Source organism: Panthera onca, chromosome D1 (genome assembly GCF_046562875.1).
Source record: "Panthera onca isolate mPanOnc1 chromosome D1, mPanOnc1 haplotype 2, whole genome shotgun sequence".
Taxonomy (NCBI): domain Eukaryota; kingdom Metazoa; phylum Chordata; class Mammalia; order Carnivora; family Felidae; genus Panthera; species Panthera onca.
The window spans coordinates 60,622,119-61,072,722 of NC_138348.1; the positions used below are offsets into that span (position 1 = coordinate 60,622,119).

General features: G+C 38.6%; 5 protein-coding genes and 2 long non-coding RNA genes across 21 annotated transcripts; 3 read left to right on the forward strand and 4 right to left on the reverse strand.

The window, feature by feature from the left end:
• Positions 1-42,889: 42,889 nt before the first annotated feature.
• On the forward strand, positions 42,890-64,798 carry LOC144612917 (uncharacterized). Its single transcript, XR_013550111.2, has 3 exons — positions 42,890-42,971; positions 64,301-64,485; positions 64,614-64,798. It is a non-coding gene; the product is annotated as an uncharacterized LOC144612917 (long non-coding RNA).
• LOC144612916 (uncharacterized) lies at positions 42,966-81,469 on the reverse strand. 12 transcript variants are annotated; one of them, XR_013550108.2, is made up of 6 exons: positions 81,380-81,469; positions 76,370-78,115; positions 53,963-54,025; positions 46,140-46,231; positions 45,049-45,240; positions 42,966-44,088 (listed from the first exon to the last, which is right to left on the reverse strand). It is a non-coding gene; the product is annotated as an uncharacterized LOC144612916 (long non-coding RNA). The 12 variants fall into 12 exon arrangements; XR_013550109.2 differs by having other exon boundaries at positions 76,370-78,112; positions 81,380-81,467; XR_013550105.2 differs by having other exon boundaries at positions 76,370-78,112; positions 81,284-81,455.
• Positions 81,470-81,632: 163 nt separating this feature from the next.
• AQP11 (aquaporin 11) lies at positions 81,633-96,159 on the forward strand. The gene is made up of 3 exons (XM_060605532.3): positions 81,633-82,559; positions 89,707-89,823; positions 95,819-96,159. Exons 1-3 carry the CDS (start codon positions 81,938-81,940, stop codon positions 95,896-95,898), a joined length of 819 nt encoding a protein of 272 aa, XP_060461515.1. The 5' UTR covers positions 81,633-81,937; the 3' UTR covers positions 95,899-96,159.
• An 11,583-nt stretch (positions 96,160-107,742) lies between these two features.
• Positions 107,743-127,211, reverse strand: CLNS1A (chloride nucleotide-sensitive channel 1A). The gene is made up of 7 exons (XM_078433073.2): positions 126,975-127,211; positions 121,256-121,392; positions 118,060-118,164; positions 117,305-117,412; positions 116,021-116,194; positions 111,000-111,089; positions 107,743-108,484 (listed from the first exon to the last, which is right to left on the reverse strand). The coding sequence occupies exons 1-6, from the start codon at positions 127,097-127,099 to the stop codon at positions 111,022-111,024; spliced, it is 717 nt and encodes a 238-aa protein (XP_078289199.1). The 5' UTR covers positions 127,100-127,211; the 3' UTR covers positions 107,743-108,484; positions 111,000-111,021.
• A 13,603-nt stretch (positions 127,212-140,814) lies between these two features.
• On the reverse strand, positions 140,815-296,134 carry RSF1 (remodeling and spacing factor 1). 4 transcript variants are annotated; one of them, XM_060605526.2, is made up of 16 exons: positions 295,718-296,134; positions 253,068-253,159; positions 208,839-208,931; positions 208,193-208,398; positions 196,519-196,673; positions 172,907-174,663; positions 170,964-171,170; positions 166,318-166,422; positions 164,997-165,076; positions 159,966-160,020; positions 158,536-158,645; positions 152,074-152,141; positions 150,658-150,865; positions 148,940-149,160; positions 146,152-146,340; positions 140,815-143,357 (listed from the first exon to the last, which is right to left on the reverse strand). In XM_060605526.2, the coding sequence occupies exons 1-16, from the start codon at positions 295,902-295,904 to the stop codon at positions 142,795-142,797; spliced, it is 4,296 nt and encodes a 1,431-aa protein (XP_060461509.1). In that variant the 5' UTR covers positions 295,905-296,134; the 3' UTR covers positions 140,815-142,794. The 4 variants fall into 4 exon arrangements, with proteins under 4 accessions (XP_060461509.1, XP_060461508.1, XP_060461511.1 ...); XM_060605525.2 differs by having other exon boundaries at positions 172,898-174,663; positions 295,718-296,132; XM_060605528.3 differs by lacking the exon at positions 295,718-296,134 and adding an exon at positions 275,723-276,326 and having other exon boundaries at positions 172,898-174,663.
• A 190-nt stretch (positions 296,135-296,324) lies between these two features.
• AAMDC (adipogenesis associated Mth938 domain containing) lies at positions 296,325-326,662 on the forward strand. Its single transcript, XM_060605531.2, has 4 exons — positions 296,325-296,452; positions 303,668-303,817; positions 324,386-324,481; positions 326,485-326,662. Exons 2-4 carry the CDS (start codon positions 303,686-303,688, stop codon positions 326,623-326,625), a joined length of 369 nt encoding a protein of 122 aa, XP_060461514.1. The 5' UTR covers positions 296,325-296,452; positions 303,668-303,685; the 3' UTR covers positions 326,626-326,662.
• Positions 326,663-332,662: 6,000 nt separating this feature from the next.
• Positions 332,663-449,418, reverse strand: INTS4 (integrator complex subunit 4). Its single transcript, XM_060605529.2, has 23 exons — positions 449,313-449,418; positions 444,403-444,597; positions 427,048-427,165; positions 420,945-421,051; positions 398,421-398,606; positions 397,533-397,583; positions 394,004-394,092; positions 392,922-393,042; positions 386,943-387,014; positions 385,060-385,234; positions 377,384-377,589; positions 370,472-370,614; positions 367,528-367,643; positions 364,922-365,055; positions 363,693-363,850; positions 354,211-354,304; positions 351,439-351,519; positions 348,748-348,878; positions 343,181-343,240; positions 341,232-341,391; positions 340,884-341,027; positions 336,767-336,887; positions 332,663-333,078 (listed from the first exon to the last, which is right to left on the reverse strand). The coding sequence occupies exons 1-23, from the start codon at positions 449,364-449,366 to the stop codon at positions 332,900-332,902; spliced, it is 2,895 nt and encodes a 964-aa protein (XP_060461512.1). The 5' UTR covers positions 449,367-449,418; the 3' UTR covers positions 332,663-332,899.
• Positions 449,419-450,604: the final 1,186 nt, after the last annotated feature.

A 450,604-nucleotide genomic window follows, 5' to 3' on the forward strand; every position in this document is an offset into this window, starting at 1 on the left:
TCGAAAAAGACAACTGACCCCCTGATCTTGTGGTCCTCCTCTCTCTTCAAGTTAAAAAGCACCGCTGCATCTGCTAGCTCATTGCCAAGAACTGAATTTGAAAACGATCCCATCTCCTGTTACCTCAAAGCCATTTTATTATACTGTTTGTTTTCTTTGTGGGGAGAGGCGCGGGGCAGGGAGACCCCGAAATGATAATGGAGGTTTGAACTATTGTGAACTGAAAGAGAGAATGGGTTTCCTTTCCCATTTTTCTTCTACGGCAGAGGCTACGTTCAACCGGAACCTTTCTCCTGAGCTCAGATTTTATACTTCCAAATACCTCCTGGATAGCATCACTTGCATACCCTACTGTACGTCAAATTCTGTATGCCAGAACTGAAACAACGTTGGCGACTAAGGGTCTGGAATCAGAGTGCCTTGTTTCAATTCCCAGCTGTACTGTTAGCTATAGGACCTTAACATTTCTAAGCCACAGATTTCTCCGTAATAAATAGTGCTTGTGTATCCTTAACTCCATCTCTCTATGCCTGTTTTACCATAATAATAGTAACTACAACTTAGCTTATATTAAGCCCTTTGGAATATTGGCCATTCCTATTACAACTTTTCCCCAAACTTAACTACTCAGGTTACTTCCTGGTCTTAACATCACCCAGGACATAGCCCCCATTTTTATCCCCTCAACACTCTTACCAAGCTGGTCGCCAACTTTAGGAGACTGTTTGGAGTCTCCTACATATTTCTCAAGTCCTTGCCCTTCTATTCACTACCATCACCTGGACAACTGGAGCAGTTTCAGTCCCTCCAAATCCAGTCATTCTTGCTGGTGATCAGAGAAGCCTTTTAAAACCACAAACCTGATGATGCCTTACCCTGTTTAAACACTCTGAACGGCTTTCGTTGCTTTCAGGATGAAATCCAAACCCATTAACTTGGCACTGTGCAACCTAGGTGCCTATAGCAGCCTTTCTAGCTTCATCTCACATGGAATATCTTTTGTTGCAGCCACACTGAAATGGTGCTTAACGTTCTTTGAATACACATTTTTTCATGTCTCGGAGCCCTTCAATCTTTATCTCACTGGCCAACGGCTATCCATTCTACAAAGCCCAGCTCAAATATCATGTTCATTTGTTCATTCAACTAATATTTCTTCAGTTTCCCTGAGCCTTCACGATGCTGTAATCTTACATTACTTTCATGCCTCTTGTGGCATGTACCACAGTCTAGTAACTGTATTTGTGTACCTAACTTCCTGAGCTCCTTGAAAGCAAGTCCTACTCCTATCTATACTATCCTTATTCCCAGATTCTAGAACAGTGCCTGACACACAGTCAGAATAAATATGTTATAAAAATGTATTTAACAAATGCTCACACAGTGCTTCACTGTGTGCCACTGTTCTAAGCACTCCTTTAAACCTCCAATAACCCTTTGAGACAGACTACTGTCATCCCCCCATTTTGTTGATGAGAAAACTGAGGTGTAGAGGAGTTACTCTAAGCCAAGATCATAATCTAGCAAATTAATTTTAATCTAAACTATTTTTGCTTGGTCTCTGTGGTGGGCAGAATAATGGCTTACATTCTAATGTTCACATTCTAATCCCGAGAACCTATAAATATATTACCCCCCATGACAAAAGGGACTTTGCAGATGTGGTTAAGGATCTTGAGATGAGGAGGTTATTCTGGATTATCCAGGCAGATTCAGTGTAATGACAAGGATCCTTGAAAATGGAAAGTGGGGGATGGGGCACCTGGGTGGCTCAGTCAGTTAAGCGTCCGACTTCGGCTCAGGTCATGATCTCACAGTTTGTGAGTTCAAGCCCCGCATCAGGCTCTGTGCTGATAGCTCAGAGCCTGGAGCCTGCTTTGGATTGTGTGTCTCCCTCTCTCTCTTCTCCTCCCCCACTCACATTCTGTCTCTCTCTCTCTCTCTCTCTCTCTCTCAAAAATAAATAAACATTTTTAAAATTTTTTAAAAAGGGGGGGAGTGGAAAAGAGGTAGATTCAACTACAGAAGAGGCCAGATGTGAGATGTGATTCAATGTGCAAAACACTCTACCCACCCTTTGAATACAGAAAAGAGCTACCAACTAAAAAATAAAAACTCCAAAAGCTGGAAAAGGGAAGAAAAAAGATCCTTCCTTCCAGAAAGGAACAGAGCCCTGCTGACACCTTGATTTTAGTCCAGTGATACCCATTTCAGACTTCTGAACCACAGAACTGTGAAATAATGAATGTGTGTTGTTTTAAACCACTACATTTGTGATAGCTTGTTACAGCAGCACCAAGAAACTAATGCAATGTCAAATCAAGGGTGACTGCTCTCTGCTAACAATTGGAAGGGGCTACTTGCTAGAGGTACAAAATTCTTAGTTGCATCCACACAAATGCCTCCATCCCAGGCTTCATGGTCCCACTCCCTACCTATAGGACCCCTGACTTCAGCATAAGAGAACATTCGAGGGATCGCTGCCACCCTAACTGTTTTATTGTGAGGCTCATTTTCAGCATAGTCTGCTCTCCAGTTGCAGGAGAGGAGGGTTCTTTAAAAATCTTCCGTGGAGATCTTTTAGAGTTCATACCATGTCCTGAATTGATAGGTGGATGACCTGACCCTGATATTCCCTTTCTTCAAGGCTTTTATTTTAATAAAAAATTTTTTGAGTAAACTCTGTGCCCAATGTGGGGCTTGAACTCACAACCCCAAGATCAAGAGCCACAGGCTCTACCAACTGTGCCAGCCAGGTGCCCCTTTCTTTTTCTTCTTTTTTTAATTTTCATTTTTTTTAAGTTATGTATTTATTTTGAGAGAGAGTGTGAGTACATAAGCAGAGGAGGGGCAGAGAGAGAGGGAGAGAGAGAATCCCAAGCAGGCTCCACACTGACAGATGTGGGGCTTGAACTCACGAACCAAACTGTGAGACCTTGACCTGAGCTGAAATCTAGAGTCAGACACTTAACCAACTGAGCTGAGCCACCCAGGCGGCCCCAGGTGCCCCTTTCTTAAAGGCTTTTAAGATCGTAAAATCCAGGCAACTCCTTGAAATTAGAATTAGCATTACCCCATACCATTCAAGCACTAGAGCATGCATTCTCAATCAGGGGCAATATTTCCCCCAAAGAAATGAAAATTTGTTCTTCTTTTTTAAGTTTTTATTTAAATTCCAGTTAGTTAACATACAGTGTAATATTAGTTTCAGGTGTACAATTCAGCAATTCAATGTGAAAATTTGTTTTTAGGTGGGAAAAAAGCATCTTAGTATAACAATGGTTTGTAGCCTCCAAAGATCAACCCTATTTGACAAAATCTTATTCCTTAGTATTTAATTTCTCTGGCTAGGGATACTTTATTTTTATTGAGATGTAATTGACATATAAGATTGTTTTAGGTGTACAACATAATGATCTGATACATGCATATATTATGAAGAATTACCACCATAGAGTTAACATCCATTACCACATATAGTTACAAATTTTTTTCTTGTGATAAGAACTTTTAAAATCTACTTTCTTAACAACTTTCAAATATGCAAAACAGTATTGTCAACGATATTCACCATGCTATACATTACATCCCCAAGACTTTTCTTGTAACAAGAAGTTTGTACCTTTTAACTGTTTTTATCCCTTTTGCACACCCCCTACCCAGGATGCTTTTAATTTTTCTCCTTAGGAGGGCAATTTCTTTCTTTGAGGTTGAGAATCCCTATACTGGAAGTACTGCATGATCTAATGTACTTCTTCCATTTGTACTTCCAGTCTACCACAGGTGAAGGACTCGGTCGTGAAAGCGTAGCATATCAGGGGTTATCACCAACAACTGAGTCCTTGTTGCCATCTGATCAACGAGTAATTCAGTTTCATCATTCCATCCTGTGGGTGTTCACTTTGGGGTCAGTCTTGGTCCCAACTACCTAAGTTTCAGTTTCCAAAAAAACAGAGCGTGAAATAAATACTTGGGTGCAGGTAGTTTACTTGGGAGGTGACCCTAGGAAACAGGAATGAGATTAGGAAAAGGGAAAGCCAATGTAGAGTGTGTCCGTAAGGGTCTCATTTCTGCCTGAACCTCAGAGAAGCATACAGAATGCCTCCCAGAATAAACCACCTGAAAGACAAGAACTTTTTGTCCTACTGACTTCCATGTCTCATTGGGTGAGGGTTGTCCCCAGGGCTGTTGACTCCCCTGGGTTCTGTGGCTTTGCTTGGAGATCCAGCAAGCAACTACAGATACTGGAGAAGGTCCTGAGGCAGAATACGGAACGCTTGAGGCGAGAAGCTGGCAGCAGGAGGAAAGTTGGAATTGTCTACCACAATTGTGGCTGAAATCAGAGGGAGGCTAAGGAAATGTGACAACAAGCACCAGAGATGTCTGCTGACAAATTAAGCAGGTTTTATTTATAGGTTCGCATTATCAAACCCACTGTAGTAGATAATGCCAAACCTATTTTCCAAAATAATTCAACCAATGTACACTTTCACCAGCAGTGTATGAGTGTTCCAATTAGCCCACATCCCCACCAATACCCGATGTTATCAGTCTTTATTATTTTAACCATTCAAGTAGGTATGTAGTGATATTGCATTATTATTTTAATTTGCATTCCTTTGATTACTAATGAGGGTAAAAACATGTTCATGAGTTTGTTGGTCATTTGGATATCCTCTTTTGTGAGGTACCAGTTCAGATCTTTTGCTCAATTTTCATATTTTTTTTAAAGTTTACTTGTTTTTTTTAGTAATTTCTACATCCACCATGGGGCTTGAACTCACAATCCCAAGATCAAGAGTCGCACACTTTCCATTCAACTCTTCACAGACATTTCAAGTTTGGGGCTATCATGAACAAAGCTACCGGGATCATTCATGTACAAATCTTTGTGTGGATATAGGTTTTCCTTTCTCTCGGGTGTGAAATGGATGAGTTGCAGGGTAAACTTATGTTTAACTCTATAAGAATTGCTAAACTGTTTTCTAAAGTAGTTGTGTCATTCAGTGTCCTTTTGACATGCCCCCATCATTCTCTGAGCACTTCCCTGCTTTTTGGCTCAAGATGTTCTAGACTTTTCTTATACTTTCTTTGACCCAACCCTCAAACCATAGGGTTTCCCGAAGAGTTCTGGTTCTTTTCACTGAAAACTTGTATGTAGAAGGCAAGATCTTAGTATTAGATGAGCTCATTACTATGGAGTGTCACTGTTCCTTGGTGCCCTCAGGGTATATAAGGCTCCAAGCAGACTCATTCTCTCTCTCCTTCTGGTCTGTAAAAAGCATATCACCATAAGTCCTACAGCTACAAGGAAATGAATTCTGCCAACAACTGAGAGAGCTCAGAAGCCTCTGATAATAAGGGAACCCACCAGCACAGTGATTGTAGACTTGGGAGATGCTGGGTAAAGGATCTAAGTCATTCCCAGACTCCTAGCCCACCGAACATGAGATAATAAATACGTATTTTTTTAAGCAACTAACTTTGTGGTAATTTGTGACTGAGCAATAGAAAACAAATAGAGGTCGGGTGGGAGAGAAGGCTCCATGAGTTAGAGGCACTAGTGACAGTTTGGAAAGGCAGAAGTGAGACAGAGACCATCTTCCTGTTGCTTTGACTGTTGCTGCTGGGAACAACAGTTATAGAGACTGGGTTTTTCTGTAGCCATATCTCAGCGGCCAGCCACTAACATTGTGGGAGTCTAGAGGTAGTTGTCATGACAGCAGCAGCAGCATCCTGATCCCTCAGTTGCAACTGTGTTGCGTATTCTTGAACATCAATAGCTCCTTTGGTGGGTTTCTGATCCCCCACCTCCCTAATTGTGCCAGAGCTGGTAGCTCCACTGGCAAGTCAGTTTGGCAGGGTTATTTGGGTCGTTATTCCAACCTACAACTCAATTCTCCTATATTTGCAACAACCTTGTGAGTACCTCATGTCTCTTTAAATCTTTTTGTACTTAAGAGCATCTAGAGTTAATTTCTGTTTCCTTCACCTAAAGCTTAACAGACATACCCGCCTTTGCTTGAGCTAGTTTAAAAGGCTTCCTCTTTCTTGTGGCCAAGTGATCCTAGTCTAAGATAACAATGGGGACCTTAAGACTTGACTGTTACAACAAGGGGTGGGAACTGAGAAGTTCAATAAGGCAGAATTAGGGCTAATTCATTCAACCAACATATTTCACTCATCCTTTGCTCTGTGTCAGGCCCTAGAAATAGAGATGGATCGTGAACACCCCTGCCCTCAAAGAGTTCAAAAGCTAGTTGGGAAGACAAATACATCTTTAAGGAAATCACAGCACAACATTTTATGACCTATAAAAGGAATTAATTAAATGTAGTGGGAACCCAGAGAAAGACGGCCTTCCAGGGGTGAGACTGCCGAGACTGCCTGGGATTCTCTCTCTCCCTTTCTCTCTGCCTCACCCCTTCTCTCTCTCTCTCTCTCAAAATAAATAAATTTTAAAAAAGGAGATGACATTGTAGCTAGATATTACAGGGTTATTGAGCTTAAAAAGAAGGAAGAGAAAAAGGACCCACTTCCCACAAGCCTTGTTGGACCCAGAATGAGTCAGTCACTTTGAACACATCATTCCATTTAACCCTCACAACATCCCCATAGATAGGTATTATTATCTCCTTTTTACAAATAAGGAAGCTGGGCCTCAGTGAGGTTAATACTTTGACAATGTCAAACAATTGGATATAATAGGAAACAAGCTCATAGAATCCACTCTAGACAGTGTAAGCATAAAAACATACATTTGAGGGTATAAATTGCTTGAGAAATCATCGGGAGTGCTGAAAGTAAAGACTCCGGACTGGGTTTTCAGAAGTGATTCCCCAAGGCCTATCGGTGGGAACACCAGGGGAGCGGTGCCCTTACCACAATAGGAAAGCCTCTCTTAAGGCTGCTGGCTCCTGCCATCTGCACCACAGTTCATACCAGCATAGACGGTCACCTTGTGCCCTGCCCCTCTCCCCACTTAACTCAGTTTCAAACTCAGGTCCTGCAAGGGTACATCTAGTTTGTGGACACTGCCTGGAAACAAGTCTGGAAAAAGTGATTTATGTTTCCACCTTCTTGTACAGGAAGACATACCAGAAGGCAGTTGGACTGGATGTTGAGTGAGCCAATTCATCATTTCTGCCACATTCAGTTTGATGGGCTTAGGAATATTCACTCATCAAACACTAAAATGATTGATAATGCCTACCATGTGTATAAGTGGACACTCTATACACTGTTGATATAAGGTACTTTGGCAGCATCTAATAATACTAAAAGCATGTATTCACTATCACCCACTTTTAGGAATCTATCCTACCAAGAAAAAAAAAATAGACAAATACATGAAGTTCAAGTTTGTGTATTGCAGCATTATAGCTACATAAAACTGGAAACAACTAAATATCCATCAATATTTGACTAACTAAATGAGTAAATGATACATTTACACAGCAGAATACTATGCAGGCATTAAAGGGAATTAAATGGATCTCTATGCATTGGCCTGAAAAAGATGTTCTTTCTATGTTGCTGAGTGCAAAGCAGATGAACAAAAACAGAAACAGCAGCAAAAAAAAAAAAAGTCCAAAAAAACCTGAGGTGTAACCACTATAGTTTGTATATGTTTTTTAAAGTGGAGGTAAAAATATATCAATGTAAGTATAGGAAAAGTTGTTAATAGTGTTTACTCTCAGGGATTGGAAGGGTAAAGGTAAAGGTTTTTTGGTAAAGGTAAAAAGGTAAACTTTTTATGGTTTAATTCATATATATTTTTTCTAGTGTTTATTTTTGAAAGAGAGACAGAGACAAAGTGCGAGCGGGAGAGGGGGACACAGAATCTGAAGCAGGCTCCAGGCTCTCAGCTGTCAGCACAGAGCCTGACATAGGGCTCGAACTCATGAACTGTGAGATCATGACCTGAGCCAAAGTTGGACGCTTAACCAACTGAGCCACCCAGGTGCCCCTATTTTATATAATTTTTTAAAGCCAGGTGTTATGGTAAGATTTGCTTTTCTTGGTTGTAATTTTCAGTATTTTCAGTATATACAATGCATATGTGTGTGTCTTAAACTATTTTAAAGGATAACTATATAGTGTGTCTTTTAAGCTATTTTAAAGGGTAACCTGATGTTTATTTTTAAACCAGAAATAAAGACAAAAACTGAACTGGGTGGTTTGAACCCAGAACTAGCTTGAACCCAGAACTAGAACTTGCTCCAGTGAGGAAGGTAGAGGGTTCGTGCTTAGATCCAAACGTGCAGGATCAGCATGCAGGGACTCTGCCCTGCTGGGTGGAAGAGAAAACCATGGGGTGGGATACCTTTGGGAACTGTGTGAACATCTGCAAGTCCAGGGAGGGGAAGGTGTGCCTAGGCTCTTATCTCTACGTATAGATGAGTCTGCCAAGCGGGCCTCCTGTGGGCCAGGCATGGTGATAGGCACCAGAATTATGAAGGTAAATAATATAATCATTGTTCTCAAAATGTTTACTGTCCAAAGAACAATAATATCAATGAGGATTCATATCTGAAATCATCACGTTTCTATAGATCTGTATAGCCCTTAACAATTTTCAAAACACTTCTCTTCTTCCTATTTGGTCTCTCAACGGCTCTATGAGGGAGCCAGGGCAAAAGTCATGTCCTTATTTTATAGATGAGGAAACTGAGGTCCAGAGGGAAAGAGACTCACTCAAGGTGCGTATACCAACTGCATTTTACCAGCTGTTTTCACAATCATTAATTCATTCATGAGGGGCACAGCTGGGCCTAGGAGAGGAGACTGAGGGGAGTAGTGCTGGGCTCAGGTCCTGTGTGTGGTGCATTCTATCCTATGATGCATTCCATTCAGCTGCTTGATCCAAGAATTCCATCCAACTCAGCGACGTGTAGGGGCCAGTTCTGTTCTATTCCAAAGGGCAAGGCTGTTCAGTACATCAGTATGAGGAGAACAAAAGGATCTCTACCTTGCTGTGTCTTCTGACTCTTAGACCTACTGTCTTGTGTTATTTTGCATTTCTGGATTCTGTACTCGTGTTCACATTGTTGCATGCAAATGTTTTGTTTTGTTTTTCACTAGAATATTAATCTCCATAATGGCAAGAATGCATAAATCTTAGGTGCCTTCTAAGAGTGTATCTCTCTTGGTTTTTTTAACTGCTACCTTCAATAAGAAATACAACTTACATATTAATAGAAACCAGTTTCATGCAACAATACATATCCTTAGCCTGTGAAACGTACCCTGATATTTTCCATTATATTCTATATAACTTCACTTTTTACTAGTTTTCTAAATGCAGTGTGTATCCTGGATTGGATCCTGGAGCAGAAAAAGCACATAAGTGGAAAAACAGGTGAAATCTAAATAAAATCTATAGTTTAGTTAATAATATTGTACCGATGTTAATGTCTTAGTTTTGACTCATGTATAATGGCTATGTAAGATGTTAACATTAGGGGAAGCTTGAATGAAGAATATGCAGGAACTTTCTGAAGTATCTTTGCAACTTATCTATAAATCTGAAGTTATTCAACATAAAACGTTTATCAAAAACAAACAAACAAACAAACAAACAAACAAACAAACAAACCGGGGTGCCTGGGTGGCTCAGTTGGTTAAGCCTCCAACTTCAGCTCAGGTCATAATCTCATGGTCGAGCTCTGTGCTGACAGCTCAGAGCCTGGAGCCTGCTTCAGATTCTGTGTCTCCCTCTCTCTCTGCTTCTCTCCAGCTTGCGTTCTCTCACTCTCTCTCAAAAATAAATAAACATGGGGAAAAAATTTTAATAAAATAAAATAAAAAATAAAAGAAACCAAATGCAGGGGGAAGGGTGTGGCAAAGTGGATGAAGGGGTCAAAAGACAGAAACTTCTAGTTACAATAAGTCGGGGGGGTGTAATGTGCAGCGTAAGGAATATATAGTTAATAAATACTATATTGAATATTTGAAAGTTGTTAAGAGAGTAAATCTTAAAAGTCCTCGTCCCATGAAAAAAGAAATTTTTGTAACTATGTATGGGATGGGTGTTAACTAGACTTATTATGGTGACCATTGTACAATATATACAAACATTGAATCATTATGTTGCACACCTGAAACTAATAATGTTATAGGTCAATTATACCTCGACAAAAAAATAAAAAAATAAACCTACATAAACATGGAGAAAAAAGGCCCCAAATTTTCTAGCCTTAACCACTTAAACTGATTTCAAGGGGCGCCTGGGTGGCTCAGTCAGTTGAGCGTCTGACTCTTGATTTTGGCTCAGGTCATGATCCCAGGGTCATGGGATTGAGCCCCATAACTGGCTCCATACTGAGTAAGGAGACTGCTTGGGATTCTCTCTCCCTCTTCCTTTGCCCCTCTGCCTTGCTTTCTCTCTATCTCTAAAATAAAATAAAAATAAAATAAAATAGGGGCGCCTGGGTGGCTCAGTCGGTTCAGCTCAGGTCACGATCTCGCGGTCTGTGAGTTTGAGCCCCACTTCGGGCTCTGGGCTGATGGCTCAGAACCTGGAGCCTGCTTCCAATTCTGTCTCCCTCTCTCTCTGCCCCTCCCCTGTTCATGCTCTGTCTCTTTCTGTCTCAAAAATAAATAAAACGTTAAAAAAAAATTAAAAATAAAATAAAACTGATTTCATGACCTGCTAATGGTTTGCAATTTATACTTTGAGTGTTGTAGTTGTTCACTGTCTTTTGGACTAATGCTGGTAAGAATAGTGGGGCGGGGAGGGCGCCTGGGTGGTTCAGTAGGTTAAATGTCCTACTCTTGATTTTGGCTCAGGTCATGACCTCCCAATTCATGAGATTGAGCCCCACATTGGACTTTGCGCTATGCGGATCCTGATTGAGATTTTCTCTCTTTGTCTCTCTCTGTCCCTCCCCACCCCACGTACACACCCCGTCCCTCTCTCTCTCTCTCAAAATGACTAAACACTAAAAAAAAAAAAAGTGGTAGGGATCCATGAAAGCCCATTATCACTCCCTCTCTGACTCCTATCTCTCCCACAGGGCCACAGCTGACCTCTCTTCCTGCCTTGGCCTTCTCTGCCTTGTCTTACTCTCATTTTTATCTGTATGGCCTATCTTTGAAGGGATCTCCTTGCCTGAATCATCTGTGGACCTTCAAAGAGACGCATGATACATATTTGGTAAATAAATGTCTGAAGGAATAGCTGTGTTTTAACACCCTTGCTTCTGAATTTTTGTGCCTCTTTAAATTGTAGGAAATATGTGTTTATATATAGAAATCTAATATAAAGTCTTTTCTGAAAACCTATGTGAAATAAAGTTTCCCAAACCTGGCAGAAAGTCTTTCTTGATAAAAACCTTCATTACCATCTTGGGGACTTTCAGTCACAAAGGAAGAACAGCTTCTATGAAAAGGGTTTAAAATTTTTATAATTTTTATTATTTTATTTCCTGAGTGACACCCATTCATTACTTTAAAAAAAAACATAGTAAAAATGGAGGAAAATAAAAAATGACATTCTAAAGGTCACCTATAATCCCACCATAGGTAACTATTGTTAACATTGTAACATCTAACCTCTTTTATATCTATACACATGTAAATAAACACAAATGCTTTTTAAATAAATGGTCATATCATTCATAGAATTTTAGTGGTGTCTTCCCTCAGGCTGTTCCCTCATCCTGGTACGCATTTCCTCCTTATTGTTCTTCATTTCAATATTTCCTGCTCAACTGTTTAGATCCAGCACAGGATCCCACCTCTTGGAAACCTTTTCTGCCCTCGTGGCCTTAGTCCACCCTAGATGGATAAGACACCACCTTTTAGTTTTTCCAATGAAACTTTGGCTATCTCTTTATTACACTTTGTATCTTAATTGGCTTTTTACATGTCTTCCTGTCCCAATCATCAGGGATCTCCTTGATGGCAGGGATCATGCCCAGAGCAAGTTTTGTTGAACAGTTGCAAGAATGGATGGAGGAATGGACAGCCGAATGAATGATGCAGGGAAAAAGATAGAATCTCATGACTTTACATCTGCTGTGGACAGCATCCTTCGCCTTTTGGCCTTGCAGCCTCAGCCTCAACTAGGTTGCCATGGAAGAGTCACTGGTCAAGGGCATATGGATGATGCCATTCGCCCATGGCACAACAACTCAAATGTCTGTCACCTCCACAAGGAAATTCCCCAAATCCCATGGATGTTTGTGCATAGTCCAGGAGGAGCAGACCTGCTCAGCCATTCTGAAAACCCAGATTTCAAACTCAGTTCTGTGACAAACTTACTAAGCATAGCCTTGGATAACCTACTTTCCTACTGCAGGTCTCAGTTTTCTCATTGTACAAGAGGATTCCATAGGCAATTTCTAATTCTCCTTTCAGCACTCACCTTTGATGGCCTCATGATTTACTCACTATTCATCTCACTCAAAGAAGTGGCAAGACAATGGCAGTGAACAGTGCCCACAATTCCTAAACTGTTCTCATGACCACTACCTCATTGAGTGCCCTTGGTCAAATCTCTATACTTCCCAGGACCTCAGTGTTCTCATCGGAGTGTGAAAATTGGCCCAGCTCTTCCACACTATGAATTTATGCCCACAGGGCACCCTTCAGAAACTGCCTAATCCAAAGAGAGTATTCCATTTAAAGATGAGCAGTTAGAGCCTCTGAGAATATAATAAGATTGCATTAGCTGATGTTCCCTGTGTTCTCAGAGCCCACCATCTTACACTGAAATAAATGTTTTAGCTTCTACCAAAATCACTCTGATTTGGGACACAGCAGTTCCCAAATCACTGGAAAGGTTACTGTCACATCACACTAATTTGCAGAGCTGCCAAAAAATGAGGAAAGAGCAAACATCAACGCTGCAACTACTGCTAAATTCTCAGATGCTTGAGAACTTTTCACCTTTATTCATAAAACAACACAATTTAGAGTTCTCTGAAGGCTGTAACTCACTGTCAATATTACTATAAAATCAAGCTTGAGGTTACTTTTCCATTAGAAAAACACCACAGTTATTACACTGATTATAAGGGATATTATTGGCTACCAATATGAAATTTCAGTAATGAGCAAGAATTTGGGAAAACATTTTTTTTCATATAGCAAAGGATGGATATATACATATAAAGAACAGGAAAAAGTCAAGGAAAGACACTAAAATATTCACAGTGCATGAAAATATGTTGAATGTCATTGGCCATTATAGAAAACAAATTAAAGCCATGATGGAATACCATTATATACTTTTTAGAATGTAAAATACTAAAAACACTGGCCAAACCAAGTGTTGACAAGAGTTTCAAAGAAATACAGTGGCACAAAACAGACACTCAGATCAATGGAACAGAATAGAGAACCCAGAAATGGACCCACAAACGTATGGCCAACTCATCTTTGACAAAGCAGGAAAAAATATCCAATGGAATAAAGACAGTCTCTTCACCAAGTGGTGCTGGGAAAACTGGACAGCAACATGCAGAAAAATGAACCTGGACCACTTTCTTACACCATACACAAAAATAAACTCAAAATGATGAAAGACCTAAGTGTAAGATAGGAAGCCATCAAAATCCTTGAGGAGAAAGCTGGCAAAAACCTTTTTGACCTCGGCCGCAGCAACTTCTTACTCAACATGTCTCCAAAGGCAAGGGAAACAAAAGCAAAAATGAACTATTGGGACCTCATCAAAATAAAAATCTTCTGCACAGCAAAGGAAACAATCAGCAAAACTAAAGGCAACCAACAGAATGGGAGAAGATATTTGCAAATGACATATCAGATAAAGAGTTAGTATCCAAAATCTACAAAGCACTTATCAAACTCAACACCCAAAAAACAAAGAATCCAGTGAAGAAATGGGCAAATGACATGAATAGACACTTCTCCAAAGAAAATATCCAGATGGCCAACATGAAAAGATGCTCCACATCACTCATCATCAGGGAAATAAAAATCAAAACCACAATGAGATACCACCCCACACCTGTCAGAATGGCTAATATTAACAACTCAGGCAACAACAGATGTTGGCAAGGATGCGGAGAAAGAGGATCTCTTTTGCACTGCTGGTGGGAATGCAAACTGGTGCAGCCACTCTGGAACACAATATGGAGGTTCCCCAAAAAACTAAAAATAGAACTACCCTACCACCCAGCAATTGCACTACTAGGTATTTATCCAAGGGATACAGATATGCTGTTTCAAAAGGGCACTTGCACCCCAATGTTTATAGCAGCACTATCAACAATGGCCAAAGTATGGAAAGAGCCCAAATGTCCATCGATGGATGAACGGATAAAGAAGATGTGATATATATATGTATATATATATCATATACACACATATATACATATATGTATACATGTATACATGTATACATATGTTATATACATGTATACATGTATATATACATGTATACATGTATATATACATGTATACATGTGTGTATATATGTTATATACATGTATATGTGTGTATATATACACACACATGTATACGTGTATGTGTATATATATACATATACACACATGTATACATGTATATATCTATACATATACATGTATACATGTGTGTATATATACACACACACACAACGGAGTATTACTCGGCTATCAAAAAGAATGAAATCTTGCTGTTTGCAACTACATGGATCGAACTAGAGGGTATTATGCTAAGCGAAATTAGTCAGAGAAAGACAATTATCATATGACTTCACTTCTAAGAGGACTTTAAGACACAGAATAGATGAACACAAGGGAAAGGAAGCAAAAATAATATACAAAGTGGGAGGGGGCAAAACATAAGAGACTCTTAAATATGGAGAACAAACAGAGGGTTACTAGAAGGGTTGTGGGAGGGGGTATGAGCTAAATGGTAAGGGGCATTAAGGAATCTACTCCTGAAATCATTGTTGTACTATATGCTAACTTGGATGTAAATTTAAAAAATAAAATAAAATAAAATAAATGAAAAATAAATAAATTAAAGTTTTTTAATGTATACAAACAACTGTATTTTAAGCAGACTGTAAGTGCTATACAAGATATAAATATGAATGAAATAGTTTAAAAATGAATAAACATTAAAAAGTTTTTTAATTTTTAAATAAAAAAAAGTTTCTAAGAAATTGAACTCTCAAACACTAACACATGGTAATGTAAAATGTACACTAGACTGGAAAACAGTTTTTTAAAAAATAGTTTGTAGGTGTCTTTAAAAGTTAAATATATACTTGTCATATGAGCTAATCATTCCAACCTTAGATAGTTACTGGGGAGAAAGCATATGAAAGCATATATGCATAGCAAGTCTTGTGCATGAATATTCATAGCAGCTTTACTTGAAATAGCCAAACACTGGAGGTAAATTTTGGTGGCGAAGGGTATCTTGGTTGGGGCAATGACTCCACAGGTGTGGATGTATGTCAAAATTTATCAAATTGCACAGATATTCATCAATAAGTGAATGGATGGACAAATTGAGGTGTATCCAATCAATGGAATACTACCCAGCAATAAAAATGAATGAACAATTGATGAGTGTTGAGTGAATGAACAATTGATGAGCACAATTATGCTGAGTGAAAGAAGACAGGTAAAAAAGAATATATAGTATATGATCCCATTGATAGAAAATTCTAGAAAATGAGAACTAATCTACAGTGACAGAAAGGTGGTTGCCTGAGATGGGAGAAAGAGTGGGAGGGGGCAACTACAAAGGGCATGGAAAACTGGGGTGATGGATATATTTATGATCCTGATTGTTATAATGGCTTCACAGATATGTATAGATAGATAGATAGATAGATAGATACATATAGATATATAGATATGCCAATACTTACCAAATTGTACATTTTAAATAAGTTTATTTCAAATAATGAACTACTAATAAAATTATAAACTAGTAAATACAATGATTAATATAATATAAACATATATTATATTCATTATATGTTTATATTGCAGAAATATCAATAATAAAGGGGACTATCCAACAGGAAGATCTTACAACTGTAAACATTTATGCTCCTAACATGGAGCACCCAAATATATAAAACAATTAATAACAAACATAAAGGAACTCACTGATAAAAATACAATAATAGTAGGGGACTTTAACACCCCACATATATCAAGAAACAAATCATCTAAGCAGAAAATCAATAAGGAAACAAGGGCTTTGAATGACACACTGACACAGAAGAACTTAACAGACATATTCAGAACATTTCATCCTAAAGCAGCAGAATACACATTCTTCTCCTGTGCATATGGGACATTCTTCAGAATAGATCACATACTGGGTCACAAATCAGCCCTCAATAAGTATAAAAAGACTGAGATCATACCATGTGTATTTTCTGATCACAACACTATGAAACTTGAAGTCAACCACAAGAAAAAATTTAAAAAGAATACAAATACGTGGAGGTTAAACAACATGCTTAAGGGGTCAACAAGAAAATCAAAGCAGAAATTTAAAAATACACAGAAACAAATGAAAACGAAAACACAGTGGTCCAAACCTTTGGGATGCAGCAAAAGCTGTCATAAGAGGGAAGTATATAGCAATACAGGTCTACCTCTAGAAACAAGAAACATCTCAAATAAATAACCTAACTTTACACCTAAAAGTGCTAGAACACGAGCAACAAAAGAAAAGCATCAAGCCAGCAGAAGAAGGGAAATAATAAAGTTTAGAGCAGAAATAAATGATATAGGGACCAAAAAAAAAATTGAACAGATCAACGAATCTAGGAGCTGGTTCTTTGAAAAAATTAAAATTGATAACCCCCCTAGCCAGACTTACCAAAAAGAAAAGAGAAATGACTGAAATGAATAAAATCATAAATGAGAGAGGAGAAATAACCAACATCACAGAAATACAAATAATTACAAAAGAATATTATGAAAAATTATATGCCACTAAATTGGGCAACCTGGAAGAAATGGAATAATTCCTAGAAACATATAAACTACCAAAGCTGAAACAGAAAAAAATAGAAAAGTTGAACAGACTGGTAACCAGCAAAGATATTAAATCAGTAATCAAAAATCTCCCAACAACTGAAAGACCAGGGCCAGATGGCTTCACAGGAGAATTCTACCAAACATTTAAAAAAGAGTTAATATCCATTCCTCTAAAAATATTTCAAAAAACAGAAATGGAAGGAAAACTTCCAAATTCATTCTATAAGGCCAGCATTAACTTGATACCGAAACCAGACAAAGACTCTACAAAAAAAGAGAACTACAAGCTATTATCCCTGATGAACATGGACACAAAAATTCTCAATAAAATACTAGCAAATTGAATCCAATAGTACATTAAAAGAATTACCACAGTCAATTGGAGTTTATTTTGGGGCTGTAAGTGTGGTTCAATATTCACAAATCAATCAGTGTGATATACCACATTAATAAAAGAAAAAATAAGAACCATATCATCCTTTTTTAAAAATGTTTATTTATTTACTTTGAGAGAGAGAGAGTGAACAAGCAGGGGAGATGAAGAGAGGAGAAAGAAAGAATCCCAAGAAGTCTCCAATCTGTCAGTGCAGAGCCTGATGTGGCATTCGAACCCACAAACCATGAGATCATGACCTGAACCAAAATCAAGAGTCGGATGCTTAACCAGCTGAGCCACCCAGGTACCCCCTATATGATCTTTTCAATAGACACAGAAAAAGCATTTGACAAAGTACAACATCCATTCATGATAAAAACCCTCAACAAAGTAGGTTTAGATGGAACATACCTCAACATAATAAAGGCCATTTATGAAAAAACACACAGCTAACATCATCCTCAATGGGGAAAAACTAAGAGCTTTTCCTCCATGGTCGGGAAAAAGACAGGGATGTCCAGTTTCATCGCTGTTATTCAACATGGTACTGGAAGTCCTAGCCTCAGCAATCAGACAACAAAAAGAAACAAAAGGCATCCAAATCAGCAAGGAAGAAGTCAAACTTTCACTATTTGCAGATGACCAAAAAAACTGCTAGAACTGATGCACGAATTCAGTAAAGTAGCAGGATACAAAATCAACGTACAGAAATCTGTTCATTTCTATACATCAGTAATGAAGAAGCAGAAAGAGAAATCAAGGAATCAATCCTATTTACAATCATGCCAAAAACCATAAGATATCTAGAAATAAACCAAAGAAGTTAAAGACCTGTATTCTGAAAACTATAAAACACTGATAAAAGAAATTAAAGACAACACAAAGAGATGGAAAAACATGCCATGCTCATGGATTGGAATCACAAATATTGTTAAAATGTCTATATTACCCAAAGCAATCTACACATTTAACACAATCCCTATCAAAATACCAACAGCATTTCTCACAGAGCTAGAACAAACAATCTTAAAATTTTTATGGAGCAGCTACAAAAGACCCCAAAGAGCCAAGGCAATCTTTTTTTTTTTTTTTTTACTTATTTAAATTCAAGTTAGTTAAAAAGGAAACCAAAGCTGGAGGCATCAGAGTTCCAGACTTTAAGTTATATTACAAAGCTGCAGTGATCAAGACAGTATGGTACTGGCACAAAAACAGGCACATAGATCAATGGAATAATATAGAAAACTCAGAAATGAACCTATAACTATATGGGCAACTAATCTTTGACAAAGCAGGAAAGAATATTCAATGGAAAAAAAAAAACAGTCTCTTCAACAAATGATGCTGGCAAAAGTGGACAGCAACATGCAAAAGAATTAATCTGGACCACTTTTTTACACCAAACACAAAAATAAATTCAAAATGGATGAAAGATCTAAATGTGAGACAGGAAGCCATCAAAATCCTGGAGAAGAACACAGGCAGCAACCTTTTTGACATCAGCCATAGAAACTTCTTACTAGGCTCCTGAGGCAAGGGAAACAAAAGCAAAAATAAACTATTGGGACTTCATCAAAATAAAAAGCCTCTGCACAGCGAAGGAAATAATCAACAAAGCTAAAAGGCAACTTATGGAATGGGAGAAGATATTTGCAAATGATCTATCTGATAAAGGGTTAGTATCTAAAATATATAAAGAACTTATAAAACTCAACACCCAAAAATGCGATAATCCAATTAAAATGGGCAGAAGGCATGAATAGACATTTCTCCAAAGAAGACATACAGATGGATAACAGATACATGAAAAGATGTTCAAATCACTCATCATCAGGGAAATACAAATCAAAACTACAATGAGATATTACCTCACACCTGTCAGAAGAGCTAAAATGAACAACACAGGTAATGACAGATATGGGTGAGGATGCAGAGAAAGGGGAACCCTCTTATACTGTTGGTGGGAATGCAAACTGGTGCAGCCACTCTGGAAAACTGTGGAGGTTCCTCAAAAAGTTAAAAATAGAACTACCTTATGACCCAGAAATTGTACTACTAGGTATTTACCCAAAGGAAACAAAAATACTGATTTGAAGGGGTATATACACTCCAATGTTTATAACAGCATTATCAACAATAGCCAAACTATGGAGAGAGCCCAAATGTCCATTGACTAATGAATGGATAAAGAAGATGTGATATATATGTATGTATATGTATAATGTACATATGTATATGTAAATGGAATATTGCTCAGCCATCAAAAAGAGTGAAATCTGGAGCACCTGGGTGGCTCAGCAGGTTAAGCGTCTGGCTCTTGGTTTTGGCTCAGGTCATGATCTCACAGTTGGAGGCCCACCTCAGGGTCAGCACTGCCAGTGCAGAACCTGCTTGGAATTCTCTCTCTCTTCCTCTCTCCCTGCCCCTCACCTGTGCTCTCTCTCAAAATAAGTAAATTAATTTAAAAGAAAGTTTCTAAAAAAAAAAAAAAAAAAAAAAGAATGAAATCTTGCCATTTGCAATGACATGGATGGAGCTAGAAAGTATTATACTAAGCGAAATAAGTCAGAGAAAGACAAATATCATAATGATTTCACTCATATGTGGGATTTAAGAAACAAAACAAATGAACATAGGGGTAAAAAAGAGGCAAACCAAGAAACAGATCCTTAACTATAGAGAACAAACTGATGATTACCAGAGGGGAGGTTGGCAGGGCATGGGGATTAAGGAGGGCATTTGTGATGAGCACCAGGTGTTGTATGTAAGTGATGAGTCACTGAATTCTACACCTGAAAGTAATTTTGCACTGTATGTTAACTAGCTGTAATTTAAATAAAAGCTTGGGGAAAAATAAATAAATAAATTTATTTCAAATAATAAACTATTAATAAAATTATAAACTGTTAAATATAATAATACAACATATATAACTATATTAATTATTGTATATTCATTTGTGGAAATATCCATGTCAATAACTATATAAATAACATATAATGATAAATGTAATAAAATATTAACTAAGTTTATTTTATTATTAACCCTGATTTAAAAGCAAAAAAGACAAAAGAAATAACTCAACAATTTTCATTGCTAATTAGTGGGGAAAACACAATAGTGTGCCTTATATATTTTTGTGGAGGGGCCACTCTATAGGGCAACTGGTCCTGGGTCCATACGGCTTCCTAAAACACTGAGTCGACGTGTGCCACCAACACGCACACACTCACACACACACACACACACACACACACACACACACAGCACTGGACTTCCTGGCATTTTTGGCTTCTACAGAAAGAATAGACACATCCTAGTAAATCTTGCCCCCCTTGACTTTCTCTTGCACTCACCTGGCAAACCCACCATTCTGCATCAGCCGACACATCCATCCTCTACTTCAACACCTGGCTCTGGGAGTGACTGGAAGGACTTTGAACACCTATGTGTAAGATAGCAAGCTCTTCCACGAGTGAGTGAAAGAAGTTTGCTCACCTGGAAAACCTGGTTGTAATCAGTTCATAAAGGTGAAAACCTTTGAACACAGGTTACTATAATAAAAGTGAACATATGTAATTCACATTCAGCTGGGGACCCTCCTCCTCTGAAGGACTGAGATAAAATTGGCTTGGACTCCTCTTGTCTCCAATTCCGTATCCTGTGGAAATCTGAAGCCATCCTCAAGATTTCAGTTCTTTTCCGGAGATGTTCTGTTACCATAGCCACCTGGCCTCTGGGATACTGACTCCACATCTCTTCCTATGTTCTATGGTGTATGGATTCGACTCAAACCTATTCTGTTTCAGTCCCAACTGTTCTAACATCATGTGGTACACTGCAACTCGATTCAAACACTAAGCGCCCAGACTCATTGGCGGATCCCACAGGTTTAAGAACACCATCCCCACCAAGACTGCCCCCATTTCAGACCCCTATAGCAAATGTGGTCCCAGGCCACCTATACTTCTGACCAACTGGCTACAAATCCAGAGAGTTCTCACAAAGCCCCTCAGGCTCTATAATTCACTATAATGACTCACAGAACTGAGGATAGCACTATACTTGCATTTATAGTTTTATTATAAGAGATACAAATCAGATGAGCCAAATAAAGAGACACACAGGGTGAGGTCTAGGAGGGTCCTGAACACACAGCTTCTGCATCCTTTCCCCATGGAATGAGAGCACCTCATACTCCCAACAATGTGTTCACCAACCAGGAACTCTGCTGAGCTTTTTTGTGTCTAGAGTTTTATTGGAATTTCACTGTTTAGGCATGATTGATTAAATCAGGGCCATGGGGTTGAACTCAGTCTTCAACCCCTCTCCCCTCCCTGGAGGCTGGGCTGGCTAAAGTCCCAGTCCTCTAATTAGAGGTTGGTCTTTCTGGTGACCAGTCTCCATCCTGAAGTTATCTAGGGTCCCCCCATGAATGTCTTCAGTAGCATAAACTCAGGAGTGATCTATGGGACTCATGAGTAATAAAGACACTTTTATCACTCAGGAAATTCCAAAAGTTTTAGAAGCTTCATGCCAGGAACCTGGAAATTACTTTTCAGAACTTCCAAACGACTTGTGCAGGGAGGACCCCACCCTATTCCAGTGATTCAAACAAGTGGCCAAGCCCAAATAATCGGTACATTCCATCTCCCTGGCCAGACTGCTATTCAGGGACAGGCTTATGGGAATTCTTGGTTAGTGAAAGACTCTTGCCTCTCAGGATCACTGAACTGGTAGAAATAAAGGTCAGCCTAGCAATGCTAGTGCCCATCTTTGCCACCATATGTGAAGAGCCCCCTTGAGAATGAATCCCAACGAAAGAAAAGAAAATCAAGAGATGGAGAAAGAACTCACATATAAATGATAAAGTTTGAGTCCCTGAATCCAACCATCTGTAATTAGATACCTGGGTTTTTTCCCTCATGCTAGATAGAGTTAAGTTTCTGTCATTTGCAATTGCAAGAGTGCTTGTTTCTTCCTCCTTCTTTTTACAAAGAATAAACCAGATTCCTCTCTTTGCTTCATGAAAAGCAGCTTCCCCTCTCTGAGGTGGGCATCTGCTAACATCTGTGCCTGCTGGGCATTTCAGAATGTTTCCACAAAGACAGTTTCCTCCATATGAGACATATTGGTGCCATTAAGATAAACTTTTTTTCACTTTGTCACAAAAATATTATGTAATCAAGACTGTATGTATATACAGTTTCTTATTTACCTTTTAGAAATTTTCATCAACAGATATTTATTTAAAAACTGTACTCAGGGGCGCCTGGCTGGCTCAGTCAGTTAAGCGTCCGACTGGCTCAAGTCATGATCTCACGGTTTGTGGGTTCAAGCGCTGCATTGGGATCTATGCTGACAGCTCAGAGCCTGGAGCCTGCTTCGGATTCTGTGTCTCCCTCTCCCTCTGCCCTCACACTCTGTCTCTCTCTCAAAAATAAATAAGCATTAAAAAATAAATTTTAAAATAAATATTAAAAAAGGACTTGATATTTTAAGCAGTTTTAGTTTCACAGCAAGATTGAGGAAAAGATACAGAGATTTCCCATACACGTAGATTTAAAATTAAACCCTGCCCCCTTACACATAGATTTAAAATTAAACCTCTATTGTAGAACATTTAGCTTGTCTCCAAATTTTATGAATAATGACAGAACATAATGCCATCTAAATCTCTCATCATTTCCTTAGGATAGATTCTCAGAAGTAGAATTTCCGGAAGAACTTCATATTTTACCCCCAAAAAATGCAGAAAAGAATTTACCAGTCACTGCTGTCGTAGCTCCCTTCCAACCCCACATAGCCTGAAGAGATCTGGCCTAAAGTGCCTTCAGACTGCAGAAGAATCACACTCCTGGGGAGCTTCCTGTTCCCTCTGAGTGCCTTGCCTCAGCTGTCCTCAGGGGCTGCTGACTGACCAACAGCTGCCCCCTTCACCATGCGGCAGGCAGCCTGTCAACCCGAGAGACCTCTGGAGACCTAGTGCACATATCTGTTTGCAGGGAATGTTTGAAAAGAATGGCATTCAAGGCAAGCCTGAAAGAGAAATGCCAACACAGGAAAGTCAGGGCTGTGACCCAATTTTCATTTCATTTTTCATTTCTTCAGAAGTATGTGCGATTTATAACCAACAAAAATTGTAATATATTGGGAAAAACAACAAAAAGAGTTTCTCAAATTTGGTGTGGGGCTGGAGATAATCTTCTGGTTCCTGGAAAAGCAGCTGTAGCTATCTGGTTTGGCAATGCTTCCCACAAATCACTGGCTGACTCAGAAAAATACACACGCACATTAGTCATCCAAAGAACAGGCTGATTCCCTCAGGGGCCACCACAAAGGGCAGCTAATGACTGTCTTCAGACCTGGAAGAAGGTTCTATACTGTGATGTGTGTAACTAAGGGGTGGGTCTAAAACCAGTGAATGTGAGCCTCCAAAACACAGATTCTTGACTCCTTGCCAGAGCTCTCTAGCTGTCAGAGTCATTCAAAGATAAAAGCAGCCACCCAGGCGGTGGTGACCTCTCCATCCCATGGAGTGTTCAAGCACACACTACAAACCAGCTGTCCTGGGTGGGGTGGCAGGGATCCAAGTGCAAAGCAGGACAGTGGTTCTCAAACTTTTTGGTCCTTTATACTCTTAAAAATAACTGATCCCAAAGAACATTGTTTATATGGGTTCTGTCTACCAATATGTACTATACTAGAAATTAAAACTGAGGAATTTTAAAATACTTATGAGTTTATTTCAAAATAATGTTTGTTCATTATCCTAAAGAGCATATTTTTAAAAAAAATAACCATATTTCCTCAAACAAAAACATTTAGTGAAAAGAAGAGCATTGCTTATGTTTTTATTATCTCTTTACTATCTGGAGTAATGGAACACAAATGCATAACAGCTTCTACATTTAATCTGTTGCAATATGTTCTTTGGGCTGAAGAATAATGAAGAAAATCCATCCACCCATATGTAGTTGAGAAAGAGAGGAATATTTTAATTGCTTTTTTCAGGTAAGTGCATATTTTTCTTTGCTACTACACCAAAACTTGACTAGTGGGAGGTTTTTTTTGTAAGTCTATTTATTTTGAGAGAGTGTGCAGGAGGGTCAGAGAGGTGGGGGAGAGAGAGAGAATCCCAAGCAGGCTCCATGCTGTCAGCACAGAGCCTGATGTGGGGCTCGGTCTCACGAACCATGAGATCACAACCTGAGCTAAAATCAAGAGGCAGACACTTAACCGACTGAGCCACCCAGGCGCCCCAACTAGAGGGAGTTTCTTAAAGACTGGTTGCAGTGTGGAATCTGAAGCCACATCAATGAAATTTTCCTACTCCCTGCACTCCTGTGAAGACCAGAATAGAGGCAAGTAGCACCTTGATGCTATTTTTATGGAACTAGTCTTGACCTCACAGACATATCCGCCATGGGCTCCCAGACCACACTTGAGAATTGCTGGAGTAGGGGCTTGAAGTAGGAGACTGTGAGCCGTTCATTCATTTCACATACATGCACCGAGCACCTACCGTGTTGAGCACCTGGGGTATAACTGTGATGGAGACACAGACCCTACGCCCAAAGAGGTCACCATTTAATAATAAGAGAAAACACTTACTGAGTACTTACCATTATCCAGGTTCTGCATCAAGTATTCTACATGCAACTTAGTGAAGGGAAATTACCTATTTCTACAGATGTAGAAACTGAAGCTTAGAGAAGTTACATACCTTACACCGGGTCACAGAGCCTGGTGAAGCCAGGATTTCGAGCCAAGATTAGAACAGGTAGGCTAAATTGTTTCTTTGCACATTACAAAAAAAAACGTTTTTATCATAAAAGATACGCAACACAGAATTTACCATTTTAACCATTTCTAATTGTACAATTCAGTGGTAGTAAGTATATTCATGATATTGTGCAAACATCACTGCTCTCCACCTCCAGAACCTTTTCATCATCCCAAACAGAAACTCTGTACCCATTCTCCCTGTTCCTCCGCTCCTGCAACCTGTGTTCTACTTTGTGTCAGTATGAATTTGTCTATTCTAGGTACTTCATAGAAGTGGAATCACAATATTTGTCCTTTTGTGTCTGACTTATTTTACTTAGCATAATGTTTTCAAGGTTCATCTGTGATTTAGCATATATCTGTCCTTCCTTTTAAAGGCTGGATAATATTCCATTGTGTGCATAGACCACATTTTGCTTATCCATTCATCTGTTGATGGATGCTTCTCAGTACATTTTAAATAAACAATTATAGGGGAGCCTGGGTGGCTCAGTCAGTTAAGCATCTAACTTCGGCTCAGGTCATGATCTCATAGTTCATGGGTTTGAGCCCCGCATTGGGCTCTGTGCTGAAAGTTCAGAGCCTGGAGCCTGCTTCAGATTCTGTGTCTCCCTCTCTCTGCATCTCCCTGGCTTGAGCTCTGTCTCTCTCAAAAATAAATAAACATTTAAAAAATTAAATAAACAATTACAATGTGCTGTGATAGAAGTGCACACAGGTTCTAAGAGGGAAACACAGAGGAGGAGGAACCAATCTAACTGAGGGTGGGGCAGCCAGGGACTGGTATCTGCACAAAGCCATGAAGGATTGGTGGGAGATGGACAGGAAAAGAGATAGGAAGGGAAGAACTCCTATACCAAGTCCTGGAGGTGTGGGAGAGATATAACCCACAGGACTGAGGCAGGTTTGTGTGAAGAGGGGAAAGGGGTGAGGCTAGAGATATAACAGCAATGACATTACAAAGCATTTAAGACACATGGGTGCTGCTCTCAACAATAGCCAAATTATGGAAAGAGCCTAAATGTCCATCAACTGATGAATGGATAAAGAAATTGTGGTTTATATACACAATGGAGTACTACATGGCAATGAGAAAGAACGAAATACGGCCCTTTGTAGCAACGTGGATGGAACTGGAGAGTGTGATGCTAAGTGAAATAAGCCATACAGAGAAAGACAGATACCATATGGTTTCACTCTTATGTGGATCCTGAGAAACTTAACAGAAACCCATGGAGGAGGGGAAGGAAAAAAAAAAAAAGAGGTTAGAGTGGGAGAGAGCCAAAACATAAGAGACTCTTAAAAACTGAGAACAAACTGAGGGTTGACGGGGGGTGGGAGGGAGGGGAGGGTGGGGGATGGGTATGGAGGAGGGCACCTTTTGGGATGAGCACTGGGTGTTGTATGGAAACCAATTTGACAATAAATTTCATATATTGATAAAAAAAATAAAATAAAATATTTTCCAAAATAAGAAAATGAAAAAAAAAAAAGACACATGGGTGCTGTGCAGAGCCTCTTAGCTGTTTTAACTTATTTAAACATTACAGCGACGCTGTTAGAAAATGAGCACTTCTTAAATCTATACTGAGGGTCAGGCACTATTCTTACTGCTTTGTGTGTAATAACCAATTTAATCCCCACAGCAACTGTGAGATTGGTACTATTGTCTTTCCCATTTTAAAGATGGGAAGTAAGGCATGGAGAAGCTAAAAAATTTTGCCCAATGTCATGCTAGTAAGCTGGAATTTCGACTCAGGTTTTAGCAGCTATGCCCATCACCTGACATCACCTGACAGCTGAGGACATGAGGACATGGTAAGGAATTTAGACTTTCACCTGTCAGGGCCACCAGGCAGGTTTAGGCAGAAAGCAACTGGGTTCTGATTTGCATTTTATAATCATTCTAGCTGCTGTCTGAAAAATAAGCAGGAAAAAGACTGGAGACAGAGAGACCTGTAGGAAGTCAGACAAGAAAGGATGAGAATAGGGCAGGACAGTCAAATTACAGACAAGTGGGAGGTTTTGAGAGACATTCGGGACACAGTATAGTCAGCCAAGGGTGATTTATGAGAGAGGGGTCAGGGATTTCCTGCCAGGTTCCTGAGAAGTTGACAGTGCAATCACGGAGGTGGGGGATACATGACAGTCTCAGGTACATCCAGGGAGAGATATCTAGGGCATGTAAGCTCCATGAAGGCAAAGGTCTTTGTCTATTTCATTCACTGATGTGGCCCTGTGCCAAGAACAGTACCTGGCTTGGGTGGCTCAGTCGGTTAAGCAGCCGACTTCGGCTCAGGTCATGATCTCTCGGTCAGTGAGTTGGAGCCCCGAGTGGGGCTCTGTGCTGACAGCTCAGAGCCTGGAGCCTGTTTCAGATTCTGTGTCTCCCTCTCTCTGACCCTCCCCTGTTCATGCTCTGTCTCTCCCTGTCTCAAAAATAAATAAAACGTTAAAAAAATTTTTTTTTTAAAAGAACGGTACCTGGCGTAAAACACCAGTATATAGTTGTGGAGTAAAGAGGTGTGGGTCCAGGGGAGAAGAGAGCTGTGGCCTGGAGGTCAGGAAATCATGATGGGAGCAGGAGCTACAGAGATAGTCAAGGAAACTTTGCTGCTCTGTGTTCCTCAAGCTTGATGTGTAATGAGAGCAACCAACATTTGAAAGGTGCTTTCCAGTTTATAAAATATACTTTCTCAAATTCTTCTTTTCCTTTTTAATCTCATTTTTAAATGTTTATTTATTTATTTTGAGAGAGAAAGAGCAGGGAGGGGCAGAGAGAGGAACACAGAGAATTCCAAGCAGGCTCCACACTGTCAGCCCAGAGCCCGACACAGGGCTTGATCCCACAAACCCTGATATCATGATCTGAGCCACCGCTTAACTGACTGAGTCACCCAGGCACCCTCCCTTTTAATTTCAATCCAATTTACCTTTTACTAAATTTTTGTTGATGTGAGAAGTCCTTTATTATAAGGTGTGATCATCATAAGTGTATTTCCCGACGAATTGTTGCATCGGTATGCATTTGTGTATCCCCCACCTGGATCACGAGAGAGAAACACTCCACCACTCCAACATGTCCTTCACTTGCCTTCTCACCACTCCCCTCCCCACCAGAGACAAGCATTCTGGTTTCTATGACCTTCCATCAGTGCACGCACTTGTATCAGTTCATATATTTCATATAAATGGAATAATACAGTCTGTATTATTTTGTGTCTGGCTTCTTTCACTCAATGTAATATCTGTGAGATTCATCCATGATGTTTTGAATTTCAGTGTTCTACATGTTTCCAAAAACATAATTATCCTGGAGGATAATAATTTCTATCTCTAAAGGCCGCTATGGAAATTAAACATGATTGTGCCTGATGGCCACCCTACAGAATGAATGTTTATTGATTACCTGGCTCTGGTTCAACACCAAAACAATTTAATCCTCACGGAAGAATCATTATTCCTCTTTCAACAATTTGGTGATATTTCGGAGGGGAGTAAGGAATGAAAACTGGTAAACCAGTTTTCTGGGGGGAACATTTCCTGGTTTGTAGCCTTTGCCAATTTTTGTGGTGTAATACTCCCACTGTGGCTAATATCAAGGTGCCAATGGTTTAACAACTGGACTACAAAATGTCTGGAAATTTTACAATCAGCTCTCTAACACTGCCATGACGGAAGGATGATTCACAGACACTGAAGCCCAGACCAGCTAAGAGTCTTGTTCAAGTTCCCATCCCTGGAAAGTGGGGATTGAAGACCAGCCTTTTTTGATAACTCTGATTCTTTATGCTTTTCCTCCCTCTGTAAGAGATTTTTTAAAAGTGAGCTGGCATTGGAGCACTTGGGTGGTTCAGTCAGTTAAGTGTCCGACTTTGGCTCAGGTCATGATCTCGCAGTCTGTGAGTTTGAGTCCTGCATCAGGCTCCATGCTGACAGCTCAGAGCCTGGAGCCTGCCTAGGATTCTGTGTCTCTTTCTCTCTCTGCCCCACCCACTATTTGTTCTCTCTCTCTCTCTCTCTCTCAAAAATAAACATTAAAAAAATGAGCTAGTATCTACTGATGGGCCTCAAACTGACCCCAGAGCTCATATTTTATAAGCTTTCATTTTCATTAGTAATCCACTAAGTGAATTATCCAATACTAAAATGTGATATTCAGAGACTAAAATTGGGCTATTACCAGACTTTATTAAACACTCTAAATTTAGTATTCCACTAAGAAGTCTTGCTGCCAGGCCAATCTTTGAACCCCGATTAGCCTTCTATTGCTCATCCCTCACCCAGATGGCTGGAATGTTCTTAACTTGGGTAATAGATTCTCTGTTTTCCTTATAGTGTTGTCTTGAGTTTGTTGTGATTCTCTTTCTTTTCTTTTGATTTTAGATAGAGAGTGTGTGCATGAAGGAGAGAGAGGAGCAGAGGGAGGGAGAGAGAGAGAGAGAGAGAGAGAGAGAGAGAGAGAGAGAGAGAGAGAATCTCAAGCAGGCTCCACGTGGAGCCTGCCATGAGGCTTGATCCCATGACCCTGGGATCATGACCTGAGCCAAAACCAAGAGTCGTACACCCAATCAACTGAGCCACCCAGGCACCCTTGTTGGGATTTTCAATGGCTAGTATTCTTCTTCTTTAAAGTTACTGTTATTTAGGGGCACCATAGGTGGCTCAGTCAGTTGAGCATCTGAGCCTTGATCTCAGTTCAGGCCTTGATCTCAGGGTCATGAGTTCAAGCTCTGCATTGGGCTCTGTGCTGGGCATGAAGCCTACTTAAAAAATAAAATAAAATAAAAAATAAAATTACTGTTATTTAGCTTTCCCTTTTTTGTTTAAGGTTAAGTGTTGTAGAACATGTAGTGACACGTATTTGCACCAGCAGCATTTTTGTTCTAACATTATCTAATAACTAGACTTTAAGACATGTATGTATTATGATTCAGTTGTGACTCATCCATACCCTTGTTGCTGAAGCTGCTGTAAACATCATCTCTCTAGATGTTGTGTTTGCACTCATGCTTCTGTGGTGTGTGTGGATGCCTCTTAAGTGGTGCTGTTTGAACAATTTGCAACACAGTCTCAATATAAATGCAATTAACTCACTGAATTATTGTTAACTTTACAAGGCATTGTTTATAATACAAAATTATATGAAAGTACGTGTTCTCCCATATGGAAATAATACCCTGTAAATCCAAGCATGCATACACCTGTGTTCTTATATGTGGTAACAGGTGAGAACAAAAGAAATAGAGAAGTTTATTGAGGTTTAGGAGCAAGTTCCACACACCATATCAGGAGGTAATAGTATAAAGCTGAAGGCACAGGTTTGGAATCAAAATGATTTGAATACACCTTCACCCTAGCTCTGTGACATTATACAAAATACTGCTATCTCAGTTTCCTTTTGTCTAAATGAAGCAAATGCCAGCTACTAACGCAAAGATATTTTAAATACCAAATGTATGAAAACAGACACATAGACCAATGGAACAAGATCAAGAGCCCAGGAATAAAAAAACCCCATGCATTGGAACATCTGGGGGGCGCAATCGATCAAGTGTCCAACTCTTGATCTCAGCTCAGGTCATGATCTCACAGTTCATGAAACTGAGCCCCAAGTTGGGCTCTGCGATGACAGCATGAAGCCTACTTGGGATTCTCTCCCTCCCTCTCTCTCTGTCCCTCCCCAACTCATGGGTTCACTCTCTCTCTCTCTCTCTCTCTCTCAAAATAAATAAATAAACATTAAGAAAAAAAAACCCGGGGCACCTGGGTGGTTCAGTAAGTTGAGTGTCTGACTTTGGCTCAGGTCATGATCTCGTGATTCGTGAGTTTGAGCCCCACGTCAGGCTCATTGCTGTCAGCCTGTCAGTGCAGAGCCTACTTCGGATCCTCTATCCCCTTCTCTCTCTGCCCCTCCCCTACTGATGCTCTCTCTCAAAAAATAAGTAAAATGTTAAAAAAAACTCAGGCATATATGATCAACTAATATTTGACAAGAGAGGCAAGAATACTCAATGGGGAAAGGAAGGTCTTTTCAATAAATGGTATTGGGAAAACTGGATATTCACATGTAAAATAATGAAATTGGACCCCTATCTTTATCTTTTTTAATGTTTATTTTGAGAGAGAGAGAGAGACAGCATGTGGGTGCACAAGCGGGAGAGGGGCAGAGAGAGAGGGAGAGAGAATCCCAAGTAAGCTCCACACTGTCAGCTCAGAGCCTGATGCAGGACTTGATCTCATGAACTACGAGATCATGACCTGAGCATAAATCAAGAGTCAGACACTCAACCAGCTGAGACACGCAGGTGCCCCTGGGCCCCTATCTTTATACCACTCATGAAAATCAACTCAAAATGGACTTGAAGACTCAAGACCAGAAACCATAAAACTTCTAGAGGTAAACATGTGGAGAAAGCTCCTTGGATTGGCCTTGGCCACAGTTTCTTGAATATGATACCAAAAGCACAAGTAACACAAGCAAAAACAAAGTGGGGTTACATCAAACTAAAAAGTTTCTGCAGCAAAAGAAATGATCAACAAAATGAAAAAGTGACCTATGGAATGGGAGAAAATATTTGCAAACCATATGTCAGATAAGGGGTTAATATCCAAACTATATAAAGAACTCAAGTATCTCAAATAGCAATAATCCATTTAAAAATGAGCAGAGGACCTGAACAGAAATTTTCCCAAAGAAGACACACAGATGGCCAACAGACACATGAAAAGATGCTCAACATCACTCATCATCAGGGAAACGCAAATCAAAACCACTATGAGATATCATCTCACACCTGTTAAATTGGTCTATTATCAAAAAGACAAAAGATAAAGTGTCATCAAAGATGTGGAGAAAAGGGAACCCTTGTGCACTGTTTAAGGGAATGTAAATTTTTATAGCAACTGTGGAAAATACAATGGAAGTTCTCAAAATATTAAAAATGGATTACCATATGATCCATCAAGCCTACTTTTGGTGATATATCTGAAGGAAATGAAATCACTATCTTAAAGAGGTATCTTCACCTTAATGTTCATTGCAGCATTATTCACAACTGCCAAGATATAGAAACAATTTGTCTGTTAATAGATGAATGGATAAAGAAAATGTGAGATATATATGTATATATATATGTGTGTGTATATGTATACATATATATATATGTATACATATATAACTATATATTATATATATATACATATATACATATACATATATATGTGTATATATATATATATATAAATCCTGCCATTTGCAACATGGATGGACCTTCAGGGTATTATGCTAAGTGAAATAAACCAGTCAGAAAGAAAGACTGCATGATTTCACTTATGTGTGGAATCTAACAAAAGCCGAACTCATAGAAACAGAGAGTAGAATGATTGACAGGGGCTTAGGGTGGGGTAAATGGGGAGATATTGGCCTGGCTTTGTGGGAGCAGCATCCTTCCAGCAACTTCACGTTATCGGAAAGACTTCCTGTGGCCCACCGTTTTCAGGTTGGAAGTGGTGGAATGAATCTGCCGGTGCGCTCCCCCCGCCGCCGCCGCCGGGGACTCGGTCTCTAAGGGCTCCTGGAGACGGTCAAAGGGTAAAAAAATATTTTTTAATTAAATAAGGTAATGACATGCCTGGAACAAAGTAAATGGTACGTATTATTATTTCTTCCTCTGTGGTCTTCTATCAAGTAAAATCGTGGACTTCCCTTTCCTATTGCTTCCCTGAGATTTCACCAGATACACAAATATTGTTTGGCAGATTAGCTATACAATCTGTCATGCAACCAAGATTTACCTTTTCTAGACAAATATCATATGATTTCACTCATATGAGGATTTTAAGATACAAAACGGATGAACATAAGGGAAGGGAAACAAAAATAATATAAAAACAGGGAGGGGGACAAAACATAAGAGACTTAAATTTGGTGAACAAACAGAGGGTTGCTGGAGGGGTTGTGGGAGGGGGCATGGGCTAAATCGGTAAGGGGAATTAAGGAATCTATTGAAATCATTGTTGCACTATATGCTAACTAACGTGGATGTAAATTAAAAAATAATTTTTTACATTTATTTATTTTTGATAGACAGAGAGAGACAGAGCACAAGTGGGGGAGGGGCAGAGAGAAGGAGACACAGAATCCAAAGTAGGCTTCAGGCTCTGAGCTGTCAGCACAGAGCCCGATGCGGGGCTGGAACCCACAAACCGCGAGATCATGACCTGAACCGAAGTCGGACGCTTAACCGACTGAGCCACCCAGGCGCCCCCAAAATAAATTATTTTTTAAAAAAGATTTACCTTTTCTAGAAAATCTGAGTAGAACTCATTCTATTTTAATAACTGGATACTCTTGTGGACTCAATTATTTCCTTATCCCAAATCCAGAACGTAAGGGTCCTTCCTACTCTTTTTTAGTAGGTAGATGAACTGTATGCTAGAAATAGTTGGCACAGTGTTAACTCTCCAAATAAGCATATTTTAAGAGAAAGTCTTAGCTTCAGGAAAGAAAAAAAGATGAGTGGTATTGGATACAATAAATTATGTTTACTAGCAAAGGAGTAACGTGGTTGAGCGCCATAGAGGCTGTGTAATATAGTGATTAAGAGTGCAGGTCATGGGGAGTATAGTGGTGGTTACCAGGAGTTGGGAGGTGGGGGGAAGATATTGCTCAAAGGGCACAAGCTCCCTGTGATTAGATTAACAAGTTTGGGTTCTAACGTATGGCTTGTGATTATAGCTAATAATACTGTATCATACACTTGAATGTTAGTAAGAGAGTAGATCTCAAATGTTCTCACTCCCAAAAAAATGGTAATTATGTGGCTGGATGCAGGAAGGTGGTAGTAATACTATAGCGATAATCATTTGCAATTTATAAATGTAGCAAATCTACATGTTATAGAACTTAAACTTACACAATGTTATGTGTCAATTATATCTCAATAAAACTGGGGGAAATTAAGGGGAAAAAAAAAGAGTGAAGGTCATGGAGCAAAGCGACCTGGATTGGAGTCTAGATCCGTAAAGCCTAGCCTTCTCCCTACCTCAGTTTTACCACCTAGAAAACGGTGATAGTAGTACCTAATAATACCTAAAACAGTTGACATGAAGACTAAATAATTGAACACATGTAAAACCCATTGAAGTGCCCAGGATATAATAAGCACCTAGTGAATGTTAGTTATTACCATGCGTCAGGTCTGTTCTTGGCACTGGGTCACAGGGGTTGCTTCTACATTTTAGCCAAAATGACTAATACTTCTGTGAACATGGTTGTACAGACATCTTTTCAAGACCTTGATTTCAGTTCTTTGGGGCATATACCCAGAAGTGGAATTCTGGATCATATGGCAATTCTGTTTTTACTTTTTTGAATAATCTCCGACTGGCAGTGCACAAGGATTCCAACACTACTTACCTTTTAACGTATTTAAAAGATTATAGTACAAAGAACTAATTTCAAAAGGTAGTGAGGAGGGGCGAGGTGAAATGGGTGAAAAGGACCCAAAAGTACAAACTTCTGGTTATAAAATAAGTAAGTTGTGGGACTTACTGTACAGCATGGTGACTATAGTTAATAATACTGAATTGCAGATTTAGAAGTTGCTTAGAGTAGGTCTTAAAAGTCATCACAAGAGGGGCACCTGGGTGGCTCAGTCGGTTAAGTGTCTGACTTTGGCTCAGGTCATGATCTCACGGTCCGTGAGTTCAAGCCCTGCGTTGGGCTCTGTGCTGACAGCTCAGAGCCTGGAGCCTACTCCAGATTCTGTGTCTCCCTCTCTCTCTGACCCTCCCCCATTCATGCTCTGTCTCTCTCTGTCTCAAAAATAAATAAACGTTAAAAAAAATTTTTTAAAAAAAAGTCATCACAAGAAAAAAGTGTTTTTTTGTAACTATGGAAGGTGACATATGTTAATTAGACTTATTTTGGTGATCATTCCACCACATATACGTATGTCAAATCATTATGTTGTACACCTGAAACTAATAAAATACTATATGTTAACCGAACCCCAACAACAACAAAAAAGGTAGCAAAGGATAAATAGCAGGTATTATTAGTTTTGTGAAGATTGTTCGGAGGTAGATCGGGCTTAGATACACATTTTCAACTTTGGAGTCATTAGCATATAGACAGTGTTCAAAAACATGAGATTGGATAATCTCCCCCCCACCCCAGACACCAGGAAGATAATGTTAATGACGTGCTAACCATATGAGGCACTACTCTAAGTGATTTACAAGTATTATATCATGCAATCCTTACAACAGCTCCATGACATAATTATGATCTTGACCCCCATATTACAGTAACTTACCTGAGGTCCTGAAGTTACTAGTTGCTGGCGCTGTGCTTGGAACCAGAGCAATCTGACTCTAGTGCCTGCATTTTGATTTCCTGTGACGCTCATGAAGCTGAAGCTTCCTGGAGTTTCACTTGCACGGGCCCTTCTTAGACGGGGAGAGCTGCAGCAATGTGGTTGCTTTGTCATGTGTTTTTGAAATCTTGCAAAGGCAAAATCATTTCACCACAAGCAATTAAGACCACTCTTTCTTTCCACTGCAGCTATGCCTTGTGCAATGTGGTGGTGGTTGGCCACAGGCATTTTGGGGGATGCTGCTAAAGATAAGCTAATTTAGGGATAACTTTAGTTTTGGTCTAGCTGGATATATTTATGTGGTTCATAATCACTTTCACATATAGGTATTAGTAGCCATTCCGGTATAGGAATAGCTTCCAAGAATATTCTTACTGCCCACTCTACCAACAGTACCAGAATTATGACAGATAGCACAGAGACAGCAGTGTCCAACGGTTTTCAATGTGGACCCATCCTGTGGTGTCCAGCACACGAATGTGGGCAGTGGAGGAGAAACAATAATGGATCCTGAAGTTAGTCTGTGGACAATTCTTCCAATTATCTGATGTGTAAGATTATAAGAGGGAGGATATGGTTCTCATTGGCAGTGAATCAAACTAGAAATTCTCTCTTGTCAAGAGCATACTCAATATATACTTATTTTTTCTTTTTTGATGGAAGTCACATAAAATAGAATTTATTAAAATTTTTGTTTGCAGGACACATTACCACAAATGGCAAATGAGTCTGTGATGTCTTCTGCCCCCAGATACGTGTCATTGTTCCACACCAATTCTGTACCAACTGGGTGTCCAACACTTCAGTTCAATTCTGACACTAAGTTCCAGAGTTAGCGCTGATCCCACAGCCTCGCAGGATTGCTCCCACTTCAGATGCCAGCCACAAAGTGGGTACCCAGGCTACTCACACTTCTGCCCAACAAATTACAAATTCAGGGGTTCCCACAATGCCCTTCTTGGGTGATAATTCACTACAATGACTCACAGAATTTGGGAAAGTGCTATATTTACTATCACATAAAAGGTAAGCAGGCAGATGAGGAGGTACATAGTCAGAGGACTAGATGGGGCCAGAGTACAGGAGTCTCTGTCCCCAGGGAGTCAAGGTTTGCCCCCCTCTTGGCACATGGATGTGTTCACCAACTCAGTTCTCTGAATCTTGTAGTTCAAGAGCTTTAAATTTTTTTTTAATGTTTATTTTATTTGTGAGAGAGAGAGACACACACAGAGCATGAGTGGGGGAGGGGCAGAGAGAAAGGAAGATACAGAATCTGAAGCAGGCTCCAAGTTCTGAGCTGTCAGCACAGAGCCTGACATGGGGCTCAAACCCACGAACCATGAGATCATGACCTGAGCCGAAGTGGGACACTCAACCAACTGAGCCATCCAGGTGCCCCAAGAGCTTTTATAACCCATTCTTCAGTCCCCTTCATTTTCCCAGAAGTCAGAGGGTGGGGAGGAATGTTCCCACTCTCTACTCTTCCATTTGGTCTTTTTGGCAACCAGCTCTCACTCTGAAGCCATTATGGGGCCCCATTCTGAGTCATCACATTAGCATAAACCAAGTGTGGTTGAAAGGGGCTCCTAAAGAACAACAAAAGGCATTCCTATCACTTAGGAAATTCTGACAGTTTTAGGAGCTTTGTGCTGGGAACTAGGAACAAAGACCCAACATATACTGTAACACAGTCTGTAGGAAGTTGCATACACATCCAAATCAGGACTCGAATTTTCACTTATTTTACTGAAACCTTCAGAAACATATTTCCAGATTTCAGTTAAAAATTATATATTAGATGGAGTGCCTGGGTGGCTCAGTTGGTTAAACGTCCGACTCTTGGTTTCATCTCAGGTCATGATCTCGTGGTTTATGGGTTCGAGTCCCACACAGGGCTCTGTGCTGACAAGCAGAACCTGCTTAGGATTCTCTCTCTCTCTCTCTCTCTCTGTCTCTCTCTCTCTCTCTCTTTGTCTCTGTCTCTCTCTCTCTCTTTCTGCCCCCCCCCACTTGCTCTGTCTCTCTTTCTCAAAAATAAATAAAATTTTAAAAATTAGATATCAGAATATCTAAATAGATAAATTAGATAAAATTAGAGTTTTATCAACTTTTTGAATAAACTTTTTCCACTTTGTTTGCATTCAGGTTTGTCTTCTGAGTTTTTGAAAATATATTTTAGAATCCTGAAATGTTTTTGTATCTGTACTGCAAGATTTGAATTTGTAATGGGTAGACCCTCACTACCTTTTCACGCTTTAAAGAAAACTCCACATTGGTATATACTTTTAAACTATCCAGCCACAAAACAACACAAAAAAGAAACAGCTGGTATAATTAAAAACATTTCATTAATATCTTCATAGAAGACAGAGCATCTACAAAATAAAAACAGGATGTTATGAAAAAGGTAAAAAATCTTGGGACTTAAAAATATAATTGCCAAAAATTTAATAAAAGTGTTATAAGATGGTAAAAGAAACCTTCCATAAAATAGGGGGAAATGCCTACATAAAATGTGAGGCAAAAATAGAAAGCCTACCATTTGACTAACAGGAGTTCCAGCAAGAGAACAGAAAAGGCAAGGATAAAATTGACAGAGAACTAATAGAATAGAAATACTTGGAGCTAAAGGACCAGGGTTCTCAGTTTGGAAAGTTCACAAAAGCCCAGCATGATGAGGGACTCGTCTACAGGCTGACAGATTGTCATGAAAGAGTAGCACCACAAGGATAAAGAGAGGAAAACAGGTCACCCGCAAAGGATGCCATCTGACTGACAAAATGTGTCATGAGAAATACTGGACGCCAGAAGACTGTTTGACAATTTCCCCCAAATTTGGAGGGAATCTGACTTTACAACTGTACAATTTAAATAGAAGAGAGAGGGGAGCCTGTGTGGCTCAGTCAGCTAAGCATCTGACTTCAGCTCAGGTCATGATCTCATCACTCATGAGGTGTGAGTCTGAGCCCTGCATTGGGCTCTCTGCTGTCAGTGCACAGCCTGCTTCACTTCCAATCTCCCTCTCTCTCTGCCCCTCCCCAGCTCACGTTTTCTCTCTGTCTCTAAAATAAATAAAAACATCAAAAATTTAAAAAATGAATAAATAGAAAAGAGAAAATCACTGGGAATAGTAGCATATCCATGTATCCATCGCTCAAATGTGGTAACATTTTTTCATTCTTGCTTCAGAAAATAAGTACAAAGTAGAGCACCCCAGACCCCAAGGCCACTATTCTCACATATGGTGTGTATCTTCTAGTGTATGTTTTCACACTTTTACTACCTGTACATGTAGCTATACACAATAAATAGTGTGAGCCATATGTTTGATGGTATCTGAATTGCAATCTGATAGTATACATACATCCTTCTGCAGTTCATTTGCCACCTTCTCGGTTCTATCCACAGGCCATGGAGCTCACTGCCAGGGGCACATGCAGGTTTTGTGGGGCCTGAGAAAAAGAGTATTGCTTTGGCAACACACACATGAAAAAAAAGGATATTAAACTGTGAATACAAAATTATAGCTGACGGTACATTTTTATTCAGAGTAAGAAAAGAAATTATAGCACAGCACAACTTTTAGAAGGCTCACAGCCAGAGAAAAGCAAAGCTTGTTATTAATTCACCACATGACGCACCTCTATATGCTTTTTTCTCACTATAACTTTTAGCTGCTTACTTTTTGATAGCCCTCTTCATAGGATAACGATTTTGTAATATCATTTGCAAAGGAGAGCATAGAAAGATAATTCAGTCCCTTGTGGTTGAATCAAAATTCTTTTTGCAGTTGATAGTTTAGGAAACTTCCTTGTTGCTTCACAGATCATTTTAGGTGATGTCATAGAAACTACTAGGACTGTTGTCACCTTTAGGAAAGCCTTCATTTTGTACTCTGAGTTTTTGCTTTTTCATAACAACCTGCTCTTATTTTGTGGATGCACCATCTTTTATGAGCATACTAATTAGACAATTCTTTTCTTTTCTTTAGTTTATTTACTTATTTTGAGAGAGAGAGAGAGAGAGAGAGAGAGAGAGGACACTGAAGAGGGGCAGAGAGAGAGTCAAGCAGCTTTTGTGCTGTCAGCACAGAGTCCAACATGGCCTTCACCCCACAAACCCTGAGATCATGACCTGAGCTGAAATCAGGAGTCGGACACACAAGCCACTGAGCCACCCAGGCACCCCCAGATGATTCTATTAATGTTATTGATTTTTGAGAGAGAGACAGAGACAGAGTTCAAGCAGGGGAAGGGCAGAGAGAGAGGGAGACACAGAATCCAAAGCAGGTGCCAGGCTCTGAGCTGTCAGCATAGAGCTTGACACAGGGCTCGAACTCACAAACCATGAGATCATGACCTGAGCCGAAGTCAGATACCTACCAACTGAGCCAGCCAGGCGCCCCAGATGGTTCTTTTAAATGCATTTCCTTAGTTTTTTGTTTGTTTGTTCCCCCTGAGTTATCTTGACTTCCTCTAGTGTTACTACTTGTTTCTGTTAGTTTATCTTGTCTTTATTGTTTTCCTTAAATGTCCACTCATATTTGATGGTGTACACATGCTTGAGTATGGGACAAGAGGGGAGCCGCCTGTAACTCCCACTGGGGAAGGCAGAGAGCTGTGCTTTATACAACAAGCACGTAGATAACCAGGCACTCTGGAAATCCTAAAGACCAGACACAGAGGACAGTCCTAATTTATTTGGTATCTTTAGAATAAACCACCAACGTTCTCACAAGGCTTGGGGGAGGATCCTGGCAGCCAGATCCTCTGCACACAGGGATGGGAGGGGAGGGTTGAGTAAGGTTTCAACTCTGTAGCTCTCTTCTATCATGAGGGTAGTGGTGGCAAAAATATTGAGAACATTGGCATAAACAATTCCATGATTATTTTGGTTTTTACGGTTTTCCTGGTTACCCTTCGGAGCGGTCTCTTTTGCCATCTTCCTTTCAGCATGTGAAGGTAAATCTCAGCAAGATCTGGACCTCTGGAATTTTGCTGGAGGGCTGGTCAAGGCCCTTTCTCTTCCATAGCCTCACAGCTCAGAAAACACTTCTCAATGCTCATCTTAAGAATGTGAGCGAGGCGCAAAGATGTGATGAATACCAATGCCACATTTTTAATTTTTGAAAACTGGGTCAGTCACAGATCTGAATAGCACTGAAACACAGCTGCCTTCTTTTTTTTTTTCTGACAACAACATCTAATTTTAAACTGCAAGAACAACTAAATCAGAAGTGTGTGTTTGATTATAATATGAGCAGGTGGATCTTGCATTAACTGTATGGTTCCAGTTCAGAGTGGAGGTAGGCTCCAGTTTGATTCAAAAACACAGAGCTCTACAGAGCGCCTAGGTGGCTCAGTCGGTTGAGCATCTTATTCTCGATTTCGGCTCAGGTCATGATCTTACAGTTCTGGGAGATCGAGCCCCCCATTGGGGGGCTGCTGACAACGCAGAGCCTGTTTGGTGGGATTCTCTCTCTCCCTCTCTCTCTCTGCACCCCCCCCCCCCGCTCATGTTCTCTCTGTCTCTCTCAAAATAAATAAACTTAAAAAAGAAAAGAAAAGAAAAAAGAAACACAGAGCCTTAAATCAATAGAGTTTATAATTTACAATATGCTTAACATAGTGGGGTGTTCCCCAGCCATCCCAACATGGAGGCAAGGCCAAACTGGTTCAGTTCAGTATCACTTTGACAAGGAGACAAGGGGTTTCCCTTCAGGACACCATAACCTCTCCAGGAGGCCACATCCCTTCACCCCACATTCTGGGACTTACAAGAGTCATGTTGCCAACATGGTAAGGGTCGGATGGGGAAAGAAATCTTGCCAAGGCCTCCAGGGCAAAAGTGCTCATTCCAAACCAGGTGCTCAGGACCAGCCCAGTTCTGCAGGCTGTGATGCCCCGCTGCACTCAGCGGCATGAGGAACAGCTGGCCACGGAAGTAGCTCCCACTTTATGGTTCCACCTCCCTCCAGTTCTCCCCAACCACCTCCTCCTTTCAGATTTCTCCACATCTTCCTCTTCTGTGGTCCATGGTGAGGGCCACCCCCACTCCCTTCTCCTCCGACTTCAGCCTGTGGTCACGTACGTGGTCTCTGTGAGCAGGAAAGCCTGCAAAGTTGCAAACCAAACTTTATGCCTGGAGCAGTATTTCTAGCCTTTGAAGGTGGTGACTCACATCTACCATACAAACCGGGAGTGGGGATGGGAGCTACCATGAGGGATGAAATTAACAGGTTTGATGATCTTAGTGGTACTGGTAGGGCATGGTGAGGGATTTTTTTTTTTAATATTTCCTGCCTGAATCAACTTTTTGAATCAACTGGCCCAACTATACTTCAAAAAGAAGGTCTCCTGCTATGCTATTAGTAGCCACATTTCATCAGGTACCTATGAGTATCCGTGCTGCCTCAGATGCATTTCATTAGTTCTATTCCTTTCATTGTTTCTTGCAAGGCCCTTGCATCTGCAAGCTGCTATAAACAGAGAAATGGAGGCTCCCAGAAGCTGATTACCTCACTCAAGAGAAACCCACAACTTAAATAATGGAATAATAATTTGATTATTAGTCATTTCTACTGGAAAACTGGAAAGAGACCAAGTGCAAAGTCAGACCCATGGGCTGCTCAGACTATTGTGACAGTGGCACAAAGAAACCACTGAAGAAGGTCTGCTTGAAGTCACTCAGCTCACAGTTTAGATGTGCGCCCACTACATTCCTACCTACTTAAATTCACCTATTAGGAAACTAACATGAATTACGTATGGACTATCTGCCAAGCACTGTACCGAACACTTGACGCTTCATCTCAGTCTGCTTGTTTACCCTCTTATGAAATAAGAATTATTATTCCCACTTTTCTGATGAGAAAATTGATACTCAGAGCCATTGTATAACTGTTCTGGGGTCAAATAGCCAGTAGAGCCATGATTTGAACTCAGCGAGAAAAGATTCCAGAGTCTTCTCCATGTGGTTTCCATGAATCACAACCTATTTCCCTTAAAGCCATTCTGATGGCCCTTTAAGCATCAGGACAAATCATTTTGTGAGGAAGTATAAGAAAGTCATATCTGGAAAGGCTCTGTGGTGATGCCCTTCAGGCCTTCAGGATGCATTATTCAAATGCTAACTGAGAACTTGGATGACATAATGGTGTCGGTGTCTAAAAACATCTAGAAAAGTCTTCATTTATATTTGTGAAAATCTGCTTCAGCTCACTACAGGGCAATTGAAGCCAAAAGCAGGCAGACAGTCATGTGCTCATCTGCAGCTTCTTGCGGAAGGGGCTGTCTCGTTCATCTGCTCTGTAGCCCCTAGCATGGGACCAAGCACATCACAATGATTACCATTTGTTGAGTAACTTTACAAGCATCATCTCACTTAATCTCCATGGCAGACCTGCAAGGTAGATAATCTTATCTCCATTTCAGTGATGCAGACTCCCAAGACTCAGAGAGAGTAAGTAACTTGCCATTATGAGTAGCCAAACTGGTAAAACTCAGGCTACCAGAGAAGGCTTCTTAGAAGAGGTCATCTTGGAGGACAGTGAGAAAGGGCAGGACCTCAAATGACAGAATACAAAGAAGTTTTTTAGAGAATTTTCATTTTGGAGTGAAACTTAAATGCCATATGAGGTTTCAGAATCAAGGGTTTTGGTAGAGGGGTGGCATGTGGGTGAAAGGAAGCAATGGACATGGTGAGAGGAAGAATAAAGTGAGGAGGTAAAGGCCTACAACATTTCTTCAGTCATCAAAGGGTTAAATGGTCAATTCACTATCCTAGTGTGGCATGGGGAGAGAGCTGTTAAAAGTGACCTGGTGACTGAGACAATAACTATATAAAGACTTTGCAATGACTTGACTTCAGTTGCCAAGTTTATTTTGACCTATACTATTGGGTTTATGTACCCCCAAAATCATTGAACCCCTAATCACCAATGTGATGATATTTAGAGATGGAGGCTTTGGGAAGGAATTAGGTTGTCAGGGTGGGGCCCTCACGATAAGATGAGCGTCTTTCTTTTTTTTTTTAATTAAAAAAAATTTTTTTTTTAAATTTACGTTCAAATTAGTTAGCATATAGTGCAACAATGATTTCAGGAGTAGATTCCTTAGTGCCCCTTACCCATTTAGCCCATCCCCCCTCCCACAACCCCTCCAGTAACCCTCAGTTTGTTCTCCATATTTATGGGTCTCTTCTGTTTTGTCCCCTCCCTGTTTTTATATTATTTTTGTTTCCCTTCCCTTACGTTCATCTGTTTTGTCTCTTAAAGTCCTCATATGAGTGAAGTCATATGATATTTGTCTTTCTCTGACTAATTTCACTTAGCATAATACCCTCCAGTTCCATCCATGTAGTTGCAAAAGGCAAGATTTCATTCTTTTTGATTGGCGAGTAATACCACATCTTCTTTAAGATGAGCGTCTTTATAAGAAGAGACAAGAGAGGGCTTGCTTCCTCTCCCTCCTCACCATGTGAAGCTACAAGAAGACGACCATGTGCAGATCAGGAACAGGGTCTTCACTATGAGCAAAGTCAGCCAGCACCTTGGTCTTGGACTTCTCAGTCTCCTGAACTGTGAAAAATAAATTTCTGTTGTTTAAACAAAAAAAAAAAGAAGAAGAAGAAGAAGAAGAGGTCATCCTGGAGGATGCATTCGGAGGAGGAAAAGGTGAGAAAGACCTTCTAATCAGCTGTGACAGGCACAGTCATGGAGACAGGAAAGAGCGTGGTCTTGCTCATACCTAATTCAATAGCGCTTTTGGAGGGAACACCTTTCTCATGTCTTCCCAAAACATTCAACGTAGTTTTCATAGAAATAATATTTCAACTTTCTACACTTCTATTTCACAGCTTTACACTTTATTTAATTAAATGATACCATATGTGCCTAGAAGAAATGGGTTTGTTAGCAACCATCACTGCCTCCTGATAAACATCTATAACTCCATTGGCATTTCTTTCTTTTCCTCGTGCCACATTTTTCTCACTTGTAAATGGTGTTGTTGTAAGGACTTAATTAGTTGATCTACCTAAAGTGCTTAGTAAGCACCCATAAACTTTTGCATGCAGGAGTTCCCACGTGCCTTAGCTGATAAATTTTCTGGAAGTTAATCCCGAGTTAGTTCCATGAAGGTGCATCAGAGCCTCTTCTATATTGGGGGTGGTTTTACTAGACAAAAGTGCCTACTGTGGATCACAGAAAATCTCCCACCAAAATACCGCCTCCAATGCCTGGTCTTCTAATGAAATAGGCACTTGGTCTTCAGGGCACCTGACACATACCTTATCCAAGAGCCTTATTCACATGTTTGGCCTGAAGGCAGGAAGCAGAACAAAAGCAAGTTTCTCCTCCTTCAACATTTGAATGGCTGCCACAATAATAAATAAATAACATCCTTTTTATTTTCCCAAAGGAACACTTACACAGAGCTTCTTAATCTCTCCCCCACTGAGCAGATATATTCTCAGGAGTCAGGTTGCAAGGTATATACGCAAATTATAAGAGTACTGTTGGGAGCAAAATATGACCTACTCTCTGATGTTAGAGGATTCCCAGTGTAGATTCTCTTTCCCAGTCACTGGCAGCGAGTCATAAGCATCTGAGATAAGAAGAGACAAGATAGGGCTTGCTTCCTCTCTCTCCTCACCATGTGAAGCTACAAGAAGATGACCACGTGCAGACCGGGAACAGCGTCCTCTGGTGGAAAAGCTGGAAGGTAAGGTCCTTGAGGGAAATGTGACAGAAAGAGCAAAGGCTTTGTAAGTGAACATGAGCGGACCAAATTCACCCTTTGCCATTTCGCTGGGTGATCTCTGCAAGTCACTTAACCTCTCTGAGCCTCAGTTCCCTGAGGCTCCTAATCTTTGCTGCATTAAATCTTTCAAAAGCCTTCATGTGTTAAGGCAGAAATGCACCTGGGTACATAGGAAGCACTTACTGAATGGTAGCCATTATTATTGATTTTTCTCCAGGATAATTCCAACATTGATCCTTAGGGATAATAAAGCTCTAGAATGTGGTGGTTAAAAGCCAGGCTACCCTGGTTTAAATCCCAGATCTTCAGCTCCTGAACTGGGTAAATGTGGGCAATTTCCTTTAACCTCTCTGTGCCTCACTTTCCCTGTGTCAAAAACGAAAAAAGTAACAGAACCTATCTCAAAGGGTTGTTGTAAGAATTTAATGTTAGTATATGCAAAATGTTTAAAATAGTGCTTGGAACTATTAAGTACTATGTCATCTATTATATAACTACTGTATCGTAACTGTCTCTTTAACTGTGAACACCTGGAAACAAAGGTTGTCTTTCCTTTCTGTATATCCAGGGTGTCAAAAAGACTGCAACAGCTTAATAAATGTTAATGGAATGAATGAAGCATCTCACATGCCATGCTAATCAAGACTTTCTTTCCTTGGAAATGACATTAGCACAATCCAAACTAAGGGGAAGGAGGAGGCAATTTATTGTTGTTCTTATTTACTTATTTCTCTATGTATCTATCTATTTTTTTAAGATTATATTTTTAAGTAATCTCTATACCCAACATAAGGCTTGAACTTACAACCCTAAGATCAAGAGTCACACACTTTACCCACTAAGACAGCCAGGCACCCCTGTTGCTCACATTTAAATTCTCCAGGACTGAATCTTGCTTCGGGCACAGTTAAAACCAAATGTAGAAGGGAAGCAGCAGCTCCTTCCCAAACGTACATTTCTCTAAAGGAAAGAATTTTCTGTTAGAAGGAGGATGGGAAAAAGATGCTGGGCAGGCAAAAATGCTAGATGCCCTGACACAGGCCAAAAGACAACATGTTGTCAACTTCATCATTCCTGGACCATCCCAGACAATTAGAATCTGTCCAGTTTTAATAGATGTTTTAGAAAAAGTACCATAATCTTTCTAAGTGCCGTAATTATTCCACATTTCAGCTTCCTCGCGTGAGGCTGTTCTTCACATCTAATCTAATCCAAATTCCTTGAGTTTCTATTCAAGATATTTTTCTTCTTGTTTGTTCCACTGTAGAAATTAAAAAGCAGCGAGGCAAATGCTTTACAATTCAGTCTGAAGACGTTTCAAGTAGGAAGACTTCATCCATATGGTGCTGCCTGGAGTAGTGTGGCAAGAAGCCGAGTCCAGTGGGCAAGAGGGCTGATCAATTGATGATATCCACCTGCCCCACATTCTGGAATGCAGAGTGGTCATACACTTGGCTGTGGTTGCATCCCCAACTTTGTAATCCTTCCTCTAAAAAAAATGTTTCTTCTTCCCTCACCCAGCACCCTTACTCAAACAGGATGGTCACAGAGGAAGTGTCAGGAGAGGTGGGGTGAGGGGCAATCCGTACAGAATCAACATGCTTGTTAAATTCTTCCCAGTTCCATTTAAATCTTGAGATGTACTTATGGAACCCAAAATTATTCCCCAGTGAATTAGCAAAGATATCAAGTGTGATTAGCATTTTTTGGATGCAAAAGAACATTGCACACTGCTCTGTACTCTACTTGGATGTGCTGAGATGCCACCTCAGGTGTTAGGAAAAAGGAGACGTGAGAAAGAATTGTTAAACCCACCAACAGCCCGTCCTCCTGCCAAGGTCACATCATTCAAGGCATGATCGCTGACATCACAGGTGCTTGTGACTCCCCCTTCACTCTGATAGTGACCGCAAGTCAATCTCTTTTGCCATAACTTTTTCCATGTATGTGCTCCATTGGTATACAAAGATCAGGCTGAATTGATTTCTATTTTGCCTGTCTCCATTATCTTTTCACTATGGAAAATTTCAAAAAAAAAAAAAAATTAAAAAGAATAGTATATACCCATTACTCAGATTCAGCAGTAATTAGGATTTGACAACACTTTCTTTGTCTATCCTTCTCCTTTTTCTGCAGAAGCATTTTATTTGTTTGTTTTTTTATTTATTTAAATTAGGCCCTATGGGGGCCTGGATGGTTCCATTGGTTGAGCGACTGACTCTGGTCATGATCTGTTTTGTGGGTTCAAACCCTGTGTCATGCTCTGCACACTGACCTCGCGGAGCTGCTTGGGATTCTCTTTCTTCCTCTCTCTCTCTGCTCCTCCCCCACACACCTTCTCTCTGTCTCTCTCAAAATAAATTAAAAACAAATTTTTTTAAATAAAGTAGGCTCCATGCACAATGTGTGGCTTGAAGTCTCAGCCCTGAGAGCAAGGGTTGCATGCTCTTCCAACTGAGCCAGCCAGGTTCCCCACTGTGGAACCATTTTTAAAGCAAATCCTAGGGGCGCCTGTGTGGCTCAGTCGGTTAAGCGTCCAACTTTGGCTCAGATCATGATCTCGGGTTCATGAGTTTGAGCCCCACATCGGGCTCTGTGCTGACAGCTCAGAGCCTGGAGCCTGCTTTGCAGATTCTGTGTCTCCCTCTCTCTCTGCCCCCTCCCACTTATTCTCTCTCTCGCTCTCTCAAAACTAAATAAAACATTAAAAAAAAATTTAAAGCAAGTCCCAGACCTCATGTAATTTTGTCTATCGATGTTTCACTTTGCATCTCTAAAATATACGAATATTTTCTTATATAACCATGATGTCAGTAACACACCTAACAAAAGTAACAATTCCTTGATATCATCTAATTCTTAGACCATTTTCACAGTTCTCTGATACTGAAGAAATATCTTCGTTATTGTTGGTTTTTTTAGACTCAGGATCCAGATGAGGTCCACACATTGCATTTGATGGTTATGTTCGAGTGTCTTAAAATTTAGAATAGTCTCTCTCCACTTTGCCCCACCATTTTTTTCTTCATGCCATTGACTTGATGTTCAGTTGTTTTATGGAATCTCATATTCTGGTGGCACCTCAGTGGCTCGGTCAGCTAAGTATCTGGCTTTGGCTCAGGTCATTATCTCACAGTTCGTGGGTTTGAGCCCTGCATCAGGCCCTGTGCTGGCAGCCTGGAGACTGGAGCCTGTTTTGGCTTCTGTGTCTCCCTCTCTCTCTGCCCCTCCCAGCTCATGCTCTGTCTCTCTCTAAAAAAAAAAAAAAAAAAAAAAAGAACATCTCATATTTTGAGTTTATCCATTCATGTCCTCGCAGCAGCACTTAAATCTGAGCCTCTACCTCCTTTATTTCACGTAAGCGGAGGTTAGTTCTAAAAGCCCTATTGGATTCACGTTCTTTTTTTTTTCCATAAGGGACATCTCAAGAAGTGCATGTTATCTGGCTGTCCTACTCTTGCTAAAGATTGATCAGCAGATTCAGGTGATGTCAGCCAGATCTCTCCATTGTAAAGTTCTCCATAAGCTTTTCATCCAATGCTTTCATCCATTATTGATCTTTGCCTTAATCAGTTATATCATTAGGATTGCAAAGTGATGGTCTTTCTAATTCCATCATTCCTTCTGCACTTATTGGCTGGGAATTGTCTGTAAAGAAGAACTCTTCCTCATCGATAGCCCTCAGAGAGCTATTTGGTCACCCTGGGATGTAGATTTAATTGGAAAGGCAGCATAATGCTTACTCTTGTCCCTTAAGTTGCCATTTTTCAAAGTAAGAATTGTGACCTAGTTTGTTAATTTGTCTGTTTTGGCGCTCTTCCTCCCCCACGAACTCAGTAGGCTTTTATATATTCTATGTATTCCCATAAAATTCAACCACTACTTTTTTAGATTCTTAAATTATCCCATTTTTGGTCAATTGGGGCCCCTTCTTGTGGGCTCTTGAGTTCTTTCCATATAACCCACCAATCTTTGATAACTTCACAGGTTTTGGCTCAGCAAGGTGTTCCTGCCTCATCTTGTACATGTACTGTCCCAGACTTGGAATCAGCCATCCAAGAAGTCCCGGGTCCTTTAAATGGGAAAGGTTATTTAGGGACCACAATCTGGACACCACAGGTTGTTCATTGTCCATGGGTTTTTAATCCTTCTAGGCCCTTCTGAAAAGCACAGAAATAGGATATATTTTTGAAAAAAATAAAAACCATATTTCTAATATCAAATTTTTAATATTTCTACTGTTATTTCTAATTATTCCTAATATTACATTTCTAATTCAAATTTAACATTAATATTTACATTAATGCTTTGATTTTACATTTTACTTCTCTTACACTGTAAATCTTGGTTCCTAATAACATTAACATAATTATTTATTGCTATATACTATACTATATAAAAATAGTTTCAAAATGCTAACACAAAGACTACTACTAGCAATGTAACTATAGAATGAAGCATTAGATTTTTTTACCCTTAAAATATATTCCACAATGTACATACAACAAATATACTATATTGTAGTATCACTTGAAATCATTTCAAATAATTGTCTTCTCTATGCAGCTACATCATTAACTTGATAAACAGGTACACTGTTTCAGTTTGTCTTAAAATCATATGAGTTCATTTTCAATTTAATGTTTTGAATGTGTAAAACACATCTATATGATTCTAATGTAAGAAATACATAATGTATTTGCAGAATCTTTCCAATCTTTTGGAAACAAAAGTTTCCAATCTTTTGTTATTACAAATAATGCCTCCATGAATAACCTTGCATGTCATTTCATGTTTAACCCAGTCCATATTTTAATCAGTAAATGTAAGACCACTCTATCTCAGAGAAACCACCCCATCATACCCAGCCTAAGTCATTCATCCTGGTGGACATCTGTCCTGGTCTTTGGGTACCAAGCACCTTTTGAATACCCTTCTGATGTTAGCAGGATTTTCCCTTTTGAGTTCCACCAAGTGAGAAGACAGAATCTTCCTTCCCTCTCCTGCTCTTTTGCAGCAAGAACACAGGAATGTGACTTGCGCTCCTCCAGTCAGATGCACTTGTGTGGGATTCTGGTGGGGAAGGGGGCTTGGAGGGGGAAAAGATGAATAATGCATTCCTCTTGCTGGCGAGGGTGGCAGCAGAGCCATGTGGTTGGGGGGACAGGACGGTCTGTAAGGTTGAGTTCCTGATGCAGAAGAAGCTAGATGCCTTTGGCAGCAGTGGTGACAGTCAAACTGAGCTCTTGGCAGCAGGTAGTTGCTGAGTGGTGATGGGGCAACATCCTTAGTTTTCTCATTAGGCCAGTTGAGCTGCATGGTTTTGGGTGATTTTCTTCGAAGATTGTTTCCTCCAGTCTTTGCAACAATTTTACGAGCGGCCCAATGTTCTTTGAACAGACTCCTTTTCTGCTTAATCTGTCAGCATCCGCTTCCTTCCTTGTAGCCAGGAAATACTTTATGCAGCAGATGCTGGGAGTCAGGCTAGGTACGTTTTAGGTACCACAGGGGCCTGATCATCCTCTGACTTCAACCGTGCTTGTGAGTTCTGGGAGAAGGGACTATGGCATAATGAAAAGAACTGGGTCATTAGGGGCCCTGCAGCTCTTCTGCAGGAAACTCCTTTGAAAATCATCAGTCATAAGAAGTAAAGGGTGTTTTCCTGATTGCTGGAGGGAAGGAACAGGTGGTAGAGATGAGGTCAGCAGAGGCCCAGCATAGCTCCTGGGGTCCATAGGGCAGCAGGATGGTGAGACCAACAGATAGAACAAAGGGACTAAATGTAAGAATCCCACCCTCAACCCTAAGGCTTCTCAAGTGAATAATTGGGGCAGGGGATCCTGAGGGGGGATGGAAAAACATAACTTTCAGATAATCTGGAAGATGGGATCTAGAGAATCAGGATTTGGGGTAATCTTGTAAGTGGACCCATTTGGACCCAATCACATGGTTTAAGGCTACAAACTTGATATCTCTCATAGAGGGCAACTATCCCCTCAGCTCATCATTTGTCCTTCCATTTTGTGTTTGTTGGCCAAAAAATTCTAATTTAGCATATATTTAATTCTATTGATATTTTTCTTTTTAAAGTGTTTGTTTATTTTTTTATTTAGAGAAAGAGAGCAAGCAAGCAGGGGAGGAGCAGAGAGAGAATCCCAAGCAGACCCCACACTGTCAGCACAGAGCATGACGTGGGGCTTGATCTTATAAACCACAAGATCATGACCAAGAGTTGGAAGTTTAACCAACTAAGCCACCCAGTCACCCCACTATTGATATTTTTCTTTGTGATATCCTCCACTGTTTTTCTGTTTAGATAACATTTTCCCTTTCTAAAAATATGTTCAACATTATATTTTCTAGAATTCACTTGTGTATATGGCATGATCAGTATGCACTTGGCACTTGAATAAAGCTGGCAGGCTAGAAACAACCAGGCAACATTAGATATACTTTGCGAATTCAAAGAATATTTTGCAATAATGGGATACAATTCTTTATCTCAAAAATTGTCAGGGGTTAAAAAAAAAAGAATGACGGGAGCAGGAAGGAAAATGGCACCCTTAAAGTGTTGTTTCCAACTTAGCCTAAGGTTAAATAAACAGCTAGCAAGGTGAAGGAAGGAAGGAAGGAAGGAAGGAAGGAAGGAAGAGGGGAATCTGTTGATTGAAAGAGGCTTAGGAAACACCACTCCATACAAACGTGGACCTTGTGCAGATCATGATTCCATAAGCCAATTTAAATAAAAGAGAGACAATTGGAATTTGAATACTGTATATTTGATGACAATAAAGAATAATTATTTTGTTAGTTGTAATAATTGTGGATATGTTTCTAAAGAAGTTCTTATCTTTTAGAGACACGTAGGAAAAGATATGATGTCTGGGATTTACTTCAAAATAATGCAGTGGTCAGGGAGAGATAAGGATATAAATGAGATGAGATGGGCTGCTATGAGTTGTTAATTGTTGATGTTGGGTGATGGGAACATGAGGGTGTATTATATTATCCTTTCTACTTTCCTATACATTAATATTTGAATTTTCCCATGGTAAAAATTTTAGAAAGAGATAAAAAATATATATATAGTGGCAATGACGTGGCAGTAAGGAATTGTTAAATATTCCCAGATAGGTGGCGAAGCTTCAGTGTCTCAGGGTGGCATATTTGGGGCAGATCATGGCCTCATCTAAGCCAGCTGCCCCTTGCCAGCATGAGTGGAATTTTCACAACAGCAAATCTTTGCTGAGAGCCTTCTGTGTGTCAAATCCAATGAGAGAGAAAGGTTCTTCCACTGTGATACAGAAAGAGATGTGCAATGTACCAGTTACAGAAATAGTATAATGAAATCATTGCTCACACAAAAAGTCCCTAAAGGTTCATCTAAAATAGACATATATCATTTTTTAAAATGCTGTTTAAAAATAAAGCTTTAAAAATACACTTTTCTTAAGAAAAGAATAAAACACAACCAGACCATGTCATAATGCTATTTAAAATGATCCATGAATTTTCTTTTTTTCTTTAAGTTTTTTAAAAAACATTTATTTATTTTTGAGAGAGAGAGAGAGAGACAGACCACAAGTGGGGGAGAGGCAGAAAAAGAGAGAGACACAGAATCTGAAGCAGGCTCCAAGCTTTGAGCTGTCAGCACAGAGCCCAATGTGGGGCTTGAATCCACGGACCACGAGATCTTGACCTGAGCCAAAGTTGGACACATAACTGACTGAGCCACCCAGGCACCCCCCCACGAATTTTCTAATTGTCATCGGAACAAAACTCCTTAGCCAGGCCTACCTCACATCCAGACCCTGCCTCTTTCCCCAAGCCCTATCTCCTGCCCGTCATCCCTACACACTTTAAATTCCAGCCACAGGAAAGGACTTGCAGTTCCCAGAACTCTTGCCTCTCAGAGTTCACGTTCCCCTGGAGGAGTTTCAGTCATTCATTAAACAGCATTCATTGACCTCCTCAGCTGTCCTGGACCTTGTGGCCCACTCTGTCTCATCACTACTCATCACCTGGACTGTCTTTTCCCCTCATCAGTTTGTTCTTCCAGTATCATCTGACTTGTCACCTCTGAGAAACCATCTTTGAACCACTCTTCCGTACTCTTTGTATATGGGGAGCAGCAGGGAAAAATGCACACATGTCTTATTTTTCCCACTGTATTCTGAGGGCAGAGATAAAATCCTGCTTAGGCACAATGTGTGGCCTAAGGCTTTAGTCATATTAGAAGATCAATGAATGTGGGGCGCCTGGGTGGCTCAGTCAATTAAGCATCTGACTCTTGAGTTCAGCTCAGGTCGTGATCTCACGGTTGTGAGATTGAGCCTCATATTAGGCTCTGCACTGAGTGTGGAGTCAGGTTGGGATTCTCTCTCTCCATCTCTCTCTCTCTCTGCCTTTCTCCCACTTGCATACACACTTGCTCTCTCTGTCTCAAAAAATAAATAAAAGTAAACACTAAAAAAAAAATCAACAAACACTTGTTCAACAAATGAGTAAATGAATGAATGAATGAAGCTTCCCCCACTAGCATGTAAACCCTCAAGGGCAAGAATTTTTGTTGTTTTCTTCTGTTTTATCCTTAGCACCTAGGACGGTATACCTGGGACATTAAATATTTACTGAAATAATTAAAGGTAACTGTCAAAGAAAAATCAAGGAGATATCTATGTTAAAACTCACTTGCAAACTGGTTATTTGTTGTGGTCGCCTGTCTATGGATCGGCAGAAGACTTTGATCCAGGGCTAAAAAAGAAATCAAAGAGAAAAAATGTTTTAAAGGTCAAATACAAATCCATGTTTTATTGAATTAATAACCTAGATTTAAAAACTATCCCCAGGTCCAAAAGAGACTAAGACATTTACTTATTTGTTTTTACATGTATTATTTTAGAAATCACTATACTAAATGTTGATTTTACTTCACCTAAAAAAAAAAAGTTAAGATTTTTGGAACTTTAGATTTTCACTTGACATGGGGTCATTTTCTATGTGCCCATATTGCCTGTGGATCTAGAGAAATATATGCAGCAAAGGGGCAGCACATGATTTCCTACACCAGGAACAGCCAGAACCCAAGGAAATCATGAATGACATCACTCTTATTGATCTAATTTCTAAAAGACAATGGAATAATTTCTCCTCGCCCAAACCTTACTGCAGCGGTTTGGACCAGCAATTCCATAGCGGGGTGGTGGGAGGGCTGCACGGACAAAGGACAATTGTTGACCTCCCCACAGCAGCAGGATGGTTTACAAAGTGGTCTTTCTTGGGAGTTCTGCCTGGGACTATTGTACACCACATGACAGGTGCTCTTACATAAGTAAGACCAAATTGAATTCCATTTGGATTTCTTCTCTTCTCAAAACCATCTTTCTCTAGAATTGTCCTAAGTCACTAGAACAACGGAAGGGAAAAGTGTGATCTTGAACTTCCCAGGGAACTGAGGCAGGATTTACTTCCTCTTTCTTTACTCATCCACCTTTTCACAGCTGCCATCCGCTGGGACCTCTTTTGAGAGGAGCTTTTATTCCCTGCTTTCTTTCAGGATCCTGCCTCACATAATCTTCACTGGCTTTTCACAAAGAAAACTAGGACTCCCATTTATTTTATCCAATCCACCGCTACATTCAGCCTTGAAAACAGCATGCAGCACATTATCCTCTAACGGGAACAAATAGCAGAATGGAGCCCGGCTATTTTCCATGAGGCTGATTTTTGCTAATCCAACACATTTATCCTCTGAAACATTTTCAGTGCCTGTTGAGAAATAAGTGGTACCAGTAAGGGCAGTATCTCCCAGCATGCAACTTAAAAATGTATAGACAATAGGTCTTAATATGAAAGTAAGTCAATAAGTTGTGGAGGGGCAGTAGAACCATTTTGGGTACTATGAAGATAGATATACTACACGTGCCCTTGACCTAACAATTCTGCTGTAGGATTCTAGTTCACAGGAATGCTCACACCTGGGAGCAAATGCATATGAACGGCATTACTTACGGAATCACATGTACAGAGCCACATGAACTGACAAAAAGACACGCTGAATATTGCAATGTGGAAAAAGTAAATTGCAGAACAATATGTAATACATGATTTCATTTTTGTTTAAAAATAACCCACACCATATGTATAGGGATGAATGTACTTTTATATATTTACAGATATAAAGAAAAAGTCTGGAGAGAAACCAGCAACAAACTGTCAATGGTAGTTCCTTCCTCTGGAGAGTGAAATTGGGGGGATTTCACTTTTCACTTCATCAACTTTGGAATTATTTAAATTTATGTTTCAGAAAACAAGAAAGGAAATAAATAGCTGGATTAATACAAGGTAGTTAACACTTACAGAGTGTTTATTCTGAGCTGGGCGAGTGCTAGACACTTTATATATCATCTTACTTGCTCCTCCAACTTTCTGAAGTAGGTAATATTATCCCCCTTTACAGATGAGCAAGCAAATTCTGAGAAGTGAATAATTTGCTCAAGGTGACAGGGCTAGTAAGTAGCAGAGCTAGGATTTGAACCCAGGGTTTTTTTACTTCAAGGTCCAAGACATTCCCTTTGGTCCAACAATGCCATTTAGTATGACATAGTCCTGACTCAGTAGATGGGCTTATTAACAGTGCCACATGGATGCTGAATGTTAAGTTTATTCTTTAATACACAAAAGGGGGAAGGATAGTATAATGAATCCATGTGCTCATTATCATCCAGAAGCAACAATTATTAATATTCTGTGTCATTGTTTCATCTACCCCCAACATATATTTTTTAGGAATCTTTTTAATGCCAATTCAAGACATCATATCATCTCACCATAAATACTTCAATCTCTAAAAATAAGAAAGTTTTTAAAAACATGATGATGTGATAAATATCATTATCACACATAAAGTTAACAATCATTCCTTAATATTATCAATAGCCAGGGCATCTGAGTGGCTTAGTCAGTTGAGCGTCCGACTTCAGCTCAAGTGATGACCTCACGGTTCTGGGGCTGAAGCCCCACATTGGGCTTGTTATTGCCAGTGCAGAGCCTGCTTTGGATCCTCTGTCCCTCTCTTTCTCTCTCCCTGCCCTTCCCCTGCTCATGCTATCTCAAAAATAAACAACAAAAAATTATTTTATAAAATACTATCAATATCCAATCAATGTAAATTTTCCCAGATTGTCTCAAAAATATCTTCTTGTTGGTTATTCAAATTTATATCAGTTGAATCTTTATCTCCTTGAATCTATGGTTTCCCTCTTCTCTTGCTTACTATGACTCATTTATTGAAGAAATGGAGTCCTTTGTCTTGTAGAATTTCCCACCTTCTTGATTTGATTTCTTAGATCTTTATGGTGTCGTTTAACAGGCTTCTCTATCCTTTATATTTCTCACAAACTGGTGATTCAAGACATTAAATCAGTTTCTATCCTTTGGGCAAGATTTTTTCTAAAGTGGTGATGTATACTTCCTACTGCATTTATTAGGAGGCAGTTAGTGTCTGGCTGTCCCACTTTCAATAATGCTAAGGTTGAACAGGGGTTCAGCGGTGTCAGCCTGACACATACATTATGAAATTCCACATCAACCTTCCACCTAATAAAATTAGCACCCATTGATGGTTTTTGCCTAGACCCATTATTTCATTAGGGGTTTAGAGTCACTTAAAATCCTGTAAGACTTAGGTATTTTTTAACAAAAATCCTAAGATAGCAATACTATGTTTTAGTTTTGGAGAAAGGTATCAAAAAAAATCTTTTCTCTACTACCCATCATGAGTTTTTCTTGTTTTTGTATTTTGTGAAAGTAATTAAGTTTCTACTGTATTTTATTTTAGCTTTTTTGAATAATTAAGTTTTATTTTCCTGAGACCACCGGTATTCTGCAAGCGTCTAAGCCCCATCTGGGACCATTTTGCTATTTATATTGACATTTTATTTGGAATTTTGATCTATGCTTCAATTCCTAAATAATTCATAAAAAGTAAGAAGAAAACGAAAAGATCTCCCATTCTTCTGTGACAAATGTCACAGTAAGCCAGTTAAACATCTCTAGATCATTTTCAATTTCATGCCTAGGGTCACTTTCAATGACTAAGTCTGTTCTTATTCATTTCACATTTATCATAGCTTCTGTCCTGTGCCAGGTTCTGAGGCTAAAGAGAGGAAAGTCTCAGGCCCTGTCCTTCAAGGGTTCACAGTCCCCTACACCGATGAAATTGGGAAATGGCCCATGGGGCCCCGGGATGGCTCAGTTGGTTAAGCATCTGACTCTTGATTTTGGCTCAGGTCATGATCTCACGGTTTGTGAGTTCAAGCCTGGAGTCAGGCTCTGTGCTGACAGTGTGGAGCCTGCTTGGGATTCTTTCTTTTTCTCCCCCTCTCTCTGTCCCTCCCTCTCCCCCGCAAAATAAATAAATAAACTTAAAAAAAACTGGGCAATGTCCCAAAGGTTCTTGGGTTACAGGGAGGAGGCACTCCCTGACTATGGAATCAGGGAAATCTTCTCAAAGGAGATGTTGAGTTTTGAAGGATGAGTGGAAAGTAACTAGGGGAAGGGCATTCCAGGAAAAGAAAACCCATACAAAGGCATGGAGGCAGGAAAGAATAGGTTCCTTCAGAGAAGTGCACACAGTTTTGCATGGCTAGAGAGTAAGGTTGATGGGGAAGGGTGGCTGTGGTGGAGCAGGGGCAGGGCCAGGGCAGGAAGAGCCTTGTCTGCCATGTTAAAGAGTTAGGATGTCCCTGAAGGATTTTAAGCAGAAGAGTGACAGAGTCTGATTCATGTTGTATATTTTTGCCTCTATAGATGTTTTTTCTTTTTTCTCTATTTAAGTCAAATTCACGTCACATAAAATTAATCTTTTTAAAGTGAACAACTCAGTGGCATTTGGCACATTCACAGTGTCATACAACCACTACTTCTGTTAGATCTAAAACTCTTTCATCACCCAACAGGAAACCCATAGCCATTAAGCAGGCACTCCCCATTGCCCCCTCTCCCCAGCCCTGGCTACCACCAATCAGCTCTCTACCTCAGTACATTTTTATTTCTAAAAATTACACAAGTAATATGGATTCATTACAGAAGAATCAGAATACAGATGACTAAAAGAGGAAAATAAATATTGCTGATAATCTCAGCACCATTTTGTAGGCTGTGTATCCTTCTCAGCAGTTTTTGCGTGTGTGAGTGTGTGTGAATTTTCCCACCCCGATCTTCCATGTACTTTACAGGGTCCTCTAACCTTCTGGAGTCTCCCCTCCCCAACTTTTGAGATGTAAAAGAATTCTGCTCAAACCCCTATCCTATGAATGACATGGAACTCAACTCCCTTCCAATATCTCTGAGAATTCTGGGGAGGTTACAGATCGAGGTGGGGGTTTGCTCTCTTTGACAACCTCTAGCACTGATTTTCTGCCTGATCTTTGCCTCTTATTTCACCTCTTGGGCACATTGTCCATTCTACACTTCTCCAATCCCTTCTTTCCTCCAAATATGGCCTAAACAAGGTGGTATATTAGCAAATATTTTTAAAAGATTTGGGGGCAAACAGAGGATAGCTTGTATTGAAGCACAACTTGGAGAACAACTTGAAACTGAGTTTCAGAGAGGAGTTCTGAGTCCCTTAGTCATTCTTATCATAGGCCATCCCTCCATGTGGTACTATGACAGGACAAGCTGCCAGCTTCCCTCCCTTCCTATCTTTTTCAATCTCCTCTAGATGTAGACTCGAAAGCACTCATTTCCAATTCCCTTTCCCTTTTGCACAAGGGAATTCAAGGCTCTTTTTGCTTTGCTCCAAACTGCAAAGAGCTCCTAAGCTATTCTGCTAAGTCAAAACAGTCCCTCCCTATCAGAACTCTAGTGCCAGGTTGTCCAGCTAATACTTTCTCCCTACTGGCTGCATTTCCATTATCACTTTCTTATCTTAAATATCTTTCCTTAGGTTTTTTTTTTTTGTTGTTGTTCCTATTCTTCTATATTGTTTGAAATGGCTGCATACATTCCTTATTTTTGGACACTTAAGTTGTTTCCAATGCTTTATTATTATAGACAGTGCCCTGTTATATATTAAAGATTATTAAGGGCATATATATCCTTATTATATACATGGATATGTACCCTTAATTATTTCTTTGTTATACATTCCTAGTAGTAGCATTGCCTTATGGATTTTACATATCCTCTACAAGGACTGTATGAGTTGATGAACCCAGTAATGTTTGAAAGTGCTTGAATCTATTAACCCTTGTTAATAGTGCATATATTTATCCTTATTTTTTTGTGTGTGGTTTTAATTTTCATTTCTTTGACTAATAGTAGAGTTGAACTTTTTTAGTTTATTAGCCATTTGAGGTTTATTTTTCTTGTGTAAAATACCTTTTGTGGTCAATTATACAGTTTCATTTTTCACTTATTGATTTGGAGGTTCTTTGAATGTTAAGGATATGAACCTTTGGTTAAGGATATTTCCTATATGGCACAAAAACAGGCACTCAGATCAATGGAACAGAATAGAGAACCCAGAAATGAACCCACAAACGTATGGCCAACTAATCTTTGACAAAGCAGGAAAGAATATCCAATGGAATAAAGACAGTCTCTTCAGCAAGTGGTGCTGGGAAAACTGGACAGCAACATGCAGAAAAATGAACCTGGACCACTTTCTTACACCATACACAAAAATAAACTTAAAATGGATGAAAGACCTAAATGTAAGACAAGAAGCCATCAAAATCCTAGAGGAGAAAGCAGGAAAAACCTTTTGACCTTGGCCGCAGCAACTCTTACTCAACTTGTCTCCAAAGGCAAGGGAAACAAAAGCAAAAATGAACTATTGGGACCTCGTCAAAATAAAAACTTTGGCACAGCAAAGGAAACAATCAGCAAAACTAAAAGGAAACCGATGGAATGGGAAAAGATATTTGCAAACGACATATCTGATAAAGGGTTAGTATCCAAAATCTATAAAGCACTTATCAAACTCAACACCCAAAAAACAAAGAATCCAGTGAAGAAATGGGCAAATGACATGAATAGACACTTCTCCAAAGAAAACATCCAGATGGCCAACCGACACATGAAAAAATGCTCCACATCACCCATCATCAGGGAAATACATATCAAAACCACAATGAGATACCACCTTACACCTGTCAGAATGGCTAATGTTAACAACTCAGGCAACAACAGATGTTGGCAAGGATGCGGAGAGAGATGATCACTTTTGCACAGCTGGTGGGAATGCAAACTGGTGCGACCACTCAGGAAAACAGTATGGAGGTTCCTCAAAAAACTAAAAATAGAACTACCCTACCACCCAGCAATTGCACTACTAGGCATCCAAGGGATACAGATATGCTGTTTCGAAAGGGCACATGCACCCCAATGTTTATAGCACCACTATCAACAATAGCCAAAGTATGGAAAGAGCCCAAATGTCCATCGATGGATGAATGGATAAAGAAGATGTGGTATATGTGTGTATATACATATATATATATATATGCACAATGGAGTATTACTCTGCAATCAAGAAGAATGAAATCTTGCCATTTGCAACTATGTGGATGGAACTAGAGGGTATTATGGTAAGTGAAATTAGTCAGTTGGAGAAAGACAAATATCATATGACTTCACTCCTATGAGGAATTTAAGATACAAAACAGAGGAACATAAGGGAAGTGAAACAAAAATAATATAAAAAACAGGGAGGGAGACAAAAACATAAGAGACTCTTAAATATGAAGAACAAACAGAGGGTTACTAGAGGGGTTGTGGGGGGGGGGGTGGGCTAAATGGTAAGGGGCATTAAGGAATCTACTCCTGAAATCATTGTTGCACTATATGCTAACTAACTTGGATGTAAATTTTTTTAAAAATAAGGATATTTCCTATACCATCTGTCTTTTAATTTAGTTTATGGTGAATTTTGCTGTAAAAGACTCACATTTTTATACAACCACATCTATCATCCTTTATGAGCTCTGCTTTTAGTCTCATGTTTAGAAAGTCATTCCTTACTCTGAAGTTTTGTTGACATTCACCTGTACTTTCTCCTTCTTAAATTACAATTTTTAATCCTTCTGGAATTTTTCTTCATGTACTGTGAATTTGGATTTGTTTTCATAATGATACAGTTATCTTAACATCCCCCACCGATAGGAGGAGGCACAGGCTTTTTAATGTACTAAATCCTTACATGTATTTAGATGCATTTCTGAAGTGTGCTTTTTAGCTAGTGATGTTTTAATTATTGTATCTGGCTGGTTCACCTTAATATCTGGTAGGAAAAGACTTTTTTGGCATTATTTTCCTAAAGATGGGCTTGACTTTCTTACTTTTTCCCTTTTTCTTCTCTCTCTTTTGTTTTGGTTCAAAACATTTACTTTGTATCTTAAACAGGACATTCTAAAGTCTGCATCATGACTGGAGAGTTACCCCCGAGGTTTACAGCCACTGTGTCCCTCTCAAAGCATGATCCTGGGAGCTGGGGAGTCATGCAAACACAAGCTAGGACCCCCAGGGGAGGAAGGGTGCAGACCAGGGGAGGACTTCAATCCTTTCTTAAGGAAAAGGCAGTAGAGCATTCTGACTCACTGAAAACTAGTGCAAACATTTTTCAAAATAAATTTTTAAATAGATTTCTTTCACATTAAAAAGAAAGTTATTTTTGGGGCACCTGTGTGGCTCAGTCGGTTAAGCGGCTGACTTCAGCTCAGGTCATGATCTCGCGGTCTGTGGGTTCGAGCCCCGAGTAGGGCTCTGTGCTGACAGCTCAGAGCCTGGAGCCTGTTTCGGATTCTGTGTCTCCCTCTCTCTGACTCTCCCCTGTTCATGCTCTGTCTCTCCCTGTCTCAAAAATAAATAAAACTTTAAAAAATAAATAAATAAATAAATAAATAAAAAGTTATTTTTATTGGGATTTTGTTAATAATAGGCTTAGCCTGAAGAAAATTAATATCTTTACAATATTAAATCTTCCAACACAGTATAATGTCTCTCCTTTTATTCAAATCTCCTTTTAGATTCATGGTAAAGTTTTATAGATATGCATATTTATAATTAAGTTTATTACTAGGTGCTTTGATTTTTTTATTACCATGATATATGGGTTCTTCATTCCATTGTTTTTCTTAACTAATTATTGCTGATATATGTATTAGTTTTTAAATATTTCTGTCATAATTGCCGAATTTTCTTGCAAGCTGGTGCAGGTACTCTGGAAAACAGTATGGAGGTTCCCCCAAAAATTAAAAATAGAACTACCCTACAACCTAGCACAATTGCACTACTAGGCATTTATCCACGGGATACAGGTGTGCTGTTTCAAAGGGACACATACACCCCCATGTTTATAGCAGCACTATCAACAATAGCCAAAGTATGGAAAGAGCCCAAATGTCCATGTCCATCGATGGATAAATGGATAAAGAAGATGTGGTGTATATATATATATATATATATATATATATATATATATATACACACACACACACACACACACACACACACACATACACACACACACACACACACACACACACACACACACACAATGGGTTATTACTCGGCAATCAAAAAGAATGAAATCTTGCCATTTGCAACTATGTGGATGGAACTGGAGGGTATTATGCTAAGTGAAATTAGTCAGTCAGAGAAAGACAAAAATCACATGACTTCACTCCTATGAGGATTTTAAGAGACAAAACAGATGAACATAAGGGAAGGGAAACAAAAATAATATAAAAACGGTGGGGGGGGGGGACAAAACAGAAGAGACTCATAAATGTGGAGAACAAACTGAGGGTTACTGGAGGGGTTGTGGGAGGGGGGATGGGCTAATAGGGTAAGGGGCATTAAGGAATCTACTCCTGAAATCATTGTTGCACTATATGCTAACTAATTTGGATGTAAATTTTTAAAAATAAAAAATTAAACTAAAAAATAATAATAATTGCCAAATTTTCTGAACTCTCTTGTTCATTTTAACAGTTTTTCAAGGAACCATACAATCTTCAAATAATGATAATTTTGTCTGTTACTATCAAGTATTTATACCTCCCTCACCTCTTTTTCTCATTATTGCATCGATTGACACTTCAGAATAATCTTAAATAATGGTAATGACAGTCAAATTATTACCTTTAATGGAAATGCTTGTAATGTTTTATTATTAGGTATAATATGCTGTTGGTTTGAGAGCAATATTCCTTAACATATTAACATGTTAATTAAGATTTTCTTAAACCAAAAATTTATGTTGATTTTTATCAAACTTTTTAGCATTGTGTTAAGATGATCATATGATTTTTCTCCTTGAAATCATTGATCAATACATAATCTATTTTACATTGATTTCATAAATTATATAAACAGGTAACTTTTACCACTGAACTTTTCTTATATCCATGGATTAAGCCCTGTTTGGTCATGGTGATTTGCCTTTTAAAATTATAACTGCAGGTTTAGTTTGGAAAATGGATTGAAAAGAGACAAGGTCAAAGGCCGAGAGGATATTTAGGAAGCAATTACAGTTCTCAAATAAAACAACAGTAGTGAAAACAGAGAAGAGGTCTGGTTCTGAGAGGTGTTTAAAAAAAAGATCAATATTAGCTCCTTGGGTATGAAATCTGAAGTGAAGAAAGGAATTTAGGAGAACTGCTAGGTTCTTGGCTTGGTGACATTTATCAAGACAGGGCTACAGGAAGAAAAGCGGGTTTGGTAGGAGTTGGAGGAGAGGATAAAGGATGAACTCCTGACATCCTCAGGTCCTGAGTGGAACACCCACGTATTGACAGGTAAGTCATCATATACATGGATCTGGAGCAGAAAGATCTGGGCTATAAATATCAACTTGGTGATTACTAGTGTGTAGAAAACAGTTAATTGTAGTGTGAGAACACAAGAAGACTGAAAACGAAACCACAAACAATGACTCATTTTAAGAGATGGAAGAAGGAAGAAGTGGGCTATGTATGCCACACAACTTTACTCCCCTCGTCTGCTTCCTTCTTCCCAAAGGCACCTCTCACCTGCTGGGCTGCTGCTGCCTCTGCTGGGTTCCCTGGAGTCAGAATAGAAGCCCCAGAACTGCATGACCTGCACAACCTCTCATCTGCACTGGTTTCTCCTCACTCTCAGACAAGATGAAATGTCATACCACAGAGCATGAAATCTTGCTTCTGTAGCTGGTGTCAATGGACCAGGTAATGCACCATAGAAGTTGCATAAAAGTACAAGAGAGTTAGCTTCTTGTAGGGAAATCTTGACAAATCTATCATTAGAGATGGAAGTGAGGTAGACAGATCATTTTTCTCATTTTCCCCTTCTGCAGACTACATCAAGGTTGGGATCTCTCCCTATGGCCATGGCAGAGAAGCTCTGTGGCTCAAGGAATCTACTGAAGTCACCTGCTGTTTCTTATCATGGCTTGTTGAAAGTAGTGTCATCATGGTAACACATCACACTGAACTGTTTGACTTTCTCCTTTATTTTTACTCTCCTGAGCTTATACGTACCCCTCCCACACATAAACACAAGAATCAGCACTTTAATCTTGACCCCAGGCTTTATAATCTAGAGAAACTGCACTAAGATACAGATGCTAAATTGGTAAATTGAATAGGAGAAAGTCTATTTAAGTCAACTCTTCATTTGGACTTGGATCCTTAAAACATGTGTTCTATTTTTCTGAGAATTCAACATGATGTAATGAGAAAGGGAATAAAAAGGAGGCATGAATAACAATTAGATATGAGAAAGGGAAAACAGGACCAGGTAGAAAACTGTCAAATTAGAAGATGAAAATGATATTAAACATTAATATTACAGCAGCTGTTGAGCTCACATATTTCCCCAGGTTAGGTTATCAAAAGAACATAGCAATATGGTTTTATTTATTAGGTCACTATCAAAAGTACTGGCAACATCCAGCAAAAAACTATCATCCATAAGATGTCTATTTCCTTTGCTATAACAGAAAGTCTACAACAGCCTTTACCCCAATTCAACCCAACAAATATCTATTGGCCCCTGTCATGAGGAGGACAATGTGCTGAGCTTTATGGAAATAGAGCAGTTGCTGGGGGCGGGGGGCTTCTCAGATTAATAAGACTCGGATGTACCCTGAAAATGATATAGTCTCAGAGGCATAAATATAATGAAGTACACAGGTCATTATTATCCAAGGTCATATCAAATTTAAAAAATACAAATTTTATTTGTACCAAGAAAAGGTACAAATAAAATTCTAAGAAGATCAAAGGAGGGAGAGATTATATTAATGGAAAATAATCAGGAAATACTTCACTGAGAGGGGCTATACATTTGTTAGATATAATTTTATTTTTTAATTTTTTAAATATTTATTTTTGAGAGAGAGAGAGACAGAGCACGAGTGGGGGAAGGGCAGAGAGAGAGGGAGATACAGAACCCGAAGCAGACTCCAGGCTCTGAGATGTCAGCACAGAAGAACCCAATGCAAGGCTTGAACCCACAGACCACAAGATTATGACCTGAGCCAAAGTTGGATGCTTAACCAACTGAGTCACCCAGGCGCCCCTGTTAGGCATAATTTTAATAGTTGGCCATGGGGAAAGATAGGCAGACTAGAGGAGTAAAAAACCAAAGGCAAAGAGCCAGGAAATAATAGTATAATTGTAAAATGATAGACTTTGACAGTTTTGAAGGATATATCCAAAAACTTTGAGAATCCCCAAAGAGTCATATACCACTATATTATACATTTTCACCCACAAAATTCATACATAATACTGAGTACATAACTACAAAGCCATTACGTAATGTGAGAGATGGACCATCAGCGAGGTTACATACCAACTAAATAATTCGTTTCTTCGTGTCCATATCCAAGTGCACAGGATGCAATTTGGATCTCAGCAAAATGATATATGACTTCCTTTTACTCAAGGAAGATCAACCTTGAATGCTAAATCCATAAATATCAACAGCCTACTGAAGTTCCATCTGGCTGAAGTGTTTAGCATGAATCAATCCAGAAAGAATTCTGCTTGTTTTAAGATAAAAGGAAACATTAAGGGAACCCGGGTGGCTCAGTCAGTTGACCGTCTGACTTGGGCTCTGGTCCTGATTTCGCGGTTCATGACTTCAAGCCCCACATTGGGCTCGATGTTATTAGTGCAAAACCCTCTTTGGATCCTCTGTCCCCCTCTCTCTCTGCCCTTTCCCCACCTGTACTCTCTCTCTCTCAAGAATAAATAAATATTTTTTAAAAAGATAAAAGAAAAAAATAAAAATATAAAAAAAGATAAAAGGAAACATTTTATCATTTGTTTGCAATTTCTTAATATTTCTTCTATTTTGATGAAGCTCTTTGCATGAACATATCCAACATTTTGTCTTCTTCTCCTCTGTCTAAACTCCTACTTAAAACCAAGAGAAAATTCGTCTTCAGATCTAGAAGCATAACTAGAGAGACCCATCCCCTCGACAGGCCTCATAGACATCTGGTGACTGTCAAATGGTCAAAGTAGCTCCCCTTTCCAAGTAGAAACCTTAGAGATCATCAGGACCCTGCAGTATAGGCTGGAAAAAACTCTAACTTTGATCACATTTATGTCTCTCTCCTGATGGCTCTGACGACCTTTAAACTGAAGAAAAGGGGATTGCAGGAAGATACAATTAAGATTGCATGCATGCACTCACACACAAACCAAAACCCAGCAACCAAATGGTGGTCTTCATTACTTGGCTTGCTGCCAGAGATAGCAGGCACTGAAAGAATAAGAAGCAGTTACCAAGAAGTACCTGTTCCACAAAGCAAAGCCTTGAAGAGTTAACTGACTCATGAAAGCCTAAATAGGTTTTCAGAAGCTACCGCTGAGGGCTTCAGTCAGCAGGGGAATGGATCAGGACACTAAGGACTTGAGAAGAAACATACACCAATTAAACTCATGACCATTCTCCTGTGATACCAATATTGCAAACCTGATTTTGACCAAAACCCTCTAAGACCAAAAAGAAAATGTCCTGCTGACTACAAAAATATTTCCCTGTCCTCTTTTCTTTTTTTTTTTCTTTTTTACCCCTTGTCTTCTTGAGGTCATAATACATTAAATGGATACAACAAAAAAAGTGAAAGTCATGGTTAAGCAGATTGCTTAAATAATGAATTAAAGAGAGAGAGAATATATCTTGTTAGTAATCCCTGAACTTCATTTCTAAAGGCCTTAAAATTGGTGTGCCTGGGTGGCTCAGGTCATGATCTCACGGTTTGTGAATTTGAGCCTCACGTAGGGCTCTGTGCTGATAGCTCAGAGTCTGGAGCCTCTTCAATTCTGCGTCTCCCTCTCTCTCTGCCCCTCCCCTGCTCATGTTCTGTCTGTCTGTCTCTCTCTCTCTCTCTCTCTCTCTCAAAAATAAACATTAAAAACATTTTTTAAAGGCCTTAAAAATAGACTGAAATTTGATAAACTATTAGACAGCTATTAAATGGGACCGTTAGGAAAACTACATAGAAACATGGGTAAATGATTCTAAGTAAGGTTGAGTGAAGAAAAAAAAAAAAAAAAAAAAAAAAAAAAAAAAAAAATATATATATATATATATATATATATATATATAACATCTGGAGTTATAATAGCCTACATTTATTAAGGACTTACAATTGAAATATACACACACACACACACACACACACATGGGTATGAATTAGAATGGAAGTAGTTGTATTAGGATATGAGATTTGGGGTAATCTTTTTTTATTTTCTTAAAAATTTTCTTTCATATGATCACAATGATTTATCCATTAAAAGAAGTATAATCAAAGAACTAATTCTAGAGGGAAACTGATGAATGCCCAAATTACTGCTATTGATTTCCATATACTTTGTCATGTGTCCAAGTTTATAATGGAAAAGTATTGACAGGAAATTTGACTTCTATAGAAAACAATAACAAAGCAGTCACTTTGTAAACTTAATTTAAAAAATACAGCAGAGAGAATGAGGGGTTTAGGTTTGAAAGCTTGAAAAGAAAATTTAATTTAATTTAAAACAGTGTTCAGGGGCGCCTGGCTGGCTCAGTCCCTAGAGCATGAGACTCTTGATCTCAGGGTCATGATTTCACACCCTGAGTTGGGCATTACTTTAAAAATAGAATGATAAAATAAAAGTGTTCATTTCAGACACATGGCCCGAAGCGACCGTGATGTTGCTTCAACTGTCCTAAGGATTCCCGTGTGAGGCCCACAGTGTGGTGGTTTTGTAGTTAGAGAGCTCAGTATTCAAACTCCAGCCCACCACTTACTAGCTGTAGTTCCTTGGTCAAGTTACTTAAGCTTTCTAAGCCTTAGCTTCCTCCTGTTTAAAATGGAAATGTAGATAACCCACCTCAAAAGATGGTGGGAGGTCTCTAATAATATAGAGCATTGTAAAGCAAGCAGTTTACGCCATGGTAGGTAGTTCATATTCAGTAAATGCTAATTCCCTTATCTCTCCATTCCCTTTTCAAAAATCCACCATATAAAAGTGGATTTACTTGTGACTGAGTTAATCATCAGATTTTTAATTATACCATTTGCCACTTATTAATTGCCTACTAGGATACTAAATACCCAACACATAGTAAGCTCCCAGTAAAGATATGTTTAATGGATGGATGGATGGATGGGTGGGTGGGTGGATGGATGGATGTGTGGCTGGCTGGTTGGCTGCCTTAATCTTTGTCTTCAGATGCCTAGAAGAGACACTGGATTTGTTCTATATATTTCTCAGGAATACAGCTGGGACCAGAAAGTACAGCGATAATCTCTATTTTTTTGAGGAGAAAGAATGGGTTTGACTAAGCAAAGACCAGGCTATTGGAGAAGAGCCCTTGGGAAGAACAGAGTAAAAAGGGGGCTTTTCTTTCCTTCCAGGTCTTTGGACTTTGCTAGAAAGAGTCACTCTCTCCATCTCTGGGTCTAGCAGAGATGATAGCAACCTGGTTGAGAATAACAACCTGCCAGAGGTGTGTTGCTCTCTTGCCTCCTTCCGTATGCTCTGAGGGTGGATAATGCTTAGCCCAGAGCAGCAAGGCTCCCACTGGTGCCAGCAACATCCTAGAGTAATCAATCTTTGTGGAAGGCCTGACTCAGCTGTAACAGGCCTTCCACATGCCTGGGTCCAGGTGCAGTGCATGGGCTGTTGCCACTTAATTTCCTTGGACAGTAGGTGGAAGTTACAAGGAAGCAGAGTTTCACATAAAACCAAGAACAGCATGCCAGTAAAGCTGTCCAAACATGGAAGAGGCTGACTTATTATACTGACCCCTGGGCTGAGAGGAATGTTGCTTCCATGTTGTTATGTTGCAGAGGGAATTCTAGCTTTAGCTTCATGGTTACAATGAGGAAAAACTCCTAGCCTGAAGATTTTGGTTTCATTGGACTCTCACACTCTTAAAACTAGGCTTTCTACTGACACCTAGAGGCTTACTTGTAAATGTTGCTATAAATCCAAACCTGAGGAAAATTCCATTCTTTCTCAGTTCAAATTTTCAACTCTACTTGGGCCTATAGGTGTTCCCCTTCTGCAGATACTCCCAGTGGAAGAGTCTCAAAAAGGACTAGATACTATTATGATCTTGCAGTCACTGTATCCCGACACAGCTACAGGACCAGGACAGAAACACAGTTGGAGGAAAGTCCCTCTCCTTCTCAGCCTCTTGGAGAAGGAAACAGATCATATACATGACACAAGAAATTACCATGTGAGATAGACCCTTCCAAGTAGCTAATGTGGGTGATTAGTGCCATGAAAGCTGGATAAATATAAAGATCCCTGTGGTATGGGGTGGAAGGGCTTTTGTAGATGGAGTGAAACTAGAGCTGGTTCTTGGGGAAGAAATAACCCAGGAAGGTAAGGGGTTGGGGGAACAGTGGCAGTGAGTGTAGTGAAAGAGATTTGAAGTCCAGTGGACCTGAATCAAATCCTGGCTTTTTTTCACTAGCTGTGACTTTCAGCTAGTTTCTTCAAGTCTTTGAACATCAGCCTTGTCCTCTTTTTTTTTTTTTTAATTTTTTTTAACGTTTATTTATTTTTGAGACAGAGAGAGACAGAGCATGAATGGGGGAGGGTCACAGAGAGAGAGGGAGACACAGAATCTGAAACAGGCTCCAGGCTCTGAGCTGTCAGCACAGAGTCCGATGTGGGGCTTGAACTCATGAACTGTGAGATCATGACCTGAGCCAAAGTCGGACGCTTAACCGACTGAGCCACCCAGGTGCCCCCAGCCTCGTCCTCTTCCAATGAGGACACTCATGCCTTCCTTGAAAGCTTGCTGTATGGATTACACATAACACATAGAATTTGGTTTGTTCAGTGTCTGGCACACAATAAGCACTCCAGTGGCGGCTTGTATTGCTGTGGATTTTGACACGGGGTGGACCCGATGTGTTCAGGGAATATGACATGAGACAATTTGGGGCAGTGTTTGTGTGGAAGCACAGGAAGTGACTCTGAAGCAGTGTTATGTGCTCAAGAGGACCCTGGTTTGAGTTCTTGATCTCATATCAACAGGCAAGTCATTTCCTTTCTCAGGGCCTCTTTCCCATCTTTACAGTGAGGCTATTGCTCTAGCGAAGTATTTCTTTACCTTGGCTGCATATTGGAATCATCCAGAGAGTTTTTAAAACTTCTAATGACCATGCTGCACCCCAGACCAACTAAATCAGAATTTCTGGTGCTGGACCTCCAGACAGCAGATATATATATATTTTTAAACTTTATTGAGATATAATTATTTACATATTTAATGCTGACAATTTGATGAGTTTGGCCATATACGTACAACCATGACATTATCACCACCATCAAGGTAATGAACACATCCATCACCTTCAAAAGTTAGTGTCCCATTTTTGTGTGTGGCAAAAACACTTAACATGAGATCTACCCTCTTAACATTTTTAAATGTGCAATACTATGCTATTAACTATGCACTATGTTGTACAACAGATCAGTAGAGTTATTCAGTTAGCGTAACTGAAACCTTACACCACTTAACGACTCCCCATTTCCCTCTCCCCTAGCCCCTGGCAACCACCACTCTATTCTTTGCCTCCAAACATTTGACTAGTTTAGATACTAGATACTTATAAAAGGGGAAATCATACAGTATTTGTCCTTCTGAGACTGGTTTATTTCACTTATAATGTCCTCCAAGTTCATCCATGTTGTCACAAATAGTAGGATTTCCTTCTTTTTTAAGGCTGAATAATATTCCATTGTATGTATATACCACATTTTCTTTATCCATTCATCTGCTGATGGACATTTGGCTATTGTGAATAATGTTGCAATGAACGTGGGAGTGCAAATATCTTTTTGAGAATCTTGATTTCAATTATTTTGGATATATACCAAAAGTGGAATTTGTGGGTCATACGGTAGTTCTATTTTTATTTTTTGAGGAATCTCCATACTATTTTCCACAGAGGCTGAATCATTTTACATTCCCACCAACAATGTACAGGACTTCCGATTTTTCATTTAGCTTTATCAATACTTACCTTTCATCTGTTTGTTTTTGTAATAGACATCCTAACAGGTGTGAGGTAGTACCTTATTGTGGTTTTGATTTGCATTTCCCTTATGATTAGTGATGTTGAGCACTTCTTTATGTACCTGGTGGCCATTTGTATTTATTCTTTGGAGAAATGTCTTTTCAAGTCCTTTGCCCACTTTTTAATTGGGCTACTTGTTTTTTGTTTGTTTGTTTGTTTGTTTGTTTGTTGCTATCAGGTTTAAGAGTTCCTTGTGTATTTTGGATGTTAACCCCCTATTAGATAAATGGTTTGCAAATATTTTCTCCTGTTCTGTACTTTGCCTTTCACCTTTGATTGTTTCCTTTTCTGTGCACAAGCTTTTTAATTTGTTATGATCTCACTCATTTATGTTTGCTTTTGAAGCTTATGTTTTTGGTGTCATATCCAAGAAATCATTGCCAAGACCAGCGTCAAGAAGCTCTTCCCCTATGTTTTCTTCTAGGAGTTTCACTGTTTCAGGTCCTATATCTAAGTCTTTAATCCATTTTGAGTTGATTGTTGTGTATGGTACAAGGTAAGGATCCAATTTCATTCTTTTGAATGTGGATATGCAGTTTTCCAATAACATTTGTTGAAGAGACTGTCCTTTCCACATTGTATAATCTCAGCACCCTTACTAGAGATCAGTTGGTAGTATATCCATGGGTTTACTTCTGGCTCTCTATTCTGTTCCACTGGTCTATTTGTCTGTCTCTATGTCAATACCATATTATTTTAATTACTGTAGCTTCTAAATATATTTTGAAATCAGGAAATGTGATGCCTCTAATTTACAGACAGATTTTTTAAAGTTCCCCAGATGATTCCAATATGCACACAAGGTCAAGAACCATTAGACAGTTGTCAAAAACCAACCTCTGTGCTCTGGAGCTGAAATATGAAACACAGAGTTTGGGTATAAAAAAGGAAGATAGTTTATTTCTTTGTCAGGCAAATGAGGCTGCAGGAGGCTAATGCCTTCGAGACTGTAAGCTTGACTGCGGTAAAAGGCTGAGGGGTTTAATAGGAAAATACAGGATCTGGGTGGAATCTGGTACATGCTATCAGCCGTGCCATCATGTCTTCGAGATGGTCGCATGACTAGCACTGGCACCCACCATCCCAGTCTCTTTACTGAGTATACACTGAGGTCAGCAAGATGTCAATATCGACACCACATTCCTGGAACAAAGGATTCTACAGAAAAACAAGTGAAGGGAAGGGGGAGGCTTCAAGAAAGAGGGAGACAAAAATTTGTTGTTTTAAGTCAAGCCTTGCTGAAACACTAGTGTGTTCATTTTAATTTCCATCCATCTTTACGTTTCTATGATGGTTTCAAAACTACATAATTGTGTGGGGGGGGTGCCTCGGTGGCTCAGTCAGCTGAGTGTCTAACTTTTCATTTCAGCTCAGGTCATGATCTCAGAGTCATGGGATCAAGCTCAGCGTGGAGCCTGCTTAAGATTCTCTTTATCTCTCCCTGCCCCACTTTCCCACTCGCACTTTCTAAAATTTTAAAAAACACTACATAGTTTTTAAGGTGTCTTATACTTCTAACACTAGAAAGATAGAGAAAAACAATAAATAATTATTATATAAATAATTAATATATAATGGCTACTATACGTTAAGTGCTAAGTGTCAAACACTCACCAAGAGCTTTTTATGTGCTATTTGAAATTCACAATAAATCTAAGGAGCAAAAATTTTACAAATGAAGAAATAAGTTTAGAAAGATATTTTTTAAATGTTTATTTTGAGAGAGAGAGAGCACAAGCTGGGGAGGGGCAGAGAGAGACAGGGAGAGAATCCCAAGCAGACTCTACACTGTCAGCACAGAGCCCCATGTGGGGCTTGAACCCACAATCTGTGAGATCATGACCTGAGCCAAAACCAAGGGTTGGCTGCTTAACTGACGGAGCCACCCAGGCACCCCTAGAAAGATTTTTGTTTTCCCAATACCATGCAGCTAAGAGTCAAAGCTAGAATTTTAACACATATTTCTCTGATGTCCCAGGTGGAAATCTGATGGACTACATTCTACCATTTCCCATAACTCCCACACAACATTGGAAATCATTTCTGCTTACCTGGAGGCAAATGTCAAGATCCTAATGCCTATGAATGGATGTATTTCTGTGAACTTAGGAGGTTTTACACTATTTCTTGACAAGTATTTCTGCGCAAGACAGGTATAGCAAGATAGTATACTCTGAGCACAGACTATAACTGATACATTACTTTTTATTCAATATTTTTTAAATATGAAATTTATTGTCAAATTGGTTTCCAGACAACACCTAGTGCTCATCCCAAAAGGTGCCCTCCTCAATACCCATCACCCACCCTCCCCTCCTCCCACCCCCCCCCCCCATCAACCCTCAGTTTGTTCTCAGTTTTTAAGAGTCTCTTATGCTTTGGCTCCCTACCTCTCTAACCTCTTTTTTTTTTTCTTCCCCTCCCCCATGGACTTCTGTTAAGTTTCTCAAGATCCACATAAGAGTGAAAACATATGGTATCTGTCTTTCTCTGTATCACTTATTTCAGTTAGCATGACACTCTCCAGTTCCATCCACATTGCTACAAAAAGCCACATTTCATTCTTTCTCATTGCCACGTAGTATTCCATTGTGTATATAAACCACAATTTCTTTATCCATTCATCAGTTGATGGACATTTAGGCTCTTTCCATAATTTGGCTATTGTTGAAAGTGCTGCTATAAACATTGGGGTAAAAGTGCCCCTATGCATCAGCACTCCTGTATCCCTTGGGTAAATTCCTAGCAGTGCTATTTCTGGGTCATAGGGTAGATCTATTTTTAATTTTTTGAGGTACCTCTACACTGTTTTCCAGAGCGGCTGCACCAGTTTGCATTCCCACCAAAATTGGCAAAGATAAAGTTAAGCTTTCACTTTTTGCAGATGACATGACATTATACATGGAAAACCCGATAGACTCCACCAAAAGTCTCCTAGAACTGATACATGAATTCAGTAAAGTTGCAGGATACAAAATCAATGTACAAAAATCAGTTGCATTCTTATACACTAATAATGAAGCAAGAGAAAGACAAATAAAGAAACTGATCCCATTCACAATGCACCAAGAAGCATAAAATACCTAGGAATAAACCTAACCAACGATGTAAAAGATCTGTATGCTGAAATCTATAGAAAGCTTATGAAGGAAATTGAAGATACAAAGAAATGGAAAAACATTCCGTGCTCATGGGTTGGAAGAATAAATATTGTTAAAATGTCAATACTACCCAAAGCTATCTACACATTCACTGCAATCCCAATCAAAATTGCACCAGCATTCTCCTCGAAGCTAGAACAAGCAATCCTAAAATTTTTATTCAATATTTTTATTGAAACAGTTATCCATGGAACCTGAGTGGTCCCCAAACCAATGAGTAAGATGCTGCCATCTTGTGGCATTATTTTGTAAGGCCAGGTGTGTAATCCAACAGTGAGGAGAGCCCAATAAGCAAAATTATAACCATACCTAATACTTTGCACTTTTGTTGTCTTCCTAATTGTAACATAATTTTGTTTCTCCAAATATATTATTAGGAATGAATCAATACAACAACATAAGAAAATAGGTAATAACTGAAGACAAAATAATAAAGTTGCCTCTCCTACTCTTTACTAGTAGTGTATCGCCTTGTCAATTTACTTAATTTTTCTGGGTCTGAAATTTTCTTATCTATAAGATGGGGACAATAACACCCATCTCATAGTATTGCTTTAAAGCCAAATTAAAATATATATGTCAAGATCCTGGAAAATTGTGGACATTTGACATGTATTGATTCCTTACTCCCTTCCCTTCTTTCCTGATCCTTTTCCTTTTCTCTATTTCTGAGCTCTTCCCACTGAAGATATCCTAGCCTTCTGTTTTCTGACCACTTCCCTAAGTATTTTCCCCATTGTTCTTTCAGTTTCCGGGCTCCACCCTATTCCCACCCCCTCGAACACACACACAGAGGGGGTGTCCACATTTAACACACATGGACCCTCACCTTGGTAAGGTAAAGCTCAGTAAGCCTCTCTCCATTATCCAATATGGCTAACCACTCCACTTCAGCATTTGTGCTGTTGTGGGTATTGCAATGCAAAACACCTGCTGGGTTTCACTGAGCAGTTTTCCCATTGCTAATAGCGTTCATTCTGTGATCCCATCAGAGTCTGGTCCCCTCAGGTTCTATCTCTTACCCCTGACCCTTTCACCTCAACCCTGGGACACCTGACACATATACATCTCCCTCTCTGGCCCCATTTCCCACCATTCTCTCACCTTACTCACTCTGCTTTGCCCACTGGCCTCCTCCCTTTTGCTGCTCCCTTTGCCCTAACGGCTATCCTAGAAAATCACATGGTTTGCTCCCCTAATTCTACAATTTTCTTCTCAAATATCACTTTATCAGAGAAGTCTTCCTTGATAGTCTGTACAACTATATAAAATAACACAAACACACAAAGTCCCAGTAACTGTCCATCCCCCTTATCCTGCTTAGTTTTGATTTGTAGCACCTCTTACCACTCATCATGTTGCTATAAAGGTGAAGGAGCTGGTAGCTTCTTAAAGTGTTCTTGTATGGGAGGGCAAGGTTCACTTGGTGGGGCATTGGTTCCTCCATAGGGGATTGTTCCAGGAAGCATTAATTATGTATGTTGGCTGGAGATAACACATGTTAAAATAAATCTGTGGAAACGTATTTTTCATTCTTGCTGCTCTTACTCCTCAGCACTTTGTCTCTCTTCCCCTTCATATATTTTAGGATTCCTGCTTCTTCTGGTTTCATCTGATTTTAGTGTTTTTCATTTATGGTAGGAATCCTAAACCCAGAGTGCATGGAAAGGCTTCAAAAGGACACATGAATAACTTGAAATTACTGGCAAGATTTTGAGGGTATGTTTGTTTTCTAGGGCAAAGGTCTATGACATTGATCAAATGCAAGGAGTCTATGATTTCCCCCACCTAAAAGATGAAAAACCATAACTGTAGAGATGACAGCTGAATATTCCCCTATCTTAATATGCATAATACTTAAACATTGTTTAATACTGTCTTTCTCAATAGCTTAAGCACCAAGAATAAAGAGATAGTATTTATTATTACAGTGCCTAGTGTACTGGCTGGCACCTAACTAATGCTCAATAAATACTTGTTGAATGAATGAAGACTCCATGGTGATAAAAAGCCTATTAGTCATTCTGTCCATAACCTTCATTGAACAAGTCTTGTTCTGGGGCTAGGGTGTCTCTTGACAGATCCAGTTAGATTTTGTTCTGCATCTAGAGATGAGAAGAGTTATCCTACTAAAAAATGCAAATCTCACTTTTAACATAAAAGAGCCAGTCATAGTACACACTGTAAGAAAGGTTGAGTAAAGATGAAATAGCCAGTTGAGCATCAGAAATGGAACAGTAAAAAGGAAGTTAGGTGGAGTGAAATACAGAAAGAGGTAGCTCCGTAACTAGAACTCAAAGAGTTGATAAACCTGGCAAGAAATCAGATTTGTCCAGTTAAATTCTAAAACAAAAATTTAGGCATACATTCAAAATCACCAGTCCCATCATTAACGACAAAAGGAAGTTGAAAAACAAGTCGGTTGAGGTTTATATTTCTAATAGATGAGGTGTAATGAAAGGGACTTCTGGCATCTGTGTACTTAGTTTTAACTTTTATATTAAAAAAAAATACACTTTGACTCAGGTAGTTAAATTGCATTTGGGGAGTGTGGGGGTGTGTGTGTGCATATTTTATAAATTTTTATATTTAACAGATTTTAAAGAGCTTCACAGATACCTTAGCAATAAGTCCTCTTAGTTTGTAGACCTGTTTTTCAGGCAACAGCGTCCTTCACAGTAAATAAGGGACTGCAACAACAGTTGCGAAAGAGTAATTGGTTGCCTCTGCTTCCATTCATTCTGCAGGAAAGCCAAACTTCCTTATTTTCTCCCAAATGGTTTTGTGAAGTCCCAAGTGCCCCTCCAGAACAGTTGTCTTCACTGCCATTTTCTTCCTGACTGCCCCAGCTCTGGCTCTCTGTAGAAACCCCTCTTATTCTGTTGAGGCTTCAAGGGCAGATAGGCCTCTGATAGCTGCCCAAAGAACTCAGCAGTTGCTGGTGCCCACACAGGACTGCCCCAAGGCAACTGAGATCTTGTGCTGAAGCTTTTCTTCCTAAATAGTTGTGGTAATTTTCACCATGTCTTGTCATTGCCAGAATCACCGGGGCCAACTCAGGCTCTGTTGAAACCACCTGGTGTTCCAATTCTACTAAAAAAAAAAAAAATTTTAACAGCAACTCCGATGCTATGTGATATTTTATTTTTAGCAAACTAATTTTAGTTATAGATTAAAAAACAAAAATAGTTGTAGATTTACAGAAAAGTTGCGACCGCAGAAAGTTATATGCCCCACACAGTTTTCCCTATTATTTTGTTTTTTTTGTTTGTGCTTTTGTTTTTTAAGTTGATTTATTTTGAGAGAGAGAGAGAGAGAGAGAGAGGAAGGGAAGGGCAGAGAGAAAGGGAGAGACAGAGAATACTTAGCAGGCTCCACACTGTCACTGTCAGTGCAAAGCCTGATGCGGGCTGGGCTCAATCTTACAAACCGTGATATCATGACCTGAGCTGAGATCAAGAGTCCAATGCTTAATTGACTGAGCCACCCAGGCACTCCACAGTTTTCCCTATTATTAACATCTTACATTACTATGGAACATGTCATACTTAATGAACCAATATTAATATGTTACTATTAACTAAAGTCCCAATGTTATTCAGATTTCCTTAGTTTTTATCTAACGTCCTTTAGCTGTCCAAAGAGCCCATCCATGAAACTACATTTGTTTGTTTATTTAAATTTTCTTTAAAATTTTTTTAAGTAGGCTCCACGCCCAATGTAGGGCTTGAACTCACAACCCTGAGATCAAGAGTCAGATGCTCTACCAACTAAGCCAGTCAGGCACCTTTATTTATTATTTTTTTTGCGTGCATTTAATCTCTACCCCCAACTTGGGGCTCAAACTCACAACCCCAAGATCAAGAGTCGCATGCTCCTCCAACTGAGTCAGCCAGGCATCCCAAGACAATACATTACATTTAGTCATCATATCTCCTTAGGCTCCTCTTGGCTGTGACAGTTTCTCAGACTTCTCTTTTTATGACTTCAGCAATTTGAGGGACACTGGTAGGGGCATTTTGTAGAATAGCCCTCAGCTGGGATTTCTCTAATGTTTTTCTCATGATTATATTGGGGTTATGTGTTTTGGAAAGGAAAACCATTCTCATTACGGGCCATTCTCATTACGTCCTATCAAGGGTACATACTGTCAACATGACATCACTGTTGATGTTAACCTTGATCCTTTAGCTGAGATAGTGTTTGTCAAGTTTCTCCACTGCAAAGTTTCTCTTTCTCATCTTCCCCCCACCACACCTTTCCATAGTATATTCTCTTTGAAAGTAAGTCAATATGCATAGCCCACACTTAACAAGCAAAGAGCTATGCTTAGACTCCTTATTCAATTATTTATGTATATAAGTATAACTTCATGGATATTCAGTTTATACTTTGAGTTATAATCCAATACTAATTTATATTCTCAATCCGTGTAAGTCATTCTTTTTCACAAAGATACTGGTCTTGGGAATTGGAATTTTAAGATCTGGGTTTGCAAGATGCACCTCTGTCACCCATATCAACAGACGATTTTGCTGAAGGAATTAGGGTAATTTGAGATTTTTGTTTCTGAATATAGAGATTGATTTATGTGATGTGAAATACTCAATTACAAGTCATTGGTTTTCTTCTGCTCTCGTTCTAATTGAAATGATGCCCCAAATCTTTTTAAAAGACAATATATAATATTAAAATTTCTAATCAAAGTTCAAAAGACTAAGTTTTCTACATGGCTCTTGCTAATGACAGTGAATTATCAGCAGAGCAGTAAACAAAATATATTCACATTCTCAAGTGACTTTCAGTAAAGGGGAGCAATGAAAGGGTTACACTCACAGGACTGATTTAAAAGCTACCCCTTTGGACAGCAGCGACTAGTTTTAATTTACTCTAAATTCTTCATCAGGCACCAATGCAGGAAAAAGGAAAGGTGCAAGTGTTTCTTTTCATTGTTTTTTTAATGCTTATCTTTGAGAGCGGGAGTGGGGGAGGGGCAGAGAGAGGGGGGCTGAGAGGATCCCAAGCGGGCTCTGCGCTGACAGCAGCAAGGCCCATGGAGGGCTCAAACCCACACACCGTGAGATCATGACCTGAGCCGAAGTCGTCGCTCAACCGACTGCACTACCCAGGCATCCCCAGTACTTATTTTTTAATGCAGAGAATGTCTCTCGGCATTCCCCCCCCCCCCCCAATTCGGAGTTGTAAAGAGAACTTTCATTAGTTATAAAAGTACAAGTTGAGGGGCGCCCGGGTGGCTCAGCCGGTTGAGCTTCCGGCTCTTGATTCTGGCTCGGGTCACGATCTCAGGGTCCTGGATCAGGCCCCTCAACAGTCTATGCCCCGAAATGTGGAGCCTGCTTAGGCGTCTCTTGCTCGCTCGCACTCTCTCCCTCCACCCCTCTCCCCTGCTGGTGTTTGCGCTCTCGCTCGCTCGCGCTCTCTCTCCCTCAAACGAAAAAACAGGACAAGTTGAGAAAGGGGAGGAAAGCTGAAGAGAATCATCAAGAACACCTGCCAAGTGCCCTCTTATCACTGGAAGCTCAGGCTAATTATTCCTCTCATTTTGTTCCTCTCTCCTAAGAATGTGGACTCTTTTCTTGGTCAAGAGAGCCCGGTGGCGGCAAGACGGAGGTGGGACAGGGCTGAGGCATTTGAGCCTGCCTCCCACCCGCCTCTCCCCTCCGCAAACTCTGACACCTGTGGCATTAGCTCAAAACCAGACTAGGTGCGAGGTCGGAGGAATCCCTGACCTTCTCCAACAGCTTACTCACAATGGGCCGCCCCAGATAGGTGAGCTGTTGAGAGTGAGCCGCGGCGGCAAGAGCCCTGGACTCTGGCATTACCAGACTTTAAGCTAGCACTTACTGAACACTTTTCTGTGTGCTCGGCTCTCTTTGCTAGTGTTTTCATGTTACTTTGTTATTTGAGAGAGAGGGGAGAGAGAGAGAGAGCAGGGGAGAGGGGCAGAGGGAGAGAAAGAATCCTATGCAGGCTTGGGGCTTGATCACAAAACGCGGGGATCATGACCTGAGCCAAAATCAAGAGTCCAGTGCTCAACCCACTGAGCCACCCAGGCGCCCCTTCATGCTTTTCCAAACAAATTGAGGAGGTGGGTCCTATGACCCACAACCCTGCGAGGGAGCTGAGGAAAACTAAAGCTCAAGGAAACCCAGTTACGTGCCCATGTTCACACAGGTCAAACCCCGTTCCCTCGAATCCAAAGTCTACTCCCGCTAACCACCCCTGGCCTCTGCGCCCCACCTCCGTCACCTCCCGTCTTCTCAGTCGCTTCATTAATAAAAACGAGGTGGTTGGCCGAGATGATCTCTAGGAGTCATTCCAGTAGGGCGGTTTTACCGGTTTAGGAACGAGGAAGGAAAACCAAGGTCTTCCCTTCAAACCAAGTGTCAAATCGCAGCGAACGCGCGCGTTTCCATTCCGTGCGGGTCGAAAGCGCCCTCAGCCCCAGCCTGGGGTCCTGGGGTCCCCGGTGCGGCTGCTCGCAAGGGCTCACGGGCCCCCGCGCGCATGCGCAACGGTCCCGGCGCGCGGCGTCCCTTCGCACCCTGCCGGACTCGCGCCCGCTTCCAGTCCCTAAAGGAGGCCGAGGGGGCGTGGGCGCTTCCGACCCCCGCAGACCGTTGGCCCTTCAGCTAGTGCCCTAGCAGAGCTTCCCTTGCCGCCCCTCCTCTCCCCTCCTCCCCGGCTCTGGTCCCAACACCCTAGCTCCGAGTCGGGGAGGGGGGGAGGACTCCTCCAGCGCGACGCCCGGGGGCCTCCTTCTGGCCTAGAAGTCGGCCCGCCCCAGGGGCGTGAGGAGGGGGCGGGGCTGAGGACTTGGGGACTTCGGACTCCCGCCCCTAAACTGCCTTTGCCAGAGCCAAGCGGGCAGCCTAGTCTGGCCGGGAGCGAGCCATGACCGCGCTGCGGGGCCTCTGGCCCGAGGTGCAGGACAACTGCACCTCGCTGGGGCTTATGCTGTTGCTGGTATTGTTCATGGGGCTGGCCCGCGTGGTCACCCGGCAGCAGCTGCACAGGTTCACGATGATCCACACCTTCGTCTTGGAGTTTCTGGCCACCTTCCAGCTCTGCTGCTGCACCCATGAGCTGCAACTGCTGAGCGAGCAGGAACCCGCGCACCCCACCTGGCCGCTGACGCTAGTGTACTTCTTCTCGTTGGTGCATGGCCTGACCCTGGTGGGCACCTCTAGCAACCCGTGTGGCGTGATGATGCAGATGTTGCTGGGGGGAATGTCCTCCGAGACGGGTGCCATTAGGCTGTCGGCTCAGCTGATTGGTGCCCTGTGCAGCAGGTACTGCGTAAGCGTCCTGTGGAGCCTGGGGCTGAGCAAGTATCACCTCGACGAGAGGAGCTTCGCTTGCAGGAATCCCATTCAAGTGGACTTGCCCAAAGCGATCATCACGGAGGCCATCTGCTCCTTTATTTTCCACAGCGCTTTGCTGCACTTCCAGGAGGTCCGAACCAAGCTTCGTATCCACCTGCTGGCAGCAATCATCACCTTTTTGGTCTACACAGGTTTGTTATTCCCACAAAACACATGGCATGTCCGGAGCCTCTATGACCTGAGGCTCTAAGTTCATTACCAAGGTACATTTGAAAGCCCTACACATTTGCGATGTCAATATTGGTATCTCCATTATTCTGACCATTTTGCAGCGTGTTCTTTACCAGTAGTGCAGACATCTAGATCCTCCATTCAGGAGCCATTACTGTGCTGAAACTGAGATCTTGTGAGATATTGCCAAGGGTTCAAATATCCTACAAAGGGATTGTTTTAATGGTAGAGAAGAAAGATAACTTATCAGCTACCTCTTCCCTCATGCCAACCTGACACTCTGACTGAAAAATGATCGTGAGTTTAAAAAGCTCCTTCCAATTTAAAGCACAGGCTACATGACTGGTTAGTAGTCAGAGGGAGGAGTAGAAGTTCTGTAGTTTTTAGTTCTTTTTATTTTTTTTAATTTTAATTTAATTTATTTAGTTCTTTTTCTACAGAATTAAAGTCATTTCTTATTTCCTTAACAAATCATCTTGAGTTATAGAAGAACTTTTAAGTGGCCTATAAAGATGTGTTTTGAAATTAAAACTTGCTTGAAATTAAAGATGCTTTTTAAAAACAAATAACTTGAGAAATCTGTTGATTTCTTGCAACCGATTTGTCTACTTTGACAGATGTCAGATGCAGTGGGTAACCTGGATATCCTATATGGGACAATAAAATCCAAAAAACAAAATTTTAATGATGAAATGTGTCATTTTAAATGATTACAACAAAGTAGCTTCATTGAGACTATATAAAATGTTTTGGAGACAGGACTCTGATAAAAGGAAATTAGTGGTAAGAGTCTATCTTCTACCCATTGGAACTATGAATAGAAGCAAACCTAAGGATAAGGTCTCCTAAACATTTGCTTGGCTTCCCAGGATAAAAATGAAAGACTTTTCAATCCAGCTTCCCTCCTTTAGATCTAGTACTATACTTTGTGTAGACACAGATGGAAATAAAAGGTATAGAAGAGAGGGAAGCATATATGTATATTTGAGGGGTTGGTGAATAGCTGCTTATTAAAGTTTTAGGTTTTGGCTAAAGAACAAGCATGCCACATGGAGGAAGAGAATCATCTCTTGCAAAAAGTTATGTCACTGTTTAGCTCTGTACTTATATAATTAATGGTGTATCCTGAAGTTTTCCAGATAATCCCAACATAAAACTAGAGTTGAGAACCACTGCTCTCATCCAGACTTGTGCTGGCCAATTTGGAAGCCACTAACCACGTGTTTATTTAGATTTAAATTAACTAAAATTAAATATTCAGTTCCTCAACTACAGTAACCACATTTCAAGTGGTCAGTGGCTAGTGGGTTAAGTATTGAGAGCACAGGAGACTGTTTGCAGGGGTAGAACCTAATAGACAACTATGAATTACTACTGTTACAGAAATTGATCTATTGTTATCTTTCTTTTCTGCCAATATAAGGGAGATAAGAATATTCATCAGGCAATATACCAAGAATACAGGAAATATATATGAGTTATCTTAGTTAATCCTTAGAAAAACTCACTGATGGATATATTATTCCCATTTTAAGTAAAGTGAGGCTCACAAAAGTGAAATGTCTTATCCAAGGTCACACAGCTAGAATGTGCTGGAATCATGGTACTGACATTAAAGGTTATACTCATTTCATTATCAGCATTCCTACACTGCATTCCTCAAAAGTAACAAAAACATGTACATACAATTGAACATTCTTCAGCCATAAAAAGGTATTAAGTTCTGATAAATACTGTGACATGAATCAACCCTGAAAACATTATGCTAAGTTGAATAAGCCAGACACAAAAGGACAAATGTTGCAGGACTGCACTTATAAAGAAATCCAGAATAGGCAAATTCTGGATAGCCAGAGAGTATAGCCAGAAAGTATAATAGAGGTCACTAGGGACTAGGGGACAGAGAGGAATAGGGACTTTCTTTAATGGGTACCGATTTCCTATTTGGGGTGATGGAAACGTTGTGGAAATAGTGGTGATTGTTGAACATTGTGAATGTAATTATTGCCACTGGATATACACTTAAAATGGTTAAAATGGTATGTTTTATGCCATACATATTTCACCATAATTAAAACAATTTAAGTTACAAAAAGATTCTGTTGGCAAATAAGTTTGGCAAACACTGGATTAAACAGATTTTCTAATATTAAGACTTTAAAGAGCCTTTACTGCTCTGTATACACTGCTGTATATTGTGGAACTACAAAAGGAGAATATGGAAGTTTTTCAAACTTATGGAATCATTTTGTCTAGGAGTATGTAGCAGAAGAGAATACACTTTGGGTGTTGCTATACTAAGCCATTTCACTCTCCATTATTTTCTATGTATATGACATAACTTTAGACCAAAGTTGTTCCAGATGGAATGAACTGTCTTGGGACTGGTTGAGTTTCTGTTTTATCAGGCAGAAGTGAGGCTTTTGTAAGAAGGATTTAAGAAAGGATAGGGAAGGAAAGCCAGGGGAAGGGTCAGCTAAGTCAGGTCTCATTACAAGCTTGATATGTCTTTTAACTTCTAAGATACTATTGGTACTGATTTGACATAGTTGCATGCTGGGATGTTTCTTTAATCACTTGTACTTTGAGAGCACTGAGAAGTCACCAGTACAGGTCGCATCAAGGTAACTGGTTTTGTATTTTAAGATTACAGAACATAACAGTCCAGCAACATGGCCCAGGCTCCTCCAACAGCCAGTGACCATGTGTCTGGTTCTCTGTTTATTGATTTAGCACCCTCGACTTTTGATGTGCACATGGAGGCCATTGATGTTATTACCACTTAACATGTATTCATTGTCTTCCCAAATAAAGTAAAACAAAAATGCTATGTGATTTATTAACATATTAGAGCTATAAAACTATTAATGTAAATTTCAAGTAAATCTTCCTTAATTTAGATTTTGGGAGAATTTAGTTCAATGAACAGGATAAGACAGAGGTGCATTCACTGTGTAATTACAGTTGACCCTTAAGCAATGCAGGGGTGAGGGGCACTGACCCCCTACACAGTAAAAAATCCATGTATGACTTTGATTCTCCCCAAAATTAATAGCCTACTGTTGACTGGAAGCCTTAACCATTAACAGTTGATTAACATGTATTTTGTATGTTATATGTACTATATACTATACTGTTATAATAAAGTAAGCTAGAGAAAAACATTAAGAATATCATGAGGAAAATATGTTTACATTACTGTACTGTATTTGTCAAAAAAATCTGCATATTAGTGGACCCATGCATTTCAAACCCATATTGTCCCAGGGTCAACTGTAATTAGACATTGAAAAAAAATCTGGTATTTTACATGTCTAAGTTGTCTTTATTACTGCACCTTTTCATTTCCTTTGTAGAATTTTTAATTATATACTTGTTTCCAGAGCTCTTCCCCCACCAGACAGAAAGCTTTATGAATACAGAAACTAAAATTGTTTTATTCATTACAACATATAACCAGGTCTTAACATTGTGTCACCTGTTACAAATATATAGCATTTTTGGAATGAGTGAATGAATGAATTAGCAAATACTCTATTCACATTAAAAAATAATGCTTAAGAAATAATATATATCTGGTATTTTATATTTTACACCTAAGGGCTTTAAAATTGGCCTAATACATTGTTTGAATAATTTGTAGTATTTTTAATTCATCTCATTACTACATTCAGGAGTTTTTGGTATCCTTCTAAATGATGAAGAATATAGGTAAGGTTATTTGTCAAAGGAGAAGGGAACTAAGTCCTTTACATGTGTTTGCTTTCAATACAATAACCATATGAAATAAGTGCTAAATTACAAATGAAAAACTGCTTCAAACAAAGGTCCAAAACATTTATTAATATAGTGGCTAAGGGCACAGGTTTGGAGTTGTACTATGCCCTTAGAAGAGATGCTTAATTTAGGCCTGCTTCCTCATCTTTTAAATGGAGAATAATAGCATCTATCTCTTGGGACCATTATGAGGAATATAAATAATGTGTTTTAAGTTCTTAGCATAGTACCTGGCACAAATATTCTGGTCACTGGAAAGGGCTAGCCTCCACTGTAAATTAGTTCATTGACATTCTGGCTTATACATGAGTCTTGTGATTGTAATTAGTGTCATCCTGTCATAGAGAATTTGATTCCCTTTAGGAGTATTGAGAAACATTAGTATCTAGAATTGCCAGATTTGTAACTTGGACTTTGACACAGTCTTTAACTGTGGTAATTTCACCAAGTTCGTGCTGTCCTGTAAGACTCTGGGCAATCAGCCAGCTCTATCTTCCCACTGATACCTCTTCTTCAATATATATTTATTATGACTTCTCCCCTTCAGATGTCAATAAATAGTAACATTTTTCAAAGCCATTTTGTTAGTCCTGTGCCTGATGAATTCACATTTAATTATACAATGCATGAATGTGTTTGTTCTTTTTGTAAAACATTGAAACACTACCGATGAGACTAAAAGTGCCTTTTGACTGCCACCATCCATGCCTGTCCCCTCTCCCTCCTTGCTTGCTCTTCCCACAAGGATAGTCCTCTGCACATGCATGTGTGTATGTCTTTCCAAACTCTTTATGTGATTTATTATACATACAGTTAAGACCCTATATAAACTATTGTTTTATGTATGTTCATGTTAATGTAAAAGGTATGATGCCTTTTTGCAGTTTACTTTTTTTGGTGGTGGTCGTTTAGTGATATCTTGGAGATCTACCAGTGTTAAGTAGTAAAGAGATTTCTCTCATTATTTCAAAATACTGAATTCCAAAGTATGAAGCTTGCTTATTTAGCTACCTTCTTATGAATGGACACTCAGGTTTCCCCCAGTTCTTTGCTACTATAAACAACGTTGTGTATGTCTACTTGTAAACAAGTATCAGTAGTTCTCTACAACAGCAGTTTTCAGCAGGAAAACTCCCCAGGCAACACTCAGCAATGTCTGGACACATTTTTAAATGTTACAATGGTGGGGGAGATGGATGTGCTGGCATCTAGTGGGTAAAGACCAAGGATGCTGCTGAACATCCCACAATGCATACGACAGCCCCATGCAAAAAGAGGTATATAGTCTAAAATGTCAAAGCCAAAGCCACATGTTTTGGGCTTTTGTTGACACAGAACCTACTCCTGATAAAGAATTTCTGTATCAGTTAACTATTGCTTAAAATCATAATTTATTGTTTTTCATGATTCTGTGGATGAGATGGAAATTCCTCTGAGATCTTATAGCTGGGCAGCTGGCAGTGCTAGAAGAGCCCAGGTAGCCTCACTCGTGTCCAGCAGTCGGTGGCAACTGTCAGCTAAGGTGCCTCAGTTATACTCCATGTGGATTCTTATCCTCCAGCCGCCTAGACCAGCTTACTTACATGGTCAGGGCACTGTTCCAAGAGAGCAAAAAGTGGAAGCTGATGGATTTACTGAGACCTGTAATTCACTCAGCATCACTCGTCATGTTCAGAATTAGCACAGCATCACTTCTGCTGCATTCTGTTTGTCAATGAAAGTTGAAAGCCAGTCCATATTCAAGAGAGGGGAATAGACTTTACCTCTTGGTAGGAGGAGCAGCTTCACCACGTCACATTCAATAGAATTAGACATGTGAGGATTAGAAGATAAGGAGAGTGAAGTAGTTTGAATTTTAGGATGGCAGAAGACTGATAGATCGTGTTCTTGGACTTAATGGAAATAACAAAGACCTAATGGGAACACCAAAGTGAGCTAATTATGAGGGTGGTGGTTTTCTATTTTACTGATCCATGTCTTAAAAAAAAAAACCACAGGTCACTAATATTATAATAGCTTATATTACATGGTATTGTAAAGACCTGTGTAAGTCAGTATCTTTTTACCCATAATGTCTAGTATATAGGAACTCAATTTTTTTATTGAACTGAATTGACAATCCTGTTGGTGCTTGGCAGTTGCAGGTCTAACATTCCAGGATTGACTATTCAAGAATGATTCTGAAGGTCCATGACATGGTATCATTTAGAATTGCTGAGACGTGAATATGAGTCATGCTGTGAGGCTGGTGTGCTAGGAAAAACTCTTAGCCACGGAGTGAACTTAGTTCACTGGTCAATGTGTTCATCTTGACATGGCTTGTTTTCAGCCTTATCAAGTATGAAATCTCATTAGTGAAATCTTATGAAAGGGTCACTTAGTTTCTAATTTTACTGCATTTTATAAAGGCAACATACTCTAGTGGCACATGGCAGGGTAAAATTTGTGAAGATCTTGGGATCTGTCTCTGTGGCTGAGTCAGAGGCAGATGTGTGTGCCCAAGCTTCCACACGGAAGAAGCAACAGAAATGTCATTGTCTCAGGAATATTCTTAGAGTGTGTTCTGAAAAGCTGAGCCACACGTCTGGTACCACCAGACAGGAAGTCCAGCCTCCTCTGCTTTTTCTCACTTGCTTGTGAGGCCAGCCAGAAGTACAAACTCCTAGGCCCCATGTCAGAGAACCTGGGTGTAGAGCTGTACCATGAATCCTGAAAAGCAATCAACAGTTAGAATTTGTGCTTATCTTTCCCAGCTGTACACGACCACTCTTTTTATTTAAAAAAATTTAGTAACCACTTTATTCACATGCCATTCACAGTCCCTTCTTCAGGGTTCTCTCTGTTGACAAGTAAAAACAGAGTCAGTGATAACGCTTTGGTCCATTTTACTTTTGTTTTAAACACAAAGATATACTTAAGTCCAAGAGGATTCTGGGGCATTGTATCCATTTTAAATGTATTTTCATTTTATTTTCATTATTATTCATTCATTTAAATTGGTGAATGTTAAGATGGGCAGCCAAGTCTCCCATTTCATAAACTTGTAGGAACAATAATAGAGTAGATTAACTTTCAATGTGCATTCTGTAATACATAGGAAAAGCACTGGATTAAAACTCTTATGTCCTTTTTTAATACCTGGCATATTATCATCTATAATCTATTTTTATACTCTATAATATGCACGGTGGTTCTGCAAAGGAAGATTATAGCATAAGAATACTTAAACACCTAAAACAAAGTAGTTGTATCTAGTAACCCCTTTATTTCTAGTTACATGAAAATGTAAAATATATGGTTTGGTATCATTCTGCTTAAAATGTATTACAGGAGGAAGTCTAACAGGAGCTGTATTTAATCCAGCTTTGGCACTTTCACTACATTTGAAGTGTTTTGATGAAGCATTCCTTCGATTTTTTATAGTATATTGGCTCGCTCCTTCTTTAGGTAAGCATATTTTTATTAATATGATTAAAAGATTAGGGTATCTTAAAATACGATAGGAAGTATCACTGTAACATGTCAATTACCAAAGCCAGAGTATGTACAAAAAGAAAATGAAAAAGGTAGTTAACATACCTGAAATAACGCTTTATGTGTACAGTATCCTTTAGAACTTTTTATCTTCAAAGAAACAAAATTACGTAGTTAAGGGTAGTCCGTTCCATGCATGATACCACCTTAAGAAACCCTCAGATATATGGGCCAAAAAGTGAGGAGTCATTCCTTCCATTAAGAAAATAATTTTTCTGAGGCGCCTGGGTGGCTCCGTCGGTTGGGCATCCGACTTCAGCTCAGGTCATGATCTCGCCATTCGTGAGTTCCAGCCCCACATTGGACTCTGTGCTGACAGCTCAGACCCTGGAGCCTGCTTCAGATTCTGTGTCTCCCTCTCTCTCTGCCCCTCCCCCGCTCACACTCTGTCTCTGTCTCTCTCAAAAATAAATAAAACGTTAAAAAAAATTTTTTTTTTTTTTTTAAATAATTTTTCAAGAGTGCCTGGCTGGTTCAGTCTGTAAAGCATGCGAGTCTTGATCTTGGGATTGTGAGTTCGAGCCCCACACTGGATATAGAGATTACTTAAAAAAAAAAAAAAAAAAAAAAAAAAAAAATGCCTTTCTTTCGTGCTAAAGGAATTTTTTTTTTCCAAATTTGACTCATTTTGCAGAAGAGCATCTCATGAAACAATGGATACCTGTAATAAATATAGTTTTAAAATTATCCACAAATTGTATTCCTGTTATTACTCTCTGGATCAGTTATATAAAACAGATATATAAAAACAGATATGTAAGATATATAAAAAACAGATATATAAAACAGGTGTATAAGTTATCAGCATTTCTTGATTTTGTTTCATCATCTCTCTTACGCCTGATTATAAATTGTAACTATAAATGAATGTGAGGATGCCTGGTCTTTATTATTTCATCCTTCTTTTTGTCCACAGCAGTTTTTGTTTCTTACTGCTCATTTCTGTCAAAAAAAAAAAAAAAAAAAAAAGAAAGAAAGAAAGAAAGAAAGAAAGAAAGAAAGAAAGAAAGTTGGGTACATCTAGATGGGAACATTGGCATAATAGGTTTGACTAGCCATCACACCTGACTCCTCCTGTTCACCTTCCATGCTTTTATTTCACAGTTAGTACCTGTTATGCTCAGTCATGATATTTGTGGACCTAAACAACCTAAACATGAAAAATGCCAGAGAAAATCTGTATTTTAAAGTGCTAACAATGGCAGCTGTTGTTCAGTTCTGCAGATTGCTCGTGTTTTCCAGTAACTTCTTTAAAATTTTCTCTACTCTTGATTTCAAAAAATTAAAAAGGTCATTGATGTTCATGAAGCTATAAAGGTCACTAATTGGATAAGTCTACTAATAGTTTTTGTTTGGAAATATTCTCTTAAAATGTCATATTTACAATCCACATGTATTATTAATGTTATATATTTGTTATTGTGCTCTAACTCTATGTTAACAGTAGGCCTATGACTAAAGAATTATTTCATCCATTACTTGAAAGAATACTAAAAAGTAGTGCTTTCCAAAAAATTTTTAAAAGGAACAAAAATAAAAATAAATAAAAGGAAAAAAAAAATCAGAAGTAATGACATTTTCTGTAAAATGGCCGTGACTTTGTTCCCTCCCTCCTTCCTTCCCTCCTTCCCTTCCTTTCTCCCTCTCTCCCTCTCTCTCTCTTTCTTTTTTTAAGCAATCTCTATGCCCAACATGGGGCTTGAACTCACAACCTCAAGATTGAGAGTCACACCCCACTAAGTCAGCCAGGCACCCAATGTTTTTTTCTTTAATCAATGTTTTCCAGCCTAAATCACTTAATAACTTCTTCCTGGAAGAATATACTAGAAAAAAATCTCATGATAGACAAAAAGGAACAGTCACTTTGGACGCTTTAGAAAGTGTACAGACCAGAGAGTAATAGAGTGGGGAAAGACTACATTCTGTTCATGTTAGCATAGTCCAAACAGCAAGGTAACATTACTTATAGCCATTACCAAAACATTTCATGGAACCACTTATCCCTCCAAATATCCAAACGCCCAAAGAAAAAACACTTTTATTCATTTCTTTCTTCCTATTCAAGGAATCTTTCAAAAATGGCATTGGGGGGCACCTGGGTGACTCAGTCATTTAAGCTTCTGACTCTTGATTTCGGCTCACGTCATGATCTTAGTTCATGGATTCAAGCCCCACATGGGGCTCTGCACTGACAGCGCGGAGCCTGCTTGGGATTTTCGCTCCCTCTCCCTCTGCCTCTCCCTGGCTCTCTCTCTCTCTCTCTCAAAATAAATAAATAAACTTAAAAAAGATCTTATAGGGGCGCCTGGGTGGCTCAGTCGGTTAAATGTCCGACTTCGGCTCAGGTCACGATCTCGCGGTCCGTGAGTTCGAGCCCCGCGTCAGGCTCTGGGCTGATGGCTCGGAGCCTGGAGCCTGTTTCCGATTCTGTGTCTCCCTCTCTCTCTGCCCCTCCCCCGTTCATGCTCTGTCTCTCTCTGTCTCAAAAATAAAAAAAAAACGTTGAAAAAAAAAAACGTTAAAAAAATTAAAAAAGATCTTATAAAAAGAAATTGGGATTAAACTTTTTAGCAATTCTCTCTAGCTAGCCCTAATTGGCTTGTTGAAAATATTCAAAGATTCTTTGTTGGCCTATGGATCTCCTAGCTTTTTTCTAAATAGACTTAACTGAAATTTGTTACAGCTTTTTGTTTGAAGAGGTATGTTCCTATGCTTCTTTAAGAAGTTTAGGAATGAAGAGCAATACAAGAATCCTTCAATAGATGTGGATAAGAGATATATGTGAATAAATTTCAGTTTTTAGAATATTGAATTCCAGCTCGCTGTTAAATTCTGTCATTCATTGGGGCGCCTGGGTGGCTCAGTCGGTTAAGCAGCTGACTTCGGCTCAGGTCATGATCTCACGGTCAGTGAGTTCAAGCCCCGCATTGGGCTCTGTGCTGACAGCTCAGAGCCTGGAGCCTGTTTCAGATTCTGTGTCTCCCTCTCTCTGACCCTCCCCCGTTCATGCTCTGTCTCTCTCTGTCTCAAAAATAAATAAATGTTAAAAAAAAATTTTTTTTTAAATAAATAAATTCTGTCATTCATTGAAGTTACATTCCGTTGCAAACAATGGCACCAAATAAAATAAGGTCACAAACTATAAGAAGGATGGGAAAAATAAGAAATTGTCATTTTATGAGAGGCCTTCAAACAGCTAAGAGATGAGGCATCAAGACAAACAAAACTCTGTTAAAGCCACATTAGGCAATGCCATTGAGTGAGACGGAAGAGAGTCATCCCAAGATAGCTTTCCATTCTTGACCAAGCAGGGAGCAAACTATTCTTGGAAGCCATACTCTTTGTTTTTCTTCACAGCAGAGGTACTTATAATTCCTCTAATGGCTCCTGCCATCTTCCCAAAATTAATTTAAAATATTAGAAATGTTTGGGGTGCCTGGGTGGCTTAGTTGGTTAAGCATCCAACTTTGGCTCAGGTCATGATCTCGTGGTTCATGGGTTCAAGCCCTGCATCAAGCCCTGCATGGGGCTCCCTGCTGTCAGCATGGAACCTGCTTCCATCCTCGGTCTCCCTCTCTTTCTGCCCCTCCCCTGCTTGCTTGCATGTTCTCTTTCTCAAAATAAATATTAAAAAAAAAAAAAAAAAAAAAATATATATATATATATATATATTATAAATGTGACAATAATAATGCATATAGAATTCTCTAGTTTACACATTCCATAAAATGAAAATTAGCAAATTCTATTTGCTATGAAAATGAAATTACATTTTGGAAAAAGGTTTAAATATAACAATCTAGCTTTGATTTCATAAAGAAAATGTCAAATTTTGTGGGTCAATTAACATATGGATTGTTTTTTTTTTTTTCCATTTAAAGCCTTTGGTCGCAAAACAGACTCATTTTTCAACAGCATATTAAGCTTATCCATATGCTAGTTAAACCTAAGGTTTCCTGTTTTGATCAAACAGGACTAAAATAATATCAATGTGCATGTGACAGAACTCATTCTTAATCTGAGTTTAAGCTAATTCAGAGCTTTAAGCCTAAATGTGTTAAGATAAAAACATTAATTATTGCAGACTTCCCTTTCAAGACAGTGATGTGAGCCCTGTGACTATCTCCTCCAGCCCTATTCCCTATGGAAAATCAACCAATAGCCACCTGCTAGATTTGCCTGGTGTGACCTCAAAAATAAAGATTTACTAATGCATGACTTTTTAAAACATATTTTAAATTGTAAATTTTTTTTTAACGTTTATTTATTTTTGAGACAGAGACAGAGCATGAATGGGGGAGGGGCAGAGAGAGAGGGAGACACAGAATGGGAAGCAGGCTCCAGGCTCTGAGCCATCAGCCCAGAGCCCAACATGGGGCTCGAACTCACGGGCCATGAGACCGTGACCTGAGCTGAAGTCGGACGCTTAACCGACTGAGCCACCCAGGCGCCCCTTAAAACATATTTTATTTTTAAGGTGTAAAATTTCAGCACTTAAATTTTCTGTTTTGTGCTTGTTAGAGCTCTACTAGCTATTAATGTTGTGACTGATGAAAAAAGAAGGAGAAAGTCATGTTTGAGCATTCTAAATGAAAACTGAGCACTGTCAGTTGCTCTGTTCTCCCAGTACATGTCTGGGGCATGGAGGGGACACAGTGTTGCCATTTTATTTTTATTTTTTATTTATTTATTTATTTATTTATTTTTAATTTTTTTAATGTTTATTTTTGAGACAGAGAGAGACAGAACATGAATGGGAGAGGGTCAGAGAGAGAGGGAGACACAGAATCTGAAGCAGGCTCCAGGCTCTGAGCTGTCAGCACAGAGCCCGACGCGGGGCTCGAACTCACGGACTGTGAGATCATGACCTGAGCCGAAGTCAGACGCCCAACCGACTGAGCCACCCAGGCGCCCCTATTTATTTATTTTTTAATGTTTATTTATTTTTGAGACAGAGAGAGACAGAGCATGAATGGGGGAGGGGCAGAGAGAGAGGGAGACACAGAATCGGAAGCAGGCTCCAGGCTCTGAGCCATCAGCCCAGAGCCTGATGTGGGGCTCAAACTCACGAACCGTGAGATCATGACCTGAGCTGAAGTCGGACGCTCAACCGACTGAGCCACCCAGGCGCCCCCAGTGTTGCCATTTTAGAGAAGAGCAAATGGAGACTCAAGTCCAGAGTTTCTAACTCAGGAGGTCAGTAATAGAGCGAGAACTAGAACTCCAGATCTTTCTATTTATCCTTTTATTCTCCCTACCCCACCATCCCCCCCCCCCCCCCCGCAAAAGAGAGAGAAAGCAGGGGAGGGGCAGAGGGAGAGAGAGAATCTTGAGCAGGCTCCACGCTGAGCCTGACACAGGGCTCGATCCCACGATCCTGGGATCATGGCCTGAGCCAAAATGAAGAGTTGGATGCTCAATGGACTGTGCCACCCAGGCACTCCTATTTACCCTTTCAATTCATTGTTAAGATCCTTCTAGTTTTACCGAGTACACACTGTTTTTAAGGATTCATGGTTGAAGAAAATAATGTGAGAATGTTAGATTAAAAAATATCTACTGGTTTTGGGTGATGGGGATTAAGGAGGGTACTTGTTCAGATGAGTACTGGGTGTTATATGTAAGTAATAAATCACTAAATTCTGTTCCTGAAAAACATTATTACACTATATGTTAACTAACTTGGGTTTAAATAAAATTTTTTTAACAAGTATTCTTGAACACACACACACACACACAAATAAAAAAATAAAAAAAAATATCTAAATGTTTCATGTCGAATTGATGCAGCTAACTCTTTTAAACATAGTTTTCCAAATCTCTATGTATATAATCTTAAATTATAGCCACTGAGTGATTATGAACTTCCTTATAGATTGTTTTTATTTTACTCTATTTTGTCTTTCAGGTATATTGTTGATGATTTTGATGTTCAACTTTTTCCTTCCATGGCTGTATAACAACCATACAGTTAATAAAAACGAATAACTATTCCAAAAGACTCAGACTAAGTTACAGGACAGTCAAGCTGGAGGTGATAAAGATTTTATCACCTCATATTCAACATCCTGGCTGCACTGGACTCATCAATGTTTAGCTTCCTCTGAGGAAGCTGCCTTGTAGTTTTCATCACTGGAACTGAAAGAAAAAATTACTGTGAAAAGGAGATATCCTGTGTTTCTCAGTTAAGACTTGTTCTTTTGAGTGTGTATTAAATGCTGCTAGAAAAGGCATTACATGAAATATAAATCTCAAGTGATAATTATTAATTTTGATGGGAAAAAAAAAGCAGAGGGGGAGAAGGGAAGGGAAGTGATGGTAGGACCACAGAAAGAGTGTGTACCAAGTATCATCTGAATGAACAGGATTTTTAACCAATGTATGACCAGTCATGCTTACAGACCCGGAAAGGGTACTTTTCAGCCACTACCTCACACAGTGATACTATCAGCAGTGTCACCTATCAACAGGAAAGTTGCTTGGGGAAGTAGATTATATATCCACTCACACTCAAGGGGTTTCCTAAATTTTAAATATATTCTAATCTAAAATATTTTCTCTAAACAGACAATCTCACTAGCTTTAGGCAGGTTGTTATTCTTGAAGAGAATAAACAAAGCACTCACAAAAGGCAGGAATTAAGCTTTTCACATTCTCATTTGATCCTAACAGCTACCTTATGTAGTAGGTAGGGCATGTATTTTTAATCTCCACTTTACAGATAAGGAAACTAAGTCCAGAGGGGTTTGCTGTCCTGACTGAGGTCAAAAAGACTTCTATTTCAATACAAAAAATTTTCTCAGTCATCATTATGACTTAAAGAAAAATTGAAGATTTTGAAGCAACGTTAAAGATTTTATAATCTTTAAAACCTTATTATAATCTTTCAAATCTTTAAAATTTATTTAGGAATTAATTAGTTTTTGTTTTGTTAGGTTTAAACAGCCTGTAAGTTTTCTTCCATTAGCTTTCTTTTATTGTATGAGGTCTCCTTTTCCTTAAAAGTTCAGGCCATAAATAAGGGTAAGTGCATTTCTCTTCATAGGAAATTCCATTATCAGGGTTAGAATTGAAAGTAAAAAAATATGGGGTGAGATCAGATCTGTTTAAGTAATAATTAAGCAACTGATAAATTGCCAGGTAATGTAAGTGCTGTTTCGTGATCAGCTTGTAGATAGTCACTCTCTTTACGCCTGCAGACAGGACTGAACGGCTCAGGCTACCTGGCAAGGCAGCGAGTTTGAGGATCATGGACTTTGACTCATGAACTTAAAAATACCATAGTCGTTTCTCTTTTAAAAAGCAGAATTCATGAAACTGTTACAGTGGCTAACCACAGTTTTATTTGGTCTGCACAGTATTTTAAAATAAATAAAAAGCTAGTATTTTAGTCTTGTTCACGTGAAACTCCAGTTCTGGCTTCTTGAAAAACCCAAAAGATCTGGCAATACTAGGCCTGAGTCCTATCATGGCAACACAAAATAAAGGTTGTTCCCTTTAAAATGATCCCTCTGCCACTCCCTATGTCTTCCAAACATGAAACTGTGTTTCAGTTACTGTTTCGTGAGTAGTATTAATTTGTGAAAACACCCAGCCCTCTAAACTCGTCAGAATTTGGGTCTGAGACTGTGGCCTCTCAAATAGCAGTTTCCTCTACACCACCTCTGACACTGGGTCTGGAGGTGGAAGACTCCTCTCTCCTCATTGCTGCTTCCCATCTGTTTTCCTCTGCTCCCTCATTAAAATCCTGTCATCGGGCCGTGCCATTTGCCACCTGGGTACTTCTTCATGCAGTCATCTGCCCCAGAATGCCCTCAACATCCTCCCCCTTCCCCGCCCCCTGGCCATGCCGTTCCTTTAAGGGCCTAGTTCCTGTCTCACTCTCGCCCTCTACCGCCATTCCAGTTCTAGCTCTTGGGGATTTCAATACCCACAAAGATGACCGTTCCAGTGTCCTGGCCTCTCAGTTCATTGGTTGGACTTGAAAAGCTTTTCAATGATTTTTTTCCTTCTGTTTTGCCTCAGCTACAACTTTGTTCATAAACTTCAGCTTGTCTTTACCAGTAACTCACTCTTGTAGGATCTCAAACCTCTAACCCCTCCTAGCTTACTCACTCTGGCACCTCATTTGCAGTGATCCTTTGACCTCCATGGAGAACCCGTCTCCACTAACAACAACACCTTTCCACATCTCTCACCCCTCTCACGTATAACCCTTCTCCTAAAACAGCTTAAATTACACACTTGCAGAGAATCTTAACTCCCTTGTTCTTTTGTCTCATTATATTCACATGGCTTAACCACAATTTGATTAAACCCAGCTGTCTGCTTATTCCTTGCCTGCACCTGAACATGAACTAGAAAAAAAGAAAAAAAAAAAAGATACAGCAGTAGGACAATTCTTTCAGAGGTTTGCCGTAAAGAGAAGAAAATGTGGGCGGTAGTGGAAGGGGGAAATTAGGTCAAGAAAGAATCTTTTTTTAAGATGGGAAAGATCTTGGCATGTGTATATTCTGAGGGGAATGATGCAGCAGAGAGAAAGTATTTGATGATGTAGGAGAGGAAGGGGAGATTTCCCAGGTCCATAGTTCTTAATAGGTTAGTGAAGACAGAATCAAGTGCACAACTCTGTGGTTGGTCTCAGCTAGAAGCAAAGCTAGATCATGTACAGTAGCAGGAGAAAAGGTAAGCACATGCGGGCACAAGAAGAGTTAGATAGGCAGATGTGCCCTGAAGCACTCTAATCAGGGCTTCAGCTCCACCATGCTTGCCAAGCCCATCAGTGACTTCCATGCTGATAAAGCAAGTTCTTGTCCTTATTACCTACCGGCAGCATTTGATAAAACTGATTGTATCCTCCTGAAAATACTTCATTTCCAGAGAATCACTGCCTTCTCAATTTCTTCTGTTATTTCCTCCTCTCCCCAAACTAAATGATAGTTTCCCAGGAGTTAGTCCTCTGAGCTCTTTTCTATTTATAGTTATTCTCTTGGTAATTTCATCCAGTCTTGAGGCTTTTTTAATAAATGATTTAAAAAAAATTTTTAAGTTTATTTATCTTAGAGAGCACATAGGCAGGGAAGGGCCAGAGTGAGAGGAGGAGAGAAAGAATCCCAAGCAGACTCCATGTTGTCAGTGAGGAGCCTGACGCAGGTCTCAAACTCACGAACCATGAGATCATGACCTGAGCCAAAATCAAGGGTTGGATGCTTAACCAACGGGGCCATCCAGGCACCCCCCAGTATTGTAGCTTTATAGCAACTATATCCTAATGAATGCCAAATTTCTATCTTCAGCTTGTACAACTTTCCCGACTCCAGACTCCTATCCATCCATATATTTGGTATCTCTACTTAGTTGTCTGATAATTCAAGTTGATACATGCAGCTTTAGCTAATTCAAACTGCACGGAGCAACTGGGTGACTCAGCCTGTGCTGTTAGCACAGAACCTGCTTGGGATTCTCTCTCCCTCTCTGTCTACCCTGCTTGTGCTCTGTTTCTATCAAAATAAATAAATAAACATTTTAAAAAACCAAACTGCATAGCATATCCATTCTTTTATTTTTATGTTTATTTATTTTGAGAGAGAGAGTACACACACACACAAGTGGAGGAGGGGCAGTGAGAAAGGGAGAGAGAGAATCCCAAGCAGGCTCCGCACTGTCAGCACAGAGCCCTATGTGGGGCTCGAACTCACAAACTGTGAGATCATGACCTGAGCCGAGATCAAGAGTCAGACACTTAATCAACTGAGCCACCCAGGCGCCCCTCCATTCTATTTTTAAAAACTTTTTTTTTAAGGGGTGCCTGGGTGGCTCAGTCAGTTGAGCGTCCGACTTTGGCTCAGGTCACTATCTCACAGCTTGTGAGTTCGAGCCCCGCATTGGGCTCTGTGCTGACAGCTCAGAGCCTGGAGCCTGCTTCTGCTTCTGTCTCCCTCTCTCTCTGCCCCTAACCCACTCACATTGTCTCTCTCTCAAAAATAAACAAACATTAAAAAAAATAAAATAAAATAAAATAAAAACAATTTTTAAGTTTATTTTGAGAGAGACAGAGTGCAAGTGGGGTAAGGACAGAGAGAGAAGGGGAGAGAGAATCCCAACAGGCTCCACACCATCAGCACATAGCCTGAAGTGGGGCTCAAATTCATGAATCTGAGCCAAAATCAAGAATCGGACTCAACCGGCTGGGCCACCCAGACATCCCTAAAGCAATGCTTCTTGTACATGTCCCTCTACATGTTTCTCTAGGGTATGTAGGCTTTCCTACTTTGCATTATGGCCTACTAGCACAGTTTAGTACAAGCCTTCATTTACTTACTTTTGTCCAGATTACTCCAATAACTTCCTGTTGTTTTTTTTAAACATTTTAATTTTTTAAAGAAATGTCTACACTCAACGTGAGACTCAAACCTAAACTCTGAGATAAAGAGTTGCACACTCTACTGACTAAGCCAGCCAGGTGCCCCAATAACTTCCTATTTCTAATGCTTGAGTGATCCTATTAATCAAATCATGCCACCGCTTCCTATTTTAGACCTAAAGACATGTCTTCCTCTAATTAACTCACAAAATTACAGGTAACTTGGGGTGCAAAATATTAATGTTTTAGGAAAAATTACATATGAAGTAAGTTTGACTACTGACATCACTGCCCTATTTAGCAATTTTCTGTGAACTAGTTATTTAAAACTACACTGTAGCAAAGCTGTACTAAATGAATGCTAGAGCTAGAACAACTATATACCATCCTACATAATGAATCATTTTCCTTGTAAAAGCATACAGGATTCCACAACTTCTGACTTTTAAAAGACATAGTAAACAAAATGAAAAGACATCACAGACTAGGAGATTAATATCTAGAATATATAAAGAACAGATCAGTAAGAAAAAAAAACTTAAAAATTGGGCAAAAAATATGAAAAGTCCAATGTACACAATAGGAAGGTGTTCAGTCTCACTAGTAATCAGGAACTTGGAAACTACAATCACGATGAAACCTTACTTTCAAATTCGTGAGATTGGCAGAAAATTAAGTCTGGATATATTAAAAGCTGGTGAGGATATAATCAATAAATGTTATTCCCTAACATGGCAGTGTAAATTGCCCCAACTGTTCTGGAGAACAGGTTAGCAACATCTAGCAAAGTTAAGAACTGTTTTTAATGAAATTTCCATTTCTGGGATTAGTAGAAATCAATGTTTGTGGGTCTGGTGGGAAATGTATTATTGTAGGCATAACGGGAAGTCGGAAAGGTACCGCAATAGAGAAATGCACACGTGTGCATGAGGCATGCACGAGGATTTCTGCTGCAGCACTATTTTCATAATGAGTAACTGGAACCTTAAATGCCCATCAAGAAAATGGATGAACTGTACTATAGAGCTGCCTGTATCAACTCGGATAACATTTTTATGTGCTAAGTAGGAAAAGCAGCACAAGGATTCAAATAATGAACGTTTAAAAACATGCAACCCAATACCACAGTGTTTAGATGCTACATACATGTGGAGCAAAAATGCAAACACATACATAGTTATGACAAATGCCAAATTTGGAACAGTGGTTACTTCTGAAGGGGAGGAAGGGAGATCAGGGGAATACAGAAATCTTCAACTGTGCTTGTATAATTTTATTTCTTAGCTGCATGTGAATATTTGGTATGTTACATTAACCTTTTACTATACCAAACATACTTCAGAACACAGGTTATTTATAAAATAGGTAGTGATAACCAACTTTTCCTTTACCTGCTTTAACTGCAGAGTTGTTCATTTACACAATGAATGATAATCATAAATTTTTAATTCTTTGAAACTTTTATTTTTTTTAATTTTTTTTTTTAGCATTTATTTATTTTTGAGACAGAGCGAGACAGAGCATGAACAGTGGAGGGTCAGAGAGAGGGAGACACAGAATCTGAAACAGGCTCCAGGCTCCGAGCTGTCAGCACAGAGCCAGACACGGGGCTCAAACTCACGGACCGCGAGATCATGACCTGGGCCGAAGTCGGCTGCTCAACCGACTGAGCCACCCAGGCGCCCCTCTTTGAAACTTTAAACTGATTTATATATAGCCAGCTTGCTATTCCTCAGGTAAACAAAAAAAAAAAAAAAAAAAAAAAAAAAAAAAGATGACCATGGGGGATGTGTTAGTTTTCTAGTATGACCATAACAAAGTTCCACAAACTGAATGGCTTAGAACAGAAATTTTTGTCTCACAGTTTTGGAAGCCAGAAGTCCAAGATTAATGTGTCACTAGGGCCATGCTCCCTCTAAATGCACTAGGGAAGGATCTGTTCCAGGCCTCTCCCCTAGTTTCTGGTAGCCTAAGGTGCTCCTTGGCTTGTAGATGCATCACTATAATCCTCTATCTTCACATGGCCTCCCCCTGCCCATGTCTGTCTGTGTCCAAATTCCCCCTTCTGATAAGGATGCCAGCTATATAAGATTAGGGCCCATCCTAATGATTTCACTTTAACTCCACTTACCTGTGTAAAGACTTAACTCCAAATAAGGTCACATTCTAACATACTGGGTGGGGGTTAGGACTCCAACATGTTTTTGGGGACACGCAATTCCACCTAGAAATGGTTAAAGACCTGAGTCCCCCTCCTATCCCGGCCCCCCACTTCTCTTTCAGGGATATTTTAGGTACACCTAAGTACACTATATCTCCACTGAAACCTCCAGCCCTTTTTCTTTTATAGAAGTATCTTCATTTTTTTCATTTAATGTATCTTTGAGTTTATTTAGTATTGGTATATAAAGATCTACCTAATTCTTTTTGAGGAGTACAGTTTTCCATTATACAGATGTACTGTAAGTAATTGACCCAGGCCTAATTATGGACAATGAGGTTGTCCTTGGTCTTTTGCTTTCACAAATAAAGTTGCAATGGGGGCGCCTGGGTGGCTCAGTTGATTAAGCACCCAACCGTTGGTTTTGGCTCAGGTCATGATGTCACGGTTTCATGAGTTCAAGCCCCACATTGGGCTCTGTGCTGACAGGGCGGAGCCTGCTTAGGACTCTCTCTCTCTCTCCCTGCCCCTCCCCACTCCTGCTATTCTCTTTCAAAATAAACTTTAAAAAATTAAAAAAATAAGTAGAGTTGCAATTATTATCTTTACGTATATGACTTTTCCTAATGTGCAAATTTATAGAATAAATTCCTTTAAATGGAGTTTCTGAGTCAAACAATATTTCCATTTTTAATTTTGACAAATAGTGTGACCATCAGTTTTTATAAAAAATCTTTTATTATGTACAGTCTCAATTTATTTTTGTTTTTTGTTTTGAAGATTTACAGTTGCAGCAGACAGCTATAAGTTTCTTGCAAGCCAGCATCTGAGTATCCTTTCTATTTGGGGTAATCCACCACTGTGAGTACCTGCGTTAAAGGAAGTGCCCTCCCACTGCAGAAGCTGAAGGGGCCAGATACTCCTGTTTTCTGTCCCTGGCAACACACAGTCCCTGCCAATCAGGACTCTGTGGTGACTCAAAAGGCACGGGATCAATTAAAAAATCAGTCTAAAAGCAACAGAAGAATCATAGCGTCTTACATAGGCCACTCCTAGTTGCTAATCTTTTTATGAGCCTGGTTTATTTCCATTTTCCTGTCCATCTTGTGAGCTACCAGATAGTGTTCCAAAAGACTTTTTTCTGCTTAAATTAGCCAGAATTGGATCTTACAACTAGAATTAATGCTAATAATTTTTAGTCGCACTTTTATGAACATAAATTGCTACACTATCCTACTTGCACTATATACCATGAAGGCTTGATCTGCTGTATTTTTGGGTAAACCTGTATTTGCTTTTCTTCATAATTCTGTCAGCTATTTACTGCTGCTACTGATATGCCTGATGCAACCACCCCTTTTTTCCTTTTCTATCCTGTTGCATGACTAGAAACTAGATGCTCAAGTACATTGGACCTGTTTGTAGAGCAGGGATAGAGACTTGCACTGAAGGCCAAGAGGTCCTACAAGGAAAATGAATACATTTCATCACATCTATTTTAATTGCTCAGAGGATGTTTCAATTTCAGACTTCTCGGATATATCCTAAGAGGTGAGTTAACACTGCATCTGCTATTTCTTCTTTCTGTTATGAAAAGAATGAATTACTACTATTGTGTAATACTTAACATTTTCTGAGCCATTTTCTAGGTACTTTTGTTCTAAGTATATTAGTGATTCATATAATCTTCAAAATAATAATTTTAAAAAGTCTTAAAAATTAGCCTCCATACACTTGCATTTAGCTTTCTTATCCCTGGTTATATATCTCTATTTTTATCTTCTTTTTTTAAGATTTTATTTTCAAGTAATCTCTACACCCAACGTGCAGCTCCAACTCACAACCCTGAGGACGAGAGTCACATGCTCTACCTACTGAGCTAGGCAGGTGCCCCTATTTTATCTTCCTAGAATTATATTATTAACAAAAATTCTGACTAGGTTCACTGATCTCCCAAAAGTTTTGGGACTGACTTCTCATCTGCAATTATGACATTCCCCCCCACCATTACATATTGGTTTTACTTATGTATATATGAGCAGAGTGAGATCTAGTGAAAATGTTTCAGTTTCAGTTTCAGCTCCTTTGTCAAGGAATAGTAATAATTCTATTGGAATCCTCATAAGAGATCCGCTTAGAATTACTATGTATTAGCCAAAGAGGATGGGTGCCAGATATAGATTCATCCATTCTAGAAACACTTTTAAAACAGGAGATGCATGAGAATTAGCTATATATATAGTAATAAGGATACTATCTAAAACCATGCAGATAAATAAAAATTCTATCTAAAAAATCTAGTGTCTCTCTGAACAATGAGTAATTGTTCTTTTTTTTATTTTATTTTAATATTTTTATGACAGAGAGTGTGAGTGGGGGAGAGGCAGAGAGAGAAGGAGACAGAATCCAAAGCAGGCTCCAGGCTTTGAGCTGTCAATACAGAGCCCGACCTGAGGCTCGAATCCACAAACTGCAGGATCACAACCTGAGCCGAAATCGGACACTTAACCGACTGAGCCACCCAGATGCCCGAATTGTTCTTCTTAAAGTATACCCTGTCTTCTTCTAAAAGTAAAGGGCTATATAACCATGATCATCTGTGCATAATCTCTCATCTTCACCAATACTGACAGAGATCCTAACAAGACCTCAAAATACATAATGTACAAAGATTAATAAGCTTATTTGGGGGTGCCTGGGTGGTTTAGTCAGTTGAGAATCTGACTTTGGCTCAGGTCATGATCTCATGGTTCATGAGTTCAAGCCCTGCATCAGGCTGTCTGCTGTCAGCACAGAGCCTGCTTCAGATCCTCTCTCCCCCTCTCTCTCTGCCCGTCCCCTGCTCACTCACATGCTCACTCTCAAAAATAAACTTTAAAAACATAAATAAATAAGCTTATATGAAAAGTATCAATATCTGACAAACTGATCTGTGGGAGGAGAAAACCCACTGGGATCATTTTAATGAATACATTTTTAATTTTTTTTTTAAAGATTTTTAAAAATTAATCTCTACACCCAGCACGGGTTCAAACTTACAACCCCAAGATCAAGAGTTACATACTACTAACTGAGTCAGCCAGGCACCCCTATGAATACATTTTTTAAACGACAAAATATAGAACAGATGACTATAAACACTAGCTTTAATGGATATTTTGGATGATTCACATTACAGGGGAAAATGTCCATGGCTTTTCTTTAAATTTCCTCTACATCAAGAAATAGGAAGCAAACAATCCCAGTAACACTGAAATTAAGTTCAAACAGAATCAAGAAATGTTGGCTTACTGATCATTATGAATTTCATTTTTAAGAAGTCTGACCTGATCTTTTTTTTTTTCACCTTCTATTTTCTCAAAGCTATGGGAGCAACTGAATAATATTATAGAATGTTATTACAGCTGAATCTTTGAAAGTCACTTAATCTAATCCCCTCATTTTACAGATGAGGAAATAGGTCCAGAGAGGTTTAAATACCTTGTCTGCCAAGCCAGAACTAGATGCTTGGTCTTCTACATCTTAGATGACTGCATTATGCTGACCACAGCAATGCCTATAGGAAACAGTGCACCGAATCTCCTTGACATTCTGACATATTTATTATCAGAGCACTTTATTGCTTCACTGAAAGTCATGAGTATAAGTTTGTAAGTATGACTTCAAAAAAGGACTCAAATAGAATTTCTAAGATTAGACCATGAGAATACCCTGTTTACTGAAGAAGACATAAATGTCTAGGATAGAATTATGAGTGCTGCTGAGATTGCCAGCAGAGAAATCTGGGAACTTCCTGTGCTGTCCACTGAAATTTAACATTTAAAATCCTGCAGTGAAGAGAGAACTTGCTTCCTTTCAACTGCTGGCAGATGGGAAGGTTCTATAGTGTTATGGAGCACAGGCTTCAAAAACAGTTCACATGGCACCTGGGCGGCTCAGTCAGATAAGCATCCAACTCCTGATTTTGGATGAGGTCATGATCTCATGGTCATGGGATCAAGCCCCACACTGGGCTCTGCACTAAGCATAGAGCCTGCTTAAGATTTTCCCTCTCTCTCTCCTTCTCCTTCTGCCCCTCTCCTCCACTCATGCTCTCTCTCTCTAAAATTAAACAAAAAAATCACAGCTCACTATCTATGACTTTACCTATTTTACCTCTCTGTAGCTTCCTCATCTCTAAAGTGGCATAACTGGGTGGCTCAGTCGGTTGAGCATCCGACTTCAGCTCAGGTCATGATCTCACGGTCCCTGAGTTCAAGCTGCGCGGTGGGCTCTGTGCTGACAGTTCAGAGCCTGGAGCTTGCTTTGGATTCTGTGTCTCCCTCTCTCTCTGCCCCTCCCCCACTCGTGCTCGGTTTCTACCAAAAAATGAATAAACGCTGAAAAAAAAAAAAATTTAAAGTGGGATAATAAGGGGCACCTGGGTGGCTCAGTCAGTTAAGCGTCCGACTTCAGCTCAGGTCATGATCTCACGGTTCATGAGTTCGAGCCCCACATTAGGCTCTGTGCTGACAGCTCAGAGCCTGGAGCCTGCTTCGGAGTCTGTGTCTCCTTCTATCTCTGTCCCTCCCCCACTTGTGCTCTGTCTCTGTCTCTCAAAAATAAATAAATGTAAAAAAAAATTTTTTTAAGTGGGATAATAAAAGCACCTGTACCTCATAAGGTAGTTAAGAAAATTATATGCATAATTATATGTATAATGTATATAAAGACAGGGCTGATACAGAGAATGCCTTAGTCAAGTTCAGTTTCCATTTCCACATGGCCCTTTTACTTGCCTACTGTAGCAAATTCAGTATTTCTGAGAGTCTGCTGAGAAAAAAGAAAATCAGCTTTTTCCAATCTACCATGCAGGATGACAGAAACCAAGTGAAACTGCTAACAAGAACAATGGGCTTTGTGGTCACAAACTAAAGTTTAGTCCCTAATTAGCCAAGTGATCCTGAATAGCTTTTCTATTTTAAAAGTGCTATAATGGTATAAAAAGTCCAAGTATATATCTGTAATTATAAATCAGCCTCACAAATACCCTGGTGTCTGAAAACTAAAAATTGAGAGTCAATAAGTATAAGAAATTACCTGATCCAAGTGCAAGAAGCAGAAATCCCTTGAAATGCATTCAATCTTTGCCCTATTAAATATTTGCCAGAAACTCTAACTAACTGTACATTTTCTTACTCATTTCATGTTTATATTCTCAACAAAAGTCAAACAAAAATAAGAACTGTTAAGACTCTTGTTTTTTACGTCTTAATTAAAAAAATTTTTTTCTCACTGATGGTTTTAGTCAAGAATGAGAGCACAATAATATAGAAAACCTAGATTTATTTGTTTGTTTATTTGTTAAAGACAAAACAATTATCCTCTGAAGTACTCTGAGGACTTCATCCCAATTTCATTTGGTTAGGGAAACCAACCTAAGAGGTTACAAATTAGAGGATATAACCTAAGAGGTTATAACAAAAGAGACTGGTGAAACATGGTGAAAGGAGTAAAAGCTAGTCAGAAGCATTTGTTAGTGGCAGTAGATGTGGCTAGAATGTTTCCCAAGAGGCTCCCTAAAGATGCCTGAATGAACTGATCTAGGCCCCAAATTAGTCAAAAGACCCTTACCCTGGGGGAGAACAAGCAGAGGCCAGGATGTGAGATCCCTTTGTCTTTGTTTTTAAAGGGTAAGGGGATCCTTAGGCTCTAAAAGGATGTATCTTAGTCTCAGCCTCCCTCCTTCCCATCCAGTCCACCTTCGTAGGCCTCCCAGGTGACAGAGACACATATAATGAAGGCAGGAACTATAGGCCTATTCAGAGGGTACTTGCACAAAGAAAGTTTTAGCGTAGATGATAAACTACAAATACCCTCTTGGTTAAGTTAATTCACCTTTGTTAATAAAGGTCATAGTCTCTTCTGCTGGTGACAACTTTTTGTCTCAGTATAGTCTGTCTCAAAAAAGAACTGGTTCAGGTAAGTTTTGGAGAAGAAAAAGACTTTCATCAACACCCACTCCACAGTAGAAGAGGCACCAAGTTCTTTCCTACAGTTATGAGCAGAATCTGAAAAACAAAAGATTTATAGTGTTTACAATAGTAATAGTAGCTGTAATTTATTGACTGACTACTCAAGAGTGCCAGAGAACTTAGATATATTGTATCTTAGTCTTTGCAACAATCCTGCCAGGTAGTTTATCAACCCCATTTTCAGATGAGGAAACTGAGGATTAGAGAAATTATATGCCTTTATCCAAAGGCACAGAGGCCGGCATGTGGTAGAGGTGTGATTCTACCCTGTCCCCTTCATTCCATCTCAGGCATTGAGAGGTCCTTGTTCCATTATCTTGAAAATTTTAATGGTTGCATAAACACTCTAATTATTCCTTCTCCACTCCTTAATTTCAAATGATTAAAAATTTACAGACATTGTTTGGAATTCAGGTCAATTATCCAGATGAAGAACTTGTATAAACTTTATGAATAAACTCTCTCTCCACTCCAGCTGTAGCATAAAATGAATAGAAAACAAATCATCAGCTCATTAGAAAGTTTGTGGCTATTTTATGGTTATTTCACCATAAAATTACATTACAAAGAATCCTAAGAATTCTCATCAGTGAATTGCAGTAACATCTCATTTGTGTAACCATGAGTGACATAACAAACGAGTTTCTCATAATCCTTATTAATAGAGTGGTTGGTACTCTCTGAGTAGTCTATTTTTCAAGAAGAAAGATGTGAAAGCCAGAAGATCAAAAAATGTTTTCCAGTTTCAATAAAAGTAACTATGTAAGCATTACTGAACTGAAAAAGTCAACATACTATAAAGAACATGACAAGTAGAAAAGTGAGAAGGAAAGGAGACTTAAGTTGGCACCAAAAGATTTCCCATACAGTATAACAGTGAAGTACCGATATCTGGAATTGTGAGATCTGAAAATTAAAGTTAACAGAGCTGCAGCAATATGAACACATAATTTTAGCTAACTGCCAAGGAGACAATGCTGGTTTTAGACTATATAGCTACTAATGACAGAAATAAATGCTGTGGAAATAAAAGTTAAGTATTTAAAGGAAGAGGTATAAATCACAGAACTCCTAAAACATTATTTTCTGATAGTTCCACTGGCAGCATCTGAGAGGAAAGCAGAGATTCATTACCATTTTTCATGGTTAGTATAAGAAGATATGTCCACAATGGCAATAATTTGGAAGGTAAATGGAACTTGGAAAAAGGAGGGTTCTCACAACCCAAATGGATGACTCACAGTAGTATAAGAGTCAAACCAAAATATATAAATCTTGCCACATTATTACTATATGCTTTAAAAAAATAAAGGATCCGGGCAAAGTAACATCTCAAAGACTGGAAGACAGACAGCATTCAAGAAAATGCCATCAGGTCAGAACTAGAAGGACATTGTAGAGGGAGAAAAGAGACAACAATTTTAACAATGTAAAAATCTTAAAGCTTAAAGGAAGGCTTACTAGGATTACTAGTCTTAGAGCTCTATATGGTATGAACTAACTATATATGACCTTCAGCTACTATCCAATACTCAGTTGAGATACTCAAGCTGGCAAAGAACAATGTATTTCTCAGAGTAACATGCAGCAAAGTCACGGACAAACTTTATGCAAAGCTCTCGAGAACATGTCCAGGAAAATTGGCTGTGAGCTCTTATGTCAGTCAGGAAAAGCAGGTATGGGGGCACCTGATGGCTCAGTCAGTTGAGCATTTGACTCTTGATTTCAGCTCAGGTCATGATCCCAGGCTCATGGGATTGAGCCCTGCATCAGGCTCTGCATTGAGCATGGAGCCTGCTTAGGATTCTCTCTCTCCCTCTGCCCTTCTCCCTTGTGTTGTCTCTCTCTCACGTACACTTTTAAAAAGGAAAGAAAAGAAAAGCAGGTATGTGGCAACTTGGGAAATGACTGCTTCTGGACAACTGTACATGGACTTAACAGTTTGGCAAATCAGTCCTGAACACTAAGGTACCCAGGACCTTGGTCCTCCATTATTTTCAGAAGGACAGAGGCCAATACAAGATTATGATTAAAAGCTTAAATGCAGTTTGGAATTACTTCTACTTCTGCCCTAAACTGAATAGCAGCGAGTTGCAGCAAATCTCTGCTTTGTTTTTTCTGATGAATGTGTTACGGTTTCAAACACCACAAGTGGGAAAAGATGACACACCGGGACATGATCTTACTCTGCTGCTCCCACCTGAGCCAACCAGGGAGCTCTTGATTTCTGAATAACGGGCTAATGTCCTCCTCCTGAGTTCACTGAAGATGAGTGATTATTCTTCCATGCCTCAATGCCTAGCACTACCCAATGTCTAGCACAATGCATATACTTAATATGGGATAAGTGCTCAGTAAATGTTAACCTGAATATCGCTGTTTGCAGACCTTGATTTCTTAGGGGAAAAAACCACTTAAGCCTGAATAATTTCAGAAATGGGTAACTAACATTTTTCCAAACTGCTAATTTTATAGAGTTCTCCTGAATCAGGAAAATAAAAACTAATTATTTCACAAGATTCAGTGACAAGGGAAAAAATAAACTACTTACCCCACAGCAGCATAAATCATTTTCAGTGATCAACATCTGCATCCTCAAACTGTCCAGCAACTGTTGGTGTAGTATCTACCTCCATCCCATCTGAAGGAAAAAATCAACTGCTGAGCAACAGTCCACTGAGCTCTTCAGACAGGTAAAGGTTCAACCTACACATCACCGGAAGGAAGTTAGTGCCCTCTGTTGGTAACAACTATTTCTTTCTCTTCTGAAAAAGTAACCAGGAACAAACCAAGAAAGAAAAATGCCACCTGTACATATAACATTTACTTTGTAAATTTTCAACATCAACACTAAAAGAACACTAGGTAAGAACTTTTGAATATGGTAAGCACCAACTGTTCACTCTTCACAGAACTGTGCTGGCTATTTACTGTGTAACTTATTACTATTAAAGGTATAAAAGTCCTATCCTTACAAAGCTTATGACATAATTTTGAGAAAAGACAACATAAGTAGAGTGAGATTCTCATTTCATAGGGAAAAAAGAGTGTTGGGGAGAGGGGAAAACCGGGAAAAAGTCCCTCTGGAAAGAGTTGTTTACAGCTGCTTTCTCTACTTCCTCACCTCCCATTCACCCTTAAGTCTTTAGCCCACAACAAACTGGCTTCTGCCTGAGTCCCCTGGCATCTGGACATAAAGCTAGGCATACAAATGCAATATGTATCTAAAATTAACTCATCACTGGGGCACCTGGGTGGCTCAGTTGGTTGAGCGACGGACTTCCACTGAGGTCACGATCTCATAGTTTGTGAGTTCGAGCCCCGTGTCAGGCTCTGGGCTGACAGCTGGGAGCCTGGAGCCTGCTTCAAATTCTGTGTCTCCCGCTCTCTCTGCCCCTCCCCTGTCATGCTGTGTGTGTGTGTGTGTGTGTGTGTGTGTGTGTGTGTGTGTGAATAATAAATAAACATTGAAAAACAATTTTTTTTAATTAAATTAAATTAACTCATCATCTTTCCACATAGAAAGGTTTCTCGGAGCACCTGGGTGGCTCAGTCGGTTAAGCGAATGACTTGGTTTCGGCTCAGGTCATATTCTTATGGTTCACAGCCCTGTGTTGGGCTCTGGGATTGTCTCTCTCTCTACCCCTCTCTCTGCCCCTCCTGTTCACGCTGTCTCTGTCTCTCTCAAAATAAAGAAACAAACTTAAAATTAAAACGTTTCTGTTGGGGCGCCTGGCTGGCTCAGTTGGTAGAGCATGTGACTCTTAATCTCAGGGTCTTGGGGTCGTGAGTTCAAGCCCCAACTGGGTGTGGAGTCTACTTAAAATAAAATAATTAAAAACAAAAAAAAAGAAGAAATGTTTTTCTTTCCGAATAGTCTTACTAAAGGATACCTCTCACCTGTGTAATCCAGAAACTCCTACCACATCTCTAACTTCTGTTGTTTCTCTCTCTTAAACATCTCTCAAATCTGTTAAGTCTTGTGACATTCACTGCTACTACCAAATGCAGGCCACGATCTCTCATCTAATTTAAATCATAAGCTACTTGGGGCGCCTGGGTGGCTCAGTCGGTTAAGCGGCCGACTTCGGCTCAGGTCATGATCTCACGGTCCGTGAGTTTGAGTCCCGTGTCGGGCTCTGTGCTGAGAGCTCAGAGCCCGGAGCCTGTTTCGGATTCTGTGTCTCCCTCTCTCTGACCCTCCCCCGTTCATGCCCTGTCTCTCTGTCTCAAGAGTAAATAAACGTTAAAAAAATTAAAAAAAAAAAAAATCGTAAGCTACTTAACAGAGTTTCTCTTCTACCTTCCAGTATTTCCCTCTGCAATTAATTTTCCCTATCAGAGCCAGGATCACCTTCTGAAACAATCAAAATAAAATTCTTCACATTCTCACTGATCTAAGCATAACACTGAAATTCTTTAACACAGCTTTCAAGTTCCTTTAAGATATAGCCCAGTTCACTAATCTACCTTCACCTGTTCCTGTAACAACTCCCCTTCACACTCAGAGTTCCAGACATAAATGAACCACTTTCAGTCCCCCAGAGATGAATAATCTCTTGAACTTTTGCACATGGCTGATCCTGTTACCCACCTCTCCCCTCTACCTGTATGCAATTCCCCTTCATTCAAGTCACTTTTATTCCTCTTTCAGATCTTGGCTTGGATGTCACTTACTCCATGAAGCTTGAATCCAGAATCTCTCTCTATCCAGGCTGGGTGAAGAGTTCAAACTCTGATTCCACAGCTTCTCAAGCTTCCCCTATAACTCAATGCTATATCACAACGTACTATAACCACCTAATTAGTTCCTTTATTTTTCTCTACAGAAGAATGCCACTGATAGGAAGACAGTAATCTCATCTCTTTTGAGCACCGCTGTATTCTCTGTACCCGGCATAGCAGTTCAATAAACACTTCTTACATAAATGAGCACATGAAACACTGAAATGCCACAAGTAGATAGGGTATATTTAAATGGCAAGGATTGAAATTTACCAAGACAGCAAATTTCAGGTGTTCTCACCACAAAAAAAGGGTAACTATATGAGGAGATACATACGTTAATCAACTTAACTGTAGGAATTATTTCACTGCATATATCAAAACATCTATGGGGCGGTTAGATGGTTCAGTCAGTTATGTGTTCAACTTCGGCTCGGGTCATGACCTCATGGTTCATGGGTTCAACCCCTGCATTGGCCTCTGCACTCGCAGCATGGAGCCTGCTTGGGATTCTCTCTTTCTGCCATTTCCCTACACACTCTCTCTCAAAAATAAATAAACTTAAAAATTTTTTTTAAATAAAAATAAAATAAAAACATCCTGTGGCATATCTGAAATATATACAGTTATTATTTAAAATTTTTTTAAAACAAATCAAATTTAAAAAAAGAAGTGCACAGGTCAAACTAAATAAATAAATAAATGGCAAAAAGAGTGACATGGCTACTTAGGACTTTAAAAGATGGGGAATTGTATAGGCTGAAGAAGTTTTATATATAGGCAACTCTCAGTATGATAATAAGGCTTAGGAACAAAGGCCAAAATCTCATTTTAGCAAAAAGTGTTTGTGATCTTAAAATCATTTGCTATAAAGCATTAAATAAGGAATTTTACAATTAAAAAAACCCCTTCAGTGACGAAAGCCTTTTCAATGTCTAAGGACACCCTCCCATCAATCACTGTAATAAAAAAAAAAGTAACATCTTGGGGTGCCTGGGTGGCTTAGTCGGTTAAGTGTCCAACTCTTAATCTCAGCTCAGGTCTTGATTGCAGGGTTGTGAGTTAAAGCCCCACAGTGGGCTCCATGCTGGGCATGAAGCCTACTTTAAGAGAAAAAAAAGGTAAGATCTTGAATTCTTTCAGCTAAGAGTTTGGTAGAGCACTAGAAATCATCTGAACCATCTCACCCTACAGCCTATGTTAGAGGCTCACCAACTAGGATTTAAAATGGAGAGAATACACAAGGAATAACAGTGTGACCCAAAGCCTAAACTTTTCCAAATTAAAATATCCCAGACTTCAGGACCCCCAGGTCAACATGCTATGTGCATGAGGATATTGATCACAACATTATGACAGAAACTTACATGTACCACTGAAAGAAAAATTACGCTCTCTTTAAGAATGTTCTGCATCACTAAAAATTAGAAGTGGTAAGACTCTATAGCAACATAAAATACCAGTATATATTAAATACAAGTAAGATGCAAGAAATGCTTATAACAGGGCCTGGTATATTCTTTTTGCATATTAGCTCATTTAATCCTCTCACCACCTATTAGCTATTTGACCTCAAGCAAGTTATATGATCTTTCTGCGCTTCAGTTTCTTCACCTGTAAAATAGGGATGACAATGGCATTCTTGGAAGGATTAAATGAGTACATATGTGTAATGTGCTTAAATCAGGGTCTGGTACATAAGAGCAGTACCTGAATGTTCTATTGAGAGTAGTAGGAACAACACTGGAGGTATTTGGGGCAAAGGCAAAGTTGAGGCGACCACAGAGTGTTCTCAAGATTAACATGGCACAGTGAGCTGGAGGCAAGGATGATCGAGGCAAAAGATCTACTACTATAAATCCAGCGTGAGAAGACAAGGGCCTAGGATTGAAGGGTAACAGTAATAGCAAGGAAATATGAAAGTCATTTATTTTATTAATGTTTATTTATTTGTGAGAGAGAGAGAGAGAGAGAGAGAGAGAGAGAGACAGAGCGAGCGCGGAGGAAGGGCAGAGAGAGAGGGAGACACAGAATCTGAAGCAGGCTCCAGGCTCCGAGCTGTCAGCACAGAGCCCCACGTGGGGCTCGAACTCACAAACCGTGAGATCATGACTGAGCTGAAGTCAGACACTTAACCGACTGAGCCACCCGGGTACCCCATTTTTGGTTTTTTGTTTTTTAATGTTTATTTATTGAAAGTCATTTAAATGAAAAATCCATGGATCTCAGTATTGGACTAGAGCAAGGAATAAGAAGTAAAGGCTGCACCAAAAGAATACTTCAATATTCTGACTGAAATAGGCACTCAGAAAAGCAAACCAGTCTAACAGAGGAAATATTTACAAAGAAGCTTACAAAGTAGAGACAAATGAAACAAATTTGAAAGCCTCTTGATTAAGGTCCAGAAATTTGTCACAAAACAAGAACCCAAGTGTACTGAATGCTGCCTAGCCCTTTAAATCAAGTGAATATCCTAGTTTTGCATATAATCACATAGGAATTCATTTTAAAAATAAAAATAGCAGCACTGATATGTACACACACATATATATACACACAAGCAAACAAAAAAAGACTGGAATGATATGCAACAGAAAAATTAATGTCTTTCAATTATAATTACACTTGATTTTTCATTTCTTCTTTGCCTGTGAAAAACATTTAAAAATGTTTTGACTGTGAACAGACCTATTTTTGTAGTTGGGGGAAAAAACCAAAAAAGTTGCACAAGTCTGAGATTTTTCTGTCTTAACAGTTTCCAAAAGAACGTGTATATCTCTCCATAGCTTCCCTCATTGCCCAAATGACCATCTGACTATTCACACTGAAAGAAAGAAGGATACTCACCTTCATAATCTCTTATCGAATCTTCTGTCCGAACTCCAGCCATGTTGTATTGGCTGCTCACAGACTGAGAAAGCATTCCTTCTAATCTCTCCAATGTGGCTTGGCCTTCTGCTGTTAAATGGGACAATCCTTCTTCATAGGTGTAAAATGTAGGGATGTCTCCCTGCCCTTGTTCTAAAAAAATAAAATGCTTTTAAACTATTATAAAACAATTAGAAAAAAATGGATAATCAATAATGCATTTATTGAAGATAGGTACAGTTTAAAAAGGTTTCCAGGAAAATATTTTTCAATATTCGTTTAATACACATATGTAGGTCATCTGTTGAAAACAGAAATACAAAGAAAATGTATCTACCGTCTAGGATGAGAAGGGATTCCAAAAGATAATGGGTCAGTAAACAGCAATTCTTAAAAAAATCAAATGTCCAGGCACTAGAAGGCAAAGAGGATATTCCTAAGGCAAAGAGTCTTATATTATCCTGAGATGGGAAACTTATAGATGAGTGCAAATTAATTTGGTATTAATTTGTACTGATGGTTCTTTCGGGATTAAAATATATGCTCCTTTTAAAAACTCAGAAATTCTGGCAAATACAAAAAGGATAAAAAAATAAAATCACTAAAAAATCTCAGTGAAGATGGGAATGTATTCAGATATATGAAGGAGAATTCCAGAACCGAGTTTGTCTCAGGCCAGGAAGTGGCTACACATGGAGGAAAGGGCCTTGGACAGCCAGATCAGTGGAGATGAGAGCAGTGGGGAAAAAGAAAAGAGAACAGCAAGCACCTCAAGTTACATGAATCTACCAGGCTAGCGATTGCATTCTGGTCTGGGGAGGCAAAGAAAAATGCTCCTAGATAAGTGAAATATGGTTCTGGGGGGAAAAATGACTTGGGAAATGAGCTGTTTGAAGGAGTATATTAAGGGAAGATGTAAGTAATACAGGTTTCAAGTGGTGGAGGGAGAAAGCTTATTCTTTGGGAGCATCTGCATCAACTTAAAAGACTCTCCCAACCCCAACTTTCCTATCTACCATTTCCTTTCCTTCCATTTATCTCTATCCATTTTCTGACCCCAATAATATCTGCTTTCTACCCTTAACTTGGAAATTCCACAGTTTTTCCAAGCTGACTTTGACATGAATTGTGCCATTCACTTTTATTAATAACCACACTATCTAGGTATTTAATAGAGATCTAAAGAACTATAATCTCATACCTGTAGTACAAACAAATGCTTAAAATGAAACACCACATTTAAAAAAAATCCATTTCACTAACCATGTGCTTCCACATCATATTCTTCTCCATCGTAATCATCTGAATCTTCATCCTCAGGATCTGGATGCAAAGCCTGGCATTCACACATTGCAGTGAACATTGCCTCCACTGAACAAGGAAATTAAATTGTAATAAACATTCTTTTCTGGCCTGTGTACAGTAAAATTTTAGTAATATAACCACCAGTCCAAATAAATTCAATGAGTAGACAAGAAATATACACAATCACACTATTTACAAAACCTGCCAAATTCCAAGGAGATCAATCTTGAAAAGTGCTTGATGGCAATGGACAAGTTACAAAATAAGAGTTCATTTCAAGATAATGTTGAGATCTCTTCATGCCTGGCTGGATTTTCTGAGAAAAAGAGCCAAAGTCCTGGTCAGACTGCTGCTAAATCAGGGTGAAGCCCCTTTCAGTTAATAGGGCTCTTTCCAGCTATCCTTGCGTCATTCACTTTGGAATCGCCAGGACTCCTTGCCCTCTATCTGGTAAGATTCAAAGTCAACAGCATCATGTCAAAAAAAATAACCAGATTTCTCCATTCACAAAACACACCAAATAATATGGTGTCTCCTATGCTCTCACTACATTTAAAGTCTTCGGTATTAATAGGTATCGGGTCCTCAGTGATATGATAGATGTTAAAATGAAGAAAAGGCAATAGAACAGAGGTAATGAGGGTAAAGGTAAATGGGGTGTGGGGAGTATTTGATACATAAAGGGAAAAGAATCAATTCTATAGAATACTCACATGCTGACTTATCATTAGGCACAAATCTAAATTCAGCAATAGGTTCAACATCATCATCACTGTCGTCTTCTTCTTCTTCCTCAGCAACAGATTCTTTTGATTCCTCTAGAAAGGGAATAAAAATAACTTTTTAAATCATGTTTAGGGGTGCCTGGGTGGCTCAGTTGGTTAAGTGTCTGACTCTTGATTTCGGCTAAGGTCATGATCTCACTGTTCCTGAGATCGAGCCCCATGTAGGGCTCTGTGCTGTCGGCGTGGAGCCTGCTTGGGATCCTTTCTCTCCCTCTATCTCTGACCCCTCCCCCCACTCATGCACAAGCACTTTCTCTCTCTGTCAAAATATATAAACACTTATTTATATTTTTATTTTTTTAAATGTTTATTTTTGAGAAAACGCCAGCAGGGGAGGGGCAGAGAGAGAGGGGGAAAGAGGATCTGAAATGGGCTCCGTGCTGACAGCAGAGAGTCCAATGCAGGTCTTGAACTCACAAACCTTGAGATCATGACCTGAGCCGAAGCTGGATGCTCAACCAACTGAGCTATCCAGGAACCCCCATAAATAAAATATTTAAATTTGTTCACTTGTTTTGGAAAAAAAAGGAGCCTAAAATAATTTCTTAAAGGATGTTTACTGATGTATCAAATACTGCAACTGTTACATCAAATGATAAGAACATGGTTATTTTAAAACTAAAAGACTGTGGACTGCCTTTCTGATCTAGTCACACTGTACTTCACTGAGCCCTAGGGATTCTAAGCTTCCTTCGAGGTCATGGTGGGGGTGAGGAGACCCAAACAGTCAGGCCTCTAACAAGTATAGTTCTATTGTTACCAGTTTCTTTTACCTTTCGTCATGAACCAAAGGGTTCAGTAGCAGTTTGTAATCCACTGATGTGATTTATCACTAATAATTTACAGGTGAGAAAACTAAGGCCCATACAAGTTAACTAATCCAACAGATAAATTACCAAAGTCTATAGGCAAGGAAAAAAATACAGATGTTCAATAAAGAGAACTAGAACATGCTGCTGGTAGAAGCAGAAATTGCTACAACTATGCTGGAGGTGTGTATATCCTACTACCCAACAATTCCTCATCTAAGTATATATTACGTACACAAGGAGTTTGTACATAAATGTTTATTGAAGTACTATATGTACTAGTGAAAATTTAAAAAATAAATGTTGATAATAAAAAGAAAACAGATGTATTGTTATCTGGTCATATTTTATACATGGACTGCAATTTAAAAGAACAAATATTTATATGTATCAAAATGCACAGAGGGGTGCCTGACTCAGTTAAGCAACCAACTCTCATTTTCGGCTCAAGTCATGATCTCACAGTTGTGAGATTGAGCCCTGCATCGGGCTCTGCACTAACACCTTGAGATTCTCTTTCTCCCTCTCTCTCTGCAGCCCCCCGCCCCTGCTCTCTCTCTCTCTCTCAAAACTAAATATAATAACATTAAAAAAAATGTACAGATTAAATAATGTAACTGGGTGAAAAAACTAATTCCAGAATATATATAAATAATACCACTTACCAATTAAAATTTTAAACACAAAAGAAAATCATTACATTGCCTATGGATTTGTACATATTCAGTAAAAATCTAAAAACTTAGAAGGGAAGGACACATACCACCTTTAGGATAATGTTTAACTCGGGAGGCAGAGTAGGAAACAAAATGGGGAAGGTACGAAAAGGATTCCAACAGTACTAATACTGTTTTATTTCTTTAAAAGTTATGAAAAAAATGTTAGAATTTATGCTACATAATAAATATTGAAAAATTTCATTACTCTCTGCACATTTCAATGTTTAAATTATTTTATAATTTAAAAAATCATGGGGCGCCTGGGTGGCTGAGCCGGTTGGGCGTCTGACTTCAGCTCAGGTCATGATCTCACAGCTCGTTGAGTTCGAGCCCCGCGTCAGGCTCTGTGCTGACAGCTAGGAGCCTGCAGCCTGCTTTAGATTCTGTGCCTCCCTCTCTCTCTGCCCCAACCCACTCGTATTCTGCCTCTGTCTCTCTCAAAAATAAATAAACATCAAAAAAAAATTAAAAAAAAAAAATCATGTCAGGAGTGCCTGGTTGGTTCAGTGTGTGGAGCATGCAACTCTTGGTCTTGGGGCTTTAAGTTCGAGCCCCACATCGGGTGTAGAGATTACTTAATAAAATCTTGGGGTGCCTCAGTCGGTTGAGTGTCCCACTTCAGCTCAGGTCATGATCTTAAGGTTTGTGAGTTCGAGCCCTGCATCAGGCTCTGTGCTGACAGCTCAGAGCGTGGAGCCTGCTTCAGATTCTGTGTGTCTCTCTCTCTGCCCCTCCCCTGCTCCACTGTCTCTCTCTCTCAAAAATAAATAAACAAAAAATAATAATAATAAAGTTAAACTAACACAATATAGTATAAAACTTCTCATTTACACTTACAAAAATTAACAAGTTTTAATTTCGTGCCTAATTTGTTTCTTGTTTGGAATTTTTACAATCCATTGTCCACAACCCCCCAAATGGATTTTCTTCTCTTTCTTACACCTTCTTTCACCACCTACCCTAGACTTTTATGAACCTTTGTAGGGATCTCCAACAGCAAAAAACTTGGGAATCTTGTACCACAGGACTTTTCAACCTTGGCACTACGAACACTTGGACTGGGTAATTTCTGGTTGTGGGAGGCTGTCCTGTGCCATGTGGGATCTCTGGCCTCTAAACTACTAGATGCCAGTAGCACTCCTCCCCTTTGCCAGTCATGAAAATCAAAATGTCATTGCGTAATGGGGCCAGGGGGACACAACACTGTCTGCCACTTAGAACCACTTCTGTAATAAAATGAAACAAAAAAAAAAAACCCAGCTTCTACACTAAACTCATGAAAGCACAAAGTATACTGATCCAAGCCTCTAAGGATGCCAAATATAAATGCCTTTACAAAAACAAAGAATAAACAGTTAAACGCAAGAGGAAAAATTAGAAATAGAAATCCACAATAACTGAATAATTCTAAATGCAAACATATAGAAGGTAAAAAACCAGTGCCCAAATTATTTTACTGAGCTGAAATTTTGCTTAATAAACTATTACCCAAAATAGGTCAATCGTTTGAATATTATCTTATGATCAAAGACTGCTTTTTAAATATATGTAATATTCTCCCAAAGGAAGCTCAAGATTAAATTACACCATACATACCTCCAAATTTGGCATTCACCATAACATACAAATGCTCTCGTGGATAGGCATTTAGGTCCCTGGACACCGCATGCAAGCTAATAGTGGGGTATTCCAGTGAGAATCCTAATCCAGAGCCATCTAACCAAGACAGGCGGCTGAAAAACACGTATAAGGAAGATTATTTTAAGAAATCAAATCTTAATTTAAGCCTAAAGTTTATAAAGGTTCATCTTGGACACTTTATGCATGTGGAATAAATTCAAGCTTGGTGTTTAGAAATATTCCTAAAATAAAATTCAGCAGCAGGAACTGAATTTCTTTAAAACGAGAACTGTTAAGTTCTCTCCTCTAGGTAAAAATTCAAAGAGTTGAAATGTAATTTCTTAAGTCACATGTGTTTCTATGCGTTCCCTCTGGTTGTATCTGGAATGTCTTCTGGTGCCTTCCTTTTGCAGATCCTCTTCAGTTGGTTAAGTCCCAGCTCCTCCTTGAGCCCTCCTCCAGTTACTCCTGTCCATAATGATCTTTTTCTGAACTGCACTTACGTCCAATAATACGCCACTGAGCACTTAACTCCGTGGCAATGAATCTCATATGTACCCTGACAGAATGTGAGCTATGACAGAATGTGTCATATTTCTTTATGTCACATTCTTCAAAACCACTAGCATAGTGTTCAGCATGTAAGTATGCAATAAACACTTGGGAGTCACTAATTTCTCCACTAACCCTACATTAAATGGTGAATACATAAAATGGCTGTAATCAAACTTACCACTAGTTAGAAAATACTTATCCCACGGAAAGACTGTATGAAGCCTTTCATTTATTCTGTAGCTTTAAAAGAAAGCTACAAATAAGCAAGGTCTAGTTTTCCCTCAAAAATGGCCAAAAGGAAATATTTTATTGGTATAATAAAGGAAACATATCACCAAAATCAGTATATTGAATTTTGAGTAAAAGCAGGATAATTTTTTGGCAATACTTCACCCATCTGGAGCTGCACCACTTAGCAGGGGAAAAAAAAAAAAAAAAAAAAAAAAAAGGAGCAAAAGATCCTTAAGAAACCACACAGAAAAATGTTAATGCGATAAAAGTTAATGCAATATACTGGTTGCCCAGGGCTGGAGGGAAATACAGATTAACTGCTAACAAGTGCCAGTTTCTTAGGGGGTGATGAAAATACTCTAAAATCGATTGTGGTGATGGTTGCACAGCTCTGCAAAGAGACTAACAACCCCTGAACTGTATACTATGTAGATTATCTCAATAAAGCTTTTATTAAAAACATAATAATAATAAATGACAATAATGCCCCACATCTTCCATTTCCTATACAATTTTTACAAGCCTGGTTGTTCAACTTCTAACCAAGCAAAAACAAATACAATAAATGAACCTAGGACTCCCTTGGGCAAGAACAATGACAGTGCAGCAGTCTGAGATCATGCACATTTCCATCCAACATGCTTAGCAAAAAGGAAAGGAAAAAGGAAACCTGGGAGTCTTAAAATCATAAATCTTAAGAAGCTTAAAGAGGTAAAAGCTCTAGAAATGATTTTCTAGAATGATTCATCCCATTAGTTCCAAAGAAATAGATTTTGTTTTTGTAATTAGATTGTGGTGCTGTATGTGCCTTTCCTGTCCACTGCTTTTCTCTTTAAGGAAGTTGCAGATGAAATAGTGCTCATATCAAAGAAGTATTACCAGTCCCTTACTAAAACTCTATTATTTTTAAGCAAATAAACTCCCTTTCCTCACCTCAACAATCCCCCAGAAATTATCACAATTCAGAAAGTAGTGCTCCAAATTTGGGTGTCCAAAATGATTTCAAATATTTAGAGCCACAAAATTTTAATGACTCAATTAGCAGATGGAAAAACTGAAATATAAAACAGACTCAGTGCCTATCAAATTACGGTCTTTATTTTAAAAAGCACATAATTGCTCTGTAGTTCCTTATACTTGGGACATGGATATGCACTCTACAGAAGAGAAGCCAAGTTCCACTTAAAAGAAACATTTACTCTGATCACTATGTTCTTACTCAACTTTTCACATATTCTAGAAGAAAAGGTCATGATCTCACGGTTCAAAGATTCGAGCCCCACGTAGGGCTCTGTGCTGACAGCTCAGAGCCTGGAGCCTGCTTCGGATTCTGTGTCTCCCTCTCTCTCTGCCCCTCTCCTGCTCTGTGTCTCTTGGTCTCTCAAAAATAAATTAAAAAAACATTTAAAAAAATTTTTTAATAAAAAAAGATAGTAAATGCAAAGGAATGTGTTGCTAATTTCCAATGCTTTTGGAAGTATGATCATAAAGTATGCCTTTATTCCTGGCATGAGGTGAAAAACAGGATACAAACATAAAAGAGCAAAGTCTTGAATTTGGGATGACTTATTTATCTGATTTAAAAATAACTTTGGCAGGGCGCCTGGGTGGCTCAGTCGGTTAAACGTCCAACTTCAGCTCAGGTCATGATTTCACGGTTCGTGAGTTCAAGCCCCGAGTCAGGCTCTGTGCTGACAGCTCAGAGCCTGGAGCCTGCTTCACATTCTGTGTCTCCTTCTCTCTCTGCCCCTTCCCTGTTCATGCTCTGTCTCTCTCTGTCTCAAAAATAAATAAACATCTAAAAAAAAATTTTTTTTAAATTAACTTTGGCATAAAATATAAAATATAATTTAATTACCTACTTTATTTTACCTGTTTAAAATGATCCATTTTGAATGATTCATGCCTCTGATCTCTTCCTTACTTAGGTAAAAAAGTCAACTTTCTGTGAAAACTAAACTTTGAAAATAAGCTTGAGAGTTCCATATCTCTCAGTACACATCTGAGAAACTACCTAAAACCAAATAAGACCCTATGCCTCTTTGCCTAAAATCCTAAAATAATTTTCCCAAAGCCCCTGGGCTATAAAGCCAAGCTCATGGAACACGGCTCTCTTCTTCTCCATCCTGATTATTTTTCCACTCTTTTCCACTTATTCATTCAGATGAAGAACTGCTAGATGGTATGGGTGTGTGTGTGTGTTTCATATCCTGGCACACACAATATGGTTTCTCACTCTTGCCTCTGAGCATCTTGTTTCTTATTTACTTTTCCCCTTAGTCCACCTCATTCACTCGGCTGTTAACCCTCATTTGTCAAATCTTCTAGTGAACCTTCCCAGTTTGTTGAGGCCTTGATTCTTCTATCAAAACTTGGAAATGCTAGGTAGGAAAGAACAAAAAAGTGGAAAGAGACCAAGGAGGCAGTGCCAACCATGAGTAAAAAGGGATGAACGTAGGTGTTCATGGTACTCATAATATTCTATTCTTAAACTAGCTGGTGGACATACACAGGTTGGTTTAATTATAATTCTTTAAACCATCCATATATAATGTATATTCTTTGCTGTATGTATATTTTACAAAAATACTTTCTTAAAGAAGAGATTTATTAGTGAAAAGCTGAAATCAAAGTTTTTTAAACATATAAGAACTTAAAAGGAGTTTGTACTTCTTCAGTGCGATAACTGTATTGTGGTTATATAGAATGTCCTTGTTCTTAGGAGATTTTTGCTAAAGTATTTACAGTTGATGTGACAACATGTCTGCAACTCTCAAATAGCTCAGAAAAAAGATAAATGTGGTAAAATGTTAACAACTTATGAATCTTTGTGTTAATTAACAACACTTGCAATTTTTCTTTAGGTTTGAAGTTTTTCAAAATGAAAAGACAAGCACAGGACCTTGTCTTCCTTCCCTAAACAGTATACTGTTATATTACAGGAAGCATCAATACGCAGAGAAGCCATGGAGAAAAAGGGATGGTGTAGGGGATAGCAATCTACCTGTGCTGCACTCCCCACCACTTAAAAGAAACTGCTCTTCCAACATCATTAAAGATCTCCTTGCCATTACCCAAGAGACGCTTTTCAGGTTTTATTTGACTGCTCCTCCCTCTTGTCTATTCTCAAGTCTCTCCTTCCATAACCTACCTCTTAATGCAAATGTGTACCCAAGGTTCCATACTTGGCCCTCTTCTCTTCCAGGGTATCTAACCTATCCCCCATGAGTATATACTAACCTTTATACTAATGATTTCCAAATCTCTATCTTTAATACCACTCTCTCGGGGCGCCTGGGTGGCTCAGTCAGTTGAGCGCCTGACTTCAGCTCAGGTCATGATCTCAAGAACACTTCATGAGTTTGAGCCCCGCATCGGACTCTGTGCTGACAGCTCAGAGCCTGGAGCCTGCTTCAGATTCTCTGTCTCCCTCTCTCTGCCCCTCCCCTACTCATGGTCTGTCTCTCTCTCTCAAAAATAAAAACATAGGGGCGCCTGGGCGGCTCAGTTGGTTAGGTGACCGACTTCAGCTCAGGTCATGATCTCACTGTCCGTGAGTTCGAGCCCCGCGTTGGGCTCTGTGCTGACAGCTCAGAGCCTGGAGCCTGCTTTGGATTCTGTGTCTCCCTCTCTCTCCCCCTCCCCTGCTCATGCTCTGTGTCTCTCTGTCTCTTGATAATAAATAAGTGTTAAAAAACAATTTAAAAAAATAAAAAAATAAAAAATAAAAACATAAAAAAAAAACAAAACCCACTCTCCAGAAACACACTCTTATTATACCCAACTAAGCACACATGCTCAGACCAAACTCTAATCTGCACCTCACCCCAAACTTACTTTTCCTCCCATTTGTATTTCCTATCTCAGTAATTGGTCAAAAGCCTAAGCTTTGCTCAGGCTTACATTTCCCTCAAACCAAGGGTTCTTTACATATTTTTTGTTCCCTCTGTGGTAGGCAGAAATCTGCCTCCCTCATGACCTTCATCCCCTGGTGGTAAGCCTATGAATACATTTGTTACCCCGCGAAAGAAACCCTGTGTATGCAATTAAGGTTACTAGTCAGTTGACAACAGAACTGGATATTCTGTGTGGTACAAAGTAATCACACGAGCTCTTAAAAGGAGAGAATTTTCCCTGGCTGTAGACAAAAGTGATGCAGCAGCAGAAGTCAGACAAATTTGAAAGACAGAAAAGATTTAATGTGTCATTGTTGGCTTGATGATGAATGGAACCATGCATCAAGGAAAGGGGTCCTCAGTCCTACAACTGGTATTTTAGACATGTCTGTAAAAGTCCAGTGCTCCAAATGGCTGAATAAACGGGTAATTCCTTCTAGGAATGGAAATGGGAGTCAGAAATGGGAAAAAACGAGAGATGGGAGTCTGGTCCCTCTGGATATGACCCCCAACTTGAATGGGAATGAGGATGTTCCTCTCCCCACCCACACTTACAGAAAAAAAGCTATACCCCTTAACCAGACTTTCAAAATCCTCCACAATCCGCTCCAAACCTACATATCTTGCCCAGAGCAACACCTCCCGCACCTTTTCACAGAAAAGACCATGCACATCGATGATCCTCACTTAGGGGCTGGAAACTCAAACACCTTAAAAGGAGACCTTGAGTCAAGAACAACGCACGCACCAGACCTCGGGAAGACAGGCCGTCAAGAAGCCTAATGATGAGAGAACTCGGATGAAGAAGAGAGGAAGGCTCGGGAGGAGAGGACGCCCGAACAATCGAGTCTTCGCCCCGTCAGAGGCCTCTCCGAGGCGACCCGGGGCACGCGCTCCGCCTCGCAGCAGTCCCCGAGGTCGCGGTCTCGCCCCCGCCCCGCCACTCAGCCCCCGCCAGCAGGAACAAGGCGGCGCACAGAAAGCCGGCATTGGGGAACAGGGACCCTGCCTACCTCTCAGCGATGTAAAGGGTGCCGGTGCCGAGGCCCTTGCCGTTCAGCACAGCCTCAGTCTCTGGCTGCTGCTGCCGGAGCCCCTCAGCCGAGCCGGGCGGCGGGAAACTTTTGAGGAAGCTCATTGCAGCAGGGAGCGCGGAGACACAGGCCGGGAGCGAGCCGAAGCACCACCACTCCAGCGGCTCACCTCGCCTCGCCTCGCCTCGCCCCGCCCCGGAAGCGGTGGCGATCACCCCGGAAGAGCAACTTAGTCCGCACCGGAATTTGAGCCCGGTCCACCCGAGAGAGAGACGTTCTGGGGCAAGCTCTCGGAGGCCTGAGGGGACTGGGCGGTGTTGGTCACGTGACCCCAGGCCCCTCCCCCTCGCCCTTCCTAAGGCTCCAGGCTGGAAATAACTGAGCTCTCTCTCCAAAGTGCTAGTGCTGCGTTGTCACAGCAACCCTATGAGAGTGGAAGCACGATGAATAATAAACTCCTTTTTCTACAGAAGAGGAAACCGATGCCTGAGCCTTGGATGGGAATCAAAGACCACACTCTTCTAGAGGTTAGAGAGCTCGTAACTGGGTTCACGGCTCTTCTAGCTTGCGCGGGCCTCATCCCAACCTTTCCACATCTCAACATAACAGCCGCGCCCCCGACGTCACTCTGGGTCCTGAAGCTGCCCCTGTGCGGGAGCTGCGTGTCCCCCGCCCAGTCTCAGGCAGGCAAACGAGCCCAAATTGGTAATTAACTCTGGGCAAAGAGTTGGCTGGGTCAGAGAGGAGATGGGGCGCTAAGGGGAAAAGAATTAGTACTTCGGATTTGAAACTCTTGCTTTATTTCTTTGTTAGGCACTGAAGAACGAAGTAACAAGAACAATGAAAACTTTAATCAGAATAATAGCAAAAGGTAACTGAGTGTTAGGTGCCAGGCACTGTTCCAGGCACTTTCCCAGTATTATTTCATTTCCTCTTTATGCCAATTATATGGGAAAGTGACTGTTGATCCAGTTTTACAAATAGGAGGCCTGAGGCATTAAACTGAAGAGCAAGACTTTAGCCGTGAGAGACCTAGTGGAATTCAAGGAAGTCAGTCTCTAGGCCAAACTTTTCTTGCCTGTAAAATCAGTATGATCATACCTGTGCTGTAGCACTGTTGAGGCTGGATGGGCAGACATGTGGAGTAGCTGTATTTCTATCTGTTGACTAGAGGAGTGTTCGATTTTTTTTTTTTTAAACATTTATTTATTTTTGAGACAGAGACAGAGCATGAACAGGGGAGGGTCAGAGAGAAGGAGACACAGAATCCGAAACAGGCTCCAGGCTCTGAGCCGTCAGCACAGAGCCTGACGCGGGGCTCGAACTCACAGACGGCGAGATCATGACCCGAGCTGAAGTCGGCCGCTTAACCGACTGAGCCACCCAGGTGCCCCGTGTTCGATTTTTTTAAACTGGGATTCGTTTGTTGGTAGCAAGACTAGAGGAGGGGCACTCTGAGCAGGGAGAGTATTAGGAAGTTGTTGCTATAGTATAGGTGAGAGAGTAGCAGTAAGAATGGAAATGGAATAGAGTCTAGAGCTATTAGAAAGGTGAAGTCCTCAGAATCTGGAGGGAGACTGAGGGAAAGAAGGTGGCGAAAATGAAGAAGAGGATGGATGAAGAAAAGAAGCCAAGGATGATTTCCAGGCTAAGTGATTGGATGCTGGTTCATTTCTCCAAGATGAAGAATTCAGGAGGAAAAGTAAGCTTTGAGAGTAGCTAACAATCTAATACAGGAAATGGAGAATTTCAGGGTTCCTGGGACAGCTGCACGCGGTTGGCTATATAGTAAAACAGTCAGTGCTTTGCTCAGAAACAGAATCCCCCAAATCATGCAGAGAGAAAATTGGCTAAAACCTGTATAATAATTTCATATCAACTTGACATAGTTTTTATAGTGTCGTTAAAAAGCAGTTGTCTCTGGGCACCTGCGTGGCTCAGTCGGTTAAGTGACTGACTTCGGTTCAGATCACGATCGCACAGTTCGTAAGTTGGAGCCTGGCGTCTGGCTCTGTGTGGACAGCTCAGAGCCTGGAGCCTATCTCCAGCTTCTGTGTCTCCCTCTCTTTCTGCCCCTTCCCTGCTGGCACTCTGTTTCTCTCTCTCTCAAAAATAAGTAAATATTTTTTTAAAAAATACTAAAAAAAGGTGGGATTGTCTCACAGCAAAACATTTTATTCAAGTTAATGACTGAAGAAAAGGGATCTTAGCTATGACAAGGAACTCTTCACCTGTTACAGTGACAGTCTCAGAGGAAGTATCCAAACATATGTACATCAAAGGGAAGCATATCACCAAGAATTTAAAGAAGGGCAGGATTTGTTCCTTTACTTCCTATATAAATCCCTATAAGTAATAAAAGTAGACACTTAAGTCTCACATATGTATACTGTTTTACTTGTCAGAAGAATGCTCTCACCCATTCTCTCTTTTGGTCTTTATAATAATTCTGTGATGTATGCAAGGTGGCTGCTATTATGCCCACTGTATAGATGAGAAAACTGAAGATCAGAGCAATTAAGTGATTTGCTGCGGTCTACATTACTAGTATGCAGCTAGAAATTAAATTCCTGCCTTTTAATGTCAAGCTTAATGTCTTCACTACAAACCATCACCTTTTAGAACTAGTTGGCAGAGAGGTATAAAGATGTTCCTGCCTTTTGGCGATAGTAAGAATTAAGCTTCCTATAAATCCATTCTTACTAGGATCATACCCTTGATATAAATCCATTCTTACTAGGATCATACCCTTGATATGTACTCTTAAGACTCTTGGGGTGCCTTTGTGGCTCAGTTGGTTGACCATTGTACTCTTGATCTCGGCTTGGGTCCTGATCCCAAGGTCGTGGGATTGAGTCCTGTGTTGGGCTCTGTCCTGACTGTGAAGCTTGCTTAAGATTCTCCCTCTCCCTTTGCCCCTCTCCCCTGCTTACATACACACACTCCCTTTCTCTGGAAAAAAAGAGGCAGGGGGTATGTGGCTCTTGAATAAGTGATAGAGTTGAAAGAAGGAAAACTACTAAAGTGTGTACCAGGACTGGCTATCTTCTGAGACCTCCAGCCTTCCATACTAGTATCTGACACATTGTGGCTCATGACTGGGACCTCAGAGGGAGCTATCAGCTGGAATACCTTTAAATTTTTTTTTTTTAACGTTTATTTATTTTTGAGACAGAGAGAGACAGAGCATGAACGGGGGAGGGGCAGAGAGAGAGGGAGACACAGAATCGGAAGCAGGCTCCAGGCTCTGAGCCATCAGCCCAGAGCCCGACGCGGGGCTCGAACTCACCGACCATGAGATCATGACCTGAGCCGAAGTCAGACGCGTAACCTACTGAGCCACCCAGGCGCCCCTGGAATACCTTTAAATAGCGTCTCCATGGGGCCTGAGCTTCCTCACAGCATGGTAGCTGGGATTTGAAGTGGAGAGTCCCAAAAAAGAGACTGATAGAAGCTGCATGCCTCTTCTAACCTAGCCTTGGAAGTTACAGAGAGTGACAACAGGTAGGGTCTGCTGGGTTTTTCTTTTTCTTTTTTCTTTTTTTTTTTTTTAATATTTATTTTTGAGAGAGGGAGAGAGAGAGAACACAAGCAGGCAAGGGACAGAGAAAGAGGAGGACAGAGGATCTGAAGCAGGCTCCATGCTGACAGGAGAGAGCCCAATGCGGGGCTCAAACTCACCAACTGTGAGATCATGACATGAGCTGAAGTTGGATGCTTAACTGACTGAGCCACCCAAGTGCCCCTCTTTTTCTTTATAAATGAACTTTGTAGTATGATCTGCCATGGAATACCTGCACCCTTGGCTGCCACCTTGACTACAGCTTTGGGAGAGACTTTGAGGCAGAAACACCCAGCTAAATGGTCCAGGTTCTTGACCCACAGAAACTGTGAGATAATATTTGTTATTTTAAGTCACTAAGTTTTAGCAATAACGGATAGATTAGCTAAAGAGAAGTGAGAAAGAACCTTGAATAGACTTTAGTCACTGTGCTTCTCCTTATACACTTGACTTGGCAAACTTACCCATGCCCATGGTTTGAACTACCCTGTATAGGTAACTCCCCAATCTCTATCTCCATCCCAAAACTCTCTTGAACCATAGACTTTTGCATCCTGCAGCCTGCTAGACATCTCCATTTGGGGGTTCCACAGACCCTTCTCATTCAGCTTATCAAAAATTGAACTTGTAAACTATGGACTTTGAGTGACAATGATGTGCCTCAGTGTGAGTTCATCGGTTGCAACAAATGTACGTCTGTGGTGGGGAATGTTGATAATGAGGGAGGTGAGGCATGACTGGGGGAGTACTAGGAAATCTGTGTACCATCTGCTCAATTTTGTTGTGAACATAAAATTGCTCTAAAAAATAGTATTAATAAAAATTTGAATTTACCATCTTCTCATTCAACTCTGCTGTTTCTCTAGCGTCTTATTATATGGAAAAATACCACCTTACGTTTAGGTGCTCAAGTTAGAAACCTTGAATCTATATCCGTATGACCTTATTCTCCCTCACTCTTCATATTCAGTAATAATAATTAATTCTAATTTATAATTATTAATTATAATAGGAACAAAACCAGCAACTAACATTTATGGAGGGCTTACTGTATGATAGGTACTCACTGTTCCAAGCAATTTATGTGTATCAGTCTTCATAGCAGCCCTAGGAAATATATACTATCATGATTCCTGTTTTACAGATAAGAAAACAAGTCAGGGTGAAGTAACTTGCCCAAGTCTATACCTACTAAGTGGCAGAGCTTGATTTACAATCTATGCTGTTGGGCAGCAAAGCCTGCACACTTCATTTTACTGCCTCCAATCAACCAAGTTCTGTCACCTCTTAACTCCTGTCTCATGAATCTGACCCCTCATTTCTCCTCCACTATTGTGCATTCAGGTCCTCTCTGTGTTAAGCCACTATAAGAGCATCCAAACTGTTTGCTGAACCCAGAGGCCTCATCGTCTTTGGGGAAGAGACATAAGAATTATATTCTCATGTGGTAGGTGCTATATTGAAGTCTGCACCAAGTACCGTGGGATTGCCCTTCGTGAGAATCCAGAGAACTTCTAGGAGAACATGATGTTTGAGTTGCGTCTTGAAGATGAGGAGTTCAAAGATAAAAGCATACGTAGAGGTAATTCCATTTCATTGCACAAAGATAGGAAGGAGCATGTAGTGTTTGAGGAACTGCAAGAATTTGTGTGTGGCACATGATGGCATGGTGGGGCTGGAAAATCGGCCAAGATGGGCTGGGAAGGGCCATGTATATAGCAAGCCCTTGGCATTCATGAATGACTTGCCACCAATTATCCCTCAAATCTGTAACAATTTGCTAAAACGATGGTGGGATGATGAATGAGCCTAGCTGACTGCCCTGAACTTGTACTCAACTTAGCTTTCTTGCCTCTTACCATGACTTAAGGTACCTTTCCACTCTCAGAAAATTATACTTCACTGTGTTGGGTTTCCTTTGGCAGGGGAGGGGGTGGTTGGAGGAGAAGGTACGATACACGCTATGGTGGTATTCCTGAATTTAAGAATTTGAGAAGGTCTCTGTTAACATACATGGACAATGCCACATGTGAGCAAAAGGTAACTTTTATAAGGTAATGGGTGATGAATATGAATAAACAGAAAGATAAGTAAAATTAAATAGATGAAGAAAAAACATGAATCAGGAAAAAAAAACTACAGAGAAAGTAAAAATGATAAAGTGAGAAAACAAATTAGAGTAGTGATTTTGTATTCTGTGCTAGCCCAGGTACTTACATTTGTTGTGACACCTATCTATCACGGGCTTTTAACTTTAAAAGGAATTGCGTCAACTAAGCGTCTAACTTCAGCTCAGGTCATGATCTCTGGGTTCATGAGTTCAAGACCTGCATGGGGCTCTGTGCTGATAGCTCAGCGCCTGGAGCCTGCTTCACATTCTGTGTCTCTTTCTCTTTCTGCGTCTCCCCCCCACCTTCCCTCCCCCCACACTCTCTCACTCTCTCAAAAAGTAAATAAGCAAACAGGGGCACCTGGGTGGCTCAGTCAGTTGAGCAACTGACTTTAGCTCAGGTCATGATCTCACGGTTTGTGAGTTCTGTGAGTTCGAGCCCCGCGTTGAGCTCTGTGCTGACAGCTCAGAGCCTGGAGCCTGTTTCAGATTCTGTGTCTCCCTCTCTCTCTGTCCCTCCCCCACTCATGCTCTGTCTCTCTCTCTCTGTCAAAAATAAACATTAAAAAAAAGTTTTTTTTTTCTTTTTTTTTAAATGTTTATTTATTTTTGAGACAGAGAGAGACAGAGCGTGAACGGGGGAGGGTCAGAGAGAGGGAGACACAGAATCTGAAACAGGCTCCAGGCTCTGAGCTGTCAGCACAGAGCCCGACGCGGGGCTCGAACTCCCGGACCGCGAGATCATGACCTGAGCCGAAGTCGGCCACTTAACCGACTGAGCCACCCAGGCGCCCCTAGAAAATTTACTTTAAGCTAGAGACAGCACAGGTTCTAACATCATCATTAATCAAGTGCTTCCTCTTTTTTTTTTTTTTTTAATAGAGTAAGAGCTATTTGATTGCATGAGTCCATGGTGCAATTAGTGGTATCCTACTAGAAGGCAGTAATGCCAAAGAGAAAAGAAAATAGACATTTCAACAGAAAGATACAAAACAATTGCAGGGGAAGGCAAGAACATCTCCCCTGTTTTAAGTTTCAGCTACCTGTAACAGTTGTTCCTAATGTTGGAGTCCAAGTATGCTGCTGAGAAGCCTGCTGATTTCCCAGAGTTTCTTTTAGGAATTTCTGACATTTCAGCGAGTCTTCAAATATAGTTTAACATTTCTATAATCTGTTTGTTTTAAAGACTGGCAGTCAAATAAGAAATAACTGAGAGGCAGAGTGGATGGAAGACAGACAGGGTGGTACTTCTGTTTTCCAGGATAGAGGTTTGCATAGAAAGGAGTAGAGTATAGAGAGGTGGAGATCAGAGAGAGAGCACTGAGATGTGAGGACCCGTGGGAGGCAAGAGGGAAGGGGCCAGATGAGGGACACAGAAGGGATGTGACAAAAACAGGAGACGCTTCCTCCTTGGAGACATGCTGGAGAGAAGGACGAGTGCTTGAGTGTGGATAAAGTAGCTCTGAAACGGGCAAGAGGAACAACAAGGAAGCTATAGGTGGCCTATACTGTGAACTAGTAGGTTCCTAGTTAACCTTTCATTTGGATATGACTTTATGTTCTAAAATAATGCTGCAAATATTAGGTCACATCCCCTTAGAGTGTTCTTTCTCTTTGATTTTCATTTAGACTTGTAGGTCCTTAAAGAGCTCATGAAAAGTCATTAACGAGTCAAAATGAGACAGGCATTCATTTCACCCAACACTTAATTTAGTTTCACTAGAATATTCTCATTATTTTTTATAATTGTGCCTGTACTAAATGGTCCCAGCATAGTACACCAATTCTTGGTTTTATAAGACAAGAACTCTTCTACATCCTCTGGTCTCATAATCCGAAAGAGGTGTGGGCTGATAGCCATTCTCTGGATTCAGTAGACTCCAGCAGACTCCTTTAAATTCTCTCAAGGCTGCCACAGCACTGTCACCTCCACTGAACTGACTGTGTTTAAGTGAAATTTTCAAATAAACCACTGAGAAACATTGCAGCTGGTCATTTCTTGCCAGCACAGATCATCTTTCATTCCATTACGTGAAATTCTGATTTAAAAACTGCTTTACCTAAAAATTGCTCAGTAATTTTTTAAAGTAATCTCTATGCCCAAAGTAGAGCTTGAATTCATACCCCAAGATCAAGAGTTGCATGTTCCACCTCAGCTAGCCAGGTGCCCCAGTTAATCAGTATTTTTAATCAGAATTGTAAATAATGATGAATTCCACTAGTTGCTAAAAAAAAAAAAAAAAGAAAAAAGAGAGAGTTCACCATTCACTGGCAATCTTGCTATACCCGAGAATTAATTAGGAAAATTTATCAAATCAACATTTGTAGAGGAGACTCATACTCAGGATTGTTGGAAGGGCCCCTTCAAGTCATCTGGTCTAACCACTTTTCAGATGTGTTGAACTTACACTCCTGCCAAGTGACAGTGCAGCCGAAACCCAAACATCCCCTACTGGTGAAAATTCACTCCCAAAGTTATTATTACAGAACTCTGTAAAAAAAATTTCCAATAGAATAAATGAAAGCTTTTGCCTTATGGCTTTTGCCCTCTGGTCTAGTTCTGTGCTCCCAGAGTACCACACAGAACAAGTCCAAGGCCTCTCTAATGTGTCAGTTCTCCAGAGGCTAAAGATAGAACGATAGATGGCCTCCTAATACCTATAGTTCACCTAGCTGGCATACAGCTTTAAAAATTACTCTGGGGGGGCACCTGGGTGGCTCAGTTGTTAAGCATCTGACTTCAGCTCAGTTCATGATCTCACGGTTCATGAGTTGGGAGTCCCACATCAGGTGAGCATGAGTCCCCGCCCCCCCTTCAGGTGAGCCCCACATTTCTCTCCCTCTCTTTCTCCCTCCCTCTCTCTGCCCCTTTTGGGATTCTCTCTCTCTCTCTCAAAAAAATTACTTTGGGGAAATTGATATTTGTAAATTTACTTTCTAGATTGTAGAGAACAATTCACCTGTTCCTTAGATGACAAAAAATTTCAGCCTTCATCAAGTATTATTGAAAATTCTTAACTTTTTATGTGCCACGAAGTTTAAAATAAACTAAGTCTGCAAACACATCATGCTAAATACATCAAATTATTTAAATTTTTTATTATGACAATTGACATATATTAAGTGAAAGAAATGACAGAAGTATTATAATAAAACATTTTGAAAGAAAAAGTTACACAATTAGGCCAAGAGCTATAAAATAGCTTTAGGCCTGGCTTATAACACCAAGAGTTCTGATCAGACTGTAGTGAGACATTGAACATTTCATTAACAAAAAATAATTGGCACCAGCCACAACATATTTTGGTTGTCACTTACAAGGAATATTATATTTAAACAACTATGCACTGCAATTCTAACACACTAGGTGTTCATACACTGCAGTTAACCCCTGAAGCTTTAAGCTACCAGGAATTCCCATATTTTCTATGCACAAAATTTACTTTGTGCATTATTGGAATCACATTTCCAGTTTTCAAATCTCCCCCCCCACCCACACACACATGCAGTACATTATATGTGGCAGAGAGCACGTCAGTTTCCCCTATTTGACTAAAACAGCACGTTCCTGATTACCTCTCAACAGTATTATGCTAATCTCGGAGCTTCTGCTTTAGCTCTCATCTCCTAGAAACAAAATAAAGCATTCTGAGAACCTATTCCAGGAATAATTTTTTTTATGCATAGGAAAATAAAGCATTTCATATAAGCATGTCTGAAAATCCAAGAGGCATTTTGATCAAACGCTCCCCGAATCCCAGCTACTATTACTTTAAAACCAAAATGAAAATTTAACATATACCATTTACAAATTCTTATCTGGAATTTGTATTCTTCACCTAGAAATTCATGATTCCCAGGCATCACCTCTGAATGGATGATGATAGCAAAGAAACCGACAACCCCATGTTAGCTGACGATAGAGTAAGGTAGTTTAGATAGAAATTATGACACACCTAGACGAATTTAATTCTTTATGAGAATACATTTGTGCTATAAAGGTGAGTTATTAGAATGGTAAAATTATCAGATAGCAAAAAGTACTGGTGTCTTAATGAAAGTTGTGGTAAAATGTGCCATGTAAAAGAATGCTAGAATCAGCAACTCTATAAGATTTCAAAAATATGTTTCATCAAATGTGGAGAGAACTGGAATTTAATCTGATATCCCTTCCAGCAGACAAATACTCCTGTGGAATTAAGTCTACTGAATAACCACCAAATCAAACAATTCTAGGTTTTCCTTCTTTTACAGATTGAAAAGAAACCGAGCTTTGCCCCAACCCACTCCACCCATCCCAGCACGGGACAGTCCCTTTGAAGGTGTACACAGAACCTCCTGACGGGTTTGGGCAAGCTACAATTCAGATACCATTATCAAGAAGCTACTTTGCTAAGAGAACAAAACACCAGACCAACATTGAGAATACCCTAGTTAGGCATCACGAAAACCACGCACTATAATATGCTGTTAACTGCCCAATTGAGGCTATGATAGCTGTTCTGAAATTGAAAATTCATTTACACTAAACTAGATCTGTGTGTGCATGTCTACTTGTGTGTGTGTGTGTGTATATGTGTATGTGTATATGTGTTTGTGTATAATTTTCATGCAATGTTCTTAAAGCTTTGGAGACAAGGGTTATTAGCCTAATTTCAAGGCTTGTCCACATAGCAGTATTGACATGCACCAACTCTGCTAAAGGGCAGGAAAATGAAAAAGACCATGGCACAAATTTTTAAACAATTTTAGGTTTAATTACATAATGCACCTGTAGATGTTCTAGCATAAACACAATTGTAAAAATCTACATCCTATTTTAGGGTATTTTTCCACCTCCCATCCCTTAAAAGCTGTACAGTTATATAAAAAATGTGACTCTCAAGCAAAATAAACTTTTTTTTTTTTTTTTTTTTGCAACATACAAAATAAGTTAAATGATTCAGAAGGCCTTGAGCCATTAAGTATCCCAATGACTGTTCTGGCCATCCATAAGCATGACAGGCAGCTCCGGGTCTATGACCAGAACTCAATAAATACAGGTCAAACAAAACCCCAAACACTTAAATTAGGTTTCTTTAGAAAGCGATGAAAGTCAAGAAAATATATAATTAGGGTTAACAATTCCATTCTTAACTTACATCATCCAGTGGCAAAATGAACAAGGCAGGTCACTCGGTCCTTAGTGCATTTACTAGCTTGTACCGGTTTGGCAAAAAACACAAATGTAGTTCCTTTAAATGTTTTTTCCTCATTCAAAATGTCTAAGGAGCTTAATTAATAAATTTCTACTCATCTAATAATTTGTTATGCCCTCTCGTATAACTTATGCATAGGATAGTTATATCTTAAAAGTTATTAAAATTAAAGTAACATTTTCCTTAACTGAAATGACAATGTGCCAGAATTGGGGTTTGCAGCATTTTCCAGAAAGAAATGGTGTAAATATAAAATGAAAAAAAAAATTGAGCTTACATGATCAGAATGAAGGACAAAATCCATTCATGTAACCCTATTCTAACCAATTTCTGAGAGGGTTTATCTGAGTAAAAAAAGAAGCATTGAGTTTACAATCTAAAGTGGTTATATACCAAGCACACTACAGTTTGGCTTATGAAGACTGCTTGCTTGCTGGGGAATGACTCCTCAGTATATGTTACATAGTTACTTAGCAATTCTTGGCACTCAAAAAATGTTAAATTATCATTTAAGTTGAAGTGAAATATTCCAAAAACAGACTATTAAGTGTACATATAATAACCCAGCTTAAATACATTGATAGCAAAGGGCCTTGTCTTTCAGGATTGGTATAAAAATAAGAAAATCAGCAGATGAATTGCCACTTCCAAAGTAGGTTTACAGGTACACACTGGGAATGGTGGATAAAATAGGAATGGATTTTATTCTAACAAAGTTTAAGAACAATATTAAGCAGAGGACTAGATAGATTACAGCAGATATGCAGTCTTGGCATTCTTATTTCTTAGAGAACCAGGAATATTTTTTTAGAATGTCAAACCAAGAAGAGAAACTTCACTATGTTTCTCTAGACTTTCTGCAATTAAATGTTCATAATTCCACATCAGTTACAATTATTTGTCTTATGTCTTTTTACAATGTCAATTAATGATTTGAAACTCACTTTTCATTTCTGCTAACATCTAAAGTATGTATATACATATTAACTTATATATATATATATATATACATACATGTATGTATATTCTATTAAAAAAAAGATCTGGGTCTTTGAATACGTGTTCTATAGCTGTGAGGCAATCATGGGCCTGTTCCACTGTGTTGTTGAAGGGTACAGTTCACTTTTTCTAAATATTAGACTTACAGATTCACTGTGTTCCTTTCAGTGATTATGGTAGAACTAGCTAATGGTTAACAACTCTTAACCCCACAAACATAAGCTAAAAAGGCATTCTTTATGACAAAGTAAATTCCATCAATCCCATTTAAAAATCGGTGACACTTCCCCACCATTTTACCTCTAAATAAGTACACGCCTATATATATTTTTAATACGTATACTTTGTTCAAATGCATATTATAATAGGGATGGGTCCTATCAACCCAAAAGTGAAAACTGGAGCTTATAATATCCTTTTAAAATTAACTTGTTTAAAAATTGTTTTTTTCAACAACGTCTTTAGCATTCGAAGTCCTTGGTTCTTTGGCAGGTCATATTAAAAAAAAAAAAAAAAAGACTATCAGTAGACATGAATTTATTCTAAATGCAACTCCTCTTTCTTCTCTGCATCTGCAACCTTGACCAGCTGGAAAGAGATGTGTCAAGGAAACCCAACCTCAGTATTATCAGGTATACTCTTGAAAATATCTCTGCCATCATTCTCTAATAATGTGCCAACAACGGAGAATGTTTTACACTAAACACTATTTTGTCAACACAAGTCTACAAAACCAAAATGTGTATTTTCAGCCTGATTTCCTTTCACATATTTTACTTGAAAGCTTCTGCTTTGTGAAAATTTGGCTAGTTTTCAAACCTTTACGGAAATTGCAAACGAAATATCCTGAGTACTAAACAGCATCTCCCCTTAATACACGCGCTATAGATTGTGGAGTTTGACATTGGGAGTCCATCTGTATTTAAAAAAGATGAAAGTATTAAAGGGCTCTATTATATAGCAGCTATGATGAATCTAAATCCGCGGTTAGTACTCTAAGGATCCAGGATGTTCTAAACTCAAATGAGCCACTTGCTTATACTCTGTCCAGTTCCTAATGACTGAATTATATCTTTGGATACAGAACAATGACTTTTTCCTAAAAAATTTTTTTTAACTTCTTCAAAGCATGTTCAGGTAACATTTCAGCGAACACAAGACTCCATGAGGGACTAAATCTAGTCACCAAGCAGCAGAACTGTTTTTGAACTGTTCAACATTTAACCGCCCACAATTAATCTGTCTGCATAATAACTTATAAGTATCAGAGGCTTCTGCAGTCTTTGTAGATGAAACAGTTAATTGGCTTAATCAGAATGTAAGGTTAGCAGGCAGACATTCACTATCAAGTTCACAAACATTTAATTCAAGTTCGGTAAATTAATAGGCAGCAAAAGTGGTATCATAACCCATGTCAGTGGAACTATGCTAAATTGAATACTCCGTCTTTGCTCTAACAATGACCTTTTACTCTGCAGGAGAAGGGTAAATATAACTCCTTATTTCACATTAGGCATCCTGTAAAATAAATAATCTACCCATCGAACACTTCTTATCGCTTGCTTAACTATAGAGTGGTGGAAGCAGGAGCTGGTGTGTCCAGAGGTAGAGACAGGGTACATGGGAATTTCTACACAGTAGTGGCTTTACCCAGCTGCAGGACTAAAATGGTAGAGGAAGAATGGCAGGAGAGGCCACCTGCACATTCTAACCACTTACCTTGCACTAGTAGGAATTCTTGTATTGCCTGCCTGTTAGACAGTTAAAAAGGCTAACATTCTTAACTGACTTTCAAATAAATGAACAAACCTGGCTAGAAACGAGGCCTGGTAAGTGAGTATGGTTCCTTACATAACCCTGCTCTACTGTCTGTAAATGTTAAGCCCTTCCCTCCCTTCCAGTGGAACATTGTCTCAAAATAAAAATCACAACTTGCTTGGAACCACATGCTATTGGTGCATCCTATTTTTAGGCTGCTTTCATTATTTTATTTTTTATACAGATACATATACATTGCTAGAATCAAAGCAAAAATATTAATGGGCAGGTACTACAGAACTAAAGTGAAACAAAACAAACAAAAGAACCAACAAATGAAAAACAACAGCTATAAACTTTCAAGGCCAAAAGATAAGACTTCAGGGCAACACCTGTTGAGGAAGGAAAAGGAGTATAAAGTTTCTAGAGAGGTATTTATAATGCAAGTCTAATGCCAGCTTTTTAATAATAAAAAAGAGAAGTGCTTTACTATACACTGACTAGCACATATAATGCTTAATTTGGAAAGAAAAATTAACAAAGTTCCTTGGGCCAGCAGCAGATATGTGTGTCTGTTGCCGGCAACAGACACAACACTGGAACAGAAAAACCCAAATCCCGGGGCAAAAGTATTCACAGAAGTAATGGCTGAAGGTTTCAGAATTTGACAGGCAAGGTTTAATCACAAGTGCTACACTTTATACAATGTTATTTATGGCTCTGCCTGAAATTTTACAGCTGTAACAGTAATAAGACAAAGTTCATATTTTAGTGTCAATTACATGTTAGATATTTAGTTATAAACCCCTTTTTTCTTGAAACAAAGGGCTCATCTTTCATTAAAGCATTGAGATGTTTGAAATGGATGTCATGCCTATTAAGTATATTGGCGGTTCTCAATCAACTCTGTTGGTCATGTGACTATTAATGAATTTTAATAGAAGTCTAATGGCCAAAGGCCAAAACTACATTCAAACCCTGCTAATATATCCAGGCAGATAGGAAATTCCAATGCACACACATACACACACACATATACACACACATACATGCTAAAACTCAAACTAAAAACCTCCCAAAGGAACTGCTTTGTTTGTAGACTTCAATTTGAAGTAGATACTAAGGGCAAGAATAGACCAGTTAAAATTCACCTGAAAATCCTTTCCCCATTTCAAATGTGCTAAAATACCGCTGTCAGCTTAGCATCTCTTCATGTATGTTATGTATAGATGTATTTCTTTCAAAATGGGCTATTTCAGATATTTAAATATTAAGTGGCCAGAAGACCAGAGTTACACTATCTGCAAAGTTTACAGTCCACCTGGGCCTAAAGAAAGACCACATTTATATCACTAATAACTCTTCGTTGATAGTATATTAGATTAGAGGCCACCTCATCACCACTGCATAAAGCTGTTTAAAAAAAATTTGCTGCTAGCACAATCTGGTTGTCAAAGCTTCATTATACATTTTACTGTACAAATATTTTTCAGATGATTTTTTTTTTAAACAAGGAACTCCGCTATAACAGAAACTCAGGTTAGAGTTTTTAATGATGGTACTTTCTCCATCTCTTCTTTATTAAGTGTGGTTATCTCTGATAGTAAACAAGCTGATATCATGGATGCTGTTACTAAATGATGTATGTATGATGTTATCTACAGTTCTCAAACTGCAACAACACAGACTTGAACTTTTAAACAGTCTGTTAATCATCATCTATGCCATGAATGTTTAAATATAATATATATTTAATATGAAAAAGCTAAAGCACAAGTGCCTTCTCCCACCCCTAATTCTGTTTTGGGCCCTCACAGATTCGGAATGCATTCTTATCCACCCTTTTTCACAAAGTCAGGAGAGCTCAGGAAATATAAAGTCAAAAATATACAAATCTTTGTTGTTATTATAATAAGATTTTTTCCATGAATGAAATTACCAAGGACCATGAACTTGGAAAAAGAAAATCAAAAGGAATTTACAGCAATTATTTATCTTCAAAGTTCAAAACTGGTCACTTCACAGAAAGACTTCAGGGTTTGTTGAAATTTTTCTTCTAAAAAGTCATTCTGTAGTGGAGTTTTCTAGGAAAAATAAAACAGCTTTTAATAACTGGCCCGCTGGTGTGAGAGCTACCGTGGAATAAATTAGCACAAAAATGGAAAAGAAGTCTTATAACTGTTCACTATTACAGACATAATCAACAAGGTCAGTCACTCTCAAAAGCTCATCTTCCTCCTCTTCTGGTGCCCCTGCCTCCTGCCCACCACTTGTCCCATTGGGGGCCAGGCTTGCACTGGCTGTGCTGTTGTCCTTGGGGGTCTGAGGCTTCTCAGTTGGCTTGCCAATCAAGTTCTCAATGGCTTTGCCAGGACTCTGTCCATTGGTGGAAGGCAAGTCCACTAAGCTATAGTCCAAAGGGCTCCCCACTTTGCCTACATTTTCAAAGTCCTCTTCCTCATCACTGTCTATCCGGTAGGGCTTCTTGGTGCTCTCTTGTTCTGAGGGCAGGACCCTGGGCTGGTTGTCACGGGCAGGCTGATCTGCATCTCCATGAGCGTTGTCACAACTCTCCTCCTCATCTGTCTCGATCCGGTGTAGCCGCTTTCGGGATGGTTTGCCCTCTTCCTCATCTGCTTCTGAATATTCATCTGTGCTTCGACCCCGCTTTCGAACTGACCGCTTTGATTCTTTAGCTAGCTCATCATCTTCAGAGTTCTTGGACATATAGCTCTCTAGAATAAACAGCACATTTAAGCCATCGACACAGTTAACCATAACAGATTGAAGTAATTCTCCTTTTCCTCCCCATAGTCAGCCCATGTCCTGCTTTCAAACTTGCTCAGAAATCTGTATTTCCCTTCAAACTTGCCCTGGTTTCTCTCTCCTCACAGGTCTATAACAATCCATGGTATGATCCACAGTGTGCTTTTTAACTAAGATTTTAGGAAAGAGGAGAACCAGATAACTTAATCATGGCCCTTAAATTAAATGGAGATTGGGGGGGGTAACAAACGGAGAAATTACTATCCACTAGCCCTCAAATTATGGAGTCATGTAAACAAACTGATAAGGAAAGATTAAACTGAGCACCCAACTCTGGGCATCTGAAACACTGTGCTAACAGCTCCTAACTCATGTTATTAAATGTCCTTGATAGTCCTGAAAGGTCTTCTTTCCTTTTTCTGTACCTACATCTTGGTGGTCTCATCTAATCTCACAGCTTTGCATCTATATGCTGATGACTCTCATATTTGTTTTAGGCAACCTCTAAATTCCACACTCATGTATCAACCTGCCTACTCAACATCTATGCTGGAATTTTTTTAATTAATTAATTAATTAATTAATTAATTTTAAAGTAAGCTTCAGACCCAGTGTGGAGCCCAACATGAGGCTTAAACTCATGACTCTGAGATCAAGACCTAAGCTAAGATCAAGAGTTGGATGCTTAACTGACTGAGCCACCCAGGCATCCCTATGTGCAATTTCTAGACAGGCATCTGAAACCTAACGTGTCCAGAACTAAGGTCCTAAACCTCTGCCTCAAACCTGAACTGTTCTGGTCTCCACCATCTTAGTTACTGGCAACTCGACTGCAATCGCTCAGTCATCTTTTGATTGCTTGCTTTCTGCCATCAAACCCAACAATATATCCTTTGAGTCTACCTTCAAAATATATCCATTATCTGACTGCTTTTCACCCCTTTACTACTGCTGCCCTAGTCTCACCCACCATCATCTCTCACCTGGCCTATTATTAACTGGTCTCCTAGATCCTGTCCTTGTCCCCTTAAATTTATTTATATCACAGCTACCATAGCAAATTAAAACACAAATCACTGCTCTGCTCAAACTCCTCCAATTATTTCTGCTCTCACACAGAATAAAATCTGAAGTCTATACTATACAATGGCCTACTGTACTATCCAATATGGTAGCCAGTAATCACATGTGGCTATTTTAAATCTAAATAAAATAAAAATTAAAAATTTAGTTCCTCAGTTAAACCAGTCACATTTCAGGTGCTCAAAAGCCACATGAGGCCAGTGGCTACTATACTGAAGAGCACAGATACAGAATATTTCCATCACTGCAGAAAGTTCAACTGCATGGCACTGTTCCTCATCAAGGGTTGGCAATTTTTATTTTTATTTTTTGTAAGGGGCAGGCCCTACAGTCTCTATTACAACTACTCAACTTTACACAAAAGAAGCCACAGATAACATGTAAGAAACAATGGGTGTGGCTGTTCCAATAAAACTTGATTTACAAAGTCTTTATTTATACAAACAGGTGGGCCATAGTTGGCGGACTACCGCTCTTCATGATCTGACCCCATTGATCTGTATCATCTCAAGCTATTCTTCCCTTCACTCACTCTCCTTCAACCACCCTGACTTTGTTCCCTCAACAAGCCAGGCACAGACTTGCCTCCAGCCCTTCACATTAGTTGCTCTGACTACATCACTCTTCTTTCAGATAAATGCAGGACACACACCTGACATTTTGTCAGGTCTTGACTCAAATGTGGTCTTCTTAGCGAGGCGTTCGTATGGTACCCTGAGATCCCAGCTACTCTCCCAACTTCCCTTGCTCCTTTATTCTTCTCCACAGCATTTATCGCCACCTAATATAAGACAGGTTCTACTTATTTATCTTGTTTATTGTCTCTGCCCCTAATTAAAAGAAGAGTTACACACGGGAGTGAGATGTTTTGGCTATTCACTCTTCTGGTCCCAGTGCCTATAACAGTGACTAGTGCAGTAAGTGTTTTCTAAAGTTGAATTACTGAATGTATGTTTGTCTTTAATGACACATGAAGAAAAATATACACAATCAGATGTTTACCTCCTTTCTTTAGCCTCTCATGTCCAAACTTTTTTTCCCTTTCTTTCCTGACTTGGGCTCAAGCTTAATGGATAAGGATCTTTGAAATCTTCAAAATAGGTGATAAATAATGGAGAATTAAATAAATCAAAGCAGAAAGGGGCATAGGTATTAGAATAATTTAAAATGAACTTGGGAAGCACTCTGGAATAACCATAAGACTAAATGGATATCACAAATTCATACTTTGGAGCTTTTCCTACACTGCTGCTCTAAAGCACAGCAAAAACTATTAAGAAATAAAAGTTACCAACTGAAGTTCATGGTCAGGGTGGAAAGACAGCAAAAACCTGTATCTGAAGCTCTTCAGTTATTCAGGGCACAGGAGGTTATTTCAAAATGAGGGCTGTGAATAATTAGGGGAGCCAAAGAAATTTTGCTCAGATAATTTTCTGAGACTCTTCTATTTCAATGAAAAATCTAATTATTACAATGGAGATGTTAAAAATTGGTATCTTATCAAGTATCATTTATTTAAAGTATAAAAAGTGACCCAGCAAAAAAAATAACGGGTTTTGTCTCAAAGATCTGAGTGGCTATATTGAATTTCTATGAAATGGTACAGAACTGTAATCCTTACTTTATAGCTTCTACTTCTGCCTTGTGCTAACTTCTGTAAACTGGAGATCTACTCCTTACCTTCACTCTCTGAGCTGGAAAGCCTGCGCTTGTGAACTCGTCTGATTTCTTTACCACGTCGTAAACTCTTCTGGGAACCATCACTTTCGGAATCTTCTTTGTAGTTAATTTGTCTTTTCTGATTCCTCCTTGACCGCCTTCGCCGAGTTTCTACAAAATCATCACTAAAATCATCGCTAAAATCACTTTCTGTTAAAAAAAAAAAAAAAAAGGAAAAAGAAGTCGAGTACAAAATTTAAGTCTATTAAATAGAAATGTAATTAGCTTAGGTTATAAAAATATAAAGCTATTAAGGTTCAGTAGTAACATTTTTAAAATCAATCGGTTATTGTAAGTCCTCTCTCTTTTTTTAATGTTTATTTTTGAGAGAGACGATGACAGAGCGCAAGTGGGGGAGGGGCAGAGAGAGAGGGAGACAGAATCCGAAGCAGGTTCCAGGCTCTGAGCTGTCAGCACAGAATCCCAAGCGGGGCTCAAACTCATGGACTGTGCGATCATGACCTGAGCTAAAGTCGGACGCTTAACTGAATGAGGCACCCAGGTGACCCTCCTCTCTCTTTTTAAATATTTATCTTTGGGAGAGCACAAGTGTGGGGAGGGGCAAAGAGAGAGGAACAGAGGATCTGAAGCGGACTCTGCGCTGAACAGGCTGATATCAGAGAGCCTGATGTAGGGTTCGAACCCAAGAACTGCGAGATCATGACCTGGGCCAAAGCTGGATGCTCAACCGACTGGGCCACCCAGGCACCCCAATAAATCTCTCTCTTTTTAAAAGCAGGCTTCACGCCCAACATGGGGCTTGAACTCACAACCCTGTGACCAAGAGTCATACTCTCTACCTAATGAGCCAGCCAGGAGTCCCTATAAGTCTCTTATTTTCCTTCTAACAGTATGAATAAGTGCACAGGGGTCTTTAATGCCCAACCTCATTAATGTATCCTGTTAGCAGCCAATGGTTGAGATGAAAAGATGTTTTATATGATCCATATCTCATTCAACCTAGAGCTACTCAGTCAGCTACATGGCTGCTCTTCTTGGTGGCAGTTACTATTCTGCCTCAAGATAATCTGCTGTTCCTGTATGTACAGATGTATGGCACAGATTAAATAATTTCAGAATGTACTGCACAGATTAAACCATCTAACCCTAGATGAGACTGTTCTAAAGAAGTACAGAACTGGAGTTATATTTTTGGCTTTTTTCCACATGGAAATAAAATCTGCTCGCTATAGCACAGGGAGAAACTTCCAAAGTGTAGCTAAATAGCACTGTCCTTACCATCTCTGATAAGTAAACGAGACCATGACACTGTGTTAGAGCTGTTTTTCAGGAGCGCTAACAAATTCCAAATTGGCTTCAAAATGGCAAAGGACTCCTTAGTTTGAAGGAGTCCTACTGGCCAAATCTGGGACAAACTGAACCAGCACAGGGATGGTAACATATTATATCCACAGACTAAAGTAAGAATCCACAAGTACATACTGATATAAAGAAATAAATGTATGGAGAAGAAGGGAAAGTGCTTTCTTACAGAACACCAAATAATAAAGGTAAAAAGAGTGATGGAGCTAGGAAATCATTAATGAATGCTAAACCTATGAGTAAAACATCTGAAAAGAAATGGCATATATAAGGTCTCAAAAATGCCTTCCTACTAATTACTGTTAATTATAAAGGGAAAAATAATGGAGACCCAGAGAACATATATTAGCTCTGTGATATTCTTGCTGAAAAATGTGTACACTGAATCTAATCACAAGGAAAGAAAAATACTCTAGACTGAGGAACATTTTACAAATTAACTACTGTGTATTCTTGAAAACTGTGGAGATCAATAAAGACAAAGTTTGAGGAATATTCTAGATTAAAGGAGACTAGAGACATGAATAAATGCAAAGTGTACTCCTGGATTTGACCCTGGACTAGGAAAAAAAATTGATATAAAGGGTAATATTGGGACACCTGATGAAATCTGAATGTATACTGTTAATTAGATAATAGCCGTATATCAATGTTAAAATGTCTGATTTTGATAATTATACTGTGGTTATGTTTGAAAATGTCCTTGTTCTTAGGAAATAATCACTGATAAAGAGGCAAGATGTCTCCATTTACTCAAGAAGTTTAGAAAAAAAGATGTATGAAACAGAAAAGCCCACAACCCCGGCCAGGTCAAGGATGTAATACTCCTTCCCGGTTGTGACACTTCCTCAGTGAGATGACAGCTACCTATCTGCCAATTCTACAAAAAAAAAAGGACTCATATCTGTTCTTTTAGCTACTGTACTGGTCACTATTTAATCAGTTAATAGGGATAAGCATAAAATATAAGAACATCAACTACTGCTAATTTATAAAAATGAATGAATCACTGATAGAGATTTAAATGTTAGCAATAACTGGTGATTCTTCTCTTTCCAACTGCTAGATATATGAGTAAAATGTTCTCACCTTATTTGAGAATGATTCTAAAGAAACACTATGAAGATAAGTCTAGGCATGGAAACACTGCGCCAGAAGAATTCATCACAATCCTAAATGAATTTGGTATGCGGTTAACATATCCATCTGTATTCATTTTCTTAGATATGCTTTACGTGCTTTCTGTGAAAAGTTTAGTTACTAAATCATAAGAAGAGAATTCAAAGTTTCATCAGAAAGCTTATATTACAGTTGAATGGAGTTTTATCTTAAGGACTCTTAACTCCAGAAATCATAAGAATTTACTGAGTTGGTGTGATGAGAACACAAATTTTTTTTTTTTTTTTTTTTTTTTTTTTTTTTTTACCAGAGTCTCTACTATTCTCTTCAGACTCCTCCTCTTCATCATCATCAGAGTACTTTTTCTTTGGGGTCTTTCTCCGCAAACGCCTGCTTTGCCTCATTGGCCGGGAAGGATGTCGCCTCAGTCTTCGGCTACAGAAATCAGTGTCGCTGTCATCATTAGACGGTGGGTCTTCTTCACTTTCATCTGGGTTTTCATCAGATACAACAAACTCATCTTGAGATCTGTTCAAGAGAAACCAGATGAATTAAGATTCTGAGTTCAAATTCTACCAAGTGCAGTGAATCGTTTAAGTAATGGTTAATGTAAAATACCTGGGTAATTGTTATCAATTTGTCTGTTAATAAAATGGAGAAAGGTTTTACCATCTATTCTTTTCTTAGGAGGCGTTAAGATGAACTGATGCTGATTTTCATACTATAAATTACTTTGGCCTCTTGGAATGTCCCTCTCATACCTTAAATTCAACATGTTCCAAAGATAACTCATTATTTCCTAACCTATTCCTCTCTTGTGTCTCCTAGCCTTGTATTTGGTACTATTACCTATCCAGTAACTCAAACCAAAAATCTGGTATTTTTCCTAATTTCTCCCTTTTAATTTCTCACATCTAACAAATTATTAACTCTTCCTTGAGTTGACCTCTTAAAGATATTATCTCAGACCTGATCCTTCTTCCTTGTTTAGGCAATCATCTCCCACTAAATCACTACAGCAATTCTCCAGGGAGTCTCCATAGTCTCTAGATTCATTTCCCCTCCATATATCCTCCAAATGAAGGCCAAGATGAAGTCTTCTGAAACATAAACCTCATTAGTCTGCTGTTAAAATACCAATCAGTGGGCTTTTATCATCATCTTCAGGGTAAGAGTCTGAATTCCTATTCATGACTAACAAATCACTCCATCATCTGGGCCTTTTTTATCTCTTCATCACATCTCCAGCAGGGCACTCTTTACTTCTTCTTCCCCATGTTCTTGCTACCCTGACGTACCAGGAGTTTCCTAAATATTCCATGATGTTTTATGTCTTGCTGCCTTGGACACATGACTTCTCATAGGATGCTTTAAATCTCAAACTCACTGATCTGCCCAGTTTTTCATTCTTCAAATTTCAGATCAAGCTCTATTTCTACTCCCAGGTTTTCCTTGAACTCCCTAAATTTATTGGACTCTTTATTTGTACCCTAACTTAGGCTTTACCTATATTTTTTAGTAACAATCACACACTGAATGACTTTTTGTGGTTTGTATGTTTGTTTCTTCCACCAACAATCTGAGAGGAGAAACTACGTTGTTTCTTGTTCTGCAGGAAAATCTTTCCTGATCTTCCATAGTGGATTACCTGCCCTGACCAAAACCTCTGTGGGTCATCAGACAATAGTATCTAATTACCTTTGCTTGTCTATTTCTCACATTTGACTAGGAACCTCTCCTGGACATGTTGCTGGAAGGTGGCAGAGATATGCAGCAAATGAATGTTTGACTGCAGTTAATAAAATGTAAACACAATTTTGCATATTAAACAATCATAAGCCTACTTTGTTTTGCTAAAAAGAACCAAGATCAGCATTCTTGAATCTGTTTTAAATAGCTTGAAAATAAAAAGACATTATCCATGTGCATGAAGAACAAAAGTCCCACCACAGCATGGCTGAGCTTCTCTGTTAGCCCCATTTAGGCCTGTATCTAGGGACTGGGATCTGCTAGCGAACCACGCACCCATCACTGATCTTGAATTCATCCTCACTCTCTTCTTCATCCAGGTTACTGTCACTGTCCAGGTCATTTAGTCGCCGGCGTTTCTTCCGGCGTGCAGCAGCTGCCCTCTGGGGTCGTTTATTTTCTTTTCTTTCTTCATCCAAAATAGTGGAGATGTCTTTCCCACGGTGACCTGTGATGGTGGAGATATCCTTTCCTCGGCCGGCTCCTGGGTTCAGGGTTGGGGGAGAGGGTTAAAGGGAATAGAGAGAGGGAGGAAGAGAGACAACTGTATGTTTATTAAATCTTCTTTTTACTATGTAGAGGCTGTCCTTGTTCATGCTTAGGAGCTCATTTGTTTTTTTCCTACAAATAAGCACTTTTCTCACAACTTCAGCCGACAGAGCTCTCATCAAGAGGATTTTGCATTTGTTTATCCTATGAAGAAGTTCACCTCTTTTAAAAAAATTTTTTTGAAAAAAAATTGATATAATTCATATACTATACTATCCACCCTTTTAAAGTGTATACTTCAGAGGTTTCCAGTACAGTCACAAAGTTGTGCAACCATCACCACGAACAAATTCCAGAACATTTTCATTGACCTCTAAAGAAACCTCATACCTAGTAGCAATCACTCAAGAATCTCTCCTTCAAAGTTGTCTTTTGGACAGGGCTTTAGAAAGAGACCAATCCGTTTTCTTTTAACTGTGTTTGCAAGACAGAAAAAGTGAGAATCCCGTAGCAAAGCTCTCAATAAGGTGCAGAGCCCTGGAAAAGCTGGTGACTTTTTTAGTCCACTAAAGACAGCCTACTTAATATTAATCCTCTCCAGAGTTTTCAGAGCATTGGTAAATCTCTATGCAGTTCTTTCAATAAATTACCTTCAAATCCTTCTATTTTTATGTCACCTATTAGAGACTACAAAATTGATACATTGATTTTTAAAAGGTTGATTTACAGAAATCATTCGATTCTGATTTGTCCATAATTTTTAAGATTTTGTAGCAGTAGTGATCTAGACATAGAAAGACAACAAGAAAGTTTAATTGGGTTTTCTATTTAGATGCAGAAGTACATTTTTTAATCTACAGAGGAACATTTACTGTTTTATATCAGATCAAAAAACTACTTGAAAAATAATTAGTAAAACCTGAGTCTACACACTGACACTATGTCCACAAATTACTTTAAATCTCAGACATTTAACATCAGTAGTGATCATGATACACACTGGGGAGAATTAAAAAAAAAAAAGCTTACTGCTTTAATCAGGGCCTTTTTTTTTTTTTTTTTTAAAGTAATCTCTACACCCAACATGGGGCTTGAACTCACGAGTTGCATGCTCTACTGACTGAGCCAGCCAGGTGCTCCTAATCAGGACATTTTAACTTATTGGTCTAGTCATACAAAAAAGAGGGAATGAAAAACACATACCTCCTCCATCAGCTTCTTTGATATCATCTTCTATGGCTTCATCAATTGCTTCATCAAATTCATCAAATCTGAAATATTTGATGACAACAATCACATCACAATCTGTCCTGGTATATAGGTTAGGAGAGTTGCCTCTGAAGTGAGAAAGGCCTTCATATAAAAATGCTCTCTGGGGGCACCTGAGTGGCTCAGTCGGTTAGGCGTCCAACTTCGGCTCAGGTCATGATCTCACGGTTTGTGAGTTCAAGCCCTGCATCAGGCTCTGTGCTGACAGCTTGGAGCCTGGAGCCTGCTTTGGATTCTGTGTCTCCCTCTCTCTTTGCCCCTTCCCTGCTTCTGCTCTGTCTCTCAAAACTAAATAAATGTTAAAACAAATTTTTTTAAATAAAAATAAAAAAATAAAAATGCTCTCTGCCACTTTGGAATTATGTAACTTAGACTACATCGCCTCACTCCTATTAACCTCAATTTCTTTTGTAGATTGGTATCTAATTCATTTTCAAAGATCATTTATACCAGGCATCAGGCAAATATTTTTGTAAAGAGCCAGACAGTAAATACTTTAAGCTCTGTAGCCTATACAGTCTCTGTTGCAACTACTCAACTCGGCCACTGGAATGCAAAAGCAGCCACAGGTAACACAAGTGAATAAATGTGGATGTATTCCAATATAACTTCATTTATGGACACTGTGATTTGAATTTCATGTAATTATCATACGATTTTCTTCTTTTGGTTCTTATTCAACCATTTATAAATGTAAAAACCATCCCTAGGTCATGGGCTATATAGACATAAACTGACTGTGAGACGGGATTTGCTCCATAGGCCATAGTTTGCCAACCTCTAATTACACAAATCACATGGTGAAGTAAGTTCAATTAGTGTTCCAGAAATAATACTAAGTGAAAGGACTACATCATCATTATTATTATTCTAGAAGTACTGACGGTCAGAATTTTCGAACTAGGTAAAAGTACTTTTTCTCACAAGGGCCATTTCCTCCAACTTAAAGAAAACAAGTCCAGATGATCTTCAAGACTTCTTCGCATACAAAGCTCCTTTCATGTTAGAGCGGAGATGACCAAAAGGATATCTGCTCTAAAGTGACTTGTCTAAAATATTGCAAAATTTGGTAGTTACTAGCCCCATGTGGCTATCTATATTTAAATTAATTAAAATGAAAAACTCTGTTCCTCACTAGCAAGATTTTAAGTGCTCAACAGCTGTATATGGCTACTGGCTACCATGTTGCACAGGAAAGAAATAGCACATTTTCATAACGACAGTAAATTCTATTGGACACTGTTGGATTAAAGGCACACAATGGATTAACAATAGGGTTTAACAGCCAAATATTTTGCCTTTTGAAAAAAAAATATTTTGCCTTTTGAGTTAAGAAACTCACTACAGCTATGGGTTTCTCTCTAGAAAAAAAAAAAATATATATATATATATCCAAACAAAATTTTATATCTAATTTCAGAGGATTGACAAGTCTCAGGTTAAGAATACTTCTACACACACACACACACACACACATATGCTTATTTATTTATTTATTTATTTGAAAGCATGAGGGAGGGTGCATGAGTGGGGGAAGGGGTATGGCGAGAGAGAGAGAGAATCTCAAGCAGGCTCCACACCCACCCAGGACCTTGAGGATCACAACTGGAGCCGAAATCAAGTGTCAGATGCTCAACAGACTAAGCCACCCAGGTGCCCCTACAACATAATTTTTAACGGCTGTATAATGCTTAGTCTTAAACATGTGTCATAATTTAGTTAAAAAGGTTTACTTCCAATTGTTTCACATTTATAAACCAGGCTATGAGGAAATGACCTTGGAGCTATAGCTTAGTTTTTGCTTAACATAAATTCTGAGAAAGCAAAAATCTGTGCATCCCTCATCAGGCTAGAGTAACAGATACAGAAAAAGCCAAATGTAGTTAACAGGAAACAGTATTTCTCTCAAGGACATATTACAACTGTAAAGTGGCAAAACGACCTCTTTGAATGACTACTACTTTCTTACTCACTGAAAAACTTGATTTTCTACATCAGAGACCATCAGAACCCTTGGAATTAAATAACGATTATCAGTAAGAATAAAACATCCCAGTCTTGCCTGGAGGTTTAAGTTACTTTTAACGCAAATAAACAGTCTTGATTTATATCCCAGATGTGGAGCTTTGAATAAGGGATTAGAAACAGCACTCTACACATCCACTTCAACTTCATTGCTTTCAAGGGAACAAGAACCCGTGTCCAGTATGTGGTCTGGATCTGATACCAACCCCTTTACAGAGCCCCACTTTGCCTTGAGCATAACTCTTCATTGCTTTATTTACATTTCATCTAAACTCTACCCTTCCTCGGTATCATATCAGAACTCTATTTTTTCCTTTATTTGGTGAGATGCCCATGGTTCCACTAAGAAATTTTGTTGTTCCTGGTATTCTTGCTACAAATTAAAAAAAACCCAAAAACTGTTGGCTTAAAGGGCATAAAAGTTGGTCTTCAAGAGTTGTAGCAATTTATAATATAACCATGAAGTGAATTTTATCATTAATTTTTTTCTAATTTCAAAGAGCAAAATTATTTACTTGTTCCTTTAATATTAATGTGATTACTGAGGCCAATATTAGTTTCATGTTTATTGATCATTTTTACTTTTTCTTTTACAAGTACTGACTTGTATCCTTTGCCCATTTTATCAGCCAGTGTTCATCTTTTCTTACTGACTTCTAAGAGCTTTTCAGATATTAAAGATTTTAATCTCTTTGTCATATGTTGCAATTATTTCTATCCAAAGTATATTTCCCCTTTCCCCTTTGTTTATATTTTACGTTTTGAGAAATGAACACTGACATCTTGCCCTGCTACAATTATGAATATGTGCCCATAACATCTCCTGTCAGCCCCCTCCACAAACAAAAACAAACAAGACAAATTTAAAAAGTCACCCTGTCTAGTTCTAGTCTCCAAAATAAACAAAACCTTGATCTCCCCTTAAGTAACAGGTTTCCTAAGAAAAAAGTCTTTATACTTGACTTTAGTAGATGCAACAACCTTTATAGACATCATGTAAAAAGCTATTGTATTTCCACCATGAAAAAAAAATTATACTCACTGTAATTTTTAAAATTCGTAAGGCATTTCTTTTGAATTCTAACTCCTCTGCAAAATTTCTTTGCAAGAAAATACTTTCTAAACAAAACAGATGAACATAGGGGAAGGAAAAAAACAAACAAAAAGAAGAGCAAGGCAAACCACAAAAGAGACTCTTAACTCTAGAGAACAAACTGAGGGTTGCTGGAGGGGAGGTGCGAGGGAGGATGGTGGATTAAATGGGTGATGAGGTACCAAGGAGAGCACTTGTTGTGATGAGTACTGGGTGTTATATGTAAGTGATGAATCACTAAATTCTACTCCTGAAACTATTATTACACTATATGTTAACTGACTGGAATTTAAATAAAAAATTGAAACATTAAAAATTAAAAAAGTAGAAGAAAATATTCTAGAAGTAAATGCTTTTATCTGAGTCTTTCTTAACTTTCATATAATCAAATATCCTTTCCATTATTGTTTCTATATTTGGTGCTATGTTTAAAAAGTTGGTCCTTACACTAAGATTGTATGCCTTCCTTAAACCTTTTTGGGAACTAAATGAATCACATAATACATTTTATGCTGAAGAATATAGTTTATCATAAGTTTCTATATTACTGTTATACAATTTTAGAGCTGAAGGGATCATCTGCATTAATCCGCCATCAACCAAGACCTAGAGAACTGGACCATTCCAAGTTACATGGGTAATACACGGTACAGTGAAACTATAGTCTTAGCCTTCTGTACCCCAATCCAATGCTCCCTATAGTTAACTCTTATGTTATCCTCTCTGTTAGAAGCAATAAAAATCCGATAAATAATTATGAAATGATAATAGTGATGAAATTCTTTTTTGTCTTCTTACTGTGGTAATACTTTACTAAGTGCTTTACATTTTATACTAACAATAATCCCATTGCGTGCCATGTACAAATTAAATTCTAGGTGTATTTAGAGCTTAAATATGAAGAATAAAACTTAAAATTAAGAGAAAGCATATGAAGGACTCTCTTAATACATCTCAGTTAAATTTCTTTAAAAAGTACCAAGAAGCAGAAATAATAAATAAAAAATAACAAGAGATATACAAACACCTACCAAGCACATGAAAAGATGATCACCAACAACCATTAGGAAAATGCAAAGCAAAATCATGAGATACTGCCTCACATCTGCTAGGACAGTCACCAGCAAAAACAAAAACAAAAACAAAAACAAAAACAAAAACAAAAACAAAAACAAAAACAAAAACAGCAAACAAACAAAACCCCAAAAACAAACAAACAAAAAACCCAAAGCCAACAACTGTTGGCAAGGATGTGGAAAACCTGGAAACACTATACACTGCTGGTGGCAATGCAAAATGGCGCAGCTGCCATGGAAAACATCACAGCAGTTCCCCAATAAAACAAAAAGAGAACCACCATATGATTACCCAGCAATCTCACTTCTGGGTGTATATCCAAGACACAATACTAAGAGTAAATCCCTGCTTCCTTTAGCAACATCAAGGTTGAAAGATAATATAGTCCTGCTAGAAGGCTTGTTCTGAAAATGTAAATTGTTATAACATGACTGATACATTAGGAAACAATTCAAGCATAATGTGTATTTTATACCTGTAAGTAATTTTATTTGTGATAAACACTAGGTAAATGTAGAGAAGTGCACCTAGCCACACAGGCATACACAACACACAACACACACACACACACACACACACACACACACACACCTCAAATATCCACCAGCAACCTCACCTCATCATGTGTGTTATAAGTTATAGCCAGCTGCGTCTGGTGTTACAACTTTCTGGTTGATTTCAAAGAACTCTCCTTCTACCACCACATAATAATTTACAAATTGCAACCCACCTCAATCACTTCCACAGACAAACCAGGGCTTTTTCAGCATAAAATGTAATATTTAGTGCAGTATTTATATTAGTTCTTAACCATTTAACATCTGCCAAATGGTACTGCATTTTTATTAGAGTCACATCTTTAAAAAAAAGTGTCACTACTGAAATTTCTGAGTGTGGCCCTACCTCCATATTTTCCTATAATCCCTATGGTTTTTATTGTGTTTTTGCACAGGATGATAATTTTTAGGAAAACATATGTTGGATTACAGCAGAACTTGACTTTATGCTTGCCCTTCCCATCAGTAGACTTTGATTTCATTAGTTATAATGATTTCACATAAAATGGTGTTTTTTATTTTTCAAAGCTTTTGTTTTTTAAAGAATAAGATGGGTACCATTCTCATATGTATTAAGGATTTTACATTTACTGATTGCACTGCATTTTACAGCTTTAACAATTAACAACAGCAGCAAACAATACATGGGAACTCTTCCATGATCACTGATGAAAAAGTTCATAAACAAGAAGCGAGCTCAAACTTCCATGAAATCAATTTTGTTTTTCACCTCCAGTTATTCAAGTTAAAGACTCTTTTGGTGTTATCTAAGGAGACCAGAGGTCAAACAATGATCTACAATAATTAGAATATAACTTACTTATTATTTTAGTGAGACAAAGTGGAAAGAACACTAGACTAGCAGACATTTAGAAGACAACATTTTAGTGTAGGTTTAGCTACTAACAGAGTGACCTTGGAAAACTCTGTCTCCCTCCTTTCCTCTCTGATATTTCTGGTGGCAGACAGTAAACCAAATTATATTTACTGATTCTTTCAACAGGCATTTATGGAACACTTACTACTCGGGGCACTATGCTAGCTGTAAAAGGCAGAAGCATGTGTGAAACAGACATTGGTCCTTACCTTCATGCTAACAATAGTCCAATGGGGGAGAGAAATATTAATTCAATAATTAAAATCACAATCATTACAATCATCATAAGTGCTTTCAAAAGAAGAACTGGTTGCTATGAGGGCATATAATAGATTTGATTAAGAGAAGGTTAACAAGCAAAAACAGGAGGGAGGTCTTAGGTACAATAAATAGCATATGCAAAGGAGCTGAAAGAAGACTGTAGCTGATATTGACAGAGTAAGGAAAAATGTGGATGAGATGGAACCAAAAAGCTAAGCACAGAGTGGGCTATGCAGTGCCTTTAGGGGCCTTGTAAAGGCATCAATCCTTACTCCAAGAGCTATAGAAATTTGACAAAGCAGAAGAGGATGACATGAGCAAGTTTACATTTTGAAAAGACCATGCTGGCTGCTCTTAAGCTGTATGATTCTAAAGACAGTAAGTAACATATATACAACTACTAATGGCCATTATGATGGGGAAAAGCAGATACTTTTGGGCCATGTTGTATAATTTAAAAAACATTTTACACTTTTTCATTATAACCATTTCTACATATTTCATACCTATAACTTATACATTTCCGTGTTCTTGTTGACCGCCTTTCAAGCAAGTTTGCTTTGGATTTTTTTGAATCTTTTTTCTTTTCTTCATGATCTTCAGAAAAATCTGGCTCCTGGTTTAAAAATATGATAATAAATATGTAGGTTATTAGGACAGAAAGTTACTTGAAATTAATAGTTTTCTAATGTCTGTTTAGACAGCACATGTAAAAGATCTGAAAAAATGAGGTGATCCCCTGCCCAAAACTGAATACACACAGAAACGCTAAGTAGAGAGATTAAAAAGAATATTGGTGATCAAAGGCTGAAGCACTTCTGTATTAAAATTCTTATGTTTCTGTGATTTTACAATTACCTCTTTTAAAACAACCATGATGAAGTTTCCCCACTGATAAATTTTTTAATGTTTATTTATTTTTGAGACAGAGAGAGAGAGAGAGAGAGAGAGAGAGCGAGCAGGGGAGGGAAAGAGGATCCAGAGCAGGCTCTGTGCTGATAGCAGTGAGCCTGATGTGGGGCCTAAAACTCACCAACTGTGAGATCACGATGTGAGCTGAAGTTGGATGCTCAACCAACTGAGTCATCAAGGCTGCCCTCCAATGATAATTTTTTAACCAATAATTTAACACATGTAAGATATTCACTAAGAATGCTGAATCAACAAAATAATGGATTTATAAAAAAAAGAAGCATGGTGCTGAAGGACAGTAACTAACCAAGACCACTTACTTAAGTGTGTGATTTAATTAAGCCCAAACTAAATAATGTATGAAATTAAGAACATTTCTTCATTTGAAATGAAAACCATGTTACCTGTACTTTCACTCATGAGACATCCGTAATTATAAATTAGACCAATAAATGCAAAACAATAACCCTCCAAAGAAACCATCGGTTAAGAACAAATATTGAAGTTTCTAATAACCAACCCCTAAAGCACAGAATTAAAAACCCTGAACTATTCTTTTGTCACTTTATATAAATAACACATAAAGAAGCTAAAAACAAATTACCCAACACAGGGCTTTAAAAAAAAACAGGAGGAAAGGAGAATATAGAGCCTACTGGGGTGAGTTATATAAATCTGATTTGGATGGTATTACATTTTGGAGTTATCAGTATATATTTAATTGTAGTAGTAGTAGTAGTAGTAGTAGTAGTATTTAAGTAAACTCTACACCCATCATAGGGGTCAAACTCACGACCCTGAGGATCCAGAGTCACCCCTCTACTGAATGAGCCATCCAGGCATCCCAGTATATATGTAATTTTTATCATGAAGGAAAATACAGGTGATTTAAGGTCTTAAATTTTATTTTTAATAAGATAGGTACACTATATATTTAAAACTACTCACATTACACACAGTGGGTTAATTTTAGAACAATTATGGTAGTCTCTTCTTTAAAAAATACTGCAAACCAGAAACTTACTTGTGGAGGAATGATGTTCTCAATACTGATACCCACATACACCAAACGTTCTTTCCTTTAAATGAAAAACAAAAATGCATGCAAAATGAGATTTGCTAAAAATAAAATTGTTAGGAAAACATTATTAACACAGACTACTAAAATTTTGATTTCATGGTAATAGCAGAGGCTAGGTCACAGACGTTAGCTACTGTCTATAAAGCTTATCGTATTGCTATCTGTGGGAGGCACACAACTTTCTAATGGTAAAAATTGTAAAAAGATGTAGCTGAAAACTGTAGCCTTATAAGTAATTATACTGATAAAATAAAACCTGCAAACTGAAATAGACAAGGAAACTTCATGAAGAGACTCACTGATAAAGTGATTAGACAGTCAACACTGGACAAACTAGATCTTTGTTATGCTGGAAGTTTTCATATATGTGTACATACAGCTATCATCTCATGGTAATATATACAGTATATATATATATACATATAAAAAGAATTCTATACAATAGAACCATGTCAAGGTCCCAGTGAATGATACCAAGACCAATCTTTTAAAGAGGAGGAAAAAAGGCAATGCAGCCACATGGCTCTGCACCCTACTTGCTCCAATGAAGATTATTTTTAGAGCCAGTTAACACTTCTCCAGAAAATGTGGATTTAGAACACTAACGAGATCTCCATAGTTTCTTTTCAAAGAAACAAACCTTTGTTGATTTTAATTCAACAAATTTTACATAATAAATTGGTTCTCTCAAAGTTAATTCAATTCACCAAGAACAGATGAGGTGTTATATGTATGTTGAACTGAAAGAAAATAGTGACCACTCCTCCTCCTTTTATTTGTGATGATGTCCCTTATCGAAGGGTATTAATCATCCAGTCACCTGGGTCCTTTAGAACACAGCTTATGTTGCCCTCTTGGCTCTGGTAACAAGAATCTTACAGTCTTTTTGAGATGGGTTATAAAGCCATTCAGTAAAATTGGCAGGTAAGAAAATGATAAAGTTATTTTAATCAAAACCTAATAAAAAATAGTACAGTTAATGAATTAAAAACTAGGAAAGGCAAGAACAATACTAGCTGAAATTAACAGGGAAGGCTTCATGGGTAAGTCAGAACTTGAGTTCTCTGTACTAAATATGTTCAACACATATCTGTCCTTAAACTAACCAAGTTTACTATTTTATCAGTTTCCTCTTTCATACTAGATATGTTCAACATTTATCCGTCCTTAAACTGACCAAGTTTACTGTTGTAGCAGTTTCCTCTTTTATACCTAAAAATCTACTTCACTTAATTATTATTATCTCCTCAACCCAGCTGAAAAACATTTAGTTCACATCCACCATATTAGGTAATGATTTGTTTCAGGCTTGGGAATCCTAAAGGTAAATAATACATGGTTCTTGTCCTCACAATTATTTAACAACTGACTGTAGCTCATTACTAATAGGTATAATGGAAACATGAAAAAAGAATAACTTGTTTGAAGAGCTGAGGAAGTTGAGGCTTTAAATAGGTGTTAATGAGTAGGATCTTGAAGGTAGGTATGATTTCTCATAACAGCATTCTCTTGCTCATTAGTCTTACAGAAAGATACATCTTCCATTCCATCTCACCACCACCTAGCTCAAAGATCATATTGGGCCCAGGCCTCATCATTACAAATAACCACACCCCTCCTAAAATTTCAGGTTCAGGGAATCTATTCTCTGACTTCTACTGGCTCCCTTTCCCGCTCACTCCCTCTGGTACACTGATTTCAACAATTCCCTGACTCCAGTGGGACATCTATACATTGACCCTAGCGTCTTTTCACTGTCCATGACTCCCTTATGTCCTTACTTGCCCTCTTACCTGGCTTAGACTCCATGGTCCATCAATATAAATACTCCTTTGCATACACTTTCAAATTCCTTGTCTCTTTCTCTCCTTCCCTCTGTTACATTACCTGGAAAATTCCAACCCTGATTAAATCCAACTCTCTTGCTAGTGAACACTAGTAAAAGTACTCTGAAAGTACAGAGCTATTTGAATTCCCAAATAATTTCTGGCACCAAGGTCTGGAAGGGATGTTTACAAACCAGTTGGAGGAACTTCTGAGAAACATCAAATTTCACGGAGCATCACAGCTCCAGCTCTGTAGACCGCCGCTAGCTAGTCACTAATTACTCACTGACAAATCCATCTTTTTCACCATACTTTAGAGCCCTTTAAGATAAAGGCCACATAATATACTTCATGTTGCTTACATTGCCTGGCATAAAGTAAGTGCTCACTAAATGTTGAATAAATGAATGAACAAGGGGAAAGATGCCCTTGTGCTAGGCTCAAAGTTTCTAGAAATTATTTCACACATTTTAAAAAGGATGAATAGAAATGCTCATTTTTAAAAACAGATGAAGTCACCCGGAATTTATACTTAATATATTAGTTACTTTAGAAATATAAATATTTTGCTGTTTAGAGCCCCTAAGATTCATATACATCAGGAAGCATGTACATTAGGAGCTATAAGGAAAACTTTTTTACCCAGATTATTAGGGAGAATTAAAAAATAACAGCAATTAATTCAGTTAACTGGCTTTGTGCCAGACTGGTCTCCTTGTAACAACTTGGCACTCCTTTCTGTGATCCAATCTCAAAAAGGATTTAGTGTGTGATCCAAAGCCACAATTATAGATGTCCTCTTAAAGGATGACATTTAAGTAAAGAGGACTATCAAAGGTAGAAGAGAAAGCAAATGAGTTAGTAAATGACAGACCACTAGTGTGAACAAATACTGTGGCGTATTTGAACATAAATTTCTAAAATTTAAAATTTTTAAATATTCCTTAATTGCAACAGTATACTTTATAGTATATGAGGCAACAGTCCAAAATATTTAACCAGTCTTTCCAAATATAAAAGGCATAAGCATCATAAGTCTCCAAAAAAACAAGCAGATATAATTAATCTGAGTATCAGACAAATTCTTAGGTGGTTTACAGACTTGATGTTTAGAGAATATATTTTTTTCCAAGCCCTTAAGGTCTGAACCTATTAATTATCTGCCTTGCTGAGTCAAATCAGCTTCAGGACATGAGAAAACTGCTCATTTCTCAGCAGGGCAGGCAGACTTCAAAAAGAATAAAGAAAATGCCTAATTTTTATTATGATTTAATTTGAAGCATCCTTAAGTTAGATTTTTTTCCAGTGTCAAAAATAAAAACAGGGACAACTCTGAATATCAAAAGAGTCCTAATAATTATATATAGGACTATTACCCAGTTTCTAAATACAAAGGCATTTAGAAAACTGATTTTAAACAATGAGGTACTTTAATCTCCTAGTTAACTTTAGAGACTAATTTTGTCTTTAAACCAAGTAGCATCCATTATAAACCAGAGAGCTCAAGCTGACTAGTAAGGACAAAAACAGGATCTAGAGGCTGAACGCACAGAGTGCACAGTTTGCAGAGTAAAGTCTGTGGATTATCAAATGAGCTAGCTGACTGCCTTTATAAAGCAAGCTACACTTTGGGGGGAAGACTGTGAGATAGCAGGTAAAAGTTACAGCAGCAGCAAATGAAGGTAATAAGACCAACCAGGAGACATTGCTTAGATTTTCTCATACTAAGTACGAATGGGCATCAAATCCTACTGCTTAATTTTCGGAAGATTCTCTTGAACACACCCACTTTCTTGCATAATGAATGCCCCAGTTCAGGCCTCACTGGCTCTCCTAGTCTCTACTGCAACAGTATGGACTTTAATTCCTTCTTCTTAGTGTTACCAGGGCATTTTTTCTGAAATAAAAATCTGATCATACTTATCTCTCCTTGATGGCTCTCTTACCACCTATAAGGAAGAATTCAAATTCCCTACTCAAATAGGCCAAACAGTTGACAGTTCAGCCTCAACCCACTTTTATAGCTTCATCTCCTACCACTCTCCCACTCTCATGTTCACACTTTGTCCTTGCTTGCATTTGGTTCTTTGCCTGAAATACCTTTCTCGCATGTCCAACCCTAAGTTACCTTCCAAGGACTTGCCCGATAACCCAAATCCCTAACCCAACTAAAATGCCCCTCCACAGTGTTCTTGTATTGCTCGGAATATACCTTGATCTACTTTACTGTATCACCGGCTCCAATGTCTGTATTCTGACAGAGCTGAGCTCCATCTAAGGAGAGTTTGGCTCACTCACCTTTTCTCTTCAGTTTGGTACACAGTAGGCATGAAAAACTGTTTAGCAATAGATTAATCAAAGAAGGTACACATCAATATAAATAAACATAAACTTACTGTCTTGATTTTGAGCCCCCTTTTAAAGATTGGGTTCAACTCCATTCTTACCTCCTCCAAGAAGCATTCTCCAACTGCTTTAAGACGACATTGCAGTGGTATATCGAAAAGGGAGGCATTTCTTATGACTGTAAGTTATGACTCTCATGACATAGTTCAGCATTTAAATGCTCTTTATCTCACCGGTATTAATTCCGCCCACCAAAGAGATGACATGGGTAACTAGACCAGTTCTTAGAATCTTCTTGTACTCACTACATACTGAGTAAGGTACATATCCTCCACAATAATTGGGCCAATATTTATTCAGAGTAGGTTTTGATAAATGTTTTAGATCAAGAGTGGGCAAACTTTTCCTGTAAAAGGACAGATAATAAATTAGGCGTGGCAGGTCATATGGTCTCTGTTGCAACTAGTCAACTGTGCTGCTGTAGTGCAAAAGCAGCAACAGGCAATATATAAACAAATGAACATGGCTGTGTTCCAATAACACTTTTTTTCTGAACCATGAATTCAGACTGTATCATTTTCATGTGTCATGAAATAAGATTCTTGTTTTGATTTTTTTCCCAATCATTTAAAAATGAAAAATAAAATTCTTAGTAGGCAGTATAAAAACAAGAAGCACGCCAAATTTGACCTACAGGTCACAGTTTGCCAATTCCTGCTTTAGAAAGATATATTAACCTGTACTGGAAGACAATTTTGCTATCAAATTCCCAAGTAAAACGTTAACACACATTTCACAATACCTGCGTTCAGCACGCTCCTTCTTCTTTAAGGCCACATCCAAATCCTGCAACTGTTCTTCTAATTTCTCACACAGTAGTTTCTGGAAGAGCAAAACATAAGTGTTACTATTATTATTATTTTTAAAGTAAGCTCTATGCCCAATGCGAAGCTTGAACTCATGATCAAGGGTCATATGCTCTACCAACTAAGCCAGCCAGGAGCCCCCAGGAATGTCATTTTTAACACCTTTCCACAATCATTTATCCCTTGAATTTTAGTTAGGTCATGGATACTGTGCTATTATGAGAGCCGATAAGGGGCCACAGAGTAAGGAAACACTGAGATGCTCCTTCTGTTTAATTAAATCAAGAGGTGCCCTGGCCTCCACTGAACTAAAGATGGGCACAGTTATCTCTGAAGTAATGCACATGTTAGGGAAACTTATAGCCTCATCAAGAAATACATCCTATGCCTATCTAGCTGGTAGTAATGAATGTTTAAAATAGCATTTGGCTCCACATGCTTACATGATAGTGATTAAAACGTTTTAAAAACCCCACAACATTTTTAAGGGAGAAAGTTCTACATAAAATATAATATAATGGTGCCAATCACTATTTTTCAAAAGCGGATGTCAAAAAATTACAAAACCATGCCACATGGTTACTGGGTCAAAAAAGAGCTGAAGAATGTAACTGATAAAGCTATGTTAAGCCAAGGAAGTCCACTTTACTGGGAAATGCGATAATGCCCATCATTTCTAAAGTGAAATGAGACTGGACTTGTAAGAGAGAGACCCCTTGGGTATGGTGGCATAAAAAGAACCTATTCTTCAGCTTTCAAAAGAAATTTACCTGAGTCAAGATAGAAGAGAAATATAATCCATGTTTCTATTCATAGTAGCATCATAGTGCTACATAATTCATAATACCATCCATAAAACTGACAAGAAGGAGGTAGGTAGAAATGGAAAAGAGGATGAAACAAGAACAGGAAGAAACTTATTTCTTCCCTCACAAATCATTTTAATTTGGGGCCATTTTTGCCTGTTAACAAGTGTGAAAAAAATTAAGAGATTATAATTTTATAAAAATTAGAGGTCCTTGAGAAATAAATGCTCTGGGAGTAAAAAAAAAAAAAAAAAAAAAAAAAAAAAAGGTTTAAAAGATATTAATAAAAGGTAGTTTTCCAATAGTCTAAAAAATTCACAGAACTTCAAACAAAAGATAAATAATATTTAGAAATTGCTTCGAAGATTAAAAATGTTTAGTGGCTGTCAAGAAGTCTCATTAATTGGACTATAAAACTGAAGACTACAAACAAAGCTATGCTGGGTCATACATGTTGGCAAGGCGGGCAGAACCATTCTCCATCTGGGATGATCATCAGAGGAGGGCGAAGGCAGGCAGTGTGGTATCCACTGTCACAAGAGTCACACAGAAGAATCTGAAATAAACCACAGGTTAATGTCAACCTAACTGTAACTAAAATTCATTGATTCTGAAGTTAAAGACATTTCAATATTTTTTAGAACTGTACTAAGAAATATGCTATATCAAAGTATCTTTATTTGCCTAAAACTAAAAAACTCTGTAATGAGGGACCTAACGTCAGTTTTTTAAAAAGTAAAATAAAATCATTTACAAAATGCTGACCTGCAAAATTTGGTGAAAAATTACAAATTCTTCTGAACTAGAGTTATAATCCTTTTTTAGTGTTCCTCAAGGGCTATAATAATATATTCTTTTTATAATAGAGTTTTATAGCTCAAGGATCATAAACTTCCCTACCACACAGAAGATTTTAAAAATACACATAAATCCCACTTTAAATAGCATTTCAATTGCTGGTCTGTAAGAAACATTCATGATTCTTTTTATCATGTCAATTCAAATAAGAAAGGGATGAAGGTATAAGGAATGAAGCTATACTTAAGGGCCATCATGTTCGCAAGCAAAGGCTAATAATTAGCCTTAAGTTGTCACTTTATGTTATCGGAGTTTAAGATGACCAATTCTCTAAAACTTGAAACGTACACTCAGGAATGTTTAACTTAAAAAAACCTTATTTTTAAATAATTTTAGATTTACAGAAGAGTTGCAAAGACAGTAGAGTTTTCATAAATCTTTTATCCTGCTTCCATTCATGTTAACATCTTACATAGCCATGGGACATTTATCAAAATTAAGAAATTAACATCAGTACATTACTCTTAAGTAACCAATAAACCATATTCAGATTTCACCAGCTTTTCCACTAATGTCCTTTTTCTGATTCCAGAAAAATCCAGGATATTATATCCCATTTAACCATGTTTTCTCAATCTCCTCTGATCTGTAATAACTTGGTGTTTCTGTTTTCAATGACTTTGACAATTTTGAAGAGTACTAGTCAGATATTATGTAGACTGCCCCTCATTTTGGGTTTGTCTGAAGTCTTCTCTTGATTAGACTGAGGTTATGCGTTTTGGAGAAGAATTCAACAGAGGTGAAGTGCCCTGCTCACTGCATCATACCTGGGAGTACATGACACCACTATGACTTATTAGTAGTAATATTAACCTTGATTACTTGATTATGATAGTATCTGTTGGTTTTCATCACTGTAAAGTTACTGCTTTTCACTTTCCATACCTATTCTCATTAGAAAGGACAAGTCCAGCCCACATTCAAGGGGAGGAGAATTAAGCTCCACTTTCTAGAGGGAGGAGTATCAAAGAATTTGGAGATATAAGCTAAAATCAACCACAGTAATTAATAAATTTCACCCACTAATTTTAGCACTCATCTGTGCTACAATTATTGCTTACAACAGCTGTTACGGTGGTGTTCTAATGATGATTCGCTATTTCCATGCCTTCTACTATTTGAAATTCTGTAAAGAAAATATGCCCTTCTCCTTCCATTTATTTGTTTTTCAATCACTTCTTTATATCAGGATTAACTAATGAAGATTTATTTTCTTTAGGCTAGAACCTAAACTATTAACTTATTGTTCAAGTTGCCCCAGCCACAGACACACTGGGAGTTTTTCCAGGTAGGCTCCTGTGTCCTTAAGACTCATTTGCATCTTTTCTTTGAAAGCACTTTTTTACTCTCTGACACTTCAGGACAGGATGCTCCAGGCGCACCTTGTATTTTCCCTGCCCAAGCCTTTGAACTAGCCATTTCTCCTAGAAGCCCTGGTTCCATGATTGGAGAATGGTATTTAGAAACCACCATCTAGGTACTGAATGCTATGATACTAGGTATGACCACTTCTAAGCTCTCTCAGAGGACAGAGCTAGGAAGCAGACGTATGTATAGCAACCTGTGCATACACAGGTATCTATATTAAAATAAACAAACATCAGTTCATACTAGTATCTCCAGTTCTAAGCCAGCACCACAGGGCTCATTCTAGCCTTTGTGCTTGCTTATCTCTTAACTTCTTTTCTCTGACACTGAGAAAGCTGGCTCCAATTCTCTATACTTCATTTATGTGTTCAACTGTAGTATATACGTAAAGCAGTTTCTAAACTGCTCACACGAACCATGGAGGATAGAGGAGGGTGGTGGGATGTGCATCCATGTGCAACGATTTAGAAGTGAAAAACTATCTTTCCCTTTCTCCATACAATGCATCATCACCATTTGCTGCCAATACCCAGAATTCCATACTAAGTCATGTTAGTGTTACACTTGAGTTATATGACTGACTGATCACACAGGCATATGTGGACTAACCTGGGCACCTGATTTCATTTATCACATTGTTTCCAAGATAAAACATAATCTAAATTTTAAATAACAAAATTAAAAGTAAACTTTTGGAATGCAACTTTTTAAAAATGATGTTTGTCTCTATTCTGCAATAAATATAAAATTCCATTAAAATAAACTACTAGGTAAGGTTTCCAAGCCTCAGGCAATAATGCATTTACTTTGACTAAAACATCTGGAACACCCCATAGAGTTCTATACTTATAAATGAATTTATTTTTCTGCTGTAAGCTCAGTGAGGACAGGGACCATGTCTTTCTAATTCAGAATCATTTCCCTACCACATAACATATAGTAGTTGCTTGACATTTTGATTTGATGATTATTCTTTCTTTTTTTTTTTAATTTTTTTTAACGTTTATTTATTTTTGAGACAGAGAGAGACAGAGCATGAACGGGGGAGGGTCAGAGAGAGGGAGACACAGAATCTGAAACAGGCTCCAGGCTCTGAGCTGTCAGCCCAGAGCCCGATGCAGGGCTCGAACTCACGGACCGCGAGATCATGACCTGAGCCGAAGTTGGCCGCTCAACTGACTGAGCCACCCAGGCGCCCCATTTGATGATTATTCTTAAACACTGGGCACAAGAAATCCACATTTGGATCTTCAGTTTCCAATGTCATTCCTTTTTAGCACAGTAACCAGCAACGGGATTTTCAGAGCAGTCATTAAAATAACGAAATAAATGAAAGTCCTGTGTGTATTCCAAGGAGGGTGCAACTTCTCCATCTCCTCAGTATCATCTCTGCTCACCTCATTTTACGTCTCATTTCCTCACACCCCTTTTGTTGTTGACATCTATTGCTGCCTCAGTTAAAGTGCACTCTCTTATTTTAAAAAGATATAGAAATGGCCAGGAAAGAACACACGTGTTAGTTTTTCATTTGGAGAGCAGAAAAAAACCACTATCGGAAATCTCTTCTTGGCCTCACACAAAAATTTTGACCTAATTTTCACAGCCTGATGATCATAAAAATTCTTGGAAGGGTCTTTTCAGCATAATTTCAACATATATTCTTCTCAGAGCTAAAGTCATTCTCTGCTTCTAAGTTTTATCTTTTACTTGAATTCTCTGAAACTGCGGGGATATGATAAACATCATTGATACATTTAATTTCCAGGTATGATTTTAACATCAAGGAAGAAAAGAACAAGTAAACCACAAATAACTTTAAACTAGCACATACTAGAGGTCAGGAATTGTGGTAGGTCAACTTTACATAACTTACTAAAAACAGCCCTCAAAAGAAGTATGTGGTATTATTTTCATTTTATAACAAAGAAATTAAGATACAAACTAGAGCACCTAATAAGGGGTGAAAGCAGGACCTCCATCCAAGTGTGTCCTGCTCCAATGCTTTTCCCATTACCCCACAGAGCTTTCTAGGAAAAAGAGTCTTGGAGAACTACCTCGGATGAATTTTCCAAACTTTAATGGATTCCAAAAAGTTTCTGCTAAACAAAATTCTACCTACGTGGAACCATCTTTCTTTACTTTTCTTTCTACTTAGTAGTTGGAAATTGCCTCTCAAGTCAGATCTATTAAAAAAAAAAAAAAAAAGGCTGGTTGTATAGAATGGGGCATTCATTTACAAGAGTGTTTCTTCAACAGGCTCTCTAGAAAGCACTTATGAACTGCAAAAAATATATAAACAGGTTAGGAACTGGTTTTCCTGATTTAGGCTATCTTTGAAGAACTTCCTGGGTAAGAAAGTACCATGTAAATCTCACTATTCTTCTGAATATATATGGTCTATAATTTATCTTCTTAATTGTTTGTTTTTTTTTTTTTCTTTAAGACTGCCTATTTCCCAAAGTGTAAAGCCCTACTAGGTTACTACTTGACTTAAATGTTTCCACAGAAGGCACTAAGGCCATTAGGCCTTCTTTAAAGTTGGCACTTCAGAAATATCATTATGAATTAACTGAAAGGGAAAGAAGAAACATTTAAAGAAAAAGAAGAGAATAAACATATTTGACTAATTCACTGATTGTGAGAAGAGGTTAAGAGTGTATCCTTAAGTAGAGGAAATAGCAATATATAAACCAAGTAGAATGAAAGCAGAATTGGGTTATTATTTGAGAAACAAAGATTATTTTGTACACATAAGTTGCGCAGCAATAAAAAAATTTCAAATCATGATCAAACCTAGAAGAGTTAGACTGCCTTTGGGTAACCACAACATGCCAGTAAGATGAAGACTGTCCATTTAGATCAGGTACATACTAGTTCAGGATGGTTTGGAAGGCCACATTTTTTGCACGGTTCATCATCATCTGCTAGGATGGCTTCTTCGCTTTCTTTTTCTTCCTCTTCTTCTGAAGCTGCAGATGATTTTTCACTGTCCGACCCTTCACTTTCATCATTGCTAGAATATTTCCACCTGCCACGTGTTCGAGAACCAGTCCATCGAACTTTGCCTTTGGGTTTTACCTTGTATAAAATTAAAAATTGGGATAATTTGGTATAATGAGAACGTTAAAAAACAAACTTCTGATTATATGTCCATGTTTAGTCAATATATAAGAAGAAAAGGAAAATTATTATATCCTTATCACAGATCTACCTACTATTAAATTTTGGTACATATTTTCATAATTTATTCTATTTTTGTTGGAGGGGATTATAATTAACATTCTCTCTTTTAAATATTTTCCCTAGTGAAAAAATATTATTTACATCACTGTAGATGACTGTATATGATATGCCATCACATAGCTGTATTTATCTAATCTCTTACTAGACAGACATTTAGGTAGTTTCCCAGTTTTTCACTTTCATAAAAAATGGGTCCTTCTAAATATAAATTTTTACAAACCTCTGTGGTTAGGATAAATTCCTTGAAGAGGATTCTGGGTCAAAGGCCATGCACATTTTAAAGGCTCTATTTATAATAGAGCACTGACTATATTCTCACATATTGTTAACATAAAAATTTAAATTCCCATATTAGAGGTGAATGTAAAATTTTTTATAGGTCAGAACTGCATATAAAAATCCTGACAAATATTGAAATATTATTCAGAGAATAAGTTTATAATGTTGTAAACTGCTTTTTTACTCCCTGGTTTCACAGTCTTTTAATTCATATTTCAGTTCATTCCTATAGTATAAGTCCCCATCAAAGACCAAAATAATTCTAACAACAGAAGGGGAAATTATTTTTAAGAATTAAAATTTCAGTATTTTAGGGAAGAAAGGATCACTTACTGTGAAGAACAATCTGATCACTTAAATAAATTAAAAACAAAAGTAGCACTTTTAATTATAACAAACTCCTATAAACGTGCCAAAGACTTGTCAAGGTCTGGCTTAAAAAGAAGAGTTATAGGAAAAAGAATTCTGGCTTCTAAGACTAATGATTAAAATGGGGGAAAATAGATACTCTTATACTTAGTAATGAGAGGGTATACGAACGGGGCCTTTTGGGGAGGGCAATGTGGCAACAGCTATCAAAACTTAAAATACACATGCCCCTTGACCCAGCAATGCCAATTCTAGGAGTCTATTCTAAAGAAATACTCACTTATGTCCAAAAGGATCTTCAATGCAGCATTGCCTGTAATAGTGAAAAATTGGAAACAACCTAAATGTCAATCAATAAGGGAGTGGTTAATAAACTGAGGTACATCCACACTATGGAATACTATGTAGCCATCAATAACCAAAAGGTAGACTACATGTACAGACATGGAAAGAGTTCAGAGACACACTGATAAGTGAAACATTCACAGAAAAATGAACATATTCGATTTAATTTATTGTTTCAGTGAATGGGTAAATATTTATGAACATACCAATGAATGTATGGAAAAAGAACTGGAAAGAGATGTTACAAGTGTTTCTATTAACAGTGTGTATGGGGTATTTTTAGTTTTCAATCCTACAGGCTGGGTATCACCTACAGTTTACATAGAAAATATATTCCCGTAATGCCTGTAACAGAGAAAAAATTTAAAAGATGACAAGATTGTATAGTCCGAAAATTTAATGTCTGTTGACAACTATTGAGAAAAGACAACACAGACAAAGGAAGAAAGATACCTTTTTTTTTTTTTTAAAGTTCTCTTTGAATGACTTCTGTTTAGCCAAACCAAGAGTTACATTTAGACCCAATTATTTCTAATAAAAATTAAAACTTGAAATAGGAGAAATTTTACCTTGCTTACTTTAGAATTTGTATCCTTCTCTGTTTTTTTCAAATTTTCTTTTTTGTCTGCTTTCTGCGAAGCTGCTGACTCTTCTTCCACTTCATCTTCTCCTTCCCCTCTTTTTTTATCAGCTTTCTGATCTCTGATCTCAGCCACTTTTGCTGTGGGTCTAGATATTCTTGGAGACCGCCTCAAGGTACGACCTACGTTTGTTTTCTCTTCTTCCTTTTCTGTTTTCTCTTGCTTGGTTTCTGGTTCTAGAATTTGAGGAGGAGAATCTGGCTTCTTCTTCCGACTGGATATCCTAATTGTTAATTTGATGCCCTCTTTCTGCCTTTCAGAGGTTATCTCTGTGTTTTCTGAGGCAGTGGTTTCTTCCTCAGGAATCAACTTATATTTAAATTTGCTTTTTTGCATAGAACCCTTTGTCTCAGAAGGATCCTCTGTGCCAGAGGTCTGGGCATTGTCCAGATTATCCGTTTCTACCTTTGTGGATTCAGAATCCTTTTTTAAAATTTCTGGGTCTGTTTTTTCCAGGGAATGACCTTCAATGGAACTTGTACTCTGACATTCTACCACTTCTTTTTCTGAGGCTAACTTCTCACAGTGGTCAGTCATGTTAGACGGTGCAGAAGTTTCCGCTGCCTCAGGAGAGACTGACTTTACTGATTCTAGAGTATACTTCGGAACCTCCTCTGGTATTGGACTCAATCTTTGTGTGTCCTTATCAAGAAAAGTTTTTTTGGACTTCTCTAACTTTTCAAGACATTCTAGGACTGGTGGGCGCTTATCCTTTTTACTTTTGGGAGACTTCTCGTCAACCTTCAGGGTACAAGATTCAGTGGCAGATAAAGCAGTTTTCAAAGAGAGATCCTTTGCCATCTCAGAAGTCTCAAGAGAGATTTCCATTTCTGGAGGACCACTTTCCTCTAACTGTCCTTTTTGATTCTGGGTCTCTAAGACTGATACTGAATTATCTGCATCTTTCCCTACAGGGACCACTTCCTTCTCAAGATCACCTATTTTCATATTCGTTATGACAGAATTTAAGGACTCTGCTCCATTTCCCTCCATGATGACGCTCCTGTCTTTAGAGGGGCTACAGCTATCTTCCTTTGTATCATAAAACTTTGTCTCCATTTGTTCTGTTTTAAAATTTGGAGTTACCTTTTCATCACTAACTTCTCCATTTACCAGTTGTTTCCCTTCATGACCCAAAATAGTGATTGTGGAGATCCTTTTACAAGTCTCTTCCTCTTGTTTTATTTCATCTTTCAAAAACTCTTTTGTTGGAGTAACAGATTTACACAAAGGTCCTTTGATTGGACTGTCAAAATCATCACTCAGTTTAATTTCTCGTTTTTTTAGTGGTATCTTGGCCTGCTGGTCATTTTTAAGTTTCTCAGTTTCTTCAGTCGACTTCTCAGTGATCTCTTGAGAAGACCTGACACTGCCACCGAACTCTAGCCTCTCTGGCTCTAGCTTCTCTGTGCTACTTTTGGTATCTTTCGGATCTGCTCTAAATTCCTTAACTTCAACTTTAGTGGGTTTGACATTTTCCTTGAAGGAATCGCTTTCTTCTTTAATAATCCTTTTATCCTCACTTTCTGGCAAAGGTTTTTCTAGCTTGACTATGACGGGCAGTTTCACAAGTTCCTTTTCATCCTCCTTTTCTACTTTCACAGTAGCCTCTTCCAGAGCACTGGGTGTAGAGCAGGTTTCTGAATTTATTGGCTGCTCTTCACTTTTCATCTTTTCATTTTCCTTCTGGTCCTCTAAAAATCAGGAAAAGATTTACATAAATCTAAGCATTCAATATTATAAAACATAAGAGGGTAAATATAATATATATTCCCACTTGCAATTTTTGCTCTTAAAAAGAGGTGGTTTGTCAATGGACATTTGACCAAAAACTAAAACAAAAACAAGAAACCTCAAATCTGACAGTGAAGGAAATGACCAAACTCTGAAGCACAACTTCTAAATATTAAGAAACAGTTACTCAGGGGCACCTGGGTGGCTCAGTCGGTTGAGCATCCAGTTGATTTTGGCTCAGGTTATGATCGCAACAGTTTTATGAGTTCGAGCCCTGCGCTGGGCTCTACACTGCCCTAGCTGCACAGAGTCTGCTTGGGCTTCTCCCTCCCTCTCTGCTCCTCCCCTGTTTGTGCTCCGTCTCACAATAAATAAGTAAACTTAACAAAAAAAAAAAAAAAAAAAAGAAAGAAAAAAAAATAAAAATAAACAATTATTCAGAAAGCTTCAGGTTTATGCTTTATACTTTTAGCTTCAGTGTTCTCAATGGAATGAAAATGTTTATACAATTCAAATAATTTATTCAAGCTCAAGTGATGGCTCAAAAATATGAACTAAAAATACTACATAAAACATTTCCAAAAGACCATATTTGTTTTAAAAAGTGACAAATGTTCTTCCTTGCAAGTCAGTGAGGACTTCATTTCAGAGAGGTAACATGAGCATGGCAGTGGGAAAATGTTTGTTTTATGCTTTATACAGATTATAAAAGTAACACAATTCTGTACAGAAAATGAAACATATGCCCACAAAAAGAATAAAATGTCCACAATACTCATCCCCAGAGGCAATCACTATTAATATTTGAGGTTACTTCATTCCAGTGTTGTGTATTTTTGACAAAGTTGGGATCACATTGCCTCATTTTTTCATTGAAACATTAGCACTTTATGATATTTAATGCCTTTTACAGAAATCAGACTTAATTATATAATACTCCTCAATGTGGTTATATTACAATTTACTTTATCAAATGCCATTAGTTAACATTTCAGAAATTAATATGTTATAAACTATGTATGTTTATCATCAATTCCTCTTTTTACCTTAATTGGCTATGTATTTGTAACTTTTATGGAGTACTCAATAGTGCAAAAACCGTATTTGGTAAAGAGCAGAACCTCTAAATGGGATTACAGAGATTGCATACACAATGTAAACCAGTGCTCAGAGAATTTGAGCAGAGTGTTTTCAGAGAATTCATTAACTACTAATTTTACCTACACTTCCCATTATTTCACACTATCCTTACAACTAAAACAAAACAAAACAAAACAAAACAAACCTTAGCTCTAAATGAAGTTTTAGCAAAGTAGTAATTTTTTGGTAATGTTTATTTACTTATTTTTGAGAGAGAGCAAGCAGGGAAGGAGCAGAGAGGAAGAGAGAGAATCCCAAGCAGTCCCCACACTCAGTGCAGAGCCCAATGCAGGGCTCGATTTCATGAAACGCGAGATCATGACCTGAGCTGAGCCAAGAGTCAGACACTTAACCGACTGAGCTGCCCAGGCGCCCCAGAAAAGTAGTAATTTTTATAGATGATTTTGCACACATTATGCCAAGTTGATAAGCCAGTATTACAATGTATTTCATAGGTATAAAATGGAACACATAGAAGCGATATGAAGACATGTGTTTTAAAAAAAGAATGCAGTATCTTTAAAAGAGTTAATATTTTAATTATAAATCACTATTTCCTTTACTTCATTCATGTTACAAACAAACCATTCAAGAACTACCAAGAAACATTCAGAACCTGAGAACAGAGTATCAGTATTGCTCTTCCCCCTCTACATTGTCATTGATTTAATGTAAGCATTCCACTAGGGAAATTAAAGACATGACAATAGTGATCTAATTTGTGTGTCTTCTTCCCACTGATAAAGTAGCCTTAGTAAATTCCTGATCATTGAGATAGGTTAGCATATCAGGAAATCTAATTAAATGAACATCTTGGTTAACAATTAAAATACTGATTACAATTTTAAAAAATAACTTCAAGTTGGGGCCCCTAGGTGGCTCAATCAGTTGAGTGTCCGACTTCAGCTCAGGTCATGATCTCGTGGTTTGTGGGTTCAAGCCCCATATTGGGCTTGCTTCTGTCACTGCGGAGCCCACTTCGGGGACAGAGGACCCCCATCTCTGTGCCCCTTCCCAGCTGTGCTCTCTCTCAAAAATAAACATAAAAAAAAAAAATCTTAAAAAAAAAAAAAAACACTTCAACTTAACACTAAGGGTTTATTAAACACAAACTAATATTCTTCTATATGTTTTTGTTCAGAAAACAACTCAGGATTTCACTGTGGCTCTGACCCAAGGTAAAAGGACACTGTATTTTTTGGGGGGGGATGGTGAAGGAGAAAGATCTCCTCCATTATTTGAAATGATTCCAATTTGGTAACAACATGACAGAAGAAACTGAGGGAATAACACTAATAGTTCAAGGCTCCCAGGTTCACGAATCCTAATTCACTTGGTGGTAGATTTTGTGTATGTCTCAAAACAAACTCTGCTCCTCATTTCTTCATTTATAAATAAAGCAGCTGAAAAATTATACTTCACTGGCTTATATTTCTCCTAACCCCAAAATGTTAAATTCTTAGTATTTCTGTGTTTGGCTCAGTTCTTTTCAGACATGAAAACAATGATTACTCTAGCTCTCCTAGATTACATGGATATATCCCTAAAACCACAGAGAAAACAGAATCATGACAGAATATGAACCTCCAAGCACAATCATAACTGGTAAAAAGATCATTCAGTTATATAAGCATTTTCCCAAAGTTTTCTCAAAAAGAAACTATAAAAGAGATGCAAATGAATTTCAGAGACATAAAATTTAAACAAACAAAACTTAGGGAAAAACTCACTTTAAAATCACAATCCCGCAGCAACACTGTTTGTCAAACAAGTTACTTCAAGAGAAGCATTATCTATTGCAGGTTTTTAAAGTGATTCATTCATTTACTCAACAAATATTTACTGATCAGCTATTGTGTGCTTTCCCAAACATCCCAACCACAATCACTATGGGATAGAACATTGGATGTTCTATAAAAGTTAACTATAAAGGACATCGCTAAGTATTTATCCAGTACAGACCTATCCCTTCTATTGAGCTTCACTGTATTGTGCTTTTGCAGATACTGCATTTTGTTCAAATTGAAGGTTTGTGGCAACCTTGCCTCGAGCAAGTCTATTGGTGCCATTTTTCCAAAAGCATTTGCTCACTTCATGTCTCTGTCACATTTTGGTAAATCTCACAATATTTCATTATTATTATATTTTTTATAGTGATCTGTGATCAGTGCTCATTTGATGTTACACTGTAATTGCTTTGGGGCTCCATGAATCACACCCATTTAAGATGGCAAACTTAACTGATAAGTGTGTGTGTTCTGACTACTCTACCAAACGGCCATTTCTTCTTCTCTTTCCTTCTCTTTGGGCCATCCCATTTCCTGAGACACACCAATGCTGAAATTAGGCCAGTTAATAACCTTACAATGGTCTTTAAGTGTTCCAGTGAAAGAAAGAGTCACATATCTCTCAAATTAAATCAAAAGCTAGAAATGATTAAGCTTAGCGAGTATGGCACATCAAAAGCCGAGACAGGTCAACAACGAGGTCTCTTACACCAAACAGTGGGTCAACTTATGAATACAAAAGAAAAGTCCTTGAAAGAAATTAAAAGTGCCACTCCAGAGAACATACAAATGATAAAAAAGGAAAACAGCCTATTGTTGATATGGAGAAAGTTTTAACGGTCTGGACAGAAGATCAAACCAGCCACAATATTCCCTTAATCCAAAGTCTAACCACAGTAAGGCCTAACTCTCCTCAATTCTATGAAGGCTGAGAGAGGTGAAGAAGCTGCAGAGGCTCTTGAAGAGGCTGGTTCATGAGGTTTAAGGAAAGAAGCTGTGGACACAGAACATAAAGATGCAAGGCAAAGCAGTAAATGCTGATACAGAAGCTATAGCCAGTTATCCAAAAGACATAGCTAAGACAATTCATGAAGGTGGCCACACCAAACCACAGATTTTCAATGCAGATAAAATAAGCCTTAATGGAAGAAGGTGCCATGTAGGACTTTAATAGCTAGAGAGAAGTCAATGCCAGGCTTCAAAGCTTCAAAGGACAGGATGACTCTCTTGTTAGGGGCTAATACAATTGGTGACTTTTAAGTTGTTCATTTACCCTTCTGAGAATCACAGGGCCCTTGAGAATTATGCTAAATCTACTCTGCCTGTGCTCCACGAATGGTACAACAAAGCCTGGATGAAAGCACATGGCTTGCAACATGGTTTCCTGAATACTTTAAGACCACTATTGAGACCAACTGTTCAGGAAAAAAAGATTCCTTTCAAAGTATTACTGCTCACTGACAACGCACCTGGTCACCCAAGAGCACTGATGGAGATGTACAAGATGGATGTTGTTTTCATGCCTTCTGACACACATCCATTCTGCAGCCTAGGGATCAAGTTATCATTTTCACTTTCAAGGCTTATTATTTAAGAAATACATTTCATAAAGCTATAGTGGCCACAGACACTGATTAAAGAAAACTGAAAACCTTCTGGCAAGGATTCACCATTCTAAATGCCATGAAAAACATTTGTGACTCATGCGAAGAAGTCAAAATATCAACATAAACAAGTCCTCGTAAGTGACTGAGGGGTTTAAGACTTCTGTGGAAGAAGTAACTGCACACACGGTAGAAAGAGCAAGACGACTAGAATGACAAGTGGAGCCTAAAGATGGGACTGAATTGCTATAACCTCATATTAAAATTTGAACAGATGAGGACCAGCTTCTCATGGATGAGCAAAGAAAGTGGTTTCTTGAGATGGAATCTACTCCTGGTGAAGATGCTGTGAAGATTGTCGAAATGATACAAAGGATTCAGAATGTTACATAAACAAAGCTGATAAAGCAGTATCAGAGCTTGGGAGGATTGACTCCAATTTTGAAAAAATTTTACTGTGGGTAAAAGGCAATCAAACAGCATCACATGCTATAGGGAGACTGTTCATGAAAGGAAGAGTTAATTGATGTGACCAACTTTATTCTTGTCTCATCGAAGAAACTGCCACAGTCGTCCCAACTTTCAGCAACCACCACCCTGATCAGTCAACAGCCATCAACATCAAGGCAAGACCCTTCACCAGCACAAAGCTTACAACTCACTGAAAGCTCAGATGGTGGTTAGCACTTCTTAGCAATAAAGTATTTTTGAACTAAGGTAGGTACATTGTTTTTATAGATATAATGCTGCTGCACACTTAATAAGACTACAGTATAGTGTAAACATAACTTTTATATGGGCTGGGAAACCAAAAAATTGTTTTGATTCATTTTATTATGATATTTGCTTTGCTGGGGTGGTCTGGAACCAAACCTGCAGTATTACCAAGGTATGCTTTTACCTGTTTCCTCTTCTTTCTTACTAACAAAACTGTGCTTTCGTTCAGAAGGTGCTTGCCTCTTCAGATACCTTATAGCTAGGAGACATATGATCCAGTTCTGACCAAAGAGATGCATGAGGAAGTCTACTGGGTGAGATTTACAGGATTCAGCTGAACTATGCCTTCTGCCCTTTCTCCTTTCTATCTAGAATCCTGGAGAGGGCGCAATCAAAGCCACATGCTAAGGATGGCAGACTAGGAAGGGTGTTTAGGCTTAACCAGACCTGGATTACTGACTACCTGACTTTTTATTATAAGAAAAAAACCCCAACTCTGTTTGAACAAACATATAGCCAAATACAATCATGTCTGACACATTTTCCTTTCACTTTTGCTTTCTATTACCTTTCCTTTTCCATACTCACCAAAAATTATCCATATCCACCTAATATATATTGGGCTTGTCATCTGTTGGGTGATAAAGGGGTAACTAATCCCTGATGAGGCTTAATTTCTTTATAATCCTCCTCTTCTAAGCCAAGACTTGAGAACTGTTTAAATAGCATAGTAGTTTCAGAGTCTGCTCAAATCTTTTATACCTATGGTAAATTAACACAAACACTTTAAAGAGCAAGCTAGAAATATCCACTCTAAAGCTTCAAGAAATACACTTTATAATAGAATAGTTCTGCTTATAGAAAGTATACTTACATACACTATACAGAAAAATAAACATGAGTATTTGTTGTAGCACTGCTATAAAACTGCAAATTTGAAATAACCTAAAGATCCTTCAAATAGGAGAATGAATAACCACTATATAGCAAAAATAGAAAAGAAACAGGGGCACTTGGATGGCACAGACGATTAAGTGTCCAACTTCAGCTCAGGTCACAATCTCATGGTTTGTGGTATCAAGCCCTGCATCAGGCTCCGCCTGGATGGGATTCTCTCTCTCTTTGCCCCTCCCCGACTTGCACATGTGCTCTCACTCACTCACTCACTCACTCACTAAATAGAATGATGAGTGAAAATAGCAAGCTGCAAAAGGACAGGTAACATGATACTGTTCGCAGAAGCTATAAAATGCACAAAATTATGCTATATACTGATATGGCTACATACATATGTACCAAAATCATAAATATGTATATGTGAATGATTTATAGGTCTGTGGCCATACCCAGAAAAGGAAGGAGAAGGAATGGAACGGAATATGAAGGGAAATATTGTTTCTATAACATTTTTAATCAAAACAAATTCGAGCAATATGTAAGTTTTATACTATGTTCTGTTTATTTGAACTATTTCATTAAAAATTAAGAAAATATGAGGGGTGCCTGAATGGCTCAGTAGGTTAAGCATCTGACTTCAGCTCAGGTCATGATTTCATGTTTCATGAGCAGAGAGCTAGATCAGCTACTGGGGATATAGAAAGGAATAAGATGGGTAGTACAGTAAATTCATGGTCACCAGCTATCCCTGAGACACTGACACTGCCCAATAACCTTCCTACTTCTCTAGCAGTAACTATTTCAGTGTTTTTCACTATCCTCAGACTTGCAATCTCTCTGCTATGTCTACATTTTCAGATGATTCTGTCCTTCATTTCACAGAGAAAACAGAAGCCATGGGGCAGAAGCTCCTTCTCATCACCAGACTTACAAACCTATTCCTGTTAAAACAGAGATGGTATTTTAAGCTAAGGCCAATCCTTCCACCTATGTTTTGGATCTCATCTCTTCCAGTCTACTCAGAAAGGGCGTTAAAAACTGTCCTCATCACACTTGTTTTAATGAGATCTCCGTGGCTGTCTTATGCCAAATAGAAAGAAGGCCAAAGACAGAAACAAGAATATTTGGGGATTATTTCAGGAGAATTCAGTATAAAATCTTTTCAGGGAGATCTCATTTTATTCAGACTAAAAAACAACATTCTCAATAAACCACAAGGCCCTATACAACCTCCATACCCCTCTCCCCCATCTCCCATAGCCTGACCTCCCTAACCTCACTCCCTCCTGTATGACAATTACCCCTCACTCATTCTGCTTCGGCTGTATTACTCACCTTGCTATAAAACAGGAGACAACAAATTTATTCTGTAAAGGGTCAGCCGGTAAATATTTTAGTCTGTGTAGCAACTACTCAACTCTACCTTTGTAGTATGAAGCAACTATGGACAGTAAGATACTAAAAGAATAAATAGATTCTAATTAACCAGATTAGCAGGCCAGATTTGGCCTGCAGTCCCTAGTCTGCCAATCCCTGCTCTAACATATTATGTATGTTAGACCCACCTCAGGGTCTTGCATTTGTTTCTGTCTGCTTTCCTTGGGTATCTGCATGGCTTACTCTTCCAGACCCTTTAGTTTTTACTCAAGTGTCACATTTTCAGTGAGTCCTTTTCTAGGCTCCCAGTCTAAAGCTACACCCTCCCTCTTCCCCCAAATTATTTTCCTTCTATAGCTCCTTATCAATATCATCAAACACACCATGTATTTATTATTTTGACTTATTGTCTACCTCCCCATACTATGTAAGTGTCATGAAGGCTAAAAGTCGACTGATTTTGTTCACAGATTTATTCCCAGTACCAAAAATAATGCAGGATACATACCATGTACTCAATAAATAAATGCTGATTGGAATGAATAAATGAAATATTACAGGTAAAATATCAACCATGCCTACGAGAGGAATATATTTTTGCAACTGAAGTATTTTGACAAAGAAAGTTTTCACCATTTTAAAGACGTGTTAAGATTTTACAGTTTCCAAAAGGGGCTCAAAATAATGCAAGTATCATTTGATATCATCAACATGTACCTAATGGACAAAACAGGAGATGCCTGTGCTAAAATATCAATAGTACCATTTTACTACATGCTAAAGGGATATGAATTGGGGCCAATTCTTTTATTCTTTAAAAATTACATGGAAGATATCAAAGGCTTTTTTATGATTAAGTATAACAAAATAAAGAAAGCCACACAAAACAAAAGCACAGATTAAATTATTAGAAGGCAAACAGGAAATAGAACCTTGCCAGATATTCTCCAAGCCCTACACATTCCTTTCCCCAAGAATTCCCTCTCCCTACGAAGAATAAAGTAACCATTAATCTGACTTTTATATTAATCATTTCCTTGTTTTAGTTTTACCTGTGTGTTCTTTTCTTTTTCATGTCTCTTTAATCTCCTCTTGTCCCCTCCATCTTTTATTTTTCTTGCAGTTTATTTGTCACTGAATCATTTGTCCTATCATTTCTGCATTATGCTGACTGTACTCCCCTGCTCCTCTGTCCTTTTTGTCCCTTGAATTGTCATTCTGATCTATAGTCTTCATCAGATTCAAGTTCAATTTCTGTGGCAAAACTACTTCACTGATGATGTATTCTTTACCAAAAGGCATTAGTGTCTGATTTTATTCTTTTTATGAGGTTAATAGATACTGATGTTCCCTAAAACCTTTATCAGGAATTGCAAAATGAGGATATTTCCATTCTATCATTCTTCCATCAATGACTTGTTGGAATAAATTCTATAAACTTTACTAATTCACTATTTTGCTATACAATGGTACAATTCATACAGAAAAGGCAGGATGAATGATTCTTTTCATTATTTAACAATTTTCAAAATAATAACTTGGTCTCCACTGACATTCTCCAAAGGTAACCAATTTTTCTTTTAGTGTCATAATGAAATCATGGATTTAAGATATATTCAATTATACTTTAATCCATTATAAGTATTATTCTTGTTGATGCTTAAATTGTCCTGTCTTTGGCAGTGAAAATCTCTTTAAGACCTCTTTAAGTTGGCTCCTGAATCTTTTTGACAGGACTCTGATAACATCCATACTATCTGGAATGACAAGATGTTTCTCGGCTCAGAATTGGTGGGAAACTATTTTCACAACCGCAATCCAGGTGTTAAGGCTGCTCACTACTGTTGGGTTGGCCACCGTTTCTAAGTCTTTTCAGTGGACAGAACTACCAAAGACATGCATATATTTTTTAATAAAAATAACTCATGAGTTAATGAACTAGAATTTAAAAAAAATTTAAGGGGCACCTGGGTGGCTCAGCCGGTTAAGCATCTGATTGTTGGTATGTTAAGCATTTGATTGTTGGTATCGGCTCAGGTCACTATCTCATGGTCGTGAGATCGAGCTCAAATCGGGCTCTGTGCTGACAGTGTGGAGTCAGCTTGGGATTCCCTCTCTCCCTGTCTCTCAAAGTAAACAAACAAATAAACAAATAAATATGTGAGGGGAAAACCTCATGAATTCATAATGATATTTCAGGGTTTCCTTAATCTCTTCTATCTTACATCTTATTTCTCCTGCTCCACCTGTACCCCCAGAGAATCTTGGTTTTAAAGGATACCATGGATGATATAATTAAAATAAAGTATTTTTTCCTCACGTTATATATAAAACATTCTCAGAATAACAATATTGACATCATCATCAAAGTGATTTATTAAAAAGTCAAGAAGTGCTTGTACTCTTCCCATTCTTTCTCCATTTGTTGTCTGACTATAGCTCCATTGTCAAAACACATAGCCATTAAAGACTACACATTCTTTCTCGTTTCTGTCATTTAGATTTAGCTAGATGTAACTACAAATTTAAAGCTCACCCAACATCCTTTTTAAAATCTTTGAAATAATTTTAGACATACAGATATGTTACAAAAATAGTTCTAGTACTTTCACTCTGTTTTTCCTAAAGTTAAGAACCTACATGTTCCATAGTATAATTATCAAAACCAGGAAATTAACATCAGTAAAATACTATTAATTAAACAGATTTTATTTAAATTTTGCCAGTTTTCCCCCCAATATCTTTTCTGTTTAAGGTTTCAGGTCTCATTTTGTTCTTATGTTCTTGCCTCCTCCAATCTTTGTTCCTCATTCTTTCCCTGTTTCTTCTAACTTTGACACAATTTATAGAATACCTCTTAATTTGGGCTTTTAATTTTTAATTAAAAAATTTTAATATTTGTTTTTGAGAGAGACAGAGTATGTATGAGTGGGGGAGGGGCAGAGACGAAGACACAGAATCTGAAGCTGGCTACAGGATCTGAGTTGTCATCACAGAGCCCGACACAAGCCCTGAACTCATGAGCCCTGAGATCATGACCTGAGCAGAAGTCAGATGCTCAATCGACTGAGCCACCCAGGTGCCCCAATTTGGGCTTTTAAATGTTTTCTTAAAATTACACATTTTTGACAAAAATTCCATAAGAGATGCTGTATATTACACCAGAGAATACATGATGTTAATACTTCAATCACTTGGTTAAGGTTCTGTTGGCTGGTTATGCTATTGTAAAATTACCATTTTTCTTTTTCTAACAGGTAAAGCATCTTGGGAAGATGCTTTGAAATTATGCTAATACTCCTCCACAAACTATAAACGACTGATTTTAGCATCTGTCAGAGAGCTTGCCTATAACAATGATTATTGTAGTGTTTCCACACTGGTGATTTTTTATTTCCCTCATTCCTTCTACATTAATTAACTAATATTTGTCTGCAGGGAAAAGCTATCCCTTCACTTCTATTTATTTATTTATGCAATTATGTATTTATAGAAGTAGAAACTTATGGGCATTTATTTAAATCTATGGTTTAAATCTATCTATCAGTATATTTGCAGCTAAAACAGTTTCTGCTTTCACCACTGGGTGCTCTTTCTGGTTGGCACCTGCGTCTTACTGATATGCCCAAATTCTTTTTTGAGCACCTCTTTAGTTTCTCGCATTCTAAAATGTCCCGGGTTCATCTTGTATTTTCTCTGCCCATCACCAGAATCAGTCTAAGGAGCACTGGTTCTTTTTATTGGAGAATGATTTTTTGAAATAAAAATCTAGAGGCTAAAATAGTGCTCACTGCTACTGGGGCATCATAGTTCTTAGATTACTCTCATAAACAGAGGTAGGAAACATACACATGAATATTAAGCCATACAAATGAACATATTTATATGTATTTTGACAACATACAGCACTGATATTGTGATAGTCATTCTGGCTATCCGAAGCTCGTTTGTTTGAAGATTTCTTAAGTACTGTTTTTTAATTTTTTAATGTTTGTTTTTGAGAGAGAGACAGAGACAGAGCGTGAGTGGGGGAGGGGCAGAGAGAGAGGGAGACACAGAATCTGAAGCAGGCTCCAGGCTCTGAGCTGTCAGCACAGAGCCTGACGCAGGGCCCAAACTCACAAGCCATGAGATCATGACCTGCCTGAACTGAAGTCAGCCGCTTAACTGATAGAGCCACTCAGGTGTCCCTGCTTGAAGATTTCTATAAAAAAGATTCATGGGAAAACAGACCTTAGACTTTGGTAAGTGTATCTGCAGTCTTTATGTGAAAGCTACTTTGGCTGGACATGAAGTCCCTGGGTCACATTTTTGTTGCCTCACACACGTTATGGCATTTTCTTCTATCATAAAGCATTGCTTTCAAATAGAGCGATGGCAGTCTGATTTTCTTTCCCCTATAAATCATGTGGTCGTTTTGCTTGGATAAACAAAGACTTTCTTTCTTCAAATCCCAATAATTTTACTGGAATATGTCCTGAAGTTGGGTGTTCTGGGTTGATTTTCCAAGGTATGCAGTGTCATTTCAATATACAGCCTAACAACTTTGTTTCAGGAGGTTTTGTTAAGCAGACTTTAGTATTTTTGTCTGTTCCCTTGCTCTGGTTTTCGTTTCCTTTATACTGGATGCTTGTTGATTTTCTTTCCTATCTTCAAATCCTTATTTCTTTCTGTCGAGTTTCATTAATTTTTCATTTTTTTCAATCTTTATTTTTGAGAGAGAGAGAGAGAGAGAGAGAGAGAGAGAGAGGGAACAGGGGCAGGGCAGAGAGAGAGACAGAGAGACAGAGAGACAGAGACAGAGAGAGAGAGAGAGAAAGAGAGAGAGAATCCAAAGCAGGCTACAGGCTCTAAGCTGTCAGCACAGAGCCTTGATGCAGGGTTGAATTCACAAACCAGGACATCATGAGCTGAGCTGAAGTTGGACGCTTAACTGATTGAGCCACCCAGGTACCCCTCTTCATTTCTTTTTGATTAAAAAAATAATACAGCTTTTCATTTGTTATTTTGTAAAGGCACTATCTTGTGTTTGTTCACTCTGACGTTCCTCCTAGATTTTTGAAAAATCTTGACTCTTCTGAGTTCTACCACCTATGAAGTTTTCACATTTTTATAGTTTCTATAGTTTTCACATTTTGAGGGAAAGTCTTTAGGATAAGCTTTCATTCGTGGCAGTGAGAGTATCCTGCTTCTTATTCCCTTTTGTTCTCATAATCCTATGGGATTTACTTTGATCCTTTTTAGTTGCTTATTTTTATGTCAAATAGATAGTTCTAATTTCATAGCTCTGGAGCTCCCCATCTGTTATTTTAGTGAGATATTCAAAACTAAAGTGATTTATTTAATGAGATCACCAAACTCTATTCCTCTCTCATACTTTTATTTGAAGTTTCTTTTTTGCATGTCTATATTGTCCCTGTCCTACTTAATTTTGATTCTATTCCTAGAAGTTTGGACAAAGCTCAGTGTTGAGTTTATTCTGGAAGGGAGCTTTGGCTGGAAAAGTTTGAGAACTCCTGAGGCCCATAGTACCCCAGCTCTTTTAAGAGCTTTGTTGCAGATACTGTCTATCATTTTTAACTTTTGCCACTGATAATATTCCTTTAATGAAGGAATCTATAAAGACTCAAAAACAATACCACTGCCATTTTCCAAAAACCAAGAATAATAACTTCAATTTTTCCTTTCTAATTCAAGTCACACCAAACTGAGAATGATTTCAATAGTCAATTGAATCATGAAGTTTCTTATGCTCTTCTCTTTCCCTCTCCAATAAGCACAAATCACTCACATAAGAAGCAACATAAAATAAAAATAAAATTAAATTAAAAATAAAAATAAAGAAATGTGAACTTCAGTGTATTTTGTCTTTTATCTTGACAATTTAAGTCAGGCCTGATGTAAAGAATGATGGTGACATAAAAATAGTACATTTTCTTTTATAAAGGGAACTGTTTAAGCTATTGAAATAAGGTGACAATAATACTTGTATTTATCTTGTCTCTCTGTACCTTTTTGGAGTGAAACAATATTTAAAAAGGTAATATAAATAGTGCACTATTTTGTGCTCGGTACAAGGACATTTTGACACTCATCCATAATCTCTAGATTAAACACCCATATCATACCAAAATATTTCTTCATAGCTGTAACAATTAGTACCCACCCGTTCTATGGAAGGGGTTACAAACTCTAATGGCCACAGGGGCCAGACAGATAATATAAATGAATAAAGTGGGCTGAAGGTAAGAAAAACAGAATGTTAGAAACATAAATAAATTCTGTATAAATTCTATAGCTCTTCATAGTGTTCTGTTGATACTAGTTTAGAAAGGCAAACTATGGGGCGCCTGGGTGGCTCAGTCGGTTAAGCGGCCGACTTCGGCTCAGGTCATGATCTTGCGGTCCGTGAGTTCGAGCCCTGCGTCAGGCTCTGTGCTGACAGCTCAGAACCTGAAGTCTGTTTCAGATTCTGTGTCTCCCTCTCTCTGACCCTCCCCTGTTCATGCTCTGTCTCTCCCTGTCCTAAAAATAAAACATTAAAAAAAAAAATTAAAAAAAAAAAAGAAAGGTAAACTAAACAGTACTAATTTTCCGTAAGTTTGAAGTTGGAGAACCTATTTCAGAATTCAAGCCATCATATCCATCTCTGAATACCAACTGCAGTTTAGGAAAGTGGGCCAGATTATTCCTTATCTACTACATTCCCTATTGAACCAAATTCATGAAAAACATGTGAATCAACTTATTAGTTGTATCCCAAGTATTTGAACTGTATTGCCAACCTGAATCTTTGAGAAGATATTAGTTGATAAGGTATGGATTTTTTTTTAACCTAAATGATATTAAAAAGTTATGATTCCCCCCACTCCCCAGAAAGTTTTCTTAGCACCACATCACAGCTAAGCCATCTACGGGCCACAGGTTAAGAAAAGCTTTTCTTCTTCTCCCGAGAATTTGACTGTTGGTTAAGTTCTACTCCCTTGGTTAACTAAAAAAACTGGAATGTCAACCAGACCATCACTAGGCAACAGTGCATATGTTATCAATGACCTCTAACTGATAAGATACATCTAAACTAAGAAAAAATATAAACACATGATGGGGATGTCATAGTTGGGGCACTCCTGAATGTAGGGACTCATCTATTTGGGCATGAGGACCACTGAATATATATAGCCTATAGAGTTTATTATAAGAGATACTGGCCTCTATGGAACATGAGGCCTTTAAGACAAAGCAGTTCCCACACCTATTCAATGTGAATCCCATATACTTGGTCCTGAAGTTGTCAGCGGGAAGAAGATTGCTCCTGGATTCGTGGATGGCCATATAAACTGCAACACAGACTGCAGCAAAGCCTAAACCTGTTGGCAAGCTGCTACTCCTGTTGGCAAGCTCTGTCTTACACTGATCTTAGTAGACTGATGCCAAGTGTGATCTGTAGTAGTCTTGTGGGTCCAAATGCTTAGTTGAACTGAAGATTCCTGCTGGGCACTTTAGATTATCAAACCTCATAGTGCAGAAAACTATTGCACTGTGTACATTCATTAAGCAAAAAAAAAAATTGATTCACCCAGAAGGCAGGCTTTAAGAGCTTATTCAGTTCAAATGGTTAATTACCATAACTGTGACATGTTTCACTTTAAATTTTTTATACAAAGAAACACTCAGGGGCACCTGGGTGGCTCAGTCGGTTAAGCATCCAACTTCAGCTCAGGTCATGATCTCACAGTCTGTGAGTTCGAGCCCCTCATTGGGCTCTGTGCTGACAGCTCAGAGCCTGGAGCCTGCTTCAGATTCTGTGTCTCCCTCTCTCTCTGCCCCTCCCCTGAAAAACATTTAAAACAAAATTCAAAGAAACACTCAGATAATAACACAGTGAAGTTCCATTCTTTTGTCTTTAAAATTGTGATGTGTTTACAAAATGTCATCACCACCAATTTAAGCTTTGTGTCAGACATTATGATCACAATGGTTAAAGAAGGATCAAATCTAGGTAACTTTTTCTTTCTTTCTTTCTTTCTTTCTTTCTTTCTTTCTTTCTTTCTTTCTCTTTCTTTCTTTTTCTGCCTCCCTCCCTCCCTCTTTTCTTCCTTCCTTCCTTCTTCCCTCCTTTCTTTCTTCCTTCCTCCTTCCCTCCCTCCCCCCTCTCTCTCTTTCTTTCTTCCTCCCTCTTTTCTTCCTTCCTTCCTTCCTTCCTCTCTCTCCCTTTCTCTTTCCTTCTTTCTCTCTCTCTTTCCTTCTTTCTCTCTTTCTCTCTCTCTTCCTTCCTTCCTTCCTCCCTTCCTCCTTTTCTCTTCCTTCCTTCCTTCCTTCCTTCCTCCCTCCCTCCCTCCTTTCTTTCTTTCTTTCTTTCCTTCCTTCCTTCCTCCCTCCCTCCTTTCTTTTCTTTCTTTCTTTCTTTCTTTCTTTCTTTCTTTCCTTCCTTCCTCCCTCCCTCTTTCTTTTCTTTCTTTCTTTCTTTCTTTCTTTCTTTCTTTCTTTCTTTCTTTCTGTCTGTCTGTAGGCTCCATGCTGAAGCTCCAATACGGGGCTTGAACTCATGACCCAGAGATCAAGACCTGAGCAGGGACTGAGTCAGATGCTTAACTGACTGAGCTACTCAGGCACACCTATTTTTTTTTTTTTTTTTTTTTTTTTTAAGTTTACTTATTTTGAGAGAGAGTGAGAGCAGCCATGAGCAGGGCTGAGAGAAAGGGAGAGAGAAAGAATCCCAAGCAGGCTCCACCTGAAGAGCTCTGAAAAGCTCCACCAATGCAGCACCGGAACCCATCAACGGTAAGCTCATGAGGTGAGTCGAAATCAAGAGTTGGACACTTAACTGAATGAGCCACCCAGGCACCCCAGATTTTATTTTTAAGTAATCTTTACAAGTAACATGGGGTTAAGAGATCAAGAGTCACATGCCCCTCCAGGCAAGCCAGCCAGGTGCCCCTACATTTAGATTTAAAACTTAAAAAAAAAAAAAAAAATTAATAAATAAAACTTTTCTCTCAATGTACAAAAAAGCCATCTCCTAAATTTGGACTCACTAAGGAACCATATTCAAATAAACTCTTGTCATTTAAAAAGACTCATAGATGCTACAAATAAATCACTAATATTTGTATTATATGTACATTTGCATAATATTAATATCTGTGCTTTCATCAGCTATGATACAAAATTTAACAAATGACTTAACTTCTTGTCCGTTTGTTCCTAGTAGTCTATTCACTATGAATTAAGAGTATTTGCAACTGTACTTATGTATGCAAATACTCAGTCTAGTTGGACACGTTTTTTGCTGGATCCAAACTCAACATTAAAAAAAAGGTTTTGGTACACATGTAGTATTTTTTCTTAAAAATATATAACTGCTCATCAACCAATTCAGACGGAATTGCTGAATCATTACATTGTACACCTGAAACTAATATTAACGCTATGTGATAACTGCACTGGAATGAAAAGAAAAGAAACAATCTCCATATATAACTGCTCATAATAGCATGAAGAAACACATCTTAAAATTTCAGTTCTCTCCGTCTTTCCCAATTTCTCGACCAGGTGTCTTTTCCATTACGCATCATATTACTGTGGACGGTTTCACAATACTACATGTATGGAGTGAATTATGTCCCTCCCTAAATTCATATGATAAAGCCCCAATCCCCAAATGTGGCTGTATTGGGAGACAGGGCCCTCAGTGAGGTAATTATTGTTAAATGATATCAAAAAGGTGGAGCCCTAATCCAAGAGGGCTGGTGCCCTTGTAAGAAAAGGGAAACACCAGATCACTCTCACCACACATACAAAATAGAAGAGGCCATGCGAGGGCACAGAAAGAAGGCAGCCATTTGTAAGCCAGGAAGGAAGCCCTCACCAGAAACTGAGTCAGCTGGCACCTCAATCGGGGACTTCTAGCCTCCCAAACTGTGAGAAAATAAATGTCTGCTGTTTAAGCCACCAAGCCTTATATTCTGTTATGGCAGACGGGGCAGACTAATACACTACACTAAGTTATGTTATTTTGCCATGTTGAATTTAAGCTTTATATCAGATACCATGTTAGTAATGGCTACAAGACAATCATCTGTAGCTTTCTTTACCTATTATAACTGTAGGAATTTTCTTCATTGTTGCAAACAAGGAGATTCTCCCATTTTCCTTTCTCTTCTTTTGTGTTTTTCATTATTTGATAGACACATGAATATAATATTTTTTTCACTTTATATCATAAGAAAGAAAAAATATAAGTACTCGGCTAAGCTGCTGAGACTAAGCCCAAGCTTAGGGGATGGAAGAGAGAACTAAGGTAAAGCAGAGAATGAGAATTCTAAGAAGGGTCAACCATTATTCAGGTACAGTCCATTGCTGATAGGCAAAAATAATGCTCCATAGTTACCAACTCTTCTAATTTCCAATTTTAAATGTTCACAGCAAATTCAAATTAAAAAATAAAAAAAGGACACAGATGAAAACATGTTTCCACAAAAATCTGTACATGGATGTTCACAGTAGCATTATTCATAACAGCCAAAAAGTGGAAACAAGTCAAATGTCCATCAACTAATAAATTAACAAATGTGGTATATCTATACAAGGAAATATTATTCATAATAAAGAATTAAGTGCTGATACATGCTACAACAAGGGTAGACCTTGAAAGTGAAAGAAGCAGCAGTTTTGCCATGCAAAAGAAGTCAGACACAAAAGGCCCTACGTCGTATGATTCCACTTATACGAAATGTTCAAACCACGTAAATCCACAGAGACAGAAAGTAGATTAGTGGCTTCTAGGGGTTAGGGGAAGATAAAAAATGGCAAGTGACTGCTTAATTAAGGTTACAGGGTTTCTTTATGGGATGATGGAAATGTTCTATAATTAGATGGTAGTTATGGTTGCACAACATTGTGAGTATATGTGAGTATACTAAAAACCACTGAATAGTACACTTCAAAATGGCAACTTTTACATTTATTAAAAACAAAACAAAAAACAAAGCAGCACTTGCTTTGGAAAAACGAAAACAAACATGTTTTCAGGCCAAATCAGACTTGCATGCTGCCAATCTACAATTTCAATTCTCTATTAAAGATTCTCAAATGATATTCTTTTTTTTTTTTTAATTTTTTTTTTAATGTTTATTTATTTTTGAGACAGAGAGAGACAGAGCATGAACAGGGGACGGTCAGAGAGAGAGGGAGACACAGAATCTGAAACAGGCTCCAGGCTCTGAGCTGTCAGCACAGAGCCTGATGCGGGGCTCGAACTCACAAACCGTGAGATCATGACCTGAGCCGAAGTCGGACGCTTAACCAACTGAGCCACCCAGGTGCCCCTCAAATGATATTCTTTACCCATTCTACATATAGGCAGAAGAGTATGAGTGCAAAATTTAACAAAAGAAAGACTTTTTCCAATTAGCAGAAAAAAAACTAAAATAAAGGTTAGGATTTCCTTCAACTTTGTTTTTCCCCATAAAATTTCCTTTTTTAATTTTTTCATCCCTTCTAAATTAGAATACAGTATCTAACATGGAGTAAAAATATAGATTCAACTTCATGGCATCCTGTAAGTAACTTCCAGGTGTATATCACCTAACAAAATATCCTGGGTCTTAAACAGAGAAGGACTTAAGTTATACCTAACACTTGCTTTGCAATCTATTATAGTCTGAGAATAACAGTCAACAAATTTTAAAGAGCTTCAAGCTCTTACACTAGTAGTATGACTGACCCTAATGTGAGTGTGAAAAAAATGAGTGTCAGCAGAACTTAGAAAAAGGATCAAGATTAGGAGATTCTAGATGGCCCTGAAGAATAACTAGAATTTCCACACTGGAGGAACATTATCTCGAGATAAAAGCATGATAAGACACAGAAAGAATGCCCAAGACACCAGGAGAAAATAAAGAAGTCTAGATAATCTGGAACCAGTGATCCTGTAAGAAAACAGTAGGAGACAACAGCAGAAAATAGTTTGAAGCCAGACTAGGAGATTCTGAATGGCAGTTTAAGAAATTCAGACTTTTTCAAAGGCAATTCTAATTACATTTGAAATTAAAAAACCAATTTAATTATTTAGTTAGTGAATGTTTTTGGACATATGATGCCATTTTTGGATCTTTTTTCTGCCTATTTTTATATGTAATGCATTTCTTCTTGGCATGTATATAAAAAGTAATTTTCCTAAGGTTAGACACAAAGCATGACAATTTAACAAAGAAAAATCTATTTTAGTTGCAAGAGTAAGAGTAGCCGTTTTATTCTTTATTCATTTCCTGTTTATTTTTTCCTCCCTGATGTCTGATTTCCGAATATCCCCCTAGCCCCCCGCCCAAGGGGGGCTATATCTAATAGTTTGTTTTTATCTAATAGTAATAAAAATGACAAGCCCAGAATCCCATTTCTTCGGTCTTGGTTGGAACAGAACATAATTACACCTGAGAGGATAGAGTAAGAGATAGGGCTTTGGGGACTAAATAAAACTGTCTACTACAAATTATATGTTAGTGCAGCATCGAAAGTACAGGCACTCTGGACAAAGACCCGAACGACTGCCCAGGTGTGAATACTGGGTGCACCACTAACCGGTTATGTGACTCTGGGAAAGTCACTCAAACCTCTCCGTATCTCGTTTCTCTCATCTGAAAACAACAACAATGAACTAATGTCATGCCTAACAGTTGTTGTGAAGATTATATGACTTACTATATGTAAATCACTGAGAACAGCACTTGACACATGGGCAGTGGTATGTGCCAGCTACTTTATCCACTTTAGTGTAAGCTTCACAAAGACAAGGATTTCAGTCTTTGTCTACTAAAATGGTGTTTGGAACACAGGTGTACAGTAAGCATTTCTTGTCAGATGCTTAATGAACTGAGCCACCCGGGGGGCCCCTCGTTGTGCTTTCTCTTAACTCTTGAGGGTGATAACATCAGCATTCACTAAGGAGTAGTGAAAGACTTTGTTGTATTTTTGAACAGACTTTGAAAGACTTTGTTGTATTTGAAACAAAACAGCTTTTTGAAAGACTGTTGTATTTAGACAAATACAAGGTTAGGAGGAAACTGCCTCTATAACCTTTTGCTATTCAAAGTGTGGTCCTTTGACCAGCATCATCAGTGTCACCTAGGTCCTTATTTAATATGGCAAATCGGCAGCCTCACATCAGATCAACTCAATCAGTGTCTGCACTATAAAAAGATCACCAGGTAAACAGCATGTCTATTAACATTTGAGAAGTACTGCCCTAGATCACTCTAGTTGAAGAGTATATGTGATACAAAGATCAGGGTTTAAATCTAGACTCTGACACTTTATTATCTATAGCAGTGAGTGCAAGTTTATAAACTTCCTAATTCCCTCAACTCTAAAATCGAAATAATAGTAGTAGTTACTTCAAGGAGCTGCTATGATGATGAAATGAAAATGTAACACACAGCATTTTGTGGGCTGCACTGTAACATGACTAGTGGGAATATAAAATGGTGCAGCACCTGTTAAAAACGGTATGGCAGATCCTCAAACTACCATATGATTCAGCAATTCCACTTCTAGGTATATACCCAAGAGAAGTGAAAGCAGGAACTCGAACAGATATTTGTACACCTGTGTTTGTAGCAGCACTATTCACAACAGCCGAAAGGTGGAAGAAACTCAACTGTCTACTGACAATGAATAAATAAAAACATGACACACATACACAGTGGATTATTACTCAGCCTGTCATTATGCTCGGTGAAATTAGCCAGTTACAAATGAACAAACAGTCTATGATTTCTTGAACACAAGATTCCTAGAGTCAGGGAAACTCAGAAAGTAAAATGGTGGATGCCAGGGGCTAGGGAGAGGGGTTAACAGGTACAGAGTTTCAGATGGGGAGGATGACTCCGGAAACAGACGGTGGTGACAGATGCCCAACAACGTAGATGTACTTCATGACACAGAATTGTACACTTAAAATAAGTGGTTAAAATGATAAATTCTATGTTATGGTCACTTTACTCCAATGATAAAAAAGAGTTCACTAAGTATCTTTGCATTCTTAAAATAGTAAAAATGTTTTGATGATCTGAACATGTTTTATTTAAACTTTTTAAATGTTCAATATAAAAGATGATAGTACTCAATGGCTTTTTGCTTCTTATTTTTCATTAAAGAAAAGAAAAATCAACCTCCTTCTACAGGAAGACTTCAACTTTTCAAATTGAGAGAATTCTAATTAATACAGCTGGAAGCAGGAGTAGAAGAAGAGAGAAGAAATTACAAAACAAAGCAAAACAAAACACACAAAAAAAACCTTGTTTAGGTGCTTCTTCCTCCTTTTTAGTCTCCTCATCCTCTAAGCTGGGACTTTCCCGGGAAGAGTTGTCCTGTTGGCTAGAGTTTTTCAGTAGCACAGGATCAATCTGTGCTTTCAGGAGGGCAAGAGTCTCAGCCAACTCGTTTCGATTTCTAAATAAGGGAAAAAACAAAACAGCATAAAATTCTTAATTCTGTTCTAAAGAGCTTTCAGAATAATACCTATTAGAAATTAAAATAAAAAGAAAAACACAATCAAGAACACCCAAAACCCTGGTACACCTCATCTTAATTAACTTGAATTTAAGTACTAGGAATTAATGCATATTAAATATACTATTCTGCAAAAGGAAGGAATCTATACTCTCTATTGATTAAAATGCCAATGCAAATCTCTTTGGCTGAAAAGAACAGTAGGAACAAAATTAAAATTCAAAATCTGGTAATTTTTAAAAGTACTATGCAATCTCTAAGAAGTACAAAAGCATTGTCAAATTTCCCTGAAGAGGCATTTGTTTTAAATAAAATGATTCAAGTTAAAAAAAAAAAATTTTTTTAACATTTATTTATTTTTGAGAGAGACAGAGACAGAGTGCGAGCTGGGGAGGGGCAGAGAGAAAGGGAGACACAGAATATGAAGCAGGCTCCAGGCTCTGAGCTGTCAGCAAAGGGCCCAATGTAGGACTGGAACTCATGAACTGCGAGATCGTGACCTGAGCCAAAGTCGGCCGCCTAACCGACTGAGCCACCCAGGTGCCCCAAAATGATTCAAGTTCTTGATTCATTTGTAAATAAGAAAGCTTTTCCATCTACAGAGAGAATAACATTTGATGCTGTTATAACATTATGATCCAGGTCTTTATGAATAATTACAGCAAAGTCAGCTCTTACAACACAGTTCAAAAACCTAAGAATTTAGGAAACTGGATGTTGTTCTCTTAATTATAGTTTGCAACTACAAGAAGAGACTTCAATTTCAAAAAAAAATACAAGAAAACCCTGGGGCACCTGGGGGGCTAAGTCGGTTGAACATCTGACTTCGGCTCAGGTCATAGTCTCACAGTTCATGAGTGCAAGCCCCACATCTGGCTCGCTGCTGTCAGTGAAGAGCCCACTTCAGATTCTTTGTCGCCCTCTCTGGCCCTCCCCCGTTTGTGCTCTCTCAAAAATAAATAAACACTTAAAAAAAAAATACATGAAAATCCCAAATAAATAAGATTTAACCTATCAATTCTCTATTTTTACTACCCAGACCAGAACTGTGTGAGAGATGATTGATTTAAATGCTGCCTATAGACAAGAAAACTCACTTGGGTATTTCTCCTCCCCAGATAAGCAATGCGTAAAAGTGAAGAGAACAATGAAACCCTGGACTAAGAGTTGGAAAAGTCAGCTCTAGATCTGCCACTGAGTTAATCAATACCATGATCTTCCCATCTGTGTTGTCAAAGCAATGTGTATACATCTCTAATCCTACGTAGTTTGTATTCAAATGAAATTATTTCTGTTCTTATCTGCCATGCCATACATGTCTCTATCCTGTCCCCTTCTACCTCCATCCCAACTTAACTCTGGTGACAGTAGGGACACTGACTTATGAAGTAGGCTCTTAAGGAAATATTTAATGAATGAATAGAATCCCTATTCCTAACCTAGATGACTGTGTCCCTGGACAAGTCATAGAGCTTCAAAAGGCCTCAGCTTCCTTATCTATAGAATAAAAGACAGGATTCGCTCAAACATTATTAAAACAGCCTCCTAAGGAAGTAATAAAATTGCCACTGATGGGAATATTAAAATCTTGTCATTGTATATGGTAATGAACACACAAGTTTATACATATTATTGTATATGGGAATGAATTCACAGGTTACCACATTACAAATAAAGTGAAGTTCTAGAATTATAAATTATCTAATAGTAGGAGGTCAGATTAAGATGCTCTTTCAGGATGCTGGCACTGCCTCCACATTACAAAAAGTAACTCAGAGATAAGTTAGAGATATTAAATAAATTTATTTTTGGCAAAGTTCACATTTTCTATAACTTCATTATACCAACCTGCCTCTAACCTAAGACTCTATCCACTTAATGTTATTACTTCTCTTAGTACACTGAGAATGCCACATGTATAAAGTGTCTCAACCTTCTTGTTATTTTTTGAAGTCATGCTGGGAACTGAATACATTAAGTTATTCACTGTATCTATTTTAAAAAGTTTCCAAACGTAAGAACCAATACTACCACAAAATCCATATTAATTATTTGACTAAACAACAAAAAAACTTAGCAGAAAAATTCATTAAAGAACTCCATAATGGGGCACCTGGGTGTCTCACTCAGTTAAGCGTCTGACTTTGGCTCAGGTCATGATCTTGTGGTTCGTAGATTCGAACCTCGCTCGGACTCTGTGCTAACAGTTCAGAGCCTGGAGCCTGCTTCAGATTCTCTGTCTCCCTCTCTCTCTGCTCCTCCTTCACTCATACTCTCTTTCTCTCTGTCTCAAAAATGAACATTAAAAAAAATTTTAATATTAAAAAAAAAACACCTCCGTAAAAGCTTTTAACCCAACTACTGGGTTAAAATGCAAGCCTCATGTAGTCATAATTGTATGAAAACAGACAACTACCCACCTTTGGAGTTCTCCTATTTTGATCTAAAAATGAAATTTAGTATGCTAAATAAGTTTTTTAAAAATCCCAAATTTGAGGATGCCTGGGTGGCTCAGTCAGTTGAACATCCCAACTGTTGATTTTGGCTCAGGTCATGATCTCACAGTCGTGGGATGGGAGTCCTGCATTCAGGCTACTTGCTGAGCATGGAGACTGCTTGGGATTCTCTCTCTTCCTCTCTTTGCCCCTCTCCAGTTCACATGTGTGTGCGCGCTCTCTCTCTCAAACATTTTTAAAAAATAAAAAATAAAAAAATCCCAAGTTTTGAACTAGTCAGAGGGGATTTTTATAAATAATCATATATTCAAATTATACCCCAAATTCTTATCACTATCTCCAGGAAATCTTAGACTAGACTATGGATGCCAACAATAATTCAATGGCTCTGTTCTCCTTCCTTCCAGTGCTTGTTTTTCTCTAAAATGTTTCGTCACTCAGGTGTATTAGATATAACCCTACAGGGGCGCCTAAGTAACGCAGTTGGTTGAGCGACTGAGTTTGGCTCAGGTCATGATCTCACGGTTTGGGAGTTCGAGCCCTGCATCGAGCTTGCTGTTATCAGGACAGAGCCCACTCCTGATCCTCTGTCCCCCAATCACTCTGCCCCTCCCCTGCTAGCGCGCGCTCTCTCTCTAAAATAAATAAAACACGAGATAAAAAAATAAAGATATGTCCCTCCAAAATACCATGCTCTCTTAGAATGTCAGGTTTGCATTTCTGTTCTCTTGGCTTGAATGTGTTTCCCATAGCTAACCCTAACTATTCTTTCAAAGACAAGCATAGAATGAATAAACAAATGTGGTATATCCATGCAAGCAATACTATTTAGCCATGAAAAGGAACACAGTAATGATTCTAAGTATATTAACGAACCCTGAAACCATTATGCTCTCTGAAAGAAGCCAGACACAACGGCCACAAATTATAGGATTCTATGTATGTGAAATGTCTGGAATAGGCAAATTATAGAAACTGAAAGTGGACCGGCAGCTGCCATGGGCTTTGTAAAGGGAGAATATGGTGAATAAAACTGCTAATGTCCAGGGTAGGCAGTACAGGGTTGCTCTGCTGGGTGGGGAAAATGTCCTGGAGTTTGAAAGCTGTGATGGCTGCACAACTTTGTGAATATACTAAAAATCACCAAAACTGTATTAAAAACAAAATTAATCGTGGCTTAGGGGCACCTGGGTGGCTCAGTCGGTTAAGCATCTGACTTTGGCTCAGGACATGATCTTGTGGTTCGTGAGTTTGAGCCCTGTGTCAGGCTCTGTGCTGACAGCTCAGAGCCTGGATCCCGCTTCAGATTCTGTGTCTTCCTCTCTCTGCCCCTCCCCTGCTCATGCTCTCTCTCTCTCTCTCAAAGAATAAATGAACATAAAAAAAAATTTTTTTTAATAAAAAAATTAATGGTGGCTTGGATAAGAACATAGCAATGAAGGGGATGAGGAATGACCAAACACTGGATACATTTTGCACAGACAGCTGTTTAGATTTGCTGATAGAGTGGATGTGAAGTGTGAGAAAAAAGACAAGTCAAGATTGTATCCCAAAGTTTTAGCTCCAAGCAGCTGAAAGGATGTGGCTGCTATTAACGGAGATGGGACAAAATGTTGAAGCAGAAAGGTCAAAAGCTCAGATTAACAGGCAGATTGATTTTGACGTAACAGATTCTAAACTCTTGTGTTTTACTATCTGTACCTTAAGTTAATTCAGACTTTGGTGAAATGGAGCATATCATCCTAATTATTATATTGTGAAAAATGATTTTTCCTAGTAGTCTAAGTCTAAGGTTTGCTCAGAGTTAGAATTAGTGGTAGGGATTAAACCTTTAAGAAGCAATTGAGCTGGTAGTACAGTACAATAAAAACTTAAAAAAAAAAAAAAAAGACAAAACAAAAACAAAGCCAAGCATAGGCATCATCTTCTCCCAAGTATGGGTTAGGTATCTGATTCCTAAATAGCACACCAGAATGATCTCCATCAGAGATCACATTTATGATCCTATATTATCATTTACTATTTCCCTGTATCTTTCTCTCACAGTTTGGAACTCCTTAAGAAACTACATCATGTCTTTGCATTTCCAGGGCACAGCACAGTGTGAATATAGCAACTCTGTAAATATATATAGTATAGGATTACAAGGTTCGGTAATATTCTACCTTTTTTTCATCTGATTGCAAATTAATGAGGTGACAAAATAGGGAAGATAATGGAATGTGACAGTATTTCCTATGGGGGCCAAGAAACTGAAGGAAGGCATTAATGAGTAATATCAACAGTATTGATAACAGAACTTAACATCAGTGAGTGATTACTGTGTTCCGAGCACTACTCCAAGCACTTTACATGAACTAGTTCATATAATTCCAATATAACCTGATTATAGGTACTGTTGTTATTACCCCCATTTTATAGATGAAGAAAGTGAGGACACTGCAGAGATGTATAGTAATCTGCCTAAGGTTGCAGTTAGCATAGATTAAAGGCAGGACTGAATTATAGTCTGACTTCAGAGACCATCTTCTCAATCACTGTGCTATACTAGCAACATATGGTTTACAAATGTCTTTGACAGAGTCTGTAATTTTGGGTACATGAAAACTCAACCTGTTTAGAATTCAGGTTTTTGAAAATGATTGTTAAACCCTTTTAATTCTTAAAGCATTTTTATTGTATAATTTACATACTTTGAAATGAAAAGATTTTAAATGTTCAGTTAATCAGTTTTGACATTTTGATTGCTTTCAAGTTTTGGCAAGTATGAATAAAGCTGCTATAAACATTTGTGTGCAGGTTTTTATGTGAACATAACTCTTTAACTCCTTTGGGCAAATACCAAGGAGTATGGCTGCTGGATCATATGGTGTTTAATTAGGTAAGAAACCATCGACTGTCTTCCAAAGTGGCTATGCCACTGTGCATTCCCACCAGCAATGGCAGAAAGTTCCTGCTACTCCACATCCTTGTCAGCATTTGGTGTTGACAGTGTTCTGGATTTTGGCCATTCTAATAGGCATATAGTAGTATCTCATTTTAATTTACATTTCACTGATGACATATGATGTGGACCACTTTTCATGTGTATATCTGTTCAAATATATGTGTGTATTTGCCATCTGTATACCTTTGTTGCAAAGGAATCTGTTAAGGTCTTTGGTCCATTTTTAAATCACGTTTTCTTATTGTTGAGTTTTAAGAGTTCTTTATATATTTTGGATAACAGGCCTTTATCAAATACATCTTTGGTAAATATTTTCTCCCAGTCTGTGGTTTAGCTTTTTATTATATTGACAATGCCCTCCCAGAACGGAAATTTTTAATTATAATGAAGCCCAGCTCTTATCAATTCTTTCTTTAATGGATTGTACCTTTGGTATTGTACCAAAAAAGTTATCAGCAAACCCAAAATTGTCAATCTGCTTCTGTGCTATCTTCTTAGACACTTATAGTTTTGCATTTTATATGGAGATATGTAATTCATTTTTAAAAAAAAATTTTTTTTAACATTTATTTATTTTTGAGACAGAGAGACACAAAGCATGAACGGGGGAGGGTCAGAGAGAGGGAGACACAGAATCTGAAACAGGCTCCAGGCTCTGAGCTGTCAGCACAGAGCCTGATGCAGGGCTTGAACTCACGGACAGCGAGATCATGACCCGAGCCGAAGTCAGCCGCTTAACTAACTGAGCCACCCAGGCTCCCCGATGTGTAATTCATTTTGAGTTAATTTTTCTTAAGGGTGTAAAGTGTGTGTCTAGATTAAATGTTTTACATATGGATGTCCATTTTTTCCAACATCGTTTTTTCTCCATTGTATTGTCTTTGCTCCTTTGTGAAAGATCAGTTGACTATATTTATATGGATTTATTTCATAGCTCCCTATTCTGTTCCACTATATATTTGTCTAGTCTTTTTTTTTTTTTTAAGTAATCTCTACGTACAACATGGGGTTTGAACTCATGACCCCGAGATGAAGAGTCACATACTCCACCAACTGAGCCAGCCAGGCATCCTTATATTTGTCTGTTCTTTCACCAATACCACACTGTCTTAATTACTGTAGCTTTATAGTAAGTCGTGAAGTTGGGTAGTGTCAGTCTTAGAATTTTGTTTTTCTTCATTATTGTGTTGTCTATTTTGTGTTTCTTGCCTCTCCATATAAACTTTATTTTATGAGAAAGAGAGAGAGAGAGAGAGACAGGTAGAGGGAGAGAGAATCTTAAGCAGGTTCCACGCTCAGTGCGGAACCCGATGTGGGGCTCAATCCCACAACCCTGGGATCATGACCTGAGCCAAAATTAAGAGTCAGACGTTCAACCAACTGAGCCACCCAGGTGTCCCTCTTCATATAAATTTTAAAATAAGTTTGCCAATATCCACAAAATAACCTCAGAGATTTTGATTATGATTGCATTACATCTATAGATTTTAGGTTGGGAAAAATTGACGTTTTGGCAATATTAAATGCTCATATCCACAAATATGGAATATCTATTTATTTAGTTCTTTTTTGGTTCTATTTATTTAGTTCTTTTTTGGTTCTTTCATTAGAGTTTTATAGTTTTCCTCAGATAGATTTGTTTATATTTTGCTGTATTATACCAAAGTATTTCAATTTGGGGGGAGATAATATACATGGTATTGTGTTTTTAAATTCAGATTTCACATATTCACTGATGGTATGGTATATAGGAAAGCAACTGACATTTTATATATTAATCTTGTATCTCGCTACCCTGCTATAATCACTTATAAGTTCCAGGAGAGTTTTTTGTTAACCCCTTCAGATTTCCTACATAGATGATCATGTCATTTGCACATAAAGATGGTTTTCTTTTTTGCTTCCCAATCTATCTCTTACTTCCTTTTCTTACTGCATTAGCTAGGACTTTGAATACGATGTTGAAAAGGAATTTTTAAGGATTTTTACATCTAAGTTGATGAGAGATACTGGTCTACACTTTCCCTTTCCTGTAATGTCTTTGTCTGGTTTTGTTATTAGGGTAATGCTGGCCTTATAAAATGAATTAGGGATTATTCCCTCTCCTATCTTCTGAAAGAGACTGAAGGGAATTTAATTCCTTCCTTAAATGTTTGGTGGAATTCACTAGTGAACCCATCTGGGCTTGTTGCTTTCTGTTTTAGAAGGTTATTAATCATTGATCCAATTTATTTAATAGATAGAGGCCTGTTCACATTGTCTACTTCTTCGTGTGAGAATTTTGGCAGATCATGTCTTTTAAGGAATTGGTCCATTTCATCTAAGTTATCAATTTGTGTGTACAGAGTTGTTCATGGTATTTCTTTATTATCCTTTTAACGTCCCTGGGATTTGTAGTAATGCCCCTTCTTTAATTTCTGATATCACTAATTTGTGTCCACTCTTTTTTTCTTAGTTAGCCTGGCTAGTGGCTTATCAATCTTGTTGATCTTTAAAAAAAAAACAGCCTGTTTTATATGCAAAATTTTTCCAAATATTGCTTTCACTGCAAATTTTCAACCACAAATTTTGACAAGTTGTACCTGCATTTTCATTTAACTCAAAATATTTAAAAATTTGTCTTAAGATTTCTTCTTTGACCCACATGTTATGTAGAAGTGTATTATTTAACATCTAAGTATGTGGAGATTTTAAAGCTCTCTTTCTATTACTGATTTCTAGTTCAATTCCATTTTGTGGTCTGAAAGCAGACACTGTATATTGCCTAGGTACTAAATTTTAAGAAGATCAAATATAGAAAATTCTTTTTTTATGGATCGCTATTTTTACAAAAACATATTCCATTTGATTTTTAAATTGCAAAGTTCAGTTTTAAAATTTATCAGGGGCTGACTTACAGGGATGCTTAGATGGCTCAGTCAGTTAAGCATCCAACTCTTGTTTTCAGGTCAGGTCGTGATCTCACGGTTCATAAAACTGAGCCCTGTGTCAGGCTCCGCACTGATAGCGTGCTTGGGATTCTCTCTCCCCCTCTGTCTCTGCCCCTCCCTGGCCTATGTGTGCACTCATTCTCTCTCTCTCTCTCAAAATAAAAATACACTTAAAAAAAAAAAAGGCTGACTTACAGCTTGAAAAAACTCAGAATTCTAGGGGCGCCTGGGTGGCTCAGTCGGTTGAGCGACCGACTTCGGCTCAGGTCATGATCGCGCGGTCCGTGAGTTCGAGCCCCGCTTCGGGCTCTGTGCTGACAGCTCAGAGCCTGGAGCCTGTTTCAGATTCTGTGTCTCCCTCTCTCTCTGACCCTCCCCCATTCATGCTCTGTCTCTCTCTCTCTCAAAAATAAATAAATGTTAAAAAAAAAAAAAGTCTGATTAAAAAAAAAAAGAAAAAACTCAGAATTCTAAAGACGAGCTAACTTTTGTCACATAACCTTGTTTTAAGACTGAGACAGAAACATATTTCCAACACCAGAAATCTCCATGAAAATTAGCAATACTTTGAAGAAATAGTTTTAAACAAAAGAAGCAGATTTTTCATGTCACTAGTAAAAATTATATTCACCAATGAAGAAAAATATCCAAGAGCGATGTATTAAATAAAAAAGTCAAAATTCTATTTGCTTTACTTGCTCTTCATTTATTATCTCAGTTTCTAAGTGAATTTCTTGCCGAAAAGATTACTGCCTCCTTAAAAACTCCACTCATACAAGTTTAGAAAATGCTTCTGACAGCATCGATCAGTCTTCAGACAACAATTTCTCTGCAATATAAAAAAAGCAAATGTTCTCACTTCTGTAAGCACAGTTCTACTTCCCCATAATTTGTATCCACGGATCCTGGCTCAGTGCTTGAGAGAAATACTCTTACACAAATCAATCCTTTAGATGTTTAAAGATAATTATATCTCCCTAAATTTCTACTAAATCAAATATTTTTAGTTCATTCAATCTTCTTCTTTGTGGTTCTTCCCATAAAGCATTTATTCTACCATATTAATATTCTTCTTAGAGTTAGGCATCCACATCTAAATACTAGACTCCAGGAAGGATGTCATTACAGCCAAGTGGGATAATGTCCTACACATTATTTTGGGTACATAATGTATTTTAATGACAATGAAGATCATAATTTTGGTGACAGTCAAGAATAACACAATGCTTTTCACATTCAACATTCACAAAAATAAGAGACCTATATGGACAAGACGGTTCGCTACATTTGTCAAAATTAGTACTACTGCATCAAGTTAAAGGTAACTAAAATGCCTTGTGACAGAACATGTCAAGTATATGAAGTATAAACAGACCAAACTGAGGATTTACGGAAAACCATGGTACTTCCCCAGAAAATACATATTATTATATAAAACTAAGAGCTATTATTTATAATATAAGGGATTTCACAGGTGCCTGAAGCCCATCTATAGATCCCAAAGCTACATTATTCATTAGTATAACCATAATTGCTCAGCATCGTACCTAATTACACAAGTAGATATGCAATATAAATTTATATATTCCTCACAATAACTTTACTATCATCCTCATTCTAAAGTGCAGAAAAGTGAATATCAAAGAAATTAAGTAATCTGCCTTCAGGTGGTAAGTAGAGGAACCCAGATTCAAGCACAGTTAGCTCTAACCGCATCATCTAAACACTTCTCTCACATCATCCATCAGGGTATAATCTACGCTATACATTAGAAATTGCTTTAAGCATTATGACTGATCAGAAATAATAATAATGGTTTTTCTCTGTCAGATTTTCGTCATCTACAAAGTAGAGAATATTTCTTAAACAACTATGCAAGGTGGATACAAGAAATAGTACAAGTGGTAGAACATCACGAACAGAACCTCATTCAACGTATCACAGGGAGAGATGGTAAGTGACTTTCATTTCAGGATTATTTGTTTAGTAAATTAACTATATGGAGAACCAGACTATATTATAGTATGATTGAAGGGAGCTTATAAAACAAGCCCCTACAAAGTCATTCAACTCACATTAATTCTCAAGGAATTGAAGTTGAGCTTCTCTGACCCAAACAAATATTCTAAATTTCCACAGATTCCCTCTTCAAAACACTAATAAATAATCACTAAACAAAAATCTGCTAAAACTCAAATGAGCAAAAACAGAGAGGAATAAAAGTCAAAGGAGTTTTTCCTAAGTCAGGTTATATATCCACTAGTTCTCCCTACTTTAGTTATAGATTTAGTTATAGATCCTGATAACTTTGAAATTAATATAAAATGTGGGTACTAGTGAAATAAATTCTAAATAATTAAGTTGCAAAAACAGAAAGTTAGAGACACAAGATTCTGAATAATGATCCCAGAGTCACTTATTAATCAAAAAATAAAGTTTTATTTTAAGGTTTTACATGAAATGTTTCCAAATATATCAATCAATACAAATAAGAGGGTACCTGGCTAGCTCAGCTGGTAAAGCAAGTGACTCTTGATCTCAGGGTTGTGGGTTCCAGCCCCACATTGGGTGTGGAGATTACTTACAAATAAAAGCTTTAAAAAATAAATACAAATAAGGAACAAAGATTTTTTTCCAAAAGACTACCAAACCCCGCCCCCCCCAAAACCCACAAGATTTGTCAGATTTCTTCAGAACCCTAATGAAGAAATGTATACATAGCAAAAATTAAAAATATACTAAAGTGCAAAATGAACTGGCCAAATGAAATAAATTATGCCTAATAGAAAACTATAGCTAGGTAAGAACCAAGTAATACTTTGCTTGTATTGTTGCCTAATGATGGGTTTTTCCGTGCATATTATTGCTACAGTATTATTTGTCAGATTCCATCTTCCTGAAGCATAACGTACATGTGCTAATATGGACCACCATGCTAAATGTAGTTATTTATTTGACAAATAATTAAGTGCCTACTATGGGTATTGTGCTGGTCACTAGGCTAGGTCCCAACAACTCTCCAAACCCACAAAAAAAGGACCACCCCAGCCTCAGAGATAATAATCTTATAGAGAAGAGATTAAAGAAACACACAAGTAAACATGAAAAGACTTCAATAGAAGATACCTGACAATGCATTTCCATGAAGAGCCATCTTGATCGTCTTGTTCTTCTATGTACATTCTGACATTGTGATCTTGATCCAACTGGTACCAGTACATAAGGCCATCTTTGTCTCGGCCAATTGGCTGGAGACGCATGGTATCAGCATCTTCTTCATTGATAATGTTTTTGAATTTGAGATTGTCATCAAATTGACACTCGCAGAGGTACTGGAAAATAGTCATAACATGGCTTAAAATACTCTATAAATGTTTCTCCATCACAGTAAATGTGATATGTTTAACCACAGAACTGATTCAGGAACAAGAGCAGAAAAAATACATGTAGTTTATCCATCTTTCACTATCCTCTCCCCACTTTTGTAAACCTGTTTGGAATAACCAATTTAAAAAGATATATTTCAAGTTAACGTTTTATTTTAGTATTTTATAAGTTTATAGGCTTATTGTAATCAATGACACAAAAATCATGTTATATTTCAAGAGCACTATGTTTGTATTAGTCTCCCAAATTTCTTTCTTATGTATAAAATTTCCTTATGTATAAAATTTTCAATGATTCTTTCTGTTAAAGCTTTTATGCACATTATTCTTGAAATGGCTATCAGTGAATTAATTAAAATAATTGTAACAGATAATAAATTCATTACCTTTAAGAGCGCTAGTTTGCATTCAACACTCATTTCAAGATAGCCCTTCTTCTCCATCTCCCATGCCCAGGTGCTATTAAACTCTTGACATATCTGTAAGAGAAAGTTAATATCTTAATACATAAAATTTCTATTAACATTGGTATTTTGTTGTACAATTATGTTAACTGTTCTGTTTATATGTATTTATAATGGAACAAGTTTGTAACAAATACAATCCAAGCCAAATCAACCAGAAATGTTAACTACTGATTGACTGAATTAAAAAAAATTTTTTTAATGTTTATTTATTTTTGAGAGAGAGAGAGAGAGAGAGAGACAGACAGACAGACAGAGTGCAAGCGGGGGAGAGGCAGAGAGAGCTGGAGACACAGAATCTGAAGCAGGCTCCAGGCTCTGAGCTGTCAGCACAGAGCCCAACATGGGGCTCTAACCACGAGCTGCAAGATCATGACCTGAGCTGAAGTTGGATGCTTAAATGACTGAGCCACCTAGGCGCCCAGATTAATGACTGAATTTAAGGCAAGCAGTGATCTCTGTAGCTCTCTCCTCTGCTCTCAAGAATATTATACACATTTTATGGCACATTTTCCCAAATGCAAATAATTATCTGATTCCCCTTCCAAACCACCTAGAAGTTCCTTGAGGGTAAGGACAATAGTTTTATCACTATGCCTAGAACAGAAGTAGGTTCAAAAAGCATGCCAAATTGCAGGCTATTTTTTAAAGTTTATTTATTTATTTTGAGACAGAGAGAGAGAGAGCGTACGCAAGCGGGGAAGGGGCAGAGAGAGAGGGAGGGAGAGAATCCCATGCAGGCCGATGTGGGGCTCGATCCCACAAACTGTGAGATCATGACCTGAGCCAAAATCAAGAATCAGACGCTTACCTGACTGAGCCACCCAAGTGCCCCTGTATGCATATTTTTTAACAGAGCCACTCTCCAACTAAATGTCCTCTTTATGGGTAAAGATTCTATTGCTTGGCATTTGAGACCTTCTATAATGTGGCATTAACTTAAATTTCTAGGCTTCTCTCCCTATACAAGCATATCAGGCAAACCAGAGTCACTGTAACAGTCTGAGGAAAGACACGGATAACCATACTACTCAATAATAAGGACTAATCAGGAGAAATGCCATGGACTGTACGACCTCTGTGAGCCAGTTTCCTCAGAAATAAAAGGGGAGCAGTAATAATATTGATCTTAAAGGTTATAAAATAGGCATGAAAATGATATAAAGTGTCTAGCAACTTCATGCTCTTTGGTCTAATCCAAGGAGTGAAGAATATAATGAAGGCCAAAGGAAAAGAACCAACCAAGGGACAAGATTATTTGGGAGCTTATGCAATTAGCTAGATAGGCAGGCAGGAGAAAAATAAGCAGACAAATGGGATTGCTTATATAACCACATCAACCTAGAAAGAAGACCGGGCTGGCCCTCCTAGGAGTTTTACCCTTTTCCTATCCAGCACCAGTGTCATCTTTTTTACCGATTGTATAATAAAATTATAGGAGATCGTTGTTAGGATAGAAAAAGAAAATAAGGGAAGCAGTATGGCCAGGAACAACATAATGGGAGATCTTCAAAGGCACAAAGGAAGAATAAGGTTGCCATTCTCTGGAATACCGTAAGTCTCTGACTGTCAATACTATCTTTTGTAGAGAGAGAGAGAAAAAAAATTGAGATATACAAAGTAAAAGGAAATTTTTGGAATATTACACAGGGAGGACCCTAATGTAATAGCTAAAAAGTCAGAATTTGAATGGACATTTTGCTGAAGAATATATACAAATGGCCAATAAGCAGAGGAAAGTATGATCATCATGAGTCATTAGGGAAATGCAAATCAAAACCACAATGGAATACTACTTCATATCCATAAGGACAGCTGTAATCAAAAAGGAAAAATAATAGTAATGTTGGTGAGGATGAGGAGAGACTGAAACGCACAGGTTGTTGACAGGAATGTAAAACGGTACAGCTGCTTTGTGAAAAAGCCAATCAGTTCCTCAAAATGTTAACACTGAGTTACTATGTGACTTAGCAATTCCATTTTTAGGTATTTATACAGGAAGAGAGAAAACACATGCCCATGCAAAAACCTGTACAAATGTTCATAGTGGCATTTTTTTATAAAAGCAAAACAGTGGAAACGATCCAAATATCAACTGATAAATAATATATGGAATAAACATACAATGGAATTTTATACAGCTATTAAATGGAATGAAGTAGTGACACCTTCTACAGCAGGGACAAATTTTAAAAACATTAAGCTTGGTAATAGAAACCAGATACGAAAGGTTACATACTGTATGGTTCTATGTATATGAAATGTACACAATAGTCAAATACACACAGACAAAAAGTTTATTAGTAGTTACGTTGCCAGGGACTAGGTAGAGGGAGGAATAGAGTGATTGCTAATAAGTAGATTTCTTTTCCAAGTGATAAAAATGTCCTAGAATTAACGATAGTGGTGATGATTGTACATCCTTGTGAATATACTAAAAAATACTGAATTGTGTATTTTAAAAGGGTGCATTTCATGATATGTGAGTAATATCTCAATTTAAAAAAACAGAGGGACAGTCAAGAATGTAGAACCCAGCTTATGACTTGTGAGTGCTCTGCTGTATACCATGCCCCTAAAAGAAGAGGATGTTTGTTGACCATCTTTAATGGGTAAGGCTGAGTCTGGGGAAGCACACCTCTGGTATCTGAGAGGGGCTGGGAATGACACAGCTCCAATGCCTGCTCAACAACCCAAGCACGAAGGCTCACGCAGTCACAGATACCAAATACAAACGAACAACTTTTAATTATCTTTCACCGTGTGAAAGGGGAAAAAAGTGAAAGAGGAGTAGATAAATAGATAATTAAGATACAGGCCTCTCTGCCTCATACTACTTACCTTTCATTTACATACCTTATTTATATAGTTTAGGGTACAAAACTTTTGTGCTGATATTCTGATATGAATATGCTACTCATTTTGTTTCTTTAAGGGCAATGTAGACATATTATTATGCCATTTGAGGAAAAACAAAACACCTGAAACTTAATATTAGATATACCCAAATAGCCATTACCTATTGTTATCACAAAGTAAAGACTGTTAAAAAATGAGTACTCTAAATGACACTTAAACAGTTCTGCAGGACCATATAAATTTGTATCAGAGGTCAGCAAACTTCTTCTGTTAAGGGCCAAACAGGAAATAATTTAAGCTCTGTAGACCATACAGTCTCTTTTCAACTATTCAACTCTGCTGTTCTAATGCAAAAGCAACCATAGAAAATACATAAATGAGTAAACTTGGCTATGTTCCAATACCACTTTATTTATGGATAAGGAAATTTGAAATTCATAAAATTTTCATATGTGTCAACCATTCTCCCAACTATTTAAATATGTAAAAACCACTGTTAGTTTTCAAGCTATACATAAGTAGACAGCAGGACAGATTTGGCCTATGGGCCAACATTTGCTAGAGCACCAGAAACTAGCTGTGTCTATCAGAGACTGTCTATGACAGCTATTCTTGGATCCTTGTGAGACAGGAAAACTAAAGGGACTCCATGAAAAAGTCCCTTTTTCCCTGCTTCTATTCCTGTTAGGACCAACACTCCCGCCTTTTACATGCCTTATAAAACAGATAACGTATGTCCTCCTTGTAAAGGTCAAGGAATTAATGATTTCTTTGGAAACCTTCCAGCATAATAGATAACATCTAAGGAGTGACCAGGCAAGGTCATCATGAGTGTTTTCCAAGACCACTGACTCATTAAGACCCCCGGCTCCAGTGCACAAGTGACTTGTGGAGAACACCCGTTCCCAGATGCCAGAGAAGACTTGTGCACTAGAGCACAATCCTCAATAAAAACCCAGACCCCAAGCAAAGACAAGGCTCACTCTCCTTTCCTTTCTGAGTCTCCCAGATGCTCTGTCTGTATCTGCAACTCTATGTCTTCAATACACTCTGCTCTCACTTCCTCTTGGTTTACATTTGATTTCTACACCATGCAAAGCCAAGGACCCTCTTGGCTGTTCTGGAAGACCCTCTGGGTCTGAGGACCCAGCCAGCCTGCATTGCTTGGAAGCAAGGGGATCCTCACTAGGTTGGTAATTCGTATTAACTCCCTAGGATCCAACTTGATTCTGACCAAATAGCCTTGTAAATGTAATTTGGTTTTGCATGCAATTTCTCTTTAGAGAATGTTCCAGCATCCAAAACATGAACATTTCTATACAATGTTCATATTTATCACTCTTTAAGTTATTATTCTATCATACTGATTTTATGTTTGATTCTCTAATCTGGTTAATGAGAGGTCATATCCAGTTGTATCCCCTGTATGGTGCCTAAAGACAGCCTTTCTGATATACACATGAAATCAATGCCATTCAGCCTGGGAGGACACTTGGCCACCAGCCTGCTGACACTCCAATACGCCAAGCCTGTCTTTTCCTCCTAACTTACAGAAAAACAAGGTTGAGGTTGGCAAAAGGCGGGAGCGGGGAGGAGGTGGATTTAAAGGCCACAACATCTCAATATTTACAGAAGAGGTGGTTTCACATGCCTACACAGCAAATACATGGAATTTATCTCAGTGAGATCATGAACAAACTAACCTTAAGAGTCATTTTCGAAAAATCCTGCTTTTTTTGACAACTTAGAACATAAGGAATTAAAAGGGGGAGCTATGCGGCAGGGGGAGAGAACTGCAAAAACCCTCAGCATGAATATCCAGTACATTAAGAGACTAAATCAAATTCTAATGTGGCTTCTAGCAGTCTCAGGACATGTCTCTGGGATCACCCTGCTCCCATTGAGCTCCTGTCTTGAAAACTCAGGGTTTCCAAAAGAATTTAGTATGTGTTCCAGCTAACCCTATTCTTTGTCCCTGAATTCCCTTTTCCATTTATTCAAAAAATAAACACCTTACAACCGTAAATCTCTCCTCTGTCCCTTTGAGATGTATATGTATCTCCTATAACAGTGTCTTTCTCAAGGACCTGAAAGCCATTCCTTTGATTTGTAGTCATCAGGAAGGATATAGGACCTCCCAGACACTGTGGGAGGGTAGGAAAGTTTATCTTTCATAGTTAGCAGACACAGAAGGCCTAATCAGGTTGCCTGACTGACACTCACACCTACTTTTCATAACTGTTCACTTCCCTAACCCCTTTTTCATCTCTCATTTCCACCTCCCAAAACCCTTAGTTTCCCTTTAAAAGGCCAGTCACCTCTGGGCAAAATGGAATTGAGCTCAGCTCCTTCTTCTACCACAACAGTTAGTGAATAAAGTCTGTCTTTACTGCCTTTTTTTTTTCTTAATGTTTTTATTTATTTTTGAGACAGAGAGAGACAGAACATGAGCAGAGGAGGGGCAGAGAAAGACACAGAATCTGAAGCAGGCTCCAGGCTCTGAGCCGTCAGCACAGACCCCAATATGGGGCTCAAACTCACGGAGTGGGAGATCATGACCTGAGCTGAAGTCAGATGCTTAACTGACTGAGCCATCCAGGCACCCCATGTCTTTACTGCCTTTTAACTAGTGTCTGGTTTTGGGGGGAAGGATCATCAGATACCATTCAGATGGAAATCTTTATTTTATAATTAACAAACATGAAGTTTAAAGAGATTCATTTATCTGGTGATTCCACCAATATTCACTGAGTGAATATTCTATGGCAAGAACTAGTCAAGGAGCTGGGATACCATGATGAAGACAGACAACCTGCTACCATGAAGCTTATATTCTAAGAGGTAGTAAAACAGGTAAAAATAAGAAAACATTAAGTAGACACAAATCCTACACTGAAAATAAAATAGAGTAATGTCCTAGAGAAAGTTTGATTATTACTCTGATTAGGTGCTCAGAAAAGGCCTCACATTTAAAAAGTTGACATTTGGGGCACATGGGTGATTCAGGTAAGTTGAGCATCTAACTCTTGATTTCAGCTCAGGTCATGATCCCAGGGTTGGGGGATTGAGCCCCTTGTCAGGCTCTGCACTGAGTGTGGAGCCTGCTTGAGATTCTCTCTCTCCCTCTCCACCACTCCCCATCCATGCTCTAACTTAAAAAAAAAAAAAAAAAAATTGACATTTGACACAAGAAGTTGAGACATGACTGAGAAAACAGAAATCAGCCACAAGAAGATCTGGAGTAGAAATGCAGATCCAGGCAGAAGAAACAAGCTAGCACAAAGGTCTTAAAGTTTGATATATTAAAAAAACAGAAAATAAAGTGTAAATGAAGTAGAATAAAGGGTAAAGTAGCAGAAGATAAGGTTAAAAAGGTAAGCAAGGGCCAAATTATGGTGGCCAGGGTAAGGAATTAAGATTTTATTTCAAATATAATGGGAGGCCACTGGTAGATTTTAAATGGAGGAATAACAAAATCTGATATATGTTTCAAAATTAGCTGCTGGAAAAAAATGGACAAAATGGAAACTGAGAAACCAATTTTAAGGCAAGAGATAATAATGTCATGGACTGTGGTGGCAGTAGTGGGAACAGAAAGAAGAAGCTGTATTTTAGAGATAGAATCATCAGGACTTTTAATAGAATAGATATGTAGAGTGACTGGAAAGGAAAAACAAAGGTGACATCTACAATCCTTGGCTTGAACAAATGGAAGGATAAAAGTGCTTTTAATGAAAGTATTAAGACAATACCCAAGAGAAGGGAGTTAACAAGAGATGTTTTGTACCTAATGAGTTTGAGGTGATATATACATCATCTAAGAAGTATCTCACTTAAAGTTAGTGACTGAGCCAAGACTTGAAGCTTTTGACTCCTGGTGCAGAGTTCTTTCCAGTGGATCATACAATCTTTACTCAAACCTTTTCAAATCTGAGTCAAAAAGAATTTTACAGCTAAGCTGAGAAGTCAACTCATCTTCATACCCCAAGTTTGTGACTAAGTATGAGACACACAGCAGATACAAAACAAACATCTGATAAATAAATGAAAGACACAACAAATAATGCTTTTACTTTTAAACATTCTTTTAGACTAACCAACATTAACTACCAGCTAACATTATACATCTTTAAGAACATTAAAAATTCTTACTAGAATAACAGTAACAAATTTTTATTTTACTTTATTTTAGAGAGAGAGCACAAGTGGGGCAGAGGGCCACAGGGAGAGAATCTTAAGCAGGCTCCATGCTCAGCATGGAGCCCAATATGGCTCAATCGCATAACCCTGGGATCATGACCTGAGCCAGAATCAAAAGTCAGACACTCAACTGACTGAGCCACCCAGATGCCCCATAACAGCTAACATTTATTGCATGTTTACTATGTACCAAGTACTGTTGTTATTGCTAAAAATATTAATGCAGTCAACTCTCACAAGCCTTAGATGTGTGTACTCCTATCCTCGGGAAGTTATGTGCTTTTCCCAAGGAAGGAAAGAAATAGTAATTACTATCTATAATCATTTATGGTGAAATCAGTATATATTTAGGATACCAATTAGGTCAGCTGTCACCAACAGAGCTGTGACCAAAGGCTAGACTGAGAATTATAAACTTTCTAGGTCTTTTATTTTTTTAGAGAGAGGGAGAGGGAGGGGGGAGAGAGGAAGAGAGAGGGGAGGAAGAGAGAGAAAATCAGGTTCTACACTGAGTGTGGAGCCCAATGTGGGGCTCAATCCCATGACCCTGGGATCATGACCTGAGACAAAATCAAGAGTCAGAAGCTCAACTGACTGAGCCTCCAGGCATCCACAGTTCCGTTCTTTACACTCAAATTACCTCTCACCAAGTATCCCTGACCTAATACTTAAGTGTGTCCAATGGTTTTAAGTATTATTTTTAGAGGGCTAAACCAAACATTTACTGAACATAGTAAGCACTGGGAGGGCAAATTTCTGCTTTAAGAAGTGCAGAATTGAGAGAGAGAGAGAGAGAGAGAGAGAGATGTAAACAAATAATTACAGGAGGAAAAGTAGTCAGTGAGCTATCTACAAACTGAGTAACTAATATATCTATCAACTACTACAAAAATATAGAGGCAAAAAACGCTAATTCATCTGATGGATAAAAGGAGATCAACTGCAACAACTCAAGGGTAAGGTTCTATTTAAGTGGTGACTTTTACGCTAGGACCTGAAGGATGAATAGGTTTTACAAGACAAGGAGGTAAAAAGAGAATTTCAAGAAGGAAAAAAAAAAACAATATGCAAAGCCAAGGGGATGTGAGTGATGCTGGTATGTCCTGTCAATGTGAAGGTGAAGACAGGAGTTCTTTCTGCTGAGCCCTAAAGCCCTAGATCATGAGTGCTTGGGGATGGGAGTGGGCACAGACAAGGCTGTAAGCGAAGGGAGCGAGTAAAGCTGTGAAAGTAGGTCATGGCTCATAAATATGGGGGTTCAAAACAAGCGTTTGGAAGCACCATTTAAAAAATAGTTCTGTTGTGCTGTGCAAAAGACAGGATGATAGAGTCTGAGGTCAAGGAGACCCACTAAAGCCTGTTTTGTAACAGTTCACACAAAAGGAGATGAAGCTTGAGCTAAGCTACTTAAGAGAGGTAGATTCGGGTTGTTAGTGCATGTATCTTAGAAAAGCAGTAAGTTTCATGTTTAATATGTGTTTTTACTATTTACAATATAACTCACATAATTTCATTTGAGGTGGGTATCCTGTAAAACTACAAGATTTTTGAAAGCAAATACAGGTCTGATTCTTCTATTTACTATAGGACCTATTAGGTAGAGGAGCTTGTGATAGTGGACACTCAATAAGTATTTACTGTCAATGTTCTTTGCTATAACTATTGAGAATTAGCTGTTATTATGGGATCTTTGGGAATACTGCCTACAAGAATGTATTAAGAGTTGTATAGGATGGATGTTTAATTCCTTAAAATATATAAGAAATATTTCGATGGCAAGATTTCTCAAGCAACCTGGCTTCAAAAATCAAAAGAAAACCAAAACCCCAACTGAAAAAGCACAGGCATATATTATTTAGTTCATTTCACATTTTATCAGCAATATACTCTGTCCCAGACAATGTGCTTAACACCAGGATAAATAAGATACTACAACTCTTGCTAAAGGAGCTCAGGATTGGACAGGCAGCTGGAATCTCAGTTAACTTATAAATTGGGTGCATTCACACATGGCAAAAATTTGAAAGGGTACTCTTAAAAGTAGCCTATTCTGAAGTCTTGGTCAAGGAAACGGTACAATGAAAATATGTGAAATAAATCTAGCAGGAAAAATAAAATCTCTATCATAGCTATTTTATATTCATGGGTAAGAATAACCATATACCTAAAATGTAACCAAACTGGAAAAAGTGTGATTGTTAAGTGCCTCTTTCCAAGTAATCTGCTTTACACCAGAAATCTAGATAAAAAGGGAAATGAGGCTTTAGTGTCATATTGGTTGAGATTCAAATCCTGGCTCTCCATATCTGCAGTCAGATTTTGTTGAGTCAATTAACTCTTTGAATTTCAAAGAGTTAAAATGGAGGTGTTGCTGCTAGAAAAAGAGGTAAGGAAGATGCCATCAGATACTCACTGTGCTACAGCTTCCTTATATAAATTCAAACCTAACAATGGTTCTAGTGAATGACCGCAAGAACCAACTAGAACAAAAGGAGAAACAGAAGGAACTAAGAGCTGGTAGAAAGGAGATCAGCATTGGGGTGCCTGGGTGGCTTGATGGGTTGAGCATCTGACTCTCCCTCTACCCCCTCTCCTGCTCACATGGGCTCTCTCTCAAATAAAAAAATAGTAATAAATAAAAATTTAAAAAAATAGAAAGATCAGTGTTCTTCCAACGGTACATAAACATTGTTTCATGACGTTTCTGTTTCATATATATATATGTATATATGTATATATACACATATATATATATATGAATATATATGTGAATATATACATATATATGAATGTCTAAGATTTAAGTAAAATTATTGATGTTTGACATGTTTTAATTTCTTACTTCTACTTTCTGGGTAATTAACCTCATTTAAAATGGAGTCAGGAGGCCAGAAGGGGAAGCCCTCATGTCTTACCACTAGTCATTTGAGGATGGAACATGTACTATTTTACGACCCCAGCAGGAAGAAACGTTTTCCTCTTGCCAGGAAACAGCCTAGCCAATGAGAGACTGTCACAACTCAGCCAATGAACTACAAACTCTCAGTTTAGGATTCCCAAAAGTTTGTAATAGTCCCTCCCAACACCTCCTTCCCTCTTTATAAGGAGGTCCTCTCCTTTGTTGCCTGGACTTACCCAGTTTGCTTGTCCTTAACTGCAATTCTCTGCTATTCCCTAACAAACACATTTTTGCTGGTAAAATAACTGACAGTTTTATTTTTTTAAGGTTAATAAACCTTCTACCATACTGAATGGCTTCCCTTTTTATGCATGCTTCTGTATCCAACATGACAGTATTCATGAATATGTTGAAGCTAAGGTTACTGCTAGATCTAAAGAAAATTCCCTGACGGCTGCACTCTAAAATTTTAGTTTGGAGAGTTCTTATATAAATTGTATATCGAATAGAATACAATTTAAAAATAAAATTTGCCATTTTAACCATTAAGTGTACAATTCAGTGGCATTAATTACATTCACAATGTTGTATAACCATTACCATTTTTTACTTCCAAAACTTCATCACCCAAACAGAAACTCTTTAACCCAAAGCAGTAACTCCCCACTCTCCTCCCACCCTGCAGCACTTGGTAACATATATACTTTCTGTCTCTATGAATTTCCCTGCTCTACATAGTTCATGTAAGTAGAACCATCCAATATTTGTCCTTTTTTTGCCTGGCTTCTTTCACGTAACCTTGTATTTTCAAGGTTTATACATATTGTAGCAAGTATAAGAAAACCATTCCTTTTTAGGAATGAAAGATATTCCACTGTATGAATACACTACATTTTGTTTAGGCATTTATCTGTTGAATGATAATTGGGTAGTTTCAATCTTTTGGCTATTAGGAGTTATTCTACAATAAACATTGGCATACAAGTATCTGAGTCTCTGTTTTCAATTCTTTTGAGTATATAGCTAGGAGTGGAATTGCTGGGTCATACAGCAATTCTATGTTTACCTTTTTGAGGACTGCCGAACTGTTTTCCACAGCAGCTGCCCCATTTTGCATTCCCATCAGGAGCATATAAAGGATTCAATATCTCCACAACGTCACCAACATTTATTTTCCTTTTTTAAAAAAATAGCCCTTCTATTAGATACAAAGTGACAACTCACTGTAGTTTTGATTTGCATTTCCCAAACAAAGACTAATGCTGTTTGAATACTTTTTCATGTGCTAATTTATTAATCTTGGTGTATCTTTGGATAAATGTCTATTCAAATATTTTACTCACTTTTAAATTGAGTTATCTTTTTGTTGTTGAATTTTAGAAGTTTCTTACGTAGTCTGGATGTTAAATTCTAATCAGTTATATAATTTGCAAATATTTGCCCCCATTCTGTACGTTGTCTTTGCACTTCATCATGTCCTTTGATGCATAAGTTCTTAATTTTGATGGAGTCCAATTCATCTTTCTCTTGTTCACATGATTTTGGTTTCATATCTAAAAATCTATGCCAAATCTAAGGTCATGAAGATTTATCCCTGTGTTTTATTCTAAAAGATTAGATTCTAAGAGGTTTTATTCTAAGAGCTTCACCTCTTTTATTTAGTTTGTTGATACAATTTAATTTTTGCATATGGTATGAGGTAGATGCTATCTTGCATTTTGCCAGTCAATTTCAAAAAAAAATACATATATCATCCTATAGGTGACAAAGAAATTTTTAAAATACTACATAAATCTTATATACTCCATCCTCTCATTTTCAGCTTAGACAAGAATAAGGACAACTATACATCAGGAACAACAACAATTTTCTTTTTCTTTTTTTTTTTTTTTTAATATGTGAAATTTATTGCCAAATTGGTTTCCATACAACACCCAGTGCTCATCCCAAAAGGTGCCCTCCTCAATACCCATCACCCACCCTCCCCTCCCTCCCACCCCCCATCAACCCTCAGTTAACAACAACAATTTTCAATGGTAGTAATATTTTATACTTAGGAAACTTTAAGAGATTTTATTTTTACTTCCTAGGTTTATCTGCTGAACTACAGCAATGGGAAATAACTCTAAATTATCATCTTTAATTAATTTGAAAACACATTGATATTCAAGTTATAGGAATGTTTACTAAGTAAATACCTGTGCCAGGAAGCAGCAGTACTTCTGGGTATATAACTGATAGGACATGAGCAGTACAAGTGTTCACACTTGAAAAAAAATATCTGGAGAAGGGAAGCAGGCTCCCGAAGTCTACTCAAGGGCAGAGTTGCCAAAACGGGTTTCCCAGCCATAATTAAGGTAATCCAGATTGTTTCTGTACTGAAAGGCCTTCAGGTATATTACTATCACAAAACATTCATTGGACCACCTGAAGTCACACTGGGGTTCAGCAGAAAACTAAAGAAAATAAAACCCAATACTTCTACATCCACAAGTAGATAATGTGGCCCAAGTTGCTGTTAATTTCCAAAAGGATGTCAGCTACAGGGAAGGAAAAAGTTCCCTAAAATGACCATGTTGTTTCTCTAATTTATTATTTATTATTATTATTATTATTATTATTATTATTATTATTTAAAAAACATTTACCAGTTTCCAACTATTTGCAAAAGCACTAGTGAGAATATTCACATTTAACTTGCATGAGAAAACAGAAGGTTCAAAGAATTAAGTAACTTAACTGAACGTACACATGTAATAATTAGCAGAGTTCTTATTTTCCCCTATTAGATATCCAACTCTTTCTACATCACATGCAACTCAAGTTATGAGCATAAACTACGGCTGCTCACACCTTACCACAGAGTAAATGGTACTCTTTAAGTAACATTTTACAAAGTTAAAAGTATGTGAAAATACTTTCCATTACGTAAAATGCTTTCCATTAGGTATTCAGGCTGTGGCATGAGACAAACTTGTGTTCAATCCTTGCTTCAGCATCTATCTACATGACCTTGGAAGTAGTTTATAATTTACCAGAATCTCAGGTGTGTTTTGAATGAAATGATAATGTATGTAAAACAGCATAAGACCCAGTATATAGTAAGTTTTAAGTTTTGAAGAAATTGAAACATTCATAAATTGCTGGTAGGAAGGTAAAATGGTACAGCAGCAATAAAAAAGTCTGGTATTTCCTCAAAAAACTAAACATAAAATTACCATATGACCCAGCAATTACACTCTTAGGTATACACAGAGGAGAAATGAAAATACAGGGTTATACAAAAACTTGTAAGTTACTTAATGTGCACAGGAGAATTATTCTGAATAGCCAAAAAGGGAAAAAATTCCAAATGATCGTTAACTGATGATGGATAAATAAAATGTGGTATTATCCATACAATGGTATACTATTTGGCAATAAAAAGATATTAAAATACTGATGCAAGCTCCAATATGGGTAAACCCTGAAATCATTATGCTAAATGAAAGAAGTCAAACACAAAACACCACATATTTTTATGATTCTCATTTATAAGAAATGTCCAGAATAGGCAAATCCATAGAGAGAGAAGTACATTAGTGGTAACGAGAGGACCGGGGGGGGGGGGGGGGGGGGGTTGTGACTGGGACTGTTGTTTATTTTGGGGGTAACGGAAAAGTTCTGGAACTGCACAGTGGTTGTAGCTGCACAACAATATACCAAAAACCAAGGAATATACTTTGTTTTTTAATATTTACTTATTTTTGAGAGAAAGAGATAGAGTGCAAGTGGGGAAGGGGCAGACAGAGAAGGAGACACCACAGAAACCGAAGCAGGCTCCAGGCTCTGAGCTGTCAGCACAAAGCTCAAACTCAGGAGCTGCGAGATCATGACCTGAGCCAAAGTCGGGCGCTTAACCAACTGAGCCACCCAGGCGCCCAATCAAGGAATATATTTTAATACGGTAAATTTCATGTTACAAGAATTGTACCTCAATAAAGAAGAAAACACCAATTAACATATTAACAAGACAAATAAAAACTAAAGATAACAACCTAGTTTTGAAAAACAAATATAACAGTAGAGAAATATATAATGCTTGTCAAAATATGACCAAATTAACACATGACAGATGACTTGCTAACAGACAACAATCATCCCAAGGAGTGAAAACAATGGGTCTTTCTGACATAGCCATTTAGATTAAGGCCATCTACTGCCAAGTTTATTCACTTTCAAAAGATTTCTAAACTTGTTATTTGAGACCAAGGGACAGAGATACCCTTTATCTTCCCTTTACTTTTGAGGGATAAACGAATGAGGTAACTTTATGATGAGGGGGGAAATACCCCAAAAGAGACACATTAGGTTCTTTTCTACTCAGTGTCAATATCCCTCAAGTATTAAGCCCCAGAAAAAAACTCTTTGCTTATTCTCAAAAACATTATTTATTTTTATATTTTAACATTTCATAAAATCAAGAGCCTTTCAAGATCAATGATTACATTCAACATAATAGTACCTCTTTTTTCTTTCAAAACTCGTCTCTAAATCATTAGTGCGGCATGCACTGAAGAAATCACAGAATCAAAGAAAAACAGCAATAATAAATTAACACTGTCTCCTAGAAACTACTCTGCAGCTAAAGCAAATCAACTGTGATTTCACTTAAAGGATAATTTATTAAAACTTGGCTTTCCCATTACTGTTACATGGTGGTCTTTGGGCAGGAGGCAGAGCTGTAGGAGAGCCAAAGCACAGGTACTGAATTTGCTGAAGGAAGATACCTGTTTATTAACATGTTTTTTTTTTTTTAATTTTTTTTTTAACGTTTATTTTTTTTATTTTTTATTTTTTTTTTTTCAACGTTTTTTATTTATTTTTGGGACAGAGAGAGACAGAGCATGAATGGGGGAGGGGCAGAGAGAGAGGGAGACACAGAATCGGAAACAGGCTCCAGGCTCCGAGCCATCAGCCCAGAGCCTGACGCGGGGCTCGAACTCACAGACCGCGAGATCGTGACCTGGCTGAAGTCGGACGCTTAACCGACTGCGCCACCCAGGCGCCCCAACGTTTATTTATTTTTGAGACAGAGAGAGACAGAGCATGAACGGGGGAGGGTCAGAGAGAGGGAGACACAGAATCTGAAACAGGCTCCAGGCTCTGAGCTGTCAGCACAGAGCCCGACGCGGGGCTTGAACTCACAGGCTGTGAGATCATGACCTGAGCCGAAGTCGGCCGCTTAACCGACTGAGCCACCCAGGCGCCCCTAACATGTTTTGACATTCATTATCCACAGCTGAGGGGTGTAAAATTGCTCATGTGGTATCTAAAGTCAATAACAACCAAAGGAAATAGGAGTTTCATGGAGACTTCACTTGCAGAGAAATTTCTTTGTGACTCACCCAGCAAAAAAGGAATGTGAAGCTCAATAAGGCCAAGGCCTATCCAACTAAGCAAGGACTTAACAGATCCTAGCAGAACTGGTAGTTTCAATTTCCATTCACTGGAATTATTTTTAGGAGGGGTAATTCCACCTTAAATTTCCACCAGCTAGATTTTCGAGTTCCTTTACACTCTGGATGATCCTGGAGAATATATGTCAGCAAGCATAGGACATGGAAATACAATGAATGGTCTTGGTTGCCCTGTTGCTAGACACCTCTCTATTTCTCTATCAGTTACCAAGACTTACTGATTCCACCTTCCAAACAGCTCTCACATCCACTCTCTTCTTTCCATCCTTACTGCCAAAACCTTAACTCAGGCCTCTTCATTGCTCGGTTGGATTATCACCATAACTTCTTTTCACATGATCCCTGGGCTTCCACTCACTTCTCTAGGTACTTTATATTACAGTGAAGCTAAGCTACGGTAAGTTCTGAACAAATTTCTGCTCATTCTACAGGTCTTAGTTCAACTGTTTTAGGGAGATACTAACAAGAGATGACAAACAGATGCCAATGCCGAGTGATTTGTGACAGCAGTATACTCTGCTTAGACTAGGCTTAGCAGAAAAAACTTAGATTGGTAACATCAGCTATGAGCCACAGAACCTGGCAAGTGCCAGATATTCGCTCTGGATTTATATAGAATTTTACATTAATTATATTCTACTGACTTCAAAAGGAAAAGAAGCAGGTTTCCATTATAGATTATGCACAATGACGCCACTAAGAGAAATATAAAAAGGTAAAAACAGGGAAGGTAAAAGTTCCATCAGAAAATTACCTAATGTAGCTAAGGAATACAACTAAGAAGTAAATACCGAGTTAAGCTTATGAGCAGCCAACCGAAAGAAAACTGAAACTGTCTAAGTGATCAATTCATCTAAAACTGATGCATAAAGGATGAAAAAAGCACTCAAGATGCTTACAATCTACATAAAAGACAAACAGGAGGGGCAATATTAGTGGTATTTTGAAGCACTAGATTCATAAAGTCCTGGGTTTGAATGCTGGCTCTGTCATTTCTAGCAATGTGAGACTGAACAAGTTATTTCACTTCTCAAAATCAATTTCCTTGTGCATAAAAGAAAGTATTTCAAAGGTGAGCTATGTAAGGTTAAGTATTAAACACAGTGCCTGGTACATAATACCAGTACATTCAAGGTAAAAACTGTATGACAGTTTCTATAATGGACTTACATATAAATCTGTGAAAGAACATCTTCCCGGGAGAAGATCTTAAAGAGAAAGTAATATTTGAGCTGAGATTAAAAGGGTAAATTAAGCTTGCCAGGAAAACAAGTTAGTAGGAAGGTATTTCAGGAAGAAAATACAATATATGCAAAAATTCTGAGGAATGAAAAAGACAGCATGTTCTGTGAACGGCACAGAATATGAGTAGGGTACACAGGAGAGAATGTCATTAGATATGGTGAAGAGAAGTGGCTAAACCATTAAGAGCACTGAATACTATGACAGAGTTCAGATTTTTGAGTGAATAAGAAACACCAAAAAATTCTGAAAGTGAAGAGTCACATTTAGATTTTTTTTTAACATTTATTTATTTTTGAGAGAGAGAGAAAGAGTGACCAGGGGAAGGGCAGGAAGAGAGGGAGACAGAGAATCCCAAGCAGGCTCCGCACAGTCAGCTCAGAGCCCAACTCGGGGCTCAAACTCATGAACAGCTGCGATTATGACCTGAGCCTGAGCTAGAATCAAGAGTCACTGGAAGCTTAACTGACTGAGGCACCCAGGCATCCCTATAATACTTTTAAACCTTTGTGTTAGGGGCATCTCGGTGGCTCAGTCAGTTAAGTGTCTGCCTTTAGCTTGGGTCATGATCTCACACTTCTTGGGTTCAGGTCCCACATCGAGCTCTCTGCTGTCTGCACACAGCCCACTTCAGGATCCTCTGTCCCCTTGTCTCTCTGCCCCTCCCCCGTGCGCGCGCACTCTCTCTCCCTCTCAAAAATAAATAAGAACTTAAAAAAAATTTTTTTTAAATAAATAAACAAACCTTTTTGTTTAAAAGGTCACTCTTGTAGCACTGAGAAGAAAATAATAGAAAGGTACAGGACTAAAAGCTGGGAGGCCAATTAGAAGGTGAAGTTTCAGGCAAGAAATGATAGCGTCCTGAATTAGGCCATGGGAATAAGGATGAATAGAAAACAAATCTGAGAAATAAAAAGGAGAAAAAAACAAAAGAACTTGGCTATTGTTTGGGTGTGGGGAAGGAAGGTTTTGGGACAAGGCCAGAACCATGGCTTGGGCTCAGAATGTTGGTGGTAACATGAACACATCATGGATTCAGTATATACAAGAGGTATGAGGATGGAAGAGAATGAATCTGACTTCAGACATGTTGGGTTTGATTTGTTTGTCTGACACCAGTTCAATAGGCAGTCAGCTGGATATAAACGGAGATGTCCATAATTTGGTATAAAGCTTAAGCTAGAGCTAGAGCTATGGGAATGAGTATATATAAACTTTTTTCTAGTGATAAACTGTGAAGGAAACTTACTGATGAGACATCACTCAAATATATTCATTCAGTCATTCAGTGTGCTTGGAGCTAGGTAAATGGCAGTCAAAAAGATGGACAGAGTTCTTTCTGTGCTTATGAACCAGCAGACAACTGATAAAAGAAATAATAAAAAACAGACAAAAGTAGTTCTGCAGTAGGTACAGATGTATTTCTTGCTCATTCAGGTCCTTTTTATCTACCCAGCTGCTAAATACCATGTAACTTTCTGGTATTCTAATTTCATAAAGGATAGATCTAAGAGAAATAAATGGTTGATGTGCCTTCCAGACTGGATATGACACTTGTTCTGTGAAGGGCCAATGGTAAATATTTTAGGCTTTGCAGACCATACATTCTCTATTAAATGAATTACTCAATCTGGCACTGTAGCATGACAGCAGTCACAGATATATGTAAATGAACAGATGCGGCCATGTTGCAGTACAACTTTATTCACAGAACCACGCAGCGAGCTGTAGTTTGCCAGCTCCTCCCCTGGACTATCAACAGCACTCTTAATGACGCAGACAGAAGAATGGCTAAAGAAAAAATCCCTGGGGCGCCTGGGTGGCGTAGTCGGTTAAGCGTCCGACTTTAGCCAGGTCACGATCTCGCGGTCCGTGAGTTCGAGCCCCGCGTCAGGCTCTGGGCTGATGGCTCGGAGCCTGGAGCCTGTTTCCGATTCTGTGTCTCCCTCTCTCTCTGCCCCTCCCCCGTTCATGCTCTGTCTCTCTCTGTCCCAAAAATAAATAAAAAACGTTGAAAAAAAAAATTAAAAAAAAAAAAAAATCCCTAACACTGCTTTTGGCCACAGGAGAATTTGTACTTAGATTTTTAAATTCTATTTTCAAATCTAAGAAGAAAAGCTGTAGAAAAGCCACAATATAATAACTTTATATAAATACATATAATAAAACTATTATTGATTATACCCTGTGTCCATACTATATCTGGTATCATATAAAATGTCCATTCCTAGTGACTGAAGATAAAAAAAATAATTATAATGTTTCTTTTTAAAATAACTGAAGGATTTCTTTCTCATTGCCACGAACAGAACTTCATTGTTTTTCAGGATATAAACTCAGAGAGACCTTGTGGTTGGTAACTTGGCTTTGTGTTCATTCAACAAATAATTATTAAACCCCTATGTGCCAAGCACTGTGCTAGGTATGATGTGTATCAAAGGTCAGCAAACGTTTTCTGAAAACAGCCAGATAACAAGTATTTAGGTTTTCTGGGCCAAGAGAATAAATCAAGGATATTACAAAGGTACTTATGTATCAACAGAGAAAACATGTCCTACGATTTTTACTGATAAAATTTAAATTAAAAAAATTTTTTTTAACATTTATTTACTTTTGAGAGACAGAGACAGAGCACAACCCGGGGCGGGGGGGGGTGGGGGGGGGGCGGCGCGGGCAGAGAGAGAGAGAGGGAGAAACCGAATCCAAAGCAGGCTCCAGGCTCTGAGCTGTCGGCACAGAGCCTGACACAGGGCTCGAACTCAACAAACCGTGTGATCGTGACCTGAGCCAAAGTCGAACACTTAACCAACTGAGCCACCCAGGTGCCCCTAAGATTATAAATATAATAGCAATATGTTATATTAAATATGACACACTATGTCATATCTCGTGTTATATGCTATACATAATATAATAATAATTTAGTTCAATTTTTTTGAAATACAGGTATATTGAGAAAAATGGAATTATTTGGGGGGAGGTAGATAAAGGTGTGCTTAATTGGAATCCAAAGTACTCCCTTTCAAAAAACTGATTATAAATGTTTTTCTTATCGGTTGCATTCCTATACACCAATAATGAAGCAACAGAGAGAGAAATCAAGGGGTGCCTGGGTGGCTCAGTTGGTTGAGCATCTGACTTCGGCTCAGGTCATGATATTGCAGTCTGTGAGTTCGAGCCCCGTGTCGGGCTCTGTGCTGACAGCTCAGAGCCTGGAGCCTGCTTTGGATTCTGTGTCTCCCTCTTTCTCTGCCCCTCCCCCACTCATGTTCTGTCTCTCGCTCTCTCTCTGTCAAAAATAAATTAAAAAAAAAACATTAAAAAAAAAAAAAGAAAGAAATCAAGGAATCGATCCCATTTACAACTGTAACAAAAACCATAAAATACCTAGGAATAAATCTAACCAAAGAGGTGAAAAATCTATACACTGAAAACTATAGAAAAATTATGAAAGAAATTGAAGAAGACACACAAAAAATATTTTCCTCTCCTGGATAGGAAGAACAAATATTGTTAAAATGTCAATACTACCCAAAGCAATCTACACATTCAATGCAATCCCTATCAAAATAACACCAGCATTCTTCACAGAGCTAGAACAAACAATCTTAAAATTTGTATGGAACCAGAAAAGACCCCAAATAGCCAAAGCAATCTTGAAAAGGAAAACCAAAGCAGGAGGCATCACAATCCTGGACTTCAAGCTATATTACAAAGCTGTAATCATCAAGACACTATGGTATTAGCACAAAAACACATTCAGATCAATGGAACAGAATAGAGAACCCAGAAATGGACCCACAAACGTATGGCCAACTAATCTTTGACAAAGCCAGAAAGAATATCCAAAGGAATAAAGACAGTCTCTTCAGCAAGTGGTGCTGGGAAAACTGGACAACGACATACAGAAAAATGAACCTGGATCACTTTCTTACACCATAAAGAAAAATAAATTCAAAATGGATGAAAGACCTAAGTGTAAGACAGGAAGCTATCAAAATCCTAGAGGAGAAAGCAGGCAAGAACCTTTTTGACCTCGGCCGCAGCAACTTCTTACTCAACACGTCTCCAGAGGTAAGAAATGTCTTCCAGTGAAGAAACGGGCAAAAGACATGAACAGACACTTCTCCAAAGACATCCAGATGGCCAACCGACACATGAAAAAATGCTCAACATCACTCAGCATCAGGGAAATACAAATCCAAACCACAATGAGATACCACCTCACACCTATCAGGATGGCTAACATTAACAACTCAGGCAACAACAGATGTTGGCGAGGATGTGGAGAGAGAGGTTCTTTTTTGCACAGCTGGTGGGAATGCAAACTGGTGCAACCACTCTGGAAAACAGTATGGAGGTTCCTCAAAAAATTAAAAATAGAACTACCCTATGACCCAGCAATTGCACTACTAGGTATTTATCCAAGGGATACAGGTATGCTGTTTCAAAGGGACACATGCACCCCCATGTTTATAGCAGCACTATCAACAATAGCCAAAGTATGGACAGAGCCCAAATGTCCATTGAAAGATGAATGGATAAAGAAGACGTGTTATATATATATATACGATGGGGTATTACTTGGCAATCAAAAAGAATGAAATGTTGCCATTTGCAACTATGTGGATGGAACTGGAGGGTATTATGCTAAGTGAAATTAGTCAGAGAAAGACAAATACCCTATGACTTCACTCATATGAGGACTTTAAGAGACAAAACAGATGAACATAAGGGAAGGGAAGCAAAAATAATATAAAAACAGGGAGGGGAACAAAGCATAAGAGACTCATAAATATGGAGAACAAACAGATGGTTACAGAACAGGGAGGGGGGATCGGCTAAATAGGTAAAGGGCATTAAGGAATCTACTCCTGAAATCATTGTTGCACTATATGCTAACTAACTTGGATGTAAATTAAAAAAATAAATTTAAAAAATAAAATAAATGTTATTCTTTGTAAAGACGCATTATTGGTTCATGAGCCTGACAAAAATAGGCAGCAAGACATAATCTGAGGACTTCTGATGTCCATAACAGTATATAAGGCATGTAGGGTCTAGCTCTCATGAATTCCGATGACGGACAGAGATTTTTAGAGAGGCAAATATAATTTCGTCTCCTGCAAAATGGGGATATCAATATACGAATCTACTCTGTAAGGTTTGGGTGAGAATTCACATACAAGTCAAGGTGCTTCCTCTTTCCCTTAATTATAAAGGACACTATTTAGGAGAATAACAATGTAAGACTAAAGTGGCTTTTAAGTTTTAAGCTTTAGCAGCCCACCAATAGAATACAGCTTTGATTCCCTACAATACTTAGGGAAAAGATGCCTCCATGGTGAGCATATCTTGATTTCTCTTCCTTTTTCACATAAAGTTATCTCTTTTTACCTTCAGAATTTAATAATTTACTATCCCAGGAAAGACTTTTATAGTTTTTGTGGCATGGGAGCTTGTATAAACTAAATCACCATAACAGTATCTTTTATAAGCCTTAAAAATTAGGTAATAAATGTAAGCTTCAACAGTATCTTAGATATATTATCTTCAGTAATATTTTTACTCTTGAAGCCAGTATGTCAGACACTATGAGGAGTGCATTTCATAAATTATTTCACTAAGTTCTCACAATTCTGCAAGATAAATAGTAGTTTCTCAGTTCTCTAAGACTGCATTTCCTCAGTCTTACAGATGAATCAACTTGGGTTCAGATAAGTGACATAAGTTTCCTGAGATCAACAGTAACAAGAATGGAGCCCAGATTTTCTAACACCAAAACTCTCTTTCCAGCTAACCTGATTTATTATCAGTAAGTAAATTTGTTTAGTGTTTGGCATCACGTTAGGTTTAGAGTAAATAATTAAATGCACTAATATGAGAATTTAATGATTCTACTTATGGTTTTTATAGGAAAAGAGCACTTTTTTAAAAAATAAAAATGAGAGAGGCACAATACTTTTGCAAGGAAATTCTGGAAACGTCTAATCATGGTTTTCTCATCATATTATAAATACCTCAATGTAATAAATCTGTACTAGTTTTCTATTATTGTATAATTAAACACCATAAATTTAACATCTTAAAAAAAAAAAACACCCATTTACTATCTCCTAGTTTCTGTGGGTCAGTCCTGTACAGCCCAATTGGCTGGGTCCTCTGTTTACGGTCTCATAAAGCTGATATCAAGCTCCTTTTTGGTAGCTCTGAGCAAAAACCTACATCCAAGCTCACTCAGATTACTAGCAGAATTCATTTCCTTCTCATGCTGCCATGCAACTCTCCACTTCCTTCAAGGAAGCTAAATGTGCTGAGTCCTCATGTTTTGAATATTTCTGCATTCTGCCTGCCTCTTCTGCTTTTAAAGGCTCATGTAACTTACACTGGGCCCATTTGGATAATCCAGGATAATCACCCTAACTTAAGGTCAACTGATTAATAAATTTAATTACAACATAAAGTCCCTTTTGCCATGTAACATATTCATTAATGTAACACCAAAGAGTGAAGGCACAAGGGTCAAACTTTTGCCTACTACACAACTTGTATCAGCTGTTCTAACAGCCTTCTATAAAAATTACTGAGTGACCAATTCTCTATGCTTTCATGCTGAACACTTCCTACCTTATGATTTTGGTCTATGTGTATCTTTGACATTATTTTTCTAAGCATTATTGGTTAGAAGGAAAGAGATCAATGCCTTTCTATCAGTCATTGTCTTTACCAAACACTGAAAAAATGAGAAAAGTTTACATATATTTGCATAGCCCCAAACTACTTTATTCCTGATATCACTCTGCACTTAAAGCATTTACATTCTGCCTGACATTATATTTATCTATGTACCTACTTTGCTTTTCTTCCTTTACTGAACTCCAGACTCAGGAACATCATGTCTCAAACATCCCGTGCAGTGCCCTACTGAGTCCCTTATGGAGCAGGCATCACAAAATCTTTACTGAACAGATAGATGAAATAGGCTAGTGTTAGCAGCTGTGGGTTCTTAGCTAACAACATTTATGATTATATTGTGTTTAAGTGAATTATTTTAAGGCATCTTCCAGCTTTTCTATTAGATTATTCTGCTCCATCTGCTAGTCAGTCATGCAGTGTTTAAGGGATCAGAGAAAAGAGTGAGCAAAAGAGAGTAAGAAAGCCCAGGGGAGGTAGAAAAAAAAAAAACAAAACACAAGCAAAGCTGAGAGAGATTTAAAAAGACTCAACTCTGTGAAAGAATGATAAAGGTTTAGTAAACAAGAACTGAAGAATGTCTACTGGATTTTACAACATGGCAAGGCTTCTTTTGACAAGGCTAGTTTTTTTTTAGTGGAATAGTGGGGACAGGAAACCTACTGGGGAAGATTCAGTAGGAAGTAAAAAAGTGAACACAGCATAAGTGGGCAATTATGGAAAAACTTGATTATAATAAAGTAAAATTATGTTTTTAGTTAGGTATTCCTATTTTCAAACAAAACATTAGTCAAAAGTTTTCAAATGGACCTTCCCTAAGTTTTAATAGATTTCAAAGAACAATATGGAGGTAGATGTTATTATCACCACAACAATCATGATGGAGTGGAATTTCACATTATGTTAAAATCTAAGTTATCCCCTGAATTGGAATAGTAAGGGGAAAATTACAGCAGAGTTTTTCATTCTAACATTATTTATTTTGAAGATACCAAAAACTAGACAATAACATGAGTAAATAGAGTTGTTTTTCCTACTAAGGGAATCTAACCATACATTCAAAATAAAATATTTTATTTGCAAATTACCCATGAAACTGATAATTGGCATTTCCATAAATTGTGCTTTTCAAAGTGCTTTCACAACTATCATTAGTATCTGATGATTCCCCAAATTGGGATTTGGGGCTTTCTTTTTTCTCAATATTCTTTTATGTTCTAATTGGAAATTAGTCACAAAAATACAAAATTAATTTACCCAGGATCAAAAACTTAATTAACAGGAAAGCTAAAACTCTTGATTCTAAATCCAACACTTTTCAGCCTCGGTCATGAAGTTGCTATAATTAGAGTCCACAATAATTTACAAAAACATATTATAATATAATCAAAGCTTTAATGACCCCAGCAAACTTCATGCAAATGGTAATATCTAATGTGCTTGCATCACTTAAGAGTCTATGAATCAACATTACCAACAAATTAAGAGACATCTAGAACCCAAGGAAAGACAGTTTGTAAGGATGATTCCTAATTTCACTAAATAAATGTACTCCTGGAAAGTTACATGTGAATACAATTTTAATAAATTCTTATGTTGAAGGAACGACATAATTTATGACAACAGTTTTCAACTCCCCTTCCATTTTTATTAGCATAATCACTTCCAAGAAAATATTTCACAGGATGTTATAAAATGAACTATGCCCCCTCAAAATTCCTATGTTGAAGCCCTAACCCCAAACGTGTCTGTCTGCACCTGGCGATAAGGCCTTTAAGGAGATAATTAAGGTAAAATGAGGTTATAAGAGTGGGCTCTGTAAGACTGGTGTCTTTGAGACCAGAGGCCCCAAGCCCCCTCCCCGCAGGAAACACACAGAGGAAAGGGCAGTGAGGGCATGGTGATGACAAGGACTGGCATAAAGTAGAAAAAAATGCTCATCAAATTTGCCAACACCTTGATTTTGGAATTATAGCCTAAAGAACTGTGAGAAAATACATTTCCATTGTTTAGGCCATATAGGCTGTGGTATTGTGTTATGGTGGTCCCAGCAGACTAGTATGTGAGTTCAGAAACATTTCTGGGGAAACTTTAGGGCTTCATGAAAAACAATTTGAAAACTGCTGTGCTAAAGAAATTTCTTATACTGCAAATAATCACAATCTAATTAATGTTTTATGTGCATTGAACACATAACTCTCAAAGTAAATTAAGGTTAAAAGCATCTGCATATTTATTCCATAATCATAAAGCATGACTTATTTATACACTGAAACCAAATTTTAAATGTCAAATCATTGCAACTATGATATAAATCCAAGTCAACAAATATATATCAATGGTTAAAACAGATTAGTGTAATGGATGATCAGTAAGGCACAGATGTTTGTCCTATGATCTACAAAGCTAATTGCTTAGGGTTGCGAAGTAAAACTAATTGGCTTTTAGGCAACATGTACAAAAGTGCTTTACAAATTAAGAGACAATCTACATATTCACTTTTATAATTAACATTTGGAATATTTGCCAAAAAATAATGATAAAATGGGGACAGATTTTAAATTTCATGAAAAGTTCTACCCAACTGAAGTTATTAGCCAATATATGAAAGAATCTAATGAACCAGAAAAGCATTAATTCTGAATGGTAGGAATATGGATGTTACAATATTCTTGGTTTTTACCTATGCACTTTACATTTTTAATACTAAAAATAAAAAGAGGCTGTGGGAAACCTTTTTCTCAACCTCATTCCTTAGAAATACCACAGGGTCCTCCAAATTGAGGAAATCCCAGAGCTGTGTCTGATTCTCAGGTGATTACAACTTAGTCCAAGGAGGCACGTGAAACATAATTATAAGCAGTGTAGTATCACTAAAGTGATACTTTTCTAACCTAGACCTTGGGGCCACCTAAATTAGGATCAATAAGACTCCTTAGAACAAATATTTTAAAATTCTGCTGGGATCAAATAAAGCTGAAACTATCTATGAAATTACTCTTAGGAGAATCTAAAATAATAGGCACTGAAAATTGATATCTGATAAAAAGTGTGCAATTTTTAACATGTTTGAACAGCTACCATTAGTATTCAATGGCATAACACGGAAAAATATGCATACCTCTCTAACTTTACACCGTGCATCTTAGCACATGTATGAGTGGAATGGCAGCAAAAGGGGCACATACAAGAAGCTAATTGGACTATTGCAATATAAACAGTATACACTATTTCACATACTCTAGCCAGCTACCATATGGCCCATGAAGAAATGACTTATGGAGGATAACTACAAAACTAAGGAAACATTGACTATCAGGCACACTAAGTGAGACCGGGAGACAGACATACACATACAGGACTTTCTGTAAAGTAAACATTCATTCATTCATCCATTTACTGACTCAATAAATACTGAGTAACAGCTCATATATTTAAAATGTAATAAATAATAATAAAAATCCTTGCCCTCATAGAGCTTTGAATCCTCTGGAGAAGAGAAACTTAAAAAGTAAAACTGATGATTTTAGAGAGCGATAACTACTAGGAAAGAAATAAAGCATGGATATATATTAAGACAGCAGAACACTCAAGGGCAAGGCCTACTTTAAACAGTCATATACAAAGGACCAAAGAGGCAGAAATAGCATGACCATTATATAACGAAAAACAGTTCCAGGGCGCCTGGGTGACTCAGTTAAGCGTCTGACTTAGGAATTCTCTCTCCTTCTCTCTCTGCCTGTCCCACTAGTGTGCACTCTCAAAAAAATAAATAAACAAACTTAAAAGAAAAAAAGTTCCGTATGGTAGACAGAGTACATACTGATGAGGTTAAAAGAGAATAGTAAGAAAAGAACCCAAAGGAGAAAGCAGGGGTCATCAGATGAACAACTCTGTTGCCATTAAGAAATTTATTTTCTATTCAGAAGACAACAAGGACTCCTACATTAAGGAATTAAACCAAAGGAGAAAGATAACTCTGATTTTCACTTTATCATTGCAATTGGGATAACTGGACTAGACACAGGGAAACCAGTCTGGATAGTCCTACAGAAATCCAAGTGAGAGACAATGGCCTTAACTAGGGTAGAGACCGTAAGGGTTGCGTGGACTGAACTGAGAGAGATTAAGAAGCATAAGTCAATCAGGATTTGGTAATTTAATAAATGTGAAGGACAAAAAAACCCAAAAAAAGTCCAGAAAAATTATTAGGTATGTTTTAATGAATGAAATGACAGTGGCACCATTTACAAGCCAAGGAACAATAAACACTAGGTTACAAAAAACCAAAGTTGACCCTTGAACAGTGCAGGCATTAGAGGTGCCAATCCTGTACACAGTTAAAAATCTGCATATAACTTTTGACTCCCCCAAATCTTAAATAGCCGACTACCGACCAGAAGCTTTACCTATAACATGTAAAATCGATTAACACATATTGATATCACACATGTTTATATTACACATAAATTATATAATTATGTAATTTAAATTATATTATATATGTATATATTATATTATGTATAATATATTAAAAATTTTATATTTATATTACATATGTATATTGTACATAATATATACTCTTACAAATAATATATTATTACATATATTATATATATTATTACATATATTACAACGTCATTACATATATTTATATGGTGTTATATACCATATTCTTTTGTTTTTTAAGTTAATTCATTTTCAGAGAAATAGCAAGCAGGGCAGGAGCACAGAGAGAGAGAGAATCCCAAGCAGGCTCCGTGCTGCCAGTGCAAAGCCTGACTTGGGGCTCAAACTCAAGACTGCAAAATCATGACCTGAGCCAAAATCAAGAGTCGGATACCCAGCCGACTGAGTCACTCAGGCACCCCTACCATACTCTTAAAAAAAGAAAATGTTAAGAAAAGCATAAAGAACAGAAAATACACTCACAGTATTGTACTATATTTACTGAAAAATTCTGCATGTAAGTGGACAGGTATACAAACCTGTGCTTTCAAGGGGCAACTGTATTACAAATTTAATAGCTTCTCTACCCAAGCTCTGGTTCTCTATTACTAACTTGAATGTATGGCTAAGAATAAATATTTCTCTTTGGGTCTTAGTATCTTCATCTTTTGCCATTTTGACTTCCCAACCTTGGGCTACTGTTGGCCCCTCTCTGCAGTCACTCCATGTGGTCATGTCTGTGCTGATGCCTCTGCTGCTGAGGGGCCTAACAGGCCTAACCCTGGCGGAGGTTCGGTTCTGTGTACCCTGATCCATTCCAAGCTGCTGCAGAAGCAGCTCGGGACCATGGATGTCACTACTGGGCTCACCTCCTGCTTCCTGCGTTTCCTCCTGCCATCAGGCTGGGTCCTATCACATTGAGCTACTCGAACCAGGAGTGAAGGGGGCTGTCCTATTGCTCACCCTGCAACCTGACCACCCCCAGCCTATCCTGATCATGTCTGCTACATTCCTGGTCAGCCTTCCCAGGATCGTATTACATACAGCTACCTCTTCTGCAATCATTACTCCTAGATTTCCTCATGGTGACATCTTGGGACCAAATACATTGGTTTATAAGGCCCTCCTCAACAGGGAGCTCCTTATAGTAAGGTCTATTTAAACCTTGGGGGGTGGACGTAACCTTCATCTGTTAGGTCAAGAGCTCTGAGAGAAAGAAGTTAGGATTTAGTTTGGGAAATGAGTCTAGGATCATACTTAAGATTTCTGACTTGGGTAAGAAGGTGGGGGTATTGTGCTATTTAACTAAAGGTATTAGTCAGGGTAGTAAAGGTTATGCTGTAGTAACAAATAAGACCTAAAGCTTAACCATTTACAACAGCAGTTGGCAAACTATGGCCCACAAACTGAGTGCTTGTTTTTTGTAAAATAAGTTTTATCAGAACACAGCCAAATCCATTCATTGAGGAATTGTCTGTAGTCGTGACAGAGACTATAAGGAACAAAAGTCTACAATATCTAGTATCTGACCCTTTAAGAAACGGTGTGTCAATCACTCAGTTATAGCAACAAAATTTTATTTCTGGCCTACGTTTATGACTGGTTAGCAGTGGCTTTGTAACCTATCATCTTCACCCAAAAATGGGCAGCACTGACTTAGAAAAGTATAAGTTATCATAGCAAAGGGAATAGAGAACATGGAGAAAATCCACTGCTCTTAAAAATTCTGCTCAAAGTGTAACCTATCATGTTTCCTTGCATCTCACTGGCCAAAAACAAGTCACATAGCCATGCCTGAATTCACTGGCAGGGAGATGTATACTTCTCCCAAAGCGAAGGAAACCAAATCTTTTTTAGTTGCCATACAAAAATCTGCTCCTCCTGCCCCATTTTCCTGAATTTATGCCACTAAGTAAGGGTTGATACCCTCTAACTTCCTCTACAAATAGGTATGATCATGGGACTGTGCTCTTCCTAATAGAACAATAGGAGTGAAGTATACAAATTCTGCCTCACTTCTTGAAAGAAAATTGTTTGCCCTATACATTCTTACCCTTTCCTGCAGCTGAAACGCATTCTACAACAAAGAAAAAAACAAAATACCCTAGGGTGGAGCAATAAAATGTTAAGAACCTGGGGGCACCTGTGTGGCTCAGTCAGTTAAGCATCCAACTCTGATTTTGGCTCAGGTCATGATCTCACAGTTTCTAAGTTCAAGCCCCACATCGGGCTGACAGGTTGGGATTCTCCTGCCTTCTGCCCCTAACCCACTCACACTCTCTCTCTCTCAAATTGAATAAATAAGCATTAAAAAAAAGATTTTTAAAAAAATGTTAAGAACCTGGATCCCTGAATAACCTCATGGAATACAGTTGTCCCAGGGTAGACAAGTCAGATTATTGTAACAGATACAAATAAATTTAATGCTTATTTAAACAATTATATTTTGGAGTTTCTTTCTTACGGTAGTTTAGTCTCTAGTTAATATTGACTCATCAGCATTTTTTCAATGAAGATGTTCAATATGTAGTTGGTATACTGGCCTTCAAACTAAGATTCTAGATGAAAATATAAGTCATTAACATATGAGGTTTTAAAATCATAGGAATAAACAAGAATACCCAAGACGAACATATAAAATGAGACTAGAAGAAGGTCTAGAACAAACTTCTGTAGTATAAAAAACTTTTAAGAACTCAGACAAAAAAAAAAGATCTGGGAAAGGAGACTACTAGGAGTAAAAGGAAAAACTGGAAAGGAGTGTAGGAAAAAAACTAAAAGAAAACAGTGTTTCAAGGAAAGAACAATTAGAGAAATTAAAAAGATGTGGAATAAAAAGTAACACTTCAACTTAGCAATTAGAACATCATTCAAGCTTTTCACTGTAAAGAATTTTTATTGCAATGGAATGTTACAGAAAGAAGAAAAATTCCAAGGGACTGAGGAGTGAATGGGAAGTAAACAGAATAGCAAATAAAGAAAATTATTTCAAAAAATCTATCTATAAAACTGAGATAGACACCTTCTGGGTGGCCCATAATGATCATCATCTCCTTGTATTCATTGCCCCTATAGAATTCACTTCCCCTTGCTGCCCTCATCCCACAGCTTTGGATATAAGCCAAATCCAGTGACATTACTTTAAAACATGGCAAAAGTGAAAGTAGGTCATATCTAAGATTTGGTTACAAAAATATCATGACTTTATTTGTCTCAGCCCTTCTCTCTCACTCATTGGCTCTGTTGCCATGTGGGAAGCAGTCATATGGAGAAGTAATGCCCCCATGGAACTGCAATGTCATGAGTGGCCCTGTGGATAAGCCATGACAAAGAAATGAATCCTGACAATAGCAATGTAACTGAGATTAGAAGTGGATTCTTCTTCAGTTGAGCCTTCAGATGAGACTGCATATCAGGCTAACAGCTTGATAACAGCCTAATGAGAAACTCTGAGCCAGAGGCATCCAGCTCTAGGTCACCTTCAGATTCCTAACACAGAAAAATGACAAGAGAATACATGTATGATGTTCATTTTTAAAAGTTTTTATTTTAATTCCAGTTAAACATACAGTGTTATATTAATTTCAGGTGTACAACATAGAGATTCAACAATTCCATACATCACCTGGTGCTCATCACCAAAAGTACACTCCTTAATATCCACTACCTATTTAATCCCAACCCTCCACCAACCTCCCCTCGAGTAACTGTCAATTTGTTCTCTATACTGAAGAGTCTGTTACTTGGTCTCTCTCTCTCTCTTTTCTCCTTTGCTCATTTGTTTCTTGAATTCTACATATGAGTGAAATCATATGGTCTTTGTCTTTCTCTGATTTATTTCACTTAGCATTATAGTCTCTTGCTCCATCCATGTCACTGCAAATGGCAAGATTTCATTCTTTTTTATGGCTGAATAACATTCCATGGTGTGTGTGTGTGTGTGTGTGTGTGTGTGTGTGTGTGTGTGTGTATCTCCATCCATTCATCCATCGATGAACACTTGGGCTGCTCCCACATCTTGGCTATTGTAAATAATGCTGCTATAAACATAAGGGTGCATGCATCCCTTTCAATTAGTGTTTTTGTATTCTCTGGGTAAATACCCAAGGGAGTGGTTACTGAATCATAGGGTAGTTCTATTTTTTAACTTTCTGAGGAACCTATATACTGTTTTCCACGGCTGCTGCACCAGTTTACAAGAGCGTTATTTTTTCTTTACATGCTCACCAACACCTGTTGTTTCTCGAGCTGTTGATTTTAGCCATTCTGACAGGTATGAGGTGATATCTCATTGTAGGTCTGATTTGCATTTCTCTGATGATAAGTGATGAACATCTTTTCATGTGTCTCTTGGCCATCTGCATGTCTTCTTTGAAAAATGTCTAATCATGTCTATTGCCCATTTTTTAACAGGATTGTTTTTTTAGGTGTTGAGTTATATAAGTTCTTTATATATTTTAGACACCAACACTTTATCAGATATGTCATATATAAACATCTTCAAGAGTTCCATAGGTTGCCTTTTAGTTTTGTTGATTGTGTCATTCATTGTGTGTATTTTTAATACAGTAGCATAGTTTACTTTTGCTTTTGTTTCCCTTGCCTCAGGAGACATACCTAGAAAAAAAGTTGCTATGGCCCATGTCAAAGAGGTTACTGTGTTCTCTTCTAGGATTTTTATGATTTTGGATCTCACATTTAGGTATTTAATCCCTTTTGATTTTGTGTAAGGTATAAGAATGTGGGCCAGTTTCATTCTCTTGCATGTTGCTGTCCAGTTTACCCAACACCATTTGTTGAAGAGGCTGTCTTTTTCCCACTGGATAGTCTTTCCTGCTTTGTTAAAGATTAACTGACCATACAGTTGTTGGTTCATTTCTGGATTTTCTATTCTGTTTCACTGATTACTATAGCACTGTAATACAATTTTAAGTCCAGAATTATGATTCCTCCAGCTTTGCTTTTCTTTTTCAAGGTTGTATGGCTATATGGAATCTTCTGTGGTTTCATACAAATTTCAGACTTGTTTATTTTAGTTCTGTGAAAAATGCTGTTGGTGTTTTGACAGGGCTTACATTAAAGGTGTAGATTGCTGGGGCCCATGGGTGGCTCAGTCAGCTGAGTGTCCAACTCAATTTCAGCTCAGGTCATTATCCCAGAGTCACAGGATCAAGCCCTATGTTGTACTCCATGCTGAGCATGGAGACTGCTTAAGATTTTCTCTCCCTCTGCCTCTCTCTCCCACTCCCACTCGCTCTCTAAAAACAAAACAAAACAAAACAAAAGGTGTAGGTCGGGTATTATAGACATTTTAACAATATTTGTTCTTCCAATCCATAAGCATGCAATGTCTTTCTGCTTCTTTGTGTCATCTTCAATTTTTTTCCTCAGTGTTTTATAGTTTTCAGAGTACAGGTATTTAACCTCTTTGGTTACATTTATTCCTAGATATCTTACTATTTTGGGTGTAATTGTAAATGAGATTGTTTTCTTACTTTCTCTTTCTGCTGCTTCATTATTGGCATGTAGAAATGCAACAGACATCTCTGTACATTGATTTTGTATCCTGTGACTTTATGGAATTCATTGATCAGTTTTAGTAGGTTTCTGGTGGAGTCATTCAGGTTTTCTATATATAGTATCATGTCAGCTGCAGTTTAAAGTCTGACTTCTTCCTTGCCGAACTGGATGCCTTTTATTTCTTTTTGTTGTCTGATTGCTGTGGCTGGACTTCTAGTACTATGTTGGATAAAAGTGATGAGAGTGTACATCTTTGCCTTGTTCCTGACTTTAGGGGAAAAGCTCTCAGTTTTTCCCCATTGAAGATGATGTTAGTAGTGAATTTTTCATATGGCCTTTAGATGTTCCCTCCAACCCTACTTTAAGGGTTTTTATCATGAATTGATACTGTATTTTTCAAATACTTTTTCTGCTTCTATTGAAATGATCATATGGTTCTTATCGTTTCTCTTATTTTTTTTAATATGAAATTTATTGTCAAATTGGTTTCCATACAACACCCAGTGCTCATCCCAACAGGTGCCCTTCTAAATGCCCATCACACACTTTCCCCTCACTCCCACCCCCCCCCATCAACCCTCAGTTTATTCTCAGTTTTTAAGAGTCTCTTATGGTTTGCCTCCTTTCCTCTCTATAATTTTTTTTTTCCCTTTCCTCTCCCCCATGGTCTTCTATTAAGTTTCTCAGGATCCACATATGAATGAAAACATGTGGTATCTGTCTTTCTCCGTATGACTTATTTCTCGTTTCTCTTACTGATGTAATGTATCATGTTGATTGATTTGCAAATAGTGAACCAACCTGGCAACCCAGGAATAAATCCTACAAGATCATAGCGAATGATTTTTATAATGTATTGTTGAATTCAGTTAGCTAATACTTCATTGAGGATTTTTGCATCAGGGATATTGGCCTATAGTTCTCTCTATATACATACATATTTTTAGAAAGAGAGCGAGTGTAGGGGCACCTGGATGGTTCAGTTGGTTAAGCATCCAACTTCAGCTCAGGTCATGATCTCACGGTTCACGACTTTGAGCCCCACGTCAGGCTCTGTGCTGACAGCTCAGAGCCTGGAACCTGCTTTGTATTCTCTCCCCTTCTCTCTGCTCCTCCCCTGCACATGTGTGTGTGCTCTCTCTCTCTCTCTCAAAATAACATTTGAAAAAAGAAAAAAAGAGAGCAAGTAAGTGCAAGTGGGGTAGAGGGGCACACAGAGAGAGAATCTTAAGCAGGCTCTGTGCTCAGATGAACATTTAGCTTAGATGCGGGGCTTGATTCCACGACCCTGGGATCATGACCTGAGCTGAAATAGAGTCGGACAACTGACTGAACTGCCCAGGTGCCCATGTAGTTCTTTTTTTGTGTTGTCTCTATCTGGTTTTGGTATCAAAATAATGCTGACCTTATAGAATGAATATGGAAGTTTTCCTTCCTTTTCTGCTTTTTAGAATAGTTTGAGAAGAATACATATTAACTCTTCTTTAAATGTTTGGTATAATTTGCCTGTGAAGCCATCTAGTCGTAGATTTTGTTTGACAGGTTTTTTCCCCCCATATTTTAATTTATTTTTGAGAAAGAGAGAGCATGAGCGGGGGAGGGGCAGAGAGAGGCGGGCACAAAGGATCTGAAGTGGGCTCTGTGCTGACAGCAGTAAGCCTCACGTGCAGGACCTGAACTCAGGAACCATGAGATCATGACCTGAGCTAAAGTTGGACACTCAACCAAATGAGCCACCCAGGTGCCCTTGTTGGGGTTTTTTTGGATTACTGAACCAATTTCATTGCTGGCAATCAGTCTGTTCAAATTTCTGTTTCTTTCTGTTTCTGTTTTGGTAGTTTATAAGTTTCTAGGAACATACCCATTTCTTCTAGGTTGTTCAGTTGGCTGGCATATAGTTTTTCCTAATGTTCTTTTATAATCATTTGTATTTCTGTGGTGTCGATTATTATTTCTCTTCTTTCTTGATAAATCTGGCTACAGGTTTATCAATCATTGATTTTTTCAAAGAACCAGCTCCTGGTTTCATTAATCTGTTCTATTGGTTTTTTTTTAGCTTCTATATCATTTATTTCTGCTCTAATCTTTATTATTTCCTTCCTTCTGCTGTTTTTAGGTTTTGTTAGTTCTTTTTCTAGCTCCTTTTGGTGTAAGGTTGTTTGATATTTTTCTTACTTCTTGACATAGGCCTGTAGTGCTATATCTTTCCCTCTTAGAATTGCTTGTGCTGCATCCTAAAGGTTTTTTTTTTTTTTTAAGTTTTGTGTGTTCGTTTTCATTTGTCTCATGTATGTTTTTACTTTTTCTATTATCGCCTGGTTGATCTATTCATTGTTTAGTAGCATGGTATTTAATCTCCATTGTATTTGTGATCTTTCCAGTGGTTGATATCTAGTTACATAGCGTTGTGGTCAGAAAAGATGCCTGGTATGACTTCTTCTATTTGTTGAGAGTCTGGGCTAATACATGGTCTATTCTGAAGAATGCTCCAGGCACACTTGAAAAGAATGTTTTAGGATAGAATGTTCTCAATATTTCTGTTAAATCCATCTGCTCCAGTGTGTCACTCAAAGGCACTCTTTCTTTGATGTTCTGTTTGGACATCAACACACACAACACAATTGACATCATCTGTTAATACTGACACACAACACATCTGTCAATTGATGCAGCAGAATGTTAAAGTATCACTGTATTACTATCGATTAGTAATCAATTTGTATCTGTTATTAACATTTTTATATATTTGGGTGCTGCTATGCTGGGTGCGTAAATATTTACAACTGTTAGATCTTGTTGGATTGTCCCTTTATTATTATACACTGTCTTTCTTTATGTCTTGTTACAGTCTTTGTTTTAAAGTGTGTTTTGTCTTGGGGAACCTGGGTGGCTCAGTCAGTTAAGCATCTGACTCTTGATTTTGGCTCAGGTCATGATCTCATGGTTTGGTTTGTGAGATCAAGCCCCGGTCAGACCCTGTGCTGACAGCATGGAGCCTGCTTGGGATTCACTCATTTATTCTCTCTGCCCCTTCCCCACTCACATGCGCACTCACTCTCTGTCAAAATCAACAAACAAACAAACAAAAAGTCCCTTTTGTCTGATATAAGTACACCCACTCTGGCTTTCTTTTGAAAACCATTTGCATGATAGATGTTTGTCCATTCCCGCACTTTCAATCTGTAAGCGTCTTCTGGTGTAAACTGAGTCTCTTATTGGCAGCACACAGATGGGTCTTCTTTTTTTATCCATCCTGTCACTCTACATCTTTTTATTGCAGCATTTAGTTCACTTACATTCAAAGTAATTATTGATACGTATTTATTGGCATTTTATTACCTGTTTTGTGTGTGTTTCTGAAGATTTTTTCTGATACTCTCTCGTCTTTTTTTCACGTTTTGCTAAGTTTCTTTAATGATATATTTGGTTTTCTCTTTTTTTCTTTGCAGGTTTATTAGTAGTTTTTGATATTCAGATTCTACATAACCTCTTCTGCATATAGCAGTCTATACTAAGTTGATGGTCATTTAAGTTTGAACCCATTCTTTTCTCCTCACCTCCCTAGATTTTACATATATGTAAAATTATATTTTATATCCTGTTTTTGTGAGTTCTTGGTTTTTTATAGAAATCAGATCCACCTATTGTTTCTTCAAATTTTCTGCCCTCTTTTCATCCTCTTTTGGGACTCCTATAATGATTTTCATTACATTTGATGGAGTCACTGAATTCCCTAAGTCTATTATCATTTTGTGTAGTTCTTTTCTCTCTCTTGTGTTCAGTTTAATTACTTTGTCTTCCAGGTCACTAATTCTTTCTGCTGCTTCTTTCCTTCTGTTCATTCCATCAAACATGTTTCTGATTTCATTTATTGATCCCTTTATCTGAGCTATGTTATTCTTTATCTCTGTGTTAAGGTTCTCACTCTTTTCTCAAATCCAGTGAGTATCTTTGTGATCGCTGCTTTAAATTCTCCATCAGGCATGTTACTTATACCTGTTTCACTTAGATCTCTGGCCAAAGCCTTGTCCTGTTCTTTCATTGGGGATAAATTTCTCTGTCTCCTCATTTTGTTTGCCTCTCTGTGTCTGCTTCCATGTTAAGAAAGTCAGCTATGTCTTTTGATCTTGAAAGTATTTACTTCGGGGCGCCTGGGTGGCTCAGTTGGTTGAGTGGCCGACTTCGGCTCAGGTCATGATCTCACGGTCCGTGAGTTCGAGCCCCGCGTCAGGCTCTGTGCTGACGGCTCAGAGCTAGAGGCTGTTTCAGATTCTGTGTCTCCCTCTCTCTGACCCTCCCCTGTTCATGCTCTGTCTCTCTCTGTCTCAAAAATAAATAAACATTAAAAAAAAAAAAAAAAAAAAAAAAAAGAAAGTATTTACTTCATGAAGAAGAGGTCCCAGAGTACCCTGCCATGCTGTGTTTCCTATTCATCAAAACCTGGCACTTCAGGGGTATATTTTATCTGTATTGCTTACTAACTGATATTATGGTGTTCCATTTTGTTAAACACTTGATGAAATTTTGATTTCCAACAAAAGCAGGACCTGAGATGAGCTTAAACAGTTTATTTGGAAAGTATTCTAAGGAAGGCCTCAAAAAGTAGACATACAAATTCAAACAATCACAGAACGTCCTTCATATTGGTGACCAGCCACAGTATCAATCTGAAATAGTACTCTGCTTCTTTCTTTGGTGTCTCCTTATTCTCCATGTACCGGGGCCAGTTTCAGACTTCACCTGGAAAACTCAAGGCTGCAAACCAAGAGGCATCAGGGAGAATGTAGTTTGGGATGTGCTGAGCATTAGGGACAGCTCAGAGAATGGCAGACTTGATATTCACTGTTTTCACTAGCTACATTTTGAGGTTATTTGTCATCAAACAGCAGATAACTAATACAAAGGGGGAAAAGGGAGGATGGGTAAAAACTAAAGGGGAACAAAGAATTAAGGAAGAGTTTATTCTTTTTTTTTTTTAATTTTTTAAATGTTTTTATTTTATTTTTGAGAGAGACAAAGACAGAGACAGAGCACGAGTGGGGGAGGGGCAGAGAGAGGGAGACACAGAATCCAAAGCAGGCTCCAGGCTGTGAACTGTCAGCACAGAGCCTGACGCGGGGCTCAAGCTCACAAACTGAGATTATGACCTGAGCTGAAGTTGAACGCTTAACCAAATAAGACACCCTGGTGCCCCAGAGTTTATTGTTCTTTAAAAAAATTGTAGAGATTGTAGCTTTCAAAAAGGATAAGGGGGAAAAACATATATCTGTACTTAAGGTGCGTGTATGTGTGTGTTGTGTATAAACTTTATTTATAGGCAACAAAAGGCTTAAAAATCAGAAAAAAGGAAAAATATTTTTAAAAAGGACAGTAAATATGAATATGAAATTAGCAAATCTCACTAAATATTTAAGTAGATAAATTATCTACTTTTTTAATTTGAAGGATTTATCTACTTTTTTTTAATTTGAAGGACTTTTTATACACATCCACACACACACACACACATCCACACACACACATATATTATGTAAGGTCATAAAATAAGTCTCAACAAAATTAACTGGATCAAAATCATAGAAAGTATGTTCTACATGTTATAAAATTAGAAACCAGTAATAGAAAAAAAATTGGTGAAATTTACAAGTATGTGGAAATTAAACTACAACTAAATAACCAATGGGTCAAAGAAGAAATCACAAGAGAAATGAGAAGATACTTTGAGATGAAAGTAAACTAAATATACCAATTTATGGAATGGAGCTAAAGCAAGAAGTAAAGATGGAATATAATAGCTGAAAATGCCTATGTTAAAAAAAGAGGAAGATCTCAAATCAATAACCTAAATTTCCACCGTATTACTAGAAAAGAATCCCAACTAAACCCAAGGCAAATAAAAGGAAAGAAAAAAATAGAAAAATAGGGAAATTCTACAAAACTGTTAAGTTGGTTCTTAAAAGATCAACAAAATTGGTAAATCTATAGCTACACTGACCGGGGGTGGGGGTGGGGTGGGGGGAGAACACTCACAATCAGTAAAATAAGGAAAGAGGGAATATTACTACCAACTCTACATAAATAAAAAAGATCTCAAGTGGATACTATCAACAATCTAATGCCAATAAGCTAGGTAAAATGAACAATTTCCTAGAGACACAAACTACTGAAATTGACTCAATACCTATAGGGAATACCTATAGGGGCACCTAGGTGGCTCAGTTGGTTGAGCTTCCAACTTCGGCTCAGGTTGTGATCTCACAGTTGGTGAGTTCGAGCCCTGAATTGGACCCTGTGCTGACAGCTCAAAGCCTATAGCCTGTTTTGGATTCTGTGTCTCCCTCTCTCTCTGTGCCCCTTCCCCACTTGCACTCTCTCAAAAATAAATAAATGCTAAAAAAAAAAAAAAAAAAAAAAAGAATTAACATTTGATGAACACTTACAAAAAATAAGAGGAAGTAACTTCTCAACTAATTCTATGAAGCCACAGACATCTCAATAAAACACATCATCATCCCTATGAATACAGAAACAAAAATCCTCAACAGTAAATTAACAAACCAAATCTAGCAACATATAAAAAGGATTATGAACCACGATGAAGTGAGACTGTAGGATTGCACAGTCCCAACATATGAAAATTAATCAATGCAATATACCATGTTAATAAAGGGAAAAACCACATGGTTATCTCAGTAGATGCAGAAAAAACATCTGACAAAATCTAACACCTTTCATGATAAAAAATATTCAACATACCAGGAAGAGACCTTTTTTAGTCTGATAAAGAACCTCTATGAAAAACACATATACCTGGGGTGCCTGGGTGGCTCAGTCGGTTAAGTGCCCGACTCTTGGTTTTGGTTCAGGCCATGATTTCACAGTTCATGAGTTCAAGCCCTGCATCGGGCTCTGCACTGACAATGTGAAGCCTGGTTGGGATTGTCTCTCTCCCTCTCTTTCCACCCCTCCCCTGCTTGCTCTCTGTCTCTCTCAAAAATAAATACACTTAAAAAAAACCACACATATCTAATATCATATTAAATCTTAAAAGACTGAAAAATTTCCCCCAAGGATCAGGAACAAAGGATGTCTGCTCTCACCATTTCTATACCAGGGGTTATACCAGGTATACCAGGGGTTCTGGTTTTCTTACGCAAGAAAAAGAAATAAAGTATGTCCAGATTGGAAAGGAGGAAGTAAAACTATCTGGATTTGGAGATGATATCATCTCATATATAGAAAGTCTTAAAAATCTACAATAAAACTATTTGAGCTAATAGTTTGACAAAGAAGCAAGACACAAGATTAATATACAAAAATTAGTGTATTTCCACACATTAGCAATGAGCGATCCGAAGATGAAGTTAAGAAAAAAAATTACATTTATAACAACATCAAACCAAGAAAATACTAAAGAACTGAACAAATAAGTATAAAACTGGACTCAGAAAACTATGAAACGTTTTTGAAAGGAATTAAAGACCTAAATATTTTGAAAGACATCCTGATCCATGGATCAGAAGACTTATTTTTGTTAACCTAATATTCCCCAAATTTACCTACAGATTATATCTAATCCTATATAAATCATAGCTGGCATTTTTGCAGAAATTAACAAGCTGATCCTCAAACTCATTAAGAAAATGCAAGGAAAGCAGAACAGCCCAAACAATCTTGAAAAAGAACCAACTCAAAACCTATTACAAAGCTTTAATAATCAAGACAGCATAAATGATGACATAGAAGTCAACAGAATATCAACTTCAGAAATAGACCCTTCTATTTATGTTGAATTGACTTTTTACAAGAATGTCAAGGCAATCAAATATGGGAAAGAATGGTCTTTTCAACAAACAGTAATGGAATAACTAACTGGATATCCACACTCAAAAGGATGTGGTTGGACCCCTATCTTATATACAAAAATTAACTTAAAAGAGATCATAGATCTAAACACAAAAGCTAAAAGTACAGAACTGTTAGAACAAATTAGAGGATTACATCTTTATGATCTTAGTTTGGGCAATAGTTTCTTAGATATGACACCAAAGCACTAGCCACAAAAGAAAAAACTGTATTGGACTTCATCAAAATTAAAACCTTCATGCATCGAAGAACATTACACAGAAAGTAAAAGAAAAAACACCAAATGGGAGAAAATGTATGCAAACCATGTATCTGGTAAGGGTCTAGCATGCAGGATATATAAAGAGCTCTTAAAACTCAAGAACAAAAACACGAACAACCAACTAAACAAAGAAGGATAGGAGGAGGCATTTTTCCACATTTTCTCAAAGCTATACAATGGCCCACAAGTATATGGAAGGAACACTCAACATAATTTAGTCATAAGGAAAATGTAAATCAAAACCATGGGAACCCCCACTAGGATGCTTAAAATCAATCAATCAATCAATCAATCATAAGTGTTAATGAGGAAGGATGTAGAAAAACTGGAACCCTCATAAATTGCTAGAGAAATTGTAAAATGGTGCAGCTTTGGAAAACAGTCTGGCAGTTAAGTAGTCGAAACAGAATTACCATATGACCCAGCAATTCCACTCTAGATATAAGAAATGAAATCACATGTCTACTCACAGCAGCACTTTTCATAATAGCCGAAAGATGGAAACAAGCCTAATATCATAAACTGATAAGTAGATAAATAAAAAGTGGTATATCCATACGAAGGAACATTATTCAGGCATAGAAAGGAACAAAGCGCTGATTCATCCTTTAACAGGGATGAAACTTGAAAACATTATGCTAAGTGAAAGAAACCAGACACAAAAGGCCACATATTGTATGATTCTATTTATATGAAATGTCCAGAATAGGCAAATTCATAGAATCAGAAAACAGATTAGTTTATAAGGACAAGAGGAAAGGAGAGTAATTATTAATGAGTATGGGGTTCCTTTTTGAGGTGATAAAAATGTTCTGATTTAGACAGTGATGATAGTTGCACAACCTTGTGAATATACTAAAAAACACTGAATTGCATACTTTCAAAGGGCAAATTTTATGTTATGTGAATATATCTCGATTTTTTAAAAAATGAGCTAGAACCTGTAGTTTTCACCATAGAACTAAAGGGGTTTATAAAATCATCTCATTTCTCACATTTTATGAAGAAACAGACAACGGTGCAAAGTAGATTATCCATGGTTCTAAAGTTTAACAAGAGATGGGAACAGTATACAAGATATTTCTACCTAAATTCTCAGAACATGTAAACAAATAAACCCACTTTAATAACAAACCCACATTTATTTACAAGGGACTATACCCTTTAAGATATTATATAAAAATCAATGCCCTGAAATTCCAGCATCTCTTTTAAAGCTCCAAAACTTGATTCTTAACCATTAGTAAATATTTTATTAAAGGCAAAACAGCGATTTCACTGGTATTTTCTAAAGCACTTTTTTAAAAAAACGTTTATTTATTTTTGAGAGACAGAGAGAGACCGAGTATGAGGTGGGGAGGGGCAGAGAGAGAGGGAGACCCAGAATCCAAAGCAAGCTCCGGGCTCCGAGGTGTCAACACAGAGCCCAATGTGGGGCTCGAACCCACGAACTGTGAGATCATGGCCTGAGCTGAAGTTGAATGCTTAACCGAGCCACCCAGGCACCCCTAAAGCACTTTGAATAGTTAAAAATTTGCTCAGTTATCATTCACAGTTTTAATATATTTTGGAGATTTCATTCAACATTAGTTTGGGGTCTGTATCTCCTCTCTTGAAATGTGGCCAGAATTGTGGCTGCTTTCAACCAACAGAAAAGGAGCCAGTGAACCGATTAAAATTGTTATGTCACTTAATTTGGAATGATGTGTTATACACCAATAAATGGAAAAGCACATGTGATTTTTATAATAATGTAACAAGCAACTCTTATACCCTGATGATTCCTCTTTTCACAGTGCTCTGAAGTCATATATATACCTCCCCCAAAAAGAAAGCAGGTATGAAAATACATGGGTAAACATGTATTTTTTTAAAAGACAAGAAAATCATACAGTTTTCAAAATACCAAAAAATATAACCTAATATTCTGTTATGTTATAGAATTAAAAATATTCCCAAAAGATATCATGGAGGTAGGTACATTTATCAGCTTGGGCTTCCAAAAATTGTGTAGGTCTCAAAGTTTGGATACAATTTCAGACCATTTTTCCTGAATGGTTTATCGTAAAGCATTCTGATTTCCCAGGTTGTTTTCACTAAAGGATAGCTTTGGCCTTATTGGTAACTGGTAATCTCCTATACTGATTTAAAGGTGTTATGACATCTTACCATTTAAGTAACAGACAAATTCTGTGTCAATGCATACAGTGTGATCTCAAGGAAAAATGACAACTTTCTTTGCCTTATTTATGTCTTACTTGATTTATCTGGATGATTTTAAGGATTAAATGAGAGAAGACATGAAAAGTCCTAGGCACGGTGTTAGGCACAAAAGGGACATAACACCTCTGAAACCCAAATTTAGGACTAAACACTATGGCTTAGTAGTTGCAGAAAAGAATCACATACTGATAGTAATTGTATGGATTTCTAAGTCATATTTTGCAACTTTTAGTAGACCATTTTAAAAGTTCAGCATATTACGAAACACATCAATTTATGCTACAGTAATATTTCAGTAACAGAGAAGGCACATTTTTTGAGAGGGGAGGGAGAGAGAAGCAGAGAGGGAGGAAGAGAATCTTAAGCAGGCTCCATGCCAGCATGCCAGCGAGATCATGACCTGAACTGCAATCAAGAGTCGGATGCTTAACCAACTGAGCCACCCAGGTGCCCCAGAGAAGGTAATTTTTAATATTTACCTTGATCAAATATTTTTCCCATCTGTCTGCCGTAACAGATTTGCCAATCTTCCTCATCAACTTCAAATGGAGCTCCACCAATTCTTTTGGTACTTAAAAGAAAGAAAAAATACTGTTAGCTCACAAAATAAAACATTTATAAACATTTAAGATAAAAAAAGAACTTTCCCCTTCTCTGAATACTTTTTCAAAATAGAGGATGTTGACTTTAACTATCTTTTAGACCTGTGAATCAGAAAAGACTAAACTAGGGCAAGAAATAACTGAAAACCACTCTTTTAAAGATGAGCAGGAATATTCACATTTTCTTTCAAAGCATTATCAAGTAAGAATGAACTCGAATGTAAACTGTGGATTTTTGAGTGATAATGATAGGTCAAAGTAGGTTCATTAATTATAACAAATGTACTTCTGTGGTGCCAGGAGATATGGATAGTGGAGGTCGTATGTTGAGAAAGAGTGTATATGTGAACTCTCTTTGTGCTTTGTGCTCTTTGAACTTTGTGCTCTATTTTTCTGTGAATCTAAAACTGCTCTAAAAAATAAAGCCAATTAAAAAAAAAATATCATCAAGTAAAAGCCCTTAACCATACAACCACAATTTCTACTAGTGTTTGTTTCTCATAACACGTATTTGTATACTTTACTGACATTACAGACCAAGACACAGATTCATAAAATTAGAAAAGAATCAAGGAATATAAATTCCAAGTTGGATATGGATATGGATATCTCAGAAACAGTCCAATGGCTTTCAACCTATTTCACAAAACTATTCTTTCAATCTATACCTTCTCTATGGGCTAAAGTCCTCTACATCATCCCTCTGGATCTTCACTTGACAATTTTCAGGACAGAACACTGACTTATCTTCCAAAGTTCTAGTTATTAGAAAGTTAGCCTTATACAAAGTCAAAATCTGCCTTTCTACACCTAGTTCTTACTCTTATTCTCTAGTTTCAAAGACAATATTTTCAACTCCTCTTCAGCTAGAACCTTCAAATATTTGAAGACTATTTTACCTTCCCTCAGGTTTTCTCTTCTAACTGTAAACAGCCAGAGTTCCTCCATATATCCCTTGGGTATGACGTGATTATGTTGTTTAATTATATCTGTTAGACGGAAGGGAAATAAAAGGACACACATACACAGCCATCAAATTTGGCATTTTCCAAATACCACTAGTAACCTAAGAGAAACAGGAGGTATACTCTCTAAAACGTTTCCATAATCAAATACATTAGAAAAATACTGGATTGGGGTGCCTAGGTGGCTCAGTCGGTTAAGTGTCCAACTCTCGGTTTTGGCTCAGGTCATGATCTCATGGTTCGTGGATTCAAGCCTTGCGTTGGGCTCTGTGCTGACAGCGTGGAGCCTGCTTTGGATTACCTCCCTCCCTCTCTCCCTCTCTCCAAATAAATAAACTTAAAAAATTTTAAAAAAAGAAGAAGAAAGAAAGAAAAGAAAAATACTGGATCAAAACAAAGGTCTTATTTTTTGTTTTAAGTGCAGGACTTCTTGACAACTTTATTGATGGATCTTGTGTGCACGTGAATATCCAAGGATATAATCTTCAACATTCACCTAATATATCTCACCATGGAATTTTGTGTGAAACATACATACAACACTAGCTTATCTTAGGATACAAGTGCTCTTAAGAACAGGTTGGGAAATGATGGACTAATTTTCAGTCATTCTTTTAGACTCTTCATTCTCCACTAAGCTAATTTTAACTTGAAACAACTCTGCAGTATAAAAACATTGACCCATTCAATAAATTTCTGTGGGACCACTATTACTAAACAAGAAAAAATATCCTTAGTGGGCCTACTCATGTGAGTCTTTTTAGGGCATTAGACAGTGGATCATGGGTTGGAGGTGGGGTGGTGGCAGTGGAAAGAAGCATAGGATGGGTGGTTACAGACAAGTAGACTATTACTCTAAGTCTAAACCTGAACTTGGGATTGAGGGTGAGGCAGAGAAAAGGGGAGAAAGGACGTTACTTACAGGAGTAACAGCAGATGCAAAAGACTGAAAAAGAAGTGATCATGGAACTGGAGGGATGGAAAAAGGACATGATCATAAAGAGCTTTGTAAGTCCAGGCTAAGAAATTTACATTTAAAAATTTAGACAAGAGAGTGCTCTCTCTGCATTTTAGAAAGCAAGTGAATTGCAGGAAAACAGACTGCTTTTATTTCCTTGCTTGTTTTGGGAGGTGGATGCAAGGCAGAGATAACATGTAAATTCCAGAAAATATCAACCCAGAAAGATGGGAGTAACGTGAACATAGGTAGAGATAGTACAGACAGAATTAGGCAGATCTGAGAAATATTTAGGAAACAAATAATACAACTTAGTGATTGACTGCTTGTGCAAAGCTATAGAGAGAGTCAAGAAAACCTGAGGCACTGGCTTGGGTAAGTGAGTAGACTCCAATGACAACACAGTAGGAAGAAAAAGACAAGGGCTCAATTGTCAGCTTAATATAAGGTGATCATGATTTTTCTGGTGAAGGTCTTTAAACACTGAATCTCAAATTCCTCATCTGTAAAGGGCTACATTAGCTATTTTACAGTTTTAAAGCTGTAAAATACATAAAGCTAAAACACCTTTATTTTTATTTGTCATGACACTTGTGGAACCAAAGTCTGTTTCAATTTCTCCTCGTCTGCTTTCCCAAACACAACAGTCATGATGATTCAGCCTTTAGATATCTCAACCCTGTGCCCTATTTCCCCCACTTTCTCTAGGATATTACTGTACCTTCTCACTTCAAAAAAATAACTATGATAGTCTCTTATAACCAGTCTTCCAAAAATACTGTTTTCATAACACTTCCCATTCATCGACATCTTTTCTGGCTCCTAAATACCTATATTAAACTCATCCGGATTTCTTACTCCAGCCTCAGAGTCTTAAAGTCAGTCTCACCCTAACTTTTCAATCACTCTCTCTCACTTTTACACTGAAATCCTTCATTCAAATCAAAACAGGATTCTGGCCTGTTCACTAAGCATACCCAGTCCACTACCTATCTGGGCTCTATTCAAGCCTTCTAGTTTACTGTTTTCTCCCACTTGAATTGCATTTATCTTTCTATGTCTTATCAATAAAAGGCCCAAAGTCTCTGTGATAGCCTTTTAATGATTCCAGCAACATGTTTATCCTTGGAATGTCCAAAGTATTCATTCTGCCTATATCACTTCCTTAGCAGCTGGCTAAAAGCTTTGCATCAGTGTTTAATACATGTCTTTCATTATCATAAAGATACATGAAATCACACACACAAAAATTGATATAATTAGTACTACTATATTTCTAAAAATCTAAAAGGACAGAAATAAATGTATGCAAAAAAAAAGGATTTCATCCCACTTGGCAACTGTAGACATTATTGATTTAGGCATACAGAAATAAATTATATATATATATATATACACACATATATATACACACATATATATACACACATATATATACACATATATATATACACACATATATATACACACATATATATACACACATATATATATATACACATATATATATATATATATATATAAAGAAATAAATTACATAGTACTTGATTTGCTTATTAGGCCATTGGCTCTTGCACAGCACTGTCCAACAGAAATATAAGATGAGTCACATAATTTCAAATTTTCTAGTAGTTCATTCATAAAAATAAGTCAAAATTAATTTTAATAATATATTTCATTTAATACTACAATCCGAATGTTATTTCAATATATACTCAAGATTTAAAATACCAGGTATTTAAAATTTTTTTTCACTTAATATTTTTATTTATTTTTTTAAATTGTGAAGGTGGTCCGGCTTTAGCTAAGGTTATGATCTCATGGTTCATGAGTTCAAGTCCCACATGGGGCTTGCTGCTGCAATGCAAAGCCCACTTCGGATCCTCTGTCCCCAACCCCCTCGCCAGCCCCGCCATTTCTTCCCCTTCCCCCATGCTCTGTCACTCTCAAAAATAAATATTAAAATAAATATATAAAGAGTGATATAACTGACACATAACATTATATCAGTTTTTTTATTTTTTAATGTTTATTTATTTTTAAAAGAGACAGAGAGGGAGAGGGACACACGGAGCATGAGTAGGGGAGGGACAGAGAGAGAAAGGGAGACACAGAAACTAAAGCAGGCTCCAGGCTCTGAGCTGTCAGTGCAGGGCCCGACGCAGGGCTCGAATCCACAAACCATGAGATCATGACCTGGGCTGAAGATGGGTGCTCAACTGACCCAGCCACCCAGGAGCTCCATATTAGTTTCATTTGTACAACATAGTGGTTCAGTATTTGTATACCTTGTAAAATGATCACAGTAAATCTAGTTAACATCTATTACCTAACATGACTGCAAAAAAATTTTGTAAGGAGAATGTTTAAGATTTATTCTCAGCAACTTTCAAACATGCAATACGGTATTACTAACTGTAGTCACCATGCTGTACATTATATTCCCATGATTTATTTATTTTATACCTGGAAGTCTGTACCTTTAGACCCCCCCTTCACTCAATTTACATCTTATTTTTTGTACTAAGTATTAAAAACATATTGTACATTTTACACTTATAGCACATCTCAGTTCACACTAGCCATATTCAAGTGCTCAAGAGCCATTTATGTCTAGTGGCTACTACAGTGGATCATACAGAGCTAGTATATTTAAAACTAAAATGTATAACCCACAATTTACTTATAACTTACTTACATTTTTGAGATAATTGACAAATTAATTTCAGATATACAACTTAATTCAATATTTGTATATATTACAAAATGATCACCACAGTAAATCTAGTTAACAACTAATTTGTTTATATTTTTTGTTTCAAATAGAACTGACAAGCTGGTGATCTTTACGGACATTAGTGGCTCTTAATATTTTGTCAATTGATAAGAAACAGGCAAAAACTTCAACAGTAAAATTATAATCAACATCGTGGTTAAATTGAAAATATTAAAATTCCCATACTCTGTATTCTCTAAACATGCTGTCTATTCAAGAGACCATTCTATGATGAACAGAAATAGTCTATTTCTTTCCTTTCCAATAGGAAATAGTCCTTTCCAATACAGAGTCATCTATATGGCTTGATATGTGGCTAATAAAACTGAGGTACTAAACTTTAATTTTAGGTGCTAACTTTTAGGTACTAAATTTAGGTACTAACTTTAATTTTAGGTACTAATTTTAGGTACTAACTTTTAATTTTTTAAATAAAATTTAAATATCCACGTGTAGCAAGTAGCTATGATTTTGGACAGTGAAGCTGTAAATTATCAATTATATTTTTAAAACACATGATCGTTTTCTAAAACACACAGTGACAATCTGTAAATTCACTTATTTATCACCTGGAACATTTTCTAAATAGTCTCATTTCCCAAGCATCAAGATAATTATTAACTTCCTTCTCTAAATGTATCTATTAACCAACTTCACGTCATTCTGAAAAATATAGGTTTTGTCACAGCTGAACCTTTCACTAGATAGATATGATACATAACCTTTAACTGACCCATTTCTTTCATAAGGCCTCAGGAGGTAAAAGACTGTGAAGCAGAAGAAAAGGTCAGGGTTGTGCGAATTCAGGAAGGCCCTGCCAAGATGATGCAGGCATGAAGCAGCAGAAAGTGGTAGAATCCCAGACTGCATTACTGATCCAATCACCCAAAGATGTTCTATATTTGGACATTTTTCTCTTTTTTAACATTATTTTTTAATGTTTATTGCTGAGAGACAAAGAGACAGAAGGTGAGTGGAGGAGAGGCAGAGAGAGACAGGGAGGGAAAGAGAGAAAGGCGGAGAGAGAGAGAGACAGAATACAGGCTGTCTCCAGGTTCCAAGCTGTCAGCACAGAGGCTGACGCAGGCTCGAACCCATGAACCATGAGATCATGACCTGAGTCGAATGCTCAGTCAGACGCTCAACCGAATGAGCCACCCAGGCGCCCCTATATTTGGACATTTTTCTAAGCATCTTTCCAGCACCAAGCCTTAAGAATGCTACTGCTTCTGCAGGCCCAGTCTTACTACTTATAATTTTGCTTTCTAAATGGTCAAAATTCACAGCAACTCATAGTAACTACATGATAGAATTCTTCTCATTTCTCAATAAAGTTTTACTTAAACTTCTATGCTTTTTTTTTTTTTTTTTTTTAGTTTATTTTTAGAGAGAGCACACGAGTGCATGCAGAAGCAGGGAAGGGGCAGAGAGAGAATCCCAAGCAGGCTCCACACTGTCAGCACAGCCTGACGCAGCACTAGATCCCATGAACCATGAAATCATGACCTGAGCAGAAATCAAGAGTTGGACACTGCCTGCCTGAGCCACCCAGACACCCCTAAACTTCCTCTATGTTTGTAAGCAAAGATACACTTACAGTCCCAAAATAGTTGATTTCATATAGGTTACTGATCAAAGAACATTGATTTCAGATATGATGATTAAAAGATAACCTAACAATAAACTTTTATGTATTGCCCAGTTTTTTCCAAACTCTGTTGAGGGAGCACAGATTAGCAAATTCATTAGCAATAATGAGACGATTCCCACAGACCACTTGATCCTTGAAATAACTATTATGCATTTATATACCTTATCTTCAAATAATTCATTTAATCAATCATCCTAAAATTTTGTGAAAAGCAGAGGAACAGTTCAGACAATGAACTGTAATTTAGGCCACTCTCCGAAAAGCCACAGTTCAGAGATGCCAAGTAAGAATAATAAAAATCACTAAGCTCAGCTTATTACCACAGTGGAAAAAAATAAATCCAAGAAGACCTAGTATGCAGGCAGATAAACCAAGGGGTATCTGCTGCTCCACTTTAGGTTTGTTTCATTTAGAATCATACTGCTGTTCTCCTACAGGTAGAGAAACCAAACATGATTCAGATTATTTAAGAACCCAAACTGTGAAAATGTCTCCGCTACAAAGAAAGTAATCAGGGGTGCCTGGGTGGCTCAGTCGGTCGAGCGTCCAACTTCAGCTCAGGTCATGATCTCACACTCCGTGAGTTCGAGCCCTGCACTGGGCTCTGTGCTGACAGCTCAGAGCCTGGAGCTTGCTTCAGATTCTGCACCTCCCCGTCTCTCTGCCCCTCCCCTGCTCATGCTCTGTCTCTCTCTGTCTCAAAAATAAATAAAAACATTAAAAAAATTAAAAAAAAAAAAAAAAAGAAAGAAAGTAATCAGTGTACTGGAAGTAATCAGCATGGTTGGAGGTTGTGATAACCAGCAATTCAGCACTCCTTCCCAAAGGAGAAGGTAGATATTTCTTATGGAGAGGAAAGGCCTCTTTCTGGGTAAAATGATGTGAGCCACACTCACATTAGTCGGTCTTTAAGGGGCTTCCTTTTCCTTACACGTAAGGAACAATGTCCTGGCAGAGGGAATCTGAGATACTGGAGACCATGGCTTCCAGTACCATATGCCTTCACCTCTAATCAGATGATTTTATTTCCCTTCTCTCTTTTCTCTCTGCTTAATTAATAATCACAGAGGACTTGAAGGGTGGAGAGAATAGGAGCGAAAGACCCTAAACAAATTTGAAAAGAAATAGTAATGTGACAGTATTTAAGGGAGAGGAGGACCTTTCCCCCAACAAACTCCAACAGTGAAAAATTCAAAGACTAGTACACCCTTCGCCTAGACGCATCAATTGCTAACATTTTAGGGAAACATTTTATAAACGGTAAAACCGTTAATAAAGATGAGACCTTGAAGAAGCAGCCAACCAAGCCAAGGTAGAGAAGAGAATGCTAGCCACAAGGAAATGCCTATACAGAAGTTCTGAGGCAGCCAAAAGCTTCTAGTGTGGCTGGTGAAGAAGTAAGCAGGAGTCAAATCCTATAAAGCCTTGGGTGCCATGGAAAGAGTTGAGATTTTATTGTAAGTGTTATAAGAACTTGAGAGAGAAATTTAGGAAAGATTCACGATCCAAGTTTTTAAAAGATCATTCTGTGTCTAGGATCTGCTTCAAAATAATCTAGGCAGCTGGCGGGGGCGGGGGGGGGGGGGGAGTAGATGGAGTTACAGATGAAACAAAATCATAACATCGTACCAAAGTGGGGGGGGGGGTGATGGGTACATGGAAGTTCATTATACAACTTTCTACTTTTGTATCTTTCACATTTTCCATAATTTAAAAAGGTAAAGGAGATGTGGAGGTCACTTTGGTTGCTCTGCGAGGAATGAATGAGAGGGAAGCAAATACTACTAATTAGGAGGCTACTGCCACACTTTAGCAAGAGATGATGATGGCCCAGGATAAGGCTGTAGCAGCATAGATGCAGAGAAGTGCCCTCAAGGAAAAGTGCAAAATGTAGAAAGTTTCTAACAAGCACCTTCACCAATCTTGATCAGGAAGTACCTACTATATACTTGTCTTCAATGTGATCCCAATTAATTTGTTCATTTTTAAATTAAAACAAAAAAATTTTCTAACGTTTATTCATTTTTTGAGACACAGAACGAGACAGAGGGTGAGTGGGGAAGGGACAGAGAGAGGGAGACACAGAATCTGAAGCAAGCTCCAGGCTCTGAACTGACAGCACAGAGCCCAGTGCGGGGCTCGAACTCACAGACTGCGAGATCATGACCTGAGCCGAGTCAGACACCCAACCGACTGAGCCACCCAGGCACCCCATAATTAATTTGTTCATTTTTAAAAGCAGAAACCACTTTTTATTTAATCATACTAAGTCAGAAAAGGAACACATACACACATTTAATAAATCAAATAAATTTATTTGTATCATGTCTTATTTCTGATACTCTTCATCATTTCAAATGTCCATGTTTCACTTAAAAGCCTATACTTAATATTTCAACTAATACTTAAAAGTTCTTTTATGTATGTATTATGAAAAGCATTAGACACAGTCAGGAGAAAGAGGTGCAAACTTCAATTTCCTTGTCCATATAAAGTTGATCTAAAGTCCTCCAGCTGTATTGTTTAATGCCTATGTCCAGGTATTGAGGCAGGTATTAATTGCCTAATAATAACACAACAGTCAATCATGGGATCTTAGAATTTTTGAACTGAAAGCAATGATCTAATTCACACTATCTAATAGACTAGAAAATTTAGTTAACAAAGATATGATGTGAATTGCCTACCAACAAGCAGAGGCCAGGCAAGAGCCCAAACCTTCCAAGCCCAGTGCTCTAATGTTTCTTAAAGTATTAAATGAATAGAGAAACAGTTCAGAAGACCTAACCTACGAATCAAGCCACCCCTTCTGCACAGCTCCATTTAAATCCATTTAAAGTATACAAATCAATGGGTTTTCTTTTATTACATAATTAACTTTTTAAATTGTGGTACAATACAAATAACATAAAATTAACATTTTAACCATTTTTAAGTGTACACCTCAGTGGCATTAACTAGACTCACAACACAGTGCCACCACCACTATTTTCCAATCCATCTTACAGGTAAAATTTTAAAATAGTCACTCCACTTCCAAATTGCTTTCTGGAAACTTATAACTATAAAAACAAAATCCACAATAGTATATGTTCTCAGTGAGAGTAATATTAATATCATATAGTCTTAATTATCGTTAAGTCTCACTTTGTAATTATCTACCATCTATCTCTTCTTCCTCCTCTCTCCCATCCTCAGATGTAAGCTCCATGAAGACAAGGGCCAGATCCAACTGCCTTTTTCATCATTGTATTCTCAGTACCAAGCACAGTTCCTGATTCACTCAAGGACTTGATGAACTGGAACAGAGGCAAGAAAATAAAGGAGAAGGAAAACAACAGGGAGAACAGTTCTGCTGCTGCTAGAGAAAAAGAGAGTTGCTACAGGTGTCAAAGAGAAATTATGTGAACTAACAGTAGGCAGGAAAGTGATGAGGAGGTGGATAAAAAAGATGGCAAAAGTGGCTTTGGGTTCACTGTGTGAGCCATCAGGCGATATCACCAATTCAAGACAACTTATTTGCAGTTTATGTTTATCCCTTTCTCTCCCTTTTGAGGGGAGAAATGGAAGAGGTGAATGCTCCCATGGGAATCTGTATATAGGAGCAAATAATGAAGTCTGTGTGTTTAAATAAATACCTATATAAGGGCACCTGACTGGCTCAATCGGTAAACTGATCCCTGGAGTTGTGAGTTCGAGCACCACATTGGGTGCAGAGATTACTTAAAAAAAAAAAAAAGAAAAGAAAAGAAAAGAAAAGAAAAGAAAAGAAAAGAAAAGGCCTCCATTTCTTTGTGAAATGTATAGTCTATTCCTTGCTAACAAGTGACCAGTTTACACTTTTCCTTCAATCAACATTCATTTAACAAACAGAGATAGCTAGATGAGTAACATACTATGTCATCTTAGTGTCTTGAAATCTTGGCATTAGACACAGACAAGAAATGGGTAAGACTGTAATCTCTATAGTTATTTCAATGAACAAGAAAATGCATATCAAAACACTATTATAAACCCTAAAACAATACAAACCAAAGTTACTGTTATTCACCACCAGATGGTGATCATGTCTTATTAAAAGCAAAACAATGACACCTTATTGGGGGGCCAGCCAGCTGACTGCTAAAAATGATTATTAAGTAAACCAGGGTATCTGAATAAAATGTTGGTGATTTTTAAGTAAATGCAATTAAAACATCAGCAAAACAAGAGTAATAAAAAATTAGATTCTGCCTGAAGACTTCTAAAGGAACTGATTTGTTCATGTGCACATTTGATAACTCTACAATATAAGGGGAAAAAAACAGTGCATGTGTTTCTTGTTGTCTTTTACTAGTTATTTAACTACTCACATGACCTGGAACTTCTTTAACTTCAGATAGAGATATTTCTATTTAGCAAAATGGTACCACTGAACATTTTAGAAGAAAACAAAACCAAATCAAGGTGTTCAATGTCACTAATTGTCAGGGAAATGGAAATCAAAACCACAATGAGATATCACCTCACACCTGTCAGAATGACCAAAATCAAAAACACAAAAAATAACAAGTATTGTTGAGGATGTGGAGAAAAAGGAACCCTCATACACTGTTGGTGGGAATCCAAACTAGTGTAGCCACTGTGGAAAATAGGATGGAGGTGTCTCGAAAATTAAAAATAGCATTACCATATGATACAGTAATTCCACTACTGGGTATTTACACAAAGAAAACAAAACAAAACAAAAAAACCCACCTAATTTGAAAAGATACATGTACCCTTATGTTTACTGCAGCATTATTTACAATAGCCAGAAATGGGAGCAGCCCAGGTGTCCATCCATAGATGAATGGATAAAGATGTGGTACATATGCAATGGAATATTAGCCATAAAAGGACCAAATCTTGCCATTTGCAAGAACGTGGCTGGACCTAGAGGGTATTATGCGAAGTAAAATAAGTCCATCAAAGACAAATACCATATGATTTCATTCATATGTGGAATTCAAGAGACAAAACAAACAAACAAAAAGACAAATAGGAAACAGACTCTTTAATATACAGAACAAACTGGTTGTTGCCAGAAGAGAGGTGGGGGGGATGGGTCAAATAGGTGAAGAGGATCAACGGTATGTTTATTGTGATGAGTACCAAGTAACATAAAGAATTGCTGAATCACTATATTATATATCGGAAACTAATATAATACTGTATGTTAATTATACTTGAATTAAAAAAAAGGAAAAAGCATACACACATACAAAAAAAACCCCTTTATTAAGAAATGTTGAAACAAATCCCAAAATAGAGACTAGCATAATAAAACCCATGAACTCATCACACAACTTCAGCGATAATCAACCAAGAGACTTTTTCCCTCTCCCATATGTCATTTTAAACCAAATTCCAGGTATCATTTCATCCACAAATATTTCACTATGTATCTCTAAGGGATATAAACTCTTTAAAAATAACCAGAATACCATCATTACTACCTAAATATGAATAGTTCCTTAATGTCATAGAATTTCCATCAAACAATTTTTAAATATTTTGGGGTGCCTGGCTGGCTCAGTCGGTACAGGCATGTGACTCTTGATCTCAGAGTCATGAGTTTGAGCCCCATGTTGGGTGTAGAGATTACTTAAAAAAAAAAATTCTTCAAAAATCCAAATTTTTAAATATTTCAAATTAACCAAGAAATGAAATTCCATTGTACTGTTACCTCTGCAGCAGATGCTGGAGGCACCTCACCTTTACCCTCATAGCAATTAGGACTCCAGTGCAGGCTAACCTGCAGCCATGTGCAAGGCCTTTCTGACTACAGGGCAAGGAGTTAACCCTTCCTGAGAGCAGCCCTGAATCAGTGCTGGGATAAACCTGACATATGATCTAAACTATCTGTTTCCTGGCAGTGCTTCCCAAATAAACTATGTGTGCTCACATTTTTGTCTCAGAGTTTGCTTGTTGGGAAATCTAACATAAGACAACCTCTTAGTTTGAATGAAAGCTATGGACATCCTAAGAAAAATGTAAACATAAAAATTTCTGCAAATACATTCAACAAGTTTAGAGAACCCAAAAGGCATAGACATATACCAGTTTAAAGAACCCTTCCTCCTATAGGTTCAAGATAGCTGAGATCTTAATTATGTTTTTCCAAGTGTTGAATGGAGATTGTTCAGTTATGCTGAAAAACTAACATCCCTCCCCTTATTCTACACTGTTGGCAAAGAAACATCATTATCTCAATACTTAGTTCTTCTGTACAGAAAATCTAATCTAAATGAAAATAAACAACTGTTGGCTTAAGGTTCTACACATTTTAAAGAAAAACAAATGTTCAGAGGAGTGGTTTACTAAAACTGGGTCCCGTGAAAAAGCCACTAGAAGTTAAGTTTACAAGTATATTCACTTACATATGAACTTCAATGGATTTTTTTTTAAACTACTGCTGGCCTCAAAGAACAAGATTAAGAGTAAGGAACTTGTGGAGATTTTTTTTGAAAAAGTCCCCTCCCGACTAACACACACTGCTCCTACCATTCTGGGAAAAAAAAAAAAAAAAAAAAAGTCTATGAACTCAGTCTCTTTCTTACCTGTCCCATTTGCTCCAAACTCACCATAATCTGACTTCTATTAGTTAAACTAAATGGATGCTTTGGTTTTTGTCTTAATTTGGCACCATGTGACACTGGTGACCAGATCTTCCTTCTTGAAACCTGGCCATCCTGTGACACTACTTTTCTGATTTCTCCTCTTATTTCTTTTGCCTCCTTTTAAATTCCTTTGCAGACCCTACACTTCTGCCCTCTCCTTGAAAGGTGATTCTGTTTTAGGACTTAATTTCTTTTGTCCCTAAGTCACCTCATCCATCTCTTCACTTCAGTTTAAATATGCTGTCTCACTGTGCTGGTTACAGGTATGTTCAAGTAATAAAAAACCTTACCACTGTGGCTTCAGGGAGTTACTTTTTCTCATATAACAAAAAGTCCAGAGTAATGAGCTGCTAGTTTTGGTTTAATGGCTCAACAACACCACCTGAACTTCTCATAATTCCCAAACATTCCATACGGTTTCTAGACTCCAGATCTTAACATGTACAGTCCCCTCTATCTTCAACCCACCTCTATTCATCCTCAAAGTTGTCTGGTTGTTGCTCCCTCAGGAAATCACTCTTTTACCTTATCAGGATTAAGTGCCCCTGATGGGTATTCCAAAATGATTCTACTTATGCATCACATTGTATCATAAATGCCTATTTGATCAACTCTATCCCATGTTAAACAAGACTGAATCTTCAGCACCTGGGACAGTGCCCACCACATACCACACGTTCAATAAAGACTTGTTAAATGAATGGATTGATTTGGATTTAAAAAAACAACAAAAGAAAACAACTTTGGGGTGCCTGGGTGGCTCAGTCGGTTAAGCGACTTCAGTTCAGGTCATGATCTCGCGGCTCATAAGTTCAAGCCCGCTATCGGGCTCAGTGCTGACAGCAAGGAGCCTGGAGCCTGCTTCAGATTCTGTCTCCCTCCCTCTCTGCCCCTCCCCCGCTTGTGCTTGGTCTCTGTCCCTCAAAAATAAACATTAAAAAATTAAAAAATACAAAATTTTTCAAAAACATGAAACTCTCCTAACCCTAGTACCTGACTGACTAGCAAATGAATAAATAAATAAATAAATAATAAAAAATGTTTCTTAATGAACCAGATATAAAACAGATAACAAATTTCTAAAATTGTGAAGGTACACATGTAAAATGGAATATACATTTTGGCATTGCACACTTATGCCACCCAATCAACAACTTTACCCATGCTACCAGTTTACAACTGGCCAACCATGAACTGGTTTTTATGAGTAAGCTTCCTAACATGACAAGAGAACAGACTAAGATAAGCAAAATATAAAACAGAAGAGAATGACTAAATGGTTCCCTTGTAACCCCATTCCAGTCAGTCACCCCACTCCCAGACAAAGGCAACCACTGGTCTGCCTTCTTTCACTATAACTTTGTCTTTCCTAGAGCTTCATATAAATGGAATTATACTGTATGCACTTATTGTATCTTTATGCTTTATAATCTAGATTATATATGTATTTTTCAGCTCTGTTACTGGGTGAAAACAGTCAGAATTATTGTATCTTCCTGAGAAATTAGCCCTGTTAGTGTTACAAAATATCCCTTTTTATTACTGCTCATGTTCCTTGTTCTGATGTCTCCATTTTCTGGTATTAGTATAGCTATTCCAGTTTTCTTATGATTAGCTTTGCACAATATATCATTTTCTATCCTTTCATTTCAAACTATATATTTAAAGTGGATTTTCATAGCATATAGTTGGGCTTGCTTTTTTACCCACGCAGTCAATCTCTTTAATTTCAATTAATTTTAACTCAAATACCACAGCTGGCTAGTGGTGACCAGATGAGAGACAGAAGGTTTAGGTCAAGCAAGGTCTAGCAAACTAAGGCTCACAAGGCAAATGCATCTTGTCACCTGTTTTTGTACAGCCCACAAACTAAGAATGATTTAACTTTTTTAAGAGTTGGTGGGAAAAAAGAAAAAGACAAACAGTATTTTGTGGGGCACCTGGCTGGCTCAGTTGGTAGAGCGCACAACTCTTGATCTCGGGGTTGGGAGTTGGAGCCCCAGCTGGGTGTAGAGATTACTTAAAAACCATTTTTAGGGGTGGGACGCCTGGGTGGCTCAGTCGGTTGAGTGTCCGACTTCGGCTCAGGTCATGATCTCACAGTTTGTGAGTTAGCCCCACGTTGGGCTCTGTGCTGACAGCTCGAAGCCTGGAGCCTGCTCCGGATTCTGTGCCTCCCTCTCTCTCTGCCCCTCCCCCGCTCATGTTCTGTCTGTGTCTCGCTCAAAAATAAATAAACATTAAAAAAAATTATAAAAGAAAGAAAAAATCTTTTTTAGGGGAGCCTGGATGCTTCAGTCGGTTAGGTGTCCCACTTTGGCTCAGGTCATGATCTCATGACTCATAAGTTCGAGCTCCATGTTGGGCTCTCTGCTAACAGCTCAGAGCCTGGAACCTACTTCAGATTTTCTCTGTCTCTGCCCCTTCTGCCACTTGCACTCTGTCTCTCTCTCTCAAATATAAACATTAAAAAAATCTTTTTTAAAAAATAGTATTTTAAACACATTGCAATTACATGAAATTCAAATTTCAGGATCTACTGTTTTACTGGAACACAGCCACACTTACTCATTTATGTAATGTCTATAACTACTCTCAGGCTATATTGGCAGAAATGAACAGTTTCAACAGATACTTTATTTTGACCACAAAGGTCAAATGGCTTTGACCACAAAGCCTAATATTTTTTAATGTCTGACTCTTTACAGAAAAAGCTTGCCAAACATTGATTAAAACCACTTATATTAATACAATTACCGATATAATTGGATTTAAATCTACAATCTTGCCATTTGTTTACTATATATCTTAAAATTTCTTTGCTCCTTCCATCTTTTACTGTCTTCTTTCATGTAAACGTACCTTAAAAATAAATTAAAGTGAACATAATTTAGCATTTTATTTAATATCCACTATTGGCTAATTAGGCACACTTCTTCATTTTAATATTTGGTGTTTGCTCGAGGTTTTATAATATGCATCTTTAACTCAACACAGTGTAATATCAAACAATGTTCTCTCACTTCATGTAAAATATGAACACTTTTTATCCTTCTAATACCACACTTCAATTTCCCTACATTTTCCTTCTACATATGTTGTAAAACTTACATTATGATTTTTGTTTTAAGCAGTGAGCTATCCTTTTTAAAGATTTAAAATTAGGTAAAATGGTGGGGCACGTGGGTGGCTCAGTCGGTTGGGCAGCTGACTTCGGCTCAGGTCATGATCTCCAGGCTCGTGAGTTCAAGCCCCATGTCGGGCTCTGTGCTGACAGCTCAGAGTCTGGAGCGTGCTTCAGATTCTGGGTCTCCCTCTCTCTCTGCCCCTCCCCCACTGGCACTCTGTTTCTCTCTGTCTCAAAGGTAAATAAACATTAAAAAAATTTTTTTAATTAGGGGAAATGTTTTTTTTGTTTTGTTTTTTAAGTAGGCTTTACACCCAGCATAGAGCCCAACATGGGGCTTGAACCCACAACTCTGAGACCAACACCTGAAGTGAGATCAAGAGTGGGACACTCAACTGACAGAGCCACCCAGGCACCCCAGGAAAATGTATTTTATATTTACTCACATATTTATCATTTCTTGCAGTCGTCATCTCTTTATCTAGATCCAACCTCTCATTTGATCTGTTTTCTTCCCATCTGCAGTTATTTGTGAACTGTATGTCAAGTAGCTAGTAACAAATTCTCTTTGTCTGAAAAGGTTTTTATTATATCCCCATTTTCAAAGGATATTTTCCTGGCTATGTAAATATTGATAGTTTTTTTTTTTTTCATTAGTGCTTTAAAAATATTTCAGTATCTCCTGGTTTGCATAGTTTCTGATAAAAAGGCTTCATTGTTTCTCTACACATGTCTTCTTTGGCTACCTTCAAAATTCTTTATTAGTGGTTTTCAGGAATTTGTTATGTCTTGGTATATGTGTGTGTCTGCCCTGCTTTTGATTTCTTAAGACTAATGGATGTGTGAATTGACAATTTTCTTCAAATTTGGAAATATTATTTCTTACAATATTTTTGGCTCCATCCTCCTTCTAGGATGTCAAATACACTTTGTTGTATCCTGCTTGGCATTGTCCCACACATAAAAGAGTTAATTTGGTTGTTTTCAGTTCTCTTTCTCTGCTTCACTTTAAGTCTACTGTTAGATCGTCAAGTTTGCTGTTCTGTTCTGCACTGTCCAATCTGCTGTTAACTTTTTATTTCAAATAGTATTAGCTTTCATCCCTACACATCCCATTTGGTTCTTTTTTATATATCTTCCATTTCTCTACATTCATATTTTCCTTTAAATATATTCATTAGTTACAGTAGCTATTTTAACATTCTTGTCTGCTGGTTCCATTACTTCTGTCATTTCTAAATCTGTTTCTTTGGGCTGATTTTTCTCCTGGTCATGGGTTACAAAGGACCTGCTTCTTGGCATGTCTATCAATTTCTGCTTGGATGTGGGAAAATACCAATGTTACACTACCATTGTTGAGTATTTGTGATCATTCTGCAAAGAAAGTTGGGCTTTGTTTTGGCAAGCAGTGATTTGTAGATCTATTTGATCCATCTGAGGGCTTTTCTGTCTTTCCTGTATGACAAATCCATTGGGTTCTCCACTGAATGCCCTGAGTGCTTCAAAGGATCATTTGCTATGTCTCATCAGGGTTAAACATCTCTTGTGTAAACTCAGGAAATGTTCTGCTAATAAGCCCCTAGATGTTCACTGCTTGGCCTCATGGAGTTTCACTTTATGCATTTATGATCCTAGTATTCAGCAGCAGACTCAAGGTGGCCCCTGTACAGATTTCTGCTTTTGTCTGCATAGCTCCTTCCCTTTCAGAACCTGGCTCTGCAACTTCTAGTTGCTTAAGACTCTCCAACATCCAACTGTTGCCTTTTCAACTGAGTGAGGCTTCCAGGCTCCCTCTTCCTGCTTCTGCGGCTCCAGACAGGAAGCCAAAGTAGTGGTAGACCTTACCTCCTTTATTTCTTCTCTCTGAGGTCACAATCCTACTCTGCCTATTGTATAATATTGAAAACAAGATAATTCATTTATTTTGGTCCAGTTTACTCAATGTTTATGACAAGGGGATAGAGACTTATTACTCTAACATGGCCAGAAAGAGAATTCCTAATTCTTATAAATAATACTATAAACAATATTAAAGACTTATGTATTTGAGCAGATCACGTGAATTAAGAGAATAATGAATTGTAAACAGATCTATGCATTTTATGTGAACTACCTAAAATGAAGCAATAGGTTGGTTTTAACATTTCCAAAAAAGGCAAAAGGAACTGATAGTAGATCCTTAAAACAACATTAGAGGTATTATTGTCTCCATTATGAAGAGGTTCAGAATTTAATAAATTGCCCAGATATACAAATATCAAGTGGCAAAACTGAGATTCTAGCCCAGTTAATAGTGAAGGCCATGTTTTTTACTCTATACCACACCGCTTCACATTATTTCTCACCACAGATACTACATTTTAAAAGATTTGGTGTACCAAACTGAATTTATTAAAAACCTGTGTTTTACTTGCTAAGGTTATTATTAACTATCAATCAAAATATCTGACCTGCAAGGGGAAAAGAAACTACCATGGTGAGTTACGAGTACTTCATATAGGAGTGCCTGGGTGGCTCAGTTGGCTCCAGTCATGATCTCACAGTTCATGGGTTCGAGTCCCGCGTCTGGCTCTGTGCTGACAGCAAGGAGCCTGGAGTCTGCTTCAAACTCTGTGTCCCCCTCTTTCTCTGCCCTTCCCCACTCACACCCTGTCTCTCTCTCTCAGAAATAAATAAACATTAAAAAAATTTAATGCATTTATATGAAATACTTTTTTAAAAAGAGGATTTCATATAAATGCAATGATATAATGTCCTTATTAGCCTGTGTGAACTTTTAACAAATGTACATATATATTTAAATTTAAATTTGGCATCTTAAAGTGTCTTAAATGATTCGTGGACCCTTGGTTATGATTCATGCAATCAAGTAAATCCCTAAGGAACGTATATATATATTTCCTATTTCATGTGGGTAGACATTATGTTCACCATTCAACGTTAGAGAACATGAAACTGTAAGTTCTACTGAAATTTTACTCACGATACCTAGAGAAGGGTTTAGCATATGAGAGGTACTCAATGCACATTTGGGGAATAAAAGATCGCCATTTTAATTCTAAGTACAATGATGAAAGTTACATCACATCAAGATGGTGGGCTGACCCTCCTGCCCAAATCCCTTCAAATGACAGTTTTAAAAGGAAAAGGAAAAAAAAAAAAGAAAAAGAAAAAGAAAATGGAAAAGAAAAAAAAAGTAATGTGCTTGCATTTGCAATAAATATGGAGTAACAGGAACTATACTGATCTTACTCGCTGAAACAACTAAGCAATGAAACAGAATATATGAAACAATGGCACTTAAGACATTATACAAGAAGCAACAAAAGAAAGGGAACATTAGAGATGAGAAACAAAGGATATAAGCCCTATAATTGCCCCAGTGTACTACCTGGGTAAAGAGGCAAAGAAGGAGGACCTGGTCAAAACTTGGCAATCTTCCCAGGCCAAAGAGATGAAGCTGGAAGTCAAGAAGGCAAACTAGAGACATGAACTGGAGTTCATCGAGTACAGCGACACAGGAGAAAACTGTAGAGGGCACTCTGGAAATCTAAAAACAGTTCCCTCTGCACCTTTATATCAAAGTATTGATCAGTGCATGTATGTGAGGAAACTACCCAAGATCACAGAAAGAATCACCCAAAAGGAATAGAGGGAACAATGCCCATTGCCCACAGAGGTCTATGAGCAAGTCCTGTCTCTAACAGCTACAATGGAAAAGTTCACACATCAAATAGCATTGGTTAGAATGGACAAATTACATCCCACACTTATTCCTGTATACCCCAAGAACTAAGAATGGTTTCTGCATTAGGGCACCTGGGTGGCCCGTTGAATATCCAACTCTTGATTTCACTCAGGGCAGGATCCCAGTGTCATGGGATCAGGCTCCAAGTCAAGTTCTATACTGAGCATGGTACCTGCTTGAGATTCTCTCTCTCTCCCCTCTGTCCCTCCCCAGCTCATGCTCGCTAGCTCCCACTCTCATAAAATAACATAAAATAAAACTAAATTAAAAAATAAAATAGTTTCGGCATTATTAAACAGCCAAAAAAAGTCAGAAGGTAATATTTCATAATAACTGAAAAATTACATGAAATTCAGATTACAGTATCTAAGAATAAGTTCACAACCATGCTCATTCATTTAAATACTCTCTATGGTTGCTTCCACACTGCAACAGAAAGGATAGGTAGTGATAGAGACTCTATAGTCTACAAGGCCTAAAATATTTAGTATCTGACTCTTAACAGAAAAATGAATCTTGTGTCAATAGGAAAAATATTAACCCTAGAATAAACAAACATCCAACCTCACTTAAAGTTTGAAAGAAAGATACTGAAGGGCGCCTGGGTGGCTCAGTCAGTTAAGTGTCCAACTTTGGCTCGGTTTCCAAGTAGATGAACCATGTCCCAGAGCTCAAGAATTTAAGTGTACACACACACACACACACAAAATCTAGCATATATTATGGCATTATTTACAATAGCCAACATGTGGAAACAACTCATCTGTGTCTGATGAACAGATAAAGAACATATGGTATATATACACAATGGAATATTACTCAGCCAAGAAAAAAAAAGAATGAAATCTTGGCATTTGCGACAATATGGATGGACCTATAGGGTGTTACACTAAGTAAAGTAAGTTAGAGAAAGATAAAAACCATATGATTTCACTTATTTGTGGAATCTAAAAGACAAAACAAATGAATAAACAAAGAACAAACTGGTGGTTGCCAAAGAGTAAGTGGGCCAGGGATGGGCAAAATAGGTGAAGGAGATTAAGTAGTACAAACTTCAGTTATAAAATAAATAAGTCCTGGAGATGAAAAGTACAGCATAGGGAATATAGTCCACAACACTGCAATAACATATGGTGACTGAACTTACCTTGGTGAGGACGGAGTAACCTACAGAATTGTTGAATCACTATGTTGTACACCTGAAACTAATGTAACATTATATGGCAACTATACTTAATTTTTAAAAAATCTGTCATCTAATATAGTAAAATTATAATGTCTACTATCTAATCAAAAATTACCAGACAAGCAAAGAAAGCAGAAAAATTAAACCCATAGTATGAAGAAAAAAAGTATATCTAACCATTAAGTGACTTACAAGGTTATATTAATTCTATAATAATAAAATTAAAAGACATGAAAAGTTATAGGATTATAAATGACTATAATCTATATGGTCAAGAAACTAGAGGAAAGACTGAATATGTGGAATGAAGACATGGATTATATAAAAAACAAAAAAAACTAATAAAAATTCTTCAGAGGAAAACCACTTTCTGATATTAAAAAGCCCTGAATAGGATATAAACTAGATTAAACACTGCTAAAAAAAAAAAAAAAAAAAAAAAAATTAGTGAACTTACAAACACAACAGTAAAAACTAAACAAAATGACAGAAAAGATTGAAAGTGAACAGATCAATAAACTGTGGGACAATTTTAAATGGTCAAATATACAGCTAATTTGGAGCCTCAAAAGGAAAAAAAAAAAAAAAAGGAGGGGTAAAATTAAAGAAATGAAAGTGAAAAACTTACCAAACAAGATAAAAATACAATACGTATAAGTTTTGTGGCATGCAGCTAAAAGAAGCAGAGAAATTTATAGAATTAACAACCTATATTTAAAAAGGTTTCAGATCAATGACCAAAGCTTTTACCTTGAGAAACTACAATAAGAGCAAATGAAACACAGTATAAAGAGAAGAAAGGAAATAATAAGTAGCAGAAGTCAATGAAACCAAAAGCTGGTTCTTTGAGGAAAAAAAAAATATTGATAAGCCTCTAGCCAGACTAAGCAGGTGGGGGAAAAAAGGAGACGCAAATTAACAATGTCAGAAACAAAATGGATTAGATACTATAGATATGAAAAATATAATCAGAACACTATGAGCAATGTATGATGATAAATTCTCTTTTTTCTTTTCTTTTTTTTCCTGATAAATTCTATAACTTCAATGAACTGGGATAATTCTTTGAAAGAAACATATTACCAAAGCTCATCCAAAAGGAAACAGATAAAATAAATAGTCTTATACCTATTAAAGAAATTAAATCTTCAATATCTCCCCATAAAGAAAACTCCAGGCCCAGGTGGTTTCAATGGTGAATGAAGCCAAAGATTCAAAGTATACCAAATCTATACAAATTATTCCAGAAAAATGAAAAGGAGGAAATGCTTTGCAATTCCTTCCATGAGGTCAACATTATACCCTGATAACAATATCAGATAAACACATCAAAACAAAGATAACTACAGAGTAATACCCCTTGTGAACACAAATGCAAAATTTCTTAACGTAATTTTAGCAAATACATGAAAAGGATAATTCAAAAAGACTGTCTTAGTCTGTTCTGGGTCGCTTAAACAACAGAAATTTATTTTCTCACAGTTCTTGAGGCTGGAAGTCCAAGACGAGGGTACCAGCATGGTCAAGTTCTGGTGAGAGCTCTCTTCTGGCTTGTAGACAACCACCTTCTCACTGTGTTCTCACATGGCAGAGAAAGAGAAAGAGATCTCTCCTCCTGTTATTATAAGATATCACAGTCCTATCACGTTAGGGCCCTAGTCTTAGGACTTCATTTAAACTTGGTTACCACCTAAGACCCTACCTCCAGACAGAGTCACACTGGGTGTTAGGGCTTCGAAATGTAAATTTCGATATACAAAATTCAGTCCACACCAATGACTTAAGTGGGGTTTATCCTCCCAGAAATGCAAGACTGGTTTTTAAAAATCCATGAGTGTGATTTGCCACATTAGCAAACTTAAAATGAAAAGTCATAATCATCTCAATATATTTCAAAAATTTTGACAAAATCCAATATGCATTACAGATAAAATTTCTCAGCAAACTAGGAATAGAAGGGAACTTTCTGAGCCTGTATAAGGACATAGTGAAAAATCTTGTTATCACCAGACTTAATGGTGAAAAACTGAATGCTTTCCCCCTAAGATCAGGAAGGCAAGAATGTCCATAATCACCATTTATATTTACCACTCTGTGTGTAGTTCTAACAAGAAAAAACAAAAAAAAAATCAAAGGCATCCAGATGAGAAACAAAGAAGTAAAACCGTATTTACAGATGACATGATCATTTATGAAGAATCATTTTTTAAAAGCTATTTAAAATGACTGGGTTTAGTAAGATTGCAGAATACAAGACCAATATACAAAAAAAAAAAATCAATCATGTTTTTTATATGTATCAGCAATACGTTTAGACTATCATAAAAAACCAAAGTATTTATGGACACGTGTGACAAGAGATGTGGAAGACCATCAAACACTGCTAAAAAAAAAATAAAACCTAAAGAAATGGAGTGATATACTGTGTTCATGTATCAGAAGACCCAATGCCATTTTGGTGTCATTTTGCCCAAATTCATCTGTACATAATCCCAATAAAAATGTCAGGAAATATTTTAAAGAAATTGATAAACTTACGCCAAAATTCATATGGAAATGCAAAAGACTTGAAATAGTTAAACCACCTTTTAAAAAGAAGAAAGTTGTAGCACTTAAACTACTGACTTCAAGACTTGCTACAAAGCTAGAGCTGAGCAAGGCAGAGTGATACTGGCCTCAAGAGAGACAGACTGGGGTGCCTGGGTGGCTCAGGTGGTTAAGGGTCTGAATTTGGCTTAGGTCACAATCTCACAGTTCATGAGTTTGAGCCCCACGTCGGGCTCTGTGCTGAGAGCAGAGCCTGGAGATTGTTTCGGTTCCTGTGTCTCCCTCTCTCTGCTCCTCTACCACTCGTACACACGCATGCACTCTCTCTCCCTCTCTCTCAAAAATAAACATTAAAAAAGACAAATAGATCACTGAAAACAGAATATAAGGTAGAGAAATAGACCCATACGCATGCAATTAACTCTTGAAAAAAAAAGTTTATTGAAATAAAATTTACATAGCATAAAATCCACCATTTTAAAGTGTATTATCCTGTGGTTTTTAGTAGTTTTGCAATACTGTACAATCATCACCAGTACCTAATTACAGAATATTTCCATCAACCCTGATAGGAACCTCATCTCTTCCAATTCCCCCACCCTCAACTCCCACCAAGTACTAATTTATTTTGTTTCCAGAGATCCGCCTAATTTGGAAATTTAATATAAATGGAATCATAGTCAATGAAACCAAAAGTTGCTTGTTTGAAGAGATGAACAAAATTGACAAACCTTTAGCTTGGCTGATGAAGACAAATGAAGCTTGGCTGATGAAGATTCACATAACTAAAGTCAGGAATGAATGCAGGGATAGGACTATTGACCACTGAATGTCAATATACTAAACAACCTAGATGAAAAGGACAATTCCTAGAAACAAACTACCAAAACTTACTCAAGAATAGAATATCTGAATACTCATAGGGTATTCAAGTAGAGAGATAATAATAAAAAACTTCCCACAAAGAAAAGTCCAGCATCAGATGGCTTCACTGGTGAATTTTCCCATCCTTCTCAAACTCCTCCAAAACCCAGAAAAGGAGGAATCCTTTCCAACTCATTCTATGAGGCCAGTATCACCCTGGTACCAAAACCTGACAAAGAAAGCACAAGAAGGGAGCCTGGGTGTTTCAGCTGGTTAAGTGTACAACTCTTGATTTTGGCTCAGGTCATGATCTTACTGTTTGGGAGGTCGAGCCCCAAATGGGGCTCTGCACTGACAGCACTAGAGCCTGCTTAGGATTCTCTCTCCTTCTCCCTCTGCTCCTCCCCCACTCGTGTGTATGTGCGTGCACGCGCTCTCAAAAATAAACTTAAAAAACATTTTTTAATAAAAAATAAAATTAAAAAAATTAGTGAGAGGGGAAAAAACCCTCACATATTACACAAAAGTAACTTCTAAGAGGTTTAATTAAGATTACAATTTGAGGGGCAACTGGGTGGCTCATTCAGTTAAGCATCTGACTTTGGCTCAGGTCACGATCTCGTGGTTTGTGAGTTCGAGCCCCACATTGGGCTCTGTGCTAATAGCTCAGAGCCTGGAGCCTGCTTCAGATTGTGTCTCCCCCCTCTCTCTGCCCCTCCCATGCTCATGCTCGTCTCTCAATATTAAATAAACATTTAAAAGTTATAAAAAAAAAATTACAATTTGAAAATTTTTAGAAGGAAATACAGATGAGTATCTTATGGCCTCAGAATCATAATGAGAAAGGTTTCTTAAACAAAATATAAAAGTATAAACACTAAAAAAGGATTGACAATGATACCACGCTGAAATTTTGAAGTTTAGTTTAATAAGAGAAAGTATAAAAATAGTATAAGAAATAAGTAGTATTGAGATGTTCACATTGCAAATAAAAATGACAAAGGATTGACATCTGAAATATAATAAGAATTGTGGCAAATCAATAAAAACAGACAATCACAAAGAAAACAGGGGAAAGAGTATAAAAAGGCAATTCACAAAAGCAAAAACTGAATGGCCAAAAAATATGAAAAATCCTCAACTTTATCATGGCAACAATAAGAAACAAATTCACAATCACATTATCAAAAACATAAAACTGTGACAATACCAAGTACTGAATATCTGGATGAAGGGGAACCCTCATGCACTGATGGAGGTATGTAAATTAATAAAGCCACTTTGGAAAATAATCAGGCTATACTATAGCTCAAATAAAGATTTATATACCCTCGCCCCAGCAATTCCAACTTTAGGCAAAGCCACTGGAATGGTTTTTTTTTTAATTTTTTTTTTTAACATTTATTTACTTTTGAGACAGAGAGAGACAGAGCATGAATGGGGGAGGGTCAGAGAGAGAGGGAGACACAGAATCTGAAACAGGCTCCAGGCTCCGAGCTGTCGGCACAGAGCCCAACGCGGGGCTCGAACTCACGGACCGTGAGATCATGACCTGAGCCGAAGTCGGATGCTTAACCGACTGAACCACCCAGGCAGCCCGGAATGTTTATTACAGCATGACTCTTAACAGCATAAGGTAAACCTAACATCCACCAATTAAAAAAAAAAAAAACACGCACACAGCACTTTTACGTAATAGAATACTATACAACAGTTAAAGTAAATAAAAACAATATAAATCAACATGGATATATTCAAAAACAGTGTTGAGAGAGGGAAAAAAGGAAGTTGCAGAAGAATGAGTACAGTATTATACTGCTCACATGTAAAGTTTCAAAGCATGTAAATCCATACTATGTAGTTCATGGATATGTAAATATACTCTTTGTATAAAAGTGTTCATGAGAATAATAAACTCTAAATTTCAGGACAGTGGTTGCTTAGGGAATGGAAGAAAGAGAACTAGAACAGGAGTAATACACAGAAGGCTTCAAATAAATCTGTAATTTGAATGACTTAAAAAGTAAACGCAAGGGGCGCCTGGGTGGCGCAGTCGGTTAAGCGTCCGACTTCAGCCAGGTCACGATCTCGCGGTCCGTGAGTTCGAGCCCCGCGTCAGGCTCTGGGCTGATGACTCGGAGCCCGGAGCCTGTTTCCGATTCTGTGTCTCCCTCTCTCTCTGCCCCTCCCCCGTTCATGCTCTGTCTCTCTCTGTCCCAAAAATAAATAAAAAACGTTGGGAAAAAATTAAAAAAAAAAAAAAAAAAAAAAAAAAAGTAAACGCAAAATCAAAGCAACTGAAAGAGAAAGACACATCCTAGAAAATGTCAGACTCCAGGGATTTAAAATAAAATTATAAAAATCTTTCAGGAAGGAAAAGAAGCTCACTTGCAAAGGAAAAAGAGTCAGAATGACAGATTTCTCACTAGCAACAGTGGGTGCTAGAAGAAAAAAGAGCAGTATTGTCAAAGTTTGCAGGGGACGGATTATTTGAACGCTGGAATACCGTGTTTTTTTACATATATATATATCTTTTTGAGAGGGAGAGCAACAGAGCACACACACACAAGTGGGGGAGGGGCAGAAGGGGGGGCAGACGGAGGATCCAAAGTGGGCTCTGCACTGACAGCAGAGAACCCAATGCAAGGCTCAAACTCATCAATCCTGAAATCATATGACTTGAGCCAAAGTCAGATGCTTAACTGACTGAGCCACCCAGGTGCTCTGGAATACTGTACTTTAAATGAGTAGTCAGAACAGAGGGCTAAATAAGTATATTTTCGGCCATGCAAGAACTCAAAGTTCACTCGTAGAAATCCTGTTGGAATAAGAATGTACTATAGCAAAAGAATGAATAAAAAAGAAAAATGTGGGAACCAAAAAAAGCGATGAACAAATAAACTTACTAAAACATATAGCTTAGTTTAAATAATTGCTGAGAGGGGTGCCTGGGTGGCTCAGTGGGTTGAGCGACCAACTCTTGATTTTACCTCAGGTCATGATCCGAGGGTGGCGGATGGAGCCCTGCATCTTAGTAGTGAAGTGTGAGGCAGGCATGGATCTTGCTTAAGACTTTCTCTCTCCCTCTTCCTCCTCCCCTCTCCCCCTCTCTCTAAAATGAAAAATAATAATAACTGCAGAGAAGCATAAAAATAAATGACTGACAATATGGAACTAAATCCCAGGTAATAAAAATATGGCAGGTTGGGTGTGGGACTCAGAGGGTCAGGGAGGGAGCCTGTAAAGATTCTTACATTGCTTGACAATACATAGTAAAGCAACTTACTATGCTCTAGTATCAACCTTAGAGGAAATGGAGAAAATCTCCCAGTATTAACTTCCTTGTAGATACAAACTGTTTATATTATTGATGATTCTAGCTTAAGAAGTATATGTAAATTTCTTTACGTGGTAACATTTTGTCTTTTAAGACAGTGGAAATATCCCTCACTAATTAAACGGCATAAGATGAGAATTTAATTGTAACTCAAGAAACATTAAGTCTGAGTTACCACTTGGTGTCTAATAGCATGTGTAAGTGGAGAAAGAGTCACTCTGAAAACAGAATTCAACTCAAACATTTCTGCTAGAAGATCTTTCAAGATTAATGAATTACTCATCAACTATCAACCCACACAAACAACACACATTAACTTATGTATTTCTCATCTATAGAATAGATTCAATCCACACTGACATTTCTTTTTCTCTATTTAGAGTGCGATTTCAGTTTATAGAAGGTTCCATTTCTTTCTTTGTGGGTAAGGGGGAACAGAAAAGATGTCCAACAACTATCAAACCTTTATCTGGCAGAACACAGCAATCTCTACAATTACAACAAGTGTTTTTTTGTTTTTTTTTTTTTAATAAATGCAAATGACAGTTAGTTATAGAAAGCTTTACTTATAAGAGAATAAACTGGACACCAATGCCAAGATAGTTTAATAAAGCTAATTTAATTATCTTAAGTCATAAACAACACACTCTAAAAAACCACCCTGACAAAATGTAAGATGTATATTTAACCTATGTATAGCATATACATGCACAGCAACTTAAATAATTCACAAAAACCAAAAAGAGCCGTAAAATAAGATAGACTGCCATAATCTGTTTATTCAGAATAAGCTTTTAGTAAGCTATAAGAGAAACATGGCTAGTTTTTCAAATAGTGCTCATATGTTAGAATTCTGATTTTTTATTTTTTTTTTTAAGTTTATCCATTCATTCTGAGAGTGACAGGGAGGGAGGGAGGGAGAGAGAGAGTGAGAAAGAGAGAGTGAGAGAGAGAGAGAGAGTGGGGAAGGGGTAAAGAGAGAGAATCCCAAGGGAACTCCACACTGTCAGCCCAGAGCTCGATGTGGGGCTCAATTCCATGAACCATAAGATCATGACCTGAGCTGAAACCAAGAATCAGATGCTTAACTGACTGAGCCACCCAGGTGCCTCTGAATTTTTTTTAAATAGGGAATCACACTTTCCCCCCATAAACCCTGCAGTTTTTCGGCTATTTATTTCTTCAATAAGTGGAACTATTAACTACCTACTCTCTACACCAGAAACCTGGGAACTTCTCTACTGTTTCTTCTCACTCCCCACAGCCATCTCTCACCAACAATATAATTGTTGGTGAGTTCATATCTCACCAACAATATAATAACAACCTGTAGCTGAATTCTCCACCCCTCAAGCTGCCCAATGCCTTTCCAACAAGTCAAAAAATTTTAGTTTTAGAAATAAGAATTTCAGGTCACCCCTGGTGAAGACGTGAAACAATTCAGAAAAATGGGGCTGGGGATTTAAAAAAATTTTTTTCTTTAATGTTTATTTTTGAGAGGGAGAGAGACAGACAGAATGTGAGCAGGGGAGTAACAGAGAGAGAGGGAGACACAGAATCCAAAGCAGGCTCCAGGCTCTGAGCTGTCAGCGCAGAGGCCATCGTGGGGCTCGAACTCATGAATCACAAGATCATGACCTGAGGTGAAGTTGGATGCTTAACCGACAGAGCCACCCAGGTGCCCCTTTAATTTTTTTTAGTGTTTGTTTATTTTTGAAAGAGAGAGGCAGAGTGTGAGCAAGGGTAGGGCAGAGAAAGAGGGAGACACAGAATTCCAAGCAGCTCCAGGCTCTGAGCTCAGCACAGAGCCCGATGAGGGGCTTGAACTCGTGGACCGCAAGATCATGACCTGAGCCAAAGTCGGATGCTTAACCAACTGAGCCTGCCACCAGGCACCCCTTAATTTGAAAAGGTCAACAGCAGAAAAGTAATAATGACTTTTCCCTGAGCTATCTTGGGAAAGAGAAAAGAAAAACTGGATCTTAAAACTATACTCTAAGTTTCCTATAAAAAGTAATAAGAAGATAGAGATTAACACATATGTTCTGGCATGCAGTAAAGACATGGTACAACCATGTAATCCAAGAAAAAAACTGAGAGATTATACAAAGATTTGCCACTTTAGGATTCTAAGGTACTATTATAAACCAAGATGAAGAGGGTCTGGGAGGAAACAACAGAGGAAGGGAGGAAAGGAAGAAAAGAGAAAGGAAAGAAAAGGAAGGAAGGAATAGTGTATGGAGGGGGATTCAGTAGTATCTATCTTTACAAGAAATCCCCAAAAGGAAATAGTTACACCCTGACAAATCTCTAGTAAGCAAAAGATGAAAAGAACAACTAAAACACCCATTATTACTAATTTGAAATATGGGACATTTATTCAAACTAACATTTAAGCATCTCCTATACGCTAATTTCTATGATACAAAGTATATAGGGCAAAATGAACTCTTTACAGAATTTAGTCAGTCAGTGACAGGTTGCCTTTATTTAATGTGTTTTTTCCTTTAAATAAAGAAAAATATTGCTAAGGCATTTATAATTCAGTGTCCAAATCCAATTTTTTCACATGGTCTGAAGTTCGTGAACCACAAATCTTTTAGAAACCTAAGGCCTGAAATTAAGTTGCAACTTCCTGTACCCACATTATTTCAGAATTCTATGGCTTTTCTTATGCTCTTCTCTATCTGGAATGCTTATCCATCTCCTAGTCAACCATTTAAATTTCCGCAATGACTACAGTGATGCTATGATAGCTGCTGGGCAAAGGTAGGTACTCGCTCATTTATATTCCCAAAGTACCTCCTCTATTACAACAGTTAAACTTCTATATAATTGTTTGCATGACTAGATTCACACAAACATGATCATGCAAACATGACACAAACATATGCTGTCTACAAGACACACATTTTGGAATCAAAGACCCAAGAGGTTAAAAGGATGAAAATGAGGGGCGCCTGGTGGCTCAGTCAGTTGTAAGCATCCGATTTCAGCTCAGGTCATGATCTCATGGTTCATGAGTTTGAGCCTAGCATTGAGCTCTCTGCTCTCAGCGCAGAAAGCATGCTTCAGATCCTCTGTCTTATTCTCTCTCTGCCCCTCACCCCCGCCCTTAAAAATAAGGAAACAAAAGAAAACAAAAAGAAAAATTTTTTAAAAGGGGAGCTCCTGGGTGGCTCAGTCCATTAAGCATCTGTCTTAGGCTCAGGTCATATCTCACGGTTTATGGGTTCGAGCCCACACTGGGCTCTGTGCTGACAGCTCAGAGCCTGGAGTGTGCTTTGGATTCTGTCTCCCTCTCTCTGCCCCTCCCCCGCTTGCATTGTTTTTCTCTCTCAAAAAATAAACATTAAAAAAAAGAGAGAGAGAGAGAGAAGTTCTTAGAAACTTAAGAAAAAAAGAAAAAAAGGATGAAGAAGATACATCATGCAAAGCAGTAACCAGAAGACAGCCCAAGTGGCTCTACTAATACCAGACAAACCAGACTAAAAGACAGAATTTGAAGAAAAGTATCAGGCTAAATAAATGAAAACAGACATTCCTAGCTACACATTAGAATCACTGAAGCCAGGCCCCAAGCCCCAAGGACCCTGAATTTATTGGAGTGTGGTTAAGGCCTGGGCATCAGTATTTTTCAAAAGGATTCCCCAGATGATTCTAATGTGCAGCCAGAAATAGTTAATTAAATCACCTGATTATAATAAAGGTTGAAAACCACTGAGCTAAAAGGAAAAAAATAAGACCGCTTCTTTAATTAGGGTAAATGGAAGTCATAACAGTAGGAGAACGAACCCTGGAGTCTTTTGATGACACACTGCACAAAACGTTACAGCTATAGGAGATGGAGTGTTGATTCAAAAAGATTCAAGAAGAGAATAATTTCCAAATCAGAGAAAGACTAGAGTTGTCCTCCGCAAGACAAACAGGTGTTTGTGTTTGAGGCATTCAACTGTACCTAGGAATTTGTATTTCTTTTAATATATTTCAGTATCCCATTAGAACACTGTATCTTTTATAATAAGGCTTATACTAATAAAATTGGTACTTTTAAAAGTAAAAAAGCATAAATGAGGAGAAAAGCACGCTATGACTCAGAAGCCTAACTATTCAAATCACTACTTAGTGTTCAGACCAAGACCATGGTACTGAAGATCACATTACAATTCTAACTAAGATTGTACCTGAGGGTACAGACAGTATAATGGTAAAGAACTAGGGCTCTGAAGCCAGATTTACTCAGTTTTAAATTCCTACAACAATATGAACTACCTTTGTATCAAACGTTCCTCCATTTTAATAATGTGTGACTTCAGGCAAGTTACTTTACCTCTCTAATACTCAGTTACGTTACCCGTAAAGAGTAAATAGCAACTGTACAACAGAGTGGTTGTGAGAATTAAATAATCTTGGTAGAAGACTTCACTATAGAGCCTGGCTCACCAGTAAGCTCTAATAACTGTAAAATTATTAATAAAGGCATTTATTTAACCTAGAAAATTGTGGTAGAGCATGTACACTCCAAAGCCCCTCATTTTTGCATTTTTATAATTTATTTTTGTTTTATAAAAGATGGAGAAGATAATTTAGGTTGGAAAGGGAGGTCAAAAATTTGGGAAAATTAAAGAAAAAGGATGAGACACAGTTATCATGATGAATCAAACCAGATAAGCATACAAGATAGAGGACTATAAAATGATAAGGCCATGAAAGTAAAAAGACAAGGACAAAACAGTAGATCAGAGTCAAAATTTAAAGGACAAAAAAAATCTCTAAAATGAGGAATGTTATGGAATGTCTGTGTTCAGATGCTGGACCAAGTTAGCAGTACTGGAGATGGCTTCTCCATGATTCTAATAAAGTAAAGCTTGACAGGATTTTAATGGGAATATAAATTAAACTCCACTGTATTTCTTATTAGGCAAAGTTCTCCAGTGTGTTACGATCTTGCTATACTTCAAAACTCCAAACACCAAAAGCAGGCTACAATATGGAATAACTCACTCTTTTTCCTTGAAAGATTTTTAACGTGTAGACACTGAGTAAATAGCAATTATACTTATTTGTAGTCAACTGTGAGGATGCTCAGGACAAAAGGACCAGGAGAAGTATCAGAATAAATTCCCGGACATATCCAGCATTCTAAGCGCTAAAGCTTTATAAACCAACATTCTGCACTTTCCCTGTGAAACTGACTGATGCTCAAGCATGTAATTCCACCCACTACTAAGTAGGGTAATTCTTTAGTATGTTCTCCTCAACCCTCTGTCCCCTGAATAACTCAAGTAAATATTTTTAAGTTCTACCTTCAATAAATACATCCTTTTTCATCTAAGTAGATGGCATCACCATTTTCCCAACCTTATCCTCACCAAGGCCTGGGGATGCTGCCTCCAAATGAGATCTTAAACCAGTCCACCTGGATGAGACTTTGAGGCCATTCTAACAGCAATATTACAACTCTTACCATTACTGCCAATTACTATGTCACTTGGCCCCCATCCCAGCCTTGCCATATGACAATTAGACAGAGGAAGCCATGGCTATCCTTGGAAAAAATTAGTTCAATGTAATATCATCACTCTGTTAACAGAAAAGATTTAAAATACTCACCTAACCTAAAAAGAATAACAGTTAAAGAGTTGTGTGTAAAATTAGATAAATAATGAGAAAACTCAAACCCACAATCATCTTTCTTTCTTCACTAGAATAGGGATCAACAAATTTCTTTTTTATTCTGTGAAGGGCCAGGTAACACTTTAGTTTGTGCAAGCTTTATGTTCTTTGCCACAATCACTTGCCTCTGCCACTTTAGTGTGAAAGCAGCCACAATTATGTAAACAAATAAGCATGGATGTGCACCCATAAAGCTTTATTTACAAAACAATGGGCCAGATTTGGCCTACAAGCTATACTTTGCTCACCTTGCATTAGACTATCACAGACTAGGGTGACTAGGTTTTAACTAGGTTTTAACTAATTACATGCATTCATTTTATTTTTTTAAATATATTTAGATATTTTAATTTTTTATTTTTTTAATGTCTATATATTTTTGAGGCAGAGACAGAGCATGAACGGGAGAGGGGCAGAGAGAGAAGACACAGAATCTGAAGCAGGCCTGAGGCTGAGTTATCAGCATAGAGCCAGACAAGGGTCTCAAACTCAAGGACCGCAAGATCATGACCTGAGCTGAACTCGGACGCTTAACCTACTGAACCACCCAGGGACCCCATATATTTAGATTTTTTTAAAGTTTATTTATTTATTATGGGAGAGAGACTCAGAGAGCATGAGTGGGGGAGGGACAGAGAAAGGGGGCGGGGGGAGAGAATCCCAACCAGACTCTGCACTGTCAGTCCAGAGCCCAATGTAGGGCTCAAACTCATGAACCAAACTGTGAGATCATGACCTCAGCTGAAGTAAAGAGTTGTACACTTAACCAACTGAGCCACCCAGGCACCCCCATGCATTCATTTTAAATACGATATTACATCTAATGGAACAAGACATGAAATCTGGTTACTTTGAGTGCTAGTGCTAACCAATATGTCAATTACTTCCGACTAGGAATGGAAAGAATCTCATTCTCATATGTTGGCAAATGTTTATATAAGAGCTATATAAGAGTTAATTCTAAAAAAGTTTTAGAACAGAACATGGTCCTATAATGAGTTGGGAAATAATTATTCATTTCATAAATATTTATTCCTGCCCTCAAGGAGCTTGCAGTCTTGTAGGCGAGGCTGTAAGTGCACAGAAGTTTTATAGGTATTGCTCTATAAAATCTACAAAAGAGTTCACATGGGGTGAGGAGGTGGAAGTGGTTAATTTAATTTGAGAGAGAGAGAAAGCAGGAAAAATTTCACAGATCACCTGGTGATTAATGATTGGTAGGAGTACAGTGAGCAGACAAAGGAAGATGGGGAATACTCAACTCATGCAGAAGACTTTTTAAAAACTTTTTTAAAAAGATATGATTTACACATAACATTATATTAGTTTCAGGTATACAATGTGATTCAATATTTGTATATACTGCAAAATGATCATTGCAACAAACCTAGTTAAGACTCATCAATGCACACAGTTTCAAATTTTTTTCTTCTGATGAGAAATTTTGTGATCTACTCTCTTAGCAACTCTCCAATATACCATACAGTATTATTACATATAGTCAACATACTCTGCATTACATCCCCATGACTTATGTATTTTATAATTGGAAGGTGACCAATTTTGACCACCTTCACCCATTTCACTTCTTGATAAAAGACTACTTTTAAATAATGTTTTTGTTATTACCAAAGAAGTACATAATCATTATATGGAATGTGAAAAGAAAAGAAAAAATAAAAATCTATAATCCTATTACTTAGAAAATGATTAAGATAAACATGTACAAATATAGGCAAAAAGGCATAGTACAGACACAGAGCTAAACAAATTATAAAACAAACTTCACTAAAATATACATCATTACCAAGTGCGCATATTACTTGTTCATATATTTTTTAAAAAAACCCAACTTATTGGGGTGCCTGGGTGGCTCACTCAGTTAAGCCTCTGACTCTGGATTTTGGTTCAGGTCATGATCTCACAGTTCATGAAATTTCTCTCCCTCTCTCTCTGCCCCTCCCCCACTCACAAGTGTGAGTGACTCTCTCTCAAAATAAATAAACTTAAAAAGAATATTAAAAAAAAACCTATTGTTTCACTGTCTATTTTTGCTGGTAAACTATAACCTCCACAAAAACAAGGATCTTCTCTTTTTCATTAATGTATCCCCAGGATATAAATGTGCCTGGTACATAGTAGGTAATCAATTAACATTTGTTGAAAGAACAAATCCTTTTTAAAATGAAGCCCCAGATTACTCTCTCAAGCAATATTTGGTACTGTAAAAACTCTAACACACACACAAAAAATAGAAAACACCCTGATACCCTTTATAATGTGATCCACCATACAGAAAAACAAAACAAAAAGTACCAAGGCATAATATTTTAAGACTCTATCCATGAAAAGAGAGACAAAGAAAATTTTCTTAAATCAGGAACACACATAAATATCTCCCTTACTGAATATATGGCTCAGGTTAAAATGTACTTTGGGTCTGAGTTGTTCTTACTTTTCCACACTGCATAAAATTGTCATAGAGATATTTTTAGTCTATTAATTTATAGACTAGTATTCATAGACTATTACTCCACTTGCTAAAAACTCAGAGAAAAAATTTAGCCTTTGAATGGTAATTGTAAGTCCAACTCAACTGAGCTACTTCTTACTAGATTAGAAAATCCTTAACAGAAAGCCCATGTTTAATTAGTGTTTTTTTAAAAATAATCCACACCATGTTTACTATACTTAGCATATAGCAGATATTCAATACATATATTAATAGCTAAATGCTTACCTTTCAAACAGAGATTTTAAAACACAGATAAATTTCAAAAGAAATTTCTCAGCAATTAAAAAACAAGCAAGTCAGTCTGTACAACAAGCCCAACTTAGCCAGAAAAATCCTCTGTCCCTATCATCTCCAGTACTGGGACAAGCCAGGAACCTCCACAACTTTTGGATACCTCAACTCTGTGACATACCAAAAATGATGGAGAATATACTTCTCTCTTTCCTTCTAAAAAATGTCTAAAGAACATTTCTTTATTCAAAAGTGGAAGAGCCAAACCAGAGCCATTTTCAACCCAAACAGGTTCCGATTCCAGCAATGCTACCACCAATGGTCTACTACTGCTGACCCATGCAACTTTTGGCACGTGCATCTGATGAGATCTTTTGCTTAAAGCAACAGATGGTGGCTCCAGTTATGGTAAAGTCATATTTCTACTTTGTATAGTTCATCTAAAAACAACTGTCACACAATTCAATTAGCACTAGTAGGAGTTACAGTCACAATCCAGTTGTATATAAAAGGTATATTCTTTTGTACTTAACATTTGACTGTAAAAGCTGTATGAAGAATCATTTAAAAATGCAAAAAAACCAAACTGAATCTAAAACTGCCCTAGTCGGGCGCCTGGGTGGGTCAGTCAGTTAAGCATCTGACTTCGGCTCAGGTCATGATCTCACGGTTTATGAGTTCGAGCCCTGCATGGGGCTCTCTGCTGTCAGTGCAGACAGAGCCCACTTTAAATCTTCTTTCTCCCTCTCTCTCTCTCTCTCTCTCTCTGCCCCTCCCCCCTCTCAAAAATAAGCATTAAAAATAAAATAAAATGGCTCTTATAACATAAAAATCTCGAAAAAAATCAAACCAAAAACAAAGGATCCAACTTACTTAATACCATACAAATAACTCAGTTCAACCACAGAACTATGGGAATCATAACACATTACCCACATATACTTTAATAGACTGATATTAGATATATATAACTTTTCAACCAATACATATACAAAAACTATCTTTAAAGAATGAAAAAGTACATTTTCCTCTTCAAAAAGAATGTTCTCTGAAGGAGAGGAAAGACACTTGGGAGCCTTGAGTGTTGGTAATCCCACAAAGTCAATGTCCACTTTTACTTGTATCCATATACCTCCTGATAATCCACTTTCAGTCAGGAGGAAGCTAGGGAATGTCCATATAGAGCACAGAATTAGGAGGGCAAAAGTAGATTGTGAGTGTATGGGGATAAAACAACACCTTCAGGGATACCTGGCTGACTGAGTTGGTTGGTGGAGCATGCAATGCTTGGTCTTGCAGTTATGAGTTCAGGGCCCAAGTTGAGTATAGAGATTACTTAAAAAAATAAATTAAAAAAAAAAAAAAAAAGGGGGCACCTGGGTGGCTCAGTTGGTTAAGCAATGACTTCAGCTCAGGTCATGATCTCACATTTCGTTGAGTCCGAGCCCCACACTGGGCTAACACACAGCGCAGTCTGCTTAGGATTCTCTCTCTCCCTCTCTCTCTGCCACTACCCCACTTGCACTCTCTCCCAGTCTCTCAAAAATAAATAAATAAACTTTAAAAACACATATGGGGTGGGGCACCTGGGTGGCTCAGACGGTTGAGCATCCAACTTCAGCTCAGGTCATTATCTCACAGTTCATGAGTTCACGCCCCATATCAGGCTCACTGTCAGCCTGTCAGCGCAGAGCCGGCTTTGGATCCTCTGTCCCCCTCTGTCTGCCCCTCCCCCACTTGCACTCTCCCTAAAATAAATATTAAACACACACACACACACACACACACACACACACACACACACACACACACACAGTACCTGGATGGCTCAGTCAATTAAGCCTCTGACATTGGCTCAGGTGATGATCTCATGGTTCATAAGTTTGAGCCTCACGATGGGCTCTGGGCTGACAGCCAGGAGCCTGGAACCTGCTTCCAATTCTCCGTCTCCCTCTTCCTGACCCTGCCCTGCTTGCACGCACACGTGCTCTCTCTCTCAAAAATAAAATAAACATTTAAACACACACACACACATCCCTTCAGTTAGTACACCCTTTTCCTATTCTAACTAACATCAACGAGAAATCTAAATTTTTCTCCCCACAAGTTTCAACCTACAAGTGGACTTCTTTTTTTTTTAAGTTTATTTATTTTTGAGAGGAGACACAGAGTGCAAGCAGGGGAGGGACAGAGAGAGTGGGAGACACAGATCCGAAACAGGCTCCAGGCGCTGAGCTGTCAGCACAGAGCCTGATGCGGTGCTCAAACCCACGAACCATGAGATCATGACCTGAGCTGAGGTTGGATGCTTAACCGACTGAGACACCCAGGCGTCCCTGAACTTTTAACAGAATAGTCTGAAGAGCACCAATGGTTGGCTATATACACATGAAATCAATCTGTGCTCCTTGGTTTTCTTCCTGCAAAATAAAGTCAAAATGGATATAGTACTCCTTCCTAGCCCCCAAACTCAATGAAAGTCTCTAGAGCACAGGTTCCCAAGCTCTCTAGGTTCATGACACCCTCAGTATTTCACTAATTTTTTTCACAGCAACACTAAACCAAGAAATACTAACAGTTCCACTTACCAAGTTGTTAGCAGCAATTTGAAAAACTAATCTACTTTAGCTGAAAAATTTTTTTTTTACTTCATTCCAAAATAATCACACTTACTTACACAATGCATATTATGGTTGGGCAATGAACAACTTGTTAAACCTTGGAATCAAATCGGACACTGCTATCCTGATTTCCTATTCCTCACTGATTTTCATGCAGTTACATTTTGTCACAGCAACCCCCCAAAACCCAACTTTACAAAGATACATCACCCAAAGGAATATAGCATAATCTAATGTTCAAATCAGGAGTTATGTCAAGTAGTAGTTTACCTGGCAACCAACAGATGTCAAATACTGCTGCATCTTCCTTGAAAATTTAAACTACCACATGGTGCCTCTATAAATTGGTGGCAATACCCTGGAGTATTTTAATGCAACCTGGGAAATATGGCCCTATGGCAAGGTATTCTGTAATTTTCTGGCTTTGGACTCAGATCTAGGTTAGAAATCAGATTCTACCAATAACTATATAATCTTGGGCACTGGGCAGTGGAATCAAACTCCTGAACCTTAGTTCTATGCCTGCCCAACAGGAGTAATAGTACCAACCTCAGAGAATAGTTGTGAGGAATGAGATGATGTCTGCACATAGTAAATGCTCAATAAATGCTACTTATTATTATATCATTCCAACTTAAACCAAATTTAATCATTAACTCTCTGGAGGATAAAAGAAGCTTTCTAAACTAAAGCCACAATGTCAAATAAAAACTTAGGAACAAATTTTTCGGGAAAAGACCAAAAAGTGCTTAAACAAGGACAATATAGAGAACTACAAACTCCTCCAAAGGATGTCATCACGTTGCTATACCTATCACAAAAAATGATGAGGTGAAAAGTCTTAAACTGGCAACTCAAAAGAATATACTTTCAAAAGCACCTTTTAAAGGATAAGCACACTAGAAAAAACAAAGAATTTTATAAACTAGGATTCTTTATGTAACATTAAGAATGGTCTTTTAAAAATAGTTAAATTTTACACACAGCAAAACTCATTTGATTATAACAAAGACTTTCCCCCAAGAGTATAATAGCTCACACCCCTATTCTCACAACGTACTAGAATTTAACATTTTAATTCAAAATACACTTGTAGATCTTCTCTCTCATAAACATCTTTAATAAAATTTGTAATACAAGAATACTTCAAGCGCTTAGTTTATGAAAGGATTTTTGAAATATTTCATTTAATCCTGAGAAAATTATCTCTATTTACTGAAGAGACGAGGTCCATCAAAATTAAGTAATTTGCCCTACAACTTATATATTACTGTTCAGTGCGAAAACCCATGTCTTTTAACTTTTTCTAGTATACCACAACTCCTTCATAAAAAGACTCAGTTCAAATCTTGTTAGTTTGGCCAGTGTTGTTTTATCCAACTGTTACAAGTAGGTTAACCATCATCAAAGGCCTGAAAATCTTTTCCCTGCACAGTAATGGCATTTCACCTGTAAGACTTTTCATTTGCCAAGCATCTTGAACTGTATAACATTAATTAATAATTATTCTTAGGTAACATTATGACAAGATCTATTATTATAGATTTAACTATACCAATGGTAATGAAGTGGCTGAGCCCACTGGTACAATTTCTCAGCCCAGAATATTTCTCATTTTTCATTTAGTACATGGCCCATTGTTCAATTCTAGATAGAAAGGTAAGATGAAGTAGTAAACTGACCCTGATATTTTTTCTTCTATAACTAACAAGCCAAATGCAGTGGCCAAAATACTTAAAAGGAATGGAAGGCAAGCAAACTTGTATGCCACCCAGAATGCAATGCCATCACAGGTCTATGCCTGCCTTTCATCTTGGTCCAAGAAAATTCCAAAAACAATCTGCCAGCAATTCTTTCCCCAAATTCCCAAATTTCTCCCAGATACATACATTACTATCATTTCCAACAGTATCCTAAAAGCAACTAAGGCATTCTATTTCAGTGACTACTTCTCTAAAACCTGAATATAACTACAATTTCATAATAAAATACCTATATTGGGGAGCTTAACTTCTAAAGAAATTCTGCAGGAAGTCTTTATACAATGTAACTTATCACACTCTTATTCCATACTACATAAAAAAAACTACCTTTTTATATGCCAGAGTTTAAGGGTAAATTTGGGCAGGTAAGAAGGGATATGTGCCTGTACCATAAACGCTGTATTAATTTGAGTCTTTGGTAGTCATAACATCATTTTCTCTACAGCTAATATTTTGAAAAACTTCACACTCGGACCCTTCCTGGCAATGTAAATAAGATTGTTAGCAGAAACTTCTTCATTTCCATGGAGAATTGAAGAGCAACCTTGCTTTCTTAGAAAGGAAACAGCTATCTGTCTTATACAATACCCCGTCCACTTTAGCCACCTAATACGGACCAAAAAAAAGGTCTGGAAAACGTCTCTTTTCCAGCCAAGGGCTGTTCCCAGATAAAGGCAATGCTTAGCATACAGAGAGAAAACAAAACAAAACAAAAAAACCTTCTCTGAGGGAAGAAATACGCCAAGGAAGGAGAGCCATGGATCAGAAATAAATAAGGGGTGAGTGTACGCGCTCAGTGTAAGGGCCGGAGGCAGCAGGCACAGAGCTGAGATGCTCCAGCGAAACAACCAGCAGCAGCAGCAGGAAGTTTCAATGGGGCCGGGCAGAGCATGCGCCCTGCACCCGCGCGGTGGCCTTATGTGGAAGGAGCACCACTTGCGAACACCAATAATAGACCAGCAGCACCAGAGAGAGAAACATGAGCAACAAGCACCTTCTTCAACTGTTTCCCCCTTCGTCTGAGCCCCTCCTCCAGCCTACATACTAACCACCCCACCCCACCCTGCAAATGGGAGGGCGACTTCTTCCCCTAAGCCCCGCTGCCAAGATGAAGGGGGAAGGGATTAGAAAAGTGGGGAGATGCTTTTCTATTATTTGGGGGGAGGTGGGGAGAAGGAGGAGGAAAACTATGGGGGAGGAAAAATTAACCCTCTAACCTCCAAAGTGGAGAGATGCTGCCGACTTCGACCCCCAAAGCGAGAATGGAGAAGGACCCTCTCCCATGGGGGAGGAGCAAACCTCCCTACTCTGAGGAAGGAGTTTTGGGGGTTAAACTGGCCCTCGAGGGGAAAGGAAGAGAGACGCGAGCCGACTCTCTCGGGGGAGTTCCCACTAGAGGGAGGGAGAGCTGAAGTGTCCGCTGGCCCCCGCCCACCCAGGTGGAGGGAGAGAAAGGGGCGCCCCGAGAAGATGAGCCCAGCCTCCCCCGAGATGGTCGGGTGGATGGTGGGAGGAGGGGAAGGAGCAAGGCAAGGGAGGAGGAGAAAAGCGCAAAGCTGGCCGGAACCTGCGCTCCCCTTCCCCCGCCACCCAGGGGGAGAAGGGGTGGAGGACCGGCCCCTGCCGCCGGGGAGCAGTCCCAGGGGCCGCCGATCAGCACAATGACCCCTCCACGCCCCCAGCCCACATCTAGCCCGCGACGCCCCCACCTCCGCTCGGCGCCAGGCCCGGTGGCCCTAGGGGGTCTCTGCCCCGCCTCCCCACTGCTCAAGACCCTGGGGGCTGGGCGGAGAGGCCAGGCCGGGCGGAGCTGCGCCCCAGGGGAAGGACAGAGCCGCGGAGGCCCGGGATATCCGTGAACAGCGGAGAGAAGGAGCGTGCCAGGGCCGCTTCCCGCCGGGCGTTCGGGCCCCTCGCTTACCTTCTCCACTGCCGACGTCCGGCGGCGGCGCCTGCAGCACCCGCTCCAGCTCAGGGAACGGCAACTCAGGCAGGTCGAGCAGCGGCCCGTAGCGCTCCAAAAAGGAGCAGACTACGGCGAAGTTGGGGCACGAACCCGGGCAGCCCGGAGGAGCCATCGCGGCCGCCGCTGCTGCCGCCGCCGCCATTTTGAACTGGAGGATGGAGGAGGAGGCGATGGGGGGGGTGGAGGGAGTTAGGTGCCGAGGAATGGCAGGGCAGCTTTACAGACAACAGGAGGCGCTAGTGAGTAGGCTCTCCTGCGGATCCGAGCGTCTCAGGCACGGCGCCGCGATCCCACAATACAACGGATGCTCGGAGCAGTCGAGAACCCAACCAGACGAGGGAAAGAGAGGCGCTCTGTGCCTTTCACTTTCCGCCCTCTTTCCGCCCCCTTCCCTCCCTCTTCCTCGCCCCTCCCACTTTGGGTTTGCCACAGCCTCGTGTGACAGGGGGAATGAAAACAAGGGAAGCGGGGCAGGGAGGAGGACTGGAAGCTTGAAGAGGCGGGACTTTTTAGGAGTGGTGGCCAATAGTCTTGGAGGGGGCGGGGCTTCTGGCGACGACTGGCTGAAAGGCTTTTTCGGGGCGGGGCGAGTGGGGGGAGCTCTTAGCCGAGAGGGCCTGAACCAACCAAGGTGAGAGGTAAAGCGCGGAGCGGTGTGGGATCGCAACTCTCGTGGAGAGGGGACGTTGGGTGAGTTTTGTGGGAGCTCCGGGATCTAAAACCCGGCCATCAGATGGTGGGGGAAGTTTAGGAGAGTGAATAAGAAGCAGAAAAAGAGGAGAATCGAAAAGCACGGTTCTGGGAGAAGGTTGGAAAGGGGAAAGGCTGAGAAGTGCTCTTAATTAGGGATTGGGGTGAGACCTTTGTAAGAAGTGCCTGCGAAGCTTTGCTGAAGGGTATTGCTGTCTGCTGGGGCACAAGTATCGTAGCTATACTGAAAAACAGGGTCTGAGGGCTCTGGGGGACGAGGACCTGAGGGAATGAGGCTCTGCGGGGATCACCTAGCTGAGGAATTGGGGCCCTGCAAGGAGATCAGGGTCTTGAAGGGACCAGGCTCTTCAGGCCGACCAAGGTGTGAGGGGACAGGGCCCTGCTGTGGTTGCCAGGGTGTGAGGGGAAGGGACTCTTGAGGCACAAAGATCTTATAGGGGACCAGGGTCAGTTGGTGGGCTAGGACTCCACTAAGAAAACGGACAGGATAGCGACTTGGTGCAAGAGCAAAAACTTTGTTAGAAGACAAGGTTCAGTTTCATTGCGGCAGCAGTGAAGAAGACAAGGTTCAATTTCATTGGGGGCAGCAGTGATCATTCTCCCACAAAGAATCTCAGAAAACTATCAATCTTGCAAAGTAGAATGTGCAGCTTGGAATGTAACGGTGCGTTATGGTTAGGAGCCTGAGCTTTGGAAGTCAGCCAGACTTGGGTCCTAACAGAACTGCTTCAGGACATTACAGAAGATTCTTCATTTCTTTGAACCTCTGTGAAGTGGGGGTAATAAATGTACTTAAATGGTAGGATTTTACTAGGTATTCACAGTAAATTGACTAGCGCAATCCCTGGCACATTCATTATAACTATTTTTAAAACATTAGTTGCTATTATTGAACAAAGGAATTTCTAAAATTTAGATTGAATTCAGCCATAATTTATATAGTCTACTACTTTGAGCCAGAATTTTCAGCGTGCATTTAAAACTTACATAGTACCTTTTTAAAAAGAATTTGAAACAAAGTATAATATAATAAAATAATAATATAATAAATATATATATTATATATATATTATAATAAATATAATATAATAAAATAATAATAAAGTATAATACAAAGTAAAATAGGACAATTTATGATGAAAGGAAGGTAAAGATATACAGTACAGGCAAATAATTATATTGGGAACAGAAAATGCTTACAATTATTGAATTTCTGTGTTTCTAGGGGAAAAAAAGCACAATGCTCTACATCATTCTCATTATCTAAAGAAAAATATTCATTTTTGTCAAGGGAGGAAAAATAAATCTAGATTGTAAGTTCAATGTGTAACCTACAATACTGACTCCTAATCCTGAGTAATACACAAACTCTTTTTAAAGGGAAAAATGTTTTTTTGAAATTTCTCAAATACTCTTGAAAATTACATTTTAAGAAATACTGCTGTGAAAAATTAAAGTCAACACAACAGTGTGACTATACTTCATGCCACTGAAGTATACACTTAAAAATTATTGAAAAGGGGGGTGCCTGGGTAGCTCAGTCCATTGAACATCTGACCTGATCTCAGCTGACTCTTTTTTTTATCTTTTTTAATTTAAAGATTTTTTTTAAGTTTATTTATTTTGAAAGAAAGAGAGCATGCAAATGGGGGGGAGGGGCCGGGGAGAGGGGGAGAGAGAAAGAATCCCAAGCAGGCTCCATACCATCAGTGTGGAGCCTGATAGCGGGGCTCAAATTCACCAACCATGAGACCATGACCTGGGTTGAAACCAAGATGTTCAACCAACTGAGCCACTCAGGCTCCCCTTTTCAAAATTTTTTAAAGTTTATTTATGGGGGTGGGGGGTGGGGAGAAGAGCGTTTGTGGGGGAGGGGCATAGAGAGAGGGAGAGAGAATCCCAAGCAGGTTCCACGCTGAGAGTCCAGAGATGGACACAGGGCTAGATCCCACGAACCACAAGCTCATGGCCTGAGCCAAAATAAAGAGCTGGAAGCTCAACCTACTGAGCTACCGGTACCTCTCTCAGCTAACTCTTGATCTCAGCTCAGGTCTCTCATGGTGTGAGTTCAGGCATCAGGTTGGACTCCATGCTGGGCTTATGAAGCCCACTTAAGAAAAAAAAATGGTTAAAGGGGTAAATTTTATTTTATGTATATTTTGCCACAATGAAAAAATAAAAAACAAAAAAGAAAGTCTTACTTTAGGAAAACGTTTATAGTTGTGACTTATCATAGCAAAAGAAAAGTTTTTATTTAATGTATAGTAAAATACGTTTTTTAAGTAATACTGCTTAAACACAAATTGAAATTAAAACATATTGGTAGAACTTTCAGATACATCTATGTATCTCTAGACCTGGGGATCTGAAGACCCCATTTTAAGAAAAATCTGACCTAGAACACATCTTTAACAACAGTTTTGCAGAAAGAGACAAAAATTTTGATAAGGTCATTACTTAATTGACCTTAAATAAAAAGTCCACTCCCATCTTGATGTAGCCAGTGCACATGCTGCCCTCATTATTTATTTTGAATATAGCCCTAGCCTATAGCAATATTTTTTAAACACTGGGTCATGACCCATAGTTTTAAAATCAATGTGGTGGATCAAGACCAGAATTACATTAAAAATGAAAAAGAATAAAAATAGAACAGTGCTAAAAAAATAGAACAGAAAATAGTGTATCATCTATAGTAAGGATAAGTATAAGCATATTGCAAGAAATATTTGTGAAATATGTATGTTTGCCGGCATGTATTATGACATAAAATGTATTTGTTGCTGTGGTTTAGACAAAGAGTTTGAAACACATTCCCTTACCTTTACATGTGGAGGAAAATAAATGAATGAATGTCTGGATGAATGAACAAATGGGATCTTTATCACTTGATTATGACAAAGGAAATAGATATTATTGGGTAAAATTCCTGCTTTAATATCACACTCCTAGATGACATCTAAGCATGAATACAGTAGCTATCGTATATTTTTCATTCAGTAAAATTGTATATGTCATGCACACCAATTTTCTAAGTACCAAGCAGAACTAGGTTGCAAAAGTATTTCTTTAGTACTCTTAAGATGATATTCGGATATCTGGTGAATCATTAAAATAAATTGTGTCAAAATACTTTAATTTGCAAGTAAAAGACAAACAGGCTTAAACATAAAGGAAATTTATTACCTTACATAACTGAAAAGACCAGTGGTAGGTCATGCTTGAGGTATGGTCTAATCAGGTGGTAAGTCTGTTTCTCAGTATTTCTCTCTGTTTAGTCTTCCTATTCATGGGTTGAATTTTCAGACCGATTTCCCTCATAGTACTAGCAGTTTCAAGGTACTTTTCTATATTCTATACATCCCAGCCTCAATATCTCAGAAGCTCCCCCAAAAAGGCCCCAAACTGACACTGATTGGTCCATCTCAGCTCTCACATTCAACTATGAGCCAGTGTGCCCAGTATAGAAAGTGAAAGTAGAATGTACTGAATGCATTAGCCTAGGTCAATGCTTCATTCCTACAGCAAGATATACAAAGGTCAGTGCTTCATTCCTAAAGCTAGAGGTTTATCAAAACCACAAGGAATCAATACATCAAGAGCCCTAATACACAAGATGCAAAAACTGACAGAATTGGAAGGAGAAATAGAGGAATTCAACAATACTACTTGGAAACTTCAATACTCTACTTTCTTTTTATTATTATTATTATTTAAGTTTATTTTTGAGAGAGAGATAGACAGAACATGAATGGTGGAGGGGAAGAGAGAGAGGGAGATACAATTTGAAACAGGCTCCAGGCTCCAAGCTGTCAGCACAGACCCCAACATGGGGCTCGAACTCACGAACTGCAAGATCATAACCTGAGCCGAAGTTGGACACTTAACCCACTGAGCCACCCAGGCGCCCCAATTCTCCACTTTCAGTAATGGTCATCTAGGACAACTGAGCAGACTGTAAACAAAGAAATTTGCTTGAAAAACACAACAAAATAACTAGAGTTAACAAACATCTATGGATACTGCATAACAATAGCTGAATACACATTTTTCTCAAGTACACATGGAAAATTCTCCAAGATAAACCATGTGCTAGGGCATAAAAAAGAAGTCTCAACAAATTTAAGCATGGTGAAATTATGCCAAACATGTTCTCCAAACATGCAATTTAGCCAGAATAAAAAACAGAAGAAAATTTGGAAAATTAATTTGTATATGGATGTTAAGTGACACACACCCAAATAACCAATTGTTCAAAGAAGAAATCATAAAATTAGAAAATACTTTGAGATAAATAAAAATGAAAACAAAAAAACCAAAACTTAGGGGATACACCTAAAACACTACTTAAAGAGAAATACGCTATATGTAAATGCCTATATTTAAGAAGATGATTTCAGAAGCTCCTGGGTGGCTCAGTGGGTTATGAGTCAGGTCATAATCGACTTCAGCTCAGGTCATGATCTCTAGGTTCTTGCATTCGAGTTTTGCGTTGGGCTCTGTGCTGACAGCTCAGAGCCTGGAACCTACTTCAGATTCTGCATCTGTCTGTCTGTCTGTCTGTCTGTCTCTCTCTCTCTCTCTCCCCCTCCCCCCTCCCCTGCTCACGCTCTCTCTCAAAAAAATAAACATTAAAAAAATTTTTTTAAAGATTATTTCAAATCAATAACCTAAGTTTCCATCTTTATAAAACTGGAAAACAGCAAACTAAACACAAAATAAATAGGAGGAAGGAAATGATAAAGATTAGCATAGATCTTCATGAAAGAGAGAATAGAAAAATAGAGAAAAGCAACAAATCCAAAAATTGATTCTTTGAAGATAACTACAAAATTGACAAGTCTTTAGCTAGACTGGCAAAGATGAAAACAGAAAAGTCAAGTAACTGAAATGAACAAGGGGACATAACTACAGTAATTTTTAAAAAGGATTATAAAGGAATATTATAAATAACTGTTTGCCAGCAAATTAGATAATCTAAGTGAAATGAATAGAACAATACAAACTACTGAAACTCAAAAAACAGTAGAAAATCTGAATGGAATTATAACTAGTAAAAAGATTGAATTAGGAATTTGAACCCTACCACACACCCCCCCCAAAAAGATCAAGAAAGACACCAAGAGTTCTAATGCACAAAGAAAAGGCCATGTGAAGACAAAGTAAGGAGAAATCCATCTGCAAGCCAGAAGAGAGGTGTCACCAGAAATCAACCCTGTTGGCACCTTGATCTTGGACTTCCAGCCTCCAGACTGAGAAAATAAATTTCTGTTTTTTAAGCCACTCAGTTTGTGGTATTTTGTTATGGAAGTTCTAGCCAACTAACACAGAAGTCTTTTTCAATACTCATAGCAATTCATTATACTTCCCTTAGACCAATTTTCAAAAGTTACTTAATATTTTTAATTTTTTTTTAATGCTTATTTATTCCTGAAAGACAGAGCATGAATGGGGGAGGGGCAGAGCGAGAGAGGGACACAGAATCTGAAGCAGGCCCCAGGCTCTGAGCCGTCGGCACAGAGCCCGATGCAGGGCTTGAACTCACGAGCCGCGAGATCATGACCTGACCCAAGTCAGACGCCCAACAGACTGAGCCACCCAGATGCTCCAAAACTGAATATTTTAGAATACATTGTTGGAAGCCTAGGTTCTGATGTTCCCCCTGCCCATTATTGTTCTTTGTACTTAGTCACTTGCTTAGACTAAATCTGTAAATTCTGTCTCTCATGCAATGTGTGTCCACTGAAATCTGTTTTTAATTTTTATTCATTTATTTTTTTAGTATATTTATTTTGAGAGAGAGAGAAAAAGAGAGAGGATCCCAAGCAGACTCCATGCTGCCAGTGCAGAGCCTGATGGGGGGCTTGAGCTCATGAACTGTGAGAACATGACCTGAGGGGAAGCCAAGAGTCAGACACTTAACCGACTGAACCACCCAGACACCCCTATTCATTTTTTTTAAGTTTATTTATTTTTTTAATAATCTCTGCACCCAATGTGGGGCTCGAACTCATGATCTCAAGATCAAGAATCGCATGCTCATCCAATTGAACCAGCCAGGTGCTCCTTAATTTCTTTTCCAGTTTTTATTTTTAAGTTCGGCTTCCTACATAGCTTAGTATTCAGTCAAAGAAAGACTGTGTTCAAACAACTCAAGCCAGTAAGACTTTCACTCTACTGGTGGGTCAGTGTGTGCACTGGGGAGTACTTTCAATGTTCATGTTGTTTTCATGTCTCACCTGGCTTTTACTTTGTTCTAAGTGCTCTTGTGCTTTCTTCTTTATTTTGCATGTGCTGTTGGTTCCACTGGCCCAGAATGTTTGCATGATTTAGGCCTACTCAGTTTGTGTCTTTGATACACATACTCACAGCAATTGGTCCACTCCAGATATGTGGAGAGCTCATCAAGCCCCCTATAGCCATGTGAGCTCTGAGAAATTCCTGTTAAATCCCTGCCTACTCTGCAAATCCATTGCTTGCCCCAAACACTCACAGTAGCAAGGAAGCAGAGCCACCTGCCATCCATGTTTGCTTGCTTGCCGCTGAGCTCACCAGTTTAACTTCTAATGCTCTAAATCAATCAAGCCTCCTCTGGCCAAAGCAGCAAGTCTGTTGTTGGTTTTCATGTTCTGCCTCAACCAAGGTGAACCTCTGTGCCAACAGAACTGATGTGGGGACATGACAGTAATCCCAGGCAGGAACAGCAAGCCATGTTATTGATCTCTGAAATACAGTGGCTTTCATAAATTAGCACTTTGCAGCTTGTAGTATGCCTTTATTATTATTTCTAGAGTGCCAAGTTATTATTTTGAAAGACTTGTACAGCTTTATACTTACTTTTTGGGGAGACGATGTGTCAACCTCCTTACTCCATCATGCTGAAGTAAATCTTTTAATTTTATCTCTCAAAAAATATCGAGAATTCCACCCAGAGTCTTAGTAATGTAGTATCTAGTTTCCATGGTTAAATGATTCAGGATCCCAAGAATAACATTTTACTTTTTAGACCTCTAGAGAAGAAGTGACAACCACATAAATGACAAAGTTAACTCACAGCGGACCAGGGTTTCCTGTATTTTGTATATAGTATTACATTTTAGAATACATTTTTGTATGTAGACTAGCTCCTGTGTTTTGGAGTTGTTTTCAACCTTACTTCATAACTTATTTGACATATTTTTCTTTTAATTTCAGAGTTCAGTTAAGTTCCTTATGTCCTCCCCTGAAATTGCTTCCCTATCATGGGGGCAAATGAAAGTACAAGGCTCTACTAAAACCTATAAGGACTGCAAAGTGTGGCCAGGGGGAAGTCGGGCTTGGGACTGGAGAGAAACAGGAACTGAGGTAAGCTATGAGTGTGTGGTTGACACTGCATGAGGCTGACCAAATGATTTCCAACCTCCTAAGCCATAATGACCAAGTGAAAAGTAACTATTCCTCTCTCTCTGTCTCTCTCTCTCCCTCTCCCTTTCCCTCTCCCTGGCCTTCTCCCTCCTCCTCTCACTTCCCCACCCAGAGATATAACTCAGGTACCATTAACTCACCCTTTTAAATTATGCAATTCAATGGACTTTCTATTGTCATACACTTGTACAGTACTTACCACTACTAATTCCAGAATATACTTACCATCCCAAAAGGAAACCTCATAACCATTAGCAGTCACTTCTCTTTCCTCCCCCCATCTCCTACAACTACTAATCTACTTTTTTTTTGTTTTTAAGATTTTATTTTTTTAAGTAATCTCTACACCCAACTTGGGACTCAAACTCACGATCCCAAGATCAAGAGTCACATGCTCTACTGACTAAGCCAGCCAGGAGCCCCTAATCTACTTTCTGTTACTATAGATGTGCTTATTCTAGACTTTTCATGTGAACAAAATCATTCATTTCTCTTAGGTATATACCTAAGATTGGAAATGCTGGGTCATGTGACAACTCTATGTTTAATTTTTTGAGGAACTGCCAAATTGTTTTACAAAGATTTTAGGAATTATGAAGGTTCCAATTTTTCTAAATCTCTCCTCACTGTTTTTTTTGTTTGTTTGTTTTTATTGTATCATCTGGGTGGGTGTGAAACATTATCTCGTTGTGGTTTGAACTTGCATTTTCCTTGTATTGTACTTCTTACAGGATTCTCACTATGCCATACCCAGGTAGAGTCTCCCAAGGTAGAGGTTGGGTGAAAGAAGGGAGCCCCTACCTCTCAACCACATTCACTTAGGACTTCTCGGCAACAGACAGCTGGGAGCAGGATGAGAAACGCTTAAGTCCTGTTCCTCCCAGGAACAAAGCCTTCCAGTTGGTAGCTGAAAGGGGAAACAGCTCTGTGTTGTAGGCTGATGCAATCCAGTGGAGTATCCACCTCACTGGCTGGGAGTGGAGAAGCAGGCAGCAGTCTTCCTGAAAAACCATAGATATTCACCTTGCCTACCAAATATTTATAGAATTTCCTGAAGAGATGTTTCTTTTCTTTTTCTGTTTTTTTGAGTTTATTTAGAGAGAGCGAGCGAGTGGGGGAGGGGCAGAGAGAGAACACGAGACAGGATCCCATGCAGGCTCCTTGCTGACAGTAAAGAGCCCAGTGTGGGACTCGAGCCCACAAACTGCGAGATCATAACCTGAGCTGAAGTTGGATGCTTAACTGACCGAGCCAAACAGGCACCTCAAAAGATGTTTCTTCATTTGCTGTTTGCTCTTAGAATCATTTCCAAAGGCTTTGAGTGGTATTCTTTTTTCCAATTGTTTTCTTGGGGGTGGGTGGTTAAAATTTGTCTTTTGTGTGTGTGTGTGTGTGTGTGTGTGTGTGTGTGTGTGTTTTAGTTTTTGTTTCTTTTTTTTTTAATTTTTTTTTTAACGTTTTATTTATTTTTGAGACAGAGAGAGACAGAGCATGAATGGGGGAGGGGTAGAGAGAGAGGGAGACACAGAATTGGAAGCAGGCACCAGGCTCTGAGCCATCAGCCCAGAGCCCGACGCGGGGCTCGAACTCACGGACCACGAGATCGTGACCTGAGCTAGTAGGACGTTTAACCGACTGAGCCACCCAGGCGCCCCTAGTTTTTGTTTCCTTTAATAATTTTCATTTTGGAGCAGGTTATGGAGCTCCTCATGCTGTAATGATGAAAGTTGATCCTTCAGTTTTAAAGGATAATTTTTCTTGATACATAATTCTTGATTAATAGTCTTTTTCTTGGGGTGCCTGTGTGGCTCAGTCAGTTAGGTGTCCAACTTGGGCTCAGGTCATGATCTCATGGTTCATGAGTTTGAGCTCCACGTCAGGCTCTATGCTGACAGTGCAGAGCCTGGAGCCTGCTCAGATTCTGTGTCTCCCTCTCCTTCTCCCTCTTCCTCTCTCTCTCTCTCTCTCTCTCTCTCTTGCTCTCTCTCTCTCTTTCTCTCTGGCCGTCTCCTGCTCATGCTCTGTCTCTCTCTCTCTCAAAAATAAACATTAAAAAAAAATTTGTTTAAGTCTTTTTCTCTTGGCCCTTTGTATATGTCATCCCACTTTTTTGGCTTCATTGTTTACTAACGGGAAACCCAACTGTTAAAGTTCTTCCTTGGACTTGACAGGTCATTCCTCTCTTGCTACTTTCAAAATTCTTTGTCTTTTGTCTTTGACAGTTTCACTGTGATGTGTCTACATGTGGATCACTTTGAATTTATCTTATGTGGAATATATTGAGCTTTTTGGATATGTGCATTGTTGTTTTTGTCAAATTGGGAGGATTTTCAGTCATTCTTCAAATATCCCTTCTGCCCATTCTGTCTCTCCTCTCCTTTGATATCCATTATGAGTATATTGGTATTTTAGATGGTAGTCCCTCAGATGTCTGAGGCTTTGTTCGTTTTCTTCATTCTTTTCCCTTTTTTCTCACATTGGATAATCTAAATTAATGTATTTTTCACTTTTGCTGACTCTTACCATCTGTTGAGCCTTTTTAGTAAAATTTTCACTTCAGTTATTATACTTTTCAACTCCAGAATTTCTATTTTGTCCTTAAAAAATAATTTCTATCTCTTTATTGATATTCTCTAATTTTTAAGGTATTGTCCTTATACTTTCCTTTAGTTCTTTGAATATAGTTTCCTGAGATAATGATTTGACAGAGATTTCCTTATATGCCTGGAACCAGTAGGTATTCCAGTATTTGCTGAGGGGCTCTGTTTGCAGTTTGCGGTATGTAGTCAACACTCAGCCAGGCAGTTTAAAATTATGCCTATTTAGGGGTGCCTGGGTGGCTCAGTTGGTTGAGCGTCCGACTTCGGCTCAGGTCATGATCTTGCGGTCCATGAGTTCGAGCCCCACATCGGGCTCTGTGCTGACAGCTCAGAGCCTGGAGCCTGCTTTGGATTCTGTGTCCCCCTCTCTCTCTGCCCCTCTCCCACTCATGCTCCATCTCTCTCTAAAGTAAATAAACATTAAAAAAATAAAAAATAAAATAAATAAAATAAAATAAAATTCTGCCTATTTCTTGCTTATGCTGAGTCTCAAGATTAGCCAGAGTGGTGTGTGTAGGGCCTTCTCATGTCATTCCTGAGCATATGCACAATCCTGGACATGTGTATCACCATTTCAATACCAAGGTTCATATCAGAGTTTTTCAGAGCCCTCTATGGAGATCTCATTTTCCAGTTTTCCCTTTTGAGTTTTTTGGTTAACCTTGTTTGCCCTGCTATCTAACGCATCAGGCAGCTGCATTGTTAAACATTTGTCTCTGACAGTTTTGGACAAACTTCTTTGAGGGGAAAAAGAGGTTTATACTGGCAAACTCCAAGTCAGATCAAATAAAGACAACCTATGAATTGGGTTTTCCAGAGAACCATCAGACAGGTCAAATAATGACAGTTTTTTAGGAGAGGAGATTTGAAGGAGTTTTATTCTATTATTCCATCTTGTGACTTTCAGGCTGGTAGTTTTCACTGTGATTGTGGGTTGTTGCTTTTCAAGGCTACCATAGAACTAGGGAAGGAGAAAATTGGAATAGGGCAAGTTAAAATTGCACAAAGCTCACTTTTCAACTGTGTTTTTTTAAATAAACACATCCTGAATTTTTGGAGACCTTTGTTAACTTCCAGAGAACAGAGTAAGTTTATTTTTACACTTTTGCCAGTAGTCTCATTGCTTTTATGAAGAAGAGGATTTTCAGAGGTTCTTCACAACACTTTCACGGATGTCACTCAGAAGTAACTACTTTGGATTCATACTTGTGCAGTGGTATGCTGGATGTGGCTTTCACTGGCTTGTGAGAATTGATTGTTAAATTTTCAGGAATTCTGTAAGCCAGCTTTTTTTTTTTTTTAAGTTTATTTACTTATTTTGAGAGAGAGAGAGAGAGAACAGGAGGCACAGAGAGAGAGAGAAGGAGAGAGAGAATCCCAAGCAGGCTCTGCACTGTCAGCATAGAGCCCAATATGGAGCTCAATCTCACAAACTGTGAGATCATGACCTGAGCCAAAACCAAGAGTTGGACGCTTAACCAGCTGAGCCACCCAGGTGCCCGTGCAAGCCAGTTTTTAGACACAGCCATTATTAAAAACTAAGTTATATAAACTTAAATAAGGTTAAAACATAGGTAATACATATTTAAAATTCATTAATTCCTAATTATTTTACTACATTCTTTGCTCTTGAAGTTATTTACATCTGTTGTTATCTGTATGGTAAAAATACTATGTTATATATGCCACTGTATATCTCTTATTAACTCTGCATTCAGTGATGTCACATTGGTATCTTAAAGTCAAACATGGTGGGAGTGTTTACACCACAGAAATTGGAAAACACTACATATTGGGGCTTTTTTTTTTCTTTGTCTTTTGAACTTTATGGCTTTTAAAAAATTTTTATGGGGGCACCTGGTTGGTTCAGTCGGTTGAGCATCTGACTCTTGGTTTCAGTTCAGGTCATGATCTCACAACTTGTCAGATTGAGCACTGCATCGGGCTCAGTGCTGATGGTGCAGAGTCTGCTTGGGATTCTCTCTCTCCCTCCCTGTTCCTCCCCTGTTTGCATTCTCTAAATAAACAAACAAACTTTTAAAAAAAATTAAAAAAAACTTATGGCTTTAAAAATTGCATTATTAAACATAATAAGTTTAATTCATTGCAAATTATTACCCATATTATCCCTTTAATTAAATTACCATTCCAATTTTAAAAAATCTTAGAAATAGAGTTTGATCCCTTTCCCTCCACCCATATCAAAGTATTTCCTTTATACTTTTCAAATATCGATCTGTATCCACAAGCCATAATTTGTATTGTTCTTCATGTTCAAATTTTTATATTAATGGTATCATCTATTGTCCACTTTTTTTTTTTGTATTGAGGTTTTATTCTGCTTGCTGTACATTTTATTTCCATGTGCTTAATGGTTATCTTTAATATTGTAATATATTAGGTTGAACCATATGAGATTGATAATATTTTATAGATAAAGAGTTGAATATTAGGAATTTCATATAGTTCATCCTAATAAGATCTAAACAAGTCTAAAATTAATTTTTATCTCTACTTCAGTAAAGTATCTTTGCTTCATCACTTCCCTTCCATCTTACGCATTATTGTTATCCAATAATTTAGTTCCTTTAAGAGTAGGTATTTTCTTATTACATTATGTATTGCATTGAGATATTTTGTTTTTTAATCATTACAATCAATGTTTGCTTATATTTACCCACATGTATACCAGTTTCCTTGCCTATCATTCCTTCTCGCAATTTGGATCTTTGTGGATCTGTCTCTTTTTCTTTTTCTTTCTTTCTTTCTTTCTTTCTTTCTTCCTATAGATATTCTTGGCAAGTTCCTTTAGTGAGGATCTGTTAATGAACTCAGTTTTTGTTTGTCTGAAAAGGCCCTCATTTATTAATCCTAATGCTTCTTGGTATTCTAGTTTGACAGTAACTTTTTATCTGTGGGAATCCTAAATGGTCTATGTCCTTCTTGACATTTGTCCTGTCAAAGATTGATATTTGTTTCTTCTTGGCATCCTACATTACTCTCAATCTGGGACTACTTTTAGTCAATTTCCTGACTGAGGTCTTCCTAGATCAGGCTGATATTTTACACTGAACCCCAAAGTGATGTGTAGGTAAGTGTGGGATTATAAATTCTCAAGGGATACGTTTTCTCCACACACAGAGCCCCTGCTTTTCCCTATTCCAGTGGGTAGATTTTTTTGGTCAATCCTTTTACTGAAGATGGGTTTAATAAGGGCACTTAGCATATTTAGTAGGGGTGTCACTGTTCCAATGTCATGTCTTGCTCAAGTCTTATCTCCTAATCTCAAAGTGTTTCATAAAAGACAATAAGAATGGGAGATGCCCCAGCGTTACTTCAGTTATTGGTATACCATTCTGATTTTCAGCTGTTTCTTCACTTTTGCCCTTTGGGAATTTCCCTTTCATCTATAAGCTCTGCTAAGCATTTCAAGGGATGTTTGTTTTTATTCAGCATTTGTAGGCATTTTGTTTAAGGAAACTTCTCAAGTTTTATAGTTTGTCACATTGTAAACAATCACACCTATATAATCTGTATAGTGAATAGTCACACCTACATAACTGGGCTCCACAGAAAAAGAGAACCCCAACACATGCTCTCTGTTCATGCCTTGGTTTTGAACCACATGCACTCATTTTTTTTGATCCAAACACCTAGTTGCTTATTAGCTACCAACTTTGATCTTAAAGAAAGGACTATATCTGGATTGGTTAAAGGAATGGGAGGGCATTGAGATATAGAAGGGGCAGAATGAGAGAAGGCTGAGGAATAAGAAGACATAATACTTGTGAACCAAATGACTCCATTGGATTATTTCATAGAGTGAAGCTAGAAAGATGTAAGAGTAGGCAGTGGCATGGTTGACAGAATGTCTGCAGAGCTAGGTTTACATTTTATTTAATGGATGAGGCATAGACACTTGAGATATTTATGCAGGAGATTGATGTGTCTGACAAAGATTATCCAGATTATGGGCATAAGATATATTGGAGTACTAATTTATGAGTGTGCCACATTGGAGAGGTTTTTTTTCCCCCTCAACAATGGATTTAGCACATTGTACCTTCCTCATACAAGACTGTATGCATTAATATTACTATGAATGTTATCCTTTGTTTAAGGAAACTTAAGGACTCAGAAATTAATAACTTACATAGACACAGAGCAAAAAAATGTGAAATCAAATAGTAAACCCAGGTCACATTCTAACTTTATTTCCCATTCCTTCCTCATATATCATGATTCCTCTTAAACTTTAAGGTTAAAAACTACAAAACTGGAAAATACAAACTGCAAAACTGAGGAGGTGCCATTGATGATAAGTTGCCATAAGTTTAGTTTTTAGGATAAGCAAGAGGAGGTGTTCTAGAACTAGTTGGAGGGATAAGAACTAGGAAAGGTAAGAGGAAAAGCTGAGGTGTTCATCTAGAACTCATCTGTATAGAGCTAAAAGCACAGAATCAAAGCCATGGAGTCCTCATCGATATAATGGAGACAGTTAACATTACCTACCTCACAGAGTTGGTCTAAAGATTAACATACTGTGCTAGACGTGGTGTAGGCACTCAATAAATGAAGCTGTTACTGTTAAATCAGTAGTAGTGTGGGTGGAAAGGAGACTATTGAAAACCATTAAGAAGGTGAAATTGACAGGATAAGGAAACTTACTAGATTTAGCAGGTGAGGGAGAATTCTAGGATGGATAAATGGGTACACGGTAGTGCTGTTCACTGAGATTGGGTATATCGGAGTAGGAACAGATATGTTTGTGTTTGGGGCAAAGGCTGGGTAGAGAAAATGATTAATTCTTTTGGAGTATGTTGAACTCTTTTTTTAAACAACTTTCTGTATGGTTTAAGTTCACAAGTCTTATTTTTTTTTAATGTTTATTTTTGAGAGAGAGAGAGAGAGTGCTTGTGAGCAAGTGGGGGAGGGGCAGAGAGTGAGAGACAGAGAGGGAGACACAGAATCCGAAGCAGGCTCCAGGCCCTGAGCTGTCAGCACAGAGCCTGACACAGGGCTCAAACCCACAAACTGCGAGATCATGACCTGAGCTGAAGTCAGACGCTTAACCGACTGGGCCACCCAGGTGCCTCTGAACCTAAACTTTTGTTAGGGCATCTAGATAGAGATTGTAGCAGACATTTAGATTCATGGGTCTGGGCACTGTAACATTTTAGGTGGGTAACCTTAAACAAGTTATTTAGCCTCTTTGTGCCTCAATTTAATCACCTATAAAAAGAGAATAATGTCTGTTTGTCATAGGTTGATGTAAGAGTATGGCATGGGTTGGAAAGAATAAATTTTTTAAATGTATGCAACTTGCCTTCGTGCAAATTCATTCTTTTCTCTGAATCAGTCTGAATCAGTATTTCTCAGTGTCATTCATGGTTCTCTTCTATCACAGTCACCTAGAGTACTTGTTTAAAATGCATATTCTTTCTCTCCCTCATTCTCCCCACCTACTGAATCAGAATCTCTTACCGGGTGGGACCTGGAAAATAATATACTTCATGGGGTTGCTTTGAATACAAATATGTTCATCTTGGTAAAGCCTCTACCACAGCGACTTTCACATGGCAGATACCTGATTTTTTTTTTAACAATACAATTCCAAAGTTTCCTTTCACTTGCATCTCCTATATTTCATAACACACATCTGAAGACTTAGTTATTCCATACCAAATGCTTATCGCCTTACAAACTTACCATGATCTTTTATTCCTCAGTACCTTTGCTAAAACCATTTCCTTTACTTGGAATGACCTGCTTTCCTTTATACCTGCTGAAATTTTATATATTCTTTAATTCTTAGCCTTTGTATTATCTCCTCTATGATAATCCTTGTGAGAATAAGCTGCTAACTCTCTTCTCAGTATTTCTGCAATACTTTGTGCCTCTATATTGTAGCACTTAATGCAGTCCACCTGTATTATAATGAGTGTGTATTTATCTGTTTCCTTCATTAAATGGTGAACTCCCAAATGGCAAGAACTGTGCATTTTAGCACAGGACCTGTAAAGTGGGATCTCAATAAATGTTTGCTGCATTGAATTTGTCATTATGGATATCATTAAACATTTTGGGGGGAACGCCTGGGTGGCTTCGTCAGTTAAGCACCCAAATTCAGCTCGGGTCATCATGGGTTCAAGCCCCCATCAGGCTCTGCACTGGCAGCACGGAGCCTGTTTGGGATTCTCCTTCTCTGCCCCTCCCTTGCTCGTGCTCTCTCTGTCTCTCTCAAAATAAATAAATAAACTGAAAAAAGAAAGCCAAACCAGGTAGCAGCCACCCAAGGAGAACTAAAGTAAATGGGGAAACTTTACTCCAACTTTCAATTCTGAAAAATGTCCTACACAACAGCCGTATGAATGGCACAATATATTCCCCTACACCCTTAATCTAAATCCTCAAGGTATTAACATTTACCATGTATTTTTTTCTCTAAACACACAGACACTTCCCTTCCCTCCCCTGAATCACTTGAGACTAAACGTCAGATATTGTATTTCAGCATTGCCTTCCTAAGAACATGAACATTTTCTTACATAGCTACAATATCATTATCACAAATAAGATTATTATCTTTGGTACAGTAATATTATCTAATATACATTCTATCTTCAAATTTCCCTAAAGTCTCAAAAATATCCTTTATAACTTTTGTTGGTTTTGCAGTTTTATTTTTATATATAATACAGGCAATAGATATAAAGTAGAACTTAGTTCTCAGAGAATTGGCCAGACTGGAGGTTCTCGTGCCCAGGTCAGTGCTACCTAAGGAAAGGTAGATGAGCTGAGGTCCCTAAGCCTTTCTGCTTTTGCGTTTGTTTGCTTTTGCTTTTGTTTTCCCATTCACCTTCCAAACCTGGTTGACAACATAAAGCCTGTGTTGAGCTGCTTCTATGTTGAACCTCTTCTCATTTTTTTAAATTTTGAAAAATTTCAAACCAACAAAACGAACTGGAAAAAAAAAAAAGAACAATACCATCAGCCTATATTCACCAGTTGTTAACACTCTGCCACATTGACTTTGTCTTTATACGGCACACATACTACCCCTCTCCCTTTCTCTCTCTTTCACTAATTTTTTTAAGTTTATTTATTTGGAGAGAGAGAGCATGAGCAGGGGAGGGATAGAGAGAGAGTCCCAAGCAGGCTCTGCACTCCATGCTGAGCCAGCGCAGCGCTCGATTTCATGACTGAGATCCTGACCTGAGCCAAAATCATGAGTGGGACGCTTAACCGACTGAGTCACCCAGGCATCCCACCCCCACTTCAATAATTATTTTTGCTGAATTATTTGAAAGTAAGTTACTGACATTGTGACACTTGATAGTTCACATGAGCCCTAAGTACTGCAGAATGTATCTACTAAAACAAAGCCATTCTGCCATACATAATCACAGTATTATACTCAAAAAACTCAGCATTGATAAAATATTAAGTAATATCAACTCCATAGTCAAACTGTAACAATTGTTCCAATTAAATAATGTCTTTTATAGTTGGCTTTCCTTGCCAATCCAAGATCCAATCAAGGGTCGGTCATGCTTTACATTTTGTTGTCCTATTTCTTGTTGTTGTTGTTGTCCTATTTCTTTAGTCTGTTAATCAAGCCAGTTCCTCCCCATTTTTTCACTTTTATGACACAGATATTTTTGAAGTGTCCAGGCCAATTATTTTGTAGAATAGTCTACAATTTAGATTTATCTGATTCTTTTCCATCATGATTAGACGCAAGTTAATCATTTTGGGCATAAGTGCTTCATAGGTGGTTGTGTCTTACGTGCATCATATCTGAAGGCACATAAAGTCAGTCTGCCCCTTTATTGATGAGGTTATGTTTGATCTGTGTTTAAGATGGTGGTAAAGGTAGAGTGCCCGGGTGGCTTAGTCATTAAGCATCTGACTTTGGCTCTCATGATCTCGGTTCATGAATTCAAGTCCCACATCAGATGAGCTCGAGCCCTGCTTCAGGTGAGCATGAGTCCCGTTTTGGGCCAGCCCCGCTTCTCTCTCTGTCTCTGTCTCTCTTCTGCCCCTCCTGGGATTTTTTCTGTCTCTACCCCTCACTTACTTGCACCCTTGCTCTCTCTCAAGGAAAGAAAAAAAAAAAAAGGATTAAAAAAAAGATGGTGGTAAAGGTACATTTTTCCATTTGTAATCAATAAATAATCTGTAGAGTAATAATTTGAAACTTTGTAATATCTTGTTCAAACACCTAGCAACCTTTTCATCAAGTGGTTTTAGCATTAACCACTGATCCTTGCCTGAATTTATTACTAAATTAGTGGTTGCAAAATGATGATGCTTCTGTCATTCCTTCTACATTCATTAGCTGGATTCTTCTATAATGTAGCTTTTCTTCTGCCACTCCCACCCTTTTTAGTATCACTACAGGCTCATGTTTTCTTTTTTTATTTATTGTGTACTATGTTCTTAATGTGTTTCAAAATTCATATGTTGAAATCCTAACACCTAAAGATGATGGTATTAGGGGTTGGGGTCTTTGGGTGCTTAAAGGTGTAGCCCTCACGAATGGGATTAGTGCCTGAGAAAAGGGGCTACAGAAATATTCCTTCCACCACATGAGAATAAAGAAGGCATTGACTACAAACCAGGAAGAGGGCCTTCACCAAAACTCAACCATTCTGATGCCTTGATCGTGGATTTCTAGCTTCCAGAACTGTGAGAAATAAATTCCTATTATTTATAAGCTACCTACTTTGTAGCTTTTTGTTACAGCAGCTTGAACACAATAATGTTTTAATCCACTGCCATTGGTAATATTTTTGAGGTTTAAATTGTCCCAAATTTGACCAGTGTTCTGTTGACACTTTCCCAACAGTTTTTTACCACTGCCTTGTTTTCTGGCATAGCAAGATATATTATCTCTTAATTCAGCCATTTCTTCAAAGAGCCATGGTTCCTTTTAGTGAAGAATGGGATCTAGAAATCAAGAGCTGGATGTTAGGTGTGTTCATTGTTATTGAGATGTCACTACATCTATGCCTTTCAGTATACACAGCCAGAAAATGTGTGTGTGTGTGTGTGTGTGTGTGTGTGTGTGTGTGTGTGTGTGTAATGAATTCATAAAACCTCCAGTTTAATCTAATACCTCAAGATTCTTTCTCTTATTCCCCCATTCCATATCTGTGCTTTCCTTCTCCCATGGAGAAACCTAATTCCCCAAAGCATCGGTAGAATTACATATTTGCTGTGTTTTTCTATGAACACAAAATAATTTTGAAATTACTACACCAATATTATAACTAACATCAAAATCACAAAATAAACTTTGAGATCTTTATAGGTATTTTTGTACTTGGAACACATCTCCTTTAGGTGTACAATCAGAACACTGTTAAAAACTTACTTCGTGTATCGTTTCCTTTTTGTTATATCATCAACTTCAGACCATTGAGTTCATTTGTTTCTCTTGGCATACTGTGTAAGGGTCTCCCTACTTCCTGTCTTTGCTGATTTAATTTTTTGAATGTAAAACATTTACATGGTTTAGAAGTCAAAACAATTTAACAAGGTACACTTAGAAAAATCTCACTCCTTTCCCTATCTTTTCCATCCCATACCTACTTCACTCCAATAGGTCAGTAACTATTTTTATTAGTTTATGGTTTATCTCTTCTGTATTTTAATAGTAAGCAAATATACACATACACCTACCCACATACGTACATACATACATCTTTTTTCTTTTAACTCCCTTCTTACACAAAAGGTAGCATATCTTGCCCTTTTTTTCTCTTTCACTTAACAATATATACTGAAAATCAGGATATCAGTTCTTAGAGATATTCTTTTTTCTTTTATACAGCTATAGAGTAATCCACTATGTGAATGTGATACTGTTTCTTCAACTTATCCTATGGATGGGCACTTAGATTGCTTTCAATATTTTGCTATTATATATAGTGCTACAATGAATAACCTTGTATATGTATATGGTTTCTTGTATCATTGGAGGTGTATCTTCAGCATGTAGGCTTAGAACTAGGATTGCTGGTTAAAGTATAAATGTAAATGTAGACTTGTTAGATGTTGTCAAATTCCCCTTTATAGAGTTTATACTATATATTAGTGTTACCAGCAATTTATGAGGCCAGTTTTGAAATGTAGAAATGATTTAAATTGTTAGTAAAAATGAAAAGCATGTCCTATTGCTTTCTTTATTCAAGTCAAAGTTAAATAACAGAAGATGGAACCTACCAAGAATGAAAGAAAGGACTCTGGTGATTCTTTGGAGTCTTTCAGAACCCTCTTTTGAAGCTCAAACAAGTTAATCTAGCATCCAAAAATGAATTTGGCATGTACTGTCATAATTCAACATTTAAAAATATATAGGGATTGCTTACAGGGTGCTAAATATTGTCTCAAAGCCTGACATACAGTCAAATCACCTATCTCCTCCTTCAAGGAAATGGGGGAATTAGGCAAAGAGAACATTGTAGTAAGTGCTATAATACATGAACCAAAAGAGTTGCAATGGGAACAGAAAGGAAGAAGCACGTAAAACTGCCTGAGTATTCACAGAAGGTGTGATCTTTGACCTGATTTTTTTTTTAATGTTTATTTACTTTTGAGAGACAGAGACAGAGTGTGAGCAGGCAAGGGGCAGAGAGAGGGAGACACAGAATCTGAAGCAGGCTCCAGGCTCTGAGCTGTCGGCACAGAGCCTGATGCGGGGCTCGAACTCCCAAGCTGTGAGATCATGACCTGAGCTGAAGTCAGACGCTCAACCAACTGAGCCACCCAAGTGCTCCTGACCTGATTCTTGAAGGGTAAACAAGGGAACTTCCCAGGTAAACAAGGGAACTACCAGGGAAAGTGTGTGCATAGGCATAGAAGGGTGGGGGAAATGCTAGAGTAGAATCATGGGGTGGGGGGGGGGCTCCTGGGTGTCTTGGTTGAACAACCAACTTTGGCTCAGGTCATGAACTCACAGTTCATGGGTTTGAGCCCTGTGTCGAGCTCTGTGCTGACAGCTTCCGGCCTCAAGCCTGCTTTGGATTCTGTGTCTCCCTCTCTCTCTGCCCTTCCCGTTTGTGCCCTGTCTCTCTCTCTCAAAACAAATAAACATTAAAAAAAAATTTTTTTTTAATCATGGGAAGAGCTCCTCAATTGGTCAGCAGTGTCTACAAACATTTATTTTCATAGGAGACTCTATCATATGGGTAGTTGGGGCTAGATGGACATGTAAGTCTCCTCCAAGCCGTAGATCCTATCACTTTGAGACTAATATGTAGACTTAAATCTTATTCATGGATTAAATTTTAAAGTCAGCACTTAAGATGAAAATTGCTTAGGGGCGCCCAGGTGGCTCAGTTGGTTGAGCGTCTGACTTTGGCTTAGGTCATGATCTTGCTGTCCGTGAGTTCGAGCCCTGCATCGGGCTCTGTGCTGACAGCTTGGAGCCTAGAGCCTGTTTCAGATTCTGTGTCTCCCTCTCTCTCTGCCCCTACCCACCTCATGCACGCGCGCTCTCTCTGCAAAAATAAATAAACTTAAAAAAAAAAAAAAAAAGATGAAAATTGCTTAGAGTCAGATCCCTTCTAGAAGATCCCCTTAATGTTAGAACATATGTGTTATCTTCCATACAGGACAGATAAAGTAGTTTTTTTGCATTTAAGGTCCGTGTTGTATGAAGAATGCATATTGTACGTTTAAACACTAGAAACACACTTCATGAGACCAAAGTTTCACACTGGAAGCAGCAACTATGAAATTGAGATGGAAGGAATAACAGACGCATGACTGCCATCTCATGTTATGCTCTTTGAGTACAATGGCTGAATTACCATCACTATTTAAATAGTTCTTTTTTTTTCTAAAAACATATAGTTGAGGGGCGCCTGAGGTGGCTCAATCAGTTAAGTGTCTGACCTTTGATTTCGGTTCAAGTCATGATTTCATGGTTTGTGAGATCGAGTCCGTGCTGGGCTCTACACTTGACAGTGTGGAACCTGCTTGGGATTCTCTCTCTCCCTCTCTCTGCCCCTCCCCTGCTCATGCTCTCTCTCTCCAAATAAATAAACATCTAAAAATCGAACAAACAAAAACTATATAGTTGAATTCCCATAAGGTAAATGTCTCTATGGCTCCCTGTGTATATTCTACATAGAAGACATAGTCCCTTGGGGTCTAGTGTAGTTAACTCCCTCATATCTGTTCTACCCAAATGATTCACAACTAGTCATGGTTTAGTTTAAGAATGGGTCTGTGGATCTGTTAGGTTAAAGAAGAAGCTGCTGTGTATATTAGAAATCCCAAAATCTAGTGGCTTAAAGAAAATAGAAATATATTTCTCTTTTATTAGTGTGGCCCACCTAAGCTGGGGCGGGGGGGGGGGGGGGCGGGCAGGGAGAACAGCTCTGAGGGAACTGCCAGGGGCCCATGTTTTTTTTTCCTCTGTGTTGCTCTACCATCTTCTAGAGCATTTGAATGTCGGAGTTCTAACTTGAAAGGAAGGTGAAAGAGAAGAAAAGCTCACACCTAATGTCTTAAGGCCCAAACCTAGATGTTGTCATTTCTTCTGCTCCTATTCCATTGAATTTTATATTGGTGAGAGCACAGTCACATTGCCATACCTGGCTGCAAGGGAAAACAGGAAGTGGAGTCTCTGGCTGGGCAGCTTCTTTTACCCAGAAGAGGTAGAATAGATTTTGAAAGAACTCGCAGTCTTGCCAGTAGGAGATGTGAGGGCAAGTGTAAGGGACATTTGGAAAATATTCCCACTCTTCGAAGTTAATGAAGAAGCATATTACTAGACCACCTATCTGTTTTTCATATTCTGATAATTTTATTTGTATAAAACCTGTTGCCTTTGCAATTCCATGTATTTTCTATTGTGCATTTAAAATTTTCATTTTGAGAATGGGGCTGTAGGCTTTGCCATATTGCCAGAGCAGGCTGTGTCACCAAAAACAAAAAACGAAACACAAATTTGCCTCTGCCCTGGTCGAGATAGGAAGACCATTTAAGAGGCTCTTAATTCAGGCAAATGATGATGAGAATATGACTCAGGCAGTGTCCACAGGGGACAGATTGAAGAGATCCTTTAACCCTCACTCGCAGAATCTGCTTTTCTCAGCAACACAGCCAGATAACAGCATTGCCACTAACCATTTATTTCAGCAGGAGGAAATGCTTCCTTGAAAGCGTAATTTAGGAATGTTTTCTTTTTAAACTTAACATAAAATAAGAGGAAATGTCCCAGCCATGTAAGATGCCACTCTGTCGTTTAGCCGGTATAATGGATATTATTATTATTAGCTGGACATTTCCCCACAATTAATAGCTTTCCCTCAAGAAAAAACAGTAAGATTTTACAACCTCACATGGTGTGATGGAAAGCCTCTTAAAGAAGAGGAACAGAATCAGACACTCATGCAGGGAAGACAGCCTTGTGGTTTGCCCCAAGGGATTGGAAGAAGCGGAGGAGTCGCTGGTGGCAGGTTGAGGACACCTCAATAACAGACTGATGCTCCAATCACAGGCCTCTGCACAAAGCTGTGAGTAATCACCCACCAATGCCGGGATCCACAGGCTGTTGCAGAGTTATCTTTCACTGCTCTGTACGTGACACCCTGGGCCTGCAGTATTGCACACAGCAGCCACATTTGTCACTTGAGTTCCATTGATCCAGCAACTCTGATGGGTTGCGGCTGTCTTCAGTCTCTGAATCTCCCAAGGATTATGGTTTTGCACTTTTACTGACCTTTCACTTGATTTTGAGCAGTGGCCTTGTTTCCTTTTACTAGAATGTGAGCTCTTAGAGTCTGGGGATCATGATGCTCCTCAAAGTAGATGCAATTCTTTGTTAGATGAAGCAATCTTTCAATATTTCAGTTAAGTGCATTTACTTGAGGAAGGTGAAGCTCCCCAACCTGATTTGTAATTCTATTAAATATTTACCTTGGTTATTGCCCCAGAAGATTATTTTAAGTCCTGTATAGCATAACTGCGGTGCAGGGCGGTTCTAGGATTAATCAGAGCCATGGAACTAAAAACACATCTAATCCTTTTACATTTCTTTAAGAACTAATCATTGTAATCAAGTGAAAAAAATCCCTTTTTATCTTGCCTTTTAAAAATTTATGAACCGAAATAACTTTTACAAAAAAAGAATCTATTCTCCCCCAGTCTCCTCTGATCTTTGTGGAGAACCAGTGAAGCTGGAGGCAGAGGTACCGTTCAGAGCCACCTGGGCCCGAGGTCTGCATCCTCGCCCCAAATGAGGAATATACCCTTCCTGCCGACCAGTTTGGTTCACTCTTTGACATGCAGGTGTTCCAACTTTTCATAGTCCCTTAAATGTAAGCTCATACAGTCTTAAGTGTCAGCTCCTTAGAAAGATGCTGATGACATAAGTCTGAATATAAAAGTGTAATAGTGAGACAGACTGGCTTCCTTGTCAGCCCTGGAACATTCACTGACGGGGTGAAGGATGTCAGCAGCACTTGCACACCCCATAAGGAATCAAGAGCCATGGAGAAAGCCGGCAAAGATACACTGCATCTGGTTCCACTTGGTGTAGCCACTTGGCATCTGTTTTGTTTCCTTGGCTAACTAAATGAGGAAGCAGTGAGTTGTATGTGTGCCTATATGTGGTCTCTTCCTGCTAATCTATAACCTGCCTATACTACTACACTTAAAAAAAAAAATTATGGGGTGCCTGGGTGGCTCAGTCGGTTAAGTGTCTGACTTTGACTCAGGTCGTAACTTCACGGTTCATGGGTTTGAGCCCTGCATCATGCTCTGTGCTGACAGCTCAGAGCCTAGAGCCTGCTTTGGATTCTGGGTCTCCCTCTCTCTTTTTGCCCCTCCCGTTGCTCTCTGTCTCTCTCTCTCACACAAATAATGTTTAAAAAATTAAAAAAAAAATATGTATATATATGTATTCTGCAGTTGTTACATGAAGTAACCTATAAATGTCAATTAGGACAAATTGATAGTGTTGCCCAAATTCTCCATTTCCTTACTGACTTTTTGTCTATTTGTTCTAGAATTACTGAGAGAGAGTTGTTAAAATTTCTAACTATGGTGGTGGTGTCTGTTTCTCCTCTTAGTTGTTATTTTTGTTTTACATTTTGTAGCTTTTTTACTAAGAGTATACAGATTTGGAGTTGTTATATTTTTGTTGATGAATTTGGCCTTTTAAGCATCATGATATGACACTGCTTATCTGTAGTAATATTTCTTAAGGTCGACTTAATCTGATATTAGTATAACCACACCACTTTTCTTACCGTGTGTTTATGTGTTTTTTCATCCTTATACTTTCAACCTGTGTTTTTTTATTTAAAGTGCATACCTTATAAGTAGTGTTTAGTTGGATCTTGCTTTTTAATCTAGACAATCTTTACCTTCAACTCTTTAGTCCACTTAATGTTATTATTGATATAGCTACGTTTTATTTTTTATGTTTATTTTTGAGAGAGAAAGAGAGAGAGCAGGAGAGGGGCAAAGAGAGGAGGAGACACAGAATCCGAAGCAGGCTCCAGGCTCTGAGCTGTCAGCACAGAGCCTAACGTGCAGCAGCCACCCAGGGGCACCGGTATAGCTATGTTTAAGTGTTTCAATTGTCATTTGTTTTTTGTTTGACCTCATGTTTCCCATTCCTTCCGGCGTTAATCAACTATTTGTTAAATATTCCATTCTGGGGATGTCTGGGTGGCTAAGTCGGTTAAGTGTCCAACTTTGACTCAGGTCATGATCTCATGATTCGTGGATTCGAGCCCCACATCAGGCTTTGCTGACAGCTCAGAGCCTGGAGCCTGCTTCGGATCTGTGTCTCCCTCTCTCTGCCCCTCTGCCGCTCTCAACTCTCTCAAAAATGAATGAATGTTAAAAAAAATTTAGGGATGCCTGGATGGCTTAGTTGGTTGGGTGTCCCAACTTCAGCTCAGGTCATGATCTCATGGCTCATGAGTTCGAGCCCCGCATTGGGGTCTGTGCTGACAGCTCAGAGCCTGAAGCCTACTTCGGATTCTGTGTCTCCCTCTCTTTGCCCTTCCCCTGCTCATGCTCTGTCTCTCTCTCCTTCAAAAATAAACATTTAAAAATTAAAAAAAAATTTTTTAAATATTCCATTCTGTCTCTTCTGTGATTTTTTAGCTTCTGTTTGTGTGAGAGAGACAGAAACAGAAAGAGAGAGATTGCTCTAGGGAAGATTCAGGTTCACACTTAAACTAATAAATATTCTACCTGCAGTGAGCAACACAACTATGTGTGGTCATTAGGCTTATTTCTTTCAAACTTCAAGAAAGTTGCTCTTTGGTTTATGGTATTCGAACAAAATGCATTAAACTGAAAGTTACACGTTTCAGTTCAAATCCCAGCTCCACCACCTAAAACTTGCGTCATCTTGGCCAATGTGTATATATTTTGCGAGCTTCAGTTTCCTTATCTATAAAATGAGAATGGGTGTTTTAGTGCTACTTTATAGGATGACTACATAGATCATGTGAAGTAATTTCTATAGCTATATTATGAAAACTGTAACTATATAAACATATAGGATATTATTTCAGGATTTAATGAGAAGACTGATTTGCTCTCTTTATACCTTAAAAAATATATATAAATTTCAATCCTATCTCTTCTATCATCTTTCTAAATTGAAAAACCTTTCTTTGGTACACTTGTCTTCATGATATTTTTGGCAGTTCTTTCCTTGTACCATCTCCAACTATGATTGGGTACCCCTTCCACAACCACTGCATCAAGACATACTTCTTTCTGCTCATACTTTAAGACCCAATTAAAACAGCATGTCATTGATGACAACTTCCCACTCGTATTTATTCCCTCTCTTCTGATATCCTCTCAACTCTATTTATCTATTTATCTTATCCTACTGTAACTACTTCCACACATTCACTAACTTTGCCTGACTAAAACTCCTCCATTAACTATTTGGTTCATCTCAGTATTTCCAATGTTGAGTGTAGAGCCTGGTGCAGAGTAAGTGTGCAGTAAATACCTGTTGACTGAATGAAAGGATAAAGATAGACAACTCAGGGAAGGACGGCTTTGGTCACTGATCTTCAGCGCTGAGAGTGTCATCCCTGTGAAGATACAGAATACGTGAAGCCCAGTAATTGTGCTCGTATTTATCAAACTCCCACTATCCCATTTGCTGATGTGGAAGCAGTTCAGAAGCCACCATCCTTTAATGTTGGATTAATGTCACTAAACATCTTACCTTAAATATCCCTGGGAAACTCTGGGAAGACTTTATGTAGTGATGGGTTTTAAAGCATCAATGTAAGTTTTCCATAAGTGGGAAAGGAGCTCAGAAAAAGGTAAATTCTCTTGAAGTCTTTCCACAGTCCAAATTTTGGCCTAGTGTGCAAGTGCTTTCTTCTCCTACCCCCCTCTTTCCACTCTCACCTGTGACACACCAGTCATACTGAATGACGTTTAGTTCTCCATGTTTTTGTTTCCTCTGAGCCTTTGTACATGCTATTCCCTCCACTTAGAATGCTTTGTCCCACTGATTTCCTGTTACCTGGCTAATTCTTGTGTGTCGTGTAGGTCTCAGCTTACATGTTACCTCCTCTGGGATGCCTTCAGTGACTTGTCCCGACTCCCCAAGTCTGAATTCAGTGCTCTTTCTCTATGTTCTCACAACACCCTGAACTAACTTCCTTTAGCACTGATAAAAGTATTGAAATTTCTTTTTATTCTTCTATATTTTTCACTAGACTTAGCATTGAATCTTCTATTATTCCGAGGGCCCTGAATGATGCTTGGCACAGAATAAACCTCAGTAAACATTTTCTCAATAAATTAATGGATGAATGAATGAATCCCACAAGAATCCCAACTGCAAAGAAAGCTTAAAATAACAGGTAGCTGGTATACTTTCTCTTTCCATATCCAGCATTCTCCTGGTGTGCAGCCTGCAGATGTGGAGGAAGTTGTTAAGAAGGGTGTGCAGACTCTTGTGATTGGCCGAGGGATGAGTGAGGCCTTGAAGGTAGGTATTGGTGAGCACAGCATTCCTGAGGACAGCTGGTGACCTCTTGGACCATTACCTTAGAAATATGTCCTTCTTGGGGCGCCTGGGTAGCTCAGTTGGTTAAGCGTCCCACTTCGGCTCAGGTGATGATCTCACCGTTCGTGGGTTCAAGCCCTGCGTCTGGTTCTGTGCTGACAACTCAGAGCCTGGAGCCTGCTTCTGATTCTGTGTCTCCCTCTCTGCCCCTGCCCTGCTTATGCACTCTCTTTCAAAAATATAATAAAGGTTTAAAAAAAAAAAAAAAAAAAGTCCTTCTTGGGAGCTCATCTCAATATATCATGCACCCTCATTTTGCTGAGTCAAGAGTGGCCTAGGATAAAATAATGGATGTTAGTACTCTTCCTCATCAGGGTTGGACTCTCCAGTCTCAACCTAAGCCTAGGCCTGTGTTGTTTCAACTATTTTTCAGAAATTCTTCACTCCTGGAATTCTCAAGCTCGATAGCTATCAATATTCAGTTCTTTAGATTTCATAGTACTTCACTTTTTTATTACATGACATTTTTATAATACTTTCTATTCTTTCCTTGAACACAATCAAGTTATGCCTTTTTTCCCTTTCAGAAAAAAAAATTTATTTTTATTGTACTTAAAGAAATAATACATGCTTATAGCAAAACAGGAGATGCAGAAATGTTGAAGTAGAAAAGTGAGAGCTCCCCACCCCGGTTTGTACATGTAATGTATACTGCTCCAGGTCTCTATGTAACTGCAAATACATACTCTTACACATACAGATATACACGTACACACTTAAAATCATTTTTTACATCAACAGGATCACATTGTACATATTGTTCTGTAACTTCCTACTGATGTTTTTACATTGTGGACAGCCTTTCACAGAAGTATATAGAGATCTACCTCATTCTTTCCTTTAGACAGATGTCCTAAAATACAGTTCCCTACTGATAAAGCTGCGATTCATTTATATTTTTTGTTTAACCTAGTTTTTCTCCCATTAAAACAATTCCTTTCTACAGGCTACTGTTATTATAAAGTTATTCAAACATATAAAAAATATAGGGTGTTTAAAAAATATTTCAGAACTCTTTGAGGCAGAGTCTAAATAAAATCTCCTTAAAATACTCAGCACAAGCCAGTTAAGAAAATATCCAATAATAGCTGCCACTATTGAGAATCTTTTATATAAATTAATTTACATTTATTCAGTGCCTTCTATGGGTCAGACACTATTCTAGGCACTGGAGACAACACGAAAAATGAGACAAACAAGGTTCATGGCCCTCTTGGAAATTAAAACAGTAGATAATTTCACATCGTAACAAATGTTGTGAAGAAAATAGTGACTTCTGAGGGGCTGCTCTAAATGCAGGAGTCAGGAAGGGCCTTTCTGAAGAGACATTTGAGCTGCCGTGTACATACAGTAGTTAACTTCATGCTCACACCACCCTGTGATGTTAGAGTTATTCCCATTTTATAGCAGAAGAAACTGGGGTTGAGAAACTTTAAACAGCTCGCCTACAGCCACTTAGTGGGTACATGGCAAAGTTAGACTTTAGACTCTGGATGGACTAACTCAAACATTCAACATTTACATGCTAGACATTTTACATACCTTAGCTGAATTAATTTTCATACCAGCCCTGTAAACTAGGTATTATTATCCCTATTTACAGACATGGAAATCAAGGGTCAGAGAACTGAATTCACTTACCCAAGGTCACACTGCTAGTAACACTTAAATCCAAGATTGTCTGACTCCAGAATCCATACTCTTTCCATTTCCACTTCACCGGAGCTTAGTACATGCAGGATACTTTCAATCAACTTCTTAGAAGCCTTACTGACTCCTTGGGGCTCACTGCCAAATTTTCGACTGGTAAATGCTGGGTGACAGTTGTCATTGTCCAATTCTGTAGAGAGCACTTGCCTCATGGCAGGAAAGGAAACCCTGGAGAGCCTTTCCCTGGACTCACTCATCTCTTTCCCTCTTCCCAGGTGCCTCCGTCAACTGTGGAGTACCTTGAGAAACAAGGCATTGATGTGCGGGTCCTCCAGACAGAGCAGGCAGTGAAGGAGTATAATGCCTTGGCTGCCCGAGGAATCAGGGTGGGAGGGGTCTTCCATTCCACGTGCTGATGGAGCCTTAAGGAGAATAAATCACTAAGCCACAATGCCTCTGACTATCACTCTTACCACTCTCACCAACCTCCCCAAGCATTTTTCAACAGCTGCTCATGCCCAGTGCTGGGCTAGGGTTTGGGATGCATGGATGACTAAGGCAAGGTCCCATTCTGGGGGGAACTGAAAAGGGAGAAGACAGATATATACCAAAGTTTAATAATACAGTAAATGTTAGGCCAGAAATACAAGAAAATAAAGGCAAAAATAAAGCCTTCTGCTTTGAAGGCCAAAGAAAAGTTTCAGTGCATTAAAATTACATTGCGATTGATGCTTTGGAATGTTTAACCATTAATTCAACCAATTTTTACTGAGTACTTTATATGTCAGGAACTGCTAGAGGCTCCAGAGAAACAGCAATAAAAGTCTTATCCTCACAAAGCTTATATTCTAGTGGGGAAAATAAACAATAAATTCCATAATGAAAGCAGAACCTGTTATGAAGAAAAATAAAGCAGGATAAGAAGATGAAGAGTAGTGAAGGCTATTTCAGATACGTGGTCAGGAGAAGTCTCTTTGTGCAGATGATGTAGGAGCAGAACCGTGAGTGAAGTGGCAGAACAGTTCTGTAATAGTAGCAATAAAAGGAGCAATGTCCTGATACTAGGGATCTAGGTCATCTGTCTTACTAGCTAAACCTCACCTTCCCTTGCTACGAAATGATGGGGCTGGACTAGACCACCGTGGATAGTCTTTGTTCTGTTAAATGCCACACATGTCCTTTGTGAAGCCTTAGAAGAGACTGATGAACTATAATAAATTATCACCATCTCATTAGTTTTCATTCCTCCCCCTCTTTAAAGAGTTAGGAGTATGGGCTTTGGTGTCAAATAGCCTTGACTTTGAACTGTGGCTTCCTGCCACTCATTGGTTGGGCATTTATTTAATCTCTTAAGAGTTTCACTGTTCTCATCTGTCAGATAGGGATAGTAATTAGTACCTGGAGTGATTTTGTAGGTATTAAATGGGGTGATTCATACCATGTCTTAGCATACTGCTTGGCATGTAGTAAGGACTCAATAAATTGAAGCCATTGTTGTCATTGTATTTTGATTAATAGGTGTGCTGTGTAACGTCAACATTTCTTTTTATGGTTCATAACATAGCAGCTTATTTCATAGATCTGTAGGATGTTGAAGCCCAAAGGAACTATCTACTCTTATTTATTCATTCTCCTTCATGCCCATTTACTAAGAGGCTCTTACTGAGACTGATTTTCATATGACCAGTTATTGCTGGGCCCTAGAATAAATTCTAATTCTTGCCCTCAGGAGTTCTGTGGGAGAGACAAATCTACAGATAATGATGATACAGGTGTTAATGTTATAATAGTTACAAGGTCTAATGGTGACCTAAAGGATGGCCTAATCATACCAGAATGGAAGGGAAAGTAAGGAAGACATCACTAAGAACAGGACACAAGCTGAGTCTTAAAGAACAGGTGTTCATCTATTCGCCGAACATTTGGCAAATTTTAAACATTTACTAGGTCAAGTGTCTATCACAGCCACAATAAAATACAATTGTCCCACCTCAGCCCTTGTTGAAGCCACGACCCCAGAAAGCTGGGTTTTGCTCCATGTGAGCCTGTCACCTGCTTGGCCCAGTTGGTATCTGACTGGGCAGCCAATCCACAGACCCAACAGCAACTTAAGATGTGGCTTGGCAAGAAAAGGGGAGCTAAGACTACTAGAATGGAAAGTGAAGGAACCTCTCCAAGTTTGCCCAGCAAGGAAGTGGCAGTGTTCTCACTGTGCATCTGCGCACAGAGTAGTTGGAAGAAACAGACGTTAAATACAGAGTGATGGTATCAATGTTGCAAACTGGCACAAAGCTACCTAGACACCTGTTTTGTCTCCGAGTCATCAGATTAGAACCCAATGCTGTGTCTTGATCTCTACTACACACCACCTTAAAAGGTCCATGGGAGTGGGATGCCTCACTGGCTCAGTCGGTAGAGCAGGCAACTCTTGATCTCAGGGTCGTGAGTTGAAACCCAACACTGGATGAGAGCTTACTTAAAAAGGGGGGGGGGGGGGGAGGGCATGGGGTGAGATCCTCACAGACCTGACTTAGCCTGGAGGTCTGAGGAAGTCCTGCTCAGTGTCCTTCCTGCCACCAGCAATTTGACAGATACAGGATCTTTCTAGGTCTCAGTTCACTCAGCTCAAAAAAGCCAGGCAGCTATACGGCTAGAGGGTGTTTGATAAAATTCAGACTGTTTCTCTATCAATGCAATCAACTTTTTTGTTTCTAAGTGGAATGTAAAGTGAGACATCTCTAGTGGGTGTTGCATTAGGTGTGGGTGTAATCAGTGTTCCTGAGTTGTCTCCACATTAGAGAGAACTTAGTACAATCTTCTTGGAGACAGAAGTATCTGGCAGTGACATTATTAAACTTTGTATAGAACCTGGTAATAAACAGCTCCTATTTCTGAATCTGTTCTCCATGGTCATTGCTGGAAATGTGCAGAACCTGGAGAAAAGCTATTTTTCCACGTGACACTATACTTGGTCCCATGTCTTAATCATTAAGCCCTTTGATTTGATTTGTAGGCAGCACAGCCCTCCCTCTGCCCACACTTAATTTCTTCTAGCTTGAGTGGTTCCTAAGACGAGAAGTCTGCCAAGTGCTTTCTGGGTACCCTGTAATTCTGTTTGCAGAAGTCAATCGTGTCAAAGCCAAATATAAAGTCCTTTCGGAAACACGAATCCCAGGGCTGGCTTTTGCAGGCATGCCATGGTGCTGCTAAGTTTGCTCTGGAATCATATTCATTCTTCCCCTGCCTGGTATGTGCCAGTAGCTGTGCTGGGGATACAACAGGTGTTCTCACTGCATCTACACACAGAGTAGTTGGAAGAAACAGACATTAAATACAGAGTGATGGTACCAATGTTGCAAACTGGCACAAATCTACCTAGACACCTATTTTGTCTCAGAGTCATTTTAACATTAATTTTTAATGGCTTTTTTTTTTTTTACATGAAAATGCAGATTTCTGGCTTTTCTGGAAGAACTGGAAGATCTTATACCCCCAGGCCCACACTGACAAACCACTAAGTAGAACTGAATGACAACTGTCTTCTGACAGAAGCTATGCTCTGACTGAAGAGAACTGAAGTCTATTATCTTCCTCCAGGCTGCATGACTCCTTTTCCCCTGCCTACCTTCTTTAGAGGTTTCCATTTGTGAGCCTGAAATAAATACTTAAATAAATATCCTTAAAGAACATATAGAAGGCTGTCGGAACACAGAGGCCACGCACCAAGCCCACAGGAGACACAAGACAGGCTCCAGAATGAGGCTCAGTTCTGGAGAATGAGAAGGAACCAAAGGAGACAATTTGAGGATATATTCTGGGGCTCAGCAGGTCCAAAGGTCTGAGACAAAACAGCATGATGAATGTTGGCAAGAACTACAGACCTCCTCTATAGCCAGAGAAGTACAAGAATGTGTTGCAAAGGCAGTATGAGGCTGGAGAGCAGGGGAGGGGCATGAAGAGCCTTCGGGGACAGAACTTTAGACTTTATCCTGGGACAGAAGTGGGCCACTTGAGAGGGACTTAAGCAGGGGAAGGGCATGAGCAGATCTGGGTTTTAGAAAGATCACTCTGGTAGCTGTATGAAGACTGAACTGAAGGGGCAAGGTTTGAGGCAAACCTTTAGGAAGCTAATGCCCCATTTTAGGGGAGATGATGGTGGCCTGCACTAGGACAGAAACTGAGTATGAGAAGGGAATTGAGTCAAGAAACATCTAAGCAGAATTTAAAGGACTTGATGGCTATGTTTACATGAGGGGTGAGGAGGAAGTCCAATGTGACACCTAGGTTTCTAGCTTTGCCTGCTGGGTGCAAGGGAGACTGCTTACAAAGCACAATAGACCCATTATGGAAACCATATTCACTAAGAATCAGGAGGCCTGGGTTCCAGCCGTGGCTTCACCATGGATTCTCTCTGGGCTTGTACATTCACTTCTAAAATGAAGGTGCCACACCAGAGTGATCTTTATACCCCCTTCAGGTCTTTATAATATAAGGTCATTTTTTTCACTTCATTCAAAGTGTGGAAACAGATGCAGAAAAATCAAGATTCTCATATTCCACAGAACCTGATAATTCAGGGTAAAAGGAATTTAAAAGGTTGGACCCAATCTCTCATATGATACTTGAATTCCTTTGCAATAAACTTGTTAGGAGCTTGTTCAACCTCTGCTTGAACACATCCAACATGGACATTTTCTTATCTCCTAATGTATCCCATTTAATTCTCACCTACCTTTTAAAAACTTATCTTAATACTAAGCTATAATCTGCCCCTTAGTGTATCTCCACCTTTGGTGCAAAACATACTATATTCTGGGTATTAAGACCTAGGATAAAGTCCTAGCTTTGCCCCTTAGGAGAAAAACATAATCTCAAAACCTCAGTTTCTACACCTGTAAAATGGGAGATAACCTGAAAGGATTTTTATAGCAGGGGTACTAGATCTGAAAAGGATGCAGCACAGCCTTCTCCCAGGAGGCTTTCTAAAGCTATAGCATGAGGGGCTCAGTTGGCAGCCATGGGCTTCATTGTTTTCATCTACACTCCAACCTAGTAATCATCATTAGATGCCTGGGTAAGGACTGTGCTGTGATTCGGCCTAGCTCCCAGCTTCATTTTGTCACCAGGGACAGCACTTTTGCCAGGGTATCTTGTTGACACAGAAGAGCCCACTGATGGCACATCCTTGAGATATACAAAACAAGCAAGTACACTAGAAAAGGCAGTGCTGTGAAGATCTTTCTTCCCTTAGTCCCACTCTAGCAGGTAAGACGTTCTGGAGCCAGACTACCTGGGTTCAAACCCCAGCTCTATCGTTTATTAGTTGTGTGACTGAGGCCAAGTTACTAATTCTCTGAACTCCAACTCCCTTGCTTGTAAAACAAAGATGATAGTATAACTATTCAGAGGGTGGTCGTGAGGATTACAGGAGTTAATTCATGCAAAGGGTTTACAACACTGCTGGGCACAAGTCAAGTGCATTAAAGCAAAAGCCAAACATGCTTGAATTAAAATTCCAGCTTCACCTGAGTAATCCTATAATCTTCCTATTATTTTTATAAGTTTTCCACGTACCAAATACGATCAAGATTGGCTGCAGATTCAGATTCTACCAAGCATTATTTGATTGAACCCATTCAACAGCATTTAAGGTATAATTATCTCTATTTTATAGACAAGGAAACAGAGGCATAGAGAGCTTAAGATCTGAAGGCTTTTTCCATATACTTTCCCTGAGCTGGTACAGCCTAGGCCTTTGGAATCATCTTGGATTTAAATGAATACAGGCTTTACTACTTACTGTACAGGTTTCCTCCCAAGACTCCTCACTCTAAAGTCTCTGGAAGACTCAGTTGGCTGCAGCAAGGATTAAATGACAGGTAAAGTAGCACAGCCCTCACACAGTTAACATCTCTGGTGCACTTACTGTTCTTACACCCCAGCTACACCCTTAACTCACACGCAGCTCCAACTGGAGTCATCAAAGATGTAGTGTGTAGTGGGAGAGGACTTTATTTCTTACACTGGATCCCTCTTTTCCATAATCCTTGTTTTTCCTAAAATATGGCCCTTATGCATTATTTTGGTTCTTAGGGTAATGACAGGCAAGATCAAGAATCTCCCTCAGGGATGAAAATGATTCATTCTCCAGCTACTCCTTCAGTCCTTGGCACAGCTACTGCCTGAGTTGGGAAAAGAGCTTCTCAGCAAGATAGCGACGTCTAAGGCCATTCAGGAACTTTCGATGGTGAAAAAGCACACCTGTGAAAGGAATGGGCCCTAGCAAACAGACTACTGATGTAAGAAACAAGATTATGCTCTAATAAGCAAGTCTTTGGAGGTGCCTAGAAAATTACATCTTTGTTTCATACTTGAAGAATGTAACCATGTGATATAAATGTTGAACCTATTAGCCACATAATTTTTTAAGGACCAGGAACTGGAACACCTAGGTGTTTTCCCAACTTTATTGGCGGTATGAGGAGACAGGGAAGGAGGAGGTGTAGATTTGAAGGTTTTTGGATTTTTAATGCGAAATAATTTATCCTGTATTTGATACTAGACAAGACTAAAAGGGTCATGTCCTCCTTATGCCCTTACGCCATTTCCAGGTGAAGTGCTCTAGGCTTCCGCCTCACTCTGATAGCTAAGAAGGGCCTTCCAGCCTCGGCTCTAAAACCCGCTTGTGCCTCAGCGCCTTGCAGGTTTGGGCATTATGTAAACTTTCACAGACTTGCTGAAGGGGATGGTGCCCTCGATGCTGGTCTCCACCTGGGATGACACCTCACCACCCTCAATCCAGGGGGACTTTGGAATGCGGGAATTGGAGTTGTAGGCCAGCAGCAGCCTGACTTCCACCTGGCATGGTTCTGGAAAAAAAAGACAAAAGAAATCCTCTATGAGGGCAACTGCTAGGAACGGGGATGAAATGTCAAATAAAAGCAACATCAAAGATGGAAGCAATAGGGTTTCTAAACATTTCTTCATCTGCCCTCATCCCTTCCCCCTCACCAAACAAAGACACTTTCCCAGCTTGAATCCTGTGAGGCTGAGCCCGAGCCTGCAGATGTGCGGCTTCTCCGCCACATCTCTGTGGGCTCCCTGCAGCTCAGATCCATGGTGGATCAGAAGGAAGCTAAAAACGGAGGCCTTCTAGCCTTAAGAGAGGGCCAAACGGGCCTACATATGGCTGATTCTCATGCCCAGATAACCGTGCTCTTCCTGTGTGGCTCGGGCACGAAGGCTGCAGGTATCACAGACTCTACCATCTTAGTGGAGAAGCGGCCCTGATTAGCAAACACTTCTGGCAAAAAATTCTCACCAGTGACCAAGAACATGTTTCAGGGACCTAAAATCACGCCATTAAACCTTTCATTCTTTAAATGACATGACATTATGGCACTGATCTTGTGTCTGCATGTGGCAGGCCCCAGTAAGAGTGAGTAATCCCTCCCTCAAGTTGCTGACTGTTGGAGACAGAGACAGTTACAATGGAGCACAGCACTCTAATCAAGTCTGTAAGAAGAATGAGGAAGGAGCCCAGGAAGGCGTTGGAAGAGAATACCTGCTCTGCGCCAAGCACATCACCTGAAGAGTATGCACCCCGCCACACCATGAAAGACTGTCACAATCCCCAAAAAGTCTCAAGGCTCTGAGAGGTTCTAAGTGACTGCACAAATCCACACCGTTGACAGAATTTGAGCCCAGTTCATAAACTGAAGCAATTAATCTCTTAACCATGTGGTCTCTATAAAGGAGGGGGAGAGAATTTCCGGAAAAACTTAAAGACCATTGCAAAGGGCCAGGAATAGAATAAACTTGGGAGGAAAATGTGCAAGTGTTGAAGATGAGCCCAATGCCTAGATATATAGGGGACGAGAATGAGGGCTGGAGGGATCTAAGTGAACAAGGGCAGAGGTCCCAGGACTTCTCAATGCCCCCCACCCCAGGCCTCTTCCTAATCACGTCCTGACTTCTCTCTAGGGACGAGAGCAGAGACTGAATTGCTTTTCTCCAGCCAGAGCAAACTAGCCAGACCAAGAGAGCAGCCCTGGCACCACCACTTACCAGCTACTGGTATGGACACCATCATGTAATGAGGGGCCTGACAGCAGCCTGGGTATAACTGTAATGAAGCCAGTGCTGCTCTCCAGCATCAGGCTCAAGTATCAGCTCTCCCGCTACGTATGATCCCCTCTTTAGGTCCCAGATGGCTGTTGCCAACCACCAACCACAACCTAGCCCTGATTCTCACAGCACTTTCAGCCAAATCCTGGGGAGGTCAGAGGACTCAACCCCACCTGTTCGTTATGCCTTCCCTCACCTGCATGTGGTAAGAATGGCAATTCCAGCCATTGCCATCAGAGGAGAGGAGAGGGGAGAGACAACAAGAGGAGACAATAGGAGAAAGGAACAAAAGATCATGTGGGACAAACCATGTAATCTATTCATCATGCCTGGAAGATCTCTAATGAGGTATGCATTCTTGCTTCCATCTTACAGATGAAGAAAATAAGACAGAGAGGTAAAATAACTTTCTCAGGATCACTGAGCAAGGGAGGCAGAATCTGGAACCTGGTTGGCGTGACTCAAAGCTTCTGACATGGCAGACTCCTGCCTCCCGGAGGAGAGGCCCCTGGTACAGAGCTGCTGAAGGCCTGCATGGAGGAACACCCACCAGCACCAGGCTCTATCTCCTGGATTAGGAGAAAGAAGGCACAGGTGCATTCAGAAGGAGAACATGTTTCACTTTGGTGTCCCAGGTCAGAAGGGATTTGGTAGTTAGGAAATGTGAGTGCCAGCCTCAGCGCCACCGCTGACCAGCTATGTGGACCTCCATTTATGCATGTATAAAATGAAAAACAGGACACTAAATTCCCCAACTTGGTCTAAGGATTAAATGAATTTTAATGGCATATTGAAAATCCTGTATTCAATTTTCATTATTTGTTGAGCACTTACTACCTTCCAGGCTCAAAGGACACATGATACAGAGGCATCAGAGATACAGAGGTCAAGATGATTAACAAGTTCTCTGCTCTTGTGGTGCCTTCATGCTAATGGGAAAGTCAGTAACAAATTAAATGGGAGAATTCCCAACATTAGTTAGCACTACGCTGAGAATTAAAAAAGAGGTTTGTAATAGCAGTCTCTCAAAGGGGGCGATCCTGAATGAATTATAATTCTTCAGGCTCAGGACAGCTTGGTAGCCCTAGTTCGGGCAATGACTTACTGTGTGACCAGGGCAAGTTGGTAGGCCCCTCTAAGAACTCTGAGGCTCTTCTGAGATCTAGCATGCTGTGGTTTGCCTCTCTGAGCTGTGGGTCTTCCAAAACAATACTGTCCCATGGCCTATCTTTCTAGCTATCAAGTCTAGGATCCCTTTATGAGAAGAGATTAGAATAAGAAATTCTCTACCTTCCTGTGGTGGCTAATAGTGCAGAACATTCCAGGCAGCAAGGATATGAAATGAGGGATGCTCAGGGAGGAAGATCCCGGGTAAAGCATTGCCGGATGCCCCCTAAATTGGGCCAGGCCCAGGGTCACTGACTAGATCCCCAAAGGGGCTGCCCTGATATTCAAGAGCACTACTTCCTCTTTGTGAAAACTTTATTATGTCATTTATACCCACCTAACACCCCTGACAGAGGGAAACCATTAATAAGGGCATTAAGTCACTCATGTAAGTAATATAGAGAAAGAAAAGTCTAGAAAGCAACCACTTAAGTCTAAAATAAACCAAATTTGGTGTCATGAAACACCTTCCCCAATAACAACCATGCTTCTGAATCATCTTCAATGATTGAGAAAATACCAGTGAGGCCAATTCTCCCCCCACATTTTAGGTTCTGTAGGCCGAGTCTCTTTTTCCAGTTTCTAAAGCAGCCTTACAGGCTTGAAATGTAATGTCCCATGCACTTGTATTCTTCCATTTTATTCTTAAGAATTTTTAAAGTTACTTACGTAACCTCCCTATCTTTTCACAAATTATTAAATTATTACATTAAACCAGTCCGTGTGGGAGGGGAGGGCAGTAATAGTTTACTTGTTTGGGGGGAAATGAACTAAATGGTTCATATACAAAGACAGAATGATTTTAATTTGGGGTAAGAAACATGAAACTGTTTCATTTCTAGACAGAGCAATCGTCAGAACCTCCTAGGTTGAGAATTATCATTTTCATTTGGAAGGTGAGGAAATGGATTCAGAAGGGAGAGTGGCTTGTCCAAGGCTATGCAGCAAGTCAGTAGCAGAATTAGGACAAGAAAATAGTATGCTGGCATCCAGCCGAGGGCTCTTTCCAGGAGATTCCATTCTATTGTAATCTCCTGTATACTTTCTGACAAAATCTTGTGCCGCAAGCAATCAAAGCAATGCAGCAAATTAGTCTAAATGCAGCCAGTTTAAGCTTTCAAACTCCTTAAGAAATTAAGTACAGTCCTCAGCAGGCCTGACTGAACCATGTATTTCTCAAAGTGCAAAAAAACAAATGCCTCAAGGTAAGTGTCATCCCCAGGAGCATATTCTCCTGTCCACCTTGGCCCACTGACCCCTTACCTGTCCAGGCAGTGTGGGAGAGGTACACCTGAGTGATAAGCCGGTGGCGCCCTGGGCCAGGATTCCGGAAGTCTGCTGGCTTAGGATGAATCATCTGAGCCTGGCCATCTGGATATAAGACCTAAGAAATGAGAGAAGTGAGAAAAAGAAATAGAAGAGCCATGAATTTTCAACAAAACTGCAGTGTCTGTTGTGAACCCCAAAATAGGAGGGAAAGAAGATACCAGCTTTCATTAAAAACTGTTCTAGGAGTGGGAGGTAACACTGTTGAGATCCCTGTACTCTCTGCCCCAGCACAAAGCAGTATTTGATAAATGTTTCCTGAATTCATGGTGAAGAAGTGATAGGAATATAGTGCCTCTATTCAGTACAAGAATAGGCAAAAGTACTAATGTTAGTGTGAAAAGCCTTCCCAGACACCCCCATCTGGGTGATTTGCTCCCTGCCTGGCTCTGAATCGCATCACAGGCCAGCACCCACCACCAACCACCAACCATTTAGAATAATTTTGTGACTGCATTTTCTCCACGAGGTTATAAGCAGCTAGGAAGCTCTTTCTATAGCTCTGTCAACAAAGGGTCTGCCCTGTTAAAAAACAAAATTCAACCACATGAGTTTGAAGATCTAATTGGCTTTACTGAGTATCGAGCAAGTAGAGAAATGTTCCCAGGAGTCGTCCAAAATGGAAAGGACACATTCCTGGAATGGGTCGAAACTGTAATTAAGTCTTGGTTTCCTGTTGTGGGGGTCAAATGGCTCCAATTTGGGCTGTCTTTTTTTTTTTTTTTCTTTGTTAACAGCTCAAATCACTGGCTAGTTCTCAAATCTCACACATGGCCAGAGCCTCGTCCTCACTATCGTAGGGGAGCCTCACAGCTATCTATGCAGAGGGCCCCTCACACTGCACGGTGTACAAACGAACTACACGAACAAATACAGCTGATCCTAGAACCACATGGCCTGGACTACGGAAATCTACTGATAAGGACAAAGTAGGGAACTATACAGGTCTTTCAACTATGCAACTCTGGTCCCATAATGAAAAAGGACGTCAGCTACCTCCATTTTTTACCCCAAACTTTCTCATCAATTCAGTTCTTCTTTCCAACCTATCTCTTAACTTAGACAAAAGACCCAGAAGGCAACGCATCTCCTGACAAGAACCAAAACTACCCCCTCAAGCAGTAATGACTGCACTGAGCCAGCAAGACCCCACATGATTGGCCCAAGGACAAGGAGTGAGGACCTTCACTGCCCACCTGCATGTACCCACCCACCTTGTCCACATTTTCCTTCTATAAACCTGGAAGTATTCTCAGCACTATGGAGACAGTCTTGGAGACATTAGCCTGCTGTCTTCCCAGTGAAATAATTTCAGTGAATTTCGTCCCTGAAATAAACTGCTGTCTTGTTTCACTACCACCTGTCTCTCGGCCTTTGGATTTTGCCAACAGCTAGTGACTGAACCTGGTCTGCTTGGGACCCCCCAAACCAGGTCCTCTTGCAATAATCTCCTCTCATCTGTCCAAAACAGAAAAAGTACTGGTCTGGACAGTACGTTCCTACCATCAGAGCTGTCCTGCAAATAGACAGTGAGCTCCCCACCTGTAAAGGCTTCTAAACAGTTTGGCCATGCACTTGGTGGGGTGGCTCTGGACATTTTCTAGTAAAGTCTAGTAGATGACCCTTAAATAATCTGCCTGTAATTTCATTTATGCTTAGTTGACCACTGAACTTTTTTCAGGGATAAATGTGAAACAGTAGTTCTCAACCCTAGCTCCACATTAGAATCATATAAGAGTTCTCAAAAAAAAAAAAAAACCAAAAAACTGGTATAGTCATGGGGCCTACCTTCTGGATTCTGATTTAACTGGTGTAGGCTGAGGCCTGTGCATCATTACTTTTTAATGTTTTCTGAGTAACTCTAAAGTGGAGGTAGAATAGAAAACCACTAATGTGGGGGGGAAAAAAACACAACCAAAAATGTGCAGCATCAACTCAGAATTAGTTTTCCGTACATCTTATGATTTATAATAAAGAATTCCTTAATGAAAAAAAAAAAAAAAAAAAAAAGGATTCCTGCTGGGAAGCCAGAGTTTTTTTCCCCCCTCTACTGTCACCACAGGCAAATCTTCAGGGCCTGACTCATTCTTACCTCTTCCAGAAGCTTTCCCTGCTGGCTCCAGGCTATTCTGTCCTCAGATTGTACTCACTGTCAGTGCTTGTGTCCCTACTTTTATTCATATCCCTTATGCCTAGAATACCTCCTTCAGCCCCTATCCTTTGCTCTTACTCATCCTTTCAGACCTCATCCATGCATGAGTGTCTCCACAAAGTCTTCCTTTTCCTCAGCCTCCAACCACACCATCCAAATTAAATTGTCTCACTGTGTGTGTGTGTGTGTATTATAAATACATTACAGAATTTTTTATAGTAGCTAAAAATTGGAATTAAGCTGTAGGGGAGGAAAAATAATTTTCCCTCTACATTTCTAGGTTCTTGGCTAAGATCACATTTATAATAAAAGACAGATAAACAGGAGAAAAACAGAAGTTTAAAACATGTAAACATCCTGTGTACATAGGAAATACCCAGGAAAACTGATTAACTCCCTGAAATGGCCCAAGATATCACCTTAAATACCATCTTCCACCAAAGACCAAAGGAAGGTGTTGCGGTGGGAGGGAGCCAGTTATGGGAGGTTACTAGGTAAGCACAATAAACAAAGGTAAGATTGCTATGCAAAAAAAAAAAAAAGAAAAAAAAAAAAAATATATATATACACACACACACACACACACACACACACACACACACACACACACATACATACACACACACACACACACACGAGTAAATAAATATTAATCTTTATGCCCAACCTGGGGTTCATGCTCTACCAACCAAGCCAGACATGTGCCCCTGTTGTGCAAACTTAAATTGGTGCCTGCTTCACTGATAAAAGAGTTTCTAGAGATTTAGTAATCCTTCTCTTCCAGGTACAAAGGAGACACCTTTACAAATGGTGATTTCCCTTATAAATGTAAATTTCCCTCACAAAAGGGCAACTTCTCTGTTTTCAGAGATTCTCCAGGTTCTGTGGCCTCTCAAAAACAATCATCCCCAAATATTCTTTATGCCAAAGAGGCATATTTAGAGAGGTATATTGTGTTCCCCTCCATTCTTGTCTTTGAAACTTCCTAGTTTCATAGTCAGAGGCTGAGTCAGTACATTACTCCATTACTTTAGTGAACCAGTCAGTCTCCTATTCTTGAGAATAAGTCAGCTCATTTAAATGGCTGGGTCTTTTTTCAGAAGGTAGTGTTGCAGATGGGTTCCCAAAATTAGGCCTATAGTACGCGACCAATCAGGTATTCATTAAGAGGCCCCAGTATTCTTCTGTGCATGTCTGAATGATGACTGAACTTCTGTTTTATAACTGCGTATCTATTTGTCTTTCACTGAAACTGAGCATCCTGAGGGCAAGAATTTAACACATTCACCCCTGCAACCCTAGTGCTCATCATGTGAGTAAGCATTACTTCGTGGATGGGTGGATGGGTGGATGGATGGGCAAGTGGGTAGTATTTTTGTGGGGCTTAACTGCAGACTGTTTAAACTGACTGGTATCTCTACTGCATCTGGCATGTGTCTCTAATATGTCTAACTTAGGAAAAAATACTCCCTAGTGATTTTTTTCAACCCATAAATTTTGCTCACCAAGTGGACCCATCCACAGCCTGAAAAGGATTTGTTTATTACAGTTTGCTTGCAGCCCTGAAAATACCAAGTTTTAACTTCACATTGTAAGACTAGAAAGACCCCTGTCATTCAGCGAACCCTTACTGGGTACCAGTGGCTTTATATACTTCATTTCCTTTCAGTGTCAATTGTTCCTAGTTGTCAGTTGTAGAATCTGAAGTTCAGAGTTTAAAGTAACTTGCTCTAAACCACAATCAGCGGAAGAGATGGGATTCACATCAAGACTCTTCACCATTAAGAATCATCTCTTCTCTCTCCTCACTTTCTATCCCTCAGGTAGAAATTACAGGGCTGCTGAAGTTAAATCCTTCAACACATGGTCTAGAAGCTCTATGAGGACCAAAATCTGACAGACCTGGACCTTCACGGTGCTTTGGGGATCCTGCACATGTTCCAGGGTTGCATCAACATCCAGGGCCACAACCAACCCGGATGTAAACCGCAAAGGGTTGTCTGACTCGCCTGCTGGCTCAATGATTGTGGCTGAAGCTTTGTGGATCTGTAAGCAAGAAAAAAACATAATGATCCTGAAGCCAGGTCATCCCTGGGCAACAAAACATGATCCGTGCAGCTTTCTGTCTCATTATTAACAGGTGAACATGTGAAAGCCAATCAGAGGGAAGGCTCTAGCCCAGCTATTCAACTGGTCAAAGAAGATCACCAACGTCAACAGTTCTGACTGTCTGAACAGACTTGACAGGACCTGCTCTGGAAGGGGGAGGTGTAGGAAGGTACTCTGCCGCAGCATGGTCTGTACAATTTTGACAACTTCTACAGGTTTGGATGTCATGAGTCGGGGCATCAGGTCAAGAAGTTTGTCCACAAAGCTGTCCTGTAGGTGGGGCAAATCAGCAATAAAACACCTGCAGGAACAAACAGAAGCCAAGTGACTAAGCATTTATTTACCACAGGATGATCCCCAAACATATGCCAAATCCTAAGGTAGGAGAAGTGATGAACTGAAGGAGTTCATGGTCCCTGAATGAGAAAGCCAGGCACCTAGATAATTACGCCTTGGTGATATGAGCATCCTGATAGCCTTTTATTGAATACCCCTGTGTGCCAGATATACTCCTCAAGTGTTTGGCATGATCATATTTAATCCTCCCAGCAATCCTGTGCATTGTTACAATCATTATTTTCATATTATAGATTCATTAATTAAGTTAACAAATACGTCTTTAAGACTGCAAGTGCCAACTACTATCACAGGCACCAGGGATATAACCGTGAGCAAAAGAGAAGAAAATGCCTATCTTAATGGGGCTTATATTTGTAGAAAGGAACACAGAGATTCAGAGAAAATGATGTTGCATTGAGGCTTAAAAATGTTAAATAAACTCATTCCCAGCTCTGATTCCACAGTACTCCTGCCTTATAGAAGGGGACAGTCGAAAAATATTTCACTGAGGTAATAGCAGTGCAGGGACTCAGGGGCTGAATTAAGAAAGAATGTACAACTCTATGCAAGAGATGAGAAACTATGGCATACCAGAGCTATCACCTTCCTAAAAGTCTCTTCAACCCAAATGTGCAAAAACAGACTCTCCATCTTAAATCTAAAACCAAGGGCACCTGGGTGGCCCAGTCGGTTGAGTATCCAACTCTGGATTTCAGCTCAGGTCATGGTCCCAGGTTGTAGGATCAAGCCCCACGTTGGGCTCCACACTGAGCATGAAGCCTGCTTAAGATTCATTCATTCTCTCTCTCTCCCCGCCTCTTCCCCTCTCCCCTGCTCGCACAGACTCTCTCAGAAAGAAAGAATGAAAGAAAGAAAGAAAAAGGGAAAGAGGGAGGGAGGGAGGAGGGAGGGAGAAAAAAAATCTAAAACCAAAGTAAGGCATGAACTCAGTTGAGATGTGAAGCTAGGATCTTAAAGAGCCAAACTGGAGTGTATCATCTGCTAGAGAGCAGCACCCACTGGTGAAGCGTGGTATTGCAACTCAGCCCTACAGGAAGCTATCTCACCCAGACGAAGACTCAAAAGTATAGTCATGTAAACTTCAGGTTTGATGAGGTTCATGGGGGCAGGGATAAGGGGTGGAAGAATGAAATATCTGACTTAATAAATATTAGACTATAAAATCTTATAAATTCTTTCCTCTGGCAATATTATATTGCCAGTATATCACATGTCTGGTCACCAATTCAACTACCACTTCTTCGCTAAGCCTTCCATTCATCTACTAGATCTGTTTTAACCAATTTATTTCATACAGAACTCTGAGAAAACATAGCTGTACTACAAAATAAAGGCTACCTACAGAATTATGGAACAATTTTTTGTAGATTACTGTTGTTGAATTTCCATATTTCTCTATAAAGAACAGTGGTGAAAAGAACTTTTTTGTTGAGATTTTTCAACAAAAAAGTTTGTTTTACCATCTAGATACTTGTCTTTTTGTGGCCCAGCTGAATGTTGAATCCAAATGATTCTCGATATTTTTACTGTACCACTGTTGCACATTTAGCTAAGTTTAAAGAAGTTTACATACCCCTAAAAAAAATGCGCGAGGGCACACTGCCACAGATAACAGGTTGGATGCGTGGGTTAAACCAAGGATTCTAGCTTCTGATTGCTCTTGTTGCCCTCTAAGTGCTGTTATCTGCATAACCAGGAGTCAGTAAGCTAGATGGTAATGAAATAGTTACCTCTGAAAAAAGTCCACTTCCTGTAAAAACTTTTCACACATCCCAAATAAGGGGTCAACTCTGTAGAAAAAGAGAAAAACAAACATACATACATATATTTGGCTTACGTAATCTTCGAACTGAGGAATGAGGACCAAATTCCCAGAATCCTGAGCCTACGTGAAAGGAAATCAGAGTATTACACTATCAAAATTATCTCTAAAAGGAAGAGCAGATTCCTAATGGACCTAGGGGGAAAATATCTGCCAGAATGCCAAGACCCAATTAGAACACTTCAGTGGCTATCAGGCTCAATGAACACTCAAAATCAAGGGCTATCATAGACCGTGCCTGGCATCAGACTCACTAAGGATACAGGGCAGAAGCACAGCTTGCAGGCAATCCAGCGCCATGTTCCTTCCCTGCAGGAGTCCTCACCGCACTCCATTCAGCCATCCACAGAGCTGTCTGGGAGCTGTGATCTTGCCGTGGACAGACAGCTCAGGTACAAGGAGATGACATCTACGTCAGTTGAGTTTGGAGACCAGCATGGATGAGAAGCCTCATGCTCCATAGGTGCTAACATCTCTTGAAACAAATCCATAGGCATACCCTCCAGGGTCCCCACAAGGGATGTGCCCAGTTAAAAGAATCACTGCACTCAGTAGAACCCAAAGCTATGGTGTCTGCATCAGGCAATTACAGTTTACTAATAGTCCCTTCTGGTCTATATGCAGTTTTCTCAGTGACAATTTTTATGATCACAGTGTTACCTAGTAAATACAGTTGATATACCAGGTTTCCAGGGAATATACCTAGAAAGTTAACCAAAGGTCAAATTCTCATGCAGAAGGGGAAAAGTGTTGTTACTACTTTGCCCATAGACAGGACTATGTTCTTTCCTCACTTGGCTTCTCTGGCTTCACAGCCACTCATTTTCTTTTTATTTCTTGTAATTTCCAAATGAAACTTTGTATTTATTTTCATTAATATTGTATTCATTAGAGGAGTAAAATTCCAGTGAGGAAAAACAGACAAATACTCTCTCCTTATATAAAAACATGCAAGAAAAGGGTGTCAAGGTTCTTAATAACCTAGTTTAATCTTTCTACTAAAATGTAAGCTCCATGAGAGCAGGGACTTTTATATTAATTATTTTGATATATATTTTCTGGCACAAGCAACTATTCAATAAATATCTGTTGACTGAACAAATAAATGAGAAATGACAAATGGAAACTTACTCTACAAACAACATGCATTTGAATTCTTTTCCTAAAAAACAGGTAGCACTTGAAACTTAACTCTGATAAACTACCAGAAATGGAACTGCAATCTGATAGTGAGGTTCACCCACTAAAGATCTCCAGGAGTAAGAGGGCTGGAAAGGAGACCTCAGGAGGGGGTAAAAAGAAAGCAATTCAGCCAAGCAGTATCAATGTGGGGTCTGCCTATATAGAGTTATCTTGTAGAACTTCCCAATAGTAAAACATAAAATAGATTTGGGAACTACCTCCAAACCCCAAAACAGACCAAGAAGCCTCACCTACATGCTATATGAAGTAGGCCTTTATCACTAAGAACCTCCACTTTTTTCTCAGGGTAAGGAAGGAAAGCAGAGGAAAAGTAAAGTCCACTGGGAAACCAAACACTGATCTACTTCCATTTATAAGTATGCAAAGACAATGGAAAATCATTAGATGCTATGATCAGGGCTGTAAAGGAGACCAAGCAGACCTCAGTGAGAGAAAGTCAAGGCAAGAAAGCTCAGAAAATCTTTTCTTTAATTCTAATAAATAACCTCAGTGAGATTAAAGAGGAGATCTGAAAGGATACTGCACTGATAAAGCAAGAGAAACGGCTATGAAAAGGGCGCACTGAAGAAAGCATACTGGTAAATGAACAGTAATAACGAAATCAACTCAAAAGTAAGGAATACTATATTGAAAAATGATGAAAACTGAAGTCATAACTTAAAAGAGCATATTGAGGGGTGCCTGAGTGGCTCAGTCGGTTGGGCGTCCGACTTCATTTCAGGTCATGATCTCGCGGTTTGTGAGTTCGAGCCCCGCGTTGGGGTCTGTGCTGACAGTCCAGAGCCTGGAGCCTGCTTAGGATTCTGTGTCTCCCTCTCCCTCTGTTACTCCCCTGCTTGCATTCTGTCTTTCTGTCTCTCTCAAAAATAAAAAATATTTTTAAAAAAAGTTTAAAAAAAAGGAGCATATTGAAGAATTTACACAGAATATACAGTAGAAAAGCTAAGACACTGAAATTATGAGAAAAAAGATATAAGGGAAAATAGACCCAGAAGACACAACATCCAGTATGACAGACTGGAGTGGATGGAAGTAGTAGTAATTAAAGAAATAATGGTTGGGAAAAGATCCCTGAGCTAAAAGCAGAGTTTATACTTCAAAGTCCCACTGAAGGTCAGTTAAAAGCATTGAAAGAAAACACATATCTACACACATCCTGGTAGAATTTCTGAATTCTAAACAGAGAGAAAAAGAAAAAGAACCAAGAAAAATAAGGAAACAAAGGAAAGAGAACCAGACTGACATTGGATATCCTAACTGTAACATTAAATACTAAACAGTAACTCAGCAACATTTACACAGTTCTGAAAGAATTCCAATTATGCATAAGAGCAAAAGAGAGGCAGTTTCGGACATGCAGGGTCTCAATGAGTGTATCACTTACATACTTATTTAGAAAAACAATTACTAGAGAATGCACTCCTGTCAAATGGTGAATTAGAACAAGGAATTTTAGGGGTGCCTGGGTGGCTCAGTCGGTTAAGCGTCTGACCAGCTCAGGTCACGATCTTGTGGTTCATGAGGTCAAGCCCCACATTGTGCTCTATGCTGACAGCTCGGAGCATGAAGCATGCTTAGGATTCTGTGTCTCCCTCACCCCCTCCCTCCCCCTCCCCCACTCGTGCTCTCTCTCTCAAAAATTAATAAACAGAAATTTTTTTTAAAAAAAGGACAAGGTATTTTAAAAAGCAACTGTGGCACACACACACACAAAAAAAATGAGTGAGCAAGTTCAAGCTAACTCATTTTGAAAAAGTACTTATAAAGATTAATGCATACTTTAAGAAAGGATTCTTTTTTTTTTTTTTAAGAAAGGATTCTTAAAATAAGAAATACATTATAAAACATAATAAGCTGAAACTTAATTCCGAACTATTTAACAGTATGAGACAATGAAATAAAAACATATTAGAACTTTCATCTTGATCTGAGGTGACTGTGATAAAGGTGATTAAAAAGTCTATTTAATTTTTTGTGCTGATAAGTTGAATATGTTTATTAAAAATGTAAGTAAAAATAAGTAAAAATACTATTTCTACAACTAACATAAGCTAACATTTATCAAGTGTTTAGTCTGAATGCGTCAGGCAAGTTATTTGAAGAGTTTTACATATAATAATTTGATAATCCTTGCAATATCCCTATGAGGGCGAGACAGATACTATTATTATCCTAGTTTAACTTACAGGGATCAAAATGAGGCACAGAAATCTTCAGTAACTTGTCCAAGGTTACTAAGTTTCCAAATGGTGGGAATCAAGATCTGAGTCTAAGCAACAAAGAACCATAGTCCTCTTAACCCCTATCTTGTACTGCCTCTCACTTGAAAAGGTTAGAAGTAGGATCAGAACTCATGCTTGCTTCAGCAGCACATACAAGAGAAGTAGGATCAGAACTTTCAAACCCATGCATGAAACAAAGATACAAAGAAAACAACCAATCCAGAAAAAGCCAAGAAAGAAAGAAAGAAAGAAAGAAAGTGTAGTGAGACTACCTTGTTGAAACCCAGACCTCTCCACTTCCTAGTTGTTTGATTATGAATGGGTTTTTTTTAAGCCCAAAAGAAAAAAAAGAAAGGAAAGAAGCAGGGATGCACACAAATGGAAAATATAAATTACTACAGCACAAGTAAAGACCAAATATATTAGAGTCTTTGTATAAGGACATGGAAAAATGAAATACTGTTGGGGCAAAAACAGTTTCAAACAGACAGCGAGGCAAACCATAAGAGACTCAAGTGCAGAGAACAAGCTGAGGGTTGATGGTGGGGGGGCGGTGGGAAATGAGTGATGGGCACTGAGGAGGTCACTTGTTGGGGTGAGCACTGGGTGTTATATGTAGGCAATGAATCACAGGAATCTACCCCCGAAACAAGAGCACACTGTATGCAACCTATGTTAGCTAACTCGACAATAAATTATATGTTAAAAAAAAAAAAAAGAAATACTGTTGGATGAAATTTAAAGGAGGCAGAACACAAAGTATATCATTATTCCATTTATATTAATATGCACACATTTATAATGTAGATGTGTTTATCTGGCTTGGGAAGAGTCTGTTGACAGTTGTTTTAGAAGGGGTAGATTACCAGGGAACCTTCACTTAGCCTGCAATATTTAAATTAAAAAAAATTTTTTTTTAGTAATTATACATAAACTGAAGAATATATCTATTTTCTTTAAATAAAAAAGTGTAGATGCCAACACAAGCGCCTGTCTTTGCTCAGCTGTGACTGGCAAATAGTAGGGACTAAACATTTGTTAAATGGATGTATGGCTATCTCTAAGATTAAATCACTACCAGATTTTATCAGGTCACTAGATCAAAATAAGTGAAGAAATCAAATAACATTCAGAATGTTCTTTCTGCCTCGGTATTTCTCAGTGCTTAAAACACTCCCATTTCCTTCTCTATGCCACATTTAGACTGACACAATCACTTGACTAAGCATCACATGTGTCCTCCACCTGGGAACAAGTTACTGCATTGTATCAAATCTACAATGCATCATTCTTAAGATGCAACTTTATTTTATGAAATAAGAAACAGACAATAAAAAAAACACTTTCAATCAAAATATAGCAAAATCAAAATTAAAAAAGTATAAAATCAAAATTTCAGAGAAGTTAAAATTTTAAATGTGCATTTTAGAACCAATGAAATATGGCAACTCTATTAGAAAGTCTGATAGTGAGCTCTTACTATGTACCAAGTACCATGTTAAGTGCTTCTACATGTATTATCCCATTTATTCTTCATAAAAACCCCATGAGACAGATGCTGTCATCATTCTCTTTTTACAGACAGGGAAACAAGGCACAGAGAGGCTTAAAAAAACCCATTCATAATCAAACAACTAGGAAGTAGAGAGGTCTGGGTTTGAACAAGGTAGTCTCACTACACTGCACATTGTCTTAATTTGTCTTTACTGCCTCGGAGAGCTTACTAGTCCCTTCAGAAGAGAAAAAATGGTTCCTGGCACTAAATTCTTAAAGAAATCTAGCAAGGACCAAAAAGAGTGTCAGTGCTGCCTAACGAAGTCTTATGTTGTGCTGTAGGCAACAGAGAGCCACTGGAGGGGTTTTCCAGAGACTTAATTTGTTCCAAAGATAGAACTTGGAATATCTGAGAAAATGAAGAGTTTGTATACCTCTTAGCTAATCTTTCCTAAGTATCTTTTCACTTCTCATTAACTTTGGTGAGATCTCTGAATGCATTTGGAAGCGTCTTTGAAAGGACTGTGCCTCGCTTTTAGCCAGCCACACATCTTACCCTCGAGTAGTCCGTGCTGTTACTATAAGTTGCAAGGCTTTGGCCTGCAGCCTCATGTGATGGATAATCACCACCTGTTTGTTCTCCACACCACTGTACATGAACTCCATTTTGTAGGTCTCTTCCATGATCTATAAGGAAAGGTAATTAACAATCAGTAAAAGTATCATAATGGTCTTGAGAGCAACACAGAATTCTAGGTGAAATTCTGAACTGAGTTTGTTTTTGTTTTTAAGTAGGCTCCATGCCTAACATGGAGACCAATGCAGGGCTCAAACTCACAACCCTGAGACTGAGACTCGACCTGAGATTAAAAGTCAGATGCTTAACCAACTGAGCTACCCAGGCACCCCTGAACTGATTTTTAATACAGAACTGAAATATTTAAGTGCCTATGGTGAGAGAAATTAGGGTAATTTGATAAAAATTAATATGTGTTGTGAGAAATTACTTTAGTATATCTTACAAAAAGAGAGTAAGTTGTTTTGTTAGTTAAAAAAAAAGATTTTCGGGGGGGCACCTGGGTGGCTCAGTCGGTTAAGCATCCGATTCTTGACTTCAGCTCAGGTCATGATCTCATGGTTTGTGAGTTCGAGCCCCACAGAGGGCTCTGTGCTGGCAGTGTGGAGCCTGCCTGGGATTCTGTCTCCCTGTGTCCCTCTCCTGTTTGCTATTTCTCTCTCAAATAAAGATAATACTTGGAAAAAAAAAAAAAAAAAAAGACTTTTGAGGTGGCTGCGTGGCTCAGTCGGTTAAGCATCTGACTTTGGCTCAAGTCACGATCTCAAGGCTCCTGAGTTGGAGCTCTCTGTCAGGCTCTGTGCTGACAACTCAGAGCCTAAAGCCTGCTTGAGACTCTCTGTCTTCTTCTCTCTCTCTGCCCGCCCCCAACCCCCATGCTCACTTGCTCTCTCGCTCTCTCTCTCTCTCTCTCAAAAATAAATAAAATTAAAAAAAAAAAAAAGACTTTCATCTGGTAACAAAGTCATCTTAGTTGATGACATGAAGATATTAAAAGTTTAATCACTGATAAAACTGTAAAGCACTGTTAAACTTACAGTTTAACTGTGGGTACAAATGAATAAACTGTGTGTATGGACACCCGACCCCAGGAAAAGTCCTCAAGGATTTAGCATCAGGAACCATTAACCACGTATTAGTCATCCAGACAGACTGTTCTATGGGCCTGGTCTGTTGAAGGGAGTCTGGGGAGAGAACAAGTGCAGAAAACAATGTCTATGACCTCAGCTCAAGCCCAGTGCATTAAGCTCTTGCTCTCTTCTATCCAAATCAGCTACTCCCATCCAATGATACATCTCTCCCGAATCTGTGCTTGTCTTCCTTTGAGGGCTTTGGGGTCAGAGAAAGGACTCCAGACTCTCCCACAACTGGCAGTAAGACAAGTTAATTACATAGTGCCTCAGTTTCATTATCTGTAAACAGGGAAGAAACAGCCCCAAAGTCATAAAATTTAAAGGATAAAAAGGAGCATGGAAAGCACTTAGTACAGTATCTGGAACCTAGTAATGAGGATTCCTCCCCTCTTCCTCTCTGATTACTGCTCCCTGGTCCCATCCTTGCCATTCTGGGGTACTAGTCATTAGGCTCTATTCCCCTACAATAAGCCACAGAGCAGATCTGAGGAGGAATCTAGGTCAGATGAAAGATCAAGTAGAACAAGGGAAACAAAACACTGTGAGTATCAGGAGCTATGGGCTCAATTCCCTAATTCTACTACCGATAGCTCTATGAATTTAACCTGCTGATCCTTAACTGTTCAATCTATAAAATGGACTTAATATTTATTCTTACCTAATGGGATTACTGTGATAATTAATTAAAATAGACCTGAAATTACTTAGTGAACTGTACTTTAACAATCACAGTCACCATCTTTAGCTTGCTACTGGGTCATAATGACTCGGTCATATACCGACTCCCAATCTGGAAGACATGACCCAGAGAAGAGTTCACTAAATCCCAATACCTAAGAATGAAGGGAAACTGCTCAAAGCTACACAGAAATAAATTCAAGGCAAATATAATTAAAAGCTACTTAATGAACTGAGGACAACATAAGGACCTTTTAACATTCAAGAGATGGTACAGGCTAAAAATATAAACAACCTCAAAATGAGTTCAGCTATACTTTCAGATAAACGATTTATGACAGTATTTATTGGATTCTAGTCTATCTAAAATACAAACTGATAATAATATATTTTTAGAACAATAAAGCATCTTAGAAATCATCCAGTTAAAGGGTACCTGGCTGGCTCAGTCAGTTAAGCATCCGGTTTGATCTTGGCTCAGGTCACGATCTCACAGTTCGTGAGACTGAGCCCTGAGTCAGGCTCTGTGCTGACACTGCGGAGCCTGCTTGGGATTTTCTGTCTCCTTTTCTCTTCCCCCTGCCCTAGGACAGAGGGATGGAACAAAGGGAGGAAGGAAGGAAAGAAGGGAGGAAGGGAGGAAGGAAGGAAAGAAGGGAGGAAGGGAGGGAAGAAGGAAGCAAGCAAGCCAGTGCTGTGTCCCCTAATTATGCTGCTTCTCATATCACTAACTTCTGTCACAGGCTAGAACTGGGGAGGCCACAACAGAGGCGTGGAGCCATGTGAAAGCCTCTGACTCCAACTTAGACAAGACAATTCCTAGAAAGAGATCCATTTGAGAAGGTCCCGATACGTTTACCTGTTTTGCTGCTGCTGAGGCCAAATCACTCTGCTTCAAATACAATGGGGCAGCCACATTCCAAAGCTTTTCTTGCAAGGCCTACACAGACAAATCAGGAGAGAAACGAACAAAGAGATCAAAAAGACTGGCATGTCATTTGAGGCTTATGTGTTTGTTTTGCTTTGGAAATCTACTGCATTAGGACTTCCTCTCAATCTTATTCCTTTAAGCTAATAAGCCCTGCCTACTATAAAGAAAGAGGAAACCAAAGGTTTGAGCTCCTCCCCATTCAATCCAATTCCTGTCCCAAAGTCCCTACATCCAGATCAGATCAGTGCTTGCAAGCAAAGGGCAGGAGCCATCCAGGTCTCACCAAAATGTGCAAGCAAGCCAGCTTCCAGGGTTCTCGTCCTTCCTTGTTCCCAGAGCCACTAGACTACCTAGGCTGCCTCGACCCTTCTTCCTTGAGCTTCCTTCCAAGCTCCTTCCATGGGGCTTTTATTTTGCCCCATGTTCACTATCCTTTGAACAGCCTGTCACCTTACTGACATACCCAACCTAGAAATCAACAGGCTTTCCTAGATTCCTCCCTCTCTCTCCATCTGTGTTCAAAACGAGCACTAAGAGCCACAATTTTACCTTCCATCTCTCTCCTCTCATCTGAACGGCCCCATCTCTCAACTCTCTTATAAATCTCTGCTGTAGTCCCTTATTTTCAGTCCTTCCTCATTACAGACATAATTTAATGGCTTTACAGAAAACCTAAACTAACAATTTCCCAATAGAAGCGTAACATAAACCATATACATAATTTTATGTTTTCTAGTAGCCACATTTTTATAAGTAAAAAGAGGTAAAATTAATTTTAATAGTATAGTTTATTTAACCTAGTGTATTTATTATAATTTCACTAAAAAGTCAGTATTTTAAAAAATTAAGTTTACACTCTTTTTTCATACCAACTCTAAGAAATCAGTGTGTATTTAGCATTTATAGCACATCTCAGTTTGAACTAACGTTTCAAGTAATCAATAGTCACATGTACCTGGTGCGGATCCAGTTAAGACAGTAGCAGCTCTAAATTACAGATACAGAAATTTTTTAATCACCCAAATCATACTACCCTTGTTTTTGAAAATTCATTTCGAGTCATTTCTTATATGTATGCTTTTTATATAGCTGTAGTCTCAAAGCAGAAATAATTTTGTATGCTTTTTTGGTACATAACATTAACTGTATTTTGTCATGGTGTATAATTCTTCATAAAGATCATTACTGGTTACAGAATATACTGTTGAGTAGTTGTGCCAGAATTTACTTCACTTTTACCCTGTTATCAAACATTTGCCTGTCTTTGGTTCTAAGCCTTTTCCCCTTACCTACACTGACACTCCATGACACTGACCAACATAGCTCTGTGTTCTTCGTAGGAATATTTTCTTTTCTTTTTCTACTGTAGAAAACCGGATTCTTTTTAAAGACCTGCTTGTATTCCTTATAGAGATAAGAAGCCAAGAAAGAAGGAAGACCAACAATGACATGGCATTCACTATGTGTCAAACACTAAGCACAGGGCTCTTACACACCTTGCTTGTTACCAGTCCTTACCTAGGTAGAATTATTATTAGCCCTGTTACACAGAGGTTTGGAAAAGACAAAAAACTTTGCGAAATGGCACAGAGGAACTTTTGGGGATAATGGAAATGCTCTATATCTTGACTGGTGGTGGTTACACAGGTATACACATCATACACATTTGAAAGAATCTATGTAGCCAAACAAGAGCTGTTTAAATCCCAACCTATTTCAGTATACACACCCACCTCCACATATATACACACACCTGCAAAGCCCTAAGCTCACGTATCTTAAAGTGAGAAATAATTTCTAACTACTCCATTTACTCTGACTTTAGTCAAATATCATAATTACTTCAGGGGCGCCTAGGTGGCTCAGTCGGTAAAGTCTCCAACTCTTAATTTCCATTCAGGTCATGATCTCACATTCGTGAGTTGGAGCCCCGCATCGGGCTCTTGCTTCCAGTGCAAAGCCTGCTTGGGATTCTCTCTGCCCCTCCTGCATTCATGCTCCCTCTCTCTCAAAATAAATAAACTTAAAAAAAAGAAAAAAACTTAAAAAAATATAATAATCACTCTAAAGAATAAGTAACTAAAGACGCTTGGAACTAAAGCCAAGATAAAGGCATATAAAGTAAGAGGGGTCCCCTAAATCCTAAACCTAAATTTAGAGAACTCTACTGCAGAAGCTGAAAGCTACTGAACTAATTGAACACATTTTCAACTCAGCAAACTGAAACAGCTTCTTGGTTACCAACTTTGTGTGTGTATATATGAAATCTGACCACCTAATATAGAATGCCAGCAAGGTGGCCATTTTAAAAGCAATGAAATCAACCTTTGACTAAGAAGACTTTGACAAAGTAAAACTGGCATTTTAAGAAAATAATATAAAAGTTCTATGCTAATCAAATTATAAAAACCAATTTAAAATCCGTATAATTCTAATGAAAATGATTATCCAATCTACTCTAATTATATAATGATAAAAGAATACTTCCAAATTAAAAAAATTTAAATTCCCACACAAGTTAACAATTCTTTAGAGACAAATATAATTACACTGTCAAGTAAATAATTTCTCCACTGCTAAGCAGCTATATAAGACTGTACATTAATGGCCTAAAAGAACTGCTGAATCCATTCAAGTGTACTCTTATACACTTTATGCACATTATAAGCACAGTCACAAACATAATGGATTCAAGCCCACCTTGATGAGAAGAAGTTGACACCGAAGATAGGTAGCAGAGAAGTCAGCAACTCCTGCTAATTCAGACTGAAGTTCTCCAAGTCTTTGCAGATCCCTATGGTAAATAAAACCCCAAGCCACACATTGGATAGGGATAATGATATCAATATAAAGATCACATCAAAAGCATTTTACCATTTTATACCTAGTAAATAAATTGGTCACAAATTCTTTCTCAAAGACTTTATTTTTTTAAGTAATCTTTACACCCTTTGTGGGGCTCAAACTCAAAACCCCGAAATCAAGAATTGTGCGCTCTACTGACTGAGCCAACCAGGTGCCCCACAATGACAGAACCCAACGCTGGAGTGATTATAATGAAATTGGTTCACTCATGCTTTGGTAGCAGTTTAAGCAAATACAATTGTTTTAGAAAGTAACACTGCACTACATTATAAAAGTCATACACATGGTTAAATATTTTGATCAGTAGCTTTATGCTGAGAAATAATTCTACGGGGAATATCCAACAGAAATAAGCGCTGGGTGTTGTATGTAAGTGATGAATTATGGAATTCTACTCCTGAAACCAATATTGCACAGTATGTTAACTAAAATTTAAATTTAAAAAATTGCTTAAAAACAAATGAATTGCTTTATACCCCACAACATTCACTCTTGTACAGACTATTATAGTGGAATATTCTACAGACATTAAAATATAAAATGGTAGTAAGGTGTATGATCTGAACTATGTAAAAACTATGTGTAGAAGAAAAGTATAGCAAAGTGGTTTTCTGGATAGAGGTATTAGGTGCTTTTTAGTGCCTTCTCCCAACTGTGCTTTATTTTCCATACAATAGACACGTCTTTTTTGTTATCATCAGGAAAAAAAAATTTTTTTTAAGATACTGTAGTAGACTTTGTTGGCTCCTTACCCATTTAGCCATTCTGTACTTCTTCCTCACTAACTGAACTCTGATTTTGTTCAAGGGAAGGTGTCCTCAAACCCAGTTCCAGGTAGATTCTGATTGAACTAAGCCAATTAGTATATGTCATCTCCCCGGTTACGTGACTTAAGTTGGCCTTGTCAGTCCTAATGCAAGGACGTATATCCCATGCTTGGAGCAGGTCTGAGAGTGTCTCTGTCTTTCTGTCTCTACCTCTAACATGCGCTAGACTGAACAAGAGCACTTACAGTCCTGACTGCCTGGCAGCCATACTGTAACTCTAAAAGAAAAAAGCCTTGGGATAAAGCAAATGCTGAGGATAAGAAAAATCCAGAGAGAGAAAAGAACTGGATCTTCAATGATATAAATGAACTACTTGACCATACCATACTTAGAACTGCCTCCGATTTTCTATTCGTATGAAGAAATAAAAAGCCACTGTAAGTTAGTTTGAGATGAGGTTGTCAGATACCTGAAACTAAAAGTATCCTAGCTGGATACAGGTACAGACAAAATGATTGCAAAAATATAACACAGAGCTGCCCGTGGACAAGAAAACAGAGAGTGGCACACACAGATAAAATTGTGTGGGGGCTGGAATTATGGATTTCGAATTTTTAATCTGTTGAATAGACAATACATACCAAGCTACAGAATTAACCAATGAAGTATAGAATTCAAAAGATACTATAGGATATGCAATTAAGTTAGTCCACCTTCCTATCCCACTGCACCGCTAAGCAGTACACCCTTCTCACAGGCAACCACCATTGCCAGTTTCTTTTAAATTCTTCTGGGGATACATAGGGGTGCCTGGGCGGCTCAGTTGGTTGAGCATCCAACTTCAGCTCAGGTCATGATCTCACGGTTCGTGAGTTCGGGGCCCCGTGTTGGGCTGGCTCGGTGCTGACAGCTCAGAGCCTGGAGCCTGCTTCTGACTCTGTGTCTCCCTCTCTCTCTGCTCCTCCCCAACTCATGCTCTGTCTCTCTCTCTCTCTCTCTCTCTCAAAAATAAACATTAAAAAAATTTTTCTTTAATTCTTCTAGGGAAACACTATACATCTACAAAAAAAAACACAACACATTGTTTTTCTTTTTTCTTTTTTTTTTTTTTTGGTTGGGGGAGAAGTGTGTGTGTTTGCGTAACCTAATAATCCACCTCAGAAAGCATTCATGGAAAGTGGTCTTGTTTTTTAATGGCAACATCAAAATTTCATATAGAAATGACAGCTGTGAAAACCTGAAGATCTGGGTCACAAGGAAAGTGGAGTGGCATAAAGTTTCACAATATAAAGTTCATCATATAAAGTTTCACAATAGCCTGTACAAAACTGTTCACTGGAGTAAACCCATCCCTCTAATCTCATGCAACTTAAAAAAAAAAAAAAAAAGTTTATTTATTTTAATGTTTATTTATTTTTGAGAAAAAGAGAGAAAAGGGGAGGGGCAAAGAGAGAGGGAGACAGAGGATCAGAAGTGGGCTCTGTACTGACAGCAGAGAGCCTGATGCGGGTCTGGAACTCACCAACTGCGAGATCATGACGTGAGCAGAAGTCAGATGCTTAACCAACTGAGCCACCCAGGTGCCCCTCATGCAACTTTTTTTTTTTTTTCAACGTTTTTTATTTATTTTTGGGACAGAGAGAGACAGAGCATGAACGGGGGAGGGGCAGAGAGAGAGGGAGACACAGAATCGGAAACAGGCTCCAGGCTCCGAGCCATCAGCCCATAGCCTGATGCGGGGCTCGAACTCACGGACCGCGAGATCGTGACCTGGCTGAAGTCGGACGCTTAACCGACTGCGCCACCCAGGCGCCCCCCTCATGCAAGTTTTTAATAGCTAATGCTGCCGCCTACGGACCTTGATATCAGGAAGGAGATGCCCCAGAAAAGGACACAGAATGAGTTCTTCCCAAGTGACTGAAAAAATTAGGACCAGTGCCTTATAGATCCATCTCTTGTGAGTTTTGGTGGCTGGAGCGGTTCCTGGAGTGTGCTGTTGTCGGAATCCAGCACAGTAAAAGGCAAGGCCCTGTACTAGCTAACCACACCTGTGCAATGCTACTTTGGTGGCCAGCTGGTCCCTCTTTTCACATCTCGGATGTCTCTCTTGCGAAGACAGCCCTGAATCGCTGTATTTCTGAAACGTTTCCTCTCCAGGAAGATTCTGCCTTTCTGTTAACAATTATAGTGAACACTGACCAGCTGACTATACATTAGCTGACGGCTATCCGGTGTTAAGCTATTCTACAGCCCCTACACTGCCACAATTGTTCTCAGTTGCACAGAACAAGATGTAACCCAACCAGCCACGGGAAATCTGAACTACTGTACAAGCAAAATAAGAAACGTGTTAACCCTGGACAAAATGCCCTTATCCTACTGTTTCCTCTCTGTGCCTATCTATGCCCACAATCCTCAGGAAGCCTAATTTTAAACACCCATCAGGAAACTATAAACTCTTTAATGAGACAGGTACAAAGAGCACCATCTATGTGCACACCTAGGTGTGCTAGGTGTTTCCTTACTTGAGCCTATTTAATCCTGACACTGCAAATTGCAATTAATCCTATTTCACTGAGAATGAAAGGGAAGATCAGAGTTTAAGTAGTTTGCCCAAGGTTTCAAGACTAATGAGTAGCAAAAACAGGCCTTGAACTCAGGTCTGTCTGAACTCCACAAATCTTTTTTTTTTTTTAAATAAACCATATCATATTTCATTTATTTATTTAATATTAAAGTATGTTTTAATGTTTATTTATTTTTGAGAGAGAGAAAGAAAGCAGAGAAGGGGCAGAGAGAGAGGGGGAACAGAGCATCTGATGTAGGCTCTGTGCTGACAGCAGACAGCCCGATGTGGGGCTTGAACTCACAAACCACGAGATCATGATGTGAGCCTAAGTCAGATGTTTAAGCAACTAAGCCACCCAGGCACACTACAGTCTTTTCATTTATTTATGAACTGCATCAAACACAGATGACACCTAAATGGATTTAAAACTAGATGCATATTAAGTCATATTTCTACAAATGTGATCTGAGAGGGCAAAAGTGCCCCTCCCAGGAACACATACTTCAGCAATCCTTAGTCCACATGTTGGCACTAAGTAGCATTTATAAAGTTTAGACTGGATTTACTTACAAAATGTCAAGAGCTCATCTACTCTGTCAGAAGAGCCACAATTTAAATTTTAAAACATTTCATAAATGGCTATTATCTATGTAACTGCTATTCTCAAAATACCTTGCATAGATCATGATAATAATCTTCACAACAGTCCTATGAGCAGGTACATACAACCCTCAAATTACAGATGAGGGTGTTGAGGCCCAAGATCATGAGCCTAGGAAATGATAAAAATTAAGGCTTCAATCAATTCCTTTGGATTTTAAATCTCATTATCCTAGGTGCATTTGTGTCCTACAAACTGTTAACCAGAAACAGAGCAGTGTGACCAGATGGAAGGGCTAGAAAGACCTATGTTCTAGTCCAAGACTTTGCTATCTTCTCCGTCCTGGAGAGTCTTCTCCCTTCTTCACTTGATGAACTTCTATTCATTCTTCAGGTAACTGCTTAGCCATCCAGGGAAGGGTTAGGTGCCTCCCTTCTGTTATCCTGGAGAACCCTGTACTCCCCATAATGCAGCATGGAAAACACAATATTGCATTTCTTATTTACCTAGCTATTTCCCCAACCAGGCTATAAGATCTCTTACAGCAGAAACTATTTTGTTTACTACTGTACCCCTTCTGCCTAGCATATGATGGATACTCAAAAACAGTGTAACAAGTGAATGAACCCCCAGCTCCCTCACTCATTTTAAAAATGGGGTACTTCTAAAAAATGGGGTACTTCTCATAAAATTGTTTTCAAATTCAATTCATAAGGCATTTAAAAAAGTGGGTATATAGCAGGCGCTTGACAGACAATATACCTCTTGTTATGATCAAGGACAGCAGAGCCTTACCAAACAACAAATCCATAAATCTGGAGATGAGAAATGGCCAGAAGGAAATGCCATCTATAACAATATTAGAAGTCTTCATTTCTGGGGCACCTGGGTGGCTCAGTTGGTTAAGCCTCCAACTCTTGGTTTCGGCTCAGGTCATGACCTCACAGTTTGTGGGTTCAAGCCCTGTGTCAGGTTCAGTGCTGATATTGCAAAGCCTGCTTGGGATTCTCTGTCTCCTTCTCTCTCTGCCCCTTCCCTACTCTCTCTCTTATCTCAAAAATAAATAAGCTTCAAAAAAGAAAAAAAGTCTTCATTCCTTGTTAAGCGATCACAACTACAGTTTTCAACAAATATTTACTGAGCTCCTATACAATACCCAAGGTACAATGATGAAGACAAAATAGTTATGTCAAATTCAAGGAACAAACAAATTATTTCCCAGGGCCCTAACTAAACTATAGTACACATTCTATCGATGAGATTCAGTTAGATTAAATGGGTGCTTCCTGGATTACAACAAAGGGAATGGGGTGCGTATGATGGTGAAGTTTGTTTCAAACTAATACTAACAACTAAGTGATCAGAGTCCTAATCAGAGAAACTTCTGTATGAAACTCTAACATTTCACTTTGCAACAACTACCAAAAATGTAAGTTCTGCAGAACCCCAAGGGTCATCTGATGTAACAGGAATCGCCTTTTAGATATGCCTGCTGCGCATCACAAAAAATCATTATTTATGTGGTTTTTTTGTTCTTTAATTTAAAAAAAAATTTTTTTTTTAATATTTTTGAGAGTGAAAGAGACAGAGCACAAGCAGAGTGGGGGCAAAGAGAGAGGGAGACACAGAATCCAAAGCAGGCTCCAGGCTCTGAGCTGTCAGCACAGAGCACGATGTGGGACTCAAATCCATGAACCACAAGATCATGATCTGAGCCGAAATCAAACACTTAACCGAATCAGCCACCCAAGTGCCCCTTAATGTTGAGAGAGAGCAAGTGAGGGAGGGGCAGAGAGAGAGAGGGAGACACAGAATCTGAAGCAAGATTCAGCTTCTGAGCTGTAAGCAAAGAACCCAATGCAGGGCACAAACACCTGGACAGCAAGATCATGACCTGAGCTGAAGTTGGATGCTTAACCAAATGAGACATCCAGGCACCCCACAAAGCATCAATTTTAAAGTCAAACAAAACTAGATTCAAATCTCAGTTTTGCTACTTCCTAGCAAATTGCTTCACCTCCCCAAATTCCCATTTCTTCTCTGTGAAATGGTAACAATACCTCACTGCAGTAATGTTTGTAAAACAGAGTAGGTCATCAATAACTACTATACCATCTGCTTTCCTTTCTGGATATTTCACCATCCTGGCCACCCTCCTCAGAATGCACTCAAGTTAGAAACAGTGTCCAGGACCAACCACAGCACTAGAACAGTGGTCCCACCAGCCTGAAGCCCAGCAGGGCTCTCACCAGAACATGCAGGCAACTCAGATCAACAGGTGTTTACTGAGCACCTAACAGCCAGCACTGCAGCTGATGAACAAGCTTGCTTTCATATATTCTGCACTTGCTTTAGTGCCAACAGGATACAAACTGTCAAGAACAAAACCTAAATGTTTACTTATGTGGGGCTGAGTCAGAAAGTAGAGTTTATTTTCCTAGGCTCAGGGCCAACAACTTCAGATAGTGGCCCTTAACTAATCACTCTGTTAAGGGAGAAGAAAAAAACAAAATATGATAGAGGCATCACTTCAGGGTCAGCAAACTTTCTGTAAAGGGTCAGACGGTAAATATTTTAGGCTTTGTAGGCCATACAGTGTCTATGGTGCTACTCAACTCTGCCTTCAAACCTTATTTACAAAAGCAGATGGATATTGCTTTTGCTAAAGGCAAATGGATTTCAGTTCTTCTCCTATCATTCAGGACATCCTAATAAGGTTTGGCAGACTCTGCTGGTTGTTCCCCAGTATCTTCCCCTTTTTCCTAAGTATCAGAGCCACCAAATGTTAACAAAGCACTGGTCAGCCAGAATAAAGACTACATTTCCTAGCTCCTAGCAGCTATATGGCCATGTGACTTAACTTCTGGTCAGTGGGATGCAAGTAAAATTAGAACATGCAATTTGGGGAAAGTGTCCTTTTTTTCTTAATTTGCATTCAAGTTAGTTACTATACAGTGCAACAATGATTTCAGGAGTAGATTCCTTAATGCCCCTTACCCATTTAGCCCATCCGCCCTCCCAAACCCCCTCCAGTAACCCTCTGTTTATTCTCCGTATTTAAGAGTCTCTTACATTTCATCCCCTTCTCTGTTTTTATATTACTTTTGTTTCCCTTCTCTTAACGTTCATCTGTTCTATGGCTTAAAGTCCTCACACGAGTGAAGTCATATTATATTTGTCTTTCTCTGAATGACTAATTTCACTTAGCATAATACCCTCTCGTTCGATCCACGTGGTTGCAAATGGCAAGATTTCATTCTTTTTGATTGCTGAGTAATACTCCATTGTATATATATATACACCACATCTTCTTTACCCATTCATCCATCGATGGACATTTGGGCTCTTTCCATACTTTGGCTATTGTCGATAGCGCTGCTATAAACATGGGGGTGCACGTGCCCCTTTGAAACAGCATTATCTGTATCACTTGGATAAATATTAGTAGAACAATTGCTGGGTTGTAGGGTAGTTCTATTTTTAATTTTTTGAGGAACCTCCATACTGTTTTCCAGAGTGGCTGCACCAGTTTGCATTCCCACCAGCAGCGCAAAAGAGATCCTCTTTCTCCACATCCTCGCCAACATCTGTTGTTGCCTGAGTTGCTGATGTTAGCCATTCTGACAGGTGTGAGGTGGTATCTCATTGTGGTGTTGATTTGTATCTCCCTGATGATGAGTGATGTTGAGCATTTTTTCATGTGTCTGTTAGCCATCTATCTGGATGACTTCTTTGGAAAAGTGTCTATTCGTGTCTTTTGCCCATTTCTTCACTGGATTATTTATTTTTTGGGTGTTGAGTTTGATAAGTTCTTTATAGATTTTGGATACTAACATTTTATCAGATATGTTTGCAAATATCTTCTTCTATTCCATCGGTTGCCTTTTAGTTTTGCTGATTGTTTCCTTTGCTGTGCAGAAGCTTTTTATTTTGATGAGGTCCCAATAGTTCATTTTTGCTTTTGTTTCCCTTGCCACTGGAGACGTAATGAGTTGCTGCGGCCAAGGTCAAGAGGTTTTTGCCTGCTTTCTCCTTGAGGATTTTGATGGCTTCCTGTCTTACATTTAGGTCTTTCATCCATTTTGCGTTTATTTTTGTGTATGGTATAAGAAAGTAGTCCATGGGGAGCCTGGATGGCTCAGTTGGTTTAGCATCCGACTTCGGCTCAGGTCATGATCTCACAGTTCGTGGGTTCGAGCCCCACGTCAGGCTCTGTTCTGACAACTCAGAGCCTGGAGTCTGCTTCAGATTCTGTGTCTCCCTCTCTCTGTGCCCCACCCCCACTCACACTTTGTCTCTCTCTCTCAAAAATAAACATTAAACGTAAAAAAAAAAAAAAAAAAAAAAAAAAAAAAAAAATAATAAACATTAAAAAAATTTAAAAAAAAAAGAAAGAAAAGAAAAAAAGTGGTCCAGGTTCATTTTTCTGCATATCACTGTCCAGTTTTCCCAGCACCACTTGCTGAAGAGACTGTCTTTATTCCACTGGATATTCTTTCCTGCTTTGTCAAAGATGAATTGGTCATACGCTTGTAGGTCCATTACTGGGTTCTCTATTCTGTTCCATTGATCTGAGTGTCTGTTTTTGTGCCATGGGGAAGTGTCTTTAAAAGGACGTGAGGAGGGGTGCCTGGGTGGCTCAGTTGAGTGCCCGACTCTTGATTTCGGTTCAGGTCATGATCCCAGGGTCATGGGATCGAACTCTGTGTCAGGCTCTGCACTGAGCATGGAGCCTGCTTGAGATTCTCTCTCTCTCCCTCAATCCCTCTCCCCCGCTCATGTGCTCCCTCTCTCTCTCTCTCTCTCTCTCTCTCTCTCTCTAATAAATATATATATATATACACACACACAGATATATATGTATAGATACGTATATGTATAGATACATATGTATGTATATATATATATTTATGGGGTTAGAAATGATGCCCTTCTCCTGCTCTTTCCTTTTTCCTGCAGCCTGGAGTACAGAGGGGATAGTTCAGAGTTTGGATCTTTAGACAGAGACCACTTGATCTAGAAGATGGAGAAAAAAATGCACCTAGGACCCTGATAACCATCTCAGCTCTGCCTTGCCTACAAAAAAGAATTAACCTTTCCTCTTGTTTAAGTCACTGCTACTTTACATTTTCTGTCACCTATCATAACTAATATGCAAGGAAAGAAAAATTAAAAACAGCTTCTCTTTAATACTTTCGAGTTTTGCGCTTATCATCAATCTGGTCATGAACATAAAGAGTTTTTCTTTGAAATATGCTCAAACTCCAAACTAATGCAAATATAAACAGATCATAAAACCATGTGTGAGTATAGGCCAACACTGGAAATCAAAAGAGCTGAGCATAACAACAGTATTAACTCTGTCAAAAAAACATCTCACCTGATGGTGAGCTCCAGCAGCTCCTGGGTTCCCTGAGGGTCCAGGTGCTGAAGACTGTACACCCTCTCAAGGCTTTGCTGCAGGAACTGATGGGAAGGGTCCTCATGAGGTGTGATATTGGCAGAAACAGCCGATGACACTAGCTTTCTACCTGGTAACTAAGCAAACATAGTGGTGTTATAGTGCCATCAAATTCTGTGGCTCAGCTTCTGGTAACACACAGAAACGAGAAAAAAACATGAGTCAAATACAGGAAAGGAACAACAGGTGAGGTAATTGTGTAAACAACCTTTCTCTCATTCCTTAGCTTCAGTGAGAGAAATGGAGAGAGAGAAAATGAATATAGTCTATACAATATAACCACAAGCAGCAAGGAGAAAGAAAAGAGAATGGTATAGTATTATTTTCTATTGCTAACTGAAATAAATGGGCTAACCATAGAAATGGAACTAATAATCAGTCTGTTGTCACATTTATTTTTAAACTTCATTCGATCTTCCAATTCATAGGGAAATGATTTATTCCAAAATAAATTTATATAGCATGCTTTAAATGATGGTAATTATAAATTTTTATATATGATGGTAATTATAATTCTTGTTCTTACTGCTAGTTAGCCTCCAAGAAAGGGATGGGGGAGAGCAAAAAGGATTTCACTTTTAATTTTGTAACTTACAGTTAAGATTTTCTAACCACGTACATATAATTATTCTAAATAAAGTCATTTAGAGTCACCTAAGCAGGAATAAGTTAACACAAATCAAGAGCTCAGAAAAGTGCCTGCACACAGTTAGCATTCAATAAGTATTTGCCATTATTATTATTATCGTTAATTAAAAAAATTTTTTTCTTTCTGTATCTCTAGGTTTTTAAAAAAAAACAAAGGTTTATTATTAAAAAATAAACTTGCTGAAAATTATGGCTTTATGTAATTGTTAAAATGTTACACAATCTAATCCTTGATCCAAAATATGCTATTCCAGATGCCTGTTTCTTGCCTAACATAACATAACCAATAACTCAGGGACATTTAGAATATGAATCTTCTTAAAAAGTAAAAGTTATAGAAGCAAAAGTACAAAACAGTGGGAGAGAGCCCAAGAGAGAAAGAGAATGAATGAACTAACGTGTTTTCAGAGAAAATACAGTCTGCTTTTGGCTATTTGACAACCACAAAGGACCAAAAATCAAAAAACCAAAAATAATGACAATAGCTGTTTTCAACATACCCTTAAGGCAGGAACAAGATGAGAAAGACTGTCTCGGAGGTAGGCATAGTGCCTGAAGGTATGATCTGAGAACAATGCTGGCATTGTTGGACAGGTTTTAGCAGCATTAAAAATAAGAACCAAAACTGCAATGTCTGATGCGTGAGTGGGTTAAGGAGACCTGGAGGTACAAAAGGTTGAGCTGGGCCAAAATCCGGTGTCCCAACTTCCCACCCCCAAAAGTCCAATTAAATGACAATTTTCTAACAAATAAATGCAAATTCAAACAATGAGATACATTACCCATCTCCAAGTTACCCCAATTACCACCCCAATTACCAAAAGTTTTTTAAAATAATGCCTGATGGTGCTGAGAATACTAACAAATAGAAACTTTTGGTACATGGCCTACTAAGGTACATTCTGGCACAATTCCTTTGGATAATAATTTGCCACTAGACAGTAAGAGCCTTTTGAATGTTGAGTAATTCTACATCTCAAATTTTATTCTAAGTAAATAATCATATAGTACAGAATCATTTATAATAGCAAATAATCAGGAACAAACTAAGTGTCCCAAACCAGGAGAATGACTTATACACCTGTGTTTCATCTACTTGATGGAGTATTACGCAATCATTAAAAATTGTACTTATGGGGATACCTGGGTGGCTCAGTCGGTGAAACATTCGACTCCTGCTTTCAGTTCGGGTCATGATCTCACAGTTTGTGAGTTTGAGGCCCATGTCAGGCTCCTGCTAACAGCCCAGAGCCTGCTTGGGATTCATATTTTCTCTCTCTCTCTCTCTCTCTCTCTACCCCTCCCCAACTTGCACTCTCTCAAAAATAAATAAACTTAAAAAAGAAAAAAAACATATTTATGAAGAACGTATAAATTCTTCTGTATCACAAGCACTTTGTCATAAGTGCAAAAAGCAGGCTCTAACATAGAGGATATGATGGCAGCTATTTATTATCAGATATTTGATGATGAGATAAACTATGTTAAAAAATAACAGCAAAAACACAATCCCAAGGCTTAAAAAAGGAAAAAAGAAATACACCAAAATACTAATGGTCGATTACTATGATTAGTAGGACTTCGAATGTTAAGTATGAAGTTTCTTCTTTCAACTGTGTGGATTTTTTTCCTTTTCATATTAATTTTATAACAAAGAGAAAATTGGAAATTAAAAGATAAACATAGTTTCCAATCTTCCGTATGTATCCCTATAGAAGTGCCTGCTATTTTCCTACCCAATATCCATTCTTCTTTGCTAACAGAATACTCATTTTACTCCAAATATCCTCTAGCTTTCTGCTCAGAACCTAGGGCTGACGACTGGAGCTCTGACAGCAATGTTGGACAACTGAAAATGGCAGAAGAGAAAGAAGCAGCTAGGATCACTAAGAATAATGCAGAGCTGCTATACCAGCACTAACTAGACTGTGTGCCTCCAGATTTCTTTTACCTTGAAGAAAAGTAAATACCATAACTTGTCTAAACTACATTTGGGGGCAATTTCTTTCACTAACAGACAAACATATTTCCTAAACAACACAATCTTCCAACTATGCAGAAAAATATCTTAACATAACAGGTTTCCAAAAATGTTTACTGTTTTTTTTTTTTTTTCAATGTAAAAGGGCCTTCAGATTTCAGAGCACTTCAATACATCATGTGCAATTTGTAATAACACATAGCCCAAAAGCCCCTCTAATGAGCTGAATTTCAAACAGCTATAGTATCACACATTTAGAGGTAAGGTCTGGGATGTGCCTTTCTCAGTGGTAACACAAAGTCAGGCATGGTTAGTACATCAATTAAACAGATTGTTTAAAATGTATCCAAACACACTGAAAATAAACATACAGAATTAAGAGAGAACACATGGTCAACTTACAAAAGCACTTACTTGGCTGATCTTTATCTCCATTAATACCTCCCAAACCTCACCAAGAATCTGCTATAGAGAGAAAAGAACCCTCAGAGAGTGTGGATGCGCCGATGTAAATGTATTCCCATTACTGGAAAACCACTGCAGGACATGCTTTCCCTGGTTATCACAAACCCACTGAACTTGTATCAGAGGCAAAGCAATCCTGCAGTCTAGCTCAACACATCCCCTCCTCAGGCTGCAGATAAAGTTAAACTCCGAGTAACACAAGGGGAAAGCTCATAGGTTTTAAAAACAAAGACGTCTTTGAATCCCACATTTGCTGCTTGGAGAGTTATTTAGACTCTCTAACCCTCAGTCTCCTCATCTGTAAACCGGGAATAATACCTTCTCCCAGGGGTATTTGGAAGATCAGTAGTAAATGTATAAGGCATGAAACGGTGTATAGCAGGGGCTCAAGAAATGGTAAAAAAAAAAATAAAGAACAATAATAATAATTGTTATTATTATTATAGTAGTAGTAGCAGTAGTAAATAGCAAATGTGAATTACTGTGAAAACATGAATGAAAGCTAAGAATAATAACTACCAGGCTCCCTCAGGATATACTCTTAACTAAAAGAAATGAAAAAAAATAAACTTGGACCCCCACCCCCAGCTACATTGCAGAAAAAGATGCCAAAACACCCCCCACTAAATCAGCAGAGTCTGTCCTGAGCACAGAGGATACAAGCTGGATCATCCATGTCTGGTTCAGCTGTGTCAAAAAACGGATGGGTGCTCAGGAGCTCTGGCACCAAGGGAAGCACCAGGGTTGGATGTCGACTTCCCAGAAACTTCAAGCATCTGAAACAAACAAAATGAGAGCCCACCTTAATAACTTAATATATGCTTTAAAAAGTACTGGGGACTGGAATCAGAAAACCTGATTCAGAATTGCAAATTCTCAAACATCTACTTTTGCTACCTCTGTGACCTCAGATAAGTCATTCAATGATTCTGGAACTCAGTTAATTCATCTAAAACAATTCCTATTATGAAAATTAAAGGGCTAGTATGACATAAATTACTGCTGGTTATTTAACCAACAGCCATTTTCCCTATTTTCCTTGCCAAGAAAACCCTGTCTTTCCTCGGATATCAGGTAGGTGCTCAGAGAAGGTAGGTCCAGCCCAAGGGCTCAACAACAATTGGTCTAAACTCATCATGGCAATCCCACTCCCATTTTCCAGTGACTGCTTTGCAGGTAATAAAGTAACCCATTTCTGGTCAAAGGAGCAAGAAGGAAAGTCTAGTGGGGAGCTTCTCAGGAATGTTCTCCTAATCAAATAAAAAGAGAAATGTGTGAGAAGGTATACCTTTTCTTTTCTGCCTTAAGATACTATCTTATGAGGCAGCCATCTTGCAACTAATGAGAAGAAAGCCAAGGGAACTGCAGAGAAATCAACCAGATTACTAACCCTGTTAAACTGAATTACCAATCCTGAAACCAACTTTCTGACTTGTCATGCCAAAAAATTAGACCTTATTGTTTAAGCCACTTTTAGTCAGATTTTCTATTACAAAAATGCAAAAGCATTCTAACTGATATCCTGGGTGAAGTTCTGAAATCAGAAGAGACCTGAAACGTGAAAATTAATAACTGTGTGGCCTTGGGCAGATAAGTTTCTTACTACAAAATGGGATTAAAAAATCATTGCCTCATACAGTTGCTGTAAGGATTAAATGAGATAATAAATAAAAAGTACTTAGCAAAGGGTCACATAGTAAGAACTCAATTAGCTATTATTAAGCAGCTATTAGTTAACTATTAGGACTATAAGAAAACCCTTTATAAGCTATAAAGAACTACATGTGTACTGGTAATTAAGCATTTTATTATTATTATGGTTTAGAAGGTGTGCTGAATTAAAAAGAAATTAAATCCTTATTTCTATTCTTGTGGAGTTTATGATCCAGCTAGGGCAAAGATGACAAGTACTACAAGTTAATGAACTACCAAATGAATGATACTCTGTTTTCTACCTGTCAAAGGTAGAAGAGATCACCATGATAGAGAAGGTTTCACAAAGGAGATGGGAGTTCACCAGGGACTGGAGAATAGGTAGACTGGCAATAGAGAAAAAACAAACACCATGAACAAATTCATGGATATATGGAGTATGATAGGTATCCCATTTCAAATACTTGATCTTTTTAGGAAAGCACACGTTTCCCCAGTTCTACTTTTCCTCCTATGTGAAAAGCACTTACTGCACTAGTTTTCTGAACTCTCTCAACCCTTTTCTCATTCTGTTTTAGGGGACATTGTAAATTTTATAGTTTGACCTCCAGGTACCACTCCTTTATTTGATTTCCTATTTATTGTATTCGGATCTCCCAAGCACCTGGGCCTCTCTAAAACTGGACTTCATTTCTGACTTGTAACATTTTTTCTGTCTCATCCACCTCCTCATCTACATATTCCCTACTTCTCGCCCTTCCTGATATTTGAAGGCTAGATCTCTGAGTTGAATCTGTTTTTAACTCTCCACGGCACCTAGCACAGTGACTGGGTCATATAAACAGAATAAACTACCTTCTTCAAAACTTTCATTTATCTATCTTTAAAAATGTTGTAAAAATATGCCACTCTTGTGCTTGCTTCGGCAGCACATATACTAAAAAAAAGAAAAATAAAATGCCACTTTGACTATTCCTTTACTCTTTTACCACATTCTTTTTGATATTCCTAAGTAAAGCCACCATTCATGCAAAGAGATGAAAATTCAAATGATAATGATTAGGTAACTTCAAAATCTTTTGGAGCACTATAAGGTGAAAGAGCTTTCTGTCTACAATCACCCAATAAAGACAGTCTTATATAAATATTCTGGTAATAACCCCATATCTTATGTTAAGGCAAGTTCTGTGTTGCCACAGAACTACAGATACTGATACAGGTGTTTTTCCCCACTATAACCCCCACACCCCAAATGACTGAGTGTTCCTTGAAGATTCCCCTGGTATTTTCAGTTTTAATATATCCTACAAGTACCTGATCTGACCCAGTTTTTCTATTTTTAGTAACAAATTTTTCTGAAAAATCAATAAATTATACCACTAGAGTGATCTCATCACATAAGCTGACTTAAATATGTGGGGCACAATAACATACATTTTATAATAAACGTATGCAAGTAGTTCTTCAAACAGCAATTCATGAACAATGGTAAATTTGACTCTAGTCAGTAAAGGTACAGGTAACCAAGGGAAAAAATGATTGTCATTTGTAGATAAAGTGCCAAGTCCTGCATCTAATCTCTGTAACTATGGCTGTGATCCTACACAAAATGCAAAAGAGACAAAGAAGTGGTTAACACTATATAGGAGAAAAGGAACCTAATCAACTCATCTCTGTACCTCTAACACTTACCACAGGGCTTGGCACATAGTAAGTATATGGTAGCAGGCACATATTATCTGCTAGGCAGATGGATGGACAAATAAATAATCTAAAATGTGATATTCAATTTAGGAATTAGACTCCTGAGTGTCCAGTTGAGTCAGGTTTCTAAATTGAAGGCAAAATTGAGAGTCATACCCTTAATCTATGATGAGCCACTGAATAATGTCAATACTGTGCATTCACCACATTATTGGACTCAGTGAACAAATGAGCAAAAAGTCCTTACTTCCATATGGAGTCCCTATCAGTGGGGTACTTGGTTAGATTTTTCAGCAGCTCCACCAGTGCAAGATGAATCCCTTCTTTGGTTGAAACATTAGTACAGCATAAAAGTTCGTGAAGAGCCTCTCGAATATCCCTGGACGAATCCTTTAAAAAAAGATCATATTAAAAGCAGTCACTGTGGATTAGCTTATTATGGGAGAGTGTACAAGTTACAATGGGACGACAGGATACAGAGTCTCTCAACTTTCTGGGAGGGGAGGGACTAGCAGTTGAGAAGACTTCACAGAAGAGGTAATTAACTGAGATCTGAATAATTCATTCAATGGTTCATTCATTCATACAAATTCAACATTTACTGAACACTTATTAAACATTTATCAAGCACCTATGATGTACACCAAGTGCTAGGGACATAACATCAACTGAAATCAAATCTCTGCTTTCAGGAGCTTCATTCTAGTGAAAAGACAAAAATAAATAACTATATAGGTCAGACAGTGATAAGTACTCTGGAGAAACTATAAAGCAAGTTCAAGGTAAGAATACTCAGATAGGTGGGGCATTTTACCTAGGATAATGAAAGGGAGCAGCAAACATAAAGACCATGAAATGGAAGCATGTTTGAAAAATAGCAGGGAAGCCCATGTGGCTAGAGCAGAGTAAATAAAAAGAGAGTACTATAAGGCGGTGTTAGAGAAATGGCCTCTTCCATCCCCAACACCTGCTCCACCTCACTAAAATGATTGGGAAAGGTCACCAACAACTTCCTAATGCTAAAAGAAACATACACATATCAGTTCTGTTCTTCTTGGCTGTCTCCATACCATTTGTTGTCAGTTCTTCAAAATTTTTCAACGTAGACAATTTAAAATGTATACAAAAATAGACATAATAAATCCCTCAGTTTCAACAATTAACTCATAGCCAATCTTGTTTCATCTATACCTTTATCCACTCCTCCCAATCAGACTGGTTTGAAGCCAGAGAAATCATATCATTTCATTTGTACACATTTCCATAAATATTTTCTAAGTGACTCCTTATTTTATTAATTTATTTTTTTTTATTTGAGAGAGAGAGAGAGCACATATGAGCTGGGGAGAGGGGTGGAGGGGGAGAGAGAGAATCTTAAGCAGTCTCCACACTCAGTGCAGAGTCTGACTTGGGGGTCGATTCCTCTACCCCAGGATCATGACCTCAGCCAAAATCAAGAGTAAGATAAAAACAGAGAGGGAGACAAACCATAAGAGACACTTAAATACAGAGAACAAACTGAGGGTTGCTGGAAGGGAGGTCAGTGGTAGGGGATGGGCAAAATGTGTGATAGGCATTAATGAGGGCACTTGTTGGGATGAGCACTGAGTGTTACAGGTAAGTGATGAATCAATGGGTTCTACTCCTAAAACCAATACTGCACTGTATGTTAACCTGAATTAAAAAAAAAAAAAAAAAGAGTCCAATGCTCACGTGACTGAGCCACCCAGGTGCCTTGATTCCTTACCTTAAAAAAAAAAAAAAATCACAAAACCAGTATCATGTCTAAAAATTTAATAATTCTTTATAATCAAATATCCAGCCAATATTCAAATTTCTCTGACTTAAAAAGTTTGTTTATTCTAGACGAGATACAACTAAGGTCCACACGTTACAATTGGGTAATATGCTCCTTAAGCATCTTTTTCTCTAACATTTTTTTTATTTTATATTTGAGAGAAAGAGAAAAACAAAGAAAAAGAGAGAGAGAGAGAGAGAGAGAGAGAACACAAGCACGGGAGGGGCAGAGAGATGGAGAAAGAATCTGAAGCAGGCTCCGGGCTCTGAGCTGTCAGCACAGAGCCCAAGGCGGGGCTTGAACTCAGGAGCAATGAGGTCATGACCTGAGCTGAAAGACTGAGTCAGCTAGGTGTGCCATTAAGCATCTTTTAATATGTAAAATACCTCACATTTCCCGCCCAGTAATATTTCCCTGTATATCCTGTGATGGTACTTAGATTTAAAGGCTTGATCAGATTGATGTTTTTCTTATAAGACCACTTCACAGGTGGTACGGTGTGCTTCCCTCAGGAACGATATGACACCTGTTTCTCTTTTGTGATGTTAGTAACCACTGGTAATCACTGCCTCGATTACTAATTCACTAAAGTTGTAAAACTGCTGTACAAGTCCTATCATTCTTCTTTATTTATTAATGGAAAACTTCTATAAAGAGAAACTTCCCTTATCAACTAGCTGGTTATCATGAAGTTCAATTTGTACAGGAAAAGGGAGGATTAATGCTTGATTCCTTAATTTACCAGTTTCCAAAATAAGTTGATTATTTATTATCATTACTTGTTATTATATAAAGAATCTTCCAAAGATGACTAATGCAGTGCTTATTTGCCACTATTTATTTTCTTTGCTTAAGTATTGTTCAAATCTTTTGCTAATTTTGTAATTGGATGGTTTGTTTACTATTGAATTTTGAGAATTCTTTACATATTCTTTATCAGATGTGTCTTGCAAATATTTTCTGCCAGTCTATGGTATGTTTTTTCAAAACCAGGTTTTCCTGTTGCTTAGAAAAACAGAAATTTACTGTCTTAGCTCTGGAGGCCTGAAGTTCAGAATCAAGGTATGAGCAGGGCTGGTTCCTTCTGAGGCTATGAAGAAGACTGTGCCAGGCCTCTCCAGCTTCCGGTAGCCTTGGCATTCCTTAGCTTATAGATGGCATTCTCTCTGCCTTCACATCACCTTCCCTCTATGGATGTTTGTTTCCAAGTCCACCCTCACCTTTTTGTACAGTGTATATATTAAAGGCATTATATATGTTTGATCTGATCCCCATTATCTCTCTGTATTGTAGTAAAATAAACACAACATAAAATTTACCATTTTTAGTCAACATACATTTTAAGTGTACAGTTCTATAGCATTAAATACATTTACGTTGTTGTGCTGTTCTTATAATTACTTAAAAGTGTCTTTCTAAGGAGCTTTTAAGTTTTGATAAAGTCCAATTTAATCTAGTTACTTCTCTTATGGGTTAAGTTTTGGTGTCATATCTAAGAAATCTTTGTCTAATCCAAGGTCACAAATATTTTCTCCTATAAGTTTTATAGTATTAAGTTTTACTTAATACGTGAAAGAAATTAAACTAAAAACTTTAAAGAATATGTCTGTATTCACATAGCAAAATCTAACAATCAGAGGACGGGTTGGAAACATGCTTTCTTCATTCTCCAGAAACCCTCCTTCAGCCTGCAGGTCTCTCAATTTTTCACTCCGCAGAGTTACCTGGACCAGCTTCTTAATAAGCACATCTGACCATGTCGTTGCTCTGTTTAGGAACCTCGTTTAGCTTCCCCACACTTGTGGGGCAAAGCTCAGGCTCCCCAGCACTGCATACAAAGCCCTTCACAATCGCTTCTCTGCTCATTTCTCCCTCAGAGCCACGTGAACTTCTCAACATCCCTGTCCATGCTGTGCCATTTCGGCCTTCCCAGCCTTCATCTGTGGCCATATGCTATCGCTCTGGCTAGAATGTCATTCCTTAGCTTACTTTTGATACTATCTTGTAATTACTGATCTATACTTCTGCCTTCTCTATAAAACCGTGAGCAACTCAGAGGTAAGAACTAGTACTGTCTTTCACATCCTCAGAACCTGGCACAGAATCAGACTCCGTAAAAAATAAATCAGGAAATATTTTTCTGAATGACTTTATCAATATTATGAACTACTAACATGCCAAGCATTTTACATGAATTCACTTTCAATTCTCATAAGAAACAAATGAATATGTGGAATTATCCTCACTTTATACTTGAGAAAACCAAGGACCAGAGAAAATAAATAACTTGTCCAAAGTCACAAAGTTGGTAGGACACCCTGAATGACTTCCAGGTGTTCTTCTCTTAATAGGATTTTCTTTTTTTAAGTTTATTTATTTATTTTGAGAGAAAGACAGAGAGAGGGTGCAAGTGGGGAAGGGGCAGAAAAAGGGAGAGACACCATCCTGAGCAGGCTCTGTGCAGACAAGCGATGTGGGGCTTGAACTCAGGAACCCGTGGGATCATGACCTGAGCTGAGATCAAGAGTCGGAGCTTGTGGGTGAGCTACCCAGACAGCCCACCTAATATGACTTTCAAAGCTCTGCAAGAGCTGGTCCCACTCACCTCCAGGCCTAATCTCATACCACACACGAAGTGCTCTTTGTACAGCCAGGCTCTCTTTTGGTCCCTCCACTGCCCATGCTTCTGTCTACCACAGTTTCTAGACTTGCTGCTCCTCTTCCTGGAATAGCCTTATACCCCGCATTCCCAACTCTTCCTGCCATGTGAGAGCCTAATTCCTTCTTCAGAGATCAGCTTCAGAAGCCTTCCCTGCTTGCCTGCTTCCCTGCTTGCCCCCTTAGCCCCTACAGACCAAGTGCTTCTATGACATACTCCCATGGGACCTCACTCCTTTCTGTCATGAGCTCCTCACTCAGCTTATTACTATACCTTCATTATGTTGTATCTGTCTACCTCCCTCATACCTAAATTATAAGGTCCACGAGAGCAGCACCATGGTTCCTGCTCACTACTGTATCCTCCTTAACACAGTGCCTACCACATAATAGGTGGTTAATAAACACAAAACAACAACAAAAACAAAAACAAAAAAACCCAGGTGAAAAGGAAAGACCAAAGACAAGGACTGACAGGTTGATTCTAATCTGTCTGGTTCTACATGCCGTGAACTTAACCATTAGACACAATGCTTCCCATATGAACAAATCACCACCACTGATAGGAGGCAGCTATATTGATAAATTAGAAAAACTATATTCAAAGTAATAAGAAAATAATTTTGACTGTGTTTCTTAAGAAATTCCTAGTTATACAGCTGAGCTGTGCAGATCTGTTCTAGGACATGTTTACTAAGCATCCACTAAGTGTATGTTACTACATTGAACCCTGAAAGGAATACGATGAAGGGTACAACATGGTCACTCTCTTTAAGTAGCTCATAATCTCACAGAATGCCTGGATGGCTCAGTCAGTTGAGCACCGGACTTTGGCTCGGGTCATGATCTCACGGTTTGTTGAGTTCGGCCCCGCACCAGGTTCGCTGCTGTTATCACAGAGCCAGCTTTTGATCTTCCCTCTCCCTCTCTCTCTGCCTCTCCCCAGCTTGTGCATGGGCATGTGCTCACTATCTCTCTCTCACTCAAAAATAAAAATAAACATGAAAAAAAAGTAGCTCATGATGTCATCAGGGAGGTGAGATAACACCTGCCATTAATGATAAAATGTGAAAATGTGAAAACTGTAATAAGAGATACATAAGCATGCTTGGCCCTGTGAACAATTCTGTACACCAAAACATTGCTTGGAACATAGCTCAGATATTTAGCAAACATGTCCTGAGCATCTACTTGTGTCAGACACTGCACCACACTAGAAATAAAAAAATGAAAGAAGCCAGGATCCTGCCCCCTTAAGAAGTTCTCAGTCTTGTGAAATAAAGAATTAAATAATCAAAAAACATCCTGATCTATGCTAAACACAGGGTGACACAGGAGTACAAAGGAGTGCTACTTAACCCACTTGCTGTGGGTTGGTTAGGGAATATGCTGCCTGATGCAGATCCTGAGAATACGCATGAGTCTACTAGGTGAGAAGTGGCTAAAAAAGGAAAAGGAAAGTGGCAGAGGAGGAAAACTTACAGTGAAAGAAAAATGGTGAGGAAAAGCATGCTGATTAGGGGAGTGACTCCAGTATAAAGTTCAAGACGAGGAATGGTGGAAAAGAATGCAAAAAAGGAAAGGCGGGGCTAGGTTGCAGGGCCCACCCACGGAGAACAATGCACAGAATGCTAGCTTGTCTTCTGAGGAAAAAAACACATGAGAAACTATAGATACAGACTTAAAATTCAGGAAAGAGCTTACCAGAAGTGCTGAGCAACTGAGAAAATTGATAGGAAATTTCAAAATCAAAGCACCCAATCCATTTTCTGAAGCAGACAGCAGAAATCTGTAACAAGTCTTAATGACTACATCCAATAGCTACCCCTTTCACAGTATCTGAAAAACCAAAACCAAACCAAACGAAACCAGAAAAGAAACCAGAGACCAAATCTCATTTATTAGTATTTTGAAAAGCTTCGGTAGTCACAAATAAAATCCCAATACTTGAGAAAAATAATTCAAGAACCACAGAGTTGTACAGCCTGGGAGGCTAATCTGTGTTCTTATCCTGGCACAGCCACTTATTAGCTCTGTGACCTCACACAAATTACTTTCTTTTCTGTAAAACTCCAAGGTTGAATGAGTCTATTCCCTAAGATCCGTTTCTGCTTTAACATCGTATGATTCACTAGAAGAACTAAATCAAATCAAAGGCTGAAAAGAATTCTTCATTATTTAGCCCCTGCCCTAATTATCTGTAACCACTTCTCTCCCTGCTTCTATTACTTCAGCTCTATGCTACTTCACAATGAATGCCTTTTAATTCCTCACATGCATCATACTCACTCTTACCTCTGGATCCGTAGACACTGCTCCCCTGGTGCCCTTCCACCCCCACCACTGGCGTCATCCCTTCCTAAGAAAGGATCTCACCAAGTCCTACTCCTCCTTCAAGTGTCCACTACAGCAGTCCTTCCTCCTTCCCCACCTCCCAAGCTTACCTCAGACAATTCAGGTCACAACCTGTCAGTATCCTTGGGGAACCCTGTGTTTTCCCCATCACAGCCATTCTAAGCTTTCTTTTAGTTTCCTGTTTAACAGCGAGTCTTCTGCACTTGGCAGAGGTGGGTACTAAAAAGCTAGAATGGCGCTGCCCACATACTACTGCATCCCCAGTACCTAGCACAACGCCTGGTTTAAAAAAAAAAGTGGCACTCAGTAGTTACTGGTGAAGAAACGAGTAACAAACTGAAGACTCACCTCTAACACAGCCAGGACGGTGTCAAGCTGATCCTCTCGGAGGGTGATATTGTTAGAAATTTTTCTCATGGTGTGTATGGACTGCAGACGTACTTCCTCAATTTCATCATTAAACATGTCGACCAGGAAATCAAGGCACTTCTCAGCAAAAGAGGGTGAAGATTGGGCCAGCATGCAGAGAGCCTCCACAGCAGCAATGCGGACCTCTACAGAAAAGGAGACAAATAAAACCGCACATCAGGTTAAGAGCCATGGGACGAGTCCAAGGATTCTTTCTCATTCAGGTTCGCCTTTCGCTTTCTACTCCTCTCACTTGACAAGCTCTCTCTGGAAGATCTCCTCCATGCCCACAGATTTGGCTACCGCCTTCACGGTGACCTAAGAACAAGGACTTTGGTGTCAGAGGGACTAAGGTTTAGATCCTGACTCTGGAGACATGTGATCAAGCCACACTTCTGTCTCCATTAAGTGAATTTCTTGAAAACTAAAGTTCTTATTTAACTCAGTACTCCAACCACAGTACTCCACTCCATACTTTTTAAAAAAAAAAACAGATTTTATATTACATTAGGATTAAAACAGACTAGGTATCATTTTCGCATTTTAGAAATAAGATTCAGCAAAGTGAATAAACTTGCCTTAAAGTGAGTAAGAACACAGATAAGACTAGTACCCAGGTCTGCTGATTCTAGACTAGCATCACACAGTGGCTAAGGATACATGCTTTAGAATGAGAAAGATCTCACAGTGAATTGTGAAGAGTAATCCCTCCATTAACTTGGAGGGAGATCTTGAATAAGTAACTTCCAGATGCCTCATTTTTTCCCCCTTAACCAGATATAATACTCGTTTCCTTACAAAGTAGTTAGGAGAACTAAATGACATAATACAGGTAAAGCATATAGCACACTGCCTGGCATATATGTTAAAAGCTTAGTAGGTATCAGCTACAGCATAGGCATGGGTCTTATAAGCACTCTGAAAACAGAGGCATGTCTTCTCTTTGTATGCCCCAAACAGGTAACAGTGAAGCCACTAAATTCAGGAAGCCCCTCATTCATTCACTAGTAATGTTTCCTGAATGTGTACTACATGCCAGGCCCTGTGCTGGGACACAAAGATGAGAGATGAATAAGCTATAGACAATGCTCTCGAGATTTCCATACATGCTTCTTTTGTTCCTGGTCCCCACATGGTTCTGCCACGAAATGTACAGTTCCAAAAAAGGAAGAAAAATAAACCACTCAAATTGTGGTTAAAACTCACAAATATAATTTGTTTTTGTATAAGAAAGATTTCATAGACACTTTAAAAGCAGAGTTACTACATTAAAGGGAGACGACTCATATTGTTATTGGTAGTTATGAATTCTTCCTTTCATCAGAAGGGAAGGATTTACTACACTTCATAATAATGTAATTTAAACATGAAATTGCTAATAATTACAAAGAAAGCCAGAGATGGACCCAAATCTATTAACTGTGGGCTCTTCTGCCTAGGGCTTTACCCATTATGTCACACTAAATCACATGTAACTCTTACAAATCCACAAAGAGAATCACAGAGACTTCTGATCAGAGGGAGATAATTAGTAGAGACCTGAGCTGATGCCAATTCCAAGCAAAAGCAAAGAAACTTGGTGTTTCACTTTGTATGCGTAATCTGGTAAGTTAACTATTTCTACTAGACTTTTTGGAATGCTGAAATGTATTAGTCTTGGGACACCTGGGTGGCTAAGTCAGTTGAGCAACTGACACTTGATTTCGGCTCAGGTCATGATCCCAGAGCCATGGATCAAGCCCTGCACTGGGCTCCATGTTGAGTGTGGAGACTGCTTAAGACTGACTCACTCTCTCTCTCTCTCTCTCTCTCTCTCTCTCTCTCTCACACACACACACACACACACACACACACACACACACACTCTCCCTCTCTCTCTCCCCCCTCTCCAGCGGAAGGAAGGAAGGAAGGAAGGAAGGGAGGAAGGAAGGGAGGAAGGAAGGAAAGAAGGAAGGACATGTATGTATTACAGTCTATTTAAGGGTTCAGAGCAAAGGAATCAGCTATGCCAGAGGGGAGGAAAAAAAAAAAAAAAAAAAGACTGATCCTTGGGTGCCTTAACATGCGTAATAAGATCCTGGCTTTGCTACTTATTAGCTTTGTGCTTAGTACTGAAGACACAAAGATGAACAAGAAAGAGAAGGTCTCCCAGGGCATACAGACAAGAATAGTTAATTGTATTACAAAGTGTTGTGTACAAAGTGATGAGTGGTACAATGAAAAGTAGAGGGAGTGTAAGAAAATACAGCAGAGGTATGTAGCCCACTCAATAGGATCAGAGGCAACTTTTTGAAACAAGTGACCTCTAAAACAATACCTAAGGGAGTTGCTAAGTCTAAAGAAAGGGAAAAAGCCTTTCTAAGTAGAGGAACCAGATTAACAAAGGCCCAAATGAGAGGCAGAACATGGAACTAGAGGAATCAAAATGTGTGTGATGTGGCGCCTGGGTGGCTCAGTCAATTAAGCGTCCGACTCTTGATCTTGGCTCAGGTCATGATCTCATGGTTTTAAGTTCAAGCCCCACATCGGACTCTGTATTGATAGTGCAAAGACTGCTTAGGATTCTCTCTCTTCCTCTCTCTCTCTCTGCCCCTCCCCCATGTGAACATGCGTGTTCAATCTCTCTCTCTCTCTCTCAAAATTAACTTAAATTTTCCTGTTTGAAAAAATTAAAAAAAAATAAAAATATGTGTGATACTAGAGTCCACAGCCAATGAAATAAGGCTTCATTTCATTCTCAGAAACATGTCCCTAATTTACCCCAATTTTATAAGTATGACAAAACTAGAAAACTGTGGGTCGCCTGGGTGGCTGAGTTGGTTAAGGGTCTAACTTCTGCTCAGGTCATAATCTCACAGTTCAGATGGCCAACAGGCACATGAAAAGATGCTCAATGTCACTCCTCATCAAGGAAATACAAATCAAAACCACACTGAGATATCACCTCAGGCCAGTCAGAGTGGCTAAAATGAACAAATCAGGAGGCTATAGATGCTGGAGAGGATGTGGAAAAACGGGAACCCTCTTGCACTGTTGGTGGGAATGCAAACTAGTGCAGCCACTCTGGAAAACAGTGTGGAGGTTCCTCAAAAAATTAAAAATAGATCTACCCTATGACCCAGCAATAGCACCGCTAGGAATTTACCCAAGGGATACAAGAGTGCTGATGCATAGGGCACTTGTACCCCAATGTTTATAGCAGTACTTTCAACAATAGCCAAATTATGGAAAGAGCCTAAATGTCCATCAACTGATGAATGGATAAAGAAATTGTGGTTTATATACACAATGGAATACTACATGGCAATGAGAAAGAATGAAATATGGCCTTTTGTAGCAACGTGGATGGAACTGGAGAACGTTATGCTAAGTGAAATAAGTCACACAGAGAAAGACAGATACCATATGTTTTCACTCTTATGTGGATCCTGAGAAACTTAACAGAAGACCACGGGGGAGGGGATGGGGGAAAAAAAAGAAAGAGAGGGAGGGAGCCAAACCATAAGAGACTCTTAAAAACTGAGACTAAACTGAGGGTTGATGGGGGGTGGGAGGGAGGGGAAAGTGGGTGATGGGCACTAAGGAGGGCACCAGTTGGGATGAGCACTGGGTGTTGTATGGAAACCAATTTGACAATAAACTTATTAAATAATAATAATAATAATAATAATAATAATAATCTCACAGTTCAAGCCCTGCATCGCACTCCACTCTGGCAGTGTGAGTATGCTTGGGATCCTCTCTCTCTGCCTCTCTCCCACTCATGCTATCTCAAAATAAATAAAACTTCAAAAATAAACAAACAAACAGAAAGCTGCCATACCTGATACTCACTTTCCAAAGTTCCTTTAGCTAAACCTTACTGACAAACTTATGTAGAACTAAGTCACATAAACATTAATAGTGATGAAATTCAAATGTAAAACTAAACAAAGCAAAAACACGAGTAAAAACTAATAAATAAAATAGGCTCCAGTTACTTGTCTGAAGATAAAATGTGTATTAATAACTGGACTTCTCTCGAGTGAGAGAGGGGGAGGGGGAGAGGGAGGGAGAGGGAGAGAAGGAGGGAGGGGGAGGGAGGGGGAGGGAGGGAGAGGGAGGGAGAGGGAGAGAGAGAGAGAGACCTACTATGTAAGTGTAATTCATGTATCAAGTTCACAGAGAACAAAAAAGCAGAGTTGCTTTTACCTAATTTCTATATACAGGCTTTCCATTATCCAAAAGTAGAGGGTTACCACAAAACCTTTCACAAGCTGAAATAACATAAAGCACATATCCCTCACTTTCCTAAAGTTAACTTTATGCCACCTCACTTTTACAAAAGACTTACATGAGTATGGTAAGGACTTTTTTCATGAAAACAAACTCCTCTTTGGATTTCTTTTGGTTAACGAAAACAGGTACTGATGTAGGTCTTTCATAAAAGCAAAGCAGTGTAATGCAAACTGTAGGAAAGTGGGGAAGGTACTAATACACCGAAACTTAATAGCAAACTAGATAAGGTCCAATTTGGGGGGGGGGGGGGTGGTATTTATTTTGAGAAAGAGAAAGAGTGTGGGGCAGAAGGAGGGACAGAGAGAAAGGGAAAGAGAGAGAATCCCAAGTAGGCTCTGCACTGTCATGCATGGAGCCCCATGTGGGGCTCGAACTCATGAACCGTGAGATCGTGACCTGAGCCAAAATCAAGAGTAAGAGGTTTAACCCACTGGGGCACCCAGGCGCCCCAAGATAATCCAATTCTTACATCTTCTAACAGAAAATTGTCTTTAAAAAGTAATTTTCTTGCCCTTCTAAGAAGTTCTATTCTGAGGTAATTTTTATAGGCATTTTAAAGACCTGAGTTCTAATCCTGATACAAATTTACTATAAAATTTGGACAATCAGTATTATCTCCCCTGGTCTGTTACTCTTACTAAAAATGAGAAGGTTGTAGTCAATCATCTCAAAGCAATGACATTTTTTATGTGACATAGATAGCATCATATTATGGAAATTCTAAGAGCTTTGCAGAATTTCTATTAATGGCTAAGATAGCCAGATTTATCCTTCTGTCTGAAACAACTAAAAACAGAGATAAGAAAAAGAAACAACAGTATTCAATACACTGGAACATAAGATAAATAAAGGGTAGTGATCCCTAAGAGAAAGGAAATAAATGAGGTGAGCTCTAGAATTATACCCCTTTACTATCTGGGAAATTTCCAGATTCCAGGTCCCCCTGAGTTGAGAAGACAGAGCTGGGAGTCTGAAAAAGCCAATGTGGATAGAGTTCATAACACACAGAGCCTGGAGCCTGCTTCAGCTTCTGTGTGTGTGTGCCTCTCTCTCTCTGCCTCTGCCTCTCTCTCTCTCTCAAAAATGAATAAACGTTAAAAAAAATTTTTTTTAAAAGATATCACCTGAGTTCTGATCTGTAAAGAAACTATCTGAGGTCTGAGAAAGAACCAATAAACGGGACTAGAGGGAAAAATCTCCAAAACTCATAAATGGTCTACCACTATTTCAGAAGAGTCTGTTTGAGTTGGGAGAAAAATAAGCCCTAGACTAAATTCTGCCTCAGTCCCACTTAACAAAGCTTAAAAATAAGACACGAAATAACTGTATCCCAGAACAAAGCTCAAGAATATTTATAAGTAGGGACGTCTGGTGGCTCAGTAGATTAAGTGTCCAACTTCAGCTCAGGTCATGATCTTGCAGTCCATGGGTTCGAGCCCCATGTCAGGCTCTGTGCTAATAGCTCAGAGCCTGGAGCCTGCTTTGGATTCTGTGTCTCCCTCTCTCTCTGCCCCTCCCCTGCTCACACTCCTTCTCTCCCTATCTCTCAAAAATAAACATTAAAAATTTTAAAAAAAAGTATCTATTAAGAATATAACAATGTTCATTACCCAATAAAGTAAAATTCACAATGGCTGGCATCCAATTGAAAATTACTATGCATGCATAGAAGTAGGAAAATATAATTAATAAGGAGAAGAAAAATCAATCAACCAAACGAACAAAGAAATCACACAAATTGTAGAATTAGCAGACAAAAACATTAAGATAGTTATTGTAAATGTATTCTCTGTTGACAAAGTTAAAGAAAAGACCAAGCAGATTAAGAAGATATGTATAAGATACTTAACAAACTCAAATTCTTATTCTTATTATTTTTTTTTTTCTGAGAAAGAGTATGCACAAGTTGGGGAGAGGGTCAGAGAGAGAATCTTAAACAGGTTCCACACTGAGCATGGAGCCCGATGCGGGGCTCAATCCCACAACCCTGGGATCATGACCTGAGTCAAAATCAAGAGTCAGACACTCAACTGACTGAGCCACCCAGACGCCCCTAAACAAAACCAAATTCTAATTGAACTTGTACAAATGAAAACTACAATGTCTGAGATGAAAAATACACTAGGTGGGATTAAAATCAGATTACACATTGCATAAGAAAAGATGAGTTAACTCCAAAACAAAGCAATAAATACCAAAATGAAATGAGAAAAAGACTAAAAGAAAACAGGAATGAATGGGGCACCTGAGTGGCTCAGTCGATTGAGTGTCTGATTCTTGATTTCAGCTCAGGTCATGACCCCAGCGTCATGGGATGGAGCTCTAAGGCAGGCTCCATGCTAAGCATATATCCTGGCTAAAATATTCTCTCTCTCTCTCTCTCTCTCTCTCCCCTCCTCTCTCTCTAAAATAAAGAAAAAAAAAAATTAAATAAAAAAAATAGGAATGAAGCACCCGTGAGCTACAGGACAACCTCAGTAGTCTAATGTATGTGTAATTGGAGTCTCCAAAGGAACATGGGGCCAGAAAAGTATATGAAGAAACAATGGGCCGAAGATTTTCCAAATTCGATGAAAACTATAAATCCACAGATCTAAGAAGCTCAACAAACTTCAAGCATAAGAAACATGAAAACTACACCAAGGCACAGTGTAATTAAATTGCTTAAAGCTAGTGATAAAGAAAAAATCCTAAAAGCAGCTAGAAAAAGACACATCATATACAGAACAAATATAAAAAAAATGGCAGCAGAATGCAAACGAGAAAATGTGGAACATCTTTACAAGACTGATAAAAAAAAAAAACAAAAACCCATTAATCTAGAATTCAATTTCCAGTGAAATATCTTTCAAAAAGAAGGTGAAAGAAAGTTTTCATTAGTCATAATAATAAAAGCTTTGAGGTCAGACATACCTGGGTTTAAATATTGCCTCTGGGTGATCAAAAACAAGTTACCGTTATCAGTATCAATGATATCAATTTTTACTACCAATTATTAAGTGCTTACTATAAACGGGTCATGTTCTGTGCCAAGTATTTTGTATATATATAACCTCATTGGATTTTCATAATTCAGAAACACTTATAATCAACCATGTCATATAGAAATGCTGGAATTTGAATCCAGATTGACTGAACTCAAAGTCCGTGCTCTTTACCACTGTATTACACCACCTGGGCCTCAATCTTCTGTTTTTAAAATTAAATAATAGTAGGTACTTCATAGAGTGACTATAAAGGCTAAAGGAGACAATACATGTATATTAACCAGTACGATGCCCAATACATAGCCATCACTCAGTAAATGGGTACCGTTATTATTACGCACTCATACTTACCATACATCTCATCTTCCAATCCGTGAACAAAGGCTCCACAAGCTCCTGACTCAATCAAGTTCACAGCTCCCGTATCTATTTCCTCCTTGGGAGCATCATCTCCCCACTTTCTGCCGCTGGAAAACTCCCCTGAACTGTAAAGTTCCTTGGCACGTTCGTGTGCAGTGCGTTTTCTCTGTATAGGACAATGACAATTACCACTTGCAGGAGGTTCATGAGGGAACAGTAAGATGTACCTTGGGAACATGGGAAGGTAGGAAATAAGATTGCTCTCTGAGACTTAACATTTTCAAAAGAAAATAATAAATCAGAGCAAAGAACTGTAAATTCAACTTAAAGTAAGACTAAAAGTCACAGGTCTGTCACGGCTGATAGTATTCTTATTGAAGATAGCAAAAGAATGTGCTGATCAGACAGGTGGTTGTTCACCATGGCAACACAGGAAAAGGAAAACCAGAGAGGAAAATAATAGCAGTGTCCCTCCACACCATCCTGAGTAGATAATAACATTGACCCTAGAAAAGAATTTTTGTTTAGTCCCAATAGACGTAAGTCTGAATTTGGTAACACTGTGCTTTATTTAAGCAACACTGCACTTACCACGCAACCTTCTAGTAAATTCCCTTTCTATATAGACTGCCTAAACAGGAATATACTGGCCAACTAAAGTAAATATCCAATTAAATTGAGTTATGTTTCTCAGCATGAATGAACTGTCATTCTGCTTTATGTATCAGCCTCTTATGAATCTTCTTGGTGTGAGTCCACATCCTTGTGGCTGATCATCTCAAAGGCACTGATGAAATATAGCACCTAAGCCTACAAGGATGTGGGTCAGATGAAGTTTACACTCTGTGATGTATCTTAGAAACCCTTGCATTACTCATCCTTCACCATTCACCATAAGCATGTTGTTTTTTATATTTCTACTCTAGTATACACAAGGAACACTTAATCAATCACCAACCTCAAATTAAGGCAATGACCTTCAGGAATCCACATGGTAATGTTTCATTAAGCATAGACAGAAACTCTCTAACCATTCCTAAGAATTTATCTTATGGAATGACTCAAAAGAAGACAAGATCTAATATGCATGAAGATGATATTCTTTATGTAATTTAAAATGGTAGAAAAATTGGGAGAATCTATATAACACAGGGTTAAAAAATTATGTCACATCAACTTAAGATATTATACAACAGTAAAAATGATAAGTATAAAGCTGACTCTCTGAAAAAAAAGCATATGATGTAGTGGTAAATGCAAAAAGTAGACTACAAAATTATCTGAATACAATGATTCAATGTTTACAACATGCATAAGAGCTGGAGAGAAAAGTACCAAAATGACAAGTCACTGTATTATAGCAGCGGGAATATGGGTAAGTTGCTTCCCTTTTCCTTCTATTTATCAAAGATTCTGTAATTCTTTATTATCACTTTTATAATTTACAAATTAAGATAATGATATATTAACTTGTACACAGTCCTGACAATTATGTCGGAGAACTAACACAGTCAAGGCATTCCATAAGAGGTACTGTTACTGTTTAGAGAAAGAATTTACTCACTTTTCCATGGAAACTCTGGAAAAGGAATCCTAACATATCCTACAGTCTCATAAAATAAGACCAGACCTTTGTAGTTTCTATATAAGACACAACTTGTGTAAAGTATTTCATTAAAATAATTTAAGATTTAATGAAGTAACTTGTAATTTGGTTCAAGTTATTAAGATTTTTAAACTAAAATGTAATCTAGTCACCCAACATTTACTTAACAAATATATGGGTTGCAAAACTAAACCAACACCACTCAGCATATAGCTACACTGATAATGGTTACAGAAACCCAATTTAAACAACAAAGATTTCAAGTTACCCTAAGATCTGACATAAGCTTCTTGTCAAGTGTCTGCTCCAAGAAATGAGAACTGACTTGTTCCATAGAGCCCTGTAAAAACAAAGAATCCAGAGCAAATTAAACAACTTTTAAGACCTGAATATTATCTTAAAATTCAAAGTTTGCAGCCAACTTAAATGCATAAAGATAACATTATTCTCGATAGCAAAGATGCTTATGAGTTCTGAATCATCAGCAAAATAAAAAAAAAAAACACATTAGCAATAGCAGCAAGCAGCTAAACAGAGCTTACTATGTGTCACACACCATTTATAAATATATTAACTAATTTAGTCCCCCTATGAAGTAAATACTATTATCTGTCCCATTTTATATATGGGGGGAAAAGAAAAGTTAAAAAGAAAAAAGAAAAGAACGCACAAAAAGGTTAGGTGACTCATTCAAAGTCACAGGTAATTTGCAGAGCTGGGCTATAAACCCAGGTTCCAGAATCCTTTGCCTTAACCACTACTCTCCACTATTTCTCCATTCCTTTTCATCCTATTCTTTCCATCATTTGTTCATTCACTCACTCATTCAATAAAGATATATTTACTGAACAACCATTTAACTATATGCCTCCAGTAACCAGGAAGAGCATACAAAAATAAGACATCAATTCTACACTCAATGATCTCACAGACTAGTGAGGGAAAATGGTAAGTAAAGAGATAACTGTATTATGTATAAAATGTTATAATACATATATAAAGGGTACTATGGGAAACTCAGAGAATAAGAAATACAGGGTGGAGGCAGGGAGAGATGTATTTGGGGAACCAGTAATCACAAGTGCAAATGCATAAAGAGAGAATGCCATGAGGGAACCATCAAGTGAATGAAACACAGGATAGTGGTGCCAAAAATGAGGCAGGACAGCAAGGGAACAGATCATAAAAGGCCTCTCTCATATCCTTTTTTGTGTTTGTTATGGTGAGGGCTTTGCCATAATTATGAATAATAACTAGACAATCTTTTTTAAACAGTGAGCTCAAAATTATACAAAATATTTTACTTGTATTTAAAATTTTTATTTCTAATAATCCCAAAAATAGTGTAAATTATCCTTTTTTTTTTTTTAAAGTAATCACTCCGCCCAACGTGGGACTCAAACTCATGACCCCAAGACCAAAAGAGTTGCATGCTCTACTGACTGAGACAGCCAGGCACCTTGAAATATCCTCATTTTTTAGATGAGAAATTGAGGCTGAGAAATTTGGTAATTTGCTCATTTCAAATAAGGGTGAAACACAGATTTACACCTCATAAACATCCTCTTAGCAACAATGTGGCTAATGGACCAGAAAGAATCAAAATGAAGCAGAGGGATGGATTAGCAGGCTATTAGAGCAGGTCCTAGACATTCTTAAGGAATATATTGGCAATCTTCTCTAATTCCTGAGTCAGTAAATATGTAAATGCTTATACAGGCTCGGACTTTTTTTTCCTCCAATCACATGTTCCATAGATAGTTACATGTTCTTTGGGAATATCCTCACCCAAGTTAACACCTTTCCTACAACACCAGGAGAGCAACTGTTGAACTATTTTCACGTAAGTAGTTTCAATTTTTTTTCTTATTTCTACATGGTACAGTTGATGGCCTTCTTTGTTACACAGATCTGAGCCAATATCAAATCCAACAGTCATGTTTTTAATCCAAACATCAATTTTATGAATAAGAACTATAAATTTTTAAGATCTCCTTTAATTTTCTGTTTAGTTTTACCACCAGCATTAACAGTTGGATTTTTAGGGGGCACTTTTTTTTTCCTATAAAAATCAAATTTTTGTTTTGTTTTGTCTTTTAAGAAGACCTACATGCAACACGGGGCTTGAACTCACAACCCTGAGATCAGGAGTCACATACTCTATCAACTGAGCCAGCCAGGTGCCCCAAGAATGAAGTTTTAATAACTTCACAGTGAACTACTCAAATCCCTAGTCTCAATGCTCTCCTCCAATTCCTTTAGCCGAGCTCTCTCCTGACACAGTAGCAGAGAGGGAGCAGTATTCAAATTCCAGCCTCAAAAATTTACATATCATTATTTGCAACAAATTTCCCATGCTATCTTGAGACTATGTGAAGCTTTCCATTTTAGTCCACAAATACCAAGAGCTCTATGACATAGTAACCCACTCAAAAAATGTTGGGATCTAAACTAGTACAAACAGTGGAAATAGAAAAGGGAGAGATTCAAAAGAGGTCAAGAAGACAGTCCTGGTAAGAGCTGATAACTCCGTGGATACTGGACACAGAAAGAATTCCCAAATGCCTCTGGGTTTACAACTGGGTAAATGATGGCATCATTCATGAAAGTGCTAGAGGAGTAGATGTGACCAGAAAGAGGAATTCATCGTCAGGTATATCTCACCAAGCAGAAAAACATCTACATCCTTTTCTACTTTAACCAAGACAAATACATTCAGGTAAGGTCTCTCCAACTGTGCTAGTACTATTTAACAATTTATATTTATAACACTAAGAAAACCATATTTAACAAACAAGTATGCCAAACCTGCTTTCGGAACAAAAACTGCTCAATTATAACTGTTCAATAATAATGTAAATCTGCACTAGCCTCCAGCTTCTACCCAATTAAGTGATAAAGAAAAGTAACCCACCCCCCCTCCCCACCGCCAAAAAAAAAAAAAAAACCCAAAAACAAAAAAACAAAAAACTACCATGTGAAACATAAAACTGCCACTGACAAAGACATGTGCATTTGCCCTGGGAAAGACTAGCCCTTATGGCTATGGACTTAACCTACAATCTATCTGAAAATATTATCATCTTTAAGGTCAAACACTTCTGGAGTCTTATAAAGAAGGTTGAACCATTACTGAGTAAGAAAGATCAAACATCTTAAGCAGAAGTCATTGAACTAAAAACTATATTCTAAATAAAACACCAATTACCATGATTAATTTCACAGTAATGACTGTATTCTAAATCGTCCCATGGAGCTGCATACTTGCAATCAACTTTCTTTGCCTCAGTGGGAAAGTTACGGATAACTACAAACTGACTTTCCACATGGTTTTGAATTTTCTGAAACAGCCTACTTCTTAAATTTTTCATACTGCTAGAAGCCAAGGAGAATGGAGACTTGATTTTTTTGTGCAAGATGGACTTAAATCTAAAGCCTTATCATTTAAGTTCTTGAAGAACCTGGCTTCTGCTTTCCTCTTGAGCTTTATCTTGCTGCACATCCCACACGTTTAACATTATCCCCCCACAACCAAGATATATTAAACTGCTTATACTTTAGTATGATATTGTAGTTTAGTATACTAGTATGCATGACAATTGTACTCCTTCTGTATCTGCTTATATTTTCTCCTTCCTTATTTACTTAGCCAACTCATATTTATCCTGCAAAACTCAGTTCAGAAATCACCTCCCCCAAGAAGCCTTCTGTCAATGTGTTAGGTGCTCTCTTTCCTAGGAGTACCAGGTATTATAACTGACTGTTTATGTCAACCTACCAGACTGCCAACTCTTTGAAGACAGCAACTATACTCAGTTGATGAACACAGTCTGAAAACTATATGCAGTTTAGATGACAATTTTGTCTATTGAAGAGTTGGAGTGGGGGAGTACACCTCTTTGCCGACACAGAGGAACTGGTAAATCAGCAGGGCATTAACCGTACAACCACAGCTCTCAATGTGTAACTGGACTATCACTAGGAAGAGATTCCACATGAGTTTTAGATCATGAAGTGTCATTTACTATCTACATGGCCTTTGATATGTTACATCACTTTTCCAAACCTTATTTTATTATTTACAAAATGATTAACAGAATATCTACCTCAAAGAGTTTAAAAACATTGTTTTTAATGTTTATTTTAGAGAAAGGGAGAGACAGAGACAGAGACAGAGCGCAGGCAGATGAAGGTGCAGAGAGAGAGAGGGAAGCACAGAATCCTAAGCAGACTCCAAGGTCTGAGCTGTCAGCACAGAACCCACGTGGGACTCATGATCTGAGTCGAGGTCAGACACTTAATTGACTGAGCCACCCAGGTACCCCTCAAAGAGTTTAAAAGAATTAAAAATTATCTGCAATAACTATGTTTATTAGGATATGTATGTATATATATGTACATATGTACTTGTTCATATAAAAAAGTGGGTACATGTGCATGTGTATGTGTACAGGACTAAAAGTGCCTAGCTTAGTAGGCTAAGAACTCTATAAATAGTAACAATGATTATTATCAGTAAAATTAGATTGTTAATTGCTTTTGAAGTACAAACATAATTACTTATATAATTTGGAGCTGTTTGGATCTGAAATCACTGAAATTAAAACATAAAGCATTTGACTCAAGTTAGAATCATCTAAGTGGAAACTCTTTCAATTCACCATGGTAATTCATTATTCATATAGTTTTACGTAATAAAATTCATATCTTACAGGGTACAAAACTGAAAAATCTGAATTACCCTGCTTTAAGGATTACTCTTCTAACTGCCTACTCAAATCAAGATGTATTATTGAATCATTCCCCTGCAACATCTCCCTCACACGTACACACACTGCACACTGTAGATGCTCAGGAAATGTTGAATGACAGAATTTGGTGAATGATTGGACTGTTTCAAATTTTAAAATATTTGAAAACCAAAACACAGCTTTAAAATGTGAATTCAAAAATAAAATCAAGGGAGCCTGGGTGGCTCACTCGGTTGAGTGTCCAATTCTGGATTTTGGCTCAGGTCATGATCTCATGGTGGCGGGATCGAGCTCCACGTTGGGATCCTTGCTCAGCATGGAATCTGCTTAAGATTATCTCTCTCTCCCCCTACCCCTCTCTCCTGCTTGTGCTCTCTCTAAAATAAAATAAATCAAATCAATAAAAATACATAAAATCAATAACTGGCTTAACTCTGTACTTTATCACGGACAAGCAATATGATCTAGTACTGAAACCATCCAAATTCCTTATTATTCCATGAAAATGCTTCACACAAGTTTCAGCAGTTACCCCATAAATACTGGTCTTAGGAGTAGGGCTATCATTGAATCTGTGTCCAAAGTATTCAGCCAACAATCTTACCAAGACTGGCAGAGATGGGGGCCCCAAAAGGGAAGTGTCCAAAAAGAATCTCAGATTTTCTTGCTGTGACATTTATATAAATTTTTACAAATACTTATATATGTATTTACATATTACAACCACCCCCAATACCCCATGTTTAGTATAGTACTTTATAATTTGTATTTTCATATATAGTATCACATTTGAGCATCATGACAACCATGTGAGGTAAACATGAGAGAATATTATGACCCACTTAACAGATGAGGAAACTAAGATCAAGTGGCATGTCCTAGATAACATAGTTATAAAACAGGGCTGAGTAATAATACACCAACATTCTTTCTTCTGTAAGACAGTTCTATCTCTGAAAAGTTAATTTTTCTTTTTTTTTTTTTTTTTAACAAATGTACCATGAATTACCAAAGGCAAAACAGTAGGAAAGTACCAGCCTAAAAGTCAGGAGATTAGTATTTGAAGCCCACTCTACAACTCTGTATCTGAAAATTGGATAATTAACTTCTCAGAGCTTCTATTTTCTCACCTGAAAATGGGAATAATAGTAATTACCTTTCTAGGTTACTGTGAAGAGTGAATGAGATAATGTAAGTGGTGTCAGAGCAAACTCTCTGGGTCATAACAGGTGCTTAGTAAAGCAACTATTTTTATTATTTTCCTTTTTCTCTAGGCCTTGGCTGTCTCATATGGTAACAATGTTAAATAAGATTATCTTTAAAATTCTTCCTAGTTCTAAAAGACTACTTCTCCACTGGAAAGTAAGCCATTTATTTTTATTTTTAGAAATACTAGGTTTTCTATAAGTGGGTTATATCTATCCCTATCTGTAGTTTCTCAAAGTATTTATACAAGTGTAACAATAAACATGTTCATTAAAGAAAGTGTAACTTACCAATAGCTTTGCAGCTTGAACTCGAACCACCCAAGAGCCGTCACTGACCATGTGGCAAATTTTTCCAAATGCATCATCAACTAAGCGAATCTCTTCATTAGAAGAAGGTATTGGGACAATGCTAAATTAAAAGAAAAAAAACACACACACAAATAACAAAACAGGAGCCTAAAGCCGCAAGTTCAATAAACTGAGAATAACCATTGAAAATCGGCGCGCGCGCGCACGCACACACACACACACACACACACACGATGACAACTGAGTAATTCAAATCCTAGAGTGATAGAATACATTTCAGAGTAAAGAAATCACTCTGAGAGTATGAAACAACACTTTTAGTTACAGTGTAAATTTTCAGTGTCTGGAATAAAAGTGTTTAACCCACCAAAGGTTCAAAGATTTACAAAGATACCAAAAACTAGCTACCACAAAGTATTTTTATCTTTAAGTTTATTCTCTCCTATAATTGCATTGCTGTCAATATAGCAAATCATAGAATCAATATAAAATATTCTGGTTTTCCAATTTTAGCAGGCAGTTTAATGAAGAGGAAAAAAATACTTCTTTTTCCTACAGAAGCATCTCTTTTAGAAAATAGAATAATATTTATCACTCTACCTCAAAGAATCACTGTGTAAATAAATGATTTAATTACTATGAAAACATTTTTAACGAGGAAAACACCTCACAAGGGATCATTATTCTCAAACTCACCTAGTGTCTTTACCTGGCATTTGTATTTACTAAAACGGGCCCCAAACAATTTAAAGATTAAAAAAAGAGTGGGGTGGGGTGCTTAGACAGCACTTGAGAAAGACAGCCAATCTCTCCATTTATAGATGAGCAGGCTGGGACCCAGAGAGGAAGTCTCTTTCCCAGGGTACATGGAAAATTCACAGAAGAGCTGAAAAATAAGGACCAAGCATCCTGATTATCAGGATCTGTACTTTCCCCCTATTCCACACTGCTTTCTAAAAAATCTAACCAACATTCCTTATCTGGAGGAGGGCTTTTTGCATGATGGGAGAAGAGAAAAATGGCTTAGCAATGAACAAAAGCTGGCTTACACCCACACTGACCTTTCAGGATAGAGCTGACTGACAACCCAGATAAGTTGGACTGCAGCACTGCGCACTTGTTCATAGTCATCAGACAGCAATTTACAGGCCTGCAAACAAGAATTCCAAAAGTCTATTAGTTCTGTGTCCTCACAGGTGATGTTCAAACTACCTTCAAAATGAAGACAGGGTAGCTGGATAAGGATGCCAATCAAAATACTTGTGGGTAGTTTTAACTTCTTGTACTTTTGCCCAACAAAGAATTCTTGGCCTCTGTCAGCTATGTTCTGTGTTCTGACTCCCACCACACGTCTGAAAGCAGAACCACAGACTGAAAGACAGCACAAAAGCCACCTAGAATAGTATCGATCTTAGCAAAGCCTGCTGGGAGCCCACAGCGCTGTTCACATGGGCACAAACCCCAAATCTGGGTTGTTGGGTTTTTTTTTTCCCTTTCTGTAAAATCAAAGCACAAATTTCTGGCAATCTGAAATCTCAAGCACTCTAAGTAAACGTATAATTTTAATGCTAAACTGCCAAAAGAAGCCAGATTTTTGTTTTACTTTGGTCTGAAATGGAATATCCCTGCCCCACCTACATAGCAACACCCTAGACTTCAACAACACCCAGAACTACTCCATTTCTAGAATTTAAAAATCCTATATTCCAGGGGCACCTGGGTGGCTCAGTTGGTTAAGCATCCGACTTTTGCTCAAGCCATGATCTCACAGTTCGTGAGTTCAAGCCCTGCATTGGGCTCTCTGCTGTCAGCATGAAGCCAGCTTCGGATCTTCTGTCCCCCTTTTTCTCTGCCCTGTCCCCACTTGTTCTCTCTCTCAATAAATAAACTCAAAAAAAAATTTTTTTAATAAAAATAAAAATCCTATATTCCATGATCCTATATTCCTCTGATCATAACCTGTTACTCCACCAGCTCCTCCATTTCCATGAATTAATCCGTCACATTTGCTCTTCAGTCTCACTTAACCTACCTATCCGTTTAACCAAGATTTCCCAACCTTGCCTCTACTGTCATTTTGGACTATACAATTCTTTGTTGTGAGAGGCTATCCTCTGCACTGTTAACATGGTTGGCAATAGTCTTGGCTTCTACCCACTAAACGGTTGTAACACAGCACCCTCTCCCTCTCCCTCGCAGTTACAAAAGCCCAAAATATCTCCAGACACTGTCAAATATCCCTTAGAGAGTAAAATCATCTTGGTTGAGAACCATTGCTTTAATCCTACCCTTTTTCTCCACATGAACCACCTTCTCCTTGCTCCATAACCTGCCTTTACTTAGTCCCGACAGCACTGTCAGCATTACCACTGACAATGCTCTCAAGACTTCTACAGCCGCTCTATAAACCCAACACCTTTTCTATTCCTCACAAGGGCAGCAGAGCACTAGCAAAGACCACACTCTCTAGGGGACTGGGAGCTCATGATCTCGAACCTTACTCTCTCTGAAATCTTTCACACCCCTGCTTTCCACTCCCATTCCCTAAGGCAGCTTATCTTAACCTCCCGCTCTGGGCCCCTACCCCACTTCCAGCCATAAGGCAGCATGTTTATCTGAGAAAAACCCAGGTTCTCAGGCACAAATGCTCCAACTCTTCCATAACAGTTATAAATTCATTTATACCTGTATTCTCCCACACCTCATTTTCTTAATGTCTCAGGAAAAAGTATCCTAATTCCTAATCCTTCTACTTTTGCTATGGATCCCATCATTTCCTCACACAGGCCTTCCCTTACCATCCTCCAGTATAGGTCCTATTTGTGATTCTCTATTATAGCACCCTATTTATTTACTGCATAGCACTATTCACATGCTTAATTATTGTGTTTATTTATTTAATTGCCTGTCTCATCCATGAGAATGTGAAGGGCATGGATCCTATCCAACATGCTCGGTGTTATACAACCAGCATTAGGTATTCATTAATATCTGTTGGATGAATCAGCTCATGAATCTGATTTTCTGTTTAAAGGAACTCACTCTACCATTTATCCCCCTGTGTCTCTTCCATCACCAATTTCTCCCAAAACACTGGCTCCCTTCAACACATAAACATACTTATTTAGCAGCTATCTTTAAAATACAAAAAGCCCTCCCTCAGTCCCATGTCCCTTTCTACCATCCTCCATCCTGCCATCCTATTATAGCCAAGTTCCCTAAAGTACAGTCACTATTGAAATGCCTTACCTCAATTGACCCTAATCTGGCTTCCATCCCCAACACTCTACTAAAATTGCTCTTTCCAAACTCATTAATGGCTGCCTTGTTAAAAAGTCCAATGGGTCAATTTCAGGCCTATCTCGCTGACCTTTCAGCAGCATGTGACTGTGACAACTGTGAGAACTCCCTCCTGCCTTTTGTGGAATGTATTTTTCCTCCTCCTCCGTCTCTTCTCTCTCTTAAATGTTGGACCTTACCTGTGGCTTCCATCCTTGGTCTCCTTCAATCTTCTTACTCTCTCTGGGTGTCCACATGCCCCCTAGATAGTGATGGCTTCAGTTACCCACCTCCAGCTCTGACCTCTGCTGAGCTCCACACTTCCACAACTATCTGCAACCTGGAACTTTCCTCATGGGTGTCCCGTCAATCCTTCAAACTCAACCAAAACTGGTATGGTACCTAATTCAAATTCACACCTCAAATAATCCAACATTCCATCCTCACTCCCTTGAAGCCCTCATCATTGCTTGCCTTGTTAACTGACACAGTCTTAGGCCACTAAATATCTGAATCACCTAACTAACTATTCTTCCTCTGAATCCTTACTCTCTAAGTTTCCTTAAATTTTTTGGCTTCCCACAGAGTTTTCCTACAGGGAGATAAGGTGCTAGTCACACCAAAACAACCATTCTGAACTCATTCTATGTAATTATGTAAAAGAATAAACTTGGTTTATGTATCAATCATAGGGGCTTATCTAATTACCATCTTCTTCTGAAAGATAAAACCATTCTTTGTACAAAATCTGGTCTCTGACATGGATTTAGATTGCTGGTCTCCAGATTCATTCAACTATTCTACAAGAGAAATATCACTTTGTAAGGCCTTTTTGTTGGTCAATCAGCTTCTCCTAGTGATACTACAACTTCACAGTGCGTTTCTTTACCAATACTACAAATACTGTGAATACCTTTTCAAATGATCCCAGGGTCTCAGTCATCTTTCTTCAGAAAAACTCTACTATGTCAAGAACGGTGCCTCGAATCAACTTCATGCTTGGCCCAACCAAACACAAGATCAGAAAGACTACCTCTTTGCTTATTCTGAACACACACTTCTTTTTGTGTACTCTGGTATACACAGTGAGCTACCGAAATCCTCCTAAAAGTCGTTTTTACATGTATTAGTGCTACTCAATTACATATCCTCCATCCTCTTACTAACATGTGTGTTTTAGACACAACTTCACATTCATCCCAATTAATGTTGCCAGTTGATGCTCCATGTTTTCAAATTCTGACAACTAGTATACACTCTCCCAGTTTCACTATCCTTCCTCCTCTCCCAGACAGTAATCATGTAAGGTACCTGATTATAAATGGTTTGGTGTAATTTCAGTCCTCTTTCATGAAGCTGCAACTAGATAATAGAAATAAGTTTAAGTATTTGAGAAAAAAAGATCAGTATTTCCACAGTCTCCCCACAATCTCATATATTTTCCCCCATTACATTAGATTAACATAGTTCCCATTAGCCAAAATTAATGCTATACAAGTAAGAAATCTGGTCAGACCTTTGGGTAGAAATACTCAAGAGACTTAATAAATCTAACCCATCAACTGTCCCAAGGGGATATTAGAAAAATATTAAATAATGATAAGAAGGATAAAGAAGAAATGGTTAACACTATCTCCCCCTAAAATGTACCCCCCCACCCAGGGGCCTGGAGGAGGGATGTGACTTGGTATTATAATAGGTATAAGTTGTACCCTCTATGTTTCAGTATATGGGTGAAAGCTACCAGAGAGGCCCAAAGAAAAGCACACCTGCCATACAAAGGAATGTGTGCCTTTGAGTTCTGTGATGCCATCAACACATTCCTGAAAGTGAGCATAAGGAATATTCAGGGGGAGGGGGGGTGTTCAGAAAGCACCCAAACCAACATTAGCCATGAACTTTAAAAAAAAAAACAACAAACATATGAGGGGCACCTGGGTGGCTCAGTCGGTTAAGCATACAACTTCAGCTCAGGTCATGATCTCACAGTCCGTGAGTTTGAGCCCCACATCAGTCTCTGTGCTGACAGCTCAGGGTCTGGAGCCTACTTCAGATTCTGTGTCTTCCTCTCTCTCTCTCTGCCCACCCCTCCCTCCCTCCCTCCCTCTCTCTCTCTCTCTCAAAAAAAACATTTTAAAAAATTTTTAATGAAACAAACAAATCAAACTGTCACCCTCTGATTTCCATGATCATGTTTACCATGGCTTTTATAGCTGCTGTCCTGACTCGTGGGTCTTGGTCACTGAAGTAATCCCCTATAATCTTCTGGACATCTCTGACAGCTAGGCCTTCTCCATCTTTTGTGACACTTTTCTCCAAAGAGCCAAGATTGCCAAGTAATTGCAGGCATTTATTTCTTACACCATGGGAGGTATCTGTGAGGTGCTATGAAAGGAAAAGAGAGAACAAAAGGACAGGATTAAGATAGCTTAAAATAAATAAAAAACCAGAAACAAAAGTATTATATCAGCTTTAGGAATGACTCAAACACAACATTCTCACCAGTCTCTCTAGTATCATGTTACTTGAGTATGTATCATCATAAAGATGAGTCCTTAGAAAATAAGATTCTCTGTATTCCCAAGAGCTAGCACTTTGCCTTATAAAGAGAAGGTACTTTATTTACTTTTTAAAAAAATTGTTTAACGTTTATTTTCGAGAGACAGAGAATGAACAGGAGAGGGGCAGTAAAAGAGGGAGACACAGAATCTGAAGCAGGCTCCAGGCTCTAAGCTGTCAGCACAGAACCCGGTGCGGGGCTCAAAACCATGACCCATGAGATCATGACCTGAGCCGAAGTCAGACACTTAAGCGACTGAGCCACCCAGGGGCCCTGAGAAGGTACTTTAAAAATGGCCCCCAAGGGCATCTGGGTGGCTCAGCTGGTTAAGTGTCTCTTGGTTTTTGGCTCAGGTCATGATCTCACAGTTTCATGAGTTCAAGCCCAACCTCAGGCTCTGCACTGGCAGCACGGAGCCTACTTGGGATTCTCTCTCCCTCTCTCTCTCTGTCCCATCCCCGTTTGTGCTGTTTCTGTCTCTCTCAAATAAATTCATAAACTTTTAAATAAATAAATAAAGCTCCTAAACTGCATTTTATTTGCTATCAAATCTAAAAACAAAACAGAAAAGTATAAGTTTTTAAAGTTTTTAATATCCATACAGAAAAATGCAAAAAGGTTAAGTGTACAGCTCAATGAATTTTAAACAAATGAATACACACATATAAAAAGCACCCAGATAAAGGCGCCTGGGTGGCCAACTTCGGCTCAGATCATGATCTCACAGTCCGTGAGTTCGAGCCCCATGTCAGACTCTGTGCTGACAGCTCAGAGCCTGGAGCCTGCTTCAGATTCTGTGTCCCCCACCCCCTCTGCCCCTCCCCTACTCATGCTCTGTCTTGCTCTCTCAAAAATAAATGTTAAATTTTTTTTTAATTAAAAAAAAAAAAGCACCCAGATAAAGAAACAGAACAGGAAACCCCTCTTGGTCCCCCCCCCCCCCAATAAACTACTCCACCACCATAAAAATTAGCCAATATCTTGACTTCTAACACCTAGATTTATTTGGCCAATGTTTTTTTATTATAATTTTTTTTTCAGTTTTTTTAATTTTATTTTTAATTTTTTTAAATTTACATCCAAATTATTTAGCATATAGTGCAACAATGATTTCAGGAGTAGATTCCTTAGTTCCCCTTACCCATTTAGCCCATCCCCCATCCCACAACCCCTCCAGTAACCCTCAGTTTGTTCTCCATATTTATGAGTCTCTTCTGTTTTGTCCCCCTCCCTGTTTTTATATTATTTTTGTTTCCCTTCCCTTATGTTCATCTGTTTTGTCTCTTAAAGTCCTCATATGAGGGAAGTCATATGATTTTTGTCTTTCTCTGACTAATTTCACTTGGCATAATACCTTCCAGATCCATCCATGTAGTTGCAAATGGCAAGATTTCATTCTTTTTGGTTGCGGAGTAATACTCCATTGTGTATGTATGTATGTATGTGTGTGTATGTATATATATATATATATATATATATATATATATATATATATATATACCACATCTTCTTTATCCATTCATCCATCAATGGACATTTGGGCTCTTTCCATACTTTGGCTATTGTTGATAGAGCTGCTATAAACATGGGGGTGCTTGTGTCCCTTCGAAACAGCACACCTGTATCCCTTGGATAAATGCCTAGTAGTGCAATTGCTGGGTCGTAGGTTAGTTCTATTTTTAGTTTTTTGAGGAACCTCCATACTGTTTTCCAGAGTGGCTGCACCAGCTTGCACTCCCATATTAAAATTTTAGAGAGAGTGCAAGCGGAGGAGAGGTGCAGACAGGAGGATGAGGGAGAAGGGAAGGGGGAGAAGGGAAGGGGGAGAAGGGAAGGGGGAGAAGGGAAGGGGGAGAAGGGAAGGGGGAGAAGGGAAGGGGGAGAAGGGAAGGGGGAGAAGGGAAGGGGGAGAAGGGAAGGGGGAGAAGGGAAGGGGGAGAAGGGAAGGGGGAGGGGGAAGGGGGAGAGAGTGAGAGAAAGAAAAAGAGAAAAAGAGAAAAAGAGAGAAAGAGAAAGAGAGAGAGAGAGAGAAAAAGAGAGAGAGAGAATCTTAAGCAGGCTCCATACTCAGCCTGACATAGGGACTTGATCCCACAAACCTGGGATCATGAACCAAGCCAAAATCAAGAGTTGGTCATTCAACCAAATGAGCCACCCAGGCGCCCTATTTTGCCCATTTTTATACTTTGTAAAATCAACCAGTCTGGCCTCTCTTGCTTAATATTATGTTTGTAAGATTCATCCATAGTATGGCATATATCAATGGTTCCTTCATTTTCATTACCATATAGTATTCCATTTGTCAGTACACCACAACCCACTTTTCCTCTCCCATATTGATAGACATTTGGGTTATTTCCAGTTTTTGGCTATTCTAAATAATGCTACCATGACTGTGGTAGCTTGAATGGGGCTTCTGTTGGATATATAAGAATGGAGTTGCTCGGTCACAAGCCATGTATACATTCAGTTAATAACAAACTGCCAAATAGTTTTCCGAAGCAGTTGTACTAATTTAACTAATTTACACTTCCACCAGTGACACTTGGTGTTCCAGTTGTGCCACATCCTTGTCAACATTTAAGTACTGCCAATCTTTTTCATGTTAGCTCTTCTCACCAGTTTTTTTAAATTTACTTATTTTTTTTAACTTACATCCATGTTAGCATACAGCGCAATAATGATTTCAGGAGTAGAATCCAGTGATTCATCCCCCACATATAACACCCAGTGCTTATCCCCAAAAATATCCTCCTTAATGCCCCTTGATCATTTAGCCCATCCCCCTACCCACAGCCCCTCCAGCAACCCTGCTTGTTCTCTTTTGAGTCTTAAGTTTTGTCCCCGTTTTTATATTATTTTTGCTTCCCTTCCTTTATGTTCATCTGTTTTGTATCTTAAATTCCACATGAGTGAAGTCATATATTTGTCTTCCTTTAATTTCTCTTAGCATAATACCCTCTAGTTCCATCCACATAGTTGCAGATGGCAAGATTTCATTCTTTTTGATTGCCAAGTAATACTTCATTATATGTACATATACACCACATCTTCATCCATTCATCTGTCAATGGACATTTGGGCTCTTTCCATACTTTGGCTATTGTTGATAGCGCTGCTATAAACATTGGGGTGTGTGTGCTCCTTCGAAACAGCACACCTGTATCCTTTGGATAAATACCTAGTAGTGCAGTTGCTGGGTCATAGGGTAGCTCTATTTTTAATTTTTTGAGGAACCTCCATATTGTTTTCCCGAATAGCTGCACCAGGTTGCATTCCCACCAGCAGTGCAAAAGAAATTGTCTTTCTCTGCATCCTCGCCAACATCTGTTGTTGTCTGAGCTATTCATGTCAGCCATTCTGACAGGTGTGAGGTGGTATCTCATTGTGGTTTTGATTTGTATTTCCCTGATGATGAGTGATGCTGAGCATTTTTTTCATGTGTCTGTTAGCCATATGGATGTTTTCTCAGCAGTATTTTTAAAGACATGATGGCTATATCTAGTATAATGCTACTGAAATAAGCTATTTGCATAATATACAAATGTTAATACAAAACAAGTATCTTTAGATAGTCCCTTCAAGTTCAAATTTTCCAGGTTTTTCTATCTATAAAATCACTGGTTTGAAATCACAACAGTCTCTAGAAGTACCCTCAGTAAACACCCATTTCTCTTCTCCTGCCTTAATCTGCCACTCCCCTATTTTACAGGACTATAAGGATTAAGTGATATGTCTAAAAAAAACCTGATAATTTAGAAGAGCTAAACACTCCTGACATCCACTCAATCCAGAGCTCTTTTCCCACCTTTCCGCTGCATAAATTACTTCATGATTTTCAAAACTGTGCTATGTTCAGAGTTGAGCATCTGTACCTTAAATATTTACAAAGCTCCACAATACCTGTTTTCCTTACATATATTACTCCCAAGTACCACTAGTCTCCAGCATGAAGAATTGCTCAGATTTCCAATTACTGCATGATAAACATACTGATCCTAAATCAATAACCAAACACTTCGTGTAATAATACCCACACACACAAAACTGAAGAAACAGGAAGATGTATCCAATAAGTAAATATATTATAGCTGATTCCAGGGCTAGAGTAGGGAAAGTACAAAATGAGCCTGGATTATTTTGTTGTGCCAGAAAGAAAAAAAGTATTCAAAGAACAAGAGAAGTCAAAAGAACACAGAAGCCAGCTTAAAAGGGCTCCCACTTGGCCGAATCAGGAAATCTGAACATCACAACAAATAATTATAGTAACAGACTACCACCCACTGAGCAAACAAGTAATCGGAGTCCATAACTGATATACACAAACTGAAAGTTTGATGACAGAATATTTACAATGTCTAAAGTGCCACCCCACAAAAACACTTATTCATTTCAAAATGAGAGAGTAACTTTATAGTGAAGCAGTGTGACAGACACTATCTTAACCAAGTGATCAAAGTAAACATCATTAGTACTGGGACAAATCAAAATGGTGTAGCACCTAACAGGATGCAGTAAGAAGAGTATCTTGTCTGTGATTATTTGTTTTAATATTTAGTTATTTCTGAGAGAGAGAAGGACAGAGTGCAAGTCGGGGAGGGGCAGAGAGAGAGAAAGACACAGATCCAAAGCAGGCTCCAGGTTCTAAGCTGTCAACACAGAGCCCGACGTAGGGCTCGAACCCATGAACTGTGAGATCACGACCTGAGCTGCAGTTGGATGCTCAACCGACTGAGCCATTCAGGCGCTCCTCTGATATATATATATATATATGTGTGTGTGTGTGTGTGTGTATATATACACATATGTGTGTGTGTGTGTGTGTGTGTGTGTGTACATATATATGTGTACATATATATGTATATATATCTCAGATGTGTGTGTATATATATATATATATGTGATGTATATACATCAAATGTACACACGTCTGATATATACGTATATATACATACGTATGTATATATTTTTTTTTGAGAAAGAAAAAAAATGTGAGTAGGGGAGAAGTGGGGGGAGAGAGAAAGAGTATCTTAAGCAGGCTCCATACCCAGTGCAGAGCTTGATCTCACAACCATGAGATCATGACTTGAGTGGAAATCAAGAGTCAGACACTTAACTAAGCCACCCAGGTGCCCCTTGTCTGTGATATTCTTTTTTTCCTTTTTAATTTATTTTTTATTTGAGAGAGAGACAGAGAGAGGGCACAAGTTGGGGGGAGAGAGAGAGAAACTCAAGCAGACTCTTGATGTGGGGCTCAAACCCATAACCCTGGGATCATGACCTGAGCCAAAATCAAAAGTCGGATGCTCAACCTACCGAGCCAACCAGGCGCCCCACATCTGTGATATTCTTAGCAAAGGTGGAAAACTTGAATCTAATTATGAGGAAATATCAGATAAACCCTAATTCCGGAAGGTTCTATGAAAGACCTATCCCAATTTTCAAAAATGTCAACATCATAAAATCAAGTAAAGACTGAGGAATTATACCAGATTGGAGACTAACGAGGTATGGTGACTAAAAACATAACATGTGATTCTGAACTGGATCCTTTTCCAATAAGGGACAGGAATGAAACAAACAGTGAAACGTGAATTAACTATGAGGATAAATGGTAGCATATGCTGATGTTAATGTCCTGATTTTGATGGTCATATTGAGGTTTTGTCGAAAAATATCTTTGCTTGTGGAAAACACACACTAAAGTATTCAAGCATAACAAATGGGCAACTTATTCTAAAATGGTTCACAGGAAAATAAAGTTCCCTATTATTATACTTGCAACTTATCCACAATTTTGAGACTTTAAAAATAACTGAACTGTCGGGGCGCCTGGGTGGTTCAGTCGGTTGGGCGTCCGACTTCGGCTCAGGTCATGATCTCGCGGTTTGTGAGTTTGAGCCCCGTGTTGGGCTCTGTGCTGACACCTCAGAGCCTGGAGCCTGCTTCAGATTCTGTGTCTCCTCCTCTCTCTGCCCCTCCCATGCTCATCCTCTGTCTCTCTCTGTCTCTCGATAATAAATAAACATTTAAAAAAAATTAAAAAAATAATTGAACTGTCCACACACAAGAAAAAATAAAATCACACTGTTTCATAAACATTAGAAAAACAAGAGTGCCTGGCTGGCTCAGTTGGTAGAGCCTTCAAGTCTTGATCTCAGGGTTGTAAGTTCAAGCCCCATCCTGGGTATAGAGATTACTTAAAAATAAAGAAAATCAGGGGCACTGGGTGGCTCAGTCAGTTAAGCATCCAACTTTGACTCAGGTCATGATCTCACGGTTTGTGGGTTCGAGCCCCATGTTGGACCCTGTGCTGACAGCTCAGAGCCTGAAGCCTGCTTCAGATTCCATGTCTCCCTCTCTCTCGGCCCCACCCCCAAGAGTGCTCGCTCTCAAAAATAAACATTAAAAAAAATTTTTTTTTGAATAAAATAAAATCAGAAAGACAGACGGAAGGAAGGAAAGAGGGAAGAAATTACATTATCCATAAGGAAAGTGTATTTTAAGACCATTCAAAGAAAGAGGCAGCAATAGCTGAACCACACCCCAAACAGGTTCAGAAAATGCCTCCAGGAAGCATAGGAAGCTTTGCAGACAAAGTGGATTCCATAAATTGTTTCACATCTTGTCTGAGAGGCAAAATAGCAAAGCTGAATGAGCATGGACGGGAATCAGACAGACCTATTTGATTGCTGGCCCCGCCAGTTAGTATCTTTGGGATCTTCACTAAACCCCACAAGTCTTTAGAAATCCTTACTTTGTAAAAATAGGAATAATATCCCCTACCATGAAATTTTGTGGTGAGTACACTAAATGAACTCATTTAGGAATTACTGTATGTAAAATTAGCTAATAGTGCTGGGATATAATAGACATTCAATAAGTACAAGAGCCTACTATAGTGCCCAGCACTTAGAATGTACTTAAAAACAAATAAACAAACAAACCTACTTAAGAAGAGAAGAGGTAGGGAAAAGAAGTGCAAGTGACGGCAGAGAAAATGGTGAAGGGTCAGAGGTAAGAGTGGGCACCTGGATGAAATAGGTCTGCTGACCTGGAACACACAAACACGAACTTTCTAGTGATGGCTGTTTAACAACAGGGCAGTCTGTCATGAAAGGTAGTGAGCACCTATTAATGGCTCACATCAGAATGCTCCTGGAGAAGATTCCTGAATTAAGTGGGAACCCGGACTTGGTGAGAAGCTATGTCCTATGTGAACGTGGGGTGGGTGGGCAGGCAGGCTTACTTGGAGAAGAAAACAAAGGAAACCTGATGAAAAAGCCACTATGCTGACGGTGGGGCTCTCAGATACAGAACTTCTCATTATAAAAATGGTTCACTCCAACACTGTGGCTCAGAGTTAATTCTTGCCTCCAAGTTATTTAGGTTGCAGAAATGTGAAACATACCCTGAAGCCCTCAAAATGCCTTATATATAGTAAAAGCTCAAAACCATCAATCAAAATAAGACAGTGAAACTGAGAAGTTAAGAGAAACTTACAGATGACAATGGCTGTCACTTAAAACAGGATATTTTTTAACAAACTATTTTAGTATGAAAACATCACTTCTCATAACTAAACTGTTGACTGAACCACCAGCCGCTGAAGATTGTTTCCACTGTTACAAACACTTCATTCAATTTTCAAACAACAAACTGAAATCTTCCAGCTTCTCTTAAGGTAACCAGGCAACATTGCTGTATAACCAGCCTATTACTGCACACTGAATGTTAGGCCGAAAGAGGGCGGAAGTCTAAATCACACCCTCAGGGCAGCAATTACAGTTCTGTGATGTCCTTCTCATACAGGTCACTTCTTGCATCATGCCATCATCACTAATAGCTGCCTAGTATGTCTGCTCTGCAGATGATGCTATTTTGGTGTTATACCCAGGCCACTATAGTGACATCATTTTTATATTAATGGAATGAGTAAGCAAACCACTTCCCCAATAATAAGAGCAATCCGTGTCAAAACCAGACTAAACCAGTTTAAAACTATTGCTATAGGGGGAAAACATCAATGGTTAAGTGTATCAAAAAAATCTAAGAATGAAGTTTCTTAAGACAAAAATAACTTACTGATTCATTCAGTTTCAATATGGATTGTGTTTAAGCACGGACAAAAATTCAGTGTACTTTGTATTCAAGTGATTTTTTTTAAGATTTTATTTTTAAGTTATCTCTACACTCAACATGGGGCCTGAACCTGCAACCCCAAGATAGAATCACACACTCCACCAACTGAGGCAGCCAGGTGCCCCATATGCAAATGATTTTAACAGATACCTTCTAACAAACCACACCTAATAGTGGTTTAAATAATATTTTAAATGTTAAAAGGCTGTATGGTTCTATATGCTGCCTTAAGAATTTAATGTACTTTTGCCATAGAAACAGAGACTGGAACAAAAGGTGAGATGGAGACAAAGAAAAATTAAAACCAGGTTCTAAGAAAGCTTTATATGAAAAAATGACAAGATACATTTGTCCAGTTGGAAAAAATCTTCACAGATAGGAAGGAAAGCAGAAGATCTCCAGTTTCAGTTGTATAGATGCTACATATAAAAAGAATATTAATTTCCTAGCCAAATCTGTCAGCCAAATTTTTCATCTCTCAAATGAAGATTAGCTATACAATGTACCTCAAAGGGTTATTGACAGGATAAAATGAAATGAACATTGAAGAGTTAAGAGTACCTGAAGGCATGACTTTCTTCCTACTGTGAAACAAAAAATATGGCAGATTCATACCTTATATTTGAAAGACATATAAAGGAACAATTTGAACTTCAAAAAATAATAATGATAGGAATAGATTATAATGTATTCAATAAAATAGAGAGAGAGTAGGAAAGAAGGGAGGGAATGCTTTATTTACAGTAGAATGTCAACTAATAAACACAGAAGAAGTAAGAGTTAGAAAATCATGATTTTGCAATGACCAAAGAACAACCAGGTCAGCAATATTTATTAAGAGTCACTAAAATATTGAGTAAAAATATGATGGGGAAGAGGATATTTACATAATCTCAAAGTATCTCCCACAAATCACTTTTTTTTTTAAACATTTATTTATTTTTGAGACAGGGAGAGACAGAGCATGAATGGGGGAGGGTCAGAGAGAGAGGGAGACACAGAATCCGAAACAGGCTCCAGGCTCTGAGCTGTCAGCACAGAGCCCGGCACGGGGCTCGAACTCACAGACCGCGAGATCATGACCTGAGCCGAAGTCGGACGCCCAACCGACTGAGCCATCCAGGCACCCCACAAATCACTTATTAATCACAGAAAAAATCTCTACAACAAAAAACCTGGAAGTCACTACCTTAATCAAGTACCAAAGTTAACAACATCAACGAGTCAAACTTCATCTGTGCCTCATAATATGATAAACTGAGAAGGAAAATTATTATTTATGTGGTATCCCTGCCAAAATGCATAACCTGAATCTAAACAGAGGAATTATCAGACAAATACACACTGCAACACATTCTAAAATAAATGGCCTATATTCTTCAAAAATGTCAAGCTCATGAAAGACAAAGATTGGCTAAGGGACCTTTCCAAATTAAAGAAGACAAGAGGCATGAAAACTAAATGCACTATGGCATCCTGGACCAGAAAAGAGAAATTTATATAAAGGATAATATTGGGACAATAGGTAGAATTTGAATAAAGGTTGCTATTAGTATTAGTACTGTATCAAAGTTCAATCTCCTGATTTTCAGAGCTGCACTGCATTTATAAAAATTATAGCTTTCTTAAGAAATACACTTAAGTATTTAAATATTACTTTAGTGGAAATAGGCTTTATGACTGCAATTTACTGTTAAATGGTTCAGGAAAAAAATAACATGTAGATACAAAACAACAGTGACAAAGTAAATGTGGGAAAATGTTAACTATTGGTGAATCATGGAGAAGGATATATGGAAATCCTTTGCATTATTTTTATCATTTGGAGATTAAGTTTAAAGTTGTTGGGGTGTTTGGATTTGGTCCCAATGCAATGCTTTCCCGGAATTCTCTGTTCTCACTGAGAGGCACCAGCATCTAATCTGACACAAAAACCAGAAACCTAGGAATCATCTTGAATAATTCCTTCACCTTCAACCCATCCTCAATCACTAAATCTCCTTAATCTAAATATTTCTCAAACCTATACATATTTTTCCATCTTTCTATCACTTTAAATCAAATTACTATAACCTGTGAATTGGGATACAATACATCTTGACTGGTATCTCCTAGGCAATACTGGCCTCTTCAATGAGTTCTCCATAACACAAGAAACTTCTTTATAAAATGCAAATCTGAGGTCACCTCTCTCCCTAGTGTCTAGCCAAAACACTTTAATGGCTTCTCAACAAGACCTACAAGACCCTGCATCTACCCACATTGACTTTACCACTACTACTTTGTATCTACATGTTATTTTTTCCTGAACCAGGTTCCTAAATGGTTTTTGGTCTCAAGATCCCTTTAAATTCTTTTTCTTTTTTAAAAAATGTTTATTTATTATTTTTGAGAGAGAGATAGAGAAAGCATGAGAAGGGGAGGGGCAGAAAGAAGGAGAGACAGAATCCCAAGCAGGCTCTGTATTGGTAGCATAGAGCCTCATGTAGGACTGGATCTCACAAACAGTGAGATCATAACTTGAGCCAAAATCAAGAATTGGACGTTTAATCGACTGAGCCACCCAGAGGCCCCCATTCTTTTTCTTATTTTTTTTTTTTAAATTTGTTAACGTTTATTTATTTTTGAGACAGAGAGAGACAGAGCATGAACGGGGGGAGGGTCAGAGAGAGAGAAGGAGACACAGAATCTAAAACAGGCTCCAGGTTCTGAGCTGTCAACACAGAGGCCGACGCAGGGCTCGAACTCACAGACCGCGAGATCAGGACCTGAGCCAAAGTCAGATGCTTAACCGACTGAGCCACCCAGGTGCCCCTCTTTTTCTTTTTTAATTGAAGTATGGTTGACACACAATGCTATTAGTTTCAGGTGTACAACATAGTGATTGAACAACTCTATACATTATGCTATGCTCACATGTATACCATCTGTCATCATACAGTGCTGTTACAATAACACTGAGTATATTCCCTATGTTGTACCTTTCATCCCCATGACTTATTTGTGCCCTAACTAGAAGCCTGTACCTTCTGCTCCACTTCAGCCATTTTTCTCATCCCTCCAACAACCACCACTTTGTTCTCTATATTTATGGGTCCATTTCTGCTTTACTTGTTTGTTCGTTTGTTTTTTATGATTCCACAAATGAGTGAAATCATACTGTATATTTCTTTCTCAGCTGACTTATTTCACTTAGCATACCACCCTCTAGATCCACCTATGTTATTGCAAATGGCAAGATCCCAACATTTCTATGGCTGAGTAATATATACACCATATTTCCTTTATCCATTCACCTATCAATGGATACTTAGGTTGCTTTCATATCTTGGTTATTGTAAACTACAATAAACACAAGGTAGCATATATCTTTTCAAATCAGTGTTTTTGTTTTCTTTGGGTAAATACCCAATATTGAAATTATTGGATCGCATGGTATTTCTATTTTTAATTTTTTTGAGGAAACTCCATATTATTTCTAGTATCTTTTATAACCCTGACTACTGGCTCATGAGTTCCTTAAAGGCTGAAATTTCATTTCTCCAAGGAAGATATACAGATGGTCAATAAGCACATGAAAGGATGCTTACCATAACTAATCACTAACCATTACAGAAAAGCAAATCAAAACCACAATGAGATGCCACTTCATACCCATTGGGATGACTATTGCAAAAGGAATGAAGGAAGGAAGGAGAAATGGAGGTGGAGAAACTGGAACCCTGTGCACTGCTGGTGATAATGTAAAACAATATACCCACCATGAAAGACAGTATGGCAATTCCTCAAAAAACTAAAAATAGAATTACAATATGATCCAGAAGTCTCCTTCTGGGTATATAACTGTCATAATCTACATGAGCTGCCAAAATAAAATACCACAGGCTGGGGGTCTTAAACAACAGAAAGTTAACTTCTTGCAGTTCTGGAGGCTAAAAATCTAAGATAAAGGTGCCAGCCAATTAGGTTCTCAATAAGGGCACTCTTTCTGGCTTGCAGATAACCATCTTCTTTGCTGTGTCTTCACATGGTCTTTCCTATATTCATAGAGAGAGAGAGAACCCTGGTTTCTCTTCCTTTTCTTATATGAACATTAGTCCCACCCTTACAGCCTCACCCATCTTAACTACCCCCCCAAAGGCCTCTATCTCCAAATAAAATCACATTGAAGGTTAAGAATTCAACACGTACATTTGGGGAAACACAATTCAGTCCACAATACCATAAGAATTGAAAGGAAAGACTCAAAGAGGCATCTGTACACCCATATACATAGCAGCTTTATTCACAATAGCCAAAAGGTAGAGGCAACCTTCAATAGATGAAAGGATAAACAAAATGTGGCATATGCATATAATGGAATATATGTATGTTCTTCACAAAGGAACAGAATTGTGACATGTTACAACACGGATGAATTCTGAGGACATGCTACAGACTATATGTTTGTGTTCCTCCAAAATTTGTATGTTGAAACCTAATCCCTGATGTAATGGCATTAGGAGGTTAGGAGCTTTAGGAGGTGATTGGGTCATGAGGGTGGAAATGACATTAATGAGATTAATGCCCTTAAAAAGACTCCAGAGAGCTCCCTTGTGACCTCCTATGAACCAAGAAGGAGGCTCTCAACAGGCACCAAATCTGCTGGCACCCTGATCTTGGATTTTCCAGCCTCCTGAAACATGAGAAATTAATGTTTGTTGTTGAAGCCCATCCATTTTATAGCATTTTTGTTATAGCTGCCTGAACTGACCAAGAGTGAATTTTATGCAAAGAAAATAAGTCAGACACAAAAGAACAGATATTGCATAATTCCACTTATATGAAAAAGTAACTAGAATAATCAAATTCACAAAGATGAAAAACAGAATGGTGGTTGCTAGGGACTAGCGGGGAGGGGAGACTGGGAAGTTTCAGTTTTGCAAAGGGAAGAGATGGGTGAAGGATGATGGTGATGGCGGCACAACATTAAGAATATACTCAATGCCACTGAACTGCACACTGTAAAATGGTCACAATGGTAAACTTTATGTTATGGGTATTTTTTATATTTTTAAAAATTTACTCGATTTATTGAAACAAAAAAAATTCAGGGCTCCTGGGTGACTCAGTTGGTTGAACATCCGAATTTAGCTCAGGTCATGATCTCATTGTTGGTGGATTCAAGTCCCGCATTGGGCTCTCTGCTGTCAGCCAGAGCCCTCTTTGGATCCTCTGTTTCCCACCCCCACCCCCCCCCCACCCCTCTACCCTTGCCCACTGGTTCTCTCAAAATAAATAAACTTTAAAAAAAAAAAAAAAAGAGTAGCATGCTCTACCAACTGAGACAGCCAGATGCCCTTAAAATTTTTTTCTTTTGTTTTAATAACTGGCTATCTTATTTTTAAGGTTGACTTTTTATTTTTTTTATTTATAGAGAGTGAGAGTATGTGAGTGGAGAGTGGGGGGGGGGAGAGGGAGGGAGGGAGAGAAGGGGGAGAGAAGGGGGGAGGGAGGGAGGGAGGGAGAGAGGGAGAGAGGGAGAGAAGGAGAAGGAGAGGGAGAGGGAGAGGGAGAGGGAGAGGGAGAGGGAGAGGGAGAGGGAGAGGGAGAGGGAGAGGTAGGGAGGGAGGGAGAGGGAGAGGTAGAGAGGTGGAGAGGTAGGGAGGTAGGGAGGTAGGGAGGTAGGGAGGGAGAGAGAGAGAGGGAGAGAGAGAATCTTAAGCAGGCTCTATGCTCAGCATGAAGACCAACACAGGGCTTGATCCTATGACCCTGCAATCATGACCTGAGCCAAAATCAAGAGCCAAACACTCATCTGACTGAGCCACCCAGGTGCCCCAAAAATGTTTTTTAACAGAAAAGTTAAATGTAAGTTTACACGGCCCTGCAATTTCATTTCTAGGATATACCCAAGAAAACTGAAAACATACTTCCAACCAAAACTTCAAACAAATATTCACAGCAGCATTATTCACAACAGCCAACAGAGTGAAAACAATACAAATGTTGATAAATCCACCACAATTCAAATTCAAAGGGTGAATTGTTATTTTTTTGGGTTTTTAAAAATTTATTTATTTTGAGAGAGAGAGAGAAAGCACAAATGGTGGAGGGGCAGAGAGAGAGGAGAGAGCAAGAATCCCAAGCAGGCTCCACACCAACAGCACAGAGCCCAAGGCGGGGCTGGAACTCATGAACTGTGACATCATGACCTGAGCCGAAGTCAGACATTCAACCAACTGAGCCACCCAGGCACCCCAAGGAGTGAATTCTTTTTAATAGTACTTTTTATTAAAATATAAGTCACACACCATGCAATTCATCCAGTTACTGTATACAATTCAACAGGTTTTGATATCTATATCTATAGACAGATACATATATCTATCTACAGATCTATTTGTACGTACAATCATTATCAGAGTTAATTTTCCAACATTTTCATTATTTCAAAGATGCCCTTTTGCTACCAACCACATATCCCTCCATCTCTCCCATCCCTAAGTACCTACTAATTGTCTGTTAGATTTACCCATTATGGAAATTTCATATAAACGGAATCATATATATATATGTGTTTTGTAACTAGCTCTCTCACTTGGCATGGTTTCAAGATTCATCCAGGTGTAGCATGTATCAGTATTCCATTCCTTTTATGGTAAAAAAAAAAAAAAAAATTAAAAAAAAAAAAAATATATATATATATTCCATTGTATTTTCTTTATCCATTCATCAGTTGCTGAGATGGTCATTTGGGTTGTTTTCACCTTTTGACTATTATGAATATTGATGCTATAAACATTCATGTACCAATTTTTGTGTAAATATGCTTCAGTTCTCTTGGTAGATACCTACAAGTAGGATTGCTGGGTCATATAGTAAGTCTATCTTTAATTTTTTGAGGAACTGCTGAACTGTTTTCCAAAGCAGCTGAGGCATTTTATATTTCCACCAGAAATGGAGGAGAGCTCCAATCACTCCACACCATCACCAAAACTTGGTATGGTCAAGCCTCTTTTAAGTACAGCCATCCAAAAGGTGTGAAACAGCATCTCATGCGATTTTGAATTGTATTTCCCTAATGACTGAAGATGCTGAACATCATTTTGTGTTTATTAGCCATTTGTATATCTTCTTTGGAGAAATGCCAATTAAGATGCTTTGCCCATTTGGGGGGGCACTTGAGTGGCTCAGTCGGAGAAGCATGCAACTCTTGATCTCTGGGGTTGTGAGTTCAAGCCCCACACTAGGTGTGGAGATTACTTAAAAAGAAAATCTTAAGGGGTGCCCAGGTGGCTCAGTTGGTTGAGTGTCCCAACTTTGGCTCAAGTCATGATCTCACAGTTCAGGGGTTGGAGCCCCAAGTCGGGCTCTGTGCTGAGAGCTCAAAGCCTGGAAGCCTACTTCAGATTCTACCTCCCTCTCTCTACCCCTCCCCCACTCGCACTGTGGCCAACCGTCACATGAAAAAATGCTCAACATCACTTATCATTTAGGAAATACAAACCAAACCAAAATGAGATAGCACCTTACACCTGTCAGAATGGCTAACATTCAGATGTTGGCAAGGATGCAGAGAAAGAGGATCTCTTTAGCACTGCTGGTGGGAATACAAACTGGTGCAGCCATTCTGGAAAACAGTATGGAGGTTCCTCAAAAAATTAAAAATAGAACTACCCTACGACCCAGCAATTGCACTACTAGGTATTTATCCAGGGGATACAGGTATGCTGTTTCAAAGGGGCACATGCACCCCCATGTTTATAGCAGCACTATCAACAATAGCCGAAATATGGAAAGAGCCCAAATGTCCACCGATGGATGAACAGATCAAGAAGATGTGGGATATACACACAATGGAGTATTACTCGGCAATCAAAAAGAATGAAATTTTGCCATTTGCAACTATGTGGATGGAACTAGAGGGTATTATGCTAAGCGAAATTAGTCAGAGAAAGAAAAATATCATGTGACTTCACTCATATGAGGACTTTAAGAGACAAAACAGATGAACATAAGGGAAGGGAAGCAAAAATAATATAAAACCAGGGAGGGGGCAAAACATAAGAGACTCTTAAATATGGAAAACAGAGGGTTACTGAAGGGGTTGTGTGGGGGGTGATGGGCTAAATGGGTAAGGGGCATTAAGGAATCTACTCCTGAAATCATTGTTGTACTATATGCTAACTTGGATATAAACTAAAAAAATAAATTAAATAATTAAATAAATAAATAAAATAATTTAAATAAATATTAAAAAAGACTCCCATCAAAAAAATAAAATAAAAAATAAAATAAAATTTATTTATTTTGAAAGAAAGAGAAAGCACAAGTGAGAGAGGGAGAGAGAATCCCAAGCAAGCTCCACGCTACGAGCGCAGAACCCGATGCAGGGCTCAAACTCACGACCATGAGATCATGACATGAGCTGAAATCAAGAGTCGGATGTTTAACTGACTGAGCCACCGTAGGCGCCCTGAATCTTCTCTCTTTCTTTCCTGATCAATACAACTAAAGATTTGTCGATTTTTGTTGATATTTTCAAAGAACAAGCTACAAGCTTTTGGTTTTGTTGACTTTTTTCTATTGTTTTTCTATTCACTATTTCATTAATTTCCACTCTAACCTTTCGCATTTCCCTCCATCTGCATGCTTTGTATTTAGTGCACTCTTCTTTTTCTAGTGTCTTAAGGTAGAAGGATAGGTTACTGACTTGAGATCTCTCAACTTTCTTACTATAGGCACTTAGAGATATAAATTTCTAAGATGGCTTTCGCTACATCCCATAAGTTGTGATATGTTGTATTTTCACTCATCTCAAAGTTTCTTCTAATTTCCCTTTTGATTTATTCTTTGACCCATTGGTGATATAGGAGTATGCTGTTTAATTTCCATATATTCAGGAGTTCTCCAAATTTCTTTGTTACTGATTTCTAATTTCATTCCACTGTGGTTGGAGAAAATACTTTATATTACTTCTATAAAAAAGGTGAATGTTATCATATGTGAATCTTATATCAAGGCACAATGTATGACAAAATCACAGACAAAATGGCATTAGACAATATAAATAGTAACTGTAGCTATGCATTGTAGGTAGCTTTATTTACTTGAGTTTGACAGATCTACCACATTCAAATAGTTGAAATTTTTACTCCATTATGAGCCTCTAGAAATGGTGAAGAAACATACAAAAACCCCACATGAGAAGCTAGCAAAGAAAACGAAAAGTTCATTCACAAGAGAGGAAACAAAAATGAAAAACAAATATGAAGTCTCACTAATAATCTTTTTAAAAGGAAACAAAAAGGGGGTGCCTGGTGGCTCAGTCAGTTAATATCCAACTCTTAGTTTTGGCTCAGGTCACGATCTCATGGTTCATGGGTTTGAGCCTTATGTCTGGCTCTATGCAGAAAGTGCAGAGCCTGGTTAGGTTTCTCTCTCTCTCTCCGCCCTCTCTTCTCTCTCTCTCTCTCAAATAAATAAATAAACATTTTTTAAAAAGAGTAATTGAAACAAACAAACACCATTTTCCTCCTACCAGATTAACAGGTTTATCTTCTATTTTAAAACATTAATACCCAAGCCTTCTTTGTCATGCCATAGGTTAACCAACCATATATTTGTGGGTTTATTTCTGGGCTTTCTATTCTGTTCCACAGATGAGGGGGTCTATTTCTGTGCCAGTACCATACTGTTTGGTTTTTTTTTTTGTTTTTTGTTTTTTGGTTTTTTTTCAACGTTTTTTATTTATTTTTGGGACAGAGAGAGACAGAGCACGAACGGGGGAGGGGCAGAGAGAGAGGGAGACACAGAATCGGAAACAGGCTCCAGGCTCCGAGCCATCAGCCCAGAGCCCGACGCGGGGCTCGAACTCACGGACCGCGAGATCATGACCTGGCTGAAGTCGGACGCTTAACCGACTGCGCCACCCAGGCGCCCCCATACTGTTTTGATTATTACAGCTTTGTAGTATATTTTGAAATCTGAAATTGTGACACCTCCAGCTTTGTTTTTTCTTTCTTAAGATTGCTTTCAGGGTCTTTTGTGGTTCCATACAAATTTTAGTATTGCTTCTTCTGTGAAAAATACTGTTGGTATTTTGATAGGGATTGCATCAAATCTGTAGATCACTTTGGGTAAGACAGACATATTGTGGAATATACTGTGGGGAAAATATCTTTAATAACTGGTGCTGGGAAGACTGGACAACTACACGCAAAAGAATGAAACCGGACCACTTTCTAATACCATACACAAAAATAAACTCAAAATGGATTAAAGACCTAAATGAGACCTAAAACCATAAAAATCCTAGAACAAAGGCAGTAATTTCTTTGACACGGGCCATAGCAAAATTTTTCTAGATAGGTCTCCAAAAGACAAAAGCAAAAAAACAAAACTATAGGGAATATATCAAAATAAAAACTTTTTGCACAGCAAAGGAAACCATCAAACAAAACCATCAGGCAACCTACTGAATGAGAGAAGATATTTGCAAAGGGTACATCCAATTAGGGGTTAATATCCAAAACACATAAAGAACTTACACAACTCAATACCAAAATCAACCCAATTAAAAAATGGGCAGAGGATCTGAATAGTCATTTTTCCAAAGAAGATATACTGATGCCCAAAAGATAAATGAAAAGATGTTCAACATCACTAATCATCAGGGAAATGTACATCAAAACCCTGAACTTGCTGGAATGGTTAAAATAAAAAAGATAAAAAATAACAAGTGTTGACAAGGACATGAATCATACACTGTTGGTGGGAATGCAAACTGGTACAACCACTGTAGAAACAGTATGGAGGCTCCTCAAAAAATTAAAAATAGAAATACCATACAACCCAGTAATTCTACTATTGGGTATCTGCCCAAAGAAACCAAAAACACTAATTCAAAAACACGAATTCATGCTCCCCTATGTTTATTGCAGCATTGTTTACAATAGCAAAGGTACAGAAGCAACCTAAGTGTCCAATGACAGATAAATGGATAAGGGAGAATATTAAACAGCCATAGAAAAGGAGGAGACATGTCATTTGAGACAATATGGATGGACCTAGAGATATTATGCTAAGTGAAATAAGTCAAACTGAGAAAGACAAATACCTTGTGACTTCACTCACACGTGGAATTTTAAAAAAACAAATAATTAAAAAGCAGAATCAGACCTATAAACACAGAGAACAAACAGATGGTTGCCCGAGTGGAAAGGTTGGGGGAATGAGCAAAATGGGTGAAGGGGAATGGGGAAAAAAACTCAGGAACATCCAATGCTAGATTGACACAGTAAAATTAGGCACTCACATATACTGCTGGTGTTCAAATAAACTGGAACACTTTGGGAACCAATGTGGCAAAAAGTATCAAGAGCCTTTAAAAAACTCATTAAAACTCATTAAAAAAACTCATTAGAGTGACAACTCTAATAGGTGACAACCTATGTCTAGGAAATAAAACTAAATACAGAAAACATTTTAGACTAACAATATTCACTGTAGTATTATTTACAATTTAAAAAATGCTTACATCAAAAAGAATGAAATCTTGCCATTTGCAACTACATGGATGGAACTGGAGGGTATTATGCTAAGTGAAATTAGTCAGAGAAAGACAAAAACCATATGACTTCACTCATGTGAGGACTTTAAGAGACAAAACAGATGAATAAAAGGGAAGGGAAACAAAACTAATATAAAAACAGGGAGGGGGACAAAACAGAAGAGACTCATAAATATGGAGAACAAACCGAGGGTTACTGGAGGGGTTGTGTGGGGGGGGGGGGTGGGCTAAATGGGTATGGGGCATTAAGGAATCTACTTCTGAAATCAGTGTTGCACTATATGCTAACTAATTTGGATGTAAATTTTTAAAAATAAAAAGTAAAATTAAAAAAAAAATTTTTTTAATGTGCTTATGATATAAATGTCCAGTAACAGGAGAATTAGGTAAACTGTGGTTTAATTATTTGGTTTAATTATCATGCATCCATTGAAAATGTTTACAATACACTTACAATATAAAATACTTGTTATAATGTCAGTGAAAAAGCAAAATGCAAAACTGTACATAAATTATGATTAGAGCTGTGTGTTTAAAAAAATAGCAAACAATCTAGGGACAGAAAAAAATTAGAAAGCAATACACCAAAAAGATAGTGATGGTTACCTCTGGAGAGTGAATTATGAGTGTAGTTCTTTCTTTAATCTTAAGTATAAATTTTTACAATAAAATGTTTATTTAAAGCAAATTTAAAAAACTGTTACCTAAAAGCACAACAGTCCACTTAGTAGGACACTTTTCTCACAAGCACAACCTCATAGATACACTGTTCTCTTGTGTGGGAGACATACTTACTCTATCAAACACACAATCCTTAGTTTTTTTCTACTTAAGGCTTTTAATATTGTATTTGTCAGGCTGTTTGGGTTTGTTTGTTGTTTACTAAGAGAAACAAAACATTCTTTTTCCTGGGCCTCAGAAATAGTCCTCTAATTCAAACACACTTGGCTTCTTATATTCTCAAATTTTATCAAAAAGATTAAAAGTAAAACCAATTTGGGGTCCCTGAGTGGCTCAGTCGGGTAAGCATCTGATTCTTGGTTTTGGCCTTGTGTCAGGCTCTGCACTGAGAGAGCCAGGCCTGTTTGGGATTCTCTCTCTCTCCTCCTCTCTCTGCCCCTCCCCCCATCTCTCTCTCTCAAAATAAATAAACTTAAAAAAAAAAAAAAGTAAAACCAATTTTACAAGGTTTAGAAGCTGCTATTATGTACAAAAGGCAGCTAATTAAAAGTTGCAAATTGGGGCGCCTGGGTGGCTCAGTCGGTTGGGCGACTGACTTCAGCTTGGGTCATGATCTCACAGTTCATGGGTTTGAGCCCCGCATCAGGCTCTGTGCTGACAGCTCAGAGCCTGGAGCCTGCTCCCGATTCTGTGTCTCCCTCTCTCTGCACCTCCCCTGCTCATGCTCTGTCTCTCTCTCTCAAAAAATAAATGTTAATAAAAAAAATTTTTTTTTAAAGTTGCAAATTAAATCAAATTGTACAACATACATACATTTTTTCTGTAGTTAGAAAAAAACCTAGGAGCGCCTGGGCGGCTCAGTCGGTTAAGCATCTCATTGTTGGTTTAATCTCAGGTCATGATCTCACGGTTCATGGGTTCAAGCCCCAGCTCTGTGCAAGCCTGCTTGGGATATTCTCTCTCTCTCTCTCTCTCTCTCTCTCTCTCTAAATATAAACATTAAAACAACAAAAAAAAAAAAAACTAAAAAAATCTTCCCAAACATGTGTTTCTTTGTAGTTGGTCTGTTTATTGAGGCAATAAAGCATAATAAAAAGAACACAGGTTTTAGAATCAGAGAAACTAGAGTTTATACCCTGATTCTGCAACTTCCTAGCTGTGAAAGCTTAGGCAAGTTAAACTCCCTAAACCTCAATTTCCACCTGTGTAAAACAAGGATAACAGTAGTTACCTAAAGGACTATGAGAAACACATGAGAAGCCAGATACTAAAGTACCATAATAAGCACAGCGCATATATTAAGCATAGCACACATAGCAGCTACTGTAATTTTCATCTCTTTTGGAGGGATGAGGAAGTTCATTTCATAGCAAGTTACTCAGCTTTAACCTAATCCAACATCAAGAAACAAAAAAAGAGGCAGGTCAGAAAACCATTAAGAGTCCTTGGCAGGGGCGCCTGGGTGGCTCAGTCACTTGAGCATTCGACTTCAGCTCAGGTCATGATCTCATGGTTCGTGAGTTTGAGCCCCACTAGGTTCTGTGCTGACAGCTCAGAGTCTGGAGCCTGCTTTGGATTCTGCATCTCCCTCTCTCTGCCCCTCCCTGCTCATGCTCTCTCTCTCAAAAATAAACAAACATTAAAAAAAAAAAAAAAAAGTCTTCGGCAGTTCTCAGTTACAGATTTAGGATGGAGCTAAGCAGATCTTACAGCTCATACTACCTCTTCAGGCAGTGCAAACTATTCAAGAAAGATACAACCCTGTATCTAACCATCATGTTCTTACCTTGCAGGCTACATCAACTAATCGCATCTGGATAGCTTGATTCTCTGGGAGTTTAGTGCCAATCGCAAGCAAAGTGTCCAACAGTTGAGCTAGGACTTGATGAGACTCTAGAAAGGAAGATGGAAAGTTGGGTTGCACAATTTCAAAAGGTGATCGCTACAGAAACTAAATTTACTTACGTAAAGAATGTAAATTCTTGTTAGCTAGGTTCCTCTCTTTGATTCTTGATTCCCCTCAACCAAAAGTTAAGTTCCTAAAGGGATCATGTCTAAAACTTTGAATCCTCTACAGAACTAATTCAAGGGGTTTTCACGCCTTCAAGATAAAGTCCAAATTCCTTAGCAGGGCAAACACATATACATACCAGTGCCTCCATGAGGTCTAGCTCTGCCTGCCTTTCTAGCCTCATCTCTTTGAAGTCTCCTACAGCATCCTTTTATCCAATTACTTATGATTTCATGTCCCCCTATCTTTGCTCAGGCCAACTTCCCTAGAATGCCTCCACTGACACCCAATGCCATTCTCAACCCCAATCCCCAGGAAACATCTACTAATCTTGAAGTGTCACCTGCTACACAGACCTTTCCCTTCTTTCACAATGAGAATTGACTATTTCGTCTTTTGTGCTTCCACTGCACCCTGTACATCAGCTCCAACACTTTACTATATTTATTTTCATATCAGACTAAATTGAGAATGAAAGATCCCTGAGGGCAATGACTGTGTCTCATTCACTTTTGCATTCTCTGAATCTAGTACAAGTCATTACATGCTCAATGAATGTTTAATAAGTGGGCAAAGACCCAAATTCAAATAAATCATCATCAATCAGCCAGATTCTCCTCGTCTACATTCTCCTTTTTGTTCCAAAATATGTTTCTTTTAATGCTGGCTGTACACAAGAATTTTAGGTGGCATTCAAATAATCATTTTACATTAATATCTATGTATATATTTTAATGTACATAATAAAAATTGCAGTTACTATCTACTGATGTCACATGACACTAATTTCCTTTTACCATTATTAAGAATCTCTTTAACTAAAAAAAAGTTACCCACTTAAGAAAAATATTAAGTAAACCATAGTATAAATGTGAAACAAATATGTAAAAATGGTGTACATGACATATAAAATGACTGCAGATTAGAAAACACTGGCAGGGTACCTGGCTGGCTCAGTTGGTAGAGCACACAACTCTTCATGTCTGGGTTGTGACTTCAAGCCCCATGTTGGGTGCAGAGATTATTTAAAAATAAAATCTTGAAGAAAAGAAAACAAAACACAGCACAGCACAACACTGAGGGGAACACCTGGGTGGCTCAGTCGGTTATTAAGCATCTGACTCTTAATTTTGGCTCAGGTCATGATCTCACACTTGTGAGATCCAGTCTCGCTTCAGCTCTGCACTAGGTGTAGAGCCTGTTTAAGATTCTCTCTCTCCCTCTGCCCCCCTCCCCCACTTTCAGTCTCTCAAAAGAAAGAAAGAAAGAAAGAAAGAAAGAAAGAAAGAAAGAAAGAGAAAACAAGAAAACACTACTGAGGAGGATATCACTATAAAGGAAGTAAATTCTAGCCACAACACCCTAAAAAGATTTAGGAATTGGGAGATTTAAAGCAATAACCACAAAAAAGCAAACAAAAATGGGAATAAGGCAGGGATTTATCTGAGGTCTCTTTAAGAAGCAGTTGGACCTCTGCCTTCCTCCTTATCCTAAATGGGAAGTTTATTCCATACAAAAATTGGACCAGAAAGGATAGCAAATGAGGACTGGGGAGAAGACACAGTGAAGAAGAGGAGATTAAGAGATAGTAACATACTCCTCTCCCCCTCCCTAGACCCCTTCAGCAGCCTTGGCTCCAAAATCATGGTAGCCAGGCATTTCTCTGCCTTCCTAGAAGGAGATACATGAACTCCAAAATGGAAAAACGAATGGGCCCCACAAAGAAACACAAAAGACACTAATATTTTAAAGCCCTCCAGCGGTGCCTGGGTGGTTCAGTTGTTTAAGCATCCAACTCTTGGTTTCAGCTTAGGTCATGATCTCACGGTTCATGAGTTCAAGCCCTGCATCATGCTCGGTGCAAACACTGTGGAGCCTGCCTGGGATTCTCTCTCTCTCCCTCTCTCTCTTCCTCTCCCCTGCTGGTTCTCTCTCTCCCTCTCCCTCTCCCCCCCCCCCAAAATAAATAAACTTTAAAAAATAATAATAAATAAAAGTCCTTCAAAGAGGACTCCAAAGAGGGTCATCCTAGAACAGAGGCTACCAATTGACAAGTCCTGTCCCTTCACACAGAACTACCAATCAGTTTTTCAGTGCCTGGTCTTAAATGTAAATGCAAAACCAAAGATCATCAAGAAGTCTCCAATATTAAAGAGGCCACAAAGAGAAAAGAAGGTACTTAGAGAAGATAGATGTGAAGAAATCTCCAATACTACCCCACCACCCTTTATTTGTACAAAATGAGTCTATATAACATCCATAAAAAGTTACCTAAGCCTTTTTAAGCTTAACTCTTGCTTCTGATAAATCATAAATCTAATCTAAATCTTAAACCCTAGTCTCTCTTGAGTTCCAGACCTACATTACAACTGCAGGTTGGATGAACATCTCCACATAGATAATAAATAAATCTTCAACATCTGTGCCCTAAACAATCTAGTTCATCAAACCAAATTCCTCAGAGCCACCAAATTATCTTCCTAAAACTAGACTTGATTATCTCATGCACTTGCCCAAAAAAAACATTATATACATGGTTCCCAGTGCCTATGAAAGTGACATTCTACATCTTCAGCATTCAAGACTACCTACCCTCTGGCTTCTAAACATTTTACCAGTTTTTCATCCTAAAGCCCCTCACTCCCTGCTTCTCTCTCATGAAACAATTTAGGTCTGCAAATATCTCACGTTTTCCCATTTCTCTACCTTTTAACATCATGTTCTTTCCTCTTGGTACTACTCTTCCCCATTCCTGCCTTTCCAAACATGCCTCTTCACTAAGCCTTTCTAGATCCCACCAGTCAGCACTCACCTCACCCTCTCTTCTGCTCCCACACTATTCTGATTATACCTCCTCTACAGCAAGCTTTGTGTTTTTATTGCTGGTGTGGTGTGTACTCGAGAAGCAGAGATACCTAACACCCACAAAGTGCCTAGTCCAGTGCTTGCCAAGGAGTTGCAGAGCTCATACAGACGGATTGAAATGAAAGGCTTCTGGTCCAGAGGGTGGCCCACACTCTTGGATTTAAAAGTGCACACTAGACTGATAAAGACTCTTACTTAATTCTAGTCTGTGCCTTATTCTAAGCCACAAGCACAGGATGACTTTAGCAGTCACTTTATCTCCCTGGAGTTCATGTTCCTCAGCAATGAAATAAAAGGCTTGAACCAGATGATCTTTATGGTCCCTTCCATTCTATCTTCTACTGTCAATCTAGGTAGGCCAGGAACTGGAAAGCAGGAGGAGCCCTAGATCACATCTCTCAGAGACAATTAAATAAGAAACATTAGAATATTTCACAAAAAGTAAAACAACTATTTCCACGTATACCACATAATTTTTTTTTTTTTATGTTTGTTTATTTTTGAAAGAGCGTGAGCGGGGGAGGGGCAAGGGAGAGGGAGACAGAACCTGAAGCAGGCTCCAGGCTCTCAGGTGTCAGCCCAAAACCTGATGTGGGGCTCAAACCCACAAACCGTGAGACCATGACCTGAGCCGAAGCTGGATGCTTAACCAACTGAGCTATGCAGGCACCCTTGAGTCTCTCTCTTTTTTTTTTTTTTTTTAATTTATGAAATTTATTGTCAAATTGGTTTCCATACAACACCCAGTGCTCATCCCAAAAGGTGCCCTCCTCAATACCCATCACCCACCCTCCCCTCCCTCCCACCCCCCATCAACCCTCAGTTTGTTCTCAGTTTTTAAGAGTCTCTTATGCTTTGAGTCTCTTTCTAAAGACAGAATGAGGTTTGCATCCAAATCAACCCTCTCTTATAATGTTTCTATTTTAGAGGTAAAGTGTTTCAGTTAAACCATGGTCTACAAGAAAGAGCACTGCACTTAAGTTCTCAGTTCTGCAACTCTTAGCTAAACGAACTCACTTCAACTCACTTTATCTCTCTGGGACTTCAGTTTCTATCATCTGCAAAGTGAAGGAATGAAACAAGATCTCTATAAGGCCATTTATAGCTCAAAAAGTATTTGGCTCTATGAAATCCCCAACCTTAAAGTGTGAAATTCTTAGAGGTATATAACTAGATTCTGTAAGAACTTTCCATGGAAAAAAAAGAATACTTTTGTACCGAGGCAATGTAATTGTTTTGGTGCTTTTAAAAAAATGGATTTTTTTTCACCACTATCTACAAGAGCAAAAAATTAGAAACATGCTACTGTACCTGTTGGTATTTAATGTATTATCAACACCTTAAATATTATGAAGGTGATACAGAAACATGGAAAAAATTGTATGTAATGTTGAGTATAATAAAACACAAAATAGTATGTTCACTGTAAGTACAATCATATAAAATGTATTCAAATAAAAATACATAAAACGTTTTACACAAGTAGCAGTATTTTTGAAATTTTTACTTTATTGTCATTATATCAGCATTTCGTTAACATACACTCCCATCTGAAAAAAAAAAACAATTTTTTTAAGGTATATTCTTTGTTTTCTGTGAATTAAAAGTCTTGGGTCAAAATTCAATACAAGTAAAATTTTAGTAATGAAGTTTTTTTTGTTTTGTTTTGTTTATGTTTATTTTTTGAGAGAAAGAGAGAGAGCTGGGGCGGGGGTGGGGGGCGGGACACAGGATCCAAAGGAGGCTCCAGGCTCTGAGCTGTCAGCACAGAGCCCAACAAGAACCATGAACTCACGAACCATTAGATCATGACCTGAGCTGAAGACGGCACTTAACTGACTGAGCCACCCAGGCACCCCAGTATGAAGTTGTTGCTAACATAATTTTAAACATTCTCAACTTCAGCCAATGGGCCACATATGTTAAGACATTTGTTATCATTAAACATTGTACAATAAATGAATCTGGATGGTGTCTGAATTCATTGGCCTTTTATTATTCTCATAACCTCTCACATTTATAAACTAAATGCTACCCAATATTTAAAATCATATTTATTTAAATATGTATACCCAAAACTCAACGCTATTCTTTAAAACTACAATCAATTCAAACGAAACTGTAACATTTTCAGAAAACAACAACAAAGGGTTCCTTTTTATTTAATTTTAAAATATTAAGGCAAGTAAGGCAATAACTCTATTAACAGAATCTTGTGCACAAATAAAACTAGATAAATAATCAAAAAAAATTTTTAAGGTGGAATATTTTTCCATTTCACCTAAATGCTGACAATAATGTTTAGTGGGCATCCAGGAGAAGCAAACATGAAGCAGTAACATGTGAGACCTAGATGTCACTCTTCTAGGAACTAAATTATGAGAGACCACACAACCAGGACAGCACCTCTCATGGTTTGAATTAGTGCAAACAGTCAACAGAACATCACACACATATAAAACATCAGTCTACCACATACAATGTAACCTTGAACAAGTCAGTGAACTTCTCTGAGCTTCAGTTTCCCTACCTAAAATATAGGGACAATAACATCTATCTTCCATCATATGTAACCTACCTTAAGTATTGTGGCACTTGGTAAAAGTCAATAAATGATAGCTATTAAGAGACAAAACTGTATTTTATCTCTATATATGTAAATATATACATATATGTTTTATTGAATTATCCTCAAATTCCTTTTCTTTTTTTAACTTTTTTTTTTTTTTTTTTTTTTTTAGTTTATTTTTGAGAGAGATAGAGCAGGGGAGAGGTAGAGAGAGAGGAAGAGAGAGGATCCCAAGCAGGCTCTGTGACAGAGCCCAACACAGGGCTTGAGCCCACAAACTGTGAGATCATGATCCAAGCTGAAACTGAGAATCGGGACGCTCAACTGACTGACTGAGCCACCAAGGAGCCCAAATTCCTTTTCAATAACAGCTCATTCTAAATTCTACACAAATAGAACTAAAGATTTCTGCTCTGATTATATAGGTTTTAAATGGCAACTTACTTTCATTCTGCAGGATGTTAATGGCATCATCCATAATGCAGTCTGGTGAAAATCCTGCAGTCTTTGATAATAAACCCAACAATGATGCAATTTTCAATCTCACAGATGGATCATTCTCCTGGAACAAAAGAAGCTGTTGTTAACCTTGACACTCTAGCTAACCAACAAACAGGAACAAACTAGTATCTCAAGAGAGATTCAATGATCCAAGTATTCTAAAGATTTTATTTCTGAAAAATTAACTTTATAATCTTCAGGTGAGAGAGCTTTTCTCAAATCAGTAATGTTACATCTAAATACTGCAAAGTGAGCGGGGATTTTTTATGCCTTCCTGGTATCATTACCTTCCCACCAGAAACATGCTGTTAGGACTAAAAGCGTCCCTCCTCCACTGTGCAGCTACATCAGACAGAGTGCGGCCACATGCACCACCACCACCAGCACTGGGCTCGCACACTGTCGCCAGTACCACTGCTCTCAGAGGCCCTGAAAACTGGGTGCTGCAGCCACTGCTGCTACCATCAGAATCTCTCACCCTACCTGCTCTTTTGAACCGCCAGATCCTGATCAGAAGTCTGAGGCAGGTCAATCTAATTGTCTGGGTCTAGGGCTTGTGCCTGGGCCCCAGGTGCAAGGGAGCCTAAGAAATGACTAGTCTGGCCCTTTGGCCCTTTTAGCCATGACACTGGGAGGTGGTCTCTAATCTGCACCAGGATTCCTACAGTGAAGGATTTCCCCCAAAGTCAAAAAGGAACATGTCCTTTTGTTCATTACGTAGCACAGTATGTGGCACTACATACACACACACACACACACATATAAATGTGAAATGGGAAAAAAAAAAGTACCTCACCAACGGTAAAATTAGATCAGCGTGTATTTCTACACCAAAGACAAAATCACTTAAATGTATGCTCAAAAGATGAAGTGCCTTCTAGATATGACCAACTCCCCACCTCCCATCTACATTCTAAGAAGTGACAAAGCACAAGGAGGCCTGAAGTGGGAGAAGAAGCAACAGATATGGAGTCAGAGGATCTAGAATACTGGCATGCCACTTACCATGGATACAACCTTGGGAAAGTCATTTTCTTGGGAACTTAACCATGGGGAAGAGAAAGGGCTTTGAAATTAGCCAGACCTAAGTCTGAAGCCTGGACTATGTCTTGACATAAGCTCTGTGTCTTGAACAGGCTAACTAACCTCTCTAAGGCTTGCCTGTGAAATATGGCTAACAGCAACCTCAGAGGGCACTGAGAGGAAAATGACTAGCACAGGAATGGTACATAGGAGGCAGTCAGGTATTAGTGCCCTTCTCCCTTCCTCTCCCTAACCATCAATCCTCCATGTGGAGAGTAATAAAACCTGAACTGAACCACTATGAATATGGTATTCACAGGGGTACCATAAAGAGCAAATAAAAACACATGAAAGTTAAGGATGCACTAAGTCTAGAATATGGGAAATTCCACAGGGTGCATACCCTGGTTTTTAAACCAAAAATGGCATTGGTAATGAAAAAGGGTAGAGGATGAAAATACTACAGATTTTAATTTTTTGGATTTTTTTTAAATTAAAAACTTTTATTTTAAGAGAGAGAGACGGTGAGAGGGCATGGGGGGGAGGGAGGGGGAAAGAGGAAGAGAGGAAGAGACAGAGAGAGAATGAGAATGAACCTTAAGCAGGCTCCATGCTCAGCACGGAGCCCAACGCAGGCTTGATCCCACACCCCTGGAGGATCATGACCTGAGCTGAAATCAAGAATCGGACACTCAACGGACTGAGCCACCCAGAGGCCCCAATGCAATGTGTGAATTTTGCTTCAAACAAACCAACTGTACAAAGTCTTAAAACAATCAGTGAAAACAACATGAACTAGGTATATGTTGCTATTAAGGATTACTGTGTGATTTTTTTAAGTTCTAAAAGAAGTCCTTATATGTTAAACATATATAATTAAGTATTTACAGGTGAAATGATACGCTGCTTGGGATTTGCCCTACCTCAAAAAAGTTGGGGTAGGGGAGCCTGGGTGGCTCAGTCGGTTAAGCGTCCGACTTCGGCTCAGGTCATGATCTCACGGTTTGTGAGTTCGAGCCCTGCCATCAGGCTCTGTGCTCACAGCTTGGAGCCTGGAGCCTGCTTTGGATTCTGTGTCTCCCTCTCTCTCTGCTCCTCCCCTGCTTGCACTCTGTCTCTGTCTCTCTCTCTCAAAAATAAACATTAAAAAAAAAAAAGTTGGGGTAAATGCATCAAAACAAGAATGGCAAATATTGATAATTATTGAAGCTGGATGAAAATGTCTTGAAGGCTCATATTATTTTCTCTCCTTTTGTGTGTATTTGTGGAGTTACCAAACAAAATTTAACTTCTTGGAAAAATCACACCAAAGTACTGTATTCTATCTAAAATGCTAATTAATTTATTTATTCAACATACATACAGTGAGTGCCTGTTTTGTGCCAAGCATCATTCTAGCTACTGGGGACACAATGCTGAATAAAGCAGAAGCAATTCCTACTCTCACAGATCTTATATTCAAATGGGTAAGACTAGCAAAAGAAAATGTATCATTTCATGTGGTAAACATTCTGAAGAAAAATAAAGTGGGCAAAAGGCTAAAGAGTAAAGTGGGGAGGATATTACAAATAGGATGGTGACGAAAGTCCATTCTGAGGATACAACTTTTGAGAGGACACTTAATTGAGTCAGACAGAGCCATAGGAAAATTTAGGGAAGAAGCATTCCAGGCAGAAGAAAGTTACAAACCCAGAATATAGGAAATTATAAAATGCCTTATATAAAACTCTAGAAAAATGTATATGAAACTGTTAGCAGTGATTCTCTCCAGAGTAATCTCTGGAGAGTACATTTCATTTATTAACTGATTTACAGAGGGAAATCTCATTCTTTTATACACTTCCACAGTGCTTGAATTTGTTACAATAAATATTGCCAATGTAATTTTTAAAAAGAGTGTAAATTTTTAAATCTATATAAATATATGCAACCCTTCAAAAGCTCGCAGTCTTCTACAAAAAAGAAGTCTGAGCTGCTTAGCCTGCCACAAAGGTCCCCCCCACGACTGGCCACTATGGCAGCTCCCACACTTCCCTACCAGTGATCCCATGCCACTTCAAGCTTCTGTACTTCCACTTAGATTGTTCTTCTACCTCGTATGCTTTCCCTTTCTCCCATACCCACTCACTCCTGCCCTGGAGGTGTATTTACTCCAGGAAGTTATCTCTGATCCCTGAACTGGACGTGGATGCCCTTCCTCTTGGACAACCCCAGGACCTTGGTGCAACCCGTTATCATGCCCTTCACTACAGTGCGCTGTACTTGTGACCACGTCTTCCCTCAACTGGCCTGTGAGCCACTGAAGTGACTAGAAGAATGCGAAGAAAGCCCTATGTACATTCTGATAAAAATAAAAGGAAGAGTACAAGAAAAGGAAGAGCCAAATGTTCTCCTTAATTCACTCAGTAAAGAATTCATCCACTCTCTGCTCACCACGGATTCCCTGCACACTAGAAGCCACCCCGTACGAGTCCATGGGGATAAACTGCCCTTGTGGAAAAGTTTAATGGGCAAGGTAGACATTTATCAAGTAATGTCCACTTAATAATTACAAAGTGGCAAAGTAAAAAGACAGAGTTCTCTGAAAGCATATGACATATCAGACACGACTTTAAAATAACTCTACATATTATGGTCAAAGAGATCCTGATCTATTTTGAGGCAGTGGGAAAAGAATGAACCAATGCTCTGAGTCATGAAAGAATACCACAACTTCCAGAACTAGGAAAAAAAAAAAAAAGGGCAATGTGGCTAAAATGTACACAGACATGAGATTAGGCTAAAGAGACAAACAGGTACCACATCTTTTTTGAGAATTATGGCAAGTATCTCTGATAGCGCCTACCAGGCAGCAGGAATTCAACACACATTTGTTCACTGTTGAATAAAGAAGTGGATAATCTGTGTCCAAAGAGCAAGAAAAATCCTTCAATGAACTATAAACAGGAGAATGACATTAACAGATCTGAATATTTGAAATACCAATCCAGCCTCAATTCCTTGGATTGGAAGGGGCAAAAGTAGACAGAGGGACAAATTAAGGGTATATTACAAGTCCAGCCAAATTAAGGGTATATTACAAGTCCAGCCAAAGACATTAGCAAGACTCCCACTTCTGTTAAGGGCAAGGTTAGAGAATTCAGACCAATCTTTCTGCTGAGGAAAACTATAAAGTACTATGGATGTCGAAAAAAAGTGTGTGTGTACATACATATATATGTATGCACGTATACATATGTAAACGTGGGTATGTATACACATGTGTGTATTTGAAAGTATTAGAAAACTAAAAGATACATGAAAAATTAAAGAAGAATCATGCAGGGAAGGAACCCAGGCAGGTTCACCTAGAGTGTGGCGCTGCTTTTTCTTCAGGCTTCTGCCAACCAGGGAAATGAGGGAATGGAGAAATGAGTGGCAAAGTAATCAGTGCTTCCGACAGCCAGGTGAGGCCAGGGTGCAATGGCCAGAGCGTAAGGCTAAGGGTAGGAGGGTGAAAAGGGGCAGCCTAATAAACCCCATCACTTTGGATTAGGACCCCAAAAGGCTGCAACAGCATAAGTAAGAGTGAAATAAACACAAAGACTTTGGGAGGGACTGCAGCTCAGCTTTGAATCATTTTCATTCCTAAAAGGAAAAAGTTTTCTTGGATTTCTAGATAGAAACAAATACTCTCTGGATTAAAATAAGTCATCCTGGGACCCCAGTGGCTTAGCTGGTTGAGTGTCCGATTCTTGATTTCAGCTCAAGTCATGATCCCAGGGTCGGGGGATCAAGCCACACATGAGGCTCCAGTGGGATTCTCTCTCTCTCTCCCTCTGCCCCTCTCCCTCACTCTCCCTAAAATAAAAATTTTTAATTAAAATAAGTCATCCTAAGTCTTAAATTATTTTTACAAACAATTTTGGAAATACACTGCCTAATAAGAAATAAAGCATGCTAGCAGATCAGATAACATGAAGAGAAATGATAAGACATAGCCACAGGGATCCATTTACTGGAGTTATCAGCCACAGATTTTAAAATAATTCTGCTCAGGGGCTCCTGGGTGGCTCAGTAGGTTGAGAGTCTGACTCTTCATTTCAGCACAGGTTATGAGATTGAGTCCCACATCAGGGCATGAAGCCTGCTTGGGATTCTTTCTCTCCCTCTCCTTCTGCCCCTGCCTCCCTCCGTCCCTCTATCTCTCTCAAAGCTAACTACATAAATAAAATAATTCTGCTTACGAGAACAATCAACAAAACTAAAAGGTGGTTTATGGAATGGGAAAAGATGACATACCTGATAAAGGGTTAGTATCTAAAATCTATAAGGAACCTATCAAACTCAACACCCAAAAAAACAAATAAGCCAGTTAAGAAATGAGCAGAAGACACAAACAGACATTTTTCCAAAGATATCCAGATGGCTAACAGACACATGAAAAGATGCTCAAAATCACTCATCATCAGGGAAATACAAATCAAAACCACAATGAGATACCACCTCACACCTGTCAGAATGGCTAACATCAACAACTCAGGCAACAACAGATGTTGGCGAGGATGCAGAGAAATGGGAACCCTTTTGCACTGTTGGTGGGAATGCAAACTGGCGCGGCCACTCTGGAAAACAGTATGGAGGTTCCTCAAAAAGTTAAAAATAGAACTACCCTACGATCCAGCAACTGCACTACTAGGTATTTACCCAAAGGATACAAAAATACAGATTCGAAGGGGTACATACACTCATGTTTACAGCAGCATTATCAACAACAGCCAAACTGCGGAAAGAGCCCAAATGTCCACTGACTGATAAATGGATAAAGAAGATGTGGTATATATACACAATGGAATATTTCTCAGCCATCAGAAAGAATGAAATCTTGCCATTTGCAACAATATGGATGGAGCTAGGTGTATTATGCTGATTGAAATAAGTCAGAGAAAAACAAATACCATATGATTTCACTCATATGTGAAATTTAAGAAATAAAACAGATGAACATATGGGAGGGGGAAAAAAAGAATGAGAAACAAACTATAAGAGACTCTTAATGACAGAAAACAAACTAAGAGTTGATGGAGGAAGGTCCGTGGGGGATAAGCCAGGTGGGTGATGGATATTAAGGAGGGCACTTGTTAGGATGAGTGCTGGGTGTTGTATGTAAATGATGAACCACTGAATTCTACTCCTGAAACCAATATTGCACTGTATGTTAACTAACTAGAATTTAAATAAAAATTTGAAAAAAAATTCTGCTTATTTTGTTAAAAACATAATTTTATTTTGATAAAAACGTTATAAGAACAAAATTGAGAATTTCACCAGAGAACTAGAATTTTAAAAAGAAAGGAAATTATACATTACCTATCAAAATAACACCAGCATTCTTCACAGAGCTAGAACAATCCTAAAATTTGTACAGAACCAGAAAAGACGCTGAATAGCCAAAGCAATCTTGAAAAAGAAAACCGAAACCGGAGGCCATCACACTCCCGGACTTCAAGACCTATTACAAAGCTGTAATCATCAAGACAGTATGGTACTGGCACAAAAACAGACGCTCAGATCAATGGAACAGAATAGAAAACCCAGAAATGGACCCCAAAACATATGGCCAACAATCTTTAACAAAGCAGAAAAGAATATTCAATGGAATAAAGACAGTCTCTTCAGCAAAAGGTGCTGGGAAAACTGGACAGCAACATGCAGAAAAATGAACCTGGACCACTTTCTTACACCATACACAGAAATAAACTCAAAATGGATGAAAGACCTAAATGTAAGACAGGAAGCCATCAAAATCCTTGAGGAGAAAGCAGGCAAAAACCTCTCTGACCTTGACTGCAGCAACTTCTTACTCAACACATCTCCAGAGGCAAGGGAAACAAAACCAAAAATGAACTACTGGGACCTCCTCAAAATAAAAAGCTCCTGCACAGTGAAGGAAACAATCAGCAAAACTAAAAGGCAACCGACAGAATGGGAGAAGATATTCACAAATGACATATCAGATAAAGTGTTAGTATCCAAAATCTATAAAGCACTTATCAAACTCAACACCCAAAAAACAAAGAATCCAGTGAAGAAATGGGCAAAAGACATGAACTGACACTTTTCTAAAGAAGACATCCAGATGGCCAACAGACACATGAAAAAATGCTCAACATCACTCATCATCAGGGAAATACAAATCAAAACTACAATGAGATACCACCTCACACCTGTCAGAATGACTAACATCAACAACTTGGACAATGACAGATGTTGGCGAGGATGTGGAGAAAGAGGATCTCTCTTGCACTGCTGGTGGGAAATGCAAACTGTTGGGGCCACTCTGGAAAACAGTATGGAGGTTCCTCAAAAAGTTAAAAATAGAACTACCCTATAATCCAGCAATTGCACTACTAGGTATTTATCCAAGGAATACAGGTGTGCTGTTTTGAAGGGGCACATGCACCCCAATGTTTATAGCAGCACTATCAACAATAGCCAAAAAGTATGGAAAGAGCCCAAATGTCCATCGATGGATGAATGGATAAAGAAGATGTGGTATATATATACAATCGAGTATTACTTGGCAACCAAAAAGAATGAAATCTTGCCATTTCCAACTACGTGGCTGGAACTGGAGGGTATTAGGCTAAGTGAAATTAGTCATTCAGAGAAAGACAAATATCATATGACCTCACTCATATGAGGAATTTAAGAAACAAAAAGATGAATGTAAGAGAAGGGAAGTAAAATAATGTAAAAACAGGGAGGGAGACAAAACATAAGAGACTCTTAAATCTAGAGAACAAACAGAGGGTTGCTGGAAGGGTTGTGGGAGGGGGGATGGGCTAAATGGGTAAGGGACATTAAGGAATCTACTCCTGAAATCACTGTTGCACCATATGCTAACTAACTTGGATGTAAATTAAATAAATTTAAGAAAAAAAGAGGAAATTATAAAATTGACACAAGCAACAGATGAAATTAAGAACAAATGGACAGGTTAACAGGAAACTAGACAAGGTGAAGAGAGAACTAGTGAATAAATGATATGTCCAGAACGAAGCACAAGGAGACAAAAGAATGAAAATTCAGAAGAGAAGATCATACAATAAAATGAGATATCTGGGGCATCTGAGTGGCTCAGTTAAGTGTCCAACTCTTGATTTCAGCTCAGGTCATGATCTGACAGTTCATGAGGATTGAGGCCCCCACCAGGCTATGCTCAGGATTCCCTTTCTCCCTCTCTCCCTCTGCCCCTCCCCCTTTTGCACCCTCACTCTCTCTCGAAAGAAAGAAAGAAAGAAAGAAAGAAAGAAAGAAAGAAAGAAAGAAAGAAAAGAAAAGAAGAGAAAAGTAAAAATAAAAATAAAAATAAATAAATTCTGCAAGAATGGAAGTAAAATAAAACTTTTCCGTGCAAAAACAAATGTCAACAAACTTACAATGAATGGAAATATCAGAGGGTAGTCTTCACCCAAAAGGAAAATAATCCCAGATGAATAGTCTCAGATGCAAGAAAGAAAGAAAAACAATGATAAATACATCTGAGCAGATGATAACTATGTAGGTAAATCTAAATGAATATTGCCTGTATAAAATAACATTGTCTTACAGAGTGAAAAATGGGAAATTAAAATATACAATTACATTCACATTTAAGGCAGGAAGATGGATAAAAGGAGGTAAGTCCTCACACTGTCCAAAATGGTAACTGTGCCATATAACATTTGACTTGGATAGGTCAAGAATTCATATTGTATGATACTTCAATAAAAATAAATTTTTTTAAATTTCACTTCAAATTAAAAAAAAAAATCATGTTGTAATGGCTAGTTTAACCAGTAAAAAAGTATAAAAGAATGTATAATTCCCAAGCTAATAAAGAGGGATGGTGGAAAGGATTAAAAAAAAAAAATTAGTTCAAAAGATGGCAAGAAACAAGGAGAAAAAAGAACATTAAACAGGTAAAACAAACAGAAGGCATTTTTTAACATTTTAATTGTTTTTTAATGTTTATTTATTTTTGAGAGAGGGAGAGACAGAGCGTGAGCAGGGAAGGGGCAGACAGAGAGGGAGACACAGGATCTGAAGCAGGCTCCAGGCTCTGAGCTGTCAACACAGAGCCCGACGCAAGGCTCAAACTCAGACTGCGAGGGGGTCATGATCTGAGCTGAAGTCAGACGCTTAACTGACTGAGCCACCCAGGTGCCCCACAAATAGAAAGCATTTAATAAGGAGGGTAGATTTTTTTTTTTTTAATTTTTCAATGTTTATTATTGAGAGACAGAGAGACACAGAGCATGAGCAGGGGAGGGGTAGAGAGAGGGGGAGACATAGAATCTGAAGTAGGCTCCAGGCTCTGAGCTGTCAGCACAGAGCCTGACGAGGGGCTAGAACTCACAAACTGCGAGGTCATGACCTGGGCTAAAGTTGGTCACTTAACCAACTGAGCCACCCAGGCGCCCCAGGAGGGTAGATTTTAAACCCACGTACAATAATTACATTAAACGTAATGAACTAAATGATCAATTTAAAAAACTTTTTTTAAAAACTAACTACATGTTGTTCACAGGTCATATCTAAAACAAAAAAGCTATAAAAAAGATGAAAATAAAAGATAGTAGTATACCATGCAAACTATAACCAAAAGATAGCTGATATCATTATATTAATATTAAACAAAGTCATTATTTGCTGATATGATTTGTAAAAATTCAAAATAACCTACATATAATGTATTAAAATTGCTAAATGAACTTAGCAAGGTTATAAGACATAAGAATTAATAAATAGAAGTCAATTGCATTTCTGATTATCAGCTATGTACTGCTAGAAAATGAAATTTTAGGGGTGCCTGGGTGGCTCAGTTGGTTGAACATCTGACTTCAGCTCAGGTCCTGATCTCGCAGTCTGTGAGTTCAAGCCCTGCGTCGGGTTCTGTGTGGACAGCTCGGAGCCCGGCACCTGCTTCGGATTCTGTGTCTCCTGCTCTCTCTGCCCCTTGCCTGCTCACCCCCTCTCTCAAAAATAAACATTAAAAAAATAAAAGAAAATGATATTTTAAAAATATTATCATTTATAATAACATAAAATATTAAATATCTAGGAATAACCAACAAAATACACAAAACCTCTATGCAGAAAACTATAAAACAGTATTAAAATAGGGATGTACCATGTTTATGGATTGGAAAACCCAATACTATAAAATGTCAATCCCCATATGTCATCAGAACTATAGAGTTAATGCAATCTTAATCAAAATCCTAACAAATTTTGTTTTGGGGCGGAATTTCACAAGCTGATTTCAAAATTCATAAAGAAATGAAAAGATCAAGAATAAGATATTCTTAGAGCAAGGTGAGTGAGTGAACTTGTCCTGCCAGATGTCAAAATTTATTATAATGCTATGCTAAGACAGCATGGTACTGGCATAAGAATAGACAGACCAATGGGAGAGAACAGAAAGCCCTGAAATATCCACATACAGATACTTCATTTACCACAAAGGTGGTACTGCAGAACAATGGAGAAAGGACATTCTTTTCAATAGATGGTGCTGGGACATCTGGATTTCCATATATTCAAGCAACATACACACAAATCAATACCATGTGCGGAAAGCAAATAATAAAGCTTCTAGTAACAATGTAGCAAAATGTCTCAATAAGCTCATGGTAGCAAACCCTTCTTATATCAGATAAGAAAAGCCCAAAAATAAATGAAAAGATTGTCAATTGGGACATATCAAGAACTTTTCATCAAAATACAACATTAAGGGACTAAAAAGAGAGGGAAAGGTGGGAGGGATTAGAAAGGAAAAAGATATTTGAAACACATATAACCATTAAAGCCATTAAAGAACTTGCATCCAGAATATAAAGAATCTACACAAAACAATAAGGACAAAGAAAAATATGCAAGAGACATAAACAGGCATTACCCAATTAAACATATTATAGTTGCTCCACTTCATCAGATATCCAAGAAATGCAAATTAAGGCCACAGTGATATACCACACATCACAGAAACTGTCAAAATGAGTAAGATCAACAATTCCAAATGTTGGCAAATACATGCAATTGGAATTCTCACACAGTGTTAACAGGGGTATAAACTGGTACTACCACTTTGAAAAAGTTGGCTCAGTAATTTCACTGCAGGCTATACAAAACACAGAAATGTAAGACATACATACCAGGAGACCTGTACAAAAATGTTCACAGCACTGTTTCTTGTAATAGCTAAAAAGTGGAGATAGCCCAAATGTCCATCAATAATGGAATGGGTAAATAAATTAGGGTATATTCATACAATGAAATCTTCTGCTGTGGTAAAAATGAATGAACTACAGCTACCATCAACAATAAGGATGAACACCATATGTAGAATTTTGAGCAAAAGCCACACATAAAAAGATACATACTGTATTGTCTAATTATATGAAGTTAAAAAAAAAAAAAAAAAAGGACAAAAATAATTTGTATTTAGGAGTGCAGGTTTAATGGTAAAAAAATTTTTTAAAGGTAGTTAATACCCTGAAAGTCAGGACAGTGGTGGTGATCTTTTGGGAAAGACGTAAATCATTAGAGGGGAGTTTGAGGAGGCTCATGGAAAGCTGGTAATATTCCAATTTCTTGACCTGGATCGTGGTTACACAGTGTGTTCACACTGTGGTAGATCAATAGGCTGTATGAGGTTTTTCTACCTATTCTTCTTTATGTGTTACATTTCATAGTAAATTTTTTAAAACATAGTTGCTTGTATTACTGAGGTAACAGTGGAAACATGATATATTTTGAAAGTAAAATCAACAAGACTTGGTGAGGAAGGGAATATGGGGAAAGGAAAGGGTAAACCATCTTTCTCAGGTTTCTGACTTAAGGGTCTATGTTGATAATGGTAATATTTCCTGAGATAAGGTAGACTGGAGAGTGAACGGAGAGCCTCAATTCAGTTTTAAATATAAAAAAAAAGAGCCAATTCTTTTACGGACTTCAAATCACTGAAATATCACAGAATCAAATAATTGTCTTTCAGAGACAATAGACTAGTCAAATACTAGTCAAAAATAATTTGCAGTCAGAGAGGACAGGAAGAGTGCTATGTAGCCTTTCAACAATCTGGAATGGAGTCACAAACCTCCCAACACAAGAGAGCTGCAGAGAAAACAGAAGAATTGAGCCTAGCAGGTAAGAGGGAGGCAAGGAGGCAAGAATGAGACAAAAAAGAAGACAGCATCTGACCACTGACATTCTTTATCCATCTGGATACTTTACTTCAGTTCTACTTTCTGAAATTATCCCCTGGTACCCTCAACATCTAAGCTTAAAACAAACTGCCTCCAGGGAAACCCTCTCTAATAACTGCTCTTCTCACCATTAAAATTCTCCTGGTTCAGGCTTTCATCAACTTGCTACAGACTGGCCAGTCTCCTAGTTGGTCACCTAACACCCGTCTTGCCCTTATCCAATTCCTCCATCCCGAATCCCGTTCCCAGAGTAACATGTCTAAAACAAAACCCACACAATACAAGGCCTTTCAATATTTCTAGTCTTATCTCTTAAAGAGCTTCTATACCAGCCGCCTGCATTTCTTCTGTGACACGCGAGTTCACATTGCCATGCCTTTGCTCACAACTGCTCCTTCTTGCTAAAGTGCCTTTCCTCCTGTTTTCCAACTGGCCCAGATCTGTTTTTTAAGACTCATCTCAAGCATCACTACTACTCTATAACGCCTCTCCAGACTCCTGCTCCCGAGTAAAACTGATTACCCTCTTCTTCGAGGTCACATCATAACCTGTCCCAGATTTCATAGCACCCATGACACTGTGTTGTTATTATCCATTTATTGTGTTACCTACACAACTAGACTAAGATCAGGGATCACATAATCATCTCTGTATCTCCAACATGAAGCACATGGCCTAGCACAGAGTTAGTATTTAGGGCATTTTGAGAAAACGAAAAAAATGAACAAATGATTAACTTTAGCCCTTACTACTTACTACATATATTATTTGTTCTACCATCTACCAACTATACTGCTAGCCCCTAAAGGGCAAGGAACATGTCTCACAATTCTACATCCTCCACAGCATCGAGTACATAGTATAAGTGAAGAACCTCTCACATGAAAGAAGTCCAAATACTGCTACCTGTCCGAAGAAAAATCTGGAGGACAGAAACAGAGGCCCAACTAGTTTATCTACTAAAATATAAGAGACCACATTTCTGGATAACAGAAGAGAGGATAAAAAAAAAAAACACTATGGTCATCAATCTAGAACTGGATGCACTTGGCATCTCTCCTCATTTCCTTTCGGGCTACAATCTGCTAGACTACGAGCAGCATAGCCTGGTTAAAGAGCCTGAGGTATGACATCAGAAGATCGGAGTTCAACTTTTCTGTTAGACATGACAATGGTATTGTGATTATGTCTTTTAAAAAAGTCTTGGAGCATCTGGGTGGCTCGGCTGGTTAAGCGTCCAACTTCAGCTCAGCTCATGACCTCAGTTTGTGGGTTCAGGCCCCGCGCTGGGCTCTGCGCTGACAGCTCGGAACCTGGAGCCTGCTTCTGATTCTGTGTCTCCCTCCCTCTCTGCCCCTCCCCTGCTCATGCTCTGTCTCTCTCTCTGTCTCAAAAATAAATAAAACATTAAAAAAAATTTGTTTTTGAAAAAAAGAAGTCTTTATTGTTGGGGTGCCTGGGTGGCTCAGTCGGTTAAGCGTCCGACTCTTGGTTTCGGCTCAGGTTATGATCTCAAAGTTTGGTGGGTTCAAGCTCCACATGAGGCTCTGTGCTGGCAGCATGGAACTTGCTTCTCTCTCTCGCGCGCGCGCGCGCGCTCTCTCTCTCTCTCTCTCTGCCCCTCCCCCACTCACACTGTCACTCTCACGTAAATAAATAAGCCTTAAAAAAAAATCTTTAGTGTTTAGAGATATAAATTGAAATTTATGAACAAAATGGTATGATACCAGGGAGAATCTGGTGGAGAGGTAAGAGTGGAGGAATTGGGGTGGGGGCCATGGGAATAAAACAAGTTTGGCCACACAATGGTAACTGTTGAAGCTGGGTAATGGTACATGGAAATCAAACTGCTCTCTTTACTTGTGTATATAATTGAAATGTTTCATGACAAAAAGTTAAAAAAAAAAAAAAAAAAAAAACAGATTTAAATCCAGACCCTCCATTTACTTAGCTGGTCACCTTGTATACTAAACTGCTCCAAACTTAGTTCCTCATCTGGATTACAGATATAACAATGGTGATGTCATCAAGATTAAATAAAATATTACATGTGGAAAGAGCTTTCTAAACTCCAACGCACTATATAAATGCTAACTGTTCTTAGAAGTATTATTACAGATGATTAGTGGTAGCAAAGTTATATTATCATATAATAGATAGGTAAATACTGCTAAGAAAACAGATCAATGTGTCTGAAAACTAGAGAACAGAAACCCAGATTTAATTCATGTAAAACATGTGGGAAGCATTTATTAACACCCTACAGTGTTCTAGGGACCTTGCCAGGCACTGGGACAGAGATAAACAGATTTGTAGTCTCTGAACTTAGGGGCTTAAAGTCTGAAGGACAGAGACATATATGATGAAAACAGCAATACTAAGAGCTAATAAATGTGCTAACAGACGTGTCCAGTATCCAGAAAAGTGCTGGATATATAATAACCACTTGTTAACTGAGTAAAAAGTCTTACAAAAGCATACACTCATTCATTCAACAAATATTAATTTTACCACACACTGTCAATTTAAATCAACTATCCAGTTAAAAACAAAAATCTCTGTTCAAGATGAGCTTACATTCTAGTATGGGGAAATGGACAAGGGACAAAATAAATGAGAAAATTATATAGATTATAAGAAGTCGGTAAGTGCTATGGAGAAAACAATATCAAGGAATGGGGCTAGGAAGTTCTGGGGTCGAATAAGGCCGTTTCAATTTTAAATACAGGGACAAAAAAAAGGCCTTAGTGGAAAAGTGACATTTGAGCTAAGACTTGAACAAAGTGTGGGAAGCAGACATACGAACATCTGAGGGAAGTGTTCTAGGCAGAAGGAAACATAAGTGAAAGACTCTGAGGAAAGAATGTGTTTGGCAGAGAGAGTGGCAGACCAGATCACAGGGCAGTGGGAGGAAGAAAGGGGTTCTAGGCTGGTGGAACAGTGTGTGAAAAGACATGGGTTTCTGAAAACCCACAAAGTCTTTGGACAACGGCAAACATTTCTGATTAAGCTAGAACATTATATGTGTAAAGGAAAAGACCCTTTATGTCATACGTAAAAGACTTAAATAATCATAGTTTATAGAAAGAACAGACTGAAGGGAAAAAGAAGCTTTTGCAAGTGAACATTTGAAGACATTACATGCATCCTCACAGATGCAATATGAAATACAAATCTTCATCTATAACATATTCTTAAAAATTTCAAAAATGTGCTGGGGCGCCTGGGTGGCTCAGTCGGTTAAGCGTCCGACTTCAGCTCAGGTCACGATCTCGCGGTCTGTGAGTTTGAGCCCCGCGTCGGGCTCTGGGCTGATGGCCCAGAGCCTGGAGCCTGCTTCTGGTTCTGTGTCTCCCTCTCTCTCTGCCCCTCCCCCATTCATGCTCTGTCTCTCTCTCTGTCTCAAAAATAAATAAACGTTAAAAAAAAAATTTTTTTTTAATAAAAAAAATAAAAAAATAAATTAAAAAATGTGCTTAACCTAAGTCTAACTTTCAGTTCCTAGTAAATAAAAGGGATATAGAAGCAAGTTAACCCCTAAGCAAGTAAACAAATTCAGAAGACACTTTATAAACAACGGAGTTTATCAGATCAATGTCACCAAAACAATAAATGTGTTCTAGATTAAAAAAATAAATTTGTTCTAGATTAAAAAAGACCAATGCCATGTGTGAATAGTGTTGGTATTTTGATTTCTGGCTCAACCGACAGAGTCACCCAGGTGTCGGTAAGCATCCAACTCTTGATTTCGGCTCAGGTCAGTCAGACTGACCCCCACGTTGGGCTCCAAGCTGAGCATGGAGACTGCTTGGGATTTTCTCTCTCCCTCCCTCTCCCGAGCCCATGCATGCATGTGTGTGTGTGCGTATGCGGACACACGCACATGCTCTCTCTCTCAAAATAATTTTTTTTTAAAGTCCCTTACGAGTATTGAACCAGCCCTACAGCCCCGGAATGAATCCCACTTGATCATGGTGAATAATTCTTTTTAAATGCTGTTAAACTCGATTTGCTAGTATCTTGTTGAGAATTTTTGCATCCATATTCATCAGGGATATTGACCTGTAGTTCTCTTTTTTTGCTGGGTCTCCGTCTGGTTTGGGAATCAAAGTAATGCTGGCTTCATAGAAGGAGTCTGAAAGTTTTCCTTCCCTTTCTATTTTTTGCAACAGCTTCAGGATAGGTATTATCTCTGTTTAAATAGCTGGTAGAATTCCCCTGGGAAGCCATCTGGTCCTGGACTCTAATTTGTTGGGAGATTTTTCATAACTGATTCAAATTCTTCGCTGGTTATGGGTCTGTTCAAATTTTCTGTTCCTTCCCGTTTGAGTTTTGGAAGTGTGTGGGTGTTTAGGAATTTGTCCATTTCTTCCAGGTTGTCCAGTTTGTTGGCCTATAATTTTTCATAGTATTCCCTGATAATTGCTTGTATTCCTGAGGGATTGGTTGTAATAATTCCATTTTCATTCGTGATTTTATCTATTTGGGTCCTCTCTTCTCTTTTTGAGAAGCCTGGCTACAGGTTTATCAATTTTGTTTATTTTTTCAAAAAACCAACTCTTGGTTTCATTGATCTACTCTACTGTTTTTTAGATTCTACTGAACAATTTAGGGAAAAATATCATGATACTTTAAAAAAACTTCAGGAAAACAAATAAAGGGAACAAATTTGGCAACATATTAGTTAACTATTAAATCCCAGAGATGGGTATTTGGCAGTTCATTATAGTATTGTCTCTACGTTTCTATAGGCTTAATAATTTTCATAATAAGTTTAAAACTCTGATTCATCTGTGATTCAAATATTTGGAAATCATTTCTTCCCCCTTACTTACATAAACTTAAAAATAAATACATCTTGTGAATTTCATTTCAGGATTTGGATCTTTTTTATCTCTGCATCTACAGTGCCTGGCACATGGAAGGCACTCACTACAAGACTGCTGAATGAACACCTTCTTACTTATTTTGCAATACTAACCCATTCTGTAGACGTGATAAAATTCTTACACACACTTCCATCAGATCCTCAAGACCATCTTACCTTGTAATAATGTTCCAAGAGAATCCGGACTACTCCCTCCACACTTTCTGCTTCAACAGGCTTCCTGGCAAACTGGAGCAGGTACTGCAAAGCATCTGCTGGGGAGGTAGCTTTACACAGATCTATGTGGAGCGCTGCGGATTTACTTGGTTTTGTCAATCGGAGTTTCTTGGTTGCAATTTCCTCCTGCTGTTGCTGCAAGGGAGTAGGGAAGGTAAGACGTGAAAACACAGAGTCTGCAAATCTAACACTGCCTCATTTCCTTATACCAACTAATGTATTTAGCTAATAGACCTAACTTTAGGAAAAAGCAGTGTAATGAACACAAAAAAAAGAGCGCTAGATTGGAGACAAGGTTATGAGTCCCCATTTTGCTTTTCACTAGCTCCTACCACTTTAGGCTAGTTATTTCATTTCTCCAAGTCTGTTTCTTTCTCTGTGAAGTAAGTCCACTAACATTTTGTTCTGCCTATCTCTTAGGACTGTTGCAACTTTAGGGTTAAAAGGACATACAAAGGATCTGTTCCATTCTTTATTTAAAAAGAAATCTCAATTCTATAAATATATACCGACTATGCTGAGGCACCCAGCAGGCTCAGCTTCCCTCCTGAGAAAACTGGAACTGATGGGAACTGTCTGCAGCTTACACTGAGTAAAAAGTCTTCCCCTTACTCCAAATGACTACCCAAAGCATTCTGCCTTTATTAAAAGGATGGTTAATGTAAATAAAATTTTTAAATACCTTGCAAACTGTAGTCACTTAACAAATTTTTCTTTACTGAATAATTATTCAGCATTAGGAGTTGCGTCTGAGTTCTAATTCTGCTGCTGTTCTAAGTAAGTTACAATTTTTACCTTTATTATTTGCAATATGAGAATGATGACACTACTACCTGTTTTTCTCAACTAGGGATCATCATCTGAACCACAGGACACACAAAATTATTTGAATAACTATTTTCTCAATTCTCCCAAGGATGGTGCATAATTAGAAGCTTTTTAGATGCATTTGTTACATATAATGAGTGCCAAAAAGTTCAGTGAAAGGGAACCTGTCACTCCAGGGCTTAAGTCAGGCCCTGGTGGGTAGGTATAGAAAACATCGTAACTAACATAAGGCAAATGTTGTAATCAATAATTTTCCTCAACATCTAATGCATCATTTTGATATCCTGAGCAATCCCTCTTTACAATGTACAAATGTACTATCTACAGATAAAAGATTAGGATTATTCTAGTCAGGAACATAGTATGGCATGATAAAGAGACCAAGGGGTTTTTTTTTATTGGTTTTGTTTTTTGTTTTTTTAAGAGACCGAGGGTTTTGAAGCAGAGGAATTTGGGTTCGGTAACCATTTACTAGTGAGGGAGGCCTCTCCTTCTTCTATAAAAGGGAATACACAATACCTATATTGTATGGATATTTGAGAAGTCTGTGTCTTTAATTGTACAAATACAAAATAACCACTAACTACATACCAGTTCTCTCTCCCTCCTTACCTTTATAGCAGAGGGAAAGACAGAAGCACTAAGATCTCATTTCATCATTGTATGGTAATGATTCATGCAGAATGAAGAAATGAGTTCTTTTCCTAAAATCCTTACTCATTCCCATCCTATTCTACACAAACTCAGTCTTCAGTGTTATCTAGGCTCCAATCAGTACAAAAGCTGAGAAAGATTTCTTTCCCTATAGAGTATGTAAGGGGAAAGACAAACCAATATCTGCTATCAGTCAACCATCAGTAACAGTTTAGTGAGCCAGGACCTATGGTCTATCCAGGGGTGATGGAGAAGTTAGACCTGAGCTGGAGGCAAAGGCAGTGATAAACAGATGACACATTAGAAGCCTGAGGGCACAACATCCTGAATTTATGACTTTTAACATCCTGGTCTAAGGCTTCCAACACCTTGAAGCTGACAGAGCCACAAGTACAGAACTTGCAGCTCTCCTCTTCAAGCTCTGCCCCAGAGTAATTTATACCTTCATTATAAACCATAACAGTTCCAACAAGAACCTTGCAGGGCCCAAACCCCCCACCCCAATTGGTAGGAGGAGTCCCTCAGATGACTGGCAACAACCTCAATTAGAGACAGCCCTAGCTATGACCTATAACCTATGCAAACACAAAAAGACATCTCTAGCTCCAGTGGAATGACCACTTCTGGGCCTGCCCACACTGCCTTCTTGAAAGTGTACTGTCCTTAATAAACTGCTTTGTGCTTGCTACATTCCTTCTGACCATCTTTATTCGAGTTTGGATCATCACATAAATCTTTCTATGGAAAATCCAAGAACTGAGACCTCCATTCATACAACATAGACTCTCCCGCCTATAACAGGGGACACTGATGAAGCAGGCATTATCTCTGTCCCTAAATAGGCCAGACTGGTAGGGAGATATGCACACTGTGTAAAATTAATAAAGTGAAAACTCATTAAAGTTGAGGAGGGAGGATACAAGGGGAGGCCAGAAGGAGGAACAGTACTACTCAAGAGTCAACTAGGGAAAGAACTGTCCATTATAGAGTCCAACAGAAGAATCAACAGGAAAGGATCTTCAGTTATAGGCCCCAACAGGGAAAGATGCACATGACCTCTCCTACAAGAAATCAACCACCCTTGCAACTCAGCTAAGGAGAAATTCTCATCACCCTAGACTTTCCCTTCAAAACAACCTCTCCTGGAGGTGCCTGGGTGGCTCAGTCATTTGAGCATAGGACTTTGGATCAGGTTATGATCTCACGGTTCCTAGGTTCGAGCTCTGCATCGGGCTCACTGCTGTCAATGCAGAGCCCACAGAGAGTCCCTCTCTCTATGCCTCTCTCACTCAAAAATAGACAAACATTAAAAAAAAAAAAAAAAAAAAAAACACAAAAACCACAAAAAAAACCCTCTCCTGACTTCCTGCTTCTCCTTGGTTTGCTAGATTTGCCTATGGTTTTGCCATAACTTGCATGTGCCGAATTGCAGTTCTCTGTTATTCCCCAAAAAATACATTTTTGCTGGTTAAATAACTATTTTTAACGTCAACAACTAGTAATTATAGTAGCACTGAGGGGTAAGTACAAATAGACAAACAAGTACAGAGTGCTTGCTACAGAAGCAGAGGAGAAAGAGACAAAACTCTTGCTGAGGCTTTAGTTGCATCTTGAAGCCAAAATGTGAGAGCAAAAATAAAGGGGAAAATGACATGCATTCCATGTAAAAGAGACAAAAGGTATAAGACTCTGGAGAAGTGTAAACACATGACATGCTGGAGGAAGGGCAAGTAGTCTTGAGAAGTGGGCACAATACAATAGGAAGAAAGGAAATCACACTGGGTAACAAGGGGAATGAACTTAATGCCACTGAACTGTATACTTAAAAATGTTTAAAATGTTAAAATATGTATTTTGCCACAATTATTTTAAAAAAAAATCATAACACACACACGCACGCGTGCAAGTGGGCAAAGGAAACAGATCCAGAAAATTCCAGAAAGCAAACCACAAAAGAAGGAGCTCTGTGAAATAAAAACTTTCCTGAGGAGGCCCTGGCTGGCTCAGTCCATGCAGCATGAGATTCTTGATCTCAGGGTGGTGAGTTCAAGCCCCACACTGAGTGTAGAGATTACTTTAAAAATTTTTAAAAATAATAAAAAATAAAAACTTCCTGAATCTTGACTCATTCTGAAAGTTCAAGAAAACCAATTTCACATAAAATGGAGCAACAACGTGTCAACGTTAAATCTCAAAGTTATTTTAAGAAAAAAAAATAATGAGAATAACTTCCCTACAGTGGGAATATGCTACAAAGATGTGGTAAGTGAAATAAGTGAAAACAGGAAGAAAAACTTGATTTTTCAATGGAATCATCCCTCTGTACTATAATCACAGATACGTTTTTCTGTCTCCCACTAGTCTGTGAGCTCCTAAAGGAGAAGGACCCTCACCAGTATTGGGCTTTGTAGCTCAACACCTTTCAGTATACCTGATACACAGTAACCACTCATTTACATGAAGGAATGATTTAAATGTTTAAGGACAGTTTCCTGCTGCATGGTCTAAGTCTTGCTACCCTCGAAGTCTAAGGATCTAGGGGTACTCTACGGATCTAAGGAGGCTTTTGGTCTACCAGCATCAATTGAGGGCTTGTCAGAAATGCAGATTATTGCCTCACCTCCCCCAACCCACTGAATACAATCTAGATTTTAACAAGATCACCAGGTGATTTGCATAAAAAGTCGAAGAAGCAGCACACTTAAGATAACTTGGGATCAACCTCGACTTTCACAACACCTATGAGGAGACACGTGGAGAATCACTGCTCTGACAGGGGCTCAGCTCACCTGTCCTTAACTCCAAAGGAAGAAAGTACTTTGCCCTACCTCCTAGGTAAGCTGTTCCGCCAATGGAGAGTTCTGCCCCTATGCAGCCTGTGACCCTCACCTGCTTTGGCTGGGTTTTGAGATTTCTCAAGACTCCTCTTTCAACCCCTTAGTTTTGCATACAACCAACTCGTCCCGGGGCACTTTCTCTGAAATAGGAGTTGGGAGGGGCTCTACCAGTAAATTGGCTCTGAATCCTCTTATCCCTCAGGAAGCTTTCAAGTCCATATGTGTAAGATGAAGGTGCTAATGTAACCCGAATAAACTGAAATAACGGATAAGACATCTTCGTAAATTGTAAAGTGCTATTTGTCCTCGCTAATAATTTTATTTTTTTAGAAGTGTCACACTGCACATATTAATAATGACTACGACAGCAGCTGCAAACGAACACGCCCACTTAAGTGCAGTTTCAGAGAGCCCATCTGAGTAGTCGGCACTCGAACCAGGTTTGCGGCGCCTGTTTTGGCAAAGTGTCTGGAAGGTGAATAACCTTCCCCGCCCGGGACTGGTCCCGGGACCTTTCCTTCCGTAAATTACCTGAACCACCTTAGTGAATTCCTCGTACACTCGCTTCTTTAGGTGCGCCGCCATGACTGCCCGCGGACCTTCTCAGCTTCCGTACTCGACAAGGGAGGCGGGGGGGGGGGGGGGAGGGGGGGGCGGTGAAGGAATCCGGAAAACTTGTCTAGGCCTGAGGAACTCGCCACAGTCCCACAAGGCAGTGGGGCTCTGGGAAAGAGAGGCCTCTTCCGGCTGCTCGACTGCCCTGCTGCAGTGCAGCCCAATTTGTCCGCCTACACCTCCGGCCCCTGCGGAACGAAAGAGAAGGCGCAGCGTGAGGGGGCGGTGCCTCTGGTGGGAGGAGACTGGATTGGAAGGGTGGAGGAGCCAATGGGAGCCTTTGGGGGCTTGCAGGTGGTCGAAAGACTGGCGGGGAGCCGAGCTAAAGGAGGATGGAAGTATATAGGGAAAGGGCAGAGGCTAGATGATCCAGAACTAGAGGCAAAACTGGAGCTGCGTGAGGACTTTAACTTGAGCGATCAGGGAAAAGAGGCCCAGCTGGCGTTCCCATCGTCCTTTGCCGTTCACGTTTGCTGCTTGTAGCTTTATCGAGCTCTCCTTTTCTGTGTGCCACTCCTCTCCTGGCATGGGATTTTTTTTCTTGCTCTCTCATTCCGGTTGTTTGAAATTTACCCTTCTTTAAGGAATCAAACCTTTCTCTGATAGCTTAGGGAGAGTGGAAAGAATCCTGAGGTCAAGGGTCAAGCACCAAAGTTTCAGACTTTGACTGGCACATAATGAGCAAAGAGCATCAACTACAAATGTGCTCACACCTAACCTGACCTAGATGTAGTGACAATGGAATGAGATAATGCAGAAACATTCGGCAGACTGTAAGATGTATTTCACGTGTAAGTGGAACCCAAGGTCAAGTTTTACCTCTTTCATTAAACTTTAGCTGTTCATTGTTTCCTTCTTTCATGTGGATGCTTAGAAAAAAGCAAGCTGTGGTAAGTACGGAAGACCCCAAAACACGTAAAAGATGGTCTTTACCCTCAAGGTCCTACAGTGTAACTGGGAGAAGAGACACCCAAACTAATAATTAGAGATCAAAGTGATGAGGGAGCATGGAACAAACTGAGGGCAAAATACAAGCCAACAGCAGCCCCATTCCCCTCCGGGTGGTACTCCTCAGACACTCCTGGCTACCCAAGAACAAAGAAAAGGGGTTTAAGTGTTTGCCATGTTAATGTGGGAACCTAAGGCAAATGAAAAATTAAATTCCCTTACTGCCTATAAACCCATTGACAAGTCCTTGAAGCCAGCAG

Bases quoted from the DNA above. Each gene is read 5' to 3' on its own strand.
- CLNS1A (XM_078433073.2), bottom strand. From the start codon at position 127,099: ATGAGCTTCCTCAAAAGTTTCCCGCCGCCCGGCTCGGCTGAGGGGCTC. The intron at 118,165-121,255 runs GTATGTATGGTG...TTCCCTTTCTAG, and splicing joins GGTGAATGCCAAATTTGGAG to AGGAATCAAAAGAATCTGTT. The intron at 117,413-118,059 runs GTGAGTATTCTA...TTCCTTGTTCAG, and splicing joins GCCTAATGATAAGTCAGCAT to TGGAGGCAATGTTCACTGCA.
- AAMDC (XM_060605531.2), top strand. From the start codon at position 303,686: ATGTCCTCCCCTGAAATTGCTTCCCTATCATGGGGGCAAATGAAAGTA. The intron at 303,818-324,385 runs GTAAGCTATGAG...TTCCATATCCAG, and splicing joins GGAGAGAAACAGGAACTGAG to CATTCTCCTGGTGTGCAGCC. The intron at 324,482-326,484 runs GTAGGTATTGGT...CCCTCTTCCCAG, and splicing joins GGATGAGTGAGGCCTTGAAG to GTGCCTCCGTCAACTGTGGA.
- INTS4 (XM_060605529.2), bottom strand. From the start codon at position 449,366: ATGGCGGCGCACCTAAAGAAGCGAGTGTACGAGGAATTCACTAAGGTG. The intron at 385,235-386,942 runs GTAACTTGAAAT...TGTCCTATACAG, and splicing joins AGCTTATGTCAGATCTTAGG to AGAAAACGCACTGCACACGA. The intron at 367,644-370,471 runs GTAAGGACTTTT...TGTTTGTTTCAG, and splicing joins GATAGGGACTCCATATGGAA to ATGCTTGAAGTTTCTGGGAA.
- RSF1 (XM_060605525.2), bottom strand. From the start codon at position 295,904: ATGGCGGCGGCGGCAGCAGCGGCGGCCGCGATGGCTCCTCCGGGCTGC. The intron at 253,160-295,717 runs GTAAGCGAGGGG...CTTTCTTTTAAG, and splicing joins GGACGTCGGCAGTGGAGAAG to TACCAAAAGAATTGGTGGAG. The intron at 171,171-172,897 runs GTAAAATTTCTC...ATTTTATACAAG, and splicing joins CAAATTCTAAAGTAAGCAAG to GTAAAACCCAAAGGCAAAGT.
- AQP11 (XM_060605532.3), top strand. From the start codon at position 81,938: ATGACCGCGCTGCGGGGCCTCTGGCCCGAGGTGCAGGACAACTGCACC. The intron at 82,560-89,706 runs GTTTGTTATTCC...AATGTATTACAG, and splicing joins CACCTTTTTGGTCTACACAG to GAGGAAGTCTAACAGGAGCT. The intron at 89,824-95,818 runs GTAAGCATATTT...TTTGTCTTTCAG, and splicing joins TTGGCTCGCTCCTTCTTTAG to GTATATTGTTGATGATTTTG.